The sequence below is a fragment of the Schistocerca americana genome, unplaced genomic scaffold (genome assembly GCF_021461395.2).
Source record: "Schistocerca americana isolate TAMUIC-IGC-003095 unplaced genomic scaffold, iqSchAmer2.1 HiC_scaffold_57, whole genome shotgun sequence".
Classification (NCBI taxonomy): Eukaryota; Metazoa; Arthropoda; class Insecta; order Orthoptera; family Acrididae; genus Schistocerca; species Schistocerca americana.
This window is the reverse complement of record NW_025726313.1, coordinates 1,450,853-2,027,568: the sequence shown is the minus strand read 5'-3', so window position 1 is coordinate 2,027,568 and position 576,716 is coordinate 1,450,853.

Below are 576,716 nucleotides of genomic sequence, written 5' to 3'. Positions count from 1 at the left end.
ATTTTCTTCTGTTGTAAGAAGAAAGTAACCCTGGCAAAGTTTTCCAGTTTTGTGATAATTCTTCCTCTCTATCCTTCATTAATATAGAATGCCACAGGAAAATGTTGCACCTCAGAAGATATCAAATCCAGCAGTGGAAACCCATAAAAATGTTATTACCAAGTTACTACTGTTTCTAATATTCCACAAATGCTGCCCATACTCAGTTGTTTTAAATTGCTTTTTCACTGTATTTACTCTTACTTCCATCAATGAAATCTGTGTACACTCTCGGCAATACCTCCATGAATGGCACTATCTACTAAAAGAAGTCCTTTGTTCAATATTCATCATATTAGAAACTTTTATCTCAGATGGACATTATCTTTTACACTAGAAAATACTGGAAAATTACTTTTTAACAAATTAACCATGAACCGGTAACTAAGTTTTCACTCACCTGCAGTTATCATTGTCCAGTCCCCAAAACTGTTTCACCTTAACTTCAGCTATTCTTTCATATTAAATGTTTTTTGAACACCGAAAGTCTGATACTAATACTGCTGATTTTGAGGTGACAGGGAAATGCACAGTAAGAGAGAAAAAATGCAACAGTAATGGCAGGTTGCCCAGTTATGTTCAGAGATTTCTTTTAAATCACTAATTTTGTTTGTTGTGACCTAACTGCCTCTCACATAACTGACAAAACATTGAGGGCTCTCACTACTCTCTCTGTCACTTCAGTGGACATTGGGCTGAGTCTTGCTGCACTATGGTGATTTTTCTCATCAAAATTTGTAATATCTTAAGTTTAGGGTCAGTTGTAAAGTGAAAGTTGGGCACGATCTGTCGGGCGCGATCTGTCGGGCGCGATCTGTCGGGCGCGATCTGTCGGGCACGAGCTGTCGGGCACGAGCAATTGGCAACTCGTCATAGTGGTATAAGCGGTGGCAAAACCGCAACAGAAGCAAAATTTAAAATATTATTTCCTTCAAACAAAACTTTCTTATCCTCCAGTTACAGTTTGTAGCAAAATGAATGTAAGCATCCCTTGGTATTCTTTTATGCTCTCGTTTGTGTTTCCATACCAACTAATAGTCTTTGGTACTTCTACCTACAAGAAAACTGTCATTAAGCAATGGCAATGTTGTGTGTAATGCTGTGGAATAGTGTAATGTCACGTTAATACTTCCTTTAACAAGACTCTGATGAAAAGTGGTTTTGTGTCTCCTTCAATGAACAGACCAATAATTATTAAACATGAGATATGCTGTTTGCTGTGTTGATTTGTTTTTGCAAATATTGGTGATCATCAGTCACCCAGTTATTCGTTCAAGGATATGATTGTTGTTCCTTTCGTTAATTCTCTCACCTACCTGCTTCCATATAATCATTATTGGCGGCTCAACGAAGCTAGTTGCATCTCTGAAGACGTCAATATGACTTACCTGCTGGCGCTTTTGTTTTTAATAAAATTAGAGTTCAGTCGTCAAGTGTAATGTGTATAGGAAGGAAAGTCAGTTCCTTACTATTGAAAAGGTGCGTAAAGTTATTGAAAGAGTTCGTTATATAATGGTTAAGTATTCCTGTGCTGAGATTCAGTGCAGCTTGAGGTGCTAAGGTGCAACACGCGTCGCGCTCGTGAGATTGTAAGTTGCTGACAGCACAGCTGACACTACGGCTGCGTCCGTTTTCACTGGCTCTGCGGCATAACTGGCGTTCACGCTGGGTCCGTTCTCTTGCTACGCGTGGAGTTTAGTCTCTCGGTACTGTCACGAAATTTCCTTCCAGAATTATGTTGTCCACGACAGTTCTGCATGGAGGATGTTCTTTTGTAAGGGACTCTAATAACTTCAATCACTAGAGATCACAAAACTATCGGGTTCCAATTCTTTTACTTAAACACTCTGTTCTTCTAAAATTTAGGTAACTGGCAGGTGTTAGGCTTCTAGATAATCTGTCTTTTGCGATGGCATTCCAAACACAACTCCTTGGCTAACGCGTTTCCCACACAGGGGCCGTTTACAGGATAGATACAGCGGCAAATTCCGGCTTTCTTGACGCCATATGGATCCATATATTAACCGTGGTGGTGATAGAAGATAGCCAGAGATCGATCTGAAATTCCAACGTTTGCTAATCCTGATGGTTTAGACAATGCGTACCAGGAAAAGTTCTCTCTTACGATTTTGTTCCTTACTGAAACTTCAAGTAGACAACAAAAATAGATTTCCATCTTTAGATAAGACTAATAAAATCTGTAGGGCAATATTAAGCTGTTGAATTTATTTCTACAACTATCACTTTAGGTTCGTTGTTTAAGCTGCAACGTACGAATGTACGAAGGTGTAGCGTGGCTGACGCACTTGGCGTGCAGGGAGAATGGATGGTGGGAGGAGGGGCGAGGGGAGAGATGCAGATGCTGCACGCGCCAAAGACAGAGGCTGTTGGTGGGGAAGGGGGAACTGCAATGACCGCTCTCTCTCTGCAGGCTGTGTGGTGGGGAGGGAAGGAAAGGGGAGGGAAGGGGACCGCGTCGCCAGCTGACAGGGAGGGGCGGGGCTCGGAGCATGTGAACAGCTGTAGACAACAGCGGTGGTATTTACACGACTCATTCGGTGGTATTTTATATACAGAAATACGTGGTACCAAAAAACTTACCTTGTTGTCAGTTCAACATTGCATCATGAAAACAATAAAATAGCACTTGAGGAAGACTCATTTTACTTTAGAGTAACCTATTTGTTGTTTAACTTGGACGTATTTATTCATGTTATTATCATTGTGTGATCATTTAGCAAAACATCCATGTAATAGGGCGTATTTCAAAGGACAGGTAGACGGCAGCATACAGTCATTGATCTACTGGCAGTTACGAAGGCGTATTACTATCATGTTTTTATAGTAAAGCATTAATAGCTGTGTTTGAGCACTATTCCTAAAGCAACAGGTGAGGTGTGAATCCATTTATCATATACAAGAGTAACTGATTCATAATTCAGCGTATACTATTGGCAAGTACAACTTTCCCCTTAATTCCATGATTAAGAATATTTGTGTTTCTACTTCTCGACTGCTACGATAACATTACTGGAGACGTTAAATGACAGAGGACAAAATGATTACATAACTTCAATCTCTTCCATTAACATGTGACATCATAAATTCTATTACCAGTTACCAATGGTTGCCAATTCTTATGTCCACTTATAATTAACATGCACGAATTAATTAAAGGTATAGTAATGACGGTGTTTTTCGTCAATTGGTTCTCTTGCTGCATGCAGGACTTTTCCAACTATTTACACACCATTTCAGACCTACTCCCTGGAACGCAAATCATAGGGGTTTGACCTTAGAGCATATCTACGTTGCTGTCTAGGCGGTTGTATTACCTTCTTTCTTGCTTTTTTGGGTGGAACTACTGGCACATTAGCCCCGGTTTCACTGTTAGGTGGGGGTGGCTCGGGTCCTTTATACGGTTTCAATCTGTCAAAATGAATGATCACTGTGCGTTCCACTAACTGAATTTCCGCATTTACTGGTGAAGTAAGCTGGATGATACGGTACGGTCCTTCATAAGTAGATGTAAACTTTTTGGTTCGTCCCGTTTTTACTACTGGATTGCTCAACATAACTAGGTCTCCTACCTTGTACTCGGGCAATTTTGCTTTTTGATTACTGCTCTTTAACTGTTGGGTGGTGGATCGGGCATTGTTCCCTCTTACTTTTTTCCAAATGGCTTTCAGACGTCGAGCTAGACCTTCCACATCTCTGGATTTAATTCCAGGGGGCACTTTGTCAATTTCAAAAGGCGAATTAATAGGGCGGCCATATACTGCTTCATAAGGTGAGTACCCTGTAGCTTCATGGACGCGGCTGTTATATGCTGCCGTGACGTATTGAACATGCCTGTCCCAGTCAGAGTGATGTTTATGAACATAGTAAGACAGCATGCGCATAACGGTGCGGTGGACTCGCTCCAGGCGACCGTTCGCCTTTGGATGGAACGGCGTCGTTCGCCACTTTTTAATTCGCAATAACCGACAAACTTCGGTAAACACTGCAGACATGAAATTCGTACCTTGGTCTGTGAGTACAGCTTCAGGGCTTCTGTATGGTAACACCAAATGGGTGACAAAAGCATGCGCTACTGTTTCAGCGGACATATCTGGTATAGGAATGAGAATCAAGAGCCTAGAGAAATGATCTATAAGGGACTGAATATACCGATTATTTTGGGGGCTCACAGGGAAAGGACCGACAATATCTGCTGCTACTACTGCCCAGGGATAAGTGGCTTCTGGTACCTGCTGTAAAGGCACTTTCGTTCTAGGTGGCAATGACCTCTTAACGCAAGGTAGACAATTTTGTATATACTTTTGCACGTCTTTCCGTCTTCCTGCCCAGAAATAACGGGCGGCTATTCGGCAATTTGTGGCGCGAAGGTCGTTATGACATGCCTGCAGGCTATCGTGACTTTGTACGATAATCTTGGAACGTAATTCTTTTGGGATTACTGCCTGTTTACCCAAGTGGGTCTTTCGATATAAAATTCCATCGTCAACGGAAAACTCAGGCAAAGCCACATATTTCTGACATTCGACGTCTCTTTGCTGTGCTTCCCTTAATTCTTCAATAGAAACGTCATTAGCTACGTTCACTGACTTTTCGGCTTAATGCGTCGGCGTTTTGATGCAACTTGTTTGTGTTTGTGTTTCACCTCATACTCAAATTCGCTCAATTTCAAAGCCCAACGAGTTAGCCTACTACTAGGGTCTTTTAAGCTCAACATCCAGTGTAACGCGGCGTGATCAGTGATGAGAGTGAATTTTCTCCCATACAAACAACATCGGAAATACGTTACACCAAACATGAGTGCTAGAAGTTCCTTCTCAGTTGTGCTGTAATTTGACTCTGCTTTATTAAGCTGTCGAGACGCATAACCAATTGGTCGTTCTTCGTCATCTATCTCTTGTGACAGGATGGCTCCTACAGCATAATCTGAGGCGTCCACTGACAGTATGAATGGTTTTTCAAAATCCGGGTACACTAGTACAGGGGCTCTAGTTAAAACATGTTGAATTTGTTGCATAGCTTTATCACAATTTTTGGTCCAAATAAAACTAACTCCTTTTTTCAATAAATTAGTCAGGGGCTCAGCAAGGGTAGCATAATTATTCACAAAACGTCTGTAGTAGTTTGCAAGGCCTAAAAATGACTGTAGTTCCTTGACATCTGTCGGTGTTGGAAATTCCTTTACTGCGGTGGTCAAACGGGGGTCCGGTTTGATACCTTCTCCACTTATTATATGACCTAAATATTGTACTTGTCACTGGGTGAAAGCACACTTTTCTAATTTTACACCCAAATGAGCTCCTTTTAACCTTTGCAAAACATCCCTCAGTCTTTCTGCATGTTCTTTTATTGTTTTATAAAAAATAAAGTCATCTAAATACACCAAGCATGTTGTAGGTTTCAACCCATGCAGCAGCAAGTCTGCAAATCTTTGAAAAGTGGCAGGGCGTTTCTCAATCCAAATGGCATCCTTACAAATTCATACAATCCTGTAGGTACAACAAAAGCAGTTTTATGGCGGTTCTGGGGTGCAACAGGGATTTGATGGTACCCAAAACGCAAATCAAGGGTGGTAGGGGAAGGTGGGGGAATTACACGCATATGGGTAATCCCACGCACGCTGATTTATGCAGTTTGAATGGCGCAAGCCGTTCCCAGTTCGTGCTACACCCTGCCAGCAGGAGTAACAACTACTATGCAGCTTACGCCAGCCATTTTCCAGTGGCATTGTTGGAGCAGTGAAGTATTGTTTATTTTCGGCGTGTCTCGTGTAATTTTGGTCAGCTGTATTTTGCAAGGTAAGTGCTACTATAAGTTGCTTTAATGTAATTATTGCGTATCAACTACTAACCCTAGATGAAACCTTTAATTTAATCGTAGATTTGTCCCGCTATTTCAGTTAGGTGCCGAGTTATGCTTAGGTTAGTCATTGAACTTACGGTGGGGTAATGCCACGCAGCTGCTGAAGTGCGTGGTATTCCCCCTTGCAGGTTATATTTTCAATACTAACGTGGTTTTTTTTTTTTAAATTTCAGATGGGTAGATATTATAAAAGAAAAACCCAGAAAGCAAAATGGACGCAAGAGGAACTTTGTAAGGCTCTTGATGCCATGAAAGCTGGATGAAAAATAAGAGAAGTATCAAGAGCTTTCAGGATTCATGAAGCTACACTGATAAAGAGAATGAATGTTAAAAATACCGAGGGTCCAAAACTTGGAAGAAACCCAACATTTTCGACTGAACAGGAAATTGAGATTGGGGATCATGTTATTACAATGGCCATGCATCCAGCTGCGAAAGATTGCAGAGACTAACAACATTGCAAACAATTTTGATAAGTCATCTAGGTTAGCTGGAAAGGATTGGCTAGCTCTATTTTTAAACAGAAACCAAAGTATTAGCATGAGAAAACCTGAAGCAACTAGCATTAACAGAATACAGGCATTTAATGAAGAGGAGGTTAATGCATATTTAAAAAATTTAGAACCTGTCTTTGAAAAATATAAATTTAAAGAGGGGTGAGTATTCAACGTCGATGAAACGGGCATAAATACTGTACAAAAGCCCGACAGAATTTTGGCTCCTAAAGGTGTTAAAGAAATAGGTGGGGCCACGTCTTGGGAAAGGGGAAAAAACGTGACTGTGATATGTTGTTTCAGTGCTGCTGGTACCTACATTCCCCTTATGTTTATCTGCCCCAGGAAGAGGATGTCAAATCTCTTAAGTAAAGGTGGACCAGTTGGAGCAATATATGGTTGTTCTGTGAATGGCTGGTCCAATGAATCATTATTTTTCGAATGGATCCAACATTTTCAGAACAATGTAAAATCAATTATTGATGACCCTGTGCTGCTGATTTTAGATAATCACAGCAGCCACATTTTGCTTGATATTTTTCAATTTTGTAAAAAAACATTCTATTGTCATGGTAACCATACCTCCACACACTTCTCACAACCTTCAACCACTAGATGTTACATTCTTTTCCTCTTTGAAATCGGCCTTCAATCGTGAATGTGACATGTATATGAAGTCACAGGTGCATCAAAAAATTACACCATATGAGTTAGCAGAACTTTTTAATAAGGCATATATTAAGGTCGCTACCATGGACAAAGAGCAGTCAGGGTTTAAGGCATGTGGGATTTGCCCTTTCAATCCACACAAATTTCAGCATGATGACTTACAACAGTGTGAGATCTTCAGAGATGTTGTCCTTGAAGATGAAGAGGTTCTGAATGCAACAAATGGAAATGAAGTGGTTGCATCTACAAATGAGCCATATATCCCCAAAAGGAATCGAGAACAGATTCCTGGATCTTCAGCAGAAGATGTTCCACTTCTAGTAGGCCTAGAAGAGGTCACAACAACATCAACTAAAAGTGCATGTGTCAAGCACGTAAGTGTATTTGTCATATCTCCTGTTCCAAAACAAAAACAAGTTCTTCCTAAGGCGAAACAATCCAAGGGAAAGCCTAAGGGAAAGTCAGTGATCCTTACAACAACTCCAGAGAAGAATAAACTGCTAACAGAGTTATCAATAAAGAAACAAAAAGAAGCCATGAAAAAGAAAGCTGAAAGAAACAAGAAAAGAAATCTTAAGGATAAAGCAGATAAGTGCAGAAATATGCAACTTAAAAAAGTCTCAAAGAAGAAACAGACATTATATAAGAAGAAACACCACTAAGAAAGTGAAAGTAGCAGCGACGATGACCTAAATCTGGACTTGCAGAACATTTGTGATGTCGATGAAATGGATGATGTTGATCCATCGGCGATTTCAGAAGATGTGTGTTTAGTTTGTGGAGAGTCTGGGAAAGGTGGAGAACTATGGCACCGATGTATTTCTTGTAGCAGATGGAGTCATGAATAATGTAGTGGCTGGAACACTCCAAAAGTTTGCAAGTGTGATCTTTGCTGTATGAGAAAATACTCTTTTCACACCAATAAAAATGTAAAAAACGAAAATTATAAGAGATGTTTGTAGAATTACTTTATTTCGTTCTTAAATATACTGTTTACTATTTGTAGTAACTAATAAGCAAATAAAAATAGCAATTATTGTACATTTCTATGGTTCGTTTGTTTTACGTGTTATTACCCAGTACTTTGCGTGTCATTACCCTCAGGGGTAGGGAATACCACGCATTTGCACTTCTTTAATTTTAATGTTCAAAATTAAGGTACTGTTTATAACTATTTACAGACGATTGGAATATGTGGAGAAATGTACATTGTATGGTATGTACTTATTTTCGTAGGTTTTAATGACATAACGAATGGTTCACATCGATTTTTCTGTAGGTGCGTGTATTTCCCCCACTTTCCCTTAAAATTCTTACAGTTGCTCAATCGGTCCAATGTTTCATCAATGCGTGGTAACGGATATGTGTCTGGTGTCGTTACCCGATTTACTGCCCGCATACCGACACATAGGCAATAGGCTTTCTCCCCATTTACTGATTTCTTTGGCACAACGACCACGGGAGACGCCCACGTACTCGAGGAGGGTTGTATGATTCCTGCAGCTAATTGCTGCTGAATCGTATCTTCAACTACAGACTGCAAATGATGTGGTATACGGTAAGGTTTTTGTGCAATTGGCCGAGCTTCTCCGCTCGGAATTTCGTGCTGAACCAAATCCGTAGCTGGTAGAAACTGCCTCTCTTCAAACCACCATGAAAATTCCTCTAATACTGGCTGCAACATCCTTTTCTCCTCACTGTTTAAATGACCCAACTTCTCTGCTAACTGAGTCCTTATCATCGACGCGACATATCGCACTTCTCTAACTGAACATTTCTTTCTTCTCCTTTCTTTCTCATCTTTATCTCGCTGCTTCTCAGCTCCTCTTATTTCCTCAAAAATTAACTGTCCATTGGCTACAACAGTACCCTTCGGTATCACAACATATTTTACACCAAAATTATCTATACATAGTGGTATCGCAAAACCCTTCTGTCTCCTCTCCGGTCGGCAGATACGTCTCTTTATATGTACTGACTGACGATCTAAAACATCATTCTGGGTGAGCGGATCAACCAGAATGTCTGTCTTAGGCTGTTCTTGATTTTTGACGTCTATCCAGAGAATCTTTCCACTTCCGCCTTTTATCCTCACAGGGTCAGTGGTTTTTATCGCCCACATATGCAGTTTTATGGGAGACTGTGAACGGCGCCTTTCACAGCTCCCTCGCATCTGACGGGGGTGCGCACTGCCAAATCGGTGAATTGCTTCGCCGAACTGCACAGTTCGTGTTCGATAATCCACTATCCCCTGATAACGGAGCAGGAAGTCATTCCCAAGTATGATATCAAATTCACCCTTCTTTAGCCTTACTGCTTCCATCCTCTGACTGTATTTACCCTCGTCTATTTGCAGATTCACTACACACGAACCTGCAGGGACAATTGCTTCCTCTCCAAGGCCACTGGTATGGTACCGGGGTGGCTCTAACACCCTTCGATCATTTTTCTCCACAAACAATACACTAACTTGAGCACCAGTATCAACTAAAATTCTAACTAATTTGTTCCCGAGTACGCCAAATATACTAATGTGTTCCACCTCTTTACATTTTTCGGTCCTAACCGGGTGTATTATTTTTGTCGGGGGCGCGGGTGGGTGGCGGAACCTGCCCCCCAAGCGTTTCCCTGATTCGACCCCGCGTTGCGGCGGAGACCGCGCATCTGATAAGAAAATGGTGACTTTTGGGGGAAACATTATTAGCATGACCTACTGTCTGGCAAATAGTGCAATACGGCGCGCAACAGCGCATTGCCGTATGGTTGGGCTTCCCACAACGCTGACAAAATACTTCTTTTGCTGGGACTGATAGTGGGTCCGGCGGGCGTGGTGCGGCAGCGCAAAAACGCAACACCTCTTCGCGTAACATTGCCAAACGATCAGCTTCAAACACAGAAGTGGGGGAGCTTTGATTTCTCCTCCGATGCGGGGATCAATACCGCGAACAAATGCATCAATTGCACGCGCTTCGGCTTCTGAGCGCAAAATTCTGTTTTCACTGGCATTTTCGCCTAGCTTATAGGTACGACGAGATACTGCTCGTAAGCGATCTGCAAAGGCATCAAAATCCTCATTAGGCTTCTGCCTAAGGGTTGATAATTGATCTCTGTAATATCTGGTATCTCTGGTATCGAAATAATACGAAGTCAATCCGCGGGCCAATACTTCAAATTCGTGCGTATCACGCAATTCGTCCATCGTTTCTATAAACATTCGAGCTTCCCCTGTCAACTTCAGTCTGGCAACATTGACCAATAGATCGTCCTGCCAGGCACACGTGCGACCCACATCACGAATATTTTGTAAGAACATAGCCACATTTTCGTGGGACTTCGCAGAAAACGTGGGGATGAAATCAGCCGCAGGAAAATTGCTTAGAGTCGCCATGTTAGCATAAATTGTGGCGTTTGCATTAGAGACAGAATTATTGTTAGTTACCTTTGTTTGAGCATTTGTTACAGGGGTGGAGCTTGCCACAGGTATGGAAGTTCGCGCACTAACTTCCAGCGTCTGTTTGTCCGAGTAGCTACTGATTTTGTGCGAATAACTGGCGCATTTGCGCATTTATGGCCTCGAGCGGGTCTTGCGAGGCACGTGCGTCTGCGGGGGTATCCCGTTCCGTCACTCGTGTTCCTATTGGCATGTTGACAAACGTATGGGACGCTAGTGACCAAAAAAAAGTAATGATTGTTACAAAAAAAGGACGGCCACAAAGATTCTCAATCCAGCGGCGGAATATCGTCGAAGCTATTGCTGAAAGCATCGCGGCGACTTACATGGCGATGGAGGCGGTGCGACGCATTGGTGGCGGCGACGGCGTGGTGCAGTGGCTGCGGCGGGCGACAGCGGGCGCCGGCGGCGTCCGGACCATCGGGCGGCGGCAGATGTGTTGGCGGCGGACGGCGCTGGCTCGGCCGGTCGGCGATGGCGCCAGGCCCTGGCGCGTCGGTGACAGCGGCGGCCGGCGGTGGCTGGCGCGGCGGCGGAGGCTGGCGCGGCGGCGGATGACGGCGGCCGGCCGGTCGCGCAGCGCAGGCCCCTCGAACTCGGGCAGCGGGCAGCGCGGCGGCGGCCGGCTCACGTGGCTGACAAGCGTGGGCTGCCTCGCTGCAGCGCGCGCCCTGTGCGTGTTTAGTGGAGCAGCCACGGCCCACATGGAGCAAACTTGGCGGCCGGTTGGCACATTCCATGCGCGAAGTGTACGGCGTCTTGCCGGAAATAATTTTGTATAGCGACGATGTCACTACGGGAATGTATCCACACTTCTGACACCAGTTGTACAGGATGGGGGTATGGGCAGGTGGTGGGCGTTATGGAATAATAGTGTAATTTTTAGAGAAGGCCGTTTATTGGCTAAAGCGTGATGAAAGGGGCTACATAGGCCTAGGGAAGTGTGGGTTAGCCAGAGCTTACAGTTTGGCGAACATTGTTCGTGAAGCTGCCGAAAGTTGTTGTCTGCCACAACTAAGTCCAAAGTGCCGCAGCACCGGGAGAAGCGGGAGATGTTCACTGCTACAGGGCGTGCATCCGACTCGTGGATGAGCAAGAATACAAGAGAGCGAGCCCGGCAACGGGCGACCGGGTATGTTCGACGCACCACGCGGCTTCCTCCGCCCTGATTGGTCAGGACCGAGCAAACCGTGCGGGCGGCTTGGAACTTTCCGGAGCGTTGCCTCGTAAGCACATGAGAGAGGCGCGTGATCAAGGTGCCCTCCCTCGGTGCTGTCTTCCTGTTACTAGACGATGGGATGAAAGAATTTACACGCAGCTAACACTGCCGGCCGTAGCTTGGCCGCAATGGAAAAATGAAGTTACCGGTTGGAGGCTCATATAATAAAGTAAAATCCCCTATTGTCTGGCTCATCCCTTACAGATGATTCTTTTCACCGACAGTGTTAGGTGCATCCTTCTTCTGTTACTTCCCTTTTGGCTATTTCTCCATCTGCTTAAATACATGCTACCTGTCACTTTACCAACCTCGGCTTCTTGCGGCAGTCTGTGTTCACCCCAGACTTTGTAAGAACAGTAATCCAGATTTGATCTGTTGCATAAGTTTCTGAACCTTCGCACGGAACGTAGCAATAGTACATTTGCGTACACTGATGGCCGTCAGACTGACTGTGGTGTCACGTGTGCCTTTCTCATTTGCATTCACAAATTTCGGCATCAGCTTCCAGAACACAGCCAAGTTTTTACAGCAGAGCTCTTTGTTCTGTATCAAGCCACGCATTACATTTGGCACCACAGGCTTTTCAATTGTCATCTGCTCCAGTTCTCTCCTATCCCTTCAGATCCTGTGTGTGCTGCACAAGGTCCGTCCCTTAGTGCAACTGGTTGAAGAAAGCTTCCACTTGCTCACTCTTTATGGAGCTACTGTGATGTTTATGTCGGTACCTTGTCATGTTGGTCTGATGGGAAACGCAGCTCCTCTTGTTGCTGCCAAGGCAGCAGACTACCTCAGCCTGCTAGTTCTTCCATACCGTCTGATGATCTCTGTGTTGCCATCGGTCAGCAGGTGGTACCCTTGGGCATCACCACTGGTCCCCCCCCCCTTCATGGGAACAAGCTCCAGGAAAGTCCAGCTGCTTGTCATCAGCCTTTGACACTTCGCCATTTCCTGACAGAATTCCCTTTTTTCAACCACTTACGTTCTCATTTATGTTTGCTGCCTGAGTTATTACCCATTTTAGCGAAAGCTGCACAGGAGGATGACCCTGTCTTACCTGTCGTCTATCGTAGCAATATGGCAAATGACAGTTAATATTTAGTTCAAGACCTCTGTTGTCTCTATGGGAAATTTTATGCAACTTTCTCCACAAGGAATTTTTCAGTTTTAACTGTCTCTCTTCTGTAGATTCGACTTAACGTGCACTTACTTTTAACTTATTTTTTGTCTTAGTTTTCAGATACTGTGACATGGGCACATATGACCTTAGTTGTTCTTGTGCCCTAGAATAAAACAAATAAAACAATCAAATCGTTAAGAACATACTTGATGGGGATCCTAAAAACAAATTCAAATTGAATTTCACGAACATTTCAGATGTGGAACCCTTTTGCAGCTTTGGCTGGACTCCCTTTGTGAGTGCTGACAGGAAATGCACAATTGGGTTCTTTAGAAGTGAAACAGTGTTTCTTCATATATAAGGAACTATTGAACTCAAAGTGTCAATGACTTAGTGTGAAAAACTGAAGTGATTTGTGTAATCTGATATAACAGAACCCTGGAAATGGGGGCAAAAATAGTTAATGTAGCTGATGTAAATCAAATAAAGTAATTCCATTGGCACCTTTTGATCTGTATTTTCAGAACCTCCTTGCCCCTTTGTGGCCATAACTTATGGCTTACAATCCTTTTACTATAACCATTTTTTAGGGGAAGAATAAAGGAAAAATATGTGAAAGATGTACTTGGCTAAATGACATACTTAGATAATTTAAAATTAAAATAGCTCATAAACTGCAATAAGATATTTGTTCTATTACATTGTAGTGGCAAAATTGAGCAAATTGGAATACATTTTGCAACAAATATTTAATTATTAGTCCTTTGCATTTTAACAATGACAGTATTGCTGAACACCCTTGAATTCTCTGCATAACAGTTCCTCTTGACACATGCACTGACAACTAAGAGTTTATTATAAATCAGCATTCTACTGTAAGTGACAGTTGCATGGCATTAGATTGTTAGCCATCTGCCTCCGGGCCACCCTTCTTACAGACTTTCAGGAAAAACAAGCAGATCTCTGCTTATCTATCTTACTTCATCATCATAGTTGGACTTGTAGCAATATAACTGATTTTTAACTCTGAGTATTGTCTTTTTAATGAATAATATAAGATGATTTGAATTACTAGCACATTAGTAAATCCACAAACCATTAATTCTTACTGCAAAAATGCTTTTAGTTTGTATAAGTTCTTAAGCTTGGATATATTCATTCAATGGTGTCATGTTTCTCTAACTAAGACTCAAGAAATTGAAATTCCTTTTCAAACTTTGTGAAGAGGTGGGACATTGAAAGACAGCAAGTACCATCATATAAAATCAGTGTCATTGACAGGGTATAGCTCTTGTTTTCCTGCCAGATCTCTCACACTACCAGTTTGTCGTTTTGCTCCTCCATTTGGCCTCCTGTCTCTCTTCTGCATTCTGATTCTCATCTGAGATCATGAAAACTTTGTGCTGCCTGTCCCAATTTGTCATTGGCATTGACTGAATTTTTAATGATATGCCAAAATTTCATTTATATTTACTGATTTAGCCCATATGAAGACTGCAGGGTTGTCTTACTGACCTCCAAAGTGGGAGACAGTGCCACTTTCTTCCAAGGTTGTCCTCAGTGTGGCTATTGTGTGAGGATGAACACTGTGAGCAGCAACATACCTCCCAGCAGCAGGTCAAACACGTTCTTTTATGCAATTCATATTGATGCTCAAGCTAACTGACTATGTGCTAGATTGCCATGTGAAATGTATATCTAAGTGATGAGCCTCATATGATTGAATTTTGTTGCAAGAAGAATGAAATAGTCACCTACTGCTCCAGTGTAAACTTAAAGGTGGACTGTGTTGTGTCTTACAAAATGTGGAGTTTCAATGGAGTAATTAAAACACAGTGGGATAGAAGAGCTCATGTCAAAGAATTGGATAAGTAGTTCACAGTGACTTTCCATATTAGAGCACAGCATTGCACATACACCTAAAATTAAGTAGCTTGTCCCCAAGTTGCCCTGGAAAGGAAAGTTGCTACTCACCATATAACAGTTCCTGAGTCACAAATATAACTGGTTATAGTAGTTACAGGTACTCCTTTTAGGGTATGCAGTACTGTAGTCCATTGTAACACAAATGAATATTGACAAATACTTAACACAGATTTGTGTTTGCTTTTACTTCCAGTTCCAAGAACATCTACCAGCGAGGGCAAGCAGCTGTTTTTTATGCCGTGAAGTGGTGGGAATTACAGGGACTCCCATGACTGCCCTCACAAACACCAGCAGAATTAGCCTCAGCCAGAGGCTGGCTGAAATTATACATATGTGTAACATAGAAATTGACAGAAAAGCAATGCTCTGTGAAGCATGCTGTTCTGAAATTAATGAGGTAGATGAAAAGGAAATGCGAGTAAAGGAGCTTAAGAAATCAATTATACTCCGTGTGCTCCCCAGGGACCCTGATTATGGTAAGCACTGCAGATGTTCCACAAATGAGTCACATTATCTGATTTTTAGTGTTTATGATAATTTTGTCTTGAAACAAATTATTGTGATTTCAGCACATGGGAAAGGGTGGGGAGGGGAATGGTGTGATCATTATGGCTGTTATGGAACATTGAGAACCCTGCTATTTCGGTGGAACACCTTGCTTATTTTGAAGGTTCATAAATGTAAAAGACTGAGAATCCTGTTTTATTCAGTGATTACTTCAATTTTAAATTATAACTAACAACAGGAAGAATCCTGGAGATACTAAAAGGTATCAGATAGACTATATAATGGTAAGACAGAGATTTAGGAACCAGGTTTTAAATTGTAAGACATTTCCAGGGGCAGATGTGGGTTCTGAACACAATCTATTGGTTATGAACTGCAGATTGAAACTGAAGAAAATGCAAAAAGGTGGGAATGTAAGGAGATGGGACCTGGATAAACTGAAAGAACCAGAGGTTGTACAGAGTTTCAGGGAGAGCATAAGGGAACAATTGACAGGAATGGGGGAAAGAAATACAGTAGAAGAAGAATGAAAGGAGAAAATATAAAAATGCAGTAAATGAAGCAGGCAAAAAGGTATACAAACGTCTCAAAAATGAGATCGACAGGAAGTGCAAAATGGCTAAGCAGGGTTGGCTAGAGGACAAATGTAAGGATGTAGAGGCTTGTCTCACTAGGGGTAAGATAGATACTGCCTACAGGAAAATTAAAGAGACCTTTGGAGAGAAGAGAACCACTTGTATGAATATCAAGATCTCAGATGGAAACCCAGTTCTAAGCAAAGAAGGGAAGACAGAAAGGTGGAAGGAGTATATAGAGGGTTTATACAAGGGTGATGTACTTGAGGACAATATTATGGAAATGGAAGAGGATGTAGATGAAGACGAAATGGGAGATAAGATACTGCGTGAAGAGTTTGACAGAGCACTGAAAGACCTGAGTTGAAACAAGGCCCCGGGAGTAGACAACATTCCATTAGAACTACTGATGGCCTTGGGAAAGCCAGTCATGACAAAACTCTACCATCTGGTGAGCAAGATGTATGAGACAGGCGAAATACCCTCAGACTTCAAGAAGAATATAATAATTACAATCCCAAAGAAAGCAGGTGTTGACAGATGTGAAAATTACCGAACTATCAGTTCAATAAGTCACAGCTCCAAAATACTAACACGAATTCTTTACAGACGAATGGAAAAACTGGTAGAAGCAGACCTTGGGGAAGATCAGTTTGGATTCCGTAGAAATGTTGGAACACGTGAGGCAATACTGACCTTACGACTTATCTTAGAAGAAAGATTAAGAAAAGGCAAACCTACGTTTCTAGCATTTGTAGACTTAGAGAAAGCTTTTGACAATGTTAACTGGAATACTCTCTTTCAAATTCTGAAGGTTGCAGGGGTAAAATACATGGAGCGAAAGGCTATTTACAATCTGTACAGAAAACAGATGGCAGTTACAAGAGTCGAGGGACATGAAAGGGAAGCAGTGGTTGGGAAGGGAGTAAGACAGGGTTGTAGCCACTCCCCGATGTTATTCAATCTGTATATTGAGCAAGCAGTAAAGGAAACAAAAGAAAAATTCGGAGTAGGTATTAAAATCCATGGAGAAGACATAAAAACTTTGAGGTTCGCCGATGACATTGTAATTCTGTCAGAGACAGCAAAGGACTTGGAAGAGAAGTTGAACGGAATGGACAGTTTCTTGAAAGGAGGATATAAGATGAACATCAACAAAAGCAAAACGAGGATAATGGAATGTAATCAAATTAAATTGGGTGATGCTGAGGGGATTAGATTAGGAAATTAGACACTTAAAGTAGTAAAGGAGTTTTGCTATTTAGGGAGTAAAATAACTGATGATGGTAGAGAGGATATAAAATGTAGACTGTCAATGGTAAGGAAACCGTTTCTGAAGAAGAGAAATTTGTTAACATCGAGTATAGATTTAAGTAACAGGAAGTTGTTTCTGAAAGTATTTGTAAGGAGTGTAGCCATGTATGGAAGTGAAACATGGACGATAACTAGTTTGGACAAGACACAAATAGGAGCTTTCAAAATGTGGTGCTACAGAAGAATGTTGAAGATTAGATGGGTAGATCATATAACTAATGAGGAGGTATTGAATAGAATTGGGGAGAAGAGAAGTTTGTGGCACAACTTCACTAGAAGAAGAGATCGGTTGGTAGAACACATTTGGAGGCATCAAGGGATCACCAATTTAGTATTAGAAAGCAGTGTGGAGGGTAAAAATCGTAGAGGGAGACCAAGAGATGAATACGCTAAGCAGATTCAGAAGGATGTAGGTTGCAGTAGGTACTGGGAGATGAAGCAGCTTGCACAGGATTGAGTAGCATGGAGAGCTGCATCAAACCAGTCTCAGGACTGAAGACGACCACAACAACAACAACTAACAACATAGAGATCAGAACAAAGCAAAAAATCCTTTTGTGGTTTTCCAAAACGTTTTATTGTTTTGGTACCCTGGTTGGAGACAGTAAGAAAATTATGAAACATGTCCAGTGAAATGTTCTAAACAGCATTACTCTTCTCTGATTTTCATAACATTTACTCATGTTCTCCTAAATCCAGAAATTTAGGTGTAAAGAAAACCAAATTCACAAGAGATGGCATGCAGTATGGCATATGAACTACAGAATTCTTTATACTGTGCACCTAACTGTTTTAATCATTGGCCTAGTTCTTTGCAACCTTCATCAGAAACAGCTTTATGAGGACTCGTGTCTTTGGCACACATTGCAACACACTTCTGTGTTATACTATTGTTTATTACTTCCAGTATATCTGAAGGAGCTGTGTCAGTGTGGGTTTTATCACAAATGTGTTGCTTTAAATGAGTGGTTCCTGACTGGAAACACAATAACACACACTGTATATGTGCAATATGTACCTACTAGACTTGATGTTTCCATCCATAACCAATCAAAATGTACTCTATACTTCACTGATTAGATCCCCCCTATTTACTTCCTCGATGTGTATGCATTGATTCCAGTCTTACTCCTCACTGCATTGTCTGTCTCATGTTGCAAAATTATTTACACATAAATGAGAAGACATTGCTGGATGTAGCCAAGCACTATAGACATGCTGAATGTCTTTGGAGTGAAACATTATCGAGGCCTGATGAAAGAAATTTGACTTCTATTGCAATAGCGCATTGAAACACCTGATTAGTGACAGATGAAAATTTCTTTTGTACTCTGGGTACCAGTCTGGTTCTTTCCTAACCCCAATCTCCACAGTAGTGTACCCTTGTATTAGTCTTCTTTGCTTGCAGGTGTACTGTACTCCTTCGGGATATCTGACATTGCAGTGCATTTGGACTGAAAGGCCAATATTACATCAGGCACGAATATTTATAAAAGTGTGGCATCTGTGCCTTTGGATGTTTGTTTATTTATTTATATAGCATCCAATAGATCACACATGTGATATAGGATTTGTCATTTGATTACATGTAACACATAACAACACATACACATAATAAATGGACAAACGTATGCAAACAACAAAACAAATTATATACACATAGTACATAAGTAGTGGACAAGAACTTATTACAGAAAAACAAAAGTACGTGCTCACAATAAACAATTATAGATCATGAATTACGCTTTATACACAAAACGTATTACGGATGTTTAACACATTTTTTTATAAGTACCATAATTATGAAGTTGAAAACATAATTAAATTAGTTTGAATTAAAAAAAAAAGTACAGGTTTCAATCCACAGTCTGAGACAGGTATTCATTTACACCGTAGTAGCATTTTTACATCAAGTATTTTTTTACTTCATACTTGAAATTATTTTTGCTTTTAAATTCTTTAATTTGAGATGAAAGTGCCTTTAAAAGCTTTATTCCTAAGTGGCTAACATGTTTCTGACTTCTAATTTTTGCTACATAGGGAATGTGGAAGTCTCTAGAATGCCTTGTATTTTGATCATGGTAACTTGAGTTGGTTTGGAGATCGCAGTTATTTTTACTGATCATTTCCAGGCATTTAAAAATATATATATCAATGGCATTGTCAGTATCTTTAGTTGTCTGAATAAGGCTCTACAGTGAGTTTGTGGTGGGCTGTGTTTCATGATAAGAATAGCTCTTTTTTGCATAATAAAAATGTCATTTAGTCTTGACCTGGTTTTTCCCCAAAAACTTATGCCATAGCTTGCAACTGATTGGAAATAACTAAAGTACACTGCTCTAATGCATTCCTTGCTACATGCCTTTGATATTATTCTTATGGCATAACATGCTGAGCTAAGTTTCTGAGTAAGATATACACTGTGTTCATTCCAGTTTAAATCTTGGTCAATTTGCATTCCCAGAAACTTTGTGGTGCACACTTTTTTTATTTGTGTGCTATCCAGGATAAGGGACATATTTTCCCCTTGACACTTGCTTCCATACTGTATAAAGTTTGTTTTCTTTGTATTTAATGTCAGCTTATTTCAGTAAAACCATTACAGTATGTATGAGAGCATTTTTTCTGCTGTAGTACATAGTGATTCTTTTTATCACTAATTATGATACTCGTGTAATATCCAAATAGTAGAATTTTGGCTGAGCTGTCTGGAGCCTGTATATCATTGATGTAAATTAGAAATAACAATGGGCCCAGAATGCTGCCCTGTGGAACACCTATTTCTATTTTTTTTTGGTTCAGATAGGAGTTTAAAATTGTGAAGATTGTTGGATGACCTCAGCTCAACAACTTGTGACCTGTTTTGCAGATAAGATTCAAACCATCTTTTAACAGTACCCCTGATGCCTATTGCCTATTGCTTCAAATTTCCCTAGTAATATTACATGATTCACAGTATCGAAGGCTTTGGATAAATCTAGATTAATTCCAGCAACCTGTTTATTTGACTCCAAATTTTTTACTATTTCTGTTGTGTAGTCCAATATGGCTGTTTCTGTACTGTGCCCTGCTCGAAAACCATGTTGACTCTTATTTATTAGTTTGTTTTTCTAGACATTTTGTAACCCTGATTATCATTAATTCCTCAAGTACTTTGGAGAAGGCTGGGAGGACACATATAGGTTGGTAATTTTCTATTTTATGTCTGTCACCTTTTTTGTATAGAGGTGTCACTTTAGAGATTTTAAGTCTATCCGGAAATATCCCTTCACTAAGGGACAGGTTTGCTATGTGCACTATAGGTTGGGCAACACATGGACCAATTTCCTTAATTTTTGATACAGGCACATCATCCAACCCAGAGGACATTTTGGATTTCAAGCATTTAATGACTTTTAGAACGTCATGCTCATCTGTTGGGATTGCCATCATGCTGGTATTTACCATTGGAGTCGTCACTGTTGGTTGTTGCTTAAATTTACTACTTAAAGTAAGGGGAATATTTACAAAATAATTGTTTACATTGTTTGCCATGGCATCTTTTTCTATGGGGATATTTTCATTATTTTTAAGATTGATTTCCTGTTCTTTAGTTTGACCCCCAGTTTCTTTTTTTTACCATTTTCCTTATCATTCTGGACTTGTTACTAGCCTGCCTTATTAATCTATCATCACTTAATAATTTTGCTTTCACTATTAATTTGCGGTAAGTCCTTTTGTACATCCTCACGTACTCAACAAACTGTTGATCATGACATGTTTTTAACTTTAAACGCAGGCCTGAGTGGCCGTGCGGTTCTACGCGCTACATTCTGAGCGACCGCTACGGTCGCAGGTTCGAATCTCGCCTCGGGCATGGATGTGTGTGATGTCCTTAGGTTAGTTAGGTTAAATTGGTTCTAAGTTCTAGGCGACTGATGACCTCAGAAGTTAGGTCGCGTAGTGCTCAGAGCCATTTGATCCCTTTTAACTTTAAACTTAGTAATTTCATGGTTTCACTTGACTTTTTAATTCCGGGTGTAATCCAGGTCCCTTTGGATCCAGGTGATCTATAACTCAAAAGCCTTTTTGGGAAACACATTTCAAAGTATGTCATAAAAGTGGAAGCCAATGTATTGTAAGCATCATTTGTGTTTATTTGTGCCAAGACCTCTGACCAAACTGCATTTTTAAAAATTTTTCAACTGATTGCAATTTTCAGTAGAGAAAAATCATTTGTACTCCTTTTCATTTTCCTCCTCCTTGGGCGTTGCAGTGAGATAAAAGGTTAGTGCATTATGATCTGATAATCCTACATTCACATTTGTAACTGCAACTTCATGTGTGACCATATTTGAGATGATGTTATGTATTACGCTTTCACTGGAATCTGTTGTTCTAGTGGGAGCTGATATGTGGGGGAACATGTTGAAGCTTTTTAGTATGTCTAAAAACTTGTTTTTTACTGAACTCTGGACCAATAGATTAATATTAATCACCAAAAAGAATTTTGGTTGAGTTCCCATTTGAGAAAATGTTCAGCATTTCTTCCAAATTCTTAAGAAAGACTTCAGTATCTCCAGATGGTGATCTGTAAATTGCTGCAACAATTATTTTCTTCTTTAAACTACATAACTGATTGGCAACTGCTTCAAAATCATTTTCTATGATTAATGGTTTAGCCTCATATCTTAACTTAAATTTAAGCTTGGGATTTAGATAAATGCATACCACCACCTTTGACATTTTGCCTACAGTACAGACTGGCAGGTTTATATTATGTGTGACGAAAAGGACTTCAACTATATCTGTACATTATATAAGGCTCAGTCACAACTATTGTGCATGGCTATGACAGGTGGTGTGGGCAGCCTATCACATTAGGCTGCGGTCACCTGATCTCACATTTTGTGCCCGCCTACTCAGTTGTGCAGCACTCTGACACTTGTCTCACTCCTCTGTCAACACGGCTTCCCTTTCATGTCATTTGTCTCCTAACACAGCAGTCAGGTGTCATGTGGTGTAACTATTTAATACAATGATGTATTATATTCTGTACCTTATCTTCTACACTTCTTCTCAGACTCTGTTGTAATTACTTTAAAAATCAAAATTGATGTGTTTGATGCATCACATTTTTATAAATAACTTACTATGCCACTTCTGACTCAACAAATTATTTATTCCCTTCATCATCACACTCATGAACTACACTAAAATGTCACCTTCATTCAGTAGAAAAAGAGACACTCACAATAATTTTGAAGGTTCCTCTTCTGTGTCTCACAACATACATCAGTTGTTGAAGTAACTCTCCTTTGGCAGCCTATGCCTTTACAGGACAGTGTGGTAACACCACAGAATACTTATTTCCACAGCACGTAGTTTCTCACCCACAGCTGCTGCGATAGCTGTACAGTGCTGAAGGTGCACATTGTCGCCTGATATAAGTCACCACACACAAAATAGAAATAACACTAATGAACAATATCTGTACATTTAGGTTTGACATGTTGTTTTCTGTTAGTCTTTTCATAATGTGTACATAACACTTCTTTCAAAATGGCATTCATTGATAAGAAGTCGTTGATATGTGCATCTCTCCTCTGGAGTAGTATGTACAAGCACAGTCTGTGAACATGGTGTCCCAGTGAACACAGTCCAAAGTTATTTTAAATATTTTTTTTTTTTCATATGCCATTAATGTGGATTTCTTCTCGTAACTATGGATTCTGAGATTGGTTATATCCTCAGAACAGCATTTCTCATGATAAAATACGCAAATTTACACTTAATTGCAGCCATAATTTAAGAGCATGTCACTAAAGTGTACATAAAGTACTTGAAAGATGTTTTCCTCTCTGTGTGTACAATAGCAGGCACTGCAGAACCACAGCAGGTACGGACACCGGAAGCTGGGCCCAGTACTGGGGACATATGTGCAGCAAAGTCACCTAGTGAGTAAGAGTAAATTTGCCTATAATTGCAGCCATAATTTAACAGCATGTCACTAAAGCAGTACATAAAGTACATAAAAGATGTTTTCCTCTCTGTGTGTACAATAGTAGGCAGTGCAGAACCACAGCGGGTACGGACACCAGAGGCTGGACCCAGTACTGGGGACATACGTGCAGCAAAGTCACCTGGTGAGTAAGAGTAAATTTGCCCATAATTGCAGCCATAATTTAGCAGCATGTCACTAAAGCAGTACATAAAGTACTTAAAAGATGTTTTCCTCTCTGTGTGTACAATAGTAGGCAGTGCAGAACCACAGCGGGTACGGACACCGGAGGCTGGACCCAGTACTGGGGACATACGTGCAGCAAAGTCACCTGGTGCGTAAGATTAAGAGCTCACTGTGGGAGGCTTACATTCCTGCTCTGTATACTAGTGAATTAAATGTACCTGGTCACCTATTAGTGGATATTAATATCGTGTGTTCTCCCTTATGAGGACTAAAACTCTTTTGGGGACACTTTGACATTTCAAAATCTCCGTGGGTGGATGCCAGCCCATTCTTCCTTGATAACTGATACCAGAGAAGGTAGAAATATTGGAAACAGGGTACGGAGTGAACACGCCATTATAACTAATCCCTAAGATGATCCATTGCTTTCAGGTTGGAACATTGGCAGGCAAGCTTTCTTCAGGAATGCCACTGGTTATAAACCTTTGCCTAACAATGCTGATTCATGAGAGCCACCATTGTTGAGCAGATCAAATTAGTCATTGTCTGTGAACTGTTCCTCTGCTGTGTATAGTACACAATACTGTCAAATATGTACTTACCCTTCTGCGTTTATCATATCATGAAGTTCAGTAAGGGGAGAAGAAGTTAGGGAGGAGAAATTGCATATTGTTACAATGCCTGCTCTCCAGTAGTCATAGATTTTTACGCTACACTCAGTGTGGCTTTATATTGAACAGAAATATGTTGTTTCCAGAAGCTGCTCAGCCAATGTAACCAGTTTTTCTAACTCCCTGTACACAGCCATTTCCTTAGGGGACTCCTAGCTGCACTTCGAAACTGAAGAGTGACTGCAGCAGCTAATTGCAAGCTGGTTTTTACTATTTCCTACCAAAATGCTAGAAGCACTTGTCCATCAGCACACTGTGTGCGCCTGGACATCATTTAGCATTGGTTGTTCCTTCGCATTTCCACTTAACTGTCACATCACTGACAGCTGACTTGGGCAAGTTTGGAAGGGCTGAAATGCATCCCTGTGATAATTATTCTGGTGGAATGCAGAGACAAGTCCATGTTCAGTGTACTCAGATCCCTGACTGATGAATTCTGCTTACAAAACAGTATTATCTGCCACTTCCTATAATAGTATATCCACCTCTCGTTGAAGTAAAGTGCTCAGTTCCCTGTTACATAAGGGTGCCCAGGTATTTTGATTGGATAGTGTGTTGATAGTTCTTATCTATGTGATTTCTGCAACCCCTTAGTCAGTCCACCATACACATTTGAATTAGAATCCAGAAATCACAATTTATTTTATTATAATTAAGTCATTGAATATAGAGAACTTTGATTTGGGGCAGGTAGTTACTGACTTACAGAAATACAAAGTTTGCTTATATAGCAGTGGAAATACATGTGCTGAGAATTACTGGGAGGGAAAAGGAAACAGACAAATGGACAGGGAACAGGCAGGAGTTGGAGACATAGTGGGAAGGTAGTGGAGATGAGTGATGCACGTAGTGAGGAGGGAGTGAGTGAGTGACAGATAGGATGAGACAAGTACATGCTCGTATCCTAGAGAGGTGAGTGGGAGGAACATTGAGGTGACAGTCTGGTGTGAGGGATTGAGTGGATATCAGGCTACATGGACTACAAGCAGCAGTGCCTGTAGCTTGAGACCAGAATACCAGGAGAAGCCAGGGAAGAGGCTTAATCAAACAGTGGGACTCCAATGAATGATGATGTGAGTAGAAGAAGCTGAGGATGATTTGTATTTCAAAACTGAACATTTATCTACAACCTATTAGGGTAGTAACTTAAATGAAATATTGGGGTGTGACTCTAGTTTATAAATGGCCATAGCTGATACGTTCAGCACTACCATATGAGTTACTTGATACTAACATTTTCAGGGGCTCCCTTACTCTTTCTGTGATCAATCAGACATAAAGGGCCTTCCAAAATGTTTGTTTCAGAGTCTGCACAACCATAGGAATATCCCGTTTCATTGCATACTGTGATCTGTTGTTCAGTTTATGTAAAATTTGAATCCAGAAGCTGACAGGTGATGCTAGAATGTGTTTTTTCTTTGTTGGTGCAGAAGTGAGTACAGTATCTTTTGTAGAAGGAGCTTCCTATCTTTTGCTTAACTGTGGGTAGAAAAGACAGTGTAGATACTATTTATTTCTGTTACATTATTTGCTAAGTATATACTATTTGACATATATTTTCACTGATAACTTATTCTTGAAGAAAACTGATGTCTGCGTCTTGTAACTAAAGTTAATGCATGTCTTTATTAATGAAAACCATATCAAAATCGTGACTGTAGTTGGAGATTTGCCACCACAAATATACAGATACTGTTCTTTTGATGTATTGTTTTTCTTCTTTCTCATGAGATAGTGTACTGGAGACATTTGTTTTCTTTTCCTTATTTTGTCTTGGATGTCTCAGTAGTTTCTTGGAATAAATTGTTTACAGTTATTTATGGAGCTGTCTATTGAATAAAGGGTAGGGTGGTTATGAAGAATCCAGTCAGCAGAAATAAGGTTTCTGTGATCTACTTTACAATATATGAAAGTTGATCACCTCTGAAATGAAGATGTTGGGAGTATATTGTAAAGTGGAAACAACTGAAGCACGTGGGACAAATGTGTCAATACATGTGGAGAGAATGGCTGATAATACAGTATCACTTCCTGTTCACTAGATTTGTCTCTGATGCCAGTACCTTTGTTCACAAAATATTTCCCATCAAGACATTCACTACAGTTTGATCCCAGACCAATCTGTTTGTTTTTCTGCCTCTCCTCTCTACAGGGAGTCCAGCAGGTAGCTGCCTTGCCCAATCTGCCACCCACACTCGTGGTCATATGTCCTACCTAATGTGGATGATCCATGGACAAGGAGAAAAATGTGCTCGTGTAGCCATAAACGTTACAACTTCATTGGAACACAGAAGGCACATGATAATGTTCGGCAAGTGAAACAGCTTTCTAGTGCAAGCAACATAAAAATAGTCCTGATAGGCTGTAAGGTTGTCACCAATATGAGCTAAGCTGAGCACTGCAAGCTGCACTGATGATGTCCTAGATTCCAATGTTCTTGTGCGCAGAGGAAATGTTGTGACTGTAACAGCAGCCAAAAGTATGAACTGTCATTCCCATGGAGGAGATGGCATTGCCATCCATGAGGCACACACCTAGAAGAAAAATACAGAAATGAGGCCATGACATCAGTAAAGAGAGATGATGTTGTGGAATGGTGCAGGCGGAAAGGCACCAGGATGAAGGAATGAAGTGGCACAAGACATTTGAACATGGAGCAAAACCATTCAAACACTATGCAGAAGCACTTGAACACAGAGATTAAGGCTACCTAATAGATCACAAGACACTGGTAAAAAGTTTCCAGAGACAAAAAAGTAATGAGAAAAGCACAAGAAGAGAGATGTTCCCAAGTAGAGAAGAGGAACAGAGTTTCATTGCAGCACAGATTGTACATGCCAACATGCAGCAAATGAAACAAAATTTTGGTGAAGGCAAGGTAGAGAATGCCCTGATGCACGAAAAGATTGCCACTAATATGAAAACTATTCGTGAAGCTTTCAGTTGAGCACTCTGTCTGTAACAACTGACAAACACTGTTGTAGGCACCTTCAGTGTAGGTTGTACTGGGAATGCCAATATTGTGGGCTGCATTCTTATTAATATAGTCATGGCACTCCGAAGTAGATAGTTGATGTCGAGTCTGGAGTCTGGCTGGTGAGCCAGTGTACATTCCCCTACAAAGGCTGTGCAGTGGAGAAATACTGTTAAGTTGTCCAGTGTCAAATGGCTGCAGGGTGGAAACCATGCAGTGGCGTCACTGGCTAGATCAGCTGCACTGAGGGTGAGTTTGTTTCAGGCCTGTTAACATGACAGCAACTGACATACCTCTGTTGTGTGGCATAAGGCATGATTGTAAAGTACCAGCCAGATGCTACACCACCTATTATGCCTCCTAATCCATCCTGTTCCCATACCCATCAGATTTTCTTTCTGTCTCACCTCTACAAAAAATCCTCCTGAGAAATAATCTGCCTCATCTGCCACTCATTCCCCTCAATACTTGTACCCATCCATAAGTAAAGAAAGGAGTGTTACATTGAATGTGTTTGAGGTGGCATTTTTACTGCACAAACACCAAAAATGTGGTAAGTGATAAACATTTTTGCTATTACTTTCTGTGGGGTATCTGTGAGAAAAATTCATGATAATTTGAAATTATTGGTGAAGTTTTCTGCAAAACACTAAGTGCTCTCATAGTCAAATAGTTGATGAATATGATTTCGACAAATGCCTGCAGTGAGTGAGGCTGTGTGTCCAGCTTATGCATAGTTCCTAACTGTTAAACTTGCCACAGTGAGTTAACTGTGTAACATAAGATTGTATGTTTTACTACAAGATTTTAAATTTTAAAATTTGATCAATAATCATGTGAAATGTTCACAATAAACATTTATTTGTCCCTGACAATCTTCAGATAGCCAGCCTTCAACTGATATAAAGTTCTGGCTTTCTGTAAGTCAGTAATATTGATTCTCGTACATAATTGAGTCGATTAGATGCTCAATTATTCACTAATTCATAGGAACTCTAAAAGATAGAAGCAATTGATTCTTTTCTTTGTCATTTCATGTTGAAACACTCGTAGTTTATCACTAGTTTGTTCAACTTGTGCAGATAAAGTATTAACACGCAAATTCTTTTTTTTCAATCAGGCCCTGTTGAAGAGGAAGTCGTGCGTCCTATTGCTCAGGTGAGTGAAAGTAGCAGCAGTACGTATGAGACTGGCAGAGCAAGTGTGATTTTCAACAGTAGCAAATAAAGTTTGGTTCTGTGGCATGTAATGAGCCCCACACTGCTTCCTAGCCTCCTTCCAGGTCGAGGACATATTTAATCAGCTCAGGGCTTTGAGCCATTACAAAACTTCCTCCTCTTCTGTGCTGCTCTGCACACTACCCACTTACTTAATCAAATAAACTCCTTTATTTGTATCCTATTCATCTCCATTTCAGTCTCATTGCATCTCCCATGGCAGTTGGTTTTCTGACGTCACAAACTTTGCATCTTCTTCTGCACTGGTAACTGAAATGCTATCTCAAGTCTAAATTACCTGCTAAATGATCTAAAACATTTCTCAAAGACCAATCATATACTGGTGCTTAATTTAAAACAAGAAACTCTCTTCAATTATTAATGTCAAGTCATGTGTCATTGGTTAGTATACAGAATCTTAATGACAGCTCAACTTCATCTTCATTCTCCTGATGTAATGGCGGTTGTCATGGTGCTGACAGTTCTAGGGGGAAGGCACATTGCTGAACAAGAATGAGACAGCAAGGAATAGCCCTGTGGACTGGGTGTTTGTGTTGCCATTGTCATTTGTGAAAGTGGCATGACTGGACCATGTAAAATTTGGGAATTCGCATGGATGCTGATAACCATGCAAATGAGTGCCCCCTAACCATTTATGATCATCATCATCATCATGGAATAAAACACTGAAATCATAATCAACTGTGAAGAACGATAAAGTAATTATCATTATCCCACCCTGCAGAAATGCAGCATCAATCTGCACTAGATTTTATGCACAGCAGAAAGGTGTATAAAAATTTGAAGCCATTGTTTGAACTAAAAAAAAAAAAAACTTTGTGGTGGTGACCATTGTTCATTGGAACTATAGACATTGTGATACTTACACCTTTACCAAAGGGATGGGATACACCATAGTTGATACCCACTAAACGTGACAATAAATATTCCTCAAAATTGACAATTACCAATTACTGTTGTCCAAAATACTTACTGATTGCAGTTGGGAACTGAGATTTCCACATTTTTGAGCAAATATCACAAACACAAATGACAAATACTCGAAATTGCAAACACGCATCAAAGTACCTTTCCTTCATACATTCATAGCCTGACAAACTTACTAAAGTCTTCTGAAAATACTTTCTAGTTGCAAGATAAGTAGCAAGTGAACTGCTTAGAGAGGTCTACTTGTCATAGTGGTTGTTATGTTTGACATGTGTTGATCAGTAATTTGATAAAACTACCTTATTGTACTTCAGAACATGCATCAAAAATTGTGCAGTGTGATGTAAAAGTAACTGTTTAGTTACTTTTGTCCTTTGGGACTTGCTTTCAGTAATATTAATATAGGTATCTGGTACATGAAACAGTATCGAATGATGATTCTTGTGATGTACTTCCAGATCTTGCATTGACTTATTTGCCAGCTGCCATGACTGTGGCAATCACTCCTTTATCCAGTAAGAGGTTTCTTTTCCATACATCTTATTCTGTAGGACCGATATGTGGCACGAATCTTAAAGGTCATGGAAAGTGTCGGATAATATAAAATGTTTAAGAAACCAAAAAAGAGGAGCCATAAGTTAACAATTTTGATTTGAAACCACATGGATTACTGCTAAGATGTTTGAATTCCTGTGCTAACTTATTGGAAATGGATGCCGCAGTATACTGCACACCTTTCTGCACAAGAGTCAAGAAAGTGTGGCCCCAAAGGCAGAATGGATTTCTGAGTGAAAGCTGCTAATTCTTGGGAATAAGCTGATGTTGTTAACAAGAGAGGCCTACATCAGATTACCCAGACTAATTAACAGGGGTCAATAGGAGTTACATGAGCTTATACAACTTACTGCCTGAACCACCCATTTCTGAGCTGAAACATCCTTTGGGAAATGGAAGAATTACTCCAAAATATACCACCATATGTCATAAGTGAATCAAAATAAGTAAAGTAGACTAATTTTTGGGTGAAACTATCATATACCAATCAAATAGTAGTAATGACAGCATTAAGTCTTTCAACAAGATCCTGAATATGAGTTTTCCACAACAGTTCACTATCTATCTGAACATGTAGAAATCTGAACTGTTACATTTCACTAACATTATGGCCATTCTGTGAAATTAAAATGGCAGATTTTCTTGAATTGTTTGTTAGAAATTGTAAAAACGGATTCTTTCTGTGATTTATCATTAGTTTATTATCTACAAGCCATGAACCTATATCTCGAACTGCACTGCTTTAAACAATTCAAACATTCGACACAACATTCTTTACTACCAAGCTAGTGTCATCAGAAAACAGAGGACATATCTTTTACATATATTTATGTAAATAAGGAACATGAGTGGACCCAACAATTTCAAGAACAGATATATTACAGAAAACCCACACCACTCTGACAAGTTATGTAGGCCTCGATGAATGTGTTTCGTGACAGCTGAATTCGCTGCAGAAGATAATATGTATACAAACACACAGCCATAAACTCTGTTCATTAAACATTATACTAATACAGACAACAGTTTGGCATTGGTGATTGATCAGCAGCAGGATGATCTGTGAGAATTTGAGAAGCACCTTGAGTCTCATGTAGTTACATACTCCTTCCAGTGAGTGGAAGCCCAATGGTGCACTACATTTTCTCACAACATGTTGAGAGCATCTGAAATATCCCAGCAAGTACAGTAAAATATGCATTTTTAAAGTTTCTAACCATGTATGGTGAGGAGAAGATGCTCTCTCCCAGGAGTTGAATAAGGTTAGACTTCATACCTATCAAGAGTCCTCATCCTCAGGACAATGGAATGTGCAAACTATTCAAAGAGAAAGGGACTTCTTAAATGCTATGGATATTTATACCAGTACCAGTTTGGCTTTAGGCTGTAAATGGATGCAGACAAAGTAAGCTCTTGGAAACTAATGAAATGCCCCAAGGTTAGCAGCTGATAAAGCAGATCCAGTTTGTCTTCATAAAAATGTGTTCCATGACCTTCTGTGGACTCTATAACGGGCATCATTACTCATTTAAGAGATAAATCTCAAAGTTCCTATTTTTATTGCAGGGGAAAGTTAGGTAAATTTTAAGAACCTTGAAAAAATATCTTCTCTTTATTCCATTAGATGATGACAGTGAGAGCTGTGTAGGTCAAATAGAGGTACGGCCAAAAATGTCTTAAATTCCATAGTCATTGTGATGTGTTAAATCACTTTATCAAATCAGCAGTTTCCCTGGACTATTTATCTGATGAGCCTATATATCAAGTCCCTCCAGCACATACAAATAAACTTTACAGAGCCCTATTAAGTACGGTATATTCCAAAATTGCACAGCCCCCCACCCTCCACAGCCTACAGAATGTTTCTTCCTACTTGGTGGGCAGGTTTCTACTAAATCTGCATGCTATTTCATTCCAATATGGCACAGAACTTTTCCGGATTAAGTTTGACACAGTGACAAATTTCTTCTCAGCTATAATCTTCTTACTTTTATTACTTTTTGACTTTCTGAAGTACACACAGGACATCTTGTGCCTGAAATAGGTTATTTGAAATGAAAAGAAAACAGTGACTGACAAACAGAGAAAGCCTGTTTGTATAAAGATCATGGATAACCTTTTTTTTTATTTGTTTTCTCCTGTGAATAGGCCATCTGAGGACCACATCCCAATTTCCGGTCCTCACTGTTTGTTGTTTCCTTTTTTTCCATTATGGTTTCATCTGTTCACTACATTTCTTCTGTCATTCTTCAGACCATTTTGAACCAGTCTTTCTGGTTGCCCTGCTGTGGAATCTTCATTTTAATACTTCTTTCTGGAAGATTAATGATGTTAACACCTTCTGTTTTTATATTGTTTCTTTCTAAATGCTTTCTTTTAGTTTGTTGACCCAGCTTGTTTTGTATTGCTTATCCCACAACTATTTGAAAATGTTACTTCTTAGCCTACTGTTGTTCAAAATAAATTTTCCATATTTTGGAAATTTATGCATATATGTGTAATTTACAACCTCCTGCTTTGTTTTTATTACTTTCATTGAAACTTGCCTTTTAAGTACTTGTAATTTATTTAAATTGTAGGTTAATTCCAGGCATTCACTTGAATATAAGCATTCTGACATCACTACTGTTGTTGTAATGCATTATCTTTGCATTTCTGGAGAGGCACTTTTCTCTGTAGAGGTCTTCAGTGATACCATATTGTTCCTCCAATGTATTCAAACTTCACTGTGTTGCAGAATTCTGCAAAGCGCTTTCTTGGATTATCTCCCATAGATATTTCATATTTTTTTTACCCCCTCCATTTGATCCATATCTATTTCCAGGGATTTTCTACCATTCTTAACAGTTGTTAATTTTTTTTCCCTAGAGAAATCCTTAAGCCAATACTACTGGATATTTCCTCCAGGAAATTCATTTGTGTTACAGGTATAACAAAATCACCTCCAAATTGATTTTGATCTTTTTGCTTCCTCTTCCTAACCTTACTGGCAAAATGTTGAGTTCCATACATTCTTTGTTAGAAATTTTGTTTTTCAAAATTGGTCTATATCTTATCTACATTCAGTCACTAGGTTGTAAGGAAGAAAGTAAAAACTGTTTTGAGTATTTATTTTTATTTAGTATTTCCAAAATTGGGCGTCCTTCCAGATGGTCATCAGGATAATAAGAGAACATGTTTTTAAAGTATATGACATTGCACAATTAACTTGTTTTGGTTTTTATACTTTCAGATAAACATAAAAAAATTAGAATTATGGGCTAAAGCAGCTAATAAATTAAAAAAACAAAGAAAATAACCTATACACATATTTTATGCACTAGTATGATAAGACAAAAAGCAACAAACATGAAGTGGTTCGTCACATTTTACACACATAGTAGTAGTATTTTGTGGCAAGTTCGACATTTCAGCTGCTTCTTCTTTTTGTTATCTCGTCCATTGGTAATTCAGCAACGTAATTTTCTCTTCCATCAAATCTAGAATCTAGTTTTGCTCTCTTACTAGGACGTCCTCTGCTGGTAGTGACCCTTTTGTTACTTTCAAGAATTGCAGTGACAATTCGATGACGAAATGTCAGATGATCTATGGATTCTTCATTGTGCTTGTAAGGGTCCCAGGCATTTGCTCTGTAATGTCTATAAAATTTGCAATGATTGGGAAATACCACTTTTTCCCCTCTTATAGAGCATCTGTATATGGATACCTTCTGGTCAGCTTGATCTATTCCCATATGAGTATTGTAGGATTCTAACAAGTTAGGTTGAGGCACGCTAATCCATTTATTTTGTTCCCTGGCAAATCTTGCTACAGAGCGAAGTGGTTGCACTCTGTCAAAATTGGTGGCTACAGTAACAACATTGTTCTCATTCCAACATACAACGGAAATCCCGGACGCTGAGTTAGAAAAAACTTCATATGATCCTCTATTTTCTTTTACCATTTTATCCACAGATGATAGAGAAAAATTCTTAACTCTGTTTCCTCTTATTCTTCCTGTTGCTTCGAGGCCCCTCTATTTTAGGTAATGTAGCAGTTCAACACTGGTAAAGAAGTTATCAAAGTATATTCGATATGGAACATATGGAAGTAACTGGTCAACGTAAGTCATTACCACACCGTACCCCATACCTTGCATTTCATAATCCTTACTACACGTGCCAGCTCCTTGGTAGGGTTTGAGCCAAATAATACATCCAACACTTGTGCCTCCACACCAAAATTTGAATTCACATCGGATTGGTTTCCCTTTTATGAATTGTTTGCATCCATGAATTCTGAAGTATGGGACCATCAATTAATCGACAGAATGATGCTGCACGTGAGGCGCAAATTGTTTGAATCTATCATTCAGCATACACAGTAATGAGCAGATTTTCCCAAAACGGTCTGATTTATCTAAACTGTCATTGTTTCATACATGCAAATTGGAAAAGATAAAGTCAAACTGATCTCTGGACATGGTATTTGTTACAGGGTCATTGTGGCTGTCTTTATCTTATTACCAGTACTCCTTTCTGTGTGACACTGTTACATATCCACTTAGCAGAAGTATTGAAATAAAGATCAACATCTCATCTTCTGAACAATCACCTAGTCTATTTCTCTTGGCTGCATACTGATCTGTGTAAGTGATCATCATTTGAAGCACTTCATTATCAAAAAACTATTGGAAGTATTCAAATGGTGTTTGCCCCTTCTTCATTGCAACTGTGAGAATTAGAGGCCATACAGGTGTTGGATTAACTATTTCACCACTTTTACAGTTATATTTCTTGAGGTTTAAAATTTTATTCTTCGATAGCCTTGCTGGTTTGTTTTTGGTTATTGTTCTTATTGTTGCTGTTTTAGTACTGCTGAAGGGTCCTGGAACAACATCAGAAGTAAATGATTATTTCCTTGTTGCATTCACAGAATTACCACTGGTAGAAATGGCCTAATCACAAAGTGCAGTAGCATTGAGCTGACTTGCTGGTAATTTATCTACACTTGGATTTTCTTCAGCACCCAAATCATCTGTTACGTCATCAGTTGAATTCAGATTAGGGTGTAATGTTACATTCACACCAGTATTAGGTATTTCCTCATCTCTTGATTCTAACATGTCCAAAAGTTCCATCAGTGTAAATCATTTCCTGTGAATACAAAATGACAACATATTATCCTGATGTCCTTCTGGAAGGACGGTTGAAAACATTATTGAATTACAACTGACAAAAACTTTCAGTCGTAATGTGAACCCATATATAATATATGTTAATTCTTTACGATATTATATGACAAGTTTCAGAATTATTGACACAATATGAAAGAAAATATACATACCCATCGATGACGAGATCAGTCAGTTCGTCCATGGTAAAATAGGCCATATTTCCAACACACAATTTCTCACTCACTATGAACGACAGTGTCAAATTGACTGTTGCAGTGCGCAACTGACTCTGCCCACTTTTTATAACAATGCATCTCACTCTGTTGCAACAATGCGTTATTCACAAAAACAAATAGTTTCAACAGTGAGTGACGTTGTCCTTCCAGAAGGATGTCAGGGTCATCTGGGTTAAGAATAATTGGGGACAGGCAGTCACCCTGTGTACATTTGTTTTTATTTTGAAGTCTGTGAAATTTATCCCATAAGAATTACTTTCCAGAGCAGTATCTGTAAGTGTTTCATTGATTGGGTTTGTCAGATGAGACTTTCCACCAAATTCTCGAATTATTTTATCTGTAGTTTTTCTGTCAACATAATCAAAAGCCTTATTGTTATCCACAAACATAAATACTATGTCCTGTGAATTGAGTAATTGGTGATGAATTACTGACTTGAGATTAAATATTTGATCTGATCATGACCTTCCCTTCCTCTAAAGCAAGCTTGATATTCAGATTAATGGCTGTCTAGTGTTGTTTTTTATTCTGCTTGATAAAATTTTGGAAAATACGTAGATGCAACTGACAGTATGGAGATTACTATGTAGTTTTTAACATCCTGTTTATTATGTTTCTTATGCAGTCAATGTATCAAGGCAACTTTCCATTCCTCTGGGATATTTTTTAATGTTTTCCAGATTTCATCAAAGAGTAAATTTAGGTAATTTGCTTCAATTTGCAAGGACAACTTCAAAAGTTCAGCTGTAATAAAATCTTCTCCACAAACTTTGTTATTTATGAGCGTGTTAATTCCTTCTTCAGTTTCTTACATAAAAGGTGTTGAATCATCTTCATAATTTTCATTACTATGTGAGAATCCAAATTCATGAAAATGTCTTGAAAGTATTATTTAACCCAATTTGGCCGTTTTTGTTTTAGAAACATATTTGCAGTTTGAAACCCCTTTAATTTGTTCTTCATAGTTTGATAAATATGGGAATTTTTTTGTCTATTTGCAAAAGTTTCTCTTTCTCAAAGGCTTATTTGGTATTTCTGATTAATCTTGTTGTTTTCTTTCTTTGTTGTTTAGATCGATCATGATCTAGAATTTTCTTAGAGCATTTTCATCTTACTCACCTTCTAGCCCTCTCTGGTATGGTTTCTGTGCATATTTCATTCCACCACATTTTCCCTTTATTTTTTATTGATTGAATTATGTTTTGCATTGTGGATATCTTTTTTCCAGCTGCCATGTTTAGTCACTTTAATTGCATATTGATGGCTTTTAACTGATACTTTTATTAGTGAGTCTGTCTGCATTATGTTTTAGTAATCTTTGTGACTTTTTTGTTCTTTATTAGACAGGAGTTTTACTTCAAATTCACCATTCCTTACTACTTTCAAATTCATAACTTCCATTGTACTTCTTTGTGAAATACGCACTTGAGCTAACTGAAATTTTTCTGACATTTAGTTGCAAGATATCCATGTTTTAGCTTCCCTTGGGAGCTTCCTAAGGTGGGTTGACATCAATTTCAAGAGAGAGCTTTGACACAAAGTGATTGGCCTCAATTGTGATGGTTCTTCTGTGAGGTGGGTGATGTCCTACTTGATTTATGAATTTCTTTACTTTCTGTTTATTTCACTGCTGTCATGATTTTGGCCTCAAGCCCTTAACGAGCAGACAAAAATATGTGGCAGACAGGTGGTAAACATATTTTCACTGAGCCATAGAATTGACAATACATTTATTACATGTGCTGGTTCTCTGAACATGTTAAGAAATTACTGTGCAGTTTGAGCCCAGTTTATTGTAGTAATTACAAGAAAAATGTCCTCCTCCATTATTTGGAAAATCCTCATTTGACTGAGGAAGTCCATTAGCAGTTAGTCTTCTTTTAAATCTTCTTTGATTAAATTAATTTCCGTTACACTTACTGGAAATTCTAAAAGGCCTTGAATTTTTTGTGGTGGTTCATCATTTACAGACCTCCATCAAGGTAGTCTGGCACCCTTGGCAGAATTTCCAAAGCCTAACCCCCTCCTCCTGTCCAGGCCAAGTACTTGAAGTGATGATGTAGTCAATAGGAGTGTCATAAATTTTGTACAAAAATTTTGATATTTAGATAAACATCTCTTAGCCCGTACTTGAAAATGTCTAATGGAGAAGCCTTGTCAGTGTTCAGTTCTGTGCTTCCAGGAGTCCTGCTGAGTTTTCAACATTTTATGCACAATATTTTGATGACATATTGCGCAGGATCTTTCAGGTACTGCAAGTCTGAAGTTACATGAAATCGGTGCTAGGTATTCAATCTGCCAAGAAACCATTTATTGTTGTTCAATCACCACTGTGTATAAGAGAGTTTGATTGCTGGTACCTACTGTGCAATTTCATGCTTTTTGTTGTTTGGAGCCTTCACTGATATTTTGCAATATGCAAATATTTTGTGTATATCAGCACTGGTGAAAGTGATTGCCAGTGGTAGCTTAATAAATTCAGCATTGGACCCCAAGACTTGTTTAAATTGAAATGCTTCTTTCTGTTTATTAGATTTCTTGACATACTTATTTCAATACACCTGGCGTGCTGGTTTTTGCGACATAAACAGAGGTATGGTGTACTTTATACACATGTAAAGGATGGCGGTCTTGATACCGAGGTAAATATATATGAGCAAAACGACAGATTAATCTTAATTTGATTAAGCAGTGATAAAATAAACCCATATTCTATGATCTGAATCACTGCACAACTAAACAATAATAAAATAAACTTCATTGTATAGATCTGTTTGCCACATACGAGTGTTAGCACACAATTATGACCCTCTGAGTATTAAACAGCACAGTTGCATCAGGTCCCTGCCACACACATATTCAAGTAGTAATTACCTCATAGGCAATTGCCTCATAGGGGGGTTGTGGTGCTAGCTCAGAATCTGGGTCTCTCTTCCTTATTTTTTTTTCACAGGTCGTAAATTTTTCTCACATGGTTCACAGTGTATTTTATGATACTGCTGCTCACTTCAAAATACAACAACACAGCATACCATTGTGTTAGCTGAAGCAATAATGAAGGAATAGAAATAGGCTCTCATTGTACCCTGAAATGAGAAGTTTCCTACCCACTACGTCCCCACCAATCTCCCACACCAGTACTCCAGTGGCCAATGATGCTACACAACCTTTGCTTCGAACCTCGTGGCCTCGTGTCTCATACCCTTGTAATAGATGTAGATCCAAGACATGTCCCACACATCCTCTTACCACCACCTCCACCTACTTAAGTCCAGTCAGAAACATCACCTATCCCATCAATGGTGTGCAACCTGTGAAACCACTCATGTGATCCACAAGCTAGGCTGCAACCAATCAATGTACTGCATTCTACAAGGGCATGACAGACAAGAAGTTGTCTGACTGCATGAATGACCACTGACAAACTGTGGACAAGAAACAACTGAACCACCCTGTCGATGAGTGCACTACCAAACTCGGTGCTCTTTCCCACCCCACCTCACCTCACCTCACCTCACCTCACTGCATCCCACCCCACCCCACCGCATCCACCCATGGGACTTGCTGCTCTTTGACAGGTTCATGCTTGGCTACCATGGGCCTCAGCCTTTGCAACATCTTTTCACTGCCATGCTACATGTCTATCCTTTTGCTATTCCTTTCCCCACCATTGTGGTACATATGTGATATTTTTGGAGGTGTGTTCTTTATTTTCAGTGGCCAATATCAGAAAAGTCGCTCCACTGTTTTCCATTACATTTTTCTTTCTTCTTTCCCTTCTCTTATCCCCCTCCTGCTTTGGCATTTGAGGTTCCTCTTTTTCTTCTTGCTATCTGTGCACTCCTGAGGGCAAGCCCATGTGTCTGATACATAATTTCCAGCCCCAGGCCAACAGTTTGCACATACCCTGTGGTACAGGCCAGGCCCGAGTAGGTGGGGGGTCGTTATTGGCTCAGCTGCTACCTTCCCAAACTATGGATTAGTCACTCTGTCAGGTGTTCAGGAGGTGTGACCTTAGGTGTGAACAATCACATAAGGTGAATGCACTTGCTCCTGAGGGATGGGGGCCCTATTGGAGGAAGTGTGCCATTGGAGATGCTGAAAATCATGGGGCAGCTCCTCACAATGAGCAAATCATCATCTTCACAAAGAGTATACTAAACGTAAAAGGAATGAGGCTAATGATTCAATAACCCTACCATCTGCAACACTGTGTGTTGTGGTTTTGTGCACTGAAGACAGCCAGTCCTTTGCTACGGTAAGACCATTTATTGTTCACAATGGCGTTGATGCCATTGTCACTCCCATGAAATCCTTCTCCTGTGCACAGAATGGCTCTTCGCTTTTGGACTACGTGTGATTCTCAGGCACAACAAAAACAACTTGCAGCTTCGGTCCTCCAAGTCTATCCTATGCATGTTAAGCCCCATTGAGTGCAGAATTCTTCCCATGGTATTACATACACTACACTGTTCAATGGTCTGAGTGAGGGCAAAATCCACACACAGCTCTCTGATCAAGGTGTCATCGCTCTCCATTGGTTGATAAAAAGGGAGATGCATTATTAGAGATCTTGCACACTATTTTCCTCACTTTTGATAGTGGTACCTCCATCCAAGATCAAAGCAGGCTATGAAGTTATCACAGTCAGACAATACATTTTGTACCCAACGGACTGCTACAAGTGTTGTCATTATGACAACTCATATGTCCTGTCGACACCCAGCCAACTGTGTATCTTGTCTGCCACCTTCTCCATGCTGCATAAATTGCAATGGTGACCATGCCACCTCCTACCAAGATAATCATGTACCTTGATGATGGGGCCGTCCAGGAGATCTGGAGATATGGGTGAAGGAGAAGATATCTTACAAGGTCACTCACGAATTGTTGGCTAGTCAGTAACCCTGCATTCTACCATCAGGCCATTACAGTACCATTATTGCTACATCTCGCTCCTTAAGGCCATGGACATCCAGACGTATGATATGAAATACAGCCCCGTGATTGTAAAATAACTCAGTGTCATAGTGGCAGCCCCGTCTCCTCCTCCTTGTCTTCATTGTTGTTGTCATCATTGTGTTTGTGCTCCTCCTCCTCCTCCTCCTCCTCCTCCTCCGCCTCCTCCTCCTCCTCCTCCTCCACCTCCTCCTCCTCCTTCTTCTCCAGCTGTGCAACAAGCATCAAATTTTACCTCACGGGACAACGTTGCCTGCTGCACCACTGATAGGTCAGAAAGGACAGAAGGAACACTCTCACAAATATTTTCTGTTTTCCTGTGTCCCTCCAGCCAACGAACAGTTGAGGCTTTCTCTGCCAACCAGAAAGGCCCCAAGAAATAAAACAAGGATAAATGATCTGCTTGTTCATAGACTCGGAGACCTTCTTCAACAGTGTGGCTGACCACCTCGTCACCAACTTGCACCACCAACCATTTTTCTGCTTTGGACTCATAGGATGGATAGAAAGAGAATGCCAGTGCCTCTGTAGATCTCATAGAGGAGTATCCTCCAGCGTCTGTGCCCTGTAGCAGTGAGCCTTCAAAAGCTGCCATTCGATAGCTGCTGAGATGCCACCTCTCCATTTCTTCATCCTCCTCTTTCCTAATCATGACACTGTCACAATGGAATATTGGTGGCCTTCGATCCAACAAAGAGGACTTGTGGCTCTTCTAGGAATCAAAGCCTCTGCTTGTTCTCTGCCTGCAGGAAACAAAATTGCATCCTCAGGATTGCTTTGAGCTTTCGTATTTCTTCCCTGTCTGCTTTGACTCCCCCTCTCCAAAGATGGCATTCCATATCATAGGAGGAGAGAGAGGGTAGTCAAGCTGCTCATATGGAATGACATCTAAAGTCAACCCTTCTCCATGACTACCTGGCTTGAAGCTATTCCAGTCCGTGTTTTACTTCCTCTCCTGAACTTTTCCATATGTACTGGTTACGTCCCTCAATCATTCAGTGTCACTGGACAGTCCTTTTCCAGCTTACTGGCCAACTCCCTCATCCCTTTCTGCTGCTCATTGACTGTAATACACACCATTCCCTTTGGGACTCTCCCAGAACCTGTCAGAGAGGTGACCTCTTGGCTGACTTCTCAGTCACCTTAACCTCATTTGCCTTATCATGGTAGTACCCATGTTCCTTTTACACTCCATGCACACTTACCCCATCTGGACCTCTCCTGCACTGCCCAATTTGCCCATCATCTCATCACTGTCTCTGGTACATACTCGAGCAACCGTTTCCCATGTACTATCCATTTTCTGACTCCTACCCCACCTATGTGAACACCCAAATGGAAGCTTTCTAAGTACGACAGGAGATTTACTGTTCCCTGGCACCCTTTGAGTAACATAATTTCTCCAGTTGTGATGCCCAGGTGGGATATCTCACAAATGCTCTCATTACCACTACACAATGTTCCATTCTCGCACTTCATCTTCACTGCACCATGTCCCAGTGCCTTCATTGACTGAGCTGTGTTGTGACTCAACTCACATGCAGAGATGTCCTCTCCATGTTTTTAACCATCATTCTGTGACGGCAAACTGCATTCATTATAAATAGTTGCATGCACAGTGTTGTCGCACCCTTCAGGATATAAAAATCTAGCTATATGTCCTTTAGTATTTCTTTTAACAGTTCCACCACCTCCTCTGTTGTGTGGTCTCTGCAGGACCAAGATCCATTCCCCAATTTCTGGCCTGACAGCCGTAGATTAAGTCATAATGGACCCTATCACTGTCTCTGACAATTGGGCTGCTATTCTGCAGATATTTAGAGCTCCACCGACTACCATTCTGCCTTCCTACATCAGAAACAAGTGGAGGCAGCTTGGGCAGTACCCTTATTTTGGCAGATTAGTGAGTGCTACAAGCTGCCTTTACTATGAGGGGGTGAGAACTTGCTCTCACTTCATACCGATCCTCCACCCCAGAGCTGGATGATGTTTGCATTCAGATGTTGCTAAACCTTTCTCTTGTGGGCAATCACTTGCTCTTTCTTATGTACAATCACATTTGGGGAGAGGACGCCATTTCCCAGATGCCAGCATGAAGCCACCGTCTTACCCATAGCCATACACAAGCCCAGTAAGGAAAAATACCTTCCTTCTAGTTACTGCTCCATTTCTCCCACAAGCTGTGTTTGCAAACTGATGAAACATATAATTCATGCCTGGCTGGTATAGTGGCTAGAGTCGGACAATTCAAAGACCACTGCACTGTGCAGATTTTGAGCAGGCTGTTCCACAGTTGACCATCTCGTCGCTTTGTCAACCTGTGTCACAAATGGTTTTCTGTGGAAATATCGGACACTGGCAGGGTTCTTCAATTTGGAGAAAGCCTACAACACCTGCAGAAGGACTGGTATCCTTGACCTATCTACATGTGGTGCTTCTGAAGTCACATGCCCCATGTCCTTCAGGAATTTTTAAAGTATGGATTTTTCAAGGTATGTGTGGGTACTGCCTTGTTGGACACCTTTACCAGGAAGTTGGTGTGCCTCTGGGTACTGTCTTGAGTGTGGCCCTCGTTGCTATTCCCTTTAACCCTATTATATCTTGTCTCCTGCAGGTCATCTCCAGCAGTTTACTGTCCTCCACCCCTACCCTGATAACCACCCCCTCCCTGCCCCAGCCTCCTCCTTACCCCCACTTGATTGCCTGTCCCATCATGTGCAGCTGCCAGAGACTGTGGTCACGTGTGTGAGAGCTGCATTTGTGTGAGTGTGTGAGTGAATGTTATCTATATATAACAGAGGACTTGTTCACTGAAAGCTCACTTTGTGACAGTTTTTTTGTCGTGCCTTTGTGTAACTCGGCATCTCTGCGTTATGGCGAGCAGAAGCTATTCTTTTCATGGTACTGTTAAATTCAATTTTGAAGAATTGTGATGGCTCGAGGCATTGAGGTGCAGAGGTAGGGGTCAGTGTACACTCATCAGCAAACAAACAATTGAGCCTCAGTAGACAAAAGCCAGGAAAGATCAGACCATTTGGCAACAATGCCATCATTTTGCAGCTTGAAAATATATCTCTGCATGTTTTGGAATGAAGGTTAAGGACACACAATTTCATGCTCTTCCAAAATCCATTCCCCATGGTGAAATGATAGAAGCATTGCATGGTAACCTGAAGGTGTAGAGTTCAACGCTACACATTTCCATTTTTTATTGTTTTTGCAAATTCACTAGAAAGAGAGAGACAGATTTTTCAGACATTTCTGCAAATAATGGAATTGTGTGTGTGAGAAATGAAATAGCTGCTCTTGTTCCATATGGGATTCACTCTGTTTCAGGTAATTTTCTTAACGTACCTGTAGCTAGAGTCATGAAAGTTATAATGTTTTATGATAGAGAAAACAACCAACCACAAAAGCAACATTTGAAGAGCTCTTATTAAAAGACATAATGAAGCATGAAACCATTAACAGTTCATGATAAGAAACGTTACAGACTACTAAAACCACACATAATACTTACCATCCTTAAATGTTTAAAACAGTGGTTAATATTTCCCAATAAATTAATGACAGAATACTTCGACAAAGTGTGAACAAATAATGATATACTTGTGCACATACATACAGCCTTTAAAGCTCTAATGAAAGGGCAGCATTATCAAATTAGTTATGCAACGTTACAGGGCCACCTGCTTGTCAGAGAATATTAACTATAATCTATTTCATCCATTTTGAACTAACAGATAAAAGAATGCCAACAATTAAAAGCTTCCAGATGCATTTGAACTTGTATGCTGGCATCTTAAATACTGACTTATGTGCATTTACTGATGTGGATGTAGAATGGGTGTCAAGTTTGATATAGCTTTTTGAACACAAACCAGACATCATGGCAAAGAATAGAAACAGTAAAACTAATGATTCACGGTATCATCCATTTGCTGGCCTAGGCAAGCAAAGAGTTGCAACTAAATACTTGATTATATTCCAACAGATCTCATCTGTCACATGTGCCAAACTATAACTTCACTTTCCATTACTGTGCCTGTGTATAATCCAGTACAATATCAACGTTGTGAATTGCACTTCCACAAACATTTCTACAGAAAAAGGAGGTCCAATTTCTTCATGTGTTTTACAATACTATTCAGGTTTTCATCACACGATGTTTGTCTTGACTGGGAGTCCTAGTGTACTGCATATCATGTGGATGCACCTGCAGTTATTTACAAGCTGACTGACAACAGACTAAATGCTCAAAAAAGGGAACAGGAAGAAGGGGAAGATAAGGAAGATAATTGTGAGGTGAGCCGCAATCTTGTGTTATACCAACAATAGTTGGGGGGCACAGAGCAGTGGAAAATGTCATGGGAGGCCTTAGAACATCTGTGAGACCCTAATTACTAGTAACAAACATAAGAAATAAATGAAGATAAATAAATGAATACACCTTTGGTTGTCATTACCCATGCCCTGGGTCCAACTCAACCATTGATGTTAGCTCTACTGTGATATTCTCGTGGTGAGTGGATGACTGTAACTGAAGTATTATCAAAGGTGTTAGTCACCAGAAATGGCATATTAGTCCAATCCTGATTTCTCTCTTGTCATGCTGATAATGGCAAAAGTGCTTAAGGAAATTTTTTTTTTTTTAACACGTGGCCTGTCCTCCAGTGTAAGCTGTGCAAGGTTAAGGAAACGTATGCAGATGATTTGACTTGCCATCCATGCATGTCACATATCCCCTCAACTTGATCTCTGGACCCAATAAATGAATCGCCCTCATGCGTCTGTCCCTTGCCTTTCTCTTCGGGGTACACTTTGTACTGACCCAATCACCATCGCCAAACATCTGGCAGAGTACTTCACTCGTAGTTCCATGACAGCAGGCTACAGTGCAGAATTCCACGCCATTAAAGAGCAGCCTGAGCGTACACAGTTGCCATTTCACACGCACTGTTGGGAGCAGTACAATGCCCCATTTAGTGAATGGGAATTCTAAAGTGCCCTTACAGCTTGCCACGATACCTCTCCAGATCCAGACCGAATTAACAACCAGTTTCTTCACCATCTCCAGGCGCACTGTCAGGGTGAATTACTCACCCTGTTTAACCGCATCTGGATGGAGGGCATTTTTGCAACTCATTGGCAGGATAGCGTTAGCATCCCGGTGCTGAAACCTGGTGCAGATCCGTTGGTGCTTGATAGCTATCATCCTGTCAGCCTTACCAACGTTTTGTGCAAACTCGTGGAATGGATGGTGAGTTGGCGGCTAATATGGATACTCAAAGCTTGGAGTCTCCTGGCCCAGCAAAAGGGTGGCTCAGCGACTGACAATTTAGTCTCGCTAGAGTCTGCTATTCGTACAGTTATTACTCGATGAGAACATCTAGTTGCTGTTTTCTTTGATCTTCAGAAGGCGTACAATACCACCTGGCACCATCATATCCTTGCTATGTCGTACAAATGGGGCTTATGGGATCCACTTCCAATTTTTCTATGGAATTTTCTCTCCAATCGCTCCTTTCGGGTCAAAGTTGACACTTATTTTAGCTCTGCTCAAATTCAGGAGAACAGTGTCCTGCAGGGCTCGGTTTTCAGTGTTGCCCTCTTTTTGATGGCGATTAATGGTCTTACGGCTGTGGTGGGCTCATCAGTCTGTTCCTCTCTATATGCTCATGACTTTTCTCTTTATTAAAGTTCCCTTATCATCAGTGTCACTGAACGGTGGCTGCAGGGAGCTATCCATAAGGCACATTTTTGTGCATCCAACCATGGTTTTCAGTTCTTAACCTCTAAGGCCCGAGTGATGCATTTCTATTGTCGTCGAATGGTCCACCTCCATCCATAACTCTACCTTGCCAATGAACTCCTTCATATTGAGGAGACGCATCGCTTTCTTGGCATGCTGTTTGTTGCTCGGCTCACTTCTCATCTTCGCGAACTTAAACAACGGTGCTGGCGGCACCTGAGCATACTTAACTGCCTCAGCCACACTGTGTGGGGGGCTGCATGAACAACCCTCCTACAGCTCTATAAGGCCTTAGTCCAGTCCTGTCTCAACTATGGGAGTGTGGTGTACGACACAGCAGCACCTTCAACGTTGCAGATCCTCAACCTGATTCTCCATTGTGGCGTCAGACTGGCGACAGGAGCCTTCCGCACTAGTCCGGTGACTAGCCTTCTTGTAGAAACTGGAATCCCTTCCCTACAATTCCGCCAACAAAGTTCCTTGCATCATACATCGCCCGCATCCATTCCTCACCCGACCACCCAAACCACAGGTTCCTTTTTCCGTCTGCTGCACTCCCTTCCCCACGACGGTGGCCTAGGTTGGGTCTCCCGATCGGGTCCACGTTCGTTCCCTACTCACGTCACTAGAGTCCTTTACCTTTCTTCCACCTTTCTGGCGCTCTTCTTCTACCGCTCTTGGTCCCTCCCTCACTCGCAGCTTTGGTTGGATTTGTCCTGTGACTCAGTCCTCCGTTCCACCTTCCAGTCTTCGTCAACAATTCATGACTCTTCTTGCCTCGTTTTGTGATGTAGATGTAGTCTACACCGATGGTTCTGTGGTCAATGGATGCACTGGGTTTGCTTTCATCCATTGCAACTACGTTGAGCAGCATTCCCTGCCTTGTGGCAGCAGTGTTTTCACTGCGGAGCTGGTTGCTTTTTATCGTGCACTTGTTCACCTTTCCTCCTGCCCTGAGGAGTCATTTGTCATATGCAGTGACTCCCTGAGTGGATTGAAAGCACTGGACCAGTGTTTTTCTCGGGACCCTTTGGTGTACAGTATTGAAGACGATGTTTGTGCTCTCGCCGAGTGTGGTCGTTCAGTGATGTTTGTGTGGACCCCGGGGCACATTGGCATTCCATGAAATGAAACTGTTGATCGGTTGGCCAAGCAGGCCACCCCTTCACCACCCCTGGAGCTTGGTCTCGTGGAAAGAGACCTCTGGTCAGCCCTACATTGCAAGGTCCACGATGTCTGGAGCTCTGAATGGTCTATCTTCAACACACCAAATAAGCTCCGCATGGTAAAGTCATCCACAGCCGTATGGAACTCATCATTGAGGAGCACGTGTAGGGACTCAGTTGTTCTCTGCTGTTTCTGAATTGGACATACGCGATTGACCCACAGCTATCTCCTTCACGGTGAGAACCAGCCCAAGTGTCACTGTGATGCAGGGCTGACAGTGGTCCATCTTCTTATGGACTGCCCCCTTTTAGCCCCCTTGCAGCCGTCCTTTAAGTTACCAGCTGCACTTCCTTTAATTCTAGGTGATGATGCCTCTATAGATGACTCAATTTTATGTTTTATCTGTTCAGCTGGGTTTTATCACTCACTCTAGTGTGGGCACTTTCGCATGATTTTTCAGGCTACACCAACTCAAGTGACTTTTAATTGTGACATGGCTACCAAAATAGTGTCTTTATGGGAACAAGTTGTGTTGATAATTCTATCAACACTTTCCAGCTGGAGGATCTTAGTTTATACTTGAGTGGTTGACCTTCTACATGATCCATCAACCACTGTAGTCTGTTTTACTCTAGTCAACTATTTGCTCTGGTCCTTTCAAGCGTCCTCTATTTAGTTTTATTGCTGTGTTCATTTTAACTCTGTACCCCTTGGTGTTCCCTCCCTCTGGGTGCAGAGTTTCGCTTTTACTGTATAGACCTTTTACAAGTATGTCTCTTTGGAACAGGGGACTAATGACCTTGATGTTTAGCCTCCAACAAACCCAAAACCAACAAACAAACCCAATAAATGAATGGTGTTCAGGACAAACCAGCAACAACCTGACACACATCACCTAAGTGTCTGCTGTAGCTACACTATAGGATCAAAACTATCCGGGCACACCAAAAAACATATGTTTTTCATTTTAGGTGCATTGCGCTATCACCTACTGCCAGGTACTCCATATCAGCAACCTCAGTAGTCATTGGACATTGTAAGAGAACAGAATGGGTCGATGTGTGGAACTCATGGTGGTTGAGCGTGGTCAGGTGATTGGGTGTCATTTGTGTCATATGTCTGTACCCGAGATTTCCACACTCCTAAATATACCTAAGTCCACTCTTTCTCATGTGATAGTGACATGGAAATGTGAACAGACATGTACAGAAAAATGTGTACAGGCTGGCCTTATCTGTAGACTGAGAGAGACCGCTGACAGTTGAAGATGGTCGTTATGTGTAATAGGCAGACATCTATCCAGACCATCACACAGGAATTCCAACCTGCATCAGGATCCACTGCAAGTACTAGGACAGTTAGGCAGGAGGTGAGAGAACTTGGATTTGTGGTTCAGCGGCTGCTCATAAGCCACACATCACATCGGTAAATGGCAGATGCTGCTGCACTTGGTGTAAGGAGCATAAAAAGTGGACAATTTAAAAGTCGAAAAACATTGTATGGAGTAACGACTCAAAGTACACGGTGTGGCAGTCCAATGGCAGGGTGTTGGTGTGGTAAATGCCTGGTGAACATCATCTGCCAGCGTGTCTAGTGCCAACAGTAAAATTCGGAAATGGTGTTATGGTGGGGTTATGTTTTTCATGGAGGGGGCTTGCTCTCCTTGTTGTTTTGTGTGGCACTTTCACAGTACAGGCCCACATTGATGTTTTAAGCACCTACTTGCTTCTCGCTGTCGAAGAGTAATTAGGGGATGGTGATGCATCTTTCAACATGATTGAGCATCTGTTCATATTGCACAGCCTGTGGTGGAGTGGTTAGACAGCAATAAAACCCTGTAATGGACTCGCCTGCACAGAGTCCTGACCTTAATCCTATAGAACACCTCTGGGATGTTTTGGAATGCCAACTTCATGCCAGACCTCACCGACTAACATTGATGCTTCTCCTCAATGCAGCAGTCAATGAAGAATGGGCTGTCATTCCCAAAGGAAACTTCCAGTAACTGACTGTACATATGCCTGTGAGAGTGGAAGCTGTCATTAAGGCCTAAGGGTGGGCCAACAACATATTGAATTCCAGGACTAATGATGGACGGTGCCATGAACATTTTCCACATACTTTGTCACATAGTGTATTTCCATTTTTTCTTTTGATTAAGAATTTGACATAGGATACATGCATATTAAAATAGTTCATCCCTGGACCAAATTCAAACTAGTAACCCTGTGTTTCCACCATATTTCCATGTGCAACAGGAGGTCAACCAGTCCAACTTTTTCCCTTTATCTATATATCTTTTGAAGACATCAGTCTCAGACATGTCTGCTATATCCACTGACATTCAGCAACTGCACAGTACAGTTATCAATTATTTGTTCAAATTTGACTAAATTTGACTAAGTTTGCTAAGAACTAGTTAACAAATTTTTATTTAGGGACACACACAGGCATGCACAGATGAGCATAAACTCAAGGTAACATCATCCATTCCATAGGTGGGATTTGGACCTATGACCCCAGGAAAAGCATACGTGGCCTCCACAATCTGGAGCCACATAGGTTTATGGCCAGAAATAAAGTGACAAGTCTGTCACCACTGGCACTCCTTTTCATGGCAACACATTTACTTGCCCCCCTCCAGGCAAAGCACAAGAGCAGCAAGTGGAAATAACATAACATTCTGAGCAGTCAGTTGTGATGGCTCACTGGGATCATTCAGTTACAGAGACAGTCAACACCCTGGCTGAAGAAGACACGTTTTTGATTAGAGATGTATATAGAACATATGGCATGCTACTAACCTACTGTAAACAGAATTTGGAAGAATTTTGTTGAAAGAGGCACTATCAGCAGAATTCCTGGCTCGAGCAAGAAGAGACTGAGTACATAGTAGGATGACGCAGAGCTTGCAAGTAAGAGCCAACAACTCTGTCCCCTAGATGCAAAGCAGTTGTAGTGAGTGACCAACTTCCCAGTTCCAGTGACACAGTTCACTGAGGGCCAAGGAAAGCTGTACTGCATGCACAAAGATCCACTATAAAACAGGAACTCGGCGAGGAAAATGTTACACTGGTTGGGAGCCACAGAGTTCCATCTGAATTCAGTGTGGAAAAATGTACTTTTCACAGACATGTTGTCTCACCTAGGCCAAAGAGTAGTTTATCGGCCACGAGGGTCAAGACATCACAGGGAGTAAGTGGTGACAACAAGTAGTACTAGCCGATTGTCAGTTTTCTGGAGGTGTTGGATTACGGTGAGAGGAGCAGGAATGTTTCCTCAGTAGCAGGCAGTATGCCCACATTTTGAAGAATGTGATGCTGCATTTATTGTGAATACTGTATTGTGGAGGGGAAATCACGCTACAGGAAGAACATTCACTTGTTTATAAGTCTGCTTCGTTCAACAGCAGCTGTACAACATAAACATTAATGTAATGGACTGGCTGTGAGTGACTGCCCACATGAACACAATGGAAAATGTGTGTGGAAGTAGCACGAACACACAGAGAACTGGCTGTTAAACAAACCATTTATAGCTGATGGTGTTCTTTGGGACTGGTATTTAAAGCCTTGGAGGGGTTGCCTCTTCTGACAAATGTATCCAATGCCTCACGGATTCAGTGGCAGGGTGCATGACTAAAGTCAGAAAGAATGGGGCATTCTGGATAAAATGTTAAGGCACTGAAAACATTTTACTTCCTTCCCTTGTTCTGCTGTGCAGTGTTCTGTCAGTAGGAGCCAGCACAAAATCTCTTGGCGATGGAAAAAGTTCTAGTTGACATTATCCTTGTAACTGAAATGAATTTATTTTAATTTAATATTTTGAGTATTACATTCTCTTTACTTGCTCTCTGCCTACATACATAAAATGAATAAATCAAGAGTGCCCCATTTTAGGGCTATTTTTTGTTACTTCAAATTCATCTCTCTCCCACTCTATTGCCACCAATCAGACTCAGCTAAAATGTGCAAAACATATTTTCTGATTTCTCTCTCTCTCTCTCTCTCTCTCTCTCTCTCTCTCTCTCTCTCTCTCTTTCTCTCTTTCTCTCTCTCTCTCTCTCTCTCTCTCTCTCTCTCTCTCTCTCTCTCTCTCTCTCTCTCTCTCACACACACACACACACACACACACACACACACACACACACACACACTCTTTGTTTTACAAATTGGAAAGTCTCTGAAGACCAAATAAGAAATCAGGGCACTAGGATAATTTGTAGTTTCTAAATGGGGTTTATATATTGAAATTGGTCTGTGTGCTACATTTATTTGATGGAGTGCATGTGTTTTTTCATGGTGGAAGCAGAATAAGAAACAATATGACATTTCATTTGTGTTGGACAAAACGTATTTGTTTCTTGTCTGAAGGCTGGAATACAGCACTGAACTTTTTCCAGAGATTGTTCTTCCTGTAATGGAGGAAAAATGCAACTGTGGACACTGCATCATGTAATTTCCCCGTGCATCCTCCACAGCCTGACCAAACACAGCTTTTTTAGAGGCCATCTGATCTTGACAGTTGGTCATTTGGCCCAATCAGTGCTACGTAACAATAGCAAGACCGTGCACTCAATTTACTTATTAAATCACAATCTGTCTTAATCACTGCACCCTTCAGTAAGTGTGATTGATTCAGTGAGTGGGAAGTGATCGTAGTGCCACTGGTCTCGGACACTTCATACTTGCAGAACTGCAGTATGAAGGGAGGAAGGTAGGGTGGCTGAGAGGGAGGGAGGAGGGAAGCCAGTATGGAACTAATGTAGCAGCAAATCTGTTTGTGAGGTACCCAACACTTGTTACTAGACTCATACTCACCCAGTTTATTGTCTGCAGTTGTTGTTGTTGTTATTATTATTATTATTATTATTATTATTATTATTATTATTATTGTCAGTCCGAAGGTGGTTTGATGCAGTTCTCCATTCTGGTCTACAGTACCTTGTGCAAGCATCCTTGTATCTCCGTAGCCATTATTAAATTCATTATCATTTGTTTAAATCTGGTAGGAAGCATACAGTAATGATTGTAACACAGCACCACAAGGAATGATTTCAGTGCAGTCACCTCCACTGACTTCTGAGTGAATGACTGATCGGAGAATTCTGTACTGCCTTCACAGAGTGAATAAAAGTACTTGTTTCTCATGATGTGCTGGAAATCGAGCCCTATCCTGTTAGCTACTGACACAGGCTGAGTGGACCAAAATGCATTTAGTTCATTCAGAGGACTAATTCCAGACCACTGCTGTAGCCCCTCAACGAGCTATGAACATTTGTGGATGTGCTTAGTCAGATGTTTTTACCTATTTTTCCACTTTTTGTTTCCATTTTAATTTGTTTTGTTTCCTTTCTTTTGAGTACCATTGAGACCTAGTTGTTGGCCTGCCCCAGTCCAATTATGCTCCTGCTCAAGTCACTACTCGACAAAAATTCTTATTTGTGGTTTCCTGTTTATTGGGTGTGTTCACATTAGTCACAATGTGTTGCTGCTGTCATAATATCAGCTTCCATCACTGTTAGCCATGACGACAGAGATACATATGACCAAAATACAAAGACGCTTCAAAATTGTCCACAGCAACTGCTCTAGCAACTTCCCAATTAAATGCTCGAATGTACCAAAATGGAATGATGAGGCATTGCCTGTAGTTTCCTCAAACTGAGCTGTTACAGATTACTTTAAAGGCTTCAGTTTTGACATTTCCTTTCCCCTTCAAGTGGTGTAGGACTTGTTTTTTGCGTGCCTGATGCTAAGTCATCAGTACTGAGTACCACACATGTTGATGATAGTTTTGTTGGTTAAGCTGTGTATCCACAATGACATATAGTTCCTTTAGTTGCTGGATATAAAATTTTGAAAGTGTTGGAACTCCCATACCTTTATGCTGATTCTTCACACAGTCACTGTTGCTCTCTGCAGTGTTACTATGAATATGTGCTAAGCTGTTACAGTATTTGTGATTTCTGATGCCATATATCATTGCTACCAATGTCACATAGTATACTTAAAGACACCTACACTATCTTCTTTGTAAATTGGATATACTTTTCTGCATATCACCTTAACACTATCCACAGCATAAAGTGGCTCCCGCCTATTCATTCACTACAAAACACACCAGTCTCACTTGTTCTGAGTGTGCAGCTACAATGCAGTGAGGCTGATACACTGATGCCAGTAACAACTGATGCATTTTTACAGGAGAATGCCATCAATAGCTATTGACTGTAGTTTGCGGGCTAACTGAGCATGTGATAATCAACACAAAATACATAATTCACATAGAAAATAACTATCCAAACCCTAACCAACAATGTACCTTGAACAAACTGCTTGCATCAGTAAGAAGCTGCCTAATAGGGTTGTGTGACTCAATTGAAATGAAAACTTACATGCTGGCCCTGCATGTTAAGTATCCATGGGCAAATCCTCATAACATTAAACTTCCTTACCACTGGGGCACCTATTAGCATGTTGGAATCCAAAATATGAACTCTGATGAAGAATTATTCTAACACAGCAACACTCTAGAACAGGTTAGTACACCCCTTAATAGACAAAGCTCATAAAATCATAATGTATTTTTGAGGCCAGTGTCCTCCAGTTTTGTAGGTATGCAGTAATTGCGGTACTTGCAGACAGTTTAAATTGTTTCGATCAGGATTCCCGGTAATCATATGACCTTTATGGCTTCCTATCAACATGACACTACTAATAGAGAAGAAAGTGAGTCACATATGAATTTAAACGTGTAAGCTGCCACAACTCTGCTACACTACATCACATGTCATTTGTGACATCTACCACGTGAACTGCTGTGGCTCAATGCTTTGGGATCTGCTGGTTCTCAGTAACTTGAAATCCAATGGAGACACTATCAGAGTTATACATGACATAATTTCTCTATCTCCTAGCTGTGACAGTCTGTAATTTTATAATGGTCTGTTAGTCCTTTCACCTTTCATGAGGGGTGTTCATTCCAGCAAACTATGCTGCACTTTTATTTCGGTCACTGGCAGTATCCTTACACCTAGCAGCTATGGTCTCATTCCCACAGTGCTGACTTGATTTTTGTGGGCACCTTTGTCCTTCTTTGTGACAGTGGCTGTATATGGCAGCTGTAGTGATGGAGATTAGTAATCGGGTGCAGTGACAAGTAGATATATGTGAAATTTTATTAAAGTGAGATTGATGAAAACTGCATAAAGATCCAAGTGAAAAACCAGGTAGTGAAAGGAGATGAAAATTTAATAGTCATGGTTGACTGGAATTCAAGGGTATGAAAAGGGAGAGAACGAAACATAGTAGGTGAATATGGATTGGGGCTAAGAAATGAAAGAGGACGCCACCTGGTAGAATTTTGCGCAGAGCATAACTAAATCATAGCTAACACTTGGTTTAAGAATCATGAGAGAAGGTTGTATACATGGAGGAACCCTGGAGATACTAAAAGGTATCAGATAGATTATATAATGTTATGACGGAGATTTAGGAACGAGGTATTAAATTGTAAGACAGTTCCAGGGGCAGATGTGGACTCTGACCACAATCTTTTGGTTCTGAACTGTAGATTAAAACTGAAGAAACTGCAAAAAGGTGGGAATTTAAGGAGATGGGACCTGGATAAACTGAAAGAACCAGAGGTTGTACAGAGTTTCAGGGAGAGCATAAGGGAACAATTGACAGGAATGGGGGAAAGAAATGCAGTAGAAGAAGAATGGGTAGCTTTGAGTGATGAAATAGTGAAGGCAGCAGAGGATCAAGTAGGTAAAAAGACGAGGGCTAGTAGAAATCCTTGGGTAACAGAAGAAATATTGATTTTAATTGATGAAAGGAGAAAATATAAAAATGCAGTAAATAAAGCAGGCAAAAAGGAATACAAATGTCTCAAAAATGAGATCGACAGGAAGTGCAAAATGGCTAAGCAGGGACGGCTAGAGGACAAATGTAAGGATGAAGAGGCCTATGTCACTAGGGGTAAGATAGATACTGCCTACAGGAAAATAAGAGAGACCTTTGGAGAAAGAGTACCACTTGCATGAATATCAAGAGCTTTGATGGACACCCAGTTCTAAGCAAAGAAGGGAAAGCAGAAAGGTGGAAGGAGTATATAGAGGGTCTATACAATGGCGATGTACTTGCGGACAATATTGTGGAAATGGAAGAGGATGTAGATGAAGATGAAATGGGAGATACGATACTGCGTGAAGAGTTTGGCAGAGCACTGAAAGACCTGAGTCGAAACAAGGCCCCCGGAGTAGACAACATTCCATTGGAACTAATGACGGCCTTGGGAGAGCCAGTCCCAACAATTACTGAACTATCAGTTTAATAAGTCACAGCTGCAAAATACTAACGTGAATTCTTTACAGACGAATGGAAAAACTTATAGAAGCCGACCTCTGGGAACATCAGTTTGGATTCTGCAGAAATGTTGGAACAAGTGAGGCAATACTGACCCTACAACTTACCTTAGAAGAAAGATTAAGGAAAGGCACAACTACGTTTTTAGCATTTGTTGACTTAGAGAAAGCTTTTGACAATGTTGATTGGAATACTCTCTTTCAAATTCTGAAGGTGGCAGGGGTAAAATACAGGGAGCAAAAGGCTATTTACAATTTGTACAGAAACCGGATGGCAGTTGTGAGAGTCGAGGGGCATGAAAGGGAAGCAGTGGTTGGGAAGGGAGTGAGACAGGGTTGTAGCCTCTCCCTGATGTTATTCAATCTGTATATTGAGCGAGCAATAAAGGAAACAAAAGAAAAGTTTGGAGTAGGTATTAAAATCCATGGAGAAGAAATAAAAACTTTGAGGTTCACCGATGACATTGTAATTCTGTCAGAGACAGCAAAGGATTTGGAAGAGCAATTGAACGGAATGGACAGTGTCTTGAAAGGAGGGTATAAGATGAACATCAACAAAAGCAAAAAGAGGATAATGGAATGTAGTCAAATTAAGTTGGGTGATGCTGAGGGAATTAGATTAGGAAATGAGACACGTAAAGTAGTAAAGGACTTTTGCTGTTTGGGGAGCAAAATAACTGATGATGGTCGAAGTAGAGAGGATATAAAATGTAGACTGGCAATGGCCAGGAAAGCGTTTCTGAAGAACAGAAATTTGTTAACATAGAGTATATATTTAAATGTCAGGAAGTCGTTTCGGAAAGTATTTGTATGGAGTGTAGCCATCTATGGAAGTGAAACATGGACGATAAATAGTTTGGACAAGAAGAGAATAGAAGCTTTCAAAATGTGGTGCTACAGAAGAATGCTGAAAATCAGATGGGTAGATCACATAACTAATAAGGAGGTATTGAATAGAATTGGGGAGAAAAAGGAGTTCGTGGCACAACTTGACTAGAAGAAGGGATCGGTTGGTAGGACATGTTCTGAGGCATCAAGGGATCACATATTGAGTATTGGAGGGCAGCGTGGAGGGTAAAAATCGTAGAGGGAGAGCAAGAGATGAATACACTAAGCAGATTCAGAAGGCTGTAGGCTGCAGAAGGATATGAAGAAGCTTGCACGGGATAGAGTATCATGGAGAGCTGCATCAAACCAGTCTCAGGACTGAAGATAACAACAACAACAACAGTGAATTCAGACTATTAAGCTCAATTAAAATTCAAATATTTTGAGGTTTTTCGCTTGGATCATTATGCAGTTTTCATCAATCTCACTTTAATAAAATTTCACATGTATCTACTTGTCACTCCACCCGATTACTAATCTCCATCACTATTTTAGTTTAGCAACTCCTTGACACTAAGATGAGCATGTGCGGTGAGATGACAACCACTGCCACATTTCAGGGTGTTTGATTTACAATTAAATTCTGTCGATGTCAAGTTATTCAGCTTTTGAATTTTTTTGCAGATGCCGCAGAAGTTGCGGATGGAGGAACTATTGGCAGGTGAGATTTTTGCTTTCTTCATTAGCTTAATTACACATCAAAGTTACCACTTTAATATTTTCTTACGTGGTACTTTATTTTTCATCTTTGTCTTTGGCATTAATACTTCATTGGTGGTGTGCTAAATTATTTTTGTGAAACAAGTTTTTCAAAATTGTATGCTGTAACTTAACACTGGATGTTAATTATGTAGTACATAATTCATACTGAAAATTGGCAGTGTTATTGTAACTACAAAAGATTGGTTACAAATGTGCAGTTGCATTGAAAATGTGTACTGTGGTAGATAGTGAGGGAAATGTGGTCAGAGAGAAGGAAGACAAATTTTTAAGTACCAAATTGACATTTGAAAATATGCCATTGTAATGTTAAGCAAACATTACAAATAGGCACACTACAACAACTAGTAATTAATTTCGCCACCTGATTGACGTGTGAAATAGCCTGACCCATCTGGGTGCCACAGTTACTCTCAATCCCTCGCCTGCAAAGAGTGTAATTGACCACCCAGTGACAACATGCTACTGAGTACAAGGTGGCTGACCTGTTGGTTGCTTCACAACCTGTGTATTGCATTCTCGAGACCCATCTCATACTCCTGTCACACCCTCCACTCCCATACCAGCTTTCCTCATTTGAACATGTGGAAGTTCCCCTTAACTTATCCTTAAGTTCCACAATCCTCCTTCCCTTGGTACTTGCTACACCTACACTGTCCTTTCCCATGAATAGCTCTATACCTGTACCTGTACCTCCTATATTGCATCCTCTGCCACCCCATTCCATCTCTGACACTCTCATTCAATCTGTCCACCACAACTCCTCATGCACTTGGCATTCAGGTTTAAGACAATTTATCTCATTGGCAGAGGGACAGAGCATGGCAAATGCTATTCCAGGCTTAGCCTTTTACTGCTTATTTCCAGATTAACCCTTTCATGGCCAATCGAACATCTTAGCTTGATGCATAAGACTGTAGTGTATCCTATAAGCTAAAAAACTGAGACTATACATAATGGAGACTTCAATCATCATAAATAATATAATTTGTTTCACTGTTCACTACAGTCTGTTGGGATAACTTTCTGAATCCACAACTGTAGAAATCATGTGGTTTTGTAGCAAAGAGCCATGTTCAAAGTGTATTTTCACCCCAAAGGAAGTATGTCAAGATCATTGAACAGAGAGCAGAAAAGATGAAATCTGACGGTGCAAGGTCAGGTGAAAAAGATTGGTGCAGAATGACTTCTCAACCCAATTGTTGTATACTATTTGTTGCCAGTCTAGCAGAATGCTGGTGGCTGTTATTGTGGAATAGCATCACTTCACACAGTCTTCCTGGTTGTTTTTCTGGGACTGCATCTGCAAAATGTCTGTTGTTGACGATAAATGCCAAGACAAAAGTTACACCTCATGCAAACAACTCTTAGTACACCACATGGTCACTACTCCACCATATGCATAACATTATCTTGTGTAGATGCACACAAGTCTTTCTATGTGGCATTGCTGCTTTGTTTGGACTAAAGCTCTCCTTTCTATTTTTTCTCTTACATTAGCATAAAGACAAAATTTCTGGTCATCTGTAATGATACAGGATAGAAATGGTCAGTGGTGTTCACCCACTAATCAACGACAAGCAAGAGGGTAATGTACATTTGGCCAACCACTGATTTTTGTGTTTTGGTGTGTGGTACACGTACACTTTATTGTTGTACCTTTTCCTTTGTATTCAAATGCTGCACAATGATGGAATGAGCATACTTCATCACATTTTCTGGTTCTTGAGTGCAATGATATGGATCATTGTGGATTAATGAATTTAGATGATCTTCATCAAATGCTGAAGGTCTTTCTGAAAATGGAGGGTCACAAATGTCAAAAAAATCATCCTTTAAATGAGAAAAAACGTTTCTTGTTATGCTCTGTCCCATGGCATATTATCCCCATACATGGTGAAAATGTTACCATTGAAACCACTTATTCATAAACACCACTGTTCTCATTTTGCCCATTTAGCCATTTTAAATTAAAATCTAGCAGTGCTTTATGTCAATATAATATTCATAGATTGACTTTTTACCTAAAAGAATGTGTCCACATTAAGTGAGAACAAGTTAATGTACTTTGTAAAAATGGTGAGAAAGCACACTGTATCCTTTGAGCCCTAGGCATATGAACTTGTCTTAGATCACATGTAATGCCCCCAACAACACAAAGCACAAAGATGGGAAAGGCCGACGTAAAGCATACATTGTGTGCTCACTGTTAAAATTCTTGGTATCGGCTGTGTAAGTAACAATAACAGGGTTCACAGTTTTCATTCAAGAAGTATCTCTTTTATGATCCTAAAGTTTAATGTTCTAATGATGTACAGTCATTATAATTGTATTGATGGGTTGCTAAAAAAAAAAAAAAAAAAAAATGTACAAAAGAAATGAAAATTGTGACAAGGCTGAAGCTATATCGGTATGTAGGACACTGCATAGACCTATATAGAACATTGTAGAAGTAACTGTAGATGTGCTCCAAGGAAGTGTGTGGGGCCCTTGATGTTGATGTTTTATATTAATGAGATCAGAGACATTCGTCTTCTTTTTGTTTTTCCATTTGGAGTATCTAGTGACCACATACTAATTTAAATGCTTCCCCCTTTGTTATTCTTCTTCTTCGTCTTCTTCCAGGTTTCCTTTGTCTTCACTATCTATCCTTTTTTTTCTCGTCAGACCATTCTGACCCTGTCTTCTTCCTGCCTTCAAATCCTTCCATTTGCAACACTTTCTTCTTGAAAATCTTTTTTCTGCTGGGTATTTTTCTTGTATTTCTTTCCAAACCTCTCTTAACTACTTCAATCCATACTATTGTTGACATCTTGTCCCAAAGGTGCTCAACAATCTGTTTGGTTAACCTGCTGTTCACTCTGTATAAATGTCCAAAAAATAATAGTCAGCTATTCTGCAGCATTTCATTTGTTTTTCCCATGCTGCAATATACTTCATTACTTCTTAATATTCATACTTCTGGATTTCCTAGCAGCCTGAGTATTTTTCAAATGATTCTTCATTCTAGGACTTAAAGTTTCTATAATTCATAATTAAACATTAAACATTCACTTGGATAGAGACATTCTGGTTTTACTACTGTGGTGTAATGCTGTATTTTCAAATTTTTAGACAGACAAATCTTGTTGTAAATGTTTGTGGTTACATCATATGCTTCCTCCGTTTTACATACTCTTTCGTCTACATCAAATATTTTTGAAGCCATTGCCTTGAATCCTTCCTCCCAAATATTTAAATTTATAAACCCTCTTTATCTGTTCGTTATCTGTTACTAGGATTTCTGGGACATTTTTTTGTTTGTCATAATTTTTTTTTTCTACAGAAACTTTTAAAGCTGCTTTGTTGGCTATTCCTTCGAAGAGGTTGAGTTGTATTTCTGCATTTGTTATATTTTCATAAAGAATGGCACAATCATTTGCAAATACTAGACACTGAATTTCAATATCTCATTTTCCTTAAGTTTCTAGTCTCATTGGTGACAGCTTATGTTCTTTTGGCTTTTGTTTCCATTTTCTTACTATTTCCTCTAAGATGCAGTTGAAGAGGTGTGGAAACAGGTTGTCACACTGCATTTCACCCGTTATTCTGAGTGCCTTAGGTATTTCACACAAAAACTTTACTTACGCTTCAGTGTCTGGGTGTTTAATGAGTAAGGTTCGCTAGTTTCGTGTAATGCCAAATTCTCGAATCACTTTATCCGCTGTTTACCTGTCAATCAAATCAAATACCTTTCTAAAATCTATAAATGTTAAAACTGTGTCTTTAATTTTCATAAGCCTGTGACAGATTATGGACTTAAAGTTGAAACTCTGTTCTGAGCCAGATTTGCTCTTTCTAAATCCACTCTGATATTCTCCCAAATGGCTGTCAACTGTTGCTTCCACCTTGTTTAGTAATACTGTTGAAAATATTTTACAGCCCGCTGGCAACAGATATATACCTCTGCAATTATTTAGATAATGCTTATCACCTTTTTTGTGCACAGGATGGAATCTTTTCAGTTTCCCATATTTCTTCAGACATAATCTTAAGGTTAGTTGTCATTTTTGCTTGAGACCAATTATGGTTGAGATGTTTTTATAATTTCTTTACTGGCTTTGTTGTTTTTCAGGGTTTTTTGTTGATTTTTTTAGTTTGTTTAGCTGTAGGTGGTTGATCTGCTTCCATGTTTTCATCAAATATCTGGAAATTCTAGCGAACAATTCAGTTCTCTACAGTTCAAAAGTTGATCAAAGTACTTTCTTAGTAATTTACAGGTGTGGTAATTGCTGAGACCTATTTTACCATTTTAATCTCTGATGTAAATACTTGGCGCATGGCAGCCCTTTAGATGATTTTTAAATGTCTGACACAGAGTTGGGAAGGATAACAAAGATTCTCCAACTCATCCTTCCCACAGACGTTGTTGTTGTTGTTAACAGTCATAGAAAACACACACACACACACACACACACACACACACACACACACACACACACACACACACACACACACACACACACACACAATTTTATAATCCCAACGCTCCTCTTCTGTGTCTCACTGCATGTATAGTTTATTGAAATAACTGCCCTTTAGAAGCCTATGCTTCAGCAGGACAGTGTGGTGACCCACAGAATACCTATTTCCACAGCTGAACACATAGTTTCTCACTGAATGCTGCTGGTACAACTGTCCAGTGCTGAAGGTGCATATTGTCCCATGACGTACAAGTCACCACACACAAAATGGAAATAAATCTAATGAACAATATCTGTATGTATGACAAGTATGTTACTATTTTCATACTGTATCAATGACATTCTTCTTAAAATGTCATTCATTGTTAAGAAGGCATGGGTATGTGCATCACTGCTTTGAAGCGGTATGTATAGGCATATTCCATGAAAATTGTGTGCTAATGGACACTGTCTAAAGTTTTATTTTTACACAGACCGTGAATGTGGCTTTGTGTTTCTTAGTAATGTCATCTGAGATAAGTTATAGGCTCAGTATGGCAATGGTGTGTGTTAAAATTAGCATATGTGCCAGTGATTACTGCCATAATTTGGGAATAGTAGTAGGAGCACATCACTAAAGCAGTAAATAAAGTTATTAAAAGATGATTTCCTCTGTGTGTGTACAGTTGCAGCTGCTGGAAGACGGCGGCAAATTGAGGAAGATACCGAACCCAGGACAGAAGCACGGGCTGGGAATGCCAGGCACTCAGTGGGTGAGTAGTACTGAGAGCCCGCAGTGGGAGGCTTGTGAATCAAATCTATCAGGACACCTATTAGTGGATATTAAGATGGAGCGTATCCACCCTTCTACTTTATGGTGGCTTGAACTCTTTTGTTAGTACTTTCATTGAGACGTCTGAACCTCTGTGAAGGAATTGCAGCCCATTCTTCCTCAAGAGCTGAACCCAAAGAAGGTAGAGATGTTGGACATTAGGTCTGGAGTGAAGTCACCATTATGACTCATCCCTAAGATGATCCATTGCTTCCAGGTTTGAACATTGGCAGGCAGGCTCATTTCAGGAATGTCATTGTCCATAAACCTTCGCCTCACAATGCTGCTCAATGACAGGCGGCATTATTGAGCTGATTGTCACTCTTTGTGTCTGAACCCTTCCTCTGCTGTAGACAGTAGACTACTGTGAAATACATAATTATCCTTCTGCATTTAGCATTTTCTAAAGTGCAATAAGAGGACAACAAGTTAAATATGAGGATTTGCATACTGTGACACTGCCTCCTCTGGCACTGAAGATGATGGCAGGTAAAGTTCAGCCAGCATTCAGCTAACCCAAATCCTTCAATCACATTGCCATGGAGTATAGAATGATTTGTCACTTCACTCCCAGTCCATTGCTACTAGTTGTCCACTGTCCAGTGGACATTGCTCATTACCTGAACTTCAGTATTGTTTAATGTTGAGAACAGGAGTGTGAAGTGTTGAGAAACTGTTCAGCCATTGCAACAAGGACTGCGGAGAGTAAGGGGTGGCACTTTTTCCCTTTCATGTTGTATGTCTATTGTCTTGCTGCTCTTTTTTCCCCTCACTTGGGGAACATGTCTGGGTATTCTCGGGAATGTCCAGCACTCTGTCACCGATGTGCGAACAGTCTCACCTTTGTTTTCTGCTCCATTTTCCTTTCTTTGTTTCCCTTCACCTCTTGTTCCTCCACTTTGGCATTTGAGGGTCCTCTTGCTCACTGTGTGCTCCTAAAGGCTGGCCCATGCATCTGACACGTAACAGGTGACTGGGTGACTCATAATTCCCAGCCACGGGTTGACAGGTAGGGTTTGCACGTTCCCCCTGCTATAGGCCAGTCTCAGGGTGGGGTGTTTGCTTGAGCTGTAACCTTCCCAAATTGGCAATTGTGCCCTCTGTCAGGTCTTTGGGAGGTGTGACGTGAGGTGTGAACAATGACCTAAGGCAGGTGCACCTCCTTGTGAAAGCACCGAGTTGGAAGGAGCACACCATCTGAGACACTGGCAATTGTGGGAGACTTCCTCACAATGAGTCAGCCATCTTCCCACTCAAATCCTACAAAATGTTAATGCAATGAAGCTAATGACTCAAAGACCCTTTCCACTGCACCATGGTTACTTGTGGTCTCAGGTACTGAAAACAGTCATCCTTCACCACAGTAAATCCGTTCATCATTCAGAAAAGTGCAATTGCTGGCCCTGTGAAATCCTGCTCTCATTTACGGAATGGCACTTTGGTTTTGGAGACCACTTCTGATTCTCAAGCACAAAAACTGCTTGCTGCCTCAATTCTCCACAGTTACCCTGTTCATGTGGAGGTCCACAGGACTTTGAATTCTTTCTGTTATGTAATTTATACTAGGCTGCTCGATGGTATGACTGAGACTCAAATACAATCTTACCTCTCTGATCTGGGTGTCATTGCCATTCGTCATGTCATGAAAAAGGTAGATTCCTCTTTAGTGCCTACCCGCACTGTCTTTCTGTCCTTTGATAGAGTGGTGCTTCCATCCTGTCTCAAAGCAGGCTATGAAATTTTCACTGTCCAGCCATACATTCCAAACCTGATTAGCTGCTACCAGTGTCATCGTTTTAACCACTCTAGAACATCCTGTTGACACCCAGCCACATGTGTTGCTGTGGTAGGGATGCGCACGAGAGCTATTGTCAACCTACATCTCCATTCTGTATCAACTGCAACTGCGACCATGCCGACTCATCTCAGGAGTGTCCAGTGTATCTTGATGAGCAGACTGTTCAAGTGATCCAGTCAAAGGAAAAAGTGCCTTATCCAGTTGCTCGCAAGTTACTGGGTAGTCGCAAACCCTGTGTTTTCCTGTCTAACATTTATAGTTCTGTTTTTGTTAATCTTTGCTTCATGAAAGACATGGCCATGCAGACATGCGACCTCCAATTCAACTCTGAGGTCGTAAAATCGGCCAGTGACAAGGTACCATCATCATCCCTCCATCCTGCTGTGCAACAAACCATCAAACTCTCGCCTCAAGGGGTGAAGCCACCAACTAAACAATCGGTTGGCTGGAAAGGGCAGAAGAAGTACTCCCATAAAGACTTACTCCATCCCTCCAGCCAATCAACACTTGAGTCTTCATGTAATTGGGAGGGGTCAAAGAAGTTCTCCAAAGGCAAATGGTCCTCTCCTTTGTCACCTTGAAGATCCTCTTCGGTGGTGTCGGCATGTGATACCGTGGCCCGGCCAGCCTCCATGTTGCTGGTGTGCACCAACAACTGTTTTTCAGCATTGGACTCCACAGATCGACTGCACAAGCAAGCTGATGCTTCTGTGGACTCCATCGAGCAGGATCCTCCTGTGTCTGCACTCTGTAGCAGCGCCTCTTCCTCACTCAGCATCTGTTGAGGTGACACCCGCACATCTCTTCATCATGACTGTTCTCAAATGAAATGTTCACCAACTTCGGTCCCACAACTGCACTCTCATGACCACTTTGAGCCTTCCTATTTCTTGCTGATTTGGTCTGACCTTCCCCCTGAGGTCAAACAAGAGAGACGAACAGGAAAGGAAAAACACACGACAGACTGAGCAAGACATCAACAACAACAACAACAACAACAACAAGCAATAAGCAATGGGGCCACAAGTGAAAACCTCACGAAATTGACAACTGCCACTCCTACGTGGAAGTAAACCAAGTAAACATGATGGCTGTAAGAGAGATATCGAGAGACTCAGACTGCTTCGCCGAGTGAGAGGCAGGCTCTTAAATACAGAGTAGGGTACGTTGCTATTGGCCACTGGGACCACGTACTTGACAGTGGAGCCCTCATATTACATGCGGGCTAGGAGTGCATGCAGCCACGCCTGACGACGCAATGGCTACAGAGACCTCTAGTGGTAATCGAGGTCCATGCTGTCTGGCACAGATTCGAAATGCATGGCACTCAGTACCAGATATTTCCCCCCCCCCCCCCCCCCCCCCGAATCTAACACGTAGGGGTGGAAAGGCGCCAGACAGTGGCGCAGTGGTCGGCAGATGGTAAGAGACCTGGGCTGGTGGCGGGGTGGAAGGGACATCTAAGGTGTTCATGACAGCTGAACCAAAGGCCAGGGCAGCTGAGGGAGCTGCTGATCCACCTGGGGTCGGGGAGGGCCAGCAGCAGGCTCGCAGGGAGGCAACAATCAGGGGCAGTGGCGGTGACTCGAGGACCACGTCTGTACCTGAAGGATGTAGTGGTTGAGGAGGCGGTTGCGGGAGTCCCACAGGGGAACATTGGTGGAGCTGGTTAGGATGGCGGCACTCGAACCCTTTCCACGTGTGCACTTACGTCACACGCCACTCGTGGTCTGTGATTACTGTGGCAGCTGTCCAACCCGCTTTGCTCCTGTAAATGTGGGCCCACACTACTGTGCTGGGAGCGTAATGCTGAGAGGGCCAAGAGAAGGGGCAGGAAGAGGATGGCATCAGCAAATGCAGGAGAGTTCGTGGCTGTCACCCATGGAGGAGCTCCACCGAACTAAGTCAGTCAGTTGGTGTGATGTGATAGGTGCTCAAGAACAGGGTGAGGGCTGATACGGTTGGAGTTGTTTTGACCACCTTTGTCAGCTGTTTAAATGTGTCTACAAGCCTCTCCGCTGTACCATTGGAGAAAGGGTGGAAAGGCGGCTACGGACATGTTTGATACCATTGGCCAGACAGAATTCATGGAAGGAGGACACCATGAATTGGGGGCCATTAGCGTAGACCAATGTGTGAGGCAGGCGCTCAATGGTGAGAACCTGGGATAGGGCCGTGAGTGTGACCTCTGTGGTGGTGGATGCCATGCCGAAGACATTTTGGTATTTGGAGTAGGCATCAACGATAAGTAGCCATATATACCCCAAACGCATTCCCTCAAAATGAAGATGGATGTGATCCTATGGCTGGAGAGGCACAGGCCAGGGTGCAAATGACTGAGGAGGGGCTTGCCTGGTGACACGCACACAAAGTGCACTCGCAGACCAGGCGGTCAATATCACCATTGATGTTGGCCCAAAGCATGTGCCAACGAGCCAAAACTTTCATGCGGGACATACCCCAGTGCCTGTGGTGTAACAAACTGAGCACTTGATGCCACAAAATCAGAGGGATGACCACCCGATGGGCATCTGACTTCATGGCTAACAGAAAGGCATCATCGACCATGGTGAGCCTGTGGTACAGATGGCGCCAGGGGCTGAAGTTGGTCTGCATCCGGTGAGTAATATAGAAGGATCACCAGTGGACCACATAGCGGAGAACCTGGCACAAGATAGGTCTCGACATGTAGCCGTGGCAATGTGACCAGCCATAAGAGGCAGACCATACAGCACGTCCTGGTGGGTGGAATCAAAGTGAAAACCGAGAACCTCCCATTTTTAAAAGACAGGATTGGGACCTGCTGGGAGACATGACAGAGTATCTGTATTAGCATGGTAGGCGGTGGGCTTATACCGGATGGCGTAAATGTAATCACATAAAAAAATAAGACATTGGCATTCTGATGCATGAGGAAGGCCCCAATGCCGTATGCCGATGCATCAGCTGCCACAGCCAAGGGGTGGTCTGGAAAGAAGGGAATAACGCATGGGGCGGACTTCAGCATCACCTTTAAACAGAGAAAAGCCTGGTCACAGGCAGGAGTCCAATCGAAAGGTACCCCTTTGCGACACTAGTGATTGAGGGGTTGAGCTACAGAGGCAGCCTGGGGTAAGAACTTCAAGTAATAAGTAACCTTGCCCAAAAACACCTGGAGTTCAGATGAGTCATTGGGACGAGGGGGGCCTCAATGGCCACAACATTATGACCCAAAGGGCGAATGTTACCTTTGCTGAGCCAGTGGCCTAAGTATACCACGTCTGGCTGAAGAAAACAACGCTTGTCCAGCTGACAGCGTGACCCTGCAGACTGGAGAGTGTGAAATAAGTCACTGAGATTTTGCAAATGTTCCTTGCGGGAATGACCAGTGACAAAGACGTCATTCAGATAATTCACACAAGTGGGATAGGCTGCCTAAGACACTCCAGGAACCACTGGAAAATGGCCGGCATGAAGAGACACCAAATGGAAGGGGCTTTTACTTGTATAATCCAAAAGGCTTGTTGATAATCATGATGTTCTGGGAATTGGCATCCAAGGATAAATGGTGGTATGCCACAGCCAGGTTGATCTTCAAACAGTTTTCTCCCTCGGCAAGCTTGGTGAGAAGGTCTACCTGTTGGGGAATGGGGTAAGTGTCTATGAGGGACTGAGCATTGACAGTAGCTCCAAAGTCCCCATGCAGCTGAAGGGACCCATTGGGTTTCCGTATTACCACCAAAGGTGTCGCTCGGGCACTATACGAGGTGTGGCTAGAAAAAAACCGGACTAGTACTGGTGAAACAATAAAACGAATGCAATAAGGCTGAAAGTCGCGTGGCCTGTCACGTGACTCTCGCTCCGCCTACTGCTCGAGTTTCATCTGCCTCCTGCACTCAGCCTGCCCGTGGCGTCTGTTTTAAGTAGTTGATGTTTTGTCTGTGCTTCGGAAAATGTTGAGTGTACAGAAAGAACAGCGTGTTAACATCAAATTTTGTATCAAACTAGGAAAATCTGCAAGTGAAACGTTTGTAATGTTACAACAAGTGTACAGCGATGATTGTTTATCGCGAACACAAGTGTTTGAGTGGTTTAAACGATTTAAAGATGGCCGCGAAGACACCAGTGGTGACACTCGCACTGGCAGACCATTGTCAGCAAAACCTGATGCAAACATTGAAAAAATCGGTAAACTTGTTCGACAAGATCGCCGTTTGACAATCAGAGCAGTGTCTGAGTTAACAGGAGTTGACAAGGAAAGTGTTAGGCAGATTCTTCATGAAAGTTTCAACATGAACAAAGTGTGTTCAAAAATGGTTCCAAAGTGTCTCACAATTGAACAGAAGGAACGCCGAAGAATGATTTGTTCTGACATCCTGGAAAACGTTGAAAGTGATCCCACCTTCTTACAAAATGTTATTACTTGCGATGAATCGTGGCTTTTTACTTCTCCACGACAAAAAAAAGCACGAATGTCAAAATCGAAATTCAAGGCAGTGATGATTGTTTTTTTTGACATCAAAGGGATTCTGCATATTGATTGGGTACCAGAGGGACAAACAGTGAATCAGCATTACTACATTAGCGTCCTGGCTACCCTACATGAGCAAGTACGGAGAAAACGGAACGATTTGTGGAGAAAAAAGTCATGGATCCTTCAGCAAGACAATGCCCCAGCTCACAGTGCGTTGTCAGTGAAGACGTTTTTGGCAAAACACAACATTCCCATCTTAGATCATCCACCCTACTCACCTGATTTGGCCCCCTGTGACTTTTTTGTTTTCCCTAAAGTCAAGTCAGCTTTGAAAGGAACTAGATTTGAGACTGTTGAAACAGTAAAAGAAAAAGCGACGGAAGTAATGTATGGACTTACCAAAAATGATCTGCAGCATTGCTATGAACAGTGGAAAATTCGTATGGGGCGGTATAGAGACCGAGGTGGAGAGTACATTGAAGGAGATAACACGAAATTGTAAATAATTGTAAATAAATGTTGTTTCCAGCATCAGTCCGGTTTTTTTCTATCCGCACCTCGTATGTCACAGGTTCCAAAACGTCAACAACCTGGAGCTGATAAAGTTCCTGCTTGACCCGAAGGGGTCGGGCCTGGAAAAAGTGAGGCTGCGCAACCGGCCGAAGTGTGATGTGCGCCTGAAAATCTGAAGCACATCAGAGATCAGTTGCAAACATTGATGCAGAAGCTGAGCACAGATCGTCCAAGTTCTGAAAAGGAACAGCCGTGGAAATGACCTTAAATTCATCAGAAATTGGAAAGCCAAACAGTTGAAATGTATCCAGGCCAAAAATATTCGAAACTGACAGACAGTCTACAATAAATAGGGTAAGGAGCTGGGGAACGTGTTTGTACGTTGCCTGCACAACGAACTGCCCACTAAGGGGAATGGATCAGTCTCTGGAGGCGACCAAATGCTGAGAGGGAGGTGACAACTCAAGAGAGCCCAGTCACGTATATGTTGCCATGTTAATCAGGGAGACGGTGGCCCCAGTGTCGACCTGAAAACTGACATCTTCCATGAAAAGGCAGAGCCTGAGTAAAAGCTACCATGCTGATGGGTCATCCAGTGGGACAGCAGATTGCAGAGCATGTATGGTACGTCAAGGCCCAGGAGGGGCAGGACTGGAGAGAATAAAGTGACTGTGACAATCCGATTGGATGTGGCCCCCCTCGCCATACAGCGTGTACATTTTCGAACAGTGGGGGCAATCAGATCGAGAATGTGTGGTAAAGAACTGTGGGCAAGATGGAAGTGGACCACCCAACTGGCCACTGGAGGCGCAGATGCCATAGAGACATCAAAGAGGAGTCCCGACAGAGCTGGCCTCTGTTGGCCGGTCCACCTCAACTGACGAGAGTGGTTGCGGGGTTACCCATGAACGAAAGTGCAGCGGAACTGTACAGGAGCAGCCCACAAACAAACAAAACGGATAACGGGAAGGAAGGACAAGCACGACGACAGATGACCGAGCAAGACATCAAGAACAACAACAAGCAATAAGCAACAGGGTCACAAGTGAAAATCTAACGAAATCAACAATTTCCACTGGTACACAGAAGTAAGCCAAGTAAACGTGATGTCTGTAAGCCAAATATTGAGAGACTTAGGCGAATATTGGACTGCTTTGCTGAGTGAGAGGCAGGCACCTTAAATACGTGATAGGGTACATCACTATTGGCCACTACTTCCCCAAGTTTTGCTACTTGGTGACTTTAATGCATATCATCCCCTTTGGGGTTCCCCCAGGACCTGTCAGAGAGGTGCCATCTTGGCTGACCTGCTTAACCAACTTAACCTCTCCTGTGCCTTAATACTGGGGCTCCCACTTTCCTGTCCAACTCCTCGCACACCTATTCCCATTTGGACCTATCCTTCTGCACTGCCCAGTTTGCCCGTCACAGCTTTCTAGGGTTAACTGGCAGCTTTGCTCTTCCTTGGCGACCTTTGAAGAACGAGATTCACCAGTTGTGATGACTAGGTTGAATATCTCACAAAAGTTATCCTTACTGCTGCAGAATGTTCCATCCCCCATACTTCCTCTCTACCATGTCGTGTCCCAGTCCCTTGGTGGACTGAGGCATGCTGCGATGCAATTTGCGCGTGTAGATGTGCTCTTCACATTTTTACCACTACCCTATTCTGGGAAATTTCATTCATTATAAACAGATGCGTGCTAAGAGTCATTGCTTTCTTCGGGATGGCAAAAGAGCTAGCTGGATTTAGTTCACTAGTTCTTTCAACAGTTCCACACCTTGCTCTGTCATGTGGGCCAACATCAGACAGCTATCTGAAACAAAGATCCATTACCCAATTTCCAGCCTGACAGTCGCTGATGATGTCATTGTGGACACTATTGCTATCTTCAACACCTTGGGTCGCCATTTTGCAGAAATTTCCAGCTCTTCCCACTATCACGCTACCTTCCTCCATTGGAAACAAGTGGCGGAGGCTCGGGTGATACCATTCTCTTCTCTGAATCATGAGTGCTACAATGCTGTCTTTACTATGACAGAACTAGATCATGCTCACAGTTCATCCTGATCCTCCGCCTCAGGGCCAGACGCCATCCACATTCATATGTTGCAGCACCTTTCTCTCGTGGGCAAGTGCTTTCTGCTAAAAACCTTCCTTCTGGTGACCCCTCCCCAGCTGCATTTGAAAGGTGATGGAATTTGTATTATTCATGACTGGTTGGTGTGGTGGCTCGAGTCTCAAAATTTGCTGTCGGATGCTCAGTGTGGATTTCGAGTGCGGTGTTCTGCAGTTAACCATCTCATTACTTTGTCCACCCATGTCATGAATGGTTTTCTGTGAAAATCCCAGACTGGGCTGTGGGTTTTGATTTGAAGAAGGCCTACAACACCTGCTGGAGAACTGGTACCCTCTGTACTCATTAAATGTGGGGCTTCCGTGGGCACTTACCCTGTTTTCTTCGGGCATTTTTACAAGACCGAGTTTTTAAATTTTTGTGCGGGTTCTGCCTTGTCGGACACCTTTATTCAGGAAAATGGTGTGCCTCAGGTTTCCATCCTGAGCTTTGTCCTCTTTATCACCATTAGCCCTATAATGGCCCGTATCCCACCAGTCATCTTCGGCTGTCTTTTTGTAGACAATTTTGCCATATATTGCAGTTCTCCATAGACCTGTCTCACTGAGCAGCATCTTAAGCACTGTCTTGATAGTCTTTACTCCTGGAGCATTGACAAAGGCTTTCGCTTTTCCCTTGAGAAAACCATCTGTATGAATTTCTGGCAGCGCAAATGGTTTCTCCCACCATCCCTACACCTTGGGCCTCTTGCTCTTCCTTTAGTTGAAACTACGAAATTTTTGGGGTTCCTGACAGATAGGAAACTCTATTGGTCCTCCCATGTGTCTTACCTGGTAGTCCGCAGCTGTACGAGGTCCCTCAATCTCCTACATGTCCTCAACGATACTTCGTGGGGTGCCGATTGAACCACTCTCCTCAGTTTGTAGCGGTCCCTTGTCCATTCAAAACTCGACTATAGGTGCTTTGTTGATGAGTCTGCACACCCATGCATCTGTTTGGTGAGTATATTTTATCTATCCAATTACATTATGTGTGGATGGATATGTGTGTGTGTTGCGTGTATGTGCGCGCGCGCGCGCGCGAGTGTATACCTGTCCTTTTTTCCCCCTAAGGTAAGTCTTTCCGCACCCGGGATTGGAAAGACTCCTTACCCTCTCACTTAAAACCCACATCCTTTCGTCTTTCCCTCTCCTTTCCTCTTTCCTGATGAGGCAACAGTTTGTTGCGAAAGCTTGAATTTTGTGTCTGTGTTTGTGTGTCTATCGACCTGCCAGTGCTTTCGTTCGGTAAGTCACATCATCTTTGTTTTTAGATATATTTTTCCCATGTGGAATGTTTCCCTCTATTATATTCAATTACATTATGTTGTAAAAATCGACTATTTTTGTTAAACTAATCCAGTTTAATTTTTATCTTACAGACAGTTTGACTTGAAACATAAATAGTTGGGGATTATTGGTGATACAGAAAAAATACTCATTGAGATAGAACCTAGAGTAAATGTAATTTCTTATTAAACCTTAAACTTATCTTAATATTTGCAGTTGACGATGTACATCTAGTGTCTCTTCTTGTTCTCTTGATTTATCTCTGGTGCCAGTGCCCCGGTCATAAAATATTTCCCATTAAGACTTTCATTACAGTCTGTTCCCAGAACAATCTGTTTGTCTTCCTGCCTCACCTCTCTACAGGTAGTCCAGCAGGGGACTCCCTTGCCCCCATCTGCCACCCGCACCCGTGGTCGTACATCTCACCTATTGCGGATGATCTGTGCACAAGGAGAGAAATTTGCTGAGGTTGTCACGAACATTAGAACTTCATTGCAAAAAAGAAGACACATGATAATGTTGGGCAAGTGAATTGGATTTCCAGTGAAAGCAACCTAAAAATAGTCCTCATATACTTTCAGGTTCTCACTAATATGAGAACCATTCTGTAAGGTGTAAGTTGAGCACTGCAAGCTACGCTGGTGATGTCCTAGATTCAAATGTTGTTGTTGCACTCAGAGGAAAAATTGTGACTGTAACAGCAGCCAAAACTATGAGAACTGTCATCCCCATGCAGGAGATGGCAGTGCCATCCAGGAGGCACAGACCTGGGAGAAAAATACATGAATAGGCCAGGACATCATTAAGCAGGAACAGTATGGTCTAAAGTGCAGGCAGAAAGACATGAGAAAGAAGGAATGAAGTGGTACAAGACAGACACAAGAAAGAACAAGTAATTATAAGGCAAAGAATCACAGCACATGAGAGAAAAAAAGTGTAGAGTCAACTGCAACCCAAAGGAAATGGAATGAATGTTTTTTGAACATAGAGCAAAATCATGCAACCACTGTGCAGAAGCACTTGAACACAGAAATGAAGGCTACCTAATGGATCATGAGACTAAAAAGTAATGAGAAAAGCACAAGAAGAGAGATGTTCTCGAGTAGACAAGAGGAATAGAGTTTCATTGTGACACAGATTGCACATGCAGCAAATGGAACAGCTCTCTGGTGAAGGCAAGGTAGAGAATGCCCCGATCCACTAAAAGATGCCACTAATATGAATACTATTCTTCAAGCTTACGGTTGTCCACTCCGTCTGTAGTGACACACACTCCTGTAGGCATCTTCAGTGTAGGTTGGACTGGAAATGCCAATATTGTGGACTGAATTTTTATTAATATAGTCATGGCACTCGGAAGTAGATAGTTGATGTCAAGTCTGGAACTTGGATTGACTGGTGAGCCACTGTGCATTGGCCTACGAAGTCTGTGCAATGGAGAAATACTGTAAAGCCCAGTGTCACATGGCTCCAGGGTGGAAACTTTGCAGTGGCAGTCATGGGCAAGATGAGCTGCACTGAGTGTGAGTTACTGTTGAAGGCGTGTTAACATGCCAGCAACTGACAGCCCTCCATTGTGAGACATTAGGTGGGATTGTGGTGTAGCATCTGGCTGGTGTTTCACACACTTCCACTCATTCCTATTATGTCTCCCTCTCCATTCTGTTACCATACTCAACAGCTTTTCTTTCTGCCTCACCTCTACAAAGAATCCTCCTGAGAAGTACCCCACCTCATCTGGCACTCATTCTCGTGACTACGTGTACTCATCCATAAGTAAAGAAAGGAGTTTACATTGTATGCATTTGATGTGGCAATTTTAATGTAGAACAATGAAATTACAGTAATTGGGAAACATTCTTGCAATTGTTTTCTGTGGGCTCTCTCTGAAAATAATTCATGGTAATTTGAAATTACAGTGAAGTTTTTGCAAGTCACTAAGTGCTCTCATTGTCAAAAACTGGAAGAATATAATGTTGGTATATGCCTGCAAATGCCTGCAATTAGTGAAGGCGTAGACACAGTTCCTAACTGTTAAACTTGCCACAGTGTGTTAACCATGTAACATAAGATTGTATGTTTTGAGTAGCAGATTACTACAGTGTTTTAAATTTTGATCAGCAATTATGTGAAATGTTGACAATGAAAGTTTATTTTCCCCTGATGGTCTTAAGATAGCCAGACTGCAACTTTACTGAGTTCCAGAAAGGCAGGATTTTATTAGTGTTCACTGTTCTACGTAATTCAGTAGATTAAATGCTCAGTTATTCACTGATTAGTAGGCACTCTGAAAGACTGATATTATTAATTCTGTTCTTTATCATGTCATGTTGAAACACTATTAGTTTATCACATGTTTGTTTTACTTTTGCAGGGAAAGAATTTTTTATATTAACTCAAATTTTTTTCTGTCAATCAGGTACAATTCAAAGTGTTCTATCTCCTATTCCTGAGGAGGATGAACATGGAGAGAGCACCACTAACACCGGTGGAGAATTGGTATGTTTCACCAGTAGCACAAAGTTTGATTTTGTGGCCTGTAATTAACACCACACTGCTTCCTGATCTTCATTCAGGTGCTCACAAAGTTCATTAGCTCAGAGCTTTGAGCCATTACAGTACTTCCCCCTCTTCCGTGCTGCCATGCCCACTACCCACTTACTTAAATAAAATAAAAACTACTTCCTTCATATCCTATTCATCTCCATTTCATTCTCATTCCATCTCCCATGCCAGTCTGTTTCCTGACCCTCACAAACTTCACAACTTCTTTTGCACTGGTAACTGAAATGCTATCTCAAGTCAAAATTATCCGCTAAACGATCCAAAACATTTCTCAAAGACCAGTCATATACTGGCTCTTAATTTAAAACAAGAAACTCTCTTTAATTATTAATGCCAAGTCATGTGTCATTGGTTAGTATACAGAATCTTAATGACAGCTCAACTTCATCTTTGTTCTCCTGGTGTAGTGGTAGTTGTCATGGTGCTCACAGATTTAGGGGGAATTTTGACTACAAAAATGACTTTGTGGTGGTGACCAATATTCATCTGTACTATGGACACTGTGAGATACACAAATTTACCAAAGCAATAGGTTACGTGATAGTTGTTACTCATTAAATATGACAATTAATATTCTTCCAAAATGACAATTATTGCTTTCTGTTGTTTAAAATATTGCTGTTGGGAAGTGAGGTTTCTTCATTTTTGAGCAAATATCATAAACACAAATGATAGCACTCATTCTCTGCCATACAATCGTAGCCTGACAAACTTCCTAAAGTATTCTTAAAGTACTTTCTTGGTTGCAAAATAAGTACCAAGTGCACAGCTTTGAAAGATCTACTTGTCTTGGTGGTTGTTGTGTTTGACATGTGTTGATTAGTAATTCAATGGAACCAGCTTAGTGTACTTTCACACATGTATCACAAATTGTGCAGTGTGATGTAAAAGTAACTGTTCAGTTATTTTCATCCTTCGAGATTTGCTGTCAAGTCTCTGGTACCTGATATAGAATCAAATTGTAATGCTTGTGATGGTCTTTCAGATCTTGCATTGACTTACTTGCCAGCTGCCATGACCATGGCAAACAGTCCTATACCCAGTTAGTGGTTTCTTTTCCATGCATCTTGTTCTGTAGGACCAATATTTGGCACAAATCTTAAAGGTCATGGAATGTGTCAGATAAAATAAAATGTTTAAGAAACCAAAAAAGAGGAGCCATAAGTTTATGTAAACACAATCAAGAATGTAACACAGGAATCAGATTAATTTTTCAAGGATATCCTCAACCGAATAGAAACTCTTCAATTTTGATTTGAATCCACATGGATTATTTATAAGATGTTTGAATTCCTGTGGTAACTTACTGGAAGTGGATGCCGCAGTATACTGCATGCCTTTCTGCACAAGAGTCAAGAAAGTGTGCCCCAAGGCAGTCTGGATTTCTGCGTAGTGTTAACTGAGTGAAAGCTGCTAATTCTTGGGAATAAGCTGATATTGTTAACCAGAAATGACAGCAAAGAATGTATATTTATTGAGAGGCCTATGTCAGATTACCCAGACTAATTAACAGGGGTCAACAGGAGTTACGTGAGCTTATACAACTTACCGCCTGAACTGCCCATTTCTGAGCCAAAACATCCTTTGGATAATGGAAGAATTACCCCAAAATATATGACCATATGTCATAAGTGAATGAAAGTAAGTAAAGTAGACTAATTTTTGTGTCAAATTATCATTTACTTCATATACCATTCAAATAGTAAAAATGCCAGCATTAAGTCTTTGAACAACATCCTGAATATATTTTTCACAACAGTTCACTATCCATCTGAACTGTTGCATTTCACTAATCACTTTGCCATTCTGTGAAATTAAAATGACAGATTTTGTTGAATTGTTTGTTAGAAATTGTAAAAACTGATTCTTGTTGTGATTTAGTATTAGTTTATTATCCACAAGTCATGAAACTGTCTCAAACTGCACTACTTTAAACAATGCCAACATTCTTTACTACCAAGCTAGTGTCCTCACCAAACAGAGGGCATACCATTTATGTAAATAAGGAACATGAGTGGACCCAACAATTTCAAGAACAGATACATTACAGAAAACACACACCACTCCGACAACGTATGTAGGCCTCGATGAATGTGTTTTGTGACAGCTGAATTCGCTGCCAAAGATAACATGTAAATACATAAACACACAGCCATAAACTCTGTTCATTAAACATTATACTAGTACAGGCAACAGTTTGGCATTGGTGATTGATCAGCAGGAGGATGATCTGTGAGAATTTGAGATGCACCTTGTCTCATGTAGTTACATACTCCTTCCAGTGAGTGGAAGCCCAATGGTGCACTACATTTTCTCACAACATGCTGAGAGCATCTGAAATATCCCAGCAATTACAGTAAAATATGCATTTTTAAAGTTTCTAACCATGTATGGTGAGGAGAAGATGCTCTCTCCCAGGAGTTGAATAAGGTTGGGCTTGACACCTATCAAGGGTCCTCATCCTTACGACAATGGAAGGTGCTAACTATCCAAAGGGAAAGGTAGGGTGAACTGATGCCTTCTTAAATTCTAGGGATATTTATACTAGTACCAGTGTGGTTTCAAGCTGTCTATGGATTCAGACAAAGGAAGCTCCAGGGAACTATTGAAATCCCTCAAGGTTGGCAGCTGAAAAAGTGGATCCAGTTTGTTGTCATAAAAAAAATGTTCCATGAGCTTCTATGGATTCTAGAATAGGCATCATTACTCATTTAAGAGGCAGTTTTTCCAAGTTCCTATTTTTATTGCAGGGGAATTTTAGGTAAATGCGAAGAAAACTTGAAAAATTATCTTCCTTTATGTGGTGATAGTGAGAGCTGTGTTGGTCGAATAGAGGTAAGGCCAAAAATGTCTTAAATTCCATAATCATTGTGATGTGTTAAATCACTTTATCAAATCAGCAGTTTCCCTGGACTATTTATCTGATGAGCCTAAATATTAATTCCCTCCAGCACATACAAATAAACTTTACAGAGCACTATTAAGTATGGTATATTCCAAATTTGCACATCCCCCCGCCCTCCACAGCTTAAAGAATATTTCTTCCTACTTGGTGGGTGGGTTTCTACTAAATCTGCATGCTATTTCATTCCAACCAATATGGCACAGAACTTTTCTGGATTAAATTTGACACAGTGACAAATTTCTTCTCAGCTATAATCTTCTTACTTTTATTACTTTTTGACTTTCTGAAATGCAAACAGGACGTCTTGTGCCTGAAATAGGTTATTTGAAATGAAAAGAAAACAGTGACAGACAAACAGAGGAAGCCTGTTTGTATAAAGATAATCGATAACCTTTTTTTTTTTTTTTTTTTTTTTTCTCCTGTGAATAGCCTATCTGAGGACCACATCTGAATTTCAGATCTTCACTGTTTGTTTTCTTTTTTTCCATTACGGTTTCATCTGTTCACTACATTTCTTCTGTCATTCTTCAGGCCATTTTGAACCAGTCTTTCTGGTTACCCTGCTGTGGAAACTTCATTTTAATACTTCTTTCTGGAAGATTAATGTTGTTAACATCTTATGTTTTTATATTGTTTCTTTATAAATGCTCTTTTTACTTTGTTGAACCAGCTTATTTTGTATTGCTTATTACACAGCTATTTGAAAATATTATTTGTTAATCTACTGTCTTGAGTTTTGTGACAAAGCAAGCTGGGATAATTTTACTTCCACTCTTGTTTTGCCATCTGCCTCCTTAAAATTCAATTTGTCAACTTTGAATTAAGTACAATTCACATACATTAATGTAATCAGCATTTTCATAAAAGAGAAAGGTAGGCCCTCAGTTTTAAAGAATTTAATGCCAAATCAAATTTTGTGCTTAATTTTTGTATGTAATTGATTTTCCAATTTATTTTGAATATTCACTGATGGTGTCTTTCATTAAAAGTTGAAATCAGTAATTGTTCCATAACTTAAATTCTATTGTTGATGGTGCAGTGGTTAGCACACTGGACTCGCCCTGAGGAGGACGACGGTTCCAACCCGTCTCCGGCCATCCTGATTTAGGTTTTCCGTGATTTCCCTAAATTGCTTCAGGCAAATGCCGGGATGGTTCCTTTGAAAGGGCACGGCCGATTTCCTTCCCCATCCTTCCCTCACCCGAGCTTGCGCTCCGTCTCTAATGACCTCGATGTCGACGGGACGTTAAACACTAATATCCTCCTCCTCCTATTGTTGATGTATAAACATATCTAAATTCTGTACTAATTGTAAACATTTGAGAGACAAAATACCAGTAATCCTAAAGTATCTATTTGGCTCTATTCAGAAACATGTTTTGCAAAATCATCTGTTCATTAATTCCAAAGTATTGTTTGCATACTTACATTTGTGAGTTTGATTATTTAAACAAATAATTCTGCCTAACTTTTGTAGTAGAAGAAACTGTTAAAAAGACGGAATTTTTTGATGCATTCAGTTAGTTTAATGAGTTAAGATTTAATTGTAATTTCTGTAAATTCAACTTCAAACAATGTTTAGTTTCAGTACCTATCATTGTGATGATATATAACAGCCTAATTTCTGGTTGTGACACAGTCAGTCCAGGGCCAAGTTTCAGATGTTTAACCTGTGTTGGTTAGAATGACAACAATGTATCGGCTTAACAGTGAACCTATCTATTTGGACCTCATCTGTTTTAAAGGATTTTCTAGCGTTCTTAACATCCCCATCCCTGCCATAGAAATCCTTAAGCCAATTCTAATGGCTATTTCCTCCAGGAAACTCATTTGTGTTACAGCAGATGCCAGATTTTCAGCAGGTATAACAAAATCACCTTTACATGTTCAATGTGTTCTTTGTAAGAAATTCTTACTATTTTCCCTAACACAGTATTGAAAAGAATTGGGGACAGGCCATCACCTTGTAGTACATCTGCTTTTATTTTGAAGGCTGTAAAATTTCTCCCATGAGATTTACTTTACAGAGCAGTATCTGCAAGTGTTTCATGGATTAGGTTTGTCAGTTTAGGCTTTATACAAATTTCTCGAATTATATTATCTGTAGTTTTTCTGTCAACGTAATCAAAAGCCTTCTTGTTTTCCACAAACATAAATACAATGCCCTTTGAATTGAGTAATCGGTGATGAATTACTGACTTGAGATAAAATATTTGTTCTGATCATGGCCTCCCCATCCTCTAAAGCAAGCTTGATATTCACATAAATGGCTGTCCAGTATTGTTTCTTATTCTACTTGATAAAATTTTGGAAAACACTTAGACGCTACTGACAGTAGAGAGATTACTATGTAGTTGTTTACATCCTATTTATTATCTTCCTTATGCAGTGGATGTATCAAGGTAACTTTCCATTCCTCTGGGATATTTTTTTCTGTTTTCTAGATTTCATCAAAAAGCAAATTTAGCTAATTTGCTATATTTGCCAAGGACAGCTTCAAAGGTTCAGCTGTAATAAAATCTTCTTCACAAGCTTTGTTATTTTTGAGGGTGTCAGTTCTTTCTTCAGTTCCTTATATAGCTGGTGGTAAATCTTCCTAATAATTTTCATTACTATCTGAGAATTCAAATTCATGAAAATATCTTGAAAGTATTATTTAACTCAATTTGGCATTTTCGTTTTAGAAACATACTTGCAGATTGAAACCCCTTTAACAGAAAAGGGAGGTAATGACCGTGGCACGTAAAGTGCCCTCCGCCACACACCGTTGGGTGGCTTGCGAAGTATAAATGTAGATGGAGATGTAGATTTAGAATTTGTTCTTCACAGTTTGATAAAAAACATGGGAATAATTTTTGTCTATTTGCAAACGTTACTCCTTCTCAAAGGCTTATTTGGTTTTCCTGATGAATCTGGTTGTTTTCTTTCTTTGTTGTTTAGATTGATCATAATCTATAATTTTCTTTAAGCATTTTTGTCTTACTCAGCCAGCTGCCAAGTTAAGTCACTTTCGATAGCTTTTAACTGATTCTTTTGTTAGTGAGCCTGTCTGCATTATGTTTTAGTAACCTTTGTGACTTTTTTGTTATTTATTAGACAGGAGTTTTACTTCAAATTCACCATTCCTTACTACTTTCAAATTCATAACTTCCATTGTACTTCATTGTGAAATAGGCACATGAGCAAACTGAAATTTTTCTGACATTGGGTTGCGAGATATCCGTGTTTTAGCTTTACTTGGGAGCTTCCTAAGGTTGGTTGACATCAATTTCAAGAGAGAGCTTTGACACAAAATGATTGGCCTCAATTGTGTTGGTTCTTCTGAGAGGTGGGTGATGTCCTACTTGATTCATGAATTTCTTTACTTTCTGTTTATTTCACTGCTATCATGATTTTGGCCTTGAGCCCTTAACGAGCATACAAAAATATATGGCAGGTAGGTGAGAAACATATTTTCATTGAGCCACAGAATTGACAATTCATTCATTACACGTGCTGTTCCTCCAAATTTGTTAAAAATTCACTGTGCAGTTTGAGCCTATTTCGTTTCAACATTGAAGTAATTACAAGAAAATTTGGAAAATGCTCATTTGACTGAGGAGGTCCATTAGCAGTTAGTCTTCTTTTTAAATTACTTTCAGTTACATTTACTGGAAATTGTAAATGGCCTCGAATTTTTTTGTTTTGGTTCATCATTTACAGACCAGCATCAAGGTAGTCTGGCAGCTGTGGCAGAATTTCCAAAGCCTAACCCCCTCCTCCTGTCCAGGCCAAGTACTTGAAGTGATGCTGCAGTCAATAGGAGTGTGATAAATATTGTATGACAATTTTGATATTTAGATAAACATCTCTTAGCCCGTACTTGAAAATGTTTAATGGAAAAGCCTTGTCAGTGTTCAGTTCTATGCTTCCAGGAGTCCTTCTGAGTTTTCAACATTTTATGCACAAGATTTGAATGACATATTGCACAGGCTCTTTCAGGTACTGCAAGTATGAAGTTGCATGAAATCGGTGCTAGGTATTCAATCTGCCAAGCAACCATTTATTGTTGGTCATGCACAACTGTGTATACGAGAGTTTTATTGCTGGTACCCACTGCACAATTTCATGCTTTTTGTTGTTTGGAGCCCTTACTCATATTCTGAGACACGGAAATATTGTGTGTTTTTCAGCACTGGCCTCCAAGCCATGTTCAAATTGAAATGTCTATTCCTGTTATTTACATTTCCTGACGTATTTATTTCAACACTCCTTAACCCTTGGTGGGTGTGCTGGTTTTTGTAACATGAGCCGGCATGTTGTGTACTTTATACACATGTAAAGGAAGGCTGTGTTGATCCCTGCCAGACACATATTCAAGTATTAATTATCTTGTAGCCAATTGCCTCATCGAGGGGTTGTGGTGCCAGCTCAGAATCTGGGCCTCCCTTTTTTGTTTTTACAGGTCATAAATTTTTCTCACATGGTTCACTGTGTATTTTATGATACTGCTGCTCACTTGGACATATAACAACACAGCTTACCATTGTGTTAGCTGAAGCAATAATGAAGGAATATAAATAGGCTCACAATGGTAAAATAACAGTGGAATGATGGAAAACAATGTTGTTGGCAGTTAGCACACTTTATACATAGATGCACCCACTTGAGCTTTAATTTCTTCATCCAAGCTATCTGAAGTTTCCAACATGAAACAGGTCTCATCACATTTCATTTCATGATTATGTCTGTGGCAGAACTCAGTTATACCCGATTTACTACTTTGTTTCACCTGGATGAGTTGCTGGTGCTCTGTTTAGTTCATCTTTGACATTACAAAATGAGACTTCTTATGCTAACTGAAAACAGAAAAATACACAGGATCCTGTGTATCCATAGGAGTCTCCCGATCTGCTCATATATTGGGCAAACATAAGGTAAGAAAGCTATTTTTGGTTTTTCGTATGATCTTTCTCATTCTCAGTCCCGTACTCAGCAGTTCTTGAATTTGACTGCTGCATCCATTGAATTTGATCATGTGGCTATTCATTCCTTTGAATCACTTTTCTTAGGTGATGTAATTCTTCGGCAAGGTTCTCTTTGACAGAAATTGTTAGAGGTCTATGAATTAGAGACAGTAATACTAAATTTGTTCTTAACAATATTGTGAATAATTGCTACTCACCATATATCAGAGATGCTGAGTGACAGACAGACACACACACACAACAAAGAGACGCTTGGAAGTAGATCTTCCATCCGACATGTCCTTTGTTGAAAATAGCTGTGTGCACTTTGTGGCACCATGTTATGCCAACCTGTTCATGTGGCATCTAAAGGAATCCTTACTAAACACCCAGAATCCCAAACCTCTCACTTAGTTCAAATCCGTTAATGACATCTTTGCACTCTGGATTGAAGGTGAGGAGACCTTACCCACACTCTTCCAGAATCCCAGTCCACTATTCACTTCATGTGGTCCCATTCTACACAACAAGCCACCTTCCATGTTGTGACCTTCACCTGAAATATGGATTCATCAGAATGTCTCCGCATATTAAACCTACCAACCACCAGTAATACCTCCACTTCAGCAGCTGCCACTCATTTTATACTGAGAAGACCCTTCCACGCAGCCTCCAAATACACAGGGGATGTCATTGAGCCTGTCATTCATTGAGGCCTTTACATACAGTAATTACTCTCCCAACCTTGTACAATAACCAATCTCTCGTGCCTTACCTTTCCAGTCACCAACCACCTCACAAAGTCCCACTGTCCAGTCACAGAGGAACATTTGATCTTGTGACTCCGTACCACCCAGGACTGGGGCAGTTAAACTACATTCTCCACCAGGGTTTTGACTACCTCTCATTGTACCCTGAAATGAGAAATTCCCTATCCACTATGCTTCCTGCAACTTCCACACTGGTATTGCAGTGCCCAACAACCCTACAGAATGTTGTTGTTTGGGCCTTCAGTCCTGAGACTGGTTTGATGCAGCTCTCCATGCTACTCTATCCAGTGCAAGGTTCTTCATCTCCCAGTACCTACTGCAACTTACATCCTTCTGAATCTGCTTAGTGTATTCATCTCCTGGTCTCCCTCTACGATTTTTACCCTCCACGGTGCCCTCCAATGCTAAAATTGTGATCCCTTGGTGCCTCAAAACATGTCCTACCAACCGATCCCTTCTTCTAGTCAAGTTGTGCCACAAACTTTGCTTCTCCCCAATCCTATTCAATACCTCCTCATTAGTTACATGATCTACCCACCTTATCTTCAGCATTCTTCTGTAGCACCACAATTCAAAAGCTTCTATTCTCTTCTTGTCCAATCTGGTTATCGTCCATGTTTCACTTCCATACAAATACTTTCAGAAACGACTTCCCGACACTTAAATCTATACTCGATGTTAACAAATTTCTCTTCTTGAGAAACGCTTTCCTTGCCATTGCCAGTCTACATTTTATATCCTCTCTACTTCGACCATCATCATTTATTTTGCTTCCCAAATAGCAAAACTCCTTTACTACTTTTAGTGTCTCATTTCCTAATCTAATTCCCTCAGCATCACTCGACTTAATTTGACTACATTCCATTATCCTCGTTTTGCTTTTGTTGATGTTCATCTTATATCCTCCTTTCAAGACACTGTCCATTCCGTTCAACTGCTCTTCCAAGTCCTTTGCTGTGTCTGACAGAATTACAATGTCATCGGCGAACCTCAAAGTTTTTACTTCTTCTCCATGAATTTTAATACCTTCTCCAAATTTTTCTTTTGTTTCCTTTACTGCTTGCTCAATATACAGATTGAATAACATCGGGGAGAGGCTACAACCCTGTCTCACTCCTTTCCCAACCACTGTTTCCCTTTCATGCCCCTCGACTCTTATAACTGCCATCTGGTTTCCGTACAAATAGTAAACAGCCTTTTGCTCCCTGTTTTTTACCAATGTGACCTTTAGAATTTGAAAGAGAGTATTCCAGTTAACATTGTCAAAAGCTTTCTCTAAGTCTACAAATGCTAGAAACGTAGGTTTGCCTTTTCTTAATCTTTCTTCTAAGGTAAGTCGTAAGGTTAGTATTGCCTCATGTGTTCCAAAATTTCTACAGAATCCTAACTGATCTTCCCCAAGGTCCACTTCTACCACTTTTTCCATTCGTCTGTGAAGAATTCGCGTTAGTATTTTGGAGCTGTGACTTATTAAACTGATAGTTCGGTAATTTTCACACCTGTCCAAACCTGCTTTCTTTGGGATTGGAATTATTATATTCTTCTTGAAGTCTGAGGGTATTTCGCCCTTCTCATACATCGTGGTCACCAGATGGAAGAGTTTTGTCAGGACTGGCTCTCCCAAGGCCATCAGTAGTTCTACTGGAATGTTGTCTACTCCCGGGGCCTTGTTTCAACTCAGGTCTTTCAGTACTCTGTCAAACTCCTCACGCAGTATCTTATCTCCCATTTCATCTTCATCTACATCCTCTTCCATTTCCATAATATTGTCCTCAAGTACATTGCCCTTGTATAAACCCTCTATATACTCCTTCCACCTTTCTGCTTTCCCTTCTTTGCTTAGAACAGGGTTCCCATCTGAGCTCTTGATATTCATAAAAGTGGTTCTCTTCTCTCAAAAGCTCTCTCTAATTTTCCTGTAGGCAGTATCCATCTTACCCCTAGTGAGACAAACCTCTACATCCTTACATTTGTCCTCTAGCCATCCCTGCTTGGCCATTTTGCACTTCCTGTCGATCTCATTTTTGAGACGTTTGTATTCCTTTTTGCCTACTTCATTTGCTGCATTTTTATATTTTCTCCTTTCATCAATTAAATTCAATATTTCTTCTGTTACCCAAGGATTTCTATTAGCCTTTGTCTTTTTACCTACTTGATTGTCTGCTGCCTTCCCTACTTCATCCCTCAGAGCTACTCATTCTTTTTCCACTGTATTTCTTTCCCCCATTCCTGTCAATTGTTCCCTTATGATCTCCCTGAAACTCTGTACAACCTCTGGTTTAATCAGTTTGTCCAGGTCCCATCTCCTTAAATTCCCACCTTTTTGCAGTTTCTTCAGTTTCAATCTGCAGTTCATAACCAATAGATTGTGGTCAGAATCCACATCTGCCCCCAGAAATGTCTTACAATTTAAAACCTGGTTCCTAAATCTCTGTCTTACCATTATATAATCTACCTGATACCTTTTAGTATCTCCAGGATTCTTCCAGGTATACAACCTTCTTTTATGATTCTTGAACCAAGTGTTAGCTATTATTAAGTTATGCTCTGTGCAAAATTCTACAAGGCAGCTTCCTCTTTCATTCCTTCCCCCCAATCCATATTCACCTACTATGTTTCCTTCTCTCCCTTTTCCTACTGACGAATTCCAGTCACCCATGACTATAAAATTTTCGTCTCACTTCACTACCTGAATAATTTCTTTTATCTCGTCATACATTTCATCTATTTCTTCATCATCTGCAGAGCTAGTTGTCATATAAACTTGTACTACTGTACTAGGCATGGGCTTTGTGTCTATCTCGGCCACAATAATGCATTCACTATGCTGTTTGTGGTAGCTAACCCGCACTCCTATTTTTTATTCATTATTAATCCTACTCCTGCATTACCCCTATTTGATTTTGTATTTATAACCTTGTAATCACCTGACCAAAAGTCTTAGTCCTCTTGCCACCAAACTTCACTAATTCCCACTACATCTAACTATAACCTATCCAATTCCCATTTTAAATTTTCTAACCTACCTGCTCGATTAAGGGATATGACATTCCCCGCTCCGATCCGTAGAACACCAATGTTCTTTCTCCTGATAACGACGTCCTCCTGAGTAGTCCCTGCCCGGAGATTAGAATGGGGGACTATTTTACCTCCAGAATATTTTACCCCAAGAGGATGCCATCATCATTTAATCATAAAGTAAAGCTGCATGTCCTCGGGAAAAATTACAGATGTAGTTTCCCCTTGCTTTCAGCCGTTCACATTACCAGCACAGCAAGGCCGTTTTGGTTAATGTTACAAGGCCAGTTCAGTCAATCATCCAGACTGTTGCCCCTGCAACTACTGAAAAGGCTGCTGCCGCTCTTCAGGAACCACATGTTTGTCTGGCCTCTCAACAGATACCCCTCCGTTGTGGTTGCACCTACGGTACGGCCATCTGTATCGCTGAGGCACGCAAGCCTCCCCACCAACGGCAAGGTCCATGGTTCATGGGGGGTACCCTACAGAATACACTTAACTATTCCTACACAACCTCTGGTTCCAAACCCCTTATCTCATGTCTCGTACCCTTGTAATAGATCTAGATGAACACACATCTCACACATCCTCCCACCACCACCTCAACCTACCGAAGTCCAGCTAGAAACATCACCTATCCCTTCAGTGGTGGGCAACCTGTGAAATGAGTCATGTGATATAAATGCTACAGTTTCAACCAACCACTGTACTGCATTTTACGAGGGCAGGACAAACAAGAAATTTGTCTGCATAAATGACCGCTCATACACTATGGCCAAAAAACAATTGGACCACGCTGTTGCTGAGCATGCCACCAAACCCAGTGCACTGCTACCAGTGTATTCTTTATAACCACACTCAAATGTCATGGTGACTCCCAGCCAACTGTGTAACCTTGCTACCTTGTCCTCCCTGCTGCACAAGTTGCAATGGTGATCATGCCATCTCCTCCCAAGATTATCTCTTGTATCTCAATGATTGGGCATCCAGGAGATCTGGGTCAAGGAAAAAGATGCCTTACCAGGTCATTCGCAAATTGTTGACCAGTCAATGACCCTGTGTTCTACCCTCAGGCAGTTACAGTACCATTCCTGCTACATCTCGCTCCATAACGTATGTGTACATCCAGACGGGTGATGTGTAATACAGCACTGTGGTTGTTAAATCACCCAGTGTCATAGCAGCAGCCCTGTCATCCTCCTCCTCCTCCTATTTTCTCCAGCTGTGCAACAAGCCTCAGACTTTCGTCTCATGGGACATAGTCACCTGCTACACAACTGAAAGCCCAGAAAGGACAGAAGGAATACTCCCATGAAGAATTTCTATGTCCCTTCAGCCAACAAACATTTGATTCTTCCAATGCAAACCAGAAAGGATCCAAGAAATCAAACAAAGGCAAACAATGGCTCACAGTTCCTCCTTGACTGTGTGGCCACATGATACCCTCCTCTGGCTGATCATGTTGTTGCCAGTATGCACCTCCAGCCATTTTCCTGCTTTAGACCACAAGGACAGACTGAACGATAATGCCGACACCTCTGTAGATCTTACAGTTGCTGATTCTCCAGCCTCTGTTCCCTGTAGCAGTGAGCCTTCAAAAGCTGCCACTCAATAGCCGCTGAGGTGACACCCCACTTGGCCGACCTTCTCAGTCACCTTAACCTCATTTGCCTTATCGCGTGGGTACCCACTTTCCTTTCACACTTAATGCACTTCTACCCCCATCTGGACCTCTCCAGCACTGCCCAATTTGCCCATCATTTAATCACTGTCTCTGGTATGTACTTGAGCAACTATTTCCCAATTGCTATCCATTTTCTGACTCCTACCCCACCTATGTGCACACCCATATGGCAACTTTGTAATGATGAATAGAGATTTAATGCTTCCTGGCACCCTTTGAGAAACAACATACACCCAGTTATGATGCCCAGGTAGAATATCTTACAAATGCTATCATTACCACCACACAATTCTCCATTCTCGCACTTTCCCTTTACCGTGCTCTGTCCCAGTCCCTTGTTTGACTGAGCCATGTTGTGACTCCACTCACATGCAGAGATGTGCTCTACATGTTTTTAACATTCAATCATAGCAAACTGCATTCATTATAAACCTTTGCACGAATAGTATCATCACACCCTTCAGGATAGCAAAAAACTTGCTGGATTTAATTAACTAGTTCTTGTAACTGTTCCACTCCCTCTTCTGTTGTGTGGGACAACCTCAGCTGGCTCTCTGGGGCCAAGAATCATTCTCAAATTTCTGGCCCAGTAGCAGCAGATCTAGTCATAATGGACGCTATCACTATCTCTATAATCTGTCATTTTATAATGTTCTGTTATTCATTTCCCCTTCCATGATCCTTTAGACTACCCCAGCAGGTCATAGTTGCGGGGTGTTCATTCCAGCAAACTATGGTGTACCTCTATTTGTCACCAGCCTTCATAGATACAGCAGCTGTAGTCTAGATTCCCACTATGTTGACTTGTGTTTTGTGGACACCATTGTCCTGCTCTGTGACAGTGGCTGTATGTGGTGGCTGGCAGCTCTAGTGAATTCAGACAGTTAAGCTCAATTAAAATTCAAATGTTTTGTGATTCTTCACTTGGATCATTATGCAGTTTTCATCAATCTCACTTTATTAAAATTTCGCATGTATCTACTTGTCACTGCACCTGATTCATAATCTCTGTCATTATATAATTTACCAACATACTAACACTGAGATGAGCATGTGCAGTGAGATGACATACCACTGACACATTTCAAGCTGTTTGATTTATGCTTAAATTCAGTTGATGTAAAGTTATTCACCTGTTAAATTTTTTTTGCAGGAGCCACAAGATGTACACCAAGAGGTACGCCAAGAGGTACGCCAAGAGGTACGCCAAGAGGTACGCCAAGAGGTACGCCAAGAGGTACGCCAAGAGGTACGCCAAGAGGTACGCCAAGAGGTACGCCAAGAGGTACGCCAAGAGGTACGCCAAGAGGTACGCCAAGAGGTACGCCAAGAGGTACACCAAGAGGAGGTATTGGCAGGTGAGATTTTTGCTTTCTTCAGTACCTTAATTACATGTTAAAGTTATCACTATAATATTTTCTTATACGGTATTTTTGTTCCATCTTTTTCTTGCTAAAGTATTTCAGTGAAACAGTTATTCAAAATTTTATACTTGAACTTGACACTAGATATTAATTACATAGTACATAATTCATACTGAAAATTGGCAATGCCTTTGTAACTACAAAACATTGGTCACAAATGAGCAGTTATGTTTAAAATGTGCACTGTGGTAAATGGTGAGGGAAATGTGATCAAAGAGAAAGAAAACAAATTTTTAAGTACCAAATTGACATTCAGTAATAAGTCGTCGTAAAAGTGAGCTAACATTACAAATTGGCACACTGTAATAAGTAGTGACATGTAGATCACAGTACCCTTATTCTGTAGTCATGGCTCATATTAAAATAATCATCTTAAGATAAATATATTTAAGTATACAACTATCACTCAGCATAGTTGAGCTTCTTAAAGAGGAAAATTGCCAATGTTATTGGGGACTGGAACAAGTTAACCACATTCATGGCCAGTGATTTGAAACCACCTCATCATGTCCTTAAATGAAGAATATTGTCCCTGTAATCCTCCTCCTCTCCCAAAGCAAATGGAGACGCATGCAGTCATAAATAATATAACCCGCTTCACTGACTGCTGCAGTCTGCCAATGCTGGGAAAACTTTCTGAATTCACAATTACAGAAATCACATGGTTTTGTAGCAAAGTACTTGTAGAGCCATGTTCAAAGTGTATTTTCAACCCAAAAGGAAGTTTGTGAAGATCATTGAACAGAGAGCAGAGAAGAAATCTGAGGGCGCAATATCTGGTGAAAAAGGTAGGTGCAGTATGACTTCCCAACCCAGTAGTTGTGTAGTGTTTCTTGCCAGTCTAGCAGAATGCCGGTGGCTGTTATTGTGGAATAGCATCACTTCACACAGTCTTCCTGGTTGTTGTTCTGGGATTGCATCTGGAAGATGTCTGTTGTTGACAATAAATGCCAACAGGAAAGTTACACCTCATGCAAGCAACTCTTTGTACACCACATGGCCACTGTTCCACCAGATGCATAACATTATCTTATGTCGATGCACACTAGTCTTTCTATGTGGCATTGCTGCTTTGTTTGGACTAAAGCATTCCTTTCTATTTTTTCCCTTACATTAGCACAAAGACAAATTTTCTAGTCATCAGTAATGGTGCATGATAGGAATGATCAGTGGTGTTCACACACTAATTGATGACAAGCAGGCGCATAATGCACATAAGGCCAACCATTAATTTTTCTGGTTTGACTTGTGGTTTTCATACTCTTCATTTCGGAACCTTCTGCATTGGCTTCATAGCCATTCTTGAGTGTCTGTTGAAATGTTAATATGTCTGTCCTGCTGTGTTGTTCAGTTATTGATAAAGAAAAAAACATATTTGTAACTTTATAGTCCCATTTGTGGTTTTCAACAATGCACAATGTCAGCCACATTATGTATATTTCACACATACTCATATCCTGCAATAGAACACACCTTATAAGACCAAAAACTGGTTTTTTTTTTTTTGCAAATCACAAGCAGATCAAACAATCTTAAAATTTCAACATGATCTTGAGAATGGGTATAAAGCTGAAATCACGACTGTGTAACACAAATGAACAATTAATAGTCAAATGATAGAAATATCTTTAAAAAGGAAGGTGAAGGAGATACTTGTGGTCAGTAAGACAGTGGTAGTAAAAGAGGTGGAGAGATTTGTGAAGATAGAATTAGTGGGAGGAAAAGAGGTAGGAGCCTATGTAGACAAAAAGGAAGACTTACGGACATCTTACAACCAGTTTTGTGGTGTACTTGAACGCATAGGTGTGGGAGAGAGATAATTTTGGTCTGAGGTCTTACACTCTTGTGTATAAGGGAAACAAATTAACTTGGATGCCCCAGAATTATTTTTGAGCCATCAATGAGTTGTGGAGTCAGTGGGCTTATCAAAGAAAGACAAAAGCAGACAGTGTAATTGAGATAGTTGACATTGACAATGGGATAGACTGTAAATCCGTGGGAGAAAAATGAGACAGTGTGAGAGAGCCATATACATGTACATAGACAGTGAGAGTGAGGGGGAGGTGCTAAGTACGAATGCGTCATTGCAGGGAGAGACCAGATAAATGAATATAGATTATTGTGTGTTAAAACAGTGGGAATATGTTCACATGCAAAAGTTTCTGGTGAGGAAGGCAAAATGTATACTGAGGCAGCTGGTTTCCCACTGTACTGTCAGTATTTTAAAGAGGAACATATTCATCTTTCATGTGCTCCAAGAGGAGCATTTTACCAGTGGTTTGCTCTATGGTACTATGTGTTGCATGAGATACTGCTGATGAAACTAGAGCAAATGAACAGTTGTTTATGATGCAGTAGGTTGAATCAGAGAATGTGGTAGTCTAACAAAGTGTAATAAACATTACTTATCAATAATACAGTGTCTGCTAATGCTTCATTATCTGTACAAAAGGCAATGTTCATCACTCTGATTTTAGATGATTTTGCTTCAGCTGTATTTCTTCCCACAGAAGCAAAGAATTACTGAAATTACTATCATCATCGTTTAAGACTGATTATGCCTTTCAGCATTCAGTCTGGAGCATAGGCTCCCTTATAAAATTCCTCCATAATCACCTATTCAGTGCTAACATTGGTGCCTCTTCTGATGTTAAACCTATTACTCGAAAATGATTCTTAACCGAATCCAGGTACCTTCTCCTTGGTCTTAGTATCTTGTGTAAAATTTGCTTATTTCATTTCAGGCATAAAAATACATAAGTGTTTTTCTATGAAAGTGTGGAAAGACAAAAATCCAGGATGGAATGTAACAGTATTATGAGAAGGGACATTGCTACTCACAATACAGTAGAGATGCTGAGTTGCAGATAGGCACAACAAAAAGACAGCCACATTGAAGCTTTCGGCCATTGAGGCCTTCAACAACAACAGAGTCTCTCTGTTGTGCTTACCTGTGACTCGGTATCTCCGCTATGTGGTGAGTAGCAACTTTCCTTTTCATAGTATGGAAAGACAGGCATCCTAATTACAGAACTGACACTGAAAGCTAGACTTGCTACCTCCAATAGGTAATTTTTGTTTTTTCCAAGCACGTATTCTGTATTTATGCTTCTGGTACCAAGACACATTTTCAGTCAGAATTAGATTTTGCTATTATCTACAGATTTAAGTAACATTAAAAATGTATTTGCAATTTTCATTTTATTTAATTGTGATAATTTCATAGAAAGAAAACAGTAACATACCCATGTGATGAGCCCATTCTAAGTTCATGCTCTAAATTTCACATTCGCTTTTTAGTGAAGTATGTCCAGCCCTTTCATTACATCCCAGCACAAGTAAAAAAGAAGAATGCATTAACAGACATGGCAGTAAATTAAACATTTTGCTGAATAATGCAATCTGTTATTTCAGAAAACTAGTAATAGCTGTTATGATAAATCTTGTATTATATTTTATTACAATTAAATTATCTGGCACGTAGCAAAACAAAAAAACTAGTCATAAACCATATCTCCAGTTTCCTCCCTGTGGCTTGGAAAGAACACGGAGACTGAATAAATCATGGAGTGTGCAAAGGTTAAATATATTGAGAAAGTGTACTAGCATCACAATGTCTTCGTGAAGTGGGAGACAGAAATAATAGTAACAAATGGGTTTGAAAAGTAGGGATGGAAGACAGTTTTTCAGAAGCCCAAGACCACCACAGCTAGGGCACAGGATGACAACTCAACCATGAGCTAAATGATAAGGAAGAAAACAGGAATTACTCATGAACTTACAAGCTCAGCTTCAGATGCTATTCAGTAATGAATTATTGTAAAATGTGTGTGTGCTCCATTTCATTTAATTTTTTAAATTAGTTTAATTTACTTTCACTCAACTATAAAAAAAATACTAAATGTTATACTTATGTGTAAAATGGTGAAATGCCTGCTGCGATATTGAGTATTTAGTCCACGTTTGTTCCCCAGCATGCCCACACATTTCAGTAAACAGAGATCCGTGCACTCTCATGTAAACCACCATTATTTGTGCAATGGGTGGCATTTTATAACCTTTTGCCTGTTACACTGACAATGACACGTGGTGGGCCTTTCTTTCAGGAAATGTTTCATCTGATGTTTGACTGTTTCTAATTGGGTTCAAGTTATTGACAATGACATAAAATATATTTAACTTGAATAAATCTATTCCTGGTTTCATCAAGATACACCTAGTGAAATGAATAATTAATGTTAACTGTGCTGACAACCACCTTAGATCCCAATTTTCATAAAAACATTTTAAGTCACTTAATAATCTCTGAGTGTCTTATTGCATCAGTGGTAATATTTTGAGCTTGTAGTAATTCGCTTCTCTAGTCAGTTGATGCCAACAACTTCAGCTAAATAGACAGCATGATTAAACACCTTAATAATCCCACATAATCCTAAACACCCTATACCACAGGATATGCTTCAGCTGACAAATTTAACTTGCTGAGAGTTTAAACAGCAATGGCAATCTTGTCCAAGTTAGCTGCAATTGGTATTTCAGTGTCAACCTGAGCATTCCAATGGGTAGCAGACATACAATATAGACATCTCCTAAACCACTCTTTCAGGACTGCTAGCATTGTGGACTACTACTGAATAGGTTTTAAAAAAGCCAAATCTCTTCAAATAAAGTATCTGCTTCATGGCAACACTCAGCCACATAAATCTAAGATGAGCACATGGAGAAAATTTTGCAAAACAATTTTACTGAAGAAAATGTCAGAGTTCATATATATGACCCTATAATATTCTTTCCCCTATCATAACCATGTCTGTGGCATTCATTAAGAGGAACGGGGTGTTTCACAAGTGTTGATTGCATTGAGTGTGGAATAGCATTTCTTGTTTCCTGATTACAATCTATGAATTCCAAAGGAAAGTCATGTTTCATATTTATCAGTCCCCTTATCATAGTAAATACAATGCAGGGTGAATGTTGTTTGTTTGGTATGATTTGAACTGGGAGTTGCAGCAATAATAATCAAGTAATGCTTCTCATTTTCACTCTGTTCCAATATAGCGCCACTGACATGACACCTAGAAAAAAGTTCATTCTGAGTATCACATGACAAATAATGCATGTGTAAACACTTTCCAGATTCTTGTTGGTCTCTAACCTTGCTTATGTATTCGATTGTCATAGACAGAAGAGTTCTAATATTCACAGGAAATTTTCATTAGTTGGACCTTCAATTTTCTGAGCTGAACCTATGAATGCCAAGCCTCATTATCAAGAAATATCATCATATCAAGTAACATGAGGGCTCCAATGCAAGTTGGCTATTCTATGGATGAACAGAAAATGTTACCTTTTTACTTCCCAGCATTAGCATTCATCTTTCATGTCATTTTATTTATTCACTTTTATGATTCTCTTGTGAAATATTTCTACAAATATAAGTATTTCATTTGGTGTGTGTTGTAGGATGAAAAATATATTCTACATACCTGTTTTTAATGTAATGTTGTTGGCAAGCCTACCAAATTGCAATGTTGTATTACAGCTGCCAATGTGTGCATTTGTAGGGGAAAGAATTTTGATAGAATTTACAAGAATATTTGAAAAAAGCACACAATATCTAAAGAAGAAATAAAATAATATAATAGTGAATACAACCAACTTTGCCAAAATAACACTGTTCTACATAGAAAACTACTTTTCTATTTCTGAAAAAATACGTTGTGATCCTATTTGTAATTAAAGTGTTGAATTCAAAACTGTTTTTAGTTTTTTTTCTGTCAGGGATTGTTTATGAATAATCAAAATTTTATTTGTCTTTTCCGTTTCTGATATTGCAGCAAACACGAGGTGAATTTCGATTGACAAATTCATGTTTTTATGATGTTGTAATTTCATCACATTAATGGAGGGTGAGATTTATCATATAACACAGAAATCTTTGTGGGTACACATTGTAGCATTTATTTGATATGAGAAATTACATTAAATTGACAAGAAAATGAAGCACTCTATTCTAATGCACATCACATTTTTCTCTTGTGTTGTGAATCTTTCTTATCTTGAATGATATTCCATGCAATAATCTGCTAACATAGAAGGTACCCACTTTCCTTCATAACACCTTTCTACGGTAAAAATGTCTTTATGGTATTTTTCGCCATGTTCATCCAATACATCACTACAACTCTCTATGAAGTAGTCCAGATGAGAGTCCATCATAAGTATCATCAAAGACATACTGCACCCCAGGTCTTGATATGCTTTGAGCACGTCATTCACCATTGCTTTGTAGTTAGTAGTTCTTCTCCTTCTAAGGAAGTTTTCTGATACCCTCTTGAACCAGACCCATGCTTTCTTTATTTCTTTGTCATTTAAACATGCTTCAAAATTTGCATCTTCCTGCTGCTCCTTTACTTGTGGGCCCACAAATACACCTCCCTTTACTTTTGCAGCTGAAAGATGGGGGATCTGGTAGCTAGATATGCCAATCTACTGCCTGTTGGATCCATGGCCTTTACAAATTGTTTCATTAGGCAAAGTTTGATGTGATGTGAAGCAGTGGAAGTAGTATCTCTTCAGGAGCTACCAGACTTTCATGTTGTACATTCTTTTTGCCCACTTTCCATCTCTGCCTAGGCCATTTTTTTTTCTTGTAATGGCAATTTCTGAACCATCCCACTGACAAAGTAAACAGGCATACTTCACGTAGCCTTGTTACATTCTCTGCACCATAGCAATTACTTTGAAATCTGCAAATATTTTCCATTTGTATTCATGGTATAGTAATATATTTAACATCCATTGTACAAATTCGTAATTATCTTTGGTCAAACTGGCATAAGCTACTGGCACAGAGAGTATTTTATTTCCGTTATGCAGCAAAACACCCTCGAGACTTTTTTTGATGCAGCAATCGGCTGTCACTGTTAGAGTTAACGAGGTACTGCAGGTGGTCTCAATGACATACGTGTGGCGGGGGATGACTCAATGACGTCTGATTCCTCCCACCTGCTGTTGAACAAGAAATTGTCATGTTCCACCACTACTGGAAGTGGCAACATACCCGTATTTCTCTATAATGTTCCTGTGTTTGCCATAAAAGGTATCCCAGACAGTGATATTTTGTTTACATACTTGAACTTCCATGGTAAACTGGGTTAGACGCACACACTTTAATACCATTGAAGAACCCTTGTCTAACAGTCTTATTTAATTGGATAGATAAAAACATCTAATCACCAAACTGCTGCTGCATGGCAAGTAGGATTTTTTATCTATGAAATTAAATTATAAAGAAGAAATAGTTCATTTAAAATTAAACACGAAATAGAATTCTGTGCAACTGGTGTGAATGAACACACTGTGAGAAGTAGTGCATGATGGAAGTGGTGACAGGGTGGTGTTACAGAACAGAGGATGCTGGGGTGGGGAGGAGTGAGGATAGTTGTGCATGGGTGGGGGAGAGTGAGTAGGCCTTTTGTGTGTGTGTGTGTGTGGGGGGGGGGGGGGGGGTAGCAGAAGTGGAAGTGGAAGCAGTAAAGTAGAAAAGTGGAAGACTGGGTGCAATGGTGGAATGAGGGCTGAGTGGTGCTGGAATGGGAAGAGCTGGATGGGTGAGAAAAGTGACTAACCAAGGTTGAGGCCAGGAGGGTCACAGGAACATAGAATATGTTGCAGGGAGACTTCCCACCTGCCCAATTCAGAAAAGTTGGTGTTGGTGGGCATGATTCATATGACTCAGGCTGTGAAGCAGTCATGTAAATGAAGGATGTTGTGTTGGGCAGCGTGCTCATCAGCTGGGTATCAACTTGTTTCTTGTCACAGATTGTAGGTGGCCATTTATGTGGACAGACTGCTTGTTTGTCATGCCTACATAGAATGTAATACAATGGTTGCACGTTAGCTTATATATCACATGACTGGTTTCACAGGTAGCCCTGCCTTCGATGGGATAGGTGGTGATTGTGACTGGACTGGAGTAGGTGGTGGTGGTGGTGGTGGTGGTGGTGGTGGTTGTGGGAGGCTGTATGGGACAGGTCATGCATCTATGTCTGGTACAGGGATATGAGTGATGAGGTAATGGGTTAAAAATCCTTCCTAAACACCCATAATCCTAACCCCCTCCCCCTCGTTCAGATACATTGAAGAGAGGACACCCTACCCACATTCCTCCATAACCTCAACAGATTCTCCTCCTTTGTTTCACCTGGACCTTCTCAAGCCAACAAGCCACCTTCCTAGATGTTGATCTCTACTTCAAAGTTGTCTAAATTACTACATCTCTCCATATCAAACCCACTAACCACAAGTAATACCTCCGTTTTGACAAATGCCACATACCAAGGAGTCCCTCCCATACAGCCTATTCACCCACGGTTGTCACATCTACAGTGATGAGCGGTCCTCCTTGAAATATACCGGGGGTCTCAATAAAGCATTCAGACAATAATTATCCTCCAAACCTTGTACAGAATCTAATCTGCTGTGTCTTATCTTTGTAGTTTCCCACCACTCTCAAAGTCTCATTGCCTGGCCACAGAGGAGCATTCCACTCGAAACTTGGTACCACCCAGGACTGGAACTACTGAATTACATCCTCTGCCAGGGTTTTGACTACCTGTCATTGTGCTCTGAAATCAGAAATGTCCTGCCTACTATCCTTCCCACCACTCCCACTGTGGTATACCTCTGTCTACCAAACCCACACAATATAATCGTCCATCCCAGCACAATCCCTGCTTCCAACCCCTTACTTCATGGTTAATATCGCTGTAATAGAACTAAATGCAAGACCTGTCCCTTACGTGCTTCCACCACCACCTACTCCAGTCTGGTCACAATCATCATATATCCCACCAAAGGCAGGCCTACGTGTGAAACCAGTCATGTGATATACAAGCTAAGCTGCAACCACTGTGCTGCTTTCTGCATGGGAATGACAAGCAACAAGCTGTCTGTCTGCGTGAATGACCACTAATATACTGTGGCCAGGAAACATGGACCATCCTGTTGCTGAGCATGCTGCCCAACGTGACATTCTTACTGAGATGGTGTATGTTCTTTTGGACATGTCCAAAAGGACAGATACCATCGGTGACCAACCAGCTTGTTAGAATGAAATTACAATGAAATGAACACCCTTAGCTGCTTTCAGGTGTTGACACACATCCACGGGCACAGATGAAAATGTGTGCCCCCCTACAATCTTAGTAAATATGTAGTTTAAGCTCACTGGTCACTTGACCATCTTCTTCTTCTGTGTGAATGCACAAGCTGTGCTCGAAGTTTTATGGGAATCGGCAACGTGTCGTTAGTAATGTGTATAATGGGCTGGGCCACTACGAATGTAGTGCGGGACAAGACATTGAGAAGATGGGTTTCGCAGGAGGCGTGCCAGAGATATATCCCTGCAGTTGCTCTATCCTATGTGTCCTCGGTGGCTCAAATGGATAGAGCATCTGCCATGTAAGCAGGAGATCCCGGGTTCGGGTCCTGGTTGGGGCACACATTTACATCTGTACCCGTTGACGTGTGTCAACGCCTGTAAGCAGCTAAGGGTGTTCATTTCATTGTAATGACATCCTTAATTTCAATGACCACTTGACAGCCCATGCCATATCGATGCTTCTCACCAACCCCAGCTTTTCTGAATTGTGCAAGTGGGAACTCTCCCTGTAGTATATCCTTAGTTCCTGTAACCCTCCTGGCCTCAACCTTGATTTGTCAGTTTTCTCACCCATTCAGACCCTTCCCTGTCTCCATTCCAGTGCTACATAGCACTCATATCACCAACACAAGAGGTCTTTTTAACTCCTTTTGTAGAAAGAACTTCCAGGATTTTGCTTTTTTGTGGGTGGCAAAGTCAGTGAAGATATTATTTAACTTTATTACATTATGTGGTAGGTGTATACTATTTGACATATATTTTCACTGATAAGTTATTCTTGAAGAGAAGTGATGTCTGTGTCTTGTAACGAGTGTGTTCAGAAAAATTAAAATTTTGATCGCTCCTTTACATTCAAAGTTACGTTTTTACATTTATAGTAGATAGCACAGCTAAGGCTAAGTATCTATGGCTGCATGATATGTCTGGCATTTCAGGAATGCAGTATACAAGCCAACTTTGCTAATCAATGCATATATCTATTAATCCGGACTTTGTAAAAATCCTGACTGTAGTTGGAGATTAGCCCTCACAAATGTACAGATACAGTTTCTCAATGTACTATTGTGCTTCCTTCTCATGAGATAGTGTACTGGAGACAGTTGCTTTATTTTCCTTATTTTGTATTGGATGTGTTAGTATTGTCTTATAATAATTTAAGTGTTTACAATTATTTATGGAGCTGTGTTTTGAATAATGGGTGGGAGGGGGTGGTGGGAGGTGGGGTGGGGGGGAGGATATGAAAAACCCAGTCAGCTAAAATAATGTTTATATGATTTACTTTGACAAATGAGAGCTGATAACCTATGAAATGAAATGAAATGAAGAGGCTGGGAGTAAACAGTGTAGTGGAAAAACTGAAACACACAGTAGAAATGTGTTCACACAAGTGGAGAAAATGGCTGATATGTATCCGCAGATAATGTACGTACAGTATCACTGTCCCTTTGCTCATAAAATATTTGCCAATGAGACGTTCACTACAGTCTGTTCCCAGACCAATCTGTTTGTCTTCCTGCCTCACTTCTCTACAGGAAGTCGAGCAGGGAGGGGCCTTGCCCCATCTGCCACCCACTTATTGTGGATGAGCCATGCACAAGGTGAGAAATGTGCTCAGGTTGTCACGAACATTAGAACTTCTTGCAACACAGAAGGCACATGATAAAGTTGGGCAAGAGAAATGGCTTCCTCTTGCAAGCAACATAAAAATAGTCCTGATATGCTGTAAGGTTGTCACTAATATGAGCTAAGCTGAGCACTGCAAGCTGCACTGGTGATGTCCTAGGTTCCAATGTTGTTGTGCTCAAAGGAAAAGTTGTGACTGTAATAGCAGCCAAATATATGAGAACTATAATCCCCATGGAGGAGATGGCAGTGCCATCCAGGAGGAACAGACCTGGAAGAAAAATACAGGAATCAGGCCAGATCAACATCGAGGAGCAATAGTGAGGTGGAATGATGCAGGCATAAAGACACTAAAATGAAGGAATGAAGTGGCACAAGACAGAGACAAGATAAAACAAGTAATAATAAGACAAACAATCACAGAAGATCGGAGAACAAAAGTGTTGAGTCAACTGCAAATCATAGGAAAACGAGAGTATTTTCTGAACATGGAGAAAAACCATTCAAACACTGTGCAGAGGCACTTGACCACAGAAATGTTTCTGTGTAGCCAAGAGGAATAGACCTTTATTGAAACACAGGTTGTGTGTGTCAACGGGCAGCAAATGAAATGGATTTCTAGTGAAGGCAAGGTAGAGAATGCCATGATCCACAGAAAGATGTCTGCTAGTATGTGAACTATTCTTGAAGCTCCAGTTCATCACTCTGTGTGTAACAACTGAGAAGTACTGCTGTAGGTACCTAAAGTGTAGGTTGCACTGACAATTCCAATATTGTGGGCTGCATTGTTATTAATATAGTCGTGGCACTCCGAAGTAGATACTTCATGTCGAGTCTGGGACTTGGGATGGCTGGTGAGCCATTGTGCAGTGATCTATGCAGGTTGTGCAGTGCACAGGAATACTGGAAAATTGTCCAGCGTCATGTGGTCCCTGTACAGAAACAATGCAATGGCTGTCATGGCCAAAATAAGCTGCACTGAGTTTGTTTCAGACCTATTAACATGCCAGCAACAGACAGCCCACTGTTGAATTTCACAAGACAGCATTGTAAGGTACCAGCCACCCACTTCCCCTGGTACACAACCCACTTCAACCTCATTCCCATTATGTCTTCTACTCCATCCTGTTGCCATACCCATCAAATTTCTACCTGCCACTCCTCTATGAAAAATGCACCTGAGAAAAACCCAACATCATTGGCCACACCGTCTCCTGGCTATATGTATCCATATGTAAGTAAAGAAAGGAGTGTTACATTGTATGTGTTTGATGTGCAATTTTACTGCACAACAGCTAAAATGTAGTAAGTTATAAAAATTTTTGCAGTTACTTTCTGTGGGGTATCCATGAGAAAAATTCATGATGATTTAAAATTATTATTGAAGTTTCCTGCAAGTCACTAAGTGCTCTCATTGTCAAATACTGGATGAATATAATGTCGGTATATACCTGCAATGAGTGAAGCTTCATACACAGGCATAGACACGGTTCCTAATTGTTAAACTTGCCACAGTGTCACAGTGTGTTAACTGTGTAACATAAGATTGTATGTTTCACCAAGCAGATTACTACAGGATTTTAAATTATAAAATTTGATCAATAATTATGTGGAATGTTGACAATGAACATTTATTTGTCCCTGACAGTCCTCAGATAACCAGCCTGCAACTGGAATAAAGTTCTGGCTTTCTGAAACTCAGTAATATTGATTGTCGTACGTAATTGAGTAGATTAGATGCTGAATTATTCACTGATCCATAGGCTCTCTAAAAGATAGAAACGATTAATTCTGTTCTTTATCATTTCATGTTGAAACTCTCGTAGTTTATCACTAGTTTCTTTAACTTTTGCAGATGAAGTATTCTTTATATTAATACACAATTTGCTTTTTTGTCAATCAGGCCCTGTTGAGGAGGAAGGCATGCGTCCTATCGCTCAGGTGAGTGAAAGTAGCGGCAGCATGTATGAGACTGACAGAGCAAGTGTGATTTTCACCAGTAGCAAATAAAGTTTGGTTCTGTGGCATGTAATGAACCCCACACTGCTTCCTGGCCTCTTTCCAGGGTGAGGACGTATTACATCAGCTCAGGGTTTTGAGCCGTTACAATACTTCCTCCTCATCTGAGCTACTCTGCACACTACCCACTGACTTCATCAAAGAAACTCCTTTATTCATAATCTAATCATCTCCATTTCAGTCTCATTACAGCTCCCATGGCAGTCTGTTTCCTGACGTCACAAACTTTGCAACTTCTTGTACACTGGTAACTGAAATGTTATCTCAAATCTAAATTAACTACTAAACGATCCAAAGCATTTCACAAAGACCAATCATTTACTGGCTCTTAATTTAAAACAAGAAACTCTCTTTAATTATTAATGTCAAGTCATGTGTCATTGGTTAGTATACAGAATCTTAATGACAGATCAACTTCATCTTCATTCTCCTGATGTAATGGCAGTCGTCACGGTGCTGACAGTTCCAGGAGGAAGGCACATTGCTGAACAAGAATGAGACAGCAAGGAATAAACCCGTGGACTGGGTGTTTGTCATTTGTGAAAGGGGCATGACTGGACCATGTAACATTTGGGAATTTGTATGGATGCTGATAACCATGCCACTGAGAACCCCCCCCCCCCCCCCCCAAACGGGTATCATCATCATAATGGAATAAATCACTTAAATCACCATGAACTGTGAAGAACGATAAATTATCATTATCCCACCATGCAGAAATGCTGCATCAATCTGCACTAGAGTTAATGCACAACAGAGAAGTGTATAAAAGATTAAAGCCACCATTTGAACTACAAAATAAGACTTTGTGGTGGTAACCATTGTTCATCAGTACTATAGACACTGTGAGACATACACCTTTACCAAAGCGATGAGTTACACCATAGTTGATACTCACTAAACATGACAATAAATATCCCTTAAAATTGACAATTACCACATACTGTTGTCCAAAATACTTACTGATTGCAGTTGGGTACTGCGATTTCCTCGTTTTTGAGCAAATATCACAAACACAAATGACAGGAACTCGAAATTGCAAACACGCATTACAGTACCTTTCCAGAATGATAACAGACTCATTCTCCTCCATACATTCATGGCCTGAAAAACTTACTAAAGTCTTCTGAAAATACTTTCTGGTTGCGAAATAAGAACCAAGTGAACTACTTTGAGAGCTATACTTGCCATAGTGGTTGCTATGTTTGACACGTGTTGATTAGTAGTTCAAAAAAACTACCATACTTTTGTCCTTTGGGATTTTCTTTCAGTAATATTAATACATAGGTCTCTGATACATGAAACAGAATTGAATGATCATTCTTGTGGTGATCTTTCAGATCTTGCATTGACCTACTTGGCAGCTGCCATGGCCATGGCAAACAGTCATTTATCCAGTAAGTGGTTTCTTTTTCATACATCTGTTCTGTAGACCAATATGTGACACAAATCTTAAAGGTCATGGAATGTGTCAGATAAAATGTTTAAGAAACCAAAAAAGAGAAGCCATAAGTTTATGCAAACGCATTCAAGAATGTAACACAGGAATCAGCTTAATTTTTAAACAAAATCCTCAACAGAATAGGAAACTCTTCAATTTTGATTTGAATCCACATGGATTACTGCTAAGATGTTTGAATTCCTGTGGTAACTTACTGGAAGTGGATGCCGCAGTATACTGCATGCCTTTCTGCACAAGAGTCAAGAAAGTGTGCCCCAAGGCAGTCTGGATTTCTGCCTAGTGTTAACTGAGTGAAAGCTGCTAATTCTTGGGATTAAGCTGACATTGTTAATCGGAAATAACAGCAAAGAATGTATATTTCTTCAGAGGCCTATGTCAGATTACCCAGACTAATTAACAGGGGTCAACAGGAGTTACATGAGCTTATACAACTTACTGCCTGAACCGCCTATTTCTGAGCCAAAGCATTTTTTGAGAAACTGAAGAATTACCCCAAAATATACCACCATATGTCATAAACGAATGGAAATAAGCAAGGTAAACTAATTTTTGTGTCAAACTCTCATTTACCTCATATACCATTCAAATAGTAAAAATGCCAGCATTAAGTCTTCGAACAAGATCCTGAATATGAGTTTTCCACAACAGTTCACTACCTATCTGAACATGTAGAAATCAGAACTGTTACGTTTCACTAATCGTATGGGCGTTCTGTGAAATTAAAATGGCAGGTTTTGTTGAATTGTTTGTTAGAAATTGTAAAAACTTACTCTTGCTTTGATTTAGCATTAGTTTATTATCTACAAGCCATGAACCTATGTCTCGAACTGCACTACTTTAAACAATGCAAACATTCTTTACTACCAAGCTAGTGTCATTAGCAAACAGAGGGCATACATTTTATATACTTGAGGAACATGAGTGGATCCAACAATTTTAAGAACAGTTATATTACAGAAAACCCACACCACTCTGTCAAGGTATGTAGGCATTGATGAATATGTTTTGTGACAGCTGAATTCTCTGCCAAAAATAACACGTAAATATATAAACACACAGCCATAAACTCTGTTCATTAAACATTATACTACTACAGACAACAGTTATGCATTGGTGATTCATCATCAGGATGATGATCTGTGAGAATTTGAGAAGCACCTTGAGTCTCATGTAGTTACATACTCCTTCCAGTGAGTGGAAGCCCAATGGTGCACTAAATTTTCTCACAACATGTTGAGAGTATCTGAAATATCCCATCAATTACAGTAAAATATGCATTTATAAATTATGTAACCATGTATGTTGAGAAGGAGATGCCCTCTCCCGGGAGTTGAATAAGGTTAGGCTTCTTACCTATCAAGAGTCCTCATCCTCAGGACAATGGAATGTGCAAACTATTCAAAGAGAAAGGGACTTCTTAAATGCTATGGATATTTATACCAGTACCAGTTTGGCTTTAGGCTGTAAATGGATGCAGACAAAGTAAGCTATTGGAAACTAATGAAATGCCCCAAGGTTAGCAGCTGATAAAGCAGATCCAGTTTGTCTTCATAAAAATGTGTTCTATGACCTTCTGTGGACTCTAGAATAAGAATAATTACTCATTTAAGAGACGAATTTCCAAGTTCCTATCTTTATTACAGGGCAAAGTTAGGTAAATTCTAAGAACCTTGAAACACTATCATCCCCTTGTTCCATTAGATGATAGTGAGAGCTGTGTAGGTCAAATCGCAGTAAGGCCAAAAATGTCTTAAATTCTGTAGTCATTGTGATATGTTAAATCACTTTATCAAATCAGCAGTTTCCCTGGACTTTATATCTGATGAACCTAAATATCAAGTCCCTCCAGCACATGGAAATAAACTTTACAGATCTGTGTTAAGTATGGTATATTCCAAAATTGCACCCCCATGCCCTCCCCGTCTTAAAGAATGTTTCTTCATATTTGGTGTTTGGGTTTTGACTGAACATGCATGTTGTTTCATTCCAGTACAGCACAGAACTTTTCTGGAACAAATTTGGCACAATGAAAAATTTCTTCTCACCTATAATCTTCTTACTTTTATCACTGTTTGACTTTCTGAAAAACACACAGGATATCTTGTGCCTGAAGAAAACAATGACTGACAAACAGAAAAAGCCTGTTTGTAAAAAGATCATTTATAACCTTTGTTTTATTTATTTATTTTTTTTACTTTTTTTTTCTGATCCGTCTGAGGACCACAATCGAAATTAAGATTCCCACTCTTTCTTGTTTTCTTTTTGCCAAGACGGTGTCATCTGTTTACTATGTTTCTTCTGTCATTCTTCAGACCATTTTGAACCAGACTTTCTAGTCACCGTGCTGTGGAATCATCATTTTTAATACTTGTTTCTGAAAGATTACTCTGTTGTTAACATCTTCTGTTTGTATTTTGTTTCTTTATAAATGCTTTATTTACTTTGTTGACCCAGCTTGTTTTGTATTGCTTATCCCACAACTATTTGAAAATGTTTCTTGTTATCCTACTGTCTTGTGTTCAAAATAAATTTTCTGTATTTTGGAAATTTAAGCATAAATTTGTAATTTACAACCTCCTGCTGTGTTTTTATTACTTTCATTGAAACTTGCCTTTTTAGTACTTCTAATTTATTTAAATTGAATATAAGAATTCTGACATCACTACTTTGTTGTAATGCATTATCTTTGCATTTCTGGAGAGGCACTTTTTATTGTAGAGGCCTTCAGTGATTCCATATTGTTCCTCCAATGTATTCAAACTTCACTCTGTTGCACAATTCTGAAAAGCATTTTCTTGGATTATCTCCCGTAGGTTTTTTTACCCCCTTCCATTTGAACCACATCTACTTCCAGGGATTTTCTAGCATTCTTACCATTCATTCATTTCTTTGCCCTGCATAATTCCTTAAGCCAGTTCTACTGGCTATTTCCTCCAGGAAACTCATTTGTGTTACAGCAGATGCCAGATTTTCAGCAGGTATAACAAAATCACCTTTACATGTTCAATATGTTCTTTGTAAGAAATTCTTACTATTTTCCCTAACACAGTATTAAAAAGAATTGTGGACAGGCCATCACCTTGTGGTATATAAGTTCTTGTTTTGAAGGCTGTGATATTTCTCCCATAAGATTTGCTTTACAGAGCGGTACCTGTAAGTGTTTCATGAATTAGGTTTGTCAGTTTACACTTTATACAAAATTCTTGAATTCTTTTAGCTGTAGTTTTTCTGTCAACATCATCGAAAGCCTTCTTGTCACCCACAAACATAAATACAATGTCCTATGAATTGAGTAATCGGTGATGAATTACTGACTTGAGATGAGATATTTGTTCTGATCATGGCCTTCCCTTCCTCTAAACCAAGCTTGTTTTTTATCCTGCTTGATAAAACTTTGGAAAATACTTAGATGCTACCGACAGTAGAGAGATTACTATGTAGTTGCTTACATCCTATTTATTATCTTTCTTATGCAGTGGATGTATCAAGGTAACTTTCCATTCCTCTGGGATATTTTTTTCTGTTTTCCAGATTTCATCAAAGAGTAAATTTAGCTAATTTGCTTTATTTGGCAAGGACAGCGTCAAAAGTTAAGCTGCAATAAAATCATCTTCACAAGCTTTGTTATTTTTGAGGGTGTCAGTTCCTTCTTCAGTTCCTTATATAGCTGGTGTAAATCTTCTTCATAATTTTCATTACTATCTGAGAACTCAAATTCATGAAAATATCTTGAAAGTATTATTTAACCCAAGTTGGCTGTTTTCATTTTAGAAACATACTTGCAGTTCGAAACCCCTTTAATTTGTTCTTCACAGTTTGATAAAAAATTGGGAATTATTTTTGTCCATTTGCAAAAGTTTCTCCTCCTCAAAGGCTTATTTGGTTTTTCTGATTAATCTGGTTGTTTTCTTTCTTTGTTGTTCAGATTGATCATGATGTAGAATTTTCTTTGAGCATTTTCATCTTAATCATCTTTTAGCCCTCTCTGGTATGTTTTCTGTGCTTATTTCATTCCACCACATTTTGCCTTTATTTTTTATTGATTGAATTATTTTTTGCACTGTGGATATCTTTTGGCCAGCTGCCATGTTTAGTCAGTTTTGATAGAGTTTAACTGATTCTTTTGTTAGTGAGCCTGTCTGCATTGTTTTAGTACCTTTTGTGGCTGTTTTTGTTCTTTATTAGACAGGAGTTTTACTTCAAATTCACCATTCCTTACTACTTTCAAATTCATAACTTCCATTGTACTTCTTCGTGAAATAGGCACATGAGCTAACTGAAATTTTTCTGACATTGGGTTGCGAGATATCCATGTTTCAGCTTCCCTTGGGAGCTTCCTAAGGTGGGTTGACATCAATTTCAAGAGAGAGCTTTGACACAAAATGATTGGCCTCAATTGTGTTGGTTCTTCTGAGAGGTGGGTGATGTCCTACTTGATTTATGAATTTCTTTACTTTGTTTATTTCACTGCTATCATGGTTTTGGCCTCAAGCCCTTAATGAGCATAAAAAAATATGTGGCAGATAGGTGAGAAACATATTTTCATTGAGCCACAGAATTGACAATTCATTCATTACACGTGCTGTTTCTCTGAATTTGTTAAGAAATCACTGTACAGTTTGAGTCCAGTTTGGTTTCAACATTGTAGTAATTACAAGAAAATTTGGAAAATGCTCATTTGACTGAGAAGGTCCATTAGCAGTTAGTCTTCTTTTTAAATTACTTTCAGTTACATTTACTGGAAATTCTAAATGGCCTCAAATTTTTTTGTGGTGGTTCATCATTTACAGACCAGCATCAAGGTAGTCTGGCAGCTGTGGCAGAATTTCCAAAGCCTAATCCCCTCCTCCTGTCATGGCCAAGTACTTGAAGCAATGCTGCAGTCAATAGGAGTGTGATAAATATTGTATGACAATTTTGATATTTAGATAAACATCCCTTAGCCTGTACTTGAAAATGTCTAATGGAGAAGCCTTGTCAGTGTTCAGTTCTGTGCTTCCAAGAGTCCTGCTGAGTTTTCAATATTTTATGCACAATATTTGAATGACATATTGCACAGGCTCTTTCAGGTACTGCAAGTATGAAGTTGCATGAAATCGGTGCTAGGTATTCAATCTGCCAAGCAACCATTTATTGTTGGTCATGCACAACTGTATATACGAGAGTTTTATTGCTGGTACCCACTGCACAATTTCATGCTTTTTGTTGTTTGGAGCCCTTACTCATATTCTGAGACGCGGAAATATTGTGTGTTTTTCAGCACTGGCCCCCAAGCCATGTTCAAATTGAAATGCCTGTTACTGTTTATTACATTTCTTGATGTATTTATTTCAACACTCCTTAACCCTTGGTGGTTGTGCTGGTTTTTGTAACATGAGCCGGCATGTTGTTTACTTTTTACACATGTAAAGGATGGCTGTGTTGATCCCTGCCAGACACATATTCAAGTACTAATAATCTCGTAGGCAATTGCCTCATCAATTGTTTGTGGTGCCAGCTCAGAATCTGGGCCTCTCCTTGGTTTTTACAGGTCATAAATTTTTCTCGCATAGTTCACTGTATATTTTATGGTACTGATGCTCACTTGGACATATAACAACACAGCTTACCACTGTGTTAGCTGAAGCAATAATGAAGGAATGTAAATAGGCTCACAATGGTAAAATAACAGTGGAATGATGCAAAACAATGTTATTGGCAGTTGGCGCACTTTATACATACGTGCACCCACTTGAGCATTAATTATTTCATACTAGCTATCTGAAGTCTCCAACATGAAACAGGTCTCATGACATTTCATTTCATGATTATGTCTGTGGCAGACCTCAGTTACACCTGATTTGCTACCTTTTTTCACCTGGATGTGTTGCTGGTGCTCTGTTTAGTTCATCTTTGACATTACAAAATGAGACCTCTTATCTTAACTGAAAAGAGCAAAATACACGGGATGCTGTGGATCCATAGGAGTCTCCCAATCTGCTCATACATTGGGCAAACATAAGGTAAGAAAGCAATTCTCGGTTTCTCTTATACTCTTTCTCATTCTCAGCCTCTTACTCGGCTGTTCTTGAATTTGACTGTTGCACCAATTGAATTTGATCATGTGGCTATTCATTCCTTTGAATCACTTTTCTTAGGTGATGTAATTCTTCGGTGAGGCTCTCTTTGACTGAAAGTGTTAGAGGTCTGTGGATTAGAGACAGTAACACTAAATTTGTTCGTAACAATATTGTGAATAGTTGCTACTCACCATATAGCAGAGATGCTGTGGGCACTCTATGGCACCATGTTATGCCATCCTATTCATGTGGCATCTGAAGGAAGCCTTCCTAAACACCCAGCATCCCAAACCTCTCACTTTGTTCTAATCCATTAATGACATCTTTGCACTCTGTATTGAAGGTGAGGAGACCTTATCCACACACTTCCAGAACCCCAGTTCCCCATTCGCTTCATGTGGTCCCATTCTACACAACAAGCCACCTTCCTTGATGTGACCTCCACTTGAAATATGGATTCATCAGAATGTCTGCCCATATTAAACCTACCAACCACCAGGAATACCTCCACTTCAGCAGCTGCCACTCATTTTGTCCTGAGGAGACCCTTCCACACAGCCTCCAAATACATAGGGGATGTCATTGAGCCTGTCATTCATTGAGGCCTTTACCGACAGTAATTACTCTCCCAACCTTGTACAATAACCAATCTCTTGTGCCTTACCTTTCCAGTTACCAACCACCTCACAAAGTCCCACTGTCCAGTCACTGAGGAACATTTGATCTTGTGACTCCGTACCACCCAGGACTGGGCAGTTAAACTACATTCTCCACCAGGGTTTTGACTACCTCTCATTGTACCCTGATATGAGAAATTCCCTATCCACTATGCTTCCTGCAACTCCCACAGTGGCATTCCAGTGCCCAACAACCCTGCAGAACACACTTGGCTATTCCCACACAGCCTCTGGTTCCAAACCCCTTGTCTCATGTCTCGTACTCTGATAATAGATCTAGATGAACACACATCCCACACATCCACCCACCACCACCTCTACTTACTGAAGTCCAGCCAGAAACATTACCTATCCCTTCAATGGTGGGCAACCTGTGAAATGAGTCATGTGATCTAAATGCTACGCTTCAACCAACCACTGTACTGCATTTTACGAGGGCAGGACAAACAAGAAGTTTGTCTGCATAAATGACTGCTCATACACTATGGCGAAAAACAATTGGACCACACTGTTGCTGAGCATGCCACCAAACCCAGTGCACTGCGGCCAGTGTAATCTTTACGACCACACTCAAATGTCATGGTGACTCCCAGCCAACTGTGTAACCTTGCTACCTTGTCTTCCCTGCTGCACAAGTTGCAATGGTGATCATGCCATCTCCTCCCAAGATTATCTCTTTTATCTCAATGATTGGGCATCCAGGAGATCTGGGTCAAGGAAAAAGATGCCTTACCAGGTCGTTTGCAAATTGTCGACTACTCAGTGACCCTATGTTCTACCCTCAGGCAGTTACAGTACCATTTCTGCCACATCTTGCTCCATGAAGGATGTGTACATCCAGACGGGTGATGTGTATTGCAGCACTGTGGTTGTTAAATCACCCAGTGTCATAGCAGTAGCCTGGTCATCCTCCTCCTCCTCCTCCTCCTCCTCCTCTTTTTCTCCAGCTGTGCAGCAAGCTGCTTTTGTCTCATGGGACAAAGTCACCTGCTACACAACTGAAAGCCCAGAAAGGACAGAAGGAATACTCCCATGAAGAATTTCTATGTCCCTTCAGCCAACAAATATTTGATTCTTCCAATGCAAACCAGAAAGGATCCAAAAAATCAAAGAAAGGAAGAAATGTGCTTCTCTATTGGCTCACAGTTACTCCTTGATGGTGTGGCCACATGATACCATTCTCTGGCTGATCACGTTGTTGCTGGTACGCACATCCAGCCATTTTTCTGGTCCGGTCCTCAAGGACGGACAGCCCCCCTGCGGGCCCGGGGATTAGAATAGGCCCGCGGTATTCCTGCCTGTCGTAAGAGGTGACTAAAATGAGTCCCTCCCCCTCACGGGGGTAGTTAGCGCCTGCGTCCGGAGACGGATGGTTCCACGACGTCTATTTGCGGTCATTTTGCTTTTTCGCTTCTCGTTTCATCCTATCTTTGGTTGGTTCCTTTCTTTGCTCTTCTGCACCTCAATGTCTTCCTTACTCTTTCCCCTGCAAAATCTCCTTGCCTTCTTATTGCCTTCTTCTCCTTGCCTGCTTCTCCTTGCCTTCTCATTGCCTTCTTCTCCTTGCCTTCTCATTGCCTTCTTCTCCTTGCCTTCTCCTTGCCTTCTCATTGCCTTCTTCTCCTTGCCTTCTCTGGTCTCCGCCTCGGCGTTTGAGACAGTCTGTCCTCTCTCTCTCTCTCTCTCTCTCTCTCTCTCTCTCTCTCTCTCTCTCTCTCTCTCTCTCTCTCTCCCTATCTCTCTCTCTCTCCCTATCTCTCTCCCTTTTCCTCTTCTTCCTTCCTCCCTGTGCGTGCCTGAAGGCCGACCCACGTGTTCGCACGCATAGCCGGTGACGGGGAAACGCGTAATTCCCCGCCCTGGGTAGACATGTAAGGCACGCGCTTACCCCCTGGTAAAGGCCAGGCCCGGGGATGGGTGATCGCCTGAGCTGATACCTTCTGACCATGCCGATTGGTCCCTCCGTCTGTTTCTCGGGAGGTGTGACCTGAGGTGTAAACATTCACCTAAGGTGGGAGTGCCCTCTGAGAGGGTCCCCACAAGGAAGGAGTGCGCCATCGGAGACACTGGCAATCATGGAAGATTCCTCCGCAATGGATTTCACTCCATCTCTCTCGACTTTTGCCCAAAAACGGAAACATGACCAGCCACCTGTGACAAAAGTACTATCGCCTGCCCCACAGTTCCTCGTAGTTTCTCGATCTGAGGACGGAAAGGATTTTTCCTCTGTCAACCCTTTCGTTATCCAGAAGGGCGTAGATGCCATAGCCGGATCTGTCAAATCTTGTACCAGGTTGCGTAATGGTACCTTATTACTAGAAACTGAGAGCGCCTTTCAGGCACAAAAACTGCTTCGGACCACACTCCTGTACACGTTCCCTGTCCGGGTGGAGGCCCACAGAACTTTGAATTCGTCTCGTGGTGTAGTCTATACTAGCTCCCTCAACGGATTGACTGACGAGGAGATTCAATCTTTCCTCGCTGAGCAGGGCGTGACGGCTGTCCATAGGGTCATGAAAAAGGTCAACAATGACCTTGTACCGACCCGGACACTTTTCTTGACCTTTGAGAGTGTTAAGCTGCCATCGCGCATCAAGGCGGGCTACGAGGTTATTTCTGTTCGCCCCTATGTCCCGACACCTATGCGCTGCTACCAGTGTCAGCACTTCAATCACACTCGACAGTCTTGCTCCAATGCGGCTAAATGTGTCACTTGTGGCAGGGATGCCCATGAGGGTGACTGTCCACCTCCGTCTCCTCGTTGTGTGAACTGTCACTGTGACCATGCCGCATCCTCCCGCGACTGTCCTGTCTATAAGGAAGAACGCTGAATCCAAGAAATTCGGGTCAAAGAGAAAGTGTCCACCTCGGCTGCTCGCAAGCTATTGGCTAGTAGGAAGCCCACGCTGCTCCCAGCGGGGAAATACAGTACTGTCCTCGCCTCTCCTCGGACTACCAGGGAGGTGGCAACCCAGACATGCGATCTGACCTTCAGCACCACGATCGTCCGTTCGGCCAGTGCTAAGATCGCGCGGTTGACGTCTCCTCTTCCTCCCATCACCCCACAGACACCAGCCCCTTCATCAGCTTCTGCTAAGACGAAGACCCAGAAGTCAGATGCATGGGCCTTCAAGAAGGAACCGTCCCGTGCAGACTTCCTATGTACCTCGACCTCCCAGCCTACGACCGGTACTTCCACCAAACGTCCTTCCAAGAAGGCTCATAGGAAGCACAGTTCTCCTTCACCGGCACGGCGCATTTCTTCTCCTGCGCCACCCAGTGGTTGCCGCCCCAGGCCGTCATCCGTTTCGCCTGCCCGCACCGCTGGTAGCCGAACATCTGGCCGTTCACCGGTGGAGGAAGCTCCCCCTCCCGGCCATCCTCCCAAGATGGCCGATGAACCTATAGACCCAATGGACGATGACTGTCCGCCTACTGATAGCGGCGGCAGTGCTCACTCGAAGCCGGCCCCTCAGCGGCCTTCGAAGTGACCCCTTCTTTCATCTTCCTTTTCTTCTTATGATGGCACTTATTCACTGGAATATTCGCAGCATTCCCTCCAACTGAGAGGACTTGAAGTTTCTGCTCCGCTTGCACCGTTACCTCGTCGTAGCCCTCCAGGAAACGAAGCTACGCCCATGCGATCAAATTGCCTTGGCACACTACACCTCTGTGCGTTTTGACCTACCCCCTGTGGTAGGTATCCCGGCTCATGGAGGGGTTATGTTGCTGGTCCGGGATGATATTTACTACGATCCCATCATGTTGCACACCGGCCTGCAGGCAGTTGCCATCCGCATTACTATCCCCACTTTTACATTTTCCATTTGTACCGTTTACACTCCATCGTCATCTGCCGTTACCAGGGCAGACATGATGCAACTTATTGCTCAGCTACCTGCACCATTTTTGTTAACTGGAGACTTCAATGCCCACCATCCCCTTTGGGGCTCTCCAGCATCCTGCCTGAGGGGCTCCCTGTTAGCAGACCTTTTCAACCAGCTCAATCTTGTCTGCCTCAATACTGGCGCCCCTACTTTTCTTTCGGACACATCTCACACATATTCCCATTTAGACCTCTCTATATGTACTCCCCAACTTGCACGCCTGTTTGAGTGGTATGCACTTTCTGATACATATTCGAGCGACCACTTCCCGTGTGTTATCCATCTCCTGCAGCATACCCCCTCTCCGTGCTCCTCTAGTTGGACCATCTCCAAGGCAGACTGGGGGCTATTCTCTTCCAGGGCGACCTTTAAAGATCAAACCTTCACAAGCTGCGATTGTCAGGTCCCACACTTCACGGAAGTCATTCTTGCTGCTGCTGAATATTCCATCCCTCCCCCTACTTCTTCTCCACGTCGCGTACCGGTCCCCTGGTGGATCGCAGCATGTAGAGACACTTTACGTGCTCGTCGACGTGCTTTACGCACATTTCAACGCCACCCTACAGTGGCGAATTGTATCAATTATAAACGATTACGTGCTCAGTGTCGTCGTATTATTAAAGAAAGCAAGAAAGCCAGCTGGGCTGCTTTCACAAGCACCTTCAACAGTTTTACTCCTTCTTCTGTTGTCTGGGGTAGCCTGCACCGGCTATCTGGCACTAAGGTCCACTCACCAGTTTCTGGCTTGACAGTCGCGAATGACGTCCTTGTGGCCCCTGAGGATGTTTCCAATGCCTTCGGCCGCTTTTTCGCAGAGGTTTCGAGCTCCGCTCATTACCACCTTGCCTTCCTCCCCCGCAAACAGGCAAAGGAGGCTAGGCCACCTAACTTCCGCTCCTCGAATCGTGAAAGTTATAATGCCCCATTCACCATGCGGGAACTCGAAAACGCACTTGGCCGATCACGGTCCTCCGCTCCAGGGCCTGATTCTATTCATATTCAGATGCTGAAGGACCTTTCTCCTGCGGGTAAAGGTTTTCTTCTTCGTACTTACAATCGCATCTGGATTGAGGGACATGTTCCCGCATGCTGGCGCGAGTCTATTGTTGTCCCAATTCCTAAGCCGGGGAAGGACAAGCACTTGCCTTCCAGCTATCGACCTATCTCGCTTACCAGCTGTGTCTGTAAAGTGATGGAGCGAATGGTTAACTCTCGATTGGTTTGGCTGCTCGAGACTCGACGCCTACTTACCAATGTACAATGTGGATTTCGTAGGTGCCGCTCTGCTGTTGACCATCTGGTTACCTTGTCGACCTTCATTATGAATAACTTCTTGCGGAAGCGCCCGACCGCAGCTGTGTTCTTTGATTTGGAGAAGGCTTATGACACCTGTTGGAGGGCGGGCATTCTCCGCACCATGCATACATGGGGCCTTCGTGGTCGCCTCCCTCTTTTTATTCGTTCCTTTTTAATGGATTGACAGTTCAGGGTACGTGTGGGTTCTGTCCTGTCATACACCTTTCGCCAGGAGAATGGGGTGCCACAGGGCTCAGTTTTGTGCGTCGCTCTCTTCGCCATCGCGATCAATCCAATAATGGATTGCCTCCCAGCTGATGTATCAGGCTCCCTTTTCGTGGACGATTTTACCATCTATTGCAGCGCGCAGTGTGCACGTGTCCTGGAGCGCTGTCTTCAGCGTTCTCTTGATCGTCTTTACTCCTGGAGTGTCGCCAATGGCTTCCGTTTTTCTGCCGAGAAGACTGTCTGTATTAACTTCTGGCGCTACAAAGAGTTTCTCCCACCATCCTTACGACTCGGTCCAGTTGCTCTCCCACTCGTGGAGACAACCAAATTTTTACGTCTTACATTTGACAGGAAACTTAGCTGGTCTCCACGTCATATTTGGCTGCCCGTCGTACCCGTTCTTTAAATGTCCTCCGTGTTCTCAGGGGTATGACGTGGGGAGCGGATCGAACCGTCCTGCTCCGTCTATATCGGTCGATCGTCCGCTCCAAGCTGGATTTGGGAGCTTCGTATACTCCTCTGCACGGCCATCCATCTTACACCGCCTCAACTCCATACAACATCGGGGTTTACGACTTGCGATCGGAGCGTTTTATACTAGTCCCGTAGAGAGTCTTCATGCTGACGCTGGCGAATTGCCACTCACCTACCGGCGCGATATACTGCTTTGTCGGTATGCCTGTTGGCTACTGTCAATGCCCAACCACCCATCTTATCGTTCCTTTTTTGACGACTCTCTCGACCGTCAATACGGGTTGTATATCTCTGCCCTGCTACTCCCTCGAGTTTGCTTTCGTCGCCTCCTTCAACACCTTAATTTTTCACTCCCTGCAACCTTTCGAGGGGGCGAGTGCCACACGCCACCTTGGCTCCAGGCTCAGGTCCGCATTCACCTTGACCTCAGCTTGCTCCCAAAAGAGGTTACCCCCGGTTTGGTCTACCACTCCCATTTTGTGGAACTTAGTTCGAAGTTCATCAATATGACCTTCATTTATACAGATGGCTCTAAGACCAATGACGGGGTCGGGTGTTCTTTTATTGTCGGGGCACAAAGTATCAAATACCGGCTCCATGGCCATTGTTCGGTCTTCACAGCTGAGCTCTTTGCCCTCTACCAGGCTGTTCTTTACATCTGCCGCCACCGACATTCTGCTTATGTCATCTGCTCCGATTCCCTGAGCGCCATCGAAAGCCTCAGTGATCCGTATCCGGTTCACCCTTTTGTGCACCAGATCCAACGCTCTCTTCGGCAGCTGGTGGACGTCGGTTCTCCGGTTAGCTTTATGTGGGTCCCTGGCCATGTCGGTATCCCTGGGAACGAAGCTGCAGATGCTGCGGCCATGGCTGCGGTCCTCCAGCCTCGGACAGCTTCTTGTTGTGTCCCTTCATCAGATAGTAGCAGGGTTATTTGTTGGCGCATTTTATCGCTGTGGCATGCCGATTGGGCTGCACTTACAGACAACAAGTTTCGGGCCTTGAAACGTCTTCCCGCGGCTTGGACGTCCTCCTCCCGCCCTTCTCGGCGGGAGGAGGTTGTTTTGGCCCGGTTACGCATTGGACACTGCCGGTTCAGCCATCGCCATCTGCTGACGGCTGCGCCGGCGCTGTTCTGCCCATGTGGGCAATTGCTGACGGTCCGCCACATTTTAATGTCCTGCCCGGATTTTCACACACTGCGTCTAGATGTTAACCTGCCATGTACTTTAGATGCCATTTTAGCGGATGACCCACAAGCAGCTGCTCGTGTTCTTCGTTTTATCAATTTGACAAACCTCTCTAAGGACATTTGATGATGCTGTTTTTTAATCCTATGCCTGTCAGTCTGTCTTTTATCGTGTTTTCCGTTTCGTTGCTGTCTTAAACTTGTGCCTCGTGGTGCATTCTTAACGTAGTCAGGGTGCTAATGACCATTGAAGTTGTGCGCCCTAAAACCACAAAAAAAAAAAAAAAGAAGACGGACAGAACGATAATGCCAACACCTCTGTAGGTCTTACAGAGGCTGATTCTCCAGCCTCTGTCCCCTGTAGCAGTGAGCCTTCTAAAGCTGCCACTCAATAGCTGCTGAGGTGACACCCCTGCATTTTTGCCTTATCCCCTTCCCTAATCATGACACTCCTCCAATGGAATGTTTGCGGCCTTGGATCGAACAAAGAGGGTTCACAGCTGCTCTTGGAATCACAACCTCGGCTTGTTCTCTTCCTCCAGGAAACAAAATTGAATCCTCACAACCTGCATTGAGCTCTCGCATGTATTTCCAGTCTACTTCAACATTCCCCAACCTCACACCTACACCCAAGGACTGATTCTATGTCATTGGGTGGAGTGATGCTGCTCATCAAGGATGATGTTCATAGTCTTCCTGCCAATCCAGCTTCAAGCTATTCCAGCCACATTTTACTTCCTCTCCTGAACTTTTCCATATGTACTGTTTACACCCCTCAGTCATTCAGTGTCACCGGACAGTCTTCTTCCAGCTTACTGGGCAACTTCCTCACTCCTTCCTGCTGCTCGTTGACTGTAATGCACACCATTCCCTTCAGGAATCTCCCAGAACCTGTCAGAGAGGTGTCCTCTTGGACGACCTTCTCAGCCACCTTAACCTTATTTGCCTTATCGTGGGGGTACCCACATTCCTTCCACACTTCATGCACTCCTACCCACATCTGGACCTCTCCTGCACTGCCCAATTTGCCCATTTTGTGACTCCTACCCTATCCATGAGCACACCCAAATGACAACTTTCTAATGATGGTGTCCTGGGCACATCGTTTACCCAGTTGTGAAGCCCCGCTAGAATATCTTACAAATGCTGCCATTACCACCACACAGTGTTCCATTCTTGCACTATATCTTTACCCTGCTGTGTCCCAGTCCTTTGTTTGACTGAGCCATGTTGTGACTCCACTCAAATGCAGAGATGTGCTCTACAAGTTTTTAACATTCTATGATAGCAATCTGCATTCATTATCAGTTGTTGTGTGAACAGTGTCGTTACACCTTTCAGGATAGCAAAAAACTGTCACGGATTTAATTAACTAGTTCTTTTAAATGTTCCACTCCCTCTTCTGTTGTGTGGGCCAACTTCAGATGGCTCTCTGGGACCAAGAATCATTCTCAAATTTCTGCCCCGGTAGCAGTAGATCTAGTCATAATGGACCCTATCACTATCTCTATAATCTGTCATTTTATAATGTTCTGTTACTCATTTCCCCTTCCATGATCCTTTAGACTACCCCAGCAGGTCATGGATGAGGATTGTTCATTCCAGCAAACTATGCTGTACTTTTATTTTGGTCACTGGCGGTATCCTCACACCAGCCTTCGAGCACCTAGCAGCTATGGTCTCATTCCCACAATGTTGACTAGCTTTTTGTGGGCACCTTTGTCCTTCTGAGTGACAGTGGTTGTATATGGCAACTGTAGTGAATTCGGACTATTAAGCTCAATTAAAATTCAAATATTTTGTGATTCTTCACTTGGATCATTATGCAGTTTTCATCAGTCTCACTTTATTAAAATTTCACATGTATCTACTTGTCACTGCACCTGATTCATAATCTCTGTCATTATATAATTTACCAACATACTAACACTGAGATGAGCATGTGCAGTGAGATGACATACCACTGACACATTTCAAGCTGTTTGATTTATGCTTAAATTCAGTTGATGTTAAGTTATTCACCTGTTTAATTTTTTTTGCAGGAGCCACAAGATGTACACCAAGAGGCACACCAAGAGGCACACCAAGAGGCACACCAAGAGGCACACCAAGAGGCACACCAAGAGGCACACCAAGAGGCACACCAAGAGGCACACCAAGAGGTACACCAAGAGGAGGTATTGGCAGGTGAGATTTTTGCTTTCTTCAGTACCTTAATTACATGTTAAAGTTATCACTATAATATTTTCTTATACGGTATTTTTGTTCCATCTTTTTCTTGCTCAAGTATTTCAGTGAAACAGTTGTTCAAAATTTTATACTTGAACTTGACACTAGATATTAATTACATAGTGCATAATTCATACTGAAAATTGGCAATGCCTTTGTAACTACAAAACATTGGTCACAAATGTGCTGTTATGTTTAAAATGTGCACTGTGGTAAATGGTGAGGGAAATGTGATCAAAGAGAAAGAAGACAAGTTTTCAAGTACCAAATTGACATTCAGAAATAAGTCGTCTTAAAAGTGAGCTAACATTACAAATTGGCACACTGTGAAAAGTATTGACATTTAGATCACAGTACCCTTATTCTGTAGTCATGGCTCATAATAAAATCATCATCTTAAGATAAATATATTTAAGTATACAGCTATCACTCAGCATAGTTGAGCTTCTTAAAGAGGAAAATTGCCAATGTTATTGGGGACTGGAACAAGTTAACCACATTCATGGCCAGTGATTTGAAACCACCTCATCATGTCCTTAAATGAAGAATATTGTCCCTGTAATCCTCCTCCTCTCCCAAAGCAAATGGAGACGCATGCAGTCATAAATAATATAATCCACATCACTGATCGCTGCAGTCTGCCAATGTTGGGGTAACGTTCTGAATCCACAACTGTAGACATCACATGGTTTTGTAACAAATAGCTTGTAGAGATATGTTTAGAGTGTATTTTCACACTAAAAGGAAGTTTGTGAAGATCATTGAACAGAGAGCAGAGAAGAAGAAATCTGAGGGTGCAATATCAGGTGAAAAAGGTAGGTGCAGTATGACTTCCCAACCCAGTAGTTGTGTAGTGTTTCTTGCCAGTCTAGCAGAATGCCGGTGGCTGTTATTGTGGAATAGCATCACTTCACACAGTCTTCCTGGTTGTTTTTCTGGGATTGCATCTGGAAGATGACTGTTGTTGACAATAAATGCCAACAGGAAAGTTACCCTCATGCAAGCAACTCTTTGTACAACCCATGGCCACTGTTCCAGCAGATGCATAACATTATCTTATGTCGATGCACACTAGTCTTTCTATGCGACATTGTTACTTTGTTTGGACTAAATCATTCCTGTATATGTCTGCTTGTGTTTGTATATCTGTGTGTGTGTGTGTGTGTGTGTGTGTGTGTGTGTGTGTGTGTGTGTGTGTGTGTACCCGTCCTTCCCCCCCCCCTCTAAAGTGAGTATTTCCGCTCCCGGGATCGGAATGACTCCTTACCCTCTCCCTTAAAACACAAATCCTTTTGTCTTTCCCTCTTTCCTGACGAGAGAACCATTGGTTGTGAAAGCTAGAAATTTGTGTGTATGTTTGTGTGTCTATCAATGTGCCAGGGCTTTCGTTTGGTAAGTCACATCATCTTTGTTTTTAGATAAATTAAATTATAAAGAAGAAATAGTTCATTTAAAGTTAAACACAACATAGAATTCTGTGCAACTGGTGGGAATGACTCATAAACTGAAGAACTGAATTGAAATGAAGAATATTATGAAGCAGAAAGTTGCTAATCACCATATAGCAGAGATGCTGAGTTGCAGATAAGCAGAACAAAAGACTGTCACAAATAAGTTTTCAGCCTGCAAGGCCTTTGTCACACACACACACACACACACACACACACACACACACACACACACACACACTCTGTGGCAACTGGAACCACACTGTGAGAAGTAGTGCATGATGGAAGTGGTGACAGGGTGGTGTTACAGAACAGAGGATGCTGGGGTGGGGAGGAGTGAGGATAATTGTGTATGGGTGGGGGAGAGAGAGTAGGGCAGCTGGGTGCAGTTGCGTGACACTAGGCCTTTTGTGTGTGTGTGTGTGTGTGGGGGGGGGGGGGGGTAGCAGAAGTGGAAGTGGAAGCAGTAAAGTAGAAAAGTGGAAGACTGGGTGCAATGGTGGAATGAGGGCTGAGCGGTGCTGGAATGGGAAGAGCTGGATGGGTGAGAGAAGTGACTAACCAAGGTTGAGGCCAGGAGGGTCACAGGAACATAGAATATGTTGCAGGGAGATTTCCCACCTGCCCAATTCAGAAAAGTTGGTGTTGGTGGGCATGATTCATATGACTCAGGCTGTGAAGCAGTCATGTAAATGAAGGATGTTGTGTTGGGCAGCGTGCTCATCAGCTGGGTATCAACTTGTTTCTTGTCACAGATTGTAGGTGGCCATTTATGTGGACAGACTGCTTGTTTGTCATGCCTACATAGAATGTAGTACAATGGTTGCACCTTAGCTTATATATCACATGACTGGTTTCACAGGTAGCCCTGCCTTCGATGGGATAGGTGGTGATTGTGACTGGACTGGAGTAGGCGGCGGTGGTGGTGGTGGTGGTGGTGGTGGTGGTGGTGGTGGGATGTATGGGACATGTCTTGCATCTAGGTCTATTACAGGGATATGAGTAGTGAGGTAATGGGTTAAAAATAGTTTCTAAACCCCCAGAATCCTAAACCCCCTCCCCTCATTCAGATACATTGAAGACATCTTTGTGATCTGGATCAAGACTGAGAAAACCCTATCCACATTCCTCCAGAACCTCAACACATTCTCCTCCTTTGTTTCACCTGAACTTTCTCAGGCCAACAAGCCACCTTCCTAGATGTTGACATCCACTTCATAGATGGCTAAATCACTAATAACTACAAGTAACATCTCCATTTTGACAACTGCCACCCATTCCATACCAAGAAGTCTCTCCAATACAGCGTGTCCAACCACAGTTGTCATATCTACAGTGATGATCGATCCTCCTCAAAATATACTGGGGGGTCTCAATGAAGTGTTCAGATAATAATTATCATCCAAAACTTGTACAAAGCAAATCTTCTGTGCCTTATCATTGCAGTTCACCACAACCACTAAAGTCTCACCTTTTGGCTACAGAGGAGCATTCCCCTTGTAACTCAGTTCCACTATTTGTAGTATCATTCCCAGAACCAATCACGGTCCTCTGGTTTGGAGCCGAGTAGAAGGCTTTAACCAGAGGCTCAGATGATTCTGCGGAGATCTGGGGGTGCGAATTTCTCGACCTCCGTATCGGGTGGAGAAATGTAGGGTCCCCCTGAATAGGTCAGGCGTGCTCTACACGCTGGAAGTGGCTACAAGTATAGCGGAGAACGTGTGGAGTGGCTACAAGTATAGCGGAGAACGTGTGGAGTGCACATGTGGGTTTTTTAGGGTAGAGAATTCCCTCCCTAGGCCCGACAAGACGCCTATTAAGACGCGGCAAGGTAGGAGTAGGCGAAAGAATCGTGTCAGCAAAAATAATGTTTATATGATTTACTTTGACAAATGAGAGCTGATAAACTATGACATGAAGAGGCTGGAAGTAAACAGTGTAGTGGAAACAACTGAAACACATAGTAGAAATGTATTCACACAAGTGGAGAATATGGCTGATGATAAGTATCCGAAGATGATGTATGTACAGTATCACTGTCCTTTTCTCATAAAATATTTCCCAATAAGACTTTCACTACAGTCTGTTCCCAGACCAATCTGTCTGTCTTCCTGCCTCACCTCTGTACAGGAAGTCTAGCAGGGAGGTGCCTTGCCCCATCTGCCACCCACTTATTGTGGATGATCCATGCACTAGGTGATAAATGTGCTCAGGTTGTCACAAACATTAGAATTTCATTGCAACACAGTAGGCACATGATAATGTTGGGCAAGAAAAATGGCTTCCCAGTGCAAGCAGTATAAAAATAGCCCTGATATGCTGTGAAGTTGTCAATAATATGAGCTAAGCTGAGCACTGCAAGCTTCTCTGGTGATGTCCTAGATTCCAATGCCGTTATGCTCAGAGGGAAAGTTGTGACTGTAACAGCAGCCAAAAATATGAGAACTATAATCTCCATGGAGGAGATGGCAGCGCCATCCAGGAGGAACAGACCTGGAAGAAAAATACAGGAATCAGGGCACTTCATCATTGAGGAGCAATGGTGAGGTGGAATGGTGCAGGCATAAAGACACTAAAACGAAGGAATGAAGTGGCACAAGACAGAGACATTATAAAACAAGTAATAATAAGACAAACATTCACAGAAGATCAGAGAACAAAAGTGTCGAGTCAACTGCAAATCATAGGAAAATGGGAGTGTTTTCTGAACATGGAGAAAAACCATTCAAACACTGTGCAGAGGCACTTGACCACAGAAATGTTTCTGTGTAGCCAAGGGGAATAGACCTTTATAGAAACACAGGTTGTGTGTATCAGCGGGCATCAAATGAAATGGATTTCTAGTGAAGGCAAGGTAGAGAATGCCATGATCCACAGAAAGATGTCTGCTAGTATGTGAACTATTCTTGAAGCTCCAGTTCATCACTCTGTGTGTAACAAATGAGAAGTAATGTTGTAGGTACCTAAAGTGTAGGTTACACTGACAATTCCAATATTGTGGGCTGCATTGTTATTAATATAGTCGTGGCACTCTAAGTAGATACTTCATGTCGAGTCTGGGACTTGGGTTGGCTGGTGAGCCATTGTGCAGTGATCTATGCAGGTTGTGCAGTGCACGGGAGTACTGGAAAATTGTCCAGTGTCATGTGGTCCCTGTACAGAAACTATGCAATGGCTGTCATGGGCAAGATAAGCTGCACTGAGTTTGTTTCAGGCCTATTAACATGCCAGCAATAGACAGCCCTCTGTTGAATTTCACAAGACAGCATTGTAAGGTACCAGCCACCCACTTCCCCTGGTACACCACCAACTTCAACCTCATTCGTATTATGTCTTCTACTACATCCTGTTGCTATACTCATCAAATTTGTTCTAGCTTCACCTCTACAAAGAATGCCCCTGAGAAATACCCCACATCATTGGCCACACCGTCTCCTGGCTATATGTATCCATATGTAAGTAAAGAAAGGAGTGTTACATTGTATGTGTTTGATGTGCAATTTTACTGCATGAACAGCAAGAATGTGCTAAGTGATTAACATTTTTCCTATTACTGTGTGTGGGGTATCTCTGAGAAAAAATCATGGTAATTTGAAATTATTGGTGAAGTTTTCAGCAAGTCATTGTCAAATACTAGATGAATAGAATGTTGGCATATGCCTGCAGTGAGTGAGGCTGTGTATACAGCCATACACACAGTTCCTAATTGTTAAACCTGCCACAGTGAGTTAACCCTGTAACATAAAAATGTATTTTTTAATAAGCAAATTACTACAGGATTTTAAATTTTAAAATTTGGTCAATATTTATGTGAAATATTGGCAATAAAAGTTTATTTGCCCCTGGCAGTCTTCAGATAGCTGGCCTGCAACTGTAATAAAATTCTGGCTCTCTGGAACTCGGTTAGTAATGTTCACTGTTATACATAATTGAGTAGATCAGAAGCTCAGTTATTCACTGATGACTAGGCACTCTTAAAGACTGAAGTAATTGATTCTGCTCTTTATCATGTCATGTTGAAACAGTCTTCATTTACCACCTGTTTGTTTTACTTTCAAGGATAAAATATTTTTTATTTTAACATATAATTTCCTTTCTTGTCTATCAGGCCCTGTTGCGGAGGAAGGCCCACGTCCTGTCGCTCAGGTGAGTGACAATAGAGTACCTGGTTCAGTACAACACATGAAGGTAAAAACAGTCACTGTTCAAGAAATTGAGAGTTATTAAATCCCTGAAAAGTAAAAGCTCTGCTGGAATTGACAACATTTCTAATGAATTATTAAAATACTGCTCCAGCCATGTAAGTAAAGTCCTTTGCCACATTTTTGATGTGTCACTTAAGCCAGGAATAGTTCCTGAAAGGCTTAAGTACGCAGTTGTAAAACCAATGTATAAGAAGGGGGATAAGACGGATACTGCTAACTGTAGGCCAATATCACTACTGACAAGCTTTTCAAAGGTTTTAGAGAAACTAATGCATACCAGGATAGTTAAGCATCTCAGTGAACACAATAGCTTCAGCAAAAGTCAGTTTGGATTTCAGAAAGGTTTGTCAATGGAAGATGCAATATTTGCATTTCCTGGCAAACTCTTGGAATCTATCAACAAAAAACTGAAAGTGATTGGCATATTTTGTGACCTAACAACAGCATTTGACTGTGTAAATCACCAAATTCTTTTACAAAAAGCTGCACATCTCTGTATAAGTGGTGCAGCAGGGAAATGGCTCAACTCGTATCAGTCAAATAGGAAACATAAAGTTGTAGTAGATAGCCAAGATGGTGTCCCAGTATCTTCAGAATGGGGTACCATGTGGAGTGCCGCAGGGCTCAGTTCTGGGCCCCCTCTTTTTTATTATATTTATAAATGATCTTCCTCTCTGTACGGAATATTGTAGATTCACCATTTTCACGGATGACACTACACTACTTATTGATAATTCAGTAGATAAACTTGAGGTAACGGCAAGTAAGGTTTTAAATGAAACAAAGTGGTTCAACATTAATGGTCTTATTTTAAATTACTGTAAAACAAACTACATTCAGTTCCACAAAACTTCCAAAGATGAGGAAATATTTGTAAAGATAGGTGAGCAGACAATAACCAGAGTAGATCCCACAAAATACCTAGGCTTGCATATTGATAGGAAACTTAATTGGTGAAACCACATCATGGATCTGTGCAAAAGAGTAAGTTCAGCAACATACACATTGCGCATTGTTTCTTCTTATAGAAATATGGAAACCATGAAGTCAGCGTATTATGGTTACTTTCATGTAGTTATGGCATTTGGAATTATATTTTGGGGAAATCAGCCACTGGCTAAAAAAGTACTGTGTGCACAAAAAATAGCCATAAGGATAATGTGTGGAGTCCATCCTAGAGCCACATGCAGGAATCTTTTTAAGAAGCTTGAAATACTTACATCCACTGCGCAATATATATTCTCGTTGATGTCCTTCATAAGGAAAGAAAAATCCATCTTTAAGCTGAATAGTGCATATCACAGTCACAATAGTAGAAGGAAACAAGATATCCACTATGAACAGCCAAATCTAAGTATGGTGCAGAAAGGAGTCCATTTCAGTGGCTGTAAGATTTTTAATGCCCTCCATTCAAGAATTAAGTGTTTGGTAGATCATGATCTCTTGTTTAAAAAAACCTTAAGGCAGTTTCTATTGCAAGGATCATTTTATACATTAGAAGAGTTCCTGAACTACAGTGTTTAACATTTCTTGTATTGTAAATTGTAAATGTGTGCCCAAATTCGTATTTGTAATACCGAATATTTTTATTGTAAACATATATTTTGCAATATTTATTTCTCTGTAACACTTATTATTTTGTAATCTTCATCTATCTCTAAAATATATTTTTGTAGTGGGACCTAAGTTACTGTTTACAGTTTTTTGTTTTGCAATCTCTATCTATCTCTAAAATGTATTTTTTTGTAGTGGGACCTAAGTTACTGTTTGCTGTTTTTGTTTTGTTTTATGTATTACCATAAATTCTGGCCAAAAGCTAGTAAAATTGACACATTCCATATCCTGTGATAGTGTCACAACATGGATCACCGGAACAAGAGATAAATAAATAAATAGAGGGGGTGAGTTTCACCAGCAGAAAAAGAAGTTTGGCTTTGTGGCACATAATGAACCCCACACTGTTTCTGGCCTTCTTCCAGGGTGCTCACAAATTTCATCTGCCCATGGTTTTTAGCCCTTCTGTGTTCTGCCCTGCACGCCCCCATTTTAATTAATCAACTCCTTTCTACATATCCTATTCATCTCCACTTCATTCTCATTATTTTTTGCACTCAAATCTTTCCTGACACAACAACATTAGCAACTTCATTTGCACTGATAAGTGAAATGTTATCTCAAGTCTATTTTCTCAATATAATTGTCTACGGAACAATCGCAAAAAATTCTCAAAGAAGACTCACATACTGGCTAATGACAGCTTAACTTCATGTTTTGTCCCCTGATGTAATAGCAGTTGTCCCCTGATCTAATAGCAGTTGTCACAGTGCTACAGATCTAGGGGCAAGGCACATCACTGAACCAGAATGAGATAGCGAGGAATAAACCACTCAAATCAGTTGATACAGTGAAGCTTGATGAAGCAACTATCGTTGTCGCACTCTGCAGAAACTCTTCATACACCTGCAGCAGATTTAATGCACATGAGGAAAAAATTCCTAAAGTGAATAGTAGTTTAAACCCATTAATTGAACTAAAATATGACTTCATGGCAGCAACCATCATTCATTGGTTCTATAGACATTGTGAAATATGTAACATTACCCAACTGATACATTACACCACAGTTGATATTCATTAAACATGATAATTACCACCTACAGTTGTTTAAAATATTTAGTTATTCCAATTACACATCAATTAATTTTTAAAATGATACATCATTCTTCTTGCTATTATCATAGCCAGACGAACTTGAAAAAATCTTATTAGAATATTATCCTGGCTATCAAATAGATATCTTGTGCGCTTCATAGAGAGGTCTTCTTGTCTTTGGAGATCACAAGTGTAACTCATGTTGCTTAGTAATTCAATAAACCTAACTTCATGTTTGGTAGCTCGTATATCACAGGTTGTGCTGTGTGAAGTAAAGGTAACTGTGTAACTACTTTTTCTGTTTGGGATTTGCTTCCAGTAATATTCAGACATGTCTCTGATGCATGAAACAGAATCAAATGATCAGTCTTCGGACGATCATCCAGATCTTGTACCAACTTCTGTATACTGGTAGAAGTCCCTACTGCAAAGACTACATGATCAACACTCATGCTGTCTGTCATATGAATTTCACTGTATAGTGTCTGCCACAAGGAGTGCAACTCTGAGGGCAAGGGCCCATTCCACATTAACTTATGCTGCCATAGACATTGCAAAACTATCTTAAATGAGAGCACAATGGGAGTAATTAATCAAAAATGGATGATGTGGCATACAGTACAGTGCCTTTTGTGAACCTGTAGATATTAGGTTCTGGTTTGACATTGTTCACACTTTCAAAATGTTCAGCAGCTGGATGCTAGAATAAATCTGAAGTTCTAAGATCCTCATCATTATCAAGCAGTAAAAGTAGTTGTGTTTCTTGCACCGCTGAGGGGATATTTTTGAAGTGTGGCACTGCTGCTGTACCATTTCCATAGTGAAGCTCCAATTCTTATCAGTATCTTAATGAGATCTTGTTGGGGCTTGATTTCACCCCTTACTGTATCAGATCCTCAGACGCAATGGTGCATATTGAAATGATTAGTGAGAATTTTCGCTGGCTCTCTCTGCTCACTCTCTTTGTGAACTAACTGTAACAGACCACTGTGCTGCAAGTAAGGTTGCACAAGTCATTCTGTATGTGATTGTCTTTCATTGGTATTCCGAGGTGGTGCAGATCTATCACTCCTCCACAATATTCATTGGAAATGCAATCTTCATCTACTACCAGCACTTGTCGATCCATATTCTCCATGTCTACTGTGAAGGCAATGCTATGTATGCGGAAACATAATATTACGGAGTACTAATAATGTTGAATGGTTGGTCCTACCATTGGAAGACTGTTCAGTGACAAATTTGTGTTTGATTTGGCAAGAAAATGAAACACTACTCTCGCTTTAGTAGTTGAACTGAATTTTTTAAGCACAGCTGAAGTGGCATGTAGTATAAAATGAAATCTGTAATGACTGCTACTACCATATGTCGTAAATATTCATACTTCCTCACAAACTTTGTGTAGCTTTCCACAAATGTTGATTGTCTTGCTAGTTTCTGTTCGGTCTGAGAGAAGCATTTTGCTGCATCATGGAAAGAATTACATAACAAACTTCGCTCTTCCTGAAATGGAAGACAAACAATGAATCTGTTGAATCTTTAGTTGTGTGTTCCACGAAGTGCGAGTCACATTGCTGCTTTTCTTCCATCATTAAGACATTGATACCTCACAACTAGGGTTGGGACAACTTTAGGGAAAAGAAGTGGAATGTGGACTCACGTATTTTGTTGATTGTTGTTTTATGTAGGCCTAATAAACTTTGTTACTTAACAACATTATTGTTATTATTACAATTTAAAAACTTACTGAAACAGTTGTGATACTTGCAGCCGAAACTTAATCAGGCTTAATTAATTAGAAGCCATATTTTCGCAAGTGTACCATTATGAAAACGGCATGAAATTGGAAGTACACAGTTCACAAAACAAGGAAAGGTCACACCAATTGGGCAGGTTCAACAAACAATTTTATCTATCAAATGAATCATAGTGACAGACATTAGATGCGCTAACAATTTGCAAGCTTAAGTAACTGTTACACAATTGAATAATATTCATCGAAATACAGGAAGATTTGCAAGTCACACCACTGATCGTAGCTGTTGGAAGGCCTCTTAGAAATTTATAACACTTAACAAAAAGAAAGAAAAACCATTAAGCAGTAAACTACACAGGCCATCATACCAGACAAACTGGGGAGGTATGAATTTGAAGTATTGCAAACAAACATTAAAAATGACCTTTAATAAACATACAGTTGTGAAATATTCAGAGCAAGCTGAGAGCTGCTGCAGAGAACTAAAACAGTCAACAAGGAATGAGCAGCCAAAATCCCCAAGTGGAGTTAGTGAATGACTATGAACCAAGGCAAAGATCAACAGTTTACACTGATGACTAACAGGTTTTAAACTTAACATATTGAGAATTGGTGATAAGAGTACAACATTTAAGCAAGTAGTTAAAGGTATAATGAGGAGGAACCTCAGGCTTGGTAAATGTGCCGTAACCTCCTGAGCTCAATAAATTCACCAAATATAGCAGACTACTGGCTCCTGCCCATATTGTGACATTCCGCTATGGCACACGTCAAATGAACAACTTCACTTCACTCGAGCCACCACAGTGCGACTGGTAGGGGCAGCAGACTGCCAGTCAACCCAGACACCATGCGACGACGGAAGTGCCACCATGGCAAAAGGCAAACATGCCTCTACTCTGGGCCCGGGCAACAAGAACACATCATTTCCTGCAAAAGCTACCCTGCCAACACACACCAATGGGAACAATAATTTTCACAAATAAAGCTTCACACAAGAAGAGTCAGGGAGTAGAAAATGTGAACAAATAGCACAAGTGACTAGCAATGTAATTAACACTCATTAAAATTTATGTTATTCAGAAGCGAAAATATCAGCACCTGCTGATACAATAACTCAAGAGTACACATGTACCAAGATAGCTTTGTCTCTGACATAGATCACGTTACTATTGATTCCCTTCATGAGGCTTAAAACAGGGAATACTCTTACATTTGCATGACATGTTACTTGCAACACAAATTGCAATTAATAAAACTGGCTGATGATCATCCACTCAGTCACTCATAGGTGCATTAATATAACAGGTGCAATTTTAGATAACACAGACACGGGCTTACTCAAATATAACAAAACAACACTTAACTCCACTCAGTTGTGAAGGAGCTGTACCTTGCAGGATTCCAGCCAGGGTATTATTGCATTCTACCCATTTGGGTGATTGTTGAGGAGCTTCAGATATAAATCATGACTGTGAGTCAGAAACTAAGAGCATAAGTTTGCCGTGTTCCACTGTTTTGTTTCAACCATATTGTCCCTGTTGTGAGCAGCACTTGTTTGTCTGGGATGACTTTAAGTGAGCAATAATGCAATGTACTTGTTGGATGTATACCATTGTGTTTGTGTTTCATGTCACTAGGACAATCCTTCCTTGTTCCATATTGTGTGTTTTATTTCTGTGTGTAGCAATGTGTGGGGTCATTTTTGACAAGCATGACAGCATACAGATGTACAACTAGAAGCCCTATAATCATCTTTCAGACAATTGTTGAACAATGTGTTGGGCATCGCAATTGGTTTGTGTTCACTACACGTGGCTTGCCAGAATTTGCTGTACTTCTGCAAAACACAAGGCAAGTGGCACATGACAAATGCAGCACTAGCAGGGACTAGATTCATCTCAAATGCCCAGATTGCTTGGTGTTGCAGGTGCCCTGCTTTTAGTTCCCATGTGTGCTGTGCCATGGTAGTACTGTAGGCTTGATGATTTCAGATTTGCATTTATTTTTGAGAAAAGCACATCTCTCTTCTAATGTCAGAAAGCTATTGAAACTCAGGCAAGTTTTAAATTATGTTCTTACAGACTGGTCAACATTTTCTATAAAGAGCACTGATAAAATTATGTCTAGAAAGGATACATTTAGTTGTAATGCCATCAGCACATCAACATGGCAAGTTTTAAATTATGTTCTTACAGACTGGTCAACATTTTCTATAAAGAGCACTGATATAATTATGTCTTGAAAGGATACGTTTAGTTGTAATGCCATCAGCACATCAACATTGCTTGAAATAGTGCATGAAGTTCACTTGCACCTTCCCCAGTCACTGATGGGAGCATTAACAACTTCTTCAGATGTGCTGATGCAATCAGTCTAGGGTTATTGTATGTGCTGAAAACCGTATCAAAAGCCACATTAAAATTAGCGACAGTCACCAGAAGACGGGCAATTACATTGTGAGCTGCACATGTTACTGAACTAAGCAAATGGTTATTTAGCATTGTCCTCTAGTTCCTCATTATTTACCACAAGGCTTACAAATGTCACAAAAATGCCTGAAGTGCTTTAAATCACATTTGAATGATGGCAGTTTTATGAGGGTCCACTTTATGGTACATTCTGATGCACTCAAGTGAGATCCCCCCCCCCCCCCCCTCCCATGGGGCTCACGGTTGTTTCAAGAGTTCACACATGGTGCACATGGGGCTCTGAGCTATTGCAGCCAATTCTTCATTACTGGGCACATTTGTCATCCTGCCCTACCTCCCTATCCTTGCTCACTCCCAGTTGCCCCTCCTTCCACTCTCTCAGTGCTCTGATTCATCTCGACATGGCTATCCACTTGGTTTCCTTTATTGTTCGCAATTTAGTTCCTTCTGCCTGTTCATTAATCTTTTTTTGGTTTTTAGGTCCCCACTTGAGCTTTGACCTCCACTTCATAATTTCCTGTTTTTTTAGTGTGAGCCATTTGTGGAACAACTCCCTCCCTGTCGTCTGCAGTGTGGATTGCTCTCGCCCTTCCCCCCTGTAGCCGCCTTGTACCCCACAAGTCTCCTGATTGTGTGTCTTATGCTGAGGTTCACCAAAAGTATGAGACACTCCATTCAGTGTCACTATCTTCAACTTTCCTCTCTGTTACTTCATTTCCTCCTCCTACCTCTTCTTTGCCCAACCCCATCCCCCTATCCCCTCTCCCTCTGCTTCCCCTGCAGTTGCCACTACCTCCTGTCTGTTCCCTCTCCCTATCAAAGAAGAGTTCCCCTTCTTTGGCACCTGCCTGTATTGGGCTCCCTCCCCAGACCCGCCTGACCAGCATTTCTCAGGCTGGAAGACTCCTATCATCACTCAGATAGTGCGTCTGTGTGTCCCAAAGCCGCCCACTCTCTTTCAGTTCTGGATCTTGCAAACACCAGTACTCCCTCTGTGCTCTACCCTCCTCCAGCTCCAAAAGAAGAGGAGGAGGAGGCGGAGGAGGAGGAGGAGGAGGAGGAGGAGGAGGAGGAGGAGAAAAAGAACAAAAAGAAACATGAATCCTATGACAAGGTGCCACCCCTCCCCCCCCCCTTTCGCGCTGTCACCAGTAGTGCCATCTCCCACCCACGTCTGACATCATATCTTATTTACAGATGGCACCTCATCCTTGTAGGTGACTACTACTGACCACAATGGTGGTTAAAGAGCAAACATCTCTGGCAATCGCCATTTGCAGTGTCCACCTCCCTCCAGACAGGATAATTCCTTACTTTGCACTGTCTACCTTAATCCAGCAATGCCCGCCTCCATTTCTCCTCCTTTGGGACTTCAGTGCCCACCACCCACAGTGGGACAGTGTCACTTCAATGGGTAGGGGTCTCCTAATAGACCAGCTTATTACGGACATGAATTTGTCCCTCCTCAATGACGGGTCCCCTACCCATTTTGATGCTCCTCACGGCACCTTTACCACTATCGATCTGATGATCTCCTCCCCTGCCTTCGTGGCTTCCCTCCGTTTGTCAGCCTGTGATGACGTTTGTGACAGTGACTGATATCCAGTGATCCTATTGTTCCCCTGCTACTGTCAGGTGGACAGGTCCCCAAGTTACGCATTCCACAGGGCCGATTGCCCTTCGTATACGTGTGCTGTGCACTTCTACACCTCCCTGTCGAATTCCATTGATGCAGTTGTGCAAGGCATCTCTGCCACTATTCTTCACACTGCTGTCTCCCCTACGAACAGGTCTCCTCATCATCATCGATCGGTACTTCGGAGGGCCGAGGATGTCACAGTCGCTGTCCACGGCCGCTGAAAGATGCTGCTGTATTGTAAGCGACACCTTTCGCAGACCGACCTCTTCGGTTTTAAGTGCATTCGTGCTAAGGCTCATTACCTTCTTAAGCAGCATAAAAAGGAATGCCAGTAGCACTGTGTGTCCTCTCTGAGTACATACGCCCCTTCATTGCAGGTTCGGTCCGAGCTCCGTAGCGTTCTCGGCTGCCAGAAACATTCAGTTGTCCAGGGCCTCTGCACTGAACCTTTGGTCCTCGCAGAACACCTTGCTACACACTTTGTGATGGCATCAGCATCACTTTTCTATCCTGCTACCTTTCTCCAGCAGAAATGCAGTGTTGACCAGAACTCCCCCCCCCCTTGTTTCATCGCGCACCACATTGAGCGATATAGTGAACCCTTCACTGACTGGCAATTGTTGCAGGCTCTTAACTCTTCATAGGGCATGTCCACAACCAGATGGTCTAGGGTCTTCAACTGCATTTGGTTCACAGATACTTTTCTGTCACAATGACAAAACAGTATAGATGTCACTGTCCTTAAGACCAGGAAGAAGCCAACGGCTCTTGACAGCTACCACCCAATTAACCTGACAAGTGTACTACATAAACTGCTCAAGAGGATGGTTAGCTTCAGATCATGTTGGGTACTCGAATCTCTCGGCCTTTAGCCCCGGTATCACTGTGGCTTCCAAATGAGACGATCTACAACTGACCATTTACTTGGAATGGAAAAAGCCACCCGACAGGCTTTTACTCACCACCAGCTCCTTGTTGTGGGCTTCTTTTTATCTACATAAGGCACACGACATGGCTTGGTGCCGTCACATTTTAGTTACCAACCGTGACTGGGGCTTCCGAGGTCCCCTTCAGATTTTTATCCACGAGTTTTTCTCTCAGCTGTCTTCTGGGTTCAAGTTGGCACTTTACTCAGCACCCATGGAATTCTGGAGAATGGTATCCCACAGGGTTCTGTGGCAAGTGTCACACTCTTCCTCCTTACAGTCCATGGGCTTGTGACCTCTGTTGGGCCTCTGGTTACTCTGGCATTGTACGTCGATGATTTTTGCATCTGATGCAGCTCCCACTAAGTATCATCTGGTGAGTACCAGCTCCAAGATGGCATCCCGTGGGCCTCTGCATGGGCCACCTCCTATGGCTTCCAATTTTTTCCCTCCAAAATGCATTTTTATCATCGACTCATAGTACACCCCAATTCTAAATTTTATTTAGGTGACCAGCTTCTCTATGTTGTAGCACAGTCCTGTTTCTTGGGCCTTATTTTTGATAACAAGCTGACATTGCTGCCCTACATTTGCCACCTAAAGACTGTATGTATGTGGAAGCTTAATGCCCTCCACCTCCTGGCCCTTGCATCTTGCAGTGCAGACTGTATTACTCTTCTCCATCTTTACCGTGACCTAGTCTTCTCCAGACTAGATTGTGGTAGTCAGGTTTATGGCCCAGCAGCTTATTCAACTTTGAAACTACTTGACCCTCTTCATCATTGTGGAGATCATCTGGCTATTGGTGCCTTTCGCACTAGTCCCGTTGATAGTCTCCTGACAGAAGTGGGGATTCCCCCTCTACACATAAGAGTGAACCAACTACTACTTTCTTACGCAGTCATCATTTACCGATTCCCTGACTATCCAATGTACTCTGCGGTCTTTGCCAATGAGGAATGTATCCCTCCTGGCACCCACTCTTGCATGGGATTGCCGGTTGGCATGCGTATCACTTCCCTCTGTCGGGATCCCCACCTCCACTCACTGTAATGCACCTCGTGTCTTTCCTCCCATACCCCTCCCACCCTTGGGTGGTAACTAGACCATGAATTAGGACTGACCTATTCCAGGGTCCTAAGATATCTGTCGACCCTTTCGTTCTCTGCTGTCTTGTATGTGCCATCCTTGAAGAGTTCTAGGGTGCCACAATCTGTTACACTGATAGTTCTAAGACAGTTTATAAGATAGGATACACTTTGTCTCCTACTGTCATTTATTGCCAGGATCATTTAGTGTGTTCATAGCAGAGCTTCTAGAAATTCACAGAGCTCACTTTTTTTTCTCGGGCCTCGCTCCACACTGTTTTAATCTGTTCAGACTCAATGAGCAGCCTGCAGGCTATCGACCAATGCTACTCTCATCATCCTCTGGTCTCTTCTATCCGTGTCCTTCTGTCGGCCCATGAGTGTGCCATCTGTTCGGTTGTTTTTCTCTGGGTCCCAAGTCATGTGGGCATCCCAGAGAATGAACTGGCTGACTGTTTGGCTAGAAAAGCAGATACTTACTGCCATTTCCTTTCATGATTCCAGCTGTGGATATGCGGATCTATGTCAAATCTCTCTTTGCCCAAAATTTAAATGACATCTGATGTGCTACTGCTCATAGTAATAAACTCCCTAAAATCAAGTAGTCCTGTGCTGTTTGGTGCTCTTCCTTCTGCTTTGCTCAGAGGTAGTCAATGTTTTATGCCATCTGTGCGTTAGTCCTACCAGGCTCCCACATTGTTTCCTCCTATGCAATGACTCTCCCACACAATGTGGTTGTTGAGCCAGACTGACGGTATCCCACATATTGGTGGAATGTCCCCTTCCTTTGGCCCTTTGTGACAAGTAAATTTAATATTAGCAGACAATTCTCAGATGGTTGAAGTGGTCCTCAATTTCCTCTGCGAAAGTGGTTTTCATTTACAGATACAAGGTTCTACTTCAGTCTTGGAGCAGGGGTTGGGACCTCTTTTCCAGCCTTCTCAGTGTGGGGCCCTATGAACACTCCCTCATGGAAAGACCACGCCACTTTTTTGCTTTTTTCTTTCATTTCCCAGGTTTTACATTTGGTCTAATATTTTATGCCTTTTACTTTGTGTTTTTAATCTTCATTATTTTATTATTTTACTCCCCTGACTGGATCCATCCACTTTCAGTGGAACCTCTTTCTTCTGTGTCTGACTTAGGAATTGTGGGACTGATGACCTCACCGTTTGGTTCCACAACCCCTCTCAATCAATCAATCAGTCAAGTGAGTTCCATCATCTAATGAAATTGACTTCATCCCCATGCTGCTCCATTGAAGCTCACTGCATTTTCACCCACAGGTGGCTGCTCCTGCATGGAATTTCATCCAATCCATCACAGTCCGGCCCATGTGGACCAAAATGTTATTGTCCACACAGCAATTTAAATCGTCAATTTTATCTGAGGACCAGGAATTTAAAGGACTGTGTATTTGTTCACATTCAGTTAGATGGCAATGAATGACAGTGTGTGTGGAGAAGCACTTATAGTTGACAGTTGACACACACATAAATGAAAATACACATATTCAGCCTTCAGTGTAAGAGGCGTGTGTGCAATGATCTATGACAGATGCCAGATCGAGTATTCTTCCACAACTGTTTGCTCTCTTTCTGTGGCAATTGTCTTATTAGCCACCCTAGGAATGTGGTGTCTTGGCCGTTATCCCTCAGGCAGAAATGACTTGAGAGAAGGCAGCGCTCTCCACTGACTTGAACAAGTGTAGCGACCAAACAACCACCTACTCCAGTCGGCTCTCAAGCATCACATATCCCATCAAAGACAAGGCTAACTGTGAAAGCAGTCATGTAATCTACAAGCTAAGCTGTGACCGCTGTGCCATGTTCTGTTGGATGTGTCAAACAACAAGCTGTATGTTCACACGAATGGCCACAGACAAATTCTGGCTGAGAGGTAGTTGCACTAGCCAGTTGAATGCGCTGCCCAACAGAACATTCTTCACTTTAATGACTCCTTCACAGCCTGCATCATATGGATCCTTCCTTCCCACACTAGCTCCTGTGAACTGCATAGGTGGGAATGCCCCTTCCACATTGCAATATTGCCAAAGAATGCCAGATAAACGGCCACAGTTCTAACACACATACTAGAGCATCTCATGGTATTTTATCTACAACAAAACTATGGCAAAAAACCACCACCTCACTGCAGGTATCAAAATATTGAGGACAAAAGTGATTTTAAATTTTTGGTTAGCAGAAAAAGGAACACCAGCAAAATGGTATGGTTCACAACAAAATCAAAAATATTTGCCAAGCACAGAAACAAAACTTCGCAGCCTAATGACGTAACCTGCTTGGAAAACCAACCAGGACTTAATGGTACCCAAGAGAGAGTAGCAGCAAATTTCAAGATTCATTATGTTCTGAAGATAAAGAACCTTTATTTGTCCAGATTATGTGTAAAATGATAGTTGAACATTTCAATGCCATTTGGAAATTTTCATTTACTTTGCTTGCTTCATTATTTCTGTCTGTAAATGCTAACTGAATTTGGTGGTATCAGATTTAATAAATGCAACTTGATGAGTAGCTCTTTGTAATTTACACCAGAAAAACTATGAAGTTTATAAATTACATTTCTTCCCCATTACAGAGGAATAAATTGGCTGTCTAGCATCACAGATGCATTTCCTGGAATATCTAAACTTCTGACTTATAATCTACTGTACTAGAACTTAGTTGGTTCACAATGTCAACTGTTGTGAGGTGTAGGCTGACGTTCAAGAGATTAGTCATGAGGACTCGATACACAAAGAAGTGGGATGCAAACATGCTAAGGAATCTGATAAGCTTGAAGTTCTCCAAGGCTCTAGAAAAAGCAATAAGAAATAACTCATTAGGCAGTACAGTTGAAGAGGAACACATGTCTCTAAAAAGGGCAATCACAGAAGTTTAAAGAAAAACATAGGTACAAAGAAGGTAATTCGGAAGAAAGCATTGGTAACCAAAGAATTACTTCAGTTGATCAATAAAAGAAGGAAGTACAAAACTGTTCAGGGAAATTCAGGACTACAAAAATAAGTTGCTGAGGGGTGAAATAAATAGGAACAGGGAAGCTAAGATGAGATAACTGCTTGAAAAATTTGAAGAAATAAAAAAAAATAAAAATAAAAAAAATGATGGTCAGAAGGACTAATTCAGTATATAGGAAAGTCAAAACAATGTTTGTTTGAAATTAAAAGTGAGGGTGGTAACATTAAGAATGCAACGGGAAGTCCACTGATAAATTCAGGGAACAGGGTAGATAGGTGGGAAAAGTACTTTGAAGGCCTCTATGAAGGGGTAGATTTGCCAGATGTGGTAGTAGAAGAAGCAGGAGTCTAGTTAGAAAACATAGGGGATCCAGTATTAGAATGAGAATTTAAAAGAGCTTTGGAAGACTTAAAATGAAATAGGGCACAATGGGTACATAACATTCCATCAAAATATCTAAAATCATTGTGGGAAGTAGTAACAAAACAATGAGTCATGTTGGTGTGTAGAATGTATGAGTCTGGCAATATACTATCTGAATTTTGGAAAAATACCATCCATGCAATTCCAAAGACTGCAAGAGTTGACAATTGTGAGAATTATCACAGAATCAGCTTAACAGTTCATGCATCCCACTTATTGACAAGAATAAGAATGGTAAAGAAAATTGAGGATGTATTACATGACGATCAGTTTGGCTTTAGGAAAGATAAATGCACGAGAGAGGCAATGTGATGTTGTGGTTCAAAATGGAAGCAAGACTAAAGAAAAATAAAGACACGTTCATATGATTTGTCAACCTGGAAAAAATGTTCAACATGTAAAATGGTGCAAGATATTAGAAATTCTGAGGAAAATTGGGGTAAGCTATAGGAAGAGATGGGTAATATACAATATTTACAAGAGCTAAGAGGGAATAATAGGTGAATAACCAACAACAAATTGCTTGGATCAAAAACAGTGTAAGACAGGGATGTAGTCTTTTGCCCCTACTGTTCAATCTGTTCAGCATAGCAGTAATGATGAAAATTAAGAAATGTGATTAAATTTGAAGGGGAAAGTATATCAGTGATACAGTTTGATGATGACATTGCTATTGTGAGTGAAAGTGAAGAATTAAGTGATGTGCTGAATGAAGTGAACAATGTAATGAGTACAGAATATGAATTGAGAGTAAATTTAAGATAAGATGAAATTAATGAAAAGTAGCAGAAATGAAAAGAGTGAGAAACTTGAGATTGGAATCGATGGTCACGAGGTCACCTAGGCAGCAAAACAACCAATGATGGTTGGAGCAAGGAGGACATCATAAGGAGACTAGCTCTGGCGAAAAGGTGTTCTCAGGCCAAAAGAAGTCTACTGGTGTCAAACATAGTCCTTAATTTGAGGAAGAAATGTCTGAGAATGTATGTTCAGAGCACAGCCTTGTATGATAGTGAAACATGGACTGCAAAAGAACCAGAGAAAAGAGAATCGATGCATTTGAGATTATGTGCTGCTGATGAATGTTGAAAATTGTGTGGGCTCATATGCTAAGGAATGAGGAGGATTTGCCTGGAATTGAAGAGGAAAGGAGTATACGGATAACACTGATAAGGAGAAGGGTCAGGTTGATAGGAGATGGGTTAAGACATTAGGGGATGACTTCTGTGTTACTAGAGTGAGAAGTAGAGGGTAAAAACTGTAGAGGAAGATAGAATACATCCCATAAATAATTGAAACAGATGTTGCAAATGCTACTCTGAGGTTAAGAGTTTGGTTCAGGAGAGGAATTCATGGTGGGCCACATCAAACTAGTCAGAAAACTGATGACAAAAAAGTCATGCTCAAAATGCAGATAATCATAACCTACCAAATTTCAATGGCTGCTTCACAGCCCAGACCATCTGGTTTGTCACCACCACCACCACCACCACCACCACCACCTCAAGCTTTTCTGAACTGTGAAGCTGGAAGTTATCCTTAAAACACATTCACTGCTCCAGAAATCATCCTGGCCTCAACCTATCATAACCAATTGTTCCTACACCCTTCACCCAACATTTTGCACAGAATGCATGATCAGAATCTTTGTGGGTTTTCATCTAGTAGGTAATTCTGTTCAAATATTGATGTTATGCAATGCATGGATGTCAATGAGATAGTATCGAAGTTCTGTTAAACAGTTCTGGTATCCTTTTTGTAGATGGGTATGTCCTGTCCTTCCTTCCAATCACTGGGCACAGTCCGTTACCTTAATGTATCTACAGTGTAATGTATTATAGTGAAAATGGGATCTAAGAGTTGGAAATTGTAGATAGGCTCCGACAAGCATTTCTCCACTCCCTTAATCCTTGTTCCATGTCAGTGATTTTAGCTGTTTCTCAATGCCAATGACACTAATATCTACATCACTCATCTGTGCAGTGGTGTGAAAAGGAAACTGAAGCATTTCTTCTGTATTTTCCTTTGTAGTGGAAAGAGATATGTAGTGAGAATTAGTAAAACACAGTGGAAGGAAAAGGAGGATATCTGGTCAGGGCATTCCAGGGCTGTCAACACAAAATTAAGTAGGGTAATCCTGGAATAGGTTTAATAATAATAAGAATAATAAGAATAATAATAATAATAAGAATAATAATAATAAGAAGAAGAAGAAGTGTAAGCTACAATAAAAAATGGTTGTATCTGGGAACTTTGAAACTTTCTAATTGATCTAACGGTGAAATAGATACTTTGACACCATATTTTAAACTGACATTTCCAGGGGCAGGTGCAATAGCTGACCAAAATTTGTTATGAAATGAAGATTAAAATTGCAAAATCATACAGAATCAATAAACAGTTAATCATTATCTCTGGGAAGGTTAGTTTTTGTTTTGCAGAAATGTCAGTACTGACTTTAGAATTTGCCCATCCAAATAGCTAGAAGAAAAGCAAACACATATTTAGATCATTTATAGATTTTGAGGAGGATGAATTAAGCAGTTACTCTTTTCAAGAATGGAAAATCCAGTTATTCTTTCCAAGATCATATACATGGAATATGAAAAAAGCTCGAACTACTGGTGCAATGGAAAGTACACTTTGCCATGCACCACGCTGCAGTTTGCAGAGAATGTAACTGTAGATGTAAACGTATACTGAATAACATTGTGGATAGGCTATAATCCTGTCTTACTCTCTCCTCAACTACAATGCCCATCTTTATCTCTCTTTCTCTTACAACTTCAGTTGGTTTCTGAAGTTGCAAATAATTTTTTCTCACTGTATTTCATTCCTGCCCCCCTCAAGATTTCAGTGTCTAGTCCAACCCACGTTGTTTCAAGATTCATGCTGGGAAATTGTGAGGAGAGGGTAGAACAGTAAGGTGCAATGGGGAGTTTATATGGTGTGTGGGAGGGGGATTGGGGGAAGGAGGGAAGGGAAAATACTATGGGTGCTTTTGTGGAATATAAGGTTGTGTGATGCTGGACTGGGAACAGGGAAACAGTTAAGTAGATGCAGGACAGACAAGGTGGTTTATGGGAACATAGGAACTCACCCTGCAATATATCCAATGTGTACAGTTCTAAAAAGCTGATGTTGGCAGGAATCACATTGGTGGATGCAAACATAGTGTTGGACAGTGCTCTTAACAACTGGGTGGTCCAGTTGTTTTTTCAGGACATATTCTTGGTGGCCATTCATGCAGACAGATAGCTTGTCTGTTGTCTTGCCCAAGCAGAATGCAGCACAGTGGTTGCAGCTTAGCTTGCACATCACACGACTTGTTTCACAGATAGCCCTGCCTTTTATGAGATAGTTGATGCTTCTGACAGGACTGGAGATGGCAGTGGTGGTGGTTAGTGGAGGAGAATGTATGCAACATCTTGGTCTGTTACAGGAATATGAGCCATCAGACAAGGGGTTGGGAACAGGGGTTGTGTAACGATGGATGAAGTTATTGTGTAGTTTTAGTGGGTGGCAGAAAACCACTGTGGGAAGGGTGGGAGAGAGAGAGGGTAGAACATTGCACATTTCAGGCAACACTGAGAGATCTTGGTGGAGAATGTGATTCAGTTGATCCATTCCTGGGTGGTGACAACAAGGAGAACACTCCTCTGTGGCTGGATGGTGGGGCTAACTGGGGGTGATGGGATGACTGGAGAGTTGTCGCCTAGGAGATGTCTCGAGTCACCCACCATCTCCCAAAGTCCCACTGTCGAGCTGCAAATGAGCACTACCCGCATGACTCATTATGACCCAGGACTGTAGCAACTGAATCACATTCTCTGCTATACCTCTCATTGTGGCCTGAAATGAAGAATGTTCTACCCACTATTGTTCCTACTCCTCAAACAGTGGTACGCTGCTTTCCACCGAACCTACACAATATCTTCATACATTCCTCCAACACCCCTGCTCCCAATCCCTTGTCTGTTGACCCATATCCCTGTAATAGACCTTGATCCAAGACCTGATCCATACATCCTCCCACCACCACCACCAGCACCACCACCACCTACACCAGTCCAGTCACAGAATCACCTACCTTATCAAGAGGCAAGGCTACCTATGCAACAAATCATGTGATGTACAAGCTAAGCTGCAACAACTGTGATGCATTCCACATGGGCATGACTACTGATAAGCTGTATTTCCATATGAATGGCCACTGACAAACTGTTGCTGAGAGACAGCTAGACCACCCCATTGTCGGGCATGCTGCCTGACACAGCGTTCTTCCCTAAAATGACTGCTTCACAGCCTGTGCCATCTGCATTCTTTGTACCAACACCATCTTTTCTGAACTGCACAGGAGCCAACTTTCCTACAATGTACCTTACATTGCTGTAACTCTCCCGGCCTCAACCTTGGTTCGTTAGTCATTTTCCTTCAGTTGCCTAACCCCCTCCCAGTTCAGACCCAACAATGCTAGCAGCCAACAAAGTGGTTGCAGTTACAGTGTCTGCTGACAGGGCATGACTTAATCGTGTATGCTGGAAAAGCCTGTGGTTTATGAGGCGTGTGAATAGAAGGTAACCATTGACTGTTGGGAGTGTGGTTGCTTAGAAGCCAGGCCTGCTGATGTTCTACCACTCATATATGTTTGCCTGTTTTGGGTAACACTCTTGATTTCCTCTCTTGACACATTACATGTGATGCTCATGTTTCTGGCTAGTGTGTCATTTCAGTTGGTTCAGTTCTTCAAAAAGCTTGAATTCTTGCTGTTGGCAATCTGTTATAGGGTGGATAGGATGTGATGTTTTCTCCCAGTTTGTGACTTAATGCATCTGAACCTGTACATTGAGAAGGAGTTGTAAAAGTGGTGACAAAAGTGTCTTGTGCATCCATCAATCCAGTTGCATCATCTTTGACATCCGCAGCAACTACAGTAACAATATGCTGAAATGTTGACCATCTGTAACTGTTGTCATTTTGAGAGAAACTGCAGCAACATGTGTCAATGACACCAGAAACCTTCCTGTTTCCCCAACCCATCCAACTTCTTGGACTTCTTGGCATAGTTATGGACAAGTGGATAAACTGCATTAAATGGATGAAAAGTTATTAACCCTGTATACAGGGTGTACCTGTTTGTCCAGATGCAAATTACAAAACGTTTAAATCAAATTTTCTTTAGCTGTCAGAGGGACATCAATCAGCATTATTGCTTTCATTGTAGCTTTTTTTTTTTTTTTTTTTTTTTTTTTTTTACAAAGATATGAACAATGGTATGACTTTTTCAATGACACCCTCTATTTTTTATTGTGTAATTCATTTCCTCTCCTAAAGACTTATTCAAAAATGTATCACATCCATGCGCTGTTGTTGACAGAGGACAAATATAAACATGAGTAAAATGCACACTCGTCATTCCATCAACCATCGTCAGTTGGAGTTTTGTGAGTAGAATGGACACCAACAAAGAGCAGTTAGAAATGCTACTCATCTATGGGGAGTGTAAGTTAGCACAACACTAATTGCAATACTGTTCTCTTATGTAATGGTATATTTAGTACAGTACTTTAATCCTTTTAAGTAGTGTTGTGTAGAGTATGCATATAGTAAATACTGTCCTCCTTACAAACTGCATTGACATAACATTTCTTTTGTTGTTGTTATTATTATTCTTGTTGTTCTTGAAGGTTGGCGAAATGCTACACAGGCAGCAGAACTGTACAGATAGCGATATCCTGATAAGTACCCACTTTCCTGATGGATGTTTTCTCATCTTGTTGCGATGCTTCAGGAAATGGGAAATTTCATCGCACAACAACACAATCGTCATCGCACTCCCTCATACAGAGATGCCCAAGTCACTGTTCTTGCTTTCATTGCCATGAATCTGCATGTGAGCACACAACAGCTTGAACACAAGATGGGCATTCCAAAAACAAGAGTACATCATATTCTTACATGTCACCAGTTCCACCCTTACTATGCACACCTACATCAAGAACTACATGGGAATGATTTCCAGAATCATGTACAGTTCTGTCAGTGGGCACAGCAGCAAATCCTGATCGACCCGAACTCCTCCTCCAATGTTTTGTTTAGTGATGGATGTACTTTCTCAAAAAAAGGGTAAGTAAATTTAAAGGAACATGCATTATTGGTCCAGCAAAACCCCACAATGGCTTAGATAAGTGGAACATCAGCATCTATGGAGAGTTAATGTCTGTTGTGGGATGCTTGGTACCACAATTATTGGCCCTTATTTCACCAACGGTAGTCTATATGGCACAGCTTATGCCAGCTTCCTGAGACGAATTCTTCCTCGTCTTCTGGATGAAGTGCTACTAAGGACCAGAATGCATATGTGGTATCAACATGATGGATGTCTAGCACATAATGTCTTGCATGTATGTTGTGTTCTGAATCGAAGGTATCCTACCAGATGGATTGGTCAAGAAGGAACAGTTACTTGGCTTGCTAGGTCTCCTGATTTAAATCATCCAGACTTTTTTTTTTCTTTGGGGATGCATTAAAGACGGTGTCTCTTGCCATATTTGACAAACTCCAGAGGGCAGACAGGAACATATTGTGCTTGCTTGTAATTCTCTTTAGCACCAACACTGGAAGGAGTAAATAATTCTTTCATTCAATGAGTGTGCGATTGTATCAGTGTCCAGGGTCACCACTTTGATCGCCTCTGAATGTTCTCCTCCTGAGCAACGGTACAGTAGAGTCAAAGCCAATTATGTGTTACGTTTTTACTTGGTTTTCTTTTGTTTTCTGACAACTCCAGGAAATGAATGAGTTTATGATCCTGGGCACAAAGTCATTGTTATCTTATGTAATTAATAACTTTATGTTTCGGTAAATGGTACACAGTGATACATTTTTTAATACGTCTTTAGGAGAAGAAATGAATTACCGAATAAAAAATACAGAGTGCCATTTAAAAGTCATACACCTGTACATATCCTTGTAAAAAAAAAAAAAAAAAATAAACAACGCTATAATGAAGCCAATCGTGCTAATTGATGTTTCCCTGAAGGCTAAAGAACTTTTGCTTAAAACATTTCATAATTTGCATCTGGACAAACATTTATTTAGGGTGGCCAAGATAAATGGGACACCCTGTATGAGAGTGCAGATCTCCTACCTTCTAGTTCCTTTCTGTGTAATTTGGTGTGAAAGGTTTGTCTACACATGAGCACTGCTTCACTGAAGTTTGGTGATTATTGTATAGCAATGACTGCAAATGTTGAGTGTAAATAGGAAGTTTTTGGCAATGCAGCTTAAGTTAAAATGGCTATCAAAGTGCATTAAAAAACTGGATGAAGAGTGGATAGCAGAATTAAAGGGTATGTCTAGAGATTGTAAGTTTGATTGTCATCAGTGTGGCATGTCTAATGTAGATGCCATTACCTGTGATATAATTACAAGGTTTGCTTTGGATCAGTTGTTGCAAGTGACGTCTTCAGTTAACTGATCTCTCTCTTGGTGATGTGGCACAGTCAGTATTGTCATATGAACTGTCTGTGCAGACCCAGGAAGCATTTGTTGACGAGTGCCACTTAGTGTAAGGGGATCGTAGTTCTTCCTCAGTACACTGTCAGACGACACTGCAGGGTCTCATTCCTTGGGGCTGATCTGCACGTCCCACCATTAGTTGTCAAAAAGCAGTCTTGCTGCAGCTCTGTTAAGCAACTTAATAAGACAGATGGTAGGAATAGGCTTTCCCCATTATTGGACACATCTTCATATGAAAGGTGTAGTGCTATCATAATCCGTGGTCCAGTACATAAGAAGAGACTGGCCACCTCCTTGGCACTGGTAAGCTTCTTAGATTGTAGGGCATGCCTCAGTTGCCACACACAACATACGTGGTGGAAATGTCTGCATTTAAATGAAGGTGGGGCTCAGGTGCAACCACAGTAGCCGCATCACTGACGTTTATGCTACGGAGTGTAATGTTTACAATGTTGACTAGTTGTCAATTAACACATTTTCCATGCCTAGCTCACAAATCTGGTAAGCAGCTCACAATCTTGTCCATTTTGAGATACTCGGTTGTGTTTCAGCTTGATGTTGGTGCTGTGGCCTTGTTGGTAAATGTGCCATACGTATCATGAGCTGTGTAGAATTTAACAAGAAAAGTATCTCCTATAGTTGCCAAAGAGTTCCATTAAGAGGTCAACTGGTTGTGGCAGCAGAATATGAGAATCTGGAGCACCAAGTAACATTCCTGATAGTCAATTCCTCTTTGGCAACAAATAATTGGGGATTTAATCCTTTTACAGCATTTTGATTTCAAGGTTGTTGATAATGTTAATGGAATGTCACCAGTTATTTCTTTTCATGAAACAGAATCACTTTCACAGTTCCATAAACAGCTGAGCAAATGCTGGGTAAAGCAAGGGATTTTGTGGCCCACATTCAGCTTAAGTGACCTGGGAACGCAAAGTTTTCCTGTGCTTGCGCTTTGCCATTTGCTATGAAAGTTGTAGTTGACACTGAATTAGCCAAATTGAAGGAATTAAGGATTATTTTGATTGCAGCATTGAGTGAGTGGGCAACGCCATTAATGTTGGTTAAAAACCCAGTGCAGGAATTTGGTTGTATGGCTGTTTTATAGCAACAACTAAAACACAGAGGAGGAAGTTCATCCAATACTGGTCACTGAGGAGATACTAATGAGGGTGGCTGGTGGACATTATTTTTCTAACATTGATTTGAGACACCCGTAGCTGCAGTTGCTCATTATTAAAATATAAGTTTAACAAATTGCTTTTTGCTGTTTCTACTGTTCGAGAATTTCATCAAGCAGAGAGTTCACCATACCCTGAATTGTGCATCTTATCTGGATGATTTAATTTTCAGAGGTGCCACCAGCATTTTCAGAACTTACAGGGGGTGTTTCAATCATGGAGGACAGTGGTGTGCATTTTAGGTGACGAAATTGTACATTTTTGCACGCAGTGTCAAGTATTAAGCCCATGCCTCAAGTAATGACTATTTTGTAGCAATTGATTAACTGCCCATACATCAGAACTTGAAGGAGCTGATGTTGTTCCTTGCCGAGGGGAACTAGTATAACAAATCCAAACAAAATGCAGTTGTCGTCTCTCACCCTCTGTCAGCTCCCTAAGAAAGATGCAAAATTTGTTTGGTCAGACACTTGTCGGAATGCCTTTTTGTGGTTAAAACATAATGTTCCTTGCCTTACTACCTTTAATCCCAGAAAACCTTAATACTGGCTGCTGATACATCACAGCAGATAATTATCTTTGGACCTAAAGCCCTTCCACCCACCTAAAAGAATTACTCTCTGATAGAGGTGGTGTTAAAAAGTTTTCTTTCCCTGTATGGCTCCAGATTGCAGTTGGTCATGTATCATAAACAGTTAGTACCATTGAACAATATTTCTCAACAATTATTTTAATGATATCCAATTCTGGCCCAACACCCGGCATGCTAATGCCAATACATTATCCCAGCTGCCTGTGGATCCTGATATGGAGTTTGATAGGGAAAAAACAATTTGTTTTGCCACTTACAGTATTTTAGAAACAACACTGAAAGATCAGTTGAGATTACCTGATTATCTTTCCACAGATGGCCATCCCGTTTTTGACCTTATTTCAGTATGAAAGGGAGGATCAGTCTGTCGTTCAATCTTGTCGCTTCAATTGGACAATGAATGCAATGTTGTAGTTACACCTTCATCTTTTCCACACATCCTCTGGTTGCTGCATCCATCTCACCAGGGCACGTCTCGCATGAAAGCATTAAGTTGGTGGCATATATATTGGCCCAAGATAATCTGCTACATTGATTGTCAGGTGAGGCTGTGTCGTGCCTATTCATGGAACTGAGCGACCACTCCCCAGAAGGTTTCAACTTGCCCTCAATTGGCTAAGACAGGGAGGAAGAGTACAATCAGATTTTGCCAGTCCCTTTCCTGGGGAAATGTGGTTGATACTAGTGGACCTCTGGTTCCACATCCCCTACTTGCATGAATGTCAACAACAACAGTGAGATCCACCAGCAGTGAGAGGGTGCACCAGCCATCCTGTTCTCTCACAACTGCCAGGTCACAGCTTCAAGGTTTGGTGCATTCTGTCACAGCAGTGGTATGCAGCACCTGATCACCACCATTGAACTGGGAGGTGGAGTGGAAGGTCAGGATATTTAAGACCTAAGTGTGGAGGGTGCTGCAAATGATGCTGGTAAATGATGATCTTCCACAGTTTTTAGCCATATACTGTGTTATCCTGGTGAATGGCTATAGTCAGAGGGAATTTGTAGTGGGGACTGGGTGTTGGAAACACAGACTGACACTTTCACATTTTTATTAAAACTAAATACTCATCACAAAATCATTGATCACTATCTCTGTTTTTTGGTTACACTTTCTGTGGATTATATGTCCCAGTGGACATTTAGCATAATTGCTTCTTTTTAAAAATTTTATGCGCTTGAAGTTACTTAATCAAAAAAATGTAAAAGTGTAATGACCATTTACACAATTAAAATGTACTTGAAACTGCTTGAACAGGAAAACTGTAAAACAACAATGATTATTTACACAACTCAGTATAACAAGCAAAATTTTCTATTAAGGATTTTTCTCATAAATTTTTGACCACACCTTGCACACTAGGCGATGTAAGCATCTCGCTTACTGTTAAAAATAAGGTAGACTTTAACAACACTTAATTACCATCACTTGAAAAGGCTTGGTATATTTCTTTTGATTACCTCTCATTTGACAACCCATGTGCCATAGTTGCCTCAGAGCCACTACACAGACAGCTACTGTGCAGCATACAGTGACAAATGGCAATGAACTAGTACTAGTGGCAATATTGACTGGAGGTCCACAAATGTTAAATTTTTTTAGATAATGTGAAAACAAGCTTACCAAGTAGTGAGAAAATTAGTCACATCACTAACAGTCTAGACTCCTAAACATAATTTTTCTTCAATGACTCAGTTGTCACACATTATAATTTCGCCAGTCACATATATCATTAGAACTTTATGTCTGACACACATTACCTCAAACATCATGTGCTAATAACATGCATAAAACCACCAACTTTTTTGTGTGGATACTGCTTCAGTGTATTTAAATATCAAATTGTACATACATCTGTATTTGATTGTTTGTCACTGTAATGTGAACCTGTAAAATCACTCTGCTTATATGATACAGGAACACCTCATTCCACATGCATCTGCTCAGATGTTGCATTCACATACATATAATGAGAAGGGTTATGGTGAAGCAAGAAACAGCTTGATGTAACATAAGAATTACACATGTTACTAAAAAGGGTAAATTTTGTTATGGAATCACAACTGTTAGCAGCAAAATGATGACAGAATACTGATTTGTCACCATGTATACACGTAGGCTGCAAAACCAGAAATGTAGACAAATGTCATACAGCAGTAATATAGGTGTAGAACACATGGTTAGAGGTACAGCCTTTATCCTCTGCTGTCCATATGTCACCCAGCAGTCTGTGAACAATCTGTACACAGTCCATACTGAGCTTGCCCAGGAGAACCTGCTGTCTCCTTGTGCCAACTTACACAGACTTCCACTCTGCAAATCTAGCTCCAGTTTCTGGCACAGTATACCACCACCCTCAAATGTCAAAGATGCTTGCTATCACAAATTTGCCACTCTGTGGCACACTGTTTGGCAATAATAGGTGTAAAAGACACGGGAAGCTATTACAACAGTGACACAAGCTTTGCCAACTGCCATCTAATGAGCTAACTCCAGGGCCTACAACTTGTACAGAGAATGTCGGTATTTTGTCTCAGTGTATAAGGCTATGGGACCTGTGACCCTACACCACAATTATTACTGAATATTGTGGCAGCATTCATCATACACAGTGCAGTAATTGCAACTGACAGCGGTTGCTTCGCTACCTCTGTAGCCACATCAGCAACCCACTGAACAAGGCAAATAAGAGTTGTCACATTTCAAGCTGTATTTTGTGGCAGCAGCTACATCTGAGAATACTGACATCCAGACAGAAATGCTGGCTGGGCTTCTGGCATATCTCCCCCTCCCCCCCAACCCCCACCCACCAAATGCTTAAGACAGAGGTATGGGCATCATTGGCCTTATATCTCCATTAAAGGGGGAAGAAGTGGGCATCCACACCTGTAGATCATGCCATGGTGATGGAGACTATGGAAACAGTGATGGTGGCATACAATGAACTAATTATGGTGGCTCCCGACAGGGTACACCCCGTCTGTGTGTAATGCAAAAAGCCTGTGCTATCTGAGGCAAGAAGGTATGGTGAACACTGACCTTCAGTAATTTTGTATTCATTAACTTAGAAACCAGACTGACTGATATTTTGTCACACATGAATGGTTGCTTCCACAGGGGAATCTCTCTCTTAGTTTACACTCTTGACAAGTTAAGTGTACTTCTGGTGTTTGTGGACTGTGCAAAGTTTTAGTTGGTTTAGTTCTGTGAACATTAGAACACTTGTTGTGAGAACTTGATATGGTCTGGAGAGTGTGCGGAGTTTTGCCTCAGTTCACAAGTTTATACAAGTTTATACTTCTAAAGCCATACCCCAGGAATGAATTGTAGAAAGCAGGTTCACGAGCACATCTGAAGGTGTCCTGTTCAGTGCTTGATGAAATGTTATGAACAAAAGTTTTGTGTGCCATGACCTCACAACCTAGAAGGTTTACCGACAGCTAAGACATCAAATCATGAAAGCCTTCATTATACGATCCGTAAAGAAACTTATAAAGAAGCATACTTGTGCATAACAGGTATAAATCAAAGCATAGATTTATTGATAGAGAGATGTTAGATGAATGTGGTTGGCTGTCAAAAGATTAATGTGTGATGCTTTCAATGGCTACTGTAACAAAAATTTATTGAAAGACGTTTCACAAATGTCAAAGATATTCCTGTCAGTTGTAAAAGGTCAGTTGTAAGCTGCTTAAGAATTATTAGGAAGGCAAAAAATATGTAGTATGCAGATATAATATCTAAGTCTCAGGATAAAATTAAAACCATATGGTCAGTCATAAAGGAAGTGGCTGGTCTGCAGAGACAGGTCAAGGATATAGAATCAGTGTGTAGTGGGAATGTCCGTGTTACTGATAAGTTGCATATATGTACAGTATTTAATAATCACTTTCTGAATATAGCAAGTGAACTAAATAGAAACCTAGTCCCAACAGGGAATCATATAGCGTTCTTAGAAAAAAGTGTTCCAAGACTGTCACCTGAAATGCTCCTGCATGATACTGACAAGAGGGAGATTGAGTTAATAATTAAATCACTAAAGACCAACAACTCTCATGGATATGACGGGGTATCTAGCAGAATACTGAAGTCTTGTTCTATGTATGTTAGCCCAGTACTTAGCCATATCTGTAACTTTTCCTTTAGGAGCGGTCAGTTTCCTCACCAACTAAAGTACTCGGTAGTGAAGCCACTTTATTATAATGTTGACAATTTTGGACCATTTTTTATGCCATTAATGTTTGCTAAAGTTATTGAGAAGGTTGTATATAAAGGGTTACTGGAGCATTTAAATTCACATAATTTGCTGTCGAATGTACTGTTTGGTTTTAGAAATGGTTTAACAACTGAAAATGCTGTATTCTGTTTTCTCTGTGAGGTTTTGGATGGATTAAATAAAAGGTTGCAAATGATAGGTGTTTTCTTTGATTTGACAAAGGCTTTTGACTGCGTTGACCACAAAATATTACTGCAGAAGTTGGACCATTATGGAGTAAGGGGAGTAGCTTACAATTGGTTCACCTCTTACTTTAAGAACAGAAAGCAGAAGGTAATTCTCCACAACATTGAGAGTGGTAGTGATGTTCAGTCCCAATGGGGCACTGTTAATTGGGGCGTTCCCCAAGGGTCGGTGCTGGGGCGACTGCTGTTTCTTATTTATATAAATGATATGCCTTCTAGTATTACAGGTGGTTCAAAAATATTTCTGTTTTCTGATGACACCAGCTTGGTAGTGAAGGATCTTGTGTGTAATATTGAAACAGTATCAAGTAATGTAGTTCATGAAATAAGTTCGTAGCTTGTGGAAAATAATTTGATGCTAAATCGCAGTAAGACTCAGTTTTTACAGTTTCTAACTCTCAATTCAACAAGAACCGATATTTTGATCAGACAGAATGGGCATATTATACGCAAGACAGAACAGTTAAAGTTCCTAGGCATTCAGATAAATAGTAAGCTGTCATGGAAAGCCCATGTTCAGGATCTTGTTCAGAAACTAAATGCTGCTTTATTTACCATTAGAACAGTATCTGAAATAAGTGACAGTTCAACACGAAAAGTAGTCTACCTTGCATATTTTCATACGCTTATGTTGTATGGTATTATCTTTTGGGGTAATTCTTCTGATTCACAAAGGGTATTTGTGGCTCAAAAATGGGCTGTTCGAGCTATATGTGGTGTAAGTTCGAGGACCTCTTGTCGAGCCCTATTCAATAGCCTGGGAATTCTGATATTGCACTCACAGTGTATATATATTTTTTTATGTCATTTGTTGTTAGCAATATTAGCTTATTCCCAAGAGTTAGCAGCTTTCACTCAGTTACTACTAGGCAGAAATCAAATCTGCATGTGGAATGCACTTCCTTGACTCTTGTGCGGAAAGGAGTGCTGTATTCTGCTGCATCCATTTTCAATAAGCTGCCACAAGAACTCAAATCTTAGCAGTAGCCCAAACTCTTTTAAGTCCAAACTGAAGAGTTTCTTCATGACTCACTCCTTCTATTCTGTCAAGGAGCTCCTGGAAGAGCTAAAAAATTAGGAAAATTGCAGTGTTACATTGTTGATTTTCTTTATTTGTCGCCTGAATATGTTTCTTATATTTCGTTTTATCTGTTTCTAAAATCATGTTATAATTTCATGTATTGACTCGTTCCATGACCATGGAACAATAAATAAATAAATAAAAAATAAAAAAAGGCAGTCAGACACACTACAGCATTGCAGAGATCTGTTGTGTTAGCTCATAATAGGGTATCTTGAACAGAATGACTTTAATCCAGCCAGTAAGGAATCTGAAAACATTAGTCCTGTTAAATGTAGTGTATGCTCCTCATCATCATCATCATCATCCTGAAAGCTATGGATCAAGTCAGTCTGCTAAGTGCAATATTTATTCACTTCTGAAAGCATTTGACTTGGTGCCATACCAATGCCTACTAACAAACGTACGGCTGTATATGATACTGACTGAATCTTGTGACTCATATGGAGGTTTTTCAATAAGGAGGATGCAGCATGTTACTTCAAATAGTGTGTAATCAATAGATAAGCCCCCAGGGGGCTCACCACACTTTGGTGAGTTTTTGCTTGGCTGTCATTAGGCCCTAGCCTTTGCAGCACCTCTTCCCTTCATGCTGCATGTCGATCTTTCTGTTATTCTCTTTCCTCTCCTTTGGGCAACATGTTTCCGCTGTTTTTGGGATTGTTTACTGAAGTGTTGGTAGTCCGACATCAGAACAGTCCTCCATCTAGAATGAGATTTTCACCCTGCAGTGGAGTGTGTGCTCTTACGAAACTTCCTGGCAGATTAAAACTGTGTGTCAGACTGAGACTCAAGTCGAGTTTCAGTCCAGCACACAGTATTAATCTGCCAGGAAGTTTCCGTCCTCCATCTGTTTTTCCCTCCGTTCTATGTTCACTGTATTTTCCCCTCCCTCCACTTGTGCATTTGAGGTATCTCTTTCTCTCTTTTTCCTCCCTGCATGCTTATGAAGGTCAGTCCATGTACATGGCATGTATCAGGTGACTGGGTAATGTGTAATGCCCTGCCCCGGGTCAACAGTTAGGATTTGCACATACACCTGGTATAGGCCAGACCCTAGGAGGGATGATTGCAAGAGCTCTTACCATCCCAATTGCCAATTGGTCCCTCTGTCTGGAGATACAGATGCATGACCTGAGGTGGAAACAGTTACCTAAGGTGGCTGAGCCCCCGTCAGAGATCTCCAGAAGGTGTGCACCATAGGAAACGCTAACAATCAAGGCAGATTTTTTTTGCAGTGGACCATCCTCCTCAGTCTACATCTAGTAAATGTAAATGGATCCAATGTGTTTCCCATTTGCAGCTCTGTTCCTTGTGTCATGTACTGAAGGTCAATCTTCAGCTACAGTTAATCCATTCATTACTCAGAAAGTCCTGCTCTCATGCACTTTGCCTTTGGAGGCAGTTGGTGATTTTCGAGCCCAACAACTGCATACAACCTCACTCTCCCACAGCTATCCTATTTATGTCAAGGATCATTGCGCAAAGAATTCTACATACAATGTTATTAACAACTGGCTGCTTGATAATCTGGTGGGGGAGGGGGAATACAACATTATCTCTCTGCTCAGAGCACTACTACAGGCCATTTGGTAATGAAAGAGGTCAAAGCAAATTTGCTGCCTACATGCTCTCTCTTTCTCACATTTGCTGAATTATTGCTTCTATCAAAGATTAAATTGGGCTACAAAGTTATCACAGTTTGACTGTACATTCTGAAACCACTGTATCCTAACCGAACTTGCGTGTCCTCTTGAAACACAGAAATATGTGTTACTTGTGGTAGAGATGCTCAGGAGGTCATTTTCCTGCCTCTTCCTCCCAGCTGTATCAATTGTAATGACGACCAAGCCACCTCATCTCACAAGTGTGCCATGTATCTCAATGAAATGGCCACCCAGAAGACACAAGAGAAGGAAAATGTACCTGACTGTGTTTCAGGTAAGTTCTTGGCTAGTCATACACCCTGCATTTTACCATCTGGCACTTACAGGACTGCTCTTGCTAGGCGACACTCCACAGAGAATGTGTCCGTAAGAGACTTGCAACCTCTAATTCGCTACTGCTGTTGTGAAATTGCCCAGTATCGTGATAGTGTCCCCATCTCCTTCACCCACAGCTCTTACAAAAAATTCGAGCTACTATTTACCATGCAGTATCCATTTTCTGAGTCCAACCCCCATCTACGTGTAATCCCAATTAGCAGCTTCCCAAGGCTGATGAGAGGCTTCACTCCCTCCTGACTACGTTCTGTGAACATCATCTCCCTAGTCATGACGACCAGATAGTTTCTTATGAACATTATCTTCACTGATGCAGAATGTTGCATGCCTTAGTTCTTTACCACACTGTGTCCTGGTCCACCGGTGGACTGAGGGATGCTGTGATGCAATTCACATGCAGAGAAGTGCTCTACCCTTTATTATCCATTATCCTATGATGGCAAAATGTATTCATTATAAACTGTTCATGTGCAGTGTCATTGCTTTCTTTGGGGTTGCAAGAAAGGTAAATGGATTCCTTGCACTAATTCCTTTAATAGTTTCACTCCCTCTTCTATCATGGGGGGGGGGGGGGGGGGGGGGGCAACCTGCATTGGCTGTCTGTGATGGTGGTCTATTGGGAGATGACCAGCCTGACCACAGCAGATGACATCATTGTGGACACTATACCTATCTCCAACAGCGTGGGCCAGTATTTTGTGGAGATTGAGAGCTGTAATCACTGACAACACAACTTCGTCTTTTGGAAATGAGTGGAAGTAGCTCGCTGATATTCTTCCCCTCTCAGAATGGTTAATGCTACAATGCCACCATTTCATGCTCTCAACTTATCCCAATCCCCCACCCCAGGGCCAGACGCTGTTCACATTCAGATGTTGCAGCACCTTTCTCTTGTGGGCAATCACTTTCTCCTTCATAGTTACACACCCTTTTTGGCAGCTGACGTGTTTTCCCAATACTGGCAGAGCCACTGTCATATCCATGCCCAGTAAGGATAAACACCTTTCTTCTAGCTACCACTCCGTTGCCCTCACCAGCCCTGTTTGCAGGATGATTGGATGTATGATTCGTGGTCAGCTGGCGTGGTGCCTGGAGTCTTGCAATATACTAACCACTGCACAGTGTGGATTTCATGCATGCTGCTCTGCAGCTGACCATCTCATAACATTGTTACCACATGTCATGAATAGCTTCCTGCAGAAATAACAGACTGTAGTCAGGCTTTTTGATTTGGAGAAAGCCTATGACACATGCTGGAGGACTTGTACCCTCTGTACCCAATACACATGGCGCTTCCCATGATTCGTGCCCCATATTGTATAGAATTTTTTAAGACCGAATTTCCAAGATTTGTATTGGTTCACCATTGTCGGATACATTTATCCAGGAGAACAGGGTGCCTTGCGTAAGTGCCATTAATACTAGTGTGGCCTGTTTCCCTTCAGGCATTAACCCAACTGGGGCCTGCTCTCCCATGCATCAGGCTTTGCTATCGTCATTAACCCTATTACAGCCCCCCCCCCCACCCCCCCCCCCACCCTCCACCCCTCAAGCATTTGCCCTACTACACTCTGATTCCCTCAGGCATCTTTGCAGTCACCCCTGCGGGTCCAGGCATTAGTATAGGCCCGATGTATTCCTGTCTGTCATATGAGATGGCTAAAAGCAGTTTCATATATTTCGGACTTTATGTGATGGTCCCCTGTAGGGTTTGACCTCTATTGTTCTGCACTTTCATGAAGAGTGAGCCAATAGGGTAAGGGCACCTTACAAGGTGCATCGTGTCCATCATGCATTGTGATCTTTAGCCCACTTTCTCATCGTCACATTGCAGTCCTGCCCATTCTCCATCTCTTGGGCGAAGAGAGCTTCATGGGTGTGTGTTCCACCATGCTCTATACAGTGTTGATTTCTGCATCGATGACGACCATGGGCTTCTTTGGACCTGATAACCAGCATGGAAGCCAGTCAATTGTGGTGGGGCCCCGATGTGCCCTGTTGGTTGTAGCCCCCTGACCACACAGCGATTGCTCTGCTGATGCCTGCACCGTCAACTCCCCATGTATGCCTAGGGGTAGATGCCCATCCCCCTGGGGCATCGGGACACCCAGCAATGGCTATCCTACCAGGTGGCTTTTGCTGCGGATGAGTGGTGCCAATGGGGAGGGCCCCTGGACAGAGTGGGTGGCATCAGGGCAAATGACATGCGATGAAGCATAGTCCATGATCCCTTGCTGGTGGTGAAACACCAGCAGTCTCTAAGCGATCACGAACTCAATTCAATGCACAGAACTATGACCCCAAATCATTTCTTTCGCTGGCCACACCATTGGAGGAACGTCAGGCTAAAGATGGCAGTGGATCTTATTTGCCCCAGTACCTTGTATGTTCGAGAGCTGATAGGGAATCTTTCATGACATTGAAGCCTCAAATTTTAGTTGAGCATTTAGAGGACAAGTTCAGAGATGTGGAGGGTTTGTCCAAAATGAGATTTGGGTCAGTCTTGATTAAAACGTCATCCTCTGACCAGGCACGGGAGTTTCGCACTTGCGACAAGCTGGGGGATGTTTCAGTAACCCTCACGCCTCGTGAGAGCTTAAATATGGTCAGGGTATCATATTACACAGAGACCTTCTTTCGCAGTCCGACAATGAATTGCATGCCAATTTAGAGCGGTGAAGTGTACATTTCGTCCAGTGTGTCCACAAGGGTCAGAAGGATAATCAGGTTTCCAGTGGTGCCTTCACCTTGGCCTTTGAGGGTGATAGGTTGCCTGAAAATGTCAAGGTGATGGTCTACCTGTGTGATGTAAAGCCCTGTATCCCTCATCTGATGCTGTGCTGTAAGTGCTGCAAGTTTAGCCATATGTCTTCCTGCTGTACTTCCAGTGTTACATGTGTGGTGTAACGACGTATTAGTTTTCGTTTGTTATATGACCATGTGCAGACTTCATCACCCACGTCAGTTACACTCACTTCAAAAAATTATTTATATTCTTTTTAAATTGTCATAGAATGGTTCTTGAACGAAACTGTAAAACATCAGTTGAGTCGTGTGCAAAGAATTACATCACTTGGGCCAATTGGTTTTTGTAACTTTTTCGAATTTAAATTTCGTTTGTTTCTCCTCAGAAATTATATTGACACACGTTATCTTGATCTAATCGATATCAGAATCACACATTAAATAAACTTTTTAGATTCAAAGTGTTGGCCAACGCTGTCTGAATCAATAATCTTGTCAAATATATTATTAATCCGTTCACATAACTCTTCATAAATAAATCTTCACGACACGTGTTTCAACTTTAGTAGCATACACTATTTTTATTAGCTTCCTACACATACAGATGTGAACTTGAGCGTTGACAGACAGTGACTAACATTTCAATAAGGTTAAGATCATTATGATGTCATTGTTGTACAAAAAGAGTATAAAAATTCATTTTTAATTTTTTAGAAACACGACACAACAACTCGGTTCCAGGATCTTCTGTTGCTCCTTGGCTGTCGACCCGCGACGTATAGCGGCCAGTAATTTCCTCTCTGGTCGCGGCAACGAAGATGCTGTCCCCGTTCGTTGCGCCGATCTCTCCGTACATGAAACACATAAAAAAAATACAAAACTTTTAGATAATTCACATTTATTACAAATAATAAGAAAACACATAAACAAAAACTAAATTAAACTTATAGTCACCTGCAAACTGGGCTGACTTTGGTGGATGGGTGACGCTTAATTTCGTCCCACTACATACCCCACCCACAAGCTCAGTTTGTCAGGTTTTAACCGGAATTAAAACTGTTCAATATACAATATTTAACTGTTAATACATTTTCCTCACATTTTACGTAACCTAGAGTCCTTGCTATTAGATAGATTTAATCCTTTTAATACGATATCGTTGTGACTATTTGTCATTTACTCTTAATTGTGCTATTATGGTAATTCGTAGCCGAATATAGGGAGATTGCTCCTCTTCAGTTAATAGTTGCTAATAAATACTAATTTAGTACGTTCTTTAACGTTGTACATTAGGACAGAGCGTTCAAACGGTGATAGATTAGTTTCAGTTTCATTTATTTACTAGTTATTCTTTCCAAGAATGTACATTACTAATAAGTTTCTCACAATAACTAATAGTACTATTTACTTTACGTCATTCTCTTCCCTAATGCCTTATTTATGCCTGAGGTCAAGAAGAAATCAAGCAAACTTTCTTTAGAATCTCGGCACGGCTTTCTTTACCTTCGGACACCTTGTTGGGTAATGGCCATTTATTTAGGAGAAACAAGCGAGAGAGCCCCGTTTGGTGTGTTCTATATTAACACTATTGCAAACCTCTATTAAAGGCACTCTGCTATGTTCTCGTGAGCCATATAGCTCTGGACGCCCATGGTCCCTAAAACTATTAACCATCCCCTTTGGCTCCTACTATCCGAGTAAATTTAAAATAAGCAAAATTCCTTTAGACCTAAGAGCAAAATTTCCTCCATATAAATCCCCCTTTTGGTTATCTTTCTCTTTTTGAAGTACCAGTAGATTATTGTAGAACACATGTTTAAGCTTTCTGTCATTTATTTAAAATAACACGTAACTATCACGAAAAACTTCACATGAATAAACTATGAACGCTCTTCTGTGTGTAACATATACTAAATATTAACTTATTTAGGAATGAAGGGTTTCATTTGATCAACACTATATAATCCTTTAATTACACCTGATGAAGGTTCCATAAGAAGTAATGCTTTGGGATGTACAATCTTATGTACAACATATGGACCTTCAAAGATAAAGAAGAATTTTCTACATTCCTTATCGATCTTAGAACTTTTAGGATGAGATCGTACTAGCACAAGATCTCCTACCTGAAATGAGGGTTCTACAGCCTGTTGATTATAACTTTTAATTCTCCGTTCGGCATTTTTTACAATCTGTTCGCAAACTTTTTCGTCTGGAATATCTTGTTGTATCTCATTTACTGTTGGCCAAGGTAAAGCAGCTAGTAAAGGCTCACCTATAATTCGTTTGCCTAAAATTTCTATAGGTGATAATCCCGTCGTTAGGTGAGGCAATTCATTTAATATCTTTTCGAATTCAGGCATTAGTTTGGCCCACCGAGTATGTTTATGTGCACAATAAGTTCTACATAATCGTTCATGACTCTTTCTACTAAATTACTTTGAGGGTGATATTTCGAAATTAAGATATGTTTGATTCCATATTGTCTTATCATATCTTGAAATCTTTGACTAATAAAGGCACTACCGTTGTCAGACATAAGTCGTTTAGGAATGCCCCAGTTAACAAAGTAATTTCGGGTGAGGCAGCGTATAACGCTTGCTGTATTCGCTCGTTTCAAAGTATATAGTTTCACATGTTTGGACCAACATTCCATTACAACAAACACATATGTTAATCCTCCTGAACTCCGAGGCAGAGGGCCGAAAAAATCTAATGATAGTAGATCCCACAAACCTCGAGGAATTACAGCATATAATTTATAACGCTTGGATTTGTTATTAACTTTAACCTTTTGACAGGTTTCACAAGCCCTAATAATACTTCTCACAATACGTGACATATTTTTGAAATAATAATACTTCATTAGATGTTTAATACATTTATGAATTCCAAAATGCCCGTAACCTTCATGAATACAAGTAATTAACTCGTCCACAACAGTTTTCGGAATGCAGATTTTCCATCTCTGGTGTTCCCTCTGTGCTTTCCAATACAACAAGTCGTTAAAATATAACCACACACCCCGGGTGTTAACTGTTTCGTCCCCATTATTAAGGTTTTGTATAAGGTCCCTATATTGATCGTCATTTCTTTGATTGCATCTAACAGCAGTTACTATCCGTTTAACCTTACGTTCGTTCTCCTTAGTCAAAAGGAAATAAACATGATAATTTGTTCCTGGTTCTTCTGCAATATTAATATTCTCCATTCCTACGGGAAGCCTTGACAAAGCATCTGAAACTACATTCTGAGATCCTTTTATATACCTAATCTCGTACTGAAATTCTTGCAAGTATAATACCCAACGTAATAGCCGACGGTGAAGTAACCGGCAATTGTTCAAAAAGATTAAAGCCTGGTGATCAGTATATACAATTGTTTTTCTTCCCATTAATAATCCTCTAAATCGTTGAAAACCCCATACCACTGCGAGAGCTTCCTTCTCGGATACAAAATAATTTCTTTCATGTTTATTTAAAGTTCGACTAGCGAATCCAATAGGCCGATATAATCCCTCTTCATTGGTCAGATCACCTTGGAATATTACACAAGACACACCATAATCAGAGGCATCCGTACACATACCAAAGTCCTGATCGAAATCTGGGTGGTATAACATTTTGGCTTTGGTTAACGCTCCTTTTATCTTATTAAAAACTTCCTCTTCCTCTTGTCCCCAGAGCCATACTGACTTCTCTTTCAATAAATCTAGTAATTTAGGATTAACAATATCCTGCCCTGGAAGAAATCTTCTCAGGAATCCTACCATTCCTAAGAATGATTTCAATTGTTTCCAATTTCTAGGACTCGGGCATCGAGCAATAGCTTCAATACGTGCTGGGTCTGGCCTAATACCTTTACTGTCCACTATATGCCCCAAAAATCTCACTTCCTCCTTTCCGAAGTAAGACTTAGATAATTTTAAAGTAATTCCTCTGTCAATTAAACGGTTAAACAATTCCCGTAATATCGTTACGTGTTCTTCCCACGTTTTAGTAGCTACCAAAATATCATCTACATATAAAATAATCTTTTGTAACAATTGCTGACCCAAAGCAGAATCTAATGCCCTAATGAAAGTTGACACTGATATATTAAGTCCAAAAGGTAAAACTTGGAACTGATATGATCTGCCTTCAAAAAGAAAAGCCGTATATTGCCGTGAATCCGGGTGTAATGTTACTTGATGGTAGCCGGCGGTTAAATCCATTGTACTCATATAACGAGAACCAGCGATCTTAAGAAGTACGTCCTCCATAGGAATAGGTCTGTCTCTTTCCATCTCTATAATTTTATTTAATTCACTGGCATCCAGAACCAGTCGTACCCCACCAGTGGCTTTCTTAACTACCCACAACGGACTGTTAAAAGCGCTACATGATCGTTCGATAATGTTTTGTTCTAGCATCTTACTTATTTCTCTACTAGCCGGTTCTTTGAATTGTACTGGAATGGGATAAGGTTTCTTAAAGAATGGTTTTTTATCTTTAATCTTAAGTTTACAAACGTAATCTTTAATTCTCCCCGGTTCATCTGAGAAGACGGCTCTAAATTCTAACATCAAAGATTCCAACTCTTCCTTTTCTTGCTCGGATAGACAATTCGTAGATAAACATTTTTCTTTCACTTCGGTTTCGATACTATTACTAGCCTGACATTGGTATACTGCATACCCAAGATCACTAAAATCTGTTAATAGATTCATGGTCGGTGCGTACTTAATCTGTAAGGACTCGTAGCAATTTTCAGGTACTTGACTGTTAGAGAACCTCACCTTAAAAGTACATGCCTCCTTATGGATGGTTAAGGAAGAATCTTTAAAATCTAATATAGCTTTATATTTACACAGCCAATCTATACCTAAAATTATGGCCACATTTAAGTTGGCTACGACGAGTACAGAGTCAGCAATTAATTGTTTAGCAATTTCAAAAGTTACATAAACTTCTTCAGTAATATTTTGACTTCTTTTACCAGTAACTCCTATAATTTTCACCCCAGTTACAGGTAAAGTCGGGAAATTCCAATATTTTCTTTTAAGCTGAAATAATTCTTTGGATAAAATACTTACTTCGCTACCTGAATCAACTATAATATTTACTTCGGTATCTTTAATATAACCTTTAATAACGGGTTTATATGTTACATTCTCCCTTATCTGATTGTCTTCCTGAAGTAAATCTTGTTGCCAGTCATCGTCCTTTTGGCAGCTTAATGATAAATTGCAATTGGGTCTTGGATAATCTTGACCAATAGTTCCCTTTAGTTGACCCGTACTAAAGGACTTTACTAGTTTTCCGAACGTTCTATGATGACGTCACCTACCACTTGACCTTCATTAATTACTTGAGGATGATTTATCTCATGATCGTTACTGTGTAATTTCCGCACTTTAGGGTTATTACCACGATTTTGTTGGCTCTCTTTATCTTTAGATTGACGTTTTATATAACAGAACCGGCTATGATTGTTGTTATTAGCTTTTCGTAGTTCTGAATTATTATTATTATTATTTCGAGGATTGTCATTTCTACCAAATCTAAACTTCTCGTCTTCCCTTTCTCTATTAAGTATATCTAACTGCTCTAAATATCCTAACAATTCACACGGCTGTGACCATTCTCTTTCTATCATTCTTTCCTTTACGTAATACGGTAACCTACTAATTAGGACTCGTATTAAATGACTTTCAATAATTGGTTCTTCAATTAATTTAGCACGGTTTAAATGCCATTCAAAATAATTCCTATAACCTCCCCACCGTTTAGAATATGGAGGAGGGTCTAACAACTCTAAAGTTAAGTGTTGTTGTTTTCCTCTCGACCAATAATTTTGTTTAAACTGCTTAACAAAATCATCCCAATCCCTGAATTCAGTTCTATGCAGTACTGCCCATTCCGCAGCTTCTGCTTCTAAATGTCCTATTACAAATTGAATGCGTTTTTCATTACTCCATTTAGGAGATAATGATGTTTCAAAAGCTTTTATAAAGATTATAGGGTGCAGTTCGCCTCCTGGTTTGAATACAGGAAATCGACTTGCTACATTTGAATTTGTTGTTATGTCATCCAGACATTCTGCGAGAGAAATAGTCGGATTTTGTTTAGCTTGCAGAGACGGAGTTGCATCGGATTGGCTTGCCGTGATTGCCTTATTCATATTGTTGTCGTCCGTGCTAGCAAATTCGATGCGACTGTTGTCTCTGATTATGTTATTACCTCTGCTACCTGAAATGTTCTCGTTATTATCTAATTCCGATAACCGTTTAGTAATTTCCTGTATCCGCATTTCTGTATTGGATACGCGATTAGCTAATATCGATTCTTCACTGTGTTCACGATGTGAACGCTCTGTACCTTCGTCAATATTATTATCTTTGGCAGTCTCAAGATTACTGCGTATCTCAGTAATTAAAAATTTCATGTTTTCGATTTCGGTATGGTCCTTTTCTACTTGATGAGTTAATGTCTCTAATTCTACATTATCTATTGAAGAAATCTCTACAGGTTTGGTAGAGACCTCTTTAATAGATTTCAATAATTCTCTGCGAACAGTTTCTGTTTGCATAGAAAATTCATCTCGTAACATATCGTTATTTTTCTGTATTTCACTTACAACTAAGATATTGACACTATCTAGTCTCTCGGATAAGTCAGTAATATCGTGTCGCATGCGAGCTTTTTCCTCGCGCGATTCCTGGATATGTTCTTCTAACCTTTTACAATTATCAGCAATCTTATTACTAAGTCCTACTAATTTTTCCTGCATTTCAACTTTAGAAGACTCTATTTTATCACTTAATTCTCGACTGGTTTCATTAAGATATTCCTGCAACCTGTCTGTTGATTTTGTTAGCTCCCCTTTAAGTCTAGCAGTAGATTCCTCGTTAGACTGTTTTAATCTAGCCATAGATTCTTCGTTAGACTGTTTTAATTCCTCTTTTAATCTAGCAGTAGATTCCTCGTTAGATTGTCTTAATTCCTGTTTTAGTTCCTGTTTCAATCTAGCAGTAGATTCCTCGTTAGCCTGTTTTAATTCCTCTTTTAATCTAGCAGTAGATTCTTCGTTAGATTGTTTCAATTTAGCGATCGCCCTAAAAAGGGCTCTCATGCTCCTATCGGACATCGATTGCTCTTCGTCTGACATTTCACTTCCCGACATTATTGTAAAATATTAACTATTTACACACGCAGACTTGGAATCAACAATCCTATAAAAGCACACTTCCTATATACAACACTCCACTTCCAACTTGAAACAAACTCACCGGACACTAATATTGTAATTTGTAGTTCTCGATGATTAGTGTGCTGCTATGGGCTGCAGATGTAACAGCCGTCGATGCAGCCGCTGAGATGCTGCGACCCCGCTTCCGCAACCGGCAGGACGCTGAGTCGAACACCGGAAACGTCGCTAGCTGCAACCACGCCCGGCACCGCCGTAGACAGGCGAAGCCCTCAGCAACACCTCTAATACCAGCCGGAGGAACGCCCCGCAGCTGACGTACTGGGCCTATTAGTTTAGGGAGAAAAAAGGTTGTCGGGGTTTGCAGCGTTCAGCTGCTGCCCAACAGATGCGCCTTCTCGTGGAACAACTGCGTGACCGTACTGCTTGGCTGCACTCCGTCAGATGCCCACACCCGCGAAGTCGCCGCTGGCTGGTGAAGGCTCCACGAAAACTCGCGTTGACTTCCGAAGGACTCTTGATGCTTTGTTTCGTACCTGTGTGCCTTAGTTGCACACAAGTCCTGTTTCTAAGGTCGCCACGGTGCGGTGTAACGACGTATTAGTTTTCGTTTGTTATATGACCATGTGCAGACTTCGTCACCTACGTCAGTTACAACCCACTTCAAAAATGATTCATATTCTTTTTAAATTGTCATAGAATGGTTCTTGAACGAAATTGTAAAACACCAGTTGAGTCGTGTGCAGAGAATTACATCACTTGGGCCAATTGGTTTTCGTAACTTTTTCGAATTTAAATTTCGTTTGTTTCTCCTCAGAAAATTATATCGACACACGTTATCTTGATCTAATCGATATCAGAATCACACATTAAATAAACTTTTTAGAGTCAAAGTTTCGGCCAACGCTGTCTGAATCAATAATCTTGTCAACTATATTATTAATCCGTTCACATAACTCTTCATAAATAAATCTTCAAGACACGTGTTTCAACTCTAGTAGCATACACTATTTTATTAGCTTCCTCCACATACAGATGTGAACTTGAGCGTTGACAGACAGTGACTAACATTTCAATAAGATTAAGATCTATTTGATGTCATTGTTGTACAAAAAGAGTATAAAAATTCATTTTTAATTTTTTAGAAACACGACACAACAACTCGGTTCCAGGATCTTCTGTTGCTCCTTGGCTGTCGACCCGCGACGTATAGCGGCCAGTAATTTCCTCTCTGGTCGCGGCAACGAAGATGCTGTCCCCGTTCGTTGCGCCGATCTCTCCGTACATGAAACACATAAAAAAAATACAAAACTTTTAGATAATTCACATTTATTACAAATAATAAGAAAACACATAAACAAAAACTAAATTAAACTTATAGTCACCTGCAAACTGGGCTGACTTTGGTGGATGGGTGACGCTTAATTTCGTCCCACTACACATGCTGAGATTGCGGACACCCATCACATCCCAATAATCCATGTGCCCCGCCTCCCATCTGTGTCAGCTGTGGAGAGCACCATTCGCCTTGCTCCCCTGACTGTAGGATTCTCCAGAAAGAAAGGAAAATCATAAAGTTCAAGACTCTGGACAGATTGACCTAAATTAAGGCTAAGAGAAAATTTGAATGCCTGCATCCTGTGTGTTTGACATGATCTTACGCCGCTGCTACAACAGTTCTGGCACCATCAGCTCCGTCAACCCATATCACCTCTCAGAGCCGGAAGACTACACCTGCACCCTTGATGGTGGGGGGCATTTCCCTCCCTGTTACTCCTGCAGAAACTACTTCAGCACCAAGACCCCACCCCCACCCCCACCCATCGGCTACTCTAGTTTGGAAGGGGTCCTTTGGGTCACTCCATTCCCAGATTTCTTCTAGTGGGAAAGACAACACCTGCAAGTGGCTGAAGATCCCAAAAGCAGCTGGTAGTACAGCCTCAAGCTCATCCTCAGTCCTGAACACTGAGCCAGTGAAGTCCTCCCAGCTTGCGAAACCCAAGGTGCAGCAAGAGAAATCCAAAGAGAAAACGCCTAAGACCAAGGAAATGGCGGTGGCACCAACACCTCTGTTACCTATAAGCTCTGCGACTGAGGATGGGGTGGAGATTTTGGCGTCCGCTGGGGACCTAGATATTGTCAGAACCTCAGACACAATGGATATAGACTGCTCAGGCAATAAATCGGTGGCAGCAGGTACCTCAGTCATAAACTGCCTCATTGAATGCTCCATGCCTCCCAGGCTCATGACGTCATCCTCCAGTGGAATTGCAGCGGTTTTTTCTACCACCTGGCTGAGCTACGGCAACTGTTGAATTTTACACCTGCTATCTGCATTGCCCCACAGGAAACCTGGTTCCCAGCAATGCGGATCCCTGCCCTGCATGGCTGTAAGGGATATTACAGGAGCCGTAGTGACTATAAGCGAGTGCCTGTTGGAGTTTGCCCTTATGTCCTAAACTCGGTGTGTAGTGAACGTGTGCTTCAAACCCCCTCTTTAAGCTGTGGGTGTCAGAATAAGGACGACACAGGAAATAACTTTCTGGAGTGTATATCTTCCTCAAGTTGGCGCAGTACGCCTGAATACTTTAGCTGCAATGATTAACTCCCTAAACCTTTCCTACTTCTAGGAGATTTTAATGCCCATAACCCCTTGTGGGGTGCTACCATTCTTACTAGCCAAAGCAGAGATGTTGAAACTTTACTGTCCCAATTCGATCTACCTCTTTAAATACTGGTGCTGGTTCATGGTAGTACTCGGCCATTGATTTACGAATTTGCAACCCAGGACTTCTCCCATCTATCCTTTGGAGAGCACATGACGACCTGTGTGGTAGTGACCACTTCCCCATCTTCCTGTCACTGCCCCAGTGTCAGGCACACGGACACCTGCCCAGATGGGCTTTGAACAAGTCAGAATGGGGAACTTGCACCTCTGCTGTCACTGTTGAATCTCCCCCACGCGCTAACATTGATGAGATGGCTGAGCAAGTGACCATCACAATTGTTTCTGCAACAGAAAATACAGTCCCTCGCTCTGTAGGGTGTCTGAGGCAGAAGTCAGTCCCTTGGTGAGCGCCAGAAGTTGCTGAAGCAATTTAGGTGTATTGGTGTGTATGTGTTCACTAGCTTATGAAACAACAGAGGGAGAAGTATTGGGAGAGATACATCTTGACCATCGGGTGCCACATGGCGCATTCACAAATATGGGCAGAGATCTAATGTCTTTTCTGGTACCAGGCCACAACAGCTGTTACCATAAATGGCGAATTTTGTACTGACACAAACGCGATTGACGAGCCTTGTGCTGAGTCCTGTGCCAGAGAACTATCCATCAACTTTCACACGGAATCTGGAAGGGAACATCCTCTCATTCGCTACACGCTACATTGAATCCTAAAACACCCCATTTACAGATTGGGAGCTCCTCAGTGCCCTTGCACATTGCCATGACGCAGCTTCTGGGCCTGATCACATCCACAGCCAGATATTTAAACATCTCTCATCTAACTACAAATGACATCTTCTTGTCATCTTCAACGGCTCTGGAGTGATGGCGTCTTTCCGTGGCACTGCTGGGAGAGCACCATCATTCCGGTGCTCAAACTTGGTAATAACCCTCTTGATGTGGACAGCTATTGCCATCCAAACTGCCTTTTCCAGATGCCAACACCTGATTGCTGTCTTTTTTGACTTAAATAAAGCATACAACATGACTTTCCAACGTCATATTCGATCCACTTATTAATAGTGGGGTCTCTGGGGACCACTCCCAATTTTCATCCAAAACTTGCTACTGCTCTGTACATTCCATGTCCAAGTTGGTGACTCCCATAGTTCCATCCATATCCAGGAGAACGGAGTTCCACAGGGCTCTGTATTGAGTGTCCCTCAATTGTTAGTACCCATGAACAGTCTAGAAGCGCCTGTTGCACACTCCGTCTCAACTTCTCTGTATCCAGATGACTTGCGCATTTCGTATTGCTGCTCCAGTACTGTTGTTGCTGAGCGGCGCCTCCAGTGATCCATTCACAAGGTGTAGTCATGGGCTCTAGTTTTCAGCTGCAAAGCCATGTGTCATGCACTTCTGTCGACATCGTACCGTTCATCCGGAACACACACTTTTTCTTAATGGTGATCCACTCACTGTAGTGGAGACATATCAATTCATAGGACTGGTTTTTGATACTAGCTGTACTTGGCTCCCTCATCTTTTTCAGCTTAAGCAGAAGTGCTGGCAAAACCTCAATGCCCTCCATTGCTTGAGCAACACCAATTGGGGTACAAATCACTGTACGCCCTTGCAGCTCTACAGAACCCTTGTCCAATCCTGAATTGACTGTTGGAGTGTGGTTTATGGTTCGGCAGTGCTTTCAGCTTCGCATTTACTTGACCCTGTGCACCACTATGGAGTTTGATTAGCGACAGGAGCTTTTAGGACGTGTCCGGTGACCAGCGTACTGGTGGAGGCTGGTGTCCCACCACTGCAGATCAGACACGTGCAACTGCTTGCCAGTTATGCAGCACACAATCATAGTTCCCCTGGGCATCCTAATTACCGTCTCGTTTTCCTGCCCATTGCAGTCCATCTCCGTCATTGGCGCCCCCGATCGGTGCTCTCAGAGCTGGAGCCCTTCCCATTTACCACCTCTACTTGCGGTCCATTCATGTATGCCTCCATGGTGTACACCTTGTCCACAGCTTTGTGTGGACCTTTTGCATGGTGCTGAGGACTCCGTTATACCCCCCCCCCCCCCCCCTTGGCACCCCACTCACCGCTGTCACTTCCTCTCTCTTCTTGATGATTTCTGGGATTATGAAGTGGTTTACCCCAATGGTGCAGTGGCTGATGGTCACGTATGCATAGCATATGTTCATGGAGGACGTATTGAACAGCAGTCCTTGCCAGTTGCCTGCAGTGTTTTCACTGCAGGGCTGACGGCCATATCTCGTGCGCTTGAGTACATCCGCTCATGCCCTGTCGAGTCATTTCTCCTGTGAACTGCCTCATTGAGCAGCTTACAGGCTATCAACCAGTGCTACACCTGCCATGCTCTGGTAGCGTCCATTGAGGAGCCCATCTATACCCTGGAACAGTCCCACTGTTCCGTGATGTTTGTGTGGACCAAAGAACATGTTGGAATCCTGAGCACCGAACTTGCTGACAGGCTGGCCAAACAGGCAGCACAGAAACTATTTCTGGAGATAGGTATCTCTAAAGCTTAAATGTGTTCTGTCTTACACCACAGGGTTTTCTGGCTTTGGGAGACAGAATGGTGTAACAGCATGCACAACAAACTGCATATCATTGAAGAGAATATGAATGTATTGAAGTCTTGCATGCAGGCCTCTCACAGGGAATCAGTTGTCCTCTGCGGGCTCATCATTGTCCATACGCGGCTAATGCATGGTTACCTACCCTGTCTCAAGAACCCACCTGAGTGTCGCTGTTGGTCGCAAAAGGCAGTCGTCCACCTCTTGCTGGACTGCCCACTTTTAGCCACTCTGCGGCAGGCTTTTAACTTTCCCAGTACCCTGCGTTTGGTGTTGGGTGACAATGCCTTTACAGCAGCTGTAGTTTACATTTTATTTGTGAGAGTGGGTTTTATAATTCCATGTAGGTTTTAGGGCATGTCCTTCGTCACTCTGCGTCCTCCACCCTAGTGCTTTTAGGGTGGAGGTATTAATGTATTGCAGAGTGGCTGGCTTTCCCTTTTTATTCTTGTGCTTGGTCAGCCACTGTAATCTCTTTCATGTTTTACTCTTCTGTTTCTAGCATCTTTGTGTTTTTTTTTTTTTTTTGTCCTCTTTTGTTTATTTTTGTGTTCGTTGCCTCCCCCTTCACTCTTTTGTCTTTTCCTTTCTCTCTGTTTTGTGTAATATGTTTTGTCCATTTTATTGTCACTCTTGTGGCATTATTTTATTAGGACCAAGGAACCAATGACCTTGTAGTTTGGTCCCTTCTCCCACCTCCAAACCAACCAACCAACAATCTTTGCTGTCTCCATTAACCCTACTATGGTTAGTTTTCTCGCAGGCGTTTCCAATTTCCTTTCTGGTCAATGACTTGGTGATCTTATGCAGTTCTACATGGACTTGTATCCTTGACTGGCAGCCTTGGTGATGTCTTTATCCTCTTTATTTGTGTGGTATCAAGAATGGCTTTTGATTTTCCATTGAAAAAACAGTTTGTATGAATTTCTAGTGTCACAATGGGTTTCTTGCACCATCGTTACACCTTAGACCTGTTACTCTTCAGTTCTCTGAATCTACAAAATTCCTGGCCCTAACCCTTGTTAGGAATCTTTCTTGGTCCTTCCACACATCTTACTTAGCCGCACACTGTATCCAGTCCATCAGTGTCCTATGTGTCTTAAGCAATATTTCCTGGGGTGCGGATCAGATCACCCTGCTCCATTTATATCAATCCCTTGTCTGTTTGAAGCCAGACTATGGGTGTTTCATTCATTCATGGTCATAACACAGGCCACCATTGTGGAATATGTTGGGCCATTGGCAACCTTTACACTAGCCTGGTTGAGAGCTTCTATGCAGAAGCTGCCTAACTGCAACTGTCCTATGGGAATGATCTTCTCCTCGGTGGATATGATTGCTATTTGTAGTGTTGTGCCCAGCCGCCCATCTTGTGCCCTTTAGTTTGGTGGCCCCTTCAACTGCCAGTATGGGCCACACCTTTCTTCTCTTACCTTCTGGAACTCACTTTTGGCTACTGCTCCCACAGCTCAGTTTCGCGCATCCTGCCATATTCCTGTTTGGTGTGAGCCCTTCACCAACTATGCTTCACGCAGCTGCCCATGTTTATCTTGGACTTCAAAGTATTTTCTTTGGGAAGCAAGTGGATTTGATCTATTGCTGTTAGTTCTTCAACCGTTGCTCTCAATGTAGTGGTAGCATCTTCATGTAGACTGATCATTCACAGTCCATGATGTTGGGTGTTCCTTATCATCGGCACTGACCATTTTTGGTATGCTCTTCCTGCAAACTGCTACATTTTTAAAGCAGAGATCTTTGTGCTCTATCAGACCGCCTAGTACATCTGACAACATATACTTTTTTTATTGCGCCATATGCGCCAATCCTCTCATAAGCCTTCAGATCCTCAGTGTGCTGTAAGAGTCAAAGAAAGCTTATACTTGTTGTTCTGGTGGGAGCCACTATGATTTTCTTGTGGGAGCCACTATGATTTTCTTGTGGGTTCCTCATGACATTGGTCTAATGAGAAACAAGGCTGCAGTCCTACCTCAACCTGCTAGCTCTCCCATTGCTTCAGATGGTCTCCATGTTGCTGTCTGTTGGTAGATGGTGTCACTTAGCCTTTACCACTGGTTTTCTCTTTACAGGATCAAGCTCCAGGGACGTAACCTCTCCCAACAGTTTGGCTGGCCACCTCTTGGCCCTTTCATTGCAAGATTATCATTTTAACTAGGTTGTTTATTGGTCACTGTCTCTATAGCCATCACCATATGTTAAGTAGTAATCCCCCACCACTTTGTGTAATAATCACTTGATGGTTTGCTATTTTCTGATCCAGTATCCTTTTCTGAACTGCTTATGTTTCATTGTACGTTTGTCGCCTGAGTTGTTGGTCATTTTAGTATACAACACGGGTACTGTTTTATAAATCACAGTATTTTTTTGCAAAGGACATTTAATATTTGGTTAGGGATCTCTGCTGTCACTACTACATATTTTATGGATGCTTCTTCAAGAGGAAGTCCTTGATTTTAGCTCTTTCCTTCTGTTGATTGGCTCAACATATAGTTGCTGTTAACATCTTTCACATATTGGTGTTCTAAGGTTATGAGATGGGCGCTTATGACCTCAGTTGGTTTTGTGCTCTAACGCGAAAAAAGGTAGGTACAGTAGTAAGTTCTAGCTTTCAGCAAGGAAAGTGTGTAATGATCCTCATTACATTGTATGGTGATGACCAGACAATCAATATTGTCAGTCTTTTCACAGATGACAGTTACCTGTTATGAAGTACGGCATGAACACATCACGTGTTGATAAGATTTTGAAATGATGCAATGATTGGCAAATTGCTTCAAATATGGTATAGTGTAATGTTATGAAATTTTTGTAAATTTGCTTATTTGTGGTTTTAAAAGTTAAATAGAACAAATTTATTTCAGGAAGAAGAAATAACACTGGTTGACTGGTTCCCTGTATTGGAGGCAGGCAACCTCCACTTCGAAGGACTCAGGTATAGCTGAAGCAATGTTACACCTAATTATGACCATTCTTCATTTATCATTTTTTATATTAACTTTTCTTGTTGGATAAAGATGTGTATTTACAAATGCTTGCTGTTTTTCTTCTTCGCATTTTGCTTATTAGTTGGACTGTTACGGAAGATGACAAGAAACTGTGATGTTGTGCAGAACAAAGTGCAATTGACTTGACCACAATCTTAATTTCTCTTCAAAAGGAGCCTCACAGGATGCTATGGTTGCATGATGAAGAGAGATTCCACTAAGTAAAATAATAATTTGGGTATCAGAATGAAAATTTTTGAATAATTAGCTACCAATTTTTGGGATAAAAAGGAAAAGCAGTAAAAATATTTCTAATTTTCCTGAGCATTGAGACTTTTTGAAATCTTCTTTGCATCAAGGGGAAGATTCTGTTGATCTGGAATTCCACTGCACCTACTAATCTGTTTGTATTTAATTCAATAATAAAAATAGAAGTGTGATTTTACAGATTTGGTAATATTTAATATTTTACAATAACTGTCACTACTAGACTTCAAAGGTGAACAATCATTGGTTTATCACTGAAACAGAACAAATGGACCTGATGATGGCCATGCAAGTGCTGAAGTAGACATTGGATCTCTTGCATGTGGAACTTTCCGAGTCTACATTGATCATGTGCAATACCAGTGCCTATTAATACAGTGCATAGATATGACACTGTTTCCATTTTGTAGGCTAACCCAGTAGTCACTACATTACTGAAGAACATGTTTTTCTAGCAGTAGCATTTTTTATCAACACGCACAAATGCACAGATGCCACCACACACTGATATATAAAGTATTAATTCAGTACAAGCACATGAAGTATGTAATTGTAAAATGATCACTTTTAAATTCTTATTTCTCTGAACATCTAGGTTAAAAATTGTAAAATCAGCTTGAAAAATCACTAATCAGGAAAAAAAGAATAATTCACAATTACATGTTAGTTCTGGGTGGTGTTTCTGCAAAATAGGTTCAATTCACTGAACAGGTCCACCATTTTTCTCCATATCATAGCAAACAATGATGTAAAATTTTAACTGCATTAGAGGCATTTGCACAGCATAGTTCCTAAATGAACTAGCACCTAGGTTTCTGTATTATATTTTGCTCACTCTTACAATTTTCAAACCTGTGGGTCCGGGGATTAGAATACACCTGAGAAATACCTGCCTGTCATAAGAGCAACTAAAGAGTTTCACACATTTCAGCCTTCATGTAATGGTCCCCTGTAAGGTTTGACCTCCAATCTTCAAAATTATCCTAAAGAGTGATCCAACAGGGGAAGGCCATTACAAGGTGCATGGTGTCCATTGTGCATTGAGATCTTTAGCCCACTTTCTCATCATCACATGGCAGTCATGACCATTCTCCATCTCTTGGGCAAGGACACCTTCCTGGATGCAACTCCACCATGCACTTTGCGGTGTTGATTTCTGCATCGATGATGACCATGGACTTCTTTGCATCTGATACCCAGCACAGTAGCCAGTTCATTGTGGTGGGGCCGCCATGTACCCTGTTGGTTGTAGCCCCCTGACCACACAGGGATTGCTCTGCTGATGCCTGCACCGTTAACTCCCCACGTATTCCAAGGAGTAGATGCCCATTTCCATGGGGCATCAGGACTCCCGGCAATGGCCATCCTGTCAGGTGGCCTTTGCAGCGGCTGGGTGGTGCCCATGGGGAGGGTCCTTGGTTGGAGTGGGTGGCATCAGGGAGGATGACATGCGATGAAGCGTAGTCCATGATCGCTTGATGGTGGTGAAACACCAGCAGTCTCTAAGTGATCATGAGCTCAATTCAATGCACAGGAGTATGACCCCAAATCATTCCCCTCACTGGCCAGTCAATGGGAGGAACATCAGGCTAAAGATGGCAGCAGATCTTATTTGCCCCGGTACCTTGTACATTAGAGCTGATAGGGATTCTTTCATGACAATGAAGCCTCAATTTTTTGTTGAGCATTTAGAAGACAAGTTCAGGGATGTGTAGGGCTTGTCCAAAATGAGATCTGGGTCAGTCTTGATTAAATCATCATCCTCTGACCAGGCACAGAAGTTTCACACTTGTGACAAGCTGGGGGATGTTTCTGTAACCCTCACGCCCCATAAGAGCTTAAATATGGTCCAGGGTATCATATTATACAGACACCTTCTCTTGCAGTCCGACGATGAGCTGTATGCCAATTTAGAGCCGTGAAGTGTACATTTCATCCAGTTTGTCCACCAGGGTCAGAAGGATAATCAGGTTGCCAGTGGTGCCTTCATCTTGGCCTTTGAGGGTGATACATTGCCCAAGAAGGTCTACCCTATATCCCTCCCCAGATGCGGTGCTTTAAGTGCTGGAAGTTTGGCCATATGTCTTCCCGCAGTACATCCAGCATCACATGCCGAGATACCAGATGCCCATCACATCCCAGTACTCCTTGGCTCCGCTTCCTATCTGTGTCAACTGTTGATGGAACCATTCACCTTGCTCACCTGACTGCAGGATTATTCAGAAAGAAAGGAAAATTGTCTAGTACAAGGCCCTGGACAGACTGACCTACACTGAGGCCAAGAGAAAATTTTAACTCCTGCATCCTGTGCATATGACATCACCTTACACCGCCCCGGTAGCTGAGTGGTCAGCGTGACAGACTGTCAATTGTAAGGGCCCGGGTTCGATTCCCGGCTGGGTCGGAAATTTTCTCCGCTCAGGGACTGGGTGTTGTGTTGTCCTAATCATCATCATTACATCCCCATCGACGCGCAGGTCGCCGAAGTGGCGTCAAATCGAAAGACCTGCACCAGGCGAACGGTCTACCTGACGGGAGGCCCTAGCCACACGACATTTCCATTTATTTATATTTACCTTACACTGCTGTTACAACGGTTCTGGCACCATCAGCTATGCCAACCCTTGTCACCTCTCAGAGCTGGAAGACTACACCTGCTCCCTTGATGGTGGGGGCAATTCCCTCCCTGTTGCACCTGCACGAACTAATTCAGCAGCAACCCCCCCCCCCCCCCCCCCCCACTCCGCCATTCCACCAACCATCGGGGATGTACTTCACCACTTCTAATCCGGAGAAGTGTTCTTCAGCTACACTAGCTAGGAGGGGTCCTTTGTGACACTCCCTTCCCAGGTTTCTTCTAGTGGGAAAGACAACAACCACGAGTGGCTGAAGATACAAATGCAGCTGGTCATACGGCTTCACACTCATCCTCAGTCCTGGATACTGAGCCAGTGAAGTCCTCCCAGCCTGTGAAACCTGAGGAGCAGTGAGAGAAATCCAAAAAGAAAATGCCTAAGACCAAGGAAATTGTGGTGGCACCAACACCTCTTCTACCTATAAGCTCTGTGGCTGAGGATGGGGTGGAGATTTTGGTGTCCGCTGAGGACCTGGATCTGGCCAGACCCTCAGACACAATGGATATAATCTGCTCAGGCAATAAATCGGTGGCAGCAGGTGCCTCAGTTGTAAACTGCCTCATTGAATGCTCCATGCCTCCCAGGCTCATGATGTCATCCTCCAGTGGAATTGCGGTGGTTTTTTCCACCGCCTGCCTGAGGTACGGCAACTGTTAAACTTTACACCTAGTATCTGCATTGCCCCACAGGAAACCTGGTTCACAGCAATGCGGATCCCTGCCCTGCGTGTGTATAAGGGATATTACAGGAACCGTAGTGACTATAATAGAGTGCCTAGTGGAGCTTGCGTTTAAGTCCTAAACTCGGAGTGTAGTAAATGTGTGCCTCAAACCCCCTCTTGATGCTGTGGATGTCACAATTAGGATGATGCAGGAAATAACTGTCTTCAGCCTATATCTTCCTCAAGATGTTGCAGTACACCTGAACATTTTAGCTGCAATGATTGATTAACTCCTTAAACCTTTCCCACTTCGGGGGTATTTAAATGTCCATAACCCCTTGTGGGGTGGTCCATGCTGACTGGCCAAGGCAGAGAGATAATGAAACTTTACTGTTGCAATTCGGTGTCTGCCTCTTAAGTACTGGGGCCCCCATACATTTCAGTGTGGCTCATGGTAGTTACTCGGCCATTGATTTATGAATTTGCAGCCCAGGACTTCTCCCATCTATCCCATGGAGAGGACATGAAGACCTGTGTGGTAGTGACCACTTCCCCATCATCCAGTCACTGCCCCAGCGTCAGGCACATGGACACATGCCCAGATGGGCTTTGAACAAGGCAGACTGAGGAACTTTCACCTCTGCTGTCACATCGAAGTGATGGTTGAGCAAGTGACCAGCACAATTGTTTCTGCAACAGAAAATACAGTCCCTCGCTCTGTAGGGTGCCTGAGGCAAAAGTCAGTCCCTTGGTGGTCGCCAGAAGTTGCTGAAGCAATTAAGGTGTATTGGTATGTACGTGTTCACTAGCTTATTAAACAACAGAAGCAGTAGTATTGGGAGAGATACGTCTCAACCATTGGGTGCCACACTGCACGATCCCAAGTCTGGGCAAAGATCTAACGCCTTTCCAGGTACCAGGCCACAACAGCTGTTACCATAAGTGGCAAATTTTGTACTGACACAAACGCGATTGCCGAGCCTTGTGCCGAGTCCTGTGCCAGAGAACTATCCATCAACTTTCACACGGAAGCTGGAAGGGAACATCCTCTCATTCACTACACGCTGCATTGAATCCTAAAACACTCCATTTACAGAGTGGGAGCTCCTCAGTGCCCTTGCACATTCCCTCGACGCAGCTTCTGGGCCTGATTGCATCCAAAGCCAGATGTTTAAACATCTCTCATCTGACTACAAGCGACATCTTCTCATCATCTTCAAAGTCTCTGGTGCGATGGTGCATTTCCATGGCAGTGGTGGGAGAGCACAATCATTCCGGTGCTTAAACCCTTGTAAAAACCCTCTTGATGTGGATAGCTATTGGCCCATAACCCTCACCAACCTTCCTTGTAAGCTGCAATAATGTATGGTATGTTGGCGGTTGGGTGGGGTCCTGGAGTCTCGTGGCTTCCTGGCACCATGTCAGGGCAGCTTCTGCCAGGGTCGCTCTACCACTGACAACTTTTTTCCATTGAGTCTGCCATCCAAACAGCCTTTTCCAGGTGCCAACACCTGATTGCTGTCTTTTTTGACTTAAATAAAGCATACAACATGACTTGCCGAAGACATATCCTTGCCACATATTATGAGTGGGGTCTCCGGGGACCACTCCCAATTTTAATCCAAAACTTCCTACTGCTCCGTAATTTCCATGTCCAAGTTGTTGATTCCCATAGTTCCATCCATATCCAGGCCACAGGGCTCTGTATTGAGTGTTTCCCTATTTTATTGGTCATTAACGGTCCAACAGCAGGTGTCGGGCTCTCCATCTCACCTTCTCTGTATGCAGAGAACTTGTGCATTTCGAATTGGTGCTCCAGTAATGTTTTAGCTGAGCGGCACCTCCAGCGAGCCATCCACAAGCTGCGGTCATGGGCTGTAGCCAACGACTTCCAGTTTTCAGCTGCAAAGTCGTGTGTCATTTACTTCTGTCTGCATCATACCTTTCATCCGGAACTGACACTTTATCTTAATGATGATGCACTCAGTGTAGTGGAGACATATCAATTCGTAGGTCTGGTTTTCGATACTCAATTTACTTTGCTCTCTCATCTTCATCAGCTTAAGCAGAAGTGGTGGCAGCAGGTCAATGCCCTCCATTGCTTGAGCAACACCAATTGGTATGCAGATCACTGTATGCTGCTCCAGCTCTACAATGCCCTTGTCCAATCTCAAATTGACTATTGGAGTGTGGTTTATAGTTTGACAGTGCCTTCAGCAGTGCATTTACTCGACCCTGTGAACCACTGTGGGGTTTGATCAGCGACAGGAGCTTTTAGGACGAGTCCGGTGACCAACCAGCGTACTGGTGGAGGCTGGTGTCCCTTCACTGCAGATCAGATTTGCGCAACTGCTCGCCAGTTAGATATGATCTCCTTTTCCTGCCCATGGCATTCCATCTCCCGTATCGGCAGCCCAGATCAGGGCTAACGATTGCAGTTTTCTTGTGGTCCCTTCTCTCCGAATTGGAGTCCTTCCCTTTACCAACTCTACTTGCGGTCTGTTCACATGTGCCTCCATGATGTACACCTTGCCCACAGCTTTGTAGAGACTTCTGCATTGTGCTAAGGACTCTGTTACCCCGCCACTCTCTGCTGTCACTTTCTCTCGATTCTTGATGTGTTCCGGGGCTCTGAAATGGTTTACACTGACGGTGCAGTGGCTGGTGGTCATGTATGCTTCGCATATGTTCATGGAGGACATATTGAACAGTAGTCCTTGTCAGTTGGCTGCAGTGTTGTCATTTCAGAGCTGTCGGCCATATCTCGTGCTCTTGAGTACATCCACTCATGCCCTGGCGTGTCATTTCTCCTGTGTACTGACTCATTGAGCCTAGAGGATATCGACCAGTGCTACCCTTGCCACCCTCTGGTAGTGTCCATTCAGGAGTCCATCTATGCCCTGGAACTGTCCTGCTGTTCCATGGTGTTTGTGTGGACCACACGACATGTCGGAATCCTGGGCACCGAACTTGGTGAAAGGGCTGGCTAAATAGGCGACACAAAAATTGCTTCTGGAGATAAGCATCTCTGAAGCTGTCTTACACAGCAGTGTCTTCTAGCTTTGGGAGACAGAATGGTGTAACAGCATGCACAACAAACTGCATGTCATTCAGGAGGCTGTGAATCTGTGGAAGTCTTCCATGCAAGCCTATCACAGGGAATCTGTTGTCCTCTGCCAGTTTATCATTGGCCATACATGGCTAATGCATGGTTACCTATTCCATTGTGGGGACTCACCTCAGTGTCACTGTGGCTCCCAAATGACAGTTGTCCACCACTCGCTAGACTGCCCACTTTTAGCCACTCTGAGGCAAACTTTCAACTTTCCCAGTTCCCTAACTTCAGTGTTGGATGACGATGAATCCACAGCAACTTTAGTTTTACGTTTTATTCACGATAGTGTGTTTTATACCTCTACGTTGGTTTCAGCACATGTCCTTTGATGCTCCGTGTCCTCCACCCTAGTGCTTTTAGGGTGGATGTTTTAATGTGTTTCTGAGTGGCTGGCTTTCCATTTTTATTCTTGTGGTTGGCCAGCCACTGTAATCTGCTTTCATGTTTTGCTCTCTTCTGTTTCTAGCGTCTCTCTCTTGTTTTTGTGTCCTCTTTTGTTCCTTTTAGTATTCGTTGCCTTCCCTTCCCTTTGTTCTTGTGGCTTTTTCTTTCTTTCTTTCTGTTTTGTGTTAGATGTTGCATCTGTTTTATTCTCGCTCTTGTGGCATTGTTTTATTAGGCCCAAGGGACCGATGTCCTCATAGATTGGTCCCTTCTCTCTTTTTAAACCAACCAAGCATCCTATGATTTTATGTGGAAATACTATCACATTTCACAAAGATTATTACTGTTATGACCTGTTGTGGGAGATAGATGTGATAGTGAGTGACAGTTTCCAGGTTGACCTTAAAAACACTTCATTCGCAGCACAGTTTCACAGTGAAGTTTTGTTTGGATAGCCAGAGAAACATCATCTGAAAAATGAGATTTTCACTCTGCAGTAGAGTGTGCGGTGATATGAAACTTCCTGGCAGATTAATACTGTGTGCCAAACCGAGACTCGAAACTGGGACCTTTGCCTTTCGCGGCCAAGTGCTCTACCAACTGAGCTACCCAAGCATGACTCACGCCCCGTCCTCACAGATCTACTTCTGCCAGTACTTCGTCTCCTACCTTACAAACTTTACAGAAGCTCACATTCCGCTGCAAAGTGAAAATCTCATTCTGGAAACCTCCCCCAGGTTGTGGCTAAGCCATGTCTCCGCAATATCCTTTCTTTCAGGAGTGCTAGTTCTGCAAGTTTCGCAGAAGAGCTTCCGTAAAGTTTGGAAGGTAGGAGACAAGGTACTGGCAGAAGTAGAGCTGTGAGGATGGGGTGAGAGTCATGCTTGGGTAGCTCAGTTGGTAAAGCACTTGCCCATGAAGGGCAAAGGTACAGAGTTCGAGTCTCAGTCCAGCACACAGTTTTAATCTACCAGGAAGTTTCATCATCTGCAAACACTTTAGGGTAAAAGAAATGAAGTCTACTGTCATAATATAAATTCTGAGGGAAGCTTCCTGCTGAGTGGCTATGAGGAGAGGTCCACAGGGTGTAGCAGTGGAGGGCGGTGGCAAGAAGGGGGGGGGGGGGGGGGGGAGAGGAGGATACTGTGTAATATACCATGATGCAGTACAGTGACAGTATGGTGTAGAATGGAGCATCTTGGCTGGTCTTTTCTAGTTGAGGTTTGTGACTATGAGATTTAGCCAGCACATTTTCAGCAGGTGAAAACATGTACATAACCAAATCACATGCGGGTGGAACGTGTTTCCTTGATAGCAGTGACCTCTGTTACCTGATGTTTGAGCTGCTCAGACTTATTGCTGGTGCCCCTTGGTGGTATATCTAACTATTCACGTATCAACAAACTGTTTGTATACTGTATCGTGTTCATAACAATGATGTCCTTGTGATATTCATAAGTACACTCTAGTGGAGACCCACCTGTGGGCCAAGGGTGGGCAAACCCTCAGGGTGAAACCATTGTGTTGGAAGCATAACAGTCAGCTTGCAGTTCATATGCAATTATCATAGAGGTGATGATGAAATAAACAATTCAAAATATTAAAAAACTTCCAATTTGGAACAACCCAAAAATATATACAAATGACCGATGAGAATAAAGTTACACAATTCCAAAAATATAGAGTCTTATGTGTGGTTTACAGCAAAATAGTAATTTCCTATTTCAATTATCAAGGATACATACCCTTTAATGTATTCTAAAATGAAACACATTTTAAAACTGTAGCAAAGCATATGCGAGACTTAAGTGTCATTGAATAGCACTATAAACTATTGTTTGCGGTCATCGGCCACAAAAAAAAAAAAAAAAAAAAAAAAGAAAAAAAAAAAAAAAAAAAAAAACACCTCTTAGAAGATAAAGAGAAGTAAAAAGCAAATAGTGTCCTCTGGAATAGTCATTTAAAAAGTGGCTCTATCCTCTTTAATGTCTCCTTGGAATGCTATACCATTCACAGGCCTGTTGCACAGCATATTAACAGTGATTGTGAAAATATCCTCACTGAAAGAGACTTGGGGTGTGTGCCACAATGTGCCTGGGACATTTTATTTCAAACCTGACAGTGAATTACATGCCCCATATGGGCAGATTCTTTTCTGGTTTTTAAATCCACCACTGGGACACAACTTTTGTAGATCTCAACAGGCCTCTGGTGACTTCCGTATTTTGCTGCTGTAGCTTCCATAGTGGTTTGGCTGCTTCCATTATTAAAATGAGTTTATTGAGTTTAATGAGACATTAATTTTGGACTTCTCTAGGGTGGTATAGTTATATAAATACTGGGCAGGATTGTCCAAAGATCTAGTCTCTTCATTTAACCATTTAGGCATCTTCACACCAAAAAAATCCTTAAGTGTGGAAGTGTGACATGTGAGTCACTGCTAGAAGTAGTAGTATATTGTTAGAGGTGGATATTCAGTTAAGATAAGAAGTAAGGGAGGGAGAAAGGAATGAAAGCAGACTAGGGTTGAACATCCTGTGCCATTTGAAATTGAACTCTATCTTGGACTGAGAGAGGATGGGTAAGAAAGTCAGGCTTGTAGTTGCCTAGAGTGTTTTAGGGGAAGTTATAGAACACCTAAGTCTGGATAGCCAGGCAGAGAGAAAACTGCTGTCATCGTGACTGAGTGTCCGGTATGTTGGTCACAGCACCATATTACTGAGTTTGCAGGTAATTTGCTGATCGTATATTCTTGCTGACATTTGTATTTATATTCCTAGATATGAAAACATGTCTGCCTGTAGATAATGGTGTTTGCATGGCATTTCTAAGTGCTTTTTAGTGCTTGTCTTTGCAATGTTGTAATGTTACCTGTATGGCAGTTTGTGTGTTTTTTTCTGTTACTCAAAAATTAATGTTCTTTGTAAATGTAGCTATTGGTATAATATAGGCACCTCTTTAATAAAACGTGGAATGATTATGGATCAGTTTGTGAGTTTGGTCACAAGTAGCAATAAAGTACTTGATGATGCTCTCCCACGCAACTGTGGGTTAGGTAGGAGAGAGAAGAGGACAAGTATTAGCGTACATTATGCAAAACTAGTAATCATGTAGCTAGAATTGGATAGGCTGCTGAAGGAAAACATGATGGGAACTGGGAAAGGGTAACAAGTGACAAGTAAAAGGAAATAAATACAGAAATCATATTGGAAGTTCAGGTTAACAAACAGTTTGGTTTTTTGCCTGAAATAAGTAGGCATGTGTCACAATTTCTCTTTGTTAAAATGGGATGCAGCATACTCTTTGGAATATCATTAGTGTTAGTCATAAACATACCAAACAGAAAGAAAAGAATCTTGCTGGTTGATAAGTCATGGAAGACATGAAAGACATACGGTAGAGAAAAAAGTTAGGTGTAGAGTCCCATGTTCTTAATTATTATGAAACGAAGTAACACTCACAACCATGTTTGTTGCCTTTGACTGTAGGTTAGACCAATATCTGTGATGTATCTCTTGCTACAATTATTATGAGGTTCCTTATTATTCCACTGGATGTATGATGGATCAATCAGTGTAGACATAAATACATCCAGTGAGGTCGCTAGGCACAGCAGAGGATGGCATGGATTGATAAATATGTCAACATGATTTCAAGTGGCCAAAAAGCAACTGCAGATGAAAGGGCTGCAAAGTACCAACTCAGCCACCACTCGTATGAACTTGCTGAATTGTGTTACGTAGTCTCTGGAGGACATATTTATGGTGACCTTAGAAAATTTAGCTATTCATGAACACTGATTTGGATTCCCCCCCCCCCCCCCCCACCCCCCCCCAGCCCATGGTGTTTGGCTTGCATGTCGACATTCCTACTCCAAATATCTATGGGGTTTCCTTAACTGCTTGGTCAACATAAAGGCTCATTGGGCATAGGCTGCAAGTCATCAAAGATGGGTGAGTATAGGATGATGCAAGTAGACATGGACATAATTTCTAGTTGGTGTGACAAATGGCAGCTGATTGTAAAAATGTGAGTTACTGCAGATGACTAGGAAAAACAAACCTGTAATGTTTGGATACAGCATTAGTAGTGTCTTGCTTGACACAGTCACATCATTTAAATATCTGAGCATAATGTTGGAAATCAATATAAAATGGAAGAAACAAGTGAGGACTGAGATAAGGAAGTCAAATGTTTGAGCTTATTATGAGAAGGAAAGTTGCCTCTCACCATATAGCAGACATGCTGAGACACAGATAGGCTCAACAAAAAGACTCTCACAATTAAAGCTTTCAGCCATTAAGGTCTTTGTCAACACTAGACACCCATATGTGTGTGCGTGAGTGCACCACTCGCATGCACACACGGACAGTGAAGTCCTGCAGGTCAGATGGGGGGTTGGTGAGAAGTGGGGAGTTGGGAAATAGCGGAAAAGGAGAGAAATGAAATGACTAGGTGTCATGGTGGATTGACAGTCGTGTAGTTCTTGAATGGGAATATGGAAGGGGTGGATGGATGAGGACAGTGACTAATGAAGTTTGACGCAAGTAGGGTTATGGGAACATAGGATGTATTGTGGTTCAGAAATGCTGGTGTTGGTGGGAGAGAGCCCACACCCACACTCACCCTGTTTCTCACTTTTGATAGAGTGGTTCTTCCATCAAAGACCAAAGCAGGTTATGAAGTTATCAGTCAGAACATATATTCCAAACCTGATGTGCTGCTACCAGTGTCATCATTACAACCACACTCGAGAGTCCTGTTGGCACACAGCCAAATGTGTAACCTGTGGTAGGGATGCTCATGAGGGTGATTGTCCGCCTCCACCCTGCTACGTGAACTGCAATGGTGACCCTGCCTCTGCCTCCTGCATTTGTACCATGTGTCTTGATGAGTGGGCTATATGGGAGACCCGGGTGAAGGAGAAAGGGCCTTACCCGGTCACTTGTAAGTTGTCGACTAGTTAGAAACTCTGTGTTCTATCTCCTGGCGTCTACAGTACTGTTGTTGTGACATTTCACTCCGTGAAGGACATGGCCGAGCAGACATGCAGCTTCAAAATTTAGCATCACTACTGTAAAATCACGCAGCATAATATTAGCGTCCTCTTTTCCCTCTCTGGCTGTGTAAAACGCCACCAAACACTCTCCTTGTGGGGCATAGTCATCAACTACACAACCAGCAGGCCAGAAAGGGCAGAAGGAATACTCCTGCAGAGACTTCCCAATACTCTCCAGCCGACCGACTCGAGCCTCCATCTGCTAAATGAAATAGCTAGAAGTAGTCAAAGAAAGGCAAATGAGTTTTCCCCTTCAGTGGTGTCACCACATGATACCCTTGCACAGCCAAAATCCATGTCACCAGTGCGCAACACCGAGCATCATTCTGCCCTGGACTCCACAGGCAGACAGCAGAAAAATGCCAATGATTCTGTAGATGTCGAGGAGCAGGATGATCCTTCCTCTGTGCTCTGTAGTCTTCGAAGGCTTGTGTTCAGGTGTGGCACCCTGTTAATTTTTTCCTTGTCACGATTCTCCTCCAATGAAATGAAATGTTCATGGTTTTCAATCTAACAGAGAGAATTTACGGCTAGCACCAACTTATTACCTGCCTTTAGGAAACATAATTGCGCCTTCACGATTGCTTTGACCTCCCACATTTATTCCAGGTTTGTTTTAATGACCACTTCCCCTCCTGTCCCAGGTCAGCATTCCATCTTACAGGAGAGTCCTGCTTGTACAGGATGATATTCATGGTCAACCCATCTCCCTGACTAACAGCCTTCAAACTGTTGCAATTCGCCTTTTCCTTCCTTCCTTCCTTCCTTCCTTCCTTCCTTCCTTCCTTCACCATTTCCCTTTGTGCCATTTACACCCCTTTGTCATTCAGTATCACCAGGCAGACATGCTGCAGCTTATGGGGGCAGCTACCTCAACCATTTCTGCTGCTCAGTGACTTAAAAATGCACCATCCCCTTTGGGGTTCTGTCAGAACCTGTCCAAGAGGTGCCCTCTTGGCTGATGTTCTTAATCAACTTCACCCCTTCTGCTGTAACACAGGAGCACCCACATTCCTTTCAGACTCCTTTCATTTCATTTCATTTGGAGCTCTCCTCCTGCACCAACCAGCTTGCCCATTGTCTCATGTGGTCTGATCTCTTTGATACGTACTCGTGTGACCATTTCCCGTGTATAACCCTTTTGCTGACTCCTATTCTACCTTTGTGTATGACCAAATGGCAGCTTATTAAGGCCAACTGGAGGCTTTACTCCTCCCTGGTTACCTTTGACAAACATCATTTCCACAGTTGTGATGACCAGGTGGGATATCTTACAAACGTTCCCCTTACCACCACAGGATGTTCCATTCCTCACACTTCATCTAGACCACTCTGTATCCTGGTCCCTTGGTGGATTGAGGCCTGCTGTGGTGCATTTTGCACATGGAGCCATGCTCTCATCATTTTCAACCACCATACCTTGATGGCTAAATGCATTCATTATAAAAATATATATGCACTGTGTTCTGTTCCTGGGGACAGCAAAAAAGCTAGCTTAATTCCTTTCACTAGTTCTTTTAACTGTTCCACTACCTCTTCTGTCATATGGGTCAACATCCGATTGCTCTCCAGGATCAAGATTCATTTGTCAAGTTGCTTCCTGACAGTAGCAGATGAGATCATCATAGCCCCTATTGCTATCTCCAACATCTTGGGCTGCCATTTTGCAGAACTTTTGAGCTCCTTCCTCTGTGACCATGCCTTCCTTCATCAGAAACAAGCAGAGTAGGTGAGGGTGATACATTTCTGTTCTCAAAGTGTGAGTGCTACATTGCCACCTCTACTACCAGGGAGCTAGGTCATGCTCTCACTTCATCCCAATCCTCCACCTCATAACCGTACATTGTTCAAATTCAGATGTTCCAGCACCTTTCTCTTGCAGGCAAGCACATTCTGCTTAATATGTTGGAGTGCATCCAAGCAGAGGGCACATCCCTAGAAACTGGCATGAAGCTGCTGTCATACCCATACCTAAGCCTGACTAGAACAAACACCTTCCTTCTAGCTACCACCCCATTTCTCTGATAAGTTGTCTGAAATGTGATGGGACATATGACTCATGCCTCTCTGGTATGGTGGTTTGGGTTGTGCAATTTACTTACCATTGCACAGTGTGGATTTTGAGTGTGCCATTCTGCAATTGAGCATCTTGTCACTTTGTCCATCCATGTCAAGAAAGTTTTCTGCAGAAATACCAGATTGTGGCTGTGTTCTACGCTTTGGAGAAATCCTACAGTACATTCTAGAGGACTGGTATCCTCTGTATGCTCTACACATGGGGTTTCTATGACTGCTTGCCCTGGTTACTCGAGGAATTTTTAAAAGTCCCAAGTTTTCAAGGTACGTGTAGATTCTGCCTTGTTCGACATCTTTATCCAGGAAAACTGTGTGCCTCAGAGTTTGACCCTAAGTGTCCTCCTCTTTGCTATCACTATTAACCCTACAATGGCCTTTCTTCCACCGGGCATCTCTGGCTCCCTTTTCATTGATGATTTTGCCATTTATTGCAGTTATCAAGGACTTGTCATTGAGCAGCGTCTTCAGTGATGATGTCTCAGTCATCTTCACTCATGGAACATTGACATTGGCTTTCATTTTTCCACTGACAAAATCATTGGTATGAATTTCTCGTGGCTCAGTTGGTTTCTTCCACCATCATTACATCTTGGGCCTGTTGCTCTTCCATTCGTTGAAACTATGAAATTCCTGGGGCCCATGCTAGATAGAAAACACTCTTGGTCCTCCCACATGTCTTACCTGGCAGCCCGCAGTATACGGTCCTCAATGCCCTATGTATCTTCAATGTCATGTCCCGGGGTGCAGATTGAACCACTTTCCTCCATTTGTACTGATCACTTGTTTGTTTGAAACTGGATTATGGGTGTTTCATTTATGCACCTGCACATTCATCCCTCTTACACCATCTCAATATTATTCACCACTGTGGGATCCATTTGGTACTGGGGCCTTTTACACTAGCCCATTTGAGAGTCAGTATGCAGAATCTGCTGAACTTTGGCTGTCGTAATGTTGCGACTTTCTCCTCAGCAGATATGCATGCCATTTGTCTGCCATGCATGGCCACCTATTGTGTGCCTCATTCTTTGATGTCTCCTTTCATCGCCAGTATGTGGCGTGTCCCTCTTGTCTGTTACCTTATGAAGTTTGCTTTTGCCTCTTGCTGTGGCAGATTAGCTTCACACTATGAACAACTTTCCCAGTGGGTGCAAACTCTTCACCACCTTGGCTTCATGCAATGGCCTATACTCACCTTCACCTTCATTCACTCAATAAGTACACTAGTCCAGCCTGACTTTATTGCCTTCAGTTTCACAACCTATGCATGGAATTTTGTTATAGTACCTTTGTGTAGGCTGGTGGCTCTTGGACTGAGTGTGGTTTTGGGTGCGCTGTCGTCATTGGTGGCGCCGTTTTCCTGTATTGGCTTTCAGAACATTGCTCAGTGTTTACAGCAGAGCTGTTTGCCCTGTATCAGGCCACATAGTATGTCTGGAGTCACAGGCTTTCCAACTGCATTATCTGCCCAGACTCTGTCAATGACCTTCAAAGCCTCTGCTGCACACCATCCATCCCTTAGCACAACAGGTCCAGGAAAGCTGTCACCTGCTCCCTTTTTGATGGAGCCACTGTGATGTTTGTGTGGGTTTCTGGTCACAGCAGTCTGATAGGAAACCAGGCCACTGTCGCTGCTGCTAAGACTGCAATCGTTGTTCCTCAGCCTACTGGTTCTTACTTACCCTCCAACTATCTCTGTGTAGCCATCTGTAAGCAGGTGCTGTCACTTTGGAATCGTCACTGGCCCTCCCTTCATGGAACAAGCTGTGTGTTATTAATCTGCTCCCAATGACTTGTAAGACCTCCTTCATTTTAACTTAGTTGTGTATTGAGCACTGTCTTTTCAGCCATCACCATTGTCAAGTGATGCTCCCCCACCATTTTGTGCACATTGTGTCAAACATTTCGTGGTGTGCCATTTTCCTAATGGAATGCCATTTTTTTAACCACTTGCTTTCTCATTGGTGTTTGCTGTTAGAGTTAACACCCATTGACCACGTTTCACTTTTTATCCACTTTAGCAATATGGTAAAGGCCATTTAATTTATGGTTCTGGACCTCCAGTCCTCTGTCTGTGGTGTATTTTATAGACCTTTCTCCACTCCCTGTTTTTAGCTGTCTTCTCTTCCATTGACTATGATTGATGTGCAGTCATTTTTAACTCCTCTGTTTGTCTTTGTGTCCTAGAGTTTTGACATGGGCGCATATGACCCTAGTTGTTTTTGTGCCACAAAACCAAAAGCTCATCAGTTAGTGGTACTGCTGTGTCATCACTATATCCTTCAAATGTCACTCCTCCAGTTCCTGTTGCTATATCTTTTAGTAGCTGATACGTAGTGTTGGAAAAGTATGTTGAGAATATATATTTGTTTTCAAAACAGTCCATCTGGTTGAGTTGATGACGCCATTAAGAGATTAATTTTTGTACAGTCAGATGGCCATAATATGACTGAGCACATATTATTAGGTAGAAGGGGACCATTTATATACCAATTGCTTTTTCCAGTTCTACCCAATGATCCATCAGTCTGTGGAATAGATGCAAGATTAATTTGCATTTACACATGATAAGACACAATTAAGATATTATTACATTTGACACCACACTGTTTTGTATTAATTAATTAATCAAGTAACATATAGAGAGCCCTACAAAATTTAAAGTTAGTTATATGATAATTAAGATAACTGCACATGCCAGAGCTCCTACCTGGAAACCTTAGGCTCCAGAGTTTAGAAATAACTTGTGACACCATACGCCCTTGGGCACTTACACTGTTAGATTGCAATGTACTACTTATGACAGTGGAGGCAAATTGCCTGGACATGAAAGTAGATAAAGCCAGAAGTGGAGGCCAATGTGCCAGATGTGAAAGCAGATCAGAATGCCCAGTCACACTCCACTAGTGCCGATTTCTTGCATGCGCACTCACATCAATGCCCTGCACATTCGGACTGGGGTGGCTGTCGTGATATGAATGGGTTGTTTATTGTGAAGCTGATAAATTTGTGCTGTCTGAGTTGTGCATGCTTTTTCGTCCATATTTTATGAATGACAGTTATCATAGCATGATCATAAGCCATCCATTCACAAGTTTCAAAAAGTTTTACAATTCTGCAAAATTGCATGTGAATTTCAAATGGCATGAAGATGCATTCAAAAAGACAAATAATTTCATTAATGTTATGAAAAACTAAACAAACACTTTACAATAACTCATAAACTGTAATCTTGTGTAATTATTAGAAACTAAACACATGCTTCTGGCCTATCATTTTACAATATTACAGGACTTGCCTTTAAGAGGAAAAACAAATTGCAATACTGTTTTTGATGTTTTTATTTATTTAATTTTCTTTTCGGTTTAGAGTAGGGCAGTACACTTTCAGAATAGCCTAAGTCCATTTTGAAATCATTGCATTCACCCTGTGTATTGCAATCATATTCTAAAATTACAAAAATTACTCCAGAGAAGTAAGATTGCTCCAAATGTGAAAAACTGTTCCAATGCATCATGTGGTCATGTACTTAGCAATATTCTATTCAAATTTAAAATTGTTGTCATAGGGGAAATCTTTTCAATACTGTATTTAATAGCCGATATTACATTATTAATCTACTACACTCAAACAATGGGTAAGTGATATCATTTTTTGGGAGTGGTACTGTCAAAAATTGGTTAAAAATATTGTCAAATAGGAGCTATTGGCAGCTAACAAAAATTTCCATTTTCAAGACAAAGATAATTATTTAGACATTAAATAAAATCCATTTGTCTGCAAATTTCACAACAGTAAAAGGCCACCTCCTGTTTCAATGTAGAAGACGGTGCATGACTGATGATGCGTAAACACATAGGTCCCATGTTATGTAATATATTTTAAAAATTTAATAATTTTACTTGCCATTGCTCTCTGTAACTGCAGAATGAATAATTTCTTCCAAACAGCTATAAAGTATTATACATCATGTTAATATGTAGAAATAATATTCACACAAGCTGCACCCTATTTCAAAAGCACAAAACTGGTGAAAAGTGCCTGAATCAGCTTATGGCAAATTCTGCAGTAGATTCATTTGAATGATTCTAAAATCAGTCACTGGAGTTGAAACCTGACCAGAAAACATTTGTTAGTAGGTAAACTACACTTGAGGTATAACAGTCTCTGCAACAGTCAGGTGATCAAACATTGTGAAACCATTTTGAAAGCAGCACTAAAAATGCAAAATAAACCCAAAGTGACACAGATTCTGAAACAAATTGTAGAGTTTTGCTATGGATTACCCTACAATGTGAGGTATAACAATAACACAATTTAGTTTCCATGTAAATCAGTTTGAAAATTGATGTTGAAAGTTATGGTAGTGGTTGAAAAGTGCGAAAATTATTTATAACATTAACCACGCATTATGCAGGGGCGTTCCACAATTCCTATAATGGGCTCCTAAGAGTTGTGTAGGGGACTTCTAGGATAAAAGTTTGGTAATGAACCCATATATGAAGGTGCACCATTTGGATGTAAAATAAGTTTAAAGACTGAACGACTTTCAGATCTTGCGTGACACAGTACACGCACACATAAACTGAGAAGAGCACATCATTGTCAGTACCTGTCACAATTATGACTTGACATACCATTTTCATTTGACTACAGCAATGGCTGCAAGAAACTGGTATATTTACAAGTATGAGGGTAACTAGTGCTACATGAACATGCCTCACTCCTAACTTTTAAGAATACGACCTCTTTCATTCAGAAGGGAACATTGTCTGTGCCTTGGGGTCTTACTTGGCCAGTAGGTCAGAGGTAATTGTTTCTACTGTTTGTGTACCATAAATCAGGAGATTTGAAAGTTCTACAGTCCTCAAACCAAGTTTTGTAACTATTAAGTTTTAGTGAAATTTTCTTAAATTGTTTTCTTTTATTGCATGCAGTTTAATATAAAGTAACGCACAGATCTAATTAATTTTTTGTGTTAATTAGACACTTCCAAGGCACCACAACAAGATACACAACAGCAGCAGTGAAGGCTAGAGTCGGCCAGGGCCAGAGCTGCAGTCGCGTCAGGCTTACCGACGGCAACACTTGCCATCTGCTTGGCGATTTGCGTGATGTTAATAATCGTCAGTATTTCAAATGTTTATTATATCATCATGTAGCAGTGTTTTTTAGAAATATTTAAATTTGGATCTTGCTTTATTTCTGATATTTGTTTTTAGATATTAATTTTTTTTTTATTTTGGTGCCTGCAGTTAACTGGCATCCTCAATCATATAATGACTTCTGATGAAATTCAAAATTTACAGAGGGGAAATTTGGAAATGCCGAATAAGCAGCAAGATAACCAGGTATTTGCATGTTCTGTAATAAATACATCTTCACAGCAGTGGCATCCTGCTGACTGATTGTAAACTGCAGTTGTGTAGTGGGCTCATCCAGTTCATAGTGTTGGTGTGTGAAATTATAAGCTGGAATGCTTTCAGGCTAGGAAATGTGTTCAAAAATGATGAGGAAACTCTGTCCAATATCTTAGATGAGACAAAAGTGTACGATAAGAAATTGGGATTAATCGCATGAGGCAGCAACGTAGTGACTGTGCAAGAGGTGATCAAAAAGTAATGGGAATTTTTTAATTTCACAGCCATTATGTATTGTATTACCAATGTTTTATATTTTATGTACATATGTTCCCGATGTATGTATCTCACCATATAGCAGAGGTGCTGAGTTATGATAGGCACAACAAAAAGATTGACACAATTACAGCTTTCAGCCATTAAGGCCTTTGCTAGCAGTACACACACACACACACACACACACACACACACACACACACACACACACACAACGTGCACACACATCTGCAGCCTCAGAGATCTGAAACCACACTGCAAGCAGCAGCAGCAGCAGTGCACGATGGGACTGATGACTGGGGGGTGGTAAGGAAGAGGCTGGGGCGGGGAGGGAGAGGGATAGTATTGTGGGCGTGGCAGACAGTGAAGTGTTGCAGTTTAGACGGAGGGCAGGAGAGAAGGTGGGGAGGGGGTAAGTAGCAGAAAGGAGAGAAATAAAAACAAATTAAAAGACAGGATGTGGTAGTGAAATGATGGCTCTGTAGTGCTGGAATGGGAACAGGGAGGGGGCTGGATGGATGAGGACAGTGACTAATGAAGGTTGAGGCCAGGAAGGGTTCAGGAACATAGGATGTATTGCAGGGAAAGTTCCCACCTGCGCAATTCAGAAAAGCTGGTGTTGGTGCGAAGGATCCCTATTTCACAGGCTGTGACGCAGTCTTTGAGATGAGGGATATCATGTTTGGCAGTGTGTTTAGCAACAGGGTGGTCTACTTGTTCTTTGGCCACAGTTTGTATGTGGCCATTCATGTGGACAGGTCGTCCTGCCTACATAGAATGCAGCACAGTAGTTGCAGCTTAGCTTGTAAATCACATGACTGGTTTCACAGGTAGCCCTGCCTTTGATGGGACAGGTGATGTTAATTACTGGGCTGGAGTAGATGGTGGTAGGGGAATATATTGGACAGGTCTTGTATCTAGGGCTATTACAGGGACTGGGAGGAGGGGTTGTGTAAGGATGGATGAGTGTGTTGTGTAGGTTTGGTGGACGGCGGAATACCACTGTAGGAAGGGTGGGAAGGATAGTGGGCAGGACATTTCTCATTTCAGGGCATGACAAGAGGTAATCAAAACTCTGGCAGAGAATGTAATTCAGTTGCTCCAGGCCCAGATTGTACTGAGTTAAGAGGGGAATGCTTCTTTGTGGCCGGACTGTGTGACTTCAGGAGGGGGTGGAAGACTGGAAAGATAAGGCACGGGAAAATTATTTTTGTACAAGGTTGGGAGGACAATTACAGTCAGTGAAGGCTTCAGTGAGACTCTCAGTATTTTTGAGAGGGACTGTTTGTCACTGCAGATGTGACGACCATGGGTGGCTAGGCTGTATGGAAGGGCCTTCTTGATATGTAATGGGTAGCAGCTGTCGAAATGGAGGTATTTCTGGTGGTTTTTAGGTTTTATATGGATGGAGGTACTGATGTAGCCATCTCTGAGGTGGAGGTCAACATCTAGGAACGTGGCTTGTTGTGTTGAGTATGACCAGATGAAGCAAATGGGGGAGAAGTTGTTGAGGTTCTGGAGAACTGTGAATAGGCTGTCCTCACCTTCAATCCAGATAGCAAAAATGTCAACAGTGAAACTGAACCAGGTGAGGGGCTTAGGATTCTGGGCTTTTAGGAAAGATTCTTCTTGATGGCACATGAATAGGTTAGCATAGGATGGTGCCATGTGGGTGACCATAGCCGTACCCCAGATTTGTTTTTAGCTAATGCCTTCAAAGGAGAAGTAATTGTGGGTGAGGATGTAGTTGGTCATGAAGACTAGGAAGGAAGTTGTTGGTTTGGAATCCATAGGGTGTTTGGAAAGTTAGTTTTCAATAGCAGTAAGTCCATGGGATTTGGAATGTTAGTTGACAGGGAGGTGGAATGAATAGTGAAGAGTAGAGCATCATTTAGTAATGGGACAGGAACTGTGGAGAGTCACATGAGAGAGAGAGAGAGAGAGAGAGAGAGAGAGAGAGAGAGAGAGAGAGAGAGAGAGACAAGATCAGATAAATGAATCATCAAATATGAAGGAAATTTATTTAAATCAGCTTACTGTGATGCATCTCAATGGTACAGGCCCGAATAGTCAGTCCAGTGTAAGGAAAGCTTTTGCAGTTTGGAACACTTCAGACAGATGTATATTGCAAAGCACTCAAAATGATAGCTAGGAACACTGCGACACTTCTGTGAAGCTGTTCACAAATTCAGCTCACTAATGTCATGAAGAAAGCACATGAGGCAGCAACATCCTACACACTGCATTTGTCCATAATCATCTTACACTGCTGTGATAATACGTATGTCTAAGGTAAGTGCACAAAGACGACGGACCCTTATTGGCTGCATTAGAGCATTATAAAGTTCACTCATTCCTCACAGCTGTGCACATTGTACATGTCGCTGTACTTCAAAGCACAAGCATAATACACAAACCACTGGTGGTCAACACAGCTCCAAGCATATGCATCACTTAATTGTATGGGGTAGGCACATGTAGAAGTGGGCCCAAACACATTCCAACACTCTTTCTTCATATCACACAAATACAATGTGCTTGATGTACCTTCAAATGTGCGCCTCCATCTGCATAATTCTTCCTGTGAATAGCTAGAAATTTCTACACTGCAGTCTCAAAGGAGAGTGACATTTCCTTGATGCGGCATTGAAAAGACAGTTCACATTATTTCATTTACCATCACCAATTGGAGTAAATAAAAACTCCACTTCTCCTGCACAGAGAGATGGGGGAAGGATGAAATTGGACAGAGAGGGGAGGTAGGATAAGATGCATGCAATATGTGTAAAAGCCATATGTAGGTGAAGCTGTAGAGAAGAGTAAAATTTGTACATAATCCAGCATATTCCCTGTGGCTCTGATCATATAAGTGTTTGACACATTTGCACATCACTCCCTCCCCTCTGTCTGTGTCTACCTCTTCCCCCACCCCCATCTTTGACCGCCATATGGTCCGACTTCTGTTCAGCCATCTCCTCCTTCCTTCTCTGTCCAACTCCACCTTCCTCTTCCACACTTGTGTCTGTCTGTCTGATTCCTCCTCCCCAGCTCTGACCACTTCCCTCTCCCTCACTCTGTCAGCATCTGGTTCCTGCCCCTCTGTCTATCCTACCTGCCCCCGACAGGTCTGTTCCCTTATCAAACACTCCCTGTCCATCTAATACCCCTCCATCTCTTCCTCTGTTCAAACCAGACTCTCCACCCTGTATATCGCCTCTGCCCACACTTATTCACGACATCCGCCCACCTCACTATTCATCACTTCCTGCCACTGCCCCCCCCCCCCCCCCCCCCGGGTCCCTCGGTGTCTCTCTCTCCCAGTCTCTCTCTCTCTCTCTCTCCCAGTCTCTCTCTCTCTCTCTCTCTCCCAGTCTCTCTCTCTCTCTCTCCCAGTCTCTCTCTCTCTCTCTCTCTCTCTCCCAGTCTCTCTCTCTCTCTCTCCCAGTCTCTCTCTCTCTCTCTCCCAGTCTCTCTCTCTCTCTCTCTCTCTCTCTCTCTCCCAGTCTCTCTCTCTCTCTCTCTCTCCCAGTCTCTCTCTCTCTCTCCCAGTCTCTCTCCCTCTCTCTCCCAGTCTCTCTCCCTCACTATCCCAGTCTCTCTCTCACTATCCCAGTCTCTCTCTCTCGCTGTCCCCGTCTCTCTCTCTCGCTGTCCCCGTCTCCCCCTCTCGCTGTCCCCGTCTCCCCCTCTCGCCGTCCCCGTCTCCCCCTCTCGCCGTCCCCGTCTCCCCCTCTCGCCGTCCCCGTCTCCCCCTCTCGCCGTCCCCGTCTCCCCCTCTCGCCGTCCCCGTCTCCCCCTCTCGCCGTCCCCGTCTCCCCCTCTCGCCGTCCCCGTCTCCCCCTCTCGCCGTCCCCGTCTCCCCCTCTCGCCGTCCCCGTCTCCCCCTCTCGCCGTCCCCGTCTCCCCCTCTCGCCGTCCCCGTCTCCCCCTCTCGCCGTCCCCGTCTCCCCCTCTCGCCGTCCCCGTCTCCCCCTCTCGCCGTCCCCGTCTCCCCCTCTCGCCGTCCCCGTCTCCCCCTCTCGCCGTCCCCGTCTCCCCCTCTCGCCGTCCCCGTCTCCCCCTCTCGCCGTCCCCGTCTCCCCCTCTCGCCGTCCCCGTCTCCCCCTCTCGCCGTCCCCGTCTCCCCCTCTCGCCGTCCCCGTCTCCCCCTCTCGCCGTCCCCGTCTCCCCCTCTCGCCGTCCCCGTCTCCCCCTCTCGCCGTCCCCCCCCCCCCCCCCCCCCCTACGTTAGAGAATTAGATAAAAGCAGAAAAATTATACTAAATTACCATTGGGTCAGTGAAAGACTGCTGAAACAGCATTGTTTTCACAAAGTGACCACATTAATTTCAACTAGTGAACCACTGCTGTGTGTGCCCCCTCTCTCAAGTGCAGTGAAGGCAAAGAGAGAAACGTTAAAGATGAGCCTAGTACTAAGTTTTGATTCAAATGACTCTCCTGGACTCACAAACATAAATTGATTACCACTGTAACTTGAAATTGTTGAACATTTACTCAAAGTAACAAGAAAAATCAAATGAATTTAGCGGGATAATTCTGTGCAATTACAGGAAGTAATTGGGAATAGTGTTTCCAAACACTGTGTAATGTTGCTAATTCTCAGTTGTAGTAGTGAGAAGAATAATGTTACCACAGCCAGTCTATTTCTTGAGCAAGCCCAAACTGTCTCACAGTTGAGGAGTGAAGTGATGGTGTTAACAGCCTCTGAAATGGCTGCAGGCTGAAATACCAAACTAATAGTCCAACAAGTTCTGTTTCCATTTTTACATTAAAGGCTAGGTTCTGAAGTGTAACGAAGAATAATCCTCATACTGCAAACTGAAAAGTTGACTCACCAGTGATAAGCTGTGATTGTATACTGTAAATCAGTTTCTCATGAGGGTTCACACAACAAGATTTTCACAGAGAAATTTTGTAAGCTATGGAGAACACACAGTTTCAAATCCAGAAGATGAACTCTGCAAGACAGCTGTGCACAATAGCCAAAAAGTTGCTTCACAAAGCTGTTGAGAAATGAAACCCATAAATCTGTTCTGTGAAGTTTGATGCCAGCACATGATGTGAAGAAAGAATAACAGTTGCCAACAGAACGTGTAAAATGTATCACAAAACACTGACACCAACTACTAGAATATGCAAGTTGTAAGAAAGCATTATTTGGGTAGTAGTTGTGAACTTCAGATTATTCCCTCAAAAACTATGTGACTTCATGATTTTAGTCATTTTTATCCTTGTGTCCAAAGTGGGCTACCTGTGTAACCTGGGCAACCTTTGTAACTATAAGTGCAATTTATCAAGTGTATTAAAGCTAGTATAAACAAACCTTAGTTATTCCTCATTGACACATGTGTAAATGTCTTAATAAAAGCAAAATTTAAATACTTTCAAAGAAGAGGATTTACAATGGAAAGGAATATATTGCACTCTTTAATGGCATTTGGGTTACACGAGCAGCAACATAATTCCATGTGAGCAGGTGTAAAGATTACAAATGAAATACTTCATTTTATGTAACATTTTATTAGTTCCATTACTTATAATATAGCAGCTCTAGTCATTAAAGTGTTCAAAATACAGCAATTGCTTACTAACTGTGACACAGTTACACAATATTATACAGCTACTAAAGCTTGCTGCTTTTTACAATGGAAGGAAAAACTTGGACTTATTATTTATTCACAGAGCCCACACAGAGTTTTTATAATGCAATGCTCACTCCATATTGGGGTTTTACATCTCTTGAAACTTTTTCTTGTTTTCCTCATATTTTTCAGCTGTCCAGAAGCATATCATTTTGGTTGCGTCCCCACTCACTCAGGAACCAGAGTTAAAAGTCAACCTACTGTGCACTCAATATCTGATTTCATGGAAAATTTTGTCAAGTGATTAGAATTAGATGATCAAGTGATAAGGGAAGGCAGTACCAAATGTTTTCTCAGGTCCAGTAGAAAGAGTATGGGTCTATGAGTCATGGTTTTCGTTTGAGGATTGTTTCCTGTTTAAGTAATGTATGCTTATAAGCAAACAACATGGAGATGCTAGGGGCCATCTCTGTGTTCTTCTTTCCACACTGTAATGAGAACACAACTTGTCCATATTGCCAATGCCCTTTTTGTGCTTTTATAATAATGTATAACATCTGGCTTTGAAAGAGAGACAGAAATGGATACAGCATAATGAGTTATTGATAACTTTAGAACTGCTTTCTTCTTGTTTGGATGTTTTGATACAGAGAAGTTTTCCTTCTCTGAATCTAAATATAGATCAGAGGTCTTGGCATGAAGAGGTAGGTTGCAGTTCTGGTGGTATATAGGGCTAGTTTCATTTTACAGTACTGATTATGGACATCTCCCATGTTGTTGACAACCTCGGTAATAATAGACTAATGAAAAAATTGTCAGTGACCGTATTTCTGCTCGTACATTTGAAATGGTATCTAAAATCTTATATTACCCTGTACCCTTTATTAGTTCCTCCCACAGAAGCAGCTTTACCTGTATAAAGTTGGCCAGTTATTGGGTAAGAATTTTGCAAATCACAAACCCATTGAGCCTTCAAGCCTTATTTGGCTTGCTTTGAGGGTGTGTGTTCAGTAAATCTTGTCTTTCCTTTCTAAGGAAAAAGCTACATCATCAACAGTGAGGCAATTGAAAGAAATATAGTATCCTCAAAGGTTTGAGTTTATCATATAGGATATTTCAAATCTTCTTCTTCTTCTTCCTGAGTAGCGCTACAGCCCTTGGTGAGCCTTGGCTTCTTCAACAAACTTCCTCCACACTCCTCGGTTATTTGCTGCTCTTTTCCACCCCTGGACTCCCATATTGGTGATATCCATAATTACCTCATCAATCCATCTTCTTCTAGGTCTTCCTTTTCGCCTAACTGAATGGATCATGCCTTTCATAATTTTCTTTGGAATTCTATCCTCTGCCATTCTCTCAAAGTGTCCTAGCCATCGTATTTGCTGTGATTTCACAAATTTTACTATGTCCCTGCCTTGTATTAACTCTTGTAATTCGGCACTGTAGTGTATTCTCTAGCCTTCTTCCTCCCTTATTGGCCCATAGATTTTGCATAGTATTTTCTGCTCAATGCTTCTTAGTGCATTTTTATCGTGTTCTGTCAATGTCCATACCTCTGAGCCGTATGTGATAACTGGGTGGACTAGGAAATTACATGTTAGCAGTGTAGTATTTCTTGTAACAAGGCTATTTTTGAAAAGCAGGATATTTGCAAAGTAAGCTCTGTTTCCTGCTTGTATTCTTTCCCTTATAGCCTTTCCAATACTGATATCATTTGTTATTGGTGCTCCCAAGTAGTTAAAAGAGGACACTCCATTGAAGCATTTCCCATTGATGTTTAGATTTTTAGGGGTTCTTCTGGCCTAAGATTGTGACATTACCATATATTTTGTTTTGTTTTCATTTACTATGAGGCCAATTTTTGAGGCTTCTGTTTCAATGCCCAGCATGTTTTTAGGAGTGCAGCAGCTTTATCACTTTCCAAATGTGTAGCCCTAGTATTCACACTGATAGATCTTATAAATTTGGTTACCTGTCAAAACCTTTTGAAGGATAAGCTTGCACAACACCATGAGAGAGGATTTGCTTCCCACATTTCCTTTGTGTGCTCACTGTTGAAGAACTTTAATCCAGCCGTAATCAGTATACAGAGAAATACGTAAAATTCATTAGTTGTAAATGGCTTCCACATTTTCACTGCTCCTTCAGAGTTGATTATAATTTAGCAATATCAACTTTGTCTTACTGTTGTTTTCACATTGCAGGTGTATTCCATGACCTGAAGGTTTAGCCAGCAACTCAGATGACTTTCACACACCATGAAAATTAGAATGAAGGAAAGAGAGAATACTAACTTTTATGCAGCAACAGCATAATATGAAACATTTTGACTGTAAATATAATATCGAAGGTATTTTTTATAAAAAGATTTTTGTTGCACGTGTCAGACCATCCATTTCCCACAAAAAACTATGCTTCATCAATTTTCTTGTCCCAGAAGTGTCCTTACATCATTCATGTCTATCTTTACCACATAGTATGTATGCGGAAGACACAGTGGCTTCACAGTTTTAGTCAGTTCTGTCATTGTGTTTGCTACTATTATAGTTTGTGTCTCATTTGACTTCATTATCACTAGAAGCATAAATAGCATCTTCAGCATCTGAAGCAGCAGTATCTTCCTTACTTAAAATCAATTTGTCCGTAGAACCTCCTCCACTGACATTTGCAGTTTCATTCTCTTCTGGATCAACAGTAGAAAATTACTTTCTAATATAATCATTTTTGCTCTGTAGCTTAATCTGCTATATTCAGATTCAAAGAAGCCTTCTGTATCATCCATGAGAATCCAGAGATAAGGTTCACTAGAGCAACATTTAAACTATAATAGTTCCTAATGTTGTGCAACATTTTTAAAATGATTTTGTGTATTCATGGGGCTGGTTGTTTCCTACTGTGCCAGTACAATAAATTCATTGTGTTACCCTGGTAATCTGGTTACAGAAAAAAGTATAATTTTTTGGTGTAGACACAATCGATAATGCAATATACCTTCTCCAATTACAGATGATGACAGATATCTTGGTTGTAGAAGCCTGCCTTTTGATTGTTCAGACAATGTTCAACCTTAAAAATTAAATTTCATTTGGAAAATGGCTGCCACCCAATGGATTCTTTGTCAGAGGAAACTATCACTGGATGGAGAATATGAGTGTGGCAAGATTTCACAGGCCAAAGAAGCGGCATGTCCGTCCTGTACAGAATGAGCTGGGACATTGTCGTGGAGCAAAAATATGCCCTCACACAGCCTCTTGTGACACTTCACCTTGACAGCCTCCTCTATCTATCTCACCTGGAGATTTTCCCAGTACGTTGCTGTGGAGATTTTTCCCCTTAACATTGTAGTCTGTTAGCACCGCAGGTGGCTGCAAAGAACACACAGCACCAAATTATGTAATGATGTTTGGATCTTTGCCTGCTTTAGTGGTGTTGTGTATGTAGATGTATGTAAATATGTCCAAGCTCATTCACTCTGATTAAATGGCTAAAGAAGCTATCTGAGTTAGCCAAACACAGCTGCAATATATACACTGCTGTGTCAGTTTCAGTGGGTTTCTCAAGTGGGTGTGAGTAGTTGCAACATCCTGTAGATGTCAGTTATTGTTGTATTTATAACATCGTGCAACATTTTGAAAACCGACCTCTTTGTGATTTCCACTTTTTCCACTATCACCTCAATTGTTGAGCACCAGGTTACTCACTTAGTGGTCCTTCAGACAGATGGGCTACCACATCATTCTTTATCTTTGGACTTTTTTTAGAATGTTGAGAAAGAAAACCGCTTCAACTGTAAAATTATTAGGCACTACCAATTTCAGAACACTTACAGCTGCATTTCAGGTACAAATCTGTATATAAGTGGACAATCAATCATATAGAAATCAATATTCTGAAAGCTATGATGAAGCTGTAATGAAACATGTAGTCACTGGAATCAAAACATGTAGTCACTGGAATCAAAACATGTAGTCACTGGAATCAAAACATGTAGTCACTGGAATCAAGTCATGACTCAGCTTGCATTGTTAGTCCAATGAAATAATTATCCACAAAAGTGTGTATGCTGTAAAAGTACTCAAACCCATGAAGAAGGATTAAAAAACAATGAGGATGAATTTACGTAATGTCATAATGGACAAGGCGAAATGTAAGAGGCTCTCACTGAATGTCAGTGTGTAGAGGTAAACGCTATCTGGGTGGCAGTCTATGGGCTAAAACGTTTGACAGTCATGAGAGAGGGAGAATATTCTAATGTGTAGCACTGGAATGACTGTGTAGTGCTGGAATGACAATAAGTAAACTAAATCCTTCCTCAAAACGGGAAAATATGCTGCAAATATGTAGCATATTATCATGTTTTTGAGTACAGTTTAGCTTTCACATTTGCAGCAAATATCCCTGTCCCTGGGCATGATTTAGTTTACTTAATGCTGTTGCTGCATAAAAGTTAGTATTCTCTCTTTCCTTCATTCTAATTTTCATGGTATGTGAAAGTCATCTGAGTTGCTGGCTAAACCTTCAGGTCATGGAATACACCTGCTTATTATAGTATCATGTTGTATTCTAGGTTTTAATGGGACCCCATACATGGCATATATTTATTGACATACTGATACTATAGCAGTCAAAGTTTTTAGCCAATAGGTTGTTACCTAGGTGGCATATTACAGCGTGTTTAAATTCATGTGTCAACATCGGCGAGTGCCTCTTAACTGTCCTTCTTATCCACTCTGGTGTTAGGTAAGTTCCTCCTCAGTGTTTTTATCTTTCTTCACAGCTGTTATGTAAGTGTTTTCTACAATATTTTATTACTTCTAGAACATATGAATTTTTCGGGATAATCTATTTAATTGGACTGACAATGAATGCTGGGCCTTCCTGCAATAATTATTTAAATAATGAATTGACTCCACCCTGAGTACATGCTTCATTACACTTTGATCTTAGCTTTGGGATTATTCATTTTCTACAGGATTGTTTTTCTGCTTATATTCAGATTTGCACCTGAAGACGCAGTTGTAAGTTTTGCAAGATTGGTAGTTCCAAAGAATAAAGTGATTTAACAGCTGATGTGGTTTCATTTCTCAACATGATTTATCATGGCTGTGGTTGCCCAGATTCATCTTTTGTTTGATGACACAGGAAGTTTCAGAGGCATTTAACTATTGAGTGTTATGTTGATGCATTGTTACTGTACACTTCCACTTCATTTTACATTGTGGAAACATTGTCCTCCCTTAAGTGCAGAAAACTCCACACAGTTCCCCAGTTTATCAGGAATGCAGAGGTTTGCCTACAAACAATCAAATAACTGTTACGTAATTTTCTTCTTTCGAGGTTGTGATGAAAATTTCATGAGGCCTCTTCTGTGCTGGTGTAAGATGGCTGCAGATATGGCTCCCCAGCAATTCTTGACTGATGTATCAACTGTGAATGACACATTGGGACTAGATTTCTATACTTAGCTTATCCACTGTGTGCTTTTCTGACAGTATAATGCAGTATTGTTACATTTGCTTATGTCTTACATGGATCAGTTTTGTGAGAGCTTGCCATAATGCATGTGTCAGTAAATTTGATGTGAGATACATTTTCATTTTGGAATCGTGGCTACACCCATGAATTTTTCTTTTTTAAATTCTTAACAAAATGTCATAAATGTATCCCTACCGACCACCCACAGGTACTATTACTTCAGAATATCATCTATGGAATAGAAATATCCAAGTAGAAAATACTTCAATTTGTTTTAAAACATTCAGTTTTTACCAGTATCTTTAATTCAAAAAAGAGGTGATAAAACACTTTTATGAATGCATACTGTTTTCTTTCTGTGGTGGGCAAAGGTTAATTTGTAGTTAGTGGAGGACATTCTTGTTCCTAGTAAACTATTCATGAAAAGTACTACTCTTCTAAAAATTGTACCTAACTCTACACAACAGACTTCATAAGAATAAATGGGTTGACAAGGTTTTGTTAGTCAGCCAAACTTTCTAAACAATGTCTACACAAAATTCAAGGATTGCTGTGAGGTGTAAATGAGAATGTCATATTGCATTGTTGGCTGAGATATCCCACGGAGTGGATTCAGTTGCCTGTCTGAAAGGGTGTTTTTCCTCCATCATGCTGGCATCTATGGTATGTGGGATCTGTGTCAGTACTGGATTTATGGTGTGTAGGTGAGTGTAATGGAAGCATGTATAGTATAGTGTCATGTTTGTGTTGCTAGGTGGTGGTGGTGGTGGTGGTGGAGGCGGTGGTGATGGTGGCAGTGTTAAGAGTTTAATGCAGGAATTTAGCACAAATATGGGTGTGCAGAACATTCATGACACCAACTCTTCTGTCCTTGCTGGCCAGACACTAACACTGAAATTTTTTTCCACCATCAGGATTCAAACAAGCATACAGAGTTGAACTCCAGCCTACTGTTGTGCATTAGCCATCTCACCTATAGAGGAAGTTACACCAGACAACATTCTTACTGCACATTTCTGTGGAATACCTTTTGTACTGTGTGGAAATGCCACAGAAAATTATTTCATTCAACATCAATTAATGAAAGTATGTGAACTAAGCTAATTTTATAATGCTTTTGTCACCAAAGCCTGAAATAATCCAGAGAGCTAAGTTGTTGAAGCCAGGGATTTGAGAACATCTACAACATGTGATTTTCACTTAAAGTTAAAAGTGTACTCAGGAATTTTGAACAGCCAGTTTTGCAGATTCTCTTGCCTTACATGCTGTATTCTTAATTGAAATGATGTATCTTACCTGTACAGAATTGAATGAACTGTATCTTTCATAAGTCATGTGATACACAGTTTCCAAGAATCAGTTAACGAGACCTTATACATTTCATTTATTGCACCTGCTGTTGCAGCTTCGATTATGCTGCTTGCATCATATTAAAAGAGTACTCTTTCTGCTTTACCAGTAAGTGGAAGATCAGTTATATGGAACAAGAACAGGAGTGTTTCTGTAGTTCTATTCTATCAAACGCCAATAATAATCATGATGAAACTTATTCTATCTAACACAATTCTGTGCTTCCTTTCAGTTAAGTGACACTTGAACCACTAATTTATTGTGCTGTAAAAGCTTCTCAGTGCCTCATGATGATGATGATGATGATGATGATGATCTCATTGTAGTAGTCTTCAATCCAAAGATTGGTTTGATGCAGCTCTCCATGCTACTTTATCCAGCGTGAGCCTCTTCATCTCTGAATAAATACTGCAACCTACATCCTTCCGATTCTGCTTACTGTATTCGTTAGTTGGCATTCCTCTATTCCTCTAAGATTTTTAACCCCCCCCCCCCCCCCACCCCCCACCCCCAGGGGCCCTTCTGTCACACACGTATACGCACCACACTTATGCTCTGCCTCTGCCTCTGCCTGCATTACTAAATTGGTGATCCCTTGATGTTTCTGAATGTGTCCTATCAACCGATCTCTTTGTTTCGGTTGAGTTGTGCCACAAATGTCACTGTTTATTGTCCATGTTCCACTTCCAAAAATGGCTACACTCCAGACAATTACTTTCACAAAAGATTTCCTAACACTTAGAATATATTCTATGTCAACAAATTTCTTTTCTTCAGAAATGCTTTTCTTGCCATTGCATGTCTACATTTTATGTCCTCTCTACTTTGGCCTTCATCAGCTATTTTGCTGCCCAAATAGGAAAACTCACCTACTACTTTGAATGAGTCATACCCTAAATCTTATTCACTTAGCATCGCCTGGTTTAATTGAACGACATTTGATTGTCCTTGGTTTTGTAGGTGGAGCTGAACATCTTCCTTTCAAGATACTGTCCATTCCATTCATCTGCTCTTCCAAGTGCTTTGCTCTCTCTCTGACTGAATTACAATGTCATTGGCAAACCTCAAAGATTTTATTTATTATCCATGAACTTCCATTCCTACCCCAGATTTTTCTTTCATTTACTTTACTGCTTGTTCAATGTATAGATTGCCTGGCAGCATTGTCCTGCTGCCATCTAGACCCTGCCTGCTCTGTCAGACGATGCTGTTCCCTCACTGAACCTGTACCCTGCTATATCTACCCCTTTTGTTCCCCATTCTGGATTGCTACTTTCAATCAATGTTCCTGTTGCATTGTTGCTGGAGCAGTCCAAGACAGTGGTTATGTGTGGATGATGTGGGCTTGCTTGTGTGAATGTGTGTTTTCTTTTCTGAAGAAGACTTTGGCCAAACCAAAAATGTTTAACACTCTTCATTGCGCTTGTCTGCAACACAATGTGTCATATTTATGGTAGATAGAAAATACAATACCTGCATTCTTCATTATCTTATCCTCTGGATAGGCCAGATATACCCCTAAAAGTATCACTGCTGTAATTTTTTGATTTTGTAGCCTTCTCTGTATACTTAGTGATGTGAGGTCCTCTGCTTAAAAAAAGAAACCAGATTAAGAGGAAGAAGGAAAATGAGTAATACAATAAGAAATGGATCGGTTGGTGGGGGGGGGAGAAAGAGTTAGAGAAAGGGAGGGCAGGCTGAAAATAAGAAGGTAAGAACAGTAAAAAAAATGAGATGCAATAGAGATGATGACGACGATGATGATAAAAGGGGAGTTGTTAATGGAAGCTAAGTTGATAAGGCTGTTAGGATGCAAAAATGTGTGTGAGGAAGAGTTCTCATCTCTGGAGTCCATAAAAACCAGTACCTAGCCAGATACCCAAACAGCTCATGTGTTGTCGCAGGCACTGAGGTCTATTGAGTACACAGATCCTCCTACCTGATAAGTTTCCCTGGTCTCTGGAGGTGGGAACTTATCCTCCAACACATGTTCACATACCGATATCTTAAAAGGCTTAACCTCTGTTGACAAAATCGAGCCATCATTTGCATTATCATCTTTTGATTGCATTTTACACATCATTAAAAATTTATTATGGGTCATTATTTTCTTTATTGCCTCCATTTCTTTTTTTTTTTCCTCTTCCCTGCCCAACCTCTGTCTGTTTTTCTCCTCATTTGTGTATGCACTACTGTCTCTCCATATCCATTATTACTTCTCACTCTGTCATCATCTCTGTACTGAACCAGGCACATTGGTTACTAATGTACTATCTATGACGTACTTTCTCTGACAACGTACCCCTTCCTTTTCCTACCCTATTTTTGTTTCCTCATTCTCACAAAAGGTTATCCCCATTTGATTAACCCACATTTCTAGGCTTCCCAGCCTGTGCAAGTCCCACCACTGAGGAAAGAAGTGACAGTTCTGAAAGCTAGGATAGTAATATGTGTCTATCACCAGTACTAATATTTACACTCCTTAATTTAAGAGCTAGTCAGCTATTTTCTCATATGTGTGTAATAGTTTTGCATGCACTTTACTTTCAGTTAGATGTACTACATAGGAAAAGGGAGGTCATGCTGATGGATGTCTAAATTTAGAAGGGTAGTGGGATGAGACTATACGCTGAAGAGCAGGTTATCTAACAGGGGCTTGACCTGAGGGATCCAGATGACCCATAGGTGTCACTAAACTACTCCAGCAATGGCATGCCAGATGTCCCAGAGATGGGTAGTTCTTGAGGTCAGTTTCTGAATTTGGCCTATGTGATGGTTATCCTCTACATACAGGGTGCAGAATAATTGTATCATGAAATTTTAACCCTGGTTAGCTAATTCCAGTAGGAATGAAAATTACTAATGTTGTGTAGGGCGTTAAAACAAAACTTTTAAACTATGGAAACTTGGCATCATATGCTCAAATTGGCTGCAGGATTGCACTGTTGCCAGATGCTCTGGACAACGCATGACCGGGCACGCTTTGCCTGCCAAAGATCGTGATGTATCCAAGGCAGCCCACACACTTGGTGGTAGCATGTCAGCCTTCCACTCTGGGGGCTGGAGGTGAATCCGCCGGGGTCCCCAACACATCCATTGTAGTTTCATGATAAGACGTACTGGAAACAAACCCATCAGCAGCTGTTAGTTTGCATACAGAAAGCCTTTCACAAATTGTGTCCGCCCTGAAAAGGGCCTATTTTGTGGCTAGGACATTGTTTACTTAAAGCAAGTGCTGGAACTGGTGATCCTCTATGCAACACAAGGTCGATTGTGTCGAACGGTGTTTTGCTGAACTCTTTCAAAGATTACTGGCTTTGCCTTGATGTAATTGGTGGCATGATGAATGAGATGCATTAATTCTTCTTTGTTCCTAGGTGGTTCATACCGGGGTTAGTGAACTAGAACCTTGAAGAGTGCCCACTGGTGGTGTCAGGTCTGGGATCACAGGGGCCATGTCCTATGAGCACCTCTGCCTCTTACCTGGCCATAGAAGAGTTCATCTAAATATTCACACACAGCATGACTGTTATGTGCAGGTGACCCACGCTGCAACCACATGCATAGCCAAATGTCCAGGGGAACATCTTCCAGCAAGCCGGGTAGCATTTTGTGCTAAAAGTTAAGGTAATTTGCCCCGGTAAGTCGAGAAAGTAGACGGACTGGCCCAATAAGATGGTCAACCACAATGCCTGCCCAAATGTTGAGCAAAAATTGTTCATGGTGTCTGTGGTTGTACACGTGGTGAGGATTTCCCCTTGCCCAGTAATGAATGTTTTGAATGTTGCAAAGGCCATCCCAATGGAAGATGCATTCATACTGTAAACAACACAATGGCAGGGAAGTCAGGATCTCGCGCAACACATCACAGAAACCAACGGCAAAACCCTAGCCTGTGTTCGTAGTCTGCTACAGGATTTAGGTCTTCAGCAGGGTGGAAAGTAAATAGATGCTGGCCATCATTCCTCAAAACCTCCCAGACTAACGGATGAGTGACCTCAGTGTTATGTCCAACCACTAGAGTACAGGTCGTAGATGTTTCCTCGAAGCACTTGAGAACAGTCTCTTCAAATGCTGCATCCCGTCATGTTCGAGGTCTTCCGGCTTCACCACGATATCCTGCTAACGAGCCTGTTTCGCCAAGTCATGGGTGAATTGCTGTAAATGTTTGCAGGTGTGGGTGATGTCTTGCTGGGTATCATTTACCATACAAACATCAAGCTTCGTGTGCATTATTGTCGATTAGTTCATAAACAAAAATCGTATCTTGCCGTTCTTCAAACAAATACTGTGTTGCCATGCTTAATGTATGACTAAATCCCAGGTGACATGTGTGTGCTCTGAAGTGAAGCTTACATGTGAATGCCTCTTACATGAGGTGGAGAGAAACAGCAAGTCCTATTTGACACGTATGCGTATCACATTCGAGCAGTGACAGACGAGGGACATTTGTATGTGTGAACTGACAATTATAGCGCTGCCCGTCAACTAACAAATGGCAACGTGGAAATCCCACGGCCAATTGGAACACGTGGCACCACGTTTCCATAGTTTTAAAATGGTACGTTGTTGACCTGCATGACGTTAGTAATTTTGTTTCCTACTGCCATCAGCTATCCTGGGTTAAAATTTCGCAACACAATTTTTCTCCACCCTGCATAAAAAAGCAGTGTTGGAAACATCTCAGTTATTAAACACTATCCTGTGTGATGTTATGTAACTCATCTCCTTCTCCCAATAATAAGCCCTCAGATACTTAAAATTCTGCTATTTATTGCCACCAAATGAGAAGTAGTAGAAGCTGTTGGCTTTAAGGTCCAGCTTATTACTATCAAACTGAACATACTGTAGTTACGTATAGGTAGAGCGGGAGCTGGATATGTTTGGAGATTTATAGCTGTTACCTGAGTTGCCTCACTCTGTTCTTTCCCCTGGATGAAAGACTTACACCAGAGGAGTGCTTACGGGACAGTTGGGACACTGGTAACTCTGCATGTAGTACACTAGTCTGCAGTGACCTACAGTATTCAGCAAGTATGTGAGCAGTTCTGAGCCTCAATAGAGCCTTCTCAGGATGATTCTCAGTCCAGATAGCAGTCTTTCTAAATCTCAACCCCAAGGCTCAACATGACCAGTCTACATGCTGATCACGAGCTGGCAAAACTTTCAAGTCAGTGTCGTCATGTAGTGGTCTGCCTGCCTCCCTGCCTGCATGTCAACCTCACGTGTGTTGATGAGGTTGAACTGCAGAGTTAAAGCAGTTGATTGTGAGCAATCCACATCTAAGTGTAGAGGTATACAGACAATGGCTCCTCACTTTCCTGTCAGTGGTGCAGGTTGTCAAGCAGCCCATCTTAATTGTTTTCCATGAAGTTCCCTTAGAGCCTAAGAGACAGTTATTCTATGGTGAGCTCCATGGTACTGAAACAGTTAACGTTTTATCAATTATATATCCAGTATAGCTCCTCCAACAACACAGATGAATCACTCCCAATCATAATTTCAAATATGACACACAGAATAAAATATTCTAAAGTGACGCTTCAGTAGCGACAATAGGGTATTGGTGCTGATCCTAATGTGCTCTCCTTGTACTAATTAGTAGTCAGGTTTTGTAGCACAGTGAGAGAGTACAGTAGCTGAACCAGCAGTAGTACACCTTAAACCTGTTTAGAAGACATGTAACCTCACGTGTGTTGATGAGGTTGAACTGCAGAGTTAAAGCAGTTGATTGTGAGCAAACCTAATCTTAATCTGCAGTGCACATATTGTATTAGTCTTGCTCAAGTATTTGAGGCCCCATTTGATTTTTTTTAATGTTTGCCATGCTGTGAGTAGATAAGAGATCTTCCTTTATTTTATCGTCGAAAAAGCTGAAACCAAAAAAAAGAAAAGGAGATAAAACCCCTCTTAGTGCACAGCAGGAACTAGTGTTTTTTTTGAGCAGTTATGAGTATTGAACAGAATCTTGTGGCTGTCAATATCCTTTTGTAAAATACCTTTCAAACAATTTTGTTCAGAAAAATTGTGCCTACCTGGGTAGTAATTTGAGTGTGATACCATTTGCTTTTGTAGTAAACAGGATTCATGCATGTCAAGGTGTCCAAACCATTGCTCAGAATTTGTTGGTAACTTTTCACTTCTTAGCATGTCCTCCAAACTGGTATCTACAGAATGTCACTTGCAGTTGTATGTTTTGGGACCTGAGGAATGTGCAGGAGTATTTGTTTCCAAATTCTTGAAATTACAGGCAAGATATGTAACAGCTCTAAATGATACTTTAACTTAAGTTTGGCCAGAAACAAGCATAGCTTCAAGTGAAGACTGTGGAATGGGTTCCCCCTTAGTATGCCATGTGGGATGGACAGGATCTAAATGTTTCACTTTTGATATGATTAAACATGGCCCCACTTAGATTGCAGCTGTTTTCCTTCACCTTCTTCTTCTTCTTTTTATTTGATTTGGTGTGATTCATTTACCTGAAATTACTGCTCATTATAAGAGCTTAAAGGTGACAATTGATGCTTACAGAATGGCATTAATTCTTGGCCTGTTTGCAAGAAGTCTTCTCAAAATGATGGAAGCAGTCTATGTTGAAACACTAACCAAACTCACTGTGTTTGCAGATTGTGTATTTCATAATACACTCTGGTCATAGGGGCACACTTCAAAGCATGATTCATCACTGAAGACAATTCTACTCCAGTCAATGAGATTCCAGGTTGAAGATGTGTCAGGAGATGGTGCAGGCAGCAGTGAAATATCAACCTGACTTTCACTAGTTATATAGCCCAAAAACCAGTAGTGGTCTGATGTGCTGTTTCTATTCATAGCAGGACCCCATTGGTTATCATCCACAGCATCCTTACAGCATGGTGGTAGACAACAATATTCTATGCCCCATTTTGTTGCCATTCATTGCATTCTGGGCTTACATTTGATCAAAATAATATCCACTCATACATGGCAAAACTTTCTACTGATTGTCTTCATGCTTGGCAAATGTTACCTTGGCCAGCAATATCGGTGGATCTCTTCTGACTTGAGTATGTTTGGAGCATTATGGGCACAGCACTTGAACTGTCTTGGGCTTTTGATGACCAAACACACCACTTGGCAATTATTTTGCATGGTATCCCTCAGGAGGATATTCAAAATCTTTCAGCCAATAATAAGGTGAAAATTGCTTGCATAAGGGACAGAGTTGGACCAAAGCATTACTGACTTGTTGAATTTGTGAAGCTCTTTTTCTGGGATAAATCATCCAATTTTTCTAAAATTGTTGTTTATCTGTAGATGCACATTATATCCATGAATTTCTGCCCAATTTAGATAATTCCTTTGTGGTGCTTCATTTTATTTGCCTTGGGTTGTATATTTCGGAAGCAGCTAGTATAGAGGGGCAGTATTCTTTAGGTACTCTTCAGAGATGGAAATATTTTTTGCAACCTGACAGCTAGTCAAACCTCCCTTCATCATTTAGTACACTTGTGCTGCATGGTGCTGCTCAATTCAGAGGTAAGTCAGCTTGAAACCTGGTGGTGTATGAAATTTTGAGTGCCATTATTTGACCACCATGGAGAGCAGAAGTGGTAGCATAAATATACTGATCATCAGCTTTTCAATCAGTGTCCCAGATTAAATTCCAAACATCTTCTCATTGTGTTAAAATGTGGTGACTGCCTACATTGCTGATAGTGATCTGTCAGTCAGATGGGGACTCAAAGCTTGGTGGCTCTATCAGTGCCAATTGAGAGGAGTAGGTTATGAATCAGTATCATATTTCATCCTCCTCTTCTCTCCTCATTATCAAATATCTCTCTCTCTCTCTCTCTCTCTCTCTCTCTCTCTCTCTCTCTCTCTCTATATATATATATATATATATATATATATATATATATATATATATTAAAAAACAAAGATGATGTGACTTACCAAACGAAAGTGCTGGCACGTCAATAGACACACACAAAATTCAAGCTTTCGCAACAAACTGTTGCCTCATCAGGAAAGAGGGAAGGAGAGGGAAAGACGAAAGGATGTGGGTTTGAAGGGAGAGGGTAAGGAGTCATTCCAATACCGGAAGCGGAAAGACTTATCTTAGGGGGAAAAAAGGACGGGTATACACTCGCCCACACACACACACATATCCATCCACCTCTAAAATTTATATATATATAACCTACTCCTCTCAATTGGCACTGACAGGGCCACCAAGCTTCGAGTCCCCAAGTAAGCCTAAAGTAACATGGCTTAGTTGTGTGTGTGAGTGTGATATTGAATTTTGTGTGTATGTTTGTGTTTGTTTGTGTGTCTATCGACCTGCCAGCGCTTTCGTTCGGTAAGTCACCTCATCTTTGTTTATATATATATCACACTCACACACACAACTAAGCCATGTTACTTTAGGCTTACTTGGCACATAGTAATCAGTTTAATTGGACTATACAATTTCATAGCTTTTTGTGGGATGTGTATAATAGTCCAAATTGTTCTTATCAAACATCCACTGATTTTGTCTTTTACCAGTCAAAACAAAACACAGATGGGAGAGGACATTTAATTTCAAAATAAAGTATATATTCTAGCAAGCATAACAAAACAGGAATCTTTGTTCAAACCAAATAGGAAACAAAATATGGACAAAAGAGCAAAAAGTAAATCTTTAAAAATCTCATTGTTATAAAGTGGATGGTGCTGAAGGTGATGGTCATGGTGATGATCAGGATTATAATATAAAAAATGGGTTCATTGCTCCCCACTTAGTGTCAATAGTGTTAAAGGATTGATCTGAATTCCCCATTTGGCATGTGTGACTAGAATTTTGTTGTTTCAGGTGAGGAGTAATTTTCAGAGAGTATCTTTGTAAATCAAGTGGTTTGACATGAGATGACATTACTTTCTTATTTATTCTTTACAGGTTACTCAAGCTTGTACTGCTATTAACAAAAGGTGCATAACTGGTGGATGAGCTGTGTAGAAAGTCCTTCTGTGCTTTCTTTGCATGAAGTTCTGGTTGACTTAATTCATGTGTAATCTTCTCTGCAACACCCCTCTTTCTTTTGCTAAATGGATGGAACCCTGTACCTGAAGCGTTTGTCACATTTTGTTCCTTTTTTGTCTCTGTGTGCTGCAAAGCAGAACTTCTTTTTACAATCTAGATAAGATCTGAGTGTTGATGGTAATTATTGATAGGTCTTTATTTATGTTTTCAGGAGTGCCTGATGAGATAAAGAGGAGGTTTTTGAAGGGTGTACCTCGATATTGGAGACGGTACTGCTCAGATTGGACAAAGAATGAAGGTACTTAATTTCATTTGTTCTTTTCATTGAAGCTAATTTATTTACAGTTCATAATGAACTCACCATTGGCAAAACATTTTAGGTTAGTCCCTCATTTCAATCTGCCCAAGGGAAGAGATTTTTGTTCAAATTATGCATATACAAAAATTAATAAACTTCTGCATATTGACATTTCAACACAAATGACAATAGTTGTAAGGAAATGTTGAGCTCTATTATACAGTTCATCGCACTAATTATCACTGTCAGGGAATCTTCAATATGATCCTTGTAGGGCCTTGTGGGACATGTTGATAACACATGAAAAACTATCTGCCATCACACACCACAGACTCAAGATGGTAATGAAGATCTGCCTCATTTGTAGAATGTGTGTACACATCTTCCATGTGCCATAATCGACAAATTGCGCAAGGCTTTCAAAGTCCATTGGTTTCTTCCTGGGACAGGACAGTTTCAGGCATGGCGGAGAACACCTTTGTTGCCAGCAGCATTTCAGTTTTTCAGTGGCATTGAATTCATCTTCGGGAAGAAACCTGGTCATAAGAATTCTGGTGTGTGTAACAGTGCACTTCTACATCTTACATAAGGAGGTGGAATGTGACACAAGAAAGGTAACAAATGTGTGAAAATATGTTGTACACACCTACTGACAGTGGACATGGACATGGATTGGTTAAGTTGTACATATATCTTTTTCACATATGAACTATTGTGCTAGATGGACACACTGTATACATACTCTGCTGTTGAGTGAAGAGACTGTGCTGATGCTGTCCATCTAGACCACAGAGCTTTGACAGAATATTGTTGGTGCTTTTGAGGTTTCCAGGTGTTGGTGTTAGTGCTACTTAAAAGCATTTGCCATGTCCCAAGGAATTTTGGATGCATGTTATGATAGTCTGTCTCCCTCAAAATGGACATCAAGGGTTCTGTGTGCCAATCAGACACATCAAAACAAGCAACTTCAGTTGTACTTGTGGTAGGTTGTAGCCTCCCTTTATGGAAGTATTGGCTGAAGATTTCTAGATCAGAAGTTGTTGCAAACTTCTGTGTTGCATAGATGTTGACCAGTCATCTGCATAGCCAAAGTAATATGGGCTGTGTTGGATAAATATCACATACATTTAAATTAAACAACACAGAAATGAGGACTGATCTGTGTGGTATACCATTATGCAATACTTCTGTTCAGATGCAGTCATTCCTTTTAGTTATACGAAATTTCTTTCCAACCAATATGTTGCCAATTAGTTTGATTGCTATCAATTATTACAACTATGGACAAAGATCTAAAGCCAGGAAGCAGAGGCAGCCAGATGGCCGCAAACATCCCCTGGCTGAAATGAATTTGTCACAAAACATGAATATCCAGTGAATTCCTATAATTCTGTGAGTTAAAGCACAGAATGTCAGTAGTCAGTTTGCTAAGGATGCTAGAAAATCTGAAGAGGAGATTTGAATGCTCAATCTGGATGTAGTTTTCGATAGTGAAACAATATAGGAAGAAAATAATGATTTCTGGGAAGATGAATTTTTCACAAGCAGAAATGTAGGGTAGAGCTGTGAATCTTCTAATCCCACAACAGAACACTATATAATGATGGACACAACAAACTAAGTCCAAAACACAACTAATTATACCAGTTACACTATCCACAGGGATGTGTACAATAACTGTGATGTAGCCAGCCAAAAGAATGCATGGATGAGAGGCTCTGTGCGCTTCCACAAGTGGCAACCTCTGATCGTTGTTGAAGTTCCAGCTGCATCTGAATTGCACATTACAACTGCATACAAAGATTTTGGGTGTGGATTGAGATGTTTGTATTTTCCCACCTTTGCGTTGCAAATGTTTTGACTTTTGAGTGAAATGCTCAGTCGATGTGCTGTTGTTTTCACATCAATTCTACCAACAGTGAGAGTTGTTTAGTTCTCGGGGTGTTGTAAAATTCCTGGATTCGTCTCGTCGCTGTGCAGCCAATGAAAAGGATTGCGGAAGACTCCCAAATAAATTCCAAAGTACAGTGCAGTTTTAACACCAATTTATTTCCAGGACTCTGGTGTCCAAGCCTGGTGAACTGTACCGGTTACATCACATGTACCCAAAGTTGACATCAAATGACACAGAGTTCACAACAATCAACAAAGAAGAGAGTGTACAATACATTTGATTGCAACCCTAGCCGAAAAACGAGTGCCCCAAGGTGCCTGCTTGACCTCTATTTCTACTTTTGTTAACAATTACCTACAATGAAAATTTAAATTTTATATAAAATCACAGTTAAAAGTTAAACCGAATATGAGATACACATTGCTAAAATTGTACAATCTCAGTGCTGAACAAGTTGAACCTATTTTCAACTTAGTTAAGAGTTAATATAACATTTTCTGACTAAATATGTTAACTGTAACAATTACATTTCTAAATTTGTTTATAACAAATCAACTAGTGCCTGAATTTTATTGCTAACATAAGTCGGAGATTCAATTAAAATGCTTTATTTCTATGTTCTATTCAATTTGCTGTAGTAATTTTATAATGATAGGTTTACTGTTACATCCTGACCATGTGCTACATTTCTTTAGATTAGTTACAGAATTAATTTTGCATTTATTTTGTGTTTTTCATATAAGAACAATGTTAATCAGCAAAGCACCATTTTCGAATTATATGTATACTGAAATAGTGGTTATTTTTGTATGTAATTTGGAAACAGGTCACTTTACAATTGGGCAATTAGGACTGGTGTTTATCTTTAATGCTCTCCGAGGGGTTCTGATAGGTAGCAATGAGATACAGTAATATTTCAGAAGAAAGGAAAAAAAAATGGTAATGGGTCACGCATATCTGCCAATGTTACAATCTGATGATGAAGAGAGAGTGAAAGTATATGACAAAATGTGTATGTAAGGAGGATGGAAATCTAATGAGCGAGTGAGCGAGTGAGTGAGTGAGTGAGTGAGTGAGTGGAATGCTATAGTAAGGCGAATTAATAGAAGGCAGAGTTGAAGAGTAGGAGCTTGACAATAGGAGTGATGAAGTAAAAAACACAAATTCAATTGTTCTGTAAGTTTTAGTTACTAATAATGAATATGCTGTTCGAAAATTACTAGAGAAGGAAGTATATTGGGAAAGTCCTAGAGGCCTGAGAGTATTCTAGCTGGATTAAATCATTTTGAGACATTTTGCAAAATTGGATATTGGATTGCAAGGTGTAATCAGGAACAGATACAAATTCTTATCACAATTTAGTAATGATGAAAAATAGACTGAAGTTTCAGGGAATTGTCGAGAACTATTAGTGGTGAAGGAAGTGGGGATTCTTGGAAGGATGAGGCATATGTGAAGTTCTCAGAAGCAGTAAATAGTGTGATAATGAATGCTGCAATAGGTCAGTTGAAGAGGAATGGATTTATCTGAAAAGGACAATCACATAACTTGTATAGACAAACTTATGTATGCACAAGGTAACTGTAAATTAACATTGTGTTGCAGAAGTTACACTGAAACTGATTCATAAAGTAAGCAAGCAAAAAAGTGTGCAGTAAGAGACAGGAATACATAAATATAAGTCACCTAAGTGTAAAATAAACAGGAAAGCAGTGAAGCCAAAGTGAAATGACTGCAGGAAAAGTCTGAATAAATCAAAAATGAAATATTCATTGGTAGGACTGTTAAGCATATAAAAAAGGTCAATGCAACCTTTGGTGAAAATAAAAACCAAAGGAACAAACAGTAAAGAGTGTGCAAAAGTAATTCCACTGTTAAACTTAGAGGAGTGAGATGATAGGTGGAAAGAGTACATTAAGGCATCAGTGTGGGGTAGGATTTGTCTGAAGACATGATACAAGAAAGGTTAGAAGACATAGCTGATTCAATGAAGATTAAGAGTTAAACAAGTATTGGGAGACTTGCAATCAGATAATGCTAGAGGCACAGTTAACATTTTTGTAAGTCATGACTGAAAAGGGGGGGAGTGGGTGTTGTGGCGGTGGGGAGTCAGGGTGATTGGGAGGTGGGAGGGAGGGAGGATCGTAAATTTAGAAGGAGCACAGAATGGTATAGAAGTCAATTAAGTATTGTGAAAAACTAGAAAACGAGAGGATCAGAATGTTTGTGATGCGGTTCTAAATAGGAATGTTGAAAATTCAGTGGATTGATATGACATGAAATGAAGAGTTTCACCACAGAAACAGTGACAAGAAGGGACAAAATGATGGAAGTTTCTTGTTGCTCTGTTAACACACAACCTATCATACTTGAGGGAGCTATAGAAGTAAGAACTTCAGGACAAAGCAGAGACTGGAATATGTCCAGAAAGTAATTGCGTGTGTTACACTGTGAGCTGAAGTAGTTGGGATAGGATCGGAGTTCATGGTGGGCCACATCAAACCAGCCAGATGACTGATAAAAATATCAGTACTCCCTATGAACTCTCCTGGATCATATGCAACAGATTTGGTAAGAGAAAACTTGTACTGTAAATCTGTAGATAAAATGCCTAACACTTTGGTCAGTTGTCTAAAATATAATCGAGTGAATCCACCACATTTTATTTTTGTGGCATCCTATTATGCAGTAATGTCTTGCTCCATGTGTCTAATTCCATGTAGTAATTCACTCAGAATTACTTTATTTAATTAGATTACATTCCATTACATTTGTTTCTCTTTTGTTGTTCGTCTTATTATCTCTTTTAAAGATGCTATCCACTCTGTTTAACTGCTCTTCCAAGTGATCTGCCATCTCTCACAGAATTAAAATTCATTCACAAACCTTTATGTTTTCCTTTCAACTTATTTTTTAAACTTCTTTTTCAATGTACAGACCTAATAGCATTGTGGATAAGCTCCAGTCCTCTCTCATTCCCTTCCAAAACATTATTCCCATTATGTGCCTTTCAACCCTTATAACTGCAGTGTGGCATCTGCACAAATTCCAAATAACTTCTCTCTTCATGTAAATAACGTCAAACTGAATACCTTTTTTTCCATCTAAATTTCCAGATTGTTATTTTATTGAGAAAACAGTTTTGGTGATACATTATGTCAGCTTCAGGCTCAATTCCCACCTCTGGTCTGATAAGGACCAGTATTCAATGACTGGCATCTGTAGATTTGCAATACAATGATCACTTCAAACATCATCTGCTGACTGTTAAATTGTACAGATTAGAAAGCTCTGTAAAATATTCTGCAGGCCTCTGCTATTCTGGTCAAGGCCTGCAAGATGGGTATCTTAAACTAGACTGACTTCAGTAGCCTTCATGCAGTACTTCTATTATATTCTAAAGCTGCTCAGTCTGGCCAACATTTTACAGTATATGCTTCCGTGTGTTAAAAGTATTCATCATATCTTTTCCTCATTTCTGTGATTAACCTAGTTTCTAACTAGTCCCATATGGAAAACAGAAGATTTACATGAATGTCACTGATCATTGTTTTCCAAGGAGTTAAAGTATCTCACTACTTTTACCTACCTTCACTTTGCAATCATCATTATCATCATCGTCAGTGCTCTGCCAAACGGCGGGTTTTCACATGGTAGTTCTCCAGGCTGTCCAGTCTTCTGCTATCCTCTTCAGGTCTGCATAATTTCCTCTTCCCTTTGTGTCATCTGTCATCTATCATCTTATATCTTGTTCCTCCTCTCAGTCTGATCCCACAAACCAATCCATCCAAAGCATCTGCTAGCAAGCACTCCCTTCTCAATGAATGTCCCAACCAGTTCTATTTACTTTTTCATAATACCTGCAGCAGACATTTTCTCTCTCCAACCCTTTCCAATACTCCTTCATTACTGACACTTTCCATCCAGCCTATTCTCTCCATTCTCCTCGACATTCACATCTCAAATGCTTCTTACCTTTTTTCATCTTCTGGTCACAGTGTCCATGTTTCTGCCCCATATAGTGCCACACTCTAGACAAAACATTTGCTGAGCCTTTTTCTTAGACCTTTATCTAATTTGCCACATTTGCATTCAACAGAAAGAGGAGACTTCTATGTGGCAAATTAGACTTTGCAAATGGAGCCATTTTTTATTTATTTTTGTGTCATGCGCTTTGTCTGATGTCTTGGACTTGCAGTTCGATGTTCTAAATTTTTAGAATCCATGGTATTACTGGGCTGCAGGTTTGATTATAAGCTTATATGGATGTCATACTTATAATCATAATTGTGATTCCTTATGTGATCCATATGTTAAATAAAGTACATTAATGAAGACTGTGGGGAACAGAACATGCTTGCTTGTCTGTCCCAATTCAACATAACTAGCTCTGGAATCCCAGCTTTATTATGTACTGTATATTTCCTGTATCTCCTAGACCCCTATACCATAATACATCTTATATTATACACAAGAAGAGAATCAAATGAACCACAAAAGAAAATCATTTTATATGGAGATACTGAGGAGTGAACTACGCATCGAACAAAGTTATTCAAGATAACAGCTTCATGACAAAGTCGGATACTATCTGAAGGTAGGCTCATCCTATTTAGTAATGTCTGGACACAAAAAATAACTTTTCTTTGCTAATCTATTCAATTTACCAGGCAGACCCAATGCCTGTTTTTGTCCTTCAAATGGATCCGGTAGTTCATATCTCACAACCGATGTTCAGCTTTCTGTGGATGCACAATGACCACTAAACTTCAAATTAAAATGAGTTTCTGTAGCATGTAGTGGGTGATTTGAATGTGTAAAACATCTAAGAACCACAATTGTAAAAAACTTTCTCTGCAGCATGAGATCTGTCACCTAAATCCCTTCTTGGTTTCCTCCACTTCCACAAGATTTCCACTGTTTAACATCCTTCAAACACCTCCCACCTTCCTCTTTACCATATTTGTCTGATGTCTGGCAAATTCTCTTCTCATTCTGTATTATGATTATTGGCTCCCCCTTTGGTATCTTTTTCTATCTTTTTTTTCCTGATGACTGTTGGCCGTTTTCTGTATATCAACAACATACTCTTCCTGCAGGGCATGTTTTACACAATTTAAACATCAAATAGTTCATTAGTCAGGCATAGAGGACCACTCAGGATTTTTTCTATTTTTTTCTCTTTTGTTTTATTTGGTTGTGAGCTGCTGAGTCAGGATATATTTGAAGCTGGTGCTTTTGGTCTCTTCTTCAGCAACTAAGGAGAGATGACAGTTTAGATGTGTCTGTTGTGACTAAAGTCTGACAATTGTCTTTGCATTTTCACAAGCCACCCCCCACCCCCACCAATGCATTTTCCTTTTCCTCTCATTCACCCCTCATTGGCCACATACAAGCACACAGTAGAACAGAATGTCCTAGTAATTATTAAGACAAGAACTTTATAAAATTAAAACCATCAACAGTGGAATATTGTGTCACACATGTTCTTTATCTCCAATGTACTCCTAAGATTTTATTATTCAAAATGTGATTACATTTGTGTCACATTTCAGTTACATATTTGATTTTTAACCCATCAGCTGTATTACAGGTGCACTACTTTTATTTTCTAGAATTGTTTGTTATAAATATGAAATAATTTAGATGTTTTATTTTTATCATAAATAAAATCATAACTAAGAAACATTACACTGTTAAAAAGTACCGTTACACAGAATGTGTTTCTGTCTTGTAGCAAATACCAGCAGCATGTTGGACGAGGAAACATTGATAGAAGCTGGCATTAAAACAAGCAGAAGTGGTCGTCCGCTGACACGGTGTATGAAACACTGGCTAGGTAGTAACATTATACTCATTTACATCCCTTTGTTGATCATAAACAACTTGATGATAGATATTCAGAGTTACATTACAGGTTTTACGAACATTATTCCTCAGATTCAAATTTTTGTTGACTTCAGGTGAGTGTTAAGTAGCGTGTCTTCTGAAGCTGTAGTAAATGCCCTCTTAGTAAATATTTCACTCTTCAGTGGAATTTGATCCAATATGAAAATTGGTCACAGATTAAAACTCTTTGGAGGACTCAGACTTCCACCGGGGACCATTGCCTTTCACGTGCATGTGCTCTGCTGAGTGAACTTCCCATGCAAAAGTTATTTCTGCCAATAAATGTCTTTCAACAATATTTTTGTCCGTTTCTGTTCATATATATATCTCTCTCTCTCTCAAATACATCTGTTCTTATACATAATGTTCTTTGTGCAGGTGAGAATACTGCCACATATATTGAGCAGAGGGTGAAGAGGATGAGACGAAGAGAGTAGAACATACTATATAGGTATGAAGTAGATTATTAAAATATCCTTAAAATAATGCAAAGTAATTTGGCCACAAAATTTGTTGTTTGAAGCAGAAGTGCTCATTAATCTGTCCAACTCTCTAAGCTCTCTAAGCTCTCTTTCTCTGGGTTTACTTTCAGGGTGGTACCTTGATTTTAGTATCTGTTCAGTATCACATACATGCAGGAACTGATTCCATTTTACACTAGTAAAGTTTTGTACATTATCAGAAATGATTGCTTCTTGATTGCCAACACGTGGAGTGTAATTTTTAATAGTCTGTCATGTTGTCACTTCACTAGTGGCACTTTCCAAGATATGTAAAATGACATATTTTGAAGATAGTTCTCATATAGCAACAATGTGTTTAACACCTGCACAGTTCCAGGGAAGGGGCCCAGCTAAAGTCAATGGCAAGGGTTTACAGTGGTTTCTTGGCAATGATTAGGTGTAGCTCACCTTTGGAGCCATGGTTCAAAGGTTTAACATTTTGACAGACTAGGCATTTCTGGATAATCCATTATACTTTCCTTTGGAGGAAAGGAAAATAGCAATAGTCATTGATTTTCCCTGCACATTTAGCCACTCCAGGATCCCCAGTGCTCTATGGGTGCCCAAGGTTAGGTTCTCCCAGGTGCTGTATGGAATTCAGTTGCACCAGTTATCACACTGTGGGAAACGGCAATAATGTAATACATTATTGTGAAGCACACAGTATCTAAATAGTGCCTCAGGTGGATTAAGTGTAAATTGTATTCAGATTTCTCTCAACCTGAGGTCTCTGTCTTGGAGATGATACACATAACTGCAGATATTTAATGCAGATGATAAATGTTATCTTGTGTCATTAAGACTTTATATTTAGTACTTTGTCCCTCAGATCCCAAGTTACATCTTCTATCCCTCCTTTTATGTAAACTATTTCAAAATCATATTCTTGATCTGAACCAGTCTTGCGTGCATTAATTTGCAATCAAGCTTTCTTAGCTTAAAGGTTGGTGATCACAACATGCTTTGGTGTGATTACCAACAAAACAATGATGGAATTTCCTAAAAGTGCACATAATTGTGAGAACTTCTAATTCAGCAGCTGTGTAGGCTCATTAGCAAAGGGTATTGTACAAACAATTTATCTATTATAAATACGTATGATTTGGAAGAGATAATCTCCCAACTTGGTGAATGAAACACCAGTTGTCAAACAAAAATCCTAATACATATCCAGTTGGTAAAACAATTGTGAATTAGCTAGTGCATCTATGATGATGCTGAAAGCAGATTGGCACACTTCTGACCAAATTTATGATATCTGTTTGTGTAGTAAGTTTAGTAATGGTTCGGCATTTAATAATTGGCCTGGGATGAAATGACACTACAAGTTTGCTAGGATACTGGAAAGTAATTCACTGTTTGTATTTTTGTTGTGTCAGGACACCTTGAGGCATAATAATGTGCCCCAAGAAATTTATTATTTCACAACCGAATTTAATTTTTTGAAATTGCCCGTAACATCATATTGCTCAAATTAATATAAAATTTTCTCTACCATCTTCACATGCTCTTCGCAAGATTGTGTGGCAGTCAACAAATCATCCACATATAAAGTAATCCTTTTTAGGAATTCCATGCCTAATACATAGTCTAGTACTGCTGTAATCACAGCACCACTCACATTGAGAGTAAATGACATCATTCTAAACTGGTCACTATGACCTGTAAAAATAAAAGCAGGTTACTTTAGAGAAGGTCTATCTAGAACTATCTGTCAGTATGCCACACTTAAATTAATGGAAATGAAGTATATCATCCCTTGGATGTTGATGAAAATTTTCTGGTCAGGTTCTCACAGGATTATTATTTTATTAATTCCCCTTGTGGGCAAAACCAGCCTAATACTTTTCCCAGCCTTAGCTACAGATAACAAGAGGTTAGAAATTGACTGTTTGATGGCTGAATCACTTCCCATCTATCATTATCTGTACCTCTTTTGCTACAGCTGTCCATTTCAAACAAGGAATGGGCAGAAAGGTAGACAGTATGGTTCATATGGTACAGATGACACTACCATTTTTGTCAAATACCTCATCTCATTTCCCTGAAATACTAACTAAGCGTTTTCTCTGAATTTTAGTTAAATACTGAGATTCTCATAACTTCAATTTGATTTGTAGTTCAGTTTTCAGTTGAGTCAGTATTTTGGAATGCTGGTGTAATGATTTGTTATTTTCTGTGTCAGTGAACTCTGATTTTATTGCCTGGCAATTTTTTCCATGGCCAAGATTGGTCTCGATGCGATGAGATTGTGCTTTACATTTATTAACATAATATATCATTTCCCCATGTTGGCATCTGCTATAGCCTTCTTTTCACACAAGAAATGAATATCTATTAGCCAGTCCATGATTAATGCCTTTACTCTGAGCAACATGCCTATCATTGCTACATTCCCTAGCACCAACAGGACACAGATCTGCCATTTAATTATCTGAAATTGTGTATTGTGCCTATAGCTACTATGATCCTACAACAAACTGGGCTGGTTAATCATCAGACAAAATTTTCCAAACATGCCTTACGTAATAACACTTGCTGTATCACCCATGCCTATTGTCACCATACTAGGTATGTCTCCCACCACAGCATGTATAGCAGCCTGCAACACAGTTTGCGATAGTCTGATAGTGTATGTTGCCACTGGATAGATAAAAAAATCTACTCACCAAGCAGTAACAGGAGAACTCACATAGAAAAAAGGTTTTACTTATGCAAATGTTTGGAGATAGTGCGTTCTTCTGGTAGAAGGGTTGAAAGAGAAGGAAGAGCGATGAAGGGTAAGTAACTAAATAAGTTTAGGAAAATGGGTAGAGTCCATAAAAGTCACATAGATCCCTGGGTTAGGGGAGACTTACCAGACAGAATGAGGAGGAAAGATTGATTGCTTGGGACTGAATCAGATGAGATTCGAAAACCTGAGAGCTATGAGATGGAAGAAAGTGTCATATGCAAGAAAGAGCTTACTGCTGAAACATCAGTCATGAGTCAATAAGAGTAAAAAGCTGAGTGCAATGTATATAACAGAGAGGATGCTGCAGTAGATTAAGGTCAGCTGGGTAGCAAGAATTGAGGACATAATGTTAGTTCCCACCCACAGAACGCTGAGAAACTGCTGTCTGGGGGAAGAATCAAAATGGCACATGTGGTGAAACATGTACTGAGGTCACAACTGATGTTGTAGAGCATGCTATGCAACATAGTATTGTGAGTTGCTGATATACAACCTCTGCCTATGCCCTTTCATCCTAACTGACAAATTGGTGCTAGTCATGCCATCGTAAAAGGCCAGCATGTACATAACAACTGGTATATGATGATGTGTTTCGCAGGTAGCTATCCCTTTGATAGTAAATGTTTTGCCAGTTTCAGGGTTAGTATAGTTGGTGGCTGGAGGGTGCATAGGGCAATTCTTGCAGCAAGGAGAGTCCCAGTGGTAGGAGCTATAGGGTAGAGAGATGGATGCAGAATGAGCATAGGGTCTGACAAGGATAATAGAGATTTGGAGGGTGACAACAAGCTATTCTAGGTCCAGGAGGCAAAATCTCAGATAGAATGTATCTCATTTCAGGGAATGATTTTATGAAGTCATATGGCCTTTCCAAAGTAGCTGATTAATAAATCCAAGATGAGGATAATACTGAGTGACAAGTGGAATGCTCCAAAGCTGCTTTTTTTTTTTTTTTTTTTTTTTTTTTTTTTTTTTTTTTTTTTTTTTTGAGGTATCAGCAGCACCAGGATTGTATGTGATGGCCTGGGAAATCTGCTTTTTAACTAGACTTGTGGGGTAATTACATCCAGTGAAGGTGGTGGTGGTGGTGGTGGTGGTGGTGGTGGTGGTGGTATAATGCTGTAAAGTGTCGGCATTCAAGGCCAACATATTTATCAGATGCAAAGGCTGTATGGAAGGGAACATTTGACATGGAAAGGATGGCAATTGTCAAAAAGAAAGTACTGTTGTTAGTGGTTTAGTGTGGACAGAAGTGTGTATCTGGTCTTTGGTGATGATGAGATCAACATCAAGGAAAGTGGCACAGGATTTGGAATAGGAACATGTGAAATTTAATTGGGAATGGTACTTACAGATTCCAGGGACTTTAACAGCTCAACCTCACTATGAGCCCATATGGCAAATATGTCATCAATGTATATCAACTAACCAGGGGTTAGAGGCTTAATGATTGCAGGAAAGCCCCATCCATTCAATCCATGAAAGGTTGTCATAGATAGGAGCTATCCTGGTAAGTGCAAAGTTGATTAAGGTGAGCAGGAAACATGTCATAGGTTTGAAATCAGGTGGGTTCTGATGAAGAAAATGTTCAGGAGCAGACGGACCATGCACATAGTGATGTTGTTATAGAGGAAGATGGCATTAGTGGTGACAAGTAAGGTGTATGTTGGGAGTGAAATTGGCACAGATATCATATGATCTAGGAATTGTTGGTGTCTCCACTCTAGGATGGAAGCCTTTGTACTATGGGTTGCAGCTACTGATAAACTAATTCACATATATGTTCAGTGGGTGCTTTGAAGCCAGAAGGTATGGAATGGCCAGGATGATTGGCTTTGTGGATCTAAGGAAGAGGGTAAAATGTGGGGGTGCATGGTTTGGTTGGGCTAATAAAATGTATGGATTGACATATTAGTCCCTGTGATGGGCCTGAGGTTTTAACAAGAAACTGCATGTTATTTTGAATCACAGGGATAGGATCTTAGACGGCTGATGCTGTATGTAGAGTTACCAGACATCTGGCATAGACCGTCAGTAACATACTCCTGTCAGTCAAGTACCACAGTGTTAGATCCTTTGTCTGTTGAGAAGATAGTGATGAAGTTATCAGCTTTTAGACACACAGAGTGTGGAGTTCTGCAGAGTACAGGTTAAGGTCTTGTAGGGACCTTAAAAAGGGTTATGGAGCAATGCTGGATGTGAGGAATTTGTGTAAGGCTGGTGAGGGATGATTTTGAGTTAGTGGTTGTGGATCAATTTCAGACTGTGGTCTGAACTGTTCAAGGCAGTGTTCAATGCTATATTTGCTATTGGAACTGTTTTAGGATTGGGTTGCAAAGTGATATTTCCAATTGACATTACATGTGAGGGAAAGCAGGTCCTTCACCAAAGCAGTATGATTAAATACAGGTCACACACATTAATAATAAATGTAATTCAGGAGGGGAGGGTGCTTTAGATGAGAGACTGAGAATACTGTACTGTTGTGACTGGTTGTCATGATTGAGTTATTGTAGGCCTAAGAGGCAATGGTGAAGTCTCTGAGATTTTAAGGTGGTTAGCCAAGCTCAGTTTGTAGGAGAGGAGTGGTGGTTGCTGGTGTCATTGTTTATCAAGCTGCAGAGGGACAGGAGGAGAAACACCATTGTTGTGGTTTAGGAATAGGAGGGATAGCAATTGGAGGTGAAGACTGGCATGTTGTTGCAGTTTGAAGTTGGCTTGGCAGATAATACCATGGAAGGAAACATGAATGGCAGATAACTGCAGGATTTTGTAGAAGGAAAGAAGTCTGATGGAGTGGAAATTGGCAGATGAGGCACACAGGTCACAGACAAGCCAGGTAAGTGCAAGAAATTGCTGTACTTTAAGAGGCTGGTGTGGAGCAGGATTACATCCATAATCAGAGACTTTCAATGTTAGGCCTTTGGGAGTAACACGAAGGGACGTGCAGGTTTGAAGAAACAGAATGTAAGACCTTAATTTCGATAGTGCATTTTGAAAAGAAGTTATGCAATATTTGAAGGGATTCACCATGGCAGGAGAGGATGTAGGGAGTGTTATAAATAATGAGTGGCAAAGAAAGAGAAGCAGATGGTGGAAAAAGATTGAAAAATGGAAGGAAAAGGAAAAAATTTGTAAAAATTGGAAAATTCATACAAACATTGCAAGAACAAATAATGGTTAACAAGAGGTAATGAGTGGACGAGAATTTCTTACAAGAAAAGTGGTGTATATGATGTAAAAAGGAATGGCTCCTTTCTATGCCAACCCCTTCATATATTGTTTGGAGGGAGATTTCCTGGAATCCACAAGTCTTCAGCCCTTGGTTTAGATTACATACATTGATGACATGTATTCTAATGGAATCATGGTGAGGCTGAACTGTTAAACTTCCTGGAATCTCTAAATACTGTATCCCAATTAAATTTCAAATGGTCCTATTCTCAGTACCATGCTACTTTACTTGATATTCATTTCATCCTCAACAACAGCCAGCTACACACTTCCATCCTCATTGAATGTACAAACAAATGATGGACATTACACTTTGACAGTTGCTATCCTTCCCATGTCAAATTTTCCTTCCCATACGGCCTAGGAATTCAAGGCAAATGTATTTGTTCAGATGCAGACTCTTTACAGCAGTACTCCACCATGCTCACCTCAGCCTTGACTGGACATAAGTATTCCACCAGCCTGGTTCAAATGCAGATTTCCAAGGCTATCACATCCAATCCTGGCACTACTGATCCATCCTACAAATAGCTGCAGGGCGCATAACTTGTCACACAGTATGATCCTGGCCTTGAATGCATTTATCAGCTACTTTGACAAGACCATGACTCCCTAAAATCTCGCCCTGAAATGAGATCCATTCTATCTGCCATTTTTCCCACTGCACCTAGAATAGTCTCTTGTTGCCCTCCCAAGCTCTGAAATATCCTTGTGGGATGCTATGCTTGGTCTGCACCCATCTCCCTTCCCTATGGCTCCTACCTCTGTGACAATCCCTGCTGCAAGACTTCCACTATGCACCCTCCTATCACTACCTATACCAGCCCTGTAACTGGCAAAACATATAATATCAAAGGGAAACACATGAGAAACAAATGTCGTATACTGGTTGCTGTGTCCACACTGTTTGGTTTTCTACATTGTCAAGAATACCATCAAGTGGTCAGTTAGGATGAGTGGGCATAGGCAGAGGGTGTATACTAGCAACACACAATATCCTGTCATAGAGCATGCTCTGCAACATGACATTCGTGATCTTGGTGTCTGCTTCACTACATATGCCATCTGGGTTCATCCAAGACACCAGTTTCTCAGGACTCGACAGCTCTCAGGTTTTCATATCTCATCCAGTGCAGTCCTTTACGATCAGTCTTTGCCTCTCATCCCATCCACTAATTCTCCCCTGACTCTGGGTTCTTATTGAATTTTCTTAACTCTAACCCTTTTCCTAAACCTCTCCAGTTCCTTTCCCTTCTCTTCTCCTTTCCCTTTTAACCCATCTGCTAGGAGGAGCCCCTGGCACAAAAACCTTGCACAAGTAAAAGCTTTCTTTATATGTGCATTCTCCTGCTGGTGCTTGGTGAGTAGATTATTTATCTATCTGATTACAGTATCTCATGGAAAACTGCTTATTTTCCTTGTTGTAGTTTATGTTGTCAGCAGAGTTAAATGCAGTTTTTGGAATGTGGTACGTACGGTTGGTTAATGTCTGTCCTAACATTGCTGCTCAGATTATCATTATCGACATTACTATTATTCACCTAACTAGGGTCTGCAGGGTAGTTAAATGGCTGGTATTGCCACTGTGGATCACAATTCCTGTTTTCACATGCAAGATGAAATCTGTAATTAAGCTGCTTCTGTTTCTGCATTTGATGTGGTTTTGGTTATCTTAAGATTCTTGTTGTGGGTCCTACATTATCATTCTGCTGATTTCTGTAATTTTCCATATTCTTTCTGTTTCTATTATTATTCTTTCTTTTCTCAGACATTATGTCTGGTCAGAAATGGAAAGTGACATGGACCTCGATCAAGTGTGACTTGCTTTTAACTGCACGGTATATGTTACATTGCATTTAGGAACTTTTGGGTGATTGAACATGTATCAATAATTACTGAATTCTGTAGTTGTATATATAAGTTTGGATGTAGCTGTATTGCATTAATGTACTGGTGGATATTGTGTGGTATGACTCCTGTAGTTGATAGTATAATTGGTATAATGTCAACTTTATCCTGATGCCACATGTCCTTGACTTCCTCAGCCAGTTGGATGTATTTTTCAATTTTTTCTCCTGTTTTCTTTTGTATATTTGTTGTATTGGGTATGGATATTTCGATTAGTTGCGTTAATTTCTTCTTTTTATTGGTGAGTATGATGTCAGGTTTGTTATGTGGTGTTGTTTTATCTGTTATAATGGTTGTGTTCCAGTATAATTTGTATTCATCATTCTCCAGTACATTTTGTGGTGCATACTTGTATGTGGGAATGTGTTGTTTTATTAGTTTATGTTGTATGGCAAGTTGTTGATGTCTTATTTTTGCTACATTGTTATGTCTTCTGAGGTATTCTGTATTTGCTAGTATTGTACATCCGCTAGTGATGTGATCTACTGTTTCTATTTGTTGTTTGCAAAGTCTGCATTTATCTGTTGTGGTGTTGGGATCTTCAATAATATGCTTGCTGTTATATCTGGTGTTCATTGTTTGATCCTGTATTGCAATCATGAATCCTTCCATCACACTGTATACAGGGTGGTCCAAAAGTTCGGAAACACCCTCATAAAATCCAAATGGAGTAGCAAACAAGGCAACAGAGTCCCTACACACAAGGAACGGGAAGGGGTAATCTTTATAGGCTAATCCACCAACATGGTGGCCATCTTGAAAGCCGCCATCTTGGATTCAACTCCAAAATTTCAAATAGGAATGTGGTCATGTGACATATCAAACAGATAGAGAATTTCACCAGAAAAACAATGCTGTTGTTATTTTAAACATAGCTTTATTCATTCTCGGGTTATAGCCAGTTACGTGAGGCAGTGGTGGGGCGCTCAGCAGCATGTGTGTTATGTGCCGAAGAGACATTACGCTGATGTTGCACAGTCCCGAGAGACCACCAACGTGGTGGCCACTCCACAGCACCCCTACGACCAATCCACTTTTGAGGGAACTGCACATCCAGGTATGCTCGCAAATTGCGCCCATAATGTGGTGGGGCTCCTTCATGGTGGAAGCATTCCGAAAATGTCCCGTCATCCGTAAACAATGAGGGAAACACTTCTTCATACAATAACCTCAGACAACCGTTGGCTGTTAACGTACCATCAATAAAAAAATGGTCCAATGACTCTGGTACCCCACACATCACACCAGACCATCAATTTTTGTGAGTCGACCATTTTGGAAGAATCAATCCAGTGCCAATTTGTGTCAGACCAGTATCTGTGATTCTGATTTTTCACTTCACCATTGATAAACCAAATGGCTTCATCACTGATCAGCACCTGATAGGGCAAACGTGGGTGTATCTGCAGCTGCTGTGTCACCCATTCTGCGAACTGTACCCGACGGTCTGGTTCATCCTCGTTCAGGTGCTAGAGCAGCTGAATTTTGTACGGGTGCCATTTGTACTGCGATAAAATTCGCAGTATGGAGGTACGGCTAACCCCACATTCTTGTGACAGGCGACGAGTACTCCGTTGCGGACTCCTGCTAAATGATGCCAACACGCTCACTGTTGTTGCTTCATTGGTGGCGGATTTTGGTCTTCCAGCCTTATGTTTATCTTCAACAGAACCTGTTGCTCAGAATTTGGCCAAAAGCTTGGCAACTGCTCTTTGAATGATGGGCTGTCTGGTTGGGTGACGACTGTTGAAATCCTCAGCAAAGACCCATGTGCATCTTTCTCCTGATATCAAGACGATTTCAATGCATTCTTCATAAGTTAAGGACATTTTGTAACCTGTAAATAAGGATACAATGACTAAAACGTTAGCATGAGTAAAAGATACCTAACAGTTAAACACATGTAACATATCAGGCATGGGATAGTCACATTGCACCGTTTCAGACTCCATTTTATGACTTCTCAGTGCGTAATACTCGCGCTGCCGAGCGTCCCACTGCTGCCGCAAGTAATTGGCTATAACCCAAGAATGAATAAAGCTATGTTTAAAATAACAATGGAATTGTTTTTCTGGTGAAATTCTCTATCTGTTTGATATGTCACATGACCACATTCCCATTTGAAATTTTGGAGTTGAATCCAAGATGGTGGCTTTCAAGATGGCCGCCATGTTGGTGGCATAGCCTATAAAGTTTCCCCCTTCCCATTCCTCGTGTGTAGGGGCTATGTTACCTTGTTTCCTACTCCATTTGGATTTTATCAGGATGTTTCCTGACTTTCGGACCACCCTGTATATTGCATTTTCTTAGCCATGTGTTGGATGCGTCTTGAGCTATGTGTGGCTGTGTTAGATGATACGGTTGCTTGCCATGTAGTGTTATCCTTTTCCAATTTACTTTCTTCGTATCTGTTGAAGTTATGTGATCCAAAGGGTTGTAGGAGTGGTTATGAAATTGCAGTGGTGTAGCTGATGTATTTATATAGTGATTGCTTTGTGTACTTAGCTAGTTTCTGCTCCTTCTATAAAGAATTTTCTTAAATTGTCTACCTGTCCATAATGTAGGTTTTTTATGTTAATAAATCCCCTTCCTCCTCCTTTTCTGCTTAATGTGAATCTATCTGTTACTGAATGTATGTGATGTATTCTATATTTGTAGCATTGTGATCATGTAAGTGTATTTAGTGCTTCTAGGTCTGTGTTACTACATTTCACTACTTCAAATGAGTAGGTCAATATTGGTATAGCGTAAGTATTTATAGCTTTTGATTTGTTTCTTGCTGTCTATTCCATTTTCAGTATTTTTGTTAGTCTTTGACTATATTTTTCTTCTTTAATATTTGTATTATCTATTCCTATTTTTTTTCTGTATCCTAGATATTTATAGGCATCTGTTTTTTCCATTGCTTCTATGCAGTCGCTGTGGTTATCCAATATGTAATCTTCTTGTTTAGTGTGTTTTCCTTTGACTATGCTATTTTTCTTACATTTGTCTGTTCCAAAAGCCGTATTTACATCATTGCTGAATACTTCTGTTATCTTTAGTAATTGGTTGAGTTGTTGATTTGTTGCTACCAGTAGTTTTAGGTCATCCATGTATAGCAAATGTGTGATTTTGTGTTGGTATGTTCCAGTAATATTGTATCCATAATTTGTATTATTTAGCATGTCGGATTGTGGGTTCAGAGCGGGTCCTACCTCAATTACTACTATTATTACTATTACTAGTAGTTTCCTTGTTACGCAGAAGGACTTAACACCAACAAATTGCATACTAAATCACTCTGAAAAGACAGAAGTTTATAAAAATACGTCATAAATGTTCAATATGTCCTCCATTGGCTGCATGGACTACATCTAGCCGATAGCTGAATTCATCCCGAACTGAGTGCAAGGTGTCATCTGTCACTGGAGCTACAGCAGCTGATATTCTGGTTACTAGTTCATCAATGTCACGAGGTAAGGGGGGAATATAAAAACATTGTTTAACATATCCCTACAGGAAGAAATCCCATGGTGTTAAATGAAGAGACCTAGGAGGCCATCTGTTGCACGGATGCCATATTGTGCGAGACTGGCTACACACTACAGGTCAGCGCTCGTAGCAACATCGATCAGATTTTTTCTGAAACTCTAGACAATGCCTATTACAAGTATCACTGTTTCAGCTACCTAGTGACATTTGTCTCAATATTATTAAAAGTTAAATTTGGGTCATTCTTTTTGGGACACCCTGTATTATTATTATTATTATTATTATTATTATTATTATTATTATTATTATTTTTATCTTTCCTTTCTCAGACCTTAGGTCTGGTTCGGAATGAAAGTGACGCGGAACTTGATCAAGCGTCACTTCGTTTTAACTGTACGGTATATGCTACATTGCGTTTAGGAACTTTCGGGTAATTGAACATGTATCAATAATTACGGATTTCTGAAGTTGTATATATAAGTTTGGATGTAGCTGTATTGCATTGATGTACTGGTGGATATTGCGTTTGTTGACTCCTGTAGTTGAAAGTATAATTGGTATAATGTCAACTTTATCCTGATGCCACATGTCCTTGACTTCCTCAGCCAGTTGGATGTATTTTTCAATTTTTTCTCCTGTTTTCTTCTGTATATTTGCTGTATTGGGTATGGATATTTCAATTAGTTGTGTTAATTTCTTCTTTTTATTGGTGAGTATGATGTCAGGTTCGTTATGTGGCGTTGTTTTATCTGTTATAATGGTTCTGTTCCAGTATAATTTGTATTCATCATTCTCCAGTACATTTTGTGGTGTATACTTGTATGTAGGAACGTGTTGTTTTAAAAGTTTATGTTGTAAGGCAAGCTGTTGATGTATTATTTTTGCGACGTTGTCATGTCTTCTGGGGTATTCTGTATTTGCTAGTATTGTTCATCCGCTTGTGATGTGATCTACTGTTTCTATTTGTTGTTTGCAAAGTCTGCATTTATCTGTTGTGGTATTGGGATCCTTAATAATATGCTTGCTGTAATATCTGGTGTTTATTGTTTGATCCTGTATTGCAATCATGAATCCTTCTGTCTCACTGTACATATTGCCTCTTTTTAGCCATGTGTTGGATGCGTCTTGATCGATGTGTGGCTGTGTTAGATGATACGGGTGCTTGCCATGTATTATTATTATTATTATTATTATTGTTGTTGTTGTTGTTGTTGTTGTTGTTGTTGTTGTTCAAATTGAGCACATTGTTCTTTCCACTTTGATAATAAGCCTTTGTGTCTTAATTAATCATATCAGGGCAATCGAATATCCATATAGATTATTGAACAATGGGTTTGGTTAGTGTAATTAGCTTTTCCCTTATATGAAAAGGCAGTCCAGCATTTAAATCCTCTCATTGTGAAATCAGATTGTCCCTATATCATATAATACTCAATTATTACTCAAAATAATTTCTTAAATTTTCATATGTGCTTTGAAGGGGTCAGGGTTAAAAATATACCTGCATTATCTTCCCTAAATGGCTAGTGATCAGTATTTAGAAATTAAAAGCACATTTTGCATCATCCCAGCTTGAGTAATATTCAGAAACCTCCATTACCTTGTATAATCTTGTCACAAATACTATTTCTTGTGCATTCAGTCACAGATATGGCTGAGCTCTTTGGAATGCATTTTGTCCATTCACATGATACACGAAACAAAGAAAATTTTATGCTCCCACCCAATGCCTCTGATTGTTTGCCAGGTATCTCAATACATGGGAATGAAAATTTGTAATAAATTAAAAGGGACAAGTTGATGCAGATGAATTTAGGTTCACATAAAAGAAAGCTGTATGAGGTACTGACACTGAAGTGTTATTACTCAGTGGATGAATTCATGTTGGACAAACTGGAAACTTGAGCTGGGTACAATGTGTTGCACTTTCCAAGAAATATCCTTTTCGTGTTATTATTTATTACAGTGCCATTATTTATTAATGTAAAAATCATTGTAACAGTTTTATAAATTTTTGATGTGTTTCCTGCATGCAAACCAAATGGATTGCAAATGTAAGTCATGAGATGAAGAAAATACATGCGCATAACTTACATGCGGCCTATATCTGTATAGTTTCTTTTTGCTTGGATTGACATCTATAACTACCATAGAGAAATTTTCATCACAGTAATGACCTGACAGATGGAGCAATATTGTGACATCTCTTCTTTCCACTTTAAAGGCCAGAAAAAAAGAAAACTCACAGTTGACCAGTGAAACATTACTTGAAAATGTGAAAGTTTGATAAATAGTTGTGTACGATTATTTACACAGTAATAACACTAGTTTTTCACCTCAGCAGTGATACCAGTAGGCATTTGTTCATCATAGCCATGGCTTTCCACTCGCTTCAGTTGATGATAGTATGCGAAACTTCAGTCTTTTTGTATAGAATTTCATCTGGATGAATTGGCCATCTCCAATAGATTTTTGATTATTCCAAGTCATTCAGCATCTATCCTTCACTTATTACTCTCATACTTTTGCCAGGGAACAGGATGGTGTTGAAGACAACCACCGAAATAGCCCCTCTTGGGAAACATTTGTGTCACTTGTTTCCAGAGTGTCACTGTTGTCTGAGAGCACTTGTGAAGGAAAATATTTTGTGTCTGGCATGTTCAAATCAGTTCCATGCTCTCATCATAATCATTAAGAGAAAATGTGTCACTGGTATTATTTCTCTCATTCCCTGTTGTCTCCAGTAAAATTTCTGTACTTACAGAAAGTTTTGGAACTTCAAAGGAGGATTGTGTTCCATTCTGTTTCCCTTTCTCTCCAGATGATTTTTCCATTGTATGCTTGTCATTGTTGACATCCTGAATGTTCACATGTATGATGGTTTATCCCTGGGGGACATTTAATATCCTGCAACAATTGGGCATACAACATTTTGTTACATCCTCCCTCTTATTATTTAATTCTCACAATAACATCTCACCCACATGATTAGTCATTACTCACAGGTATTTTCAAGGACTGCTTGTGGAAGATGCACAAAACCCTTGCTCCTGTGCTGGGGAAACATTCTGGTCTCTCAAATTTTTCTTTATTACTGGATCGAAGTTAGTCAACAGCTTTCTGAGAAGACATTGGAATACATCCCTAAGCACTGCGTAGCATCCTGTCTGTTTTATCAATCGGCTCTGCAATGTTATTCTAGAGTCCAAAGAAATGATACATTGAGCAGTAGCAATTGAGGTGTTGTTAAATTTTGCAGGAGTGCAATCAAATTGGTTATTTTCATTACAGATACCTTGGACATAACTTTATATGGAACTTAGAGAATCACCAAATACAGCTTTTAGGCCTTCTTGCTTCTTTAAAATTCGAAGAGTAAGTGATGCATGCTATCTTCAAAGACCACCCATATCATTTGGTAATATCTTAAATTTCCTGGTCTACCTTCTGCCCACGTTGTTGTTGTTGTTGTTGTTGTTGTTGTGGTCTTCAGTCCTGAGACTGGTTTGATGCAGCTCTCCATGCTACTGTATCCTGTGCAAGCTTCTTCATCTCCCAGTACCTACTGCAACCTACATCCTTCTGAATCTGCTTAGCATATTCATCTCTTGGTCTCCCTCTACGATTTTTACCCTCCATGCTGCCCTCCAATGCTAAATTTGTGATCCCTTGATGCCTCAAAACATGTCCTACCAACCGATCCCCTCTTCTAGTCAAGTTGTGCCACAAACTTATCTTCTCCCCAATCCTATTCAATACCTCCTCATTAGTTACGTGATCTACCCATCTAATCTTCAGCATTCTTCTGTAGCACCACATTTTGAAAGCTTCTATTCTCTTCTTGTCCACACTAGCTATCGTCCATGTTTCACTTCCATACATGGCTACACTCCATACAAATACTTTCAGAAACGACTTCTTGACACTTAAATCTATACTCGATGCTAACAATTTTCTCTTCTTCAGAAACGGTTTCCTTGCCATTGCCAGTCTACATTTTATATCCTCTCTACTTCAACCATCATCAGTTATTTTACTCCCTAAATAGCAAAACTCCTTTACTACTTTAAGTGTCTCATTTCCTAATCTAATTCCCTCAGCATCACCCAATTTAATTTGACTACATTCCATTATCCTCGTTTTGCTTTTGTTGATGTTCATCTTATATCCTCCTTTCAAGACACTGTCCATTCCATTCAACTGCTCTTCCAAGTCCTTTGCTGTCTCTGACAGAATTACAATGTCATCGGCGAACCTCAAAGTTTTTATTTCTTCTCCATGAATTTTAATACCTACTCCGAATTTTTCTTTTGTTTCCTTTACTGCTTGCTCAATATACAGATTGAACAACATCGGGGAGAGGCTACAACCCTGTCTTACTCCCTTCCCAACCACTGCTTCCCTTTCATGTCCCTCGACTCTTATAACTGCCATCTGTTTTCTGTACAAATTGTAAATAGCCTTTCACTCCCTGTATTTTACCCCTGCCACCTTTAGAATTTGAAAGAGAGTATTCCAGTCAACATTTTCAAAAGCTTTCTCTAAGTCTACAAATGCTAGAAACGTAGGTTTGCCTTTTCTTAATCTATCTTCTAAAATAAGTCGTAAGGTTAGTATTGCCTCACGTGTTCCAACTTTTCTACAGAATCCAAACTGATCTTCCCCAAGGTCCACTTCTACCAGTTTTTGCATTCGTCTGTAAAGAATTCGCATTAGTATTTTGCAGCTGTGACTTATTAAACTGATAGTTCGGTAATTTTCACATCTGTCCACACCTGCTTTCTTTGGGATTGGAATTATTATATTCTTCTTGAAGTCTGAGGGTATTTCACCTGTCTCGTACATCTTGCTCACCAGATGGTAGAGTTTTGTCAGGACTGGCTCTCCCAAGGCTGTCAGTAGTTCTAATGGAATGTTGTCTACTCCCGGGGCCTTGTTTTGACTCAGGTCTTTCAGTGCTCTGTCAAACTCTTCAAGCAGTGTCGTATCTCCCATTTCATCTTCATCTACATCATCTTCCATTTCCATAATATTGTCCTCAAATACATCACCCTTGTATAAACCCTCTATATACTCCTCCTTCCTCCTTTCTGCTTTACCTTCTTTGCTTAGAACTGGGTTGCCATCTGAGCTCTTGATATCGTTGCAAGTGGTTCTTTTCTCTCCAAAGGTCTCTTTAATTTTCCTGTAGGCAGTATCTATCTTACCCCTAGTGAGACAAGCCTCTACATCCTCACATTTGTCCTCTAGCCGTCCCTGCTTAGCCATTTTGCACTTCCTGTCGATCTCATTTTTGGGACGTTTGTATTCCTTTTTGCCTGCTTGATTTACTGCATTTTTATATTTTCTCCTTTCATCAATTAAATTCAATATTTCTTCTGTTACCCAAGGATTTCTATTAGCCCTTGTCTTTTTACCTACTTGATCGTCTGCTGCTTTCACTACTTCATCCCTCAGAGCTACAGCAGCCAATTCACCAGCAGCATTTCCACATACCTCAATAGAGGTACATAAGTATGATGTATTTTCTGTTCGTTCCAGATACTTTGTTCTGTTATGAGTGACAGCCCTTTTGGTGCCAGGATCATCAACCAAATTTGCTTTGTTAAAATTCTATATGTTCTCTGGTGGGGTACCTCATAGCCCCTTTTCCAAATTAGAGAGAAAAAAAAAACCACCAATCCTTAGTATGTCAAAACCTTGCATACGTAATATTTTTCAAGGTTTGTTGAGACAGAAAGGCTGTGCAACATTTCATGAAAGACTTAGACCACACCTTTACAGGAAAATTTTCATATTTGAACACAGGCACTGTTCTCAATTTGTCGAGGTATGCATTAAATGCACAACACAGATCCAAAGATCCCATCGGAAAACCATACGACGACATTGCAGTTCCATGGCTACAAACAGATTTTTTTCCTCCTCTGTGAATAAAGGTTGTTGGCTAGGAATCACTATGGATCTTCCAGTCAAGCACCATGCCACTTTCATCTTCAGTTGCAAAGTCTTCCTATGAATTTTGCATTTTGCAGAGAATTCCCTCAGAGAGAGCTCATTTGTGAAGATCAACTTTACTTCTTTACTTAGAGTATCCCATCTAGCTTAAGTGTGTTTGTCTTCATCATTTTTCTTCCCATTATGGACACTGCAGAAACTGGTTGTATTACTTCAGGAGAGTATCAATGTGCCGCAAAGTAGCCCAGTGGAGTTTCAATATTATGCTTATGTCGTCATTTCTGGTGCACATACTACACCACAATGTGACTGTTCATGTTTCCTCAGTTTTTTTACCAATAGCATGAACACAGATTTCAACAATTATGATACCCATAACAATATTGCACAGAAAAATAAAGCAGCAGCCCGTAGATGGTATGGGATGCTTCAAAGGTTGTGTCTCCAGTTGTAGCTTCTCTGGCCTTAGGTATAAGGTGTGATATTTGAAATAAAGATCAAAGTTGCACTACACAAGTTAATAAATACAGACACAAAGTAACACTGTTTACAGTACTTCTCTGATTAAATTTTAGCATATTTAAAGTCTTCTTGCATCAATAGGAACACCATTTTCAAACACTTTCCACAAAAAAAAACCAAATTGACAAAATGATAATATTTTATTACAACAATATTGTGAAGTTCAAATTGTTAACAATGTTCTGCTAAATATTTACACATAGCTCTTGAAATGTACGAAAAATGTTCCAAATACTAATATACCTTATTAATATATCAAATTTCCTACAACTTTAAACAGATAAGTACACACACTTATTTATTTTATGTGATAATCTGCAACAATATTTAACAAAACTGCCAATAATTTTTGCTGTGAACTAAATTCTAGCATGTGAGTAACTTGATTGGTGCTACACTACAACTAAGATGCAAATGTTTTTATGGCAGAAGGCACAAATTTAAACTAAATTGTTACCTACATAGCACGATTGGTGTCTTACAGCTTTAAATGCTGTGGTTACCTATTGTCTTGGGCTTCATGGCCTTCACCTGTATCAACAAATCAACACTTACAGGTTTTAAGAATGTAAAAGTGTGCATACATGCCTGTGAGCAGGTGTTTGTGGCTGACCTGCATGCAGGTGCAGGCCACATGATAAATTCTCACCCCTCCCCTCCCCCACCTTCTCACCATATACTTCCCCTACCATTTCTGTGATTTCATCCTCTGTAATGCATTAAATTTGCTTCTTATTTCCTAGCATGCGTTATTGAATATGGAAGCAAGATTTAATAGGATGGTTGAAAAGAGTAGTTTCAGAGGTTATTTAAATTTTTTTAATTATTACAAGTCTAATTTACAATGTGTTTAATGTCCAGCATAAAATTTCTACCTTAAGGCAGAAAACATAACCTTTTGTGAGGGCAAACACCAATGATGGAAAATATATATAAGAGGGAAACATCTCTCACAAACATACATTGAACCAAGCATTGACATTATGCACCTGTAATTTTGCAGCTTCACATTGAAGATGAGAAAACTATCATTGTGGAAAGTTTGATAAATTCTAGTAACCTTTTATCTCAAAAAGCTTGTGTCTCAGACAAGGATTACATTGTACAGCTATTAAATCCATTTGAAAATTGTCAGGACTCTTATCTGCAAAAGTAGCAAATGGTCTTGAAAAGAAGTCAAAAGATTGGGATAAATTTAACATATCTCCAAATTGCTTGAGGAATTGCTCTTTTATTGTAATAATTAGAGAAATATACCCCGTGTAATTGTTTTCATGGACAGAAGGCTATATATGGAAATATACGGCATTCTCTGATGGACAATCCTTTCCCACAGAGCAACCTTTCTCATAAAAACTCTCACTTTTTCAGTCATTTCAGAAACTACTTTATTTCCACTTTGCAAGCTATTGTTCAAAGCAATAGTAAGTTCTCTAATATTCACTAAAAATGCAATTTGTACAACTCACTCTGTATCGTCCATTTGGGGTCATGCCTTCTTATGTCCTTTAAAAACTGATTTATTGGCATATTTAGTTTAGAAATTATTTTCAGTACATTGCAGCAACTAAGCTGCAAACTTCTCTCTGGTATGAAAAATCTCTATAATCTTCCACAAATTTCTAGTTTAAACTGGACAATTTTCAATGCATCAAACTGTGGGATCTTAAATAACCGACTGTCCGAATAACTACTTGCATGATGTACTCCAATTTTGCTGCCTTTGCACGAGATACCTCTAAGTGCAAAATACTATGAATGCTGTACAATTAACAAACAATATTGTGAATAAGCTCAAGTACCTTCAATTGTGTATAGCTCTCACCAGTGATATGCAACATTGGCAGTGACCACATATGTAACACTCTTAGCAATGTATTTGTTCCCTTGTTAAGGTAATTTCTCTTTAGATGGCTATATGGCTGCGAATAAAGGTGTCCTCCCTGACCATCAAAAATTTTATAGGCTTGCCTTCACTGAATTGCCTGCAGATCGTAAGTGGCACCATATCTTTCAGATGAGTTAATATTTAGCTCAGAGAATGAGGATTCTATGATTGTCTAAAGCCACAGAGAGGATATAGCCATCCACAGTACAAGGCAAAACATATGCATGTTGATCACACCTCAGTTTCTTACTGCGAGCAGATGTCACTGGATGGAGCAGGTATACTTCAAATGTATGATCTTCTCACCACATATTCACATTGTGAAACACATCATCTGCTGATTGTGAAGATGCACTATCTAAATAGTGTGATCCAGTTCCAGCAGGTCCTCACCATCGTTCACACGATTCCAATTGTTCGGCAATAATTCTCACAGGTGGCCAACATTGACCTCATTGGTTGGTCTATTTGAGCATCCGACTTGAATCCCATTGAAATAAAAAGACCATTAAATGAATTTACACTTCCCAACACCAGTTCCAAACACTCCTGACAAACTGTGGACCTAGTTTCAGATGGATGAGTCTTGCAAATAATGACACCCATTTCAAGAGGCTGACTGCTTCCATGCCTTATTAGATGAGGCAGGTAACTGATGCTAATGGTGGGTGGACTTCATACTAACCTCATTCCTGAAGTTAAGATTTCCTCATCTCACATTACTCCATCTGTACAACATCATTTGATATAACTGTCTGTCAACTGGGAATGTATGTGAAATCATTGTACTTGAAATTTGTTTGGTTGAATTAAGCTGCTTGATACTTAATAAATTTAAATTTTAAAAAAGCTCACACAAGTCAGGTTTGATCAAAACAGGAATTGTCTTGTAATATGAGACACTCTGGAAAACAATATTAACCAATAGAACAGGTATACCCCAGAACAATGAATTCTCCTGCTTATTGCCTGTCTAACTTTTGGTACATTTATTGCGCAAGAAAGGTGCAGACTGGACATACAAAAGTTTTTTTAAGTTTCCATTCTTTGAGATTCTAAGGGTAGCATTGCATGCACCTGTGCTGTTTCTCTGTTTGTCTCCAGAGCAACATCCACTGTGGAATATGCATTCCTTGCCTTCTTTTTGAGATGTACATCTGAAGCGCTGACCTAGTTCAAATTTGTTGAGGCTTTGTGGCCCACCCAGAAGAAATTGGTTATCTATTTAAGTTGTAACAGACTTCAAATAACTGGAAGATTATATATCCTGTGTTGTTGTCCTTTTCTTTTCAAGAAGAAAACTTTTGCTTCTGTTTTTGATTCCATCACATATTTATTCTCTTGGCATTTTTTCAAATGTTCTCTGTATGGTGCTGATGTTAGCTGCTTAACAGAATCAGAATGTGCTCATCTTACTAGAGCTGGTGGCTGTTGATGTGGCTTTGTGATTTTGGGAACTGACTGGATAACATTTAGACTTCGAGAATGTTCCAGCACAGAAATCAGTTGTCCTTTCCTTTCAGGCTTCATTGAAATAAATCTAGGTTCCAGCTAGTGCCTACCATTATCTGTGCAAAACTACAAGAATTACATAGTCAGGCGATAGTATAAGAAGTTACAACTTGTTGCATAACCTACACTGCTTATACATTAGATTACATACCACTATTTCATATTTCCAAAACACATCCCAGCATGTCAGTCCCCGTTTGGGCTTCTGTTACAGTATTATGGTGGTAGGCTTTGAAGAGAACACATTGGTTGTTTGTATGGCATCCTCTATATGAGCTGTGCAATACATAACATTCATAGAAAAGCATTGATGGTTTCTACTAAAAAACTTCAAACTTGCTTAGTCGTCATCATCATCATCATTATCAGTGTTATGCCTAAAGGCAGGTTTTCACATGGTAGTTGTTCAGGCTATCCGGTCTTCTGCCATCCTCTTCAGGTCTGCATAATTTCCCCTTCCCTTTATGTTGTCTATCACCTTGTATCTCCTTCTTCCTCTGTCTTCTCCCACAAACCATTCCTTCCGCCATAGCCGGTCCCAAGCCTGGTTGAGAAAGGAGGAGGGGGAGTAGTAACACCTCGTTAAAAAAACCTTGGTTCACCTGGCCTGGGTGATAGTACCTCGTGAGGGCCCCTTGCCAGGGATACGGTGAAGACCTCAATGGCAGCAAAGGCGGAGAAGATGGGCTTCGGTATGGCAGAGCTGGCACCTTTTCTCTTTGGGTACAACAGAGTACAAGTAGCGACTGAACCCCAGAGGGGCAGCTACAGACAGCGTCTGACTCGTGGTGAGCGGCTGACTTTAGGCTGGGCATCCTACTGCCTATGTGGAAAGTAACGGAAAACTACCACATTACATTCCCAAGCAGTACATGGTATGTCTCTCCATGTGAAAGATTCCGGAGTTAAAACTTCCCCTCATTCGGATCACTGGGAGGGGAACACTTTGAGAGTAGACATATTTGAAAGGAAGAAAGGGATGGTGAAGGGAGGAAAGATGCGGATTGGAACATGGAATGTGAGGACACTTCTGCAAGCAGGAAAGCTGGAGAATGCAAAACAGGAGATTAAAAGGAACAGATTAGATGCCCTTGGTTTGTGTGAAATGGGATGCGGAGAGAATGGGGAGATAGAAAGTGGAGATTATAAGCTCTTTCACTCAGGGGAAGTCAAGAGTGGTGAGAACAGAGTAGGAATATTGATATGGCAAAAGTTGAAAAATAAGGTAAAGAAGGTGCAATATATTGATGGAAGACGGATGATGATATGACTGAAGGGTAGTTCAAAAGATTTGGTATTAATACAGGTATATATGTCAACCAGCCAGCACAGAGATGAGGAAATGGAAGAATATTTTGAGAAAATACAAGAACTCACCGAGAGAGAAAATATAAACGTCTGCATTATCATCATGGGGGACTGGAATGCAGTGGTAGCTGAAGGAAGAGATGAAGATACAGTAGGAAAATTTGGATTAGGAATAAGAAATGAGAGAGGTGAATGACTAATTAGTTTCTGTAAGGACAGTGCATTAGCAGCGGGTAACAAATTATTTGAACACCACAAAAGGAGACGTTACACATGCATATGAAATTTGAATATGAAAAGATATCAGCTTGACTACATCCTGATACAAAAAATATTTAGGAACTGTTTGAAGAATGCTAAAGCTTATCCAGGAGCGCATATAAATTCAGACCACAACCTAGTGATGGGAGAAATACAAGTGAAGTTGAAAAAAGTCTGGAGAGGTAAAGCAAAGGAAAAACTAAACATAGAAAGACTCATAGAGGTACGAAATGCATCAGATTTGGAGAACAGATTTATGGAAAAATGGCAAAGAGGTGGTGTTGATGAAAGTGTTAATGACAAGTGGATAAAAATGAGGGAAGGGCTCATGGACTCTGCTGAAGAAGTACTAGGAATTAGAGTATCCCAAAGCACCAGGAAAGAGTGGATAACAGAAAACATGTTGAAAAGATGGAAGAGCACAGAAAGTGGAAAAGTGTAGAAACTGTAGAAGGCAAAAAGAAGTACAGGAAACTGAATAATGAATTAAGAAGAGAAACTGAAGAAGAAAGAGAAAAATGGATGAAACAGAAATGCGATGAAATAGAGAAAATGGAGAGAGAGGGAAAGCATGAAATGATGTATAGACTGTCTAGTGAGAGTTTTTGAATGTAAAAGAAAGAGGAATAACATGGAAATAGAACCACAGGAGGTTTTGAACAGATGGCAAGAATATATTGAATGTCTGTATAAGGGGGATGAAATGCAAAGAGAAATAAGGTTGAAGAGGAGCGACATGTGCCAGAAGATGGAAAGGGATTTACCATCATGGAAGCAGAAGTAGAAAAGGTGCTGAAGGAGATTAGGAATAGGAAGGCATGTGGAATAGATGAATTGCCGGCAGAACTGTTGAAGAGTCTGGGAAACAAGGCAAGAAAAGAAATAGTCTACCTCTGTAACGAGATATATGACAAAGGGGAATGTTGATGTTTGGAATGGAGGTTGTTTCTCGACGCATGTTGACATCATTGAAAATATCACATGTCTCTCCCTCAGATTTGCCCTCATCTAATTTGTCTACTTTTATAAGTCTGGGTCCGGTAGTTCTGAGTGTTGTATTGGTCTGTGGTCTCATTGTTTCGATGTGTATTGATTCAGGGTCTATGTGCCTGTCTGTTCTTTGCTCCTTTTTCCCGGAGTGAAGAGTGCCTCTCGAGAAACATTTGACTGGTTTGATGTACTGTTCACATTTACGTGTGTTGTAGGGTTTTCCATATGGTGATGATTCTGGTTTGTGTTCAACTTGTGTATGTGCAATGTGATGTAATTCAGTTGGGAGAAATTGTGAAGGAGTATGTCAGTTTTGTTTGTACATTTTCTTGTGCACAGTATATGTAAGGTCAAACTCATCTATGCTCTTCGTTAACGTTATTTGGAAGTTTATCCAGTGCTGTAATTGTCTTTATATTTGTTTTGCCACCTCGCAGTGGATGGAGCCACCGATTGTCATTTCACCTATACAGGGCTGTACAAAAAGGTACGGCCAACCTTTCAGGAAACATTCCTCACACACAAAGAAAGAAAATATGTTATGTGGACATGTGTCCGGAAACGCTTACTTTCCATGTTATAGCTCATTTTATTACTTCTCTTCAAATCACATTAATCATGGAATGGAAAAAACACACAGCAACAGAACATACCAGCATGACTTCAAACACTTTGTTACAGGAAATGTTCAATATGTCCTCCGTTAGCGAGGATACATGCATCCACTCTCCGTTGCATGGAATCCCTGATGCAGTCCTGGAGAATGGCACACTGTCTCACAGCCGTCCACAATACGAGCACGAAGAGCCTCTACATTTGGTACCGGGGTTGCATAGACAGGAGCTTTCAAATGCCCCCATAAATGAAAGTCAAGAGGGTTGAGGTCAGGAGAGCATGAAGGCCACGGAATTGGTCCACCTCTACCAATCCATCAGTCACCAAATCTGTTGTTGAGAAGCGTACGAACACTTCGACTGAAATGTGCAGGAGCTCCATCGTGCATAAATCACATCTTGTGTCGTACTTGTAAAGGCACATGTTCTAGCAGCACAGGTAGAGTATCCCATATGAATCACGATAACGTGCTCCACTGAGCGTAGGTGGACAAAACTAAAATGAGCTCTAACATGGAAATTAAGCGTTTCCGGACACATGTCCACATAACATCTTTTCTTTGTGTGAGAGGAATGTTTCCTGAAAGTTTGGCCATACCTTTTTGTAACACCCTGTATATTCTATCATATTAATGCATCTATCCTGTAATTTCTTTGAGTGTATAAGGCAGAAGATTCATTTGTCTTCTACAGGAAATTGCTCTTTGGTATCTTCTCTATAACATTGATGGTGATTTGTATTTATGTGTTTTGAGTGATTGGCTTGGGCATTCATGTGCCGTTTGTGTGTGTGTGTGTGTGTGTGTGTGTGTGTGTGTGTGTGCTGATTTTAGCTGTCTTAGTCTATACTGTCCAGGAGCCGGTCATGCAATTGTTTATAAGGGTGACAATCACCTCCTTCTGTTTTATGGCAGATGTGGCCTCTTTATTTGCAGGGGATACAGATGCAAACCATGGACGTGCACTCACCGCACTTGTGTCACTGGTAGCCGCACTTGGCACATGTAACGTCGGCCTTACTGCAGGATTTAGTCACATGTCGTAGGTCACAACACTTACAATACTGGTTTACTACTATATGGTCTTTCACAGAAAGTGATTCAGATTCTATGTAAACTCTCTGTCTTCGTGTATGGACTCTGTACAGATGTGGGCTGACCTCCAATATCTGGTGACTTAAACCCCTTCCCTTAGGCCCTGTTTAAAAACCTTCTTTTGACTTCCCTGTCGAAGTCTTCTTTCATGGTGTACCTGCTTAGATTCTGCTCGTAAAGGCTTTCTACAAAACTCCTCATCAGTAAGTCTATCTGGTATGTGATATACTGCCATGAGCGGCTTGCATTTTCGTGGTCCTTCATAGACAATGGTGTGCAGGTCTTCAGTCATTTCTCTTATTTTTCAGCAATCTTCCTGTATTTTCCATTTCTTCCATAACTGCAATTTGGGTGGTTCTGATTTATTTTATGTGTATACTCCCTTTCCTCGGATTTATGGTGTTGGTGATTGTCAGTCAAACAGCTTTGCCATCTTGATTTGCTGTCAATTTGATATATAGGGTTGTGACCTGTTTGTTTTAGCCTGTTCCATTCTTCGAGCCTCTTTGGTTTTAGGTTCTATTGTTAAGGCGGCAGTATATGTCAGTGTCTGTGCTTGTGTTTGCACTTGTTGTGTGACTTTATTAGTTAATTCTCTAATTTGTTGTTGCAAGTCTTGGTTTGCTGCACTCTGTTCCTTGTTTCGTTCTCTAATTTCTCAGCCTTCTCTTGCAAAGGTTGATTTGTAAGTCTTTGACTGGGTTTGAGGCTCTCTGTAGTTCAAGTTTTAATCATTTAGACATGACAGTTTAGCTTCAAGGTTAATTATTTGGAAAGTAAAGGGAAACACTTTGTCTCTAATGATGGTTAACAGAGCAGATGAAGAATGCTTAGCTTTTAACTCTGCTTCTATTTCGCTCAATATTTTGTCTATGGCTGCTATCTTTTGACTGGGGGGACATGCACACGTGTTCTTCCTCTGTGTGTTCCACTCCAGGTGTGACGTTGATGGCTCAAGGTAGTGTCTTACCCTCTGCTTTCCTCCTCCTCCTGTCAGCACCTGGTTGGGGGGTGTCGTTGCTTCGTCGACTGGAATCCAGGGCCAAGCATAGGCAGGAAGTTGTTAATGAACAACAGGGAGCACAGCTGGTGGCCCCTACTGCTGATGTTGACGGCAGGGCACAGGGCAGCTTGTGGCCACTGCTGACGTGTCAGATTCTGCTGCAGCTAGTGAGGTGCCGCAGTGCGCAGCACTGACACGTGAGCTGCTACAATGTATAGCAGAAGTACTGTTTGCGTTCATGCTAATATAGTTCATTTATTTTATTCATCCAGTAAATCTCTACAGACTGTGGGATGTTACTTGCACATGAGTGCATGCATGTGCACATGCAAATTCATATAACATCAAAATATATTTTAATCATACAATAAAATCATCCTTTTTCATCTCGCTTTAGCAACAGCAGCACTTTTTACACATTCTTGCTTAAAGTTTGTTTTAAGAATTGAGCCACTGAACAGAAGCAATGATCTAGTAAAAATGCGCTTGAGGATTTATGAAACAGTGAAAATGAAGAAATAACTTTTTTGTGTGGCAGACCATTGTACATATAACACAGAAACTGTAAGAGATTTGAATGAAGAAAAATTCCTGATTCTTTCAACACTTTACTGTAATTGGTGTTAGTCACCACTAAGTATTATTCTTTATTTTTTTTTGGAACTGCTAGTGTTATTTAATACATTAATTTTCCCAAAAATTATGTGGTAACAATGCCAGGTGAACAGTAAACATTGATGAAGATTTATTCCATATTTTAATGAAAATTTCGATTGCTGAACATCCAAAATCGTTTTCAATTCTGAGTTTTATTGGAGCAGCTCTTTAGCATATTTGTAAGCCACTTTTTTCACATACATCCTGCTACAATTTTTATAATTTGAGCTACAAAAGCATAATACTATTGAGTACTATTGTAGGTGGCACAGAGGTGTCTTCTTTTCATGAATCCAGTGTTCAATAAAACACATTACTGTTGGGCTATTCCAATCACTCAATAGTGTTTCTACTCTTAAATGTTTCTAGATTAAGTACTGAACATTTTGTTGCATGATTGATGGATCCTTTCTGATGGTTTTTACATTGGGATTATCCATTTCTGTGTTTGGCCTAAAAAAGTTTTGTTTTGTCTTCTCTTAAACCAACTACAATGCAAAATTTTTTCTATGGTTTCTTTTTTATTAATATTTTCATGTATAGTCTCTCCTTCAGATTTCTTCAGGGTGTATGCAATCTGGGACAAATGGGAAATCCAGGAAAATCCCAGGAATTTTTTCATGCAGGAGAAAACTGAAAAACCACGGTATTTTTCGGAATACCAAGAATTTTTCATTGTTTTAGTTTTCAGTTAAAATTTTGTAGTTAAGACTGGTAAGAGCTGATACTCTAGCAAAAAATATTACTGTATTGTACTAATGGAGAATAATACAGCAGGAATAAAACATAAATGAGAGGGTAAAAAACTTCAGTTGCAAAGGAAATGCACCATTTAGAACAACAAAATTCCTTGCGCACACACAAGCATCTGCAAACAGCAAAAATGTGTAAAAGGCCTTGGGGCAAAGACTATGCAATACTTCATAAGAATAAACTGCTGTATTAGAGTGTGATGTCATAACTGTTTACATTAGGTTCATTTGTGCAGTTGCCTATGGGCTCATGCAGATGGGCAGTTGACTCGCATTTGAGCAGTACCATCTCCCACTTCTGGCCACTTCAAGTGTGGCTGTTAGCTGTATAGGCAGTAGCAGCAAGCAACCAGATACTAATGAGAAACATTTTTTTTTGTGCACCCTATCTGCCAGATATGCACAGGTGCAGAGTTGTCTGACTTGTAGTGGGGAGGAGTGTAGTCTCCACATGACCCGTGTTTATGTTAAGTGATCCCACTGTTTCCTCTTCATTTACAGTTCCCACATCAAATGGAATGAAAACAGATTTGTGTGGATAGGAGCTATCAAGTGAATTAAAATACATTCACATAATTATGGAAGGCAAAAATATGTTATTAGTTTCAGATTTCTGATTTTATTTTATTTCCACATTTTTGCAGAACAATGAAGTAAGTTTTGTCAATTAGCTAAAATATTGGCTTTATTAATCTTTTCCAGTGAGGGCATTCCACAGTATTGGCTAGTACCAATTGTTCACTGAATGTCAAGTGAACATTTCCACCTTCTTCCATGTATGGCATTATGCCATAATAAAGAAGCAAACATGAGGTAGTACAGTACTGGCACTCCAAGAAAATTTACATCCCAAAACCCACATTGAAAATCTTAGTATCAGTTGGGGCTTACTTGATTGTGAATTTTGACAAAACCAATGCACACTTCAAGCTGAATTATGCATTTTAGTACGGTTTACAAAATTCCGATGCTCTTGGAGTATCCACTGGTATCCAGTTTCTTTTATAGCACAAGGTTAGATCTCTTAATGCTTTATACATATAAATATGCTGGATTCCTACATTACCACAGCTGTGGATGCGCAATAATACCTGTTTTCTGGCACTCTCCGACAGCTGCTAAAATGGACCTATTTGTAACAGTCTTCAAAAGTATTGCAAATGGGGGTTTGAAAAGCATTACTTTCAAAGTAAATTTTCTTTATGCAAGATGAATTACGTTATGTTTTAGAATGTGGATGAATTTCCTAGATCACAGAGAATTTGACTTGTTTTTAAAACATAACACTTTGAAGACGGGCCACTTAGAGGAATTTTGAGCCTAGATCAGACATTTATGGCATTATTTTAAATTGACTGGAACATTTGTGTGAAGTATCTTGCTATTGGCTGACTGCAACACATGACCTATGCCCTGAATATCTGCTGTTGTTGGCTGGTGAGATCATGTGGCATAATATAGGATTGGTTTACAAAAGAGCATTGCAATCTTGATTTCAGTACTCTGGAAACTAACATGCTGTGTTTGGTGGAATTTCAATTTATAATTTTGTTATACAAAAACATGCAGCATATATGTTGATGCACATCAAAGGTCTTTCCAGATCTTATCTCCCTTTCTTCATCCTCTAAATGTGAGGAAGTTGTACATCAGTGTATGAAACCTTAACCATTCAAAGGGTTGGTGAGTTTTACAGTTCAGAGGGAAAATTTATGAAAAACATATTGTCACTTAGCATGGAAGAAGTGTGTCTTTACCTGGGAAAAAGTATATTTTTTAACCAGGATATTTGGAAAAAAATGGGAAAAATTGAGGATTTTTTCCATTGTCCACATATACACTCTGTTCATGGTTGATTCTTTTACTGGAGACTAGGTATTATGATCTCTGTACTGTCTGAGATTTGATGTAATTTTTATGTATTTTTTGCATGCCTAGAGAAAATATTTTTCTTACCTAGCCTGTATATATGCAGCCCAAGTCAACAGAGATAAAAACAGGACCTCATTTGTCTCTGTACCAAAATTAAAAACAATCCTGCATTTGTTGAAATTAGAGGTTTCCACAGAGGAGACAAGTAGTCTATTAAATACCTAAATACTGATGTTGAAGTGTGGTCTCTCATGGCTCTTGGTTACTGTACTTAGTACCACATTTACCACATGTTTAATTGGTGAAAGTATTGTGATTGTATTTTTTATGATACTAGTATAGTCTGAAGTGTCCTCCAATATCATTTATTTGTTCACACGGTAGCTATTACTGCATCATTTTGACTTAAGTCTCTCTGAAAGAGCTTGGTCACATTTTATAGAACTGCAGATATTGCTATCCCTGACTTAATGCTATTTCACACAGTATACATTTCATGTATATCAGAAATAATAAAATTACCAGTGCGTAAATACCTTAGGTTACTATCTGTGAGCAAAAGATTTCTTTTCTTCTATGTCATGGATGTTTCCTTGGGTTCTGCAGTTAGCACATATTCAACTGTTTGTTTTGATAACAGTAACAGAAGCATATGACTCGAGGGCGCCTTCCTTTTGATTTGTTTCAGCACTATCAATACAGTGAACACTAATTGTATCCAGCATATACTGGCTGTCAAGTGTTACTGTTTTCTAGCGCTGTTTTCACATTTTGAATACTTAAACATAGTAGCAGGCTTTGTTTTTTGTTGCACTGCAGTTTCATTCCACAACATCAAAAAAAGTTTTGCATCACCCTGATTCCAGAGCTCCTGAAGATAGACATTGACTGTGCGTATTGTATTACAGACACAGTGCCTTTGACTGTTCAGAAATGTCACTAAACCCACCAGAAGATGTAAACAACCATGCATGAGCAGCACCTATTAGATGGAGGGTGTCCAACAACCAATCAGTTCCAGACATTCCCCCAGGAAGGAGGTACACAGCTCACGTTGTACGATAGTTCAACCATGCCTAGATGGTTAATACTGCTGTTTGATCATGTCCACATTTTTACTTTGTGCCAGGAAAAGCTCTCAACAAGGGAAGTGTCCAGGAGTCTTGGAGTGAACTAAAGTGATGTTGTTCGGACATGGTGGAGATACAGATGGACAGGAACTGTCGATGACATGCGTCACTCAGGCCACCCAAGGGCTAATACTGGAGTGGATGACTGCTACCTATGGGTTATGGCTCAGAGGACCCTGACAAAAATGCCACCATGTTGAATAATGCTTGTCATGCAGTCACACGTAATGACTCAAACTGTGAGCAACAGGCTGCATAATGGGCATCTTCTCCCAACGTCCATGGCAAGGTCAATTTATGGAAACATGACACAATGCAGTGCAGTACAGATGGGCCCAGCAACATGCCAAATGGACTGCTCAGGACTGGCATTATGTTCTCTTCATGTCGCATATGCCTTCAACCGATCATCGGAGATACGTTTGGGGGCAACCCAGTCAGGCTGAATGCCTTAGACACACTGTCCAGCAAGTGCAGCAAGGTGGAGGTTTCCTGCTGTTATGAGGTGGCATTATGTGGGGCCGACATATGTTGCAGGTGGTCATGGAAGGTGGTGTAATGGCTGTACAATACATGAATGCCATCCTCTGACCGCTAGTGCAACCATATTGACAGCATATTACCGAGGCATCCATCTTATGGACGACAATTCCCACCCCCATTATGCACATCTTGTGAATTACTTCCTTCAGGATAATGACATCGAATGATTAGTGGTTTATTACTATTGAGGAGTGGGACAATCTGGACCAACAGTGCGTTGATAAACTTGTGGATAGTACGCCACGATGAATAGAGGCATGCATCAATGCAAGAGGACATGCTACTGGGTATTTGAGGTACCGGTGTGTACAGCAATCTGGGCCACTACCTCTGAGGTCTCACTGTATGGGGGTACAAAAGGCAAGATGTGGTTTTCATGAGCAATAAAAAGGGCAGAAATGATGTTTATGTTAATCTCTATGCCAATTTTCTGTACAGGTTCCGGAACTCTCGGAATCAAGGGGGTGATGAATTTTTTTTTATATTTGTGTTTCAAGGTGGTTTGTTTAGACAGACAGATTACAACAGAACATGTCCAATATCAGGCATTAGTCATGACTGCACATTTTTACTATACGCAAACAACTTTGAGCTCAGTTGGGCTTTGAGTACAGTTTACATGTCAGTTTCTTCTCTTAATTTACTTTTCTGGCAAACTGCATTTTGTCACCAATGTTTATATATGAGACTCAGGTAATGAGATCTGGTGTTCACTGTTCCCTTTTTCTTCTTTCCCTCTATTACTAAATGACGATTGACTATTAGGTCTTGATATTTCATTAGCACTGTAACATATTTGATAATATCCTCCACTACATTTCATTTTAGGGACCCAATTGTTTATTGCCACCTTTGTAACATGATATTTACTTTGGATTCCGTACCGGTACCATGTAAAATTCATTGGTGGCTTTTACACTGGCATTAATCATACAATTTTCGGGGTTACCTCAATGAATTTGTTGTAACAGCAATTGAAGTTGACACCTAGAACACCACCTCTAAGATTTTTTGAGCAGATGATACAGAGGTTCTGGTTGAATTTCATCAAAACCATGGGTCATCATTTCCTACACTTTTACCCAATAGCTTTACACCCATGTAAAAAAAATTGCCCAGAAGATTTGTCTGCTGAAATTCCAAACCAAAACATGTACATACCACTCTCAGCCTGATTACCCTACAGGCAACATTTACACTTACCAAACCCTGCAACACAATTAACTGCTGAAAAATAGAATGAAATCACCTAACACACTTCACAAACACATAATTTTCATAATGTATGAACTACAAAAATTTAGCTTGCAGGTTAGCACATTAGACATATGCCAATACATAAAGAAAACAGAGCAGAAGGCGACTCCCCAAATAAGATTTAAATGACGTAGTCAAAGCAGAACTGGAAAGATTACCAACCTGGCTCCTGCTTCATCTCCTTATTCTTCTCGGTAAGGCAATAGTAAATAGTCTCCACACTGAAATCCTTGCAATTCTTAATGTTATTCAGTAATTGATGCAACACAACTGCCTTAGTCTTGGTTGGTCACACTTTCATTAACTTTAAATTGACTGTTTGGATCATGACTAGTCACCTAATGCTGAAGTGCCATAGAAACTGGTATAGGCCTGTGTATTCAAATACAGAGATAAATAAACAGGAGGGTACAGGACTAAGGTCAGCAATGCCTATATAAGACAACAAGTGTCTGCACAGTTGTTAGTGACTGCTGGTACAATGGCAGATTACTGACATTTGAGTGAGTTTGAACGTGGTGCTACAGTTGGCACATGAGAGATGGGACACATCATCTCTGAGGTAGCTATGGAGTGGGGGATTTTCCCATACGGCCATTTCATGAGTGTACTGAGAATATCAGAAATTCATTAAAACATTAATTGTCTAACATTGCTGTAGCCAGAAGAAGATCCTGCAAGAACGGGACTAAAGATGACTGAAGTACAACCCTTCTGCAAATTGCTGCAGATTTCAGTGCTGGGCTGTCAACAAGTTTCACCATGTGAACCATTCAATGAAACATCATCGATGCCAGCTTACGGAGCTGGATGCCCATTTGTGTACCCTTGATGACTGCATGACACAAAGCTTTACACATTTTCTGGGCTTGTCAACACTGACATTGGACTGTTGATGACTGGAAATGTCTTGCCTGGTTGGACACATCTCATTTCAAATTGTATCAAATGGCTGGACATTTACAGGTATGGAGACAACCTGATGAATCTATGGACACTGTAAGTCAGCAGGAGACTGTTGAACTGGTGGAAGCTCCATAATGATGTGGGGCATTTGAAGTTGGAGTGATACAGGACCCCTGATAAATCTAAATACGATTCTGACAAGTGACATCTATGTAAGAATCCTGTCTGATTACCTACATCCACTCGTATCCACTGTGCATTCTGATGGACTTGGGCAATTTGAGCAGGACAATGTGACGCCCCACACATCCAGAATTACTAGAGTGGCTCCAGGAATGCTCTGTTGAGTTTAAATACTTCCACCAATGGTCACAACACTCCAGAGATATGAATATTATTGAGCATATCTGGGATACCTTGCAACATGCTGTTCAGAAGAGATTTCCAACCCCTCATACTCTTACATATTTATGGAGAGCCCTTAAGGATTCGTGGTGTCAGTTCCTTCCAATACTACTTCAGACATTATCTGAGTCCATGCTACATTGTGTTGTGGCACTTCTGCATGCTCATGAGGGGTCCTACACGATATTAGGCAGGTGTAGCAGTTTCTTTGGCTCTTCAGTGTATTTGTACATCAAAAGAACCAGGCTGGACCACCCATTCAGTGACAGTAAATTATGAGTCACCTCATAATGTAGGTTCTATAGAAACAGGAAGCTGAACACAGTTAAGTATTAAAGTCCCTATAAGCATTTAGTGTTGCACTGATTCTCAAAATGCATCCACCAATTGCAGGTAAATAAACAATGTCTATATTCACATGGATACTTCACTAAGACATTTTGTTGGGCAGACAAATGGCACAGGAATATTCAGTTGTGCCAAAAATTGTAGTAGACCGAATTTTATGTCATTTTCTGCCTAGAACACAAACTTGAATCGATGTCTTAATTGGGTATGCTCTAGGTACCAATGTTACTGTAAAATAACACACACTGACAAAATTACTGGAGACTCAATACATAGATGTTGCAAGTGTTACCGCTGATGGTAGTCTGAAGATTCTTTTTTAAGGAAGGAGTATTTATAAACTGTCATAAAGATATTTTGGGACTTGGGGAACTAGATATTTGTTTATAAAATAACTAGGTTGAAATTTGTGAAAGGTGGTTTGGTTTACATAATAAATGCTTAGATAGCAAAGTAAAAATGTTTATGTAGCTATTTTGTACATGTAAAATGTGAATCATCTGTATAAAAGCTCCACAACTTGAGTTGAATTAGAGCAGAAAATTAAGTTTTCAGTGGAAATTAATGTCTAAATACTTCAGTGCAATGTTTAAATCTCAAATATAGCATCTTCAGCTCTTCTTGCATCAGTGTTATGCTAGAAGAAAATTCTGTACCAGAACTCTTTTTTAAATTTTAATCTAGCCTGTGTTCAGAATTTCAACAGGATCTGGGATGATTCAGATCACTGAATATTTTCAACAACAATTGTCATTAAAACATGAGGGGAGGTGAACTAGAACACATTAAACACAACTAACAGCAATTTACTAAGAACAGTACATTTATACTAGTTCAGCTTAATATTTGGTAGGGCCAACTACTATTTTATTTATTACCAACATGCTTTATTAATATTCAGTCACTCAACTTGCTAATACTTTATTAAGACAACATGATGTTTCACAAAACAAATCTCAATGCTCATTATTTAGTACCACACATTAGTTTACAGGGATCAGTGCCTTAAAGAGTTTTAAATATCATTCTTACTCATTGGAAATTAGCTTCTTTCACCTTCATTGTAGGCCTTCTCGTTTTGGATGAATATATGATTCTGTGTGTATATTGACATGTGCTCTTGACCAACACACTGACAGCACCAACATCATTGGTGAACTTGGCTATGGGACTCAACAGAACATGTCTCACAGTTTCCTCTAAATATTTGAAATAGTCTGCTATAACTTCTATGTTTACTTCATCTTTACACCTTTACCGTAATGTTCAGAAAGAGCCTTGTTACTTGAGAGCAGATTTTTCATGCACTGGTATCGAGGGCTAAGGCTTCAGACCTCTTCTCTAATATGCCACTGCGGTTCAAGTAGGACTTCACAATACCCTTAACTTCACCATTGATAATTAGCTGACATCATTCTACTCATTTATGTAAGCTAATGATTTTTACCATCAAGACAGTTTGTCCACCTATTTTCAAAGGATTTGAATTATTGAACTTCATTGAAAGTGTGCTGAAAGGTATTTCATGTATTATAGATACATTTCTGAGAGATTTTACAAGCTTTGTCTTAATTAACAACTTTCTGGGGCTTGTCTCATATCTTTGATAGCCAGCTGTCCAAATCTTCTTCTTGTACACTCACAGCATGGTCCAGCTTACCATGAAAAATTATGATTTTCGCATCTGTTCTCTTCATAATATTGTCAATTTTAGAAACTGTAAGTAGCTAGGCACTAGAAACTGGTCATCATCCCTCATTTCAAAAATGTGTGAAAATTTTATACAGTTCTTTATCTGTTTATATGAAACAATTACTGAAGAAACATATTTATATTCATGTGGTGCACCTCATGGTGATTCATAGGGTGTAGGTATTGGTGTAGATGGAGTGTGAAGGTGGAAGATGGAAGGTGGAAGGTTCAAATGTGGCACATTGTTAGATATATATGACAAGCTTTACAACTTAAACACGCACTGTGTCACCCAGATTTTGAATGCACACTTCAATTTCTCTCAAGCCTCCAGTGGTTGAGACTGCATGTCTATCTCCCAAACACTATTTTCAGAGTTTGTGGTTGCAATAATATACAGTTTCAAGATATGGAAAATCTACAGAATGCTCTATATTAGCAAAACAAAATTTACACTTAACATGATACAAATTGAATTGATTCTCATCTTTATAGGAAACAGATTACAAACATGTGCAAACTTAGTTACACAATTCTGCAGGTATTCATTTATGGAAATTGTAGCTATTCCTGAACTTTATTAAATTACTAAACAAAATACTAATACAATCTTGTTGTTCTTCCTGTGGAATACTAGACATTTAATTCATTTGTTGTAAGTGATAAGTAACTAATTTATTTTTGATATTTGTTGCATGGACATACATTATTTTTGGAAACAGAATGTGCACCAATATATATTTTACTAGCTATTCAGTAAGTTAGAATTTCATTGAATTTTTTACTTACAATTCAGGAAGTCAGAAGTTCATTGAATTGTTTACTTACACTACCATAAATTAATATATATAATTCAAATTATATAGGTCTAACATTACAACAAAGAACATATTTGCTTGTTTGTAGTTGTTTGTGAGGTACTTTATCAATTTTTTTACAGCCTTGTTGACTGTAGCAGTGCACTCTGCAAAAGGAATAACTACAAAAATATGGTTTCTAACCATCACCACTTTGTTAGACATCTCCTAACCCATAGTATCAATTTTCTTATTAAAAATTCATCACATTCCAGTGCTTCATACTCCTCATTACATTTCAATTATTGTGCTATGCAATCTCATTTAAAAAAGGTTGGAAAATGTCATTCCACATCCACAAAAATACCATTATTAATTCTTATCATAAACATGACAAACCTTGTCTACTGTACTTCAGTACTCTAGCGGAGGATGTTATTTTACTTCAAACCACTTATTTTTCTCTAGTTTGCCTGACAGGACTACCTCATTGCAAGTATATCCCTTCATTGACATCATTAAAGGCATCGATATTTAAATTCCTTTCCTCCCTTGACACCAGCCTGCACAGCAATATGATAAAACCTTTTCATGAAACTGCACATTTTTACAGGTGCTGTTGACACCCCCCTGATGTGCCAACTGCCTCACCTCTCTGCACAACTGATGGACCAACGCCATTGCCTGCCAGTTTCATCATCCGGTCAGCCTGGCTGACTGCACCTCCTTGCTGCAATACCTGATGTACTTGGCAGACTGCTCACCTCACAGCCCAGCCTCACATCCTCACTGCTGCACCTAACGTGAGTGGATTTATACTTGGGTTATGGCCTCACTGTCCTCAAATCAAAAATTTCAGCCAATTAGGTGAAAAAAATGGTGAAAACTCATAAATTTCTCTCAAATGATGCATGATTTATTTATTTATTTATTTATTTATTTATTTATTTTTTGTAAGGTTAAGGAAGTACCTCTTGTGCACACATGCACAACAACTCCAGTACCTCAGCTCAGAATGCAACTGCCAAGTGGCATGGCAGCAGCAGTCTGGAGGGGGCAGAGAAGAAGGGATTGTCGTGTATGGGTGGCAGGAACAGAATAACTGTCTGGTGGAGTGTGTGGGGACTAGAATGCAAACAGTTGCAGTGTTAGGAGGTTGTGGGGCAGAAGGTGGGGGAAAAAAGGAGTGAAAACGAGAGTAGTGAGAAAAGATGGGTAGGTGCATTGGTGAAAGTTGGAAGACAAAGATCCTGGGAGTCAACAATAGGGAGGAGGTGATATGACAGAGGGGGTGGAAACTGTTGGGAGGAGGGTGTGGTGGTGATATGTTATACTGTAGGTTGAGCCTGGGATAGTTATGGGATTGTAGAGTGTGTTGTAAGGATAACTCCTGTCTGCACAGCTCAGAAAACCTGATGGTGAAGGGGAGGGTACAGATAGCTCGGTTAGTGATCCAGCCATTGAAATCGACCGTGTTATGCTCAACTGTATGTTTTGATGCAGCCTGCCACAAATTCCATTTCTGTGCCAAACTCTTCATCTCAGAGTAGCAATTGCAACATATACCCTCAATTATTTGCTGGGTGTATTCCAATCTTTGTTGTCCTCTACAATTTTTACCTCCTACAGCTCCCCCTACTACAGTGACTGCCAGGGATGGAATGTGTTGCCACCTTGGCTTCTGAAGAAACTCAAAATAATTTTAATCTTGATACAGTACAAGAAAATTTGTACTCCACATTATATTTTTACAACTTCATTCTCTTCCATTTTAAGTACGAATTACAGTTTTATTAATGCTTATACATATGGTTCCCAGCAAGAGAATGTTCACAGTTGTGCCATGGTTTTCCCTGAAAGGGTATTCAAATTGTGTCTTCCAGAACAATTCACAGAATATGATGTGAGTTCATGGCACTATGATGGCATTGGAAAAGATCCACACATATTATCAAAAAAATTTTTTTTCTATTCCAACTTGCTTAGTGCACTACAGGCACTTCACCAAATGCACCCAGTAGACTATTTGATCTGTGATTCCTTACAGCAGCTTCAACACTGTGGCAAGGAGGTGATCTTCTACTGGGTACCTGGCCACATTGGAACAGAGGGAAATGACACAGCCTACAAAACAGCTGAGGAGGCACGTTGCGATGGTGGTGTCTGTCAATGTCCTATAATGTCACACATCATCATCTTATTTCTGACCAATGTGTCATGCATTAGTAGGAGACTAAGTGGTTGCAGGTGACAGAAAACAAACTGCAGTCACTCAAATCAACCACACTAGCATGGTGGACTTCGTGCCAGCCTCACCGCTGGGAAGAGGTTCTGCTTATTGGGCTGCATGCCCAACATAGGACTTTAATACATACTTTCCTCCTCTCGTGGGAGGATCCACCACTCTGTGAAGTTTGTGCTGTGCCACTTTCAGTTCAGCATGTTACGACAATGTGTGTCCTATTTACTGTTATTAGGGCAACTTCAGTCTTGGTGGAGATCTGCCCACTATCTTCACTGATACTGATTGCAGTGTTAAAAGAGTGGTGAATTTTTGTGAACTGTTAGGCCTCATCTCTAAATTGGGGAGGGGGGAGGGGGGAGGAAGGCAGGCTGCTCTGCATGATGGGTAGGCCTTCATCCCCACTGATGAGGTTGGCATACTGACTTTTTGTTATGGTACTGATGACCATTACATTGAGCACCCTTCACAACATCATTATTGTCTTCATCATAAACAGTTACCATGGTAGTTATCCCCCAATGTCTTTGGACATGTCCTACTATGCTGTCCCTTCTTCTGTCATTGGTTTTCCATACATATCTTTCCTTTCCAATTCTCCAGGAAACCTCCTCACTCTTTACCTTCTCAATGCACTTAATTTTCAACATTCCTCTATAACACCAAAACTTGAATGCTTTGATTCTCCTCTTTTTTGGTTTTCCCATGTACATGTATCACAAACATACAAAGCTTTGCTTCAAATGTACATTCTCAGAAATTTCTTCCTCAAATTTAACGCCTATGTTTGAAACTGGTAGACCTCTCTTGGCCAGGAACGCCTTTTCTGCCAGTGCTAGTCTACTTTTGATGTCCTCTTTGCTCAGACCATCATGGATTATTCTGCTGCCTAGGTAGCAGAATCCCTTAACTTTCTCTACTTCGGGATCACCGATTTGGATGTAATGTTCTCACTGTTCTTATTTCTGCTCCTTCTCATTACTTTCATTTTTCTTTAATTATTCTTCTCAGTCCATATTCTGTACTCATTAGATTGTTCATTCCATTGAACAGGTTCTGTAATTCTTCTTCACTTTCACTGAGGATAGCAATGTCATCAGCAAGTCCCATCATTGATATCCTTTCACCTTTAATTTTAATTCCACTGTTGAACCTTTCTTTTATTTTCCAATTGTTTCTTTGCTGTATAGATTGAACAGTAGGGGTGAAAGGCAATATCCCTTTCTTACACTCCTTTGAATCTGAGCACTTTATTCTTGGTCTCTCAGTCTTATTCTTTCCCCTTGCTTCTTGTTCACATTGCATATTACCTATCTTTCCCTTATTTTTCTGATAATTTTGAACATATAGCACCATTCGACATTGTCAAGTGCTTTTTACAGTTGACAAATTCTATGAACGTGTCTTGATTTTTCTTCAATCTTGCTTCCATTATCAACTGCAATGTCAGAATTGCCCCTCTGCTTCTTTAGTTTTCCTAAGGCCAAACTGATTGTCATCTAAGACATACCCAATTTTTTCCCATTCTTCTATATACTATTCTGGCCAATGACTTGGATGCATGAGCTTTTAAGCTGATGGTGCAAAAATTATCACACTTGTCTGCTCTTGCTGTCTTTGCAATTTTGTGACTTATGTTTTTCCAAAAGTCAGAAAATATATCACCAGACTCATACATTCTGCATATCAGCATGAATAGTCACTTTGTTGACATTTCCCCCAATGACTTGAGAAATCCTGATGGAATGTTGTCTATCCCTCTGCCTTATTCAATGTAGCTCTCCCAAAGCTCTTTCAAATTCTGATTCTAATACTGGATCCCCTTTCTCTTCCATATCAACTTTTGTTTCTTCTCCTATCACATCATCAGAAAAGTCCTCCCCTCTTACAGACCTTCAGTGTACTCCACTCACCTATCTGATTTCTTATCTGCATTTAACAGTTGAATTGCTATTGCACTCTTACCTCACCTTTATTGCTTTTAATTTCATCCAAGGTTCTTTATACTTTTCTGTATACTGCACTAGTCATCCCAACAATCGTTTCATTTTCGATTGCTTCATATTTTCTCTGCAGCCATCTTGTGTTAGCTTCCCAGCACTTCCCATATGTTTTGTTCCTAAGCCACTTGTATTTCTGTATTCCTAAATTTGCCTGAACATTTTTGTACTTCCTCCTTTCATTGATCAGCTGAAGTATTTCTTGTATTACCTATAGTTTCTTTGCAGTTACCTTCTTCATATCTATGTTTTTCTCTCCAATGTCTGTGATTTCCCTATTTAGAGGCATCCATTCCTCTTCAATTGAACTCCCTACTGAGCCATTCTTTAGCACAGTATCTATAGCCTAAGAGAACTTAAATTGTATCTCCTCATTCTTTGGTACATTCGTATACATAATCAAAGACCTGGTGAAGGATGTGGTTCAGAGATTACAGTCCAGGCTGGTACTGGTTGACAAAGGAGTCACTCTTTTGTAGCTGGCTCTTGGGAGTGGTGGGAGGATTGGGGAGTGGTGAGGGGAAATGGCACAGAGGATCTGTTAATGGAGTATGTCTGGGATAGCCCCTCAGAATACTGAGCAAGGGGGTTCCTGTCACTAAGGATACGCCATCCCCAGATGGTTATGTGTTTTGGGAGGGATTTTTGGTGTGGAAGGGATGAAAGCTATCAAACAGATGCTGTTCATGGTTGGTGGGTTTAATGTGGACAGAGGTGAGCATCAAGCCATCAGAGAGGAGGTGGTAAATGTTAAGGAAGGTGGCATGCTGGGTTGAGGAAGAACATGGGAATCAGATGGGCGAGTGTGTGTTGAGGTTGTGAAGGAATGAAGACAGGGATACTTGGCCCTGAGTCCAGATCATTGAGATATCATTAATGAACCTGAACTAGACTTAATGGTTAGGCATTTAGGAAGGCCATGGTGGCCCCCTCCTAGAAAGGAGGGTGCGATGCAGGTGCCCGTGGCTGTGCTGCCGATTTGTTTATATACCTTCCATTCAGAAGAGAAGTAGCTGTGAGTTAGGATAAAGTTAGTAAGGTGCATGAGTAGTGACGTAGTTGGTCCGGAGTCTGCAAGATGCTGGAAAAGGTTGCATTAAATAGTCATAAAGTGGTGGGCATGAGGGATGTTGTTGTATAGGGATTTGACATCAACAATGACAAATAGGCATGGTGGTGGTGGTGGTGGTGGTGGTGGTGGTGGTGGTGGAGGAGAGGGAGAGGTCCAGTAAAAGAGGTCATCAGTCCTGAGGGATTAGGGAAGAATGGCCAAGGAAGTTGGTCATGCCCTTTTCAAAGGAACCATCCTGGCATTTGCTTACAGTGAATTTAGGGAATCCACAGAAAATCTGAACCAGGATGGCTGGACATGGGTTGGACTATTGTCCTCCTGTATGCAAGTCCAGTGTGCTAAGCACTGCACCACCTCGCTTGGTATTCTGCAGGAGGCTAGATAACAAGCAATTATTTGTAGGTGCTGGTCAATGGCAATATAGCAAGCCACAATGGGCTATCCAGGACTGCTTGGTTTCTGGATTTTTGGGAGTATCTAGAAGGTGGGAGTTCCTCAATATTGCAGCTGCTGTCTCACATGGTAGTTTCATTCTGGCCTGAACTGCCAGAGGCAGTGGTTGTGTGTATGAGGTGTGCTTGCTTGTGTGTATGTATGGTGTGCATTTCTCTGTTACTCTTTTGCTGGTAAAGGCAGTGCTTGAAAGCTTTGTTTATGTGTCTTCTGCTTGTGCCTGCCTGCAATTTAATCTCTGTTCTTTACAGTAAATAGCAATCTGTCTTTTCCTAAATTGTTGATATTCCTACTTTACTGGCGTGTTTTTGAACACCTCTACCATATGTGCCCAACACTTCATGAAGGCTCTCTCTCTCCAATAACTCAAGTGCTTCATTTTTTGGGTTGTTATGGAATGTCGATAAGACTACATATCAATTTGTCACATGACATGCTCTCCCCACTCATTAAATACACTGTTGTGGGGATCAGTATAAATGCAGGGTTTCTGCAAAAGTGATAGTACAATATCTGAGGCATGTTGTGGTTGTGGTTGTCACTCTGAAGACTGGTTTGATGCAGCTCTTCAGACTATTCTCTCCTGTTCCAGCCTCTTCTCCAAATAACCACTGCAAAATACATTCTTCTGAATTTACTTACTGTGTTCTTCTCTTGACCTCCCTCTATGATTCCCCCCCCCCCCCCCCCCCCACCACCCTATTCATGATTCCTTGATGTCTCAGAATTTTTGTCTTCCTTGTTATTGTAGTCTTCTGTTCAAAAACTGGTTTGATGCAGCTCCCCATGCTACTTTATCCCATGTAAGCATTGTTTCCTCTGACTAGCTACTGCAATCTATATCCCTCTGAATCTCCTTCCTGTATTCATTTCTTGGTCTCCCTCTAAAATTTTTACCCCACACACTTCCCTCCAGTACTACATTGGTGATCTGTTGATGCTGCAGAATGCTTCCTACCAACTGCTACCCTTTTTTAGTCAGATTGTGCCACAGATCTACCCATGCAATCTTCAGCATTCTTCTGCAGTACCACATTTCAAAAGCATCTATGCTCTTCTTGTGTAACCTGTTCATTGTCCATGTTTCAATTCCATACATGGCTACACTCTATAAAAACTTTCAGAAAGGACTTTCTGACACTTAAATCTGTCCTCGGCATTAACAAAATTCTCTTCTACAGAAACGCTTATCTTGCCATTGCCAATGTACATTTTATATTGTCCCTACATGACCATCATCAGTTATTTTGCTTCCCTGATAACAAAACTCATTTACTATTTTAAGTGTCTCATTTTCTAGTCTGATCCCTTCAGCCTTATCTGCTTACTGTACTGCCTTAACTGTCTGAATAATTTCTTTTATTTTATCATACATTTCTTGTACCTCTTCATCATCTGTGGAGCTAATTGAGAAAAAAATTTGTACTGCTGTCATGGGTGTTGGCTTTGTGTTTGTCTTGGTTACAATAACCCATTCAGTATGCTGTTCATAGTAGCCACATCCCAATTCACTTATTCATTATGAATCCTACTCCTACATTACTCATATTTTATTCTATTTTATAACCTTGCATTCATCTGATCAAAAATTCTGTTCCTCCTCCCACCAATCTTCACTAAATATCCAGCCATTCAGTGCCAACACAGCAAGGCCATTTCAGTTAACATTAAAAGGCTAGTTCACTCAGTCATCCAGACAGTTGCCCCTACAGCTACTGAAAAGACTGCTGCCCTTTTTAAGGAATGACACGTTTGTCTGATCTCTCAACAGATACCCTTCCATTGTGGTTGAATTTATGGTATGTGTACCTGTATCACTTGGGCATGCAAGCTGTCTCTCCAATGGCAAGTCCAAGGCTACATTTGGACCAGGGAAAGACAGACACCTTTATCTTTGAACCAGTTTTGGGCTGTAGCAGAAACACGAATATATGCCTTAACTTATTGATGAAATAATTGTTTCATCCCACTAAGTCTTCATACATTCTAATCAGATCTTTCTGTAACATTGCAGTGTACAGGTTAGAGTTTATTCTAGTGTTGAACCAAGCAATATGTGATTTACTTTTAGTGTGAAAAGCTGCCCAAACTAAAATACTTCCATCACAAAATTTCTGCTCATCCTCACCTACTGGTATCTTCTCAGATAACGGCAGTAATCTTGAAATCCATCCAACCCATCTAAATTAAACTTCTTCTCATTATTGAAGATCACTTTATCCCATTCTGACAACCATGATAAATGTTCTTCATCATGCTCCAATCCATCCCATTTCTGTTTGGGTGTTGGAGCAGGTTTCTGCAGTCGTTTCTTGAATGCAGGAAGTTTTCATACAACAAAAATTGTAGCATATGTCTGGCAGTTAATGGCAGCTTTACATCAGCAACTAGTTAAGAAGAATAACTGTTTGTGGCCCTTGCTTTGCATGAAAGTAATCGTTTTGATGCCTCAGATAATTTTGCCTGTATTTTCCATTCTGTCCATATCGTTCACCTAATCTAATGCAATTATTAATCACTGTACTTACATATTTCAACACCTTGCCAGTTCAACAGTTAGAGACTCCCATTTCCTTGCATGCAATGGTTTTTGGTTTTTCATTACATAGTTGTTTTCTGCATGGCATTGGTTCAAATGGCTCTGAGTGATATGGGACATAGCATCTGAGGTCATCAGTCCCCTAGAACTTAGAACTACTTAAAACTAACTAACCTGAGGACATCACACACATCCATGCCCGAGACAGGATTTGAACCTGTGACTGCAGTGGTTGCACGGTTCCAGACTGAAGCACCTGGAACCGCTCGGCCACAACGGCCGACCTGAATGGCATTCTCACGGTTTATATACAAGACACACACATCACTTATGTTGTCTGTTTTCAGTTTGCAGGAAAGGATCGTATGCACACACTAACACCACACAGAGCAGACTACCTTTACAGTGACCTTACACACTTTACCATAGGAATTATCGATGTCTGGCTGTGTAATGTACTAGTGATGCCAAATACTCTAACATTTGACTATGTTACTTGGTATACTGGATGTCATACTATTGCATATACACTCTACACAATTATTCCAGCTAACAATGTTTATTTTCCTGCAAATATTCATCTTTCGCATGGATTTCCACCACTGTATAAGACTTTGTCTCATAATGGCCACGTCCTTCATATATGTATGAAAACCACATTACTTTGCTGCCAACCATCAAGATTCAACTACCTTTGAATCATCTGTTGGCTTCTGTGTCAGGTTCTTTGGTGAAGAGTTGTTTGATTGATTTTGTGATGTTTCATCAGCACTAATGGCTACCATTGTCAAAGATTCACCTTCCATTTCCATTGCTAACTGGAACAGTCATTTGCTGCTGAGTAGGAATTCAGAATTGGTTCACCTTAAGGATTTCCTCTTTCTGTTACAAACTACTGTCATGCTACAGAAATACACAAACATGACAACTGCTTCGACAAGAAAGAGACAAGAAACAAGAGACAAGAAAGATAGTTTCTTCAAGGTGAACGGATCCTGTATTACCCTGCTGCAGCAAACAACTGTTGTAGGTAGCAAGGAGAGAACCAGAATGGTAATGAAAACAGAAAAGCCCCCAAGACATTGGCGTGCCAGGTACATAGACTCTGCATCCATGAGCCCGACTCAAGTCCACCACCACCAATAGATGATGCTGCCTGATGCTATCCTGATGGACTAACTGTAAATTTGATTCTCGGGGATAGATGTTGTATATTACGAAAATTCCACAATATTTCATTGGTACAACTGACAGACACCTTCAGATGTGGGGAAACACACTACTCAGGCTGTGACTGATGCCTCCTATATTTGACGGTCAGAGAAAAACCGTGCAGGTATAAATGCATCAAGTTTCTGTGATCAATAGCACAGATATGCAGATTGGTAACGAGAGAGATAGCTACGACAAACGGCAGATGATGAATGCAGAGGCAGAGGCTTTGTCATACTGTGCACTACCATTGGCCACCTCAGTGCCCTCTGTCAGGAGCTGCCTGCCAAAATGTGTGTGTGTCCTGGCAGGTGCCTATTTTTGAAATTGTAAACCAAATACCTATGTCGCCACCACAGCATCATTCCTTGTACAACTTGTAGTTCTGCTTACATAGCCAGTGATGGATTTCGTGCTGTGCTGGATTGATATCCTGTGTCCCTGTTAAGCAAATTAGGTAAGCTTTGAATTTTCGCTGCTTCTTCAATAACGCTGTCCCAATACGAAAGAACTTAGTGTTTTTGTATTTCATAAAAAATCCTGTACTGAGACAATGTTCAGCCACTGCAGATTTCTCTGGCTGGTATAGACATGTGTTGTCAATGTTCAACACATCTTTCCTCCACAATGTGACAAGTTTGTCAAAGTACTACATCCCAAAGCTACAGGGCATGTTATAGCACCAGGTATCATTAAACCAAGATCATCTTACACTGCGCCTGAAAGAGTTCGGAGTTCTGTTGGCAGACAAAAGTTGAATTCAACTTCATTTGGCCAATAATCATCATATTTTTGAAGAAACAGTGCCAGTGTATGGCAAGATGATCATTCTTTTTCATTCCTCAGTTTCTTCCAGCTCCTCACTTTGTCTAAAATGACCAGCAAATTTCCATTTCAGAGTATCCATTCTCCAAAAATGCAGTATAGAGGTGATGTAGCTCATCAGATAAGCTGTCTGAATCCAGTATGGCTCTTGCTCTGTGGACTGATGTCCTAAGCACACCGCTTTGTAATGGGGGGACAGTGATAACTGGTGGCCTGTAGGTTTGTCCACGTTTATGGTACACAGAGTGACCCAAGGTGCCATCCTCATTTCTCCGCACCAACACATTCAGGAATGGTAGTTTGCTGTTCTTCTCCATCTCCATCGGAAACTTAATGTTCAAATCGAGAGAATTTAGTGGTTGCAAAAATGAATCTAGCGATATAGTGCGCTGTGGCCAGATGACGAAAGTGTCATCCACGTATCACCAAAAGCAAGTAGCTTTCAAGTCTGGTGCCTGGAAGTGCTCTCTCCACAAAACCTTCTCTAAAAGGATTGGCCACAATGGCTGACAAGGGACTTCCTATTGCTACACCATCAGTCTGTTCAAAGTGTTGGTCATAAAATAAGAAGCCAGAGCACAAGAAGTCTACCATCTGACATCCTCAGCAGCTTCCCTGGGCAGTTTAAGGATTCTCTGTTCAACAGAGCTAATAATACACAGAACAGGTTGTGTCCTCATGGTGAGCATGAAGTTCTGGCTTCTTCTTCAATACTGAAACTGTTATGTTGGGCAGAGATTTGTCTGTAAGTTTGTACATGGTCTATGAGGTTTTTCATTTCTACTCTAATGTGCTGTGTCATGTAGTTGCTTCATGTCTGAAAACATCCACGTGGCACTATCAACCCATGCCCAAGAATCTTTTAAAACTTGTGATGAAGTCTTCTGATGAAAGGTTAGGAGTTTTCAAGACAAAAAGTCCAGTCTCTCTCTCTCTCTCTCTCTCTCTCTCTCTCTCTCTCTCTCTCTCTCTCTCTCTCTCTCTCTCTTTCTCCAGTCTGTGGCTGGCTTGATTTTTACTTCTGTTGGTGGTTACACAGTTCATGAAGTACATAACCTTTACAAAAGTCAGAATAATTCTGAGATCTTGGCATCTTAATAAGAGAGTAAGTGTGTGCAGCAGTCTGTTCCTCTTACTTCAAAGTTTATCAAACCTGCTCACTTCTTTCACCATCTCCTTCCAGGACAGGTATAGTACGTGTCACTTGAGGCTTTCCCCACTGATTAGTTGTAAATATGGTTCTTGGGCAAGATATCAGATATCGTGAAAATTCCACAATATTTTGCCAACACTAGTGGTGACATCTGACTGTCTTAAATAGGAGGCTTCTCTCACTGTGATTACCGCACCTGAAGATGTCAGCTGTTGTGTCAATGAAGTACTGTGGAAGTTTCATGTTTCATGACATCAGAGTCACACCTGAGTACCGTATTTACAACTAGTCCATCAGGAAAGTCTGGAGCAACACATCCTACACTTGTACAGGGAGAAGATGGTGAAAAAAGTGAATAAGTTTGATAAATTTTAGAATGAGAACAACAGGTTGATGTATGCACCAACATTCCTAGTAAGATGCTGAGATCATAAAATTCTTCAGACATTTGTGGAGGTATCACTATTTATAAAGTCTGCAGCAACCAACAGAAATAAAAATAAAGCTGGCCAGACACAGGTGAGAGAGAGGATTCATTGCACTCAGTGGTAACCAGACTTTGTATCCAGGGATCTACTGGTCCTACATCTGAAGATTTCATCCACGCTTTATAGGTGTTTGAGCCTGAAAGAAAAAACATGACAGAGCATGTCACATTGTAAAGTTTCATTGCTTCAGAGACCGTTTTTACAAAAAGAAAAGTTAGATGAAAAACTTCACAGATGGACTGTGAACAGACATACGGATGAATCTCTACTTGATGTGGCAGTTTTGGCCTTGGAGAGTGGGCAGAACTTTTCATCCACCCTGAAGACACAACCCATTCTAGAGATTGTTAGCTCTGTCAAAGACAGAATGAGTCTGTCTTCAACATCCTCGTATTAGGACAGCATTGATAAAGCAGCAGTTGAAATTTGTACATCAACTAATTGCTTAACAGGTACACAGGATACCAACTCAGCATGACATGGGATCCAGGGCTGGCCATGTTAAAATCACAGTGAACACAGAGAGAAACTACAAGTGACGACATGTCACACGTCATAAGATACTCAGTTGGCAAAGGTGAGGACAAGCACTTGCTAGTGTGGACACGTATTTTGGCAGATGCCTCCCCCCCTCGCCCACCCACCCGATCACCCACTTCCCCCCACCCCCCACCCTCCCTCTCCCACCACTCTTCCATCCTGATCTCCTGATCTACTGATTTGCATATCTACATATTGGTAACCTTGCAGTTTCTTCTTCTTCTTCTTCTTCTTTTTGTGAGTTTCATAAATAGGAGGCATGAGCAGTGTGTTCATCATACTTAAGATGTGTGTTCATTTCACCAACGAAATAATGTGGAATTTCCACGATTACATCAGCCGTCTCTTCTGAAACCATATTAACAATAGGAAGTGAAGCCTTGACAATGAAAGCCATCTGTGCTTGCAAAACTATAGAAGAGTTAACAAATCATTGTAGGACAAATAACTCAAGTCAGAAGCTAGCAGACAGTTTGTCAAGTGGCCACAAAACCTTAACTGTTTTGCACCTTTGAATCTATGGATTTTTTCCCATGTTTCTGTGTTCTGGCAGTAATTTTATTTTTGATTTTCTAATTTTTTTTTTCTCTAATTGAATGTTAAGAAAAGGGTGGGGGCTTGTGGGAGGTTCAACAGTTTCTTAAAGTGAAGATTCTGTTAATTCAGGTTGGCAAGTCACGAAGTAAAGGCAAAATTTCTGTATTTATTGCACTCTAGGAAATATGGTTGAAGGCATTAAACAGATTATTTGAAAGACTTCCTCATTACTTACTAGATAAAATTGTCTGATGTTTCATTAGACACACATTAAAAGATCTGCCAGAAATTTTGACAGAGGTTCAGAAGGGAAATTATTATTTATTTGCTATGGACATACGACTTTGCCAAAATTTACAGCACAGTAGAGCTGTGTAAATATTAGATGAAACATTTAATTTCCCATGCAAGGAGAGTAAGAAAAAGAATGTGAAATTATCCTCAACAGCAACAATATGGGAAGAGACTGCTTGAAATGAAAGAATTAATTTTGATGTGTTTACATAACCACCCAGAAGCAGTATTGGGATATTGGTGTACGAAGTCCGGTTTTGGGAGCCCCATGTAAATGAGGTGCCACAGTAGGTTTTAAAAAGAAATTGCAAGCTTTTATCATCCCAAGGGACAACTGTTCATGGAAATGAAGACAAACTGTGTCTCTACCTTTAGTGGATACACATTCCTCAGCACAGTTTAGTTATAAACACTGTTAATCTTAGAAGTCAAAGAAAACTTGCTGTACAAGGAAAAGGCAAGGAAATGCTTCAAAACTTTAAAATGCTCAAAATTGTAGGACAAGAAACAATAAAATACTGAAAACAACTAGAAACTCTAGAAGAGTGATCAGAGTAATTATTTTCAACAATCCCATCCAAAACCACCATGGCAAGGAGAGATACATATTGAAATTTGAAGACATACAAAATTGATTCTGTTCCAGCCATTGGCTGGAGGAAGAGATTCGAACAAAAAACAATTAATTTCAACTAAAAGATCAAGATGAAGACAACCCCAAGCAAGAATGAAGGAGGGCTGGTAATTTGTTGTTCAATTTTTGTTGTGCATCATCATCATCATCATCATCATATTCATCATAAAAAATTAAGAAAATAACTAACGAGCACATATCTTCTTCACCAACTCTTCTACAGCATAAACCTTTATAGATTCTTCATTTTTGTGACAGTTAGAGTAATCTTCAGACAGGACTCAGTGTAAAGATGGCTTGAGCATGTCCTGCGTCTTTCTTTCAGATTCTGTTTACTTTGAAAAACTCAAGGCAAAGGAAAATAAATGAATTAAGACAGACAGACAGACAGACAGACAGACAGACACAGCAGACAAACATTTTACTTGGAAATTCATGTTCAACAAATGAAATTATTGTCCAGACACACAAAAATGGCAAAAAATCCATAAAATTCAAAGGTACAGTGCTCTCCTGATTTTCCACAGTAACTGTGGATTTGAAAACCATGGATAATCAAATTATGCATATAATCTGTAATTAAAGTGCACAGTAATGAACTGGGATTGCTCAAAACAAAAATTAATTACAGTATCATAGTTTAAATCATTAATTAATATTTATAATAAACTCTACATTAATCATCACAATATATGTGAAAATTCTGCTTTTGAAAAAAAAATACAATCCAGCTCTTGCAGTGTTTGAGGAGCACATTGTTTTCTACACTCATGTTTTAACATATGATTACACTCACCCGTGAAAACTCCTAGGTTAGTGGAAAATTTTTGGCAGAAAGAAGAGAGATAGCCCTGTATAAATGCAAAGTAGATAATCCACTGCAGATAATTGACAGTTTACTGTAGTTGAAACTTGATGGTCAGCAGGCAATTTTCATATGTATATGAAGTCACACTGCTGCTTTCATACTCTGGACCTCTGAAATGTTTAATTGGTGATATGCTGTGAATGTCTTCAAAAAGGTAATGTTGGTAAACAACCATTTGTTTCTCTACTTCTCTGTCTTCATTGATAGCACTCAACACAGTGTTAACAAAAGCCTTCAATTCTTTTCTTGTCTTGCTTGATGGAATCAATGACTGCTTGATCGCCTTTCTTGTTCTTTTCATGTTCTGTTCATGGTTGTTTCTTCCAAGTTCGGAAGGCTTGCATCAAATCTGCTCTGTTCTTTCTATTCTGTTTGGCTTTTTTAACCTCAGCATCGTACTTTGACAACACTTACTAAGGGGGGAAAAACGTAAATTTTTTGTTGAATGCCTACATTGTACATGTTGAACATCTACATTCATGTTGTCAAAAAATCCTTAATTATGTTTCTGTACTTGCTGTCATTGGCCTTTCTAGTCATGTGTATCATGAAAAAAACCAACTGACCTTTATTCCAGTATTTACTACTCGTCTCCTTAAAGTTGTTATAACATAGATCACGACCAATAAATTCATGGTAAATATGTTCTAAATTTCCATCATCCTTCATAAATATTTAAAAAAACTAGGTTGTCTCTCACAAATTGCTGTGGCATCTTTGAGTACGTCTGAGCATCTAAATATTCTCTAATGACATCCTGATTTTTGAGGATGAAGTCATTGAACATAATCACTGAGTGGTCTTAACAATCATTCAGTGGGATAATTTCATCATTATTTTGAATGAATGATGTTCTCATTTCTGTCTCCAAGCTTCTGACACATTTTCATGAATTCTTGGTAGTTTGGTTGATCCAAACCCTTCCAGTAGACATACAAGTGACTTTTTCCCTTTTTCAACTATCATGGAAATACAAGATAGTTGTCAATCATTAACATTGTTTTTCCACATTCAATTGGTCCTACCATTACATATGTAATAGTTAGATAATAACTCGCAATGCTTTTATTTTTCTCTCTCAGGAATTCCTACCATTGCTTTCCAGTCTGTCTTGTCACAGCTAAAGCAGTCTCAAGTGAAAACTTTTTGTCTCAGTAAATGACTCGACTGATGCTGTCAGCAATAGTCTACTTCAGCTCAAGAAAAGATTCGCCCTCTCTCTATACAGGGTGGTCACCTGACACGTGTTGCATGTGTTGGCTTCTGCACAATAATTTTAACTCAAAACACCATTTCAAAAACATTAAACTGTACTGAGAGTGTAGCTCAGAATTGGTTTTTTGATGCTATGCATGTTAAGATGATGCTGATGTATAAATAATAGAAATTCCTTTGGAAAGCACAGTTTTTGAGATTTATCAGAAGGAAGATGAAGTCAGGCATGTCTATTAGTTATGGTGAGCGTGTGGTTGAGGTGTCCATGGATAAAAATGGTAGTATTGACAGTGTGTTAGAATTTTGTGATGGAACTATTGAAGCCAATGATGATGCCATCACTAGGTGTTCCAAAAATTTTTGCTTTACTGTTAATAAACGGAAACCACAATCTGGTTGACAGCTTGTATATGCAGCAATGTGATCACTCTTATCGGGAAACCAACATTATTGCATCATTAGAGCCAGATATTGCATTCTGTGGAGCACAAATCTTTGGACCACATCATCCCTTGCTTGTTCCAGTTGTCAACAAAATTAATGACAAAAGTAAATAATGAAAATTATGAGTTGATTGACTTCTGTGGAGCACATGTGACAGTTATATTAGAAATCGTGTACTGAAACGTTCTTTCCATAAATAAACAAGATAAAGTACTATCAGTTTTGCTCCTTCCTAGTCACTTAAGACTTCCCAATAAGGACACAGAGATTAACATAAATATCGATGATGGTTGGGTTCATCCTAACCATCCTGAATTGTGCATGAACTTCAGTAGTGTTCAAGCCTATGGCACAGATATCCAACATACAATGGAAAATCCAGCAAAAAGATGATTGACAACTACGTGATGAAGCTCTTGGAGCCCATCACCATCAAGAAAGGAAATGAAATTTTGTCAAGGACGGAGCATCCATTGTTTCTTTTTCTTTTTCTTTTTTTTTTTTTTTTCTTTTTTTCCCAATGAGCTAACGATGGAAGGCCATATCCTCAACAATGGAAACATAAATAGTGAGAAATATAAAGTACTTTTTGTTAGCTGTGCATAGTGCCTTTTTCAAAGATTACAAGGAAGTCCAGTGGGAAGGTGATCTGACAGGATTTATATATGGAGTTAAAGTGCAAAATATACCATTCTTTCATGGGCCAGCCATGATGAAGCTGGTGCTGAAGAAATGAGAAATGGGTACACTCCTGAAGGAAGGAATAATTGTAGAAAGCATGGGAATCCACATTCTTGTTGTCAGGTAAGAGGCTGATTATACGCTTGAGTCAGAGTGAGAAATGCCAACAAATTTGAAAATTGTCAGATAAGAGGCTGAAAATATGCTAGAGTTAGAGTGAAAGAGACATAGAAATTTGAAAATTCCCTTATCTTTCCTTCAGCCACAAAATGTAGAGATGACAGGACTGGCCAACAAAAGATATTTTTAGCTAAATGCCACAAATTTCAATAGTTCAGCATAGTTTGAGAGGCCATACTTCATATTTGTTGTGTTCCAGTCAAATTGAGAAAATAATCTTTTGGTTGACTCTTCCTTGTTTAATTACATAAAACTACAGAACATCTGCCAGAAGAATGGAAGGAATGAAGTTTCTCTAAAAATGTGGAGCCTTAAATGTGTTGTACTGCTGAGGAGTGATAGTAAAGAAAGTCCACTCAGTGTCATTGAAAATTATCTGATCTTGATCAGCAACATGCCATAAAGAATGAACATATTGGAAACACAGGGGACTATGAGGAAACTGTGTGTAATGAACAGTCATAAAGTTATGAGGGACACACTTATTTGTATAATCGTGTATGGCAAGAAAAGTTTAACATACAATGCTCAACACTGAATTTTGAGTGGAAATTTTTGACAATTTTCTCCTCCAGCTAACGTTTGTATTTCCCTTAGTCTTGTGTATTTGGCCATTTACATATGTACTTTCATGTTATAACTACACACTTGAGTACCACAGGTGCATATTATCATTGGGTTAGTGTTACTGTCACATTTTGATGACAAATTTTACATCTGCTTGCATGAACGTCTCTAACAAATGGATTTAGAAAAAAATACCTTTGATTTCTTGACACTTGGTACATTTTTTGTTCCTTTTTTCTTCTTTGCCTGCCTTCCTTCATGGATGGTAAGATACAAGAGTTTCTTGTTGGTGAGATACCTGTTTTTTCCATATTTTTCATGCGTTTTTTGCATATATTACAATGATTGTCCTTCATGCATCAATGTATGTATGTATGTATGTATGTAAGTGAAAGTCATTGAGTGACTTCCCCTCACCCCAGTCTATACATCTTTTTGTAGTTACCTCCATTTATTTAGAACAAAATTGTCAAAAGTTTTAAGTTCTGTGCCTTAAAGTTTTTTTTTCTACATGAATGGATCAGCATTGAGAAGATTTGCTCCTTCTTTTATAACCACATGTTGTCCTGATGAAATTAAGTATTCTCTTAACAAATTAGTTGAGTGATGAATGTGTTTTTCAGTTGTTTAACCTCAGTGGTGATGTAAAAATTATAAAGTGCACAAATTACAAGTGACAACAATTACTGGGTGTCATGTACACACAGTTGGAAGACTGCTTCAGCAGTTGCTAAGTAATGTCCAAATGGCAGTGTATGTGTATCTTATTTTTCAAGACATGCCTCTTGTTGTCATGAGCACTCAACACTTTTTATCCCCCACTGTGATTGGGTTCACACTATGTACATAATTTTGTATCAGGTTCATTGTTTTTTTTAAGTTGTTGAACAGTTTTGAAGGCATGTTTTTTTTATTCTTTGTCACCCATTTCTTGATACCTTTAATTTTTTTTCTCTTACTTGCCACTAACCTTATACACTTTCAAACTGCAAAGTTCTTCCATTATTCATCTGTTGCACTCATCCTTCATCTTACCTACAAATTTCTTGTTCACCAGTCTGATGTAGATTATTTTCTGGGTGGTCACTTGTGTCAAAATTTTCAATTCATCATCTTCATTTTTGCATATAAATCTTTAGTTTGTATAATTTAGATGAAGCTGTGTCTCTGTGTCTTGATAGTAAAGTACAATTTTTTCTCCATATTTTAGATCATCATGTTGTAGTGGTGTCATACATCAGTTCTGTTTAGAATCAAGTACACTTGAGCCATCATAAATTTTCTTGTTGAGTTCAGTTTTAGCCTTGTTCATGTGGATGGCAACAAGATGTTAGTTAAAAATCATTCTTCCTTTGAAGTTCAGCGCTATTAAATTTTTTCCACACTTTTCAGAGATTGAGGCTGACTTTGTGTCCACTCTGCTTCTCATGTCCTCTATAGTCTTGCTGAAGAATGATTTGTTCACCAACTTGTATCAATTTGTCTTTAAGTCATTCATTGCCTTCATCCTCATTTCTGTGTTAAAGTCCATGTACGTCTTCAACCAGTCATATTGACTGAATTGCAAGATTTTGCACTTTTGTCATTTCCATCCCTACAGAGAGGTACTGCTTGCAATTTCTGTAGTGTACACTGTACTTACATTTGCCATTCAGTCAACAGCTTGCTTGCATTGGTGCCTGGCACAAGTTTATTTTCAGGAGAAGTGGCAAATCTTCATGTAGATCGTGTAGTTCCTTTGGAAAATCATGGTCAACCTTGGAGATACATCCAACAGGAGTTTGGAATCAAATCCATGTCTTTTTCATTGTATCAAAGCTCAATCACAAACCAATGTCATATCCCAACAAACTGTGTAGATAAATTGGTGGAAATGTTGGATGCTTCAGTTGTAGGTTGTAATGATTGCTCAGTGAAGCTATATATTTTCCAGTCAATTGATCATGATGACAAACATTTTTTCTGTCTCATGAGTGAAGACATTGACAAAATGGACATTATGCAGGCTTATCATGGCAGGAGCTTCATTTATTATATTTCAGAGTATGTTCTTCAGATTTCTTCAACCCCTCCCTTCACACACTGAATGAAATTTTTGCAACTGTTTGTTCCTCAATAGGCAACTTGTTCCTTCTACTGTCCATTGATGTACTTGATGTAGTATTAAAATCCACTTAGCTCAAGGTTTTGGTACTTCATGATGTAGAAGGCTTCTGAGTTTGGTAGACAGTTGTCCATCTTTAGTAATAAACTCTTAAAATCTACATATGTGGTAAAAGGAACCTTTATCATGTCTTGATAATTGTTGAAAACCTTTTGTCAGTAGTTCAATGATGGGTGGTTGTTGACTAAAGAATTTAGTATGTGTTTATCCAATTTCTTCTTGTTATTGAAGTGTAGTAGACACGTCACAGATTAATTTTATTCCCTTATGCTTTGAGTCCAGTGTAAAAACAAGGTAAGACATGCCTTCTACCCAACAATACTGAGAGTTTATACTGTCTTTCAAATATAGTAAATTTATGTGTGTCTCCCTGTTGTTCTCTGTTGTACGTAAGAGTACACCCGACATTTCTCACCAAATGACTAAACATTGATGAACATACCCATTTTCCCCCTTAGTCTTGGGAATGTCATTAGTGACCTTGAGGAAATGAAATTTTGGGCAACTTTTCTTCATGTTCTGGAACAAATTTATTGTAATTGTGCATTCTGTCAGATATTGCATTTTCCATAGTCTTCTGGATTTGATGGCGGAGCCACAGTCCTTAGAAGACATTTCTGATCATTATTTTTTCATGTTGATACAAGCTTGTTTAGTTTTTATTTCTCTTGGTAGTTCAGTGTATGATGATTCTCACAGTAGTTCATATTGACTGATTGCTACTTGAAGGCCAATAATTCTTTTTAATGTTGAACCAGAGGGGCAGGCTTGGAAGTCAGCCATATTTGATAGAATCTCTCCTTTTGCTCTCCTATAGGATTTAATTGAAACTCTTGCTGTTTTGAATCTGTAGTATTGTGACTTGAAGCCAAATCCTATGGTTCTTTCATTTCCTTCCATCTCGTATGTACACAAGAGGAAAAGATTGATCTTCAATATGTAATGAATTTTTATCTGACTTTTTCACGATTTATTTCATTATCCAACTAGGTGCATTCAAGATACGTTTTGCATCATACAAATTTAGGTGGTTTGCAAAATTTATTGTCTGTAATCTGTTGGCAAATTTGGTGTTGACTAGGTGTTTTCTGCCAGTTCTTCTGTGTTGTTGCTTCACAAAGAGACTCTTGTGAAATGGCAAGGTTTCACTGTCTTTTATGATTTCATCTGATTATTGAGTTTCATCAGCTTTGGAAGATTTAATCCTCTTCTTCAAGGTTTGGGAAGGGTACTTGTCTCAAAAGATTTCTTTGGATTTTTTTTTGAGCTTTGCCAGGCTTACAAACAAATGCAATTAATCTAATTTTCTTAATCTACTGTATCTCATAAGTCATCTAACCTTACACTTGGCAAGAAATTGAGTTACCATGAATTCTTCCTGTTGGTTAGTCATTTACAAGCAGACAATTTTAAGAAAAAAAGGCTAGAGATGTCTAGCATATTCCAGCAGATTAGAAGACACAGGGTATGTCTTTTCTGTGTGTGGCATAGTTGTCACTAATCCTTACCAAACCCACACAATGGTGAAGCAGTCACCGACTGCATCATGTCCCTCCATAAATGCGCATGAAGAAGCAACAGTTTGCAGACTAGACATTCTGCAGACAGCTGTGAATTGACTTTATCACTCGGATATCAACTGTGTATAAAAGTTTGAAGGTTCTTTACTCTGTAAGATTCTGTGCAAACCCATTGACTAACACATGTGGCCATTCTCTGATGAAGTCTTCTGTACACTAATGTAAGGAGTAGATAGACTGTTGCTTCCTCTATAGATGACGTGTTAAGTTACAGACACAACTAAAACACACTTGCACATCAGCTTACAACCACATCATTAATCAGGGAAAGAAACAAAGATTCTGGCCTCAGGCTAGCATATGTCTTAATGTGCATGTGTGTAACTTAACATGTCATCTTAATGGAAAATAGCAAATTACCTTTTTTTTTTTTTTTTACATTGTTGATTTCCTAACACAGTCACATACATATTTTACATGTGGGGGGGGGGGGGGGGGGGAGTGTTCCATTTGACAAAACTATCGTGACCAGCCTCCTCATCAAATATAGGGTGCCTAGGAAGCCATTTACTCAGATAGCTAGATGACAATACAACCAAATCATATGGATGGAATTTATTACAGTAAACTGAATTGACAATATTTAATTTAGCAAATTTACAGTGTGGTGTCACAAGCAAATGGTGACACGCAAATAGTCAATGTCATTTGATATACACAGTTTCCATGCAAGCAAATAATACTGTTCACAAATCGTGGTGCCACTTTCTAGCGCGCATTCTTCTAGTGTGGCTGTGGCTATGTGGAGTGGCGCTTATATCCCCTTCATATAGGGGCCACTCCCGTTGTGGTGCAGTCCTAATCAGTATACTATTGGCTGTCCCATAACAACCTCAAAACCTCAAAAATAAAGCACTTCAGCTAATTCTGGAGCTATTCTCTGTGCAACATTGGGAACATAAAAAAAAAACTTTTGAATGAAATTTCATGGGATTTCGACAGTTACTTCACCTCCTCAGCTGAAATTTTTGAGCTGGAAAAAGCAGGGCCATAAGACCAGTATATATCTACTTACTTCCCTGGACAACCAGACTGCATCACAGCTGCACCTGATGGGCCTGGGTGACCACACTGCATCGCAGCTGCACCTGGTGGGCCTGGCTGACTGCACTGTCTCACTGCCAAACCTGATGAGGCTGACCCCGCAGTAACACCACCGTCTCGTCTGTGACATGGTGTCACTGTGGCGCCCAATAATAACTGGTAGTGCAGAGACATCTGTGGTTCAAGCTACATGTTATCTTAGGTAAGTTTGTCATTCCCTTTGGATCTAGGTTTTTAAATTCCTGTATTTGATAGTGATCATTTATATGTAGTTTATTTCAGTGGAGTTGTTGCCATCATACATATTTGATTGTCATATATCTCTCTCTCTCTCTCTCCCTCTCTCTCCCTCTCTCCCTGTCCTGTGTGTGTGTGTGTGTGTGTGTGTGTGTGTGTGTGTGTGGGGGGGGGGGGGGGGGGGGGGTTGTTGCTTTTTAATGCATTCTGGACATGTCAATGACGTTATGGTTGAAGGTCACTGATTATATTGAATGTTACAATTAATGTGAATTCCAGCTTATCTCAGACCATAAACTCAGATAACACTGACATCATACATGTAGGATGGTATCTATTGTTATGTCTGGAAACCTACTATATCATATGCTAGTACCTACTGCTTGCCTATGTTACAAGTCTGAATCAGAGTCAGCTAACAGGATCTGGCAGTACTAATATGCGATTGTGACTAGGAAGTTGTGTTAATGTTCCCGTGCCTAGAAACATGCAGAATGGTACCCTCTGTGTATGAATAGTTTGTGTTATACACTCTTCATTTGTTTGTAACTTCTAGTTTTATATCCACCAGCTAAAAATAAAGCAACTTTCCATATTGATGTGTTAAAACAGTATGTCACCAACAGTGACGACAATTTTCAGTATCGTATATTGCCATATTACATATAGTATATCAGTCACAAAAGGCGGAGCTCATTTAAAGCAAATTATAATTTTACTGTAATTTAATTTTATACAGGAGTTTCAATTTTCACCAGTCTTGGAGAATCCTTGAAAATGATGTACACAGTGATGACACTATGAATACCAGCTGTCTAATTTCACTAACAGGACTTTGACCCACAAATCCTTGTAATGGTGTGACTGGTGAGGATTCAGACAATGAAAACATTGCAGATTAGAGAATTTTCCAGGAAAACAATTGAGAACCGGTAAAGGAGAACAATAGTTATTGAATGCGGTGAAGGAGAACAACTAGCTATCGAATGTGAACACACTCGAATGGTGGGAGCATGAGGAGAAATGGTAAATGCAGGGGATAGCAGACACAATGAAAATGGTGATTGTTATAACTTCAAATTGAACAAATATATTTCAAGGAAGATGCAATACATGAAAGTCACAGACCAAGTAAACAGAGTAAGACATGTGTACACTTTAACAGTCAAATCATAACTGAGTTCAAGTCTAGCAGCCACTGGCTGGCTGGTGGCTTAGGTGGCGCTGCTGCTGCTGCTGCTGCTGCTGCTGCTGCTGCTGCAGCATGGCTGGCAGACCGCGCCCCATTGAGAGGACGCGCGTAACTGCGTGGTGGCACTTTGAAAGATCGGTGAGTCACAACACTTTTCCCCACTTTGAAGTTTTTGCACAGGTCTTGATGGAGGTGGCCTGTAGATTGCTAACGTCCATATGTGTTGTTTGACTGTCCGTAAAGTCTCAAACAGGCGGCTTCCCATATTGACGGAAGTGTCCCCGATGATAACGGGTCAAGATGACAGGAGATGAGGTGGTCGAATCTGCTGGGATCCCATGCCCCAATCTGCCCGTTGCGACAAGTTCGGTTGTTATAACGGGAGACATGGGCGATGTGTGTGTGTGTGTGTGTGTGTGTGTGTGTGTGTGTGTGTGTGTGTGTGTGTGTGTCTGTCTGTAGGAGGAGGAGGAGGCGGCGAGTAGAGTTGTTCAGACAGATGATGGTCATCTGGTTCCTGCATGGGCACATGTCCTGGTGGCGTCACTTCTTGTGCTGGCACCAATATGATGGTGAGAGGACTGTGTTGTGAGTAATGAGAGATTCCAGTATCCCGAGCGTCTGGTAGAGCCGAAGGTGGTGTAGCGGCATCCGGAACTGGCATTGCAGGCACGCTAGGCTGAAGCTGGTCCAAATGATGCACTGCAACACCCGTGTCCATCTGAATTTCATACAGGCATCAGCCACGGTGTCGTAAGATGTGGCCAGATCTCCATTTTGGCCACCTGCCATATCCCCGTACCTATACAAGGTAATCGGCCATGTAAGAGCTCAGCCGGGCTGTGGTCACCCATGGGGGTGAAACGGTAAGAAGCCATAAATTGGAGAAGCACATCATCAGCAGCAGAAGAAGTCAGGAGTTTCCTCATCTGAGCCTTAAATGTGCGGACCAGTCATTCAGCCTCACTGTTTGACTGTGATGGAACAGCGGGGCCGTGACGTGCATGACACCGTGATGGGCACAAAAATCCAAAAAATCAGAAGAGGCAAATTGCGGACAATTATCAGTAACAAGAATAGGGGGAAGGCCTTCCAAAGAGAAAATGTGAGCTAGAGCATTAATGGTTGCCTCGGTGGTAGGTGACGTGCAACGGACAACGAAAGGAGAGTTAGAGTAGGCGTCAATAACAAGAAGCCAATAAGTACCTAAAAAAGGTTCCGTGAAGTCAGCATGAAAATTCTCACAGGGCTACTCAGGCGAAGGCCACAGTGACAAAGATGGGCCTGTGATGCACAAGGGCCGCAGGCAGTGACCATGTACGTGATTTCAGAGTCGTTGCTAGGCCAGTACAAATGACAGTGCACCAGATATTTTGTGTGAGAGACACCCCAGTGGCCTTGGTGAAGGAGGCATAAGACCGAAGCACACAAAGACGCAGGTACCACAACACACGGCAAAGCGTTTTCGGTGGAAAGCAGGATAACACCATCCCTAGCCATGAGGCAGTAGCGAAATGTGTAGTAGTTCTGCAACACATCAGAAGTCATAGTGGATGGACGATCTGGCCAACCCTTCTGAATACAGTGCAAAACCCGGGAGAGAGTAGGGTCAGAACCCGTAGCAGCTGCCAGCCGGTCCCCAGTGATGGGGAACCCATCCACAATGCACTGCTCGGCAACATCCAGGTGGAAACAAAACAGTTTGTCCCTATCAAATGCCAGATCAGGACCCATGGGAAGGTGAGACAGTGCATCAGCATTTGCATGTTGAGCCATTGGCCAGAAATGAATCTCATAATTGAAAGGAGACAAGTAGAGAGCCCAATGCTGGAGGCGGTGTGCAGCCTTGTCGGGAAGTGATGCTGATGGATGAAACAAGGAAACAAGTGGTTTGTGATCTGTACCAAGATGAAATTTGGATCCATAGAGAAAAACACAAAACTTATGAAGAGCATAAATAATGGCCAAAGTTTCTTTTTCGATTTGAGAATACTTTTGTTGGGCATCTGTGAGCGTTTTGGAGGCATAGGCAATGGCTTTGTTCAGAACCGTCAGAAAAATGGTGCGCAAGGACTGCACCAACCCCGTATTGAAAGGCGTCCATGGCAAGTACAAGATATTGTGCAGGTCGATAAGTAGCCAGGCACGGGGCCTGTTTCAGCATAGGCTTAAATTTCTGGAAAGCCGCATCACATGATGTGGACCAGTGAAAAGGCACATTTTAATGCAACAGGTGATGCAACGGCTGAGCCACCAAAGCAGCAGATGGTAAAAACTTGTGATAGTATGCTATTTTCCCCAAGAAGGCCTGAAGTTCCTTAACAGATGTAGGGCAAAGAAGGGCATCGATCGCAGTGACAGTTTGCTGAAGCGGACAAATACCATTCTGAGAGAGTTGAAACCCAAGGTATGTGATAGATGCCAGAAGAAATTTTGATTTCTGCAGATTACACTTAAGACCGGCAGTCTGTAAGACACGGAAAAGTGTGCAGAGGTTTTGAAGATGTTCGTCAGTGGTGGAGCCAATGACAACAATGTCGTCCTGGTAATTTATACACCCAGGGACAGTGAGCAATAATTGTTCCAAGAATTGCTGAAAGAGAGCAGGAATGCTGGAAATCCCAAATGGCAATCGTTGGTATTGATAGATGCCGAAAGGCATGTTAAGGACCAGAAACTGCCGGGAAGCAGCGTCGAGAGGAGGTTGATGATAAGCTTCTGACAGGTAAAGTTTAGAAAAATACTCGCCTCCAGCACGTTTAGTGACCAATTCTTCAGGTTGAGGCATAGGGTAAGTGTCAGTAAGGCATTCAGCATTTACAGTGGCTTTGAAATTGCTACAGAGACGATTATCACCATTTGGCTTAGCAACGACAATGACAGGAGGGGACCACGCATTGGAAGTGACAGGAAGCAAGACCCCTGAAGCAGTGAGACAATCCAGCTCCCATTGGACCCTATCATGGAGGGCCACAGGAATGGACCGAGCCTGAAAAAACTTAGGCCGAGCTGTGGGTTTGAGTGTGACACGAGTTTCAAAGTCGTTTTCACGGCCTAACCCAGGAGAAAAAATGGACGAAAATGCCGTCGACAAGGAATCCAATTGAGCATAAGGAATAGCATCAGAGACAATATTGACAGTCATCTGTGGAGAATCCAAAAACACGAAAGGCATCAAAACCAAAAAGATTATCCGCATTACTATGGTCGACCACAAATATGGGAACAATGCGGATGACAGATTTGTAAGATACCTCAGCATTAAGTTGTCCCAAGAGAGAAATTTTCTGTTTATTGTAAGTCCATAATTGCCTAGTGACAGGTGACAGGATTGGAGAATCCAACTGAAGATACATCTGAGAATTGATGATAGTGGCAGAAGAACCAGTATCCACCTGCATGCGAACATCTTGACCAAGTATTTGGACAGTGAGGAATAACTTCCCTGAAAGGGAAGAAGTACTATTGACAGGCAGCAAAGAAGCAGAATCAGCATCATGTTCATGAACATCATGTATGCGGTCAGATTTGCAAACGGATGACACATGACCCTTCTTTGTGCATTTGTGACACATGGCCCAACGTTGTGGACAATCCTCTCGTGAATGTTTCGTAAAACACCGCGGACATGAAGGAAGTTGCCATGGGGTTTGCTGCAGTTTCTTAGAGGTTTGTTTATGGCTAGGCCGAGGCTGTGCTTGGGAGCGTACTGCGGCCACATCGGCTGGCGGGAACACACCGTATGCTTCGTCAACAGCTCACAGAGGTTGTACATCTCCGATGTCACCCTATGCCTCTATTTGAGCTCCAGTGGTGCGAGAAATTTCATAAGGCTGAGCAATGGATAGGACTTCATCTAGAGTCAGATTTGCCAACTGAAGGGCATGTTTCCTAACTTCTTTGTTGGGCGCCAATCGGATAATAGCATCCCATACCATGGAATTGCCGTAGAATTCTTTGTGAACTTCAGTAACAAATTGACACTTTCTACTGAGGCTGTGAAGTTCAGCAGCCCAAGCACTATAGGACTGATTCAGTTGTTTTTGACAATGATGAAATGTAACACGAGAGGCTACCACATGCATTTGCTTTAAAAATAGACGGACAGAAGTGAGCTTATTTCAGCAAAGGACAAAGATGCAGGATCTTCAGGATCTTTTAAAGGAGCCAATTACGACAACAACAGATACATTTGAGGTGAAATCCATCAAAGGAACAGAGACTTACATGTTTGTTCATCTGTGAAATGAAATGCCAAGAAGTGCTGTCGAAGACGTATTTCGTAACCAGACCAGTCTTCCGCCATCTCGTTGTAAGGAGGAAAAGTAGGTAGAGACCACGACAAGAGACACCCCGCATTTGATGCTGTGACGAAATCACTAATTCCATTTGTGAGAAGCGTGTGCTGTTCTATGAGACCTTGCAGTAGTTGCTCTAAAGTAGCCGTGGAAACACGTGGGTCAACAACGGAAAATAAAAATTCACTACCTCGTCGCCAATTGTTATAACTTCTAGTTGAACAAATATATTTCAAGGAAGATGCAATACATGAGTCACAGATCAAGTAAACAGAGTAAGACATGTGAACACTTTAACAGTCAAATCATAACTGAGTCCACGTCTAGTGGCCACTGGCTGGCTGCCTCCTTAGGTGGCGCTGCTGCTGCATGGCTGCCAGACAGCGCTGCATGTAGAGGACTCACGTAACTGCGCGGTGGCACTTTGAAAGATTGGCGAGTCACAAAAGTGATACTGGGAGAAGGTGACTTGGCTGAGTGTGATAATGATTGGTCTCAACAATATTATGTTCCCAACAACTGAAGACCTTTGCAAATTGTTTGTCACTTTTAATAATGCATGTTACATTCACATACCAATAGGTTGCCAACTTAATAGCCTGGATGATGTGACTTCAATTGTGATTATACCATTTATTGCAATAGTTTTACTTGGGAGCTATACTGAAGCAGAGGCAGGTCATGCTGCTGGGGCCTTTTTCCCATTGTAGATTCAAATTCATAATTTCCAAATTACACTTACTACTTATGTGACAGTTATGATCTAAGTAAGTCAAACAAGCTGACTGACAGGAGGCAGTTATTTCAATTTCTTGGCAAATTATTGCAAAACAATCCACTCCATGAAGGAAATCATTGCACTGATAAAAGAATGGTGCCTTATTTTAGTAAACATTGGTGCAAGCAGTTCATTATAGAAAAAAAGTATAGTGTGGTTACAAAACTTGGATTGGACCTGCAAGGACTGGACACATTAAAAATGGAGATGCTTGCCAAGATTAAAGTACTACTCTACTGCAGAGCTACAAACACTTGGGCTTAGGAGCAAGTATCATTCTTCAGTATTATTCAGTGTTGCTCAGTTCAGGGAAGTACTCTTTTTCCACTGTTTTTGACAATTGCTTCACATCATATCGCCTCCTTAATGAATTATATGATAAAGCATCCAAGACACAGGGGCAATTAGACAGATGCTGATCTCAAATGCCCCCTACTGATCAACAAGAAGATGAAGAAATCAGCTCAGGGAACAATTTATTTCAAAAGGGACAAGTCTAGCAATATAGTAGTTGCCAGATGGAATGACAATAGTGTGGTCTCAATTGCTTCCACCTCCACACCAGTAAAACCACAATGAAGAGTAAAAAACATTTTTGCAGATTGAAAGAAAGCATAATGATCTAACAAACTCAAATAATTCATTTTTGCTGCGAAAATTTTAGAGGAGTTGATGGTGCTGATTATAAAATAAGCCACTATTGAAAATCTATAAAGGGAAAAAATGGTACTTCACTTTGACACTGCATCACACTCATGCAGCTGAAAAAAATGTGTGTCAAGTTCATATGTAATTATAAACTGGCCTATCTCGAATTTTGATGCCATATTGTAACTTCCTCCATGGAAACAAATGCCCAAATGTGCATGTGTAAAGGAAGGCCATCAAGGACAGAGCATCAAGACTCCAGGATTCATGGAAAAGATCACTGTGTGATGGTCCAAGAGAAATAGTCTCATTGCAGGTTTTGCCATACAAAAACCAAAAGATGTGGAACGTGAAATGTGGTTTGCATGTGAAGTGTTTCATGTCATATCATACAAAGTGATTGCTAAAACATGTGTTTGATATAACATTAACTAATAATAATGTTGAAATGTTGTAAGTTTCCCTATGTGTGTGTCCAACAAATGTAACTATGAGACATGATAACTTACTGCACTTGACAGACATCCTATATATAGGACACCCTCTTAATCACATGATTAGTTGTTAAGCATTAAACTAATTTTGACAGATATTATGATACTTGTGTAACAAATTACTGTAAGAACAAAGATGAGGTGACTTACCGAACGAAAGCGCTGGCAGGTCGATAGACCCACAAACATACACACAAAATTCAAGCTTTCGCAACAAACTGTTGCCTCATCAGGAATAGAGGGAAGGAGAGGGGAAGACGAAAGGAAGTGGGTTTTAAGGGAGAGGGTAAGGAGTCATTCCAATCCCGGGAGCGGAAAGACTTCCTTAGGGCAATCACCCTGTGGCTAAACATGCCTTGGTGCACAGCCAGCACACCTTGGCACAGTGTTACACCATCTGGGTTATCTGGATACTTCCCACCAACACCAACCTATCCGAACTCCGGAGATGGGAACTTGCCCTTCAGTATATCCTCTCTTCTCATCATCTGCCAGGCCTCAATCTCTGCTAATTTCAAGTTGCCGCCACTCATACCTCACCTATCTTTCAACAACTTCTTTGCCTCTACACTTCTGCCTCGACTGACATCTCTGCCCAAACTCTTTGTCTTTAAATATGTCTGCTTGTGTCTGTATGTGTGGATGGATATGTGTGTGTGTGCGAGTGTATACCTGTCCATTTTTCCCCCTAAGGTAAGTCTTTCCGCTCCCGGGATTGGAATGACTCCTTACCCTCTCCCTTAAAACCCATTTCCTTTCGTCTTCCCCTCTCCTTCCCTCTTCCCTGATGAGGCAACAGTTTGTTGCGAAAGCTTGAATTTTGTGTGTATGTTTGTGTTTGTTTGTGTGTCTATCGACCTGCCAGCGCTTTCATTCGGTAAGTCACCTCATCTTTGTTTTTATATATAATTTTTCCCACGTGGAATGTTTCCCTCTATTATATAAAGTACTGTAAGAAATACAGAAACACAAACTTCATAAAGGAAGAGAAGACAAATTAGAAAATTGTGGCAATTACATCATGCATTCGCCGTGCGGCATGAAGAAACAAACATTGGCAACTTCAAAATCATTTCAATTCCTAATACCCAGTAATTAATTTAATGGGACTGCCACAATGGGCCGAGTGTTTTCGATGGAGCCAAAACTAACATAAGATCAAAATAAACTTCCCTCAGATAATTATACAATATGAAAACACTGATAAAGAAAAGAAATGGTGTTGATGACCGCAAAAACTTGGTACAACTACCCAATACCATAGCAGCACACGAAAAACTGCACTATTCTAATATAACACTTTGATATATTCAGTTCACCTACATAGTACAGTAAAAACTATTCTATACCATAACTGCAATAAAATATATTTGTATTGATGTCTTTAACTTATGTACATAGCTTTTTTCAAAAATTTTAGGGAAACGTTGCTTACGAAAAAGAAATTAAAAAACGTTGTCTATAGACATGTCTAAAAATTGTTAGTCTTTGAGTTATTAACCAAAGTTCACAATTCAGCTGATCAGAGCTCATCAAATACAGACTCATAAGCTTCCTATTATCATGCACATACTCATAAAATTGTGAACTGTTCCATAATTTCAAATAGTTTCTGATAGTTACAAATGCTTTTGCAGGCTTCTGTGTCACACTGATGAAGTGTTTCTGCTTCCACATGATCAGCTGGATGAATGAGTTTTTAAGCTACCTCCAGAGATAATACTGCAAAAGATTGCAGTTTGAAGAACATGTAGGTCACAGAACTGGTCCTGCTCCACCTGTCCATCCATCCATCCATCCAGTGCAATTAGAACATTGATAGTGTGATGTGCTGGTGCTCCATCAGCCATAAACCACAGGTTTTTTATAAGCAGGGGCCAATCCTAAATTAGGTGTTGGAAGCTGTCTCTGAATGAAGTGCCTGCAGACAGCAACTGTAAGATGTACTGGGAGAGCATATGGTCCTACCAGACCTAAATTTCCAGCCTTCATATTAAAGTGGTGTTTATGTCTAGCCCTTACTGCAGCATACATATGTATGTTGGATGTGGAAATTTATTTCATCTCTTTCGATCATTGCCTCTTCTGTAAACAAAACTGAAAAGATAAACAACAGATTGGCAGTTGGTATAACAAACTAATTAAAAAAGTTCTCCCATGATAGGTGTTTAGCAGATGTAAGGCACTGTTCACATTGAAGACGGTATGGATACACACATTGCTCTTGAACATCATCCTCGCTGAATTTGGTGATGTAACACATGCCAGAGCCACTTTTCTTCAGCTGATACCTGTTGCTACCCTGGTTGCCCATACAATACGCTCTTTCTGATGAGGCATATGATCAACATATGGTCTTCCTCAGTCGATTGCCTGTTGTTCTACAGACTACCTTTCAGCCAAAGATGGTACACAACATCAAAGGTTGAATGATTTGACATATTCAGTCTGGAAATGCTGTGTCATAGAGCCAGGTTGCCTCATGTCCACTATCATTCTCATAGCCATATATAATAATAATAATAATAATAATAATAATAATAATAATAATAATAATAACAATAACAATAACAATAATAATAATAATAATAATCCCGTGGAGGCCCGGGAAAAGAATAGGCCTCCGGTATGTTCTGCCAGTCGTAAAAGGCGACGAAAAGAACAAACCACTAATAGGGCTAACCCCTCCTTTTAGTGTGATTAGTTGGTTCTGGACAGAACTAATGAAGCCTCGGACAAGCGCCGTCATGGTCGGGGACGACGCTTGAACCCTATGCCCGCCTACAATGGTAACGACACTGCTAGCCAACTGGAAAATGATTTAAACCCAAATAGAGGTGTTTTGCAGGATATGCTTCCTGCAACCATCCTAGAAGGAAAACAAAGACAGAGGATGAGATGGTCAGATGAAGTTAATCAACACCTCATGTTCTGTTATTACCAAGCAACAAACCTAGGAACCAACACAACTGGATACAGATCACAAGTATACACAACATTTATTACCAGATACCCAGAATTAAAATTTTTAACAGAACAACGACTAGCTGATCAGATCCGTGTAATAAAAAATAACAGGATACCCCAGTCAGAATTAGATAACATCAAACAACAAGTACAACAAACACTGGAACAAAATAATGTGCAATCAGAAGAAGAAGAAAATACAGTAATGGACTCAAACATCCCAGAGCAAACAAACAAAGAACAACATGCACCAATTAAACAATCAGAGGAAAACGAAATCTTAAGGCAGCCACCAGAACAAGCATAAATAGAACACAAAGTGACACAGATATTAGATATAGAAGAAAAATTTCAGCTAACGTATATAAAATACAAAGACAAAAATACAGACATAAGACCATTCTTACATAGACCACCAAATAACCCACAAGTCGAAACAACAATAAAAACTATCAACACAATCATACACAACAAAATAAATGAAAACACAACTATGGAAGAGTTACAACTACTGGTATATATAGGAGCACTCACTACACTAAATATACACACTAGGCAGAGATCAGAACCAACCAACACACAGAAGAAACCCACAAAACCAGCATGGCAACACAGGCTACAGATCAAAATAGAAAAACTGAGAAAAGACATCAGACAGCTAACACAATTTATAAGAAATGAAATCTCGGAAGAAAAACGAAAAAAGTTAGGTAAAATCGCACAACAAGAAGCGACAGAGCAATTAGACGAAAAGAAGCAGAAATTACAAGCATTCGCCAAACGACTCAGAAGGTACAAAAAAAGTGAAAATAGAAGGAAACAAAACCAAACATTCAACACAAACCAAAAGAAATTTTACCAGACAATAGATAACACACACATTGAAATAAACAATCCACGAAACATAACAGACATGGAACACATCTGGAGCAACATATGGTCAAACCCGGTACAACATAACAGGCATGCACGGTGGATACAAGCAGAAACAGACACATACAAGATGATACCACAAATGCCTGAAGTGACAATTTTGCAACATGAAGTCACCCAAGCAATTAATTCTACTCACAATTGGAAAGCCCTGGAAATGATAAAATAGCAAATTTCTGGTTAAAGAAGTTCACCTCAACACATTCACATCTAACTAAATTATTTAACAGTTACATTGCAGACCCATACACATTCCCTGATACACTTACACATGGAATAACTTATCTGAAACCTAAAGATCAAGCAGACACAGCGAACCCAGCTAAATATCTCCCCATAACATGCCTACGAACAATATACAAAATATTAACTTCAGTCATTAAACAGAAACTAGTGACACATACAACACAGAACAAAATTATAAATGAAGAACAAAAAGGCTGTTGCAAAGGAGCACGAGGATGTAAAGAGCAACTCATAATAGATGCAGAGGTGACATATCAAGCTAAAACTAAACAAAGGTCGCTACACTACGCATACATTGATTACCAAAAAGCTTTTGATAGTGTACCCCACTCATGGTTACTACAAATATTGGAAATATATAAAGTAGGTCCAAAATTGATACAGTTCCTAAACATAGTAATGAAAAATTGGAAAACTACACTTAATATCCAAACAAATTCAAATAATATCACATCACAGCCAATACAGATTAAGCGTGGAATATACCAAGGAGATTCATTAAGTCCTTTCTGGTTCTGCCTTGCTCTGAACCCACTATCCAACATGCTAAATAATACAAATTATGGTTACAATATTACTGGAACATACCAACACAAAATCACACATTTGCTATACATGGATGATCTAAAACTACTGGCAGCAACAAATCAACAACTCAACCAATTACTAAAGATAACAGAAGTATTTAGCAATGATATAAATATGGCTTTTGGAACAGACAAATGTAAGAAAAATTGCATAGTCAAGGGAAAACACACTAAACAAGAAGATTACATATTGGATAACCACAGCGACTGCATAGAAGTGATGGAAAAAACAGATGCCTATAAATATCTAGGATACAGACAAAAAATAGGAATAGGTGATAGAAATATTAAGGAAGAGCTAAGAGAAAAATATAGACAAAGACTAACAAAAATACTGAAAACAGAATTGACAGCAAGAAACAAGACAAAAGCTATAAATACCTATGCTATACCAATATTGACCTACTCATTTGGAGTAGTGAAATGGAGTAACACAGACCTAGAAGCACTCAATACACTTACACGATCACAATGCCACAAATATAGAATACATCACATACATTCAGCAACAGAAAGATTCACATTAAGCAGAAAGGAAGGAGGAAGGGGATTTATCGACATAAAAAACCTACATTATGGACAGGTAGACAATTTAAGAAAATTCTTTCTAGAACGAGCAGAAACTAGCAAAATACACAAAGCAATCACCCACATAAATACATCGGCTACACCACTACAATTTCATAACCACCTCTACAACCCTTTAGATCACATAACATCAACAGATACAAAGAAAGTAAATTGGAAAAAGAAAACACTACATGGCAAGCACCTGTATCATCTAACACAGCCACACATCGATCAAGACGCATCCAACACATGGCCAAGAAGAGGCAATATATACAGTGAGACAGAAGGATTCATGATTGCAATACAGGATCAAACAATAAACACCAGATATTACAGCAAGCATATTATTAAAGATCCCAATACCACAACAGATAAATGCAGACTTTGCAAACAACAAATAGAAACAGTAGATCACATCACAAGTGGATGTACAATACTAGCAAATACAGAATACCCCAGAAGACATGACAACGTCGCAAAAATAATACATCAACAGCTTGCCTTACAACATAAACTTTTAAAACAACACGTTCCTACATACAAGTATACACCACAAAATATACTGGAGAATGATGAATACAAATTATACTGGAACAGATCCATTGTAACAGATAAAACAACGCCACATAACAAACCTGACATCATACTCACCAATAAAAAGAAGAAATTAACACAACTAATCGAAATATCTATACCCAATACAACAAATATACAAAAGAAAACAGGAGAAAAAATTGAAAAATACGTCCAACTGGCAGAGGAAGTCAAGGATATGTGGCATCAGGATAGAGTTGACATTATACCAATTATACTTTCAACTACAGGAGTCATACCACGCAATATCCACCAGTACATCAATGCAATACAGCTACATCCAAACTTATATATACAACTACAGAAATCTGTAATTATTGATACATGTTCAACTACCCGAAAGTTCCTAAATGCAATATAACACATACCATACTGTTAAAAGAAAGTGACGCTTGATCGAGGTCCGCGTCACTTTCCATTTTTAACCAGACTTAACGTCTGAGAAAGTAAAGAATAACAATAATAATAATAATAATAATAATAATAAGGCAATATATACAGTGAGACAGAAGGATTCATGATTGCAATACAGGATCAAACAATAAACACCAGATATTACAGCAAGCATATTATTAAAGATCCCAATACCACAACAGATAAATGCAGACTTTGCAAACAACAAATAGAAACAGTAGATCACATCACAAGTGGATGTACAATACTAGCAAATACAGAATACCCCAGAAGACATGACAACGTCGCAAAAATAATACATCAACAGCTTGCCTTACAACATAAACTTTTAAAACAACACGTTCCTACATACAAGTATACACCACAAAATGTACTGGAGAATGATGAATACAAATTATACTGAACAGGACCATTATAACAGATAAAACAACGCCACATAACAAACCTGACATCATACTCACCAATAAAAAGTAGAAATTAACACAACTAATGGAAATATCCATAACCAATACAGCAAATATACAGAAGAAAACAGGAGAAAAAATTGAAAAATACATCCAACTGGCTGAGGAAGTCAAGGACATGTGGCATCAGGATAAAGTTGACATTATACCAATTATACTTTCAACTACAGGAGTCATACCACGCAATATCCACCAGTACATCAATGCAATACAGCTACATCCAAACATATATATACAACTTCAGAAATCCGTAATTATTGATACATGTTCAATTACCTGAAAGTTCCTAAACGCAATGTAACATATACCGTACAGTTAAAAGGAAGTGACGCTTGATCAAGGTCCACGTCACTTTCATTCCGAACCAGACCTAAGGTCTGAGAAAGGAAAGATAATAATAATAATAATAATAATAATAATAATAATAATAATAAATCCCGTGGAGGCCCGGGAAAAGAATAGGCCTCCGGTATGTTCTGCCAGTCGTAAAAGGCGACGAAAAGAAGAAACCACTAATAGGGCTGACCCCCCCTTTTAGTGTGATTAGTTGGTTCAGGACAGAACTAATGAAGCCTCGGACAAGCGGCGCATGGTCGGGGACGACGCTTGAACCCTATGCCCGCCCACAATGGTAACGACACTGCTAGCCAACTGGAAAATGATTTAATTCCAAATAGAGGTGTTTTGCAGGATATGCTTCCTGCAACCACCCTAGAAGGAAAACAAAGACAGAGGATGAGATGGTCAGATAAAGTTAATCGACACCTCATGTTCTGTTATTACCAAGCAACAAACCTAGGAACCAACACAACTGGATACAGATCACAAGTATACACAACATTTATTACCAGATACCCAGAATTAAAATTTTTAACAGAACAACGACTAGCTGATCAGATCCGTGTAATAAAAAATAACAGAATACCCCAGTCAGAATTAGATAACATCAAACAACAAGTACAACAAACACTGGAACAAAATAATGTGCAATCAGAAGAAGAAGAAAATACAGTAATGGACTCTAACATCCCAGAGCAAACAAACAAAGAACAACATGCACCAATTAAACAATCAGAGGAAAACGAAATCTTAAGGCAGCCACCAGAACAAGCATAAATAGAACACAAAGTGACACAGATATTAGATATAGAAGAAAAATTTCAGCTAACGTATATAAAATACAAAGACAAAAATACAGACATAAGACCATTCTTACATAGACCACCAAATAACCCACAAGTCGAAACAACAATAAAAACTATCAACACAATCATACACAACAAAATAAATGAAAACACAACTATGGAAGAGTTACAACTACTGGTATATATAGGAGCACTCACTACACTAAATATACACACTAGGCAGAGATCAGAACCAACCAACACACAGAAGAAACCCACAAAACCAGCATGGCAACACAGGCTACAGATCAAAGTAGAAAAACTGAGAAAAGACATCAGACAGCTAACACAATTTATAAGAAATGAAATCTCGGAAAAAAAACGAAAAAGGTTAGGTAAAATCGCACAACAAGAAGCGACAGAGCAATTAGACGAAAAGAAGCAGAAATTACAAGCATTCGCCAAACGACTCAGAAGGTACAAAAAAAGTGAAAATAGAAGGAAACAAAACCAAACATTCAACACAAACCAAAAGAAATTTTACCAGACAATAGATAACACACACATTGAAATAAACAATCCACCAAACATAACAGACATGGAACACTTCTGGAGCAACATATGGTCAGACCCGGTACAACATAACAGGCATGCACGGTGGATACAAGCAGAAACAGACACATACAAGATGATACCACAAATGCCTGAAGTGACAATTTTGCAACATGAAGTCACACAAGCAATTAATTCTACTCACAATTGGAAAGCCCCTGGAAATGGTAAAATAGCAAATTTCTGGTTAAAGAAGTTCTCCTCAACACATTCACATCTAACTAAATTATTTAACAGTTACATTGCAGACCCATACACATTCCCTGATACACTCACACATGGAATAATTTATCTGAAACCTAAAGATCAAGCAGACACAGCGAACACAGCTAAATATCGCCCCATAACATGCCTACCAACAATATACAAAATATTAACTTCAGTCATTAAACAGAAACTAGTGACACATACAACACAGAACAAAATTATAAATGAAGAACAAAAAGACTGTTGCAAAGGAGCACGAGGATGTAAAGAGCAACTCATAATAGATGCAGGGGTGACATATCAAGCTAAAACTAAACAAAGGTCGCTACACTACGCATGCATTGATTACCAAAAAGCTTTTGATAGTGTACCCCACTCATGGTTACTACAAATAATGGAAATATTTAAAGTAGATCCAAAATTGATACAGTTCCTAAACATAGTAATGAAAAACTGGAAAACCACACTTAATATCCAAACAAATTCAAATAATATCACATCACAGCCAATACAGATTAAGCGTGGAATATACCAAGGAGATTCATTAAGTCCTTTCTGGTTCTGCCTTGCTCTGAACCCACTATCCAACATGCTAAATAATACAAATTATGGTTACAATATTACTGGAACATACCCACACAAAATCACACATTTGCTATACATGGATGATCTAAAACTACTGGCAGCAACAAATCAACAACTCAACCAATTACTAAAGATAACAGAAGCATTTAGCAATGATATAAATATGGCTTTTGGAACAGACAAATGTAAGAAAAATTGCATAGTCAAGGGAAAACACACTAAACAAGAAGATTACATATTGGATAACCACAGCGACTGCATAGAAGCGATGGAAAAAACAGATGCCTATAAATATCTAGGATACAGACAAAAAATAGGAATAGATGATAGAAATATTAAGGAAGAGCTAAGAGAAAAACGTAGACAAAGACTAACAAAAATACTGAAAACAGAATTGACAGCAAGAAACAAGACAAAAGCTATAAATACCTATGCTATACCAATATTGACCTACTCATTTGGAGTAGTGAAATGGAGTAACACAGACCTAGAAGCACTCATACTCTTACACGATCACAATGCCACAAATATAGAATACATCACATACATTCAGCAACAGAAAGATTCACATTAAGCAGAAAGGAAGGAGGAAGGGGATTTATCGACATAAAAAACATACATTATGGACAGGTAGACAATTTAAGAAAATTCTTTCTAGAACGAGCAGAAACTAGCAAAATACACAAAGCAATCACCCACATAAATACATCGGCTACACCACTACAATTTCATAACCATCTCTACAGCCCTTTAGATCACATAACATCAACAGATACAAAGAAAGTAAATTGGAAAAAGAAAACACTACATGGCAAGCACCCGTATCATCTAACACAGCCACATATCGATCAAGACGCATCCAACACATGGCTAAGAAGAGGCAATATATACAGTGAGACAGAAGGATTCATGATTGCAATACAGGATCAAACAATAAACACCAGATATTACAGCAAGCATATTATTAAAGATCCCAATACCACAACAGATAAATGCAGACTTTGCAAACAACAAATAGAAACAGTAGATCACATCACAAGCGGATGTACAATACTAGCAAGTACAGAATACCCCAGAAGACATGACAACGTCGCAAAAATAATACATCAACAGCTTGCCTTACAACATAAACTTTTAAAACAACACGTTCCTACATACAAGTATACACCACAAAATGTACTGGAGAATGATGAATACAAATTATACTGGAACAGATCCATTGTAACAGATAAAACAACGCCACATAACAAACCTGACATCATACTCACCAATAAAAAGAAGAAATTAACACAACTAATCGAAATATCTATACCCAATACAACAAATATACAAAAGAAAACAGGAGAAAAAATTGAAAAATACGTCCAACTGGCTGAGGAAGTCAAAGACATGTGGCATCAGGATAAAGTTGACATCATACCAATTATACTGTCAACTACAGGAGTCATACCACACAATATCCACCAGTACATCAATGCAATACAGCTACATCCAAACATATATATACAGCTACAGAAGTCCGTAATTATTGATACATGTTCAATTACCCGAAAGTTCCTAAATGCAATATAACACATACCGTACAGTTAAAAGGAAGTGACGCTTGATCAAGGTCCGTGTCACTCTATTTTTAACCGAACTTAACGTCTGAGAAAGTGAAGGAAATAATAATATTAATACTAATGTCTGCCTACTCATGAAATGAGTATTATACCCTAGTGTGTGTTCACAGTGGACACATTGAAGGCAGAGAGATGATGGATGTAAACAAGTCTCTATAGCACCACAATGCCATTTGGGATCCATAAATAGTTCTTGGGTTGAAGCTGGGAACTTGTTGAACGTTTACTTTTTGTAATTACTCAAAACTAAAGGGTTTTTCAGATATATGTCATGCCCCTCTCCCTACACCCCACCCCTCCAGACCAAAGGGCTAACATCTCTTGTGAGTATCCTTGCAGCACTACATCCCTGTCTGTGTTACAGGTCAGTCTTGCTACTATTACTTTCTCCTCTCTACCTTTCCATTGCTTAATATTTTTGGTGCTGATTGTGCTTGGATCTTGTTTATGATTTTGGACATTTGTTTTCTTCCCTTCTGACATTCAACAACTTTTCATTCTTATCTATATGGTCACCTACTTGGGTTTTACCAGCTGCTCCTTTCAAATTTTATAGATGTCCAGACCATCTGGAAAAGTTCACACAATATGGCATATTTTCCACCTTCTGTGCCTTTCTCTCTTCAGATCCTCCCTCTTGTGCAAAGTTACTGCATCCAAAAGCCAGCATAAAAGCCATTTCATTTTTTGTGTGTTCGATAGGACCTTCACAATGCAGGAATTGCATTGTTGATGCCTGAGCTGTAAACTCCACTTGCCAGCCAAGGAGTATGTGTCTGTTGTGGCTGGACCATGCATATTCTGGGCAACTGTTAACTGGACAGGGAACTGTTGCTATGGCTGGGTGGTGCTCATGGAGAGAGCCCCCATTTTGAATGGGTGGTAACATGGCAAGAGATCCCACACATGAAGCAAATTAAAATTTCTCCTGTGGTGGCCACAAAACTCCAGTATTCTTTATGCCATGTGAGGAACATAGGGCTCATAGATGAGGCAAGAAATACTTGATTTGTTGTAGAGGTTGGAGATTACTTTTTTACTATAAAACCATTTGTGGTTGTTGAAAAACTTGTGGACAAGTTTGGGAAAGTGGTGGCGATCTCAAGAAATGAAAAGTGGTTCAGTTCTGCTTAAAACAACTTCCCCTACTGAGTCACAGATGATGCTCACATGTGATGTGCTGGGTGAAATGCCTGTACTAAAAGCCCCTGTAGAAGTTTGAATATGGTTAGGGTATCATTTTCCAACTGACATCTCCTTTTACAGAATGGTAATCAGTAGAAAATTAATTTGGAACAAGATGGTGACCAATTAGTTCAGCTTGACCTGTGGAGGTTGAAAGACAACATAGTGAATTTTGGAGATTTCATGTTAGCTTTTGAAGTAGATTTGTTGCCCAAGAAGGTGGAGTTGATGGTGTGACACTGCAGTGTCAAGCTGTATGTTCCTCCTTCCATGAGGACAGATGTTTTTATACTGCAATGGCATCTTTGTTTGTACTGACACTGCAGATGTCAGTCTGACATGAGCATTCTTTGTGCTCCTCCCCCTGGCTGTGTCAGTTGTGGGGAACATAATTTCCTCTATTCACTGGTCTGCACCATGTGGTTAGCACCTCTCTCTCTCACTCTCTCTCTCACTCTCTCTCTCACTCTCTCTCTCACTCTCTCTCTCACTCTCTCTCTCACTCTCTCTCTCACTCTCTCTCTCTCTCTCTCTCTCTCTCACTCTCTCACACACTCTCTCACACACTCTCTCTCGCTCTCTCGCTCTCTCGCTCTCTCGCTCTCTCGCTCTCTCGCTCTCTCGCTCTCTCGCTCTCTCGCTCTCTCACTACTCTCTCGCTCTCTCACTACTCTCTCGCTCTCTCACTACTCTCTCGCTCTCTCACTACTCTCTCGCTCTCTCACTACTCTCTCGCTCTCTCACTACTCTCTCGCTCTCTCACTACTCTCTCGCTCTCTCACTACTCTCTCGCTCTCTCACTACTCTCTCACTACTCTCTCACTCTCTCACTACTCTCTCACTACTCTCTCACTCTCTCACTACTCTCTCACTCTCTCACTACTCTCTCACTCTCTCACTACTCTCTCACTCTCTCACTACTCTCTCACTCTCTCACTACTCTCTCACTCTCTCACTACTCTCTCACTCTCTCACTCTCTCACTCTCTCACTCTCTCACTCTCTCACTACTCTCTCACTCTCTCACTCTCTCACTACTCTCTCACTCTCTCACTCTCTCACTACTCTCTCACTCTCTCACTCTCTCACTCTCTCACCCAATGGGGTCCAATAAAACTCTCTTATTCTACAGTTTAGTCAGGTGCTAAAGTTGGTGGTAATGTGTGTGACTGGGGTGCGGGCAACAGATGGTAGGTTGTAGGTGGAGAAACTAGCTAATGTCCTATGCAGTCAGGGGTAGTTGTCTAAGAAAGGTTGGAAACCTCTGCTCTAGATAGTTTATCACTATTCATAGTTGCCAAACACTTCACTAAAACTCATTTCGTTTGATGAATCTGAAACAGGCATTGTGGGGAAAGTGCCATTGCCCAAGTAGCATTGCCATATTTGTTTGTGCTTCCAGTAGTCCAGTTTGACAAGTTAAGGTCAAAAGTTTTGCGCGGTTTTGTGTTTTCATAGCTGGTATTAAATTAAGAGTGCAGTATTTAAAACTCTGCAGTTCTATTAGTAATTCATCCTCATTAAAGTTATTGTTATATGTAGCAGCTAACTGCTTTGTCCAGATATTAGTCTCTTTGTCCTATAATGTCTACAGCTGAGTCGCGTGTAAAAACCCAAACAAATGATTTACATTTTGTATTGCATGAAATCTGTTCCTAAGGTCATTAAGGATGTGGTCTGTTATCTCTGTGATCGCATTTTGGAAACTTTTTCAGCTGTCGAGTCTGAGCTGTCATCTTCACATACCTTATTGACTGTGCTCTTCTTTTTCCATTTCCACACTTCTTTGAACTTTCTTTAGAGATATGCACATGTTAAGGTGCTGATGGTGGTGACTGATGGTCTATACCATTGTCTGTACAGAGGAAGGTTACATCAGTACTTCGATGTCACAAATGGAAATGAAATTGCAAATACTGCTTGTAATATAAAATTGCAGAATAAATGACTGGTATTAAAGTCGACTGAAATCGAGATGTATCTGATCTATCAACTGTACCTTCATTTGGAGCAAATGAATCTTCTCTGGCAGTATATTCTGTTTTTTAATCATAGTATTTAAGATGAAATTTCCTGGCAGATTACAACTGTATGCTGGACCGAGACTCAAACTCAGGAATTTTGCCTTTCGTTGGCAAGTGCTCTAGCATCTGAGCTACCCAAGCACAACTCACAACCCATCCCCACAGCTTCAATTCTGTCAGTACCTCATCCGGCACACAGTTTTAATATGTCAGGAAGATTCATATCAGCGCACACTCCACTGCAGAGTGAAAATCTCATTCTGGAGTATTTAAGATCTCCAATTCTTCCAGCTTGGTACTACCATTTCTACCTTCGTAGACACCTGTGAATGACTAAAAGTGATTATCATCTTGTACTTATATTGACCGCCACATTGTTTAGGTGACAGTAAGTGCAGCTCTCCACAGACAGAACAAGGCACTCCCTCCACATCAACTGACAAAACAGTTTTGATGAAATGCTAAATGATACTAAAAGTCAGTCTCTCCTCACAGCAGGAACTTTGTGCTACATGAACAGGACAGGGTGTTTCGAGTCAGTAGCAACATAAAACAATAATAAATCATGAGTTTGTTTACCCACAAAATGATTAATCCTGTCAGTGTCTCCTTTTTGTATTAGATGTTGTATATGGTCAGAGCTGGATCTAGTGGGAAGGGGGGGGGGGGGGGGGGGGGGAGAGGTCAGGCATATGTGGGTATCTGCCACAGGGAACAATTTCAAGGGACATCATATTCATATTCTTGATGAAAAAAATCTTGTTTCAAAAAGCGCCTATTATCCAGTGCACTTCGCTCTGTCAATCATCCACACACATCCAAAGTGGGTTTTGAACATATTGGAAAACAGTCTAAGTTGATTTCTGAATGAATCATAATTTGATTTTTGATGTGTGCATATTTTATGAGATTTCTCTGCCAGGGGAATCCACATCCAATCTACAAATAAGAAACTTTCGCACAGACAAAATGGAACGAGGCAATATGTGCTAGCCTGAATGGGTGATGCCAATTACTGTTTGTTTATATGCTGACCATCCGCTCGGATGGTCAGCATTGTTATATTTATTAGTGGAATGCATAGATTCACATCACCAGAGTTGGAAAAATTAACTAACAATAACAACAGATAAGAAATATTATATATAATCTTCTTGGTGTATCCAAGAAAATGAAACTTTTTCCAGATCACTACAATACTAAGGGCCAGTTGTAAAATCCACAGTTAGCAGCCATTAAGTTCTGTTGTAGAAACAGAGTGCAAAACGTGTAGTAATGCCTAACTGGAGAATAAATGTGGAATAACTGAACCTGTGATTCTGGCAGGGTTAGTGTAGCTAACCAGAAAATAATTTTTGACAATGGCAGGAATAGTTAAAAAATTAATGATGACAAGATTGTTTGGTAGAACAAGGAAGGAGAAGAAATGGGGACACCACACAAATTATGTGGAAGAATGACAATTCAAAATTTATATAAACATTTTATACTACTTCTTTTTGACCTCAAGTGTGGGGAAACTGGAGCATATGAATGAAATGTGAAACTATTCCCTAACATAAAATTTTTGTTTGTATTAGACCTAATAGGTGATTGATGTTGGTATTTTGGTATTTGGTATTTTATGTTCTGTCATGTTATTTATGTAAATGAGGTACATAAAAATGGCCATTTGTGCCAAAACACTCTCGCTTATTTGGTGTATGTGCAACAATTGCTGCAATAGTAGAAAGGCCTATTACATTTTATGTAACACACAGTGACAAAATAGATGTAATAAAATTGAGAAACCACACCAGTCTTGGATGCTATTCACTTAACAGCTTTTTCAATATTTTACAACACTATTTTGATTTTACAGGTATCAAAACATTTGAAAAACTTTGAGTTAATAGATTCTTCCACGGAAAGCAAAAGAACACTGTATAAAGCTGTAGCAAGATTAGAGAGAAAAGATGCTGGGACCTAAGAGTTGAAGAAATGAGTACTGTCTTGTTTGTCTCTTAGTCAAATGGTTTAAATGGCTCTGAGCACTATGGGACTTAACATCTGTGGTCATCAGTCCCCTAGAAATAAGAACTACTTAAACCTAACTAACCTAAGGACATCACACACAACCATGCCCGAGGCCGGATTCGAACCTGCGAACTTAGCAGTCGCGCGGTTCCGGACTGAGCACCTTAACCGCAAGACCACCGCAGCCGGCTGTCTCTTAGTCTTTTCTGGTTTTGTGTTTCCTACATTTAATGGTATGTCACACAAAGGAAAAAGTTATTACCTAATAGGTAATAAGGATTTAAAGTTTTCTGAAAAGTTTTTATTTTTCCAACCACAAGTAATCCCCCCCCTGTATTAATTGTGAGTCTTTCTTTGAGGGGAATAGGATGGGTTGACTGGGAGCAGGAGAGGTGCCCCAGGACATTTTAATTTCCACTCTCCTCAATACTGGTTTAATGGCCTCCATTAAAAAATATACATGTTTGAATTCCACAAAGCAAGATACAGTGATGTGTGATAGAACAACATTTTGTCAAGAGATGTGGCACTGTACTTTGACACATGTAAGGCCCAATAACATGTCTTACTTTTCCTCAAGGACGTGTTTTTTATGTATCAAACTCTCCAGAAAGGTGTGTGCTAGAAAATAAACAAATACTTGAAATATTTTCTAAATTTTTGGTGTCTTGTTTAACACACTTGGTTCAGAGATATCATAGATTCGGGGCTGTTTATGGTGCACTCTAAAAATTGTAGGGAGCCGCCATTTAGCTCATGGGTGGTTCCTGAAACAACTTGAGAGAGGCATTTCTCGGATTTTTTGCTGTTGGTAGCAGATATCTAAGTAACTAACTGCAGCAAACTATTCAAATTTTAACTCTGTTACCTAAGATTTATCTAGAAGTGCCATCTTCCCATTTTCAACAACCATCATCCTTTATGCAGAAACACTCCAGAAACTTTATTTTTGTGCAGTGTAATTGAGCAGCAGATTCCAAAGTGGTTATGCACAGCAATTGGCTGCAATTTTTTCAATTTATTCCTAAGCTCCTGATGTTGAATAGCCACACAAGTTTTCATTTCATCATGATTAGTTTCTGGGATATCGAATTTGAAAGATACGCTACTTGAAAATGTTAAGTAGGCTCATAATGTCAAGTATGAGTCAAGAATGTAATTTGTAAAGTGATGTAACATCGAGAAATATGCTGCAAAGTTTCTCAATTATCATTGGAAGGATTTTGGGAACTGTGTGTTGTAGTATTGAAGCACATTCAAAATTTCTCTGCAGCTAAATTCCAGTGTGATATGTAAAATTAATTTTGAGTTATTTCAAACAATGGAAAATCCGGGATGGAATAATGAAAATATTATGAAAAGGATAGATAACTACTCACCATGTAGTGGAGATGCTGAGTTGCTGATAAGCATGACAAAAAGACATTCAAACAAGTAAGCTTTCAGCCAAAATGGCCTTCATTGGAAACGCACACACCCTTTTTGCTGCAAGCTTGCTTTTTTAAAGTCTTTTTCTTTTGTCTATCTTGCGACTCAACATCTCCAGTATTAGAGTTATTTCAGTTTCTCATTAGTAAATAATCAAAATTTTTCTGCCTCATAAAGTTATTTTCATTAATCACATGCCCTACAACAGAGGCACCAAAGGAGAATGAGATACCGACAATGAGAAGATACAGCAGCAGTGGGAAGGAAGAATGAGATAGTAGAAGTAAGATAGAGCAAGAGGGATGCAGTGACAGCCAGAGGAAACAGTAGTAATAAGGCAGAGTGAAGGAATCTATGACTGTAAGACAGGAGGCATTGACATTTAGAGAGAGAGAGAGAGAGAGAGAGAGAGAGAGAGAGAGAGAGAGAGAGAGAGAGATGACAGTGCGTTGGGTTGAATGGGTCATAGAATGGGCAATTGGGGGTTGATGGACAAGAGCAACTTCATCCATTGGACTAGTGGGTGTAAGAGAGTTACTGTTAGGGGAGCTTGTGGAAGTGAGAGATGAGTTGCTCATGAAATACAGTGAGAATATGTTTGTGTACCAAATGTTTTGTGAAATTTTTGGAAACATACTGAGGAAGGTAGACGAGGTGGCTGGAACCATAATTTTCAGTTGGTTATTTAAACTAGAGCATATTCACCTTTATGTGATAAGATAGGAGCATTTACTCATTGGTAAAGAAACACTCAAAATATATATGTAAATCAGATTGTTTCATTTTTTACATATCTAACACCGACATCTTTGAAAAATGCTTCATGTTTTTCTGATTTGTGTATTGCAATTAGTGTATTGCTGCAGCAATCAAAGAAATAAAAGAAGAAAAATACTGAGTCTTAAATGGTGACCTGGTATAAAGTTATTTAGTCAGATATTCCTTAGATTATTGGGCATGAGAGATTTTAATGATGTAATGTGGAATGAGTCATTTTACATTCACGTCACAAGTTAATTTGTAAATATGATTGCTTTCTGAACATTTAAAATTCTCTTTTATTTTCTTACAAAAAGAAAAAAGGCATACAGATTAAAGTTAGTAATTCCTCCCCACCACCTTTTACACATAACAGTAACAGAAATACTTTCACAGAATAGTTCATTACAGTGAAGTTCAATTTATTAGCATCCTTTGCATCAGTCTTGTGATATACTGTATAGCATATGCACAGCACAAACCTACAGATTAATAAACAGATACAAAATTAACACTTTACAGTGTGTTTAAAAATAATTGACATACATGCAGTACACTTTGACAAATACAAAACTATACAAAGTAAGTATAAAATTTACAATGAGAACAGCATTATTGAATAACAATGAAGAAAATGCAAGCATTTCATAGTCATCCATGAATTCAAAATATTCATCTGTGTTATAGAAACTCTTATTTAGCATGTAATTTTTTCTTTCTGTCTTAAATTTTCTCATCATCAATTCCATTGATGCAAATTGGTAGAGCATTACACATGTAGAATTTTGGTAGGTATTGAGTCCCATAAACCAACTTCTTACAGCACAATAACGATTTATTCAAGTAACTTTCACAGGTTAACATCACAACGCTAGAGTAAACACTCGACTCCCTCCAAATCTCTAGGTGAAGCAGCTCCAAAGACCATAAATATAGCAGAGACATATACATAGGTATGCACAGAAGTACAGGTTATTACTGTAAGGTTGCTACAGAGCCCCCCCCCCCCCCAACCCCCTCCTCCAGCATCATCTTGTCACACGCAGTATCATCACCTGAATACTCATCACACGCATCATCATAGGTCGTGTCAGTGTGAACAACAGTCGGAGTGGGCGGGCGGCGGCTGGGACAGGTTCATCCGATTGTTCGGAGAGCGTCCTGCCTGGTTTCACGCGATGTGTCAAAACAGTAACTGTCTTTTGATTAGTACCAATGGCCATGGTATGCACACCCTGTCGTACCACCTGTTGTGGGCCTGAATAATGTGGTTGTAAAGCTCCATGAATTGGTCGTCACGTAACATGACGTGTGCAGGTTGCCAACTGTCTGTGGAAGAAAACTCGTGGTGCTGAGTGTGCCTTGGGAGCTGGCAAACAGAGTTTAGAGCTAGTGGATCATACTCGCTCCAATAAAGGGGCAAGTCAACAGTTGGCAACGGAGGTGAGTCATCGACGTATTCGGTGGGGAGGACGAGGGGTTCCCCGTACAACACCTCTGCAAGTGAAGCATTTAGAGCCTCCTTGACTTCGGTTTGCAAGCCCAGTAAAACCCACGGGAGGGCATCTGTCCACTGGCCACCATGTGCCATCATTGCTGCTTTTAAGGTGCGGTGGAACCTCTCCACCAGGCCGTTGCCCTGAAGCTGGTAAGTTGTCGTACGGAATCTGTCTACACCGCACAGTTGACAGAGCCGTGCGAAGAGGTTCGCTTCAAACTGGCACCCCTGGTCCATTGTTATAGAGGAGGAGCAGACAAAACGTGAGATCCATGACTCGATAAAGGTGCAGAGTATCGTTGTGGTGGAAGCATCGGTGATGGGCGTGGCCTTGACCCAGCAGGTCGCTCTGTCTATCTTTGTGAATAAGTAGTTAAATGGGCCAGCAGGGGGTAGGGGTCGCACGATGCCAATGTGGATGTGATGAAAATGTCCGGTACGTACATAAAAGGGTGTCAGAGGAGGGTGGGTGTTACGGGAAACCTCGTTAAGTTGGCACGCCACACACACTTGTGCCCACCGTTTGCAGTCCTGACGTAACCAGGCCACAAAAAACGTTCAGTCACAAGGCGGATCATTGCCCAGACGCCCGGGTGTGCTAAATCATGGAGTGCATGGAAAATTGGTTGTTGCATGGACGGCAGGACCCATGGTAGAGGTCGTCCGGTTGAAATGTCACCCCATAATGTAAGGTCTGAGTCCAGGAGCAGACGCTCTTCAAATCGAAGAGTTGAGGTTGAGCTGTCAAACTCGGCCTGAGTTTCATGTTCAGTCTGCTGGCAGTGTGCAAGTTTGGTGAGGGATATGTCAGCTGAGACCACTGCGATCCTTGACCAAAAACCAGCAACCACATTATCGGAACCACGAACATGTCGTGTGTCGGTTGAAGACTGTGAAATGTATTCCAAATGGCAAAGTCTGCGAGGGGGTGTGTTGGAGCTCAGATTGCGGATCGCCTCCGCAAGGGGTTTGTGGTCGGTGTAAATGACAAAGGCACATCCCTCGAGGTCATCCTGAAAGTGTCGAAAGGCGGTGTAAACCGCAAAAAGTTCTCTATCAAAAGCTGACTATTTAGTGTGAGCAGGTGACAGTTTTTGTGAAAAGAAGTGTATCGGTTCGACAGAACTACCTAAATGTTGTTGGAGCATGGCACCGACTGCTGAGTCACTTGCATCTGTTGTAAGCGAAAGCTGGGCATCCGGCATAGGATGTGAAAGAGTCACTGCTGTCTGAATGGCCGTTTTGAGTTTGTCGAAAGCCATCGTCATTTCATCTGACCATTGATCTTTGTGCATACCTGAAGTATTCTTCCTGCGAAGCGCATCAGTAAGTGGAAGTTGTAATGCCGTGGCATGGGGAATGCGTCTCCTATAAAAATTAACCATGCCGAGGATCCGTCGTAACCCTTGAAAGTCATTCGGTCTTGGGACGTTGGTAATTACCTCCATACAAGGGGGTGGCAGAGCGATACCTGCAGTGGAAACCACGTGTGCGAGTATAGTTACTTGTGAAAGCACAAGTTGCGATTTGTCCTTGTTGGTGTTCAACACCTGCGCTTGACAAAGCCTCTGTGACAGCATGTAGATGGGCTTGGTGATCCTTGCTAGAGGGTGAGAAGATTAAAATGTCATCTAAATATGCATACACAAAAGGGAAAGTTCGTAACACCTCGTCAATAAATCTCTGCCAGGTTTGCACGGCATTTTTTATCCTGAAAGACATGTATAAGTATTCAAAGAGCCCGATGGGTGTGATAATTGCAGTCTTTCCAGTATCGTCTGGTGCCATTGGTCTATCACTGAGAAAACCTGAGAGCCATTAAACCACTGTGTGAATTCCTGAATATGTGGCACCGGATAGTTATCCATGATTGTTTTGGAATTCAAAGCTCGGTAGTCACCACAAAGTCTGTACGTGCCATCGGGTTTATCTACTAAATGAATAGGAGACGACCAACTGCTACTAGAACGTCTGATGATGTTGGCGTCTAAGAGTTTGGATATGTTGGCACGTGCACTCAGAAGTTTTTCCGGATTAAGCCTGTGGGCTTTGTGTCTGATCGATGGTCCTTGTGTTGTGAGAATATGATGTACAGTACCCGTTGTTACTGCCCACACTGACATGTGGAGTCGTCGACCTGACTGTCCTAGCAGGGCAACATAGTGAGACACTGGATTGACCTGTATGTGGCGAATTGAGGGCGTCGGTGTGGATGTGGTGGTGGAGGCGGCGGTGGTGGTGGCGGCAGAAGTAACCAAAACTAACTGTGGAAATGCCTTGGACTGTGGATCGGAGCCACCAGGCGAGGAAGCCGCCGGCGGTGGAGCATGCACCACCGGGTAAACACAGGAGGAGTCGGATGACAGACCAACAACAACTGACAACAACCGACCATGACCAACACAACAAGGTAGAGATAAACAATGGAGGCTTGTGGAAATCACAACACCAAACACCAAACGTAAATCCACTCGGTAGCAGAGCCAGGCAAATGTCAACAACGAGCAACAACCAGAACGCAGTACCGCCGAGATAGAAACAAAATCCAGAGCGAGTACCAGACTGACTGGACTTTGGCAGAGCAGGTCCCTATATACAAAACCGGAGGGAGCAGCTATTGGCCACTGTCTGCACGTGGCGTAGCGGTGGCACCCTCAGTGCGCAAGAGCCGCTGGACGGAATAGCCGCCGCGGAGGCGGAGCCCTCCAACGGCTGACCACATCCATTTGTTCTGGCACGTTTTCGACTTCCACGGCGAAAGGTACCACAGTGGCATGTGTAATGGCAGAGCTTGGAACGGGCATCATTACTGCAACTGGCGTCTCGTAGGTCAGTGGTGGAGGCATCGTGGTGACAGCTACAGGCGACGAGGGCACGTGTAAGGCATGCCCGGTGTTGTGGCGGTGTGGTGGGGTCTGGGTGGCAACCGGGCACCACTCAATAACCCTTGGCACTGTGGCGTCATGCTGGGTCAGTAAGGTGTCATCGAATGTTGCATGGTACCAGAAGATTGATGACAGAGCCCTGTTGCTGTTGTTAGAAGCCGTGGAGTCATCTGTCAGCCAGGCGGATGACCCGGTACCGGGTGTGGTCAGTTTGGTGTGCGGTTTAATGCTGGTGTGCGTAGCCAGTTGTGTGGCTGCGCGTGTGGTGTTGCCAACCTCGGTTGGTGAAGAGTGCATCACATCCTGTGTGGTCGCCGGGGGGTTTAGGACAGTGTAATAATTGTACGATGAAACTCTGTTGGAACCAGCAACTGGTTGATGGGGTTTGAATAGAGTATAAACCTCATCTGCTAGGCACAGCTTAGCATCTAGGGGAAGGTGTCTCTGTGGCAACAGCATCAACTGCAAGGTTAAAGGGAATTTATTCAACCAAATAGTCCAAAGGGAGTCGTCTGGCAGGGCCTCCTTAGGAACCATAGCTCGTAAGTATCGCCAGTACTGGGATGGAGACTGGTCTTCAGGTGGTTCGTGAAAAATTGCTTGGCATAACAATTCAGTTTCTGAGCGTGAAGCATCCTCGATAATACCTTCTTTAAGTGCTCTATATTTGTCATGTACAAGTGGGTCAAGTATAATATTAGAAAACAACTCCGCAAAATTATGGAGGTGACTGAGGAAGAGAGCAAATTTTCTGTCATCCTCGTGAATTTGGAGAAAATGAAAAATGCTGTCCACAATGGTGAACCAGATGCGTGGGTTAGCCTGACTAAATGGCGGTAAGTCAGGCTTTTGAGCTGGTGGATAGTACAGTGCGGCAGCAGATGAGGGTGGGCCACAGGATGGTGGTACCATAAACTGGGCCGAGGAAACGGGGGCAGAACCCGCGTTAGCGGTGGGCAGTGATTGACCTGTACTCAACAGTGCAGAGATGTGCAACACAGGTTGGTTGTAGAGCCACTTGAGACTTTGCTGCGGTGCAGGAAGAGCCATTGAGGCAATGTTGTAACACGTAGCCCGGTTGTATTCCAACACGGCAGCAGTGACCAATTGCACCAGAATTGCAGGTGGCGGTGGGGATGCATGAAAAGTACTGGAGTCAGGCACAAAATACACTGAAATGTTGCTTTCAAAGTGCGGCGTGGTTGCAACCGTTGCGGTTGTCATGTTAGCGGGCGGAATCGTTCCCCAAACACACCGCACAGCAGAAACCGTCGTAGGCAGTTGCAGCAGGAAAGTTTGGTTTTGAATAGCCTTCTGAGTCATACAGAACTATTTTGGCATTGAGTCCAGTGAAGGTAGTGCACTGTCCACGATCGGCGGTACACACAAATTGGTCCATTGAGCACGTTGTGCAACATTTAGGGATATATCACAATTCGGTTCAAACAGTGAAAAGTACTGTGCCGTGGAGTCAGGAAAACTGCAGAACAGCGATTGAGACATGCCTGAGTCTAAAGCACTGTCTGTAACACTGTTAACAACACTGTTACCACTGTAACAGTTAATGGACACACCAGGTGTTGAAGAATTCCATGTGGGTAAACACACATTTGGAGCACTATTATGTGGAAGCACTGTGGATGAAAAACTGATTCTAAGTTAATTAAAACGTCCATAGAAGGTGGAACCAATAATCTGGCGTTTGGCACGGTTTCGTTGTTCGGATGCATTGTTGGTAATATAGTTTGTTTGAAAATTCTGTAACTGAGGGGCAATAACTTGCGTTACGCAGAATTAACTTGTCTGGGGTCACCAATGTAGAGTTTTGGTATGTATTGAGTCCCATAAACCAACTTCTTACAGCACAATAACGATTTATTCGGATAACGTTCACAGGTTAACATCACAGCGCTAGAGTAAACATTTGACTCCCTCCAACTCACTAGGCGAAGCAGCTCCAAAGATTGTAAATGTAGCAAAGACATATACATAGGTATGCACGGAAGTACAGATTATTACTGCATGATCGCTACACACAGCTGTAGTGCATAATGGCTCACGTGTTTTTGAATTCTCGTTGTTATAGACCTTCCTACATGCAGATTCTTGATGATATGTGTATTGCGATTCTTGAAATCTGCATCCATTTGGAAACTACTGAAGTGTGTTCTTGTATACAGTACACTTCTGATCAGATACAAAGATAATACTGTAAGTATCATTAACTGCATGAATGAGAGCTTACATTGTGATTGTGGAGAGCTGTATGCAAAAATTCCAATGGCTCTTCAGTGTAATTTGAACATGTCTGCCAAGTGATATTTTGTTAAATGCCAGAGTATTATTCCCTAAGATACAAAAGAATGAAAAGAAGCAAAATACTCTAATATTGCACATTCTGTGCTACAAACTCTAGAACTTATTGTCATTGCAAAACCTGTTGTAATGTATTTTTTGGATCTGTATATGACATGGTCTTCCCAGTTGATGTCATGGGCAATGTATATGCACAGTTATTTTGTAGGCTGTACTTCCTCTATTTAATGGTCACTTAGTAATAAGTGGAGGTCATCTGTACTGCAGATAATTTGTTTTATTTAAATCCAGTGTTAACTTATTAGCATGAAACCACTGCAACACACACTTCACAGCTTTTTCAGCTGTAGTAGATAGAGAACTTCTGCCATCACTGTAATTATGTTTACATCATCTGCAAATAACATAATTTTGGACAAACTATTGGAGCTTTTAATATAATTTATGTAGATAAAAAATAATAGTAGGCCATGATCACTGCCCTGTGGGACACCTGTTTACACCCTCTTAGCATTTGATACACACTTTATTTTTTGCCTATTTGAGATGAAATGTTCCACAACCTGAGTTCTATCTTCAAGATGGGATCAAACAATTTTCTCCCAATTCCTCTGATGCCTACTGCCTCCAGTTCATCAATGAGAATTTGCTGGTTTACTGTATCAAAAGGCCTGGAAAGAACTAGGTTGATTCCTACCACACTTTTCTTACTGTCTAAATTCCTTGAAATCTCCTCATTACAGGCTTGGATAGCTGTTTCTGCATTATAACCTGTATGAAAGCTGTGCTGGTTTCAATTCAGAAGATTATAGGTGTCAAGGTAGCTTATGAATGATTTGCATCAGTTTTTCAAAGATGTTTGAAAAAGGTTAATGGAGGGATATAAGTCTGTAGTTTTCTACCTTGCATGAATCTCCGTTTTTCAATACAGATCTAAGCATTAGAAATTTTCTTCCTCTGTGGGAACACATCTTCACTGACTGATAAATTGGCAGGGTGTACCAGTGGATTCAGAATTGTTTTTTATTAGTAACAATGGCACACCATCCATTTCTGCAGACATTTTTGGTCTTAGAATATTAATTAATTTTGTTATTTTATGTTCATTTATAGGACATATTCTCATACTCTTGACTACTTTTGGTGCTGTTATTTTCTCTTGTTTGGTAAAGTTCTTGCTTAGTTTTTCAGGTACAATTAGAAGGCAGTTATTAATGTAACTGGGCAAGGATTCTATCTTCATTTTAATATTATCACTAGATTTAAGCACAGTATCCTGTTCCTTGCAGCCCGTTTTCTAGTTATCTCTTAACAATTTCCCGTGTACTTATTGATTTATTGCCTGACTCCCTTACTAGCATACCATTATTTAGTACTTTTGTTAAATTAATTACCCTTGTATACACTTTTTGTAGTTACTTACATATTTTTTTAAATTGGGATCAGTACAAGATCTCATTTCAGGATTGAGTCTTTTCATATTCTTGCAACAATTTTTTGTACCAGAGGTAATAAATGAATTTGTGTGTCTGTGCCTAGATGAGATCTTGACTACTTTTTTGGTAAGCACATTTCAAAATTTGTCATGAAAAGAGAAGAGAAAACATTGTATTCAGCATTTGTACTTGGTCGTGTCAATACTTCTGCCCAGTCTTAGTTAGTGTGATAGGATACTGGTTGCAGTTTTCAGGGGAGAAAATTCTTTTATACATCTGATGTACTACTTTTGTATTTATAGGAACAGTAAGAACTTTAATGAGTGCATTGCGGTCAGATAAGCCTAGGTCAACGTTAATTACTTCTGTATCTGAGGTTTCTATATTTGACAATATATTGTCTGTGAGACTTCTGAAGTGTTTGCTTTCCTAGTTGGGCCATTTATATTGGAATATAAGTCAGAAATGTGTGTAATATTGAGGAACTGAATTTTAATTGGACTTTGTATTGACATATTGACATTAAAGTCCACACATATAATTATTGATGTTTTCTTATCACGTAAGACACTCAACAGTACCTCAGTCTAATTTATAAAAATTTCTATGTAATAGTTTATGTTTCTAGAACACTTTGACAGCTGTCTTCCATTCCACACCAAGAAGACCCTTCCATACAGTCTAGCTACCTATGCCCATCGCCTCTATAGTGATGAGCAGTCCCTTTTCAAATACACAAAGAGTTTCACAGACTATAATTACCCTCCCAGTCTTGTACAAAAACAGATCTCCCATGCCTTATCTCCAGTCATCCACCCAAAGTCAAACTGTCCAGCCACAGAAAAGCATGATGTAGTAACACCCATGACAGAACCAACTGAATCACATTCTTGGCCAGGGTTTTGACGATCTATCGTCATGCCCTGAAATGAGTAATGTCCTACCCACCATCCTTCCCACACCTTCCATAGTGTTATTCTGGCACCCACTGAAACTACATGATATACTTGTCCATCCCTAAACAACCCCTGCCCTCAACCCCTTGCCTCATGGCTCACATCATTGTAATATACCTAGATGCAAGACCTGTCCTATACATCCTCCCTCCACCTCCACCTACTCAAATGTAGTCACAAGCATCACATATCCCATCAAAGGCAGGGCTACATGTGAAACCAGTCATGTGATCTACCAGGTCAATAGCAGCTGCTACCTGCAGTCTATGTGGACATGACAACCAATAAGTTGTCTGTTCATACAAGGGGCCTCCAAAAATCTGTGACCAGGGATCATCTGGGCCAACTAGTTGCTGAGCATGCTGTCCAAAACCATGTTCTTCATTTCATTGACTGCTTCACATCCTGTTTCATCTGGATCCTTTCCACAATCACTAGCCTTTCTGAGCTGCATCAGTTGGAATTCTCCCTACAATACACCCTATGTTGCTGTAACCCTCCTGGCTTCAACCTTCATTAGTCATTGTCCTTTACACATCTATCCCATTTCCTGTTCCAATTTCAGCACTACACAGCCCTCTATTCCACTAACGCACCCATAGTCTTTACACTTCTACCCTTCCCTCCCACCACCACTACCCTGCTATCCATCCCAGCCCCAGCCTCCCCCTTACACACATCACACATTTTGCTTCTCCCATCATACACTGCTGCAGTGAGTAGCAATGCTCCTTTTCATGATATTGTCAAACTCTACAATCAGTTGCTCATGGTAGAAACTATGAGTGACCTGTAGAAATAGCATCACTCATGATTATTAATACGCAGACAATACGCAATTTACCAACATTAGCTACTAAGGAATGTGACTGGTTATATTCTACCTTCAAAGAAAAGCTGCACAGTTGGGCATGTGCTTGACGTTGCTTCTGGCTTAGAAGCATTTAAAACACTATTGATCTCCATCAAATTTCTGTTCTCCCTCTCTGTTTATAATGGTAATAATGAATATCGTTTATATAATATTAATTCCATTTCCTTTCGTCTGTGATCAAATGCCACCATCTGCCAAAAATTTACTTCTCTTCAGTCATAATATATACTGAGCAGTAATAGGTCTTCAAGCACTGCAGTACATTAAAACAAAATATTAGTTGTCAGCAACATTATCCTGCAAGGATTTTTGTGCGTGATCTTTCAGATAGCACCAAAGAGGAGTTCTCACTGTCATATTCATAGTCTTTTACTGTTTATTGTCGTAAATTCAGATCACACTGAACTACTGAGATGCCCATCATCAGAGTGATGGCTCAAGCACATTTAAATCCTATAACAAAAAAATGAAAAACATTATTACACACTAATCTTTTATTGGCTATTGATACCATCATCATATTATTTCTCACAAGCAGCACCTATTAAAATGTGCAGTTGTAATGTATGCCTATGCATTGCAAATCATGGTTTTATGATTATGGGGACCATCTTGGATATTTAATTTTTTTATTGAAAGTTCTGTAATTTTTAATTAGGAACTCTTGCTCCCATTAATATTGGCATCAACCGAATCAGAAAAATCAAATGATCAAAAGTATGTCAACAGATTGTGGAAATTCATAGCAATTTGTTTATAACTGGCACTACAAATCTGGATCGAGCTAAACTTTAAATCATGAATATCTGTGAAGATAATTAAGTTTTTACTGAAAAGAGGAAAAGTAGTCTTTAATTTTAAAGTTCACTGGACTGCACACTGACGAGATACACAGTCGTTGAGCTGGAACAGTCATTAACAGGCAACCTCAGGGGAACCTGCCACACTTCATCTGTATTAGGTTTACTTAGGCATTCAGGGCCCTGTCTGAGAGTTCACCCTTATTTCCCTTGTTCCTCATGGGACAGAAATGGATTCCCTGACATTTTCATTTCCTCCTCCCCAATGGAAAGGGTGGGCCCCTGGAAGGTACGAACACCCGATCTCACAAGAGGGCTCGTGCAGCCAGTGCGCCTGACTCAGGAGTTCATTACAACAGTACAGTTCTTGGTAACAGAATGGTTGCAGATCAACAGAATGTTTCTCTATCTGTGGTAAGGAAAGAGGGTAGATTTGAGAAGTTTTCGCCCCTCTGTATACAAAACTATTTAGAGGGAAACTGTGGCTCCTTACATTCAGTAAACCATTTCCTCAATGTGACACTGACGCTTAAAACTTCAAATTCCCAGCAAGTCACTAAGCTACAAATAGCTAGATGCCTTGGGGAGTACGCAATAACCACTGAACTGCACAGCACCTTGAATTATAGCAAAGATGTTGTGACATGCAGGGATCTAGTTGCCATTCCCAAGGAGAAACTGCAATGTGAGTAGTCTCTCGAAGATATTATTGATGTGCAAATTGTCATAAAGAGGGTGGATGTTGATCTTACAAATCTGGATACTTTATCCTGACATTCAGTAGCACAAAACATCCTGAGCATGTCGAGGCAGGTTTTATTCGTCTCAGTGTGCAGCCTTATGTCCCTGATCCAGTACACCATTTCAAATGCCAGAACTTTGTGTGTACTGGCCTTGGGTGTAAGGAAAAAGCCACTTGTGGCAAAGATGGGAAGGCTGCCCATGAAGGAATCGGTTGTTCATGTCCTGTGGAGTGTGCTTAGCGCAAACAAAGGTTGCTGGTGTCAGCAATAATACCTGCATCCGGTATTGCACTTGGTGTGCTGCAGTTATTTCAAACCCCACACGCCCACCCGTGACTTCAGGCAAGGCTGTGGTTGCCATTGTTGTGGAGCTCCCTGCCCCTCCACAGGTTTTACCTGGTACACCATCCAGTGCTAGTGCTGACAGTGCCAAACTTGTACTCTCGATGTATCTTGTGACTTTCCATCAGAGCTCATGGAATTCAATGTCAGACCGAGGCAATCGTCTCACTTCAAAGCTGAGCGTCCTCATACCGTAGGCTCAACTCCTGAGTGGAAATACTGGATGTGTTTACAAAAACTTGGTTTTCAAGTCTCCTATGCTCCCATCCTATGTGCTATACAGTATATAGTGAGGATGATCTGACTGGGGAATGGGTCAAGGGAGGCATTGTTGTGTATGTAAATTATGCACACAACTCTTTACCCTCCCTCTGGATACTGACCTGCAGGCAGTTCCTGTTGATACATGTTGGAGGATCACAGTTTGCTCTTTTATTTACCTCTGTCTGCTCCATTACATTCTGGACACTGTCACAGATTTTAGAGAACAACTCCTCCACCCTCTCTCATCTTTGGAGACTTCTATGCTCATCAGTCCTTGTGGGGCTAGACCCCTACTTGCTTTCAGGTTCAGCTTTTGGAGGGCCTCATGACATGCCAAGGACTGTGCAAATTAGACACTGGTACTATCACTCATTTCTGTATTGCTACTGTTTTGTCATATTTTTAATTTACCTGACTTGCAAATGGACACCATTCTACATTCTAGAAACTCGGTGATTTTTCTGAGCCTCATTTTTTACTCCAAATTGTCACGGTTGCCACACCTCAGAGGTCTACAAGCCAGAATCCCCAAGGAACTGGACATCATCAAGTGCCTTAGCCAGAGTTCTTGGAGAGTTGACAGGGCACATCTCCTCCTGATGTGTCAGGCGTCATGCGTTCCTGGCCGGACTATGGGTGAACAGAGTAGGGATTTTTGAGGCCACCTCCTTTGAACATCATTGACAATATCAACCGAGAGGGGATAAGGCTTGGCACAGATGTTGTAAAACCAGTTCCATACCAAATCTCTGTGCTGAGGCCAAGGAACCACCACTCACCATCCAGCTGCACCTCCTCATGGTGGAACAAGCACATAGTTCCCCACACTTCCAACTTTATCTGCATACCATACTGTTGCTCATCGATCTCTGGAATGCCTTTCTCAAACTATCGATGAACCACAGTGTTATTAGGAATCCATGTGGAGTGTGTGCTGGAGTCACCTTGTGTGGAGCAGGTAGAGCTCCAAATCCAGGATTCTAACCATTTACCCCTCTGGATACTGCTGACATCCAATGCCATTTTAGACTTAGTGCATTACAGGTGACATTAGACTTCTGCTTCTGGTTTAATGTGGTATTTTCTGACATCTTATATGAGGACTACAAGTACATAGCTGTCTTTAGGGGTGGATCCATGCAGGGGGTAATTGTTGCTAACTCTGTTGTTTTCGCGGATACAACTTCCTCAAGACTTTACTTCTGTCTAAGTTGTTTTAGTGGATGTTAGAAGGAGTGACTGTGTGGCCATTTCAAGGGCGCAAGTGTGCAAAAATTTAGAATTTATCTTCGGTGTTTGTTTTAATGAGTGTAAGATCTCTGATGACCCCACCATTGAGCATGTGCATGAGAAAATGGCAACAAGTACTTTGAAGAGCCATGGTGTAATCTGAAGGTCAGTGCACAATATCTGTCATGTGCATTGTAATACACTTCTTTTACATCACTATAAATGGTAACAGATGTGTGTAGCTGTTATTCGTCAAGCAGACCTACTATAAGTGACTGACATCTACAATACAGTGCCAGATATATAGTAGCTGTTATTCCTCAGGCAGACCTACAGTAAGTGACTGGCAGTTTGATAATTTGTGCACAGCATTGTATTACCATCAGGTCAATCCTATGGTTCTCTTACTATAAGTTCACCCTGGCAAGTTGTATTTTGCTCAACCTGTAGATTTCTAGATGCAATACTGTTCCCGTGACAGTGTGTTGATACTGTCTGGGTCATTGCAGATGTCACAGCTGCTTCTCACATCCTCGTCAAAATATTTGAGAGCCACAATTTTTAAGCAGTGATTACCAGTGTGGTGCAAAACCAATTAGACTGGTTTATTACTAATGTAAACATTTTCATTACTTTACTCACTTTTTCATATCAAAGTATGTTGACTGTTTCAGAAAATTGAGGGTGCTAGCAGTGCTAAACAATGTGTACTTATGGTGGTCTGTCAACCTGTGATGTAGCACTTTTGCCCCTGTTCAATAATTGTAATACTAAATTAAAAATTGTGATTAATTTGTTTTTGCAGATGTCTTCATGGAACAGCCTGACAAGAAGTTAATGGCTTGTACTTGGTCCCTTACTACTGCTGCTTATGCAAGCTAATGCAGGAAATGGTGCAGCACAAGCAAACTGGCAAAGTGATGTGCACAGTCACTGAGAATGACAGGTTCACACAAGAATGTGTGTCGCTGACTTCAGCCTTACTGTGCAAGATTGAATTGGTGCTCTTTGATTGTTACTTCACCAACTGGTTTGCCAGAGTACAGCAGCGACTGGCACAATTCAGTACTTTCTACACTGTGAAGAAACAGCCCATGTAAGTATTGATTTCTGTAAATTTCCGTGTCAGCTCTCATGTGCTCATCACTTTAAAATTTCATGCTTGGAATAATGTGTGTGGGACACATTTTTCTACTAGCTACGTTTCATTGAGACAAATACCACTTATGTAAAATTACCCCATGTGAAAATATGTTAAACCCTTATTTCCTTGTGTCATCCATCTTCTTTTTTTTTTAATATTGAACAGTAGCATTGTGTATAGAAAAAAAAACCGCATGAAAAGGATTCCATCTGTTTATGGAAACAAAAAAAAATGCCACCTCATCAGCTAGTGCCAAGGGTATTTCAACACATTTTAGTCCACCACTGTTGGGGCATACTTCATTGAAGCATGGAAATACAGTATTTATAAAAAAAAAACTGCAAATAAAGATTCGACAAAACTCTTTCTCCACTGCCGTCTTTGACAACCTCTCTGTGTCATCTCCCCATTCGCATCTGCCATCCTACATCCTGACAACAGTTGAGCCACTATAATCCTGGGATCTGAGTGTCATTCCTCTCTTTCTAAGCACTTCCAATCTAACCTTCTCTCTTCCATGAGAATGGAACTTCTAGATCCTAAAGCTAGGAATAATTTTTCACTTTTAATGCTGTAGCAGTACTTGAATGTCACCTGTAGGTAAATAGTGACATTCATTTTGTCTCCATGTAATTTTGTTGTTTTGATGAGAGTTTTCTTGTTGATACAGTTAATACTGTTATAATTAGAGTAATAAAACATTTTGCTGACCAGAGCTTGGTACCTCAGATTACTAGCTTCCTTCAAACATTTAATTAAAAGGTAAGGTATGCTTCTTCTTCTTCCTGTTGTACTTATTATGCTATTTTCTAGTGGCTAAGTTTTGCCGATGCAGCCAGAGCTCCCTCTCTTTGCACTCCTGTCACAGGTCATATATATATTTTTTAGGCAGCGTTTTTTAGTCTTCTCCACTTTTGCTCTCTATGATCTGATCTTTGCAGATGCTGTGTAAGTGAATATCATGTCCAGTTAACTGTCCAATGGGCTTTACTATTGTTGATTTGTAACTTTCTGTAGTTTTCTTTCTTTTTATTTAAAATTTTGAAAAATTTATATAAATGACAAATCCACAGAGAACTGTGAAAATGGTGTATACAGAGGACACTCACCACAAACAGTATTCTGTTATGTATCTTTGGTCATGGAGAAAAAAAGTGTAATGACATCTGTAAATGTTTGTACGCGCTGAACTGTAATGATCCATGGGTGTTTGGTATTGGCTCTCAAAGTTTAAAGAAGTGTAGAAATGGAGCTCTGTATTCTTCCACACTTTCAATGTCCTGCCACAGCCACAGCTAGTGCCACTGTGAATGCTAGGGATGCCATTACTCGTGCAGATTATTTCATCACCATGTGACAATTGTCTCTACAGCTATTGGTCTGCATTGTAAGATTTAGACCCTTGGATATTCACAGCTGTGCTGAAGATAGATTCCATAAATTTTCACTATAGAAGACAAATTTCAATGAATAGCCATTTCATCTGAGCTGTCAGAACAGTTTAACACAAATGGAGAGGCTTTTCTGTCATGGATTGTTGATAGTGATGAATACTACAAGCAAAGCACAATACCTTTTACCATTTGGAAATACTTGCTGTTACAGAATACCATCACGGGACCATACTACATAATGTAAATGTATGTAAAAAATAACGCATATAGAATGCAATTATCATTTTGAATGAAAGCAGCAGTTGAGAGAGGGAAGGGAAGGGGAAGTGGTAGCACAGTGCAAATTCTGGAAGAGATGAGTGCTGTCTGATGGAGTGTGCAGGGATCAGATGAAGGCATGAAAACTGCCAGGTGCAGCATAGGGCGGCTGTGGACAATGCTGGGGTTGGGGGGGGGGGGGGGGGAGAAAGTGGGAAAGGAGAGAAGAAAGGGAGGGAGAAGGCAGACAGTAGTGTTTTCAAACAGTGGAGATGAGGGGATGTAAATAGGGAGGATGTAGTAGTAGAAGAGGGCATGGAAACTGTTTGGTGGTGCCTGTGAGGACAGTAAGCTATTTACTGTCCTGGCACTAACTGCCCCATCCACCCCCCCCCCCCCCCCCCTCTTACACTGGTATTTCCACATTCTTTGTCCTAATGGGTCCTCCTTGTTTGTTCTGTCTTACCTTATTTGTGTGTCATCCTCTACAAAGTCTCTCCTTTCCCCATCCCTAGCTTCTCACTTTTTTCATATCCCCACCCAGCCACTCTGCCCTATAGTCTTCTGATGCTGCACCTGGCAGTCTTTGTGACTCCCTCTAGCCCCTGCAGGCTTTATCAGACAGAGCTCATCTCTCTCTCCACCGATACCTTGCTATCCTTTCCTTTACCGACCCCCTCCAATTTGCTGCCTCTGATCAACAGGATAGTTGCATTGCAATTCAAGCTGTCAGAGATTGCAGTCATGCGCATGTGGTGTGTTTGCTGGTGTGAATAAAAGTGTATTTTTGTTCATGGAAAATGTCTTGGTCAAAAGTAGAAGTATAACAATATGTTTTTTGTGCTTATCTGCAATTCAATGAGTCATCTTTATGATCAGTGGAAATGTATCCTTTCGCTTCATCAAACTCAAGTTTCCATTATTTGGTAGATGTAGATGTGATGATTATTTTCTGCTGAAAATTGCAGCTTTGTACTTGTATACATAAAATTCTTAATACGTGATGCATAGGTATAAGATTAACATTACTCCATTAGTGTGCCACTATAGCCAATTTTACTGCTGTGTATTTAAGGATAAAGAAAGGTGAGAAATGTTACAATGTCGAAAGGAAAGCTTTCCCTCCATCTGTTTTAATTCAGTGTAATAGAAAGAAGCTTTTAAACAATAATATATATTGATAAAAACCCTAGTGTTCTTTGAAGATCACTTGCTTAAGTTCCACAAAATGAGTGATTCCATTTTTTCTTTATATCATTGAAGAAAGTATCTTAGCAAGATTAACACATCTAAAAGAAATGTTAACCCTGACTTCTCCTTACTAATTTAGACAACCAGCATGAATGTGCCAATAACTGTGAAAAAAGTTGTGTTTATCATAGGATAGATGGCAGATTTGCAGGTGGAAAACTCAGCAATGAGGTAACAATTGCACAAGATGTAACTGTAGCTGCACACTCAAACTGCACCATCATCTGCTAGCTAGTGCTCCTGCAACAACAGTGGTCTGTACCACTTGGCTGTTTACAATTGTGACATTTCACATTGATAATTTGAGCAACATCTCTGCAAAGATCTTAATTGAGTACTTCAAGAAAAATAGATAAATGTTGTAACAGCTAATAAAAAAACACGTGTTCCAAACCAGAGAATAAAATGTACAGAATTTGCAAGCACTTGGACAGTTCTGTGGCTACACAGCAATAAAAGCCTTTTTCAAAGAGAACTGGTTTGAATTGGAGCAATATTTATTGAAAAAATTATTCAGCACTTGAAATATTTCTATGATTCACTCAATTAATATTTCTGAAATGAACAGCAGATTACATATCATATTTAATTTTGGATTGTGTGTGTGTGTGTGTGTGTGTGTGTGTGTGTGTGTGTGTGTGTGTGTGTGTCATTTTAATCATTTTCATTGTATGTTTAATTTACATTACTTGCATATGAGGGACTACATCCTATATTTTAGAGACACTTTGATTTTCCTGGGCCTCATTTTCAACTTCAACAAATTGTCATGGTTGCCACACCTCAGAGGTCTGTAAGACTGAACCTTCAAGATACTGATCATCATCAAGTGCCTTAGCCAAACTTCTTGGAGAGTTGATGAGGCACAACTCTTCCTGATTTATTGGGTATCTTGCGTTCGTGGCTGGACTATGGGTACACAGAGTAGGCCTCTTCCTTTGAAAATCATTGACAAAGCCCACAATGAGGGGATTTGTCTAGCTATTGACGTTATAGGACCAATCCAATACCAGATCTCTGTGCTGATCCAGTGGCAGCCCATCATGGTGCAACAAGCACATAGTTCCTCACACCTCCAACTTTATCGGCATACCGTACTGTTTCTAGTCACCCTGGACTGCTTTCCTGCAACTGTCCATGACCTACAATGCTGTTGGGGATCTGTGTGGAATGTGTACTGTAGAGACTTTGTGTGGAGTATGTTGAACCTCGAATCCAGGGATCTAAACATCTACCACTCTGGATACTGCTGACATCCCACAACATTTTAGATTTAGTGCATAGCAGGGTAATTTACACTTCTGCTTTGCTTTTAATGTGGTATTGTATATGAGGACCACTAGTACGTAGCTGTCTTTGGAGGTGGATCCAAGCAGGGGCACTCTGTTGTTAACTCTGTTATTTACATAGATCCAACTGCCTCATGACTTTACTGTCTTTGATGTGAAATTATATGCCAATCTTGCAGTCTTTGGAGCAGGTGAGAAGTTCTTTCATAGTTGATTTTTTTGCCTGTTCCAATTCTCTGAGCGCCTTTCACTGTCTGCAGTGTTTGTACACACCATATAAGGTAATTCAGAATATCCAGGATTCCAGCCTCAACTCAAACTACTGGGAAGGAGGGTTCACTCTGCTGGGTACCAGGGCACTTGTGGTGTGCAGATCACGGTGAAGCACACTTTATTGGACTGAGTTTTCCTACCAGCAGGCTGCAGCCAATTTGAAGAGGGATCTGCCTTCTCTTTCTAGTAATTTCCAAATGAATGTGGCTCAAGATTTAAAGTTTTGTGAATTGTCCAACATTTTTCCTGAGATTTTAGGAAGGTGGCTTTAATGTGTTAACAGGTGGCTGCCTCACCAAAGTTTTTTGTAAGTTTAAACCAGTTCTCTTTGAAAAAGGCTTTTTTTGCTGGGGAGCCACAGAACTGCCCAGAGTGCTTGCAAATTCTGTACATTTTATTCTCTGGTTTGGAACAAGTATTTTTGAGCACTTTATTTCTAATATGAATATTTTTACTACTTCCTTCACCTTCCCATCTGCGTTTTGTTCAGCTTCTACATATTTTCTTTTCCCCTATGTTTTAGTTTTGTTTATAGCTAGTTTCCTTCTTTCTAATATGTTTTAGAGCTTGTGATATAAAGTGACTGTGTGTTAATTTAAAGTTCACAAGTGTGCAAAACTTTAGAGTTTATTTGCATATAGGTTTAATTTCATGAGTACACATAAGATAGATGCATGCAGGTGTGTGCCTCCCCCCCCTCCCTCCCACACACACACACACACACACACACACACACACACACACACACACACACGTACGTGCATGCGTGCGCTGTAAGTTCTCCCGGGCAGTTTTATTTTGCTTAATCTGTAGATTTTTAGATGCAGTATTGTTCCTGAGACAGAGTGCTGCATACTGTCTAGGTCATTGCAGATGTCACAGATGCTGCTCAAATTCTTGTCCAAGTATTTGAGAGCCTCAATTTGTAAGCAGTGGTTACTAGTTGGATTGTCAATCGTGGGGAGAGTACTAGTGACATTTCATCACTGTTTTTATGCCATAAGGTGGTTGAATGTTCCAATGCCATGGCTATTGTGAACACAAATCTGTTTTCTTGTTACACATTTTAATAACTCATCTTCCCATATAGGACCAAGTGCAACTTATCTGAGCTTGAAGTGATTTTCTAAGGTGTGTTGACACATTGAATGGTGTACACGAGCTGTGTTATCCTGGTCACAATAGGAGACACAGTTCACTCTGGAACTGCACTAAGGAAATGGACTCATGTTGATCTCCATTACACAGGTTACTGTACATGTTGATCTACTTTAATTTTCAGGTGCAAGTGTGGTGCGAAACCATTTTGAGCACTTTATTTCTAATATAAATATTTTTACTACTTCCTTCACTTTTTTGTATAAAAGCATGTTGATTGTTTCAGCAAATTGTGGATGCTAGCAGTACAAAACAATGTATACTGGTGGTGGGTTGTCAGCTTGTGCTCTAGCAATTTTGCCTCTGTTCATTACCTATGATGCTAACTTAGATGCTGTGACCACTCTGGTTTTCCAGATATCTCGTGGATCAGTCCAACAAGAAGTTTACATCTTGTGCATCAACATTTATCATCACTGTTTTTGGAAGATAATGCAGGAATAGGTGCAGCAGAAGCTAATTTGCAAAGTGGTGTGTACAGTCATAGAGAATGACAGTTGCGCACATGAATTTGAGTAGCTGAATTCACCTTTACTGTACCACATTGAAGTAGTGACCAGTGATAGTAGCTTCACTAACTGGTTTCCTGGGGTACTTCCTGCATTGTGGAGAAGCGGAGCATGTAAGTGTAGTGTTCTGTAGATTACCGAGTCTGCTGTCATGTTTGCATCTTATTAAAATCTTCAGTGAGGTGACACATTTTCCTACTTGGTATATGTCGCACACTATTCTCACTAATGTCAAATTACCACATGTGAAGGTAATTTAACATTTATATTTTTGTATTGTCCACCATCCCTCTCTCTTATTTTTTTAATTTTTTATTTATCTATTTTAATTTCAGATAGTAGCACAATTCACAGAGGATACTGCATGAATTGGATTTTGTCTGTGTATGGTAACAAAAGGAATACTTACCAATCTGTGCCAAACATGTTTCAACTCATTTGTGACACCACACCTGGGCTCATACCTTATTGAGGTATTATAATCCAATACTTTAAAACAAATTTAACTACAAATTGGACAAAAATCTTTTTCTATTGTAGTCTTTGAGCACATCTCTGTGCCATCTCCCCAAACATATGTCACCCTACACCCTCACGACAAATGAGGCACTTTCCTCCTGGGCTCTGAGTGTCATTCCTCCTTTTCTAAACTTCCCCGTCCTACACATTCTCTTCCTTTTGAATGTTACTAATAGATCCTAAAGCTAGGAATAGTTCTTTCACTTTTAATGCCCATACAGTACCTGAATGTCACCTGTAAGTAATTCGTCACAACCATTCTGTCTCCTTGTAATTCTGTTGAATGAATCTTCCTTTTGATACAGTTGTTATTATTATAATTTCAGCAATATTACATTTTACTCAACAGAGAAGACTACGTGGCATCACTAGCTTCCTTCAGATGTTTATATTTAATGGTAAGATGTGCTGCTTCTTCTTCTTCTTCTTCTTCTTCTTCTTCTTCTCCTTCACCACTACCATCACCACCACCACCACCACCACCACTTGCTTCCTCTTCCACTTCTTCTGCTACTTTCCAGTGGCTAAGTGTTGCCTCTGCAGCAAGAGATCGCTCTCTTCAGCACTCCTCTCTCAGATCATATTTTTAGTTAGGATTTTTTAGTTATCTCCACATTTCCCTGTCTATGATCAGATCTTTGCAAATGTTTTGTAAACCGGTGTCATGTCTAATTAAGCATGCAGTGAGCTTTACTTTGTGTAGGTTTACAACATTCAGTAGTCCCTTCTTTCCAGTATCTTGTAGAACCATCTCCTCTGTTTTTCTCTCAGTCCAACAAGTTCATGTATGTCTCCAGTTTCACTGCTTTGTGGCAAGATTTCTTGTGCCTCAATAATATCCAGGTTGTACATTTGTGTGGGGACACTCTGTACAAAGAGCTTTATTAGGAATGTTCTCATACTGTGGAAGCTGTACAAGCTGCAAATTTGTATGCTGGACGCTCTTCACAAGGGTCTTTATATAAACAACAACTGTGTTGTTATTTCTGTGTGTACAACATTAAATCATGACACAATTGGTAAGGTTTTAATTTCGGACTTTCAGAGTGTTTCCCATTTGTAGGTGTTAGTCAGAAAAAGACCTCTTCCAAATTTATTTTTGTGAATGGGGTCAGAAATGATTCACTGCCATAAATTTTCACAGAGGAGAGATTACAGGTGTGGATGATATGGTTCTTACACAGACAATCTCAACAATATGAATTAAGTGGTGAAACAACTGCTGCTCTGCTTGTCAAAGAATGGCATGTGGATTGCTACATATAATATTGTTATATTTAGCTTCATATTCTCAATACTATGGGTGCCAGTTCTTTCAGAGCTACTACACTAGGTTAAAAGAACATGCTGGTGTGTCAGGAAAGGATATCTTGTATATTTGCCTTAAAGTTCTTATTATTTTCATGCACTCTTGCTTCTTACATAAATAAAACAGAGTGAAGTGAGAAATAGATGCCTCGAGAATGTTGCCTGATATCTAGTGTAAACAAAGAGGGGGAGCTGCTGGAGAAATGTGGCCACAAGTGAGAGTTTTCCTTCTGGAGTAGTTCACCCACCAGGAGATACTGGAACAGTTAGCAGCCAGGTGAGGCTGCACTGTTCCAATATACCTCTAACTGATAAAATGAAGTGTTACAGCAATAGTAGTGAGGCATGTACTTCTACCACAACTGTATGAGGGTTATTAAAAGATTAAAAAATTCCTCCGCCCAAAGTGGTGCCCATATCCCCCACCCCTGCTGCCACCATTGACAATTGTTTCTTGTAATTTTAAGTTTATTCTGCACTTATTTAACTCGGACAGATGGCAGAAGTGTAGAAAACGAAAAAGGAGACATACAGAAAACTCTCACTACAAACAACTTTCCGTTACTGTATCTAGGTCATTGAGAAAGGAGAAATAATATTTATAATTGTTTGTGGGATCTGCATAGTAATGATCCAGTTGATAGTACTCCTAGGTGATTGATATAGTCTTTCAAAGAATATAAAAGTGGAGAAATGCAGCTGTATAATCATCCACATTAAGTATGTCCCGCCACAGCCACGGCTCCTGACACTGAATAGTTGTGTACCATTACTCGTGCAGATTGTTGGATCAGTATGTAGCAGTTGACTCGTTGGAGATTTTTGGATCATCAGTTCTTCATTTCTTTAGATGAATCCTGCATCAATCAGGAAGTGTGTATGAACCAGAACAGAGAATGTGCCCCATTGTGCATCAGAAAATGGCAACAAGTGCTTTGATGAGCTGTGGTGTAATCTGAAGGCCAATACACAATATCTGACTTGTGCATTGTAAGACACTTCTTTCACACAACTGTAAATAGCAACAGGTGTGTCTAGAAACATTTTATTCTAAATGTGGAGTGCTGCTATTCCTCAGGAAGGGCTACTGTAAGTGACTCAGAATCAGATAATTTTAGCACATCATTTTATTACCATCAGATCAATCCTGTGGCTCTCTTACTGTAAGTACAACCCATGCCAATTTTATTTTGTTCAAACTGAAGATTTATAAATGCAATATTGTTAAAAAGACAGTGTGTTGCCTACTGTCAGCATCAATGCAAATGCCACAGCTGTTTCTCACATTTCCATTGAAGTATATGAGAGCCTCTGTACCCAAGCTGTGGTTACCAGTTGACAACTACCAAGTGTCAGATCATCACTGTTTTTGTGTCAAGAAGGTGGTTGAATGTTCCAATGCAGTAGTTGTGGTGCACACCTGTTTCCCTGTGCTTCAAATTTGTCTTCCAATAAACGACTATGGGCAACTCATCTGAACTCGAAGTGATGTTCTAAGTCATGTTGACAGGCTGAAATGTGTACACAAGGTGTGTTGTCCTGTTCATAGTTGGAGACATGGTTCACTCTGCAACTGCACTAAGACTGTGGATTCACTTTGATCACCATACACAGGTTACTGTACATGTTGATATTTACTTTAATTCACAGGTGCATGTGTGGTGCAAAATAATTTTGAGCAGTTCATTTCTTACAATAATAATTTTACTATTTCTCTCACTTTTCCGTATCAATGTATGTTGCTTGTTTCAGCAAATTGAGGGTGCTAAAAGTGTAAAATAATGTGTACTGATGGTGGGCTATCAGCTTGTGCTGTAGCACTTTTGCCTCTGTTCATCAATTGGAACACAGAGTTAAAAATTGTGACCACTTTGGTTTTGGCAGATGTCTTCATGGAAAAGCCCAACAACAAGTTTGTCTTTGACATCATCCCTTCTTACCACTGCCTTTGCAAGCTAATGCAGGGAATGGTGTAGCACAAGCAAATTTGCAAAGTGGTGCATGCAGTTGTGGAGACTGACAGGTCCACACAGGAATATGAGTAGTTAACTTCAGGTTAACAGTGCCAGATTGAAGTGATGATTTGAGATACTAACTTCCTTAACTGGATTGGTGGAGTACAGCAGCAACTGGCACAGTTCAATACTTCCTGCATCGTGGAGAAACAGCCCGTGGAAGTATGGACGTCTGTAGATTACCGTGTAAGCTGTCATGTGTTCATCACATTAAAATATTAATTTTTGTGGACATAATTTTCTACTTGGTACATTTCATAGACACTAGGCCCAATTGTGTCAAATACCCAATATGCAAAAATATATTTAATATTTTTTTCTTTGTGGCATTATTCATTCTTCTTTTTTTATTTATTTATGAACCTTGAACAGTAGCATTATTAACAGAAAAAAATCTGCATTAATTGGATTTTGTCTGTTTATAGGAACTAAAGGAAAACTCACCAGTTTGTGCCAAAAATGTTTCACCACATTTGTGGCACCTCACTTGGGGTCACACCTTATTGGGCCACAAAAGTCATATATTTATAAAAAATCTCAACTAGAGATTGCACAAAACACTTTTTCTATTGCTGTCTTCAACCACCTCTCTGTGTGACCTCCCCATTCGTGTGTGACCTCCTATATCCGCTGAGAGGTGAGCCACTCTCATCGTGGGCTCTGAGGGTATTCCTCCCTTTCTAAACTTTGACTTGCCTTTCTGTCTTTCTTATGGATGTTACTAATAGCTCCTAAAGAGAGGAATAATATTTTAACTTTCAATAGGTAAATAGTGACAGCTGACAGTCTTTCTGTCTCCTTGTAATTTTGTTCTTTTGATGACTGCATTTCCCCTTTGATACAGTCAATATTGTTACAACCTGAGTAATAATATATTTTGCTCAACAGAACTTGGCATCTCACATCACTATCTTCTTTCAAACATTAGATATTTTATTCTTTGGTTATGGAGAAATAAAGAGTAGTAACAGCCTTAAATTTTTATTTGCACTGCATAATAATGATACAGGTGGTAGTATACTTGGATGCTTGTTACGTTCTCACAAAGCATCAAGATGTGGAGAAACTGGGCTGTGTAACCATCACATTGAGGACGTCCTGTCACAGCCACGATCCTGACACTGCGGATAGTATTGATGCCATTACTAACACAGGTTGTTGCATCACTACTTGACAATTGATTCTATAGCTATTGGTGGGCATTGGAAGTGTGCGTGTGCAGTGATCAATACCCTTCTACATTCAGAGCTGTGCCAAAGATGAATTCCATAAATGTTCACGACAGGTGACAAAATTCAAAGAACAGCCATTTTATCTGTACTGTAGGAGCAGTTAGAGGCCAGTAGGTAGGTCATCCTATCACCGATTGTTGTTGGTGGTGAACGCAATGAGCAGAGCACGTTAGCATTTACCAATAGAAAATAGTTGCTGTACAGATTACTGGCACAGGGCCATACAATGTGAGGAAAAACAATATAGAAAATAACACATGTAAAATGAATGGTGACTGAATTCTAACTCCTCCCAATAAATATGCAGTGAGCAAAAATTATAGGAAAATTAGTTAATGAACAGGCTTCAGAAATAGCTAAAGGTAGACATCACACACACATAACTGTGACCTCTGGCAGTTTGTTCCAGACTGCATCTGTCGTGTTAAATGAAAGCAGCAGTTTGGTGAGGGTAGAGAAGGGAAAATGGTAGCATAATACATATTGTGGAAGAAATGAGTGTTGTCTGATGGAGTGTGCAGGGATCAGATGGAGGGTGAAGACTGCCATTTGCAGAATTGCCCAGCTTTGGGACAGGGAGGTGTGTAGGGGGCAAGGAGCACGAAAAGAGAGAAGAGAGGAAGGGAAAAGGCAGACAGTTGTGTCGGCACACGGTGAAGGTGAGGGTGTGTAAATGTGGAGAATGTGGTTGTTGAAGGTGTGGTTGGTGTCGGTTGAAACCTGTGAGAACAGCAGTGAACTTACCGTCTCCTCCATGTTTGTACCCTCAGTGTGGGCCGTACCAGCCGACACACCACTCGCCTTTCCCCTTCCCTCCTTCTGTCTTTTTCCTTACCCCGTCCCCCCACCCAGCCCTAGAAAGCTGCACCTGGCAGTCTTCGTGCCTCCCTCTAGTCCCTACGTGCTCCGTCAGGCAGAGTTCGTCTCTCCCTCAGTGTATACCTTGTTATTGTTTTTCTTCCTGTGCCTCCTGCATATTTCTGCCTCTGTTCAATGTGACAGTTGCATTCCAGTTCGGGGTTCCAGAGATTGCAGTCATGTACAGGAGGTGTGCTTGTAGTTATGAATGAAAGTGTGTTTTTTTTTTTCTGAAGAATGTTTTGGTCGAAAGTATAATCGTAACAAATTTTACCTTGTGCTTCTCTGCAATGCAGCGAGTCATCTTCACAGTGAGTAAAAATGTATCCTTTAGCATCTCCTACCTTGAGTTTCCATTATTGGATATATGTATATGTGATAATTATTTTCTGCTGAAAATTAGAGCTTGGTACTTGTATACATGAGAATCCTAATACATAAAATTTGGTAATAGGATTAACATTACTCCACTAGTGTGTCACTGTAGCCAGTTTAACTGCTGTATATTTAGGGACAAAGGAAAGTGAGAAATGTTACAATGTTGAAGGGAAAACTTTCCCTCAGTGTGTTCTAATTCAGTGTAGGAGAAAGAAGCATCATAAAAATAATTGTCATGTTTACTCATATAAATGCTGAGGTCCTGTGGAGATCACTTAAGTATTGGACAAAAAAATGTTACCATTTTTTCTTCATATCATTCAAGAAAGTTTGTAGTAAGTTTACCTCGTCTAAAAGAAATATTAATCCTCACTTCCACTTACTAATTTAGATAGACAATATGAATGTGCCACCAACAGTGAAAAAGGCTGTATTTATCATAGGCTGGAGATATGAAATTTGGATGAGGTAACATATGCTTCAGCCTTTGAAGGAAGTGCTGGTTGGAAACTATTAACTCTCACTGTGTTGATCGTTGATATTTTTAACAATTGCAGCTGTCACCAAAACTATTATAACAACACAACATAAATTCATCCATCCTAATATTAAATGTCATCCCAGGAGCTCACAACTCTTTTGTGAGCATGTCCTTGGATATCGTGCAGCCCCAGCCTTTCCAGCATTACTTCATTTCTGTTCTGCATGATTTTACTTCCACTATCTATTTCTCTCTTTCTCCCTCTGCCACTCCAATGAATGGTTTTCTTGGTGCTGACATTGCATAGAGTGCTACGTAGCTTTGTGCTTTCCATCTATGCATCCTTCTCTTTTATACAGTAATACACCCAAAACCAAGCAAAGTGGTCATCCACTTGGGCGAGGGTCTCTCTTCATGTCAGGATGGTAGCAGGTGGACATCGTGCATGTTCTTGCTACACAAAAATTGACAAATGCAAGGATTTGTGGAAATTGTGGGCTTTATTCCCAAAAACTATCATAAGAGATACAATGTTCATGAAAACTGGCTATGGCAGTGGAGTGAACCGCATGTGGTACTGAAAGAGCATTTGACCCTCAATAGGAAGGACTGGATGACATGTCCAGAGAATGAAGAACCTGGCACACAAGAGAGTGACCCACTGTTGTGGCTCCACCATGCCAACCATCTCGCATACCCCAAGTGTTGGCACCTGTTCCTCCCATTGGCAGGTTTCAGGCAGAATGTTTGCATCTCTCATTCAGCAATATCATGGAGGCAGCCCTAGATCAGCATAATAGCATGGGAACCAGCTACAAGTACAGTGTAGTAGTTTACGTAACAGCTCACCGCTCCTGCCTGAGGCTAATTTAAAATGATGGAAGTAGAATACAATAAAAGTTTTTACTATCACTTTCCATTAAAAATGAAGAAAGACTTAGTTATCATCCATGTCTATATGCCACCAAGTAATCATTCAGATGAAGAAGTAGAAGAAAGTTATGAGAAGATAGAAAACTTAGCAGAGAGAGAGAGAGAGAGAGAGAGAGAGAGAGAGAGAGAGAGAGAGAGAGAGAAGAAGAAATGCATGTATTGTTGTAATGGGCGATTGTAATGCAGTAGTTGGTGAAGGAGCAGAAGGAAAAGCTCTGGGAAAATTTGGACTGGGAGAAAGAAATGAGAGAGGGCAAAGGTTGTTGGAATATTGCAATGAAAATTTCATGGTAGTTGGAAATACTCTATTTGATAATGAGAAAAGATGATGGTATACTAGCATATCTCGATTTGACAACAAAATATATCAGAATGATTAAATAATGATACACCAAAGATACCAAAATTGCCTAAAGAGTGTCAAAAGTTATCCAGGGGCATATATTCATTCAGATCATATATTAGTAGTAGCTGAGGTACTAGTTAAATTGAAAAGAATCTGGAAAGGACAGGAGAGAGAGCACATTGAGGAATAAAGTAAAGTAAACATGGGTAACAGCAGCTATGATACACAACACGGGTGACTGCAGGATATGGAAAACTGTAACACAGAAGAAGGGAAGTGCAACTACAGGAGGTTAAATAGTGGATTAAGAAGGGGGACACAAAAGGCAAAGGAGAAATGGCTGACAGAAAAGTGTGACAAGATAACGAAGGAAAATATGATTTGATGTACAAAGAAGTGATGGATTTGACGTCAAGGGAAAAGAGAAATAACAATGGACTAAAGGAATTAGAGGCAACAGACATTAAAATGGTGAGTGAAACCGAGAAATAATGAAAAGATGGGAAGACTATATTGAATGGATACATGTTGTAGACAGCCGACCAAATGACAAGAGCTTGGGATAGAAGAAGAGAATATAGATGCAGATGATGAGAAAGGAAATGCAATACTAACTAGTGAGATTGAAGCATTTATGAAGGGGATGAAAAATGGAATGTCAACGGGAACTGATGAGATTCCTGCAGAACTGTTAGTCGTTGGAGAAAGAAGGGAAAAGGGAGTTGACTGAATTGTGTAATCAAATATACATGACAGGAAAATGGCAAAAGGACTTTACAAAAAGTATCTTAATACCTATAGAAAAGGAAAAGGACAGCAAAAAGTGTGAGGAGCATGGAACTGTGAGCCTGATATTGCATGCAGCCAAAGTCTTGCTGAGGATGCTCAACAGAAGGCTGTATGGAAAGTTGAATTGCATAATAGGAGATGAACAATTTGGTTTCAGGTGAGGAGTGGGAACTAAAGATGCCATTTGGCTACTGACAGTGGTAGGGGAGAGTTACAATGAGAAGAAAAGGAAGGTGTATGTTGTGTTAATTGATCTTAAGAAGGCTTTTGACTGTGTCACATGGGACAAACTGATGGGAATCCTAAGGAAACATGGAATTGACTGAAGGGATAGACAGCTAATTAGAAAATTAATATTTAAACCAGGGAGAAAGAGTAAGAATAGGTGGTGTGATGAGTGAAGAAAATGAACTGTAAAGAGGTGTAAGTCAAGGTGGTTGTTTATCACCAACGCTGTTCCAAATCTGTCTGGAGGAAATTATCAATGAAAGTTTTGATGGAAGTAGAGGATTTTTTGTAGGGTCAGAGACTGGAGTGTGTAAGATTTGCAGATGGCATGGTTGTGATGGCAGAGAGTGCAAGAGAGGTGGAACAAGTGTTAGATGATCTGAAAACAAAATTGAATAATATGGAATGAAGATTAACAAGAAGAAAATGAAAAGCATGGTAACTGGAGGAAAGGGGAGAAAATGCCATATGAAAATATGGGGAGAGGAAATAGGAATAGAGAATTTCAATCACTTGGAAAGTGTAATAATGGATTATATGTATTGCTCAACAGAAATTAGGATAAGAATTGCAGTGGCAAAAGGAGGATTCGAGAGGAAACAGAAATTACTTTGTGGACCACTAAACAAAGATCTGAGGAAAAGACTTGCCAAGTGTTACATCTGGAGCATTGCACTGTATAGTGCGGAGACTTGGACATTGTGGAAGGAAGATGAAAGAAGATTGGAGGCACTAGAGATGCGGATATGGAGCAGAATGGAAAAAGTGAAATGGGAAGACCAAGTAAGGAATGAAGAAGTATTAAGAAGAGCTGGAAAAGAAAGAAACATGCTGAAAGTTATTAGAAAGAGAAAACAGAACTGGATTGGACATTGATTGAGAAAGGACTGTTTATTGATAGAAGGAATAGTAGGAATGGTGGTTGGAAAAAGGGGAAGAGGAAAAGGAAGATATCAATATCTGAGGAGACAAATATTCAGGAATGGAAAGACTGGCTATGAACAGACAAAAGTGGAAGAGGCTTAACCCATGACAAGACCTGCCATAAGGCAGAACACCATACCATACTATGACGACTACTACTACTCCTACTACTACTCCTACTACTGCTGCTGCTACTACTACTACTACTGTTGATGTCTTACGGCAAGACCTGAGTAAGAGAGATGGATCACTGCAACAAGAGAGGAGTGATACCTCAGTATAACATGGCTGGAAAAGAATGTGATCGCTCTGGTACTGCCAGAGAGCTTAGTCTTGAGGAATTTGGCCAGCTTCTCACAGAAGAAAGAAATGCAGAATAGGGCTGACAACACAGTAATAGAGTAAGTTATGAAAGTGGGAGGGTCAAAAAATTATCTACAGCAGCATGTGGCCATGGGAGTCCACTGGCAATTCCAACAGAATGGACGCACATGCACCATACCCAATCAGTAGTATAAATAACAATATCATCAGTACCGATCCATGCATACTCCATCTATCATAGACATCTATAGATGTCCAGTCTCGCATTTATCAATTCATAATTTGTTTTGGCATTTCCGTTCACCTAAGGGTGCAGTAGCATGCCCATTAACTGTGTTTTTTTCAAGTCGGTGTGCCTTATTTTAGCATACACAATAGGGCTCGTGACATCACGGAGACAGTGGTTCTGAAAATATTTTAGTGCAGGTAACTACTACCAGTTCTCATTGGCTAATCTTTTCCTGTCTCCCTTTTACAGTAATTGCTACTGTACCTATCGTGCGTATGGTGTGTTTGGGTTTGGCACAAAAAGCATATGTGCACATTGCAAATAATTATTTACAATATTTAGATGCGGAGGCATGTCCTCAGATGTTTTCCCCAAGTGCTGTTTTCAAATGAGCAAAGTTACAATAATATTAATTACCTATATTTTCTACTTCTCAGTAGCTCAGTTTGAGTACCCTCTAATTGAATTGAGCATTTCTATACATGATACAATAGCATAAAAATAAAATATACTTCAAAGTGGGGAGGCAAGCTCAGAGAGAGGAGGTAGACTGTCACATAAAATACATAATAAAATGAAAGCACATGCAGGTAGAGCTCCAAAATGGTACACTAAACATAATAAACATTTGACATATAGTTTCAATAGTAGAGTAGGGGCTGTTGTGATAACTTTCTTCTCATTATCTATGCTGTCATTTTCTTCTGCTTATTGGTTGGCATATTTCACATGAAAGTAATGAGCAATGTGTGCCTAGCTGTTGTCCATATTCCTTAAGATGCTCATCACACCGAGCAAACAATGCTCCACACTGCGTAGGCAGCTTGCTAAAGGTGGCTAAACAGGCAAACAGAACTAAGTCTTGCCCTCAGTGTTATTCACAGCACAAATTCCAAGACTGCCCCTCCCGAAAAGCTCAGTGTTATGCTTGTGGCAAGAAAGGACATGGGCAATCTCTATATTTGCAATGGAAGAAATATAAGAATTTGGCCCATTCACAAAACTCTAGTGTCAAAAGTAATCAATGCAGTGTATTCAAAACCTGCTGTAGGCATCAGCAAAACTATCAAGCAAACAGTTACTTTAGTGCTACACCAGACCAACAAACTTTTTGTTCATTTACATCTTATTGATAAACGTGTGAAATTTCAGTTGGACATGGGTGCTTGTGTTACATTGCTGAATTGTAACATGAACTGTTAGGCTCTCCATGCCTATCTGAAACTAGCATGCACCTAACAGCTTGTAAAGGACAAGACCTTCCCATTCTTGGAAAATGTACTTTGCCTGCCATTTATCACTCACATATGGGAACTGTGACTTTCACTGTTCTACAGTTGCGTGAATGTGAGAACATATTTGTCCTTGATTTGTTTTATTTGTTTGGCTTTAAAATTCAGGAGAATTTGTTGTCACCGGCTGTATTCAATGCAAAAGACAGTGTAGCTAACTTGTTGAAAGAATTCCCTGAACTCTATTCTGAAGGATTAGGCAAGGCTAACAATTTTGTTGGACATATTACTATAAAAGACAATGCTCAGCTGAAAGTTTTCCAGGACAGATCTGTTCCCATTGCATTACACAACTATATGGCTGCTGAACTTGAAGAATTAAAAGATTGCTGAGGTATGGCACCCACACATGCTAGTCAGTGGGCAAGTCCACTGGTTTTGATCCCCATCAAGTGCCGGCACATTGGTCTGGAACATAACAACAGAGAAGGTTGTGAGGCAGGAGTGGCACCTATACAAAGAGAATGTAAGTGCTGCTCCAGCTAGCTTTGGCCGCCCTAGAAGAGCTGCACAAGAAGATGAGCTGTGATCCAAAGATACAGCTGTGATTTAGTATATATTTAAGGACACTGATTATTTGCATGTCACCAATTGATTGTGGCATTTCATTGTGAAAAGGGAAAGTTAAGTATTGTCAACCTAGTAACCCTATAGTAGAAGAGGGGGCAGGATCCCACAAACAAGAAATACATACTCGGCAGAATTCAGATGAAACCTGTAATGATAGCTCGACATCAAACCATCAGTACTAATATCAAGTATCATCCCAGGGGCTCACAGCTCTTTAGTGAGCATGTCCTCGTATACAAATCGTTGTCAACCTTTGCAGCATTACTTCATTTCTGTGCTTCATGCTTTTACTTCCACCATCTGTTTCTCCCTCTGCGACTACATTGGATGGTTTTCTTGGTGCCAAGCCTGTTTGGACCTGGTGTATGATATAGCTTTGAATTATAACTTCTGGCATATTCTACAAAATATTATCAAATAAATAAATATGTGGCTCCATTGCTGGGTTTCACCTGCCACCAGTTTTCAAAATTTCCAGAACTTTGGATTGTGCAGCCACCCAATCCGTAGTGTTCTGTACCTTACGCCTTCCATCTGTGCCTTCTTCCCTTTCATGTGGTCATACGCCTTTAAACCCAGCACTCTAGCCATCCCATTGTGGAGGTGGGGGGTCAGAAAGTACCTGCACAGTGAATGCAGGGATCACACTGTTGGTGACTGAGCTCGAAACTCCCCATGCTTGCCAAGGAGTGTGTGCTATGCGTGACTGGGGTGTCGGACTCCAAGCAAAGGATTACAGACATGACAGCCATTGCTGCATCTGGGTGGCATGAATTGGGATAGGCCCCATTCAGATTTGGTGGCATCATGACAGATCAGCTACAAATGAAGTGGGTGAAGTTATCTCCCACTGGTGTCTTAGGGCCCCAACAGTCTCTGTGAAAGAACAGTCCCCTTTCAATGCAGAGGTGCAACCCTAAAATCTTCCCTTCCCTGGCTACACTGTGGGAGGAGTACAGGGCTAAGAGCAAGCAGAGGAATTCTCACTGCAACATTTGGTCTGTACAAGGACTGATAGTGATTCCATCTTGGCAAAAAAGCACTTGTTTTCAGTAATACGGCCCCCAGCCCTTCTCAAATACCAGGGATATTAAAATAATGCTGCCTATGACAGGGTTTGAGGCCGGGACTGCAACTATGTACTAGGCAATCTGTGTAACAAACTTCTGTCTCTTAAAACACCTCTTTTGAGGCTGTTGCTTTCTGGTTACAGTCATTTCAGAATATTGCCGTCTGCAATGTTTACCTCCCTCCCAGTGGTGATGTGGTTCAGAACACACTGTTTGCATTGGTATCTTGGCTCCCCCACCTATGCGGGTCTTAGGTAATTTCAATGCCCACAACATTTTGTGGGGTGGAACATTGGTAACTGGCCGTGGTAAAGACTTCTAAAACTTACTGGTACAACTTGACCATTACCTCTTGAGTAATGGTAGCCTAACACACTTCAGTGTAGCACACAAACCCTCTCAGCCACAGACCTTCCCATTTGCATCCCTTGTATTCACCCATCCATCCACTGGAGGCTGCATAGTGACCTAGTGACCACTTTCAAATCTTCCTGTTCCTTGCTCAGTGTCACTCCACTGTACGCATGCCCAGAAGGGCTCTCAACAGTACTGGCTGGGATGTTTTCACCTCTGCTGTTGACATTGGCTCCCTGCTGCATGGAGATGTTGGTGAGGGAGTCCAGCATACAAATACAGTCATTCTTTCAACAGCTGATTTAGCCATCCACTGTTCCTCAGTCCTGCCACAACTGAAGACAGTACTTTGGTGGTCCTCAGAAATCACAGAGGCCATTACACTGTAGGCAGGTACTCTGAAACCATAAGTAGCACCCATCAATGGAACAGTGCATTGCCTCTAAGTGTCTCCATACCTCGGTCCACCATCTAATGAAAAGACGAAAGTGAGAATCCTGGGAATGCTATGTTTCTACTATTGGACCATGTATCTCTCCTCTGCAGGTTTGGGCTAAGATCAGACATCTCTGGATATAAGACACATGCAGGTACACTTGGAATTACCTTGAATGGTTCTGAATACTGTACCAACCTAGATGCCATCACCAAATATTTTGCTGTGCACTGTGCTCAAGCATCAGAGTCTGAGAATTACCAACCTGTCTTTTGTGTTGGAGCAAAACCAATCACCTTTTACTACACCCAGAGCTATGTGATGCTCCATTGAGAGTGGTAATTCATCCGTGTCCTCTACCACTCCTCTGATACAGCCCAGGCCTGGATCGCATACATACCATATTTACTCGAATCTAAGCTGCACTTTTTTTTCTGGTTTTTGTAATCCAAAAAAACGCCTGCGTCTTAGAATTGAGTGCAAAGTAAGCTGAAGTTCTGAAAAATCTTGGTAGGTGCCACCACAACCAAAAGACTATTTGGGACGTTTGACAATATGGCCAACTCTACATTCTGAATTTTTTCCTATCTGTGAGAAGAGATGGTTCCTTATAGGAACTTCTATGAATTGTGAATCACATGCAGTATTCTCATCACCATAAGAATAATATGAATATAAACATTTTGCCATGTATTTTTTCTTGTTTGCTGCTAACTTATTTAAATCCCGTCTGCCTAATAAACTACGAAACTAGAGTGAGACAACAGCAAATGCGGAAGAATATACATATCGTGTCATGTTTACATTCGTATTATTCTTATGCCTAATAGTGATACAGTCAGAAATAAAGCACGGCAATTGACTAGATTTTTAAATCTAAGATGACTCTAATTTCAGTGCAGAATGTAATGTACTAAAGAGGTGTCTGCACAGATTTTCAAACAGAGAAAAATTTTCACCACACTCTCGTTCAGAACATCATCTATCATATGCTGTATATTATTTGGTTCTTGTTGATCATTATCAAAGAAAGCAGCAGTGTAAGTGACAACAAATATCAGTCTCTTGCCATTGTTTTGCTAATGAGACGATTCCTCTCTCTTTTTTTAAAAAAATTGTAAGCGGCAGTAGCGTGCACAAAAGCAAGTCATGCCGCGAGTGGCGACAGGTCTTAAACACTCATTATCAGAATACAATGCATGACTCAGTAAAGTAATGCATTTTCAGCTTAGAGTGACAAACACCTATAACAAAGAGAATGGCACTTATCAGATCAAAGAAAAATAAGCAATCAATTCAAACCAGATGAAGTACGCGAAAAAGGAAGTGTACCCGTATAAATACGGATGTCGCACTTGACGCATAGCAATGGCTACCTGGTAAAGCTGAACTGCTAAGATTATGACTCGAACCAAACTACTGTAGCTGTATCGTCATTCATTCGACCTGAATTGTCTCGTATCACAATGGACCATATTTATTTCGATTTGGGGGGCTTTAATCGCATCTTGAGTGTGGGCATGTACCCATCAAAATGGCGAGAGAGCATCCTTTTCCCAGTGATGAAACTGTTTAAGCAGCCTCTAGAGACTGACAGTTATTACCCAATAAGTCTCACCAATGTTCTCTGCAAGTTGGTAGAATGCATGGTGAGCTGGCAGCTGTGTTCGCACCATGTGTTTTACGATCTTTCACCTCTTTTCCAGGGTGGCTTTTGCCAAGGCCATTTCACTATTGATAATCTCGTTTACCTGGAGTCTGTCATCTGAACAGCTTTTGCCCGATTTCAACATGTTAAAGCTGTCTTCTTCAACCTGCAAAGGCTTATGACACCACGTCCTTGCTACCTTAGATGATTAGGGTCTCCAGGCTTCACTCCCAATTTTCATCTAGAACTTCCTTTCTTACCTTATGTTTCGAGTTTGTGTTTGTACTTCCCACAGTATCCCCGATATCCAAGAGAATGGGATCATTCAGGACTGTGTACTGAGTCTCCCTCTCTTTCTAGAAGCCATCAATGGTCTAGCAGTTGCTGTGAGGTCCTCAGCATCACTGTCAAATTATGCCGATGACTTTTGCCTCTACTATTCCTCCTCTAGTGTCAATGTTGCTGAGCATCCATCGTAAGACGCCTTAGGAAAGGTGTAGGCATGAGCCCTCACCCATGGCTTGCAATTTTCTGCCACTGAGACTGACATCGTGCACTTCTGTCAATGTTGTAGCAGTCAACCACAACCAGAACTTTACCTTGATGATCAGCTACGTAATGTGATGGAGAGTTATTGCTTTCTAGGGCTGGTCTTTGATTCCTGGCCATCATTTCCCCATCAATGCTAGCTTAAGCAAAAGTGTTGACTGCACCTTAATACCCTTCACTGCCTGAGTAGCACCAGCTGGGTTCCAGATCACAGTACCTTTCTGTAACTTCACAAAGCCCTGGCACAGTTCCACCTTCATTATGGGAATGTGGCACATGTTTGGCATTGCTGTCAGCATCGTGGATACTGGATACAGTAAACCACTGTGGAGTTCGACTTGCAACAGGATTTTGTCAGACTTGCCCTGTGAACAGCTTATTCGTGGATGCTGGGATTTCTCCATTGTGGATCAGACACCATCAACAGCTTGCCAATTAAACTACCCCCATTGGCAGTGCCCCTAAGCATCTGACTACCATCCAAACACGGTAATCTATCTCCTGCAATGGCAGCCCTATGAGGAATTACCATTGTGATCTGCATCTGGTCTATCCTCTGAACTCAGTTCTTCCCTCTTCCACATCTCCTCTGGATCCACTTACATACACCTCCACAGAGCATCCCCTGGCCTCAGCTTCATCTTGACCTATCACAATGTGCAAAACACATAGTCCATCCTGAGGCCCCCTACTGCAAATTTTTCTCCATCCTTGGTGCATCCCAGGATTCAGAAGTTGTCTACACTGATGGCTCAGTGGGTACTGGTCATCTAGGCTTTACTTAGACTTGGGCAGGACATTCTGAACTGCTCTCCTTTCCAGATGGCTGTAGTGCTTTAACTTCAGAGTTGGTATCCATCTCTCATGCTCTCAGGTGTATCCGTTTCTGCATTCCCTGAGCACTTTGCAAACTCAGCTAGTGCTACCCTCACCACCTCTTGGTTATTGTTATCCGTGATTCCCTGTATGACCTCGAACAGTGTGGAAACTCGGTGACCTCTATCTGGAAACTGCGCCTCATCGAGATCCCAGGGAATGAGCTTGCTGAAAGCCTGGCGAAACAGGCTACCAGTAAACTGACTCTAGAGATCAGTTTTCCAGGAACTGATCTCCAGTTGGTATTACACCATCAAGTTTAGGTGCCCGGAATATGGTATGGCTCATTCTGACTGCACCAAACTAACTACCATTGATAAAGGGGACTATGAATCTGTGGAGGTCCTCCATGCAGGCCTCTAACCAGGGCTCTACCTTTACTGGCTCCCCATTGGCCATACTTGCCTGACTCCTGGTTATTCCCTCCATAGAAAGGCCCATCCCACCGTTGTTTTGGCATCCGTATGACAGGGGTCCACATTTTGCTGGACTATGCCAAACTAGCCACCCTGTGGCAGACTCATAGCATCCGTGACTCACAACCACTGCTGTTAGGAGACCACGACCCAGAATCTGAATTAGTTTCATGTTTTATTCGTGAAGCAGGCTTTTACCACTCTCTTTAAGGAAGGGTCATTTAACTTCACTGTCCTGTTTGGGGGTTGGCAGAAAATTCTGTAGTCTTCCCTGCCCAGACAGAGCTGGGCTTGGCGATCCAGTGCAGTCTCGACCCAGCCACTCTGTCTCTGTTATTGTCCTTTACCCCATCCTCACGTAGTCTGTAAGACTTGTTCATCTTTTGTTTGTCTGTGCTTTTCTAGCTGTAGTAGTGAAGGAACTTTGTCACACTGTAAACAATAGTGGCAGCATCTTTTTCTATTTGATAATAAATGCACTGAGTTTGAATGAGCAAGTTTTAGGCAAAAGCAATGGGTCCCCCTTGTTAACCAATTCTGTGTGAAATCACAGCACTGATTCCTTAGGAGAAAGCATCGACTTGCAAAACTAATGGTTTGCAGGGTCAAAATGCACTAAACATCTGTCACTAAGCAAGGCATTTTTGAGTTTCCAAAATCCATTTTGACAGTCTTTAGCCCAATAAAAAAGATACACTTTCATGATGCAAGCAATGCAATGAAGCTATGATTTGTGTGGCATTCGGTATGAACTCATCTTGTCTAGTACTGACTGCAGTTCAGACACATTGCGAGGAACAGACAGGTAACAGATTGCAAGCAAATGACACTGGAGGGGAAGCACACCCTAAGTATTGTAGTTCAGTGTGAAAAAGTCACACTTTCAAACAATGGAAAATCCAGGATGGAATGTAACAATACAAGAGAAGGAAAGTTGGTACTCACCATATAGCTGAGATGCTGAGTCGCAATAGGCTCAATATAAAGATTCACACAATCGTAGCTTTTGGCCATTAAGGCCTTTGTCAGCAGTACATACACATACACATACACATACGCATACGCACACACACACTCATGCAAGCACAACTGCAGTCTCAAAAAGCTGAAACTACACTGCGAGCAGCAGCACCAGTGCATGATGGGAGTGGTGACTTGGTGGGGGTAAGGAGGAGACTGGGGTGGGGAGAGGGAGGGATAGTATGGTGGGAGTGGTGGACAGTGGAGTGTTGCAGTATTACAGAGGGCAAGAGAGAAGGTGCAGAGGGGGGAGGGGTTAAGTAGTGGAAAGGAGAGAAATAAAAATAAAAATAAATTAAAAGACTGGGTATGGCAGTGAAATGATGGCTGTGTAGTGCCAGAATGGGAACAGGGAGGGAGCTGGTTGGGTGTGGACAGTGACTAATGAAGGTTGAGGCCAGGAGGGTTACGGGAACGTAGGATGTATTGCAGGGAAAGTTCCCACCTGCACAATTCAGAAAAGTTGGTGTTGGTGGGAAGGATCCATATAGCACAGGCTGTGAAGCAGTCATTGAGATGAGGGGTATCATGTTTGGCAGCGTGTTCAGCTACAGGGTGGTCCACTTGTTTTTGCCCACAGTTTGTAGGTGGCTGTTCATCAAGGCAGGCCTACCTTGAAAACCAGTCATGTGATTTAGAAGCTAAGCTGCAACCACTGTGCTGCATTCTATGTATGGATGATAACCAACGAGCTGTCTGTCCACATGAACGGCCACTGACAAACTGTGGCCAAAGAACAAGTGGACTACCCTGCAGCTGAACACGCTGCCAAACATGATATCCCTCATCTCAATGACTGCTTCACAGTCTGTGCCATATGGATCCCTCCCACCAACACCAGCTTTTCTGAATTGCGCAGGTAGGAACTTTCCGTGCAATACATCCTACCTTCCCATAACTCTTCTGGCCTCAACCTTCATTAGTCACTGTCCTCACCCAACCAGCCTCTTCACTGTTCTCATTCCAGCACTACATAGCCATCATTTCACCACCACACCCAGTCTTTTAATTAATTTTTATTTTTATTCCTTTCCTATCCCCTACTTACCTCCTCCGCCCTCTGCACCTTCTTTCCTGCCCTCCATCTAAACTGCAATACTTCACTGTCTGCCAGTCCCATCATACTATCCATGCCCCTCCCCACCCCACCCCATCCTCCTCCTTAGCCCCACCCAGTCGCCACTCCCATCACGCGCTGGTGCTGCTGCTCACAGTGTAGTTTCAGCTCTCTGAGACTGCAGATGTGTGTGCAAGTTGCGCTTGCGTGAGTGAGTGTGTGTGTGCGCGCGCGCGTGTGTGTGTATACTGCCGACAAAGGCCTTAATGGCCGAAAGCTATGATTGTGAGAATCTTTTTATTGCGCCTATCGCAACTCAGCATCTCCACTATATGGTGAGTAGCAACTTTCCTTCTCTCAAAAAGTCACACTTTTCGAGATGAAACTTTGATTCTGCTTCTGACAACACTTGAAAGAGAGTATGCAAATTGGCAATGTGTTCCTCTGTTGTATGACCTGAGATAGCAATATCATCTATTTAGCTCAAACAAAATGGCACCTTTGCAGTCAGCTCTTCCAAGTAATATTAAAAAAGTCCAAATTCAAATATTTGAACAGTCCTGAGCGTGTATTTGCAACAAACACTTTTTGTTATTCTGCATCCAATGGAATCTGTGAGTAGAAGTCATGTAAAACTGTCTTAGAAAAGTAATATTCTGCACCAAGCCTGTTCATGAGTTCCACAGGGTAAGTCAATGGATAAGTGTCATTCTACTGTCTGTGAGTTGACTGCAGACTTGAAGTAAACATAAATATGAATGCAACCAGAAGACTTAGGCAACAAAATGAGAGGACTTGCCCCATGACTAGCTTGACTGGTAGCAATTACATTATTATCTTGCAATTCTTTCATTTCACCGGCTGCTTTGTCTGTTAAAGCAGTTGGAATGTGGTGGGTCTGGAAAAACTTAGGCTGTTCATTGTCTTTCACTGTAACATGCACTAAAAAGTTATTAGATTTTTCCATTCCTTCTAAAAATAGTTTAGGAAATCCTTTTGCAAGCTACAGACGCTGTCTTTTAGTGCAAAAGCCGGTACTGAAAGTACATGGTCTGGGATGCTAAGTCCAAATAAATCAAAGGCATTCTCACTGTTTCTTGATTTTAACACATTAAATTTCACCATCTTGATGTGGCAGGCAAACTACACTGTCCAAGCAGTGGAATTTCCTGTCCATTGTAGGTAGTGAGGTGCTTGCTAGATTTAGAAGGGCAGGGTGAGCCTATCTGTTCGTATGTGGCATGATAAAGCAAAGTTACTTAGGCACCTGTGTCCAACTGAAAGTTCACACAATGGCCAGCAATTCGTAATGAGACAAATATTTCGTTAGAACATCATTGTGCAGCACTAGGGTGAGGAGGAAGTGTAACTTTAATTTTACTTTTGTCAGAACGTGTTGTAGGCTTAGAAAACAGAGCATTCACTGCATGTTCATGAGCCTGTATTTTCTGGGAGCAGGCAAAATTGGAGCTTTTGTGCCATTGCAAACAAACTGCTGGGACAAGGTCTTTTCTTCCACATGTGTAACATGTTGTGTTACATGATGGTCATTCCTGTCTTTTATGGCAAGTGAAACATCTAGGGCAAGACTGTACTAAATTCACAGGCCTGTTTAAATGTCTACATGGCTGTCCACATGGCTATGTACACACTCGTTGTTGTGGCGGCTTGGGGTGGTTGCGAGCAAGGGACGACTCAACTTGACAAATCGGGGCCTGGTCAAACTTACTGGCTGCTATGGCACCCAAATGTACCTCTAAGTACTTTAGGATCTGTTCCCATATTCTGCTGTCTGGGACACTGAATGTCAAGGCATTGTGGATCATTAAATCAATGTAAAAGTTGTCACAACTGCACTTAAATTTACTTCTCCCAGTTATGCCAATTAATTCTGTGTACCAATGGCAGTAGGTCTGTTCTGGCTTTTTTTTTTTTTTTGCAAGTGAAAGAACTGATATCTAGCTTCAGCTACTTTGTCTTGGTGATCATAATGTTGAGTTAATGCAGCAATTACTTTGTCATAGCTGAGTTTGTCAGGAGACATGGTGGGGAATAGTTTTTGCATTAACCTTAACATTGGGGACACTGCAATTAAAACAAAGTATTGTAATTTTACAGTACTTTGAACATGGTGAACTTGACAGTGTGCTTGGAACTGAGTGAGGTATTCAAGCCACTCCTCTTCTGTGTCATTAAATTGCCAGATCATCGGTATGCTGCTCGGCAGGACACGTCGAGCTGGTCGGTTGTTCAGTAGTGCAGCTGACGCAGCTTGTGCAGCCAGAAGTAATTGTACCATCATCAAGGGTATCAATTTGTTGGTTCTGAAACTGAAAAGCTTGTATTAGATCCATTACATTAGCTGTCTGTGGTTGAGGTGTGGTGGCAGGGGATGGATAGTTCACAGATACAGCAAAAAGCAAGCAAAGCCTCTGAAAAGAGAAATTTGATTAGTTCTGTGGTTCCCCTTCTACAATACATGCAAGAACACAAGAAAAAATTAGCAATGAGGAACACAATCACCCATGCAAGGTAAAACACAAGAGAAGAAAGCAAACTCTTTGGCCAAGTCGACTAGCTTCATTTGTTACTGAATTATCCTCGTCACTGTTGTGTCCTTGTCGCCACTGTAGAGCCTCATACCATGGAAGCAACAGAGAGGATGTGGCTATGTGTGGCTAGTATCCTCTTTCTACATCACAAATGCATACATGGATTAACTCAGTCCTTTATTTTCTGGAACAGATAGCCACTACTTAAATTGAACAAAGTCCAAGTGTTGTGGTACAAGCTCTCAAAATGTACTCCACGTTAGCCTCACTGAAGGTAAAGTACAAGTCTCACTATAAACACTACTCTGGTCACTATATCTGATCCTAGCCCAAGCCCATTCTGCGAATGAATGACAGAAACCAAACAGGATTGTGAGTTAATTACTGTGGCACTCCAGCCAACTGCGGTGTTCTAAATACTTTCTGTCGAGAGGGCCTTGGTGGCGTGTTGCTTGCAAGTTCATCTCTGGCCTCTTGTGATAGGTATGCATGATCCACCACCTACTGTCGATCTTTGTGCTGTATCTTTGCCAACCAGAGTGCTGGTGACAGCTTCCACCAGCACACTTGGCCTGTCCATGTGGCTAGTCTTTCCAAGGCCGTCTTGGAGTGGAGTACCTCTGGTATGTGTCAGGAGCCAGGTGCTGTATATCTTCTCACTGAACTCTGCTTTTGGAGGCTCCTGGTTGCTTCCTACATGGGGCACCTTGCTTTCCTGTTTTGCTCTGTCTCCCTTCCTCGTTTTTGTCTCTTATTTAGATGCTTCGACATAGGTAGATCTTGGGGTTTTCTTCACCTGGTTTTTGTGTTGTAGGCTCTCTCTGATCTACAGTCATATAGCCTTGTCTGTCTGAGGCAGAGGGACTGATGAGCTAGTAGATTGGTCCCTTTAAGCATCCAACCAGCCAATATTAAGTATATCTGTGAAATGACGAATAGTACCTCACCTCACCTCATTAAAATTTAAATAATTAAAAAACTTTTGGGTTAAATTTGAAATTAGTTCTTGATGCAGATAAATATACTTAAAAATAATTATTGACATTTTTGTTGCAAATAATCCATTTAAAAAATGTTGCATTAAAAATGTATTATAGAAATGCACCAGGGGATCTACGATAAAAGTCAACATTGAAATGGGTTCCACTTACAGCAAAGTTGTAGGCAACTCTCCAGTTTCCCTCATATTCTTTTCAACATTGAGTTAATTTCTTTGTCACATTGTTATATATGAATAATATGTATTTCTATCTTTTATATTAGAATGGAATTGATTTGCTAATACAATCAGTAATAATAATATGACTTCTCCATGCTGCAGGTAATTTTATTACGATCTGTATGGTATAGTATAATTTACTGTTGAATTGCAATATATGCTGATCTTTGGAAATATGTTTATTATGCACATCTTTTGAGACTTTCTGATGGTTTCAAAACATGTTTCTGTGTTAACAGATTCAGTCTCATGGCAAGCATGTGAGAAATGATGTTGGGGAACCAGCACATGTCTCTTGGACAGCTTCAGATTCAGCTTGGCCATCGTGGAGAGGCTACCAAGAAACACAATGGTATCAAAATATTGCACATTCGCATATCAAGAATGTATCCAGGCCATTGTGTTTGTGATGCAGTGACTTAAACCTAGAAAGTACTATGACCTTGACTACATCAATGCCAGGTATAGAGCAATGAAATACTGCAATTCCTCTGATCTGACAAAATAAGGATAGAGGTGGACTTTATTTGAATAAATATATGCTGCACAGTACATGTTTCACTGAATCATGACAAATCTGAGGCATAGGGATATTTGGGTTGTATTGGGAGTGTGTTTATTAATATTTTGCTGAAGAAAGGTGTAGCCACTCCATTCCAACTGACTTCTTTCAGGTATTAATGAGGAAGACAGCCAACAGTTCATTAGTGAATTACAGTTACCAGTAGCTGCTCAATTTTAGTTACATAGCAGAACAGTAGTTTCTTTCTGACACTTTGTCAACCACCTGCTACGACTGGTAGCCATATATGACATCAAACTGCTCTTCCTCAGTATTGTTAAGTTGTATCTTTTTCAACTAGTATATATAGTACGAATTGCATTTATGTAAGGGATATTATGATCACTTTCACGTATACGGTTTTCCTTATTACATAATGTCCTTCAGTCAGGACTATTGTTTCCCAATCCTGTTGCCTTCAAATTAGAGTTTTTGTTACCACATTGGCTGTTTCCAAATATCTGGTTCTCTTCTTAAGCTTTTCTTCTCTTCTTGAGCAGAGAAGTATGTTTATAGTATTGTCAGTATATTTGGTATGAACTTCAATTATTAACCAGTGTTTTGGTATAATATGTTAGGGACTTGCTGGTTTCCTTGTCACAATTTTCATTTAATAAATTATTATTAACACTACAGTGTTTCTCTGTTTCTGTTTTTCTCAGACTTAATGTTAATTAAGAAATAATGTCTATGTGGTGATATTAAGAAGACAGATTTCCTATATTTATTCTTTCTTTAAATTGTGTTATGGATATTACAGGAAATTTTTGATTGCAGAAATAATATTCAATGATTGCACTGTTGCTAGTAGTTACTAAATGAGAGCTTGAACTTGTTAACAGGAAAGACAATGACCGTCACCTGTGAAATTACCTGCTGGAGCTTCTTGCAGCTTGCTATCTTCAGTTGGAGCTTTCTCTCTAGTTGCAGTAAAACTTCCAAGTGGTGCTGGATATAATGGACTCTACAGAAGAATTCTAGGTGAATAATAGAGCATAGAAAATACAGCAATTTGTGTCCTGTGGATGGAAAGGAGTTGGCAGTTCTTTTCCTGCTGTGTGCTTAATACAGGGAAAGGGTCAAATATCCTTAGCAGTGATGTACAGGAAACTGAAACTTCAATTCAGCAGTAACAGAAACATCTTTCTGTGTAGCTGGCCAGCAGCAGTGCAAGATGAGAACTTGTTAGCTTTTAGAACGTGGTTCTATTTCATCCAATGTAAGAGTGATAAGGATTGAATGAAACAAGAATTTATACAGAAAATAACCCAGGGCTCTGTGTTAATGCTTCTTGCAGAATGAAATTGACTAATGCTAACTGTTGTTGCTTCCCATTTTCCAGAAATTCTGTTCATCTTTGTCTCTGTTCTAGAATCCACCCTTACACCAGAGTCTTTTGTTGCTTTGCTAATTCTCATTTGTTCCAACCCTTTTATGCCACCTACCAGTTGAAGGAGCCCATGGTTCTGAAAACTAGCAAGATTTTTTTTATTTTCACTGCTGGTGTTCCCGCTGTTTAGTAAACAGGTACTTTGTTATTATCTACTTAATTACTGATAGTTTTTATTAAAGTATGCACATTCATGTGCCAGAACATAATTTCATAGAACAAAAGGTCAAGAATTGTAGCTGTATAGTAGTCAGTAGCTTCTTGCTCTTAGAAGTTTGTGAACTGTTTTAATTACTGCTGTTTGTTTAAAGTCATTATAATTTCTAAGTTGATGCATTAATCTCATGTTATTGGGCTTCATATTGACATGCTTATAGCTCTGTCTGAAAAAACATTTAATGGTCAGTTCCAAACCATACTGCATATGGGCAGCTGCTATCACAGTCCATGTAGAAACTGTAGAAAGGTACCTCTTACTAAAGTGGCCAAATATTTGGTGTCATGTCGCATGCTATGGGTCCACATCTTGTCTTGAAATTGTGCAATACTTTAATTTTGATGTAAACTATAACCATGGAAGTTGTATTGTAATAAGTAGTGATGGCTCAAAATACCAGAACAAGGGCCATGTGCACCTACTATTACAGTATGTAAAAAAGTGGCACTACTAGTGACAGAAGGGAGTGACTTTCTCCAGAAAAAACAGAGGAACCATCTATTCACAACTATCCCTTAAACTTATGCCAATACAATCTGTTACATATTTCACACTAGAAAAGAAAGATAATTATCAAAAGGGAAAACAAAATCTGAAATAAGATTAAGGGAAGGTCTCTAATTTTGAGAAGCAGTGAATTACGAACTGATTCTATTTTAAGGAGGATTTAAGTTTCTAATGTGATGAGAGCCTCAAGACACTGCTCATGAGGTTGAAAACTGATTCTGTTTTCTAGTCTCAACCCCTCTCATATATCTAAAGTATTAGATCACTGGCTAGCTCTTCTGACAATGATGATAGTACATATATTTAGGTGTTAGTGCTTGTAGTTGTGTGATGAGAGCAATACATTAAATTTAAGAATTCAGATTTTTCCTACTTATTTGGTTGGTGCCTCAACCTGCTTTTAATTTCTCCAGCTGTTTTCAAAAGTTGGGCTGTGGGTTGTTCAATTATTAAACTGGACACAAGTTGTTTTTCATTTTCTATATCCAAAAGACATGTCATCCCTTCGTTACTGCTCTATATCAATTCCAGTTTATAAAAGCACAGTTTGTTGTGCAGCATAGCCAAGCATCAAAGCATAATAAGCTACTAGCTTCCACCACTGATGTCCCTCTCTAACCAACTGATAATGCATTTCCCTTTCCTCTGCACACAAAAATGGACACTTTACAATATGCTAGTAATGCCACATTTACTAGACACTTTCCCCGTTTTGTTTTAATAACTTTAATTCTTGGAATTATATGATTTTTCCATTAGTTGTATTTAGTTTTTATAATAAAGAAGATAACTGAAGACATAAGAATTGCCATTTTTATGACATTAATTAATTAAGTCAAATTCAATTGATCAATCTTTGAATTGTAGTGTAAAAGAGGTCATTTAAAACTATAAATGCAGTTATGTAAAAATGTCTTGGGTTTTTCATGCACTAATATACATTTAAATGAAGTTATACCTATTCTGCATAAATACAAAAATTGTAGAGAAATTATTTTACAGACACATGGCATTTTTCTGTTATGTTTTAAAATTGATTTAATTATGGCGTTGATTATATTTCCTCCCACTGACAGTCATTTGTGTTGGTTTGGGTATCTGATTTGGTCTAAATTTGGAAACATAGTTGCAATGTGAAGAAAATGGTTTGTTTGTGTGTGTGTGTGTGTGTGTGTGTGTGTGTGTGTGTGTGTGTGTGTGTGTGGGTGGGTGTGTGTGTGCGCGCATCATGCATTGGTCTCTTAAATGCATTTCATCTGGCAGCTCTTTGCCTATAGCCCTATGCTGTGTTTCACAATTATTTTGCAGTAATCTCTGTTTCTGTAGAAGTTTCTGTACAATAATTATATACGATGGAATTCACTCTCATTATGAACTGTTGTACAGGGTACATACCTATTCAGCATGTCATCAGCTACTCTTTTAAACTTGGGTAATAGTTTGTCTACACATTCCTGCCCTGAGCTGAAAGTTTAAAGTTCCTCATTGAGATAGGACGTTACAGATTTCTTATCCAGTTTCTTAATGGTGGGTTAGTAATTGAAAAATCAATGTGCTAAATTTCTCTTGCAACAGTCAACATATGAAAGTTGGGATCCTGGGAAGTATTTACAAACACTGTTCAATTATTTATGTATATATTATATATGGAATGGGAGAATGAATTTAGAAATTATGACAATCACACAGGCACTTAAGCACTCCTCATTCACACATCGAACTTGTGAGTGAAATGGGAGGAAATGGGTATGCTGAATGAAAACTATGCTGCTCTATGAAGGGTGGGGGATGTGGCATTGACCAAAGAAGCAAATACCTTATCAGCAAAACTGCTCTATTTTCTGTTTCTAGTAATCATCATCTATATTTTTTTCTTATTTAAAAAACCACCACTTGCAACCTAACAATTTAAAAAAGGACCCAACTAATGTTTTAATTGTTTGAATTATGCCAGCACTTTTTTAAAGTCAGCTGTGGCAAATTGTAGAAAACTATACCCTCCCTCACATCCTTTCCTTATATTATGAGAGTGACTTCAGTACTAAGATATTTTAACTGTATCACTTATTTTACAGCTACTCCTGCTGTCAGATGACTGCAGAAAGATTTTATGGGTGTCAAGGACCTCTTACACAAGTATTCTCTGGTAGAACTGGACACCAACACATTTGGCCAGAGTCAAGGTGGCGATGCAGCTGTCACAGTGCTTCCTCGACCAGGAATCTGCTGAAGGCTACTGTCTGTGTGACCCTGCCAGCATTGACAAAAAAGTGCAACAGCTGGAGGTGAGTCCTGAGTGTGGGTTTCTAGTGCAAAGTAACTGGCATGTTAAAGACTGGTAATAGGTGGTTCTGCCATGTTTTTAGGTTTGAATACAACAGACACAGTATCCTAGAATACAAGTGTGGTGTACGTACTGTAAGACCTTCAGTACACACTCCATCAGATTATTTGACTTGTCGCTCTAATGAAGTCAGTGTCAGCAACATGTCTCATGGTCTTATTGTGGCATGTTTGTCTTCTGCCGTTTGGTCAGATGATAGAAATGCCGCTTGCACACTTAGAGTAGCAGATTGACGGGGACCAACTTCAAGCAGAACTTGATTAATTTTCACACACATTTTTAAAATAATAGAAATAATTGACATTACATAACTTGATTCTGGATGCTGTTTACAATTGACAATCTGAAGTTCCTTTGGTCCTGGTATGTTAATCTTATTCTCACATATCTCTGATACTTGACAAAGTGTATCAATTTCTCTTCATGGCTATGTACAGGAATATGACAATCTTATTAGGTGCAGACTGAAACTTGACTAATGCAGACTGACTAATCGGAGCTCTGTACACCTCACGCATTCAGGTATCACTGTGCGTGTGTGATCCGTGAGGAGAAAAGGTTCTACGTTAGCAGCAATCTCATTGGCTGCATTACATATTAATACGCAGATCGGCGGAAGCAGGATTTGGTCCCTCTCTAAGACAGCACCATCTCGTAGTGCGGAGATGGAAGAGTGCTGCGCCTGTGCTGTTGTGCTTAGCGGGGCGCACTCTATTGGGAAAGTTGTGTACACGCTGACTACACAGAACTATGTATACAACATCCCTCCCTTCTGGGGGAAGAAAAAAGGCTTTTGAAGTTTGCTTGAAAAGCATTTTTTTCTGCTTCCTTGCTTTCCAGCATATGTATGTCTGTGGGTGCACACATGTTGCTCCCCATGGCATTCGTCCGCGGCCCGCTAGGAAAACCCACTCCAAACCTACGGAACAGGGAACTCCAGAAGCAAAAATTTTGTTACATAATTGCATTTCAACATCGGTACAGTGGCCATAGCTTAAATATAATTCTTCTTCGACGTCCATCTGCTCTGGGGATGTCGGCTGTGGACGACTGGTGTAGTCGGCTGCCCCTGAAGGTGCTGCATCGGCGTAGGTGGTGGTGTCCGCGTCGTTGACGGCGGCGTCGGTGGTGTCGGCTGCCGGTGACGGCGTCTGGCATCCTGCGAGCTGCTCGGAGTTGACATCTGCTTCTGAGTCTGCAAAATGAAACAGCCTAGGTGTTCTGCCTATATGTGACTGCTGTCTTTGCTGCCAAAATTGATTAGTATGGTGAATAACTATGCCGCTTTGCGTTCTTATTCTATACATGACATTTCCAGTGCATTCTACAATGATTCCTTGTGTCAAAGTATGTTTTCCTTGACTGCAGATAGTTCCGAGGACTTTGTCATTTATGTTGCATCATCGTCCTTTCGATGTTCATTGATCATTTTCTGGATGCATTGTGGGTTTTAGGATAGACATGAAAGTCCTGTGTTGTCGCCCATGCAGTTTTTCTGCTGGTGACTGTGCCTCGTGTGGAGTAGCCCTGCATTGTGACACAAAAATTAATAAGGAAATCTCTTTGTTGTACTGTTGCACCAACTTTGTCATGTGTGCCTTGAACGTTCGTACGAATCCTTCAGTGAGTCCATTATCCTCAGGGTGAAATGGTGCCGTCCTGTAATGTGCAATTCGGTTCATCTTACAGAATGACTGGAATTCTCGCTACGTAAATTGTGTGCCGTTATCGGTCACAATGGTTTGAGGCAATCCTTCAATGGAAAAGATCTTTGACAATGCTTGAATTGTTGTTGCTGAAGAAGTTGTATGCATTTGTAGTACAAAAGGGAATTTTGAAAATGCATCAATGAAAATTAACCAAGAAGATCCAAGAAAAGGACCTGCATAGTCAATATGCAATCTTGACCAAGGTTCTGTTGCTTGTGGCCATGGAAAATATGGTCTTGGCGAAGCTGGTTGATGCATGTGACAGAATTTACAGTTAGAAAGCATTGTTTCAATATCTTTATCAATTTTCTTCCAGTAGCAATGTTCTCTGGCCATGCGTTTTGTGTGTACTGTGCCCCAATGACATTGGTGTAACATTGTTAGCACTTTAGTCCTGAGATCTTTGGGTATAACTACTCTTGTTTTTCCCATTTCACTGTGAACTAATATGACACCTTTGTGCACTGTGAGAGCATGTCTCATGTTCCAATAAGATTTCACTTCTGGCTGATCTAATATGTTCTTATAGGTTGGCCGTTCCATAAGAATATATTGCTTTATCTTTGATAACATTGGATCTTTGGGCACTAACTTAGCTATTAAGGTGGCATTGATGGGGAAATTTTCCACTACATCCTCACTGATTACGTCTATCTGAAAACATACATCCTCTGATTTTCCAAAATTTCCATCTTGACCCACTGGTAGACGTGAAAGTACATCGGTGTTGGCATGTTTTGCCATCAATCTACATAAGATCTCGTAGGTGTAATTAGACAGTAGCAATGCCCAACATCGTAATCGCAGTGCTGTCTTAGAGGATACACTATTATGTGGTTTGAATATTGTCACCAATGGCTTATAGTCTGTGAGCAGAATAAATTTTCGTCTATATATGTAGTCATGAAACTTCTTCATGGCAAAGATAATTGCTAGTGTCTCTTTATCTACTTGGCTATAGTTTCATTGACTTGAGTTTAAAGTTTTCGACGCATATGCAATCAGTTGTTCAATTCCTTGATGTTTATGGGACATGACTGCACCAATCCCGTAATCTGATGAGTCCGCTGCAATAATGATCAACTTTTGCGGGTCATATGTCGCAACACATTTTGTGTCTACTACACTTTGTTTCAGTTTGTTGAATGCGCGCTGGCTTTCGTTGGACCAATTCCACACGCCTCCTTTGCAAAGCAATCTGTGCAACGGTTCAGAAATTTCAGCTACTTTCGGAATGAATATCCGGTAATAATTAATTCGGCCTAATAAAGCTCTTAGTTGCTTTAAGTCTTTTGAAGCTGGCAAATTCTATATCGCTTCTATATGCTGTGGTGTCAGAATGATTCAGTGATTTGACAATATATGTCCTAAATACTGGATTTTCTTGACAAAAAATATACATTTGTCCTTGTTGCACCTGAGATTGGCCTTTCTGAGAACCTTGAACAGTGCTTCCAGGTTATATAGTAAACCTTGTGGAGTTTTTCCCGAGACGATTACGTCATCAAGATAGTTAACTGTGTTAGGACAGTTTCTAATTAATTGTTCCAAGTAATGTTGAAAGATGCTTGGTGCACTTGCGATACTAAATGGTAAGCACTAGTATCTGTACAATCAAAATGGAGTATTTATGACTATAAACTTTTGTGTATCTTTGTCTAAAGGGATCTGCAGATACGCTTCCTTTAAATCCAATTTGGCGAAATACACACCCCCTGCTAATTTATACATCAGTTCTTCCAGTTTTGGAATCGGGTATGTATCTATAATGCACTGTGAATTGACAGTAATCTTGAAAGATCCACAGATACGTGATGATCCATTTGTCTTTTCTATGACAACGATTGGTGTTGCCCAGGCGCTACATGTGACTTGTTCGATAATACCATCGCCTTCTAAACGGTCAATTTCTTGTTTTATGCGTTCTTTCATTGAGTAAGGGACAGTTCTAGCTTTGCTAAACATTGGCACTGCATTTGGTGTCAGCGTAATGTGTGCCTGGTAATCTGTTACACTGCCTGTCGCGGAAGAAAAAATACCTTCGTACTTCTGCAACACTGTTTGTAATTTTCCTTTCAGAACTTCATGTGTGACCTGTTTCACTTCATGGATTGTGAAGCCTAATTCATTAAAGAGATCCAGACCCAGTAAGTTTGATGCCTTATGGGTGTTAACTACTGCTAAAGTAGCTGTCTTGGTAAACTGTTTGTAAGTTATACTTCTGTCGTCAGTGCACCTTTGACTGGAATTTGTTCATTACTGCAGCTGTACAGTGAGCTGTCAAAATGCTCAATTTAGGAGAAGCTAGCCATTTATGCACGTGCAGATTTATGATAGACATCGACGATCCTGTGTCAATCTGGAATTTGATAGGTATTTTGTTCACCAGTAATGTGACATACAAAGATTTGTTCCTTTTTTGTAGAATAGCATTAACTATATGTTTAACTTTTGAAACCTGAATATAGTCTTGCCTATTCATATTGTCACACACATTGGAGGTATACTTCTTAAAATTAAGCACTTTCTTATTGCTAAGCTTATTTCTAGACTGTACACTTTTCTTATTACACACTTCTGATTTGTGCCCTTTCCGTTTGCAAAAATCACAATGTGTGTTATGACAGTAACAATTGTCTCTGTGATGATTGATTTCACATGTACGACATGATTTCAACTTTAGTCTTTAATTTTGGTGTGTGATCCATTCTTAGATCGCATGAGCCTAACCTTGCTGTCCTGTTTACGGCCTTGGGTACGCGGGCCGTGTTGCTCCGTGTCGCGTGCCTGTGTCTCGAACACGCCACAGCCGTCGTCTTGTACCACACTAACAGAAGCTTGGCTTTGTTCGTGTGCTCTAATGATTGGTAAACAATCTTGCAAGGATACATTGAGTAAACTAAGGAGCACTTTCCTTAATTTCTCGTCTGGTGAATGCATTATGAGCATATCTCATATTAAAGAATCTGCATAGAACTTTTTACACTTTCCATTTTCACAAATAAATTTGCTGTTCCTAGTTAATCCTTGCAACTGTGTAATCCATTCCATGTATGTCTGCTGTGCTTTTTTCTTGCATAAGTAAAATTTATGCCTTGCAGCAGTGACATGCGTTTGCTTGTCGAATTATTTTTCGAGCAAGCCTTTAATAGCTGGGAATGACAAATTTGTCGGTTCACAAATCGGACTCACTTTTAAGATAAGGTTGTAAATAGCTGTGCCGCAATTTGCCAAAAAATAAGATCTTTTTTCTACATCACCTGATATCTGGTGTGTGAGGGAGTGCTGTTCCAGGCGTGCTGCATAGTCCGGCCACGCTTCCTCCTTGCTGTTGTAAACTGCGAAAGATGGTGGCGGAAGTTTAATTTGTAGCATAAACGCTACAGCAGGCTGTGACTCCAAACATTCCACTCTTGTAAGCAATGCCTGTTGCGTCTGTTGTATTTGTGCCATGAGATTTACGATCTGCACCGTGAGATCCATGGTTATCTGAAATTTCTGAGTGCGACTAGATTACTGCAATAATGATATTTTAGCTGCAAGAGCGCAGGTTAACAGTCAAGTATGTAGTGTCCCAAAATCCACTGTAATTCTATTTTATTTCAGGCTCACACATGGTCATCCGTAATTGTGCTGAAATCATCTGTTTCCTTAGTACCTCGTCACCAATGTGGGGTGCGTACTGTAAGACCTTTGGTACGCACACCATCAGATTATTTAACTTGTCGCTCTAATGAGGTAGGCAAGTGTCAGCAACATGTCTCATGGTCTTATTGTGGCGTGTTTATCTTCTGCCGTTTGGTCAGACGATAGAAATGCCGCTTGCACACTTAGAGTAGCAGATTGACGGGGACCAACTTCAAGCAGAACTTGATTAATTTTCACACACATTTTTAAAATAATAAAAATAATTGACATTACGTAACTTGATTCTGGATGCTGTTTACAGTTGACAATCTGAAGTTCCTTTGGTCCTGGTATGTTAATCTTATTCTCACATATCTCTGATACTTGACAAAGTGTCTATTCATTTATCTTGATGGCCTTGTACAGGAATATGATAATCTTCTTAGGTGCAGACTGAAACTTGACTATAGACTGGTAGAGAAAAATACAGACGGGTGCAGACTGGTATGCAGACTGGTATGCAGACTGGTATGCAGACTGGCGTGCAGACTGGCGTGCGGACTGGCGTGCGGACTGGCGTGCGGACTGGCGTGCGGACTGGCGTGCGGACTGGCGTGCGGACTGGCGTGCGGACTGGCGTGCGGACTGGCGTGCGGACTGGCGTGCGGACTGGCGTGCGGACTGGCGTGCGGACTGGCGTGCGGAGTGGCGTGCGGAGTGGCGTGCGGAGTGGCGTGCGGAGTGGCGTGCGGAGTGGCGTGCGGAGTGGCGTGCAGAGTGGCGTGCGGAGTGGCTAATCAGGGTCTGTACACTCGTTATAATACCTCACGCGTTCAGGTATCACTGCACAAGTGTGATCCGCGAGGAGAAAAGATTCTACATTAGCAGCAGTCTCATTGGATGCATTACATATTAATACGCGGATCAGCGGAAGCAGAATTTGGTCCGTCTCTAAGACAGCGCCATCTCGTAGTGTGGTGGCAGATGAGCACTGCGCCTGCACTGTTGTGCTTAGTGGGTCGCACTCTATTGGGAAAGTTATGTATGCGCTGACTACGCAGAACTATGTACACAAGAAGTTTTGTTTTAATTAACATTTCTATATTTACACCCTGTGACAACGTACTGTGTGTGACAATCTGGATTTATTTCATTTGTTTCCAAATAAATAAATGAATGAATAAAATGAGATTAGATTCAGCTGTCATCACATGTGAACACTTCCACATAACTTGCGTTTAAAGGTTTGTGTGTTCCCTACATGTCACAATGGGGGATATTGTGTTTCCCATACATCTAAAATTTTAAGACTGTTACATAGAAAGAAACCAGATTATTGATGAAATACTTTTTACAATAATGTGTTTCATATAGTAATTTTTGTAAGAGGAGCAGTTTGGTTTTTATTTATTTACATATTTGACACATTTCTCATCCCGGGCTATGCATGACTGTGTTGAATGTTTTTATCAGTTATGAACTGTCTTGAGCAAAACTACTGTATTATTCCACTTCAGTACACTGCCTTTTGGAGCCACACCACCATTCTCAAGATAACAGTAATATTCTTTGGTCACTGAATCTGCTTCAGTTTATCATCTAACATAAGTGAATAATATAGTATTTGCTTTAATGCAAAAAAAATCTTTAGTGGTATTATTTATATTTATCTTCAATTTGGCCACAATATTTTTAGCTTGTGCATCCATAAAAATATCTGTATTTGCACTTGCACTTGAAATAGTGAAATACACCATTCATACAAGAAGTACTGATACTGATTTTATTGCCAGTGAATCAGTAGCAGCAGTGTAGTATTATGGTGGCAGCTTGAACTGACAACACTGAACAATAGATGTGCATCTGACCAGTCATTTGTGAGTAGGCAGTGTTAAATATTGGATGGGTGGTCCCATCATGTCAGCACTGTTGTCATCACAAATCGTATTTGAGCAACATCCCCAAAACATGTGTGTACTGTGTTCTCCAGAATCTTTTGAAGAAGAGAAAGGTGTGTGCAAAAACTGTCTGACACACCTTGTGTCCCAAACAAAAACAATGATGATGGGATGCTTCTGCGAGTTGATTGAAACGCAGAATTAGGACATTTCATTTCTCCAAAAAATTATGACAAGTGATGAGACATAGTTGTTGTTATCGGAAAACACTAATTTATTGCTGAAACAGTACACACACTAGGAAGACAAAGAACCATACAATTAGCGATGCACAAGTGGCCACTGGAGACTGGTGCTCTGGCCTATGTATTCACTAGTTCGCACAGGGGACACAGACGCCAGGCTGCATATGCAACTGAAGTCATTTTAGCAGGCCAGGTGGTCTCTAATGGCCGAATCAAACACAAACTTCACATGCACATACAAAATTGGTAGTTACGGCACACATCTTCCTTTACAATGAAGTGAGCACTGTTCTCCTGTCAGGTATTTCTTTATTCATTTATTTATTTATTTTCTTATATTTTTTTTATGTTCAACGTAAGTCTTCAAATTGTGATGCACTGCCATCAGTGTGCAATATTGGAAGTGGCATGAGCACAAAAGAGTGGAGCACCAACACCCATGTGAGAGGCCGTTGTAAAACAGGTGGTCCTGGCACAGCTTCTGTCTGCACATCAGAGTGCAGCCCCAGGGAAGAAGATGGCAGTGAAGGTGATGTGACAGGCAGCTCCAGCTGTGATGGAGGTGGCAGTGGCATAGGCGTCAGCTGTGACTACTTCCAATAGGTTAAGGGGCACCCACAGCAGAGGAGACAGTGTTGATGATGTTGGCAATAGTGACAGAGAAAGTGAGGGCACCAGCCACGATGTAGGAGACAACCACGCAGTTGGAGGACGTTGGGGTGGTGGAGATGCACAACTGCCAGGTGAAGTTGTAGCTGGTCGACGTATCAGCTACAGACACTCTTGATTATTGCTGGCATCCATTTTGGTCAGATGCCAAACCTCTGAGCCCAAACAGCCTTGCCAAGCTAGAAGTGATGTGCCACCAGTACTGGTTGATGGCCTGGCATTAGTCAAAGCAAATGTAACAGTGTCTTAGACTGACAACTATGGTGTACTTCTGCTGGACTGTCATCACAGACGTGGGTGAGCTTATAATAACTGACGAACTGGTTGAGAGGTGCTTCTGCTGACATGTACAAAACATACTTTTTCATCTGAATCTTAAATGTTCATACTAATTGTTCTGCTTCCCCATTTGATTTAGGGTGGAAAGCAGGAGACATGTGTTAAACACCAGTTTGAATGTGTCAAAAGCAAACAGATTTTCAGTGTAAGCATTGTCCACAAATAGGGATGTTAATGAACAAACCACAGCCTTGTGAGTCACAGGTGCAGAAAATAGTCAAAGACTGGGAATGTGGTGGGTGTTATAACTCACCAGCCTCTGTGGCAGCGGGGCAGAGAGGGAGCCCCCCACTCCAGGAACTCACGGTTCTTTTGTGAGCTCGTGCGTGGTGCATGTGAGTCTCCGAGCTATCACAGCCCGTTCTTCTTTCCTGGGCTGCATTTCGTTCACTGAGCCCCTACCCCCACATCCTGGCTTTTTCTCCACTGCCCCCCCCCCCCCCCCCCCCCCCCGCCCTCCTTACTCTCTGTGTTTTTTATATATGTTCACCTGGCTATCCACCACATTCTCTGTGCTGCTTGAGATTTTGTACCTCTCACTTGTTCCCTTTCATCCTTTTTGGTCCCCCCTTGGGATTTGGCCTCCACTTCTAAATTTTCTATCTTTACTGTGTGTCATTTGGGGAAGAGCTCCCTCCCTACCATCTATGGCATGGATTCCCCTCCCCCCCCCCCCCCCCCCTTCCTTCCCTGCCATAACCCCCTCCATCATGTAAGGTAACAAGCAGGTGCAGGCTGTCCATATGGTGGGGCTGTTATGTACCCATCTGGCTGAGCCCCCGGACAACACAGGTAACACACAATTGATACCTGAGCTGTTCCCCCCATGTGTGTACCAAGGAGTGGTTGCTTGTCGTCCTGGAGCATTGGAAGTCTCAGAAATGACTGCTGTGCCAGAGAGCAGTTGCTGTGGCTGGCTAATGCCAATGGGCAGAACCCCTGATAGGAGCAGGTGGTATCGAGGAAGATGCTTGGCATATGGCCATTCTCTAATAGCCATCTCTGATTAGTGCTGATTTGTATGACCCTGCAGCCTTCCCTTACCTGGCTACACCCTGGGAAGAGGGCCAGACTTGCCATCTTGGGATGGAACCCTTTGCCCCTCTACCCAATTGTACTAGGAGGGATAGGAATGCATTCATGGCCACAAAGCCATTGTGTTTTGTGGAGAATATCGAGGAGAAGTTTGAGGTGTACTCTGTCAGTGAGATGTGGTTGGCCACGCTGTTCATCAAAACTTCTCCTGCTGCCCAGTCTACAGCCCTCCATGATTGTGATCACCCTGGTGACATCCCAGTGTCTATTACCCCTCGCCAGTCTCTGAATATGGTCCAGGGTGTGATGTTTCATAGACCTCATCCTACAAAATGATGAGGAATTCCAGGCTGATCTGGAGTGACACCGCATTCATTTTGTTCAACATTACCAGGAGGGTCATAAAGACAACCACAACAATTCTAGCGCCTTTATTCTGGCTTTTTAGGGGGATATACTGCCAAAGATGGTCAAGATTGTGTTTTACTGATGTGATGTAAAGCCATGCATCCCACCACCAGTAAAGTGCTTGTGGCACTTACGTTTTGGTCATAAGGCTTCCTGCTGTGTGGTGGTCCCTGTGTGAGACGACTGTGGCCACACACTCCATGTGGAAAGCCCGTGTATTCCACTACTTACGTGAGCAAACTGTCACTCTCCACTCTCGCCAGATTGCTCAGTTTATAAAAAAGAAATGAAGATAGAGTTCAAGTCCATAGATTGTCTATCTTACATTGATTTTCACCAAAAATATTACCTAACCCAACCCACTGTCAGTTTCTTTTTCTTTCATCTATTGCATCCTTTCCCCCCTCCAACAGTGTCTTTACTCCATTCCCATCCACTTCTCCTTTCTCCTTCCCTTGCAGTTGCCAAACCTCCCTGGCCATATCCTATAGGGTGCTCCTTATACTGATCCACTGGTCCTTCCAGAACACCTCGTAACACATTTTGCGGCAGCTTCAGCGTCCTCTTCCTATCTTGCTACCTTCCTCTGCCAGAAACACTGAGCTGAAGAACCCTCCTTCTGTTCAACCCCCACCAAGCAGAATCCTATAATGAACCTTTCACTGAATGGGAATTCCTGCAAGCTTTTAACTCTTCACATGACACAGCACCATGCCCGAATTCCAACCACAACCAGATTGTAGAACACTTGGATATTACCCATAGGCATCATCTACTCAGGGTCTTAAACTGTATTTGGCTTGTGGGTGCCATCCCTTCACAATTTGCCATCCACCTGGCCTCTCGATGGACTCTCCCCCACAGCTTTCAGTTTTCTCCCTACAAAATACTCGTTACAAATTTTTGCTGCTTACCCTTGGCACAGACTAATCCAGGACTTTATTTAGGCAACCAAAGCCTCAATGTTGTAGAGCAGTCCTGTTTCTTGGGTCTTACTTTTGATAAAAAGCTGGCATGACTGCCCCATATTCTCTACCTGAAGACACCCTGCATGTGGAAGCTTAATACTCTCTTACCCTGGTCACACATTTTGGGATGCAGATCATGCTTATCTTCTCCATCTTTATTATGCTCAGGTTTTGTCCAGACTAGACTATGGCTGCCAGGTTTATGACTCAGTGGCTCCTTCCACTGTGAAACTACTTGACTTAATTCTTATGGGGTGCATCTGGCTTTTGGTGTGTGTTCTCTGCTAGTCCTTTAAGCAATCACCTTTCAGAAGCAGGGATTCCCACTCTATATGTATGACAGAGCCAACTGCTGGTTTCTTATGCAACAGCCATTTGGTGATACCCTGACGATCCCTTGTACCCCATCTTCTTTGCAAACGAGGGATGTCTCCCTCCTGCTACCTGCCGTTGGGTGGGATTGCTGGTTGGAGTGCATCTCGCTTTGTTCTGTCTGGATTTTCAACTCTACTCACTGGAAATGACCTTGTGTATTTCCTCCTCCCCCTTCCCACCCAGCCCCATTCGATGGAGCCTCAAATGGTTCAAAAGGCTCTGAGCACTATGGGACTTAACATCCGAGGTCATCAGTCCACTAGAACGTAAACGTAACTAACCTAAGGACATCACACACATCCATGCCTGAGGCAGGGTTTGAACCTCTGACCATAGCGCTCACACAGTTCCAGTCTGAAGTGCCTGGAACCATTCAGCCACACCAGCTGGCAATGGAGCCTCGACCACAGATTCTGACTGACCTATTCGACGGTTCTAGGATCTCTGTTGGCCGTATGATATTCTAGTGTCTTGTACGTTCTGTCCTTGTAGAGTTCCCGGGTGCTACCATCTTCAACAATGATGGTTCTAAAATGGTAAATCAAAGGGGGGGGGGGGGGGGGGGGGGGGAGGGGAGAGATGCTTTTATTTCTCCTACAGCACAGAATACCATTTACTGCTGGTATTATGTAGTGTGTTCACATCGGGGTTGCTTGCCATTTTCAGGGCCCTGCATTTTGTTTCTCAGGCCTCCCTCCATAATGTTGTAATATATCTGGCTCAGAGCAGCTTGCAGCCTATAGACTGATGCTGCTCTCATCACCCTTTGGTCTCTGCCATCTATGACCACCTCTGTACTCTTACCTGTGCTCCTGCTCTGTTGTCTTTCACTGGGCCCCAAATCATGTGGGCACCCCCCAGGAACGAACAGGCCGACCATTTGGCTGGAGACACAGATACTTAGTGCCATCCACTTTCATGATTTCAGGTGCAGCTATGGTAATCTAGGTAAACATCAAATATCTTTTCCCAAAAGTGAAATCACATATGATGCTCTACACTCTCAGTAATAAAATACACACAATAGAGGAGATTACTGCAGTTTTGTACTGTTTCTTGGAAGGAGTCCACTGTCTTATGCCATCTGCACATTGGTCATATTGGGCTCATCCACTGTTTCTATTGCATTATCAGCCACCCCACAATGTGCTCATGGAGCCAGAATGACAGTATCCCATATATTGATGGAATGTTCCCCCTGTATTATGCAAGTAACTTTTGAATTATGGAACTGATGACCTTGCCATTTAGTTCCATAACTTGCATTGGTCAATTATCAGATTTACTTGGATTTGGATTCTGCCTCTCTGTTTGAGTGATTGATTAATATTGCTTCTGCACACATGTCCACCAGAATTCTCTGTGGTTTGTTAAAGCATGCTAGTAAGTCACAGGGAGAGGTACACACTTGCGCACGCGCGCGTGCACACACACACACACACACACACACACACACACACACACACACACACACACACACACACACGCACACACGCACACACACGCGCGCGCGCGAGTGTATGCTTGTCGCTTTTTCCACAAGGAAAGTCTTTCCGCTCCTGGGATTGGAATGACTCCTTACCCTCTCCCTTTGTGTGTGCGTTTGTGTGTTTTTTATTGTTTTTTATTATCTCTATCAACATACCAATGCTTTCGTTTGGTAAGTTCCAGCTTCTTTGTTTTTAGATATGTTAAATAATTTAGTTGGATGTGAATGTGTTGAGGTGAACTTCTTTAGCCATAAATTTGCTATTTTATCTTTTCCAGGGGCTTTCCCGTTGTGTGTAGAATTAATTGCTCAGGTGACTTTGTTGCAAAATTACAACTTCAGGCATTTGTGGTATCATCTTGTATGTGTCTGTTTCTGCATGTATCCACCATGCATGCCTGTTATGTTGCACCGGGTTTGACCATATGTTGCTCCAGAAGTGTTCAATGTCTGTTATGGTTGGTGGATTGTCTATTTTAATGTGTGTTAGCTATTGTCTGGTAAAATTTCTTTTGGTTTATGTTGAATGTTTGGTTTTGTTTCCTTCTGTGTTCACTGTTTTTGTATCTTCCAAGTCATTTGGCCAATGCTTGTAATTTCTGCTTCTTTTCATCTAATTGCTCTATCGCTTCAAGTTGTGAGATTTTACCTAACCTTTTTCAATTTTTGTCTGATATTTCATTTCTTATAAATTGTGTTAGCTGTCCGATGTCTTTTCTCAGTTTTTCTATTCTGATCTGTAGCCTGTGTTGCCATGCTGTCCTGAACCAACTAATAACACTAAAAGGGGAGATAGCCCTATTAGTGGTTTGTTGTTTTCGTCACCTTTTACGACTGACAGAACATACCGGAGGCCTATTCTTTTCCCGGGCCTCCGTGGGGTTTATTATTATTATTATTATTATTATTATATATGGCTATGAGAATGATTGTGGACATGAGGCAACCTGGCTCCATGACACAGCATTTCCAGACTGAATATGTCAAATCATTCAACCTTTGATGTTGTGTATCATCTTTGGCTGAAAGAAAGTCTGTAGAACAACAGGCAATCAACTGAGGAAGACCATATGTTGATCATATGCCTCATCAGAAAGAGCGTATTGTATGGGCAACCAGGGAAGCAACTGGTATCAGCTGAAGAAAAGTGGCTCTGGCATGTGCTACATCACCAAATTCAGCGAGGATGATGTTCAAGAGCAACGTGTGTATCCATACCATCTTCAATGTGAACAGTGCCTTACATCTGCTAAACATCTATCATGGGAGAACTTTTTTAATTAGTTTGTTATACCAACTGCCAATCTGTTGTTTATCTTTTCAGTTTTGTTTACAGAAGAGGCAATGATTGAAAGAGATGAAATAAATTTCCACATCCAACATACATATGTATGCTACAGTAAGGGCTACACATAAATACCAGTTTAATATGAAGGCTGGAAATTTAGGTCTGGTAGGACCATATGCTCTCCCAGTACACCTTACAGTTACCATCTGCAGGCACTTCTTTCAGAACAGCTTCCAAGACCTAATTTAGGATTGGCCCCTGCTTATAAGAAATCTGTGGTTTATGGCTGATGGAGCACCAGCACATCGCACTATCAGTGTTCTAATTGCACTGGGTGGATGGATGGATGGTTGGATGGATGGATGGATGGATGGATCGACAGGTGGAGCAGGACCAGTTCCGTGACCTGCATGTTCTTCAAACTGCAATCTTTTGCAGTATTATCTCTGGAGGTAGCTTAAAAACTCGTTCATCCAGCTGATCATGTGGATGCAGAAACACTTCATCAGTGTGACACAGAAGCCCACAAAAGCATTTGTAACTATCAGAAACTATTTGAAATTATGGAACAGTTCACAATTTTATGAGTATGTGTGTGATAGAAGGAAGTAGATGACATTTTGAGCTTTTATTATGAGTCTGTATTTGATGAGCTCTGATCAGCTGAATTGTGAACTTTGGTTAATAATTCAAAGACTAACAATTTTTAGACATGTCTATAAGCAACTTTTTTTTAATTTCTTTTTCGTAAGGTTAGCCATATTAGTGATTTGCTCTTTTCGTCACCTTTTACGACTGGCAGAACATACCAGAGACCTATTCTTTATTATTATTATTATTTCTTTCTTTTCTCAGACGTTATGTCTGGTCAAAAATAGAAAGTGATGCGGACCTTGATCAAGCGTGACTTCCTTTTAACTGTACGGTATATGTTATATTGCATTTAGGAACTTTCGGGTAATTGAACATGTATCAATAATTACGGATTTCTGTAGTTGTATATATGTTTGGATGTAGCTGTATTGCGTTGATGTACTGGTGGATATTGTGTGGTATGACTCCTGTATTAGATAGTATAATTGGTATAATGTCAACTTTATCCTGATGCCACATGTCCTTGACTTCCTCAGCCAGTTGGATGTGTTTTTCAATTTTTTCTCCTGTTTTCTTTTGTATATTTGTTGTATTGGGTATGGATATTTCGATTAGTTGTGTTAATTTCTTCTTTTTATTGGTGAGTATGATGTCAGGTTTGTTATGTGGCGTTGTTTTATCTGTTATAATGGTTCTGTTCCAGTATAATTTGTATTCATCATTCTCCAGTACATTTTGTGGTGCATACTTGTATGTGGGAACATGTTGTTTTATTAGTTTATGTTGTATGGCAAGTTGTTGATGTATTATTTTTGCTACATTGTCATGTCTTCTGGGGTATTCTGTATTTGCTAGTATTGTACATCCGTTTGTGACGTGATCTACTGTTTCTATTTGTTGTTTGCAAAGTCTGCATTTATCTGTTGTGGTATTGAGATCTTTAATAATATGCTTGTTGTAATATCTGGTGTTTATTGTTTGATCCTGTATTGCAATCATGAATCCTTCCGTCTCACTGTATATATGGCCTTTTCTTAGACATGTGTTGGATACGTCTTGATCGATGTGTGGCTGTGTTAGATGATACGGGTGCTTGCCATGTAGTGTTTTCTTTTTCCAATTTACTTTCTTCGTATCTGTTGATGTTATGTTATCTAAAGGGTTGTAGAAGTGGTTATGAAATTTCAATGGCATAGCTGATGTACTTATATGAGTGATTGCTTTGTGTATTTTGCTATTTTCTGCTCGTTCTATAAAGAATTTTCTTAAATTGTCTACCTGTCCATAATGTATGTTTTTTATCTCGATAAATCCCCTTCCTCATTCGTTTCAGATTAATGTGAATCTTTCTGTTGCTGAATGTATGTGATGTATTCTATGTTTGTGGCTTTGTGATAGTGTAAGTGTATTGAGTGCTTCTAGGTCTGTGTTACTCCATTTCACTACTCCAAATGAGTAGGTCAATATTGGTATAGCATAAGTATTTATAGCTTTTGTCTTGTTTCTTGCTGTCAATTCTGTTTTCAGTATTTTAGTTAGTCTTTGTCTATATTTTTCTTTTAGTTCTTCTTTAATATTTGTATTATCTATTCCAATTTTTTGTCTGTGTCCTAGATATTTATAGCCATTGTTTTTTCCATTGCTTCCATGCAGTCGCTGTGGTTATCCAATATGTAATCTTCCTGTTTAGTGTGTTTTCACTTAACTATGCTATTTTTCTTACATTTGTCTGTTCCAAAAGCCATATTTACATCATTGCTGAATACTTCTGTTATCTTCAGTAATTGGTTGAGTTGTTGATTGGTTGCTGCCAGAAGTTTTAGATCATCCATGTATAGCAAATGTGTGATTTTGTGTGGGTATGTTCCAGTAATATTATATCCATGATTTGTATTATTTAGCATGTTGGATAGTGAGCTCAGAGCAAGACAGAACCCGAAAGGACTTAATGAGTCTCTTTGGTATATTCCACGCTTAATCTGTATTGGCTGTGATGTGATATTATCTGAATTTGTTTGGATATTAAGTGTGGTTTTCCAGTTTTTCATTACTATGTTTAGAATCTGTGTCAATTTAGGATCTGCTTTGTATATTTCCAATATCTGTAGTAACCATGAGCGGGGTACACTATCAAAAGCTTTTTGGTAATCAATGTATGTGTAGTGTAGCGACCTTTGTTTAGTTTTAGCTTGATATGTCACCTCTGCATCTATTATCAGTTGCTCTTTACATCCTCGTGCTCCTTTGCAGCAGCCTTTTTGTTCTTCATTTATAATTTTGTTCTGTGTTGTATGTGTCGTTAATTTCTGTGTAATGACTGAAGTTAATATTTTGTAGATTGTTAGTAGGCATGTTATGGGGCGATATTTAGCTGGGTTTGCTGTGTCTGCTTGATCTTTAGGTTTCAGATAAGTTATTCCATGTGTAAGTGTATCAGGTAATATGTATGGGTCTGCAATGTAACTGTTAAATAATTTAGTTAGATGTGAATGTGTTGAGGTGAACTTCTTTAGCCAGAAATTTGCTATTTTATCATTTCCAGGTGCTTTCCAATTGTGCGTGGAATTAATTGCTCGGGTGACTTCATGTTGCAAAATTATCACTTCAGGCATTTGTGGTATCATCTTGTATGAGTGTGTTTCTGCTTGTATCCACCGTGCATGCCTGTTATGTTGTACCGGGTTTGACCATATGTTGCTCCAGAAGTGTTCCATGTCTGTTATGTTTGGTGGATTGTCTATTTTTATGTGTGTATTATCTATTGTTTGGTAAAATTTCTTTTGGTTTGTGTTGAATGTTTGGTTTGGTTTCCTTCTATTTTCACTTTTTTTGTATCTTCTAAGTCGTTTGGCCAATGCTTGTAATTTTGCTTCTTTTCATCTAATTGCTCTATTGCTTCTTGTTGTGAGATTTTACCTAACCTTTTTCGTTTTTTGTCTGATATTTCATTTCCTATAAATTGTGTTAGCTGTCCTATGTCTTTTCTCAGTTTTTCTATTCTGATCTGTAGCCTGTGTTCCCATGCTGGTTTTGTGGGTTTCTTCTGTGTGTTAGTTGGTTCTGATCTCTGCCTAGTGTGCATATTTAGTGTAGTGAGTGCTCCTACATAAACCAGTAGTTGTAACTCTTCCATAGTTGTGTATTCACTTATTTTGTTGTGTATGATTGTGTTGATAGTTTTTATTGTTGTTTCCACTTGTGGGCTATTTGGTGGTCTATGCAAGAATGGTCTAATGTCTGGATTTGTGTCTTTGTATTGTATATATGTCAACTGAAATTTTTCTTCTATATCTAACATGTGTGTCACATCATGTTCTATTTGTGCGTGTTCTGGTGGCTGTTGCAAGATTTCGTTTTCCTCTGATTGTTTAATTGATGCGTGTTGTTCTTTGTTTGTTTGTTTTGGGATGTTTGAGTCCATTACTGTATTTTCTTCTTCTTCTAATTGCACATTATTTTGTTTCAGTATTTGTTGTACTTGTTGTTTGAAGTTTTCTAATTCTGACTGGGGTATCCTGTTATTTTTTATTATTACATGGATCTGATCAGCTGGTCGCTGTTCTGTTAAAAATTTTAATTCCGGGTATCTGGTAATAAATGATGTGTATACTTGTGATCTGTATCCAGTTGTGTTGGTTCCTAGGTTTGTTGCTTGGTAATAACAGAACATGAGGTGTCGATTAACTTCATCTGACCATCTCATCCTCTGCCTTTGTTTTCCTTCTAGGGTGGTTGTAGGAAGCATATCCTGCAAAACACCTCTATTTGGATTTAAATCATTTCCCAGTTGGCTAGCACTGTCGTTACCATTGTGGGCGGGCATAGGGTTCAAGCGTCGTCCCCGACCATGACGGCACTTGTCCGAGGCTTCTTTAGTTCTGTCCTGAACCAAGTAATCACACTAAAAGGGGGGGTTAGCCCTATTAGTGGTTTGTTCTTTTCGTCACCTTTTACGACTGGCAGAACATACCGGCGGCCTATTCTTTTCCAGGGCCTCCACGGGGTTTATTATTATTATTATTATTATTATTATTATTATTGAGCTAGTAACTTTGCCTTGTACTTGTATACAGTCTACAATGAATGTGGGATTGATGAATATAGCTACAGATAAAAGTTAAGTACACTTCTGATGCCCAAATCTAAAAATACTAAATTGTTAATTGTGGGCTGTACTCCATCACAGACTGTACATTAAATTACAATACCATTAATCATGTGCGAATGATGTTGACTGTTCTTACTAACTGTCAGTTTCTTGTGACAGGAGAAAGGGATCAACAGCCATGATCTACAACATATTTTGGTTTCAGATATAGGCTGATACATGGCCCATTGGAACACTTTGGCACTGCCTCTGTGCAGGGGCTGCACGACAAGATTCTTGACTGTTTGAAATCACCTGCTTGAACTGTCTGCCTACAGGTGCAAGAGGCTTCAGGAAGCAATTGACTCCCACCAGGTATAATGTTGACCCAAGTTTTCAATTTATTTGTTTTTTTTCTGTTCTAAGTAAGTTGTCCAGACTATATCTGTGCGCTGAAAATTTATTAATAGTGAAGGAAATGTGGAGCAGTGTTCTTTGCAGAATGTGGCATGACAGTGAAAAGAATGCTCAGGCTTGTAATTTGTTAAAATGTGGTCCAGCCTCCACGGTTTAAGCGCTCCATGATTCCTTTGTATTATGTCATGATGAAATCTGTGTGTCCACAAATTTTTTAATGTACTGTAAAGAATGAAGGTCACTGTGCCAGCATACAGGTGCCCTGTTGTGCAAATAATAGCAGAAAGGTGCCCTATATAATTACCATTGCTAATTTTTGATAATTAAACTTAAGTGTTATTAGATTTACATATTTCCCAGGCTTTAAGGTACTGAAAATTATTCTTTATTGTAGCTTTAAGTTCAAAGAACACCTATTTTCCCATAGTATTTCATGGCAGATGTTGATCATTTAATAACTGTCTTCAGTGTAAACAGCTCACCTAGAAATCATTTATCCATTCCATGTATCTGCTGCTGCTGCTCCCCTTTGATTATGTTGTTGACCTGACCACTATGCAAAAATAATGTTTAGTGTTCACATGGTATCCTCAATCACCAGTTATGAATATTAGTCATATGGCATAATAATTTCAACTTCAGTGTGTTGGAAGAAAATGTTATTCCCAGCAAGAGGAGGGAAATCTGGTGTGTGCAAACCTGAATTTTAGACCGGATCACAAAAATATTGAAATCTTCTATTTGATATTAGGAACTTCAGTTAGTGTATATAAAAGATTATGTGATTCACTGTTAAAATGTCTTCCTTATGGCACTTTCATTTATAAATTGTTCATACTGTTTACTATCTATAAATGCAACAGCTAAGACAGTTTGTGTAATGTGGTGCAGAATTCCATTGAATCTTAGAAATGCCCAGCTATTAAATTTGTTTTCTGGTGTAATGGTCCTAAAGCAGACAGCCTAATGTTTAAATTAGAGACTATGAAAAGGTATGGAGTAACATATCAAATTTTATTGTAAACATTGAAAGAAGACTGTTGACAGCAGGAAAACTGAGTTTGCTGAACATGCCTGTCATGCTTTTTCTGTGACTGAATAATATCATGATGGAACATGGCAGCTCTTCCCTGAATATTTTTTCATTAGTCCAACATGGAAAGAATTCTGTGCTGATGAACAGTGCAAAAAGAGTTGATTCAGTAAGGATTTTGTAAAAAGCATCTAACATCATTGAATTAATGTGGGATTCTTTTGATAAATTTGTCTGGCATCTGTTCACCTCGCAGCTATGTATGTGGTTCTTTCAACTTAAATTATTCCAGATTCTGAAATGTCCTTGACTGCAGTGACTGATTCCAATAACAGACAGGCAGTGACTTAATCATTCTATGCAAACTATATTTGTTTAGTGCATTACAATACTTTTTTAAAATTTAGGATTTTGATCAATTAATAGGTAGTGTGCACAAACTAAAACTAAGTAAAATATACTTGAAGCTTCTAACCAATGACTTATTTTAACAAGTCAAAAATTATAAGGTAGCAACATTATTTTAGGTGGCAAACCTCACAAGTATTTCCTGTGATTTTATTTGCCACATAGTTTGTCAAAATTTACAACAGAAAAAATGATCAGAATGTCTCGGAATTACAAATTGATAACATTAAAAATGTAATTAACTTCTGTTTGTTCTCCATTACAGCTTGATGTTTTGTAACACTTTAGATGACCTGGAGTGTGGTGTGAAATTGGATTGCATGCAATTTTCACACATCTCTCACACCAGTTGAATTAGTTGTTGATCTGCACAACTCTGGATAGACTGCTCTGTTGATCTGCACAACTCTGGATAGACTGCTCTGTTGATCTCCAAACCATTCTTCTCTTATGTAATAGTCTTATTAATTATAGACTGTTTGTTGTGACTTGGCAAGACAACCAAGCCACTATGATTGGTAGCCGAAAGGCACGCATTAAGCTCACGCAGGCTGGCATGAGGTCTGGAACATTTAAGGGGATTGAGACTGGCAAATAAAGTATGTAGCTGATGGAATACTTAACTTTAATCCATAATTGGTGAACATCAGTCTGACTGTACATGCATCACAAGATAAATAGCAAATGATAATGGCGCCTTGCTAGGTCGTAGCAAATGACGTAGCTGAAGGCTATGCTAACTATCGTCTCGGCAAATGTGAGCATAATTTGTCAGTGAACCATCGCTAGCAAAGTCTGCTGTACCACTGGGGCGAGTGCTAGGAAGTCTCTCTAGACCTGCCGTGTGGCGGCACTCGGTCTGCAATCACCGCTAGTGGCGACACGCGGGTCCAACATATACTAATGGACCGCGGCCGATTTAAAGGCTACCACCTAGCAAGTGTGGTGTCTGGCGGTGACACCACACTGTTCATAGTCTGGAGAAACTCTGAGCCAAAGAAAGTATTCTTTTCAGCACTTGTAAACTCACATAAAATACAGGGCTATTACAAATGATTGAAGCGATTTCATAAATTCACTGTAGCTCCATTCATTGACATATGGTCACGACACACTACAGATACGTAGAAAAACTCATAAAGTTTTGCTCGGCTGAAGCCGCACTGCAGATTTCTGCCTCCAGAGCACTCGAGAGCGCAGTGAGACAAAATGGCGACAGGAGCCGAGAAAGCGTATGTCGTGCTTGAAATGCACTCACATCAGTCAGTCACAACAGTGCAACGACACTTCAGGACGAAGTTCAACAAAGATCCACCAACTGCTAACTCTGTTCGGCGATGGTATGTGCAGTTTAAAGCTTCTGGATGCCTCTGTAAGGGGAAATCAACGGGTCGGCCTGCAGTGAGTGAAGAAACGGTTGAACGCGTGCGGGCAAGTTTCACGCGTAGCCCGCGGAAGTCGACGAATAAAGCAAGCAGGGAGCTAAACGTACCACAGCCGACGGTTTGGAAAATCTTACGGAAAAGGCTAAAGCAGAAGCCATACTGTTTACAATTGCTACAAGCCCTGACACCCGATGACAAAGTCAAACGCTTTGAATTTTCGGCGCGGTTGCAAATGCTCATGGAAGAGGATGTGTTTAGTGCGAAACTTGTTTTTAGTCATGAAGCAACTTTTTTTCTTAATGGTGAAGTGAACAGACACAATGTGCAAATCTGGGCGGTAGAGAGTCCTCACGCATTCGTACAGCAAATTCACAATTCACCAAAAGTTAACGTGTTTTGTGCAATCTCGTGGTTTAAAGTTTACGGCCCCTTTTTCTTCTGTGGAAAAAAACGTTACAGGACATGTGTATCTGGACATGCTGGAAAATTGGCTCATGCCACAACTGGAGACTGACAGCGCCGACTTCATCTTTCAACAGGATGGTGCTCCACCACACTTCCATAATGATGTTCGGCATTTCTTAAACAGGAGATTGGAAAACCGATGGATCAGTCGTGGTGGAGATCATGATCAGCAATTCACGTCATGGCCTCCACGCTCTCCTGACTTAACCCCATGCGATTTCTTTCTGTGGGGTTATGTGAAAGATTCAGTGTTTAAACCTCCTCTACCAAGAAACGTGCCAGAACTGCGAGCTCACATCAACGATGCTTTCGAACTCATTGATGGGTATGTGCTGCACCGAGTGTGGGAGGAACTTGATTATCAGCTTGATGTCTGCCGAATCACTAAAGGGGCACATATCGAACATTTGTGAATGCCTAAAAAAACTTTTTTGAGTTTTTGTATGTGTGTGCAAAGCATTGTGAAAATATCTCAAATAATAAAGTTATTGTAGAGCTGTGAAATCACTTCAATCATTTGTAATAACCCTGTATAATAACACTAGTGGAATATAGAACTCAAACTCGCCAGAACAGTTCCTACAAAACGTGTGACTTCTGTCATGATACTGTCCTTTTCCCCTAGGATCAGTACCGATACCTTACATGTGGATTGACCCTGTGAGTACATTTCATCCATCCATTCTGGTAGGTATGCCCCTTGATAACAAATCGCTATTCTTCAGGCCATAGGTCATCCTATCTTTATGTATGTACACCTGCCCCATATCGTTAGCAAAGTCTGGGTATGCCCCCCTTATCCTTTATCAGTAGGCCTCATGGTTCATTGCCCTAGTATACATTTTATGTACACTACAGTTAAATATTTCCTGGAAAAAATAAAAATCTATTTCACTCTCACTTCTTAATACTTCATTTAATACACTAGAGTCCTCCTCTAGTTTGCAACTTGTGTAATCTTTAGCAGATACTGTGTCTACCCATATTATTCAACTCATAGTAGATACTATGTCTACACCTAATGATCAAGTCACACTACTCAATGACTCACCACTCCATCAGAGTATTTGCTAGACTGACTTTACTTAATTTAGCATCATAATTAATGCCAATCTGGCTTGTGTTCTCCTTCATTACTCATGCCTCCTCCTTATGTGTACTCATTGTAAAATCATCATAGTTTTTCTGTAATTATGTACATACGTGATGTATGGTGCATGTGTTTGTGCATGCGTGCGTGAGATGAAGAACTGTCACTGATGTGTTGGCAAAAGTGCCAACACCGTTTTTCTAGAGGAGGCCGAAATGCACGCGTTTAAATACACGCAGACTGGCGTGAGGTCTGGAACAGGACAATGTCTTGAGAATTGCAATGAAGTACAAAAATCTTGTAATACGCAACTTTAATCCACATTTGTAGAACATTGCTCTTGATGATACAGAAGTATAATAGCCATAATAACAAAGAATAATGGCACCTTGCTAGGTCTTAGCAAATGACGTAGCTGAAGGCTATGCTAACTATCGTCTCAGCTAATGAGAGCGTTATTGTCAGTGAACCATTCCTATGAACGTTGGCTGTACAACTGGGGCGAGTGCCAGGACGCCTCTCTAGACCTGCCGTGTGGTGGCGCTCGGTCTGCAATTACTGACAGTGGCGACATGCGGGTCCGACGTATACTACCGGACCGCGGCCAATTTAAAGGCTACCACCTGACAAGTGTGGCATCTGGCGCTGACACCACAGTTGCAATAAACAACAATGTGTGCATATTTCCTGATGTACACATACCTTCCCCCTACATCACTTGACGGTTGTTAAATCTTGACAGATTTCTAGTTAGTAGCTTCATTGTTCGCTTACTCATGTACCTCTGTATGTAAGATGATGTGTTCTTGTGTTCTGATTCTTTGGCCTTGTTATGTGAAAATAAGTTGTAGGTTATTGTAAACCAGGGAGACTAGGAGGACTTCTGCAATAGAAGTATACGAATATGGAAAGAGGAAAAGAAAATGATAAGTCGTCAAAAGAGAAGTAAGAAAGGAAAAAATAGAAATGGTTGCTAAGATCAAAGAAGAAAAAGAAGACAGCCCCAAAGACAAGGAAACCCTTCCACCCCCCCTTCCCCAGGACCCCTACCTCGCCAGTACTTGAGTGAGATGCTGGAGGGGAGGTATGGTGTTAAATCATTTCCTACAGAACGGACATTCTCATGTTCACCCTTGAGGTCCCCAAAAGAAATCTTAGCAACCCTTATGGAAACGGCAAATGGTGTAGAATCAGCCACACTTGTTAGCGAGGGTCGTTTGAAAGGTGTGATGTGTGTTTTGTGTTAGTTACGATTTATCCGTTAGTGTAAATCATGTTTCTATCTACACTACCCATCCCCTTTCAAAATCAATATAAACCCTCCCATGTATGTTGCATCTCATAAAAGGTATAAAATATTCTGTATCAAGTATAAAATTATATATTCTTTTCAGTTTCTTAGGTGAATTCTTCTTCAATGACTTTAACTCGATTATCTTACATTCAGTGTGAGAACAGTCTTCTCACAAATTCGGAAATTATCTCAAAAGTTATGTGCCAAGAATGGTTCTCTGTATGAATCATTCATATTAATAGATTTAATGACACTGACTTCGCCCAGACTTCTGTTCACAGATTAGCACAGAACACTGCTGAAGCGATTACTTACAAAGACTAATTCAGGCAAAAATGAAACATAACTATACATGGATGGTGGGAGAGACTGGCTGGCTGGGCAGATTTAGTCTATCTTACATCAGGGGTAATGTGTGCACCAATTCCCGTCTCATGTCACCGCCTAGCAAGTCAGGGATAAGTCAGCATAAGACGGGGTGAGCCATGAGGACAGGTCGGGCACCCTGTGGAATAACTGAGGACAATGCAGTCAAAATTCCTAGCGCGCACAAGTCTCTAGCAACCAAGGATGATGCAGGTAAACTCCTAGTGGGCACAACTCTCTAACAATTGAGGATGATGCAGCCACATACCAGGAGCAGTTTTGGGTGACGTAATTACAATTCCTTGCTGGTATGTATCTCAATTAAACTGTAAGTGGAGGATGATAAGATAGTGTAAGAAGTAAGGGCATAGTGTAAGAAGTTCGGGGAATGCAGTGAAGGAAAATTTTATTACAGAAGAAACACCGAAAACATCTCGGGATCTGATGGTCATCACTCTGCCTGTTAACACAAAACGTTAATGTTGCTGGGGGATATACTACTTTATGTCCTTTATGTTGTACTTTCCTGTCTCTTATTCAATTATCGGTTCCACTAAAAATAATGTTTCGGGATGTACTACTGTATGAACTCGGTATGGTGCCTCATACTTTTAGAAATACTTGTGTGTCTTTTTCCTCATGGCAGAGCTCTGAAGATGCTGTTTTACAAGAACTATTTCATTGACCTTGTACTGAGGTTTGATAGCCTTCTCATTATGTCGAATCTCTTGTTGTTGTGGCTTTTCAACTAAATTTTTAGAAACTATTTTAATTTCGTCATTTTCAGTAGGCTGTTCAGGCCAAATGAAACATTTAATATGAGGTTCTCCTGTAAAGAGTTTGCCTATTACTTGTAACGGTGTTAATCTCCTTCATAAATGTGGTGGTATATTTAAAATAAGTTAAAAGTCTTTGATCTTTGTTGCCCATAAAGTATGTTTTCATGGCAGTAGGTGCGGCATAATTTCCCAATCTCTTTCATTACCTGTTCACACGGATTTGGGGATGGGCTATAGTTGGATATTAACGCTTGACAAACACCTTCGCATGCTAAAAAGTCTTTAAAATCATTACTAACAAACTGTGGTCCATTATTGGAGAGAAACCGTAGGGTTTTCCTGCCTCCAGAAAGTATTGTTGCAAACAGTGTATAACCATTGGTTGACAGACACTCTATGAGGACTAAAATGCATGACATTCCTCCCTATCCTTTCAGAATTGGTCCTAAGAAATCTGCTGCTGTAAGATCATGTATAGCCTTAGGAATGATTGGATGCACATGAGTGTTACTCTCTTTCACCTTCTGAAAGGTTTCACAAGGCCTAATTAATGATGCTACTTTATATCCTAGCCTTTTAAAGTAACAGAACTTATTCATACGAGCTATACTTTTCTTTATTCCAAAGTGTCCATAACCTGTATGAACATACCACACAATTTCGTTTTCCATCAACTTTGGACTGCATAGAATCCACTGCTGCAATGATGTACTATCCCTCCAAAATAAATTATTACCCATAATTTTCTACTTTTCTGCTTGCTTGGGAGTTAAGGAATTCCTAATACATATAGCAAAAATCTTGGCAAAAATAGGGATCACGATCTGTGTTCTCTGTTGCTCCTTGTGCCATCTCTTGTACCCTGGTGTGTGGATACTCTACTCTCAGAAAATTAATTGCAAAAATTACAATGGGTCCTTCCATCTGTTTTATCTTTTCCATGTCTATAGGTAACCTAGACAAAGAGTCTGGTAAGATATTCTCAGAACCTTTTACATACTGTGTTCTAATGACATATTCTTGTAGGAACAACATCCATCGCATTAATCTACTATGTAACAAAAGACTATTCATCAAAAATGATATAGCTTATGATCTGTGTAGATATGGATTTCTGACCCACATACTAGTGTTTGGAATTTTTGGATACTCCATACTAATGCTAATAGTTCTTTTTCAGTAGCTGTGTAGTTCAATTCATATTTATTAAGACTATGGCTAGCAAAAGCTATATATCTGTGATTTACATTATCTATTGTGCTAAAAATCTTTGTTTTCTCAAATTTGAATAACACTCATCGATGTTAATTGGTCTGTCTCTTTCTGTTTCTACATGTTTATTCAATGTACACGTGCCTTCCACTAATCGCACACCTCCTGTAACCTTTTTTACCAATACTAATGGGTTATTCATGACACTAGGAGTAAGTTCTATTATACTGTTGTCAATTGTTTTGTCGATTTCCTCCTTAACTGATTCTTTCAAACTTAACAGTATTGGATATAGCGTACAGAAAAATTGAGTGTCATACTTGATTTTAAACTTACATATGTAATTGCTGATATTAGTGGGACAATTGGAAAATACTTCTTCATATTCCATTACAATTCTATATAAATCTAATTTCTGTGCATTGGTTAATATTGTGGATTCTTTTACTCTGTTTTGTAAGACAATCCTATATGCTGGCCTGAGGTATTGCTGCCTGTCGTACAAGGTGACTAAAAGGTGTTTCACATGTTTTGGCCTTTATGTGATGGTTCCCTGTAGGGTTTGACCTCCATTCTTCGAAATTTACCCAGTGTGGAGCCAACTGGGGAAGGGCACCTTACTAGGTGCATTGTGTCCATCGTGCATTGAGATCTTCAGCCCACTTTCCTGTCGTCCCATTGCAGTCCTTCCCATTTTGCATCTCTTGGGTGAGGACACCTTCCTGGGTGCATTTTCCACCATGCACTTTGCAGTGTCAGTTTCTGCGTTGATGATGACGATGGACTTCTTTGCACCTGATATCCAGCACAGTAGCCAGACCACTGTGGTGGGGCCGCCATGTACCCTGTTGGTTGTAGCCCCCTGACCACACAGGGATAGCTCTGCTGATGAGGGCTAGTTCTGGGAAGTAGAGGGCTTGTCCAAAATGAGATTTGGGTCAGTCTTGATGAAAACAGCTTCCTCTGCCCAGTTATGAGAGTTACTCGCTTGTGACAAGTGGGGGATGTTTCTGTAACCATCACGCCCAATAAGGGCTTAAATATGGCCCAGGGAATCATAAATCACAGAGGCCTTCTTTTGCAGTCTGATGATGAGCTGTGCACCAATTTAGAGCAGTGAGGTGTATATTTTGTCCAGTGTTTTCACCGGGGTCCGAAGGATAAACAGGTTGCCACTGGTGCCTTCATCTTGGCCTTTGAGGTTGATAAATTGCCTGAGAAGTTCAAGGTGATGGTCTACCAGTGTGATGTAGAGCCCTATATCCCTTCCCTGATGTGGTGCTTTAAGTGCTGGAAGTTAAGCCATATGTCTTCCCAGTGTACTTCAGTATCACAAGCAGAGATTGCGGGTGCCCAACACATCCCAATACTGCATGTGACCCGCTTCCCATCTGGGTCAACTGAAGAGAGCACCATTCGCCTTGCTTGCCTGACTGCACAATTCTACAGAAAGAAAGGAAAATCATGGAGTACAAGATCCTGGACAGACTGACCTACACTGAGGCTCAGAGAAGATTTGAATACCTACATCCTGTGCATATGACATCGTCTTACAATGCCGCTACAACAGTTCTGCCACCATCAGCTCCGCAAACCCAGGTATCTCTCACAGCCAGAAGACTACACTTGCACTCTTGATGGTGGGTCTTCTAAGCCAGAGAAGCATAAGTGTTCTTCCCTCAATAGGAATGGTTCCCTTGGGTCACTCCTTTCCCAGGTTTCTTCTAGTGAGAAAGAGGACACTCACCAGTGGCTGAAGAGCCCAAAAGCAGCTGGTCGTAGGGCTTCATGCTCATCGTCAGTCCCTGAGACTGAGCCAGTGAAGTCCTCCCAGCCAGGAAAACCCAAAGAGCAGCGAGAGAAATCCGAAAAGAAAACCCCTAAGACCAAGGAAATTGCGGTGGCTTCCACACTTCTGCTACCTACAAGCTCTGTGGCAAAGGAAGGGGTGGAGATTTTGGCATATGCTGAGGATCTACATCTTGCCAGACACTCAGACACAATGGATAGAGACTGCTCAGACAATAAATCGCTGCCAGCAGGCTTAAACTGAGTCATTGTGTGTTCCCTGCCTTCCCAGTCTCACAGTGTCATACTCCAGTGGAATTGCGGCGGTTTTTTCCATAGCCTGGTTGAGCTATGGCAACTGTTAAACTATACACCTGCTATCTGCATTGCCCTCCAAGAAACCTGGTTCTGGGCATGGATGTGTGTGATGTCCTTAGGTAAGTTAGGTTTAAGTAGTTTTAAGTTAAAGGGGACTGATGACCTCAGAAGTTAAGTCTCATAGTGCCCTTTCAAACCCCTCTTGAAGCTGTGGCTGTCAGAATAAGGACAAAACAGGAAATAACTGTCTGCAGTGTATATCTTCCTCCAGATGGTGCAGTAAGGCTGAATGTATTAGTTGCAATGATTGATCAACTCCCTAAACCTTTCCTACATCTGGGAGATTTTAATGCCCATAACACCATGTGGGGTGGTACCATGCTTACTGGCCGAGGCAGAGATGTTGAAACTTTACTGTCACAATTCGACCTCTGCCTCTTAAATACTGGGGCTGCCACAAATTTCAGTCTGGTTCATGGTAGTTACTCAGCCATTGATTTATGAATTTGTAGCCCAGGACCTCTCCCATCTATCCACTCCCCCTGCGGGTCCGGGGATTAGAATAGGCCCGCGGTATTCCTGTCTGTCGTAAGAGGCGACTAAAAGGAGTCCATCCCCCTCAAGGGGGGTAGTTAGCGCCTGCGTCTGGAGACGGACAGTTCCACGACCTATAATCGTGGTCCTTTTGGTTTTTCACTTCTTGTTTCTTCCTTCCTTTTGTTGGTTCCTTTCTTTGCTCTTCTCCACCTCACTGTTTTCCTTACTCTTTCCCTTGACTTCTCCTTGCCTTCTCATTGCCTTTTTCTCCTTGCCTTCTCATTGATTTCTTCTCCTTGCTTTCTCATTGCCTTCTTCTCCTTGCCTTCTCTGGTCTCCGCCTCGGCGTTTGAGACAGTCTGTCCTCTTTCTCCCTCTCTCTCTTCCTTTTCCTCTTCTTCCTTCCTCCCTGTGCGTGCCTGAAGGCCGACCCACGCGTTCGCACGCGTAGCCGGTGACGGGGTAACGCGTAATTCCCCGCCCTGGGTAGACATGTAAGGCACGCGCGTACCCCCTGGTAAAGGCCAGGCCCGGGGAGGGGTGATTGCCTGAGCTGATACCTTCTGACCATGCCGATTGGTCCCTCCGTCTGTTTCTCGGGAGGTGTGACCTGAGGTGTAAACATTCACCTAAGGCGGGAGTGCCCTCTGAGAGGGTCCCCACAAGGAAGGAGCGTGCCATCGGAGACGCTGGCAATCATGGGGGATTCCTCCGCAATGGATTCTACTCCATCTCTCTCGACTTCGACCCAAAAACGGAAACGTGACCAGCCAACAGTGACAAAAGTACTACCGCCTGCCCCACAGTTCCTCGTAGTTTATCGATCTGAGGACGGAAAGGATTTTTCCTCTGTCAACCCTTTCGTTATTCAGAAGGGCGTAGATGCCATAGCCGGATCTGTCAAATCTTGTACCAGGTTGCGTAACGGCACATTATTACTAGAAACTGAGAGTGCCTTTCAGGCACATAAACTGCTTCGGGCCACCCACCTGTACATGTTCCCTGTCCGGGTGGAGGCCCACCGAACTTTGAATTCGTCTCGTGGTGTAGTCTATACTAGCTCCCTCGACGGATTGACTGACGAGGAGCTTCAATCTTTCCTCACTGAGCAGGGCGTGACGGCTGTCCGTAGGGTCATGAAAAAGGTCAACAATGACCTTGTACCGACCCGGACACTTTTCTTGACCTTCGATAGTGTTAAGCTGCCATCGCGCATCAAGGCGGGCTACGAGGTTATTTCTGTTCGCCCCTATGTCCCGACACCTACACGCTGCTACCAGTGTCAGCGTTTCAATCACACTCGACAGTCTTGTTCCAATGCGGCTAAATGTGTCACTCATGGCAGGGATGCCCATGAGGGTGACTGTCCACCTCTGTCTCCTCGTTGTGTGAACTGTCAGGGTGACCATGCCGCATCCACCCGCGACTGTCCTGTCTATAAGGAAGAACGCTGTACCCAAGAAATTCGGGTCAAAGAGAAAGTGTCCACCTCGGCTGCTCGCAAGCTATTGGCTAGCAGGAAGCCCACGCTGCTCCCAGCGGGGAAATACAGTAGTGTCCTGGCCTCTCCTCGGACTACCCGGGAGGTAGCAACCCAGACATGCGATCTGACCTTCAGCACCACGGTCGTCCGTTCGGCCAGTGCTAAGATCGCGCGGTCGACGTCTCCTCTTCCTCCCATCACCCTACAGACACCAGCCCCTTCCTCAGCTTCTGCTAAGACGAAGACATCGAAGTCAGATGCACGGGCCTTCAAGAAGGAACCATCCCGTGCAGACTTCCTCCGTACCTCGACCTCCCAGCCTTCGACCGGTACTTCCACTAAACGTCCTTCCAAAAAGGCGCATAGGAAGCACAGTTCTCCTTCTCCGCCACGGCGCTTTTCTTCTCCTGCGCCACCCAGCGGTTGCCGCCCCAGGCCGTCATCTGTTTCGCCTGGCCGCACCGCTGGTAGCCGTACATCTGGCCATTCACCGGCGGAGGAAGCTCCCCCTCCCGGCCATCCTCCCGAGATGGCCGATGACCCTATAGACCCAATGTACGATGACTGTCCGCCTACTGATAGCGGCGGCAGTGCTCGCTCGAAGCCGGGCCCTAAGCGGCCTTCGAGGTGACCACTTCTATCATCTTCCTTTTCTTACGATGGCACTTATTCACTGGAATATTCGCAGCGTTCGCTCCAACCGAGAGGACTTGAAGTTGCTGCTCCGCTTGCACCGTCCGCTCGTCGTAGCCCTCCAGGAAACGAAGCTACGCCCATGCGATCAAATTGCCTTGGCACACTACACCTCTGTGCGTTTTGACCTACCCCCTGTGGTAGGTATCCCAGCTCATGGAGGGGTTATGTTGCTGGTCCGGGATGATATTTACTACGATCCCATCACGTTGCACACCGGCCTGCAGGCAGTTGCCATCCGCATTACTCTCCCCACTTTTACGTTTTCCTTTTGTACCATTTACACTCCATCGTCATCTGCCGTTACCAGGGCAGACGTGATGCAACTTATTGCTCAGCTACCTGCACCATTTTTGTTAACTGGAGACTTCAATGCCCAACATCCCCTTTGGGGCTCTCCAGCATCCTGCCCGAGGGGCTCCTTGTTAGCAGACCTTTTCAACCAGCTCAATCTTGTCTGCCTCAATACTGGCGCCCCTACTTTTCTTTCGGACACATCTCACACCTATTCCCATTTAGACCTCTCTATATGTACTCCCCAACTTGCACGCCGGTTTGAGTGGTATGCACTTTCTGATACATATTCGAGCGACCACTTCCCATGTGTTATCCATCTCCTGCAGCATACCCCCTCTCCGTGCTTCTCTAATTGGACCATCTCCAAGGCAGACTGGGGGCTCTTCTCTTCCAGGGCGACCTTTCAGGATCAAACCTTCACAAGCTGCGATCGTCAGGTCGCACACCTCACGGAAGTCATTCTCGCTGCTGCTGAATATTCCATCCCTCACCCTCCTACTTCTCCACGTCGCGTACCGGTCCCCTGGTGGACCGCAGCATGTAGAGATGCTTTACGTGCTCGTCGACGTGCTTTACGCACATTTAAACGCCACCCTACAGTGGCGAATTGTATCAATTATAAACGATTACGTGCTCAGTGTCGTCGTATTATCAAAGAAAGCAAGAAAGCCAGCTGGGCTGCTTTCACAAGCACCTTCAACAGTTTTACTCCTTCTTCTGTTGTCTGGGGTAGCCTGCGCCGGCTATCTGGCACTAAGGTCCACTCACCAGTTTCTGGCTTGAAGGTCGCGAATGACGTCCTTGTGGCCCCTGAGGCTGTCTCCAATGCCTTCGGCCGCTTTTTCGCAGAGGTTTCCAGCTCCGCTCATTACCACCCTGCCTTCCTCCCCCGCAAACAGGCAGAGGAGGCTAGGCCACCTAACTTCCGCTCCTCGAATTGTGAAAGTTATAATGCCCCATTCACCATGCGGGAACTCGAAAACGCACTTGGCCGATCACGGTCCTCCGCTCCAGGGCCAGATTCTATTCATATTCAGATGCTGAAGAACCTTTCTCCTGCGGGTAAAGGTTTTCTTCTTCGTACATACAATCGCATCTGGATTGAGGGACATGTTCCCGCATGCTGGCGCGAGTCTATTGTTGTCCCGATTCCTAAGCCAGGGAAGGACAAGCACTTGCCTTCCAGTTATCGACCTATCTCGCTTACCAGCTGTGTCTGTAAAGTGATGGAGCGAATGGTTACCTCTCGATTGGTTTGGCTGCTCGAGTCTCGACGCCTACTTACCAATGTACAATGTGGATTTCGTAGGCGCCGCTCTGCTGTTGACCATCTGCTTACCTTGTCGACCTTCATTATGAATAACTTCTTGCGGAAGCACCCGACCGCGGCTGTGTTCTTTGATTTGGAGAAGGCTTATGACACCTGTTGGAGGGCGGGCATTCTCCGCACCATGCATACATGGGGCCTTCGCGGTCGCCTCCCTCTTTTTATTCGTTCCTTTTTAATGGATCAACAGTTCAGGGTACGTGTGGGTTCTGTCCTGTCCGACACCTTTCGCCAGGAGAATGGGGTGCCACAGGGCTCAGTTTTGAGCGTCGCTCTCTTCGCCATCGCGATCAATCCAATAATGGATTGCCTCCCAGCTGATGTATCAGGCTCCCTTTTCGTGGACGATTTTACCATCTATTGCAGCGCGCTGTGTACACGTGTCCTGGAGCCCTGTCTTCAGCATTCTCTTGACCGTCTTTACTCCTGGAGTGTCGTCAATGGCTTCGGTTTTTCTGCCGAGAAGACGGTCTGTATTAACTTCTGGCGCTACAAAGAGTTTCTCCCACCGTCCTTACGACTCGGTCCCATTGCTCTCCCAATCGTGGAGACAACCAAATTTTTAGGCCTTACATTTGACAGGAAACTTAGCTGGTCTCCACATGTGTCATATTTGGCCGCCCGTTGTACCCGTTCTTTAAATGTCCTCCGTGTTCTCGGTGGTATGTCGTGGGGAGCAGATCGAACCATCCTACTTTGTCTATATCGGTCGATCGTCCGCTCCAAGCTGGATTATGGGAGCTTCGTATACTCCTCTGCACGGCCATCCATCTTACGCCGCCTCAACTCCATACAACATCGGGGTTTACGACTTGCGATCGGAGCATTTTATACCAGTCCCATAGAGAGTCTTCATGCTGACGCTGGCGAATTGCCACTCACCTACCGGCGCGATATACTGCTTTGTCGGTATGCCTGTCGGCTACTGTCAATGCCCGACCATCCGTCTTATCGTTCCTTTTTTGACGACTCTCTTGACCGTCAATACGGGTTGTATGTCTCTGCCCTGCTACCCCCTGGAGTTTGCTTTCGTCGCCTCCTTCAACACCTTAATTTTTCACTCCCTGCAACCTTTCGAGTGGGCGAGAGCTGCACGTCACCTTGGCTCCAGGCTCAGGTCCGCGTTCACCTTGACCTCAGCTCGCTCCCAAAAGAGGTCACCCCCGGTTCGGTCTACCACTCCCGTTTTTTGGAACTTCGTTCGAAGTTCATCAACATGACTTTCATTTATACAGATGGCTCTAAGACCAATGACGGGGTCGGGTGTTCCTTTATTGTCGGGGCACAAAGTTTCAAATACCGGCTCGATGGCCATTGTTCGGTCTTCACAGCTGAGCTCTTTGCCCTCTTCCAGGCTGTTCTTTACATCTGCCGCCAACGACATTCTGCTTATGTCATTTGCTCAGATTCCCTGAGCGCCATCCAGAGCCTCAGTGATCCGTACCCGGTTCACCCTTTCGTACCCCAGATCCAACGCTCTCTTCAGCAGCTGGTGGACGTCGGTTCTCCAGTTAGCTTTATGTGGGTTCCTGGCCATGTCGGTATCCCTGGGAACGAAGCTGCAGATGCCGCGGCCAAGGCTGCGGTCCTCCAGCCTCAGACAGCTTCTTGTTGTGTCCCTTCGTCCGATTTTAGCAGGGTCATTTGTCGGCGCATCTTATCGCTGTGGCATGCCGATTGGGCTGCACTTACCGACAACAAGCTTCGGGCCTTAAAACCTCTTCCCGTGGCTTGGACGTTCTCCTCACGCCCTTCTCGGCCGGAGGAGGTCGTTTTAGCCTGGTTAAGAATTGGACACTTCCGGTTCAGCCATCGCCATCTGCTGACGGCTGCGCCGGCGCCGTTCTGCCCATGTGGGCACTTGCTGACGGTTAGACACATTTTAATGTCCTGTCCAGATCTTAACACACTGCGCCTCGATCTTAACCTGCCAAATACTTTCAATGCCATTTTAGCGGATGACCCACGAGCAGCTGCTCGTGTTCTTCGTTTTATCAATTTGACAAACCTCGCTAAGGACATTTGATGATGCTGTTTTTTAATCCTATGCCTGTCAGTCTGTCTTTTATCGTGTTTTCCCTTTTAGTTGTTGTGGTCAACTTGTGCCTCGCGGTGCATTCTTAGAGTAGTCAGGGCGCTAATGACCATTGAAGTTGTGCGCCCTAAAACCACAAAAAAAAAAAAAAAAAAAAAAAAAAAAAAACATCTATCCACGGGAGAGTGCATGATGACCTGTGTGATAGTGACCACTTCCCCATCTACCTATTAACGCCCCAGCGTCAGGTGCATGGATGCCTACCCAGATGGCGTTTGAACAAGGTGGACTGGGGAACTTTCACCTCTGGTGTCACTGCTTAATCTCCCCCACATGGTAACATCGATGTGATGGTTGAGCAGGTGACTAGCATAATTATTTCTGCAGCAGAAAACGCCATCCCTTACTCTTAGGGTGCCCGAGGAGTAAGGCAGTCCCTTGGTGATTGACGGAAGTTGCAGAAGCAATTAAGGATCATTGGCATGCTCTCCAATGGCATAAGTGGCACCATTCCCTGAAGCACCTCATAGCCTTAAATGGCTCCATACCCATGTTTGCCACCTTATCAAACAATTGAAGGAGGAGTATTGGGAGAGATATGTCTCCACCATTGGGTGCCACACGTCACCTTCCCAAGTCTGGGCAAAGACCAAATGTCTTTTCAGGTACCAGGCCCCAACAGCTGTCCCTGGGGTTACCATAAATAACGAGTTATGTACCGGTGTAAACGCAATTTCCGATCACTTTGCTGAGCACTTTGCTCGAGCCTCTGCATCAGAGAATTACCCCCCCCCCCCCCCCCCCCCCCAGCATTTCGCTCACTCAAACGGCGGCTGGAAGGGAACGTCCTCAAATTCACTACACACTGCAGTGAATCCTATAATGCCCCATTTCCAGAGTGAGAGCTCCTCAGTGCCCTTCCACATAGCCCCATCACAACTACTGGGCCTGACGGCATCCACAGCCAGGTGATTAAATATTTCTCATCTGACTACAAGCAACATCTTCTTGTCATCTTATACCAGATCTGGAACAATGACATCTTTCCATTGCAATGGTGCGAGAGCAACATCATTCTGGTGCCAAACCTTGTAAAAACCCACTTGATTTGGATAACTGTCAGCCTATAGGCCTCACCAACGTTCTTTCTAAGCTGCTGGAACATATGGTATGTCAGCGGTTGGGTTGGGTTCAGGAGTCACGTGGCTTGCTGGCTCCATCTCAGGGCGGCTTCTACCAGGGTCGCTCTAACACTGATAATCTTGTATCCGTCGATTCTGCCTCCCAAACAGCCTTGTTTTAGATGGCAACACCTGATTGCCATCTTTTTTGACTTACATAAAGCATATGACATGACTTGGCGACATCATATCCTTGCCGCATTGTATGAGTGGGGTCTCTGAGGACCACTCTTGATTTGTATCCAAAACTTCCTGTCACTCCGTACTTTCCATGTCCAAGTTGGTGACTCTCATAGTTCCACCCCTATCCAGGAGAATGGAGTTCTGCAGGGCTCTGTATTGATTGTGTGTCTATTTTTAGTGGCCATTAACAGCCTGGCAGCAGCTGTCGGCCCCTCCGTCTCACCTTCTCTGTATGCAGACGACTTCTGCATTTCATACTGCTGCTCCAGTACTGTTTTTGCTGAGCGGCGCCTCCAAGGAGCCATCCAGAAGGCGCAGTCATGGGCTCTAGCCCACGGCTTCCAGTTTTCAGCCACAAAATCATGTGTCGTGCATTTCTGTCAGCATCGTACTGTTCATCCGGAACCCACAATTTACCTTAATGCTGATCCACTCTCTGTAGTAGAGACTCACCAATTCCTAGGACTGGTTTTCGATGCTCAATTGACATGGCTCCCTCATGTTCATCACCTTAAGCAGAAGTGCTGGCAGCATCTCAATGCTCAATGCCCTCTGTTGCCTGAGCAACACCAATTGGGGTTCAGATCACTTTACGCTGCTGCAGCTCTACAGAGCCCTTGTCCATTCCTGAATTGATATGCGAGTGTGATTTACAGTTCAGCAGCACCGTAGTGCATCACTGTGGTGTTTGATTAATGACAGGAGCTTTTAGGAAGAGTCCAGTTACCAACATACTCATGGAGACTGGTGTCCCTCCACTGCAGATCAGACATGTTCAACTGCCCGCCAGTTACACAGCACACATTCATAGTTCCCCTCAGTATCTTAATTATATCTTGTGTTCTTGAGTACATCCACTCGTGCCCTGGCGAGTCATTTCTCCTCTGTACTGACTCATTGAGCAGCCTTCTAGCTATTGAACAGTGCCACCCTCACCACCCTCTGGTAGCGTCCATTCAGGAGTCCTGCTATGCTCTGGAATAGTCTGGCTGTTCTGTTGTGTATGTGTGGGTAGCCCAGAGAATCCCCAGCAATGATCTTGCTGACAGGTGACACAGAAACCGCTTCAGGAGATAGGCATCTCCGAAGCTGACCTGCGTTCTGTCTTACACCACAGTGTTTTCTGGCTTTGGGAGATGGAATGGCATAACAGCATGCACAACAAATTGTGTGTTATTAAGGAGACTATGAATGTGTGGAAGCCTTCCATGCAAGCCTCTCACAGGGAATCAGTTGTCCTCTGCCAGCTCTGCATTGGCCAAACGTGGCTAATGCATGGTTACCTACTCCGTTGCAAGGACCCACCTCAGTGTCACTGTGGCTCCCAAATGACAGTTGTCCCCCTCCTACTGTACTGCCCACTTTTAGCCGCTCTGTGACAGACTTTTAACTTCCCCAGCACCCTGCCTTCAGTGTTGGGCAACAATGCTTCCAAAGCAGTTTTCCTTTTACGTTTTATCTGTGAGAGTGGGCTTTATACTTCTATGTAGGCATTAGCGCATGTCCTTTGTCCCTCTGTGACCTCCACCCTAGTGCTTTTAGGGTCGAAGTTTTAATGTGTTGCAGAGTGGCTGGCTTTCCCTTTATAGTTACTGTAATCTACTCTCATGATTTTCTCTATTCTGTTTCTAGCTTCTCTCTGTTGTTTTCTTGTTGTCTTTTGCTCCTTTTAGTGTTTGTTGCCTTCCCTTCATTCTTGTGGCTTATCCTTTCTTTCTGTTTTGTGTTATATGTTGTGTCTATTTTATTATCACACTTGTGACATTGTTTTATTAGGAACAAGCGACAAATAACCTAGTAATTTCGTCCCTTCTCCAACCTTTCAAAGAAACAAACCAACCAACCAACCAACCAACGACTCGCAGTTGTTTGTTGACCAATGTAGCTGTTTCTCACAAATGGTACCAATATCTACTGTTTCCTTTCCCAAATCATAGAAGATTTTCGTCAAAAATTAAAATGACTTTAAATTCTAAGAGCCAATCTAACCCAAATAATATATCTCTATTGACATTTTCTACAATTAACAACGTCTGTCAAAACAGATTATTTCCAGTGGGGCAATTCACCTGAGTTTCATGTTTCACAACTTTACTCTTCATTCCTGTTATACCAACTATGTAAACCCCTGTTAACTGTAACTGAGGTAATTGATGTTTAGTTTGTAATAAGTAAAATGAATTGAGTGACACCTCACTCCCTGAATCTGTAAATATATTAACTTCAAAAGTCTCCATGTTTCCTACTATTAATGGTGGTGTATTATTGATAGTCAAGTTTTGTTTTTCCAGTAACAACCATTCTTTTGTCGGTGTTTTGTGTGTGAAATTAACATGCTTATTATAAACCAGGATTCCTAGTGTATCTTTACGACCTGGGCCCCAGCTCTGGATCCAGATCGCACTATGTTTTCCTCATTACTAGTATTCACCGGTTGGTTCCCAAATCAGCGTACTACATTATCACTTTGTGCTCTATTATTACTTGCCACAAATTACTGTGAAGTTACCGGCATCAAGTGCATCCACAAAGTATAATAATTCTTAAAGCATTCTCCACCCACTACTTAATCTATCCTTCCTCCCGTAATTGGGCAATCATCATATTAAAATTCAAACTAACCCTTCTTCCTCCATTGGCTTATCAAAGTACTTCACTCTTGTTAAATGCCAGTTGACATACTTTCTCATTATTCCCCACATATTACTGTAATACTTTGGGTCCCACAAGTCCGATAATGGTGTTTCCTGTGCACTTGCTGACCAATACTTCTCTTTAAACTTCTTTTGAAAATCTTCCAAAGAGGAAAAGTTTGCATTGTTTACCATTCCCCACTCTGAGGCTTCCCCTAATAGATACCCAACAGCAAACTCCATCATTTTCAAATCGTCCCAGTTCTTGGGTAATGCTTCATTGACCCTTTTCAAAAAATGGGTAGGATGTACTTCCCCATCTGGCTTAAACTTGGGGAATTGCCTAGATAACCCTGAATTGGCTCCCCATTGTAAATCTGACATTACCTCACTAGTTAATACCACGTTAGGAGAAGTTATCCTCTCATCTACCTTGTCCTGAATAAGTTTGAATTCTTTCCATAATTCATCCATACATTTCTTGGTATCATTGAGTTTAGAAGATTAGACAGGAGATAAGTTCTCAGAGATTACTCTTGCGGCAACATTTTGGTCAAATATTTCCTCTACCCGTTCTTTCAGGCTACTTATATTTATTATGTCTGAGGTTGCTAATTTCTCTTTAAAGTTTCTCTCCACATTATCTACTGCAGTGTTAATGCCTGCAATTTGCGATTTTGCTGTTGGTATTAACTTACCCTGTTTTTCAACATTATCTCTCAAATTGTGCAGTCTTTGCTTTGCAGCATCAAATGTAAAATTACATACATTCTGATATGATCCTAACTTCTCACCAAATTCAGATTCTGCATTATCACCTTTATATTCAATATCACGTTCTAACTCTTCAGCTAAGTCCTGAAATTGGTTACTCTGTGTCTTTACATGACTGCTTAACAAACTAGTTAATTCCTATTTCAAGTACATTTTAAAATTCTCTATGTTAGTATCTAAAGTGTCACATTCAGTCTTCAGATTTAGAATAGCTTCACATAAATTACCGAAGTCTTTACTTTGTGAATCTACCTTAGCATTTAACAATCCTAAAGTTCTATTATGAACATCCAATTTATTATATGAGTATTCACTGTGTCTATTTCTCTACCTAAATTAGAACTCTGTGCATCGAATTTTTCTCTTAAAGTTGCACTTATCATTTCTCAAAGAAACACCCTTCATCTATTTTATCATTTGAGTATTCATTGAGTCTAATTTAAGACATACAAGGGGAAGGCGTCAGACACGGACAATCGATTCGGCTCAAATTTGGCAGGTCGCTTGTGTACAACCTAAAACGAAGGAATCTAAGATATTTTGGGTAAACACCCCCGCATTTTTAGAAAATCACTCCTAATGTTTATGATGAGCAGTCAACTCAAAATTGGCAGGAATGATAGATAATTGTAAATAGAGCATTTTTAATCATCAGGTATGGGGTTGAAAAACAAATACTTTTTCAGGAATCGGGGTAAGAAATTTTTACAACTGCCGCTTGTGTACCCACATTTGGGAAACGCTCTTCACCGGCAGCACCGATAGTGCAATAGCCTAGGTAACTGGCTGGGAATCGGAGAATCCGGGTTCTAATCTTGAAGAAACGTAGCGAATCTTTTCCTTTTCATTTGTATTTTTCCATATCTCAATTGATAGGGTTGTTGTTGTTGTTGTTGTTGTCTTCAGTCCTAAGACTGGTTTGATGCAGCTCTCCATGCTACTTCATCCTGTGCAAGTTTCTTCATCTCCCAGTACTTACTGCAACCTACATCCTTCTGAATCTGCTTAGTGTATTGATCTCTTGGTCTCCCTCTATGATTTTTACACTCCACGCTGCCCTCCAACGCTAAATTTGTGATACCTTGATGCCTCAGAACATGTCCTACCAACCGGTCCCTTCTTCTTGTCAATTGTGCCACAAACTCCTGTTCTCCCCAATTATACTAAATACCTCCTCATTAGTTATGCGATCTACCCATCTAATCGTCAACATTCTTCTGTAGCACCACATTCCACTTCCATACATGGCTACACTCCATACAAATACTTTCAGAAACGACTTCCTGACACTTAAATCTTTACTCAATGTTAACAAATTTCTCTTCTTCAGAAACGCTTTCCTTGCCATTGCCAGTCTACATTTTATATCCTCTCTACTTTGACCATCATCAGTTATTTTCCTCCCTAAATAGCAAAACTCCTTTACTACTTTAAGTGTCCCATTTCCTAATCTAATTCCCTCAGCATCACCCGACTTCATTTGATTACATTCCATTATCCTCGTTTTGCTTTTGTTGATGTTCTTCTTATACCCTCCTTTCATGACACTGTCCATTCCATTCAACTGCTCTTCCAAGTCCTTTGCTGTCTCTGACAGAATTACAATGTCATCGGCGAACCTCAACATTTTTAATTCTTCTCCGTGAATTTTAATACCTACTCCAAACTTTTCTTTTGTTTCCTTTATTGCTTGCTTAATATACAGATTAAATATCAGGGATAGGCTACAACCCTGTCTCACTCCCTTCCCAACCGCTGCTTCCTTTTCATGCCCCTCGACTGTTATAACTGCCATCTGATTTCTGTACAAATTGTAAATAGCCTTTCGCTCCCTGTATTTTATCCCTGCCAACTTTAGAATTTGAAAGAGAGTATTCCAGTCAACATTGTCAAAAGCTTTCTCTAAGTCTACAAATGCTAGAAATGTAGGTTTGCCTTTCCTTAATCTATTTTATAAGTTAAGTCGTAGGGTCAGTATTGCCTCACATGTTCCGACATTTCTGCAGAATCCAAACTGATCTTCACCGAGGTCGGCTTCTACCAGTTTTTCCATTCGTCTGTAAAGAATTTGCGTTAGTATTTTGCAGCTGTGACTCATTAAACTGATAGTTCGGTAATTTTCACATTTGTCAACACCTGGTTTCTATGGGATTGGAATTATTACAATCTTCTTTAAGTCTGAGGGTATTTCACCTGTCTCATGCATCTTGCTCATCAGATGTTAGAGTTTTGTCATGACTGGCTCTCCCAAGGACGTCAGTAGTTCTAATGGAATGTTATCTACTCCCAGGGCCTTGTTTCGACTCAGAACTTTCAGTGCTCTGTCTAACTCTTCACGCAGTATCGTATATCCCATTTCATCTTCATCTACATTCTTTTCCATTTCCATAATATTGTCCTCAAGTATGTCGCCTTGTATAGACCCTCTATATACTCCTTCCACCTTTCTGCTTTCCCTTCTTTGCTTAGAACTGGGTTTCCATCTGAGCTCTTGATATTCATACAAGTGCTTCTCCTTCCTCCAAAGGACTCTTAAATTTTCCTGTAGGCAATATCTATCTTACCCCTAGTGAAATAAGCCTCTACATCCTTACATTTGTCCTCTAGCCATCCCTGCTTAGCCATTTTGCACTTCCTGTCAATCTCATTTTTGAGACGTATGTATTCCCTTTTGCCTGCTTCATTTACTGCATTTTTATATTTTCTCCTTTCATCAATTAAATTCAATATTTCTTCTGTTACCCAAGGGTTTCTAGTAGCTCTTGTCATTTTACCTGCTTGATCCTCTGCTGCCTTCACTATTTCATCCCTCAGAGCTACACATTCTTCTTCTACTGTATTTCTTTCCCCCATTCCTGTCAATTGTTCCCTTATGCTCTCCCTGAAACTCTGTACAACATCTAGTGTAGTCAGTTTATCCAGGTCCCATCTCCTTAAATTCCCACCTTTTTGCAGTTTCTTCAGTTTTAATCTACAGTTCATAACCAATAGATTGTGGTCAGAGTCCACATCTGCCCCCGGAACTGTCTTACAATTTAAAACCTGGTTCCTAAATCGCTGTCTTACCATTATATGATCTATCTGAGACCTGTCGGTATCTCCAGGATTATTCCATGTATACAACCTTCTTTCATGATTCTTGAACCAAGTGTTAGCTGTGATTAAGTTATGCTCTGTGCAAAATTCTACCAGACAGCTTGCTCTTTCATTTCTCTCCCCCAATCCATATTCCTCCACTATGTTTCCTTCTCTCCCTTTTCCTACTCTTGAATTCCAGTCATCCATTACCATTAAATTTTCATCTCCCTTCACTACCTGAATAATTTCTTTTATCTCATCATACATTTCATCAATTTCTTCATCATCTGCAGAGGTAGTTGCATATAAACTTGTACTACTGTAGTAGGCGTGGGCTTCCTGTCTATCTTGGCCACAATAATGCGTTCACTATGCTGTTTGTAGTAGCTTACCCACACTCCTATTTTCCTATTTATTATTAAAGCTACTCCTGCATTACCCCTATTTGATTTTGTATTTATAACCCTGTATTCACCTGACCTAAAGTCTTGTTCCTCCTGCCACCGAATTTCACTAATTCCCACAATATCTAACTTCAACCTATCCATTTCCCTTTTTAAATTTTCTAACCTAACTGCGCGATTAAGGGATCTGACATTCCACACTGTGATCCGTAGAACACCAGTTTTCTTTCTCCTGATAACGACGTCCTCTTGAGTAGTCCCCGCCCGGAGATCCGAATGAGGGACTATTTTACCTCCGGAATATTTTACCCAAGAGGACACCATCATCATTTAACCATACAGTAAAGCTGCATGCCCTCAGGGAAAAATTACGGCTGTAGTTTCCCCTTGCTTTCAGCTGTTCGCAGTACCAGCACAGCAAGGCCGTTTTGGTTAGTGTTGCAAGGCCAGATCAGTCAATCATCCAGACTGTTGTCCCTGCAACTACTGAAAAGGCTGCTGCCCCTCTTCAGGAGCCACACCATCGTCTGGCCTCTCAACAGGTACCCCTCCGTTGTGGTTGCACCTACAGTACGGCCATCTGTATTGCTGAGGCACGCAAGCCTCCCCACCAATGGCAAGGTCCATGGTTCATGGGGGTAAGGTTGATAGGGATAGGAGGGTTAATAATGTAAGTAAATCAATAAGGAATGATGATAATAATAAGGTACGCAAATAAATTTCTCAAACCTCTTGGGGTAGTAAACAGCTAATATGTTACTCCAGGTTACTCCAGGTCACTTCACAATGGCTCTTCCAGTCACTGTTTTCACTTTTCTTTGAACAGTTAGATGGATGGTACTTGTCATATAAACATTCAAAACAAATACACTCACAGCACCAAGAACATCTAATGAATGCAATCTTTTGACAGCTACACTGTTCCTTCCAAAGAGTCGGCGTAAAACAAAATTGATTTACATTTAAAAATGTATTTTTTGGGAATTAATTTTGATGCGAACCACACACATGATGTTATTGCCTGAAAAATCGGTGCTGAAAGTTGGTTATGAATTATGCTGTGAATAGTTATTACATCCGTGTGGTTGTGCAATTCCCACTGGGTTTCCAGAAACACACTGCAATTCTGAAGCCTGGAAATAAAGTTTTTAACCTGGTGATAGAAATAAACATCACATGGCTGGCATACAGGTGTGCAGTTTGGTGGTATTACTCTTACTGCACATGTCAACTGACCCTCGCCATCTATAAACATTGTGTCATATATTGTAGTATTAACCTGTCCACTCCAGGAACCCAATATTAGACAAAACTTGTTATCAAAAGAAATGTTCTGCAAATCGCATTCATCAGTTTCCCAGATTTGGAGTAGGTAATGTAAACATTTTTCAATGAGTTGGTTAAATGATTGACCTCTTCTATAACCTGAGGACCAAAAGTAACATTCATTTCTTGTAAACGCAGGAAAACCTTAGGCAACACTTTTCCAGAGGCTGTGATGGCATATTGCACTATGTACGAATGTGTTAGTTTGTTTTTACTACCATCTGCGACAAGGGTTCATTTTTCTCCCTTATGCGATAACGTGTGTCGAATGTTCACGCGATACTCACATCCTGTCTGATCGGTGTTGATCATGTAATCATGATTAAAATGAGTCATAAGTGATGCCGTTTGCGTGCTGAAAAGAGCCGCCACTTTCTGTATATCTTCTATATTTTGTACCTCCTTATGAGAGACATATTTAGTGACATGCTATTGACGAATTTCATACTCCAGTTTGAAATTTCTTGCCCAAGATAATGATGCAGCAAACGTAAAATCCCTGTTGGCTGTATATTGAAGCGCTAAACCTGCAGCCCACTCCTGAAGTATTCTTCTTGTTACATTCTTGTTATGACAATGAGATTCGACAAAACAGTCATATGTCCACTTATTTATCACCTGGTAGTTGTCGTATTTTGTCCTTCCTTTAACGATATCACTCTCTCACAATTTCAAGTCCTCCTTCCTTTTCAGAGCTGTTGTTGCTCCATTCTTTTGCAGTGTTTGTAAATCCCAATTTGGATGATTCTGGCTAGTGCTACCTCCTTTATTTTTACTTCAAGGGGTATAGCGCCGTAGTTAAATCGTTTAGTAACCGGTTCGTTGTACTCATCAGGAACAGATGAAGCACATATTTCCAGTGACGTAGAGATTTCCAAAGTGTTATGACCATTTTGCGATTCATTAGTTGGGATATCTTTCACTGAACCACCTTCTGCTTCATCTTCATGATATAGTACTTCAGTATCAACAAAAGTCATTTCGTTCATCAGCTCCAAATATCACTCGACGATAGCCGATCCTATCAATCTGGAATAATGAGAAACAGAACTGCCTGCTTCAAGTAGTGCATTGATAATGCATCTGTCTTGCAACACTTTTACAAACCCAAACACAGAGTTGGTAACTTCCCACTTGTCATTGTCTGTGACAGGCTCCCAACTATATATTACAGCACTAGTCAAAGTGTGTACATCCTCCAGTATTCAGATGATGCACCTGAAGGATATGACACAACAAACAATAACTAGTTACTACGGCATAAACAGATGAGCTAATTACTACAAACTACATACAGTACTCATCATATGTCACTTGTGGAAGAACACTGTATTCATTCACAGAACGTATATCATTCGGCACATTAACAATGGAAAAATCAATATATGTATCTGTGAGCTTCGCGGCAGCCTAATGGTGGAAAACAACTCTTTCTGATTGACTTCTATAAGGCTCGTGCTGGACGCCTTCACTCTTCCAGCTTCACAACTATGATATGACGAAGAAGCAATTGAGACAACATAACATCAGCCGTGTGCAATCTGTCCCGTGCCTCACTGTAAACTAGCATCGCGCATTTTGCTATCTGCAATCCCTCATGAGGAATTCATTATTAACCATCCTATCCCTATCAATTGCGATATGGAAAAATGCAAATGAAAAGAATAACATCCGCTAAGTTTCTTCGAGATTCAAACCCGGGTTTTCCAATTCCCAGCCACTTATCTTGGCCATTGCGCTGTTGGCAAAAAGCATTTCCCAAATGCGGGTACAGAAGCGACAGTTGTAAAAGTTTCTTTCCTCGATTTCTGGAAATGTTTGCGTTTGCAGACCCCATACATGATGATTAAAAATGCTCTATTAACAATTATCTATTGATCCCTCCAATTTTGAGTCCATTGCTCATCATAAACTTTGGGGGTGATTTTCCTCAAAATTGTGGAGGTTTTGACCCAAAATATCTTACAGTCCTTCGTTTTACATTGTACACAAGTGACCTGCCAAATTTGAGCCGAGTCGGTTGGCCGTGTCTGAGGCCTTTCCCTTGTTAGTTCCTTTCTTAAAGCTGCTTAATCTGCACTTCGGGCATTGATTAATTTTACTACCTCAGACCAGTCTGTCACTTCCTTACTCATTTTCATTGTCATGGCTCATTCTGAAGTTTCCCTAGTTCTCTGTTTATTATCTATATTCTTCTTACCTTTAGATCTAGTAATCATCAAAAAATTCTACACTGAGTATAATAACTATACTAACACACTATTATTCAACAGTTTCTTTAACTTTACACTCAGCCAGTTATTGTTTTGTGCTCACGTTCTAGCTGCATTGGTGAGCGGACGTGTAATCAGCGCCAGTGAACAGCACTGACACCAGCAGCGTCGAATGTTGTTTTCAGCATCGGTGTCAGCAGGTGTATGCGGAAACAGCACCGGTGATCAGTGGCTGGTGCCGGCGTAGTCAGGCTTAAGCCAGATCCCATGTCTGCGTCCCTGCGATGTGAGCAAGAGCTGCTTACTCCACACACTGGATCTTTTTCGATGAATTATTCACATCGTATTTCTTCTTAGTCTAATATGTGGGAAACTTCTCTCTCTTCTTTTAATGTTGTATCTTCCTTATGTCTTCTGTTTTATTGTGTTTATTAATTTCTGCCATTTGAATCATTTAGGCAGAATCCAATTACTTGAAAAAGTTATTTTGTCTTGCCATACCTGGTCGCTATGGTAACACATCATATCTTCTGCTCGGTTTTCATCTCAAAATTCCTGTTTTTTCAAGTCCTTTTCACTGGTCGCCACATTTTAATGCTTTAGACAACCTGGAGTGTGGTGTGAAATTGAATTGCATGCAATTTATACAACTCTCTCACTTTAGTTGACTTTCTTCATCTGCACAGCCGATCTTCTTCTCTGGATAGCTGGCTCTGTCAATCTCAAAACCTTTTTCTCTGAAGAGCACTGCTGGTTAACAGAATTTATCAGTCTCTCTCTCTCTCTCTCTCTCTCTCTCTCTCTCTCTCTCTCTCTCTCTCTCTCTCTCTCTCTCTCTCTCTCTCTCTCTCTCTCTCTCTCTCTCACACATCCCCCTCCCTCCCTCCCCTCCCTCCCCCCCCCCCCCTCCCCTCATGAAATAAGTGGATAGTCACAGAATACTTTTACTTCAGTCTTGATATATTTTAACTTCCACAAGTAACAAAGTATTAGAATACTTGCAACTCAACTGACTCGTCCTGCATTAGACTTGATTAAAAACATCAGCAACATATTTGGTTCTACAACCACATAAAATATGTACCTGTCTTGCCTCTAGCTAGTCCAATACGTGAAGTTTAATTAACAATGTTTCAACTGTTCTTCTTTTTTTGTTGTTACAATAGTCAATGATATAAAACACCATGAGACACATAAACATTCCTTGTTCTTCCAATAAGGCTTCCGTGGTGTGAGCGGCAAACACTTGTCGATACCATTCCACCGTCACGTCAACCTCGTACTCGTGACTCTTTTCCAGCCTGCACACAAAAACATGTCACACAGTATGTACATTCTCTCACACTTATTTTTAAAATATCGTGTGTTCACAGTGGTAGAAGGACGAGTGGTTCTAGAATTTACGTGGAAATTCTCGAATCGCTACAGTTTGCATCTTAGATATGTGATATTCCTGGCCGAAAAGTTTTTTCCGGGTTTTATGACTATTGATCCATGTCATTTAAATGAACTACTGTGTGCAATGATATGGCCCTTTCCAAATTTTATCAACATTTTCCATACAAACCATCAAGAGGTCAAACATAATAATGTTCCTGAACATGAACAACATCTGTTAAAAGGTATTACATTATAAAGCCACTCCAGTGGTTTCAATATTAACATTTTAACAGGAACAGTTCCTACTTAAAACCTATTTTCAATTTACTTTTTCCAAAATCTTTAATTATCAATATTAATACTGATAAAACAATTGTAATTAAATTCCAGTTTTGCCAGTTACACAAGTAACCACACAAATCCTACATGGCAACTTTGAAATATCAACATCTGTGAACAAATGGTTTTTATAGTGCTTCTGCACTAACACATACGTGAATGTAATGAAAATAATATCACAGTTGTAAATACAGATTTAGAACACGCTATTTGTGAAATATTACAGAATTAAACTGTTCATGAATGCAGTATATCACATTCTTAACTAATCAAAGAGTGTCATTAATCAATCTCATGACGAGCCGGAGCCAGATTAGGTGGCCAACACGAAGCATTTGCATTTTAGTTCTTCACAATGGGTATGCTTACCTCTATGATCCAAGGTAACCCCGCCCCCTTCCCCTTCGGTTTCCTGTGGGTAGGTAGTTGATCAATGAACTTAGATCATCAGACTGCTAAGTCAACCCTATGTAGAGTGGTGTTGCTGTCCCAGTTGGCTTGTGGAGAGTGCTCAGTACTCAGGCATATGAAATTGGGATTGTGGTCTTCAGATGTATGTTCGACGAGGCAAGTCTACAAGTTATGCAGCTCCGTTGTTGTGTGTCTTCTCTTGTCACTACCAGTGTCCCTTCCCCTTCTCAGCTACCACAGGAACTTAGACCAACATTTAGAGCTTGCACTATTAATTCCTGTGGAGAGACCTTCCTTCTGTTCAATTATGCTATCTGTAGCTTGTGGAGAATGAAAGGTGGTCTGTAAAATTAACTTTTGTTTGACACATGTAATTTCATTGTGTTGATAATGTTTATGATTTTTGGAAACCCCACAGAAATTTAGTGTGTGTACGTATCTGTTTCCAATTCTTTGCAGATGCAGACAATGTCTGCATTTGAATGTCAGATGGTCTGAGGCTCATTTTGAGTTATGGTGTTGGCCACATAGAAGCCGACAAGCTGTAGCTGCAGAAGAAGCACGAAGATGTGACAGACATGCTGAAGAACTGTGTGGGAGCTGCAGAAGCCCTACAATCGCAGATGACCCAGCTGGGAGAGGAGGACTGTCAAACTCCACAGGCAAGCATCAGTTTGCACCATCATTTAACAGTTATTTGTATAAAATGTTGATTATCCTAAATGACTAAATTAGACTGTGATCTAATACTCATAGTAGCTTGAAAATTGTCCACAGGTTGTCAAATGGCTGGCCATTACAGACTACTACTACTACTACTACTACTACTATTACGAACTCTTCAAGTTTACTAAACTGAGGAAGCAGCACATGTTCAAGCACTGTCCCTCCACAAACTGCTTAGTGAGTCTGACAGTGTAGGCCAATGGATAACTGAGAAGGTGAGTGACATATGCCTAGTGAAGCAAGTGGAAAGCTTACATTTAGTATTGATACAGTTATAAGTTAAATGATTAGATTTTGTGTGTAGGGAGGAAGAGAAGATACACAGTACATAAAAGGATAAGAGAAACTTTTGTTGTTGCTTATGTATGATAAAAAAAGTCATCTCAATTGTTATGACCTGCTGTGTACAGTATGTCAAGTAGGATGTGCATGGGTTGAGGAAGGTGGTCATCAGTGGCTATTGAATATAATATATGCTCTGAGAATGATGTCTGTGTTTATTACCGTTTTTTGGGACCCTCCAGAAATGATCACACTGGCAACAGAAGTAGGGAACAGAATAATAACTGTTTGCAGTCACTATAAAAGGTGATATTATTTAACACAAGACTGGTCTCCACCTTCTGCTCGTCTTCAGGTGGTTAACATTCAGATAAAAGTTTCCATACTCAGAGTTTGACATCACTGTATAAACCAAAAACTAATGATATGACAATGACTAAATAGATGCAAATTAAACATTGGAAGTGCCTAAGGGGCACATGTTGCAAAACACTGTAGTACTGATACGAAGTAACCATACAATTTCACAAAAAATGTAAAAATGTGCTCTGCAAATAGCATACATTCACCATAGTCTCCACATTGATGAAGGTTGCGAGTGACTGTCCATTGTGATGGTCTTGTGGAGGTGGTGAGATGGTGCATTATGGAGAACCATCACTCAACAACTACGGAGCTTGGCAGCCATCCTCCCCTGATAATGCGATCCTTCTTTTATGAAATTGGTACTGAGCACTTGCTCTTGAAAGAAGTGTGCATCAGGCAGGTACCAACATACATCATAATGACATGGGAACACCACTGACACTTTGAAAGATGTACTGTGATGGTGGCAATAAGTTTCTCAATAAGATCTTAACAGGAGATATAATGTGAGTTGCTCACTGCATCCGAGAAACTTGGTAGCTATCAATGTGTTGGTGTCACAGTAGATCTACGATCGGGACAAAGTTTTAGCAGATAGTGTCGGTGTACTCATTGTTCTGGGATAGGAAGGGCATTGTGCACACTGACTTGATGCCCAGAAGTGAAACAGGTAATGCTGGCCATTATTGTGAAACAATGTATATTTCAATGAGCTTTTAAAACTGAGAGAGAAGACGCTCAGTGCTAGTATGATGTTGTGTGCCACATTGTACATCACTGAGCACTGTTGCAGATCAACAGCTGTTCTGGAGTAGCTAGACACGGAGTTGGTTTACCATCCTACAAACAGTCTTGATGTTACTCCCACCACTTTTCGTCTTTTCTTGCATCTCAAGAAGTTCCTGTCCTTTGGTCAGCATTTTCACATTGAAAAAGAGCTGAACAAGTCTGATATTCTGGTTCCATTCACAGTGTTCAGCATTGTACAACACAAGAACATAAAATATGGTCCTGTGATGTAATAAGTGTGTCAGTTCAAGTGACAATTATGTTGAGAAATAGCTCTAATGATTTATGTGCTGCCAATAAAGATTTAGATATAACTATGTTTAGTCTTCCAAAAATGATGAATTTCATTTTTTATATGACACATTTTTGTACTAAGCAAAGAGTCTGTCTTGAACAAGGACACTTCTCATGTACACTTTACTTACAACACTTTTTTGATTTGGTTTTCAGTTCTCTGTCAATACTGTAATAACATTTTTCACATTACTGCAGTTAATAGTTCACATCCTAATATTTACAGTGAAAAGCTGTAAAGAATTTACTGTTAGCAAATCATTGACATTGTGAGTTTCTGACTTGGATGGTTTGTTGGAAATGAATGTGATTCTATTGTATGCTTGTCATCTCAGTCAAAAATAACAGTAATCTGTACTAACTGAACGTGTATATTTTTATACAGTTGCATCACGAATATTTGCACCTGTGAGACAAAGTGGAGGCAAATAGAGAGGAACTGAAATCTGTCCATGAAATGCAGCAGTATCAAATGATGTTGGGAGACCATGCCCTAGATTGAATACAATACATGCAGTGTCCAGTCGAATAGCAATTTGGGTATGGAGCTCATTGGCATTATGATGCTACAGGTGAAAGTAAAATATATATCTCTCTTTCTCTAGCAATATCGGTTTTCCTGCATGGAAATTTTCTTCTTATTTGAAGTTTCTAGGTCTCTTTGTAGTACAATAGGATAACTAGCAAAAAATTCAGGATTGTTAATTCAATTAATGATGTAATTAAAAATGATGTTGGGTTACAAGTCTTGTATCTGAGGCTAAACACACGGCTCCAAAATGTCCAGATACACTGACCCATTCACTCCTCGTTCCACAAATAAGAATGGTCCAACAATCCTGTCATGCATTAGCCAACACTAGATGTTTAGTTTAGGGCTATCACAAACATGTTCAATGACAATGTGCGAATCTTGCGAACCCCAAATCCGAACATTATGACTGTTAACCCTTCGTGACAGATGAAGGATTGCCTCATCTGAGTATAAACATGTTTCCAGGAAACTGGCAACTATATCAATATGCTGAACTATACCTGCAGCAAATTGTTGTCTGTGTGGTTTGTCACTCAGTGTCAGATGTTACAGAATTAGCACTTCGTAAGCACACGTATGTAGATGCTGGTGAACTACACGATGCAATGTTTACTGACATACATCACTTTGCCTAGATGCTTGAGGAATTGACTTACGTGGGTTTCTGAGAAACGTTTGTCTGTTTTCCAGCACTGTCTCTACTGAAAATCCATAACATGCACCACCAGTATGTTTCAGAACACTATCCCATTGCCAGAAACTTCCTATACCATTTCCCAAATGTTTTAACATCAAGGGAATCACATTCATACACACCACGGTTATTTTCTTTTCACAGTAATAGGCGATTTTGTTTCTGAAAACCATACTACTACGTGTGCGTTTCTGTGGAATTGCCATTTTCACTTCATGTGACTGTGATAATGCTGCACTCAGACAATGATACATGGCACTTCTGAAAAGGGAATATAAATTCTTTGAGATGCTCTACTATGTGGTGCATTTTTGATAGTCATATCTACTGTGGTTTTTCTCTCCTGGGTCCTTGAAATCGGAGAAGTTTGAGTGGGACAAACTGTATTTTGTTGCATCACATATGTATCTGTGAACATCACAAGAGAATAAGGAATAACAGTTTGTCTAAGTGATTTGGGTCTTAGAGTGTGTAGGATAGAGGTATTGACTGAAAGTGTAACCTAGCAGCCTCTGCCAAGTACTCAGTAATTACACTCTCTGAGAACACTCTTGACACTGTGGCTTATGATGGACAGGATCAGATATCTGTAGACATATGTGATGTCAGAATGATACTCATTTGTTTCTGGTCCCTAACAATGGTAGCTTAACATAGTATGTCAATAAATGTAAAATCTAGGATGGAATTTAACAATATTATAAAGAAGATAGCTGCTACTCACTACATAGTGGAGGTGCTTTAACAAAGGTGGCGTTGACGGGAAGCTTATTTTGTGACCACTATCTTGTTGTTCCTATATGTGATGTGGCATATCTGCTATATGGTGAGTGAAAACTATCATTTTCATAATATTGTTACTGTGGTTTGTGATAGTACACTGACACTGTTGTACCATATCGCTTCTGTGTTAACATTGTCCTGTGAATCTAATTGTTTGCAGAGGGCACCCAGTGCCCAGTAATTAGAACTAAAGTTACAGTTTCATTTAGGAGTATGTAGACATACAGAGTACAGTGTCATCTGCTAGCTAACATGTACCCATTTGTCTGCACTCATAAATCTGTGTGTAGAGGCCTGCTTTATTTGCCTTATATTCAAACAGCTTCTTTTTCATTCACTGTGCTGTGTTCTCATAGTGATTAATTAAAGTGTTTGAATTGTAGAGCAATTGTTTAGCCATAAAATGTATAATGTTCACCAGAATCACATCTTGCTTTCACTGGATGATCATAAACAGTGTCATCTTTTAATTTTTAAAGATCCTCGATGTAATGTTGATGTGCTGAGAATTCTATTTCTCTCCTTGCCATTATACAGCTGTATCACTTTAGATTGGGCTCCTATTTCCAAGTTTACTATAAATTTTGATATTCAACATATTTTAGTGTTGAGCATACTATGTTGAAATTTTGGTACATTGAGGATTCAATAAGAGAAGTTAAAACAGTGACTCTTTTATTCAGTACATGCCATAAGATTACAGAGTGAAACGTGTCTCATTGCAGCATTGGCTGCTGGCACAGAGCACGATCTGGTCACTATTTGGGCTGAGCTGGACTCCATGCAGCTGGAGGCCGAGACAGTCAGAGCTGTGCATCCCGAGAAGGAAGAACTGATCTGGTAGTGGACTGACCAGATCACACTCATCTAGAAGTAGCTAAAACAGATGGTGAGTAGCTGCAGCAATCTCTGTCGTGCACTGTATATTGTTTCAGTCAAAATTAAGTTTCTCAAGAGTTACCAGTACACCTGTATCTCTACACAGATTAGCCAAAACGTAACAATCATTGTGCAAAATAGGACTGAATGTCACCTGGTAGTGTTACTGGCACACTGTGTGGTGAGGTAAGTATATGAGCAGAGCAGAGATGAATGGGTAATATTTGAAGCAATGATACAGGTCACAAATGAGGAAACTGTCTGATGAAAGTGACTTTGATACAAATTATTCTGTCTGGCTCCTGCGATGAGTTCACAGAAATGGTAAACCTCATCTGCTGTGAGTGTTACCTTTTTTGTGTGTCTGTGAAAAGTGGGGGAAGGACTGTGAAACCTCAAGTAGGTTGTGAGGTGTCGCAAGTCCTCACATTGGCATAGAATGTGGGGTCAAGACTTTTCCACCATATAGGGAAGAGGAGGTGGAGGTCTGAAGCTGATCTGTCAGATAGTACCTCACTGGCACAGGGACAAGTTTTCCAGAGCACTCATTTTGGCCTACATTGTCAAAAGTGGTGATTTGTAGCAAACCACCTCAAAAAGTTCCTGTTTCAAACTGATAACATTTGGATAACGATTTCCAATGGGTACAGGATTGATGAGATGGGACCATGGATTGATGTAAACTTGTTGCCACGTCAGAAAAATCACATCTCTCATTACAGTGAGTTAATAGCCATGTGTGTGTGTGTGTGTGAGTGTGTGTGTGTGTGTGTGTGTGTGTGTGTGTGTGTGTGTGTGTATGCCATAATCAGTTTGTATCACAGTCAAATTTTGGTCAGGACAAAGTTCTAGCAGTTGGTGTAGGTGTGCTCAGTGTTCTGGGCTAAGAAGAGCATTGTGCACACTGACTTGATGACCAGAAGTGAAACAGGTAATGCTGGCCATTATTGTGAAACAATGTATATTTCAATGAGCCTTTAAAACTGAGAGGGAAGGCGCTCAGTGATAGTATGGTGTTGTGTGTCACATTGTACATCACTGAGCACTGTTGCAGATCAACAGCTGTTCTGGAGTAGTTAGACATGGCGTTGGTTTACCGTCCTACACACAGTCTTGATGTTACTCCCAGCACTTTTCGTCTTTTCTTGCATCTCAAGAAGTTCCTGTCCTTTGGTCAGCATTTTCACATTGAAAAAGAGCTGAACAAGTCTGATATTCTGGTTCCATTCACAGTGTTCAGCATTGTACAACACAAGAACACAAAATATGGTCCTGTAATGTAATAAGTGTGTCAGTTCTAGTGGCAATTATGTTGAGAATAGCTCTAATGATTTATGTGCTGCCAATAAAGATTTAGATATAACTATGTTTAGTCTTCCAAAAATGATGAATTTCATTTTTTATATGACACATTTTTGTACTAAGCAAAGAGTCTGTCTTGAACAAGGACACTTCTCATGTACACTTTACTTACAACACTTTTTTGATTTGGTTTTCAGTTCTCTGTCAAAACTGTAATAACATTTTTCACATTACTGCAGTTTATAGTTCACATCCTAATATTTACAGTGAAAAGCTGTAAAGAATTTACTGTTAGCAAATCATTGACATTGTGAGTTTCTGACTTGGATGGTTTGTTGGAAATGAATGTGATTCTATTGTATGCTTGTCATCTCAGTCAAAAATAACAGTAATCTGTACTAACTGAACGTGTATATTTTTATACAGTTGCATCGCAAATTTTTGCAACTGTGAGACAAAGTGGAGGCAAATAGAGAGGAACTGAAATCTGTCCATGAAATGCAGCAGTATCAAATGATGTTGGGAGACCATGCCCTATATTGAATACAATACATGCAGTGTCCAGTTGAATGGCAGTTTGGGGATGGAGCTCGTTGGCATTATGATGCTACAGGTGAATGTAAAATATCTCACTCTATCTCTCTCTATCTCTAGTAATATTGGTTTTCCTCCACAGAATTTTTCTTCTTTTTTGATGTTTCTCGGTCTCTTTGTAGTACAATATGAGAAATGGCAAAAAATTCAGGTTTGTTGATTCAACTAAATAAATTGAGTTTAGAGGAAACAGAAGGTTACTTTAGAATGATGATATAAAAATTGTTGAATGGAAAGAGTGCTAAGGATGGTGTACTACTGCCAGAAGATGCAGAATGCATAACATATCCCATAGTGAAACTAGTTCCACTGTACTTGTCTATCCTGTTCTAGAGTATTGTGGAGTGGTTTTGGTTTGTTACCAGAGAGTACTGACAAATGACACAAAATATTTCAAAGAAGGGTAGCTCATTTGCATTATCTGGAATCAGTTGAGAAAGTGTCGCAGTTGAGATTAGCGAGTTCAGATGGCAATCATTGAGAAAAGAAAATTTTCACTGAGGGGAAAATCATTTCACAAAATTTCAAACAGCCAGTATATCCTCTGAATACCCAATTACAGGGTGTCCCACTCCAACCTCCCTGATTTCAAAGTCCCAGGGAAAAAACTACAGTAGATACAACAACCCAAAATGCACCAGATTGTAGAGCATCCCAGAAAATTTATTTATTTATCATCAATACACCTCTACATGTGGACCATTTGCAGCACAAAGGAGATCAAGTCTATATTCATTTTCTTGCTAAGTTATTTGTAACATTTCCTCTCTTATTTTTGTAATTGAATTAGTGATACGATGTTGCAATGTAGAAATATTGTCCACTTCAGTCACACACATGTGGTCCTTCACAAATCCCCACATGAAGAAACAAAGTAGCATAATGTCAGGTGAATGTGGCAGCCAGACAAAGAGTTCCCCTTGTCCAATCCAATGATGGGGCAATTTCCTTCCCAGGAACTTGTGAACAACCATTCACAAATGATGTTGGGTTACAAGTCTTGTAACTGAGGATAAAGAAACTGCTCCAAAATGTCCAGATACACTGACCCATTCACTTTTTGTTCCATAAGTAAGAATGGTCCGACAATCCTGCCATGCATTAGTCAGCACCAGACGTTTAGTTTAGAGCTATCACAAACACATTCAATGACAATGTGCAGATTTTGCAAACCCCAAATCCGAACATTATGCCTGATAACCCTTCCTGACAGATGAAAGATTGATTCATCTCAGTATAATCTACTTTCCAGGAAACTAGCATCCATATCAATATGCTGCAGCATATCAGCAGCAAATATTACATGGTGTGGTTTGCCGTTCTGTGTCAGGTGATACAGAATTTGCACTTCGTAAGCATACATATGTTGATGCTGGTGAACTTCATGTTGCAATTTTAACTGACATACATCAAGTTGCCTAGATGCTTGAGGAATCAACTTAAGCAAGTTTCTGAGCAAATTTGTCTGTTGTCCTGCACTGTCTCTTCTGAAAATCCGTAACATGCGCCACCAGTATGTTTCAGAACACTATCCCATAGCCAGAAACTTCCTATACCATTTCCCAATTGTTTTCACATCAGGTGCATCACATTCATACACACCACCGTAATTTGTTTGCACAGTAATAGACATTTTTCTTTCTGAAAACCATACTACTGCTTGTGCATTGCTGTGGAGTTGCCATTTTCACTTCATGTGACTGTGATAATGCTGCACTCTGGCGATGCTGTGTGGCCCTTCTGAAAAGGGAATATCAATTCTTTGAGATGCTCTACTATGTGGTGCATTATTCATAATCATATCTGCTGTGATTTTTCTCTCCTGGGTCCTCAAAATCGGAGAGGTTTGAGTGGGGCAACATATTTTTTGTTGCATCACATATGTCTCTATGAACGTCACAAGAGAATAAGGAATAATAACTTATCTAAATGACATGGGTGTTAGTGTGTGCAAGATAGAGTTATTTTCTGAAAGTGTAGCCTAGCAGACTCTGCCACGTATGCGGTAATTACACTCTCTGAGAACACTCTTGACACTGTGGCTTATGACGGACAGGATCAGATACCTGTAGACATATGTGATGTCAGAATGATACTCATTTGTTTCTGGTTCCTACCAATGGTAGCTTAATATAGTATGTCAATAAATGGAAAATCTAGGGTGGAATGTAACAATATTATGGAAAGGATAGCTGCTACTTACTACATAGTGGAGATGCTTTAACAAAGGTGGTGTTGACGGGAAGCTTATTATGTGACCACCTTCTTGTTGTTCCTAAATGTGATGTAGCTTATCTGCTATATGGTGAGTGAAAACTATCACTTTCATAATATTGTTACCATGTTATGTGATAGTACACTGACACTGTTGTACCATATTGCTTCTGTGTTAACATTGACCTGTGACTCTAATTGTTTGCAGAGGGCACCCAGTGCCCAGTAATTAGAACTAAAGTTACAGTTTCATTTAGGAGTATGTAGACATACAGAGTACAGTGTCACCTGCTAGCTAACATGTACCCATTTGTCTGCACTCACAAATCTGTGTATAGAGGCCTACATTATTTGCCTTGTATTCAAACAGCTTCTTTTGTCATCGGCTGTGCTGTGTTCTTATAGTGATTAATTAAAGTGTCTGAATTGTAGAGCAATTGTTTAGCCATAAAATGTATAATGTTTACCAGAATCACATCTTGCTTTCACTGGATGATCATAAACAGTGTCATCTTTTAATTTTTAAAAATCCTCGATGTAATTTTGGTGTGCTGAGAATTCTATTTCTGTCCTTGCCATTATACAGCTGTATCACTTTAGATTGGGCTCCTATTTCCAAGTTCATTATAAATTTTGATATTCAACATATTTTAGTGTTGAGCATACTATGTTGAAATTTTGGTACATTGAGGATTCAATAAGAGAAGTTAAAACAGTGACTCTTTTATTCAGTACATGCCATAAGATTACAGAGTGACACGTGTCTCATTGCAGCATTGGCTGCTGGCACAGAGCACGATCTGGTCACTATTTGGGCTGAGCTGGACTCCATGCAGCTGGAGGCCGAGACAGTCAGAGCTGTGCATCCCGAGGAGAAAGAACTGATCTGGTAGTGGACTGACTAGATCAAACTCATCTAGAAGTATCTAACACAGATGGTGAGTAGCTGCAGCAATCTCTGTTGTGCACTGTGTATTGTTTCAGTCAAAATTAAGTTTCTCAAGAGTTACCAGTACACCTGTATCTCTACACAGATTAGCCAAAACGTAACAATCATTGTGCAAAATAGGACTGAATGTCACCTGGTGGTGCTACTGGCACACTGTGTGGTGAGGTAAGTATATGAGCAGAGCAGAGATGAATGGGTAATGTTTGAAGCAATGATACAGGTCACAAATGAGGAAACTGTCTGATGAAAGTGACTTTGATACAAATTATTCTGTCTGGCTCCTGCGATGAGTTCTCAGAAATGGTAAACCTCATCTGCTGTGAGTGTTACCTTTTTTGTGTGTCTGTGAAAAGTGGGGGAAGGACTGTGAAACCTCAAGTAGGTTGCGAGGTGTCGCAAGTCCTCACATTGGCATAGAATGTGGGGTCAGGACTTTCCCACCATATAGAGAAGAGGAGGTGGAGGTCTGAAGCTGATCTGTCAGATAGTACCTCACTGGCACAGGGACAAGTTTTCCAGAGCACTCATTTTGGCATACATTGTCAAAAGTGGTGATTTGGAGCAAACCACCTCAAAAAGTTCCTGTTTCAAACTGATAACATTTGGATAATGATTTCCAATGGGTACAGGATTGATGAGATGGGACCATGGATTGATGTAAACTTGTTGCCATGTCAGAAAAATCACATCTCTCATTACAGTGAGTTAATAGCCATGTGTGTGTGTGTGTGTGTGTGTGTGTGTGTGTGTGTGTGTGTGTGTGTGTGTGTGTATGCCATAATCAGTTTGTATCACAGTCAAATTTTGGTCAGGACAAAGTTCTAGCAGTTGGTGTAGGTGTGCTCAGTGTTCTGGGCTAAGAAGAGCATTGTGCACACTGACTTGATGACCAGAAGTGAAACAGGTAATGCTGGCCATTATTGTGAAACAATGTATATTTCAATGAGCTTTTAAAACTGAGAGGGAAGACGCTCAGTGCTAGTATGATGTTGTGTGCCACATTGTACATCACTGAGCACTGTTGCAGATCAACAGCTGTTCTGGAGTAGTTAGACATGGCATTGGTTTACCGTCCTACACACAGTCTTCATGTTACTCCCAGCACTTTTCGTCTTTTCTTGCATCTCAAGAAGTTCCTGTCCTTTGGTCAGCATTTTCACATTGAAAAAGAGCTGAACAAGTCTGATATTCTGGTTCCATTCACAGTGTTCAGCATTGTACAGCACAAGAACATAAAATATGGTCCTGTGATGTAATAAGTGTGTCAGTTTTAGTGGCAATTATGTTGAGAAATAGCTCTAATGATTTATGTGCTGCCAATAAAGATTTAGATATAACTATGTTTAGTCTTCCAAAAATGATGAATTTCATTTTTTATATGACACATTTTTGTACTAAGCAAAGAGTCTGTCTTGAACAAGGACACTTCTCATGTACACTTTACTTACAACACTTTTTTGATTTGGTTTTCAGTTCTCTGTCAAAACTGTAACAACATTTTTCACATTACTGCAGTTTATAGTTCACATCCTAATATTTACAGTGAAAAGCTGTAAAGAATTTACTGTTAGCAAATCATTGACATTGTGAGTTTCTGACTTGGATGGTTTGTTGGAAATGAATGTGATTCTATTGTATGCTTGTCATCTCAGTCAAAAATAACAGTAATCTGTACTAACTGAACGTGTATATTTTTATACAGTTGCATCACAAATTTTTGCAACTGTGAGACAAAGTGGAGGCAAATAGAGAGGAACTGAAATCTGTCCATGAAATGCAGCAGTATCAAATGATGTTGGGAGACCATGCCCTATATTGAATACAATACATGCAGTGTCCAGTTGAATGGCCGGTTGGGGATGGAGCTCGTTGGCATTATGATGCTACAGGTGAATGTAACATATCTCACTCTATCTCTCTCTATCTCTATTAATATTGGTTTTCCTCCACAGAATTTTTCTTCTTATTTGATGTTTCTCGGTCTCTTTGTAGTACAATATGAGAAATGGCAAAAAATTCAGGTTTGTTGATTCAACTAAATAAATTGAGTTTAGAGGAAACAGAAGGTTACTTTAGAATGATGATATAAAAATTGTTGAATGGAAAGAGTGCTAAGGATGGTGTACTACTGCCAGAAGATGCAGAATGCATAACATATCCCATAGTGAAACTAGTTCCACTGTACTTGTCTATCCTGTTCTAGAGTATTGTGGAGTGGTTTTGGTTTGTTACCAGAGAGTACTGACAAATGACACAAAATATTTCAAAGAAGGGTAGCTCATTTGCATTATCTGGAATCAGTTGAGAAAGTGTCGCAGTTGAGATTAGCGAGTTCAGATGGCAATCATTGAGAAAAGAAAATTTTCACTGAGGGGAAAATCATTTCACAAAATTTCAAACAGCCAGTATATCCTCTGAATACCCAATTACAGGGTGTCCCACTCCAACCTCCCTGATTTCAAAGTCCCAGGGAAAAAACTACAGTAGATACAACAACCCAAAATGCACCAGATTGTAGAGCATCCCAGAAAATTTATTTATTTATCATCAATACACCTCTACATGTGGACCATTTGCAGCACAAAGGAGATCAAGTCTATATTCATTTTCTTGCTAAGTTATTTGTAACATTTCCTCTCTTATTTTTGTAATTGAATTAGTGATACGATGTTGCAATGTAGAAATATTGTCCACTTCAGTCACACACATGTGGTCCTTCACAAATCCCCACATGAAGAAACAAAGTAGCATAATGTCAGGTGAATGTGGCAGCCAGACAAAGAGTTCCCCTTGTCCAATCCAATGATGGGGCAATTTCCTTCCCAGGAACTTGTGAACAACCATTCACAAATGATGTTGGGTTACAAGTCTTGTAACTGAGGATAAAGAAACTGCTCCAAAATGTCCAGATACACTGACCCATTCACTTTTTGTTCCATAAGTAAGAATGGTCCGACAATCCTGCCATGCATTAGTCAGCACCAGACGTTTAGTTTAGAGCTATCACAAACACATTCAACGACAATGTGCAGATTTTGCAAACCCCAAATCCGAACATTATGCCTGATAACCCTTCCTGACAGATGAAAGATTGATTCATCTCAGTATAATCTACTTTCCAGGAAACTAGCATCCATATCAATATGCTGCAGCATATCAGCAGCAAATATTACATGGTGTGGTTTGCCGTTCTGTGTCAGATGATACAGAATTTGCACTTCGTAAGCATACATATGTTGATGCTGGTGAACTACATGTTGCAATTTTAACTGACATACATCAAGTTGCCTAGATGCTTGAGGAATCAACTTAAGCAAGTTTCTGAGCAAATTTGTCTGTTGTCCTGCACTGTCTCTTCTGGAAATCCGTAACATGCGCCACCAGTATGTTTCAGAACACTATCCCATAGCCAGAAACTTCCTATACCATTTCCCAATTGTTTTCACATCGGGTGGATCACATTCATACACACCACAGTAATTTGTTTGCACAGTAATAGGCATTTTTCTTTCTGAAAACCATACTACTGCTTGTGCATTGCTGTGGAGTTGCCATTTTCACTTCATGTGACTGTGATAATGCTGCACTCTGGCGATGCTGCGTGGCACTTCTGAAAAGGGAATATCAATTCTTTGAGATGCTCTACTATGTGGTGCATTATTCATAATCATATCTACTGTGGTTTTTCTCTCCTGGGTCCTCAAAATCAGAGAGGTTTGAGTGGGGCAACATGTTTTTTGTTGCATCACATATGTCTCTATAAACGTCACAAGAGAATAAGGAATAATAGCTTATCTAAATGACATGGGTGTTAGTGTGTGCAAGATAGAGTTATTTTCTGAAAGTGTAGCCTAGCAGCCTCTGCCACGTACGCGGTAATTACACTCTCTGAGAACACTCTTGACACTGTGGCTTATGACGGACAGGATCAGATACCTGTAGACATATGTGATGTCAGAATGATACTCATTTGTTTCTGGTCCCTAACAATGGTAGCTTAACATAGTATGTCAATAAATGTAAAATCTAGGATGGAATGTAACAATATTATAAAGAAGATAGCTGCTACTCACTACATAGTGGAGATGCTTTAACAAAGGTGGTGTTGACGGGAAGCTTATTATGTGACCACCTTCTTGTTGTTCCTAAATGTGATGTAGCATATCTGCTATATGGTGAGTGAAAACTATCATTTTCATAATATTGTTACCATGTTATGTGATAGTACACTGACACTGTTGTACCATATCGCTTCTGTGTTAACATTGTCCTGTGAATCTAATTGTTTGCAGAGGGCACCCAGTGCCCAGTAATTAGAACTAAAGTTACAGTTTCATTTAGGAGTATGTGGACATACAGAGTACAGTGCCATCTGCTAGCTAACATGTACCCATTTGTCTGCACTCACAAATCTGTGTATAGAGGCCTACATTATTTGCCTTGTATTCAAACAGCTTCTTTTGTCATCCGCTGTGCTGTGTTCCTATAGTGATTAATTAAAGTGTCTGAATTGTAGAGCAATTGTTTAGCCATAAAATGTATAATGTTCACCAGAATCACATCTTGCTTTCACTGGATGATCATAAACAGTGTCATCTTTTAATTTTTAAAAATCCTCGATGTAATTTTGGTGTGCTGAGAATTCTATTTCTGTCCTTGCCATTATACAGCTGTATCACTTTAGATTGGGCTCCTATTTCCAAGTTCATTATAAATTTTGATATTCAACATATTTTAGTGTTGAGCATACTATGTTGAAATTTTGGTACATTGAGGATTCAATAAGAGAAGTTAAAACAGTGACTCTTTTATTCAGTACATGCCATAAGATTACAGAGTGACACGTGTCTCATTGCAGCATTGGCTGCTGGCACAGAGCACGATCTGGTCACTATTTGGGCTGAGCTGGACTCCATGCAGCTGGAGGCCGAGACAGTCAGAGCTGTGCATCCCGAGGAGAAAGAACTGATCTGGTAGAGGACTGACCAGATCACACTCATCTAGAAGTAGCTAACACAGGGACCGATGACCATCGCAGTCTAGTCCCTTAAACCACCACAAACCAACCAACCTAGCTAACACAGATGGTGAGTAGCTGCAAAATCTCTGTTGTGCACAGTATATTGTTTCAGTCAAAATTAAGTTTCTCAAGAGTTACCAGTACACCTGTATCTCTACACAGATTAACCAAAATGTAACAATCATTGTACAGAATAAGACTGACTGTCACCTGGTAGTGTTGCTGGCACACTGTGTGGTGAGGTAAGTATATGAGCAGAGCAGAGATGAATGGTTAATATTTCAAGTGATGATGTGGATGAAAAATGAGGAAACTGTCAGACAAAAGTGACATTGAAAGAAATTATTCTGGCTGGCACCTGCAATGTGTTCTCGGAAATGGTAAACCTCACCCACTGTTGACTGTTACTGTTGTGTGTGTCTGTGAAAAGTGGGGGAAGGATTTTGAAACCTCAAGTAGGTTGTGAGGTGTTGCATGTCCTCACATTGGCATAGAATGTGGAGGTCAGAGACTTTCCCACCATATAGAGAAGAGGAGATGGAAGTCTGAAGGTGATTTGTCAGATAGTACCTCACTGGCACAGGCACAAGTTTTTCAGAGCACCAAGTTTGGTGTACATTGTCAAAAGTGGTGATTTGTGGCAAACAATCTCTAAAAGTTCCTGTTTCAAACTGACAACATTTGGATAATGATTTACAGTGGGTACATAATTGTTGAGGTCTGACCTTTAATTGATGTAAACTAGTTTCCCAGTAAGAAAAATCCCATGTCTCACTACAGGGGGTGGATAGCCGTGTTTTGGTATGCCATAATTCAGAGGAGATGCTGCTTGAAACATACACCTGTCATGGCTGCTGACTGGTCTGGGAGGAACTGTGCTGTTAGGGACATTGTCAGCCTGATTTTTCGTGTGGAGAGAGACCAGACTTGGGTTGCATAGTGCAACTGTGGAGCAGGGTGGTGGATTGACACTGACATATTGGCCACCAAATTTGCACTATCAGAAACTGATTGAATATCTCTCTGGTGCTTTCAGGTAACAGATCTACATCTATAAATGACAGAACTTTAATTTATGGAATTGTCTAACCTGTCTGCAGACATCTGATGCAACATTCATTTACAAAATTACTTAGGACCTGTCAAATTAGAGATTTGCAGATATCCTGCTGCATTGCATAGGGGCCTATATGTTACTAAGAAAGAGGTAATAATGTAGTACATTGAGTACGGATTTGTAGGTACTATATCTACAAAGTCACTAGTGGGTGAGAAGATTTCTGCACCTTCTTTCAGAAATTTGTCACCATGGGTTAGGAACCAACTCTGTGCAGCAACTCTGTCTACAAGATGTCACTACAGGTTGAGAAGCTTTCTACAGCTCCTTTGATACATTTTTCACCTAGGGACAACAAACAAGGGTGATATGTCTAGCTTTGCCATGGTTTCATCTACAGAAGTTGACTCGCAGCTGAGAAGCTTTCTGCAGCTTCCTTCAAGAATTTGTCACCTAGGGTTAGGAACCAACTCTGTGCTGCAACTCCATCTACAAGGTGTCACTAAAGGGTGAGAAGCTTTCTGGAGCTTCATTCATGATATTTTCACAATAAGTTGAGAATCAATGCCATCAATACAACCCAACAGTAATAAAGCCTACAGAGAGATCATGCAGGTAGAGAAGTTTTCTGTAGCATCTTAAATAAACTTTTTGAATAAGGGTAAGAGTAATAGGTGATGTGTACAGCTGTGCAGTAACTACATCTACAGACAGTCGGAAATGTGTAAGAAGATACTTAAGAAACTCCCACAAATTTTCACGTAAAGTTATGAACTAGTTTTAAAGTTGCAGCTACGCAGTAACTATGGTTGCAGAGCGAGACCAATAGTAAGGAAGCTTTCAACAGCTTCTTTCATAACTTGTTCACATAGGGTAGAAACTCACTGTGATATCTACAGCTCAGCAATAACTACATCTACGCATTATGAAAGTTACTAGAAAGCTTCCTCTTGCTGCTTTTATAGGCTTTGAGAGTAGGGTGGAGTATCGGACAATATGGGCAGCTGTGCTGTTACTGTGTCTGGAGATTGTGAATGTTGGTAAGAGGGCTTTCTGCAGATTTTTCCAAAACTTCTTCACCTGGGGTGGAAAATGAATCTTGTATGTACAGCTGTGCAGTAACTATATCTACATACGGTGGATGTTGGTAAAGAAACTATTTCCAGCTTCTTCCAAAACAATTTCACATGGGGTAGAAAACCATCACGGTATGTACAGTGGTGAAGTAATTGATACTGCATGTGGTGAATGTTGTTATGGAAGCTTTCTGCAGCTTCTTCCATAACTTCTTCAACTAGATAAATAATCTAGGTCTCACATACAACTGTGCAGTAACTATATCTATGGATTGTGAATGTTGGTAAGGAAGCTTTCTACAGCTCCTTCCAGTATTTCCTCTCTTAGGGTAGAAATTTAAGTACATATATATAGCTCTGCAGTAACTATATCTGTAGATAGTGAATGTTCATAAGGGTAATTCAGAAGAACCTTCTCGCTTTACTTAACCTAGGTTAGAAAATAAAAGAGAGACATACATCTCCCCAGAAATTACATCTACAGGTGGTGAATGATAGTAAGGAGGCTTTCTCCTGCCCTTTTAGTCCTTTTTCACTTGGATTAGAAAATAAAGAAGATATATACAGCTGTGCAGAAATTACATCTACAGATGGTGAATGTTGGTAAGGAAGATTTCTGCAGCCCTGTCCGGTCCACCTTCACCTAGGTTAGAAAATATAGGAGAAATATACAGCTGTGCAGAAACTACATTTACAGATGGTGATTGTTGGTAAGGAGGCATTCTGCAGCCCCTTCCAGTCCACCTTCACCTAGATTAGAAAATAAAGAGTATATGTACAGCTGTGTAGATATTACATCCACAGATGGTGAATGTTGGTAATGAGGCTTTCTGCGGCCCCTAACAGTCCACCTTCACCTAGATTAGAAAATAAGGCGTATATATACAGCTCTGTAGTAAATACATCCACAGATGGTGAATGTTGGTAATGAGGGTTTCCCATTGCCTTCCAGTCCGCATTCACATAGGTTAGAAAATAAAATAGAAATATACAGCTGTACTGAAACTACATTTACAGGTGGTGATTGTTGGTAAGGAGGCTTTCTGCAGCCCCTTCTAGTCCACCTTTACCTAGATTAGAAAACAAAAGGGTATATATACAGCTGTGTAGAAATTACATCCACAGATCGTGAATGTTGGTAATGGGGCTTTCTGCAGTCTCTTCCAGTCCACCTTCACATCGGTTAGAAAATAAAGGAGAAATATACAGCTGTGCTGAAACTACATTTACAGATGGTGAGTGATGGTAAGGAGGCTTTCTGCAGCCCCATCAAATCCACCTTCACCTAGGTTATAACATAAGGTATACATATACAGCTGTGCAGAAATTACATCCACAGATGGTGGATGTTGGTAATGAGGCTTTCTGCAGCACCTTCCAGTTCACGTTCACCTAGATTAGAAAGTAGAGTATATATACAGCTGTGTAGAAATTACATCCACAGATGGTGAATGTTGGTAATGAGGCTTTCTGCAGCCTCTTCCAGTCCACCTTCGCATAGGTTAGAAAATAAAGGAGAAATATACAGCTGTGCTAAAACTACATTTACAGATGGTAATTGATGGAAAGGAGGCTTTCTGCAGCCCCATCAAATTGACCTTCACCTAGGTTATAACATAAGGTATACATATACAGCTGTGCAGAAATTACATCCACAGATGGTGGATGTTGGTAATGAGGCTTTCTGCAGCCCCTTCCAGTCCTCCTTCACCTAGATTAGAAAATAAAAGGTATATATACAGCTGTGTAGAAATTACATCTACTGATGGAGAATGTTGGTAAGGAGGCTTTCTGCAGCCCCTTCCAGTCCACCTTCACCTAGATTAGAATATAAAGGGTATATAAACAGCTGTGTAGAAATTACATTTACAGATGGTGAATGTTGGTAATGAGGCTTCCTGCAGACCCTTCCAGTCCACGTTCACATAGGTTAGAAAATAAAGGAGAAATATACTGCTGAGCTAAATCTACATCTACAGATGGTGATTGTTGGTAAGGAGGCTTTCTGCAGCCCCTTCCAATCCACTTTCACCGAGGTTAGAAAATAAAGGATACATATACAGCTGTGCGGAAACTACATCTACAGAAAATGATGGTTAATAAGGTGGCTGTCTGCAGCCCCTTCCAGTCCACCTTTACTTAAGTTAGGATATAAATGGTATATATACAGCCGTGTACATATTACATCCACAGATGGTGAATGTTGGTAATGAGGCTTTATGCAGCCCCTTCCAGTCCACCTTCACCTAGATTAGAAAACAAAAGGGTATATATACAGCATTGTAGAAATTACATCAACAGATCGTGAATTTTGGTAATGAGGCTTTCTGCAGCCCCATCCAGTCCACCTTCTCCTAGATTAGAAAGTAGAGTATATATACAGCCCTGTAGATATTACATCCACAGATGGTGAATGTTGGTAATGAGGCTTTCTGCAGCCCCTTCCAGTCCACCTTCACCTAGATTTGAAAGTAGAGTATATATACAGCTGTGTAGAAATTACATCCACAGATGGTGAATGTTGGTAATGTGGCTTTCTGCAGCCCCTCCAGGCCACGTTCACTTAGATTAGAATATAAGGGGTATATATACAGCTGTGTGGAAACTACATCTATGAATGATGATTGATAATAAGATGGCTTTCTGCAGCCCCTTCCAGTCTACCTTCATCTAGATTAGAAAGTAGAGTATATCACAGCTGTGTAGAAATTATATCCACTAATGGTGAATGTTGGTAATGAGGCTTTCTGCAGCCCCTTCCAGTCCACATTCACCTAGATTAGAACATAAAGTGTATATATACAGCTGTGTAGAAATTCAATCCACAGATGGTGAATGTTGGTAGTGAGGCTTTCTGCAGACCTTCCAGTCCACGTTCACCTAGATTAGAACATAAAGGGTTTATATACAGCTGTGTAGGAATTACATCCACAGATGGTGAAAGTTGGTAATGAGGATTTCTGCAGCCCCTTCCAGTCCACGTTCACATAGGTTAGAAAAGAAATGAGAAATATACAGCTGTGCTAAAACTACATTTACAGATGGTGATTGATGGTAAGGAGGCTTTCTGCAGCCCCTTCCAATCCACCTTCACATAGGTTAGAAAGTAAAGGATACATATACATCTGTGCGGAAACTACATTTACAGAAGGTGATTGTTGGTAAGGAGGCCTTCTGCAGCCCCTACCAATCCACCTTCACCTAGGTTGTAATGTAAGGGATACATATAGAGCTGTGCTGAAACTACATCTACGGATGATGATTGTTAATAAGTAGGCTTTCTGCAGCCTCTTCCAGTCCACCTTCACATAGGTTAGGATATAAAGGATATATATACAGCTGTGTAGAAATTACATCCACAGATGGTGAATGTTGGTAATGAGGCTTTGAGCAACCTTTCCAGTCCACCTTTACTTAGATTAGAAAATAAAGGGTATATATACAGCTGTGTGGAAATTACATCCACAGATGGCGAATGTTGGTAATGAGGCTTTCTGCAGCCCCTTCCAATCCACCTTCACATATGTTATATTATAAGTGATACATATACAGCCGTGCGGAAACTACATCTACAGATGATGATTGTTAATAAGGAGGCTTTCTGCAGCCTCTGGCAATCCACCTTCACATAGGTTAGGATATAAAGGGTATATATACAGCTGTGTAGAAATTACATCCACTGATGGTGAATGTTGGTAATGAGGTTTTCCGCAGCACCTTCCTGTCCACTTTCACATAGGTTAGAAAATAAAGGAGAAATATAGAGCGGTGCTGAAACTACATTTACAGATGGTGATTGTTGGTAAGGACAGCTTCTGTAGCGCCTTCCAGTCCACCTTCACCTAGATTAGAAAATAAAGGGTGTATACACAGCTGTGTAGAAATTACTTCTGCAGATGATGAATGTTGGTAATGAGGCTTTCTGCAGCCCCTTCCAGTCCAAATTCACCTAGATTAGAAAATAAAGGATATATATACAGCTGTGTAGAAAATACATACACAGATGGTGAATGTTGGTAAGCAGGCTTTATGCAGCCTCTTCCAGTCCAACTTCACCTAGATTAGAAAGTAAAGGGTATATATACAGCTGTGTAAAAGTTTCAACTACAATTGGTGATTGACGCTAAGGACACTTTCTGCCCCTTCCTTTCCTCCTTCAATTAGGTTAGAAAAACAAGGTAATACATACAGCTGAGCAGGAGTTACATCTACAGATGGTGAATGTTGGGAAGGAGGCTTTCATCCCCTTCCAGTCCCCTTCACCTAGGTATGAAAATAAAGGTTATAAATACAGCTGAAAAGGAATTACATCTACAGACGGTGAAAGATGGGAAGGTGGCTTTCGGCCCCTTACAGTTCCACTTCACCAAGGTTAGATATTAAATGTGATATATACAGCTGTGCAGGAATTACATCCACAGATGGAGAATGTTGGAAAGGAGGCTTTCAGCAGAGCCTTCCACTCCTCCTTCACCTAGGTTAGAAAATAAAGAAGATATATACAGCTGTGCAGGAATTACATCTGCAGATGGTGAATGTTGGGAACGAGACATTCAGCAGCTTCGAGTCCCCCTTCACCAAGCTTAAAAAATAAAAGTGTTGTATACAGTTGTGCAGGAATTACATTTACAGATGGTGATTTTTCAAAAGAAGCTTTCTGCCCCTTCAGTCCCCATCCACCAATGTTAGAAAATCAAGGTGATATATACAGCTGTGCAGGAATTACATCTACAGATGGTGATTGTTGGTAAGGAGGTTTCCTGCAGCTTCTCTAGTCGTCACACGGCTGGTTAGAATATATAGGGGGTATATACAACTGAGCAGAAACTACATCTACAGATGGTGACTGTTGGTAAGGATGCTTTCATCAGTCCCTTCCAGTCGTCTTTCACCTAGGTTGGAAAATAAAGGTGATATATACAGCTGTGCAAAATTTACATCTACAGATGGTGAATGTTGGGAAAGTGTCTTTCAGCCCCTTCCAGTCCCCCCTCACCAAGGTTATAAAATAATGGCGATATATACAGCTGTGCAGGAATTACATCTATAGATAGTGAATGTTAGGAAGGAGGCTTTCAGTTCTTTCCAGTCCCCTTTCACCAAAGATAGATAATAAAGGTGATATATACAGCTGTTCAGGAATTACATGTGCAAATGGTGAAAGTTGTGAAGGAGGCTTTCAATATCTCCCAGTCCCCCTTCACCAAGGTTAGAAAATAAAGTTGATATCTACAGCTAAGCTTTAATTAAATCTGCAGATGGTTAATGTTTGGAAGGAGGCTTCCAGCCCATCCAGTGAAACCCTACAACAAGGTTAGAAAATAATGGTGATACATACAGCTGTGCAGCAATTACATCTACAGATGGTGAATGTTGGGAAGGAGGCTTTCAGGACCTTCCAGTCCCCCTTCACCAAGGTTAGAAATTAAAGGTAATATACTCAGCCATGCTGGAATTATATCTACAGATGGAGAATGTTGGGAAGCATGCTTTCATTCCCATCCAGTACCCCTTCAGCAAGGTTAGAATATAGAGGTGATAAATACAGCTGTGCAGGAATTACATCTACAGATGATGATTGGTTGTAAGGATGTTTACTGCAGCCACCTCAAGTCATCGTACGGCTAGGTTGCAAAATATTGAACATATATACAGGGGTGCAGAAAATACATCTACAGATATAGATGGTTGGTAACGAGTCTTTCTGCAGCTTCTTCCAGTCCTACGTCACATAGGTTAGAAAATATAGGAGATATATGCAGCTGTTCAAAAATTAAATCAACAGATGTAGAATGTTGGGAAGGGGGCTTTCAGCCCCTTTCAGTCCAACATCACCACGGATAAAAAATGAAATTGATATATACCGCTGTGCAATAATTACATCTACCGTTGGTGAATATTGGGAAGGATGCTTTCAGCCCCTTCCAGTCCCACTTCACCAAGGTTATAAAGTAATTGTGATATATACAGCTGCGCAGGAATTACATCTACAGATGGTGATTGCTGGTAAGGAGGCTATCATCAGTCCCTTCCAGTCCCCCTTCACCAAGGTTAGAAAATAAAGGTAATATATACAGCTGTGCAGGAATAACATCTACAAATGGTGAATGTTGGGAAGGAGGCTTTCAGCCCCATTCATTCCCCCCTCACCAAGGTTAGTAAATAAAAGTGATATATACAGCTGTGCAGGAATTACGTCTACAGATGGTGAATGTTGGAAAGGAAGCTTTCTGCAGCCCCTTACAGTCCTCCTTCACCTAGGTTAGAAATTAAAGGTGATACATACTGCTGCGCAAAAATTACATCTACAGATGGTGTATGTTGGGAAGGAGGCTTTCAGCCCAATCCAGTGCCCATTCACCTAGGTTAGAATATAAAGGTGATATACACAGCTGTGCAGGAATTTCATCTACAGATGATGAAAGTTGGGAGTTAGCCTTTTAGCCCGTTCCAGTCCCCCTTCACCAAGGTTTGAAAATGAAGTTGATACATACAGCTGTGTAGGAATCACATCTGCAGATGGATAATGTCTGGAAGGAGGCTTTCAGCCCCTTCCAATCCCCGTTCACCGAGGTTAGAAAATAAAGTTGATATATACAGCTGTGTAAAAGCTACTTCTACAGATGGTTATTGTTGGTAAGTAGATATTCTCCAGCCCCTTCCAGTCCTCCTTCACCTATGTTAGAAAATCAAGGAGATATATACAACTGGCCAAAAATTTCATCTACAGATGGTTAATGTTGGAAAGAAGGCTTTCAGCCCCTTCCAGTCACCCTTCACCAAGGTTAGAAAATCAAGGAGATATATACAACTGTGCAAAGATTGCATCTAGAGATAGTGAATGTTGGGAAGGAGGTTTTCAGGACCTTCCAGTCCCACTTCACCAAGGTTAGAAAATAATGGTGATATATACGGCTGTGCAGGAATTTCATCTACAGATGGTGATTGTTGGTAAGGAGGCTTCCTGCATCCACATCCAGTCATCGTACGTCTAGGTTAGACAATATTGGATATATATACATCTGTGCAGAAACTACATCTAAGGATGGTGATTGTTGGTAAGGAGGCTTTCATCAGACACTTCCAGTCCTTCTTCACCTACATTAGAAATTAAAGGTGATATATACAACTGTGCAGGAATTACATCTACAGATGGTGAATGTTGGGAAGGAGGCTTTCAGCCCCTTCCAGTCCCCCTTCACCAATGTTGGAAAGAGAAACCTGATATACACAGCTGTGCAGGAATTACATCAACAGATTGTGAATGTCGGGAAAGGGGCTTCCTGTCCCCTTTCACCATGGTAGAAAATAAACGTTATACGTTCTGCTTTGCATGCATTATATCTGCAGATGGTGAATGTTTGGAAGGAGGCTTTCAGCTCCTTCCAGGTGCCCTTCACCAAGGTTAGATGATAAAGGGGAGATATACGGCTGTGCAAGAATTACATCTACAGATAGTGAATGTTGGGAAGGAGGCTTTCAGCCCCTCCCGGTCCCCCTTCAGCAAGGTTAGAAAATAACTGTGATATATACAGATGTGCATTAATTACAGCTACAGATGGTGAATGTTTGGAAGGAGGCTTTCTGCCCCTTTCAGTCCCCCTTCACCAAGGTTAGGATAGAAAGGTGATATACACAGCTGTGCAGGGTTTACATCTACAGATGGTGAATGTTAGGAAGGAGACTTTCGGCCCCTTCCAGTCCCCCTTCTCTAAGGTTAGAAAATAAAGGTGATATATCTAGCTGTGCAGGAAATACATCTACAGATGGTCATGTTCGGAAAGAGGTTTTCAGCCCCTTCTAGTCCCCCTTCACAATGGATAGAAAATAAAGGTGATATATGCAGCTGTTCATGCATTACATCTACAGATGATGAATGTTGGGAGGGAGGCTTTCAGACCTTCCAGTCCCCATTCACCCTGGTTAGAAAATAAAGGTGATATATACATCTGTGCAGGAATTACATCTACAGGAGGTGAATATTTGGAAGGAGGCGTTCAGCCCCTTCCAGCCCCCTTCACCAGGTTTAGAAAATAATTGTAACATATACAGCCATGATGGAATTACATCTGCAATTGGTGAATGTTGGGAAGGAGCCTTTTAGCCCCTTCCAGTCCCCGTTCACCATGGTTAGAAAACAAAGGTGATATATACAGCTGTTCAGGAATGACCTCTACTGGTTCCGAATGTGTGAAGGAGGCTTTCAGGACCTTCCAGTCCCACTTCACCAAGGTTCGAAAATAAAGGTGATACATACAGCTGTGCGTAAACTACATATACAGATGGTGATTGTCGGTATGGAGAATTTCATCAGCCCCTTCCAGTCCTCCTTCACCTAGGTTACGAAATAAAGTAGATATATACAGATGTGGAAAATTACTTCTACAGATAGTGAATGTAGGGAAGTAGGCTTTCAGCCCATTCCAGACCCCCTTCACCACGGATAAAAATTAAAAGATATATATACATCTGTGAAGGAATGACATCTACAGATGGTGATTGTTGGTAAGGAGGCTTCCTGCAGCCACTTCCAGTCGTCGAATGACTAGGTTAGAAAATATAGCAGATATGTACAGCTGAGCAAAAACTACATCAATTGATGGTTAACGTTGGGGAGGAGGCTTTCTGACACTTCCAGTCCCCCTTCACCAAGGTAAGAAAATAAGTGATTTATACAGCTGTGCAGGTGATACATCCGCAGATGGTGATTAATGGTAAGTAGGCTTCCTGCAGCCAATTCCAGTCATCATATGGCTAGGTTAGAAAATATAGCAGATATATACAGCTGTGCAGAAACTACATCTACAGATGTGACTGTTGGTAAGGAGGCTTTCAGCGCCTTCCAGTCCCGCTTCAACAAGATACGAAAATCAAGGTGTTATATATACAACCGTGCAGGAATAACATCTACAGATAGTGAATGTTCGGAAGGAGTCTTTCAGCCCTTCCCCGTCCCCCTTCACCAAGGTTAGAAAATAAATGTGATATATACAGATGTGCATTAATTACAGCTACAGATGGTGAATGTTTGGAAGTAGGCTTTATGCCCCTTCCAGTCCCCCTTCACCAAGGTTAGAAATTAAAGGTGATATATACAGCTGCGCAGGAAATACATCTACAGATGGTAATTGGTGGAAAGGAGGCACTCAGCCCCTTTCAGTCCCCCTGCACCAAGATTAGAAAACAAAGGTGGTATATACAGCTGTGCAAGAATTAAATCAACAGATGTTGATAGTTTGGAAGGAGGCTGTCAGCCCCATCCAGTCCCCCTTCGCCAAGGTTAGGATATAAAGGTGATATACACAGCTGTGCAGGATTTACATCTACAGATGGTGAATGTTAGGAAGGAGGCTTTCAGCCCCTTCCAGTCCCTTTACACCAAGGTTAGAAAATAAAGGTGATATATATGGCTGTGCAGGAATTACATCTACAGATGGTGAATGTTTGGAAGGAGGCTTTCAGCACTTTCCAGTCCCCCTTCACCGAGGATAGAAAATAAAAGGGATATATACAGCTGTGAAGGAATTACGTCTACAGATGGTGATTGTTGGTAAGAGGCTTCCTGCAGCCACTTCCAGTCGTCGTATGGCTAGGTGGGAAAATTTAGCAGATATATACTGCTGTGCGGAAACTACATGTACTGATGGTGAATGTTGGGAATTAGGCACTCAGCCCCTCCCAGTCCCCCTTCACCAAGGTTAGAAAATAAAGTTGATGTATACAACTGTGCAGGAATTACATGTACAATTGTTGAATGTTGGTAAGGAGGCTTTCAGCCCCTTCCAGTCCCCCTTCACAAAAGTTAGAAAATGATGGTGATATATACAGCTGTGCATTAATTACATCTGCAGATGCTGAATGTCTGGAATGAGGCTTCCAGCCCATTCCAGTACCTCTTCACCAATTTCAGAAAATTAGGTGATATATAAAGATGTGCAAGAATTACATCTACACATGGTGAATGTTGGGAAGGCAGCATTCAGCCCCTTCCAGTCCCCCTTCACCAAGGTTACAAAATAAAAGTGATATATACAGCTCTGCAGGAATTACATCTACAGATTGTTAATGTTGGGAAGCAGGCTTTCAGCCCCTTCCAGTCCCCCTTCACCATGGTTTTACAATAAGCTGATATATACAGACGAGCAGGAATCACATCTATAGATGATGATTGGTGGTAAGGAGGCTTTCTCTAGAACCTTCCAGTCCTTCTTCATCTAGGTTAGAAAAAAATGAGATATATACAGCTGTGCAAAAAGTGCAGATGGTGAATGTTGGGAAGGAGCCTCTATGCTGCCCGTTTCAGTCCACCTTCTCCTAGGAGATATATACAGCTGTGCAAAAAGTGCAGATGGTGAATGTTGGGAAGGAGCCTCTATGCTGCCCGTTTCAGTCCACCTTCTCCTAGGAGATATATACAACTGGGCAAAATTACATCTACAAACGCTGATGTTGGGAAGCAGGCTTTCAGCCCCATCTAGTCCCCCTTCACCAAGGTTATAATATAAAGGTGACATATACAACTGTGCAGGCATTACATCTACAGATAGTGAATGTTGTGAAGGAGGCTTTCAGCCCCTCCCGGTCCCCCTTCACCAAGGTTAGGTAATAAATGTGATATATACAGATGTGCATTAATTACAGCTACAGATGGTGAATGTGTGGAAGGACGCATTCCGCCCCTTCCAGTCCCCCTTCACCAAGGTTAGAAATTAAAGGTGATATATACAACTGCGCAAGAAATACATCTTAAATGGTGAATGTTGGATAGGAGGCTTTCAGCCTTTTCCAGTCCCCCTTCAATCAGGATAGAAAATAAAGGTGATTTATACAGCTGTGCAGGAAATACATCTCCAGATGGTGATTGGTGAAAAGGGAGCATACAGCCCTTTCCAGTCCCCCTGCACCAAGGTTAGAAAACAAAGGTGATATATACAGCTGTGCAGGAGCTACATCAACAGATAGTGATGGTTGGGAAGGAGGCTGTCAGCCTCATCCAGTCCCCCTTCACCAAGATTAGGATATAAAATTGATATACACAGCTGTGCAAAATTTACATCTACAGATGGTGAAAGTTAGGAAGGAGGCTTTGACCCCTTCCAGTCCCCCTTCACCAAGGTTAGAAAATAAAGCTGATTTATACAGCTGTGCAGGAATTACATATACAGTTGCTGAACGTTGGGAATTAGGCTTTCAGCCCCTCCCAGTCCCCCTTCACCAAGGTTAGAAAATAAAGGTGATGTATACAACTGAGCTGGAATTACATCTACAGATGGTGGATGTTGGGAAGGAGGTTTGCAGCCCCTTCCAGTCCCTCCTCACCAAGGTTAGAAAATAAAGCTGATATGTGCAGCCGTGTAAGGGGGTTCCTGCTGCCACTCCCAGTCATTTTTCTGCTAGGTTAGATGAGATACGAGATATATTCAGCTGTGCAGCAATACATCTACAGATGGTGATTGTTGGTACGGAGGCCTTCATCAGCCCCTTCCAGTGCCTCTTCACCAAGGTTAGAAAAATCAGTTATATATACAGCTGTCCAGGAATTACATCTACAGATGGTGAATGTTGGGAAGGAGAATTTCAGCCACTTCCAGTCCCCCTTCACCAAGGTTAGAATATAATGGTGATATATACAGCTGCTCAGGAATTACATCTACAGTTGGTGAATGTTGGGAAGGAGGGTTTCAGCCCCTTCGAGTCCCCCTTCACCAAGGTTAGAAATAAAGGTGATATTTACAGCTTTGCAGGAATTACATCTACAGATGGTGAATGTTCGGAAAGAGGCTTTCAGCCTCTTTCAGTTCCCCTTCCTGTCGCCCTTCACCAAGTTCAGAAAGTAAAGGTGATATATGCTGCTGTGTAGGAATAACATCTACTGATGGTTAACGTTGGGATGGAGGCTTTCAGCCCCATCCAGTGCCCCTTCACCAAGGTTAGGGAATAAAGGTGATATATGCAGCAATGCAGGAATTACATCTACAGATGGTGAATGTAGGGAAGCAGGCTTTCAACCCCTTCCAGGCCCCCTTCACCAAGGATTGAACATGAAGGTCATATATACAGCTGTGCAGGAATTGCATGTACAAATGGTGAATGTTGGGAAGGAGTCTTTCAGCCCCTTCCAGTCCACCTTCACCAAGGATAGACCGTAAAATTGTAATATACAGCTGCGCAGGAATTACATCTACAAATGGTGAATGTTGGAAAGAGGCTTTCAGCCCCTTCAAGTCACACTCCACCGAGGATAGAAAATAAAGGTTATATATATACGGCTGTGCACGAATTACATCTACAGATGGTGATTATTGGTAAGGCGGCTTCCTGCACCACATCCAGTCATCGTACAGCTAGGTTAGACTATATAGGAGAAATATACAGCTGTGCAGAAACTACATCTACAGATGGTGATTGTTGGTACGGAGGCCTTCATCAGCCCCTTCCAGTGCCTCTTCACCAACGTTTGAAAATTAAGCTGCTATATACAGCAGCGCAGGAATTACATCAACAGATGCTGAATGTTGGGAAGGACGCTTTCGGACACTTCCTGTACACTTCACCAAAGTTAGAATAAATAGTAATATATACAGCTGTGCAGGAATTACATCTACAGATGGTGAATTTAGGGAAGGAGCCTTACAGCTCCTTCCACTCCCCCTGCACCAATGTTAGAAAATAAAGTTGATATATACAGCTGTGCAGGAACTACATCTACAGATGGTAAATGTTGTGAAGAAGTGTTTCAGCCCCTTCCAGTCCACCTTCACTAAGATTAGAATATGAAGGTGATATATACAACTGTGTAGGAAGTACATCTACAGGTAGTCATGTTGGGAAGGCGGCATTCAGGCCCTTCCAGTTCCCCTTCACAAAGGATAGACAATAAAGGTGATATCTACAGCTGTTTATGCATTACATCTACCGATGATGAGTGTTGGGAAGGAGGCTTTCAGACCCACCCAGTCCCCCTTCAGCAAAGTTAGAATATAGAGGTGATATATACAGCTGTGCAGGAATTACATCTACAGATGGTTAATATTGGAGGGGGCTTTCTGCCCCTTCCAGTCCCCTTCACCAAGGTTAGAAAAAAAAGTTATATATACAGCTGTGCAGGAATTACATCTACAGATGATGAAAGTTGTGTTGGAGCCTTTCATCCCCTTCCGGTCCCATTTCCCCAAGGATAGATAAAAATACGTGACATTTATGGCTGTGCAGGAATTACATCTACAGATGGTGATTGCTGGTAAGGAGGTTTTCTCCAGCCCCTTCAACTCATCCTTCACCTAGGTTAGAAAATCAAGGAGTTATATACAGCTGTGCAAATATTACATCTACAGATGTTTAATATTGGAAAGGAGGGTCTCAGCCCCTTCCAGTCCCGCTTCACTGAGGTTAGAAAGTAAAGGTGATATACACTGCTGTGCAGGTATTACTTCTACAGATGGTGATTGTTGGGAAGGCAGCTTTCAACCCCTTCCGGTCCCCATTCACCAAGGTTAGAAAATAAGGGTGATATATACGGCTGTGTAAAAGCTACTTCTACAGATGGTGATTGTTGGTAAGTAGATTTTCTCCTGCCCCATCCAGTCTTCCTTCACCTATGTTAGAAAATCAAGGAGATATATACAACTGTGCAAAAATTACATCTACAGCTGGTGAATGTTGGGAAGTAGGCTTTCAGGACCTTCCACCCCCCCTTCACCAAGGTTAGAAGATAAAGGTGATATATACAGCTGTGCAGCAATTACATCTACAGACTGTGAATGTTGGGAAGGGGGCTTTCAGCGCATTCCAGTCGCCCTTCACCAAGGTTGGAAAATAAAAGTGATCTATAAAGCTGCGCAGGAATTACATCTACATATGGTGAATGTTGGGATACAGGCTTTCATCGAATTCCAGGCTATCTTCACCAAGGTTAGAGAATCAAGGTGATATATACAGCTGTGCAGGAGCCACATCTACAGATAGTGAATGTAGGTATGCAGGCTTCCAGCCCCTTCCAGTCCCCCTCCACCAAAGATAGAAAGTAAAGGTGATATATACAACTGAGCATTAATTACATCTGCAATTGGCGAATGTTTGGAAGGAGGCTTTTAGCCCCTTCCAGTCTCCCTTCACCAAGGTTAGAAAATAAGGGTGATACATACAGCTGTGCAGGAATTACATCTACAGATAGTGAATGTTGGGAAGGAGGCTTGCAGGCCCTTCCAGTTCCCCTTCACCAAGGTTAGAGAATAAGGGAAATATATACAGCTAGGCAGGAATTACATCTACAGATGGTGATTGTTGGTAAGGATGCTTGCTGCAGCCATGTTCAGTCATCGTACGGCTAGGTTAGACTATATAGAAGAAATATACAGCTGTGCAGAAACTATATCTACTGTTGGTGATTGTTGTTAGGAGGCTTTCATCAGCCCCTTCTAGTCCGCCTTCACAAAGGTATGAGAATAAAGGTGATACATACAGCTGCACAGGAATTATATCTACATATGGTGATTGTTGAGAGAAGGCTTTTGGCCTCTTCCAGTCCCACTTCACCAAGATTACAAAATAAAGGTGATATATACAGCTGTGCAGGAATTACATCCACAAATGGTGAATGTTGGTAACGAGTGTTTCATCAGCCCCTTGCAGTCCTCCTTCACCTAGGTTAGAAAATTAAGGAGATATATACAGCTGTGCAAAAATTACATATACAGACATTATATGTTGGGAAGGAGTCTTTCAGCCCCTTCCAGTCCGCCCTCACCAAGGTTAGAAAATAAAGGTGATAAGTGCAGCTGTGCAGCAATTACATCTACAGATGTTGAGTGCGGGAGACAGGCTTTCAGACCTACCTATTCCCCCATTTCCAAGGTTAAAAATAATGTTGATATATACAGCTGTGCATGAATTACATCCACAGATGATGAATGTTGGGAAGGAGGCTTTCAGCCCCTCCAGACCCCCTTCACCAAGGTTAGAAAATAAATGGGATATAGACAGCTGTGCAGGAATTACATCTACTGATGGTGAATGTTGGGAAAGTGTCTTTCAGCCCCTTTCATTCCCCCTTCACCAAGTTCACAAACTAATGAGATATATACTGCAGTGCAAAAATTACATCTACGGATGGTGAATGTTGGGAAGGAGGCTTTAAACCCCTTCCAGTCCCCCTGCACCAAGGTTAGAAAATGAAGGTAAAATATACAGCCGTGCAGGAATTTCATCTACAGATGGTGAACGTTGGGAAGGAGGCATTCAGCCGTTCCCGTCACCCCTCACCAAGGTTACAAAATAAAGGTGACATATACAGCTGTGCAGGATTTACATCTTCAGATGGTGAATGTTGGGAAGGAGGCTTTCAGCTCCTGCCAGTCCCCCATCACCAAGGTTTGAAAATAAATTTGATATATGCAGCTGTGCAGGAATTACATCTACAGATGGTGAATGTTTCGAAAGAGACTTTCAGCCCCTTCCAGTCCCCCTTAACCAAGGTCAGAAAATAAAGGTGATATATGCAACTGTGCAGGAATTACATCTACAGAGGGTTAATGTTGGGCACGAGGTTTTCAGGCCCTTCCAGAGCCTCTTCACAAAGGTTAGAGAATAAAGGTGATATATATAGCTGTGCATGAATTACATCGACAGATCGTGAATGTAGGGAAGCAGGCTTTCAAACCCTTTCAGTCCCCCTACACCAAAGATAGAAAATACAGCTGATATATACAGCTGTGCAGGAATTACATGTACAAATGGTGAATGTTGGGAAGGAGTCTTTCAGCCCCTTCCAGTCCACCTTCACCAAGGTTAGAAGATAAAGGTGATATATACAGCTGCACAGGAATTACATCTACATATGGTGAATGTTGGAAAGAGTCTTTCAGCCCTTCAAGTCACCCTTCACCAAGGATAGAAAATAAAGGAGATATATACGGTTGTGCAGAAATTACATCTAAAGATGGTAATTGTTGGTAAGGAGGCTTCCTGCAGCCACATCCAGTCATCGTACAGTTAGGTTAGACTATATAGGAGATGTATGCAGTTGTACAGAGATTACATTTACAGATGGTGTTTGTTGGTAAGAAGGCTTTCATCAGCCCCTTCCAGTCCTCCTTCAGCTAGGTTAGAAATTGAAGGTGATATATACTAATGTGCAGGAATTACATCTACAGATAATGAATGTTGGGAAGGAGGCTTTCAGCCCCTTCCAGTCCCCCTTTACCTAGGTTGGAAGAAAAAACCAATATATACAGATGTCCAGGAATTACATCTACAGATGGTGAATGTTGGGAAGGAGGCTTTCATTCCCTTCCAGTCCCCGTTGAGCAAGGTCAGACAGTAAAGGTGATATATGCTGCTGTGCAGGAATTAGTTCTACAGATGGTTAATGTTAGGAAGGGGGCTTTCAGCGCCTTCCACTGCCCCTTCACCAAGATTAGACAATAAAGGTGATATGTACAGCTGTGCAGGAATTACATCTACAGATGGTGAATGATGGGAGGGAGGCTTTAAGCCTCTTCCAGTCCCCCTTCACCAAGGTTAGAGAAGAAAGGTGATATATATGGCTGTGCAGAAATTACATCTAAAGATGGAGATTGTTGGTAAGGAGTCTTCCTGCAGCCACATCCAGTCATCATACGGCTAGGTTAGACTATATTGGATATATATACAGCTGTGCAGAAACTACAACTACAGATGGTGATTGTTGGAAAGGAGGCTTTCAGCCCCTTCCAGTCCCCCTTCACCTAGGTTAGAATATAAAGGTAATATTTACAGCTGTGCAGGAATTTCATCTACAGAAGCTGAATGTTGGGAAGGACACTTTCAGACCCTTCCAGTCCCTCTTCACCAAGGTTTGAAAATAAAGGTGTTATATACCGCTGCGCAGGAATTACATCTATGGTTGGTGAATGTTGGGTAGGAGGCTTTCAGCCCTTTCCAGTCCCCCTTCACCAAGGTTAGAAAATAAAGGTACTATATACAGCCATGTATTAATTACATCTACAGATGGTGAATTTTGGGAAGGAGGCTTCCAGCCCCTTCCAGTCCCCCTTAACCTAGGTTAGAGTATAAAGATGATATTTACAGCTGTGCAGGAATTACAGCAACAGTTGCTGAATGTTGGGAAGGACACTTTCAGAACCTTCCAGTACCCTTCACCAAGGTTAGAATATAATTCTAGTATGTACAGCTGTGCAGAAACTACATCTACAGATGGTGATTGTTGCCAAGGAGGCTTTCATCAGCCCCTTCCAGTCCACCTTCACCAGCGCTAGAAAATAAAGCTGATATATACAGCTGCACAGAATCACATCTACATATGGTGAATGTTGAGAAGGAGGCGTTGAGCGTCTTCCAGTCCCCCTTCACCAAGGTTAGAAAGTAAAGGTGATATATACAGCTGTGCAGGAATTACATCTACAGTTGGTGAATGTTGGGAATGAGGCTTTCAGCGCCATCCAGTCCCCCTCCACCAAGGTTAAAAAATAAAGGTGATATTTACAGTTGTGCAGTAATTACATCTACAGACAGTGAATGTTGGGAAGCAGGCATTCAGCCCCTTGCAGTCCCATTTGACAAAGGTCAGAAAATAAAGGTGATATATGCAGCTGTGCAGGAATAACATCTACAGATGGTGTTTGTTGGTAAGGAGGCTTCCTGCAGCCACATCCAGTCATCGTACATCTAGGTTAGGCTATATTGGATATATATACAGCTGTGCAGAAACTACATCTACAGATGGTGATTGTTTGTAAGGAGGCTTTCATCAGACACTTCCAGTCCTTCCTCACATATATTAGAAATTAAAGGTGATATTTACAACTGTGCAGGAATTACATCTACGGATGGTGAATGTTCGGGAGCAGGTTTTCAGCCCCTTCCAGTCCCCCTTCACCAAGGTTTGAAAATAAAGGTGATACATACATCTGTGCAGAATTACATCTACAGATGGTGAATGTTGGGAAGGAGTCTTTCAGCCCCTTCCAGTCCCATTTCACCTAGGGTAGAATATAAAGGCGATATATACAGCTGTGCAGGAAATACATCTACATATGGTCATGTTGGGAAGGAGGCATTCAGCCCCTCCCATTCCCCTTGACAAGGGATAGAAAATAACGGTTATATATACTGCTGTTGATGCATTACATCTACAGATGATGATTGTTGGGAAGGAGGCTTTCAGCCTCTTCCAGTCCCCCTTCACCAAGGTTAGAAAAAAAAAACCTGATGTATACAGCTGTGCAGGAATTACATCAACAGATTGTGAATGTTCGGAAAGAGGCTTTCAGCCCCTCCAGTCCCCATTTTCCAAGATCAGAAAATAAAGGTGATATATGCAGCTGTGCAGGATTTACATCTACAGATGGTTAATGTTTTGAAGGAGGCTTTCAGCCCCTTCCAGTCCCCCTTCAACAAGCTTAGAAAAATAACCTGATATACACAGCTGTGCAGGAATTACATCAACAGAAGGTGAATGTTGGGAAGCAGGCTTTCAGCCCCTTCCAGTCCCCCTTCACCAATGTTAGAAAATAAAGGTGATATATACAGCTGTGCAGGAATAACATCTACAGATGGTGAATGTTGGGAAAGAGTCTTTCAGCCCCTTCTAGTCCCTTTTCACCAAGGTTATATTATAAAGGTGGTATATACAGCCGTGCAGGAATTACATCTACAGATGGTGAATGTCGGGAAAGAGGCTTCCTGTCCCCTTTCACCATGGGTAGAAAATAAACGTTATACATTCAGCTTTGCAGGAATTATATCTGCAGATGGTGAATGTTTGGAAGGAGGCTTTCAGCTCCTTCCATTTGCCCTTCACCAAAGTTAGATGATAAAGAGGAGATATACGGCTGTGCAAGAATTACATCTACAGAGAGTGAATATTGGGAATGCAGCTATCAGCCCCTTTAAGTCCCCCTTCACCAAGGTTAGAAAATAAAAGTTATTTATACATCTATGCTGGAATAACGTCTGCAGATGGTGATTGTCGGTAAGGAGGCTTCCTGCAGCCACTTCCAGTCGTCGTATGGCTAGGTTAGAAAATATAGCAGATATATACAGCTGTGCAGAAACTACATCTACAAATGGAGATTGTTGGTGAGGCGGCTTCCACCGCCATCCAGTCCCCCTTCACCAAGATAAGAAAATCAAGGTGATATATACAACAGTGCAGGAATTACATCTACAGATAGTGAATGTTGTGAAGGAGGCTTTCAGCCCCTCCCGGTCCCCCTTCACCAAGGTTAGAAAATAAATGTGACATATACAGATGTGCATTAATTACAGGTACAGATGGTGAATGTTTGGAAGGACGCTTTCTGCCCCTTCCAGTCCCCCCTTCACCAAGGTTAGAATATAAAGGTGCTATATACAGCTGTGCAGGAAATACATCTACAGATGGTCATGTTGGGAAGGAGGTTTTCAGCCCCTTCTAGTCCCCCTTCACAAAGGATAGAAAATAAAGGTGATATATGCAGCTGTTCATGCATTACATCTACAGATGATGAATGTTGGGAGGGAAGCTTTTAGATCCTCCAGTCCCCATTTTCCCATGTTAAAAAATGAAGGTGATTTATACAGCTGTGCAGGAATTAGATCTACAGATGGTGATTGGTGGAAAGGAGGCAACCTGCAGCCACTTCCAGTCGTCGTACGGCTATGTTAGAAAATACAGGACATATATACAGGGCTGCAGAAACTACATCTACAGAGGGTGATAGTTGGTAATGAGGCTTTCTGCAGCCCCTTCCTGTAATCTTCTATTAGGTTAGAAAATCAGGGAGACTTATACAGCTGTTCAATAATTACATCTACAGATGGTGATTGTTTGGAAGGAGGCTTTCAGCACCTTCCAGTCCCACTTCACCAAGTTCAGAAACTTACGTGATATATACAGGTGTGAAGGAATTACTTCTACAGATGGTGATAGTTGGGAAGTAGGCCTTCAGCCCCTTCCAGTCCCCATTCACCCAGGACAGAGAAAAAACCTGATATATGAAGCTGTGCAGAAATTACATCAGCAGATGGTGAATGTTCGGAAAGAGGCTTCCAGTACCTCCAGTCCCCATTTACCAAGGTCAGAAAATAAAGGTGATATATATAGCTGTGCAGGAATTACGTCTACAGATAGTGAATGTTGGGAACGAGGATTTTGGGACTTTCCAGTCCTCCTTCACCAATGTTAGAAGATAACGGTGATATGTACAGCTGTGAAGGAATTACATCTACAGACAGTGAATGTTGGGAAGCAGGCTTTCAGCACCTCCAGTCCCCCTTCACCAAGGTTAGAAAAAAGTGTAAAATATACAGCTGTGCAGGAATTACATCTACAGATGGTGAATGTTGGGAAGGAGGCTTTCGGCCCCTTCCAGTCCCGCCTCACCAAGGTTAGAACATAAAGGTGATACATACAGCTGTGCAGGAATTACATTTTCAGATGGTGAATGTTGGGAAGGAGGCATTCAGCTCCTTCCAGTCCCCCTTCACCAAGGTTTGAAAATAAAGGTGATATATACAGCTGCATAGGAATTACAACTACAGTTAATGAATGTTGGGAAGGAGTCTTTCAGCTCCTTCCAGTCCCCTTTCACCAATGTTAGAAAATGACGGTAATATATACAGCCATGCAGGAATTACATCTACAGATTGTGAGTGTTGTGAAGGCTGCTTTCAGCCCCTTCCAGTCTGTCTTCACCAAGGTTAGAAAATTCAGGTGATACATACAGCTGAGCATTAATTATATCTGCAGATGCTGAATGTTTGGAAGGAGGCTTCCAGCCCTGTCCAGTCCCTCTTCACCAAGGTCAGAAAATAAAGGTGATACATACAGATGTGCAAAAACTACATTTACAGATGGTGACAGTTGGTAAGGAGTCTTTCAGCACCTTCCAGTCCCCCTTCACCAAGGTTAGAAAATACGGGTGATATATACAGATGTGCATTAATTACGACTACAGATGGTGAATGTCTGGAAGGAGGCTTTCAGCTCCTTCCAGTCACCCTTCACCATGATTAGAAAATAAAGGTGATATATACAGATGTGCATTAATTACAGCTACAGAGGGTAAATGTTGGGAAGGAGACATTCAGCCGCTTCCAGTCCCCCTTCACCAAAGTTAGGAAATAAAGGTGATATATACGGCTGTGCATGAAATACATCTACAGATGATGAATGTTGGGAAGGTGATTTTCAGCCCCCCCCAGTCCCCATTCACGACGGTTAGAAATTAAATGTGATATATACAGCTGTGCATGAATTACATCTACAGATGATGAATGTTGGGAAGCAGGTTTTCAACCCCTCCAGTCCCCATTCACGACGGTTAGAAAATAAATGTGATATATACAGCTGTGCAGGAATTACAACAACAGATGGCGAATGTTGGGAAGGAGTTTTTCAGCCACTTCCAGTCCCCTTCACCAAGGTTAGTATATAAAGGTGATATATACAGCTGTGCAGGAGCTACATCTACAGCTGTTTAATGTTGGGAAGTTGGCTTTCGGCCCCTTCACCAAGGTCAGACAATAAAGGTGATTTATGCAGCTGTAAAGTAATTATATCTACAGATGGTGAATGTTGGGAAGAACGCTTTCAGACCCTTCCAGTCCCACTTCACCAAGGTTAGAAAATCCAGGAGATATATACAACTGTGTAAAAATTACATCTACAGATGGTGATTGGTGGTAAAAAGGTTTCCTGCAGCCACTTCCAGTCGTCATGTTCTAGGTTCAAAAATAGGGGATATATATATAGGGGTGCAGAAAATACATCTACAGATGGTGATTGTTGGTAAGGAGGCTTTCTGGAGCCACATCCAGTCATCGTACGACTAGGTTACACTATATTGGAGATATATTAATCTGTGTAGAAACTACATCTACTGATGGTGATTTTTGGTAAGGAGCCCTCCATGAACCCCTTCCAAACCTCCTTCACCTAGGTTACAATATAAATTAGGTTTATACAGCTGTGCAAAAATTACATCTACAGATGGTGAATGTTGGGAAGGAGGCTTTCTGGACCTTCCAGTCCCCTTCACCAAGGTTAGAAAATTATGGTGATATATACAGCTGTGCAGAAACTACGTCTACTGATGTTGATTGTTAGTAAGGAGTGTTTCGTCAGCCACTACCAGTCATCCTTCACCTAGGTTAAAAAATAAAGGTGATATATATAGCTGTGCAAAAATTACATCTACAGATGGTGAATGTTGAAAAGGAGGCTTTCAGGACTTTCCAGTACCTCTTCACCAAGGTTAGTAAATGAAGGTGATTCATAGAGCTGTGCAGGAATTCCATCTACAGACTGTGAATGCTAACTAGCAGGCTTTCAGCCCCTTCCAGTGCCCCTTCACCAAGGTTAGAAATAAAAGGTGATATATACAGCTGTGCAGGAATAACTTCTACAGATGATGAATGTTGGGAAGGCAGATTTCAGCCCCTTCCAGTCCCCCTTCACCAAGGTTAGAAAATTAAGGTGATATATACAGCTGTGCAGAAACTACGTCTACAGATGTTCTTTGTTAGTAAAAAGTGTTTCATCAGCCCCTTCCTGTCCTCCTTCAACTTAGTTAGTAAATAGAGGAGATATATACAGCTGTGCAAAAATTACATCTGTAAATGGTGAATGTTGGGGAGGAGGCTTTCAGCCCCTTCCAGTTCCCCTTCACCAGGATTAGAAAATAAAGTTTATGTATACGGCTGTGCAGGAATTACGTCTACAGGTAGTGAATGTTGGGAATGATGATTTTGGGACTTTCCAGTCCTACTTCACCAATGTTAGAAGATAAAGGTGATACGTAGCGCTGTGAAGGAATTACATCTACAGACGGTGAAAGTTGGGAAGCAGGCTTTCAGCCCCTTCCAGTCCCCCATCACTAAGGTTATAAAATAAATGTGATATATACAGCTGTGCAGGATTTACATCTACAGATTGTGAATGTTACCATGGTGAATGTTGGGGATGAGTCTTTCAGCGAAATCCGGTCCTCCTCCTCCTAGATTAGAATATAAAGATGATATATACAGCCGTGTTGGAAATACATCTTGAGATGGTTAATGTCAGGAAGGAGGCTTTCAGCCCCTTCCAGTACCCCTCCACCAAGGTTAGAAAAAAGAGTAAAATATACAGCTGTGCAGGAATTACATCTACAGATGGTGAATGTTGGGAAAGAGGCTTTCGGCCCCTTCCAGTCCCCCCTCACCAAGGTTAGAACATAAAGGTGATATATACAGCTGTGCAGGAATTACATCTTCAGATGGTGAATGTTGGGAAGGAGGCTTTCAGCTCCTTCCAGTCCCCCTTCAAGAAGGTTAGAAAAAAACACATATATACAGCAGCCCAGGAATTACATCTACAGATAGTAAATGTAGGGAAGTAGACTTTCAGCCCCATCCAGTCCCCCTTCACCAAGGATAGAAAATAAAGCTGATATGTGCAGCTGTGTAAGGGGGTTCCTTGCGCCACTTCCAGTCATCGTACTCCTAGGTTAGACTATATACGAGATATATTCAGCTGTGTAGCAACTACATCTACAAATAGTGATTGTTGGTAATGAGGCTTTCATCAGCCCCTTCCAGTCCCCCTTGAAGAAGGTTAGAAAATGAAGGTGATTCATAGAGCTGTGCAGGAATTCCATCTACAGACTGTGAATTCTAACAAGCAGGCTTTCAGCCCCTTCCAGTGCCCCTTCATCAAGGTTAGAAATATAAGGTGATATATACAGCTGTGCAGGAATAACTTCTACAGATGATGAATGTTGGGAAGGCAGCTTTCAGCCCCTTCCAGTTCCCCTTCACCAAGGTTAGAAAATTAAGGTGATATATACAGCTGTGCAGAAACTACGTCTACAGATGTTCTTTGTTAGTAAAAAGTGTTTCATCGGCCCCTTCCTGTCCTCCTTCACCTTAGTTAGAAAATAGAAGAGATATATACAGCTGTGCAAAAATTACATCTATGAATGGTGAATGTTGGGGAGGAGTCTATCAGCCCCTTCCAGTTCCCCTTCACTAGGGTTAGAAAATAAAGTTTATGTATACGGCTGTGCAGGAATTACGTCTACAGTTAGTGAATGTTGGGAACGAGGATTTTGGGACTTTCGAGTCCTCCTTCACCTATGTTAGAAGATAAAGGTGATATGTACAGCTGTGAAGGAATTACATCTACAGACGGTGAATGTTGGGAAGCAGGCTTTCAGCCCCTTCCAGTCCCCCTTCACCAAGGTTAGAAAATAAATGTGATATATACAGCTGCGCAGGATTTACATCTACAGATTGTGAATGTTACCGTGGTAAATGTTGGGGATGAGTCTTTCAGCGAAATCCGGTCCCCCTTCTCCTAGGTCAGAATATAAGGATGATATATACAGCTGTGTTGGAAATACATCTTGAGATGGTTAATGTCAGGAAGGAGGCTTTTGGCCCCTTCCAGTCCCCCCTCACCAAGGTTAGAACATAAAGGTGATATATACAGCTGTGCTGGAATAACATCTTCAGATGGTGAATGTTGGGAAGGAGGCTTTCAGCTCCTTCCAGTCCCCCTTCAAGAAGGTTAGAAAATAAAAAACACATATATACAGCAGTGCAGGAATTACATCTACAGATAGTGAATGTAGGGAAGCAGACTTTCAGCCCCATCCAGTCCCCCTTCACCAAGGATAGAAAATAAAGCTTATATGTGCAGCTGTGTAAGGGGGTTCCTGGCGCCACTTCCAGTCATCGTACTCCTAGGTTAGACTATATACAAGATATATTCAGCTGTGAAGCAACTACATCTACAGATAGTGATTGTTGGTAATGAGGCTTTCATGGCCCCTTCCAGTCCTCCTTCACCTAGGATAGAAATTAAATGTGATATATAACACAGTGCTGGAATTACATCTACAGATGGTGAATGTTGGGAAAGAGGTTTTCAGCCCCTTCCTGTCCCCCTTCACCAAGGTTTGAAAATAAAGGCGATATATACAGCTGCATAGGAATTACATCTACAGTTGGTGAATGTTGGGAAGGAGCCTTTCAGCTCCTTCCAGTCCCCCTTCACCAATGTTAGAAAATAAAGGTAATATATACAGCCATGCAGGAATTACATCTACAGATTTTGAGTGTTGGGAAGGCTGCTTTCAGCCCCTTCCAGTCCCTCTTCACCAAGGTTAGAAAATACAGGTGATACATACAGCTGAGCATTAATTATATCTGCAGGTGCTGAATGTTTGGAAGGAGGCTTCCAGCCCTGTCCAGTCCCTCTTCACCATGGTTAGAAATGAAAGGTGATATATACAGCTGTGCATGAATTACATCTACAGATGATGAATGTTGGGAAGCAGGTTTTCAACCCCTCCAGTCCCCATTCACGACGGTTAGAAAATAAATGTGATATATACAGCTGTGCAGGAATTACAACAACAGATGGCGAATGTTGGGAAGGAGTTTTTCAGCCACTTCCAGTCCCCTTCACCAAGGTTAGTATATAAAGGTGATATATACAGCTGTGCAGGAGCTACATCTACAGCTGTTTAATGTTGGGAAGTTGGCTTTCGGCCCCTTCACCAAGGTCAGACAATAAAGGTGATATATGCAGCTGTAAAGTAATTATATCTACAGATGGTGAATGTTGGGAAGAACGCTTTCAGACCCTTCCAGTCCCACTTCACCAAGGTTAGAAAATCCAGGAGATATATACAACTGTGTAAAAATTACATCTACAGATGGTGATTGGTGGTAAAAAGGTTTCCTGCAGCCACTTCCAGTCGTCATGTTCTAGGTTCAAAAATAGAGGATATATATATAGGGGTGCAGAAAATACATCTGCAGATGGTGATTGTTGGTAAGGAGGCTTTCTGGAGCCACATCCAGTCATCGTACGACTAGGTTACACTATATTGGAGATATATTAATCTGTGTAGAAACTACATCTACTGATGGTGATTTTTGGTAAGGAGCCCTCCATGAACCCCTTCCAAACCTCCTTCACCTAGGTTACAATATAAATTAGGTTTATACAGCTGTGCAAAAATTACATCTACAGATGGTGAATGTTGGGAAGGAGGCTTTCTGGACCTTCCAGTCCCCTTCACCAAGGTTAGAAAATTATGGTGATATATACAGCTGTGCAGAAACTACGTCTACTGATGTTGATTGTTAGTAAGGAGTGTTTCGTCAGCCACTACCAGTCATCCTTCACCTAGGTTAAAAAATAAAGGTGATATATATAGCTGTGCAAAAATTACATCTACAGATGGTGAATGTTGAAAAGGAGGCTTTCAGGACTTTCCAGTACCTCTTCACCAAGGTTAGTAAATGAAGGTGATTCATAGAGCTGTGCAGGAATTCCATCTACAGACTGTGAATGCTAACTAGCAGGCTTTCAGCCCCTTCCAGTGCCCCTTCACCAAGGTTAGAAATAAAAGGTGATATATACAGCTGTGCAGGAATAACTTCTACAGATGATGAATGTTGGGAAGGCAGATTTCAGCCCCTTCCAGTCCCCCTTCACCAAGGTTAGAAAATTAAGGTGATATATACAGCTGTGCAGAAACTACGTCTACAGATGTTCTTTGTTAGTAAAAAGTGTTTCATCAGCCCCTTCCTGTCCTCCTTCAACTTAGTTAGTAAATAGAGGAGATATATACAGCTGTGCAAAAATTACATCTGTAAATGGTGAATGTTGGGGAGGAGGCTTTCAGCCCCTTCCAGTTCCCCTTCACCAGGATTAGAAAATAAAGTTTATGTATACGGCTGTGCAGGAATTACGTCTACAGGTAGTGAATGTTGGGAATGATGATTTTGGGACTTTCCAGTCCTACTTCACCAATGTTAGAAGATAAAGGTGATACGTAGCGCTGTGAAGGAATTACATCTACAGACGGTGAAAGTTGGGAAGCAGGCTTTCAGCCCCTTCCAGTCCCCCATCACTAAGGTTATAAAATAAATGTGATATATACAGCTGTGCAGGATTTACATCTACAGATTGTGAATGTTACCATGGTGAATGTTGGGGATGAGTCTTTCAGCGAAATCCGGTCCTCCTCCTCCTAGATTAGAATATAAAGATGATATATACAGCCGTGTTGGAAATACATCTTGAGATGGTTAATGTCAGGAAGGAGGCTTTCAGCCCCTTCCAGTACCCCTCCACCAAGGTTAGAAAAAAGAGTAAAATATACAGCTGTGCAGGAATTACATCTACAGATGGTGAATGTTGGGAAAGAGGCTTTCGGCCCCTTCCAGTCCCCCCTCACCAAGGTTAGAACATAAAGGTGATATATACAGCTGTGCAGGAATTACATCTTCAGATGGTGAATGTTGGGAAGGAGGCTTTCAGCTCCTTCCAGTCCCCCTTCAAGAAGGTTAGAAAAAAACACATATATACAGCAGTCCAGGAATTACATCTACAGATAGTAAATGTAGGGAAGTAGACTTTCAGCCCCATCCAGTCCCCCTTCACCAAGGATAGAAAATAAAGCTGATATGTGCAGCTGTGTAAGGGGGTTCCTTGCGCCACTTCCAGTCATCGTACTCCTAGGTTAGACTATATACGAGATATATTCAGCTGTGTAGCAACTACATCTACAAATAGTGATTGTTGGTAATGAGGCTTTCATCAGCCCCTTCCAGTCCCCCTTCAAGAAGGTTAGAAAATGAAGGTGATTCATAGAGCTGTGCAGGAATTCCATCTACAGACTGTGAATTCTAACAAGCAGGCTTTCAGCCCCTTCCAGTGCCCCTTCATCAAGGTTAGAAATATAAGGTGATATATACAGCTGTGCAGGAATAACTTCTACAGATGATGAATGTTGGGAAGGCAGCTTTCAGCCCCTTCCAGTTCCCCTTCACCAAGGTTAGAAAATTAAGGTGATATATACAGCTGTGCAGAAACTACGTCTACAGATGTTCTTTGTTAGTAAAAAGTGTTTCATCGGCCCCTTCCTGTCCTCCTTCACCTTAGTTAGAAAATAGAAGAGATATATACAGCTGTGCAAAAATTACATCTATGAATGGTGAATGTTGGGGAGGAGTCTATCAGCCCCTTCCAGTTCCCCTTCACTAGGGTTAGAAAATAAAGTTTATGTATACGGCTGTGCAGGAATTACGTCTACAGTTAGTGAATGTTGGGAACGAGGATTTTGGGACTTTCGAGTCCTCCTTCACCTATGTTAGAAGATAAAGGTGATATGTACAGCTGTGAAGGAATTACATCTACAGACGGTGAATGTTGGGAAGCAGGCTTTCAGCCCCTTCCAGTCCCCCTTCACCAAGGTTAGAAAATAAATGTGATATATACAGCTGCGCAGGATTTACATCTACAGATTGTGAATGTTACCGTGGTAAATGTTGGGGATGAGTCTTTCAGCGAAATCCGGTCCCCCTTCTCCTAGGTCAGAATATAAGGATGATATATACAGCTGTGTTGGAAATACATCTTGAGATGGTTAATGTCAGGAAGGAGGCTTTTGGCCCCTTCCAGTCCCCCCTCACCAAGGTTAGAACATAAAGGTGATATATACAGCTGTGCTGGAATAACATCTTCAGATGGTGAATGTTGGGAAGGAGGCTTTCAGCTCCTTCCAGTCCCCCTTCAAGAAGGTTAGAAAATAAAAAACACATATATACAGCAGTGCAGGAATTACATCTACAGATAGTGAATGTAGGGAAGCAGACTTTCAGCCCCATCCAGTCCCCCTTCACCAAGGATAGAAAATAAAGCTTATATGTGCAGCTGTGTAAGGGGGTTCCTGGCGCCACTTCCAGTCATCGTACTCCTAGGTTAGACTATATACAAGATATATTCAGCTGTGAAGCAACTACATCTACAGATAGTGATTGTTGGTAATGAGGCTTTCATGGCCCCTTCCAGTCCTCCTTCACCTAGGATAGAAATTAAATGTGATATATAACACAGTGCTGGAATTACATCTACAGATGGTGAATGTTGGGAAAGAGGTTTTCAGCCCCTTCCTGTCCCCCTTCACCAAGGTTTGAAAATAAAGGCGATATATACAGCTGCATAGGAATTACATCTACAGTTGGTGAATGTTGGGAAGGAGCCTTTCAGCTCCTTCCAGTCCCCCTTCACCAATGTTAGAAAATAAAGGTAATATATACAGCCATGCAGGAATTACATCTACAGATTTTGAGTGTTGGGAAGGCTGCTTTCAGCCCTTTCCAGTCCCCCTTCACCAAGGTCAGAAAATAAAGGTGATATATGCAGCTGTGCAGCAATAACATCTACATAGGGTTAATGTAGGGCAGGAGGCTTTCAGCGCCTTCCAGTCCCCCTTCACCAAGGTTACAAAATAAAGGTGCTATATACAACTGTGCATTAATTACAGATACAGATGGTGAATGTTGGGTAGGAGGCTTTCTGCAGCCCCTTCCAGTCCTCCTTCACCAAGGTTAGAAAATAATGGTGATATATACAGCTGTGCAGGAAATACATCTACAGATGGTCATGTTGGGAAAGGGGCTTTCAGCGCCTTCCAGTCCCCCTTCACAAAGGATAGAAAATAAAGGTGATATATGCAGCTATGCATGCATTACATCTACAGATGATGAATGTTGGGAAGGAGGCTTTCAGCCCCTCCAGTCCCCATTCACCATTGTCAGAAAATAATTGTGATGCATACAGAGGTGCAGGAATAACATCTACAGATGGTGAATGTTGGAATAGAGTCTTTCAGCCCCTTCCAGTCCCCCTTCACCAAGGTTATATTACAAAGGTGATATATACAGCCGTGCAGGAATTCCATCTACAGATGGTTAATGTTAGGAAGCAGGCTTTCAGCCACTTCCAGTCCCCCTTAACCATGGTTAGACAATAAGCTGATATTTACAGATGATAAGGAATTAAATCTACAGATGATTATTGGCGGTAAGGAGGCTTTCTCCAGACTCGTCCAGTCCTTCTTCACCTGGGTTAAAAAAAAAAGGAGATATATACATCTGTGCAAAATATGCAGATGGTGAATGTTGAGAAAGAGCCTTTATGCAGCCTGCTTCTGTCCACCTTCTCCTAGGTTAGAAAGTAAAGAAGATACATACAACCGGGCAAAAATTACATCCACATATGGTGAATGTTGGGAAGGAGGCTTTCATCCTATTCCAGTCCCCCTTCACCAAGGTTAGAAAATAAAGGTGATATATACAGTTGTGCAGGAATTACATGTACATATGGTGAATGTTGGGAAGGAGGCTTCCAACCCCTTCCAGTCCCCATTCACCAAGGTTAGAAAATAAAGGTAATATATACAATTGTGCAGAAACTACGTCTACAGATGTTGATTGTTAGTAAGGAGGGTTTCATCAGCCTCTTCCATTCCTCCTTCACCTAGGTTAGATAATAAAGGAGATACATAGAGCTGTGCAAAAATTCCATCTACAGATTTTAAATGTTGAGGAGGAGGCATTCAGCCCCTTCCAGTGCCCCTTCACCAAGTATAGATAATGAAGGTGATATATACAGCTGTGCAGGAATTACATCTACAGGTATTGAAATTTGGAAAGGATGCAATCTGCAGCCCATTTCAGGCCACCTTCACTTAGGTTACAAAATAAAGGCGATATATACAGCTGTGCAAAAATTACATCTACAGATGCTGATGCTGGGAAACAGGCATTCAGCCCCTTCCAGTCCCCCTCCACCAAGTATAGAGAATGAAGGTGATACATACAGCTGTGCAGGAAAGACATCTACAGATGGTGCTAGTTGGTAAGGAGGCTTTCAGCGCCTTCCAGTCCCCCTTCAACAATGTTAAAAAATCAAGGTGATATATACAACTGTGCAGGTATTACATCTACAGATAGTGAATGTGATGAAGGGGGCTTTGAGCCCCTCTAGTCCCCATTCACCAAGGTTAGAAAATAAATTTGATATATACAGCTTTGCAGGAATTACATCTACAATTGGTCATGTTGGGAAGGATGCTTTCAGACCCTTCCAGTCCCCATTTACAAAGGATAGAAAATAAAGGTGATATATACAGCTGTGCATGCATTACATCTACAGATGGTGAATGTTGTGAAGGAGGCTTTCAGCCCCTCCAGTCCCCATTCACCAAGGTTAGAAAATATAAGTGATAAATACAGCTGTGCAGGAATTACATCTACAGATGGTGAAAGTTGGGAAGGAGGCATTCAGCCCCTCCCGGTCCCTCTTCACCTATGTTAGAAAATAATTGTGACATGTATAGATGTGCGTTAATTACAGCTACAGATGGTGAAAGTTTGGAGGGAGGCTTTCTGCCCCTTCCAGCCCCATTCACCAAGGTTAGAAATTGAAGGTAATATATAAAGCCATGCAGGAATTACATCTACAGATGGAGAATGTTGCGAAGCAGGCTGTCAGCGAAATCCAGTCCCCCTTCTCCTAGGTTTGAATATAAAGGTGATATATACAACTTTGCAGGAATTACATCTACAGTTGTTGAATGTTGGGAAGGAGGCTTTCAACTCCTTCCAGTCCCACTTCAGCAAGGTTTGAATATAAAGGCAATATCTACAGCTGTGCAGTAATTATATCTACCGATGTTTAATGTTGGGAAGGACGTTTTCAGGCCCTTCCAGTCCCCCTTCACCAAGTTTAGAAAATAAAGTTATATATACAGCCGTGCAGGAATTCCATTTACAGATGGTGAATGTTGGGAAGGAGGCTTGCAGCCCTTTCCAGTCCCCCCTCACCAAGGTTAGAAAATAAAGCTGATATGTGCAGCTGTGTAAGGGGGTTCCTGCAGCCACTTCCTGTCATCATTCTGCTAGGTTGATGAGATACAAGATATATACAGCTGTGCAGCAACTACATCTACAGATTGTGATTGTTGGTAATGAGGCTTTCATCAGTCCCTTCCTTTCGTCCTTCACTTAGGTTAGAAATTACAGGAGATATGTACATCTGTGCAAAAATTACATCTACAGATGGTGAATCTTGCGAAGGAGGCTTTAAACCCCTTCCAGTCCCCCTGCACCAAGGTTAGAAAATAAAGGTAAAATATATAGCCGTGCCGGAATTACTTCTACAGATGGTGAATGTTGCGAAGCAGGCTTTCAGCGCCATCCAGTCCCCCTTCTCCTAGGTTTGAATATGAAGGTGATATATACAACTGTGCAGGAATTACATCTACAGTTGTTGAATGTTGGGAAGGAGGCTTTCAACCCCTTCCAGTCCCCCTACTCCAAAGATAGAATTTAAAGGTGATATATACAGCTGTCCAAGAATTACATGTACAAATGGTGAATGTTGGGATGGAGGCTTTCAGCCCCTTCCAGTCCACCATCACAAAGGTTAGAAGATAAAGGTGACATATACAGCTGCGCAGGAATTACATCTACATATGGTGAATGTTGGAAAGAGGTTTCTGCCCCTACAAGTCACCCTTCACCAAGGATAGAAAATAAAGGTGATATATACAGCTGTGCAGGAATTACATCTACAGATAGTGAATGTTGGGAAGGAGGCTTACAGCCCCTTTCAGTCCACCTTCACCAAGGTTAGAAGATAAAGGCGATATATCCAGCTGTGCAGGAATTACATCTACAGATGGTGATTGTTGGGAATGAGTCTTTCAGCACCTTCCAGTCCCCCTTCACCATGGTTTAAAAATGAAGGTGATGTATAGAGCTGTGCAGGAATTACATCTACAAATGGTGAATGTTGGGAAGAAAGTTTTAGCCCTTGCAGTCCCCATTCACCAAGGTTAGAATGTAAAGGTGATATATACAGCTGTGCAGAAACTACGTCTACAGATGTTGTTTGTTGGTAACGATGCTTTCATCAGCCCCTTCCAGACCCCCTTCACCAAGGATTGAAAATAAAGGTGATACATACAGCTTTGCAGGAATTACATCTACAGATGGTGAATTATGGGAAGGAGACTTTGAGTCCCTTCCAGTCGCCCTTCACCAAGGATAGAAAATAAAGGTGATGCATACAGCTGTGCAGGAATTACATGTACAAATGGTGAATGTTGGGAAGGAGGCTGTTAGCCCCATCGAGTCCCCCTTCACCAAGGTTAGAAAATAAAGGTGATAAATGCAGCTGAGCATAAATTATATCTGCAGATTGTGAATGTTTGGAAGGAGGCTTCCAGCCCCTTCCAGTCCCCAATCACCAAGGTCTGAAAATAAAGGTCATACATACAGCTGTGCAGGAATTACATCTACAGATGGTGAATGTTGGGAAATAGGCTTTCAGCACCCTCCAGTTCCCCTTCACCAAAGTTTGAGAATAAAGGTGATATATACACCCAGGCAGGAATAACATCTACTGATGATGTTTGTTGTATGGAGGCTACCTGCATCCACATCCAGTCATAGTACGGCTACGCTAGACTATACAGAAGATATATACATCAGTGCAAAAACTACATCTACAGATGGTGATTGTTGGTAAGGAGGCTTTCGAACCCTTCCGGTCCTCCTTCACCAAGGTTAGAAAATAAAGGTAATATATACAGCCATGCATGAATTACATCTACAGATGGTGAATGTAGGAAAGCAGGCTTTAATACCCTTCCAGTCCCCATACTCCAAAGATAGAAATTAAAGGTGATGTATAGAGCTGTGCAAGAATTACATGTACAAATGGTGATTGTTGGGAAGGAGGCTTTCAGCCCCTTCCAGTCCACCTTCACTAAGGTTATAAGACAAAGGTTATATATACAGCTGCGCAGGAATTACATCTACATATGGTGAATGTTGGAAAGAGGTTTTCAGCCCCTACAAGTCACCCTTCACCAAGGGTAGAAAATAAAGGTGATATATACAGCTGTGCAGGAATTACATCTACAGATAGCGAATGTTGGGAAGGAGGTTTTCAGCCCCTTCCAGTCAACCTTCACCAAGGTTTGAAAATAAAGGTGATATATGCAGCTGTGTAGGAATTACATCTACAGTTGGTGAATGTTGGGAAGGAGGCTTTCTGCCCCATCCGGTCCACCTTCACCAAGGTAGAAGATAAAGGTGATATATCCAGCTGTGCAGGAATTACATCTACAGATGGTGATTGTTGGGAATGAGGCTTTCAGCACCTTCCAGTTTGCCTTCACCAAGGTTAAAAAATGAGGGTGATATATAGAGCTGTGCAGGAATTACATCTACAAATGGTGAATGTTGGGAAGAAGGTTTTAGCCCTTGCAGTCCACATTCAACAAGGTTAGAATGCAATGGTGACATATACAGCTGTGCAGGAACTACGTCTGCAGATGTTGTTTGTTAGTAAGGAGTGTTTTATCAGCCCCTTCCAGTCCTCCTTCACCTAGGTTAGAAAATAAATTAGATATATACAGCTGTGCAAGAATTACATCTACAGAAGTTGAATGTTGTGAAGGAGGCTTACAGCCCTTTCCAGTCCCCCCTCACCTAGGTTATAAAACAAAGCTGAAATGTGTAGCTGTGTAAGGGGTTGCTGCAGCCACTTCCAACCATATTTCAGCTAGGTTAGAGGAGATACGAGATATATACAGCTTTGCAGCAATTATATCTACAGATGGTGATTGTTTGGAATGACTCTTTAAGACCATTCCAGTCCCCCTTCACCAAGGATGGAAAATAAAGATGTTATATACAGCTTCGCAGGAATTACATCTACAATTGGTGGATGTTGCTTAGGAGGATTTCAGCCCTTTCCAGTCCCCCTACACACAGGTTAGAAAATATAGGTGGTATATACAGCTGTGCAGGTATTACATTTACAGATAGTGAGCATAGGGAAGGTGACTTTCAGCCCCTTCCAGTCCCCCTTCACCATGGTTAGAAAATAAAGGTGAAATGCAGCTGAGCATGCATTACATCTACAGATGGTGAATGTTGGGAAGGAGGCTCCCAGCACCTTCCACTGCCCCTTCACCAAGGTTAGACAATAAAGGTGATACATACAGCTGTGCAGGAACTACATCTACAGATGGTGAATGTTGGGAAGGAGGCTTTCAGCCTCTTCCTGTCCCCCTCACCAAACTCGAAGAAGATGAAGTTTTCATTAGAGAAAAATTAAACCTCGCACCACAAAACAATGTAGGTCCGTTTAAAAGAACAAATTGAGCAGTTTTACCTACTCCGCGTACTTCGTTCTTTTTACCCTTCGAGGAAGATGCGGAAGCACCAAGGGTACCGTCCACATTTACAAGTGTCTTGTAGACAAGCAATTGTTATCGTCGTCGCCGACGATTGCTTGTCTACAAGACACTTGTAAATGTGGACGGTACCCTTGGTGCTTCCGCATCTTCCTCGAAGGGTAAAAAGAACGAAGTACGCGGAGTAGGTAAAACTGCTCAATTTGTTCTTTTAAACGGACCTACATTGTTTTGTGGTGCGAGGTTTAATTTTTCTCTAATGAAAACTTCATCTTCTTCGAGTTTGGGTAATGGATGGATAACTGTTGCTTTCGTTGCCTGTAACAGTGCAGGGAGGGCTGGTTTGGAATCCTTTGAAACCCGTGAAATTTTGGCCTACCGTACTATACCTATATCAGAGATTATTATCTGTGCAGGAATTCCATCTACAGATGTTGAATGTTGGGAAGGACTCTTTAAGACTCTTCCAGTCCCCCTTCACCAAGGTTTGAAAATAAAGATGTTATATACAGCTGCGCAGGAATTACATCTACTGTTGGTGAATGTTGGGAAGTAAGCTAACGGCCCCTTCCAGTCTCCCTTCAAAAAGGTTACAAAATAAAGGTAATATATACAGCCATGCAGGAATTACATCTACAGATGGTGAATGTAGGGAAGCAGGCTTTCAGGCCCTTCCAGTCCCCCTTCACCAAGGATTGAAAATAAAGGTGATGCATACAGCTGTGCAGGAATTACATGTACAAATCAAGAATGTTGGGAAGGAGGCTTTTAGCCCCTTCGAGTCCCCCGTCACCAATGTTAGAAAATAATAGTGATATATACAGCAGTGCAGAAACTACATCTACAGATGGAGAATGTTGGGAAAGAGGCTTTTAGCCCATTCCAGCCCCCCCTTCACCAGGGTAAGAAAATTAGGTGATACATTCAGATGTGCAATAATTACATCTACAGATGGTGAAAGTTGGGAAGGCAGCTTTCAGCCCCTTCCAGTCCCCCTTCACCAAGGTTACAAAATAAAACTGATATAACCAACTCTGTAGGAATTACATCTACAGATGGTGATTGTTAATAAGGAGGCTCCCTGCATCCACTTTCAATTGCCGTATGGCTAGATTAGAAGATATAGAAGATATATACTGCTGTGCACAAACTACATCTACTGATGGTGAACATTGGGAAGGCGGCTTTCAGCCCCTTCCATTCCCCCTTCACCAAGGTTAGAAAATATAGTTTATGTATACAACTGTACAGTAATTGCAACTATAGATGGTGAATGTTGGGAAGGAGGCTTTAAGCCCCGTCTGGTCCCCCTTTACCAAGGTTGTAAAATAAAGGTGATATATACAGCTGTTCAGAAATGACACTACTGGTGGCGAATGTTGTGAAGGAGGCTTTCAGGACCTTCCAGTCCCCCTTCACCAAGGTTCGAAAATAATTTGATATATACAGCTCTGCGTAAACTACATCTACAGATGGTGATTGTTGGTCAGGAGGCTTTCTGCAGCCCCTTCCAGTCCCCCTTCACCAAGGTTAGAATATAAAGGTGATATATACAGCTGTGCAGGAAACACATCTACAGATGGTCATGTTGGGAAGGTGGCTTTCAGCACCTTCCAGTCCCACTTCACAAAGGATAGAATATAAATGTGATATATACAGCTGTGCTGGAAATACATCTGCAGATGGCGATTGTCAGTAAGGAGGCTTCCTGCAGCCACTTCCAGTCGTCGTATGGCTAGGTTAGAAAATATAGCAGATATATACAGCTGTGTAGAAACTACGTCTTCAAATGGAGATTGTTGGTAAGGAGGCTTCCACCGCCTTCCAGTCCCCCTTCACCAAGATAAGAAAATCAAGGTGATATATACAATTGTGCAGGAAGCACATCTACAGATAGTGAATTTTGGGAAGGAGGCTTTCAGCCCCTTCCAGTGCCCCTTCACCAAGGTCAGACAATAAATGTGATACATACAGCTGTGCAGGAATTGCATCTACAGATGTTGAATGTTGGGAAGCCGGCTTTCAGCCCCTTCCAGTCCCCCTTCACCAAGGTTAGAAAGTAAAGGTGATAGATACAGCTTTGCAGGAATTACATCTACAGATGGAGAATGTTGGGAAGAAGGCTTTCAGCCCCTTCCAGTAGCCCTTCCATATGGTTAGACAGTAAAGGTGATAAATACAGGTGCGCAGGAATTACTTCTACATATGGTGAATGTTGGGAAGGAGGCTTTCAGCCCCTTCCAGTCCCCCCTCATCATGGTTAGAAAATAAAGGTGTTATATGCTGCTGTGCAGGAATTGCATCTAAACATGGTGAATGTTGGGAAGAAGGCTTTCAGCCCCATCTACTCCCCATTCACCAAGGTTAGAAAATAAAGGTGATTTATACAGCCATGCAGGAATTACATCTACAGATGGTGATTGTTGGCAAGGAGGCATTCATCAGCCCCTTCCACTCCTCGTTCAGCAAGGTAAGAAGATAAACAATATATATACAGCTGTGCAAAAATTACATCTCCAGATGGTTAATGTTGTGAAGGAGGCTTTCAGGCCCTTACATTCCCCCTTCACCAAGGATAGAAAATACATACAGCTTAGCAGGAATTACATCTACAGATGGTGATTGTTGGTAAGGGGCCTTCCTGAAGCCACTTCCAGTCATCGTACATCCAGGGCTGACCATATACGGGATATATACAGATGTGCAGCAACTACATCTACAGATGGTGATTGTTGGTAACGAGGCTTTGATCAGCCCCGTCCAGTCCTCCTTCACCTAGGTTACAAAAAGAACATGATAAATACAGCTGTCCAGGAATTACATCTACAGATGGTCAATGTTGGGAAAGAGGCTTTCAGCCCCTTTCAGTCCACCTTCACCAAGGTTAGAAGATAAAGGTGATATATCCAGCTGTGCAGGAACTACATCTACAGATGGTGATTGTTGGGAATGAGGCATTCAGCACCTTCCAGTCCCCCTTCACCATGGTTAAAAAATGAAGGTGATGTATAGAGCTGTGCAGGAATTACATCTACAAATGGTGAATGTTGGGATGAATGTTTTAGCCCTTGCAGTCCCCATTCACAAAGGTTAGAATGTAAAGGTGATATATACAGCTGTGCAGAAACTACGACTACAGATGTTGTTTGTTGGTAACGATGCTTTCATCAGCCCATTCCAGTCCCCCTTCATTAAGGATTGAAAATAAAGGTGATACATACAGCTGTGCAGAAAAAACATCTACAGATGGTGAATTATGGGAAGGAGACTTTGAGTCCCTTCCAGTCGCTCTTCACCAAGGATAGAAAATAAAGGTGATGCATACAGCTGTGCAGGAATTACATGTACAAATGGTGAATGTTGGGAAGGAGGCTTTTAGCCCCATCGAGTCCCCCATCACCAAGGTTAGAAAATAAAGGGGATACATGCAGCTGAGCATAAATTATATCTGCAGATGGTGAATGTTTGGAAGGAGGCTTCCAGCCCCTTCCAGTCCCCCATCACCAAGGTCTGAAAATAAAGATCATAAATACAGCTGTGCAGGAATTACATCTACTGATGGTGATTGTTGGTATGGAGGCTACCTGCAACCACATCCAGTCATCGTACGGCTACGCTAGACTATTTGGAAGATATATACAGCTGTGCAAAAACTACATCTACCGATGGTGATTGTTGGTAAGGAGGCTTTCGGACCATCCAGTCCCCCTTCACCAAGGTTAGAAAATAAAGGTAATATATACAGCCATGCAGGAATTACATCTACAGATGGTGAATGTAGGGAAGCAGGCTTTCAGCCCCGTCAAGTCTCCCTTCACCAAGGATAGAAAATAAAGGTGATATATACGGCTATGTAGTTTCTGCACAGCTGTATATATCTCCAATATAGTCTAACCTAGACGTACGATGACTGGATGTGGCTGCAGGAAGCCTCCTTACCAACAATCACCATCTGCAGATGTAATTCCTGCACACCCGTATATATCACCTTTATTTTCTGTCCTTGGTGAAGGGTGACTTGAAGGTCCTGAAAGCCTCCTTCCCAACATTCCCCATTCGTTCATGTACGTTAGCAATTAAAGGTGATATATACAACTGTGCAGGAGTTACATCTACAGTTGTTGAATGTTGGGAAGGAGTCTTTCAGCCCCTTCCAGTCCCCCTTTACCTAGGTTAGAATATAAAGGTGATATATACAACTGTGCAGGAATTATATGTACAAATGGTGAATGTTGGGAAGGAGGCTTTTAGCCCCTTCGAGTCCCCCTTCACCAAGGTCAGAAAATGAAGGTGATATATGCAGCTGTGCAGCAATAACATCTACATAGGCTTAATATACGGCAGGAGGCTTTCAGCCCCTTCCAGTCCACCTTCACCAAGGTTAGAAAATAAAGCTGATATGTGCAGCTGTGTAAGGGTGTTCGTGCAGCCACTTCCTGTAATCATTCTGCTAGGTTGATGAGATACAAGATATATACAGCTGTGCAGCAACTATATCTACAGATTGTGATTGTCGGTAATGAGGCTTTCATCAGCCCCTTCCAGTTGTCCTTCACCTAGGTTAGAAATTAAAGGAGATATGTACATCTGTGCAAAAATTACATCTACAGATGGTGAATCTTGCGAAGGAGGCTTTAAACCCCTTCCAGTCCCCCTGCACCAAGGTTAGAAAATAAAGGTAAAATATACAGCCGTGCAGGAATTACATCTCCAGATGGTGAATGTTGGGAAGGAGGCTTTCAGCCTCTTCCAGTCCCCCTTTACCATGGTTAGAAATTAAAGGTGATATATACAGCTGTGCAGGAATTTCACCTACAGATGTTGAATGTTGGGAAGTACTCTTTAAGACCCTTCCAGTCCCCCTTCACCAAGGTTTGAAAATAAAGATGTTATATACAGCTGCGCAGCAATTACATCTACAGTTGGTGAATGTTGGGAAGGAAGCTTTCGGCCCCTTCCAGTCTCCCTTCAAAAAGGTTAGAAAATAAAGATGATATATACGGGTGTGCAGGAATTACATCTGCAGATGGTGATTGTTGGTAAGGAGGCTTCCTGCAGCCACAACCAGTCATCGTACGTCTAGGTTAGACTATATTGGAGATATATACAGCTGTGCAGAAACTACTTCTACAGTGGTGATTGTTGGTAAGGAGGCTCTCATCAGACACTTCCAGTCCTTCTTCACCTACGTTAGAAATTAAAGGTGATATGTAAAACCGTGCAGGAATTACACCTACAGTTGTTGAATGTTGGGAAGTGCGCTTTCAGACCCTTCCAGTACCCCTCACCAAGGTTAGAATATAAAAGTAATATATACAGCTGTGCAGGAATTACATTTACAGATGGTGAATTATGGGAAGGATGCTTTCAGTCCCTTCCAGTCGCCCTTCACCAAGGATAGAAAAAAAAGGTGATGCATACAGCTGTGCAGGAATTACATGTACAAACCGAGAAAGTTGGGAAGGAGGCTTTTAGCCCCTTCGAGTCCCCCGTCACCAAAGGTAGAAAATAAAGGTGATATATGCAGCCAGTCAGGAATAACATCTACTGGTGGTGATTGTTGGTATGGAGGCTTCCTGCAACCACATCCAGTCATCGTACGGCTACGCTACACTGTATAGAAGATATATACAGGTGTGCAAAAACTACATCTTCAGATGGTGATTTTTCGTAAGGAGGCTTTCAGCGCCTTCCAGTCCCCCTTCACCATGGTTAGAAAATAAAGGTGATGTATACAGATGTGCATTAATTACAGTTACAGAGGGTAAATGTTGGGAAGGAGGCTTTCAGTCCCTTCCAGTCCCCCTTCACCAAGGTTAAAAATGAAAGGTGATGTATACAGCTGCTCAGGAATCACATCTACAAATGGTGGATGTTGGTTAGGAGGTTTTCAGCCATTTCCAGTCCCCCTTCACACAGGATAGAAAATATAGGTGGTATATACAGCTGTGCGGGTATTACATTTACAGATAGTGAGCATTGGGAAGGAGACTTTCAGCCCCTTCCAGTCCCCCTTCACCATGGTTAGAAAATGAAGGTGAAATACAGCTGAGCATGCATTACATCTACAGATGGTGAATGTTCGGAAGGTGGCTTTCAGCCCGTTCCAGTCCCCCTTCACAAAGGTTAGAAAATAAAGGTAATTTATACAGCTGTGCAGGAATTACAGCTACAGATGTTGATTGGTGGAAAGGAGGCTACCTGCAGCTACTTCCAGTCATCGTATGGCTAGGTTAAAAAATACAGGACATGTATACAGTGGTGCAGAAACTACATTTACAGATGGTGATTTTTGCTAAGGAGACTTTCTGCAGCCCCACCTGCCCCCTTCCTCTAGGTCAGAAAATCAGGGAGACTCATACAGCTGTGCAAAAATTACATCTGCAGATGGTGAATGTTGGGATGGATGCTTTCAGCCCATTCCAGTCACCCTTCACCAAGTTCAGAAACTAACATTATATATACAGCTCTGCAGGAATTATCTCTACAGATGGTGATAGTTGGGAAGGAGGCTGTCAGATCCAACCAGTCCCCCTTCACCAACCTTAGGATATAAACGTTATATATAGAGCTGTGGGGGAATTACATCAACATATGGTGATAGTTGGGAAGGAGGCTGTCAGTCCCATCCAGTCCCCATTCGCCAAGGTTGGGATGTAAAGATGATATACACAGCTGTGCAGGAATTACATCTACAGAACGTCATTGTTAGGAAGGAGGCTTTCAGTCCCTTCCAGTCCCCCTTCACCAAGGTTAGAAAATAAAGGTGATACATCCAGCTGTGCAGGAATTACATCTACAGATGATGAAAGTTGGGAAGGAGCCATTCAGTCCCTTCCAGTTCCCTTTCACCAAGGCTAGAGAATAAAGGTCATATATACAGCCGTGCAGGAATTACATCTACAGATGGTTAATGTTGGGAAGGCGGCTTTCAGCCCCTTCCAGTCCCCCTTCACCATGGTTTGACAATAAGCTGATTTATACAGATGAGCAGGAATTACATCTACAGATGATGATTGGTGGTAAGGAGGCTTTCTCCAGACCCTTCCAGTCCATCTTCACCTAGGTTAGAAAAAAAAGGAGTTATATACAGCTGTGCAAAAAGTGCAGATGGTGAATGTTGGGAAAGAGCCTTTATGCTGCCCGTTTCTGTCCACCTTCTACTAGGTTAGAAAATAAAGGAGATATATACAACTGGGCAAAATTACATCTACAAGTGGAGATGTTGGGAAGCAGGCTTTCAGCCCCTTCTAGTCCCCCTTCACCAAGGTTAGAAAATAAAGGTGATATATATAGCTGTGCAGGAATTACATCAACAGATGGTGATAGTTGGGAAGGAGTCTGTCAGCCCCTTTCAGTCCCCCTTCACCAAGGTTACAAAATAATGGTGATCTATACAGCTGTGCAGGAATTCCATCTACATATGGTGAATGTTGGGAAGGAGCCTTTCAACCCCTTGCAGTTCCCCTTCACCAAGGTTAGAGAATAAAGGACATATATTCAGCCGTGCAGGAATTACATCTACAGATGGTAAATGTCAGAAAGGAGGCTTTCAGCCCTTTCCAGTCCCCGTTAACCAAATTTAGAAAAAAAAGTTGATTTATACAGCTGTGCAGGAATTACATCTACAGATGGAGAATGTTAGGAAAGAGGCTTTCGGCCCATTCCATTCCTCCTTCACCAAGGTTACAAAATAAAAGATATATATACAGCTCTGCAGAAATTACATCTACAGACGGTGATTGTTGGTAAGGTGGCTTCCTGCATCCACTTCTAGTTGTCGTATGGCTATGTTAGAAAATGTAGCAGATATATACAGCCATGCAGGAATTATATCTGCAGTTGGTGAGTGCTGGGAAAGAGCCTTTCAGCCCCTTCCAGTCCCTGTTCACCACGGTTAGAAATTAAAGGTGATATATACAGCTGTTCAGGAATGACACCTACAGGTGGCGAATGTTGTCAAGGAGGCTTTCAGTACCTTCCAGTACCCGTTCACCAAGGTTCGAAAATAAAGGTGATATATACAGCTGTGCGTAAACTACTTCTACAGATGGAGATTGTTGGTATGGAGACTTTCATCAGCCCCTTCCTGTCCTCCTTCAAATAGGTTAGAAAATAAAGGAGATATATACAGATGTGCAAAATTACATCAACAGGTAGTGAGTGTTGGGAAGTTGGCTTTCAGCCCTTTCCTGACCCCTTTCACCACAAATAGAAATTAATAGATAAATATACAGCTGTGAAGGAATGACATCTACAGATGTTGATTGTTGGTAAGGAGGCTTCCTGCAGCCACTTCCAGTCGTCGAATGGCTAGGTTAGAAAATACAGCAGATATATACAGCTGTGCAGAAACTACATCTATAGATGGTTAACGTTGGGAAGGAGACTTTCAGACACTTCCAGCCCCCCTTCACCAAGGTTAGAAATTAAAGATGAAATCTACAGCTGTGCAGGAATTACATCTACATATGGTGAATGTTGGGGAGGAGGCATTGACCCCCTTATTGTCCCCCGTCACCAGGATTTGAAAATTACAATGATATATACAATATTACAATATAAAAGAGATATATACAGCTGTGCAAAAACTACATCTACAGATGGTGATGTTGGGAAACATGCGTTCAGCCCCTTCCAGTCCCCCTTCAACAAGCATAGAAAATGAAGGTGATATATACAGCTGTGCAAGAATTACATGTACAAATGGTGAATAATGGGAAGGAGGCTTTCAGCCCCTTCCAGTCCACCTTCACCAAGGTTAGAAGATAAAGGTGATATATACAGCTGTGCAGGAATTATATCTACATGTGGTGAATTTTGGAAAGAGGCTTTCAGCCTGTACAAGTCACCCTTCACCAAGGATAGAAAATAAAGGTGATATATACGGCTGTGCAGGAATTACATCTACAGATGGTGATTGTTCGTAAGGAGGCTTCCTGCAGCCACATCCAGTCATCGTACGTCTAGGTTAGACTATATTCGAGATATATACAGCTGTGCAGAAACTACATCTACAGATGGTGATTGTTGGTAAAGAGTCTTTCATCAGACACTTCCAGTCCTTCGTCACCTACGTTAGAAATTAAAGGTGATATATACAACTGTGCAGGAATTACATCTACAGTTGTTGAGTGTTGGGAAGGAGGCGTTCAGCTCCTTCCAGTCCCCATTCACCAAGATTAGAAAATAAATGTGATACATACAGATGTGCAGGAATTATATCTACAGATGGTGAATGTTGGGAAGGTGGCTATCAGCCCGTTCCAGTCCCCCTTCACAAAGGTTAGAAAATAAAGGTGATTTATACAGCTGTGCAGTAATTACAGCTACAGATGTTGATTGGTGGAAAGGAGGCTACCTGCAGCCACTTCCAGTCATAGTACGGCTAGGTTAGAAAATACAGGACATGTTTACAGGGGTGCAGGAATTATCTCTACAGATGGTGATAGTTGGGAAGGAGGCTGTAAGATCCATCCAGTCCCCCTTCGCCAACCTTAGGAAATAAAGGTTATATATACATCTGTGCAGGTATTACATCAACAGATGGTGATAGTTGGGAAGGAGTCTGTCAGCCCCTTTCAGTCCCCCTTCACCAAGGTTAGAATATAAAGGTGATATATACATCAGTGCAGAAATTACATCTACAGATGGTGAATGTTGGGAAGGAGGCTTTCTGGCCCTTCCAGTCCCCCTTCACCAAGGTTAGAAAATAAAGGTGAAATATACTGCTGTGCAGAAACTACGTCTACAGATGCTGTTTGTTAGTAATGAGGGTTTCATCAGCCCCATCCAGTCTTCCGTCACGTATGTTAGAAAATAAAGAAGATATATACAGCTGTGCAACAATTACATCTACGGATGGTGAATGTTGGAGAAGAGGCTTACAGCCCCTTCCAGTAACACTTCACCAAGGTTAGAAAATAAAGGTGATATATACAGTTGTGCATTAATTACAGCTACAGATGGTAAATGTTGGGAAGGCCGCTCTCAGCCCCTTGTAGTCCCCCTTCACCAAGCTCTGAAATGAAAGGTGATATATACAGCTGTGCGGGAATTACATCTACAAATGGTGAATGTTGGTTAGGAGGCTTTGAGCCCTTTCCAGTCCCCCTTCACATAGGATTGAAAAAAAAGGTGAGATATACAGCTGTGCGGGTATTACATGTACAGATAGTGAGCCTTAGGAAGGATACTTTCAGCCCCTTCCAGTGGCCCTTCACAAAGGTTAGAAAATAAAGGTGATATATACAGCTGTGCAGGAATTACATCTACAGATGGTGAATGTTGGGTAGGAGTCTTTCAGCCTCTTCCAGTCGCCCTTCACTAAGGTTAGAAATAAAGGTGATATATACAGCTGTGCAGGATATTCATCTACAGATGGTCATGTTGGGAAGGAGGCATTCAGCCCCTTCCAGTCCACCTTCACAAAGGATAGAAAATGATGGTTATATATACAGCTGTACATGCATTACATCTACAGATGATGATTGTTGGGAAGGAGGCTTGCAGCCCCTTCCATTCCCCCTTCACCAATGTTAGAAAATAAAGTTGATGTATACAACTGTACAGGAATTACAACTACAGCTGGTGAATGTTGGGAAGGAGGCTTTAAGCCCCTTCCGGTCCCCCTTTACCAAGGTTAGAATATAAGGGTGATATATACAGCTGTGCAGAAATGACACTACTGGTGGCGAATGTTGTGAACGAGGCTTTCAGGACCTTCCAGTCCCCCTTTACCAGGGTTCGAAAATAAAGGTGATACATAGAGCTCTGCGTAAACTGCATCTACAGATGGTGATTGGTGGTATGGAGGCATTCATCAGCCCCTTTAAGTCCTCTTTCACCTAGGTTAGAAAATGAAGGAGATATATACAGATCTGCAAAATTACATATACTGATAGTGAATGTTGGTAAGTAGGCTTTCAACCCTTTCCCAACCCCCTTCAACACGGATAGAAATAAAAAGATATATATACAGCTGTCAAGGAATGACATCTACAGATGGTGATTGTTGGTAAGGGGGCTTCCTGCAGCCACTTCCAGTCGTCGTACGGCTAGGTTAGAAAATACAGGACATATTTACAGGGGTACAGAAACTACATCTACAGATGGTGAAATTTGGTAAGGAGGCTTTCTGCAGCCCCTTCCAGTCCCCCTTCACCAACGTTAGAATATAAATGTGATATATACAGCTGTGCTGGAAATACATCTGCAGATGGTGATTGTCAGTAAGGAGGCTTCCTGCAGCCACTTCCAGTCGTCGTATGGCTAGGAAAAAAAATATAGCAGATATATACAGCTGTGCAGAAACTACATCTACAAATGGAGATTGTTGGTAAGGAGGCTTCCACCGCCTTCCAGTCCCCCTTCACTAAGATAAGATAATCAAGGTGATATATACAACTGTGCAGGAAGTACATCTACAGATAGTGAATTTTGGAAAGAAGACTTTCAGCCCCTCCCGGTCCCCCTTCACCAAGGTTAGAATATAATGGTGATATATATAGCTGTGCAGGAAATACATCTACAGATGGTCATGTTTGGAAGTAGGTTTTCAGCCCCTTCCAGTCCCCCTTCACAAAGGATAGAAAATAAAGGTGATTTATCCAGCTGTGCGGGAAATACATGTACAGATGGTGAATGGTGGAAAAGAGGCATTCAGCCCCTTCCAGTACCCTTTCACCAAGGATAGAGAATAAAGGTCATAAATACAGCCATGCAGGTATTACATCTACAGATGGTGAATGTTGGGAAGGGGGTTTCAGCCCCATCCAGTCCCCCTTCAGCAAGGTTACAAAATAAAAGTGATATATACAGCTCTGCAGGAATTACATCTACAGATGGTGATTGTTGGTAAGGAGGCTCCGTGCATCCACTTCCAGTTGTCGTATGGCTAGGTTAGAAAATATATCAGATATATACAGCTGTGCACAAACCACATCTACTGATGGTGAACGTTGGGAAGGAGGCTTTCGGCCCCTTCCAGTCCCCACTCACCAAGGTTAGAAAATAATGTTGATGTATACAACTGTACAGGAATTACAACTACAGATGGTGAATGTTGGGAAGGAGGCTTTAAGCCCCTTCCGGTCCCCCTTTACGAAGGTTAGAAAATAAAGTTGATATATACAGCTGTGCAGGAATTACATTTAGAGATGGTAAATGTTGGGAAGGAGACCTTCAGCCCCTTCCTGTCCACCTACACCCAGGTTAGAAAATAAAGGTGATATATATAGCTGTGCAGGAATTACATCTACAGAAGGTGAATGTTGGGAAGGAGGCTTTCAGCCCCTTCCATCCCCCTTCACCAGGTTTAGAAAATAATGGTAATATACATTCCTGGAAATGGAAAAAAGAACACATTGACACCGGTGTGTCAGACCCACCATACTTGCTCCGGACACTGCGAGAGGGCTGTACAAGCAATGATCACACGCACGGCGCTGCGGACACACCAGGAACTGCGGTGTTGGCCGTCGAACGGCGCTAGCTGCGCAGCATTTGTGCACCGCCGCCGTCAGTGTCAGCCAGTTTGCCGTGGCATACATAGCTCCATCGCAGCCTTTAACGCTGGTAGCATGCCGCGACAGCGTGGACGTGAACCGTATGTGCAGTTGACGGACTCTGAGCGAGGGCGTATAGTGGGCATGCGGGAGGCCGGGTGGACGTACCGCCGAATTGCTCAACACGTGGGGCGTGAGGTCTCCACAGTACATCGATGTTGTCGCCAGTGGTCGGCGGAAGGTGCACGTGCCCGTTGACCTGGGACCGGACCGCAGTGATGCACGGATGCACACCAAGACCGTAGGATCCTACGCAGTGCCGTAGGGGACCGCACCGCCACTTCCCAGCTAATTAGGGACACTGTTGCCTATGGGGTATCGGCGAGGACCATTCGCAACCGTCTCCATGAAGCTGGGCTACGGTCCCGCACACCGTTAGGCTGTCTTCCGCTCACACCCCAACATTGTGCAGCCCGCCTCCAGTGGTGTCGCGACAGGCGTGAATTAAGGGACGAATGGGAGACGTGTCGTCCTCAGCGATGAGAGTCGCTTCTGCCTTGGTGCCAACGATGGTCGTATGCACGTTTGGCGCCATGCAGGTGAGCGCCACAATCAGGACTGTATATGACTGAGGCACACAGGGCCAACAATCGGCATCATGGTGTGGGGAGCGATCTCCTACACTGGCCGTACACCACTGGTGATCGTCAAGGGGACACTGAATAGTGCACGGTACATCCAAACCGTCATCGAACCCATCGTTCTACCATTCCTAGACCGGCAAGGGAACTTGCTGTTCCAACAGGACAATTCACGTCAGCATGTATCCCGTGCCACCCAACGTGCTCTAGAAGGTGTAAATCAACTACCCTGGCCAGCAAGATCTCCGGATCTGTCCCCCATTGAGCATGTTTGGGACTGGATGAAGGGTCGCCTCACGCGGTCTGCCCGTCCAGCACGAACGCTGTTCCAACTTAGGTGCCAGGTGGAAATGGCATGGCAAGCCGTTCCACAGGACTACATCCAGCATCTCCACAATCGTCTCCATGGGAGAATTGCAGCCTGCATTGCTGTGAAAGGTGGATATACACTGTACTAGTGCCGACATTGTGCATGCTCTGTTGCCTGCGTCTATGTGCCTGTGGTTCTGTCAGTGTGATAATGTGGTGTATCTGACCCCAGGAATGTGTCAATAAAGTTTCCCCTTCCTGGGACAATGAATTCACGGTGTTCTTATTTCAATTTCCAGGATTGTATACAGCCATGCAGGAATTACATCTGCAGTTGGCGAATGTCGGGAAGGAGCCTTTCAGCCCCTACCAGACCCCATTCACCAAGGTTATAAAATAAAGCTGATATATACAGCTGTTCAGAAATGACACTACTGGTGGCAAATGTTGTGAAGGAGGCTTTCAGGACCTTCCAGTCCCCCTTCACCAAGGTTCGAAAATAAAGGTGATATATACAGCCCTGCATAAAATACATCTACAGATGGTGATTGTTGGTATGGAGACTTTCATCAGCCCCTTCCAGTCCTCCTTCACCTAGGAAAACAATTGAAGGAGATATATACAGATGTGCAAAATTACATCTACAGATAGAGAAATTAGGGAAGTAGGCATTCAGCCCTTTCCAGACCCCCTTCACCACGGATAGAAATTAAAAGATATATATACAGCTGTGAAGGAATGACATCTACAGATGGTGATTGTTGGTAAGGAGGCTTCCTTTTGCCACTTCCAGTGGTCGAATGGCTAGGTTAGAAAATATAGCAGATATATACAGCTGTGCAGAAACTACATCTATAGATGGTTATTGTTGGGAAGGAGGCTTTCAGAAATTTCCAGGCCCCCTTCACCAAGCTTAGAAAAGAAAAGGTAATATATACAGCTGTGCAGGAATTACATCTACAGATGGTGCATGATGGGAAGGAGTCATTCAGCCACATCCACTCCCCCTTCACTAAGGTTAGAAAACAAAGGTGATACATACAGCCATGCAGGAATTACATCTACAGATGGTTAATGTTGGGAAGCAGGGTTTCAGCCCCTTCCAGTCCCCCTTCACCATGGTTTGACAATAAGCTGATATATGCAGATGAGCAGGATTTACATCTACAGATGATGATTGGTGGTAAGGAGGCTTTCTCCAGACCCTTCCAGTACTTCTTCACCTAGGTTAGAAAAAAAAGGAGATATATACAGCTATGCAAAAAGTGCAGATGGTGAATCTATGGAAGGAGCCTTTATGCTGCCCGTTTTAGTCCACCTTCTCCTAGGTTAGAAAATAAAGGAGATATATACAACTGGGAAAATTACATCTACAAATGGTGATGATGGGAAGCAGGCTTTCTGCCCCTTCTAGTCCCCTTTCACCAAGGTTAGAAAATAAAGGTGATATATACAGCTGTGCAGGAATTACATCTACAGATGATGAATGTTGGGAAGGAGGCTTTCAGCCCCTCCAGTCCACATTCACCAAGGTTAGAAAATAAATGTGATTTATACAGCTGTGCCAGAAATAATTCTACAGATGGTGATTGGTGGAAAGGAGGCTACCTGCAGCCACTTCCAGTCGTCGTACGGCTAGATTAGAAAATACTGGACAAATATACGGGGGTGCAGAAACTACATCTACAGATGGTGATTGTTGGTAAGGAGGCTTTCTGCAGAGCCTTCCACTCCCCCTTCACCGAGTTTAGATTATAAAGGTGATATATGCAGCTGTGCAGGAATTACATCTGCTGAAGGTGATTGTTGGTTAGGAGGCTTCCTGCAGACACTTCCAGTCGTCGTATGGCTAGGTTAGAAAATATAGCAGATATATACAGCTGTGCAGAAACTACATCTACAGATGGTGATTGTTGGTAAGGAGGCTTTCAGCCCCTTCCAGTCCCCCTTCACCCAGGTTAGAAAATAAAGATGATATATACAGCTGTGCAGGAAATACATCTACAGATGGTGATTGGTGGAAAGGAGGCATTCAGCCCCTTCCATTCCCCCTGCACCAAGGTTAGAAAACAAAGGTGACATATACAGCTGTGCAGGAATTACATCAACAGATGGTGATAGCTAAGAAGGAGGCTGTCAGCCCCATCCAGTCCCCCTTCGCCAAGGTTAGGATATAAAGGTGATATACATAGCTGTGCAGGATTTACACCTACGTATGGTGAATGTTAGGAAGAAGGGTTTCAACCCCTTCCAGTTCCACTTCACCAACGTTAGAAAATAAAGTTGGTATATACAGCTGTGCAGGAATTACATCTACAGAAGGTGAATGTTTGGAAGGAGGCATTCAGCCTTTTCCAGTCCCCCTTCACCAAGGAAAAAAAATAAAAGTGATATATACAGCTGTGAAGGAATTAGATCTACAGATGGTGATTGTAGGTAAGGTGGCTTCCTGCAGCCATTTCCAGTTGTCGTATGGCTAGGTTGGAAAATATAGCAGATATATACTGCTGTGCAGAAACTACATCTACTGATGGTGAACGTTGGGAATTAGGCTTTCAGCCCCTCCCAAACCCCATTCACCTAGGTTAGAAATTAAAGGTGATATATACAAATGTGCGGGAATTACATTTACAGATGGTGAATGTTGGGCAGGAGGCTTTCACCCCTTCCAGTCCCCCATCACCAAGGTTAGAAAATAAAGGTGATACATACAGCTCTGCAGGAATTACATCTACAGAGGGCGAGTGTTGGGAAGGAGGCTTTCAGCCCCTTCCAGTTTCCCTTCAACAAGGTTAGAGAATAAAGGTAATTTATTCAGCCAGGCAGGAATTACATCTACAGATGGTGATAGTTGGTAAGGAGGCTTCCTGCAGCCACATCCAGACATCGTATGGTTAGGTTAGACTACATAGAAGATATATACAGTTGTGGAGAAGCGACATTAACCGACGGTCATTGTTCGTAAAGAGGCTATCTGCACGCCTTCCAGTCCGCCTTCACCTAGGTTAGAAAATATAGGAGATATATGCAGCTGACCAAAAATTACATCTACAGATGGTCAATGTTCGGAAGGAGGCTGTGAGACCCTTCCAGTCCCCCTTCACCAAGATTAGATTAGAAAGGTGATATATACAGCTGTGCAGGAATTATATCTACAAATGGTGAATGTTGGGAAGGCAGCTTTCAGCCCCTTCCAATCCCACATCACCAAGGTTAGAAAATAAAGGTGATATATACATCTGTACAGGAATTACTTCTACAGATGGTGACTGGTGGTAAGGAGGCTTCCTGCAGCCACTTCCAGTCGTCGTACGTCTAGGTTAGAAAATACGTGACATATATACATACAGATGGTGATTGTTGGTAAGAAGGCTTTCTAGAACACTTTCCAGTCCTCTTCTCCTAAGTTAGAAATTAGAGGATATATATACAGCTGTGAAAAAAATACATCTACAGAGGGTTAATGTTGGGAGGGAAGGTTTCAGCCCCTTCCAGTCCCCCTTCACCGATGTTAGAAAATAAAGGAGATATATGCAGCTGTTCAAAAATTAAATCAACAGATGGTGAATATTGTGAAGCATGCTTTCAGCCTCATCCAGCCCCCCTTCAGCTAGGTTAGAATATAAAGGTCATAAACACAGCTGTGCAGGAATAACATCTACAGATGGTGAATGTTTGGAAACAGGCATTCAGCCCCTTCCTGTCCCCATCACCAAGGTCAGATAATAAAGATAATTTATACAGCTGTGCAGGAATTACATCTACAGATGGTGAATGTTGGGAAGGAGGCTATAAGCCCCATTCAGTCCCCCCTCACCAAGGTTAGAAAATAAAGGTAGTATGTGCAGCTGTGCAGGAATTACATCTACAGAAGGTCAATGTCGGGAAGGAGGCATTCAGCCCCTTCCATTCCCCCATGCCAAGGTTAGAGAATAAAGGTAATATATACAGACAGGAAGGAATTACATCTACAGATGGTGAATGTTGGGAAGGAAGCTTTCAGCCCCTTCCAGTCCTCCTGGCCCAAGGTAAGAAAATAAAGGTGATATATAGAGCTGTGCAGGTATTACATCTACAAATGGTGAATGCTCAGAAAGAAGCTTTCAGCTTCTTCCAGTCCCCCTTCACCAAGGTTAGAAAATAAAAGTGATATATACAGCTGTGCAAGAATTACATCTACAGATGGTGAATGTTGGGAAAGAGGCTTTCAGCCCCTTCCAGACCCTCTTCATCAAGGTTAGAAAATTAAGGTGATATATACAGCTGTGCAGAAATTACATCTACAGATGGTGAATGTTAGGAAGGAGACTATCAGCCCCTTCCAGTCCCCCTTCACCACGGATAGAAACGAAAGGTGATATATACAGCCATGCAGGAATTACATCTACAATTGGTTAATGTTGGGAAGGAGGCTTTCAGCCCCTTCTAAACCAGCTTCTCCGAGGTTAGAAAACAAAGGTGATATATACAGCCGTGCAGGAATTGCATCTAGATATGGTGAATGTTGGGAAGGTGGCTTTGAGCCCCTTCCAGTCCCCCTTCACCAAGGTTAGAAAATAAAGGTGATATATACAGCTGTGCAGGAATTACTTCTACAGATGGTGATTGGTGGTAAAAAGGTTTCCTGCAGCCACTTCCAGTCGTCGTTCGTTTAGGTTAGAAAATACGAGATATATATACAGGGGTGCAGAAACTGCATCTACAGATGGTGATTGTTGGTAAGGATGCTTTCTGGAGCCACATCCAGTCATCGTACGGCTAGGTTACACTATATTGGAGATATATATAGCTGTGCAGAAACTACAACTACTGATGGTGATTTTTGATAAGGAGCACTCCATGAACCCCTTATAATCCTCCTTCACCTATGTTAGAAAATAAATTATTTTTATACAGCTGTGCAAAAATTACATCTACAGATGGTGAATGTTGGGGAGGAGGCTTTCAGCCCCTTCCAGTTACTCTTCACCATGGTTAGAAAATAAAGGTGAAATACAGCTGAGCATGCATTACATATACAGATGGTGAATGTTGGAAGGTGGCTTTCAGCCCGTTCCAGTCCCCCTTCACAAAGGTTATAAAATAAAGGTGACTTATACAGCTGTGCAGAAATAACAGCTACAGATGTTGATTGGTGGAATGGAGGCTACCTGCAGCCACTTCCAGTCATCGTACGGCTACGTTAGAAAATACAGGACATATAAACAGGGCTGCAGAAACTACATCTACTGATGGTGATTGTTGGTAATGAGGCTTTCTGCAGCCACTTCCTGTCCCCTTCCTCTAGGTTAGAAAATACATCTGTTCAAAAATTACATCTACAGATGGTGAACATTGGGAATGAGGCTTTCAGCACCTTCCAATCCCCCTTCACCAAGTTCAGAAACGTACGTGATATATACAGGTGTGCAGGCATTACCTCTACAGATGGTGATAGTAGGGAAGGAGGCTTTAGCCCCTTCCAGTGGCCCTTCACCTAGGTTAGAATATAAAGGTGATGTATACAGCTGTGCATGAATTTCATCTATAGATGGTGAATGTTCGGAAAGAGGCTTTCAGCCCCTCCAGTCAGCATTTTCTAAGGTCAGAAAATAAAGATGATATATGCAGCTGTGCAGGATTTACATCTACAGATGGTTAATGTTGTGAAGGAGGCATTCAGCCCATTCCAGTGGCCCTTCATCAAGGTCAGACTATAAAGGTGATATGTACAGCTGTGCAGGAATTACATCTACAGATGGTGAATGTTGGGAAGCAGGCTTTCAGCCCCTTCCAGTCCCCCTTCACCAAGGTTAGAAAATAAAGGTGATATATACAGCTATGCAGAAACTACATCTATAGATTGTTAACATTGGGAAGGATGCTTTTAGATATTTCCAGTCCCCCTTCACCAAGGTTAGAAAAGAAAAGGTAATATATACAGCTGTGCAGGAAATACATCTACAGATGGTGATTGGGGAAAGGACACTACCTGCTTCCACTTACAGTCGTCGTATGGCTGGGTTAGAAAATACAGGACATATTTACAGGGGTGCAGAAACTACATCTACAGGTGGTGATTGTTGGTAAGGAGGCTTTCTGAAGACCCTTAAAGTCCCCCTTCACCAAGGTTAGAATATAAAGGTGATATATACAGCTGTGCAGGAAATACATCTACAGATGGTCATGTTGGGAAGGGGGCTTTCAGCGCCTTCCAGACCCCCTTCACAAAGGATAGGAAATAAATGTGATATATGCAGCTATGCATGCATTACATCTACAGATGGTGAATGTCTGGAAAGAGGCTTCCAGTCCCCTTTCACCATGGGTAGAAAATAAACGTTATACATACAGCTGTGCAGGAATTATATCTGCAGATGGTGAATGTTTGGGTGAAGGCTTTCAGCACCTTCCAGTTGCCCTACACCAAGGTTAGATGATAAAGGTGAGATATACAGCTGTGCAAGAATTACATCGACAGATAGTGAATATTGGGAAGGCAGCTATCAGCCCCTTGAAGTCCCCCTTCACCAAGGTTAGAATATAAAAGTGATACATACAGCTGTGCAGGAAATACATCTGCAGATGTGATTGTCAGTAAGGAGGCTACCTGCAGCCACTTCCAGTCATCGAATGGCTAGGTTAGAAAATATAGCACGTATATACAGCTGTGAAGAAACTACATCTACAAATGGAGATTGTAGATAAGGAGGCTTCCACCGTCTTCCAGTCCCCCTTCAACAAGATAAGAAAATCAAGGTGATATATATAACTGTGCAGGAAGTACATCTACAGATAGTGAATGTTGGGAAGGAGGCATTCAGCCCCTCCCGGTCCCCCTTCACCAAGGTTACAAATAAATGTGATATATACAGATGTGCATTAATTACAGCTACAGATGGTGAATGTTTGGAAGGACGGTTTCTGCCCCTTCCAGTCCCCCTTCACCAAGGTTAGAAATTAAAGGTGATATATACAGCTGTGCAGGAAATACATCTACAAATGGTGAATGTTGGTTAGGAGGCTTTCAGCCTTTTCCAGTCCCCCTTCACCAAGGTTAGAATAAAAAGGTGATATATACAGCTGTGCAGAATATACATCAACATTTGGTCATGTTGGGAAAGATGCTTTCAACCCCTTCCAGTCCCCATTTACAAAGGATATAAAATATAGGTGTTATATACAGCTGTGCATGCATTACATCTACAGATGATGAATGTTGGGAAGGAGACTTTCTGCCCCTCCAGTCCCCATTCACCAAGGTTAGAAAATATATGTGATAAATACAGCTGTGCAGGAATTACATCTACAGACGGTGAAAGTTTGGAAAGAGTCTTTCAGCCCCTCTCAGTCCCCCTTCATCAAGATTAGAAAATAAAGGTGATTTATACAGATGTGCCAGGAATACATCTACAGACGGTGATTGGTGGAAAGGAGGCTACCTGCAGCCACTTCCAGTCATTGTACGGCTAGATTAGAAAATACAGGACATATATACAGGGGTGCAGAAACTACATCTACAGATGGTGATTGTTGGGAATGAGCCGTTCTGCCATTTCCACTCCCCCTTCACTAAGGTTAGAAAACAAAGGTGATACATACAGCCATGCAGGAATTACATCTACAGATGGTGAATGTTGGGGAGGAGGCATTGTGCCCCTTATTGTCCCCCTTCACCAAGATTTGAAAATTACAGTGATAAATACAGCTGTGCAGGAATTCCTTCTACAGGTGGTGAATTTTGGGAAGGATGCCATCTGCAGCCCATTTCAGTCTACCTTAACCAAGGTGTTAAAATAAAAGATATATACAGCTGTGCAAAAATTACATCTACAGATGGTGATGGGAAACGGGCGTTCAGCCCCTTCCAGTCCCGCTTCACCATGGTTAGAAAATAAAGGTGATATATACAGATGTGAATTAGTTACAGTTACAGATGGTAAATGTTGGGAAGGAGACTTTCAGCCCCTTCCAGTCTTCCTTCACCGAGGTTAGAAATGAAAGGTCATATATGCAGCTGCGCAGGAATTACATCTACAAATGGTGAATATTGGTTAGGAGGCTTTCAGCCCTTTCCAGCCCCCTTCACACAGGTTAGAAACTAAGGGTGGTATATACAGCAGTGCGGGTATTACATGAACAGATAGTGAGTATTGGGAAGGAGACATTCAGCCCCTTCCAGTCCCCCTTCACCAAGGTTAGAATATAAAGGTGATATATACAGCAGTGCATGCATTACATCCACAGATGATGAATAATGAGAAAGAGGCTTTCAGACCCTCCAGTCCCCATTCAACAAGGTTAGAAAATACATGTAATATATACAGCTGTGCAGGAATTACATCTACAGATGGTGACTATTGGGAAGGCAGCTTTCAGCCCCTTCCAGTCCCTCTTCATCAAGGTTAGAAAATAAAGGTGATTTATACACCTGTGACGGAAATCCATCTACAGATGTTGATTGGTGGAACGGAGTCTACCTGCAGCCACTGCCAGTCGTCATATGGCTAGGTTAGAAAATACAGGACATATTTACTGGGGTGCAAAAGCTACGTCTACGGATGGTGATAGTTGGTAAGGAGGCTTTCTGCAGCCCCTTCCAGTCCCCCTTCACCAAGGATAGAAAATAAAGGTGATATATACAGCTATGCATGCATTACATTTACAGATGATGAATGTTGGGAAGGAGGCTTTCAGCCCCTCCAGTCCCTATTCACCATGGTATGAAAACAGATGTGATGCATACAGCGGTGCAGGAATAACATCTACAGAAGGTGAATGTTGGAATAGAGTCTTTCAGCCCCTTCCAGTCCCCCTTCACCAAGGTTAGAAAAAAAAGGTGATATATACAAATGTGCAGGAATTACATCTACAGTTAGTGAAAGTTGGGAAGGAAGCTTTCAGCCCCTTCCAGTCCCCCTTCACCTAGGATAGAAAAAAAAACACGATATATACAGCTGTCCAGGTATTACATCTACAGAAGGTCAATGTTGGGAAGGAGGCTTTCGGGCCCTTCCATTCCCCCTTGAGAAAGGTCAGAAAATAAAGGTGTTTTAAGCAGCTATGCAGGAATTACATCTACAGGTTAGAATATTAAGGTGATATATACAACTGTGCAGGTATTACAACTACAGATTGTGAATGTTGGGAAAGAGGCTTTCAGCCCCTTCTAGTCCCCCTTCACCAAGGTTTAAAAATAAATGCGATATATACGGCTTCATAGGAATTACATCTACAGTTGGTGAATGTTGGGAAGGAGGCTTTGGCTCCTTCCAGTCCCATTTCAACAAGGTTAGAAATTAAAGGTAATATATACAGCCGTGCAGGAGTTACATCTACAGATGGTGAATGTTGGGAAGGAGGCTTTCAGCCCCTTCCAGTCCCCCTTCACCAAGGTTACAAAATAAAGGTGATATATACAGCTGAGCATTAATTATATCTGCAGCTGCTGAATGTTTGGAAGGAGGCTTCCAGCCCTGTCCAGTCACACTTCACCATGGTCAGAAAATAAAGGTGATGCATACTTCTGTGCATGAATTACATCTAGAGATCGTGGATGTTGGGAAGGAGGCTTTCAGCACCTTCCAGTCCCCCTTCACCAAGGATAGTGAATAAAGGTAATCAATACAGCAAGGCAGGAATTACATCTACAGATGGTGATTGTTGGTAAGGATACTTCCTGGAACCACATCCAGCCATCGTACGGCTAGGTTAGACTATATTGAAGACATATACAGCTCTGCAAAAACTACATCTACAGATGGTGATAGTTGGTAAGGAGGCTTTCAGCGCTTTCCAGTCACCCTGCACCAAAGTTAGAAAATATAGGTGATATATACAGCTGTGCATGCATTACATCTACAGATGATGAATGTTGGGAAGGAGGCTTTCAGCCCCTTCCAGTCCCCCTTCACCAAGTATATTTTCTAAAGGCGATATATACAGCTGTGCAGAAATTACATCTAAACGTGGTTAATATCAGGAAGGAGGCTTTCAGCCCCTTCCAGTCCCCCTTCACCGATGTTATAAAATAAAGGTGATATATACATCTGTGTAAAAGCTAATTCTACAGATGGTGATTGTTGGTAAGGAGATTTTCTCCAGCCCCTTCCAGTCCTCCTTCACCTAGAATACAAAATGAAGGAGATATATACAACTGTGCAAAAATTACATCTACAGATGGTTAATTTGGGAAATGAGGCTTTCACCGCCTTCCAGTCACCCTTCACCAAGGTTAGAAAATCAAGGAGATATATACAACTGTGCAGGAATTACATCTACAGATGTTGAATGTTGGGAAGGATGCCTTCAGGACTATCCAGTGCCCCTTCACCAAGGTTAGAAAATAAAGGTTATATGTGCAGCTGTGCAGGAATTACATCTACAGATGGTGAATGTAGAGAAGCAGGCTTTCAACCCCTTCCAGTCCCCCTACTCGAGAGATAGAAATTAAAGGTGATATATACAGCTGTGCAAGAATTACATGTACAAACGGTGAATGTTGGGAAGGAGGCTTTCAGCCCCTTCCAGTTCACCTTCACCAAGGTTAGAAGGTAAAGGTGATATATACAGCTGCGCAGGAATTACATCTACATATGGTGAATGTTGGAAAGAGACTTTCAGCCCCTACAAGTCACCCTTCACCAAGGATAGAAAATAGAAGTTATATATACAGCTGTGCAGGAATAACATCTACAGATAGTGAATGTTGGGAAGGAGGTTTTCAGCCCCCTCCAGTCAACATTCACCAAGGTTAGAATATAAACGTGATGTATCCAGCTGTGCAGGAATTACATCTACAGATGGTGATTGTTGGGAATGAGTATTTCAGCACCTTCCGGTCCCCCTTCACCAAGGTTAAAAAATGAAGGAGATATATAGAGCTGTGCAGGAATTACATCTACAAATGGTGAATGTTGGGAAGAAGGTTCTAGCCCTTGCAGTCCCCATTCACCAAGGTTAGAATGTAAAGGTGATATATACAGCTGTGCAGAAACTACATCTACAGATGTTGTTTGTTAGTAAGGAGTGTTTTATCAGCCCCTCCTAGTCATGCTTCACCTAGGTTAGAAAATAAAGGACATATATACAGCAGTGCAAAAATTACATCTACAGATGGTGAATGTTGGGAAGCAGGCTTTCAGCCCCTTCCAGTCCCCCTTCACGAAGGTTAGAAAATAAGGGTGATAATTACAGCCGAGCAGGAACTACATCTACAGAAGGTGATTGTTGGTAACAATGCTTTCATCAGCCCCTTCCAGTCCTCATTCACTTAGGTTAGAAAATAAAGGAGATATATACAGCTGTGAAAAAATTACATCTACAGAAGTTGAATGTTGGGAAGGAGGCTTGCAGCCCTTTCCAGTCCCCCCTCACCTAGGTTATACAACAAAGCTGATATGTGCAGCTGTGTAAGGGTTTCCTGCAGCCACTTCCAGCCATATTTCTGCTAGGTTAGACGAGATACGAGATATATACAGCTGTGCAGCAATTATATTTACAGATGGTGATTGTTGGTAATGAGGCTTTCATCAGCCCCTTCCAGTCCTCCTTCCCCTAGGTTAGAAATAATAGGAGATATGTACATCTGTGCAAAAATTTCATCTACAGATTGTTAATGTTGGGAAGGACTCTTTAAGACCCTTCCAGTCCCCCTTCACCAAGGTTAGGAAATAAAGGTGATTTATACAGCTGTGCAGAAACTACATCTACAGATGGTGATTGTTGGTAAGGAGGCTTTCATCAGACACTTCCAGTCCTTCTTCACCTACGTTAGAAATTGGAGGTGATATATACAACTGTGCAGGAATTACATCTACAGTCCCCCTTCATCAAGTTAAGAAATTATAGGTGATATATACAGTTGCACAGGAAATACGTCTACAGATGGTGAATGTTGGGAAGGAGGCTTTCTGCAGCCCCATCCAGTCCGCCTTCACATAGGTTAGGAAATAAAGGAGATATATACAGCTGTGCAGGAATTACATCTACAGATAGTCATGTTGGGAGGAAGGCTTTCAGCCCCATCCAGTCCCCCTTCACCATGGTTAGAAAATAAACGTGATATATACAGAAGTGCATTAATTACAGTTATAGAGGGTAAATGTTGGGAAGGAGGCTTTCAGCCCCTTCCAGTCCCCCTTCACCAAGGATAGAAATGAAAGGTGATGTATACAGCTGCTCAGGAATTACATCTACAAATGGTGGATGTTGATTAGGAGGTTTTCAGCCCTTTCCAGTCCCCCTTCACACAGGATAGAAATTATAGGTGGTATATACAGCTGTGCGGGTATTACATTTACAGATAGTGAGCATTGGGAAGGAGACTTTCAGCCCCTTCCAGTCCCCCTTCACCATGGTTAGAAAATAAAGGTGAAATACAGCTGTGCAGGAATTACAGCTACAGATGTTGATTGGTGGAAAGGAGGCTACCTGGAGCCACTTCCAGTCATCGTACGGCTAGGTTAGAAAATACAGGACATGTATACAGGGGTGCAGAAACTACATTTACAGATGGTGATTTTTGCTAAGGAGACTTTCTGCAGCCCCTTCCTGAGCCCTTCCCCTAGGTTAGAAAATCAGGGAGACTTATACAGCTGTGCAAATATTACATCTGCAGATGGTGAAAGTTGGGATGGATGCTTTCAGCCCCTTCCAGTCACTCTTCAACAGGTTCAGAAACTAACGTCATATAAACAGCTGTGCAGCCATCCAGTCCCCCTTCGCCAACCTTAGGATATAAAGGTTATATAGACAGCTGTGCAGCAACTACATCTACAGATTCTGATTGCCGGTAATGAGGCTTTCATCAGCCCCTTCCAGTCGTCCTTCACCTAAGTTAGAAATTAAAGGAGATATGTACATCTGTGCAAAAATTTCATCTACAGGTGGAGAATCTTGCGAAGGAGGCTTAAAACCCCTTCCAGTCCCCCTGCACCAAAGTTAGAAAATAAAGGTAAAATATACCGCTGTGCAGGAATTATATCTACAGATGGTGAATGTTTCGAAGCAGGCTTTCAGCGCCATCCAGTCCCCCTTCTCCTGGGTTTGAATATAAATGTGATATAGACAGCTGTGAAGGAATTACATCTTGAGATCGTTAATGTCGGGAAAGAAGCTTTCAGCACCTTCCAGTCCCACTTCACCAAGGTGAGAGAATGAAGGTGCTATATACAGCTGTGTAGGAATTACATCTACAGTTGGTGAATGTTGGGAAGGAGGCTTTCAGCCCCTTCCAGTCCACTTTCACCAAGGTTAGAAGATAAAGGTGATATATCCAGCTGTGCAGGAATTACATCTACAGATGGTGAATGTTGGGAATGAGGCTGTCAGCACCTTCCAGTCCCCCTTCACCAAGGTTAAAAAATGAAGGTGATATATAGAGCTGTGCAGGAATTACATCTACAAATGGTGAATGTTGGGAAGAAGGTTTTAGCCCCTGCAGTAGCCATTCAACAAGGTTAGAATGTAAAGGTGATATATACAGCTGTGCAGAAACTAAGTTGACAGATGTTGTTTGTTAGTAAGGAGTGTTTTATCAGCCCCTTCCAGTCCTCCTTCATCTAGGTTAGAAAATAAAGGAGATATATACAGCTGTGCAAAAATTACATCTACAGACGTTGAATGTTGGGAAGGAGGCTTGCAGCCCTTTCCAGTCCCCCCACACCTACGTTATAAAAGAAAGCTGATATGTGCAGCTGTTAAGGGGTTCCTGCAGCTACTTCCAGCCATATTTCTGCTAGGTTAGACGAGATACGAGATATATACAGCAGTGCAGCAATTATAACTACAAATGGTAATTGTTGGTAACAAGGCTTTCATCAGCCCCTTCCAGTCCTCTTTCCCCTAGGTTAGAAATAATGGGAGATATGTACAACTGTGCCAAAATTTCATCTACAGATTGTTAATGTTGGAAAGGAGGCTTTAAACCCATTCCAGTCTTCCTGCACCAAGGTTAGAAAATAAAGGTAATATATACAGCTGTGCAGGAATTCCATCTACAGATGATTAATGTTGTGAAGGAGGCTTTCAGCGCCTTCCACTGCCCCTTCACTAAGGTTAGACAATAAATGTGATACATACAGCAGTGCAGGAACTACATCTACAGATGGTGAATGTTGGGAAGGAGGCTTTCAGCCTCTTCCAGTCCCCCTCCACCATGGTTTGAAAATAAAGGTGATATATACAGCTGTGCAGGAATTTCATCTACAGATGTTGAATGTTGGGAAGGACTCTTTAAGACCCTTCCAGTCCCCCTACACCAAGGTTTGAAAATAAAGATGTTATATACAGCTGCGCAGGAATTACATCTACACTTGGTGAATGTTGGGAAGGAGGCTTTCTGCAGCCCCTTCCAGTCCGCCTTCACGTAGGTTAGAAAATAAATGAGATATATACAGCTGTGCAGGAATTACATCTACAGATGGACATGTTGGGAAGGAGGCTTTCAGCCCCTTCCAGTCCCCCTTCACCAAGGTTAGAAATGAAGGGTGATGTATACAGTTGCTCAGGAATTACATCTACAAATGGTGGATGTCGGTTAGGAGGTTTTCAGCCCTTTCCAGTCCCCGTTCACACAGGATAGAAAATATAGGTGGTATATACAGCTGTGCGGATATTACATTTACAGATAGTGAGCATTGGGAAGAAGACTTTCAGCCCGTTCCAGTCCCCCTTCACAAAAGTTAGAAAACAAAGGTGATTAATACAGCTGTGCAGGAATTACAGTACACAGATGTTGATTGGTGGAAAGGAGGCTAGCTGCAGCCACTCCCAGTCATCGTATGGTTAGGTTAGAAAATACAGGACATGTATACAGGGGTGCAGAAACTACATTTACAGATGGTGATTTTTGCTAAGAAGACTTTCTGCAGCCCCTTCCTGCCCCCTTCCCCGAGGTCAGAAAATCAGGGAGACTCATACAGCTGTGCAAAAATTACATCTGCAGATGGTGAATGTTGGGATGGATGCTTTCAGCCCCTTCCTGTCACCTTTCACCAAGTTCAGAAAGTAACTTCATATATACAGCTGTGCAGGAATTATCTCTTCACATGGTGATAGTTGGGAAGGAGGCTGCCAGATCCATCCAGTCCCCCTTCGCCCACCTTAGGATATCAAGGTTATATATACAGCTGTGCAGCTGTGCAGATGGTGATTGTTGGGAAGGAGGCTGTCAGCCCCATCCATTCCCCATTCGCCAAGGTTAGGATATAAAGATAATATACACAGCTGTGCAGGAATTACAACTACAGAAGGTCAATGTTCGGAAGGAGGCTTTCAGACCCTTCCAGTCCCTCTTCACCAAGGTTAGAAAATAAAGGTGATATATACAGATGTGCATTAATTACAGCTACAGATGGTAAATGTTGGGAAGGCCATTTTCAGCCCCTTGCAGGCCCCCTTCACCAAGCTCTGAAATGAAAGGTGATATATACAGCTGCGCGGGAATTACATCTACAAATGGTGAATGTTGGTTAGGAGGCTTTCAGCCCTTTCCAGTCACCCTTCACATAGAATTGAAAAAAAAGGTGGTATATAATGCTGTGCGGGTATTACATGTACTGATAGTGAGCCTTGGGAAGGAGACTTTCAGCCCCTTCCAGTGCCCCTTCACAAAGGTTAGAAAATAAAGGTGATACATACAGCTGTGCAGGAGTTACATCTACAGATGGTGAATGTTGGGTAGGAGTTTTTCAGCATCTTCCAGTCCCCCTTCACTAAGGTTAGAATATAAAGGTGATATATACAGCCGTGCAGGAATTACATCTACAGATGGTGAATGTTGGGAAGGCGGCATTCAGCCCCTTCCAGTCCCCCTTCATTAAGGTTGGAAAATAAAGGTGATTTATACAGCTGCGCCAGAATTACATCTACAGATGGTGATTGGTGGAAGGGAGACTTGCTGCTTCCACTTCCTGCCGTCGTACGGCTAGGTTAGAAAATACAGGACATATTAGCAGGGGTACAGAAACTACATCTACAGATGGTGATTGTTGGTAAGGAGGCTTTCTGCAGCCCCTCCAGTCCCCCTTCACCAAGGTTAGAATATAAAGTTGATATATACAGCAGTGCAGGAAACACATCTACAGATGGTCATGTTGAGAAGTGTGCTTTCAGCGCCTTCCAGTCCCACTTCACAAAGGATAGAAAGTAAATGTGATAAATACAGGTGAGCTGAAATTATATCTGCAGATGGTGAACGTTTGGATGGAGGCTTTCAGCCCCTTCCAGTTGTCCTTCACCAAAGTTAGATGATAAACGTGAGATATACACCTGTGCAAGAATTACATCTACAGATGGTGATTGTTGGTAAGGAGGCTTCCTGCAGCTACATCCAGTCATCATACGGCTAGGTTAGATTATATAGAAGACATATACAGCTGTGCAAAAACTACATCTACAGATGGTGATAGTTGGTAAGGAGGCTTTCAGCACTTTCCAGTCTCCCTTCACCAAAGTTAGAAAATAAAGGTGATATATACAGATGTGCATTAATTACAGCTTTAGATGGTGAATGTCTGGAAGGAGGCTTTCAGCCCCTCCCGGTCCCCCGTCACCAAGGTTATCAAATAAAGATGATATATACAGATGTGCATTAACTGCAGCTACAGATGGTGAATGCCTAGAAGGAGGCTTTCAGCCCCATCCAGTCCCCCTTCACCATGGTTAGAAAATAAAAGTGATAAATACAGATGTGCATTAATTACAGCTACAGAGGGTAAATGTTGGGAAGGAGGTTTTCAGCCCCTCCAGTCCCCCTTCACCTAGGTTAGAAATGAAAGGTGGTACATACAGCTGTGCATGAACTACATATACAGAGGGTAAATGTTGGGAAGGAGGTTTTCAGCCCCTTCCAGTCCCCCTTCACCATGGTTAGAAATGAAAGGTGATACATACAGCTGTGCATGAATTACATCTACAGATGATGAATGTTGGATAGCAGGCTTTCAGCCCTTTCCAGTCCCCCTTCACACAGGATAGAAAATGAAGTTGGTATATACAACTGTGCGGGTGCTACATGTTCAGATAGTGAGCATTGGGAAGGAGACATTCAGCCGCTTCCAGCCCCCCTTCACCAAAGTTAGGAAATAAAGGTGATATATACAGCTGTGCATGAATTACATCTACAGATGATGAATGTTGGGAAGGAGGTTTTCAGCCCCTCCAGTCCCCATTCACGACGGTTAGAAAATGAATGTGATATATACAGCTGTGAATGAATTACATCTACAGATGATGAATGTTGGGAACCAGGTTTTCAGCCCCTCCAGTCCCCATTCATGACGGTTAGAAATTAAATTTGATATATACAGCTGTGCAGGAATTACATCGACAGATGACGAATGTTGGGAAGGAGTCTTTCAGCCACTTCCAGTCCCCCTCCACCAAGGTTAGAAAATCTAGGAGATATATACAACTGTGCAAAAATTACATATACAGATGGTGAATGTTGGGAAGGAGGCTTTCAGGACCTTCCAGTCCCCCTTCACCAAGGTTAGAAAATTATGGTGATATATACAGCTGTGCAGCAATTACATCTACAGTTGGTGAATGTTGGTTAGGAGGCTTTCAGCTCCTTCCAGTCCCCCTTCCCCTAGGTTAGAATATAAAGGTGATATTTACAGCTGTGCAGGAATTACATCTACAGATGTTGAATGTTCGGAGAGAGGCTTTCAGCCCCTTCCAGACCCTCTTCATCAAGGTTAGAAAATTAAGGTGTTATATACAGCTGTGCATGAATTACATCTACAGATGATGAATGTTGGGAAGGAGGTTTTCAGCCCCTCCAGTCCCTATTCACGACGGTTAGAAAATGAATGTGATATTTACAGCTGTGGAGGAATTACATCGACAGATGGCGAATGTTGGGATGGAGGCTTTCGGACCCTTCACCAAGGTCAGTCAATAAAGGTGATACATACAGCAGTGCAGGAATTATATCTACAGATGGTGAATGTTGGGAAGAACACTTTCAGACACTTCCAGTCCCCCTTCACCAAGGTTAGAAAATCAAGGAGATATATACAACTGTGCAAAAATTACATCTACAGATGGTGAATGTTGGGAAGGAGGCTTTCAGGACCTTCCAGTCCCCCTTCACCAAGGTTGCAAAATAATGGTGATATATACAGCTGTGCAGAAACTACGTCTACAGATGTTAATTGTTAGTAAGGAGTGTTTCTTCAGCCACTACCAATCGTCCTTCACCTAGGTTAGAAAATAAAGGTGATATATATAGCTGTGCAAAAATTACATCTACACATGTTGAATGTTGGGAAGGAGGCTTTCAGGACTTTCCAGTGCCCCTTCACCAAGGTTAGAAGTTAAAGGTGATATTTACAGCTGTGCAGGAATTACATCTACAGATGCTGAATATTGGGAAGGACAATTTCAGACCCTTCCAGTACCCTCCACCAAGGTTAGAATATTATGGTAATATATTCAGCTGTGCAGAAATTACATCTACAGATGGTGTATTTTCGGAAGGAGGCTTACAGCTGTTTCCAGTTGCCTTCCACCATGATTATAAAATAAAATTAATATATACAGCTGTGCAGGACACTCATCTTCAGATAGTGAATGTTGGGAAGGAGGCATTCAGCTCCTTCCAGTCCCCCTTCACCAAGGATAGAAAGAAAAGGTGATACATACAGCTGTGCAGCAGTTTCATGTATAAATGTTGAATATTCGGAAGGTGGCTTTCAGCCCCTTCCAGTCATCCTTCACCAAGGTTACAAAATAAAGGAGATATAGACAGCTGTGCAGGAATTACATCTACAGATAGTGAATGTTGGTCAGGAGGCTTTCAGTTCCTTCCAGTCCCCCTTCATCAACATAAGAAAATAAAGGTGATATATGTGCAAGAGTTACAAGTACAAATGGTGATAGATGGAATAAAGGCATACAGCATCGCCCAGTCCCCCTTCAGAAAATTTAGAAAATAAAGGTGATATATAATGCTGAGCACTAATTACATCTTCAGATGGTGAATGTGTGGAGGGAGGCTTCCAGCCCCATCTAGTCCTCCTCCACCGAGGTCAGAAAATATAGGTGATATATGCAGCTGTGTAGAGATTACATCTACAGTTGGTGAATGTTTGGAAGGAGGTTTTCAGCCCCTTCCAGTCCCACTTCACCCAGGTTAGAAAATAAAGGTAATATATAGAGCCGTGCAGGAATTACATCTACAGATGGTGAATGTTGGGTAGGAGCCATTCAGCCCCTTCCAGTTCCCTTTCACCATGGCTAGAGAATAAAGGTCATATATACAGCCGTGCAGGAATTACATCTACAGATGGTTAATGTCAGGAAGGTGGCTTTCAGCCCCTTCCAGTCCCCCTTAACCAAGGTTAGAAAAAAAGGTGATATATACAGCTGTGCAGGAATTACATCTACAGATGATGATTGGTGGGAAGGAGGCTTTCTCCAGACCCTTCCAGTCCTTCTTCAGCTAGGTTAGAAAAAAGAGGAGATATATATATATACAGCTGTGCAAATAGTGCAGATGGTGAATGTTGGGAAGGAGCCTTTATGCTGCCCGTTTCAGTCCACCTTCTCCTAGCTTTGAAAATAAAGGAGATATATATAACTGGGCAAAATTAAATCTACAAATGGTGATGTTGGGAAGCAGGCTTTCAGCCCCTTCTAGTCTCCCTTCAAAAAGAATAGAATATGAAGGTGATATATACAGCTGTGCAGGAATTACATCTACAGATGTTGAATGATGGGGAGAAGGCTTTCGGCCGCTTCCAGTCCCCCTTCCATATGGTTAGACAGTAAAGGTGATAAATACAGCTGAGCATTTATTGCACCTACAGATGGTGATTGTTGGTAAGGAGGCTTCCTGCAGCCGCTTCCAGTCGTCGTATGGCTAGGTCAGAAAATATAGCAGATATATAAAGCTGTGCAGAAACTACATCTACTGATGGTGAACGTTGTAAATTAGGCATTCAGATCCTCCAGGTCCCCCTTCACCAAGGTTAAAAGATGAAGGTGAGATATACAGCTGTGCAAGAATTACATCTACAGTTAGTGAATGTTGGGAAGGAAGTTATCAGCCCCTTTCAAGTCCCCATTCACCAAGGTTAGAAAATAAAAGTGATATATACAGCTGTGCACTAAATACATCTACAGATGGTCATGTTGGGAAGGATGCTTTCTGCCCCTTCCAGTCCCCTTCACCAAGGTTAGAAATTAAAGGTGATATATACAGCTGCGCAAGAATTACATCTACAGATGGTGATTGTTGGGAAGGAGGTTTTCTGCAGCCCCTTCCAGTCCCCCTTCACGTAGTTTAGAAAATAAATGAGATATATACAGCTGTGCAGGAATTATCTCTACAGATGGTCATGTCGGGAACAAGGCTTTCAGCTGCTTCCAGTTCCCCTTCACCATGGTTAGAAAATAAAGGTGATATATACAGATGTGCATTAATTACAGCTACAGATGGTAAATGTTGGGAAGGAGACTTTCAGCACCTTCCAGTCTTCCTTCACCAAGGTTAGAAATGAAAGGTGATATATGCAGCTGCGCAGAAATTACATCTACAAATGGTGAATGTTGTTTAGGAGGTTTTCAGTCCTTTCCAGTCCCCCTTCACTCAGGTTAGAAACTAAAGGTGGTATATACAGCTGTGCGGGTATTACATGTACAGATAGTGAGCGTTGGGAAGGAGACTTTCAGCCCCTTCCAGTCCCACTTCACCAAGGTTATAATATAAAGGTGATATATACACCTGTGCAGGAATTACATCTACAGATGGTGAATGTTGGGAAGGCTGCTTTCAGCACCTTCCAGCCCCTCTTCATCAAGGTTAGAATATAAAGGTGATATATACAGCTGTGCAGGAAAAATATTTACAGATGGTCATGTTGGGAAAGGGGCTTTCAGCCCCTTCCAGTCCCCCTTCACAAATGATAGAAAATAAAGGTGATATATACAGCCAGGCAGGAATTACATCTACAGATGGTGAATGTTGGGAAAGAGGCTTCCAGTCCACTTTCACCATGGGTAGAAAATAAACGTTATACATACAGCTGTCCAGGAATTATATCTGCAGATGGTGAATGTTTGAAGGAGGCTTTCAGCCCCTTCCAGTTGCCCTTCACTAAGGTTAGATGGTAAAGGTGAGATACACAGCTGTGCAAGAATCACATCTACAGATAGTGAATATTGGGAAGGCAGCTATCAGCCCCTTAAAGTCCCACTTCACTATATATAGAGCTGTGCAGGAAATACAACTTCAGATGGTGATTGTCGGAAAGGAGGCTTCCTGCACCCACTTCCAGTCGTCGTATATAGGAGATATATACAGCCATTCAGAAACTACTTCTACAAATGGTGATTGTTGGTAAGGAGGCTTCCACCGTCTTGCAGTCCCCCTTCCCCAAGATAAGGAAATCAAGGTTACATATACAACTGTGCAGGAATTACATCTACGAATAGTGAATGTGGGGAAGGAGGCTTGCAGCCCCTCCCGGTCCCCCTTCACCAAGGTTAGAAAATAAATATGATATATACAGATGTGCGTTATTTACACCTACAGATGGTGAATGTTTGGAAGGATGGTTTCTGCCCCTTCCAATCCCCCTTCACCAAGGTTAGAAAATAAAGGTGATATATACAGCTGTGCATGAATTACATCTACAGGAGATGAATGTTGGGAAGGAGGTTTTCAGCCTCTCCGGTATCCCTTCACAAAGGATAGAAAAAAAAGGTGATATATACAGCTGTGCAGAAAATACATCTACAGATGGTCATATTGGATAGGAGGCATTCAGCCCTTTCCAGTCCCCCTTCACAAAGGATAGAAAATAATGGTGATATATACAGCTGTTCATGCATTACATCTACAGATGATGAATGTTGGGAGGGAGGCTTTCAGCCCCTCCAGTCCCCATTCACCCAGGTTAGATAATAAAGGTGATTTATTCAGCTGTGCAGAATTACATTTACAGATGGTGATTGGTGGAAAGGAGGCAACCTGCAGCAGCTTCCAGTCATCGTACGGCTAGGTTAGAAAATACAGGACATATATACAGGGCTGCAGAAACTACATCAACAGATGGTGAATGTTGGTAATGGGGCTTTCTGCAGCCCCTTCCAGTACACCTTCACCTAGATTAGAAGATAAAGGGTATATATACAGCTGTGTAGATATTACATCCACAGATGGTGATTGTTCGTAATGAGGCTTTCTGCAGCCCCTTCCAATCCACCTTCACCTAGGTTATAAAATAAGGGATACATATACAGCTGTGCAGAAACTACATCTACAGATGATGGTTGTTAATAAGGAGGCTTCCTGCAGCCACTTCCAATCGTCGTATGGCTAGGTTAGAAAATATAGCAGATATATACAGCTGTGCAGCAACTATATCTACAGATGGTGAACATTGAGAAGGAGCCTTCCAGCCCCTTCCAGTCCCCCTTCACCAAGGTTAGAGATTAAAGGTAATTTATTCAGCCAGGCAGGAATTACATCTACAGATGGTGATAGTTGGTAAGGAGGCTTTCTGCAGCCACATCCAGACATCGTACGGTTAGGTTAGACCATATAGAAGATATATACAGTTGTGCATTAACCGATGGTCATTGTTGGTAAAGAGGCTATCTGCACTCCTTCCAGTCCACCTTCACCTACGTTAGAAAATGTAGGAGATATATGCAGCTGTCCCAAAATTACACCTACAGTTGGTCAATGTTCGGAAGGAGGCTGTCAGGCCCTTCCAGTGCTCTTCTCCAAACTTAGGATATAAAGGAGATATTTACAGCTGTGCAGGAATTACATCTAAAATTGGTGATTGTTGGTACGGAGGCTTTCTAGAGCCCCTTCCAGTCCTCTTTTCCTAGGTTAGAAATTAAAGGAGATATATACAGCTGTGCAAAAATTACATCTACAGATTAACCAATGTTAGAATGTAAAGGGGATATATACAGCTGTGCAGGAATTACACATACAGATCGTGAATGTTCTGAAGGACTCTTTCAGCCCTTTACAGTCCCCCCTCACCAAGGTTAGAATATAAAGGGGTATATACAGCTTAGCAGGACTTACTTCTACAGATGGTGAATGTTGGGAAGGAGGCTTTCAGCACCTTCCAGTCCCACTTCAACAAGGATAGAAAATAAACGTGATATATACAGCTGTGCTGGATTTACATCTACAGTCCCCCTTCACCAAGGTTATAAAATAATGCTGATATATACAGCTGTGCAGGAATTACATCTAAATATGGTGATTGTTGGTAAGGAGGCTATCATCAGTCACTTCCAGTCCTCCTTCACCAAGGTTAGAAAATAAAGGAATTACATTTACAGATGGGAAATGTTGGGATGCAGGCATTCAGCCCCATCTAGTCCCCCTTCACTGAGGTTAAAAATAAAGTTTGATATATACAGCTTTGCATGAATTACATCTACATATGATGAATCTTGGGAAGGCGGCTTTCAGCAACTTCAGTCCCCCTTCACCAAGGTTAGAATATAAATGAGATATATACACCTGTGCAGGAATTACGTCTACAGATGGTGATTGGTGGTACGGAGGCTTCCTGCATTCACCTCCAGTCGTCGTACAGCTGGGTTAGAAAATACAGGACGTTTATACAGGGGTGCAGAAATTACATCTACAGATGATGATTGTCGGTAAGGTGTCTTTCTGCAGCCCCTTCCAGTCCTTATCACCTAGCTTAGAAAATCAGGATACATATACAGCTGTGCAAAAATTACATCTACAAATGGTGAATGTTGGGAAGGTGTCTTACAGCCCCTTCCAGTCCCCCTTCACCAAGGTTATAAACTAATGGCGATATATGCAGGTGTGCAGGAATTACATCTACAGATGGTGAATGTTAGGAAGGAGGCTTTCAGCTTGTTCCAGTCCCCTTTCACCAAAGATAGAAAATAAATGTTATATATACAGCTGTTCAGGTATTACATGTACAAATGAGGAAACTTGTGAAGGAGGCTTTCAATATCTGCCAGTCCCACTTTACCAAGATTAGAAAAGACAGTTATATATATATACAGCTGTGCAGGAGTTAAATCTACAGATGCTGAATGTTGGGAAGGGGGCTTTCAGCTCCTTGGAGTCCCCCTTCACCAAGGATAGAAAATAAAGGTGGTATATACTGCTGTGCATGAATTACACCTACTGATGGTTAATGTCAGGAAGGGGGCTTTCAGCCCCTTACACTCCCCTACACCAAGGTTAGAAAAAAAAGTTATATATACAGCTGTGCAGGAATAACATCTACAGATGGTGAATGTTCGGAAGGAGGCTTTCAGCCCCTTCCAGTCCCCCCTCACCATGGTTAGATAATAAAGGTGTTATATGCTGCTGTGCAGGAATTACATCTAAACATGGTGAATGTGAGGAAGAAGGCTTTCAGCCCCATCCAGTCCCCATTCACCAAGGTTAGACAATAAAGGTGATTTATACAGCTGTGCAGGAATTACATCTACAGACGGTGATTGTTGGTAAGGAGGCTTTCATCAGCCCCTTCCACTCCTCATTCACCAAGGTTAGAAAATAAACAAGATACATACAGCTGAGCAAAAATTACATCTACAGATGGTTAATGTTGTGAAGGAGGCTTTCAGGCCCTTACATTCCCCCTTCACCAAGGATAGAAAATACATACAGCTTAGCAGGAATTACATCTACAGATGGTGATTGTTGGTAAGGGGGCTTCCTGAAGCCACTTCCAGTCATAGACCATCTAGGGCTGACCATATACGGGATATATACCGATGTGCAGCAACTACATCTACAGATTGTGATTGTTGGTAACGAGGTTTTCATTAGCCCCTTCCAGTCCTCCTTCACCTAGGTTAGAAAAAGAACCATGAAAAATACAGCTGTCCAGGAATTACATCTACAGATAGTCAATGTTGGGAAAGAGGCTTTCAGCCCCTTTCAGTCCACCTTCACCAAGGTTAGAAGATAAAGGTGATATATCCAGCTGTGCAGGAATTACATCTACAGATGGTGATTGTTGGGAATGAGGCTTTCAGCACCTTCCAGTCCCCCTTCACCATGGTTAAAAAATGAAGGTGATGTATAGAGCTGTGCAGGAATTACATCTACAAATGGTGAATGTTGGGAAGAAGGTTTTACCCATTGCAGTCCCCATTCACCACGGTTAGAATGTAAAGGTGATATATACAGCTGTGCAGAAACTACGTCTACAGATGTTGTTTGTTGGTAACGATGCTTTCATCAGCCCCTTCCAGTCCCCCTTCACCAAGGATTGAAAATAAAGTTGATACATACAGCTGTGCAGGATTTACATCTACAGATGGTGAATTATGGGAAGGAGACTTTCAGTCCCTTCCCGTCGCCCTTCACCAAGGATAGAAAATAAAGGTGATGCATACAGCTGTGCAGGAATTACATGTACAAATGGTGAATGTTGGGAAGGAGGCTTTTAGCCCCATCGAGTCCCCCTTCACCAAGGTTAGAAAATAAAGGTAATACATGCAGCTGAGCATAAATTATATCTGCAGATGGTGAATGTTTGGAAGGAGGCTTCCAGCCCCCTCCAGTCCCCCATCACCAAGGTCTGAAAATAAAGGTCATACATACAGCTGTGCAGGAATTACATCTACAGATGGTGAATGTTGGGAAGGTGGCTTTCAGCACCCTCCAGTTCCCCTTCACCAAGGATTGAAAATAAAGGTGATACATAGAGCTGTGCAGGAATTACATGTACAAATGGGGAATGTTGGGAAGGAGGCTTTCAGCCCCTTCAAGTCACCCTTCACCAAGGATAGAAAATAAAGATGATATATACGGGTGTGCAGGAATTACATCTGCAGATGGTGATTGTTGGTAAGGAGGCTTCCTGCAGCCACATCCAGTCATCGTACGTCTAGGTTAAACTGTATTGCAGATATATACAGCTGTGCAGAAACTACATCTACAGTGGTGATTGTTGGTAAGGAGGCTCTCATCAGACACCTCCAGTCCTTCTTCACCTACGTTAAAAATTAAAGGTGATATGTACAACCGTGCAGGAATTACATCTAGAGTTGTTGAATGTTGGGAAGGGCGCTTTCAGACCCTTCCAGTACCCTTCACCAAGGTTAGAATATAAAAGTAATATGAACTGCTGTGCAGGAATTACATTTACAGATGGTGAATTATGGGAAGGATGCTTTCAGTCCTTTCCAGTCGCCCTTCACCAAGGATAGAAAATAAAGGTGATATATACAGATGTGCATTAATTACAGCTACAGATGGTAAATTTTGGGAAGGCCGTTTTCAGCCCCTTGCAGTCCCCCTTCACCAAGCTCTGAAATGAAAGGTGATATATACAGCTGCGCGGGAATTACATCTACAAATGGTGAATGTTGGTTAGCACGCTTTCAGCCCTTTCAAGTCCCCCTTCACATAGGATTGAAAAAAAAAGGTGGTATATACAGCTGTGCAGGAATTACATGTACAGATAGAGAGCCTTGGGAAGGAGACTTTCAGCCCCTTCCAGTGCCCCTTCACAAAGGTTAGAAAATAAAGGTGATATATACAGCTGTGCAGGAATTACATCTACAGTTGGTGAATGTTGGGTAGGAGTCTCTCAGCCTCTTCCAGTCCCCTTTCACTAAGGTTAGAATATAAAGGTGATATATACAGCTGTGCAGGATATTCATCTACAGATATTAATGTTGGGAAGGAGGCTTGCAGCCCCTTCAATTCCCACTTCACGAAAGTTAGAAAATGAAGGTGATATATACAACTGTGCATTAATTACATCTGCAGATACTGAATGTTTGGAAGGTGGCTTGCAGCCCCTTCAAGTCCCCCTTAACCAAGGTTAGAAAAAAAAGGTGATATATACAGCTGTGCAGGAATTACATCTACAGATGGAGAATGTTGGGAAAGAGGCCTTCAGCATATTCCAGCCCCCCCCCCCCCCCCCTTTCACCAGGGTAAGAAAATTAGGTGATATATTCAGATGTGCAATAATTACATCTACAGAAGGTGAATGTTGGGAAGGCAGCTTTTAGCACCTTCCAGTTCCCCTTCACCAAGGTTACAAAATAAAACTGATATACACAGCTCTGCAGGAATTACATCTACAGATGGTGATTGTTAATAAGGAGGCTCCCTGCATCCACTTCCAATTGTCGTATGGCTAGATTAGAAGATATAGAAGATATATACTGCTGTGCACAAACTACATCTACTGATGGTGAACATTGGGAAGGCGGCTTTCGGCCCCTTCCATTCCCCCTTCACCAAGGTTCGAAAATAATTTGATATATACAGCTCTGCGTTAACTACATCTACAAATGGTGATTTGTGGTATGGAGACTTTCATCAGCCCCATTAAGTCCTCTTTCACCTAGGTTAGAAAATGAAGGAGATATATACAGATCTACAAATTACATATACAGAGAGTGAATGTTGGGGAGTAGGCTTTCAAACCTTTCCAGACCCCCTTCAACACGGATAGAAATTAAAAGATATTTATACAGCTGTCAAGGAATGACATCTACAGATGGTGATTGTTGGTAAGGAGGCTTCCTGCAGCCACTTCCAGTCGTCGAATGGCTAGGTTAGAAAATATAGCAGATACATACAGCTGTGTAGAAACTACATCTATAGATGGTTAAAGTTAGGATGGTGGCTTTCAGCCCCTTCCAGTCCCCCTTCACCATGGTTTGACAATAAGCTGATTAATACAGATGAGCAGGAATTACATCTACAGATGAAGATTGGTGGTAATGAGGCTTTCTCCAGACCATTCCAGTCCATCTTCACCTAGGTTAGAAAAAAAAGGAGTTATACACAGCTTTGCAAAAAGTGCAGATGGTGTATGTAGGGAAAGAGCCTTTATGCTTCCCGTTTCAGTCCACCTTCTCCTAGGTTAGAAAATAAAGGAGATATATACAACTGGGCAAAATTACATCTACAAATGGAGATGTTTGGAAGCAGGCTTTCAGCCCCTTCTAGTCCCCCTTCACCAAGGTTAGAAAATAAAGGTGATATATACAGCTGTGCAGGAATTACATCTACAGATGGTGGTGTTGGGAAGTAGTCTTTCGGCCTCTTCCAGTCCCCCTTCACCAAGGTTACAAAATAATGGTGATCTATACAGCTGTGCAGGAATTCCATCTACATATGGTAAATGATGGGAAGAAAGCTTTCAGCCTCTTCCAGTCCCCCTTCACCAAAGTTATAATATAAAGGTGATATATACAGCCGTGCAGGAATTACATCTACACATGGTGAATGTTGGGAAGGCGGCTTTCAGCCCCTTGAAGTCGCCCTTCATCAAGGTTAGAAAATAAAGGTGATTTATACAGCTGTGCCACAATTACATCTACAGATGGTGATTGGTGGAAAGGAGACTACCTGCTTCCACTTCCAGCCGTCGTACGGCTAGGTTAGAAAATACAGGACATATTTACAGGGGTACAGAAACTACATCTACAGATGGTGATTGTTGCTAAGGAGGCTTTCTGCAGGCCCTTCCAGTCCCCCTTCACCAAGGTTAGAATATAAAGGTGATATATACAGTTGTGCAGGAAACACATCTACAGATGGTCATGTTGGGAAGAGGGCTTTCAGCGCCTTCCAGTCCCACTTCACAAAGAATAGAAAATAAATGTGATATATACAGGTGTGCAGGAATTATATCTGCAGATGGTGAATGTTTGGATAGAGGCTTTCAGCCCCTTCCAGTTGCCCTTCACCAAAGTTAGATGATAAAGGTGAGATATTCAGCTGTGCAGGAATTACATCTACAGATGGTTAATGTCAGGAAGGAGGCTTTCAGCCCCTTCCAGTCCCCGTTAACCAAATTTAGAAAATAAAGGTGATATATACAGCTGTGCAGGAATTACATCTACAGGTGGAGAATGTTGGGAATGAGGCTTTCGGCCCATTTCATTCCCCCTTCACCAAGGTTACAAAATAAAAGATATATATACAGCTCTGCAGGAATTACATCTACAGATGGTGATTGTTGTTAAGGTGGCTTCCTGCATCCACTTCCAGTTGTCGTATGGCTATGTTAGAAAATGTAGCAGATATATACAGCCATGCAGGAATTACATCTGCAGTTGGTGAGTGCTGGGAAAGAGCCTTTCAGCCCCTTCCAGTCCCTGTTCACCGCGGTTAGAAATTAAAGGTGATATAAACAGCTGTTCAGGAATGACACCTACAGGTGGCGAATGTTGTCATGGAGTCTTTCATGACCTTCCAGTCCCCGTTCACCAAGGTTCGAAAATAAAGGTGCGTAAACTACATCTACAGATGGAGATTGTTGGTATGGAGACTTTCATCAGCCCCTTCCAGTCCTCCTTCAAATAGGTTAGAAAATAAAGGAGATACATACAGATGTGCAAAAAGTGCAGATGGTGAATGTAGGGAAGGAGCCTTTATGTAGCCTGTTTCAGTCCACCTTCTCCTAGGTTAGAAAATGAAGGAGATATATACAACTCGGCAAATATTACATCTACAAATGGTGATGTTGGGAATCAGGCTTTCAGCAACTTCCAGTCCCCTTTCACCATGGTTAGAAATTAAAGATGAAATCTACAGCTGTGCAGGAATTACATCTACATATGGTGAATGTTGTGGAGGAGGCATTGACCCACTTATTGTCCCCCTTCACCAGGATTTGAAAATTACAGCGATATATACAGCTGTGCCGGAATTACATCTACAGATGTTGGATGATGGGAAGAAGGCTTTCAGCCCCTTCCAGTCCCCCTTCCATATGGTTAGACAGTAAAGGTGATAAATACAGCTGAGCAGGAATTGCACCTACAGATGGTGTTTGATGGTAAGGAGGCTTCCTGCAGCCGCTTCCAGTCGTCGTATGGCTAGGTCAGAAAATATAGCAGATATATAAAGCTGTGCAGAAACTACATCTACTGATGGTGAACGTTGTAAATTGGGCATTCAGATCCTCCAGGTCCCCCTTCACCAAGGTTAAAAGATGAAGGTGAGATATACAGCTGTGCAAGAATTACATCTACAGTTAGTGAATGTTGGGAAGGAAGTTATCAGCCCCCTTCAAGTCCCCATTCACCAAGGTTAGAAAATAAAAGTGATATACACAGCTGTGCAGGAAATACATTTACAGATGGTCATGTTGGGAAGGATGCTTTCTGCCCCTTCCAGTCCCCTTCACCAAGGTTAGAAATTAAAGGTGATATATACAGGTGCGCAAGAATTACATCTACAGATGGTGATTGTTGGGAAGGAGGCTTTCTGCAGCCCCTTCCAGTCCCCCTTCACGTAGTTTAGAAAATAAAGGAGATATATACAGCTGTGCAGGAATTATCTCTACAGATGGTCATGTCGGGAACAAGGCTTTCAGCTGCTTCCAGTTCCCCTTCAACATGGTTAGAAAATAAAGGTGATATATACAGATGTGCATTAATTACAGCTACAGATGGTAAATGTTGGGAAGGAGACTTTCAGCACCTTCCAGTCTTCCTTCACCAAGGTTAGAAATGAAAGGTGATATATGCAGCTGTGCAGAAATTACATCTACAAATGGTGAATGTTGGGAAGGCAGCTTTCAGCCCCTTCCAAACCCACATCACCAAGGTTAGAAAATAAAGGTGATATATACATCTGTACAGGAATTACTTCTACAGATGGTGACTGGTGATAAGGAGGCTTCCTGCAGCCACTTCCAGTCGTCGTACGTCTAGGTTAGAAAATACGGGACATATATACGGGGCGGAGAAACTACATCAACAGATGGTGATTGTTGGTAAGGAGGCTTTCTAGAACACCTTCCAGTCCTCTTCTCCTAAGTTAGAAATTAATGGTGATATATACAGCTGTGAAAAAAATACATCTACAGAGGGTTAATGTTGGGAGGGAAGGTTTCAGCCCCTTCCAGTTTCCCTTCACCGATGTTAGAAAATAAAGGAGATATATGCAGCTGTTCTAAAATTAAATCAACAGATGGTTAATATTGTGAAGCATGCTTTCAGCCATATCCAGCCCCCCTTCAGCAAGGTTAGAATATAAAGGTGATAAATACAGCTGTGCAGGAATAACATCTACAGATGGTGAATGTTTGGAAACAGGCATTCAGCCCCTTCCATTCCCCCATGCCAAGGTTAGAGAATAAAGGTAATATATACAGCCAGGAAGGAATTACATCTACAGATGTTGGGAAGGAGGCTTTCACCAAGGTTACAATATAAAGGTAATATTTACGGCTGTGCGGGAATACATCTACAGATGGTGAATGTTGGGAAATACGCTTTCAGACACTTCCAGTACCCCTTCACCAAGGTTTGAAAAGAAAGATGTTATATACAGCTGCGCATGAATTACTTCTACAATTGGTGAATGTTGGGAAGGAGGCTTCCAGCCCCTTCCAGGCCCCTTTCTCCATTGTTAGAAAATCAATGTAATAAATACAGCCATCCAGGAATTAAATCAACAGATGGTGAATGTTGGGAAGGAGGCCTTCTGCCCCTTCCAGACCTCCTTCACCTAGGTTAGAATATAAAGGTGATATTTACAGCTGTGCAGGAATTTCATCTACAGAAACTGAATGTTGGGAAGGACACTTTCAGACCCTTCCAGTACCCTTCACCAAAGTTAGAATATAATTTTAATATATACAGCTGTGCAGAAACTACATCTACAGATGGTGATTGTTGCTAAGGAGGCTTTCATCCGCCCTTTCCAGTCCTCCATCACAAGGGTTACAAAATAAAGGTAATATATACAGCCATGCAGGAATTACATCTCCAGATGGTGAATGTTGGGAAAGAGGCTTTCAACCCCATCCAGTCCCCATTCACATAAGTTAGAATATAAAGGTGATATATACCGCTGTGCAGGAATTACATCTACAGATAGTGTATGTTGTGAAGGAGGCATTTAGCCCCTCCCAGTCCCCCTTCACCTAGGTAAGGAAAAAAAAACCGATATATACAGCTGTCCAGGAATTACATCTACAGATGGTGAATGTAGGGAAGCAGGCTTTCAGCCTCTTCCAGTCCCCCTTCACCAAGGATAGAAAATAAAGGTGATATTTACGGCTGTGCTTGAATTACATCTACATATGGTGACAGTTGGTAAGGAGGCTTCCTGCAGCCACATCCAGTCATCGTACCTCTAGGTTAGACTATATTGGAGATATATACAGCTGTACAGAAACTACATCTGCAGATGGTGATTGTTGGTAAGGAGGCTTTCATCAGACACTTCCAGTCCTTCTTCACCTACGTTAGAAATTAAAGGTGATATATACAACTGTGCAGGAATTACATCTATAGTTGTTGAATGTTGGAAAGGAGGCTTTCAGCCTCTTCCAGTCCCCATTCACCAAGGTCAGAAAATAAAGGTGATGCATACAGCTGTGCAGGAATTAAATGTACAAATGGTGAATGTTGGGAAGGAGGCTTTCAGCACCTTCCAGTTCCCCTTCACCAAGGTTAGAGAATAAAGGTGATATATACAGCCAGGCAGGAATAACATCTACTGATGGTAATTGTTGGTAATGAGGCTTTCTGCAGCCACTTCCTGTCCCCTTCCTCTAGGTTAGAAAATACAGCTGTTGAAAAATTACATCTACAGATGGTGAACATTGGGCATGAGGCTTTCAGCACCTTCCAATCCCCCTTCACCAAGTTCAGAAACGTACGTGATATATACAGGTGTGCAGGCTTTACCTCTACAGATGGTGATAGTAGGGTAGGAGGCTTTAGCCCCTTCCAGTGGCCCTTCACCTAGGTTAGAATATAAAGGTGATGTATATAGCTGTGCATGAATTTCATCTACAGATGGTGAATGTTCGGAAAGAGGCTTTCAGCCCCTCCAGTCAGCATTTTCCAAGGTCAGAAAATAAAGGTGATATATGCAGCTGTGCAGGATTTACATCTACAGATGGTGAATGTTGGGAAGCAGGCTTTCAGCCCCTTCCACTCCCCCTTCACCAAGGTTCGAAAATAAAGGTGATATATACAGCTATGCAGAAACTACATCTATAGATTGTTAACGTTAGGAAGGAGGCTTTTAGACATTTCCAGTCCCCCTTGACCAAGGTTAGAAAAGAAAAGGTAATATATATACAGCTGTGCAGGAATTACAACTACAGATGGTGAATGTTGGGAACAAGTCATTCAGCCCCTTTCACTCCCCCTTCACCAAGTTTACAAAACAAAGGTGATACATACAGCCATGCAGGAATTATATCTACAGATTGTTAATGTTGGGAAGCAGGCTTTCAGCCCCTTCCAGTCCCCCTTCACCATGGTTTGACAATAAGCTGATTTATACAGAAGAGCAGGAATTACATCTACAGATGATGATTGGTGGTAAGGAGGCTTTCTCCAGACCCTTCCAGTCATTCTTCACCTAGGTTAGAAAAAAAGGGAGTTATATACAGCTGTCCAAAAAGTGCAGATGGTGAATGTTGGGAAAGAGCCTTTATGCTGCCCGTTTCAGTCCACCTTTTCCTAGGTTAGAAAATAAAGGAGATATATACAACTGGGCCAAATTACATCTACAAATGGTGATGTTGCGAAAAAGGCTTACAGCCCCTTCCAGTCCCCCTTCACCAAGGTTAGAATATAAAGGTGATATATACAGCTGTGCAGGAAATACATCTATAGATGGTCATGTTGGGAAGGGGGCTTTCAGCGCCTTCCAGTCTCCCTTCACAAAGGATAGGAAATAAATGTGATATATGCAACTATGCATGCATTACATATACAGATTGTGAATGTCGGGAAAGAGGCTTCCAGTCCCCTTTCACCATGGGTAGAAAATAAACGTTATACATACAGCTGTGCAGGAATTATATCTGCAGATGGTGAATGTTTGGATGGAGGCTTTCAGCCCCTTCCAGTTGCCCTTCACCAAGGTTAGATGATAAAGGTGAGATATACAGCTGTGCAAGAATTACATCTACAGATAGTGAATATTGGGAAGGCAGCTATCAGCCCCTTGAAGTCACCCTTCACCAAGGTTAGAATATAAAAGTGATATATACAGCTGTGGAGGAAATACATCTGCAGATGGTGATTGTCAGTAAGGAGGCTACCTGCAGCCACTTCCAGTCGTCAAATGGCTAGGTTAGAAAATATAGCACATATATACAGCTGTGCAGAAACTACATCTACAAATGGAGATTGTTGATAAGGAGGCTTCCACCGCCTTCCAGTCCCCCTTCACCAAGATATGAAAATCGAGGTGATATATACAACTGTGCAGGAAGTACATCTACAGATATAGAATGTTGGGAAGGAGGCATTCAATCCCTCCCGGTCCCCCTTCACCAAGGTTACAAATAAATGTGATATGTACAGATGTGCATTAATTACAGCTACAGATGCTGAATGTTTGGAAGGACGCTTTCTGCCCCTTCCAGTCACCCTTCACTAAAGGTTATGAGTTAACGGTGATATATACAGCTGCGCAGGAAATACATCTACAAATGGTGAATGTTGGTTAGGAGGCTTTCAGCCTTTTCCAGTCCCCCTTCACACAAGATAGAAAATGAAGGTGGTATATACAGATGTGCGGGTACTACATGAGCAGAAAATGAGTGTTGGGATGGAGACTTTCAGCCCCTTCCAGTCCCCTTTCAACAAGGTTAGATTATAAAGGTGATATAGAAAGCTGTGCAGGAAATACATCTACTGATGGTCATGTTGGGAAAGAGGTTTTCAGCAACTTCCAGTCCCCCTTCACAAAGGATAGAAAGTAAAGGTGATACATACAGCTGTGCAGGAATTACATGTACATATGGTGAATGTTGGGAAGGAGGCTTCCAACCCCTTCCAGTCCCCATTCACCAAGGTTAGAAAATAAAGGTGATATATACATTGGTGCAGAAACTACGTCTACAGATGTTGATTGTTAGTAAGGAGGGTTTCAACAGCCCCTTCCATTCCTCCTTCACCTAGGTTAGAAAATAAAGGAGATACATACAGCTGTGCAAAAATTACAACGACAGATGGTGAATGTTGGGGAGGAGGCATTCAGCCCCTTCCAGTCCCCCTTCACCAAGTATAGAGAATGAAGGTGATATATACAGCTGTGCAGGAAACACATCTACAGATGGTGATTGTTGGTAAGGAGGCTTTCAGCGCCTTCCAGTCACCCTTCAACAAGGTTAAAAAATCAGGGTGATATGTACAACTGTGCAGGAATTACATCTACAGATAGTGAATGTGATGAAGGGGGCTTTGAGCCCCACCAGTCCCCATTCACCAAGGCTAGAAAATAAATTTGATATATACAGCTGTGCAGGAATTACATCTACAGATGGTGAATGTTAGGAAGGAGTCTTTCAGCCCCTTCCAGTCCCCCTTCACCAAGGTTAGAATATAAGGGTGATATATACAGCTGTGCAGGAAATACATCAACAATTGGTCAGGTTGGGAAAGATGCTTTCAGCCCCTTCCAGTCCCCATTTACAAAGGGTAGAAAATAAAGGTGATATATACAGCTGTGCATGCATTACATCTACAGATGATGAATGTTGGGAAGGAGACTTTCTGCCCCTCCAGTCCCCATTCACCAAGGTTAGAAAATATATGTGATAAATACAGCTGTGCAGGAATTACATCTACAGACGGTGAAAGTTGGGAAAGAGTCTTTCAGCCCCTCCCAGTCCCCCTTCATCAAGGTTAGAAAATAAATTTGATATAGACAGCTGTGCAGGAATTACTTCTACACATGTTGAATGATGGGAAGAAGGCTTTCAGCCCCTTCCAGTCCCCCTTCACCATGGTTAGACCGTAAAGGTGATAAATACAGCTGAGCAGGAATTGCAACTACAGATGGTGATTGTTAATAAGGAGGCTGCCAGCAGCCACTTCCAGTCGTCGTATGGCAAGGTCAGAAAATATAGCAGATATATAAAACTCTGCAGAAACTACATCTACTGATGGTGAACGTTGTGAATTAGGCATTCAGCTCCTCCAGGTCCCCATCACCAAAAAATTAAAAGATAAAGATGTAAGAATTACATCGACAGTTAGTGAATGTTGGGAAGGAAGTTATCAGCCCCCTTCAAGTCCCCATTCACCAAGGTTAGAAAATAAAAGTGATATATACAGCTGTGCAGGAAACTTATCTACAGATGGTCATGTTGGATAAGAGGCATTCAGATCCATCCAGTTCCCCTTCTCAAAGGATAGAAAATAATGGTGATATATACAGCTGTTCATGCATTACATCTACAGATGATGAATGTTGGGAGGGAGGCTTTCAGCCCCTCCAGTCCCCATACACCCAGGTTAGATAATAAAGGTGATTTATACAGCTTTGCAGAATTACATTTACAGATGGTGATTGGTGGAAAGGAGGCAACCTGCAGCAACTTCCAGTCGTCATACGGCTAGGTTAGAAATTACAGGACATATATACAGGGCTGCAGAAACTACATCAACAGATGGTGAATGTTGGTAATGGGGCTTTCTGCAGCCTCTTCCAGTACACCTTCACCTAGATTAGAAGATAAAGGGTATATATACAGCTGTGTAGATATTACATCCACAGATGGTGAATGTTCGTAATGAGGCTTTCTGCAGCCCCTTCCAGTCCACGTTCACAGAGGTTAGAAAATAAAGGAGAAATATACAGCTGTGTTGAATCTGCATTTACAGATGGTGATTGTTTGAAAGGAGTCTTTCTGCAGCCCCTTCCAATCCACCTTCACCTAGGTTATAAAATAAGGGATACATATACAGCTGTGCGGAAACTACATCTACAGATGATGGTTGTTAATAAGCCACTTCCAATCGTCGTATGGCTAGGTTAGGAAATATAGCAGATATATACAGCTGTGCAGGAACTATATCTACAGATGGTGAACATTGAGAAGGAGGCTTCCAGCCCCTTCCAATCCCCCTTCACCAAGGTTAGAAAATAAAGGTGAGACATATAGCTGTGCAGGAATTACATCTACAGAGGGTGAATGTTGGGAAGGAGGCATCCTTTTTATTCCAGTTCCCCTTCACCAAGGTTAGAGAATAAAGGTAATTTATTCAGCCAGGCAGGAATTACATCTACAGATGGTGATAGTTGGTAAGGAGGCTTTCTGCAGCCACATCCAGCATCGTACGGTTAGGTTAGACCATATAGAAGATATATACAGTTGTGCAGAAACGACATTAACCGATGGTCATTGTTGGTAAAGAGGCTATCTGCACCCCTTCCAGTCCGCCTTCACCTACGTTAGAAAATATAGGAGATATATGCAGCTGTCCAAAAATTACACCTACAGTTGGTCAATGTTCGGAAGGAGGCTGTCAGACCCTTCCAGTCCCCATTAACCAATGTTAGAATGTAAAGGGGATATATACAGCTGTGCAGGAATTACACCTACAGATCGTGAATGTTCTGAAGGACTCTTTCAGCCCTTTACAGTCCCCCCTCACCAAGGTTAGAATGTAAAGGGGTATATACAGCTGTGCAGAAATTACATCTACAGATGGTGAATGTTGGGAAGGAGGCTCTCAACCCCCTCTAGTCCTCCTTCACCAAGGTTAGAAAAAAAAGTTATATATACAGCTGTGCAAGAATTACATCTACTGATGGTGAATGTTGGGAAGGAGACTAGCAGCCGCCTCTAGTCCCCCTTCACCAAGGTTATAAAGTAAAGGTGAGATATACTGCTGTGCAGGAATTACCTCTACATATGGTGAATGTTGGGAAGGAGGCTTTCAGCCCCTTCCAGTCCCACTTCAACAACGATAGAAAATAAACGTGATATATACAGCTGTGCTGGATTTACATGTACAGTCCCCCTTCACCAAGGTTATAAAATAATGCTGATATATACAGCTGTCCAGGAATACATCTACAGATGGTTATTGTTGGTAAGGAGGCTATCATCAATCACTTCCAGTCCTCCTTCACCAAGGTTAGAAAATAAAGGTGATATATACAGCTGTGCAGGAATTACATCTACAGATGGGGAATGTTGGGATGCAGGCTTTCAGCCCCATCTGGTTCCCCTTCACCGGGGTTCAAAATAAAGTTTGATACATACAGCTTTGCATGAATTACATCTACATATGATGAATGTTGGGAAGGAGGCTTTCAGCACCTCCAGTCCCCCTTCACCAAGGTTAGAAAATAAATGAGATATATACAGATGTGCAGGAATTACATCTACAGATGGTGATTGGTGGTAAGGAGGCTTCCTGCATTCACCTCCAGTTGTCGTACGGCTAAGTTAGGAAATACAGGACATATATACAGGGGTGCAGAAAACACATCTACAGATGGTGATTGTCGGTAAGGAGTCTTTCTGCAGCCCCTTCCAGTCTTTATCACCTAGCTTAGAAAATCAGGATACATATACAGCTGTGCAACATTTACATCTACTGATGGTGAATGTTGGGAAGGTGTGTTTCAGCCCCTTCCAGTCCCATTTCACCATGGTTATAAACTAAAGGCGATATATGCAGGTGTGCAGGAATTACATCTACAGATAGTGAATGTTGGGAAGGTGGCTTTCAGTTCCTTCCAGTCCCCTTTCACCAAAGATATAAAATAAATGTGTGTATACATCTGTTCAGGTATTACATGTACAAATGAGGAAAGTTGTGAAGGAGGCTTTCAATATCCTCCAGTCCCACTTCACCAAGGTTAGAAAAGACAGTTTTTTTTATATATATATATATATATATATATATATATATATATATATATATATATATATACAGCTGTGCAGGAGTTAAATCTACAGATGCTGAATGTTGGGAAGGGGCCTTCAGCTCCTTCCAGTCCCCCTTCACCAAGGATAGAAAATAAAGGTGGTATATACTGCTGTGCATGAATTACACCTACTGATGCTTAATGTCGGGAAGGGTGCTTTCAGCCCCTTCCGCTCCCCTTCACCAAGGTTAGAAAAAAAAGTTTTATATACAGCTGTGCAGGAATTACATCTAAACATGGTGAATGTTGGGAAGCAGGCTTTCAGCCCCATCCAGTCCCCCTTCACCAAGGTTAGAAAATAAAGGTGATTTATACAGCCATGCAGGAATTTCATCTACAGATGGTGATTGTTGGTAAGGAGGCTTTCATTAGCCCCTTCCAATCCTCATTCACCAAGGATAGAAAAAAGGTGATATATACAGCTGTGCAGGAAACTTATCTACAGATGGTCATGTTGGATAGGAGGCATTCAGCCCCTTCCAGTCCCCCATCACAAAGGATAGAAAATAATGGTGATATATACAGCTGTTCATGCATTACGTCTACAGATGATGAATGTTGGGAGGGAGGCTTTCAGATCCTCCAGTACCCATTCACCCAGGTTAGATAATAAAGGTGATTTATACAGCTGTGCAGAATTACATTTACAGATGGTGATTGGTGCAGCAACTTCCAGTCGTCGTACGGCTATGTTAGAAAATACAGGACATATATACAGGGCTGCAGAAACTACATCAACAGATGGTGAATGTTGGTAATGGGACTTTCTGCAGCCCCTTCCAGTACACCTTCACCTAGATTACAAGATAAAATGTATATATACAGCTATGTAGATATTACATCCACAGATGATGAATGTTCGTAATGAGGCTTTCTGCAGCCCCTTACAGTCCGCCTTCACCTACTTAGAAAATATAGGAGATATATGCAGCTGTCCAAAAATTACACCTACAGTTGGTCAATGTTCAGAAGGAGGCTGTCAGACCCTTCCAGTGCTCTTCTCCAAACTTAGGATATAAAGGAGATATATACAGCTGTGTAGGAATTACATCTACAATGGTGATTGTTGGTAAGGAGGCTTTCTAGAGCCCCTTCCAGTCCTCTTTTCCTAGGTTAGAAATTAGAGGAGATATATACAGCTGTGCAAAAATTACATCTACAGATGGTGAATGTTGGGAAGGAGGCTTTCAGCCCCTTCCAGTCCCCATTAACCAATGTTAGAATGTAAAGGGGATGTATGTACAGCTGTGCAGGAAATACACCTACAGATCGTGAATGATCTGAAGGACTCTTTCAGCCCTTTACAGTCCTCCCTCACCAAGGTTAGAATATAAAGGGGTATATACAGCTGTGCAAAAATTACATCTACTGATGGTGAATGTTGGGAAGGAGGCTTGCAGCCGCCTCTAGTCCCTCTTCACCATGGTTAGAAAATAAAGGTGATATATACAGCTGTGCAGGAATTACTTCTACAGATTGTGAATGTTGGGAAGGAGGCTTTCAACCCCTTCCAGTCCCACTTCAACAAGGATAGGAAATAAACGTGATATATACAGCTGTGCTGGATTTACATGTACAGTCCCCTTTCACCAAGGTTATAAAATAATGCTGATATATACAGCTGTGCTGGAATTGCATCTACAGATGGTGATTGTTGGTAAGGAGGCTTCCTGCATTCACCTCCAGTCGTCGTACGGCTAGGTTAGAAAATACAGGACGTATATACAGGGGTGCAGAAAATACATCTATAGATGGTGATTGTCGGTAAGGAGTCTTTCTGCAGCCCCTTCCAGTCCTTATCACCTAGCTTAGAAAATCGAGGATACATATACAGCTGTGCAAAAATTACATCTACAGATGGTGAATGTTGGGAAGGTGTCTTTCAGCCCCTTCCAGTCCCCCTTCACCGAGGTTATAAACTATTGGCGATATATTCAGGTGTGCAGGAATTACATCTACAGATGGTGAATGTTGGGAAGGAGGCTTTCAGCTCCTTCCAGTCCCTTTTCACCAAAGATAGAAAATAAATGTTATAAATACAGCTGTTCAGGTATTATATGTACAAATGAGGAAAGTTGTGAGGAGGCTTTCAATATCTTCCAGTCCCACTTCACCAAGGTTAGAAAATAAAGGTGGTATATACTGCTGTGCATGAATTACACCTACTGATGCTTAATGTCGGGAAGGGGGCTTTCAGCCCCTTCCACTCACCTTCACCAAGGTTAGAAAAAAAAGTTATATATACAGCTGTGCAGGAATTACATCTACTGATGGTGAATGTTCGGAAGGAGGCTTTCAGCCACTTTCAGTCCCCCCTCACCATGGTTAGAAAATAAAGGTGTTATATGCTGCTGTGCAGGAATTACATCTAAACATGGTGAATGTGGGGAAGCAGGCTTTCAGCCCAATCTAGTCCTTCTTCACCAAGGTTAGAAAAAAAAGGTGATTTATACAGCCATGCAGGAATTACATCTACAGATGGTGATTGTTGGTTAGGAGGCTTTCATCAGCCCCTTCCACTCCTTATTCACCAAGGTTAGAAAATAAAGGAGATATATACAGCTGTGCAAAAATTACATCTACAGATGGTTAATCTTGTGAAAGAGTCTTTCAGGCCCTTACATTCCCCCTTCACCAAGGATAGAAAATACATACAGCTGTGCAAAAATTAAACCTTCAGATGGTGAATGTTGGGAAGGAGGCTTACTGCAGCCACATCCAGTCATCGTACGGCTAGCTTAGACTGTATTGGAGGTACATATAGCTGTGCAGAGACTACATCTACACATGGTGAACGTTGAGAAGGATGCATTCAGCCACTTCCAGTCCCCCTTCACCAAGGTTAGAAAGTAACGTTGATATATACAGCTGTGCCGGAATTACATCTACAGATGGTGAATGTTGGGAAGAAGGCTTTCAGCCCCTTCCAGTCCCCGTTCACCATGGTTAAAAAAAAAAAGTAATATATACAGCTGTGTAGGAATTACATCTGCTGATGGTTAATGTTTGGAAGGAGGCTTTCAGCCATTTCCAATCCCCTTCACCAAGGTTAGAAAATAAAGGTGATATATACAGCTGTGCAGGAATTACACCTACAGATGGCGAATTTTGAGAAGGAGGTTTTCAGCCACTCCAGTCCCCATTCACGACGGTTAGAAAATAAATGTGATATATAAAGCTGTGGAGGAATTACATCTACATTTGGTGAGTGTTGGGAAGACCGATTTCAGACCCTTCCAATTGCCCATCACCAAGGTTAGAATATTAAGGTGAAATATACAACTGTGCAGGAATTACATCTACAGATTGTGAATGTTGGGAAAGAGGCCTTCAGCCCCTTCCAGTCCCCCTTCACCAAGGTTTATAAATAAATGTGATATATACAGCTTCATAGGAATTACATCTACAGTTGGTGAATGTTGGGAAGGAGGCTTTGGCTCCTTCCAGTCCCATTTCAACAAGGTTAGAAATTAAAGGTAATATATACAGCCATGCAGGAATTACATCTACAGATGGTGAATGTTGGGAAGGAGGCTTTCAGAGCCTTCCAGTCCCCCTTCACCAAGGTTAGAAAATAAATGTGATATATACAGCTGTGTAGGAATTACATCTAAAGATGTTGAATGTTGGGAAGGAGTCTTTCAGCCCCTTCCAGTCCCCCTTCACCAAGGATATTATCTAAAGGCGATACATACAGCTGTGCAGAAATTACATCTAAAGGTGGTTAATATCAGGAAGGAGGCTTTCAGCCCCTTCAGTCCTTGAGGCCGGCCGAAGTGGCCGTGCGGTTAAAGGTGCTGCAGTCTGGAACCGCAAGACCGCTACGGTCGCAGGTTCGAATCCTGCCTCGGGGATGGATGTTTGTGATGTACTTAGGTTAGTTAGGTTTAACTAGTTCTACGTTCTAGGGGACTAATGACCACGGCAGTTGCGTCCCATAGTGCTCAGAGCCATTTGAACCATTTTAACCCCTTCAGTCCCCCTTCACCCAGGTTAGAAAACAAAGGTGATATATACATCTGTGTAAAAGCTAATTCTACAGATGGTGATTGTTGGTAAGGAGATTTTCTCCAGCCCCTTCCAGTCCTCCTTCACCTAGGTTACAAAATCAAGGAGATATATACAACTGTGCAAAAATTACATCTACAAATGGTTAATTTGGGAAATGAGGCTTTCACCCCCTTCCAGTCCCCCTTCACCAAGGTTAGAAAATCAAGGAGATATATACAGCTGTGCAGCAATTACATCTACAGATGGTGAATGTTGGGAAGGAGGCTTTCTGCAGCCCCATCCAGTCCGCCTTCACATAGGTTAGGAAATAAAGGAGATATATACAGCTGTGCAGGAATTACATCTACAGATAGTCATGTTGGGAGGAAGGCTTTCATTCCCTTCCAGTCCCCCTTGAGCAAGGTCAGAAAATACAGGTCATATATGCTGCTGTGCTGGAATTCCTTCTACAGATGATTAATGTTGGGAAGGAAGCTTTCAGCGCCTTCCACTGCCCCTTCACCAAAGTTAGACAATAAAGGTGATACATACAGCTGCGCAGGAACTACATCTACAGATGGTGAATGTTGGGAAGGAGGTTTTCAGCCCCTTCCAGTCCCCCTTCACCAAGGTTTGAAAATAAAGGTGATACATAGAGCTGTGCAAGAATTACATGTACAAATGGGGAATGTTCGGAAGGAGGCTTTCAGCACCCTCAAGTCACCCTTCACCAAGGGTAGAAAATAAAGGTGATATATACGGCTGTGCAGGAATTACATCTACAGATGGTGATTGTTGGTAAGGAGACTTCCTGCAGCCACATCCAGTCATCGTATGTCTAGGTTAGACTATATTGGAGATATATACAGCTGTGCAGAAACTACATCTACAGATGGTGATTGTTGGTAAGGAGGCTTTTATCAGACACTTCCAGTCCTTCTTCACCTACGTTAGAAATTAAAGGTGATATATACAACTGTGCAGGAATTACATCTACAGTTGTTGAATGTTGGGAAGGAGGCTTTCAGCCCATTCCAGTCCCCCTTCACCAAGGTTAGAAAATAAAGGTGATACATGCAATTGAGCATAAATTATATCTGCAGATGGTGAATGTTTGGAAGGAGGCTTCCAGCCCCTTCCAGTCCCCCATCACCAAGGTCAGAAAATAAAGGTCATACATACAGCTGTGCAGGAATTACATCTACAGATGGTGAATGTTGGGAAGGAGGCATTCAGCACCCTCCAGTTCCCCTTTACCAAAGTTAGAGAATAAAGGTGATATACACCCAGGCAGGAATAACATCTACTGATGGTGATTGTTGGTATGGAGGCTTCCTGCAACCACATCCAGTCATCGTACGGCAACGCTAGACTATATAGAAGATATATACAGCTGTGCAAAAACTGCATCTACAGATGGTGATTGATGGTAAGGAGGCTTTCAGCGCCTTCCAGTCCACCTTCACCAAGGATAGAAAATAAAGGTGATATATACAACTGTGCATTAATTACAGCTACAGATGGTGAAAGTTGGGAAGGAGGCTTTCAGCCCCTTCCAGTCCCCCTTCATCAAGGTTAGAAATTATAGGTGATATATACAGTTGCGAAGGAATTACGTCTACAGATGGTGAATGTTGGGAAGGAGGCTTTCTGCAGCCCCTTCCAGTCCGCCTTCACGTAGGTTAGAAAATAAAGGAGATATATACAGCTGTGCAGGAATTACATCTACAGATAGTCATGTTGGGAGGAAGGCTTTCAGCCCCTTCCAGTCCCCCTTCACCATGGTTAGAAAATAAAGGTGATATATACAGATGTGCATTAATTACAGTTACAGAGGGTAAATGTTGGGAAAGAGGCTTTCAGCCCCTTCCAGTCACCCTTCACCTAGGTTAGAAATGAAAGGTGATGTATACAGCTGCTCAGGAATTACATCTACAAATGGTGGATGTTGGTTAGGAGGTTTTCAGCCCTTTCCAGCCCCCTTCACACAGGATAGAAAATATAGGTGGTATATACAGCTGTGCGGGTATTGCATTTACAGATAGTGAGCATTGGGAAGGAGACTTTCAGCCCCTTCCAGTCCCCCTTCACCATGGTTAGAAAATAAAGGTGAAATACAGCTGTGCAGGAAGTACAGCTACAAATGTTGATTGGTGGAAAGGAGGCTACCTGGAGCCACTTCCAGTCATTGTACGGCTAGGTTAGAAAATACAGGACATGTATACAGGGGTGCTGAAACTACATTTACAGATGGTGATTTTTGCTAAGGAGACTTTCTGCAGCCCCTTCCTGAGCCCTTCCCCTAGGTTAGAAAATCAGGGAGACTTATACAGCTGTGCAAAAAAAACATCTGCAGATGGTGAATGTTGGGATGGATGCTTTCAGTCTCTTCCAGTCACTCTCCACCAGGTTCAGAAACTAACGTCATATAAACAGCTGTGCAGCCATCCAGTCTCCCTTCGCCAACCTTAGGATATAAAGGTTATATATACAGCTGTGCAGGAATTACATCAACAGATGGTGATAGCTGTGCAGCCATCCAGTGCCCCTTCGCCAACCTTAGGATATAAAGGTTATATACACAGCTGTGCAGGAATTACATCAACAGATGGTGATAGTTGGGAAGGAGGCTGTCAGACCCATCCAGTCCCCATTCGCCAAGGTTAGGATATAAAGATGGTATACACAGCTGTGCAGGAATTACATCTACAGAAGGTCAATGTTGGGAAGGATTCTTGCAGCCCTTTCCAGTCCCCCCTCACCAAGGTTAGGTAATAAAGCTGATATGTGCAGCTGTGTAAGGGGGTTCCTGCAGCCACTTCCTGTCATCATTCTGCTAGGTTGATGAGATACGAGATATATACAGCTGTGCAGCAACTACATCTACAGATTGTGATTGTCGATAATAAGGCTTTCATCAGACCCTTCCAGTCGTACTTCACCTAGGTTAGAAATTAAAGGAGATATGTACATCTGTGCAAAAATTACATCTACAGATGGTGAATCTTGCGAAGGAGGCTTTAAACCCCTTCCAGTCCCCCTGCACCAAGGTTAGAAAATAAAGGTAAAATATACAGCCGTGCAGGAATTACATCTACAGACGTTGAATGTTGGGAAGGAGGCTTGCAGCCCTTTCCAGTCCCCTCTCACCTAGGTTATAAAAGAAAGCTGATATGTGCCACTGTGTAAGGGGTTCCTGCAGCCACTTCCAGCAATATTTCTGCTAGGTTCGACGAGATACGAGATATATACAGCTGTGCAGAAATTATAACTACAGATGGTGGTTGTTGGTAACAAGGCTTTCATCAGCCCCTTCCAGTCCTCCTTCCCCTAGGTTAGAAATAATAGGAGATATGTATATCTGTGCCAAAATTTCATCTACAGATTGTTAATGTTGGGAAGGAGGCTTTAAACCCATTCCAGTCCCCCTGCACCAAGGTTAGAAAACAAAGGTAATATATACAGCCGTGCAGGAATTTCATCTTCAGATGGTGAATGTTGGGAAGGAGGCTTTCATACCCTTCCGGTCCCCCTTGAGCAAGGTCAGAAAATAAAGGTTATATATGCAGCTGTGCAGGAATTCCTTCTACAGATGATTAATGTTGGGAAGGAGGCTTTCAGCGCCTTCCACTGCCCCTTCACCAAGGATAGACAATAAATGTGATACATACAGCAGTGCAGGAACTACATCTACAGATGGTGAATGTTGGGAAGGAGGCTTTCAGCCTCTTCCAGTCCACCTCCACCATGGTTTGAAAATAAAGGTGATATATACAGCTGTGCAGGAATTTCATCTACAGATGTTGAATGTTGGGAAGGACACTTTAAGACCCTTCCAGTCCCTCTTCATCAAGGTTTGAAAATAAAGATGTTGCTGCGCAGGAATTAAATCTACAGATGGTGAATGTTGAGAAGGAGGCTTTCTGCAGCCCCTTCCAGTCTGCCTTCATGTAGGTTAGAAAATAAATGAGATATATACAGCTGTGCAGGAATTACATCTACAGATGGACATGTTGGGAAGAAGGCTTTCAGCCCCATCCAGTCCCCCTTCACCATGGTTAGAAAATAAAGGATGTATATACAGATGTGCATTAATTACAGTTACAGAGGGTAAATGTTGGGAAGGAAGATTTTAGCCCCACCAGTCCCCCTTCACCAAGGTTAGAAATGAAAGGTGATGTATACAGCTGCTCAGGAATTACATCTACAGATGCAGAATGTTGGGAAAGTGGCTTTCATCCCATTCCAGCCCCCCCTTTACCAAGGTCAGAAAATTAGGTGATATATTCAGATGTGCAATAATTACATCTAAAGATGGTGAAAGTTGGGAAGGCAGCTTTCAGCCCCTTCCAGTCCCCCTCACCAAGGTTACAAAATAAAACTGATATACACAGCTCTGCAGGAATTACATCTACAGATGGTGATTGTTAATAAGGAGGCTCCCTGCATTCACTTCCAATTGTCGTATGGCTAGATTAGAAAATATAGAAGATATATACTGCTGTGCACAAACTACATCTACTGATGGTGAACATTGGGAAGGCATCTTTCGGCCCCTTCCATTCCCCCTTCACCAAGATTAGAAAATAAAGTTGATGTATACAACTGTACAGGAATTACAACTATAGATGGTGAATGTTGGGAAGGTGGCTTTAAGCCCCTTCCGGTCCACCTTTACCAAGGTTAGAAAATAAAGGTGATATATACAGCTGTTCAGAAATGACACTACTGGTGGCGAATGTTGTGAAGGAGGCTTTCAGGACCTTCCAGTCCCCCTTCACCAAGGTTCGAAAATAAAGGTGATATATACAGCTCTACGTAAACTACATCTACAGATGGTGATTGGTGGTATAGAGACTTTCATCAGCCCCTTTCAGTCCTCTTTCACCTAGTTTAGAAAATGAAGGTGATAAATACAGCTGTGCAGGAAATACATCTACAGATGTTGAAGGTTGGGAAGGAGGCTTCCAGCACCTTCCAGTCCCCCTTCACCAAGTTCAGAATCTTACGTGATATATACAGGTGTGCAGGAATTACATCAACAGATGGTGATAGTTTGGAAGGCGGCTTTCAGCCCCTTCCAGTCCCCCTTCACCAAGGTCAGAAGAAGAGAACCTGATATATACAGCTGTGCTGGAATTACATCTACAGATGGTGAATGTTCGGAAAGAGGTTTTCAGCCCTGCAAGTCCCCATTTACCAACGTCAGAAAATGAAGGTGATATATGCAGCTGTGCAGGATTTACATCTACAGATGGTTAATGTTAAGAAGGAGGTTTACAGCCCCCTCCAGAGCCCCTTCACCAATGTCAGACAATAAAGGTGATATATACGGCTGTGCAGGAATTACATCTACAGATGTTGAAGGTTGGGAAGCAGGCTTTCAGCCCCTTCCAGTCCCACTTCTCCAAGGTTGAAAAATAAATGTGATACATACAGCTGTGCAGGAATTACATCTACAGATGATGAAAGTTGGGAAAGAGCCTTTCAGCCCATTGCAGTTCCCCTTCACCAAGGTTAGAGAATAAAGGACATATATACAGCCGTGCAGGAATTACATCTAGAGATGGTGAATGTTGGTAAGGAAGCTTTCAGAGCAATCCAGTCCCCCTACAACCAGGTTAGAGAATAAAGATGATATATACAGCTGTGTAGGAATTACATCTACAGAAGGTGAATGTTGGAAAGGAGTCTTTCAGCCCCTTTCAGCCCCCTTCATCAGGTTTAGAAAATAATGGTAATATATACAGCCATGCAGGAATTACATCTGCAGTTGGTGAATGTTCGGAAAGAGGCTTTCAGCCCTTTCCCCTCCCCCTTCACCAAGATTAGAAAATGAAGGTCATATATACAGCTGTGCAGGAATTACATCTAGAGATGGTGAATGTTGGGAAGGAAGCTTTCAGAGCAATCCAGTCCCCCTACAACCAGGTTAGAGAATAAAGATGATATATACAGCTGTGTAGGAATTACATCTACAGAAGGTGAATGTTGGAAAGGAGTCTTTCAGCCCCTTTCAGCCCCCTTCATCAGGTTTAGAAAATAATGGTAATATATACAGCCATGCAGGAATTACATCTGCAGTTGGTGAGTGCTGGGAAAGAGCCTTTCAGCCCCTTCTAGTCCCTGTTCACCACAGTTAGAAATTAAAGGTGATATATACAGCTGTTCAGGAATGACACCTACAGGTGGCGAATGTTGTCAAGGAGGCTTTCAGGACCTTCCAATCCCCGTTCACCAAGGTTCGAAAATAAAGGTGATATATACAGCTGTGCGTAAACTACATCTACAGATGGAGATTGTTGGTATGGAGACTTTCATCAGCCCCTTCCAGTCATCCTTCAAGTAGGTTAGAAAATATAGGAGATATATACAGATGTGCAAAATTACATCAACAGCTAGTGAATGATGGGAAGTAGGCTTTCAGCCCCTTCCAGACCGCCTTCACCACGGATAGAAATTAAAAGATATATTTACAGCTGTAAAGGAATGACATCTACAGATGGTGATTGTTGGTAAGGAGGCTTCCTGCAGCCACTTCCAGTCATCCAATGGCTAGGTTAGAAAATACAGCAGATATATACAGCTGTGCAGAAACTACATCTATAGATGGTTAATGTTGGGAAGGAGACTTTCAGACACTTCCAGTCCCCCTTCACCATGGTTAGACAATAAGCTGATATATACAGATGAGCAGGAATTACATCTACAGATGATGATTTGTGGTAAGGAGGCTTTCTCCAGACCCTTCCAGGCCTTCTTCACCTAGGTTAGAAAAAAAAGGAGATATATACAGCTGTGCATAAAGTGCATATGGTGAATGTAGGGAAAGAGCCTTTATGTAGCCTGTTTCAGTCCATCTTCTCCTAGGTTAGAAAATAAAGGAGATATATACAACTGAGCAAAAATTACATCTACAGATGGTGATGCTGGGAAACATTCTCTCAGCCCCTTCCATTCCCCTTTCACCAAGTATAGAGAATGAAGGTGATATATACAGCTGTGCAGGAAACACATCTACAGATGGTGATTGTTGGTAAGGAGGCTTTCAGCGCCTTCCAGTCATCTTTCAACAAGGTGATATATACAACTGTGCAGGAATTACATCTACAGATAGTGAATGTGATGAGGGAGGCTTTCAGCCCCTCCAGTCCCCATTCACCAAGGTTAGAGAGTAAATGTGATATATACAGCTGTGCAGGTATTACATCTACAGGTGGTGAATGTTGGGAAGGAGTCTTTCGGCACCTTCCAGTCCCCCTTCACCAAGGTTAGAAATTAAAGATGAAATCTACAGCTGTGCAGGAATTACATCTACATATGGCGAATGTTGGGGAGGAGGCATTGAGCCCTTTATTGTCCCCCTTCACCAAGATTTGAAAATTACAGTGATATATACAGCTGTGCAGGAATTACTTCTACAGGTGGTGAATTTTGGGAAGGATCCCGTATGCAGCCCATTTCAGTCTACCTTAATCTAGGTTACAAAATAAAAGAGATATATACAGCTGTGCAAAAATTACATCTACAGATGGTGATTGTTGGGAAGGAGGCTTTCTGCAGCCCCTTGCAGTCCCCCTTCACCAAGGTTAGAATATAAAGGTGATATATACAGCTGTGCAGGAAATACATCTACAGATGGTCATGTTGGGAAAGGGGCTTTCTGCCCCTTCCAGTCCCCCTTCACAAAAAAAAGAATATAAAAGTGATATATACAGCTATGCATGCATTACATCTACAGATGATGAATGTTGGGAGGAGGCTTTCAGCCCATCCAGTCCCCATTCACCATGGTTAGAAAATAGATGTGATGCATACAGCGGTGTAGGAATCACATCTACAGATGGTGAATGTTGGAATAGAGTCTTTCAGCCCCTTCCATTCCCCCTTCACAAGGGTTATATTATAAAGGTGATATATACAGTCGTGCAGGAATTCCATCTACAGATGGTGAACGTTGGGAGAGAGGCTTCCAGTCCACTTTCACCATGGGTAGAAAATGAATGATATACATACAGCTGTGCAGGAATTATATCTGCAGATGGTGAATGTTTGAAGGTGGCTTTCAGCCTCTTCCAGTTGCCCTTCACCAAGATTAGATGATGAAGGTGAGATACACAGCTGTGCAAGAATTACATCTACAGATAGTGAATTTTGGGAAGGCAGCTATCAGCTCCTTGAAGTCGCCCTTCACCAAAGTTAGTATATAAAAGTGATATATACAGCTGTGCAGGAAATACAACTTCAGATGGTGATTGTCGGAAAGGAGGCTTCCTGCACCCACTTCCAGTAGTCGTATGGCTAGGTTAGAAAATATAGCAGATAAATACAGCCATTTACAAACTACTTCTACAAATGGTGATTGTTGGTAAGGAGGCTTCCACCGTCTTCCAGTCCCCCTTCACCAAGATAAGGGAATCAAGGTTATATATACAACTGTGCAGGAATTACATCTACAGATGGTGAATGTTTGGAAGGAGGTTTTCAGCCCCTCCAGTCCCCCTTCACAAAGGATAGAAAGAAAAGGTGATATATACAGCGGTGCAGGAAATACATCTACAGATGGTCATGTTGGATAGGAGGCTTTCAGATCCATCCAGTTGCCCTTCACAAAGGATAGAAAATAATGGTGATATTTACAGCTGTTCATGCATTACATCTACAGATGATGAATGTTGGGAGGGAGGCTTTCAGCCCCTCCAGTCCCCATACACCCAGGTTAGATAATAAAGGTGATGTATACAGCTGTGCAGAATTACATTTACAGATGGTGATTGGTGGAAAGGAGGCAACCTGCACCAACTTCCAGTCGTCATACGGCTAGGTTAGAAAATAAAGGACATATATACAGGGCTGCAGAAACTACATCAACAGATGGTGAATGTTGGTAATGGGGCTTTCTGCAGCCTCTTCCAGTACACCTTCACCTAGATTAGAAGATAAAAGGTATATATACAGCTGTGTAGATATTACATCCACAGATGGTGAATGTTCGTAATGAGGCTTTCTGCAGCACCTTCCAGTCCACGTTCACATAGGTTAGAAAATAAAGGAGAAATATACAGCTGTGTTGAATCTGCATTTACAGATGGTGATTGTTTGAAAGGAGTCTTTCTGCAGACCCTTCCAATCCATCTTCACCTAGGTTATAAAATAAGGGATACATATACAGCTGTGCGGAAACTACATCTACAGATGATGGTTGTTAATAAGGAGGCTTCCTGCAGCCACTTCCAATCGTCGTATGGCTAGGTTAGGAAATATAGCAGATATATACAGCTTTGCAGGAACTATATCTACAGATGGTGAACGTTGAGAAGGAGTCTTTCAGCCCCTTCCAGTCCCCCTTAACCGAGGTTAAAAATAAAGGTGATGTTTTTAGCTGAGCATTAATTACATCTGCAGATGGTGTACCTTTGGAAGGAGGCTTCCAGCCCCTTCCAATCCCCCTTCACCAAGGTTAGAAAATAAAGGTGAGACATATAGCTGTGCAGGAATTACATCTACAGAGGGTGAATGTTGGGAAGGAGGCTTCCTTTTCCTTCCAGTTCCCCTTCACCAAGGTTAGAGAATAAAGGTAATTTATTCAGCCAGGCAGGAATTACATCTACAGATGGTGATAGTTGGTAAGGAGGCTTTCTGCAGCCACATCCAGACATCGTACGGTTAGGTTAGACCATATAGAAGATATATGCAGTTGTGCAGAAACGACATTAACCGATGGTCATTGTTGGTAAAGAGGCTATCTGCACCCCTTCCAGTCCGCATTCACCTACGTTAGAAAATATAGGAGATATATGCAGCTGTCCAAAATATACACCTACAGTTGGTCAATGTGCGGAAGGAGGCTGTCAGACCCTTCCAGTGCTCTTCTCCAAACTTAGGATATAAAGGAGATATATACAGCTGTGCAGGAATTACATTTACAAATGGTGATTGTTGGTAAGGGGGCTTTCTAGAGCCCCTTCCAGTCCTCTTTTCCTAGGTTAGAAATTAGAGGAGATATATACAGCTGTGCAAAAATTACATCTACAGATGGTGAATGTTGGTAAGGAGGCTTTCAACCCCTTCCAGTCCCCATTAACCAATGTTAGAAAGTAAAGGGGATATATACAGCTGTGCAGGAATTACACCTACAGATCGTGAATGTTCTGAAGGACTCTTTCAGCCCTTTACAGTCCCCCCTCACCAAGGTTAGAATATAAAGGGGTATATACTGCTGTGCAGGAATTACTTCTACATATGGTGAATGTTGGGAAGGAGGCTTTCAGCCCCTTCCAGTCCCACTTCAACAAGGATAGAAAATAAACGTGATATATACAGCTGTGCTGGATTTACATGTACAGTCCCCCTTCACCAAGGTTATAAAATAATTCTGATATATACAGCTGTGCAGGAATTACATCTACAGATGGGGAATGTTGGGATGCAGGCTTTCATCCCCATCTAGTCCCCGTTCACCGAGGTTAAAAATAAAGTTTGATATATACAGCTTTGCATGAATTGCATCTACACATGATGAATTTTGGGAAGGAGGCTTTCAGCACCTCCAGTCCTTCTTCACCAAGGTTAGAAAATAAATGAGATATATACAGCTGTGCAGGAATTACGTCTACAGAGGGTGATTGGTGGTAAGGAGGCTTCCTGCATTCACCTCCAGTTGTCGTACGGCTAGGTTAGGAAATACAGGACACATATACAGCGGTGCAGAAAATACATCTACAGATGGTGATTGTCGGTAAGGAGTCTACTGCAGCCCCTTCCAGTCTTTATCACCTAGCTTAGAAAATCAGGATACATATACAGCTGTGCAAAATTTACATCTACTGATGGCGAATGTTGGGAAGGTGTGTTTCAGCCCCTTCCAGTGCCCCTTCACCATGTTTATAAACTAATGGCGATATATGCAGGTGTGCAGGAATTACATCTACAGATGGTGAATGTTGGGAAGGAGGCTTTCAGTTCCTTCCAGTCCCCTTTCACCAAAGATATAAAATAAATGTGATGTATACATCTGTTCAGGTATTACATGTACAAATGAGGAAAGTTGTGAAGGAGGCTTTCAATATCTTCCAGTCCCACTTCACCAAGGTTAGAAAAGACAGTTTTATATATATACAGCTGTGCAGGAGTTAAATCTACAGATGGTGAATGTTGGGAAGGAGTCTTTCAGCCCCTTCCAGTCCTACTTCACCAAGGTTAGAAATTAAAGGTGATATATACAGCCGTGCAGGAATTACATCTACTGATGGTTAATGTCGGGAAGGAGACTTTCAGCCCCTTCCATTCCCCCTTCACCAAGGTTAGAAAAAAAGTTATATATACACCTGTGCAGGAATTACATCTACAGATGGTGAATATTGGGATGGAGGCTTTTAGCCCCATCCAGTCCCCATTCACCTAGGTTAGTATATAAAGGTGATATCTACAGATAGTGAATGTTGGGAAGGAGGCTTTCAGCTCCTTCTAGTCCAAATTCACAAAAGTTAGAAAATAAAGGTGATATAACAGCTGACAATTAATTACATCTGAAGATGGTGAATATTTGGAAGGATGCTTCCAGGCAATTCCAGTCCCCCATCACCAAGGTTAGAAAATAAGGTGATACATACAGCTGTGCAGGAATTACATCTACAGATTGTGAATGATCGGAAAATGGCTTTCAGCCGTTTCCAGTCCCCCCTCACAAAGCTTAGAAAATGAAGGTGTTATATACAGCTGTCCAGGAATTACATCTTAAGATGGTAAATGTTGGGAGGGAGGCTTTCAGCCACTTCCAGTCCCCCTTCACCAAGATTAGAAAAAAACAGTTACATATACAGCTGTGCAGGAATTACATCTACAGATGGTTAATGTTGGGAAGGAGGCTATCAGCCTCTTCCAAACCCCCTTCAACAAGGTTAGAAAATTAAGGTGATATATACAGCTGTGCAGGAATTACATCTACAGATGGTGATTGTTGGTAAGGAGGCTTCCTGCAGCTGCATCCAGTCATTGTACGGCTAGGATAGACTGTTTTGGAGGTATATATAGCTGTGCAGAAACTACATCTGCACATGGTGAACGTTGAGAAGGATGCATTCGACCACTTCCAGTCCCACTTCACCAAGGTTAGAAAGTAACGTTGATATATACAGCTGTGCCGGAATTACATCTACAGATGGTGAATGTTGGGATGAAGTCTTTCAGCCCCTTCCATTCCCCGTTCACCATGGTTAAAGAAAATGTAATATATACAGCTGTGTAGGAATTACATCTGCAGATGGTTAATGTTGGGAAGGAGGCTTTCAGCCGCTTTCAGTCCCCCTTCACCATGGTTAGAAATGAAAGGTGATATATGCAGTTGGGCAGGAATTACATCTACAAATGGTGAATGTTGGATAGGAGGCTTTCAGCCCTTTCCAGTCCCCCTTCACCAAGGTTTAAAAATAAATGCGATATATACAGCTTCATAGGAATTACATCTAAAGTTGGTGAATGTTGGGAAGGAGGCTTTGGCTCCTTCCAGTCCCATTTCAACAAGGTTAGAAGTTAAAGGTAATATATACAGCCGTGCAGGAATTACATCTACAGATGGTGAATGTTATGAAGGAGGCTTTCAGATCCTTCCAGTCCCCCTTCCCCTCGGTTATAATATAAAGGTGATATATACAGCTGTGCAGGAATTACATATACAGATGTTGAATGTTCGGAGAGAGGCTCTCAACCCCTTCCAGTCCCCCTTCACCAAGGTCAGAAAATAAAGGTGTTATATGCAGCTGTGAAGGAATAACATCTACAGGAGGTTAATGTTGGAAAGGAAGCTTTCAGCACCTTCCAGTGGCTCTTTACCAAGATTAGAGAATAAAGGTGATATATACAGCAGTGCAGGAACTACATCTACAGATAGTGAATGTATGGAAGCAGGCTTTCAGCCCCTTCCAGTCCCCCTTCACCAAGGATAGAAAATAAAGGTGATAGATACAGCTGAGAATTAATTAGATCTGCAGATGGCGAATGTAGGGAAGGAGGCTTGCAGCCCCTTCCAGTTCCCCTTCACCAAGGTTAGATAATAAAAGTAATATATACAGCCAGGGAGGAATTACATCTACAGATGGTGATTGTTGGTTAGGAGGCTTGCTGCAGCCACATCCAGTCATCGTACGGCTAGGTTAGACTATATAGAGGATTTATACAGCTGTGCAGCAACTACATCTACAGATGGTTATTGTTGGTAATGAGGTTATCATCAGCCCCTTCCACTCCTACTCCACCTATGTTAGAAATTAAAGGAGATAGGTACATCTGTGCAAAAATTACATCTACAGATGTTGAATGTTGGGAAGGAGGATTTTAACCCCTTCCAGCCCACTGCACCAAGGTTAGAGAATAAAGGTAATATATACAGCCATGCAAGAATTACATCTACAGATGGTGAATGTTGGGAAGGAGGCTTTCAGCAACATCCAGTACCCATTCACCTAGGTTAGAATATAAGGGTGATACATACAGCTGTGCAGGAATTACATCTACAGATGGTGAATGTTGGGAAATAGGTTTTCAGCCCCTTCTAGTCCCCCTTCATCAAGGTTAGGAAATAAAGGTGATATATACAGCTGTGCAAGAATTACTTCTTGAGATGGTTAATGACGGGAAGGAGGCTTTCAGCCCCTTCCAGTCCTCCTTCACCAAGGTTAGAAAAAACATTTATATATACAGCTGAATGTTGGGGTTGAGTCTTTCAGCGCCATCCAGTCCCCCTTCTCCTAGGTTAGAATATAAAGGTGATATATACATCTGTGCAGGACGTACTTCTCGAGATGTTTAACGTCGGGAAGGAGGCTTTCAGCCCCTTCCAGTCCCCCTTCACCGAGGTTAGAAAATATAGGTAATATATACAGCTGTGCAGGATATACATCTTCAGATGGTGAATGCTGGGAAGGATGGTTTCAGCTCCTTCCAATCCCCCTTCACCAAGGTTAGAAAGTAAAGGTGATACATACAGCTGTGCAGGAATTACATCTACAGACGGTGATTGTTTTCTGAAGGAGGCTTTCAGCACCTTACAGTTCCCTTTCACAAAGGTTAGAGAATAAAGGAGATATATACAGCCAGTCAGGAATTACATCTACAGATGGTGACTGATGTTTGGGCGGCTTCCTGCAACCACATCGAGTTATGGTACAGCTAGGTTAGACTATATAGAAGATATATACAGCTGTGCAAAAACTACATCTACAGATGCTGATTGTTGGTATCGAGGCTTTCAGCGCCTTCCAGTCCCCCTTCACGAAGGTAAGAAAATAAAGGTGATAAATACAACTGTGCATTAATTACAGCTGCAGATGGTCAATGTTGGGAAGGAGGCTTTCAGCCCCTTCCAGTCCCCCTTCACCAAGGTTAGAATTTAAAGGTGTTATATACAGCTGTGCTGGAATTACATCTACAGATGGTGAATGTTGGGAAAGAGGCTTTCAGCCCCTTCCAGTCCCCCTTCACCACGGATGTAAAATAAAGGTGATATATACAGCTGTACTCGAATTACATCTACAGATGATAAAATTTGTGAAGGAGCCTTTCAGCCCCTTCCAGTCCCCCTTCACCAAGGATAGAAAAAAAAGGTGATATGTACAGCTGTGCAGGAATTACATCTGCAGATGGTGATGGTTGGTAAAGAGCCTTCCTGCAGCCACTACCAGTCGTCGTATGGCTAAGTTAGAAAATATTGCAGATATATACATCTGTGCAGAAACTACATCTACTGAAGATAAATGTTGGGAACGAGGCTTTCAGCCCCTTCCAGTCCCCATTCACCAAGGTCAGATTATAAAGGTGATATATGCAGCTGTGCAGGAATAACATATACATATGGTTAATGTTGGGAAGGAGGCTTTCAGCACCATCCAGTGCCTCTTCACCAAAGTTAAAGAATAAAGGTTATATATACAGCTCTGCAGTAATTACATCCACAGATAATGAATGTAAGGAAGCATACTTTCAGCCCCTTCCAGTCCCCCTTCACCAAAGTTAGGAAATAAAGGTGATATATACAGCTGTGCAGGAATTACATCTACTGATGATGAAAGTTGGGAAGGAGCCCTTCAGGCCCTTCCAGTTCTCCTTCACCAAGGTTAGAGAATAATGGTAATATATACAGCCATGCAGCAATTACATCTACAGATGGTGAATGTTGGGAAGGAGGCTTTCAGCCCCATCCAGCCCCCTTCCTCAAGTTTAGAATATAAATGTGATATATACAGCTGTGCTGGATTTACATCTTCAAATGGTGAATGTTATGCAGGAGGCTTTCCGCCCCCTCCATTCCCCGTTCACCAAGTTAAAAAATTAGCGTGATATATACAGCTGTGTAGGAATTACACCTGCTGATGTTTGGAAGCAGGCTTTCTGCTGCCCATTCCGTTCCTCCTCCACCTAGGTTAAAAGATTAAGGGTATATATATACCTGTGCAAAAATTACATCTACAGATGGTGATGTTGAGAGGAAAGCTTTCAGACCCTTCCACTAACCCTTCACCAAGGTTAAAAAGTAAAAGTCATATATATAAAGCTATGCAGGGATTACATCTACAGATAGTGATTGTTGGTAAGGAGGCCTCCAGCAGCCACTTCCAGTCGTCATGTGGCTAGGATAGAAAATATAGTAGATATATACAGCTGTGAAGAAACTACATCTACTGTCGGTAAATGTTGGGAAGGAGGCTTTCATCCCCTTCAGTCCTCCTTCACGAAGGTTAGAAAATAAAGGTGATGAATACAACTGTGCAGGAATTACATCTACAGGTGGAAAATGTTGGGAAGGAGGCTTTCTGAACCCCTTTACAGTAGACCTCCACCTAGGTTAGAAATTAAAGGTGATAAACATGGCTGTGCAGGAATTACATCTACAGTTGGTGAATGTTGGGAAGGAGGCTATCAGGACCTTCCACTCCCCTTCACCAAGGTCAGAAAATAAAGGGGATATATACAGCTGTGCAAAATTACATCTACAGATAGTGAATGTTATTAAATACGATTTCTGCAGCCCGTTTCAGTCCACCTTCATCTAGGCTAGAAAATAAAGGAGATATGTACAGCTGTGCAGCAATTACATCTACAGATGGGGATTGTTGGAAGGAGGCTTCCAGCCCCTTCCAATTCCCCTTCACCAAGATTAGAGAAAAAAGGTCATATATACAGCCATGCAGGAATTACATCTACAGGTGGTGAATGTTGGGAAGGAGGCTTTCAGGACAATCCAGTCCCCCTTCACCAAGGTTAGATAATAAAGGTGATTTATACAGCTGTGCAGGAATTACATCTACACATGGTGATTGTTTGTAAGGAGGCTTCCTGCAGCCACTTCCAGTCGTTGTATGGCTAGGTAAGAAAATATAGCAGATATATACAGCTGTTCAGAAACTACATCTACTGATGGTAAACATTGGGAATTAGGCTTTCAGCCCCTCATAGTCCCCCTTCACCAAGGTTAGAAAATAAAGGTGATGTATACAACTGTGCAGGAATTACATCTACAGATGGTGAAGGTTGGGAAGGAGGCTTTCAGCCCCTTCCGGTACCCATTCTCCAAGCTTTGAAAATAAAGTTGATATATGCAGCTGTGCAGGAATTTTATCTAGAGATGGTGAATGTTGGGAAGGAGGCTTTCAGCCCCTTCCAGTCATCCTTCACCAAGGGCAAAAAATAAACGTGATATATACAGCTGTGCAGGAATTGCATCTGCAGATGGTGAATGTCCGAATGGAGGCTTTCAGCACCTTCCAGTCCCCTTCACCAAGGTAAGAAAATAAAGGTGAAATATACAGCTGTGCAGGAATTACATCTACAAATGGTGAATGTTTGAAAGGAGGCTTTCAGCCCCTTCTAGTGCCTATTCACCAAGCTTAGAAAATAAAGGTTATGTATACAGTTGTACAGGAAATACATCTTCACATGGTGATTGTTGGTAAGGTGGCTTCCTGCAGCCACTTCCAGTCGTTGTATGGCTAGTTTAGAAAATATAGGAGATAAATACAGCTGTGCAAAATTCAATCTACAGATGTTAAATGTTGGGATGGTGGCTTTCACCCCTTTCCAGTCCCCCCCTTAACCAGGGATAGAATATAAAGGTGATATAAACAGCTGTGGAGGAATTACATCTACAGATGGTGAAAGTTGAGAAGGAGGCTTTTTGCCCACTCCAGTCCCCACTCACCAAGGTAAGAAAATAAAGGTGAAGTATAAAGCTGAGCAGGAATTACATCTACAGATGGTGAATGTTGGTAAGGAGGCTTCCTGCAATCACTTACAGTCCTCTACGGCAAGGTTAGAATATATTGGAGATACATACAGCTGTGCAGAAACTACGTCTACAGATGGTGATTGTTGGTGAGGAGGCTTTCTGCAGACCCTTCCAGTCCACCTTCACCTAGATTCGAAAATAAAGGGTAAATACACAGCTGTGTAGAAATTACATCCATAGATAGGGAATGTTGGTAATGAGGCTTTCTGCAGCCTCTTCCAGTCGACATTCACATAGGTTAGAAAATAAAGGAGTAATATCCAGCTGTGCTGAAACTACTTTCACAGATGGTGATTGTTAATAAAGAGGCTTTCTGCAGCCCCTTCCAGTCCACCTTCACCTAGGTTAGAAAATAAAGGAGAAATATACAGCTGTGCAGAAAATACATCTACCGATCACGATTGTTGGTAGGGAGGCTTTCTGCAGCCTCTTCCAGTCCCCCTTCACATAGGTTAGGATATAAAGTGTATATATACAGCTGTGTAGAAATTACATCCACAAATTGTGAATGTTGGTAAGGTGGCTTTCAGCAGCCCCTTCCAGTCCACCATCACCTTGATTAGAAAATAAAGGATATATATATACAGGTTTCAAGAAATTACATCCACTGATGGTGATTGTTGGTATGGAGGCTTTCTGCAGCCCCTTGCAATCCACCTTCACCTAGGTTATAAAATAAGGGATATGTATATAGCTGTGCGGAAACTACATCTACAGATGATGTTTGTTAATAAGGAGGCTTTCTGCAGCCCCTTCCAGTACACCTTCACATAGGTTAGGATATAAAGGGTATATATTCAGCTGTGCAGAAATTCCATCCACAGATGGTGAATGTTGGTAATTAGGCTTTCTGCAGTCCCTTCCAGTCCACCTTCACCTAGGTTGGAAAATAAAGTTCATATATACAGCTGTGCCGGAATTACATCTACAGATGGTGAATGTTGGGAAGGAGGCTTTCAGATCCTTCCAGTCCCTATTCATCAAGGTTAAAAAATAAAGTAAAAATATACAGCTGTGCAGGAATTACATCTACAGATGGTAAATGTTGGGAAGTAGGCTTTCAGCCCCTTCCAGTCCCCCTTCACAAAGGTTAGAAAATACAGGTGATATTCCGGATGTGCAGGAATTACATCTACAGATGGTGAACGTTTGGAAAGAGCCTTTCTGCAGCCCCTTCCATTCCTCCTTCATCTAGGTTAGAAAATAAAGTGTATATATACAACTGTCCAAAAGTTTCATCTACAGATGGTGAATGTTGGAAAGGAGGATTTCAGCCACTTCCTGTCCTTCTTCTCCATGGTTAAAAACTAAAGGTGATATATACAGCTGTGCAGGAATTACATCTACAGATGTTGATCGTTGGTAATGAGGCTCCCTGCAGCCACATCCAGTCATCGTACGGCTAGGTTAGAAAATATAGGATATATATACAGCTGTGCAGAAACTACATCTACAGATGGTGATTGTTGGTCAGGAGGCATTCTGCAGCCCCTTCCAGTTCTTCTTCTACTAGATTAGAAAATAAAGTTGATGAATACAGCAGTTTTCAAATAACACATACAGAAGGTGAATGTTTGAAATGAGGCTTATTGCAGGCCCTGCCAGTCCACCTTCACCTAGATTAGAAAATAAAGTGTATATATACAGCTGTGTACAAATTACATCCAAGGATGGTGAATATTTGGTAAGGAGGCTTTCTGCGGACCCTTCCAGTCCACCCGCACATAGATTAGAAAATAATGGGTAAATACACAGCTGTGTAAAAATTACATCCACAGATGGCGAATAATGGTAATGAGACTTTCTGCAGCCCCTTCCAGTCCACCTTCACCTAGATCAGAAAAAACGGTATTTATACAGCTGTGTAGAATTTACATCTACAGATGGTGAATGTTGGTAAGGTGCCTTTCAGCAGCCCCTTCCAGTCCACCATCACCTAGATTAGAAAATAAAGTGTATATATACAGATGTGTAGAAATTACATCCACAGATGATGAATGTTGGTAAGAACGGTTTCTGCAGCACCTAACAGAACACCTTCACCTAGATTAGAAAATAAAGGGTATATATACAGCTGTGTAGAAATTACATCCACAGATAGTGAATGTTGGTAATGAGGCTTTCTGCAGACCCTTCCAGTCGACGTTCACATAGGTTAGAAAATAAAGGAGAAATAAACAGGCGTGCTGAAACTACATTTACAGATGGTGATTGTTGGTAAGGATTCTTTCTGCGCCCCTTCCAATCCACTTTCACCTAGGTTATAAAATAAGGGATACATATACAGCTGTGCAGAAACTACTTCTACAGATGGTGAATGTTAGTAAGGAGGCTTTTTACTGCTCCTTCCAGTCCACCTTCACCTAGATTAGAACATAAAGGGTATATATACAGCTGTGTAGAAATTACATCCAGAGATGGTGAATGTTGGTAATGAGGCTTTCTGCAGCCCCTTCCAGTCCACCTTCACCTGGATTAGAAAATAATGGATATATATGCACCTGTGTAGAAATAACATCCACAGATGGAGAATATTGGTAATGAGGCTTTCTGCAGCCCTTTCCGGTCCACGTTCACGTAGGTTAGAAAATAAAGGAGAAATATTCATCTGTGATGAAACTACATTTACAGATGGTGAATGTTGGTAATGAGGCTTTCTGCAGCCCCTTCCAGTCCACCTTCACCTAGATTAGGAAAAAAAAGGGTATATATACAGCTGTGCAGAAATTATATCTACTGTTGGTGTATGTTGGTAATGAGGCTTTTTTGCAGCCCTTTCCAGTCCACATTCACATAGGTTAGAAAATAATGGGTATATATTCAGCTGTGTAGAAATTACACCCACTGATGGTGAATGTTCGTAATGAGGCTTTCTGCAGCCCCTTCCAGTCCACATGCACATAGGTCAGAAAATAAAGGGTATATATACAGCTTTGTATTAATTACATCCACAGATGGTGAATGTTGGTAATGAGGCTTTCTGCAGCCCCTTCTAGTCCACGTTCACATAGGTTAGAAAATAGAGGAGAAATATACAGCTGTGCTGAAACTACATTTACAGGTTGTGTTTGATGGTCAGGAGGCTTTCTGCAGCCCCTTCCAATCCACTTCACCTAGGTTATAAAGAAACGGATCTATATACAGCTGTGCAGAAACCACATCAACAGATGATGTTTGTTAATAAGAAGGCTTCCTGCAGCTCCTTCCAGTCCACCTTCACCTAGATTAGAAAATAAAGGGTATGTGTACTGCTATGTAGAAATTACTTATACTGATGGTGAATGTTGATAATGAGGCTTTCTGCAGCCACTTCCAGTCCACTTTGAACTAGATTAGAAAATAAAGGGTCCATATACAGAAATGAAGAAATGACATCAACAGATAGTGAATGTTGGTAATGAGGCTTTCTGCAGCCCTTTCCAGTCCACGTTCACATAGGTTAGAAAATAAAGGAAAAATATACAGCTGTTCTGAAACTACATTTACAGATTGTGATTGTTGGTGAGGAGGCTTTCTGCAGCCCCTTCCAATCCACCTTCACCTAGATTATAAAATAAGGGATACATATACAGCTGTGCGGAAACTACATCTACAGATGATGTTTGTTAATCAGGAGGCTTTCTGCAGCCCCTTCCATTCCACCTTCACATAGGTTAGGATATAAAGTGTATATTTACAGGTGTGCAGAAATTACAACCACAGATGGTGAATGTTGGTAATGACGTTTTGTGCAGCCCCTTCCAGTCCACCTTAACCTAGATTAGAAAATAAAGGGTATATATACCGCAGTTTAGAAATAACATCAACAGATAGTAAATGTTAGTGAAGAGGCTTTCTGCAGCCCCTTCCAGTCCACCTTCAGCTAGATTAGAAAGTGAATGGTATTTATACAGCTGTGTAGTAATTACTTCTACAGATGGCGAATGTTAGTAAGGAGGCTTTCTGCAGCTCCTTCCAGTCTACCATCACCTACATTAGAAAATAATGGTTACATATACAGCCGTGTAGAAGTTACATCCAGAGATGGTGAATGATGGTGATGAGGCTTTCTGCAGCCCTTCCCAGCATATGCTCACATAGGTTAGAAAATAAAGGAGAAATATACAGCTGTGCTAAAACACCATTTACAGATGGTGGTTCTTGGTAAGGAGGCTTTCTGCAGCCCCTGCCAATCCACATTTACCTTGGTTAGAAAGTAAAGGAGACATATAGAGCTGTGTGGAAACTACATCTACAGATGGTGATTGTTTATAAGGAGGTTTGTGCAGCCCTTTCCAGTCCACTTTCACGTAGATTAGAAAATAAAAGGCATATATACAGCTGTATAGAAATTACATCCACAGATGGTGAATGTTGGTAATGAGGCTTTCTGCAGCCCCTTCCAGTCCACATTTACATAGTTAAGAAAATACAGTAGATACATACAGCTGTGCTGAAACTACATTTACAGATGGTGATTCTTGGTAAGGAGGCTTTCTGCAGCCCCTTCCAATCCACCTTAACTTCGGTTACAAAATTTTGGAGACATATAGAGCTGTGCGGAAACTACATCTACAGATGGTGATTGTTTATAAGGAGGCTTTCTGCAGCCCCTTCCAGTCCACCTTCACCTACGTTAGAAGATATAGAAGAAATATAGAGCCGTGCAGGAAATACATCTGCCGATCGCGATTGTTGGTAGGCATTTCTTTTTGCAGCCCCTTCCACTCCTCCTTCACATAGGTTACGATATTACGGGTGTATATACAGCTGTGTAGAAATTACATCCACAGATGGTGAATGTTGGTAATGAGCCTTTCTGCAGCCCCTTAAAGTACACCATCACCTACATTAGAAAATAATGGTTATTTATACAGCTGTGTAGAAGTTATAATGGAGACATATACAGCTGTGCTGAAACTACATTTACAGATTGTGTTTGTTGGAAGGAGGCTTTCTGCAGCCCCTTCCAATCCACTTCACCTAAGTTATAAAGTAACGGATCTATATACAGCTGTGCGGAAACCACATCTACACAAGATGTTTGTTAATAAGGAGGCATTCTGCATCCCCTTCCAGTTTACCTTCACATAGGTTAGGATATAAAGGGTATATATTTAGGTGTGCAGAAATTACATCCACAGATGGTGAATGTTGGTAATGAGGCTTTCTGCAGCCCCTTCCAGTCGACCTTCACCTAGATTAGAAAATGAAGGGCATAGATACAGCTGTGTAGAAATCACTTCTACAGATGGTGAATGTTGGTAAGAAGGCTTTCTGCAGCTCCTTCCAGTCCAATTTCACCTGGATTAGAAAGTACGGGGTATATATACAGCTGTGTAGAAATTCCATACACAGATGCTGAATGTTGGTAAGGAGGCTTACTGCAGCCCCTCCCAGTCCACCTTCACCTAGATTACAAAATAAAGGGTATATATACAGCTGTGTAGAAATTACATCCATAGATGGTGAATGTTCGTAATGAGGCTTTCGCAGCCCCTTCCAGTCCACGTTCACATTGGTTAGAAAATTTAGGAGACATATGTAGCTGTGCGGAAACTACATCTACAGATGAAGATTGGTAATAAGGAGGCTTCCTGCAGCCACTTCCAGTCCACTTTCACATAGGTTAGGATATAAAGGGTATATATACAGCTGTGTAGAAATTACATCCACAGATGGTGAATGTTGGTAATGAGGCTTTCTGCAGCCCCTTCCAGTCCACCTTCACCTAGATTAGAAAATAAAGGGTGTATATACAGCTGTGTAGAAATTACATCCACAGATGGTGAATGTTGGCAATAAGTCCTTCTGCAGCCCCTTCCAGTCCACGTTCACATAGGTTAGAAAATAAAGGAAAAATATACAGCTGTTCTGAAACTACATTTACAGATTGTGATTGTTGGTGAGGAGGCTTTCTGCAGCCCCTTCAAATCCACCTTCACCTAGGTTAGAAAGCAAAAGAGACATATACAGCTGTGCGAAAAATACATCTACAGATGATGTTGTTGATAAGGCGGCTTTCTGCAGCCCCATCCAGTCCACCATCACATAGGTTAGGATATAAAGGGTATATATTCAGCTGTGTAGAAATTACATCCACATATGGTGAATGTTCGTAATGAGGCTTTCTGCAGCCCCTTCCAGTAAACCCTCACCTAGATTAGAAAATAAAGAATGTATATTCAGCTTTGTATTAATTACATCCACAGATGGTGAATGTTGGTAATGAGGCTATCTGCAGCCCCTTCCAGTCCACGTTCACATAGGTTGGAAAATAAAGGAGAAATATACGGCTGTGCTAAAACTTCATTTACAGATGGTGATTGTTGGTAAGGAGGCTTTCTGCAGCCACTTCCAGTCCACTTTCACATAGGTTAGAAAATTTCGGAGACATATGTAGCTGTGCGGAAACTACATCTACAGATGAAGATTGGTAATAAGGAGGCTTTCTGCAGCTCCATCCAGTCCTCCTGCACATAGGTTAGGATATAAATCGTATTCATACTGCTGTGTAGAAATTAAATCCACAGATGGTTAATGTTGGTAAGGAGGCTTTCTGCAGCCCCTTCCAGTCCACGTTCACATAGGTTGGAAAATATAGGAGACATATGTAGCTATGCGGAAACTACAACTACAGATGATGTTGTTAATAAGGAGGCTTTCTGCAGCCCCACCCAGTCCACTTTCACATAGGTTAGGAAATAAAGGAGAAATATACTGCTGTGCTGAATGTACATTTACAGATGGTATTGTTGGTTAGGAGGCTTTCTGCAGCCCCTTCAAATTCACCTTCAACTAGGTTAGAAAGCAAAAAAGACAAATACAGCTGTGTGGAAACTACATCTACAGATGATGTTTGTTGATAAGGAGGCTTTCTGCAGCCACTTTCATTCCACCTTCACATAGGTTAGGATATAAAGTGTATATTTTCAGGTATGCAGAAATTACAACCACAGATGGTGAATGTTGGTAATGAGGTTTTGTGCAGCCCCTTCCACTCCACCTTAACGTAGATTAGAAAATAAAGGGTTTATATACTGCAGAGACGAAATTACATCACCAGATAGTGAATGTTGGTAAAGAGGCTTTCTGCAGCTGCTTCCAGTCCACCTTCAGCTAGATTAGAAAGTAAAGGGTATATATACAGCTGTGTAGTAATTACTTCTACAGATGGCGAATGTTGGTAAGGAGGCTTTCTGTAGCTCCTACCAGTCCACTTTCACCAAGATTTGAACATAAAGGGTATATATACAGCTGTGTAGAAATTACATCCACAGTTGGTGAATGTTGGTAATGAGGCTTTTTGCAGCCCCTTCCAGTCCACCATCACCTACATTAGAAAATAATGGTTATATAAACAGCTGTGTAGAAGTTACATCCACAGATCTTGAATGTTGGTAATGACGCTTTCTGCAGCCCCTTCCAGTCCACCATCACCTACATTAGAAAATAATGGTTATATATACAGCCGTGTAGAAGTTACATTCACAGATGGAGAATGTTGGTAATGAGGCTTTCTGCAGCCCTTTCCAGTATACGCTCACATAGGTTCGAAAATAAAGGAGAAATTTACAGCTGTGCTGAAACTACATTGCCAGATGGTGATTCTTGGTAAGGAGGCTTTCTGCAGTCCCTTCCAATCCACCTTAACCTCGGTTACAAAATAAAGGAGACAAATAGAGCTGTGCGGAAACTACATCTACAGATGGTGATTGTTTATAAGGCGGCTTTCTGCAGCCCCTTCCAGTCCACCTTCACCTACGTTAGAAGATATAGAAGAAATATACAACCGTGCAGGAAATACATCTAACGATCGCGATTGTTGGTAGGCATTTTTTTTGCAGCCCCTTCCGGTCCTCCTTCACATAGGTTACGATATTACGGGTGTATATACAGCTGTGTAGAAATTACATACACAGATGGTGAATGATGGTAATGGGGCTCTCTACAGCCCTTCCAATCCACTTCACCTAGGTTATAAATTAAGGGATCTATATACAGCTGTGCGGATACTACATCTACAGATGATGTTTGTTAATAAGGAGGCTTTCTGCAGCCCCTTCCAGTCCAACTTTACCTAGATTAGAAAGTAAAGGGTATATATACAGCTGTGTAGTAATTACATCTACAGTTGGCGAATGTTGGTAAGGAGGCTTTCTGCAGCTCCTTCCAGTCCACCATCACCTACATTAGAAAATAATGGTTATATATACAGCTGTGTAGAAGTTACATCCACAGATCGTGAATGTTGGTAATGAGGCTTTCTGCAGCCCTTTCCAGTCCATGTTCACATGGGTTAGAAAATAAAGGAGAAATATACAGCTGTGCTTAAACTGCATTTACAGATGGTGATTCTTGGTAAGGAGGCTTTCTGCAGCCCCCTCCAGTCCACGTTCTCATAGGTTAGAAAAAAAAGGAGAAATATACAGCTGTGCTGAAACTACATTTACAGATTGTGTTTGTTGGTAATGAGGCTTTCTGCAGCCCCTTCCAATCCACTTCACCTAGGTTATACAGTAACGGGACTATATACAGCTGTGCGGAAACCACACCTACAGATGATGTTTGTTAATATGGAGGCTTTCTGCAGCCCCTTCCAGTCCACCTTCACATAGGTTAGGATATAAAGGGTATATATTAAATAGTGCAGAAATTACATCCATAGATAGTGAATGTTGGTAAAGAGGCTTTCTGCAGCCCCTTCCAGTCGACCTTCACCTAGATTAGAAAATGAAGGGTATATATACAGCTGTGTACAAATCACTTCTACAGATGGTGAATGTTGGTAAGAAGGCTTTCTGCAGCTCCATCCAGTCCACCTTCACCTGGATTAGAAAATACCAGGTATATATACAGCTGTGTAGAAATTCCATCCACAGATGGTGAATGTTGATAAGGAGGCTTACTGCAGCTCCTTCCAGTCCACCTTCACCTAGATTACAAAACAAAGGGTAAATATACAGCTGTATTGAAATTACATCCACAGATGGTGAATGTTCATAATGAGGCTTTCTGCAGCCCCTTCCAGTTAACCTTCACCTAGATTAGAAAATAAAGAATATATATACAGCTTTGTATTAATTACATCCACAGATGGTGAATGTTTGTAATGAGGCTTTATGCAGCCCCATCCAGTCCACTTTCACATAGGTTAGAAAATAAAGGAGAAATATACTTCTGTGCTGAAACTACATTTACAGATGGTATTGTTGGTTAGGAGGCTTTCTGCAGCCCCTTCAAATCCACCTTCACCTAGGTTAGAAAGCAAAAGAGACATATACAGCCGTGCGGAAAAAACATCTACAGCTAATGTTGTTAATAAGGCGGCTTCCTGCAGCCCCATCCAGTCCACCTTCACGTAGGTTAGGATATAAAGGGTATATATACAGTTTTGTAGAAATTACATCCACAGATGGTGAATGTTGGTAATGAGCCTTTCTGCAGCCCCTTCCAGTCCACCTTCACCTAGATGAGAAAATAAAGGGTGTATATACAGCTGTGTAGGAGTTACATCCACAGATGGTGAATGTTGGCAATAAGGCCTTCTGCAGCCCCTTCCAGTCCACGTTCACATAGGTTAGAAAGTAAAGGAAAAATATACAGCTGTTCTGAAACTACATTTACAGATTGTGATTGTTGGTGAGGAGGCTTTTTGCAGCCCCTTCCATTCCACCTTCACATAGGTTAGGACATTAAGTGTATAATTTCAGGTATGCAGAAAGATGGTGAAAGATGGTAATGAGGTTTTGTGCAGCCCCTTCCAGTCCACCTTAACCTGGATTAGAAAATGAAGGGTATATATACCGCAGTGAAGAAATGACATCAACAGATAGTGATGTTGGTAAACAGGCTTTCTGCAGCCCCTTCCAGTCCACCTTCAGCTAATTTAGAAAGTAAAGGGTATATATACAGCTGTGTAGTAATTACTTCTACAGATGGCGAATGTTGGTAAGGAGGCTTTCTGAAACTCCTACCAGTCCACTTTCACCTAGATTTAAACATAAAGGGTATATATACAGCTGTGTAGAAATTACATCCACAGATGGTGAATGTTGGTAATGAGGGTTTCTGCAGCCCCGTCCAGTCCACCAACACCTACATTAGAAAATAATTGTTATATCTACAGCCATGTAGAAGTTACATCCACAGATGGTGAATGTTGGTAATGAGGCTTTCTGCAGCCCTTTCCAGTATACGCTCACATAAGGTTCGAAAATAAAGGAGAAATTTACAGCTGTGCTAAAACTGCATTTACAGATGGTGATTCTTGGTATGGAGGCTTTCTGCAGCCCCTTCCAATCCACCTTAACCTCGGTTAGAAAATAAAATAGACATATAGAGCTGTGCGGAAACTACATCTACAGATGGTGATTGTTTATAAGGAGGCTTTCTGCAGTCCCTTCCAGTCCACCTTCACCTACGTTAGAAGATAATGAGGAAATATACATCCGTGCAGGAAATACATCTGCCGATCCCGATTGTTGGTAGGCATTTTTTTTTTTGCAGCCCCTTCCAGTCCTCCTTCACATAGGTTAGAATATTACGGGTGCATATACAGCTGTGTAGAAATTACATCCACAGATCATGAATGTCTGTAATGAGGCTTTCTGGAACCCCTTCCAATCCACTTCACCTGGGTTATAAAGTAAGGGATCTATATACAGCTGTGCAGAAACTACATCTACAGATGATTTTTGTTAATAAGGAGGCTTTCTGCAGCCCCTTCCAGTCCACCTTCACCTAGATTAGAAAGTAAAGGGTATATATACAGCTGGGTAGTAATTACATCTACAGATGGCGAATGTTGTTAAGGAGGCTTTCTGCAGCTCCTTCCAGTCCACTTTCACCTAGATTTGATCAAAATGTGTATATATACAGCTGTGTAGAAATTATATCAACAGATGGTGAATGTTGGTAATGAGGCTTTCTGCAGCCCCTTCCAGTCCACCATCACCTACATTAGCAAATAATGGTTATATATACAGCCGTGTAGAAGTTACATCCACAGATGGTGAATGATGGTAATGAGGCTTTCTGCAGCCCTTTCCAGTATACGCTCACATAGGATCGAAATTAAAGGAGAAATTTACAGCTGTGCTAAAACTGCATTTACAGATGGTGATTCTTGGCATGGAGGCTTTCTGCAGCCCCTTCCAATCCACCTTTACCTTGGTTAGAAAATAAAGGAGACATATAGAGCTGTGTGGAAACTACATCTACAGATGGTGATTGTTTATAAGGAGGCTTTCTGCAGCTCCTTCCAGTCCACCTTCACCTACGTTAGAAGATATAGAAGAAATATACAGCCCTGCAGGAAATACATCTGCCTATCGCGATTGTTGGTAGGCATTTTTTTTTTTTTTGCAGCCCCTTCCAGTCCTCCTTCACATAGGTTACGTTATTACGGGTGTATTTACAGCTGTGTAGAAATTACATCCACAGATGGTGAATGTTGGTAATGAGGCTTTCTGCAGCCCTTCCAATCCACTTCACCTAGGTTATAAAGTAAGGGATCTATATACAGCTGTGCAGAAACTACATCTACAGATGATGTTTGTTAATAAGGAGGCTTTCTGCAGCCCTTTCCAGTCCACTTTCACCTAGATCAGAAAGTAAAGGGTATATATAGAGCTGTGAAGTAATTACATCTACAGATGGCGAATGTTGGTAAGGAGGCTTTCTGCAGCTCCTGCCAGTCCATTTTCACCTAGATTTGAACATAAAGGGTATATATACAGCTGTGCAGAAATTACATCCACAGATGGTGAATGTTGGTAATGAGGCTTTCTGCAGCCCCTTCCAGTCCACCATCACCTACATAGCAAATAATGGTTATATATACAGCTGTGTAGAAGTTTCATCCACAGATCATGAATGTTGGTAATGAGGCTTTCTGCAGCCCTTTCCAGTCCACGTTCACATAGGTTAGAAAATAAAGGTGAAATATACAGCTGTGCTAAAACTGCATTTACAGATGGTGATTCTTGGTAAGGAGGCTTTCTGCAGCCCCTTCCAATCCACGTTCTCATAGGTTAGAAAAAAAAGGAGAAATATACAGCTGTGCTGAAACTACATTTACAGATTGTGTTTGTTGGTAATGAGGCTTTCTGCAGCCCCTTCCAATCCACTTCACCTAGGTTATACAGTAACGGGGCTATATACAGCTGTGCGGAAACCACACCTACAGATGATGTTTGTTAATATGGAGGCTTTCTGCAGCCCCTTCCAGTCCACCTTCACATAGGTTAGGATATAAAGGGTATATATTAAGGTGTGCAGATATTACATCCATAGATAGTGAATGTTGGTAAAGAGGCTTTCTGCAGCCCCTTCCAGTCGACCTTCACCTAGATTAGAAAATGAAGGGTATATATACAGCTGTGTAGAAATCACTTCTACAGATGGTGAATGTTGGTAAGAAGGCTTTCTGCAGCTCCTTCCAGTCCACCTTCACCTGGATTAGAAAATACCAGGTATATATACAGCAGTGTAGAAATTCCATCCACAGATGGTGAATGTTGGTAAGGAGGCTTACTGCAGCTCCTTCCAGTCCACCTTCACCTAGATTACAAAATAAAGGGTATATATACAGCTGTATTGAAATTACATCCACAGATGGTGAATGTTCATAATGAGGCTTTCTGCAGCCCCTTCCAGTAAACCTTCACCTAGATTAGAAAATAAAAAATATATATACAGCTTTGTATTAATTACATCCACAGATGGTGAATGTTCGTAATGAGGCTTTCTGCAGCCCCATCCAGTCCACTTTCACATAGGTTAGAAAATAAAGGAGAAATAGACTGCTGTGCTGAAACTACATTTACAGATGGTATTGTTGGTTAGGAGGCTTTCTGCAGCCCCTTCAAATCCACCTTCACCTAGGTTAGAAAGCAAAAGAGACATATACAGCTGTGCGGAAAAAACATCTACAGCTAATGTTGTTAATAAGGCGGCTTCCTGCAGCCCCATCCAGTCCACCTTCACGTAGGTTAAGGTATAAAGGGTATATATACAGTTTTGTAGAAATTACATCCACAGATGGTGAATGTTGGTAATGAGCCTTTCTGCAGCCCCTTCCAGTCCACCTTCACCTAGATGAGAAAATAAAGGGTGTATATACAGCTGTGTAGGAATTACATCCACAGATGGTGAATGTTGGCAATAAGGCCTTCTGCAGCCCCTTCCAGTCCGCGTTCACATAGGTTAGAAAGTAAAGGAAAAATATACAGCTGTTCTGAAACTACATTTACAGATTGTGATTGTTGGTGAGGAGGCTTTTTGCAGCCCCTTCCAATCCACTTCACCTAGGTTATAAAGTAACGGATCTATATACAGTTGTGCGGAAACCACATCTACAGATGATGTTTGTTAATAAGGAGGCTTTCTGCAGCCCCTTCCAGGCCACCTTCACATAGGTTAGGATATAAAGGGTATATATTCAGGTGTTCAGAAATTAGATCCACAGATGGTGAATGTTGGTAATGAGGCTTTCTGCAGCCACTTCCAGTCCACTTTAACCCAGACTAGAAAATAAAGGGGGACATATACAGAAATGAAGAAATTACATCAACAGATAGTGAGTGTTGGTAAATAGGATTTCTGCAGCCCCTTCCAGTCGACCTTCATCTAGATTAGAAAATGAAGGGTATATATACAGCTGTGTAGAAATCACTTCTACAGATGGTGAATGTTGGCAATAAGGCTTTCTGCAGCCCCTTCCAGTCCACGTTCACATTGGTTAGAAAATAAAGGAAAAATAGACAGCTGTTCTGAAACTACATTTACAGATTGTGATTGTTGGTGAGGAGGCTTTCTGCAGCCCCTTCCAATCCACCTTCACCTAGGTTATAAAATATGGAATACATATACAGCTGTGCGGAAACTACATCTACAGATGATGTAATGTAATAAGGAGGCTTTCTGCAGGCCCTTCCATTCCACATTCACATAGGTTAAAAAATACAGTAGAAATCTACAGCTGTGCTGAAACTACATTTACAGATGTTGATCCTTGGTAAGGAGACTTTCTGCAGCCCCTTCCAATCCACCTTAACCTCGTTTAGAAAATAAAGGAGACATATAGAGCTGTGCGGAAACTACATCTACAGATGGTGATTGTTTATAAGGAGGCTTTCTGCAGCCCCTTCCAGTCCACCTTCACCTACGTTAGAAGATAAAGAAGAAATATACAGCCGTGCAGGAAATACATCTGCCGATCGCGATTGTTGGTAGGCATTTTTTTTTTTGCAGCCCCTGCCAGTCCTCATTCACATAGGTTAGGATATTACGGGTGTATATACAGTTGTGTAGAAATTATATCCACAGATGGTGAATGTTGGTAAGGAGGCTTTCTGCAGCCCCTTCCAGTCCACCTTCATCTAGATTAGAAAGTAAAGGGTATATATACAGCTGTGTAGAAATTACATCCACAGATGGTGAATGTTGGTAATGAGGCTTTCTGCAGCCCCTTCCAGTCCACCTTCATCTTGATTAGAAAGTAAAGGGTATATATACATGTGTGTAGTAATTACATCTACAGATGGCAAATGTTGGTAAGGAGGCTTCCTGCAGCTCCTTCCAGTCCACTTTCACCTAGATTTGAACATAAAGGGTATATATACAGCTGTGTAGAAATTACATCCACAGATGGTGAATGTTGGTAATGAGGCTTTCTGCAGCCCCTTCCAATCCACCTTCACCTAGGTTATAAAATAAGGGATACATATTCAGCTGTGCGGAAACCACATCTACAGTTGATGTTTGTTAATAAGGAGGCTTTCTGCAGCCCCTTCCAGTCCACCTTCACATAGGTTAGGATATAAAGGGTATATATTCAGGTGTGCAGAAATTACATCCACAGATGGTTAATGTTGGTAATGAATCTTTCTGCAGCCCCTTCCAGTCCACCTTCAACTAGATTAGAAGATAAAGGGTATGTATACAGCTATGTAGAAATTACTTATACAGATGGTGAATGTTGGTAATGTGGCTTTCTGCAGCCCCTTCCAGGCGACCTTCACCTAGATTAGAAAATGAAGGGTATATATACAGCTGTGTAGAAATCACTTCTACAGATGGTGAATGTTGGTAAGAAGGCTTTCTGCAGCTCCTTCCAGTCCAACTTCACCTGGATTAGAACATAAGGGGTATATATACAGCTGTGTAGAAAATCCATAAACAAATGGTGAATGTTGGTAAGGAGGCTTACTGCAGCCCCTTCCAGTCCACCATCACCTACATTAGAAAATAATGGTTATATATACAGCTGTGTAGAAGTTACATCCAAAGAGGGTGAATGTCCGTAATGAGGCTTTCTGCAGCCGCTTCCAGTAAACCTTCACCTAGATTAGAAAATAAACTGTATATATACAGCAGTGTAGAAATTATATCTACAGATCGTGAATGTTGGTAAGGAGGCTTTCTGCAGCCCCACCCAGTCCACCTTCACCTAATTTAGAAATTGAAGGGTATGTATACAGCTGTGTAGAAATTACTTATACAGATGGTGAATGTTGGTAATGATGCTTTTTGCAGCCACTTCCAGTCCACCTTCACCTTGATTAGAAAATGAAGGGTATATATACAGCTGTGTAGAAACTACACCTACAGATGGTGAATGTTGGTAAGGAGGCTTTCTGCAGCGCCTTCCAGTCCAACTTCGTCTAGAGTTGAAAATAAAGGATGTATATACAGCTGGGTAGAAATTACATCCACAGATAGTGAATGTTGGCAATGAGGCTTTCTGCAGCCCCTTCTGGTCCACATGCACATAGGTTAGAAAGTAAAGGGTATATATACAGCTGTGTAGAAATTACATCCACGGATGGTGAATGTTGGTAATGTGGCTTTCTTGCAGCCCTTTCCAGTCCATGTTCACATAGGTTAGAAAATAAAGGAGAAATACACAGCTGTGCTGAAACTGCAATTGCAGATGGTGAATGTTGGTGATGAGGCTTTGTGCAGACCCTTCCAGTCCACATTCACATAGGTTAGAAAATAAAGGGTATATATACAGCTGCGTAGAAATTACATCCACAGATGGTGAATGTTGGTAATGTGGCTTTCTGCAAACCTTTCAGACCACCTTCACATAGGATAGAAAATAAAGTGTATATATACAGCTGTGTAGAAATTACATCCACAGATGGTGAATGTTGGTAATGAGGCTTTCTGCAGCCTCATCCAGTCCACATTCACATAGGTTAGAAAATAAAGTGTATATATACAGCTGCGTAGAAATTACATCTACAGATGGTGAATGTTGGTAATGTGGCTTTCAGGAGCCACTTCCAGAACACCTTCACCTAGATTAGAAAATAAAGTATATATATACAGCTGTGTAGAAATTACAACTACAGATACTGAATGTTGGTAATGAGGCTTTCTGCAGCCTCATCCAGTCCACCTTCACATAGGATAGTAAATAAAGTGTATATATACAGCTGTGTAGAAATTACATCTGCAGATGGTGAATGTTGGTAATGTGGCTTTCTTCAGCCCCTTCCAGACCACCTTCACCTAGATTAGAAAATGAAGTATATATATACAGCTGTGTAGAAATTACAACTACAGATATTGAATGTTGGTAATGAGGCTTTCTGCAGCCTCATCCAGTCAACCTTCACATAGGATAGAAAATAAAGTGTATATATACAGCTGTGTAGATATTACAACTGCAGATGGTGAATGTTGGTAATGTGGTTTTTCTGCAGGCCCTTCCAGACCACCTTCACCTAGATTAGAAAATAAAGTATATATATACAGCTGTGTAGAAATTACAACTACAGATATTGAATGTTGGTATTGAGGCTTTCTGCAGCCTCATCCAGTCCACCTTCACATAGGATAGAAAATAAAGTGTATATATACAGCTGTGTAGAAATTACATCCACAGATGGTGAATGTTGGTAATGTGGCTTTCAGCAGCCACTTCCAGACCACCTACACCTACATTACAAAATAAAGTATATATATACAGCTGTGTAGAAATTACAACTACAGATATTGAATGTTGGTAATGAGGCTTTCTGCAGCCTCATCCAGTCCACCTTCACATAGGATAGAAAATAAAGTGTATATATACAGCTGTGTAGAAATTACATCTGCAGATGGTGAATGTTGGTAATTTGGTTCTCTGCAGCCCCTTCCAGACCACCTTCACCTAGATTGGAAAATAAAGTATATATATACAGCTGTGTAGCAATTACAACTACAGATATTGAATGTTGGTAATGAGGCTTTCTGCAGCCTCATCCAGTCCACCTTCACATAGGATAGAAAATAAAGTGTATATATACAGCTGTGTAGAAATTACATCTGCATATGGTGAATGTTCGTAATGTGGTTTTCTGCAGCCCCTTCCAGACCACCTTCACCTAGATTAGAAAATAAAGTATATATATACAGCTGTGTAGAAATTACATCTACAGATATTGAATGTTGGTAATGAGGCTTTCTGCAGCCTCATCCAGTCCACCTTCACATAGGATAGAAAATAAAGTGTATATATACAGCTGTGTAGAAATTACATCCACAGATGGTGAATGTTGGTAATGTGGTTTTCTGCTGCCCCTTAAAGACCACCTTCACCTAGATTAGAAAATAAAGTATTTATATACAGCAGTGTAGAAATTACAACTACAGATATTGAATGTTGGTAATGAGGTTTTCTTCAGCCTCATCCAGTCCACCTTCACATAGGATAGAAAATAAAGTGTATATATACAGCTGTGTAGAAATTACATCTGCAGATGGTGAATGTTGGTAATGTGGCTTTCTGCAGCCCCTTCCAGACCACCTTCACCTAGATTAGAAAATAAAGTGTATATATACAGCTGTGTAGAAATTACAGCTACAGATATTAAATGTTGGTGATGAGGCTTTCTGCAGCCTCATCCAGTCCACCTTCACATAGGATAGAAAATAAAGTGTATATATACAGCTGTGTAGAAATTACATCCACAGATGGTGAATGTTGGTAATGAGGCTTTCTGCAGCCTCATCCAGTCCACCTTCACATAGGATAGAAAATAAAGTGTATATATACAGCTGTGTAGAAATTACATCCACAGATGGTGAATGTTGGTAATGTGCCTTTCAGCAGCCACTTCCAGACCACCTTCACCTAGATTAGAAAATAAAGTATATATATACAGCTGTATAGAAATTACATCCACAGATGGTGAATGTTGGTAATGAGGCTTTCTGCAGCTTCATCCAGTCCACCTTCAAATAGGATAGAAAAGAAAGTGTATATATACAGCTGTGTAGAAATTACATCCACAGATGGTGAATGTTGGTAATGTGGCTTTCAGCAGCCACTTCAAGACCACCTTCACCTCGATTAGAAAAAAAAATATATATTTACAGCCTTGTAGAAATTACAACTACAGATATTGAATGTTGGTAATGAGGCTTTCTGCAGCCTCATCCAGTCCACCTTTACATAGGATAGAAAATAAAGTGTATATATACAGCTGTGTAGAAATTACATCCACAGATGGTGAATGTTGGTAATGAGGCTTTCTGCAGCCTCACCCAGTCCACCTTCACATAGGATAGAAAATAAAGTGTATATATACAGCTGTGTAGAAATTACATCCACAGATGGTGAATGTTGTTAATGTGGCTTTCAGCAGCCACTTCCAGACCACCTTCACCTAGATTAGAAAACAAAGTATATATATACAGCTGTGTAGAAATTACAACTACAGATATTGAATGTTAGTAATGAGGCTTTCTGCACCCTCATCCAGTCAACCTTCACATAGGATAGAAAATAAAGTGTATTTATACAGCTGTGTAGAAATTACATCCACAGATGGTGAATGTTGGTAATGAGCCTTTCTGCAGCCTCATCCAGTCCACCTTCACATAGGATAGAAAATAAGTGTATATATACAGCTGTGTAGAAATTACATCCACAGATGGTGAATGTTGGTAATGTGGCTTTCAGCAGCCACTTCCAGACCACCTTCACCTAGATTAGAAAATGAAGTATATATACATAGCTGTGTAGAAATTACAACTACAGGTATTGAATGTTGGTAATGAGGCTTTCTGCAGCCTCATCCAGTCCACCTTCACATTGGATAGAAAATAAAGTGCATATATACAGCTGGGTAGAAATTACATCTACAAATATTGAATGTTGGTAATGAGGCTTTCTGCAGCCTCATTCAGTCCACCTTCACATAGGATAGAAAATAAAGTGTAAATATACAGCTGTGTAGAAATTACATCCACAGATGGTGAATGTTGGTAATGAGGCTCTCTGCAGCCTCATCCAGTCCACCTTCACATAGGATAGAAAATAAAGTGTATATATACAGCAGTGTAGAAATTACATCCACAGATGGTGAATGTTGGTAATGTGGCTTTCAGCAGCCACTTCCAGACCACCTTCACCTAGATTAGAAAATAAAGTATATATATACAGCTGTGTAGAAATTACAACTACAGATATTGAATGTTGGTAATGAGGCTTTCTGCAGCCTCATCCAGTCCACCTCCACATAGGATAGAAAATAAACTGTATATATACAGCTGTGTAGATATTACATCCACAGATGGCGAATGTTGGTAATGTGGCTTTCAGCAGCCACTTCCAGACCACCTTCACCTAGATTAGAAAATAAAATGTATATATACAGCTGTGTAGAAATTACAACTACAGATATTGAATGTTGGTAATGAGGCTTTCTGCAGCTTCATCCAGTCCACCTTCACATAGGATAGAAAATAAAGTGTATATATACAGCTGTGTAGAAATTACATCCACAGATGGTGAATGTTGGTAATGAGGCTTTCTGCAGCCTCATCCAGTCCACATTCACATAGGATAGAAAATAAAGTGTATATATACAGCAGTGTAGAAATTACATCCACAGATGGTGAATGTTGGTAATGTGGCTTTCAGCAGCCACTTCCAGACCACCTTCACCTAGATTAGAAAATAAAGTATATATATACAGCTGTGTAGAAATTAAAACTACAGATATTGAATGTTAGTAATGAGGCTTTCTGCAGCCTCATCCAGTCCACCTTCACATAGGATAGAAAATAAAGTGTATATATACAGCTGTGTAGAAATTACATCCACAGATGGTGAATGTTGGTAATGTGGCTTTCAGCAGCCACTTCCAGACCACCTTCACCTAGATTAGAAAATGAAGTATATATATATATAGCTGTGTAGAAATTACAACTACAGATATTGAATGTTGGTAATGAGGCTTTCTGCAGCCTCATCCAGTCCACCTTCACATAGGATAGAAAATAAAGTGTATATATACAGCTGTGTAGAAATTACATCCACAGATGGTGACTGTTGGTAATGAGCCTTTCTGCAGCCTCATCCAGTCCACCTTCACATAGGATAGAAAATAATGTGTATATATACAGCTGTGTAGAAATTACATCCACAGATGGTGAATGTTAGTAATGATGCTTTCTGGAGCCTCTTCCAGTCCACCTTCACATAGGATAGAAAATAAAGTGTATATATACAGCTGTGTAGAAATTACATCCACAGATGGTGAATGTTGGTAATGTGGCTTTCAGCAGCCACTTCCAGACCACCTTCTCCTAGATTAGAAAATAAAGCATATATATACAGCTGTGTAGAAATTACAACTACAGATATTGAATGTTAGTAATGAGGCTTTCTGCAGCCTCATCCAGTCCACCTTCACATAGGATAGAAAATAAAGTGTATGTATACAGCTGTGTAGAAATTACATCCACAGATGGTGAATGTTGGTAATGAGGCTTTCTGCAGCCTCATTCCAGTCCACCTTCACATAGGATAGAAAATAAAGTGTATATATACAGCTGTGTAGAAATTACATCCACACATGGTGAATGTTGGTAATGTGGCTTTCAGCAGCCACTTCCAGACCACCTTCATCTAGATTAGAAAATAAAGTATATATATACAGCTGTGTAGAAATTACAACTACAGATATTGAATGTTGGTAATGAGGCTTTCTGCAGCCTCATCCAGTCCACCTTCACTTGGATAGAAAATAAAGTGTATATATACAGCTGTGTAGAAATTACATCCACAGATGGCGAATGTTGGTAATGAGGCTTTCTGCAGCCTCATCCAGTCCACCTTCACATAGGATAGAAAATAAAGTGTATATATACAGCTGTGTATAAATCACATCCACAGATGGTGAATGTTGGTAATGAGGCTTTCTGCAGCCACATCCAGTCCACCTTCACATAGGATAGAAAATAAAGTGTATATATACAGCTGTGTAGAAATTACGTCCACCGTTGGTGAATGTTTGTAATGAGGCTTTCTGCAGCCTCATCCAGTCCACCTTCACATAGGATAGAAAATAAAGTGTATATATACAGCTGTGTATAAATCACATCCACAGATGGTGAATGTTGGTAATGTGGCTTTCAGCAGCCACTTCCAGACCACCTTCACCTAGATTAGAAAATAAAGTATATATATACAGCTACGTAGAAATCACAACTACAGATATTGAATGTTGGTAATGAGGCTTTCTGCAGCCTCATCCAGTCCGCATTCACATAGGATAGAAAATAAAGTGTATATATACAGCTGTGTAGAAATTACATCCACAGATGGTGAATGTTGGTAATGAGGCTTTCTGCATCCTCATCCAGTCCACCTTCACATAGGATAGAAAATAAAGTGTATATATACAGCTGTGTAGAAATTACATCCACAGATGGTGAATGTTGGTAATGAGGCTTTCTGCAGCCTCATCCAGTCCACCTTCACTTAGGATAGAAAATAAACTGTATATATACAGCTGTGTAGAAATTACATACACAGATGGTGAATGTTGGTAATGAAGCTTTCTGCAGCCTCATCCAGTCCACCTTCACATAGGATAGAAAATAAAGTGTATATATACAGCTGTGTAGAAATTACATCCACAGATGGTGAATGTTGGTAATGTGGCTTTCAGCAGCCACTTCCAGACCACCTTCACCTAGATTAGAAAATAAAGTATTTATATACAGCTGTGTAGAAATTACAACTACAGATATTGAATGTTGGTAATGAGGCTTTCGGCAGCCTCATCCAGTCCACCTTCACATAGGAAAGAAAATAAAGTGTATATATACAGCTGTGTAGAAATTACATCCACAGATGGTGAATGTTGGTAATGAGGCTTTCTGCAGCCTCATCCAGTCCACCTTCACATAGGATAGAAAATAATGTGTATATATATAGCTGTGTAGAAATTACATTCACTGATGGTGAATGTTGGTAATGAGGCTTTCTGCAGCCTCATCCGGTCCACCTTCACATAGGATAGAAAATAAAGTGTATATATACAGCTGTGTAGAAATTACATCCACAGATGGTGAATGTTGGTAATGAGCCTTTCTGCAGCCTCATCCAGTCCACCTTCACATAGGATAGAAAATAAGTGTATATATACAGCTGTGTAGAAATTACATCCACAGATGGTGAATGTTGGTAATGTGGCTTTCAGCAGCCACTTCCAGACCACCTTCACCTAGATTAGAAAATGAAGTATATATATATAGCTGTGTAGAAATTACAACTACAGATATTGAATGTTGGTAATGAGGCTTTCTGCAGCCTCATCCAGTCCACCTTCACATAGGATAGTAAAAAAAGTGTATATATACAGCTGGGTAGAAATTACATCTAGAGATATTGAATGTTGGTAATGAGGCTTTCTGCAGCCTCATCCAGTCGACCTTCACATAGGATAGAAAATAAAGTGTAAATATACAGCTGTGTAGAAATTACATCCACAGATGGTGAATGTTGGTAATGAGGCTTTCTGCTGCCTCATCCAGTCCACCTTCACATAGGATAGAAAATAAAGTGTATATATACAGCAGTGTAGAAATTACATCCACAGATGGTGAATGTTGGTAATGTGGCTTTCAGCAGCCACTTCCAGACCACCTTCACCTAGATTAGAAAATAAAGTATATATATACAGCTGTGTAGAAATTACAACTACAGATATTGAATGTTGGTAATGAGGCTTTCTGCAGCCTCATCCAGTCCACCTTCACATAGGATAGAAAATAAACTGTATATATACAGCTGTGTAGAAATTACATCCACAGATGGTGAATGTTGGTAATGTGGCTTTCAGCAGCCACTTCCAGACCACCTTCACCTACATTAGAAAATAAAGTGTATATATACAGCTGTGTAGAAATTACAACTACAGATATTGAATGTTGGTAATGAGGCTTTCTGCAGCCTCATCCAGTCCACCTTCACATAGGATAGAAAATAAAGTGTATATATACAGCTGTGTAGAAATTACATCCACAGATGGTGAATGTTGGTAATGAGGCTTTCTGCAGCCTCATCCAGTCCACCTTCACATAGGATAGAAAATAAAGTGTATATATACAGCAGTGTAGAAATTACATCCACAGATGGTGAATGTTGGTAATGTGGCTTTCAGCAGCCACTTCCAGACCACCTTCACCTAGATTAGAAAATAAAGTATATATATACAGCTGTGTAGAAATTACAACTACAGATATTGAATGTTAGTAATGAGGCTTTCTGCAGCCTCATCCAGTCCACCTTCACATAGGATAGAAAATAAAGTGTATATATACAGCTGTGTAGAAATTACATCCACAGATGGTGAAAGTTGGTAATGTGGCTTTCAGCAGCCACTTCCAGACCACCTTCACCTAGATTAGAAAATGAAGTATATATATATAGCTGTGTAGAAATTACAACTACAGATATTGAATGTTGGTAATGAGGCTTTCTGCAGCCTCATCCAATCCACCTTCACATAGGATAGAAAATAAAGTGTATATATACAGCTGTGTAGAAATTACATCCACAGATGGTGAATGTTGGTAATGAGCCTTTCTGCAGCCTCATACAGTCCACCTTCAAATAGGATAGAAAATAAGTGTATATATACAGCTGTGTAGAAATTACATCCACAGATGGTGAATGTTGGTAATGTGGCTTTCAGCAGCCACTTCCAGACCACCTTCACCTAGATTAGAAAATGAAGTATATATATATAGCTGTGTAGAAATTACAACTACAGATATTGAATGTTGGTAATGAGGCTTTCTGCAGCCTCATCCAGTCCACCTTCACATAGGATAGAAAATAAAGTGTATATATACAGCTGTGTAGAAATTACAACTACAGATATTGAATGTTGGTTTCAGGCTTTCTGCAGCCTCATCCAATCCACCTTCCCATAGGATAGAAAATAAAGTGTATATATACAGCTGTGTAGAAATTACATCCACAGATGGTGAATGTTGGTAATGAGGCTTTCTGCAGCCTCATCCAGTCCACCTTCACATAGGATAGAAAATAAAGTGTATATATACAGCAGTGTAGAAATTACATCCACAGATGGTGAATGTTGGTAATGTGGCTTTCAGCAGCCACTTCCAGACCACCTTCACCTAGATTAGAAAATAAGGTATATATATACAGCTGTGTAGAAATCACAACTACAGATATTGAATGTTGGTAATGAGGCTTTCTGCAGCCTCATCCAGTCCACCTTCACATGGGATAGAAAATAAAGTGTATATATACAGCTGTGTAGAAATTACAACTACAGATATTGAATGTTGGTAATGTGGCTTTCAGCAGCCACTTCCAGACCACCTTCACCTAGATTAGAAAATATAGTATACATATACAGCTGTGTAGAAATTACAACTACAGATATTGAATGTTGGTAATGAGGCTTTCTGCAGCCTCATCCAGTCCACCTTCACATAGGTTAGAAAATGAAGTGTATATATACAGCTGTGTAGAAATTACATCTGCAGATGGTGAATGTTGGTAATGTGGCTTTCTGCAGCCCCTTCCAGACCACCTTAACATAGATTAGAAAATAAAGAATATATATACAGCTGTGTAGAAATTACAACTACAGATATTGAATGTTGGTAATGAGGCTTTCTACAGCCTCATCCAGTCCACCTTCACATAGGATAGAAAATAAAGTGTATATATACAGCTGTGTAGAAATTACATATGCAGATGGTGAAAGTTGGTAATGTGGCTTTCTGCAGCCCCTTCCAGACCACCTTCACCTAGATTAAAAAATGAAGTATATATATACAGCTGTGTAGAAATTACAACTACAGATATTGAATGTTGGTAATGAGGCTTTCTACAGCCTCATCCAGTCCACCTTCACATAGGATAGATAATAAAGTGTATATATACAGCTGTGTAGAAATTACATCCACAGATGGTGAATGTTGGTAATGAGTCTTTCTGCAGCCTCATCCAGTCCACCTTCACATAGGATAGAAAATAAAGTGTATATATAGAGCTGTGTAGAAATTACATCCACAGATGGTGAATGTTGGTAATAAGGCTTTCAGCAGCCACTTCCAGACCACCTTCACCTAGATTAGAAAATAAAGTATATATATACAGCTGTGTAGAAATTACAACTACAGATATTGAATAATGGTAATGAGGCTTTCTGCAGCCTCATCCAGTCCACCTTCACTTGGATAGAAAATAAAGTGTATATATACAGCTGTGTAGAAATTACATCCACAGATGGTGAAAGTTGGTAATGAGGCTTTCTGCAGCCTCATCCAGTCCACCTTCACATAGGATAGAAAATAAAGTGTATATATACAGCTGTGTAGAAATTACATCCACAGATGGTGAATGTTGGTAATGAGGCTTTCTGCAGCCTCATCCAGTCCACCTTCACATAGGATAGAAAATAAAGTGTATATATACAGCTGTGTACAAATTACATCCACAGATGGTGAATGTTGGTAATGTGACTTTCAGCAGCCACTTCCAGACCACCTTCACCTAGATTAGAAAATAAAGTATATATATACAGCTGTGTTGAAATTACAACTACAGATATTGAATGTTGGTAATGAGGCTTTCTGCAGCCTCATCCAGTCCACCTTCACATAGGATAGAAAATAAAGTGTATATATACAGCTGTGTAGAAATTACATCCACAGATGGTGAATGTTGGTAATGTGGCTTTCAGCAGCCACTTCCAGACCACCTTCACCTAGATTAGAAAATAAAGTATATATATACAGCAGTGTAGAAATTACAACTACGAATATTGAATGTTGGTAATGAGGCTTTCTGCAGCCTCATCCAGTCCACCGTCACATAGGATAGAAAATAAAGTGTATATATACAGCTGTGTAGAAATTACATCCACAGATGGTGAATGTTGGTAATGAGGCTTTCTGCAGCCTCATCCAGTCCACCTTCACATAGGATAGAAAATAAAGAGTATATATACAGCTGTGTAGAAGTTACATCCACAGATGGTGAATGTTGGTAATGTGGCTTTCAGCATCCACTTCCAGACCACCTTCACCTAGATTAGAAAATAAAGTATATATATACAGCTGTGTTGAAATTACAACTACAGATATTGAATGTTGGTAATGAGGCTTTCTGCAGCCTCATCCAGTCCACCTTCACATAGGATAGAAAATAAGGTGTATATATACAGCTGTGTAGAAATTACATCCACAGATGGTAAATGTTGGTAATGTGGCTTTCAGCAGCCACTTCCAGACCACCTTCACCTAGATTAGAAAATAAAGTATATATATACAGCTGTGTAGAAATTACAACTACAGATATTGAATGTTGGTAATGAGGCTTTCTGCAGCCTCATCCAGTGCACCTTCACTTGGATAGAAAATAAAGTGTATATATACAGCTGTGTAGAAATTACATCCACAGATGGTGAATGTTGGTAATGTGGCTTTCAGCAGCCACTGCCAGACCACCTTCACCTAGATTAGAAAATAAAGTATAAATATACAGCTGTGTAGAAATTACAACTACAGATATTGAATGTTGGTAATGAGGCTTTCTGCAGCCTCATCCAGTCCACCTTCACGTAGGATAGAAAATAAAGTGTATATACACAGCTGTGTAGAAATTACATCCACATATGGTGAATGTTGGTAATGAGTCTTTCTGCAGCCTCATCCAGTCCACCTTCACATAGGATAGAAAATAAAGTGTATATATACAGCTGTGTAGAAATTACATCCACAGATGGTGAATGTTGGTAATGTGGGTTTCAGCAGCCACTTCCAGACCTCCTTCACCTAGATAAGAAAATAAAGTATATATATACAGCTGTGTAGAAATTACAACTACAGATATTGAATGTTGGTAATGAGCCTTTCTGCAGCCTCAACCAGTCCACCTTCACATAGGATAGAAAATAAAGTGTATATATACAGCTGTGTTTAAGTAACATCCACAGATGGTGAATGTTGGTAATGAGGCTTTCTGCAGCCTCATTCATTCCACCTTCACGTAGGATAGAAAATAAGGTGTATATATACAGCTGTGTAGAAATTACATCCACAGATGGTAAATGTTGGTAATGTGGCTTTCAGCAGCCACTTCCAGACCACCTTCACCTAGATTAGAAAATAAAGTATATATATACAGCTGTGTAGAAATTACAACTACAGATTTTGAATGTTGGTAATGAGGCTTTCTGCAGCCTCATCCAGTCCACCTTCACTTGGATAGAAAATAAAGTTCATATATACAGCTGTGTAGAAATTACATCCACAGATGGTGAATGTTGGTAATGAGGCTTTCTGCAGCCTCATCCAGTCCACCTTCACATAGGATAGAAAATAAAGTGTATATATACAGCTGTGTAGAAATTACATCCACAGATGGTGAGTGTTGGTAATGAGGGTTTCTGCAGCCTCATCCAGTCCACCTTCACATAGGATAGAAAATAAAGTGTATATATACAGCTGTGTAGAAATTACATCCACAGATGGTGAATGTTGGTAATGTGGCATTCAGCAGCCACTTCCAGACCACCTTCACCTAGATTAGAAAATAAAGTATATATATACAGCTGTGTAGGAATTACAACTACAGATATTGAATGTTGGTAATGAGGCTTTCTGCAGCCTCACCCAGTCCACCTTCACATAGGATAGAAAATAAAGTGTATATATACAGCTGTGTAGAAATTACATCCACAGATGGTGAATGTTGGTAGTGAGGCTTTCTGCAGCCTCATCCAGTCCACCTTCACATAGGATAGAAAATAAAGTGTATATATACAGCTGTGTAGAAATTACATCCACAGATGGTGACTGTAGGTAATGTGGCTTTCAGCAGCCACTTCCAGACCACCTTCACCTAGATTAGAAAATAAAGTATATATATACAGCTGTGTAGAAATTACAACGACAGATATTGAATGTTGGTAATGAGGCTTTCTGCAGCCTCATCCAGTCCACCTTCACATAGGATAGAAAATAAAGTGTATATATACAGCTGTGTAGAAATTACATCCACAGATGGTGAATGTTGGTAATGAGGCTTTCTGCAGCCTCATCCAGTCCACCTTCACATAGGATAGAAAATAAAGTGTATATATACAGCTGTGTAGAAATTACATCCACAGATGGTGAATGTTGGTAATGTGGCTTTCAGCAGCCACTTCCAGACCACCTTCACCTAGATTAGAAAATAAAGTATATATATATATATACAGCTGTGTAGGAATTACAACTACAGATATTGAATGTTGGTAATGAGGCTTTCTGCAGCCTCATCCAGTCCACCTTCACATAGGATAGAAAATAAAGTGTATATATACAGCTGTGTAGAAATCACATCCACATATGGTGAATGTTGGTAATGAGTCTTTCTGCAGCCTCATCCAGTCCACCATCACATAGGATAGAAAATAAAGTGTATATATACAGCTGTGTAGAAATTACATCCACATTTGGTGAATGTTAGTAATGTGGCTTTCATCAGCCACTTCCAGACCTCCTTCACCTAGATTAGAAAATAAAGTATATATATACAGCTGTGTAGAAATTACAACTACAGGTATTGAATGTTGGTAATGAGGCTTTCTGCAGCCTCAACCAGTCCACCTTCACATAGGATATAAAATAAAGTGTATATATACAGCTGTGTAGAAGTTACATCCACAGATGGTGAATGTTGGTAATGAGGCTTTCTGCAGCCTCATTCAGTCCACCTTCACATAGGATAGAAAATAAAGTGTATATATACAGCTGTGTAGAATTTACATCCACAGATGGTGAATGTTGGTAATGAGGCTTTCTGCAGCCTCATCCAGTCCACCTTCACATAGGATAGAAAATAAAGTGTATATATACAGCTGTGTAGAAATTACATCCACAGATGGTGAATGTTGGTAATGTGGCTTTCAGCAGCCACTTCCAGACCACCTTCACCTAGATTAGAAAATAAAGTATATATATACAGCAGTGTAGAAATTACAACTACGAATATTGAATGTTGGTAATGAGGCTTTCTGCAGCCTCATCCAGTCCACCTTCACATAGGATAGAAAATAAAGTGTATATATACAGCTGTGTAGAAATTACATCCACAGATGGTGAATGTTGGTAATGAGGCTTTCTGCAGCCTCATCCAGTCCACCTTCACATAGGATAGAAAATAAAGAGTATATATACAGCTGTGTAGAAGTTACATCCACAGATGGTGAATGTTGGTAATGTGGCTTTCAGCATCCACTTCCAGACCACCTTCACCTAGATTAGAAAATAAAGTATATATATACAGCTGTGTTGAAATTACAACTACAGATATTGAATGTTGGTAATGAGGCATTCTGCAGCCTCATCCAGTCCACCTTCACATAGGATAGAAAATAAAGTGTATATATACAGCTGTGTAGAAATGTCATCCACAGATGATGAATGTTGGTAATGAGGCTTTCTGCAGCCTCATCCAGTCCACCTTCACATAGGATAGAAAATAAGGTGTATATATACAGCTGTGTAGAAATTACATCCACAGATGGTAAATGTTGGTAATGTGGCTTTCAGCAGCCACTTCCAGACCACCTTCACCTAGATTAGAAAATAAAGTATATATATACAGCTGTGTAGAAATTACAACTACAGATATTGAATGTTGGTAATGAGGCTTTCTGCAGCCTCATCCAGTCCACCTTCACTTGGATAGAAAATAAAGTGTATATATACAGCTGTGTAGAAATTACATCCACAGATGGTGAATGTTGGTAATGAGGCTTTCTGCAGCCTCATTCAGTCCACCTTCACATAGGATAGAAAATAAAGTGTATATATACAGCTGTGTAGAAATTACATCCACAGATGGTGAATGTTGGTAATGAGGCTTTCTGCAGCCTCATCCAGTCCACCTTCACATAGGATAGAAAATAAAGTGTATATATACAGCTGTGTAGAAATTACATCCACAGATGGTGACTGTAGGTAATGTGGCTTTCAGCAGCCACTTCCAGACCACCTTCACCTAGATTAGAAAATAAAGTATATATATACAGCTGTGTAGAAATTACAACGACAGATATTGAATGTTGGTAATGAGGCTTTCTGCAGCCTCATCCAGTCCACCGTCACATAGGATAGAAAATAAAGTGTATATATACAGCTGTGTAGAAATTACATCCACAGATGGTGAATGTTGGTAATGAGGCTTTCTGCAGCCTCATCCAGTCCACCTTCACATAGGATAGAAAATAAAGTGTATATATACAGCTGTGTAGAAATTACATCCACAGATGGTAAATGTTGGTAATGTGGCTTTCAGCAGCCACTTCCAGACCACCTTCACCTAGATTAGAAAATAAAGTATATATATACAGCTGTGTAGAAATTACAACTACAGATATTGAATGTTGGTAATGAGGCTTTCTGCAGCCTCATCCAGTCCACCTTCATTTGGATAGAAAATAAAGTGTATATATACAGCTGTGTAGAAATTACATCCACAGATGGTGAATGTTGGTAATGAGGCTTTCTGCAGCCTCATCCAGTCCACCTTCACATAGGATAGAAAATAAAGTGTATATATACAGCTGTGTAGAAATTACATCCACAGATGGTGAATGTTGGTAATGAGGGTTTCTGCAGCCTCATCCAGTCCACCTTCACATAGGATAGAAAATAAAGTGTATATATACAGCTGTGTAGAAATTACATCCACAGATGGTGAATGTTGGTAATGTGGCTTTCAGCAGCCAGTTCCAGACCACCTTCACCTAGATTAGAAAATAAAGTATATATATACAGCTGTGTAGAAATTACAACTACAGATATTGAATGTTGGTAATGAGGCTTTCTGCAGCCTCACCCAGTCCACCTTCACATAGGATAGAAAATAAAGTGTATATATACAGCTGTGTAGAAATTACATACACAGATGGTGAATGTTGGTAATGAGGCTTTCTGCAGCCTCATCCAGTCCACCTTCACATAGGATAGAAAATAAAGTGTATATATACAGCTGTGTAGAAATTACATCCACAGATGGTGACTGTAGGTAATGTGGCTTTCAGCAGCCACTTCCAGACCACCTTCACCTAGATTAGAAAATAAAGTATATATATACAGCTGTGTAGAAATTACAACGACAGATATTGAATGTTGGTAATGAGGCTTTCTGCAGCCTCATCCAGTCCACCTTCACATAGGATAGAAAATAAAGTGTATATATACAGCTGTGTAGAAATTACATCCACAGATGGTGAATGTTGGTAATGAGGCTGTCTGCAGCCTCATCCAGTCCACCTTCACATAGGATAGAAAATAAAGTGTATATATACAGCTGTGTAGAAATTACATCCACAGATGGTGAATGTTGGTAATGTGGCTTTCAGCAGCCACTTCCAGACCACCTTCACCTAGATTAGAAAATAAAGTATATATATATATATATACAGCTGTGTAGAAATTACAACTACAGATATTGAATGTTGGTAATGAGGCTTTCTGCAGCCTCATCCAGTCCACCTTCATATAGGATAGAAAATAAAGTGTATATATACAGCTGTGTAGAAATTACATCCACATATGGTGAATGTTGGTAATGAGTCTTTCTGCAGCCTCATCCAGTCCACCTTCACATAGGATAGAAAATAAAGTGTATATATACAGCTGTGTAGAAATTACTTCCACAGATGGTGAATGTTGGTAATGAGGCTTTCTGCAGCCTCATGCAGTCCACCTTCACATAGGATAGAAAATAAAGTGTATATATACAGCTGTGTAGAAATTACATCCACAGATGGTGAATGTTGGTAATGTGGCTTTCAGCAGCCACTTCCAGACCACCTTCACCTAGATTTGAAAATAAAGTATAAATATACAGCAGTGTAGAAATTACAACTACAGATATTGAATGTTGGTAATGAGGCTTTCTGCAGCCTCATACAGTCCACCGTCACATAGGATAGAAAATAAAGTGTATATATACAGCTGTGTAGAAATTACATCCACAGATGGTGAATGTTGGTAATGAGGCTTTCTGCAGCCTCATCCGGTCCACCTTCACATAGGATAGAAAATAAAGTGTATTTATACAGCTGTGTAGAAATTACATCCACAGATGGTGAATGTTGGTAATGTGGCTTTCAGCAGCCACTTCCAGACCACCTTCACCTAGATTAGAAAATAAAGTATATATATACAGCTGTGTAGAAATTACAACTACAGATATTGAATGTTGGTAATGAGGCTTTCTGCAGCCTCATCCAGTCCACCTTCACTTGGATAGAAAATAAAGTGTATATATACAGCTGTGTAGAAATTACATCCACAGATGGTGAAATTTGGTAATGAGGCTTTCTGCAGCCTCATCCAGTCCACCTTCACATAGGATAGAAAATAAAGTGTATATATACAGCTGTGTAGAAATTACATCCACAGATGGTGAATGTTGGTAATGAGGCTTTCTGCAGCCTCATCCAGTCCACCTTCACATAGGATAGAAAATAAAGTGTATATATACAGCTGTGTAGAAATTGCATCCACAGATGGTGAATGTTGGTAATGTGGCTTTCAGCAGCCACTTCCAGACCACCTTCACCTAGATTAGAAAATAAAGTATATATATACAGCTGTGTAGAAATTACAACTACAGATATTGAATGTTGGTAATGAGGCTTTCTGCAGCCTCATCCAGTCCACCTTCACATAGGATAGAAAATAAAGTGTATATATACAGCTGAGTAGAAATTACATCCACAGATGGTGAATGTTGGTAATGAGGCTCTCTCTAGTCTCATTCAGTCCACCTTCACATAGGATAGAAAATAAAGTGTATATATACAGCTGTGTAGAAATTACATCCACAGATGGTGAATGTTGGTAATGAGGCTTTCAGCAGCCACTTCCAGACCACCTTCACCTAGATTAGAAAATAAAGTATATATATACAGCTGTGTAGAAATTACAACTACAGATATTGAATGTTGGTAATGAGGCTTTCTGCAGCCTCATCCAGTCCACCTTCATTTGGATAGAAAATAAAGTGTATATATACAGCTGTGTAGAAATTACATCCACAGATGGTGAATGTTGGTAATGAGGCTTTCTGCAGCCTCATCCAGTCCACCTTCACATAGGATAGAAAATAAAGTGTATATATACAGCTGTGTAGAAATTACATCCACAGATGGTGAATGTTGGTAATGAGGGTTTCTGCAGCCTCATCCAGTCCACCTTCACATAGGATAGAAAATAAAGTGTATATATACAGCTGTGTAGAAATTACATCCACAGATGGTGAATGTTGGTAATGTGGCTTTCAGCAGCCAGTTCCAGACCACCTACACCTAGATTAGAAAATAAAGTATATATATACAGCTGTGTAGAAATTACAACTACAGATATTGAATGTTGGTAATGAGGCTTTCTGCAGCCTCACCCAGTCCACCTTCACATAGGATAGAAAATAAAGTGTATATATACAGCTGTGTAGAAATTACATCCACAGATGGTGACTGTAGGTAATGTGGCTTTCAGCAGCCACTTCCAGACCACCTTCACCTAGATTAGAAAATAAAGTATATATATACAGCTGTGTAGAAATTACAACGACAGATATTGAATGTTGGTAATGAGGCTTTCTGCAGCCTCATCCAGTCCACCTTCACATAGGATAGAAAATAAAGTGTATATATACAGCTGTGTAGAAATTACATCCACAGATGGTGAATGTTGGTAATGAGGCTGTCTGCAGCCTCATCCAGTCCACCTTCACATAGGATAGAAAATAAAGTGTATATATACAGCTGTGTAGAAATTACATCCACAGATGGTGAATGTTGGTAATGTGGCTTTCAGCAGCCACTTCCAGACCACCTTCACCTAGATTAGAAAATAAAGTATATATATATATATATACAGCTGTGTAGAAATTACAACTACAGATATTGAATGTTGGTAATGAGGCTTTCTGCAGCCTCATCCAGTCCACCTTCATATAGGATAGAAAATAAAGTGTATATATACAGCTGTGTAGAAATTACATCCACATATGGTGAATGTTGGTAATGAGTCTTTCTGCAGCCTCATCCAGTCCACCTTCACATAGGATAGAAAATAAAGTGTATATATACAGCTGTGTAGAAATTACATCCACAGATGGTGAATGTTGGTAATGAGGCTTTCTGCAGCCTCATGCAGTCCACCTTCACATAGGATAGAAAATAAAGTGTATATATACAGCTGTGTAGAAATTACATCCACAGATGGTGAATGTTGGTAATGTGGCTTTCAGCAGCCACTTCCAGACCACCTTCACCTAGATTTGAAAATAAAGTATAAATATACAGCAGTGTAGAAATTACAACTACAGATATTGAATGTTGGTAATGAGGCTTTCTGCAGCCTCATACAGTCCACCGTCACATAGGATAGAAAATAAAGTGTATATATACAGCTGTGTAGAAATTACATCCACAGATGGTGAATGTTGGTAATGAGGCTTTCTGCAGCCTCATCCGGTCCACCTTCACATAGGATAGAAAATAAAGTGTATTTATACAGCTGTGTAGAAATTACATCCACAGATGGTGAATGTTGGTAATGTGGCTTTCAGCAGCCACTTCCAGACCACCTTCACCTAGATTAGAAAATAAAGTATATATATACAGCTGTGTAGAAATTACAACTACAGATATTGAATGTTGGTAATGAGGCTTTCTGCAGCCTCATCCAGTCCACCTTCACTTGGATAGAAAATAAAGTGTATATATACAGCTGTGTAGAAATTACATCCACAGATGGTGAAATTTGGTAATGAGGCTTTCTGCAGCCTCATCCAGTCCACCTTCACATAGGATAGAAAATAAAGTGTATATATACAGCTGTGTAGAAATTACATCCACAGATGGTGAATGTTGGTAATGAGGCTTTCTGCAGCCTCATCCAGTCCACCTTCACATAGGATAGAAAATAAAGTGTATATATACAGCTGTGTAGAAATTGCATCCACAGATGGTGAATGTTGGTAATGTGGCTTTCAGCAGCCACTTCCAGACCACCTTCACCTAGATTAGAAAATAAAGTATATATATACAGCTGTGTAGAAATTACAACTACAGATATTGAATGTTGGTAATGAGGCTTTCTGCAGCCTCATCCAGTCCACCTTCACATAGGATAGAAAATAAAGTGTATATATACAGCTGAGTAGAAATTACATCCACAGATGGTGAATGTTGGTAATGAGGCTCTCTCTAGTCTCATTCAGTCCACCTTCACATAGGATAGAAAATAAAGTGTATATATACAGCTGTGTAGAAATTACATCCACAGATGGTGAATGTTGGTAATGAGGCTTTCTGCAGCCTCATCCAGTCCACCTTCACATAGGATAGAAAATAAAGTGTATATATACAGCTGTGTAGAAATTACATCCACAGATGGTGAATGTTGGTAATGTGGCTTTCAGCAGCCTCTTCCAGACCACCCTAACCTAGATTAGAAAATAAAGTATATATATACAGCTGTGTAGAAATTACAATTACAGATATTGAATGTTGGTAAAGAGGCTTTCTGCAGCCTCATCCAGTCCACCTTCACATAGGATGGAAAATAAAGTGTATATATACAGCTGTGTAGAAATTACATCCACAGATGGTGAATGTTTGTAATGAGGCTTTCTGCAGCCCCATCCAGTCCACCTTCACATAGGATAGAAAATAAAGTGTATATATACAGCTGTGTAGAAATTACATCCACAGATGGTGAATGTTGGTAATGAGGCTTTCTGCAGCTTCATCCAGTCCACCTTCACATAGGATAGAAAATAAAGTGTATATATACAGCTGTGTAGAAATTACATCCACAGATGGTCAATGTTGGTAATGAGGCTTTCTGCAGCCTCATCCAGACCACCTTCACATAGGATAGAAAATAAAGTGTATAAATACAGCTGTGTAGAAATTACATCCACAGATGGTGAATGTTGGTAACGTGGCTTTGAGAAGCCACTTCCAGACCACCTTCACCCTGGTTGGAAAATAAAGTATATATATATACAGCTGTGTAGAAATTACAACCACAGATATTGAATGTTGGTAATGAGGCTTTCTGCAGCTTCATCCAGTCCACCTTCACATAGGATAGAAAATAAAGTGTATATATACAGCTGTGTAGAAATTACATCCACAGATGGTGAATGTTGGTAATGAGGCTTTCTGCAGCCTCATCCAGTCCACCTTCACATAGGATAGAAAATGAAGTGTATATGTACAGCTGTGTAGAAATTACATCCACAGATGGTGAATGTTGGTAATGAGGCTTGCTGCAGCCTCATACAGTCCACCTTCACATAGGATAGAAAATAAAGTGTATATATACAGCTGTGTAGAAATTACATCCACAGATGGTGAATGTTAGTAATGAGGCTTTCTGCAGCCTCATCCAGTCCACCTTCACATAGGATATAAAATAAAGTGTATATATACAGCTGTGTAGAAATTACATCCACAGATGGTGAATGTTGGTAATGTGGCTTTCAGCAGCCACTTCCAGACCACCTTCACCTAGATTAGAAAATCAAGTATATATATACAGCTGTGTAGAAATTACAACTACAGATATTGAATGTTGGTAATGAGGCTTTCTGCAGCCTCATCGAGTCCACCTTCACATAGGATAGAAAATAAAGTGTATATATACAGCTATGTAGAAATTACATCCACAGATGGTGAATGTTGGTAATGAGGCATTCTGCAGCCTCATCCAGTCCACCTTCACATAGGATAGAAAATAAAGTGTATATATACAGCTGTGTAGAAATTTTATCCACAGATGGTGAATGTTGGTAATGAGGCTTTCCGCAGCCTCATCCAGTCCACCTTCACATAGGATAGAAAATAAAGTGTATATATACAGCTGTGTAGAAATTACATCCACAGATGGTGAATGTTGGTAATGAGGCTTTCTGTAGCCTCATCCAGTCCACCTTCACATAGGATAGAAAATAAAGTGTATATATACAGCTGTGTAGAAATGACATCCACAGATGGTGAATGTTGGTAATGAGGTTTTCTGCAGCCTCATCCAGTCCACCTTCACATAGGATTGAAAATAGTCTATATATACAGCTGTGTAGAAATTACATCCACAGATGGTGAATGTTGGTAATGTGGCTTTCAGCAGCCACTTCCAGACCACCTTCACCTAGATTAGAAAATAAAGTATATATATACAGCTGTGTAGAAATTACAGCTACAGATATTGAATGTTGGTAATGAGGCTTTCTGCAGCCTCATCCAGTCCACCTTCACATAGGATAGAAAATAAAGTGTATATATACAGCTATGTAGAAATTACATCCACAGATGGTGAATGTTGGTAATGTGGCTTTCGGGCAGCCACTTCCAGACCACCTTCACCTAGATTAGAAAATAAAGTATATATATACAGCTGTGTAGAAATTACAACTACAGATATTGAATGTTGGTAATGAGGCTTTCTGCAGCCTCATCCAGTCCACCTTCACATAGGATAGAAAATAAAGTGTATATATACAGCTGTGTAGAAATTACATCAACAGATGGTGAATGTTGGTAATGTGGCTTTCAGCAGCCACTTCCAGACCACCTTCACCTGGATTAGAAAATAAAGTATGTATATACAGCTGTGTAGAAATTACAACTACAGATATTGAATAATGGTAATGAGGCTTTCTGCACTCTCATCCAGTCCACCTTCACATAGGATAGAAAATAATGTGTATATATACAGCTGTGTAGAAATTACATCCGCAGATGGTGAATGTTGGTAATGAGGCTTTCTGCAGCCTCATCCAGTCCACCTTCACATAGGACAGAAAATAATGTGTATATATACAGCTCTGTAGAAATTACATCCACAGATGGTGAATGTTGGTAATGTGGCTTTCAGCAGCCACTTCCAGACCACCTTCATCTAGATTAGAAAATAAAGTATATATATACAGCTGTGTAGAAATTACAACTACTGATATTGAATGTTGGTAATGAGGCTTTCTGCAGCCTCATCCAGTCCACCTTCACATAGGATAGAAAATAAAGTGTATATATACAGCTGTGTAGAAATTACATCCACAGATGGTGAATGTTGGTATGAGCCTTTCTGCAGCCTCATCCAGTCCACCTTCACAAAGGATAGAAAATAAGTCTATATATACAGCTGTGTAGAAATTACATCCACAGATGGTGTATAGTGGTAATGTGGCTTTCAGCAGCCACTTCCAGACCACCTTCACCTAGATTACAAAATAAAGTATATATATATACAGCTGTGTAGAAATTACAACTACAGATTTTGAATGTTGGTAATGAGGCTTTCTGCAGCCTCATCCAGTCCGCCTTCACATAGGATGGAAAATAAAGTGTATATATACAGCTGTGTAGAAATTACATCCACAGATGGTGAATGTTGGTAATGAGGCTTTCTGCAGCCTCATCCAGTCCACCTTCACATAGGATAGAAAATAAAGTGTATATATACAGCTGTGTAGAAATTACATCCACAGATGGTGAATGTTAATAATGTGGCATTCAGCAGCCACTTCCAGACCACCTTCACCTAGATTAGAAAATAAAGTATATATATACAGCTGCGTAGAAATTACAACTACAGATATTGAATGTTGGTAATGAGGCTTTCTGCAGCCTCATCCAGTCCACCTTCACATAGGATAGAAAATAAAGTGTATATATACAGCTGTGTAGAAATTACATCCACAGATGGTGAATGTTGGTAATGAGGCTTTCTGCAACCTCATACAGTCCACCTTCACATAGGATAGAAAATAAAGGGTATATATACAGTTGTGTAGAAATTACATCCACAGATGGTGATTGTTGGTAATGTGGCTTTCAGCAGCCACTTCCAGACCACCTTCACCTAGATTAGAAAATAAAGTATATATATACAGCTGTGTAGAAATTACAACTACAGATATTGAATGTTGGTAATGAGGCTTTCTGCAGCCTCATCCAGTCCACCTTCACATAGGATAGAAAATAAAGTGTATATATACAGCTCTGTAGAAATTACATCCACAGATGGTGAATGCTGGTAATGTGGCTTTCAGCAGCCACTTCCAGACCACCTTCACCTAGATCATAAAATAAAGTATATATATACAGCTGTGTAGAAATTACAACTACAGATATTGAATGTTGGTAATGAGGCTTTCTGCAGCCTCATGCAGTCCACCTTCACATAGGATAGAAAATAAAGTATATATATACAGCTGTGTAGAAATTACATCCACAGATGGTGAATGTTGGTAATGAGGCTTTCTGCAGCCTCATCCAGTCCACCTTCACATAGGATAGAAAATAAAGTGTATATATACAGCTGTGTAGAAATTACATCCACAGATGGTGCATGTTGGTAATGTGGCTTTCAGCAGCCACTTCCAAACCACATTCACCTAGATTAGAAAATAAAGTATATATATACAGCTGTGTAGAAATTACAACTACAGATATTGAATGTTGGTAATGAGGCTTCCTGCAGCCTCATCCAGTCCACCTTCACATAGGATAGAAAATAAAGTGTATATATACAGCTGTGTAGAAATTACATCCACAGATGGTGAATGTTGGTAATGTGTCTTTCAGCAGCCACTTCCAGACCACCTTCACCTAGATTAGAAAATAAAGTATATATATACAGCTGTGTAGAAATTACAACTACAGATATTGAATGTTGGTAATGAGGCTTTCTGCAGCCTCATCCAGTCCACCTTCACATAGGATAGAAAATAAAGTGTATATATACAGCTCTGTAGAAATTACATCCACAGATGGTGAATGTTGGTAATGTGGCTTTCAGCAGCCACTTCCAGACCACCTTCACCTAGATTAGAAAATAAAGTATATTTATACAGCTGTGTAGTAATTACATCCACAGATGGTGAATGTTGGTAATGAGGCTTTCTGCAGCCTCATCCAGTCCACCTTCTCATAGGATAGAAAATAAGGTGTATATATACAGCTGTGTAGAATATACATCCACAGATGGTGAATGTTGGTAATGTGGCTTTCAGCAGCCACTTCCAGATCACCTTCACCTGGATTAGAAAATAAAGTATATATATATACAGCTGTGTAGAAATTACAACTACAGATATTGAATGTTGGTAATGAGGCTTTCTGCAGCCTCATCCAGTCCACCTTCACATAGGATAGAAAATAATGTGTATATATACAGCTGTGTTGAAATTACATCCACAGATGGTGAATGTTGGTAATGAGGCTTTCTGCAGCCTTATCCAGTCCACCTTCACATAGGATAGAAAATAAGTGTATTTATACAGCTGTGTAGAAATTACATCCACAGATGGTGAATGTTGGTAATGTGGTTTTCAGCAGCCACTTCTAGACCACCTTCACCTAGATTAGAAAATAAAGTATATATATATATACAGCTGTGTAGAAATTACAACTACAAATATTGAATGTTGGTAATGAGGCTTTCTGCAGCCTCATCCAGTCCACCTTCACATAGGATAGAAAATAAAGTAAATATATACAGCTGTGTAGAAATTACAACTACAGATATTGAATGTTGGTAATGAGGCATTCTGCAGCCTCATCCAGTCCACCTTCACATAGGATAGAAAATAAAGTGTATATATACAGCTGTGTAGAAATTACATCCACAGATGGTGAATGTTGGTAATGAGGCTTTCTGCAGCCTCATCCAGTCCACCTTCACATAGGATAGAAAATAAAGTGTATATATACAGCTGTGCAGAAATTACATCCACAGACGGTGAATGTTGGTAATGTGGCTTTCAGCAGCCACTTCCAGACCACCTTCACCTAGATTAGAAAATAAAGTATATATATATACAGCTGTGTAGAAATTACAACTACAGATATTGAATTTTGGTAATGAGGCTTTCTGCAGCCTCATCCAGTCCACCTTCACATATAATAGAAAATAAAGTAAATATATACAGCTGTGTAGAAATTACAACTACAGATATTGAATGTTGGTAATGAGGCATTCTGCAGCCTCATCCAGTCCACCTTCACATAGGATAGAAAATAATGTGTATATATACAGCTGTGTAGAAATTACATCCACAGATGGTGAATGTTGGTAATGAGGCTTTCTGCAGCCTCATCCAGTCCACCTTCACATAGGATAGAAAATAAAGTGTGTATATACAGCAGTGTAGGAATTACATCCACAGATGGTGAATGTTGGTAATGAGGCATTCTGCAGCCTCATCCAGTCCACCTTCACATAGGATAGAAAATAAAGTGTATATATACAGCTGTGTAGAAATTACATCCCCAGATGGTGAATGTTGGTAATGAGGCTTTCTGCAGCCTCATCCAGTCCACCTTCACATAGGATAGAAAATAAAGTGTATATATACAGCTGTGTAGAAATTAAATCCACAGATGGTGAATGTTGGTAATGAGGCTTTCTGCAGCCTCATCCAGTCCACCTTCACATAGGATAGAAAATAAAGTGTATATATACAGCTGTGTAGAAATTACATCCACAGATGGTGAATGTTGGTAATGTGGCTTTCAACAGCCACCTCCAGACCACCTTC